This window comes from Pleurodeles waltl, chromosome 8, assembly GCF_031143425.1.
Source record: "Pleurodeles waltl isolate 20211129_DDA chromosome 8, aPleWal1.hap1.20221129, whole genome shotgun sequence".
NCBI lineage: Eukaryota > Metazoa > Chordata > Amphibia > Caudata > Salamandridae > Pleurodeles > Pleurodeles waltl.
In genome coordinates, this window is record NC_090447.1 from 121,204,693 (window position 1) to 121,781,408 (window position 576,716).

The window sequence follows — 576,716 nt, forward strand, 5'->3', positions numbered from 1 at the left end:
CACACAAGTGAGGTATCATTTTTATCAGGAGATGTGGGGGAACGCTGGGTGGAAGGAAATTTGTGGCTCCTCTCAGATTCCAGAACTTTCTGCCACAGAAATGTGAGGAACATGTGTTTTTTTAGCCAAATTCTGAGGTTTGGAAAGGATTCTGGGTAACAGAACCTGGTCCGAGCCACACAAGTCCCCCCATCTTGGATTCCCCTAGGTCTCTAGTTTTCAGAAATGCACAGGTTTGGTAGGTTTCCCTAGGTGGCGGCTGAGCTACAGGCCAAAATCTACAGGTAGGCACTTTGCAAAAAACACCTCTGTTTTCCTTCAAAAATTTGGCTGTGTCCACGTTGCGCTTTGGGGCGTTTCCTGTCGCGGGCGCTAGGCCTACCCACACAAGTGAGGTATCATTTTTATCGGGAGACGTGGGGGAACGCTGGGTGGAAGGAAATTTGTGGCTCCTCTCAGATTCCAGAACTTTCTGCCACAGAAATGTGAGGAACATGTGTTTTTTTTAGCCAAATTCTGAGGTTTGCAAAGGATTCTGGGTAACAGAACCTGGTCCGAGCCACACAAGTCACCCCATCTTGGATTCCCCTAGGTCTCTAGTTTTCAGAAATGCACAGGTTTGGTAGGTTTCCCTAGGTGGCGGCTGAGCTACAGGCCAAAATCTACAGGTAGGCACTTTGCAAAAAACACCTCTGTTTTCCTTCAAAAATTTGGCTGTGTCCACGTTGCGCTTTGGGGCGTTTCCTGTCGCGGGCGCTAGGCCTATCCACACAAGTGAGGTATCATTTTTATCGGGAGACGTGGGGAATGCTGGGTGGTAGGAAATTTGTGGTTCCTCTCAGATTCCAGAACTTTCTGCCACAGAAATGTGAGGAACATGTGTTTTTTTAAGCAATATTTTGAGGTTTGCAAAGGATTCTGGGTAACAGAACCTGGTTCGAGCCACACAAGTCACCCCATCTTGGATTCCCCTAGGTCTCTAGTTTTCAGAAACGCACAGGTTTGGTAGGTTTCCCTAGGTGGCGGCTGAGCTACAAGCCAAAATCTACAGGTAGGCACTTTGCAAAAAACACCTCTGTTTTCCTTCACAAATTTGGATGTGTCCACGTTGCGCCTTGGGGCGTTTTCTGTCAGGGCGCTAGGCCTACCCACACAAGTGAGGTATCATTTTTATCGGGAGACGTGGGGGAACGCTGGGTGGATGGAAATTTGTGGCTCCTCTCAGATTCCAGAACTTTCTGCCACAGAAATGTTAGGAACATGTGTTTTTTTAGCCAAATTTTGAGGTTTGCAAAGGATTCTGGGTAACAGAACCTGGTCCGAGCCACACAAGTCACCCCATCTTGGATTCCCCTAGGTCTCTAGTTTTCAGAAATGCACAGGTTTGGTAGGTTTCCCTAGGTGGCGGCTGAGCTACAGGCCAAAATCTACAGGTAGGCACTTTGCAAAAAACACCTCTGTTTTCCTTCAAAAATTTGGCTATGTCCACGTTGCGCTTTGGGGCGTTTCCTGTCGCGGGCGCTAGGCCTACCCACACAAGTGAGGTATCATTTTTATCGGGAGACGTGGGGGAACGCTCGGTGGAAGGAAATTTGTGGCTCCACTCAGATTCCAGAACTTTCTGCCACAGAAATGTGAGGAACATGTGTTTTTTTAGCCAAATTCTGAGGTTTGGAAAGGATTCTGGGTAACAGAACCTGGTCCGAGCCACACAAGTCCCCCCATCTTGGATTCCCCTAGGTCTCTAGTTTTCAGAAATGCACAGGTTTGGTAGGTTTCCCTAGGTGGCGGCTGAGCTACAGGCCAAAATCTACAGGTAGGCACTTTGCAAAAAACACCTCTGTTTTCCTTCAAAAATTTGGCTGTGTCCACGTTGCGCTTTGGGGCGTTTCCTGTCGCGGGCGCTAGGCCTACCCACACAAGTGAGGTATCATTTTTATCGGGAGACGTGGGGGAACGCTGGGTGGAAGGAAATTTGTGGCTCCTCTCAGATTCCAGAACTTTCTGCCACAGAAATGTGAGGAACATGTGTTTTTTTTAGCCAAATTCTGAGGTTTGCAAAGGATTCTGGGTAACAGAACCTGGTCCGAGCCACACAAGTCACCCCATCTTGGATTCCCCTAGGTCTCTAGTTTTCAGAAATGCACAGGTTTGGTAGGTTTCCCTAGGTGGCGGCTGAGCTACAGGCCAAAATCTACAGGTAGGCACTTTGCAAAAAACACCTCTGTTTTCCTTCAAAAATTTGGCTGTGTCCACGTTGCGCTTTGGGGCGTTTCCTGTCGCGGGCGCTAGGCCCATCCACACAAGTGAGGTATCATTTTTATCGGGAGACGTGGGGAACGCTGGGTGGTAGGAAATTTGTGGTTCCTCTCAGATTCCAGAACTTTCTGCCACAGAAATGTGAGGAACATGTGTTTTTTTAAGCCATATTTTGAGGTTTGCAAAGGATTCTGGGTAACAGAACCTGGTCCGAGCCACACAAGTCACCCCATCTTGGATTCCCCTAGGTCTCTAGTTTTCAGAAACGCACACGTTTGGTAGGTTTCCCTAGGTGGCGGCTGAGCTACCGCCCAAAATCTACAGGTAGGCAATTTGCAAAAAACACCTCTGTTTTCCTTCAAAAATTTGGCTGTGTCCACGTTGCGCTTTGGGGCGTTTCCTGTCGCGGGCGCTAGGCCTACCCACACAAGTGAGGTATAATTTTTATCGGGAGACGTGGGGGAACGCTGGGTGGAAGGAAATTTGTGGCTCCTCTCAGATTCCAGAACTTTCTGCCACAGAAATGTGAGGAACATGTGTTTTTTTAGCCAAATTTTGAGGTTTGCCAAGGATTCTGGGTAACAGAACCTGGTCCGAGCCACACAAGTCACCCCATCTTGGATTCCCCTAGGTCTCTAGTTTTCAGAAATGCACAGGTTTGGTAGGTTTCCCTAGGTGGCGGCTGAGCTACAGGCCAAAATCAACAGGTAGGCACTTTGCAAAAAACACCTCTGTTTTCCTTCAAAAATTTGGCTGTGTCCACGTTGCGCTTTGGGGCGTTTACTGTCGCGGGCGCTAGGCCTACCCACACAAGTGAGGTATCATTTTTATCGGGAGACGTGGGGGAACGCTGGGTGGAAGGAAATTTGTGGCTCCTCTCAGATTCCAGAACTTTCTGCCACAGAAATGTGAGGAACATGTGTTTTTTTAGCCAAATTTTGAGGTTTGGAAAGGATTCTGGGTAACAGAACCTGGTCCGAGCCACACAAGTCACCCCATCTTGGATTCCCCTAGGTCTCTAGTTTTCAGAAATGCACAGGTTTGGTAGGTTTCCCTAGGTGGCGGCTGAGCTACAGGCCAAAATCTACAGGTAGGCACTTTGCAAAAAACACCTCTGTTTTCCTTCAAAAATTTGGCTGTGTCCACATTGCACTTTGGGGCGTTTCCTGTCGCGGGCGCTAGGCCTACCCATACAAGTGAGGTATCATTTTTATCGGGAGACGTGTGGGAACGCTGGGTGGAAGGAAATTTGTGGCTCCTCTCAGATTCCAGAACTTTCTGCCACAGAAATGTGAGGAACATGTGTTTTTTTAGCCACATTTTGAGGTTTGCAAAGGATTCTGGGTAACAGAACCTGGTCCGAGCCACACAAGTCACCCCATCTTGGATTCCCCTAGGTCTCTAGTTTTCAGAAATGCACAGGTTTGGTAGGTTTCCCTAGGTGGCGGCTGAGCTAGAGGCCAAAATCTACAGGTAGTCACTTTGCTAAAAACAGCTCTGTTTTCTGTGATGTGTCCACATTGTGTTTTGGGGCATATCCTGTCGTGGGCGCTTAGCCTACCCACACAAGTGAAGTATCATTTTTATCGGGAGACTTGGGGGAACATAGAATAGCAAAACAAGTGTTATTGCCCCTTGTCTTTCTCTACATTTTTCCCTTCCAAATGTAAGACAGTGTGTAAAAAAGACGTCTATTTGAGAAATGCCCTGTAATTCACATGCTAGTATGGGCACCCCGGAATTCAGAGATGTGCAAATAACCACTGCTTCTCAACACCTTATCTTGTGCCCATTTTGGAAATACAAAGGTTTTCTTGATAGCTATTTTTTACTCTTTATATTTCAGCAAATGAATTGCTGTATACCCGGCATAGAATGAAAACCCACTGCAGGGTGCAGGTCATTTATTGGCTCTGGGTACCTAGAGTTCTTGATGAACCTACAAGCCCTATATATCCCCGCAACCAGAAGTGTCCAGCAGACATAACGGTATATTGCTTTCGAAAATCTGACATTGCAGGAAAAAGTTACAGAGTAAAACTTAGAGAAACATTGATGTTTTTTTCACCTCAATTTCAATATTTTTCTTTTTCAGTTGTTATTTTCTGTAGGAAACCCTTGTAGGATCTACACAAATTACCCCTTGCTGAATTCAGAATTTTGTCTACTTTTAAAAAATGTTGCGGTTTCTGGGATCCAGCGTTGGTTTCATGCCCATTTCTGTCACTGACTGGAAGGAGGCTGAAAGCACAAAAAATCGTAAAAATGGGGTATGTCCCAGCAAAATGCCAAAATTGTGTTGAAAAATTGGGTTTTCTGATTCAAGTCTGCCTGTTTCTGAAAGCTGGGAAACTGGTGATTTTATCACCGCAATCCCTTTTTTGATGCCCTTTTCAGGGAAAAAACCACAAGCCTTCTTCTGCAGCCCATTTTTCCAATTTTTTTGAAAAAAACGAAATTTTCACTGTTTTTTGGCTAATTTCTTGGCCTCCTTCTGGGGAACCCACAAAGTCTGGGTACCTCTAGAATCCCTAGGATGTTGGAAAAAAAGGACGCAAATTTGGCGTGGGTAGCTTATGTGAACAAAACGTTATGAGGGCCTAAGCGTGAACTGCTCTAAATAGCCAAAAAAAGGCTCGGCACAGGAGGGGGAAAAGGCCTGGCAGCGAAGGGGTTAAGCAGTGAAAATGGCAAGTGGCCTTTCCTTCTTCTGATCTGTTTTTCCTAAAAGGAACAATGATCAGAAGAAAGGAGATACTTATGGCGGCGTATGCATTTTTTGCACACTGTGCATTATTACAGCAAAGACGAATCTCTCTGCATGATTCAACACCTCCTGAGCCACAGTATGTTTTCATCTGACTTACATGAAACTGATACTAATATCATTTTTGCAACAAATTGCTTTTGATGCATTTAATTTTGCAGATTCTGTGTTTATTCTTCATGTTTGCAACCATGCAATTTCCCTCAAATGAAAGAGCAAGACACCGAGGGGTACATTTAGCAGCATTTCACGCAGTGCAGCATGCCACATTGCTGTACTGCCTAAAAAGGGAAAGGACAGGAATGCGCCATATCTAACATGATTCGGTGCATTCCTGTACTTTCCCTGTGACCTTTTGGCTGACAAGCGCCAACGCAGGCACCCTTGCCCGTTGGGGACCTTCCTGCTTAAAAAGAATCCTCTGAGGCATTTTTCTCTTTCTGTGTGTGTTCCCGAATACATCACACCTAGAAAGAGGGAAATACTAGGAGAAATAAACATACTTCCCCCATTGCACCTTACCTGGGGAGGTGTATTGACGCATTTCCAGGTCTTCCAGTAATGGCAAATCTGGGAATGGACCAAAATCCATGGATGGATGCATAGGAACACCCACGCTCCATGCAGGGAACACCTACCCAGACAGAGTAACACAACGCAGCAATTTGTGCTGCGGTGCGTTACTCTAAATTTATCAAGCCATGCAAGGCCACGCAAGGACCATTTGTGGCTTGATAAATCTAATTCAAGAGTTGTGTCGCTCTTGCACCCTGTTGCCTGGAGCAAGGGCGATGCAACTATTTAATAAATATACCCCCAGGGATTTAAGCGGTTGCTAGAAGAGTGATGGTGTGATCATGTATTATAAGTAATGAAATATGCTCCACTGTACATTAAAAGGATATTGGAAGTCACCTTGCAATTCCATGACCCTATAAAGGAACTCAGACTGTGGCCTCATCCCTTTAAATGGCTGTGGAACTTCTTAGTGTCTTGTAATATCCTTATGTATGGCAGGAGGTACTTTACCTCATTTTTATGATGAATCCGTTGAAGTTTACATTTTATGTTCACATTCGTGGTGACATACTAGTAGAACATCTGATTATTTTGTGTTTTTTAAACCATAATCTATACTGTCCCTGGGTTTAGGAAGTGTTAACTCTAAAATATATCTGGTATGCTGAGGCGTGAATGTGGCATGGCTCAGGTTTTGAGCTGAAAAGAGGTAAGCTTGAGGTGGGGTCTCTTTTCTTCAAAGTGGCTCACATAAATCCCTTGTTTATCCCCTTTTTTAATTAAGGGTCAGTATTTGTACATTGCCGTCTGCTGTGCAAAATGAATACAGGTGCTTCCTGTACTGGGCAATGTTGGATACCCAGTGCTGTATGCGCTGAGGCTATTCTAGTTATAGAGCTTCATTAACTTAGGAAATGTGAGAATGGAACCTGTAATGGTTCCTGACATATGGGTACACCGTCCATACCTGCCTGACAACAGCGCCTTACATATAGGGACAGCATGTAAACTGATCCGTTTAAGGTGCTTCAGACACTGGTGAATGTGCATACTGACCTTGCAACTGTATGTTACACACTGGGGTTGGCTACAGTACTTTATATATATTTATTATATATATATAGACAATGTGGGCAATGGCTTCATGGATAACTTTATAAATAATGCAATTGTCTGACACCTGAATGGGGGAGATCAGTAATCTAAGGGTAATGAATAAACGTATGAATGAAAAAAATTACTTGTAAAGCACGTACAGCTGTTCTAGGAGTTCATGGAGGTAAAACTGCCAGAAAGGAACAGTGATCTCAGCAATCCCCAACAGAAAATGTGAGCCTTCAAAGATTATCCGAATAATTTAAAATCTTTTTGCAGCATAAGAGAGCTTGGCAGAGCATTCCACAGAGAGCGAGCAACCGCGGAGTAGGCTCAACCACCCGCTGTTGCCTTGGCGAAGCGAGGCACCATCAACAACAGTAACTTGCTAGACTGGAGAGGATAATGAGATGATTATGACAGGGATTCTGTGAAAAAAAACAGGGACTCATCTGCATAAAATGCTTTATATAGGGCTTTGATTTTTCTTTTAATTGGAAGCTTGTGAACTGTTCACTGGGCCTCAGAGATCCTGTCAAACTTTCATAGATTGAAAACTAGCCTGACTGCCAACTAACCTGCAACATCATGGTCAATTGTGTGGAGGCTCTGACCAGCAACTTGGATTAGTTAACAGCTCTAATTGTACCAACATCCTGGTCGCTAAGACTTGTACTCTGAAAACCAACAGGACTCAGTGGTCCTACTGGTCCCAAGATAAGCTGAGACCTCTCTGATTGTCAGTCATCTCTCCAGCTGAAGGGTTGATGAAGAAACATGAATTATCCCCCATTTGAGGGAGAAGATACTGCCAAGATGAAAGGAAGATGGTCCTCCCATTCACTCAGTGAAGATCGCCCGCCTTCCATGTATCCAGCTCTTGATATAAACTTTACCAAAGTTTGGGAAAATAGAGCTCCGATACTCCAAGATTATGAAAGCAAGAATGTGTAGTATTCCGTGTGTCCCCATTCCCTGCATGTCTGAGCTCGTTTGTGGAAAGCTCAGAATGTTGGTGTGTAGTCTGCAGTAGAAGTTAGGAGATGGGGACAGCTGGAGGGAGGGTGCAGCCCTGATAGAACTTACCTGCTGTTGATGTAGGGTCTATCCAGAAATAAAGAACTCTAAATCCCATTATCCTCAATGGGGTTTAGATTTCGGCAGACAGGATATCCGTCACCATTGTGATGGAGTTCTGCCGGCCGAGTTCTAAATCAGGCCTTTACTTCCTACTAAAGGGGTTCCATGCACTTGTCTGAAGACCCTGACCTCCAGCTTCAATGTCTCAGATCTGGAGGACCACAAAGAAAGCAACCTCAAAGAAATGCTCCTCAGAGGAGGCTGGCAGGGACTAGTCCCATCAAATACTCTAATTAGAGAAACCAAACCCAAATACCTCCACCTGACTGTCAGTTGACGAGCAGTCAGTTTCACCACTCTCACTGCCACAGCACATAAACAAAAGAGGCTTATAGGTGATTGGTATGCACACATTCTACAACCGAACATCAGTTGGCATCAGACACTCTCCAAACCAATAACCATTGAAGGAACAGGAAGGGTCATTCACAGCTCTAGCCAATAAAAATGCCTTCTTCTTCAGGTCACCAGATAAAGCACAATCTCTCTTACATGCATCACCCTGACAGCCAGTGTGCATAAATGCACAGGAACCATGTTAACTGATTCATGCCCTTTAGCATTCTGTTCGAACTGTCTACACGGCAACATTCGACCCTACAGTGCATAACAAACATGAATACACCCAAACACTGTCTACAAAGTTCTCTGTACCCGTCCACTCATGTGTAGTAGTTGTGAGAATGACTTGGCTGTATGTGCTTGTTCAGCGTCCTTTGCCCCAGTTATGATTTTACTGCATTGTTTATTTGGTTATGGGGTGTAGATAAGAGGGCCAGTGTTATGCTGTGTCTGCATTTTGTCTTAAAGGCGCCCAGTTAACATCCCAACACACACTGCTCATTCCACTCTGACAGCCCTTGCACACTAACACAAACTGTTGCACTCTAGCACGGTGACTCCTATTACAGAAACCTCCCCTGCAGGAGCCTTCCAATTACCGTACAACTCTCTACTACATGTGTCACATAGCCATCTTTGGATCACTTCGCCATACAAATCGCTGCTAAGGAGGGTGTTTCTGTTCGTCACCAAGGCATAACAAAGATACAAAACTCAGGGCCTCATTTACAAGCCCTTTGCACCACAGCTGCATCTTTTTTTTGACACAGCAGTGGCACTAGCTGTGTACTACACTGCTCCATATTTACAAACTGACGCATTGGGCCCAATGCGTCAGTTTGTAAAGCCCTGCGTCACATTATACCTGATCCAGGTATAATATGTGCAGGGTAGGTGTTCCCACGGGAAAAGCCATGCAGAACTGATGCAGTGAAATTTACAATGTTTCACTGCATCATTCTGGGACTTCACTGCATTAAAATGTTACCACCTGTTCAGAGCAGGCGTAAAATTGACTAAAGGCTTTTTCCTATGTTAAACTCCTCGTATTGCTGGAGTTGCGTCAGTTTAACTTCGCTACTCGAGCAACGTTTGAGTTTAGCGCTAACAGATGCATCAGAATTTCTGAAGCATCTGTGAAAACGTGTGCCGTTGCCTTCTGTATGGCAATTACAGCGCATCCATGGGTCCTTAGGGGATGTGTGGGAAGCGCAAGAAATCTGATGCATGATGGCGTGTCCTCTCCTGCACGGTCCCTTCAAAAAACCTGATCTCAACTCAATCCAAAAGTACACCTCATCGATTGTTTGTTTGGGAAATACCTGATAACCTGTAACATTAAATGTTAAGATTTCCTAAAGTCTTTAGGGGGCGCTGTCTACACAATTAACAGGCTGTAAGGTGCCAAACCATGAACTATAGTTAAAGTGACTGATATAAAGAAATGCGGCGGTTACCGAGAATCTGTCTAGTGGCCCCTGAGAATAATGATTCTTTCACCCTTTAAAGCTCGCCGCAAAAAAAAATATTTTGTATATCAAAAAACACGTCCTCAGCAAAGACACCTGTACTGCGAGAAACCGCATCTCTTGCACCCTCAAGAGCTCCAGACTCACCCTGCTCCTCAAACAAGTGGCATGTCCCCGAAAAAGCCGACGATCAGATTTACTAAAAATTGTAGCACCGGTCACTCACAGATTTAAAAATTCTGTAGTTCATTATTAGTAGGAGTCGACTGCCGGTGATGTCACCATCCATGTTTTCTGTAAAAAAGCCGTTTTGGAGTGATGCCTTCGCAGCCTTGTGTGAGATTTGTGATCGAGCTACCCACTGCAGTACAAGTTTCAACACGGTGCCAGCCATCCAAGAGTAAACTGCACAAAATGTGTCATTTCCCACAAATGACACCTCTTACAAGTAGGAAAATCTTGCGAACTCTAACTGTGCCTTGTTTGCGCCGGGCTCCAGCTGGCGTTAGATTTTCACGCGAAGCACATCAGGTTATTTTAGCAGCTCCGGCTTTGTGTGAAAACCACTGTGTGTTTGTGGTGTCCCTGGTCTGTTACTTACACCCCCTTTACAAAAGGGAGGGTTAGCGCTCACGATGCTAAGCTGTTTTGGCGCTATCCAGGTGTCAATTTTCAGCACAAAATTATTTTAAAGTGCAAAAGTTGATCGGCACAACCGTTTACGCCATGTGCTCCTTGCTTTGCACCCGCGCTAATATAGACTAAACCTTAGTAATATGGCGCCTCGTCTCACCTTTAAACAGGTGCACCAGACGCAAACAGGGACAGTGCCCCATTAGAATGAATGCTCTACTCTCAGGGCAGCTGCAAACTTGCACTGCCCTGGGGGGCAGCGTATCCATTGACATACAGAGGGTGGCTTCAAAGCCGCTCCGTGTTTCTCTATGCAGGTGGCACCATCCGTCACTTTAAAGAGGGGTTATAGCTCCCTCTGCTGTCAGGTGCAGTGAGTGACTGCACCCGCCTGCAGGGCGATGTCCAGGGGGCTCATATGAACTGCTTTCAAAGCTCCAGAAGGCTGCCCTTAGTGCACTGTTAGTGCGCCTCCTAGGGGCATGTTTGCCTAAGCGCCTTTATCCATGATGCTCCACAGTTGCAGAGTGACAGTGATTCACTCTACTGATTGGTCCACGCGCCTCTCCAAATGAGGGATCGTTCCCTGAAGATAGTGCTGCCACCACATGTCCGCCAGCGGCATCAGTATTACAGAAGGGGCTGCACAAGCATCTGCGGGCTTGCTGTAATTACATAGTGCTCTAGGAGTGCAATATGCAGGCGAACATGCATGTTGCGCCCCACGTCACTATCTGTAAAACGGCCTCCTGACTCCCCTATAGTACCTAATCTCTCAGCACACCCTGGCTCTGCATATACTGTGTATCAACACTGTGAACTGTTTTACTCTTTGCACAGATCATGCCAGTGAAGCTGGTCCCTGTGAAGAGGGGTTAAGCTTCCTTGCAGCTCACACTGGAAGTCTCTCTTGCTGCTGAATGGTCATCCTGGTCCTTTACGTCGCAGTTTGTTGCATGCATGTTTTACATGAATACGCTTGTAAATGGAAATGCTGAACTACAAGTACCAGAATGCTGAGCACTATAATGTTAAAATGCCAGGTCTAGCTGCAGGTGTCACAAACAACATGGGCCATTTGGCAGCATCGTATTTTGCCATTGCCACTGATATGTTTGATGATTAATAGAGACATTAGGATGTAAAGGTTGGTTAACATTGTCATAGGTACTTTAAAACCATTAAGAATAAACAACAGCATCTATATGACAGTTGTAAGGCAGGAATTTACGTATGTGCCCCATTAGCGTCGATCACTCCACAGTGCACACCGGGGTGAGCAGGGCGGACTGATGCTGGTTTATCCAAATCAGTGTTTAACAAGAAATAAAAAAGCTGTGCTCTGGCAGTCTTCTAGCTCAAATAATCTTTCAGAAGAAAGATTGACAGCATTCGCCGTTCATTCAAACTATAAAGTGTGCATACGCCCTGGCTACTTAACCAGTAATCAAGAACGCATTATAGGTCTTGCAAATGGTTTGAGAAACATAACAAAATTAGCAACACAATATAAATGTGTACAAACAAATTTCATTTGTGAACGCACAATTACTAGAGGCAAAAACTAAAGGAGAACAGCTTATCAGTTCTGCCCATGTTCACAACGTTGTGTTTGTTCACAAGAGGGAGCTTGGTCTGTTGCACACGGTGCAGTTCCTTTCCTTGGTGTACCAAGGGGCTTTGCGTTTCTTTGAGTGCGATGATTGAGGGAGAGGATGCTCTCTCTAAAAGGGGCGTGGCCACAGAGGTGTAACAGGGAATGTTTTCCCAGGGGCGTGGCCACAGAGGAGTAACAGGGAATGTTTTCCAAGGGGCGCGGCCACAGAGGAGTAACAGGGAATGTTTTTCAAGGGGTGTGGCCAATGTGATTAGGGGCATGGCATAAAACAGGTATACTGCCATCATGTGATGCACACAATGTATTACCAGAGCAATATTTTAGTGCCCCTGTCTGATTTACCTTATTTTGTCCTGGTGTGTAACACAATACAGGATCAATGCCAAAAACAGCCAGACCTATTGACCCTGCCAATGCTTGTTCGCAGTATCAAATAAATTAGTAGCAACAACGATTTTGATGGCAATAATTAGGGTTAAAATGTTTTAATTCTGAAAATATGAGACTGAGAACTAAAGACGACTATGGACTGTGGAAGGGGTGCTGGCCTTCGAAGTGTCCTAATCACACATATCCCCCCTCCCCCTCACTCTCCTCTGCAGTTCTTCACTCTCTTAGACATGTCTGCCCTTTTTATCCACACATCACTCTGAAATCTTCCTTCTGCATATCTTGCACTTCAGCTCTTCCTTCTTGAGCACCGATTTACCCTCCTCCTGCACGTATCTCCTTTTATGTCCTCCATTTCACCACCTCACCTCCCACATAATCCGCCCACTGACCTGTAAGCAATGCCTTTTATTTTCCTTTGGCGCAGTCAATATATCTGTAGCTGTGTCCCTGCCAGACCGGGAGCTCTGTAACAAGGCCATGGATTGGAAGTGATGTAGCACCGAGAAATCCTAGCTATGACCCCAGATTAAATAGTGGATCTCACGTTTTAGGCAGATTAATCAACACAATATTGATTAGAGAGAATGTCAATAGTGCATGTCATAATAAGCATCAATAAATCAATAATCTAATTACACTACAATGACCACACCAGTTTATTAAGAAGGTTTATACATTTATTTCCCTATATTAACAATGCTAAAGTCACAAAAATAATTCTCAGACACAAATGATACATATAAAGAATCATTAATGGCTGATTAGAACGCCTTATATATCCGAGTTTATTCAAAACAAGTAAACAAATTAATTCAAGAGTTATAACACTACCTAATAGCACCAAAATCTGCGACAGCGAGATAATATACATTTAAGCAATATCTCAAAGAATGTTAGTATGAATCATGAGCATCACTGACCACTAATTAGCATTAACATATTGGGCTTCATGGAAAAGTTTTAGAAACAAAAAATTTGAAAAACGTACTAACTTGAGTTATAAAAAATTATTATTATTATTATTATTATGCAGCAATTAATTCATGAGTTGCAGCTGGTACCTGTAAAACAAAAGACACTTATAATAATCGCAATTTATACATTACCCATAAGATATCAACAAGAAGATTGCTTCAGTAAGGGGACACCATCAGTAGGAACGATCTATAAATCCCCTAAGTCTATATGACTGGAAAACTCCCCATTAATTCTAACTCTGTCTATAACACTGGAAAGTCTCTGGGAAATCTCGTAAAGTCTGCCAATATCTCTCTCTCTCGGTCTCTCTCAAAGAATAAGTGACATTAATCTTTACAAAGCTCACGATTGGTCAGGACATGGGGTGTTGCACATTCAGCCAAAAAAACTACGGTTAGATAACTAAAATTAATTGATGACATCATTATCTAAACACAATTATAACAATTTCTTCTTCTCTTCCGTCTCGTCTGTGGCTCCATTGTTCCAACTCGTCAGAATCACAGGTTCAGGAAGAAACATCTAACAATGTTGCATCTACTTCCATCCTCGAGGAAGAAACCACATGTTAGTGACATTTTCTAAACAATAGGACAGGCAAACTTTAGCAATGACCTAATACATCTGACCTTGTAAGACATAACACAAAACTCCACTAGGAGAAGCTATTCACATGCCTATAAACTATTAAACGCACTCTCTTTTGAGTAAGCATTGAGCAATGAAAAGCAACTGCAAAGTTAGCTAAAGTTAGTCTTAAGTAGAAAACAAAATGGTTTATGGTGGCCATTTACAAAAGTCACCCGTTTTGTTATCAATCATTAGATAAATCACACATTAGTTCATCAAGATCAATACGTTATTAATCATAAATGTTAGCAGTAAAATCTCTGCTCCAGCAGAAGTGATGTAGTCAGAACACCTATGGTCCACTGAATTCACTGAGTAACTCACACTGTGGGAACCTCTCACTGCCTTCAGCCTCGGCTTCACAGCTCTCAGTTCTCCCCGTTATGAATACCCACAACCTGAACGCCTAGAGGCTGCCCATTTCACAGTATGTGCTATACAAAGAGTCCTACCGTGCCAGTCTCCGACACAGACCATCCCGCAGACCTGCCGAGCATGCTCAAATGACTGGAAGGGTTACTGTGTTCTTAATTCAGATTGACACACAGTCCCTCTTAATTGTAACTACACACTGCACTAACACTTTCTAGGCCTTTATATTATTTACTTACGCCACTGTCACCTTGCTTTAGTTTGATATTAAAACTTCCCGAATGGCACGAGCGAGAGCAGGAATCCTGGAGTAATGAAGTGTGTTTGTGTGAAGTAATGTTGCACTGTTTCTATACATAGTGTACCATAAGTAACCATCACTCTGGGTGCTCTGAAGCAAAGCCAACGCCTGAAAGTACATATAGTCAGAAGACGTTTATGACCCACTCAATGCACAGCAACTCGCACTGTGGGAACATCGCCCTGCTTTGAGCCTCAGCTCACAAGCGTCCCACATTATATATTTACCCAGACACAACCTGGACGCCTATAAGTGGCTCATTTGTCATATACTGCACGAAACGCAACATTTGGAAAAAAACTATACAAAATGTAAAAAAAAACATAGACTGCACTGCTGACATGTATTACCTGAAAGCTTTTTACAGTTATTGCTGAGAAATTGGTGGGTGTTTTCCATCGGAAAGTGAAGGACACTAACATAGGGGGCCAATATGGAGTTTTTTCAAAGTCAGTCTGAAACCCAGAAAGACCCAGCCCACTTGAAGACCTGGAGCTTGGCCTGCTGCTATCAGTCCTTCGCCTGTTCTGTGGGGATGGCATGACTGATGCATGCCCCTGTTGGGTATGTGACAGAAGCTTACACAGCTGCTGTCCTGTGTTAGAATGCTTGAGATGCTGCTGGAGTAGCTCCTACGTGTACCATTGATATCTGTACTGTACCTGTTCTGTGGGGGTGGCTGCAGTGACTGATGCATGCCTCTGTTGGGTATGTGACAGACGCTTGCACAGCTGCTGTGCACGCTCCACCTGTCCTGTGTTAGAATGCTTGAGACGCTGCTGGGGTAGCTCCTACGTGTACCATTGATATCTGTACTGTACCTGTTCTGTGGGGATGGCTGCAGTGACTGATGCATGCCCCTGTTGGTTATGTGACAGAAGCTTGCACAGCTGCTGTCCTGTGTTAGAATGCTTGAGATGCTGCTGGAGTAGCTCCTACGTGTACTATTGATATCTGTACAGTACCTGTTCTGTGGGGGTGGCTGCAGTGACTGATGCATGCCTCTGTTGGGTATGTGACAGACGCTTGCACAGCTGCTGTGCACGCTCCACCTGTCTGTGTTAGAATGCTTGAGATGCTGCTGGAGTAGCTCCTACGTGTACCATTGATATCTGTACTGTACCTGTTCTGTGGGGATGGCTGCAGTGACTGATGCATGCATCTGTTGGGTATGTGACAGAAGCTTGCACAGCTGCTGTCCTGTGTTAGAATGCTTGAGATGCTGCTGGAGTAGCTCCTACGTGTACCATGGATATCTGTACTGTACCCGTTCTGTGGGGGTGGCTGCAGTGACTGATGCATGCCTCTGTTGGGTATGTGACAGACGCTTGCACAGCTGCTGTGCACGCTCCACCTGTCCTGTGTTAGAATGCTTGAGACGCTGCTGGGGTAGCTCCTACGTGTACCATTGATATCTGTACTGTACCTGTTCTGTGGGGATGGCTGCAGTGACTGATGCATGCCCCTGTTGGTTATGTGACAGAAGCTTGCACAGCTGCTGTGCACGCTCCACCTGTTCTGTGTTAGAATGCTTGAGATGCTGCTGGGGTAGCTCCTACGTGTACCATTGATATCTGTACTGTACCTGTTCTGTGGGGATGGCTGCAGTGACTGATGCATGCCCCTGTTGGGTACGTGACAGAAGTTTGCACAGTTGCTGTGCACGCTCCACCTGTCCTGTGTTAGAATGTTTTAGATGCTGTTGGAGTACCTCCTACTTGTACCATGGATATCTGTACTGTATGTGTTCTGTGGGGATGGCTGCAGTGACTGATGCATGCATCTGTTGGTATGTGACAGAAGCTTGCACAGCTGCTGTGCATTTCCCACCTGTCCTGTGTTAGGATGCTTGAGATGCGGCTGGAGTAGCTCCTACGTGTAACCTTGATATCTGTACAGTACCTGTTCTGAGGGGATGGCTGCAGTGACTGATGCATGCCTCTGTTGGGTATGTGACAGAAGCTTGCACAGTTGCTGTGCACGCTCCACCGGTCCTCTGTTAGAATGCTTTAGATGCTGTTGGAGTACCTCCTACGTGTACCATGGATATCTATACTGTACATGTTCTGTGGGGATGGCTGCAGTGACTGATGCATGCATCTGTTGGGTATGTGACAGAAGCTTGCACAGCTGCTGTGCATTTCCCACCTGTCCTGTGTTAGAATGCTTGAGATGCGGCTGGAGTAGCTCCTACGTGTACCATGGATATCTGTACTGTACGTGTTCTGTGGGGATGGCTGCAGTGACTGATGCATGCATCTGTTGGGTATGTGACAGAAGCTTGCACAGCTGCTGTGCATTTCCCACCTGTCCTGTGTTAGAATGCTTGAGATGCGGCTGGAGTAGCTCCTACGTGTACCATGGATATCTGTACTGTACGTGTTCTGTGGGGATGGCTGCAGTGATTGAAGCATGCCTCTTTTGGCTATGTGACAGAAGCTTGCACAGCTGCTGTGCACGCTCCACATGTCCTGTGTTACAATGCTCGAGATGCTTCTGGAGTAGCTCCTCGTGTACCATTGATATCTGTACTGTACCTGTTCTAGCTTCCTTGATGCTGTCTATGTGTTACCTTTTCCCTGTGTGTGTGGGACAAATACCCTGCAGCTACTGGCTTTGTGCTTCTTTTGGGGGGGGGGGCTTTTCTCTGTGTGTGATAGAATCTTTAACTGCTCCTGTTTGTTCTGCACCTTTTCTGCAAGAGGGTTGCTTGCACTGTTGGTGCAGTTGATGTGTCTATTGTGTTTATGGAATTGTGCAAAATTGCTGCTTTTTCTGTATCTTGTCCTTGTAAATGTTTGCTCTGTGTTTGCACATACTATTCCAGTGCTTTCAAGTTTCCCTTGTGTGATTAGCTTGTCCAGTCCAGGTTTTTGTCTTTGTATCCTGGCACTTGTAGTCCTGTTTTGAGTTAACTCTGCATAGACAAGGGAAACGTGGGAGTTGTGTAAGTGCCTGTTATTTCTCTGTGTGATGTGTGCAGTGCTGATGTATTTACCTGTTATGTGCTTGAGAGGTGTAACTATCACAAGTGCAGCAGGTGCAGTGGCACCAAAGCCTAGCGATGTAAACGTAGCTGCCCAGTTTCCCAGGTCTATGTGTGTGCTGTTAAGCTAGTACCATTTTTTCTTAGAATCGTAGGACTTGTAGTCTTATTTACCCAGTAAAAACAGGGGTGCAAATCCAAGAATTCTAAGAAAAAACTGGAATTAGACTAACTACCCATGCATAGACCTGAACAACTTGGCAGCTATGTTTAAGAGGCACTGGGCTATAGGTCACTACCTAAACATGGAATTAGAGCACTTTCCTTGCTTGCATTCTGCCCACGGCTTCTGAGGAGGGGGCAGGGGTTAGTGTGAGTGTGTATGTAGACTCCATTACTGTACTTGTGCAGTACCTGTTCTATGTGTACAAGAAGCTTGCATGCACCGGGCAATATTCGGCCAATGGACATTAGTGACGCTTGAAAGAAACTTCCTAGTTCAAAGGTCAACTTCCTTGCTTTAGTCACCTTTCATCAGCTCTTAACTAAGGTGAAAAAATGGTGTGTGTTTGAAACGGGCGTTTCCTTAGAAGTGTATCTATGAACCTTTTTTAAGAGGTGTGGCCTATATAATTCAGGCTGTGGCTTAAGTAACTAAACTAAAATTCTTTGCTCCCCATATCATGCCTCCTAGCAGATATTTTGTTGCCTCTCTGAGCTTTCTGTTATTTCATCTAGACATATCACACAAAGCTGGCACACGCCTAAAACAAGCCAGGATTATTGACTTTGCCAATGGTTGTTATCTGTTTATGATAAATAACAGCAATAATGTTTTTGTAAATAGGTTTGAAAATGTTTTAATTCTGAAAATATGAGGCTGAGAATTAAACATTACTGAGGTGTCTCAATCTTGGAAGAGAGGGGTGCAGCACATATCACAGACCACATTGTTGTGTGAAAAAGGTTGCTTTATTGAAACAGGTGCATATTAAAAACTTTACCTGGCAAACCACCTTACAAAACTAAACCTCGATAAACATCAAAATGTAACTAACCCTTGTCCCCCACCTCCTCCCCTATGCCCCTCCACAAGCCCACCCCGCAGCCATCTCATTTAACTGCAATTCTTTTCAACATTTTAAACTTTATTTTCCCCTACAGCCTATGACTCCATATATGAACCAATATGCAACCAAATGTCCTAAAATGAACCTTAAACTACCTGCCTACCCTCCTTTTGGACCTGGTTCACCAACTACCAATGGCAACAAAACTTCTGACAAGTCCTGCAACATTTCCGAGACACCCACACACACCTGTTCCAAGCAACAATGATACAATCACAGCAACCCTGCGCACCTCTACCAACAACAGGGTTAAAAAACGATACCGCTAACCACCAGGGAAACACCAGAAAAAAAATCCCAGCTTTGGGGCTGGGCGACAGCGGAAAAAACACCCAAATGCTCCCTGTCACCGGCCACCAGGTCACCTGAACAGAAAATGGTGACAGGGATCCCAACTAGACACTATGATTTGTGCTATCTTGGGCTACAAAAAAAGCCCAACACAAAATAGCAGGTCATGGGCTGCACCACTCTCCCAATCTGCCCAGGGGGCAGAACTCCCGGTGGTCGACTGACCACAAATCTCCCTTGGGAGAGAGGGGTGCAGCACAAATCACAAACCACCTTGTTGTGTGAAAAAGGCCGCTTTATTGAAACAGGTATACATTACAAACTTTACCTGGCAAACCACCATACAATACTAAACCTCGCTAAACATCACAATGTTACTAACCAATGTCCCCCACCCCTTCGGTTCCCCTCTACAAGCCCAACCCGTAGCTGTCTCATTTAACTGTAATGCATTTCAACATTTTAAACTTTATATTCTCATACAGCCAATGACTGGATGTATGAACCCCTAAGCAACCAAACGTCCTAAAGTGAATCTTGAACTACCTGCCTACCCTTCCTTTGGACCTGGTTCACTAACTGACAACGCCAACCAAACTTCTGGCAAGTCCTGAAAAACTTCTGAGACCCACGCCACCCAGAAAAAGAGAGCTTGCTAACTTTTTCTGCCACCTCCTTGTAGACTCTTATTTCCAAACGCTGCATCTCCTGATATTTAGAGTTCTAGACAAGACCTCTCTCAACTCCAATAAGCAGAGGTCCTTGCTGAGGCACAACAGATGTTCCCCGTCACCTTGGAAAAACTCTCTTTCCTTAAATTGTATGTCAGAATGACAAATCCTACAGAAACCAGCCTCCCTGCAAAAACTGTCCATTTCTCAGTTGACCTTCCTGTGCGCCCAGCCAATGGTCGCCGGCTTGATTGCCCCCCTCCAAGACCTTCTTGGTATAAACTCCATAAAGAGGACAAAGCAGCTGAACCAACTTCCCTTGATTTCTAACAAATTCTTTCTCATGGCTCTCATTAAAACGACATCCTTCCATCTCACTAGGTCATTTTCCCCTAAATGTATAATCAGAATATCTGGACACCTGCCACCCTCAGTCATACTGTTTAGGCACTGTACCAACACCCTCAAAAGCACTACCCCTTTGTCTTTTCACGTGATCAGAAACAACTTTTTACTCAAACCCATATTAGCCCCAAAGTCTCTCTGATTAGCTTGCACCTCCGCCCACTTGATAGACAAGTGGCCACCAACCAAATGGCCATGTCTTCCGCCGCCAGACCTGCCACGGAACCTGGAAAGAAACAAAACAGCAGTAAGGGCTTCAAACAGACTGTCTCCCCCGCCCCTCGCTCCTTCCCCAACACCTGGACATATCGCTTATAGCAATCAGAAGACCAGTGCCCCAGATGCATAATGTTCTTGTGCGTCCATCCCAGTTCCCCTGCTTCCCTCCCCACGCCAATGCGGAAATAATCGGTTCCAAACTCAGCAGGGGGCAACCCCAACCGTGCAAGGGCTTGGTGCAATACCAATAGCAGCTGAAAAGCTGTGAACTGCTTCCCAGATCTGTGTCTGAAAATTGACCCAGTGCTAGATCCTCTGCATGCTGCCCAACGCACCCCTCCACGCCACTGGCCATTGCCCAGGGACACCTCCTGCATGTAAAACTACTCTATTCCCCTGCTCTGTTTGGTCTGTTTTTGAGCTTCAAAGCCAGACCTCCCATATATCCGTCTGCCAAGATACATCCTCCCACAACAACATCCCCCCCCCCACCCTGGTCACTGCCTCCCAACAACTTTGTCACCTGGAAAGCACCAAAGAACATCCACGCAATGAGGACTGAGAACAAGCAGCGTTCTGACTCCTTGCTGCACACTCACTGCAACTGCACCAAATGCCCCAGTTCTTTCACCCACCCTTTAGGCATCCTATGTCCCATCTCACCCGCAGAATCCCCGCACCAATTTTCCCATGAACGCCACACCTGCCAATTTGCCCATGATGGTGACCCGAGACAGGCCTTTATCAATCAAGTGCAGAATAAACTGGATCATGTCTTTCACCCATAACCATCCTTCCACCCTCCTCAGCACCTTTGAGGCCAAAAACTCCAACCATGCCTGACTTTAAGCTCTCCGTGTGGACTCCCAGAGGAACCCTACCACCAGCTGTACCATCCTGTGTATTGCCTACCAGCCATAAGTTCTATGGTATGAGCGTCAGGTCTCTGTCACCATCCTTGGCCAACCCACGGAATCTCCCCCACTATAAACGAGACAAAGTGTCCCCAATGTTGTTGCCCACACCTGCCATGTGACCTCTAAAAAAAATATCATGATGCAAGCAACTCAACACAAATACTAGCAGCAATTTTAAAACCTGCATTCCCATGGCTAATTGCCTGTTCACCATCTCAACTACTGACATGCTATCAACTGTGAATAGTACCTTCCTGTATGCCAACCCCTCGCCCTACAAAGTCACTGCCACAACTAAAGGGAACAACTCCAAGAAGGCAATGCTCCTGCCCCAGTTTGCCCACTGCTCCGGCCACAGCCCTGCCCTTCACCTGCTTTGCCAAAAAAGACCTACCCCAAGCCCCCTGTCGGCATCGGAAAATATCTGTACATCCCAGTTCAATTTGTCCTGCTGCAATATTGGAATCCCGTTAAAGGAATGCAGGAAAAAATACCACATCCGAAGATCCTCCTTGCTAAGAGCCATCACAGTGATGCAGTAATGATGGACCCAATAGGGGCAGCCCCAGCCTTCTGCAAAAAAGTCCTACCTGTCCTCACCACCCTACATGCAAAGTTCAGGTGAGCTAACAATACCTGAACCTCCCTCCCTTTCACCTTTTCTCACCCGAGCATGCACTACAACAAACTTGACATTTTCTCTTTTTTCTCCTGTGGTAAACGCACTTCCATTTGACCAGAGTCAATTTCAGTGCCCAAAAAGGATAGCGTCATTTGTATACCCACTGCTTTCTCCAGCATTAGTGGCACCCGCAGATCACCCATGAACTCCTGGAACCTTGCCAGGACTAACTGGCAGTCCGCCAAGCCAGATGCCCCCATGAAAACGAATCATCCAAGTAGTGGGTTAACAACTGATGGCCTGTCTGCCATGAAAACAGCCACTGTAAAAATGAGCTTAAGTATACTCTCCTTCTTCGGCACCATCCTAATTGGAGAAACAATGAATCCCTCCATCAGACAATCTTCAAAGAGGCCCGCCGGATCCTGCCCTCCGCAATTTCTTTCCCCAACTTCTCTTGGATGGCCCGCTTGTGCTCCATTGCAGACCTCAAGTTATCTGCCCACTGCTTCACATGCAGGCCCTCGTAACCAAAACAAAAACCCCATCTAAACCTGTTGCTTAGAATCTTAGCTTCATTCCGGCGCCCATAGAAACCCAGCCAGTACTCCAACCTGTCAAGCTTAACTGGAGTACGGGCCTTTTGCACCAGATCTATGGGCTGCCCTACCAGCTACCCCTCCCCCCGGTAGCCATAATAGTACTGCTGCTGGTATGACCCCTGTCCACCCCCATACTGCTGCCATTGACTTGTGCCCTGTTCCTGATGGCCCCCGCCAGGCCCGAAACAGTTCATGAGGGAATACTTACCTGCACATTTGGAACACTCATGGCGGACTTTGCAGTATTTCTGAGTGCACAAACCTTTATTAAAGTCCCAGAAGGAGCCCCCTCTCCCCGTCTGGCTTTTTACTGCAACACCCACCCCACCCCGTTCGAGTGGGTCGGCCTTGAAAGGGGGAATACACAATTGGCAAACTGCTTGCAGTAAAGATGGTCTTACCCATCTTTGCAATGCCAAAGTGTGCTCCCACAGGTCAGAATCCAACTCCGCCCACTTGGCCTCTGGGTCTGATGCCAATCACACCCGAAATTCCTCATCGTACTGTGCCCATGCATAACCTCCCCCTGTCAGTTGGGCCTTCCAAATAATATCCATGTACTTAAATATGGCTAAATTGAAAATGCAGCGGTACAATTCTCTATGGTCAGGGGTACTTTTGCCTGCTTTACCAGCTCATATTCCTCCTCCTTTGAACCCTCCTTTGCACGTACTTCCCTGTGCAAGAGCTTGAGCATTTCAATGTATTGCCCTTTCCAGATATTCTTCTTTGTGGCTAGCATTATCTGCACCCCCAGCGGCTTTGTTACCCCCCATGTATGGTAACCTCTTTATCCTGAGCTCCTTGCTCTCCAGCCCTTCCTTCTTTTCTCCCTTCTCCTGGGAACCCTCCCCCCGCCACTACTTGTTCCTTCACCACTAGCTTTCTGTCTGTACCCACGCCCACATCGGTGACATACCTCCATTTCCGTAGGTGCCCTGGATCCCCCCGGCATCCACACCTGTGGACACCATTATCAGACCCACTGCGACTGCCTGGGCTTTACCTGGCTCCAAGGACGGTGTCCATATTACTGCTTGCTGTCTCGCCAGTAGACTCTGAGCCTCTGTCTTCCTCCATGGCTGTTCCTCACTTGCCTGCAAATCACTTTACATCACATTAGTTGACCCCCCCCCTTTCACTTCCTGGCTTTGCATCCCTTACCTAGCCTTCTTCAAGGCTTTCAACATCATAGTCCAACACAGTGACCCCTAGCGGGTCCACTACTCCTACCCAACTGGGGCCTGCACCTGCATCCTGCTGGGAAACCGCCTCAAGACTGGGAGTTGTAGACCAATGTGCAGCATCCAGGGGGTTCAAGATAACCCCACCATGCTGCTACTCCGCCATTACCCGCCATTCAGCCATGCTGTGATCCTCAAGGCTGTCTGAGACCTATGAGTCGGGCGGACGAGGTTGTACTGGACCTTTGTCTGTCTGTCGCAGAAAGATCCCACAACGAAGTCAGGTGAACCGCATGGGGCTCCACCTTCTCTTCTTCTCTGTGCCCACAAGCCACTCCGAGCTCTACTGAGTCCAGAAACCTGTGCCACTCCGGTACCTATAAGAAAGAGGAAAGGACTGGTGTGCTGGGTCCCTGCACCTGCCACAGAAACATGTCTGCTCCCTTCAGGATGCCTACTCTGTGATCATTCACTCCCCACTGTCCTACGTGGCCCCGTCTCTGCAGATCTCCTTCCCCTTGCCCTCCGATTCCCCCCCTCTTCTTCCGCCCGCTCCATTCTAATATGGCCACCTCCAACGCGGTTGAGGGACCTTATCTGTCCCTGCCCCATCCCACAGTGCGCTACACTCTCCTATCTGCACCACATCCATTCCAAACCCAGATCACCCCCACACTTTTCTCCTTCTGCAAAAAACTCACCACCTGATGGCCCTCTTCTTCAACCGCCCCCTTCCCAGATAATCATCCAACTGTGACCCCGTGTCTCTGTCCCCTGTCTCCAACTCATCCCACAATCTCCCTGCCATGTCAGATGCCTCTGGATATGACGTCTTCTGAAGTGCCTCCACCCGGTCCCTACCAGTCCCAGAAGACTCCCCTGATAGGTTTTTAACCCCCCTTGCTTTCACCAGAAGGGGGTAATCATGTATGGCCAATTCCTGCTCTTCTTCCTGCATTGTATCACTAAAAATTCCACTCTCCTAAGCCTTCCACCTCCGTCATGCAATAACCCCTCCTCCTACCCCGCCTTTGCTGTGCTTCCATATCCTGGCCCAAAGTCGCTGGGAGCGGGGTAGGAGAAGCTGCCCACTTATCAGCCCTGTCTTCCTCCCCAGTGTGTTGCACCTCGTGGGCGGCTCCAATGATGCCACCTGCCTCCTCATGTGCTGCCTCCTCGCCCTGCCCCAATCGCTTGTAGCTGGTGCAGTGGGTATGCAGCCAGTGCCGCCCGACCTGCCTCCACATCAGCCCGCGAGCCTGAGCTTGCGCAACCACTCCAGCCTCCCTGCTGTGCCATGCCCCTCCCAGGCCCTTCCCCCACCACTGTTGCAGCATGCTCTGGCAGATCTGCCCAGCCTGCTCCTTACGAGGTCGCTCTTCTTCTGCCTAGTCCCCGAGAGACACACTTCTCAAACAGTAATGTTCTAAATGCCTCAGGCCTCACACACAAAAAATACCCAAATGCTCCTTGTCACCGGCCACCTGAACACAAAATGGTGGCAGGGAACCCAACTAGACACTATTTATAGTTTGCGCTGTCATGGGCTACAAAAAAAGCCCGACACAAAATGGCAGCTCATGGGCTCCCAAATCCCCCATTTTGGTTCTCCCCTTCACACCTCTTTCCCATGCAGTCTAAATTATACACATAAGCACTTTGTCTTCCCATTTCTTTCTCAAATCCACTATCTGCATATTCCACAGCTTATCTCTAGGCACCATTTTCATTTTTTAGGTATCTCTTGCATGTACTTCCTCACATCTTCTTTATTGCACCACCCCAATCCGAACAACACACACACACCTATGAGCACGGATTTTCTTTAACTTTCGCCCAGTCAACATCTTGACAACTGCCTGCCTCTTTCACACACTTACATATAATTACAACTGTAACTGGCACATATGATAATTGCCCTGTGTGCTCCCCAGAGAGGTTAAGGATTGGATGTTCATGTATTCTGCAAACCTTTTTACACACTGATAGGCACCGAAAAAACTTGTGCTGCCTTCAGCCTGAACTGAAGAGCTGTCAATTGTGGCTGTTATAAACAGCTACATGTGATAAAGTTCTAAGTATACACTATACAATAATAATATACTGTCTGGAAACAAATACAGAAAAGCAGCATCTGGAAAAAGCATACATTCTTAGGAAATGCAAGATTAAGTAAATTGTGAAATGTAAGCAGGAACTACATCACTGACATGGATTAGTTTAACACTTTTTACATTTGTTTTCCAGAAACCAATCAGTGTTTTTGGCTGTAAATTAAGGACGTGAATTAAGCATCTGTATGGGGCACGTTTCATTTTTAATGTTTCATTTTCAAATATTGCTGTGTCTGAGACCCAGAGGAACTGCCTCACTTAAAGCTCTGCCTTTCATGATGTCCACGTCCAGTTCCTGAGAGCTGGTCGCTTCTTGGTCTAATGTTATTTCATGTGTGGTTTTCATCTGTTCGGAGATCATGAGGTGTAACATCCAGTCATGTAATATTTAAGGTAAATGCATCTTTCAAACATGTGAAATACTGCTGCTGGTCCCAGCATAAAGACATTTACATGAATTGCACAAACGGCAATGAATGAGTGTGAGCTTTAATGGTACAGTACATATCGGAGGAATGTGACACCGATTTCAAATGACATTTGAATATTCTGGGTGCTATGTTGCTTGCTATCCATGTGTAAACACACATGCCAACCCTCCTAATTCAGGCGGGAGACTACCGACATCAAGGTTGATCTCCCGCCTCCTCCATGCAGAAACCCGATTCTGAGTTTAGTGAAACTATCAAAAATAAAGGGCTTGATTATGACCTGTTGTACTACAAGTTCCAAAGATATAATGGAACTTGCAATACGCCGGGTGGTATACCCATCATGTTTGTGATGGAGCAATCCCCTCCGCCAAGGTGGTAATCAGGCCCAAAGTGTTTGTCACACACGCTCCAATTTCCCCCTCCAAGAATTAGCTCTGACATCAAAGTCGAAGGCAGCAAAGACAAAAACATCAAAGGTTAATGCTTTGTAATTTATTCTTGGAGGAGGAGATTAGAGCATGTGACAGGCTTCAACATTTTATTTTTGGTAGTTTTACATAGCGCTAACAAAAACATAGTTTAGAACTCTGCTTTTGTTTGCACTATGTTATAAAAGTTCCAAAAAACGAAATGCTGCTTGTCTATCACCAGATATACCAATAGTCCTAATTCAGGCAGATCACCTCTATGTCAGTGGGGAAAATACACTCTCCCAGCTATTTTTTTTTAAATCTCCCACTTGCCTGCTCTAAAATGTTGGCATGTATTTTGTTGTTACCAGTACTTTGAGTGAGATGAAAAACAGGTGGGTGGGGGGGCGAGTCCCTAAACATATGGGGTCCTTGAAAGGAGCAGGGCCTATATAGCTCTAAACATACACACTAAAATTTGCGCAAAGTGCCACCGTACCCACACATTTTCACAGAATCACAACAGCAGCTGACGTGCACTGTGACTATTGTTTTGTGAGCTTTGCAGAGAGGCCAAGGAGTGGATAGCCACGTATTCTGTACACCTTTTGCCCCTGAGAGAAACTTGTGCTGCCTTCAGCCACAACTCAGCAGTGGCAGCTGCAATATATATAAAGTGGTGGGCGGCAATAAAAACATACTAATAAGTAAAAAGGGCACTTACCTTATTTACTCACCACGATGTCCTCCTCGAAGCTCTGTACCCAGAAAACTGCACTAACCAATCTTGATGCTGCTCTCATGCTGTTAAACAGCATAAGAGAAGCATTAGGGTTGGGGGGAGCAGGTGTCTCGGCACTCTTAAGAGCGCTGGAGCACTGTGCTTTCTCTAACCCAGCTGTCTTAAGGCAGCTGGGGTAGAGAAGTTTAAAGTGTGCCTGTTAGGCTGGCAGTCGCAAGATTGTTGGCCAAAGGGACATGCGCACTTTAACCATAGTGCGCAGCTCCCTGATGCCACTCAGCAGCAATTGGCCCGGCCCATCCGGACACTTGGTTCAGGATGGGTTGCTGAAAAATAAAACGGTGATAAATAAACTTTATTACCATTTTATTTGTCAGCTGCTCTGGGGCATGTTAACAGCAGGGCAACGCTCCTTTGCTGTCAAGGAGGAGCCGCCCCTGCACTTGTGCCCCAATATAAACACCCGGCTGCCACTCAATTCAAATTAAGCACTAGACAAGACTAATATGGTGGCTGGAAAAAAAAAAACATAACAACATCCTGTAAAAAGCAATCACTCTTATGGAATGCAACATTAGGTAACGCATATGAAATATATGCGGGAACGATATGGATCGCCTCAGCGTTGTTTTACACTCATTATTCAGAAATCGATCAGTGTACATGAAATGTTAAGGACATGAATACAGGGCCCGAGGGGGACCCGTTTCAATGTCCGTTTTTGGACCAGGTCCACTTAAAGCCGTGGTTGCCCCATGGGAATAGCCAGTGCTTTAAATGGAAAAATAGAAGTGCAGGTACTCTGTACCAGAGTACCTGCTTGTTTCTGAGAAGTGCCGGTACTCTCCAATTAAAAGTATTACGTTTTTCTTGAGATATGCCGGTACTCTCCCTCGCAAAATAAAAAAGTGCCGGTACTCAGTACCGGAGAGTACCGGCCCATTTAAAGCACTGGGAATAGCAATAAGAGTTACGGTATAAAAAGGTACGAATAGAGACTACAATTCCCAAGCTGCTTAGCAGTTTACGCATGCGCGCTGCGAGCCGGAGCCACGCCCCCTGTCCTCAGCCCCAGGGCAGCCCCCCTCCCGCGCGGGTGCCTGGAGCTCGCAGCTGTGGCCGTGAGGAGGCGGCGCTGCACGGCGGAGCGCAGGCAGCAGAGGGAGCCCGGACCCGGAGGAGGAAACCCGCACCTGGACAGCGGAGCTGAGGCAGCGGCGCCCGGGGACCTGCACGGCGGGTAGGCTGCGGGGCGGGGGGATGCACGGCACCCCAGCATCTTTAGGGGGTTACCACCAGCTGGCAGATACATGCAGGCACATCTGTTGGCATTGTGCACCCCGAGAACCTCCTTCACACAGTCCCTTGAAAGGGGCACTCCCTAGTCTGGGGACAGAAAACTGGTTTGTTTCATGCTCCTTCCTGGTTCATCTCATTGAAACCCTGCAGTCTTGCCAATGCACTTCCACTGCTTGAGGTTAATGGGCTGCATAATGCATGCTGCCTACATTCACACTCTATGCCCACGTTTGAACTTTGTGACCACTCCTCCCCTTTCATTTTACTCAGTATTTCATTTTGCACCATAGATCTGATTATGATGAACAAGCAGGCTGGCATACTGTGGTACTCCCTGTCTTGCAGAACGAAGTGTGAGGGCACCGCAGGGACACTTGTATTGCATGCCTATAATGTTTAGTATTCTGCACGTCATTTTTGTAGTTATTTTTTTGTAATTGTATGCCTCATCAAGAAACACGTGCTGTGTTGCATTCACATTTGATCACAATTACAAAATATTACATCTGCTGCAAGAGCTCTCACCTGGCACCTGTTCATAATTTCGAAGGCAGGCATAATTATTACACATTCGTCTCCAAAATACAGTCTACTACAGTATTACATCGGCATGCACGTCATCTCTGCCTACTTGTACCTCGAAGCTAAAAGAATTACGTATTACAACACCAACCCGGTGTCTTATAGTGCCGGAGTTACCTTGACCTAGAATGCTTGTCCGCTTCTTTGTCCGGGGATTTCGAAAACTGTCCGCGAAAAGCTATTTCGCTAGGTAGATGTTAGCTGCAGGTAGGCGCTACAGTAATCGAAATGCGTGCTGGAAGCGTTTTTGTAATCACAATTGTGACCAAGAACACGCGAACTTCCTGGTCCTGTTGAGGGATTTCAGACGGCAGCGTTATGACGTAATGCCAACCTGTAACAATTCTGCGTGTACTTTTTGTAGTGGTCCAAATGTTCTAAAATAAGCTTGCATGTCGGCGCTATATAACATGCAATACGAATAATCAACACCATATTAATCCATCTTTTATTTGAGCCTTTTACGTGTAGAGGTAAAAATAAAAGCCAGCAAGCATGTTGTATTTGAACTATGTGTTGTTTAAAATTATATGTTTTGTTAGACAGGCAGTGATAAGTGCACGGGTGATAACATGCATTAGCTGGCAAGACCCCACCAGTCACTAAAAGTGCCTCGGCATCATTTTGAAAGTGACGACGCCGCCTCATTTCTTCAACATTTGCTATTGTAGTGGATTCGTGGAACATGGGTGGGAGGGGTTCTTTGGTTTGAATGTAGGTTCCACAGCAGCTGGTCTGTAGTGCTTTGTTTTTTTCCTTTGTGTTGTTTTTGCTGCTGTGCGCTTGTTGTCTGTGTTTATTACTATGCTTAGTGCTGTGCCTGGCACAGGGCCGCGAGAGGACAAAAAAAAAAATCAGATGGGAGGAATCTCCCCGCTCGTGGGGTCGGAAATGACCGGATTGGGGAAGTCCGTGTATTTTCAGTGCTCCCTGCGACACACAACCTCTGCCTGCGTTCCCCTCTTGACACGGACAATAGGGGCAGAGCTGACGGGCGTATAGACAGCGAGACCACCGGGCGACCACAACAGGTTCACGGTGTGTCCCCCTCTGCCAGGATGTGTCATCGTCCTTGTCAACTGATAGTCCCGCCCACTGAAGTATGTCATAGAAACGACGGCAGGAGTCGCCACATTAACCCAGGGATGCAGAGTTCCCTTCGTGGACCATCAGCCAAGCTTTTCCTTGGGTTAATTTCACATTTTTGTGTTTAATCTATTTTACTTTTTCACTGAATTTTCTACTGGAATATGACACCAAGTTTAATTAAACGAATACGTATGCGTGCTAGGCGAAGAAACTCAGAGAACAAAGATCTTCTGACCTTTCAAAGAGTTTATTTGAAATCTTTTGTTCCTATCATTGTTATTGAATTTCAAAACGGAGAATGAAAGTAACCACAGTATTCAAATCATACTTGTAGAAGGTAAATAAAAACAGGGCAAGTGCGTCTACCAGCATTTCGATGTCAAATATTATGTTTTTGTGTAACATTTTTATTAAACTTCTAAGTAGACCATGGCAGTAAGCACAATAATTTTAATGCATACTGTAGTAGAACCGCTGGGCAGCAGTAGGAATTTTGCTAAACTGGATTTTGTTCCTCTTTTGGTTTATATGGCGATGCTGCCTACCCTCCTAAGATGGCCACCATGATGACCAGGGTGGAGAGGGGCAGGTGGGGTGGCGGAGGGACGTTGAGCAAGAGAGTTGTGAACAGGGGCACAGGATGGCAGTGTGGACAGACAATAGTGACTGAGCCTTTGATAGCACCCACAGTAGTTCTTTAAACAGTTTGCGGGTTATTTCTGAAGCCAGGAAGCTGTTCATGCATTGAAGAACTCAATGAAGGTTGTTACAAAGTTTTGCAAATTGGTAACTGATATACTTTTATCGCCATCCCTCGTGTGGCTGAAGTGGCACCTCCGGAGAGGTTGCTGGAGCCGGGTGGTAGTTTTCGATTTTAAACTGAGGGTGGATTGAAAATTGAGTTTCCCCCCCCCCTCTCGATGTCATCATGGGCACCATCTCCAGTCCTTGGCGTTTAGCCTGCAAGTCATTGTTCTCAAGCATGTTTGTGTATTTAGTTTGCTGCAAGCAAACCCAGTCTACTATACCCAGAAAGCGTTATGTTGATGCTTGAAAGCCCAGGACTAGTAACGTTGTCCGGGAGCCACCCTAGATGGACCAGACTTCCAGAAAGCTAAATGCTTACAACTGAATCCTTTGAAATCCATTCTCTGGGAAAGGCATAACCAATGGCTCTCTTTAATCACAGGGGTGATGTGTTGACTTTCTCTTGCTGAAGATGATGTTGTTTGCTCTGGTCAGTCCTAACTTTGATTTGTTAGTCAGTCTTTTGAGCTTTTCTGAGTAAAGTGAATTTTAATTCTCCATTTGAGTTGGGTTCATTGCCTGATTCAACCTTTCTGAAATCCCATGGCTTATTATTTTGAACGAATTGTCATTAGATCATCTAAGTCCCCTCTGCAACAGTTCCAGCACACTGCCGTGCATGCCACAAAAGGGTTTCCTTTGTACCCTGGTTGGATTGCAGTTCTCATTGGTTTGCAAGATTAAAAGTCCTGCAATGCAGCCGCTGCTCTTTCATTGCCTGCAAAGGACATCCTTCCTTTTTGACTGAAATGCGATAGGGCCACCCCTATCCCTTTTCATGGGCTCCTAGGCCCAAATATTAGAGGGTCCCGGTCAAGCTTAAATGGCCAGTAGCTAGGCTGCACAACTCCTCCTACTCCTGTGCACTGTGGCGTGGCGGGCGAGAACTTTTTAGAGGGGGGTCAAAGAACCCTTAACATCCACCCTCTCTTATGTACCGTGGAAGACGCAGTCTCTAACTATAACACAACGGATGTGACCTGGAAGTGTCCTTGGGAATCACCCACAATTCTCACATGGGGCTTCTAAATATAAAATGTCTCCTAGACAGACTATGGTTTCTAAATCCCTCTGTTTGTGGCGCTGCGTACTACAGATTTTATAGTTGGAAGGGGGTATTGGACTGGAAAGAGTTTCCACGATTTCTGTGGACACCCCCTTTGGAAAATGGTGAATTACTCACTTGGACAGTGTCTAACTGTGTCACAGTGCCAACACACATGGTTTTACAGAAACAGTCCTTCCAGACACACCTGTAAATATAGAGCGCTAGAGCCACTGTCCGTGTGATGTGGAGGCGTTCCGCAGAGTACATCCACCATGAATCCACTGTGTGGTGTTCATGGATATCATTTCAGGGGAGACCTACTTCTCTCACCTCCTCAGCACTCTTCTTGACGACTTCTGAAACCCTAGTCTTTACATATTTTAGACATTGTTATTGGGGTTCAGTTGAACACTTCACAGCTGGAGTCCGTTCTTCAGTACAGTTATATTTTTCTCTGGTTAACTTCTGCAAAGCTGTACTAACCATTTCAGTGTTAACGTAGATCCCGCCCGCCCGCTTGTATTTATTGTTCATCACATTTAACGTCCTTGAATAGACTGGTTTGGGATACAGATGAAATCAAACGATAATAGATGCCGAACACCTTCGTCTGCCCCCATACTGTTTGTTCCAGGATCTAAAAGGAAGTGTTGAATTGATACAACAATTTATAGCAATAACTTTGTATCTAATTTGGTTAGGTCCGTCTAGCTGAGTGCCAGTGGGGCCGTAAGTGCAAACGGCGCTTTTAAAAACAGTACTGAATTTGGTCTAAATATTTATATTGGTCGTCGAGCATCAGGGTTTGTTTAGCAACCTCTAGGAAGATGTTCCTTCTAAATTCAGGAACAACAAATCAGTTACAGATGTTAGTGTTAAAATTGCATTTTCTTTCAGGAATGCAAGCTTTGCGGGCCGCGAGGGCTCAGCTTCCCTAAATGAATCATCAGTCACAGAATCCTATGTTGGCTGTCTCAATTAGAGATGGGGTGAAAGGTGAAGGGGTGAAAGGTGAAAAGTTGTATGCCAAAATGGATCCAGATTGTCACAAGCTCTAAGAACCTCTTCCCTTAGAAACATTGTTGCGTTTGACAGAATCTGTCCAAATGTGCACATTTGACAGTGTGGTAAATTGTTGTGATATCCATTGGGCCCTTTTACAAGGACCCTGTGTAGCAGCCCCCTCAAAGGGCTGTAGTCCTAAATGGTGTGTTGGGCAACCTCGTGGTCGTTGATTCACCAGGACATCCGGGGTAGGAGGAGTGACCTCATCTACACTTTAAGCCCGGATGATGTCACATTGTTGCTCCTGTGTCCCACCCGTTGCCCCTCCCCAGCCTTCTGTTGGCTGCTGATGAGCTGGAGAAGGGCACTGATTCTGATGAAAGTAAACGGGACTCTTAACCCCCTGGCTTTCTTTCTTTTCTTGCCACTGCCTTCATGACTCCTGGGACCAGCAGGGCCAGAGGTTGCAAAAACAAGGCCAGAGGTAGTAGCTGTACCCCTAATTGTGGTCCAGAGGCAAACTCTGTCCACAATTAAATAAATACGATGGTGCCTCCTGGATTGGACAAAAAAAAAACCCTGAAGATGCAGGAGGGGCGTCTTTTCCACTGTGTGCTCGATGGGGCAGTGTACGTCACGAAGATCTCTAAGGACCATAGCACCTTTCCTACAGCAGACCGGCACAATCCGAAGCTGCGCAGGGGCTACACATGGAGAGCATCAGAGGAACCAAAGAACAATGTACAGGTCACACCTTAATGCTGACACTCTCTTTTCTAATATGCCCACTTCCACATCCCTGTGCACTTGATGCACAGCTGGGTGGACGTAAAAGCTTTGGCGTGTGAGGATTACAGCAGAGCGGTGTTGAGGAAGATACCACCATGACCCAATCATTAAGTGAACACACAAGGAGTGGAATCGCTGCAAAGATGTAGGAGATGTTTAAGATGGTGCCACTATACCACCCCTGTTGCTTGATTTGTGTGTTATTTCTAGCTGTGCAGTTAGGTTTCCTATGTATGGAATGTAAGTTATTTGCCTGCATTACTACTTCAGACATATGTACCTCATTTGTAGTCTGAGATAGCACTTGTGGCCCTTGCATGCTTGGAGGCCTAGTTACAGTTTCCAGGGATGCATGCCTGCTGAACTCCTACACCGTGGATGGATGAAGGCTTGGTTTCTTGTCACAAAATTAGCTTTACTGATTGAACTCTACTGTGGCTCTTACTCATGCCTAAGACTTTGCCTAATGAATCCTCATTTGATTGCCTAGCAGTTTTTATGCTCCATCTTTTCCAGCAGTGGTCCCTACTTTGTAAGCCTCCTATGTTGGACACGTTAAACAATAGGGACACATTGCCCTGCTCTTCACTCCCCATATTCTATGTCCCATGGTGCACTTAGTAATTTCATAATGTTTGCCTAGAAGGCTTCCCATGGCAGTTCTTTTTCTTGTTAAAGTCAGCAGCAGGGAACCCCAGCCACACCGGAGGGTTTGGGCCTCCACTGTGGTTTGGTAGAGATCTGACCACTGTTTCATGCTGTGCTCCAGCCAGTGTTCCAAGTGGTGGTTGGAAAACAGAACTACTCACTCAACCTTTGCCACTAATGTCTTCCTGCTCTGCAAACTTTGGGGATTTTTGAAAGAGAAATGTAGTGTTATTTAAATATATATAAAAAAATAGTGGGATAAGGAGGAGTTAGAGGTCCAGTGCATACCCTCCAATAATAGTTCCTAATAATGAAATGCACTGTTCCTAAAAAGGAAGGAAAATAAACAGGGAGAGTGTTAGGTAAGCCTATTCAATAGAGTCCTATTCAATAGGAGCAAGAGTCCTCACACACCCAAATGGGTGTCATGCTTCATCATCGGACAAGCTCCTCGTCAGACTGGTGCTGCAATGTCTGACGGGCACCACCCTTTCGGGGGGCTCTTTGCCGGAGTTCTTTTACGATGATGCCTCACTATCCCATAGATAAGTAAGGAAAGGAAGGAGAGCAAGAAAAAATAAACCAAGCTAAAATTGGCTCAAAACCTATCTGCAAGATTTACTTTTATTGGTGCAGAAAGCAGGCCAAGATTAAAACAAATATCTGGAGAAAAGAGTCGATATAATGTCCGACCTTTCTCACACAAATGGGTAGTCAAAAACTATAAGACCCCTCTTAGAAATTGGGTCGACATGTTTCGCGTCTGATCGGTCCACATAGGATCCACTGACGCTTCCTCAGGACCTAAATATAATGATGCTTCTCCACATACAAACTAAAAATGATCTTGTCTGTAACAACTAATAAGTGAAAGCAAAAAATCAGTCAGTCACTTACATAAGTCCATTATGACCCACAGTGTCAATCCTATACGTCGCCCTGAAAATGTTTAAACATCATGTCAATGAATAATGCTCAAATTCAAGTGACAAGAAACCCGTATAGTCAGGTGTAAAGTTAATGTGGCACACAGTGATCGTGAAAAAAATGTAACACATCATGCCAGTTACAGATAACAGATAATGCTTACCCTCCCAATTAGAGACAAGGCTTCATGGGATCACGCAGACCTTAGGCCTGGTCCAAGTAACAAGCTGCATGTCATATAAAGAAACATGATAACAAAGCAGAATAACGGTAAGAATTAAGAGAATATACATTAAAGCCTCCTAAAAAATGTCACTCTAAGTTAAGTATCCAATTGCTCTCTATGCAACAACATGAGGGGACATAGTCCCACTTTACTGCCCACTCATTCATTCATTATGGTAGTGTCACTATCCGCAAAACAGTAAGGTGGATGTACCTTGTCCTACTACCATCCAAGGTACTTCTTTGTAAGGGATAGCCATTCAGAAGAACTCTAGAATCACAATTTTGCCAAGTCTCAAGGCTGCACCTCTCAGGTCGATAAAATCGCTCAGTGCTGGTCCCATGCTTTAATTTAGTTGTGAGAGAGCCTGGGTGCCCTCCAGGTTGGAAAAATACGTTCCCCTCAGGGTTACCTATCTACAATTTACACTCAAGCTCAATGTTGGATGTCACCCAGCGTACTCACAAATTGGCGGCCGGCCGTCAGCGGTTGCTCCTGCCCCTGGTCGCGCTCCCGAATTGACGAGGGAGACGCGATACCGGTGGGCTGAAAAGGAGTCGAAACCGGAAGGAAGCAGACTTGCACGTTGCTAGGCAGCGTGCGCGAGTCAACGGGCCCGCGGCTAAGTGTCAGTGACAGCGATGAAGGACTCCAGTCGAGTTCTTCGTGGCTCATGCGGTGGCCATGATTGTATGTTTCTTTTTGTATATATCGAATAACAAATCATCAAGAAGAGCATATATGCATATCGCGGGTGTACATGTTGGGCATAGAATTGTAATAGTCAGTGCTACGCAAATAATCTGACACTGTGAGGAACCCCGTGGTTTATCGTCATGAATTATGAATGCTCCTTCATTGTAGTTACTGTGTGGTCCATACCAAAAAAAGAAGGAGAAAGGGGTATAAAGTCTTACTGTTGTAGTCAAATAAGAACGCATTATATATATCTCACTAAAGTGATCAGAAATATCCAGCCTCTAGAAAGAGAGAGGTGGAGAGGGCAAATAATTGTATCGTACCTCAAAAAATGCGAAAAATCTTTTGTTGAGATTTCCCAATATTGTTGTCAGTTCAAGTGAAAAAATTGATCCAGGGGGATATCATCATTTAGGCCCTTACGGTGGGTCCTGAGTTTAAAGACCCAACGTTGTTCTAACTCAAAAAGAGACTGGGAGCTCTTCTGTGGGCATGTTTGTAATACAACCCACCACATGTCATCTGGACTATGCTTTATTTCGATGTAGTGAATGCTTAATTTAGTCGAAGTGCGTCCGCACCGGATATTGCTGCGGTGTTCATTGATTCTAAGTTTCACCGCTCTAGTGGTCATCCCCACGTATTGTAAGCCACAAGGGCACGTAATCAAATATACACAATTCCGGGTGTTACAATTAGTGTGTTTGAGTAGTCGCCAATGCCCAATCGGGTCCAACTCCAAGGAGTCCGTGCGTTTAGTCAAGGAGCATACATTACAATTCCCACATGGGAAATGGCCCACGACTGGTGGCAACTCCCACAGGGTACTTTGTTTATTGGGTGTCACTCTAGGTTTAGGTCTAGTGTGGATCAATATGTCTCTCAGATTAGTAGTTCTCCGAAAGGCGAGGAGAGGTTTCTGAATTTTTCCACCTCCACTCTGAAGGATCTCCCATCTTCTATTGATAATTTTCTTGACTGTATTCGACAAGGGTGTAAAAGTCGTAACACATGTCAATTTATTATCTGTACATCTAGGTGTCCTCTGTAGGAGTTGATCCCTATCACTATATTTGGCTCTCTTATAAGCAGTGTTGACCACTTTAGATGGATAGTGGCGGTCATATAGTTTGTATTTCAATTCTGTTGCTTGAATGTCAAAGGAGCGGATATTACTACAATTGCGGCGCAGTCGTAAAAATTGACCAAAAGGTAAGTTATCTCTAAGTGCTTTAGGATGATAACTATCGTAGAGCAACAGACTGTTACGGTCTGTTGTTTTTTGATGTGTGCAGGTCATGAGTACGCCCCTATCAATGCTAATCTCCAGATCCAAAAATGTGATTGTAGTGGTGGAGACTGAGGCGGTAAAATTCAGGAAGGGATCAAGATTGTTGACCCACGTAGTGAAAGATGTTACCTCCTCAATGGGACCTTTCCAAATGACCAAAATGTCGTCAATATATCTGCGCCACAACTTGATGTACTCAAAATACGGGTTAGAGGTAGGCAGTATGAATCGTTTCTCAAAATCATACATATAGCGACATGCTAAGCTGGGCGCAAAAGTGCTTCCCATTGATGTGCCTCGAATCTGATGAAACAACAGGTCTTCGAACTGAAAGAAATTTTCTGTCATTGCTAAGTGCGCACAGTGCATGATGAAATGTATTGGGGTAGTTAGATCCAGTGTGGTTGACAGAAGGGCTGACTCTACTACTGTCAAAGTTGCTTGCTGAGGAATATTGGTATACAGCGCTTCCACATCCATGGTAATCAGTGCGTGGACCTCCCCTTCAGAATTGAGGGAATCTATGAGGTTGAGCACATCTTTTGTGTCTCGCAAATATGTGGAAGATTGTTGCACAAGTGGTTGTAAGAAATGGTCGCAAAATGTAGACAGTGGTTCTAGGATAGATCCTATCCCTGATACGATTGGACGGCCAGGAGGTGGAATCTTCCCTTTATGAATTTTGGGCAAACAATAGAAGTAAGGTATTCTGGGATTAGTGGTGTCTAAAAAGTCAGCTTCTTTTTGCGAAATCCACGAGTTACTGGTAGCCTCATGAATCATTCCTCTAATCTCTGTTTGTATTCTAGCGGTAGGGTCTTGGTCAATTCGTGTATAATAAGTTGAGTCACTCAAGAGCCGGAGACACTCTTGTCTATAATCTGATGAGTTCAAAATGACTATGGCACCGCCTTTGTCTGCTGGCTTGATGGTGATGCTATTGTCAGCTGTCAGACCCTTAAGGGCCATACTTTCTACTCTGGGTATGTTCACAAAGCTGTTTTTCGGTCATAATTTGTTAAGGTCCAAACTGACCGCTTTTTCAAATGCCAAAATCTCGCAGGGCATAGCCGTAGTGGGTGGCATGAATTTGGACGGTTTTCTAAGACCTGAGTCCAAGGGTACTGTATCCAATGGTCTATCATTGAAAAAAGATTGTAGTAGAATTTTCCTGAAGAACTGAGTTAGTTCACTTTTCAGGCGGAAAAAGTCTTCTCTAGGAGTCGGTACAAACCCTAGACCCTTATTAAGGACAGATAATTCTTCAGGGGAGAGGGGTCTAGAAGACAGATTGATAACTAAGTCCTTGGTAGTTGATTCTTGCCCTGGCTCCGTGTGACCATCTGGGGCTCCTCCTGTGCCCAATGGACCCTTCTGCCTCTTCCTCGTCTTCTGCCTCTTCCCCTGCCCCTGCCGCTGCCTAAATAAGGCCCATATGGGAACATGGGGCGGGGTTGGAAAAACGGGAAGGGTTGTTGCCATCCCATCGATTGGTTGGGGTGAAATTGTGGAAAATTATAATATGGTTGAGGTCTCTCATCATCTGTACTCCACCCATCGGATGAAGAACTATGGCTATATTTGCGAGGTTTCTTGACTGATGTAGAAGAATCATCAGATGAAACAGACTGTACATCAGTTGAATAGTCTTCTTTAATGTAAGGGTAGATTTTTTCTCGACTAAATCTACTGATGTCTTTCTGTAGTTTCGTTTTTTTTTGTTGAGTTAAAAATTCTTTTGACTCATTTAAGTCGGAATTAATCTCAGCTAATCGGTTCTTAAATGCAGTGATAGAGACTGTAGTTTTTAATGTATTTTCCATAAAGGAAATCTGTATAGCCATGGATTCTGCTATCCGTTTGGAGGTACTGATGATCAGTACCAACCAATCCCGGGTGCATTTCCAGGCAATTTGGGCCCAGTCTTTCCTAAAGGCCAAGTCTTGTAGGAAAATCCTAGGCATGTTTGACACGAGTAATCCGTTAGGTGCTATGTTGGCTCTTAGATATTCCGTCATAATTGTCCCATGAAGGACTGTTTTTATCGGGTCTCGTTTAAGTGAGGATAGTTTGTCCCATTCTGCTTTAGTGGGGCCCGAGGGCCCTGCACCATCATTTGTCAGAATGGATGGAGTCTGAAGGATCGCGGAGACAATGTCATCGTCGAAGCTTAACCCCTGGAAATTATCCATATTGGGGAAGTTTCTAAGGAAACTAGTGAAATAATCCCGCAGCAAAACTGCTGTACTCAATATATAAAAAAATAGTGGGATAAGGAGGAGTTAGAGGTCCAGTGCATACCCTCCAATAATAGTTCCTAATAATGAAATGCACTGTTCCTAAAAAGGAAGGAAAATAAACAGGGAGAGTGTTAGGTAAGCCTATTCAATAGAGAGTCCTATTCAATAGGAGCAAGAGTCCTCACACACCCAAATGGGTGTCATGCTTCATCATCGGACAAGCTCCTCGTCAGACTGGCGCTGCAATGTCTGACGGGCCTAATAGTGTGCCACCCTCAGTTGTGGTGCTGCGCAGGCCCTGTCTTCCAGAGAAGAGGGAACACCACAAGTAGGTGTCACGTATGTACCGTACCCTTCATGTCCACACAAGCCAATTGATCTGTTAAGAGTGCGGTGACTGTAACCAAACAAGGAGAATGTTTGTGCAAGCCCTTGTGCAATGTACCCGAGAACCCTCTCCTCCTCACGAAAGGGAAATGTGTCCAGTCTATACACAATCAGACTGGACAACCCAGTGCAGTTACCAGCTAAGCAGACTATAATCATAAGAAATGCCATAAAGGGACCCGCAGAGCTACTCAAACCTGCGAGCACACTGAAAACCATAAACCTGCATATGTCTTGCACACCTCATCATCCACCACACCGCTATGCGCTATGTTCTAAAACACGATCACCGCACCTCAGTGGTCCTTACTCAAGACGTGGAAACACTTCCTTCATAGGAAGTGTTTAATTTGTAAAAATAAAAAAATGCCCAGGTATTTCACACGGGTCCACTGCAGCTGGCACCATCCACATGTCACTTTAAACTGCAGGTTTAAGTCATTGTTTTATCATATTTTAATGTATGATAAATAGTTAAATGCTCTACTAAAGAACTTTACTGAAAAATATACCCATAGCGGCAGCATGTTGTGGATTCTCATAAATACATGCTGGTGTGTACAAATGGGTGCCGGTGCTGAGCACGGGCAAACACCAGCACAAATTAAGTGCTGCACATCGGATCACAAAACAAACACCCTTCCAGCCTTGTAGGTCCGAGCTTCAGTGCCCCACATGGAAGTAGCGAGCAATGTATGAGTGCCGGAATACAATACAATGCAGTAAGGTTCACTCTCCGTTTGGATTCCTTCGGTGATCTACATTAGTTTCAGGTAGGGAAATCTCTCTGGCTGAATGCAGAAACTGGAGTTTCTTTGGGCTTTCTGATTACATACTGGTTATGGTGTAGGAGATTTTATTCAGTGTACTCAAATAAGATTGACTAGCTCTAGGGTGCAAGGTCTGTAGAACCAGCAAAAATAGTGAATCCAGATGGCCCACAACTTTATCCAAGCTTTCATCTACTTTGGAAGTTTTGGTGAATCTCTCCCCTGCCTGTGGATTTTCAGAATTCTGACAAACCGAGGATCCGGCATGGAAGAAGCCTGTCCTTATCTTAAAACATGTCTATCGGGAACACTTCCGGTCCATAGTCGATGCTTTGGCTTGTGCAGCGTGTCCTGCAGAGGTCCTTGGCTAGAGATAAGAAGCACGTCCAGCTCCAAATGATAACCATTTATCTTACTAAATGCATTTCCATGAAGATATTTGGGAAACCAACACAACTCACAGTAGCCCATTAGTTAGTAAAGGATGCGACAACGGGGATGTGTCTACCTGTCGAGCCCAGTCTGGTAGACTAGTCCCGCTCTGAAATGGATTGGATGGGCTACATGTACATGACGTGTGACATTGGAGGCTATATTCAAACCCAACCAGCCTAGTGAGACTGCAAGAGGGACTACCATCATTGAGTATGCAGCTTCCAGTCAGCGAAGAATTAAGTACTTTGCTGTGTTTTGGGCTCCAAGTTTTTCAGTCCATCCTAGCAGCATGCCTAGTTACTTTGGTTTCCTCAGTCATAAATTTCAGTTTCCTAAAGCTTCATGCTATTTAAGGCAAAATCATATCAAAATAATGTTTTGAATGCTTTCAAATACATTTATTTTCATGAATACCTGACTTATCACAGAGGTACAAAACTTGCATTTCACCGCTGTTGTGTCTTTTTGCGAAGCGGCCACTTCCTGTTGTTCTCCAGCACACACACACGCACACACATCGATTGGTCTCAAATAAAACAAAGTAGTGCGGGTGATTTGGTACCTTTGGTACGTGTCTCTAGAGATCCGAATGAGACTGAGGAATAATGGTTTGCTATGTCCCCCCACGTCACCGTAGACTAGAGGGACATGGGTAATGTAGTCCTCCTCCAGTATTGACAGCCATTGTTTACCCTCACAGAGCCAGTATTGAGAAGGGACAGCATGTGTTGGCGGCGGAGCAGAGAAAGGAAAGTGCCAGACCCCTCTAATTTGAATATGACTTAACATAACATCATAGGAAGTGACAGCACTTAGCTAGCTGCCTCTCCACCCAAATCTTCTTTCTCGATAATTAACCTTCTCGTTTATAATCTGATATCTCCTTTTTCTCCACCACATGTGTTTCTCTTAGCCACTGCTTTCTCTCTCAGGTTTTTGCTTTTCTGTCCCTTCTTGCAGTTTTGCAACTCCTTCTTGTTTCATCTGCTTTCCTTTCTCTTGCTGCCTCTTTCCTTCTCCCTCCTCTTCTGACTATGTTGTCCTTTTACCCTCTTTCCTCCTTGCCTTTCTCTCAATCTCTCCTACCTTTCTATCCACATCACTTGTTTCTTTCCCTGGCATCACACTGTTTCTTGTTTTCTTCACCTCCCTTCATGTCATCAGCATAGGCGCTGCAAGTAGGGGTGCTGGGAGTGCTGCTGCACCCCAGAAATAGGCTGAAGTTCAGAATGTGTGTGAGTGATGTCTCGAAATTGTCCTTTTCTCTTGTCCTGTGGACAATGCGGTCAAATGCCGGGGTCAAATGTCAGGCTGGCTTGGGACGAATTGCTGCCTAATTTGTTAAAAGGGATATTAGTGTTTACTTTTCTTTGCCCGCAAAGTGAGAGGATTTGGTAAAGTGAATTGTGTGACAATCTTGCTAGGGCACAGGTAGTGTGAAAGGAAAGTTGGTAGACAACAGTATTTAAATACCTGTAAATGAACTGTACAAGTATTTCAAAATATATCCGCAGCAAATGAGGCCCACATGAGAAACCTTTTGAACTCTGAAGTGTGATGGAAACAAATATCAAAGGATCAAAACAAATAAAGATGACGCACAAATGATAAATATTTGTGGAAATCCATTTTCCACGCATCATCATTCGGGCTGTTTATCATTTTATCAGAAGAACTGAACAAATGCACATTTAGTGGGGATTTCAATGGAAAATGTGCTCCTTAAATGAAAATGCGTTACCACACCACACCATGCTTTAGTAATATACTTGGAACAGTGTATTCCAAAATGCACCACCAGAGACATACTACATGCACTTTTACCAATCCACTGCTGAATCATCATGGCTTGTTTGCTGCACTTACGTGAGGCTTTGACTTTTTAAAATCCCTTTGACTTCAATGATGTATCGTTTGTTGGTAGCACCCACGCTGGCAAAGTGGTCCACCACCACTGGCCCACAGATTTCTCCGTCTTCATCTGTCCACTACCTTGCATCTCAGTACACGGAACACTGCTGTCCACTCATGCTCTTTCTAGCTCCCCTTCTTAGTGTTACTCGCCTTCTTATGGCCTTCTCCTCTCACCCAGTCTTCACTCTGTCTCCTATCCTAGGTGAGCAGCCAATAGACGAGGCCACTGGAGTTATACGATTCTGCGACTGTTGCACTTTCCGCATATTATGGATTTGCCACACAAACCATCATGCTGCATAATTAGCAAATTTCAAAAATGTTTTAGCTCAAACAGATCAAAAGGTACTTAAAACGTGTCGACAAGTGTTGTGCAGTGAAAGGCCGTTGGCAAAAGTTGATTGGTCAACTTTCAGTTGCATTTTGCTGTATTTGTGTGGCAAACTGGTTTTCATGAGGTGAAACGTTTGCCCAGACAGTGTTAATATGTGCAAAAGTAATAGTATTGCAAAACGAGTTGCGTTATGCCACACAATTTGCCTTGCTGCATAATTTAGTCAACACTTCCACATAATTTGGTCCTCCCTAATTGTATAATTCTAGCGGCTCTATCCACGGACCGTCATGGGGAGAGGAGCATTGGGCCTGCTAATGAGACCAAGGAGGATGGGAAAGAACCTTGCGCAAAGCGAATGACACTCGCCAGCACAGCAGAACGTTTAGTGATAGGTCGAGCGGGAGCATCTGTACTAGACGGATGATGTTGAGAGAAACCTTACCAGCAGTCTCTCAGGGTAGAGCCTTGTGCCACAACATATGTCTGAATGACCCTGACAGGACCCCAGTTTTTTTTTTTTTTTTTTTTCGGGGCGGTGGAGAGTGGGGAGGTAAGGGGTCCTACTTACGAGGATTAGGGAGCTGGTTTTAGGATGCCCGGTGTATATAACATGTTCCTTGACACCTGCTCCCCTATCCTCTTAACTACTGTGTGTGTGTGTGTGTGTATGATCTCTCGGCACGGAGAGTATACAGTTCGAAATAAAACAATAAAAACGATCAAGGAGATGTCCAGTATAAAAAAAACTGAAGGGGCAGGGTAAAAAAATCTAACTGGAATGTATTATTATTAGTGATATATTTAATGCAGACCATAAATAATTGTCAGAGTGAGACCAATTTGTCTTTAAACCTCATTTGCTATCGGAAGAAGGTCCATTCCCAGTGAGCAGTCACCATAAATGGCCTCTCTCACACTGAGTTTCTGTTTTGCAACTACATGCAAGTCGACTGTATTGATTTTTTTTATTTTTTAAGTGTTGTTTTCACTCTCGGCAATGTCTGCCTAACTCCACCCAACCCCCCCCCCCCCCCTCCCCCCGAAAAAAAAAAAACACTATCTCGCTCTCTGTTTCGCTCAGTTACGCTGGTAAACACAATTATGGTTTTGACTACTTTTTTTGCTGGCGAGCCTGCGCGACAAGCACAACAGTGTAAGAAAAGCTGACCCTGTGGTTGCAAAACACGCTGTCGACTCGACATTTGTGGTGTCTGGTGACGAGGAGTTATAACATGCGGGCTCAAAGCGCATAACTGCAACTCACTACAGCCGGCCGCCTGCCAGGAAGATTTTAGAAACATGAGCAGAAACATAGTTCCACAACATCGGTTTTAAAAAAAAAAAAACCTGCAGGGTTCTGTGTTTGCACGCTTCCCGTGCAGCCCCAGTCCGCCCTTTGCTTGACACCGTGTTCGGCCGCGCGCCAGGAGCTGCCGACCCAGTGTTCTGTCGTCGCTGTGGCACGTGACGGGCGGAAGCCTCCGCCCAATCAGCGTGCACACGTGCCGCCCGCTGTGTCACGCGTCGCACAGCGCCTGGAAAATACCCTGTTTTGTTCTGGTTGCGTGGACTCCTTTAGGGAGCTGGAGGAACTGGGGTCATAACTCGACAAACAGTTGTCCCTTTGTTCTGCTCGTTTCTTACCGACCCAAAACTTATTTTCTGAAACGGTTTAAAGTCTTAAATGTCACGGATACATTCTTGCAACACTGTTTATCTCATTTTACATGTTTAGTAATACAATCCTTGTGTTCATGGCAACTCTTATGCCAAATATCTCAAATATCATAATTTATAGAAGCGTAACGGAGTTTTTTTTTAAATATATCTGTAGATCTGTTTTCAAAACTGTGGTGTCTATTAAGTTGTTGACGAAACATGAATGGAATTCAGTTGTTTTCTCCACTTTACACTCTGCGTTTTCACACGGATATTGTCGGATTCCATTCGTAGTAACGAAGTGCTAAAGGCAAATTCACCCATATGCCGGTGGTAGCGGAAGTGACATCATGCATCATCCCTTGACTTCTGATGATATCACAGATTGATCTCTTCTGCCTCCTTTGTCGCTCAGCAGCCTTGTAATTGATACTGACGGTCCAGGGGATGGGCGGAAAGTGGAAGCCTTAGTAAATATATCTCTTGGAGCCCCGTGTGCTTTCTGCTGTGGCCACTAACTTCCTGCCCCTTCAAGACCAGGGGCAACAGTGGAACCAAGAGGCTCGCCAGTGTCTCAGAGGCTACCCCTGTCCATATTGCCGCTCCCACTCGCTGTCCCTCCATTATGCATGTTGCCCCTTCCGCTCGCCCTCCCTCCGCTGTCCATGTTGCCATTTCCACTGGCCAGCTCTGTTGTTCATGTTGCTCCTCCCACCTGCCTACCCTTTTTAGCCCATGTTGCCGCTCCCACCCGCCCTTTTTCCGTTGTCCATGTTGCCATTCCCAATGACCCTCCCTCTGTTGTCCATGTTGCCATTCCCAATGGCCCTCCCTCTGTTGCTGCCTCCACCCAACTTCCCTGTGTTGTCCATGTTCCCGTTCCCACCGGCCTTGCTTCCGTTGTCCATGTTGCATTTCCAGTCCACCCTTTGTCTCCCTCTGTTGTCTGTGTTTCCCTTGTCAACTATACATCCTCTCTCCCTCCATTGTCTGTGTTGCACCTTGCAACCGCCCTTCCTCTGTCGTCCTGTGTTGGCTGAACATTGTCCCTTGTCCCTTCCACCCTCCCTTTTCCTTGTTGCCCGTCCGACCTACCCTATTTTTTCTGTGTTACCCATCATATCCACCCTCCCTGTGTCATCCCCCTCCCCCACCATTTCTCTGTTGCCCCTCCAACCAGCCATCGGTACATTGTCCATTTTGCCTCACACACCGCATCACCCATGCAGAAACAGGGCTGCTGTACAGCTGCCTAAAAACATTGGCAAACCCAGTAACACTTGTAGGTGAGACCCATTGACTATTGGTTAGTGCTTTTTTCCTCTGATGCTTTATTGTCTTGTAAGTAAATGTGAATAGCTGTCAGAAGTCCATCTGTTACTTGTCATTGCGGCCCAGGGTGTGTACCAGGATGTCAGTAAATTCCAGTCGTACTTCAGAATGACTTGACTATCTTGCCAATAGCTGGTAGATTTGAAACAGTACAGTCCTCTTCCACTGTTACAGTGCAGATGGAGGACCTATGGTTGGATATATTAGGTAGGTCCTTGATCGGAAGGAAGCTGGGGTGATGCCCTAGTTGACGGAGACCCTGCTCATTGTGAAATGTGAAGGGCCCCTTGATGAAGTAGTGTTCGAACGCAAGTGATCGAGTGTTTATGTTGGAGTTAGTCCTTGATTTTATGCTCGTGGAGGATGCAATCAGTGGTTTCAATGCTCACTGGTGGGAAGATAATATTTTATTTACTTAATAGATTTTAGTTATGCGCAGTCCGGGCCAATAAAGAGAAGTTTATGGACCAGTTGTGTCTATGGCTGACTGGTTAAGGGAGGAGGCTGAAGCGGTGGATTCCTGCATAATAACCTCTAACTTCAGTCAGCAAAGAAAGACGTTTGAGTTTTCACTGCAGAATTCCTCAGCTGGAACAAGTGCTTATTATCGACTATCAACTCTGGTCAGTTTCAGGATGATCTGCAACAATGTTATTAGTTGATTGAATGTTTGTGGATACAGAGTATTTTTTCTTACATGAAACTTTGAAATTCATTGTTGCATCTTCACTGCATTGTATTCTGTTGTAATAGGAGACCGCAGTTTATGCACAGACTGAGAAATGTGCCCCCCCATGCAGATGAGATGTGCACATACTTCGGAAATGGGAATTTAAAAATGTTCACACACAAATGATGTGATATACATGTCTTGATCTCTTAAGTTACTGGTCATTGCCAGTGACAGATTAACCTGGCATTGAACTGCAACTTTCCCATATCAAATGCCTGTTATCGAGAGGGACTAACAGAATGACTCTGTTCGGCTGGGTCGTAATGCATCTGATAGCAGTAAGCTCTTTGTTACATGCTTTGCATCTGTACATTTCCCGCAGCGAGCATGCCGTTTACTTGGCCATTCTAATTTTTTTCTGAGATGGGTGCTGCGTTTTTTGAGGTTGATGGGGACAGGCCGTTTATGGAAATGGGTTTCCCCTCCTTTTTATTTTAATTCGTTTTTCATGGGGTATCGACTTTTTTTTGGGGGGGGGGAGGGTGGGAAGGCACTCAAACCCTCCCCCCTTTTCTGTTCATTTATATTTCCCTGCTGCTTCAATCACAGAACTACATCTTGCACTGGAGGTGGGGCTGCGCATGTTACATGCAACAAAGGCTGCCTACTATTCTGCTGCATTTTCTGCATAGTTGTGGTTTCCGACAGGGGAGGGGAGTGGGGGTGTTGGGTTTGTGCATGAATGTGTGTGTAGTGTTTGCTTGCTTGTGTGTGTGTGCATGTGTGAGAATGCATGTATGAATGGAAATGTGAATGCGTGTTAGTGTGAATGTGGTACGGATGTGTGAGATAATGGATGCATGTGTGTATGAATGCGTGTATGCCTGTGTGAGTGAGTGTGTGTGGTGCCTGTCTGCGAGTGTGGATGGAGGTGGGCCTGGGGGGGCGTCTGAGGAGTGTTGAGGGGGTCTCCTACCAGTGACAGGGAAGGAATTCCCTGCCACTGGTAGGGCCTACCGCCATGGTTTTCATGACATTACGAACGCCACAAAAACTATGGCGATAGGCAGGGTAAAAATGCCACCGGCGGCGGTACATTAGTGGCTGTCGGGCTGGAGATTATTATCTCTGGCCCGGCGGCGGCTCCTGCCATGGCGGTCGGTGTGCTATGAAGCCAACCCGCCAATGTCCTAATGTGGCGGTATGTACCTCAAGCCTGTTCGCGGTACTACCGCCACATTATCACTGACCGCCGGGGTCATAATGACCCCCTTAGTTTTCTTTCTTCAACTGTTTATTTTCTGCAGTGTTGAAATTGCTTTTGTACCACTTATTAAAATTGCTAGATAATGCTGTTGAACGTGCAGCCTAATTTGCCTTTTAATTGCCAAAGAAGTTACATAATACATTTTTGGCAGGTAATTTACTCGGCCAAGGCGCTTAAATTGTTTCTCCATCAATCCATAATTCATTTGAACGTCTCTGTAATATAAAATATATATTTTAGGGGCTTAGTAGTGTTTACTGAATCGAATGAAGCATCAGTTGTGAATATCCCAGCTAAATTTGGATACAAGATGTGACTCCCTGTTTGCATAGCTGTAAAGTTGCAGTTTAATGACTCTGCTCTTTGTCTTAATCGTGCCTTGACTCATAACCCTGTTTTGAGTGAACATACATTTTGAGTAATTATCAAACATTTGTTTGCACGTATTAGGCTGCTGCATTAATTTCTATATAGTTGCCTCTGGTGGTCACATCTGTTCAGCTTGCAGGCAGTGAGCTGCGTACACATTCCAGTTGCATCTCTCTGGGGCTTCAGGCATGATTATCCATGGAGCACATGTCTGTGGAACTCACCATCATGAAATGTATGAAACTAGAGTTATGAGCTGCTGCTGTAGACCTGCATGTGGACCAGCTTCAATGTGCTTTGTGCTCTTTTGCTTTGGAGAATAGGAGCGCTACATTGATGACTGTGTAACACCAAGACTTAATTGGATTCCTTTCTAGTAACTAACAATGATAATGCTTGTTAAATGGTATAGGAGAATATTGCAGTGGTTACTCCCATGCCTGTGATATCCCACGGTATTGGTAGAAATCTCGTCCAACCCCGATGGATGCTGTTTTGGGAGTTCACACCATTCTACTCGGTTGCCATGTTGTTGAGTCTTGATTCTGCCCTAAGGTTGTCATCTAACAAGTCAGTACCCAAGTACAAGGCTGCTAGTTCTGGAAATGTGCACCCTGCCCTAAGGCAGAAACATTGTTGACTCTGTACTCTACTTTGAGACTGTCATTTTGGGGCGGTAACACCCTTCCATGAGGCTGCCATTTTGGTTATTGTGCACCCTGCCCAAGGGAGCCATTTTATGACAGTTGAACCCCAACCCAATGAAACAGTTTGGTGGTGGATGGGAGTCCCGCCAGTCCATTTGTGGGCGTCTACACCTTTTCTCAAACAATATTTCAGTCAGTCTAAGACCTGCCTAATATTACTTCACAGTGGGGTGTAGGTTCAAGCCCTGCATGACAGTCTGTCGTGCATCATTAACTAAGTTGTGTACATTAGTGTTGCTGAGTGCAACATGCATCAAACTCTGAATGCTCCAGTAGAACTAGAGAAAAGCACCCTGGGGCCTGTCATTCATCTTCCCCCCCCCATGGACCAGCGTTTCCCCAGCAAGCCAGGATGGTTAGTGGGGCAGGAGCCCAGTAAGTGCTCATCTTTGCCCACAATTAAGGGTTCCAAGATGAAAGCTCTTTTTTTCTTAATAAAACACACTTTATTGGGGTTCATATGATTAGGTAGCTTCATGCACAACATGACGGTCATCATTTACAATTTAGCTCGGGCGTAAATGAACCTCTCCTGCCTAGCCTAGCCAGTGACATACTTTATCTATTAGAAATTTGAAGATGATTCTATGTTGATTGGGGCAATCTCAGAGCAGGTTCTTTGGTTCCTTGCTCTTGGGGAGTGATCCGTAGGTCCAGTACTTGGCAGTGTATATTTTCGGTACTAGAGTGGTGATGCTCAGCAGCATTCCTTCACAGTGGTCGCTCTCCTCCCCCCACCCCCAGGATCGTCTAGAATTCCCAATAGTGTAATCCGAGGAGAGTAATCTCTGTGCCACCCCTAACACCTTGAACAATCTTCATAGCCCAGGGTGTTGATTTATTACTCTCCTTCTCACATACAACCCAGGACTATATACTATTATATCCCTGGAATCTTGTGGGGTGAGACTGGATGGCCTCTCATCCTTCCCAGTATACGGCTACAGGGACTGCACTCTTTTACAAAGCAAAAACCAAAAGCAATTAGACCTGTTGAAAGGAGGGCCCGTAGGTACCTCCAGTCCATGGTCCGGTTCAGTAGGTGTTCTTTATAAAGGTTAGACTGAGTGTCTAAAACACATAATTGAGAGATCTGTTAATGTCCCCCTTTGAGATGGTATATGTGCCATGTCCTCCGTTCTATAGGGGATTATGTCATCCATTCAACGACTTGTACAGTTCTAGGCACACCTTCACAACAAAACATCTGGAAGTAAAGTCCATTCCTGGACGCTATTCAGAACATGTTTTATTGACACATTGTGAACCAGTGGATATCTGTGACTTGTTCTCTTCCTAACAGAGTTGCTGGACACCTTTCTTAAAGCTCCTGAGTCCACTTCTCAACAGCCATGTTCTTTTGCCAAGTAACTGTGCAAACAGGCCAGAGACCATCTTCGGAAACATGTTTTGAACAATACCTACTACATGTTGTAGATCGAAGATCAGGGATGAGTACACGTGTTCACTCAACATCTGATGTAAGAAAAGTATAGATGCTTAAAAAAGCATACTTGGACAAGACACTTATACTCTTGAGAAGCCAAATGTAAATTTAAATCCCATGGCCTACAATGATCCTATCTAATTACGAAATGTACTTTGAAGAGATGCTATAGTACAATAATTTAAATGCACACAAAATATAACTAAACTGTTTTTTTTTTGTGTGCAAACCTTGAAAGTGTAAAACTACAAAATACCACTGCCCACAAGTGGCTTACGCATGTTTGAGGAAAAAACAAATAAACGAGCAGTGGCTACTCCAGTAGGTCTCGCTTTTGGGATCTGTTGGCTTGCCAACGCCTATTGGCAATGCCTTTTGGTGATGGTGTACAGCCATAAGAAAATGTAAAACGAAAAAATCTGCATGGAAGCTGCCACGGTGGCTGCGATATTTTGTACTTTTAATGTGTGCACATGCGCATTACACCTGCACGCCTACAAAATCACACTGGCGCAATTTGTTTTATTTAACAATCTGAGATCGATCTGTAAATTAAAGAAAAATTAAGTATGTGTTTTTTTTTTTTTTTAAAGCAGAGAGGAATCAATGCTTTGCTGCCTGTCTCCTCCCTCCCACACCCATCTTAAAAAAACAGATGACTGGTGTGTGGACAAGAAAAGGGCAGCTGGACGAAGAGAAAAGCAACCTAAAATAGAGAGCGACACAGAGGGCAAAGAAGCACACTGAGGAAACTTCACAGAGCTCAGGAGAGAAGGAAGTTTGACAGGGAAAAAGCCCATAAGAAAACGCTTTCATCACGAGGGAGAGAGCAACACAGAGCGTGTGGAGCGGGTAATTAGTGGTGGAGGGAGGGGCTCATTAGGAATAGAGATGGAAAACACATGCACACTTGCAAAGTGCTTAAGCAAAAAGAAAATAAGTAGTTTCCTAAAAGTGTGCAATGGAAGGAAAGAAGTCAGCCGTTCAGAGAGGTGGTAATGAGTCTCCACTGCCGCAGAGGGACAAATCCACTATGGACAAGCTGGGGCAATGAAAACCATTGAATAAGAAGGAAGCAATGAGAGTGACGTCAGAGACAACCAATGGAAAGCCATGGGTGGGCTATAAGTTAATGTCAATTCAACAAATAGGTCGTTTACAACCAGAAAGCGTATGCTTTTTGGGGGATTCAATCTAATGACCCATTGCAAAAACAATTAAAATAATAATAATTAAAGCACAAATAAAAGTAGATATTGGCCTACTAGCCCTCACACTGAAGTGCATTTCTTTTTAGGCGTATGTTCCACGTGTGCAAGAACAAAATGCCAGCATTCGCAGTGAAAATGGCCAATGGCTGTAGTGAGCGGTCTCAGGCTGGGACAGGCAGAAGCAAATTTTGAATAATAACACTTGAACAGACCAGTGGATGAAAAGTACATAGGTTTGCGTTGGCCCTCAGGGTTGTGGCTTTGTGTTTTTGCAGTATTTGGTAGGAAAGCTGCAGGCCCATCGTCTATCTGAGTTTTTCTGCTTCCCCTTTGGTGCCTTGATTCGTGGCACAAGAGTTTCTTGCATGCATAGGAGACACGAGCAGCTGCAGTGGCCTGGCAGACCATTTTATCTAATTTCTCTAATCTAATTTATTTTTCTGACTCAGACTAATCTCTATTCTAACTGTCTGTCCATCATTCCCTGATGTGCCTCATCTAACTCAAGCTAATCTGTTTCACTTTATAAATCTTTTAAATTCTCTGTGTGGTTGTTGCTGACAACTTCATTCCTTTCTTAAAGCTGGCTTCCATACACCACTCGGGAGTGAGTCCTTTTAAGGTCTTGCCTACGCAGTGCATGTGATGTGCTGCGAGATGCTTTGTTTACAATTCAGTGGGCTTCCAACCCACCTACAGCATACCATTAGTTGTTTTTGTTGTCACTCTCATTTGCAGTCTTCCGATTGGTTAGCTCTTGTAGGCTTCCCTTAGTTTCTTGTGCTAGCTCTTCCCAGGAGCGTGGACCAAGTTCTTCCCTGTCTTTGTTGTTACTCCTCCTTTTGCACCACACTTCTTAATTTTATTTTATAAGCGTTTCGGTATTATTCCTAGACGTGCAATATGTCTTCCTACTTTTAACACAGGCATACAGCTTCTTATTCATGTTGCTTTGATCCTATCCGCTATCTCTATTGATGTTTTAGTTACTTACACCCACAACAGTACTACTGTATGCCACTCCACTCTTCGCCACTCCACTTTATGATACCCTAAACCACTCTGGGCCACTCCACTGTGGGCCACTTCACTCTACTCTATGCCACCCTACTCTAATTTACTCTACGCCACTCCACACAATGCTGCTCTATGGCACTCTACTCTAAGCCACTCTGTGCTAATGAACCCTGTTGCACTCCAGACTACGCCACTCCACTCTAAGCCACTGAAATCTTTGCCTCTTAGTTCCACTCTTCATCACTCTATGCCACTGTTCTGTGCCAGTCTGCGCCACTCCATTCTACGCCACTTTAAGCTACACCCCCAATCTATGCTATTTCACACCACTCCAAGCCACATCACACCATTCCACTCTACTCTTCTCTATGCCATGCCACACCAATAAACTTTAGCGATGCTGATCAGCAGCCACTTGGCTACACAACCTAACTAAAAGACACTGGTAAAGCCAATAGCTGTCACACAGGCGAGTCCTATTGGCTTTGCCAAGGCATGGTTTGTACACAGGAAAGTTTACATTTGATTTTCCACTCCTGAGCACCATAATGCCTGTCGCTTTCCACTGATGAATGTGTTCAAATAGTTATCATGTAATGGTGCCCAGTTTACAAGGTGCAAAATAGTAACTTGTATTAATCTGTAATGCCAGTGGCTACAAATTTTGCTATTAAATAGAGCTGCAAAAAGGCTGATTATTTTCAGCCTTTTTTTTATAAGGCAAATCTGGTCAGTGGTCATTACAGTGCTTTACAACGGCACCAGACTACATGACACGCTTAGGTCAAGGTAGATAAAGTGATGTGCCCAGAATCAATGGATGCTGATCTGAGGCCAGGATTCCCAACCCATCTGTGCTGTTCATTTGATCAACCCGATGAGGACGAAAGGCTGCATTGGTCCCACCAGGATTCTTATCTGTGAACTTCAGGGCTGCATTAATATTAAAGTGCACTAGCCCCAGGAGCCCCCACGCCTGCTTGTTTCCAGGAGGCACATTCACATAATAATGCTTTTGATTTAAGAGCTTTCCTGCTCCGCTGTGAGCTCAATTACCCAAGAGCATTAGCGGGGGAGATGAATAGCTCTGCCCCTCTGCTTCCCTCTGTACTTGATTGGTTGAAGCACTAATTGCATTGGAGGCTAGGCTGTGTTCAGGGTGTTCTGATCGAGCTGAGCATGAAAGTCAGTTCGCAGCACAGGTTGTAGTGACAAACCAGTGATATTTTCAAAGAAATAGAGCCCGTCAGTTGCTTGAGGTGCTTTTTTTTCAGTTGATAGGGTTGTGATGGAAACTGGATCTGGCTTCACTGGAAAGTAATTGATTTAAAAAAAAAAAAAAAAAAGTATTGACAAATGTTTTTACAGTTTTTTTTTTTTTTTTTTTGGTAAGCTGTATTAAAACTCAGAGAAAGGGATGGTATGGCCAACATTAGGGTAAAGGTATACATAACCAGGTAAGCGCACCATGCTTACACCTGTGTGCTCTACTGCATGAGGCGCGGCATTGGAAGAACTCTTTTTCAGTGTTGCCGCATGGGAAAGCGTGTAGTAACTCCCACCAATGTAGCAGTTTATCCCCAGTCGTGTTGTGCCATAATTGGTCACATAGCCGGCAGGTCACATACAGTTGACTGTTTCTGCTGTCATCCATCGTTGAACTTTGTCCCTCTAGCCTCCTCGAGACAAAAAATCAGGCAGTCTTGCTTGCCAGTACTTTGTATGGTTCCTCTCCTTTGGAGTTGTGCCCATTTGCTGAAGCCATCATAAAGGCCATATCACCTTTACGAAAAAACCCACCAGTCACTCTCACTATCTCCAGGCCTTCACCCTGCCTTCTGTTCATTTTATTCATTCCTGAGGAGGAAGCATTTGTTAAGTATGGCGACAATCTCCCACGGTCCACTGCCATTCACTTCTGCTCCCCCACTTTCTGCATTGGGTGGCCATGATGTGCAGTTAAGTGCAACAGATCCCCCTTGCAACAAAAGCTCCGGGTCCTTTGTCTTCCTAGTATGTGTCCAAGTAGAATAATCAGCATGCCCGATTATAAAGACTGCACAATAGTCCTCTGTCTATTGTAGTAATATTATTCTAACCCTAAAATGAAGACTTCTCCAGATATTTTTGACCCACTCCCCTTTTCGTGTCCATATATAGCTGGGGCAAACCCTGACTCTTTTATCAGTCAGTGTTGCTGTTTTCCCATTTGTGCTTTTTTTATTTTTTTTTATTTGTTTTTTTTATATTTTCAGTCAATAAACATTTGATTATAACTTTCTTCTATCCCAAAATCATATGTGGCCAAGGTGTGTTAAAGGAAGCAAGCATTCATATGTCTTATATTTGTGTTACCTGCGGTTGCGATTTGTGCACGCCTTTCAAATGTCAAGTCTTTTGTACAAGAGTACACAGAGAAACACCAGAAAAATGGATGCCACAGGAAAACAAGTTTTTATTTTCTGTGGCATTTAATTCTCAGATGGTTTTTTTCAGCGCTGCTCTCCAGTGCCGCGGGGCAAGTCTCTAATTGATTTCAGATAAAATAATTCCCATGCATTCCAGAGGAGGCGGAGGGATGCACTCAAACAGCCACTAGAAAAACGGTGAGACTAAAATATTCCTTTGAGCAGATACAAGATGCCATTGTCAATGCCTCAAAGCCAATGACTGAAGGTTCAGAAGGAAAGGACATTAGTGCCTGAAGAAGGCTTAATCAAAGCCTCTTAAAGTAAATGTAGAACACACCAGGGTGAAAACGTTTAGCTGATGTGTGCTATCCAGGTATTGGGCTGAAGAGCTCAGTGGGATGCACCTGCTCCTGAGGAGGGGTACAGGAACCTGAGAAGACTGAGAACACATACCAGTAGATACACAGCACCGGCTGCTCCAACGATGGTGAACACTAAAGACTTGTAACTGAAGCGAGTGTTACCTTGCACTGCATTTACCACAATGCATTTGGACGGATAGTGTGCCGGCATGCCAGGCAGTGTTCTCCATGAATTGTGTAAGCGTGATCCATGTGTAAATTAAAAATGAGGTTTAAGTGGTTGTATTTTCAGAGACCTGCTTCACCCCAGATTTTGGCTGAGGTTTAGGCTTGGTGAGCTGTGGACTCTAGAACTAAGGGCCTGATTAGGAGTTTGGCGGATGGGTTACTCAGTCACAAACATGTCGGATATTCAGTGCGCCGTATTTTGATTTCCATAGGCTATAATGATATTGTAATAAGACAGATGGGATATTGTCACGGTTGTGATGGAGAAACCCCCCCTCTGCCAAATTCTAAATCAGGCCCTTACTGTTCCTGTAAACAGCCACAGTCCTCACCTGGTCAGACTATTCCTTTGCAACTAGTATTGATTACCAACCAACCCTCCTCATTGATATTATCTGTGCTGTCGCCTCCTATGGATTGTACTGTCTGCCTAAATTAATGGTTTTTCTTTAAGACTGAGTGTGCTTCCAAAGCTGAAAAATCCATACAGCTTAATCATTGGCTGACAGGCAAGTGAGATAGCTGATGTTGTACAAACCTAGTTTACAAATAAGACAATCTTTATTTGTGGACATTTGAAGCAGATTCATCAAAATATAAGCGGTCTTCCCATTCCATTCTCTTTTCTCTTACTTTCTCCCTCGAATTTCTTCCCACAAGCTAGGAAAAATGGATTCATATTTGTAATTCAAGCTTGCATCTTTGTGAACTTGAGGTATTTAAACTGATACAATATAAACTGCTCGTGTTAAAGAAAATGAAATAGGCCATAAAGACAAGAATTAATGGTGTTAGTAGTTGGAGGTGTTTCGTCATTGTGAGTGGAGCTGGGGCAATTGAATAAAAACTAAAGAGGCTTTCTAGACAGTGTCCCTGTTACACAAACTGACCCCTCAATGCTGTTCCTATGCTGTGCTCTAAATGCACTAATTGAATTAACTGTACAGCTGCCTCCTAGCTAAGCTGAAGACCTTAGAAACTAATATCCTGGGCTCTAATTCAGACTCTGGTACTTTGTAAAAGTAAAACTATGTGACTGTGGACCCTCGCTTCATGTGCTTGTGTTGAGAGGCAAAGCGAGGTAACATTAATGATCATATTTTGTTTGTTTACAGATTAGAATTAAAAATGTTATATATCTGCATATCCCACCTCATAACTTTCAAATGAAAAACAAGTGTAGAAATGTTTACTAACGTAAAAAAATGAAATAACCCATCAGGAGAAGTGCTTGCAACAGTTTTAAATTAGAGCTGCTATGATAAAGCATCCTCAAAATCACATAGCAGTTTAATTGGTTTCCCGTCTAATTCAGCAGGTCTTGTTGGTTCTATCTGGTAGGGCATTCCAAAACAAAGACTTATCAATCACTCAAGAAGAAAATAGGGAGGGAAATTAGAAGAAGTTCATCCTCCAAATAATCACAAAAAACCTAAATGCGAGTCAACAGTAGGTTGGTGGAGACACCATAGAGTTACTGTCATAATGCAAATGCACTGCAGACAAAGGAAGTAAAGCCCTGACCCACTCAGGTGGCATGCTCCTAGCACCAATATGGAAAGAACTGGCCGAGATTCCACCCCCTATGAAGGGGAACTCATGGAGCGCTTTTGAGACACACAGGCCAGGTGCTTCTGAAGAACAGGTGTGTGTTTTCTATGGAGTAGATTCAGAAAACCACAAAGCAGAAGCAAAGATTCAACCAGTGTGACAATAGGTCTCTGTATGTAAATGCTTCCTGTTAAGGAACTGATTAGAAACTGGCTTGAACTGTTCTTTGTGTTGCAAGATGTCTCTGTGTCAAGGGGAGGTTTCAAGTCTCCATCCTCACCCTGGTGAACTAAGACCTCAGTGCTGACTCTCTGTTGTAATAGATTAACAAAGAAGCAGTGCCACATAAGAAGACCTTCTGTTTCAGTTCTACGGCCTAATGTACATATGGATTTTTTTCAATTTGTCAAGTTTGCTGGTCTACAGAGATGAGCCCCACACTCGTGTGCCTCAAGGAATTGCCAAAGTGATGCTGTAAAACGCAGAGAAATTCTCACCCAAAATGAGAGGGGGGGCTGTCCGAACCCAGACATCCTTGAGACTGCAAGAGAAAAGGATACAAGCTACCACCAAATTATTAGAATTGATTCATATATGTGTACATAGTTAAGAAACCTGTACTGTGTTTTAGTGGGCAGATACGGAAGCTGGAGAAAATTGTCTTCCTAAGGAATTGAACACAGTGTTCCCTATTCCGATTGATAGTTTACATACAACCTAACAGTTGAGGACATCCTAGATGATGAACCAAGGGCAGATGATGATGATGAGGAGGAAGGATGAATCAGCAGGCAATTTTCTAAATCATGAGGAGCACTTTCAGCTGTTATTGTGCGATACAAATGGGAAAAAGATACAGTGCTGGCAAGTTTGAGATCAGTCAGATGGAAACAGACAAGTCTTGGCCATGATAATTTAGCACCAGCATGGAGGTCAGACAGTGGTGGGGTAGGCCTGCTTTGGTTGTTGCGAAGATTCAGCTGTGTTTGAGTTGTGAATTGCATTGGTGCTTAGCTATGTTTTAATAGGTCATTCCCAAACCCTATTGTGGGTAGGGGGAGATCAAGCATGGACCACAGGTTGGTGGTCTGCAGAAGTGTGTGTATGTCTTTAGTCACTCTTTGTAATTTCTAATGGTTCTGATGGCTGTGATAACTTGTTTAGCCTGACATGGTGCAATTAAGTTTGAGACAAAGGATCTTATTTGCACCTTTTTGTAGAAAAGCTGGCACCTTTGATGTGGGCAACAGCAAGGAATTTCTCCTTGTTGGTAAAGGAAAATTAGACTAGGAGTTAATGTGCACCAGGAAGTCAGGTTCTCTTTCATGAAGATCTGTTTGGTCGTAGACTCTGAATGGCCTACTAGTGTGGTAAGTGGAGGTGGTTCACTTGATGGTGTGTGCTACATAAATGTTCACACTCACTTTGTAGACACCATCAGCTGATTGCAAGAACCAACAACTGTAAGTGCAGAGTGTATCACGGAGTGACTGGAATCATGCTGTACAGGACTGGAAGCAAAGGTGAGCCCCTGTGAATACCACCAGGGTGGTAGGTTCCTTGTGTGCTGTTGAGTTGTCCACCTTTGATATTCCTCTATAAGGGCAGATACAGCATATGTTGGGTGAAAGGCACCAGCAGGTAACACTGTAATACATGTTTTTTACCAATATTGCAGATGCTCAATGCCGAATATTTTGCTTTCCCGTACCAATCTTGACAGGTTTTATCTATTGTAAATCATGAGGGCAAAACCCCACGAGTTTGGTATTACCCCCAACCAACTAGAACCCCAAATCTAGCATCAACTCCCTTTCGCCATGAACTGGGATTAGTACAGTGGTTTTAATGAAAGACAGTCATTTCCTACCCAATGCAAGCCCTAATTCTCTTCATCCAGATTTGTTATACATTTAATTTCATCCTAGAGTAGATTGTTTTCAGGGTGGGAATGGGACAGAAATAGGCCGGTGGACCAAAATAAAAGTGGCACCCATTAGCGAATTAGATAGCTAAAAAGGTGGCCCACATTTGTATATTGAGCAGGTCTGATCTTGCAAAGGCATGCTGTGTGAATGTTATGCCAGGTGTACATTTGTTCTTGTTGCAGGTGATGATTGTGGCAATATCAGTGAAATCAATAGTAAAAACAAGTGCACAAGAACATAAAATCAATCAATCATTGGATTTATAAAGCGCTCTACGTACCTGTGAGGGTTTCAAGGTGCTTAGGGGGGGGGGGGGGGAGGAACTGTTACTGATCGAAGAGCCAGGTCTTGAGGAGTCTTCTGAAGGTGAGTAGGTCTTGGGTCTGTCGTAGGTTGGTGGGGAGGGTGTTCCAGGTCTTGGCAGCGAGGTATGAGAAGGATCTGCCGCCGGAGGTTTTTCGTTGGATGCGGGGAACGACGGCGAGGGCGAGGTTAGTGGAGCGGAGCTGATGGGTGGGGTGTAGAAGCCGAGTCTGTTGTTCAGGTAGGCTGGTCCGGTATCGTGGAGCGCTTTGTGAGCGTGGGTAAGAAGCTTGAAAGTGATCCTCTTGTCCACGGAGAGCAAGTGGAGGTTTCTCAGGCGGTGGGAGATGTGGCTGTGGCGGGGTATGTTGAGGATCAGCCGGGCGGAGGCATTTTGGGATGCGTTGGAGGCGTAGTAGGTCTTTTGCTGGGATGCCTGTGTAGAGTGCGTTGCCGTAGTCTAGCCTGCTGCTGACGAGGGCCTGTGTCACCATTCTTCTGGTTTCTGTCGGGATCCACTTGTAGATTCTACAGAGCATGCGCAGTGTGTTGGAGGAGGAAACTGCGTTGACCTGTTTAGACAAGGTGAGGTAGGAGTCGAGGATGAAGCCCAGGTTGCGGGCGTGGTCAGTCGGTGTCAGTGGTGTTCCTAGTGCGGTGAGCCACCAGGAGTCGTCCCAGGTGGCGGGGGTGGGTCCGAGGATGAGGACCTCTGTCTTGTCTGAGTTCAGTTTCAGACGGCTGCTTCTCATCCATTCGGCGATGGATTTCATTCCCTCGTGGAGGTTGGTTTTGGCGGTGCGTGGGTCTTTGGTGAGTGAAAGGATGAGCTGGGTGTCGTCGGCGTAGGTGAGAATGTTGAGGTTGTGTTGTCGGGCCACTTGTGCGAGGGGGGCCATGTAGATGTTGAACAGCGTCTGGCTGAGGGATGAGCCTTGGGGGACGCCGCAGATGATGTCGGTGGCTTTGGAGCAGAAGAGGGGGGAGGTGGACTCTCTGGGTTCTGCCGGAGAGGAATGAGATGATCCAGTCGAGGGCTTTTCCTTGAATTCCGATTTCTTGGAGGCGTAATTTCAGGGTGTGGTGGCAGACTGTGTCAAAGGCGGCAGATAGGTCCAGGAGGATGAGGGCTGATGTTTCGCCGTTGTCCATTTGGCGTCTGTCGTCTGTGGCGGCGAGAAGGGCGGTCTCCGTGCTTTGGTTTCGTCTGAAGCTGGACTGGGAGGGGTCCAGAATGTCGTTGTCTTCGAGGTGGCTGGTTAGTTGCGTGTTGACGATTTTTTTTCAATCACCTTCGCTGGGAAAGGGAGTAGGGAGATGGGTCGGAAGTTCTTGTAGTCGTTGGGGTCTGCTTTGGGCTTAAGGAGGGTGCGGATTTCGGCGTGTTTCCATCTTTCCGGGAATGTTGCTGTTTCGAAGGAGATGTTGATGATCTTCCGTAGTTGGGGGGCGATGGTGGAGCCGGCTTTGTTGTATACATGGTGGGGGCAGGGGTCTGACGGAGATCCTGAGTGGATGGAGTTCATGATCTTGCGTGTCTGTGTCGTTGATGTTGGTCCAGGACGTCAGGTGGTTTGTGCAGGTGGGGTGTTCGGGGGTGGGGTCTGGCGTGGGAGTGGCGTTGAAGCTGTCGTGGATGTCGGTGATCTTCCGGTGGAAAAAGGTGGACAGTGCGTTGCAGAGTTCGAGGGATGTCGTTGATGTTGGCGCTGGGGTTGGAGAGTTCTTTCACGATGCTGAAGAGCTCTTTGCTGTCGTGTGCGTTGTTGTCCAGGCGGTCTTTTAAATGGGATCGTTTGGCTTGTCTGAGTTGGTGGTGCTTGCGGGTGGCGTCCTTGTGGGCTGTGAGGCTGTCGGGAGTGCGAATAGCTCCAAAAGCAGACAAAAACAAGCATTTACAATGCAATGGGCCTCTCATTTGCTTGAGTTAGAGCTATTGGCGTTGTAAATTCCTAGGTGGACTTTTCTTGCCACATAAATTGAAAATGAAAAGTAAAACAGTTGACATAAGCGAGCCGAATCAAAGCGCCATGAGCATGAGTGCGAAGGAGACACACAAAAGGAAAAAGAAGTTCGCGCACAGTCAAACATATAGGCAATTGATCAATTATCCGTGTAACAGGAGCAGTCTGCAAGGCAGTATCAAAAACCTCCCCAAGGTGGGACAAACAAAGGATTTACTGAGGAATACAAAGGATTTTTGAAAGGCAAACCCATGAACGAGTGAAAGTGATGGCCGTGGGTAAAAGCCTACAATACTTACAACAGGTCAAAGCTGCGTGCTCGACCTAAAAACGTTCCACTCACTGACCTGTCAGCTCAACCCTTCTGGCACTGCCTGATTGCCCTATAGAGCATTCTGACCCTGGGTGTTCCAAAGTGTGCTGAAGCTCCCTTAAGGGCGGATTTTTTTTAAACAAATACCCAATTACGTGTGTTTGTATTTTTTTTTTTTTTTTTTTTTTTTTTTTTTTTTTTTTTGCTAGTTTAAATTTACTTCTCTACCTCGAAGTGGAACTTCACCTAAGATTTAATCTAGAAGCAAGACTGTTAACTAATAGGGCCTATTCAGTGGGCCAATCAGCGTTTAGCATGTAAACCTTACATTGCATTGAGCATTAAAATATTTAAAGGGCGCAGAATCCAAGTTATATGAAGACATTCACCTAGAAGGACATTAATTAAAACCACAAATAAAGTGCGTTTCTAATTAATACTGCACGCCCCCTTCACTTCTTGACCCGGCATTGCCTTTGAAGTTTTCTGAGCTCAAAATAGAAATGGTTGTCTCAGCTCCGTCCTGGCTTATAACGAAGCACTCACTCCCTGTTCTTGAGGGAAAGGCCCATTGATCTGTGGCCTGTACTCTTCACTGTTAACGTCTCCATTCATACAAAGGGGGTGCCTTATTTTCCGATCACAGCGAAATGCCTGCGAATTGATAACGTCTTGGTATTTTTCACTTCTAAAGAGCCGAATGTCATTATTTTAGCGCAAGCTGAGAGTAAGAGCATCAGGGCGTTTTGTTACAATATTTCAGTACATCGTTTTTTAAAGTTATTTTTTTCTAAAGTGTGTGACAAGCGCCATGAACAAATCTACCTTCGATAAGTTTACAAAACAGCCTGATTCTCGAGGGTAAACTTAAACTTTGTAGTAAGCTTGCTAGTTTCTTGGAACCGCACGTAGTTTGTGAATTGCATTTTGTACTACGCTTGCGGTGCTACAAAAACGTACTACAAAGTGCAGTTCCAGAATCATTTAATAGAGTAAAGGAGCCAGAACTTCTGAGGGAGCAAGTCTCAAGTGAGTCCTAATACCCCCACCATTCCCCACAAATTAAATATACTTACAACAAATTTCACGCCGGACGTCTAGGGTTTTTGTCATTACATTTTTATGTGCCTTTGTATTTTTTTTTTTTTTTTAACTACTTACACTATGATGCAGCAGGGGTTTGGCTTCAGGCCTAGCCTGCCACCCGGCACTGTGCCCAACTCACCACTGGCAGCCACGTGCGACGTGGGGCTGTTTTCAATGCACAGCTGTGCTCTACTGATATATATATATATATATATATATATTTTCTTTCTCTCATTGCAGGATCTGCAAATCCTGTACTGCATTAGCAAAGCCAGAGGCACCAGATGCTGTGGGGTCCATCATTTTTGAGTTTGGCATAGTGTTTGTGAAACTCTTGATTAAAAAAAATATATTTTTAAAATATGTATATTATTTGCAGATGTATGGATTAACCTACCTCTAATGTCTTTTTTTTTTTATTTACATTTTCCCAACATGTTGAACCATGTTGGGTAGTGGCAACTACTACATACATTTTTCTACAATAGCCAGTCATTCACAGCTTGGTAGCATTTGCAGCAGGTACAGATTTAGATTTGTACAGTAAACACATTTCTTTCAGGAGTTTTAGGCCCAACTTATTGGAAACCCTAGTTGTTAAACACCGTACCCTACATCCTTCACTAACCTTTTTGATCCTGTCTGGGATACATATTAATAAAGGAATTATCCCTAAATTTACCCCTACTCTGAGCCCCAGGTATTATCCAGTTATGATTTGTCAAAAACCTCCCTCCTAGTGAGGTTGTGTCCGCCCCGATAGTACCATCTTACCAGTGTGGGATGAACTTGCCAAGGATGAAGCATATCACAAGCATACCACAAATTGTGGGTGAGACTTCCTCATCCAATAAGAGCTGCTTCTTCAGCACATCTTATGGTCATCTTATAACTTATCTGACCAATCCAGACTTTCTACTGTATCTTTAGTGATTACCTGACTGTATGTGGTGGTATAAAATCTACATACCCCTTTTTGTTCCCACATAGTATTTTGATAGACAAATGTCCTTTGCTCACATGAGGGAAATAAAAATGTAATAATTAGAGGGTTTTGATTGCTCAGATAATTTGTGATTTCATTCATATCAAACATTAACGTGCCAGGATCAAATGGTACAAGAATAAAATCAAAAGTACTGAGTATGCCTCTGCAAATTATGGACAGATATTATGGGAAAGCATACAGTTATGTCATTATCGTGTTGTTAAGGGCTCTACCCTAATCATTGTGCTTGTAGTGAGGAAAGTAATTTCCCCTGCTTTGGATTCTCCCTCATACTGGCTTAGCTGATAAGTTACATAGTTGTATATTAAAATCATCCGCCCATATTCTACCTGATGAGTATTGTCTTCTGGAAAAATGTTCTTTCAACACATGCCCTAGAGTTTTCACTATGGTGGCACTATTAGAAGAAAACTAATTACTAAAATATTCTAACAGTAACCACTCTGGACCTTCACGAGGAGCTAATATACAAGCTAAAATTATGCGGCATTCAAATCTGTACGAACAATTGTGGCAGGAAAGTAAGTGGAAAATAAGGTAGCAAGACCATCCTTACTTCTGCCTGACTTAGAAGGGAATGAGCTTGAATACAAAGATGTGTATCAATTCAAAAAAGTATAGTTCAGTTACCCAACTCTCTTGCAATCATATAATATTGTAACTGTTCATGAAGGAGATTCAGTCCTTATGTAGTTTATAGCGAACCCCAGTCACGTTCCATGACGTCAAGTTAAAATGATTAGGAAAATGATCAGCCCTCAAAGGCAAAGCTGGATTTACTCCAGCCCCCACCTACCTTCTCAGGCAGATGCATGCATGACCTGTTTCCCTGTGATCTGTGCCCAGCATTTGAATATGATTCCAGATTACCTGTCTTCTTGAGCAGAGTAATAGTAATTCATTCTAATGTAGATAAATTGGGCTTTGGCTCCACTCTGAGTTTTTCTTCTCGGCCCTTTCTCTTAGGTATTTGGTATTCATTATGCCTTCCAGGAAACATGCCGTTTGAAATGAATGAAGGGCTATTTTATAAAAGGTCACTGAATTACTGAGTGTACTTTTGTAAAATTGTCCCTGATTCTTTCAAATAGGTTTGCTATTTGTCACATTCAGTTCTTTGTCTCCTTGGTGCATTCAGTACGGAAACCAATCAGTTTTTGCTAATATTCTCAGTAAAGGTAATGTAAAATATATTTGTGAATACTTGCATTTACATCCATTGGCATATTAAAGCTAGACCTGTTGGCCTTGCCAGTGCATGTATAATTCTTTAGTGCAAGGTAGATGTTCAGAGAAATGTCATAAATTGTTCTGGGGACAGTACTACAACTACATTGGCTCTACCATAAACACTTGGATGTTCAACAGTAATAGACACACTTTCCTTGTTTTGGGGATCTGGATCTTATGTGGAGAAGTGTGGCACAATGGTTAGAGCGGCAGACCCTGATGCAGAGATCTGGCCCGGGTCCAGGGTTCAATTCCCACCTCTGCAGGTCTTGGGCTCAATTCCCTTGGACCAGATAATTCTCGCCTCTGTGCCTAATCTAATTAATGGGTCCCACTCTGTAACTCTGGGCAATAGCTTGCTTAATCTCCACAACTGCCCTCACAGCGTTTGGATGCCTGGCGTCCCCCTGGGGCTGTCCAGGAGTGGGCACCTCACAGGGAAAAGCCAGGAGGGGTTCCACAGCGGTATGCGTACAGCGCCTTGAGACCCTAACGGGAGAGTAGTGCGCTATACAAGTGCGAAGTTCTGTTCCTTAAAGGAGCAATGCATCACACAGATGTCTGGAAAGTGATAGGAGTGGACAGTCCTTGTTCATCAAATAAGAGAAAACTAGAATGTCCTCTCCCACACAGTACTACATCTAGATATTTTATTTCCTGCATGGGGTGTGGCTGGACGAGTACTTGACGCTTGGTCTTATGAAGCTCCTCATGTCGAGTTGAACACCTTAACACCTCCATAGATCATTTTTACATTTTCATAGGTTGCAGGCGTAGATGCTTGCCCTTTTATGTGAGAACTGAGCCTCTTTGTCGGGCTAGCATGCTCTTTATTTAGGCTTCTTTCTGGGGGCATCATGCTAAATGTGCTTGAAGCTATCATTGCAAAGGGTTTCTTGTTGGGCGGGCAGGTCCTTATTACTGACCGCCCCTTTGGTTCCATCCATGCAGGGGAAACCATGAACATGTAGTCAGACTATAGTGGCAAGATGTTCAGTTAAAATGTCAAGGTCAAGATACACCTGCCTTGAAACGTGAACAAATGTACGTGTTCTTCCCAAGCCAGCTGAGATTAATTTTTCGTGCACTGAGGTCTTCATCACAAGTGATCTGGAGTTCTACCTTTCAATTCTCTCCTCTGGAATTCCTGTTGCCGGAGGGGTGGGGATGGGGAGAGGAGGTCCTGGTAATTTCAGGCGGGGAGGCAAAGCAACTGGGTTACAAGTTCTTTGGGGGTCTCTTTCTAACCTGATTCCCGCATGTTTTTCCCCACTATTTCCCCCAGAGATTTCTGTTTGCTACAGGTGAAATCTCCAGGTGAAATACTCCAGAGCATTGAGTTACTTGCTGAAGTTATGGTGTTGATGGGATGGTAACTCCCTTAACTTGCCTCATTGAAATTTAGTTGCCACCCGTAATGAGAATTTAAGGGGACTGGTGATGAACACAATCCCAACATTTTGTGAACTACTGTGTAAATACCATTTTGCTTTTAGAATCCTATACCTGGTGTTTGGGGTGGCATGTATTTTTCCGGGTTCCTTGTCAGTACGAGTAAGTTGGAGGCAAAGGTGAAGCCATGTCAGGTACTCAGTATCAGAATGTGGCGGGATGTAGAATGGCAAGAAATTAACACGTTTCCAAGGATTGATTCTGATATGGAGAGACAGCAGTGGCTTCAATCCTGAGTGAGACAGAAGATCTGAGACATAATTGGAATGCTCTCCTTTTCTGGAGATCTTGTCGGATGAAGGTTGGTGACTGATGGCTTCTCATGCTAAGAGTCTCTTTGATGGATGCTCTTGCCCCAGTCACACTAGGGCAGACCGCCTCCTCATTCTGGGTTGCTGGGAGTGAATGCAGATAATTTGTGGCCTTCAGATAGCCCTGCTGGGACAAGGAATTCGCGAACATACATGTAGCATGAAATGGAAATGAAAATGCAGACGTTTGGGCGACCTGATTGTGAAGGCTTTGACATGGAAATAAGTGCAGCAAAGGCTCCTCTTTTCTGGGTCATGTTAATTAGCAGATAATGAGGCAGTCTGCCTACTGTGGAATGAAGAAATGTCTCAGAAGTAACTGTGCTGTTTCACCCAACACCTGATGCACCGAGGTGATGTGCAGTGGTGGTGACAGTTACGGTCCTGCCCGCCCAGTTTGACTTCTAGTGCCGCGTTCGATCAAATAGTCTAATGTAAGTATGAGGTTGGCCTGTGGTAGAGAGTATAGTGTTCAAGTTGGTCTTTTTTCACCACGTGCTCCAGAAGTCTTCTTCGAAGGTGGAGCTACGAGTTGAAGTACTTTCGAAAGTTACACAATTTAGGTGATGCTCTCCTATTCTGTTGTTGTGGTACCTTATTGTCTACCGCCTCTGGCACTGTGATACATGCATGACATGGTGTACATTACTGTAGCTTTGTGATGCGAGCACAGTAGAGTTGACCATACTGTTAGATTCTCCAACTTGCATGGCTCTGTATACCCAGTTGAGGCACTGAGGCTTGCAGGACAGTGCCTAACTATGTCGATATGATTTATGCGTGCGCCTCTGTACCTTACTGTATACCTAAGGCTTTGCGTGCGAAATGCCTGATTAGTGCCTCGTGTGGGAACATCCTAATTTCTACATTACAGAGATTGATACCATTTCAACTTTCTGGCTCTGTTCTGCGTGTCGGGGGAAGAGTGCACTGCAGCTGCCCATGCTGGGTCTCTGTTGTGCATTAGTGATTCTTGGTATAATCTTTTCATCACCAAGGGATGACGAAATAAATTGGCATTGCCAAGTTCCTACCTGGCCCTCTTCTTCCTCATCCGCTCCTGCCCAAAAATTAATCTGATGTATAATGCATACTAAACTCTTGTGTCCCACAACCATTTGGCCTACTCTCGATAGTTGATTGGGCCAGACCATGTTGTGCCTTCTATGAATGAGCTGACTCTGTTTTCTGTGATTCATTCTCAAATGAATGTCAATTTGAATTGCTGCGTAAAAAAGTTGTGCAGACTTGAGCCGACATTCCCTTGCTTTTCCCGCTCCTCCCCATCCCCCCACGCCTGCCATTGATGTCTTTGTTGAAAGCGTGCAGGTAAATGCATTGATGATTTCTTCTAAAAGCTTGAACCAATTATTTCTATGCTTTATGCTCTGCCTTTGATGGTGAGCGGAGGATGCAGCCTTGAAAGAAATGCAATTGTGTTATCATAGTTGAGTAGAAGGATTGCCCAGGCTCATGGTACCTAATCATGGGTGACTTCACCGGGGATGTGCAAGAATATATTTAGAAGGTCTCTAGATGGATTGTCAGAAAGGGGAGCTAGGACTGAATTGAGTTCTTTGTACCTCTTCTTTTTATGATTCTGGATCCTATCCCACAGTCACACCTGTTTTTTTCTAAAAAATTATATATTTTTTTATTTTGTTTTTTAGTAATGGACGCTTAATATAACTAATTAAGGGTTTGACCTACCCATGCTGGTGTTTTGCGATTTTGATTAGAACAAAGACTTCTAGACAAGATGTCCAGTTGTATGCTGATCTACAGGGTTGGCACGAACACGAGGTTCTGTTTACACAGTGCCTTCTAAAAGGATTTAATGGATAAGGTAGTAAATATAAGCTGGTGATTGTGAGTAATTCTTCAAATAACAAAATGCAAGCTAATCAAGGTTGATGAGTTTAATTGTTAAAATGGTTGGCAGGAGGTCCTGTCCCTGTTGGGAAAACACAACGCGTTAAAATCAAGACGGCGATGCTTTGCGCATACAAAAGAAGGCAGCACATAATATGCATATGTGGATAACCACTTTGTGCCAAAAGAGCTATTAAAATTGGAAGCAGTCTCAGCAATTTTAAAACCAATATTCTGGTGTTTGAAGATACAGTACATAATTTCATAAAGATTAATGCTCCACAGTAGATAAGGATGTTCAGTGTCCGAGAGTAAGCATTAGTTACGCAACAATTTGTGAAGCAGTATGATTGGCAGCACCATTTCAAATAGATTTTGTATCACGCATTTTAAAATGCGTCCCCATGTTCAAAAGGGTGACTAAATCCTGGAAACTGTGGACATACAAGTCCTCTGAATAACTATAACATGTAATAACTCATTCTAAACATGTTACACACCAAGAAATCTCCTCCTTTTAAGATCTAAAGCATGTGCTTTATTTCTCAATTTTTATTAGATGCTTTACTACTAGCTAGTAAGGCATGTACAAAAGACATTTCTATGGACCAAGAAGTTGTCCTTCCTCCACCCCTGTCCTGTTCTCTCCCCTGCCTGATCACTCACCCAATTGTTCCTCTGCTTGCTGTATCCTGACCGAGACTTTCTCCCATTTTTCTCTCAACTTACCTGTGCATAAATATATTACTGATTTTGGGACACCCTGCAGTCCCTGTCTCCTTCAGATACAGAACAGTAATCAGAATGAAAAATTTCCTTGACATCACCAACCTTTTCTGGAGCTTCTGTTGTACATGTCCAAAAACTCCATCAAACTGCTCTAAAATGGATTAAGCCTCTTGATTTGGGTCAGGGGACCATCGAGGGAAAGCAAACGTTTAGATTACACCTTCCCTAAGGGATTTATTTTATTTATTATGCTTACGTATGCCAAACAAGACTAGCTTCTAGGCGCATTGAGTTGGGGAGGAGAGGGATAGAGTACAGATCAAAATGGGCAGACTTCTGATATGCGTTTCGGGCCTACGAACGTACAGTCGGCAAGCAGCCTGACAAGCGCTCTGCAGAGGATCAAACAACCAAAGCTTCAGGCTATAGACCTCTTCAAACCAGGCATGAGAACATGGCCGAACCACTTGATACCCAGCCCACTGATGAAAAAATAACCATTGTTAGATAGGCCCTAAAACTGTGACAAGCACACACTGCTCTGGGAAAACCCAGCCATACCGTGCCTAACTCTTTCTGCCCTCAACCACAAGTGTTCATACCAAAAGGTAGGCTACAGATTTTGGGTACAAACTGCTACAGAATTTTTGCGAGCTGCCTTTCAGGTTACGATTCCGAAGGAACCTATGTACTAACACTCATGACTTGGCTTATCTTGCCTTCTTGAGATTTCCAGTTGAACATTAATGGTCTGATCTGATTTCTTCTGATTGATCTTAAATACATTTTGGTTGGGAATATGAGAATGAGTTAATTTTTGTAGGTAGTTTGGTTTGAAACCATGGCACATTTTGAAGACTGAACAGATGATTTCGAGCTTAATTAATTTAGCTCTGTTAATGAGGTAAGTTTTTTTTAAGTACCGGGATGATAAGTATTGTTTTTATTCGAGTCACATTGCATGAGTTTGTAGATATAGACATTTTGATCCTTTTCTTTTTTTTTTTTTTTAGATACTCCAGCACAGTTTTGACTTTGGTTGTTGAATGTGTAGTTTATCTGGCCATTAGAATAGCAAACTTCTAAGTCTTTAATGAATATTGTCTCTCATTAGGGGCGTGTCCTCAACTGTGCTACTTTCATTCACTTAAATAGGATAATGCTTCGACTCTGAACTGCTCTTGAACAAGCATTGGCAGTGCTAATTGTTCTTTTGGTGTGGTGAAAAGGGTCTGTCTCGATTTAGTGAAACATATGCTCAGGAGAAGTACAAGCGTCTCTTGTGCAGGCACGGAATAGCAGCAGTGCAACACACTCCGCCCAGTAGTCTCCCGTCTCTTGCAAAACAGGTACAGGATGCATAACTGCAGTATAAGATTATGCATTATGTTGCACAGATTTAGCTACAAAGCACCAGAGCACTGAAGATGAAGATGAAGAGGCAGAACAGATGAGCATCAGGAGCACAGAGGCCAAGAGAGGGATAGAAAGGAGTGAGGAGCCATTGCCAAATGGACATAAGTTGAGGCAAGGATGGCCTATTTGATGTTTCACATTGAGTTATATTTTGAGATCCTCAGATCTTCCTCCGCAGCAGGCAGTGCAGCGATCCCAAGGACACGGGTGGCTGGCCTGTGGGAGACTGAAGCCTCATTACCGATAACATCGCTCACTTGGTTAAAACCCAGCAACCGATATTTAGTAACCAGGGATGCCATTCCTTCATCAGCATGAAATGTATTGTGCACCTACACCGCACCGACTGCACAGTCCCTGTCCATGCATTGCAATTGATGCACTTCTTTTATTCTAGAAAGTAAAGGCATGTGTTGGAATCCAAAGAATCATTTCTTGAAAGCAACACCCTAGTGGTGGTGTAGCACTGACATTTTAGCCCCACCAGCACTCTGTTTCTTGTAGTGCATGGAAGAAACAGTTGAGCAACTGATTTAACCAGCGACATCTGAACTAGGATCTCTTTTGGAAAAGTATGTTGAGGAGTGCAGGCTATTTCCAACCAGGAAGCATATTACTGCTTTTAAGCAAAGTCCCAGATAGATATTGTATAGTATTTTAACATTTGTATACCGCCTACAGTATAGCTTATTTGTATACTGTTCTCCAGTGTGGGGCACTGGAGAGCTCACCCACACAGCATGCTACAGCATTTGGTTGGAAGCGTGTTGTCTTTGCTCTGTGCAGATCTGGGAAGTGTTTCTGTGTCAGGCATGATGACCACCGAAGGGCGGTTATCGTGTTATCGGATGCAGCGTTTTTCGGCGTGATGGATGAATAAGTGTGAGAGATAGACGTGCATTTTTATAGTTTGTTGTACACTGGCAGCTCTGATTAGTTCTGCAGATCTGTTGGTCGTGTTTTTAAGGTCGAGCGCACAAGCGCTCTGGCCCCCGATGTAATCTCTGTGGGCTTTTAACCATGCCCATCAGTTTGGTTGGTTTGTGGGCTTGCCTTTTAGAATTCGCTTGATTTAATTAGTGAAAGGCATAGATACGTAATGCCTTTTCCGGTGTTTAGCCCTCCTCGAGAGCACTGGTAAACTACTGAAAACATACGAGGCTCTGTGTTTTCCAAATGGCTTCTGGACTACTTTTTCTTTTTATTTCGTACGTAGCGTGATCTCGCTGGGCAGTAGTCGAGCGCTTTGCATGACATCGACCCTGTTGCATGGCTAGTGGCACTTTTGCCGGTTACATGGATAATTGCACTTTTGCCGATACCTTTCACTGCAAGCTAACTTCTGTTTCCTTTTGTGTGTCTCCTTCACACTCATGGCAGCCGTCGACTCGCATATGTGAAACTTTTCATTATCCGTTTATGTGGCAAGAAAAGTCAGGTTAGGAGTTTACAACACTAATAGTTCTAACTCTAGGACTGCGAGACCCATTGCATTGCAAATGCTTGTTTTCTTTTATGTTCTGAATCCGATTTCCTGGCAGGGAGGATTTCTACTTAATGATTTATGAATCTGGGAGAGGTAACTTGTGTCAATAAAGAGTGAGAGGGGATCAGAGAAGTGCATGGGTTAACTGAGTTACAGCCCTCTTTAGATGCTGGCCATTAAGAGACACCTTCTTGGCTAAGAGTCACCTTAAAGCCATACTTTAATTTGGTTATGGTTACCCTAATCAGTTTATTGGCTTTTAAAAAACTGAAAGACCCTTATAGATCCTTACTGTATTAAAGATCAATTGTACTTAGCCTTCAGAAGGCCCAGTTAGTTGAATGATTGTCACTGAAACATCCTGTAGTCAGATTGAATCCCAATAAGGTGTACTCTGCTCCCGCCCTCTATCCACGGTTTGCCAATTGCATGCCATAAATTGGGTGATAATATATGTTATACCCACTGATTTAAATGAGCAGCTCTGTGATGAGAAGCACTATCATGCATTGTCATGTCTTCAGCTTAAATATATTCGTCATTTTGACGTTTGATGTCAGCTAGGTTTTACTGACTAAGTGACCGTCAGAAGCTGGTATTTAAAGACAAAAAGTGTGTCCTGGCTGTCAAGTACTCCACAATCAAGGATGCTTATGCTCAGCTGTCCTATGACACGTCTGATCTTTTAGGGGTTGTTTTTCAATTACGAAAGTGACAGCAATAAGGGTGTTGGTGATGTAATTGTGGAAGCCAGAACAGCTAGTGCTGTTGATGACTTGCTGCCCAGAAAAGGAAGCGGAATGTTCTTCTATGTCACATCTCTCTTTCCGAGGCTCAAACTTTTGTTTATTTCTAAAGTGATGTCTGAAGCCACTGCTAAGAAATGAAAACATTAAAGAAAGAAGAGGCAACTAAAAGATGCTAGGATGGTGAGAAATGGAAGCTGAAATGTTAACCAGTGATCAGACCTGTCACAGACGTTGCTTGTGAACAAGCAGTCTACGGGAATTCTTTAGGCCTTCCATTAGCCAAGACCTTTTAATTTTACTAAATGTATATGTATTATATACTTATAGGGGCTGTCAGTCAGTCCTCTTGATCTATTGGTCTGTTGTATCAGTCACATTTTCCTTCCTTCCTCCCACTACAGCTTACAGCAGAGGCAGTGGGTCAGCCCTCTCCCACCATTGGCTGACCTCATTGTACGTGACACCATTCAGCACTTTTGCGAAGAGCACATCCCGTCACAAAATTGTTCAGTGCAAGGGACTACTCTGGCAGTGCGTTCTTTCTGAGACCAAAATATTTTTGCTTTTAGCACCTGTGTTTATTAATATATTGGTTACAGTGTAGCATCTCCCTCAACGTTGTTTTTTTTTTTTTTTTTTTACACAACTAAACAAGCACTAGCAAAGTCAAACGAGTGCCAGCCATGCTCAGACCTATTGGCTATTGCCACTACATGTTGTTTATTTGTGATTTGTCTGTTTGCTACATATTTCTTTATTATTTTGTTTTGGGATTAAGCATGCCTAATGAACGTGCAAGCGCTATATACATGTTCATACGATACAAAGGTTACAGAAGAGTGAAGGGCAATGTATCAAAAATGAGAAGACAGTTGACATCACCAGCTCTGACTAGGCATGGGCGGGATTAACAATATACAGATGCAATGAACCAGAGTAACCTATTATACAGCTTCGTGTTACGCGTGTCCACTTGTGCTACAATGTTTGTAGAAGAGACCCAATCGATAAGCGCATCTGTTGCAGATGAGTGATGCAAAGGTACCCCTAAAGTTTAGTGTCCGAGCTGCTCAGTGGAAATAACAGATAGACCGACCTCAAGGGACTGTTTGGAAATGAGGGTAGACCTGGATAAATACAGAGAAGACGAACCTTTTGTGGTAACAAAGGATTATGTACCCTATATGATGCTAGAAGCAGTGACGTAACAAAAGTAGAAGGGACCCCCTGCACAGTACACGGAGGGGGCCACCCTCGAGACTCACTCTGGCCAGGTGCTGTGTTGAGGGGGCCTCGGGAGCTCGGGGAGGGAGAGCCCGCACCGCAGGGGCTGCGGGGTCCTTTGTTACTTCGCTGGCTAGAAGTAAGCTACCTTTTAAGACGAAGGCATGTCAGAGTTTCGAGTAGAGAGGCTACTAAGCCTCTATCAGCAATAGTCTGAGATGCCCGTAGAGACGGATCAATGCAATCGCCATTACTTGCATGCAAGAATTTTCTGAAATAGAAATGTCCTAATTGTATATTTTATTCATTCTGAATAACACGTTCTTAGCGCAAGTGTACTAAAAACTAGCATTCACACATTTATGACTAGACTACAGTGGAACTGACCTCACAAAAACTCTGCGTACTGCCTCACAGATGGCGCGTTACCATGACTACACAGGAAAATAACTTTCCTCATAGTCACCAGGACTCTGCTGTAGGATTTTACCTTTCTGAGGAAACCTAACCTCGTGGATCTTGGTTTTGATTAAATACTTTTTTTTTTGTTTTTTTTTTTTTTAAATCTGCACACATGAGAAATGCCACGTTCTAAGCTGTAAGATGCAATGACTGATATACTATTTGTTACTGTCCTCGAGGTGTGCATCTTGTGATTCAGTCACTCCCCACAATTAACAGATTTAATAAACATGCTGCACTCTGCCTCACCAGTGACAATAAATGAAACACAATACAACCTATTATGTGGAAGAAAGTACTGATAGTCACCCATTGATGATAAAAGTGCAAAGGCCAAACTGCTGTCATTCCCTTAGTATAACTTGTGCCAGAAACCTCCTTGCAGTGTGTAACAGGTTGCACAATACTATGAACTTCCAGAGGAGAGTAGTCTTTACTATTGCTCACACTGTCTATTCAGAGTCATTTTGAATTCTACATCTTATAGCCTGATTCGTTTTAAAAACCTTGCTATCTGGTATGCATATAGAAGCGGGGGTAAACCATGTAGGCAGATCTGCAGACAATAATATGCAGTTTATTGTTATTTTCGAGGGAGCAGAAAAACGCCATAAACCCCTTGATGCTTCATCTCATTAGTGCCAGCTCCTTCGAACACTGAGTAGCATGTTACATTCTGAACATGTGTGTATACGCCACATATCTTTTTTTCATTTCTAATTCATGCCTCCTATTTAGGTGGCAGACTGCCATTTTCATTGTTGGTGGGTGTCTTGGTGCCCTCTCGGGGCATCCACAGTGTCACTTAGGGACTATGAGGAGAGCCCCAAGGCCCTCAGGACCTCTCCCAGTTTCCCCGCCAGCACCACACTGGGTGCTGGTCAGAGCCGGCTCCGTTACTTTGCTCCCCTCCCCGGAAGGGAGCAAAGTTATGTTAACCGCACGGCGACCGTGCCAGAAGGGAGCCCCAGTGACTTTGGGGATGGGGGTCCCTGGGAACAGTGTCTTGTGGAATAGGGGTCCCCTGAATCCTGTGATCAAGCTCCCAGGAATGGGATCCCTGGAGCTGAGTTTAATGGAGGGGGGCCCAGTATGTGCCCTCTTCAAGAAAAATACACTGGCTCTGGGGGCCAAGAAATTCATTTTTTCTTTTTTGTTTATGGAAAAAGTGACTGCTTGGCAGCATACCGGATAATGAAAGTGCTTTTTGTGGAGATGCGCCAAATGGTGCCAGAGGTTTTAGCAACTCAAAAAAGCAGTTTTCTATGGAAACACAATCCTAACAATAACTACCTAATGGCAAGCCTGCCACAGGGTGAAATAAAAAATAAAAAGGAATTTATATATATATATATTCTTCAAACAAGGATGGTCTAAAGGTTGCTGGGTGGTGCACTCCACTGCCGGTGCTCGTGATGGAGAGGACCAATCTCGAGAATTATAATTCACCAAAAGTATTCACTGCACTCCATGAAGTTCAATTAGTGCCTATTTATTGATGCCAAATTAACAACCACCAACGTGTTTCAACTCCCCAAGGAGTCGAAACGCGTTGGTGGTTGTTAATTTGGCATCAATAAATAGGCACTAATTGAACTTCATGGAGTGCAGTGAATACTTTTGGTGAATTATTTATATATATATATATATATATATATATATATATATATATATATACTGGTTATAATATATAGTTGTAATATATATTACATATCAGCTTTCAAATAAAGCCCCCCCCCCCCCCACTTTCTCAGCTTCATCTGAGTCATTTGCTGCTGCTGAGATTTACCATTGTCAGAGTCACTAAGATTATGAAGCCAAAGAAGCCAGATAATGTGGCAGTGTTACCTGAATTATGAGATTAGGAAAGGCAAATTGTGTGACATTAAACTACACATTCTCGGGCACTATTTTATTCATTTTTGCTAGCAGCAAATGCATTGTTAAAATCTGTATATTAGGAAGCGAATTCTGTGGCAACTGTCATAAATCAATAATTATGCAGTGAAACCCTTAGCCACAAAATTGTACAAGTGATGCTGACCATTGGTTTATGAAAGGTATCCTCATTAAATATAAATAAAACCTAAATATTTTAATTCCAATCCGTACCTATTGTTAGCTGCACGTTGAGACAATGGCCCTCGTTAAGACTTCGGCGGACAGAAAAGCTCATCCGCCGAAGTTCAGACGGGGATGTTGCCGCCAATGCGGCTACCTTCCCCCCCCCCCCCCCCACCTGGACCATTACGAGATTCCCGCTGGGTCAGTGGGTGGAAACTAAGTTTCTGGCCCAGCGGGAAACGGCCTACAGCATTGTCTCCAGCTGGTAATAGAGCCGGCGGCAATGCTGTAGTGCGTAGGGTGCACCAGCACCCGTCGCAATGTTTACTGTCTGCAAAGCCAAGGGGGCCCTCTGCACCCTGTCCCCGCCAGCTGGTTCATGGCGGTGCCGCTTGCAGCGCTGCCCTGGAGGATTAGAACTCCCAGCACCACCACACAATTCTGTGGAGGAAAAATGGCGGTACTGGCGGTCTGACTGCAGTGCTACTGCCACGGTCGTACCGTAACTGCACCCTGGCGGTAATGGGGGGGCCAATGTGTTTTTTAACATTGCAAAAAGGTGTGTGTTTTAAAAAAAAAAAAAAAAAATTATTGTACATAAACTACATAAATTGGCATTGTTCTCTTTTTATTTCAAACAATATAATTGTAAATAGAGATTGTAAGATATAGGTAAGAAATAGGTGATGGGTAATGTGTCATATGGTCCTGAATTGCAAACAGTATAATTGTAATAAAGATGCAGAAATAGTTAATGGGTAATGTGTTATGTGGTCCTGAATTAATGTCTCTGGTTTTCCAGGGACAATAAAATACCACTTTGCCATTGGACTCGTGGTGTATTATGTTATCAGCATCCCTGGAAACCATATTGGAGCATATTGCATGAATACCTGTTATGTGTCCTATATGTGTGTAATTTCATTCAAAAGCACACAGTTAAATATAGCCATGGTTACGAATTAAAACCGAAAACCACAGACCTTGACAAGTTGTAGTTGGCTCCACAATCCCTTACTCTTTCAACAGTCATGCAATTAAAACTTGCAAACTAAATGCCATGCTTATGACCCATGAGTTTTAGGTCTGTAGATCTGAAATGGATGATGGGATTAAAAGCTCTCTTGTCCATTAAAAATTGAATGTTTTCCAAATTTAGTCCACAGATTGTGGGTGACCATGGGTTCCTGAAACATACATGGACAAACACTCAAGATATGTGTGAATTTTCAACTTCTTCAGGCCCACTCTGGAATGTTTTCAGAATGTTAATTTCTTGAAACTTATTGAACGGATCTACGATAAACCAAGCCCAGGCACTTCCTTGAGTAAAGTTATACTCTTATTCCAGGTTTTGTATAGTTCCGTTCAGCATTTTTTGTAATCTAGTCCTGCTATAAGAATAAAACAACGTAACAGTGGGCGAACCTCTAAGTAACATATGCCATTGGAGAGGTAGACATTCTCCCATGCATCACTGCTTTTGCATGAATCGGTTGTACAGGAAATCAGATTCACTGGTTGGAGTGCTTAATTTGTGCCTGTGGTTTATGGTGTTTGGCACCGGCACTTAATTGCCAACACCAGCACTTATGATAGTCGGCCATGAGGTGGCACTGTTTATTCTGTTTAGAGATGAGCACAACAACAATTGTTTATTCATCCAGTGTACATTAAAAACGACCAATACCTGCCACCTAAGCCATTCTTCTAGCTTTGGGGGCCTGGAATAGTCTAAAGTGCCACATTTATAGGAGTGTGAGGTTAGTAGGTGGTTGTACTGTCATCGGCAGCACTGGCCGGGGCAATGGGTGATGAAAGCTGCAATAGCCTCCTGACAAAGGATCTGGCACTTATTTTCTTACAAGTTAAGCACTGACTGGTTGTGGTAGTCTGCTTTATATCTGAATGTACAAAGATATACATATCTTGTTTTGCATTAATGTACACCATCAAACACCGGTACCTATGCTCGTAGCACCATGCTGTTCTTTTAAAAGTGACATAGATCACAACAGTATATTAAACAAGATAACTCTTTTAGTCTGATCCTAGTACACAGCGAATGCTCTGTCTGTCGCAAGACACATTGTGGCTTGTCAAGAACACAGAGGGTCTTGGAGCTCTCCCGCTGCTTACCATTGGTTTGCTTTCCTATCACTCATTTGCCTGCTTCTTATTGGTGACCAAGCTTGTCATGTTATACAGTTGTTACCAAAAATAAAAGGACTACATATTAAGACGAAAGAACTTCAGCATGTGGGACTGAGTCTTTCCACACCATCATAGATTGTCGGCCCAAATCCTAGCTTGCCCACCGTGCCTCACTCAAACCCCTGGCCTTGCTGGGGTGGAAGGTGACTATGGCAACCTAAACATGATGCTCTGGTTCTCAAGGAAGTCGTGGAAACATATTTTACCCTTTCGTTCTATTACTCATGTGTGCCTAGACAAAAACATAAGAGATACAAGATAAGTTTTGAATACATTTATTCAAACAACCGTAGTCTTGCATTGAGAGAATGAGCTGCAATAAAGAGGCAGGTGAAATAAAGAAAAGTTACCAGTATTATAAACATGGTGAAAAGAATAAACAGTCCAACCATGGCAAGTTATTTCTAGAGATTCCTATGTAACCCTGAGCTTATACCGAGAGCATAGTGGATGTAGGGTCTGCCTTTGCCCGATCTAAGAGGTTATTCTTAGGCCTCATACCTGGAGAACTGAGTCAGAATCTGCCTGTAGTATGAATGGCAATCCTTTCCGGAAACTTGAAGTGCCATCAGAACTGCATGTCGAACACAGCATTCTTCCCAGGATGGTCGCGGCAGGAGTGATCCTCTGCCCCCTCCGGATCAGTGCATTGTTTATATAACCAAAGCAACAGTGTGTTAGAGGCACAGCTCTGATGCATTGATATGTCTAGGTGTCAGAAACTGTCTCCAATGGGACCACGCAAGCACTAAAATAACTTGAGCTGTGTTCCTAGTCTTGGACAGAATGTACTGATTATATGTCAGAGAGGCTAACTAAAACGAGACACATACAGTGTATTCCTATAATAAGTCATGCAAGCATAAATGTGTGAAATGTCACTGCTAAAACTGACGTCAGTTAAAATGTGTAAACTAAAGCTAAAATGGAGAACCAACGTGGGTCTAACAGGGCCTCACTACAGTCAATCTTGTGTTTGTCCCTCCCATTCAGCAATGCTGGGTTACCATCCTGTTGATTGGGTGGTATCTGTTTCCACCACTTGCTTTTCAAGCACTAAGTTTTTTTTTTCTGTCAGGCACAGTATGAGAGTATGTGGTTATGAGCGGTCTCCCTCATGTACTTATCCTTCCTTCACTTGTGTTGCTCTCTGTTGCCCGTGTGTTTCTCCCTCCTGCCCTCCATTTAGTTGTTGCTCCCACCCGCACCCTCCTTCTCTTTCATTCTCACTGTTTCTGCCCCGCCCCATCTGCTTTTCCCAACCCCTGCGTTTCTTCCTTGTCACTCCGGCCCTCCTTGCACTGCTTTCACCTACCTCCAACCCTCCCTGTGTTACTTGCATCTCCTCCTATCCTCTCCTGTGTTGCGGGGGCCTCCCACCTGTCCTTACTGTTTTGCTTCCACCCCCTTTGCCTCCCTTTACTTCCGTTCCCCCAGCTTCCTTTAAACAAAAAAAAAAAAAAAATTGGTGCAGCATTTTAATTTGTTTCCATTCCAGGGATCCAAATTGGATCCTTAACTTTAAAAAAATAAAATTGCTTTCTCATTTTGTTAGTGCACGGATGCGTGATGCACACCCGTCTACAAAATGACACGTGCGGCTGCATCTTGGACTTTATATTTTTCTTTCTTTTGTTTTTGTTTAATTTGTTTATTACTTTAGCCGTGTTGCACAACATCGCTGCTTGGCATGTTGTAGCGGTGCATTTAAGCATAGCAAAAATTGCACTGCTTAATGCCACTGCATTTCTCGAATTTAGAAGAATAAAAACTGAGTTGGTCTTACCAGCATCATATAGACCTATAATAATTCACTACGATATTATGCTGCTTGTAAAGGTTTGCCCACCAGTTGCATAGCAGGTTAACACGTTTTCTTTTCAACTTTCTTTGATGTTAGTTTTCTGGTGAATGATGTTGTGTCCTTGCAGTTTTCCTCGCAGGTATATTTATTTAGTTGAAAATTAAAAAAAGTTAGCCCATCGAGCTCCACCTTTAGAATATTTGCAAAGTTTAAAGGGCCTATATGTTAGAAGTCTCCCAAACACTCAAATGAAACTGTAAACCAAATACACTTTATGAGCAGTGAGAGGTTAAGTAAATATACTTGGGTAATCCGGCAAGGGGGAAACTGGCTTTTGTTAGCATTACAGTCTGAATACATTTTACTGTTTACCACTTGGAAATGGACCAATCGAAATGACAAATGAGGAAAAAAAAAATCTAAAAAGCAAACATTTCGATTTTGGCCATCCTTAAGATACTTGGAAGTTTGCAGCTGATTCACACTTCTGGATGAATGTATACATATCCTGTCAATTAAGAGTGTCTGGATCTGATATTTCTAGCACGCATTGAGTTAAGGAACTGAGGACCATAGGCACACAGACGGTCCACACTCCCTGAGCAGAGATAATAAACCGTGCAGACTTCTGAGAAACGTAGATACACATCTTGGCTTCCTGAAACTATTGCTATCTAAATGCCAGTGCTTATGCTGCCTGACAAATTACAGGGGCGTGATAACATGCTATTCCTTACATACATTGAAGCTTAGTTCTTCAATATGCCTTCTCTAGCTTCCACCTTGTTTATTTTCTGTTTGTGGTGGCAGCGGCTGTATCACCTCCGAGGGACAGCCTGTCCCCTCTACTCCTCCGTGATTGCTCCTGAAACTCGTCATGTCTCCATCTTTCCTGCTAGACTTGTACTTAAATAACATCTTTCAATCAAATGTCACGCACTAAACATCAATATCCGGGTACCTTTTTGCCTCGGGCTTTGCTCATAAAAGTGGCTGCTCCTGGGGGTTATGCAACATCTTTTATTCTGTCCTTGTGCATTCTGATGCCACCTGGTCAAGCAATTCAACCCTAGGGTGAGGCCGAACACTCCGGTGGCGGGCTGTTTCTGAGTCAAATACTCCTCCTAGATTGTGTGTGTTCTTTTTTTCCCAAGAACGGACTTTTAGCATCCCAAGAGGTTTCCTCCAAGGGTGCTTATCCAGTTATTGGGAGGAAGAGTGCAGATGCAGCTGCCCTGCTACTGGAAACCCCTCCCTTCTGCAGGTGCATTGGAAAGCAGACCATGGCAAGGGAGATTGATGGAGGCTTGTGTCCCTTTGAGTTGCACTTGCAGTGCAGCACCTATATGCTGCATGCCTGTGCTTCTGTACCCAGCCCTGGGAGGAGAACCTGCAGCTAGATGGCAGTGATAGCATTCTGAGGTTCCAAGTTCTAGCCCTTCCCCACCACCCCATATGCAGCGGAGGCTATAAAAAATGGCAAACACACCGGGTACTCAGAGGATGTATCATGTCTGGTTTTAAAGATTCGGTTAGGAGTCAGAAAACCTTGATGTTTGCTCTAGCAAGTCTCACTCTGCTTATCTAAGCTCCTTTGCTGGATGCAGGAAAACTTGGCTGTGCCTTAGGGGTGAAAACCCAGATTCCTGCTACTGGGACCGGCCTCTAGCTCTTCCTCCCTTCCCTTCCTTTGCTAGAGTGTCTGAGTTGAGCCTGACGTCAGAAGATTCAGGAAGCTGAAGCACACATCTATTCTGTCAATCATATGGTTAACCCCTTTTGCTCCTGCCCCGCTGCTCCTAATCCGGACGGATTAGATGCCTAAATCCACAGTTTCACCTTCCCTGATTAAACACTGACTTTTTACTTAAGACCTTTACCGTCCACTTACTATTGTTATGTGCATCGCCATTCAGGACTATGGTCACCTGTTAGGGTGACCACCCGTCCGTAAATTTCACAAACTGCCCGTAATTTCGCCCTGCCGTCCGTTGTCCGCGATGAAAGGCTTGACCATAATTTTAGCCTTTCACCAAAAGGACGTTAGAGCGAGATTACGGGTATATCCGTTTCCCCAGCTGGAGTGTAAGAGAGGGAGTGTCCTGCTCCCTGAGGGAGGGAGGGAGGGGCAGACAGATAAGAAACAGACCTTCTTGCCAGGGTGTCTCCTTCCCTAAAGAAATGCAAATGTGCACAACTGGTTGATCTGCAAAGGGGCTTGAAAACCTGCATTGACTTTAAACAAATGAGTCACTTAAAGCTTTCTGATGGCAAAGATATTTTCTTTTAGAGAGGTACTGTAATGGTGTTCCAAGGTGAGCTGCGGAGTGTGTGGTTTTAATGGAGTGTTAGAAAATGTTTTAGTACTCGGTATAAACTGTATATTATTCAAATCTGTATTTGAGAAGTACTTTTTTTAATTTAACCGAAATGTAGTTGCACATTTTGTAGCAGCCTATATTATGCTGTAATTGTGTGTGTATATATGTATATGTATATGTGTGTGTGTGTATATATATATATGTATATATATATATATATATTTCGCTTACTACCCCTGACGAGGCGTCAAAGCGATGTTTAAAATAAGGACTTACACATTCACAGTTCTTTCAGGGACCTCGGTACCGCATAGTACTAACAAACATTGGCAAAGCCAATAGGTCTCGTCTATGCAAGAGTTATTGGCTTTGTCAATGTGTTTTAGCCGTGTTATACACCAGAGTGGCTGCTGTTCATGGTTAAATGTTAGTGGCATAGTGATGTAGAGTAGAGTGGCATTGGAACAGTTGCGTAGTGGTACAGAGTATAGTGCAGTGGGGTACAGTGCAGTTGTTTAGAGTGCATTGGTGTAGAATGCAGTGGTTTAGAGTGCAGTGGCGTGGGGCAGTGTAGAGTGCCCTAGAGTGCAGTGGCATGGAGTGGCATACAATAGAGTGCAGTAGTGTAGAGTGGTGCAGTGGCATAGAGTGCAGTGTAGACTCGCGTGGCAGAGTGTGTAGAGTTGTGTAGAGTATAGTGCTGTTGCTTAGAGTGGAGTGATGCAGAGTAGAGTGACATAGAGTGCAGTGGCATAGAATGCAGTAGTACAGAGTAGATTGGTGTACAGTACAGTGGCGGAGAGTGCAATTCTGAAGAGTAGAGTGTCGGTGCGGTGATGTAGAGTGGCACAGAGCAGTGGCGTAGAGTACAGTGGTGCAGAGTAGAGGGCAGTGGCATACAGTGCAGTTGTTTAGAGTGCAGTGGCTTGGGGTAGAGTAGCATAGAGTGCAGTGGATTAGAGTGGCATACAATAGAGAGGTGCAGTGTCATAGAGTGCAGAGTAGACTCGCGTGGCACAGAGTGCATTGGTGCAGAGTGGAGTAATGTAGAGTGGTGCAGTGGCAGAGAGTGCAGTGGCATGGAGTGCAGTAGTACAGATTAGAGTGGTTTAGAGTAGAGTGTCAGTGCAGTGGTATAGTGGTACAGAGAACAGTAGTGCAGAGTAAAGGGCAGTGGCATACAGTGCAGTTGTTTAGAGTGCAGTGGCATGGGGCAGAGTAGAGTGGCATAGAGTGCAGTGGAATAGAGTGTATTGGTGCAGAATGTAGTAGCACAGAGTGGAGTGGTGTAGAGTATAGTGGCGGCCAGTGCAGTGTTGCAGAGTAGAGTGTCAGCATGCAGTGGCGTAGAGTGCATTGAACTACATTGCAGTGGTCAGAGTGGCATAGAGTGCAGTGGCGTAGAATAGTTTGTTTCAGAGTAGAGTGCAGTTGCATAGAGTGGAGATGTGCAGGGTAGAGTGCAGTGGCACAGAATGCAGTGGCGTAAAGTAAATTGTTTCACAGTAGAGTGAAGTGACTTAGGGTGGAGAGGTGTAGAGTGGAGTTGCATAGAGTGTGATGGCATAGAGTAAAGTGGTATAGAATGCCATGGCATAGAGTGCAGAGTAGATTGGAGTGATGTACAGTGTATTAATGTAGAGTGCAGGGGCATAGAGTTGAGTGTTACAAAGTAAAGTGCATTGGCATAGAGTGTATTAGCTTAGAGTGCAGTGGCGTATAGTGCAGTGTTGCAGAGTGACGTGGAGTTGTGCGGACTAGATTGTTGTTGCCTAGACTGGAGTGGTATAGTGTGCAGAGGCGCAGAGTGCAGTGGTGTAGAGAGGCCTAAAGTGCATTGGCATAGAGCAGCGAGGTATAGAGTAGAGTAGAGGGGCATAGCGTGAAGTAGCATAGAGTGCAGTGGCATAATGTGGAGTAGTTCAGAATGGAGAAGAGTGCAGTGCAGTGGCATGGAGTAGCATAAAGTGGAGTGATACAGAGTAGGGTGCAGTGGTGCAGAGTGAAGTGGAGAATGCATGGTGTGGTAACACACTGCCATTACAGACAACACATTTTTGATTGAAATGATCATTACATTTGCACAGACATACAGTTTTTCAAATCAAACTATACTGTGCACAGACGATGATGTGTGGAAATTGCATTACCTAATGCAATTATTTGTTTTAATCATATAAATGTATTTGGTTCCAGCACAGTTCAGAATTGACAAAAATGTGCTTCATGTGTACTCCTAATTCTGATATATTCTGAAGTTTATTTAGATGTTGTCATGTGATAGAAAAAACTCTTTCCTAACCCCAGTATCCAGCAAGATTGTTGCATAAACCCTCTCACTTTGAAGTCAGAGAAAGAACAGTAAACACTAAGTTCCCACTGAAGACAGAGCCTGACATTTGACTTTGTTCTTTGAATGCACATCAAATGTGATGAGATAAGAACAAGATTTACAGGCCTGTTTACAGAAAGGGAGCACTCGGAAGGATACTGTAAATAAGGTATGGGAAAGGGATGGGACGAACTGAAGCTGCATAGCCTAAAACAAATAAAGCCAGCAAATTGAAAGCAACAAAATGGGAGTTAAAAACCACAAGGCCAATGGCAAGCAACGGGCGGAACGCATTCCCAAGGAAGCTCTATTAATGTACTTAAAGTGACAGCGGTGGTATACTTTGTGGGTAAAGTCCAGAATTTGTGTCCAGTCCATATCTAGCAGAGGTTTGGCCACATCAATCACCCAGGTAGTATGACGAGAAGACCTGGAATGGTTTCCATGTTGCAGGAAAGGTCTGTACACCAATTCTATCAGTTTGCTACCAGTTCCTATGGAGTTGAGCTTCTGGCACACCTCTTGTACAGTGAGTGCTTGATGGCAGACATGAAATAGGGTATTTGATGATGATTTAAGGTTGTTGTAAGTAAGGAGTTGACCGGGGTGAAGATGGTTGTCTGCCACAAGGGTTTCGAAATTTAGTAGCTTGCTGTCCAGAAACAAATCCCCCAATTTTAAGACACCTTCAGCATGCCACTGATGGAGTTGCTCTGAGCACAGCCGTCCTGTGTGAGTGGGAAGGCTTAGCAAAGGTAGTGCAGGAGCACAGGGTTTCTTCGTGTCAGTGAGTTTACAGGTTCTAGCAAGGCAAGAGAAAGCTGTGCATGATATCCCCAGATGGTGATCCGTAGAATGGTCAGTAGGAAACAATGAGCAGTGCATTAAGACGCCTTAAAAGTCTTTACTGATAAACCCCATCTCATGCAGGGAGGTGAGCAGAAAGCCAGCAAGCCACCCATTGGACCCGTGCAGCTGAATAATAATATTCTAAGTCCAGAAGACCTAATCCACCCACAGTCACAGGTAGCTTTACAGTGGAAAGAGCTCCCGACGGCGCTGCAGCGACCAAATCAGATGTGTGGCATGTCTGAAGAAGAAATGAAGGATGAGCAGGAGAAGGTTTGCAAAATACTATTATTGGGGTTGCATACCATCTTCACTAGTTCCACGTGGCCCACTACAGAAAGCAGAAGAGAAGACCTAAAAGAAAACTGGGTTTGGAGGGACGATGACGCTCTGCCGAGATTTCCATCCTGCAAATCAGTGGGAGAATGGTAGATATTCATCACTAGGTATCAAAAGGTAACTGGTTCCCAGTTCAATCTAAGATCTAATTGTATATAAAGGGGGAAACCGTGCCATTTGTTAAAGAAACACTAATTACATTTTAACATTTTTACTTTTTGTTTGCGCAATTTACATCCCAAATTTTTAGAAGATTCTATATGTACATGATTTTTAGGGATAACCCAGATCACTAGTTTGACTTTTGCTAAATTTAAAAACTATTTAAAGACATGGACAAAGCGGGCAATTGCCTTGCACAACATTGCAAGGGGTCCGGCCCCTGCTCACCCTTCACAAGCACGAACAGTGGACCATTGCACCAGATGAGTTTTCTAAGGTGGATGGGTGTTGCTTTTTTAACCACTTTGCAGTGCCTCTTGTGTTTCTCCCCTGTGTGCAGAGACAACACCCCAGGTACCCAATGCCTTCCAGTAGTCGTGGTGGACCTATCTTGTCTGATTTTAGGAATTGTCCCACCTTGTTCTTCTCTTCCTTGTTTACCCAGTTCTTAGCAACAACCCTTTGAATCACTTGCTGTGGATCTCCCATTTGATCTCGATTTCATGTAGAGTCCAAGACATACACTCTAGTGCTGTGAGACTACAGACAAGTTGTGGGTACCTCACATCCTGACATTAGGTGTGAGACTGTCGCCCACACCATCTGCCCTGCCTCATTAAATTTATTTTAGGTTGAAAGCCCATGGGCGGTTGGGGTGAGCCAGAGATTTTTGTTCAATTCTTTTAAACTAGCATAAGGTTAATTACTTTAATGTTTCCCAAACTGTTTGCCAGGGGTTTTAAAATGTTCAGAAACATAATCAAAATGTTGCTGTTTCTTTCTCTTCAAGAAAGATTGGGTAGATTTGGGTAGGGGTGATGGCCTTGACACAGTGCTGGAGGACATTCATTTACTACTGAACCAGGACGTAATGCGACACCTGAATGTAGCATACCAGGAGGAAATCACAAAAAGACCACAGTGAATAAATCGTGCTATGTTAAAAAGGAGTAAATAAATGCATTGACAACATAGTGAAGGATGGCCTCTCTTGGGTCTGTCTGTAAAACTGACATTTGTTCTTGAATTTTTGTCCTGAATTTTGACCCTTTGTCCTGAATTTATATCCTGAATTTTGACCCTTTGTCCTGACTTTTTTCCAGTCCTGGCCAGCATTTGCCTGAGTGCCAGGTAGTAACCCTACCACCTGTACCTGAAACAATTGTGCTCTGAGGCTCCCATTGTGGCGTGCAGTGCTTTATAAAACCCATAGAGTAAATAAAAGAGTATTTATAGATGCATAGATACAGCCATCTCCATTGGCAGCCATAGCTTTTGAAGGGCTGTGCCAGCATCCTGATTCTTTGCATGTAAATACATGACCCTGTGTTTTTGGGAGAGGTCGTGCATTTAGGACGGCATAGTTCATGCCCTTCCTCATCCCAGGGACAGAAGTTCTGTTCTTGATAGAGTCGCCCCCTGAGCTGGCTCATTCAAGAAGCTCTGCTTGTTTTTAGGGTCGAGCCCGCGTTGCATGCGCTCTCAAATGCGTATCGCAGTGAGACGCTTTAGTATTTAGAAAAGGGCTCGGAGCCCTGTCAACTTCACCTCAGTGTTTTTTATTGGTTTGTGGGCTTGCCTAATAAAATCTTCTTGCTTTCATTAGTCAAAGGCACGCACGGTGGCTAGCCCTCCTCCAGCGCAGCGACCAAGTACAGAAAACATGCGCGGCTCGCTGTTTTCCATCGGCTCGTGGACTTCTTTTTCTATTATTTACGAGCGCGATCTCGCTTGGCAGAAGTCGAGCGCTTTACATAGTTCATTTCACTTTTTCGGGTTATGTACATAAATGTACTTTTGCCCGATAGGTGAAAAGTCGGGTTAGGAGTTTAGAACGCGATCAGCTCTAACATGAGCAAACGCGAGACCCGTTGCATTGTAAATGCTTGTTAATGAGGGGTCACCAGCCTGCACCTGGGACTCCCCTCAGCACGAGGGAGCGAGTGTTTTCAGACCAGAGAAGTTTGCGCCGTTTTGTTTACACTGAATCCGGAAAGGCGCTCACAAAATAATTACCACGGGCATCTCTCCAGCTCAGCCCTGCAGAGACACGAACGGAGGCCCATCCACTCCTGTCTGGTTTTCCATTTTCTTTCGGATGCACATGATCTTGTTATACTATTCACACCGGGATATTACTCCCATAATGCAAAGAAAACCAGACTGAATGTGGTATTCTTTTAACTTATTTGAACAAAATGAGGTGTGTTTTTTCTTTTTAATATGTCGTTTTTTAAAATAGAGGTGTAGGTTATGCCTGTGTAGTCCTATGTCTTGAGTGTTGTCAGTTTGAAGCATCAATGTCCATAATATGTGCCAAAGTTTTTAGTCCTGTTTCTATATCTGACTGGCCCAGTTTTTGGTTATAAAAGAAGGAACAGAACACACTCAACCAGAGACAGACATATTTTCCATACATTAGTGATGGAAAGAAGAGCAACGTTCAATAATCATAATAAAAACCATTGATGTGTGTTTACCTTTGAAAAAATTGAATAATGAATAAAAGTGAACGGTTAAGTGAGACAGAATTTGCATCAGATTAACTTCCAAAAGGCATCTGTTCGCTTATCTGATTTATTTTAAACCATAGAATATGAGAAAAACACTATTTGAACTAAAATTAAATGCACTGTAAATGTTGACATTTTCACATTGAAACATATATTTACTAATAAAATGAACTGCATGTTCAATAACAAAAATGCCTCCAGATAGAAACGAATAATAGGAGCTTATTTTCCCATTAAAAAAACGTTTACTTTCACAGGGGGGGTAAATCCTGTGTGCCTTCATCCCCATGAAAGAAACAACTGACTGACCCCTTGACACCTGTGAGCAGAAAACACAAACGTTAACATAGAAATCCTTCTATGCTTAAAACACATAATATCCACACATAACGGAGGGATCCCCATCTTACCCAATAACACCTGCGTCCTACTAGAAAATGGTTGCTCTCTAAAACAAAATAGACATTTCTGCCACACTTGGTGGCATGTGCCTAATGAGAAGTTATTTTTTGGACAATAGAAGGGTTGCATTGGACCATTAGTAGTAGTGGTGCCAGTGAAAGAAGGTCACTTATGAGTAAGAGGAAGTGTTAAATATAAAGGCAAGGGGGGCAATGTGGCCATGTCAGATATGTCTCAAAAGAGGGGGATCCTGTTAAGTGTAATAAAAATTGCCCCGGTGTTTCAAGTACTCTTTACTTGGTGAGTACCTTGGAGATGGTTAAATATATATATATTTTTTTGGTGCATAGTAGAACAATAATTTCTGCATCCTTCTGGTTAACCTGTTACTGCATGGAGGCCCATATGGGATTGTGGCATTCTTCAGGGTAGGATTCTGTGTTTATGTGGAACTTCTCCACTTCATTCGTAACATAAGTACAACCTCACAAATTTGTGGCAAACAAATTTTAACACTGATGCTCTCAATGAGCGGTTCATCTTTTTGGATCCTGTAAAGAGATACAATGAAGAAAATTAACTGGACAAACTGAAATTCCAAATAAAAAGTTAACGACAGGAGAAAAACAGCATGCAGTGTAGTGCACAAAATAACAACATTCTCATAAGTGCCAATGTCATTGCAAATTCATTCATGATACACTCACTGCACTATTGGTCAACACAGGTGTCAGGAAAAAAGGCCAGGATTCACACAAAACCATTCAATTGCAGTCTTACCTTAATGGTCAATGATATCGGGCCCCAAGTATGGGCACGGTTGAGGAAAAATTGTAGTCCCACTCTTTGTGGGGGTTTTGGAGGAGAGACCAGTCAGGCTTGGTTTACTAACGGTGTCCATATTAAAAAAAAAAGCAATGCAGCCCATCACACTTTGTCAAAAGGATGACCCCGTAATCGCCTACTCCAGTGTGTCCGCCACATCTTAAGTGGATCGGGGATCACATTGGTTTTACAATTTCCAAAGCCTATAGGCCTAACTTTGCTGATCATGAACAGACTTGTTTTGCAACAAATTGGTCTACTTAAGGGCATTGTTGGTTGTTAGGGTGAGAGCCTGGTGTGACCTGAATTGCCACCTAGTACTGCACTGGTAACTATAACATACTAGATGCCCTAGGCTAGTTACTCTCCTGTGATATTTCTTTGTGATACTTGATTTGCACCCTGGGATACTGCAATGTTTTTTGGGAGGAGTTTTAATTTGCAATTCCACTTGAAATCTTTCAAATATTTGTAATTTTGAGGTTAGTATTTGTGTGTTCCTTATCACACTTTTCTTCTTTTAAGAAGCATTGGCTGAACATTGACTTGTTACTATTTTTGTGCTTTGCTGAGTTATCTTTTTCTTACCACATCACATCTCTGATTTATCCTTTGAGTGCATTTTCCGAAGCGCTGACATTTAAGTGCTCAAAGTGGTACTTGGTCTCCAGTTGTAGGGATGGAGGGAGATAGGCTTCTAGACACCTAAAGAGAATGGCCCTGACTGACAAAACTAGACCTAACCAACTGTCATGGGACATCCCAATCTAGATTTCTCAGACCCAATAGGAAGTGGATTTGCATTGTGAATTCCTTGTCAAACCCAAGAGGAAGACATTTTATATTGTACACTCTGTGACAAACACGGTAGGAAGGAGTTTATATTGTTTACACTGACAAATGCAATAAGGAGCGGTTGTCCACTTTTACAAATATATAGGTAATACTTTTATGATGTGAACTTTCTGACAACTTCAGCAACAATTTAAAGGTACACAATATACCTTTCAGATTAATTCAAACGTTCTTGAATTTGGGAGCTTCACGGAGTCCCAATATAAAGTCCCTCGTATCAATTAATGAAATAAAATTCCAGTGTTAACATACACATGTATTATGGACAACAATGATAAAACATGCAGTTCAAATGATTGGTGCTCTTGGTGCAGGCAGGCACAGTGCATGTGAAATAGTGAAGAATTATAAAAGGTGAGCAGGGAACTCACATCTTTAAGTTCAGGTTGTAAAGTCCAGGATTCAATGAGTGACCAAGGCAATATACGGTTGATGTTTCAGGTGTAGACACTGTTTGTCAAAATTCTAAAGATCGATCTGGCCAAAGATCACTTGAAGGCTTGTAACTGTGCCAGGCAGTTGTGTACGAGCAAATCAACTTTATCTGTCAACATGTGGAGGCACAACCAAATACTCCATGGGTCAGAAACAGTGACCACTTGAGCAGATGTCAAAACTAAGAACAAATTGCAACTGACAGAGTGCTCAAAATACACATTGTTGTTTAAAAAAATGTGGAAGAAAATTAGAATAATTAATCATAACCCTTGGACTAAATGATACTTCTAGGACAAAATAACTCTACTGGAAAATAACAACATAAGGTCCACTCCCAAAAAAAAAAAGAAAAATGTCTAACATATCAAAGTATACAAATATACATCGCAAACCTCCCGCTAAATGGTAGAAACTGTCAAACACAGCATTGTGTGATTGTTTTGTAAAAGTAAAGGCCACATGATGTGCATTGAAAAAGTGGGTATAAATACCCAGTTTTAAGCTGAGTAGAAAATATCATGAAGCTCTGTAAAAATGAAAAAAGTGTATATATATATCATAAATGTCAATCTTGCCAGTAAAAGAAAAAAAAGGCGGACAGATCCTGCCAGTGAGTGGTGAGAAATTGACTGTGCAGTCAGATGAAAGAAGTCTGCAAAAGGGTGCAAAAAATGAGATGGACGAGGTGAGCCCTTGCTGCCGACAAGAAGAACAATAATGCCTTGTGTCGATATAATGAACATTTGTAAATTCCTCTATGTGATAGAATGATACACAGGGCGTTTAGTGAAAAAAAAAAATATGTGAACAGTTACTGAATTGGAAAAAAGACTAGCCAAAGAAGACGAACAATCTACCCGAAAGCTGAAAGACTGTATGTACGTACATGACTTGGCCTTCAGGCTGGCTGTATTGAAGTAATGATTAGACAGAGTGCAACAAAGTGAATTCCATCAAATTATGTGAAGCCAACTGAGCAGTCTGTGCTGGGAATGATTTTGTACAATCATTTTGTAGCACTGTGACACATGTATTAATTCTGCAGAGTACAAAACATTTAGAAGTTAGCTGACTTCCACTAATTGAGTTGACACGATCAATCCATTTTCATTCCTGCAATGCCAATGTCACTGCAAAATTGCCTGTTCGAGTGTGTGGTTTTGGTGCTTTGATGATTTGTCAGCATGTCATTATTTGTGTGTCCCTGTTCCTTTAAGTGTTCAACCAAAGATTCCCCAGTTGTTCCACACTAGAACCTACTTCGATAATGAAGAATTTTGTTGATTTTCTGGGTAGTCTATCCAATGTGTAGCTTTCGACAAAGTCACCAAATGGCATAAATAACACCACTGAAATTACAGCCCATTAAGGTTTTCACTGTGTATTTTACATCCTCTTGTTCAGACGTTTTAGTTTCTAGACCATATTTGCAGGCAGTGCATCCACCACATTTGGTAACGACCGGTAAATTGGTGAAAAAGGCCATTGAGGATATATGGTTGGTGCAGTCAGGCTAGGGAATGCCGCCCTCGCCACCATGTCCTGGATGCTTTGTCGCCTTTGAAATGATCATAAGGGTAAGTCTTGTGTACATAAGGTGTGTTTTTTTTTTATTTTTTTATATGTGCCAATAATTTCAAATGAGTTGTTGGATGGCATTGCTTGCAGTGTTGAATCTGCTGGAGAAAATAAGCCCATTATTTCTACTGGTATGTCCTAGAGGGAAGAGGTGCTCCCTATGGATATACCAGCTCTGTTTCCTAGATTGTTTGAAGAGTCTTATACAGTAGCCTCTCTGACAGTTGTTGGATCAGCATATCAGATTTCACCTCTAAAGTCATGGTAAATTGAATATTTGCAGATCACCAATGTATCTAACCAAAGAACAGTCACCTTTCCAAATCATAAAAACATTAAAGTAACACAGCCACAATGTGATTTAGCTGATGACTGGATTGGTGTTATTGAAAACATGTGTTTGCTTATAACTGTTTAGGAGGTGGTCAGCTCTTTCTGATGTTGTCATAATTTAGAGTGGTGATGAAAGCACTTTGATTCCTTTCTTTGAGATTACTTAAAGATCTACAGATATCCAATTTACCATGACTTTTAATATCACCGCATTCATCATATACTTATTCAAGGCATGATGTTACAAAAACCAGATTCGCTACATTAAAACTGCTTAGAAAAGTTACAAAAATGGCCTAATTCACAAATCTCTTTCCATCTTTCCAGTCTTTGGATTGATAGAGAGGCAACTGTGCACAGGTTTACCAGTTAGTTGCAAAATCAAGATGGATGTAACTTTGAGTGGAGAAAATATTGAAAAATATTAAACTTTCTGTAGTTTCTCCACCCCATGCACATGATTAGGAAATAACTCAAATGTAAAGAGAAAATATCTTGAGGTAGGGTTAGGAAATAGTTTACATTTTAAAGCTACCATTTCTACCATGTATGTGCTTTTTTTTTTTTTTTTTTTGGAAGGTGATGTCAGCATGCCTGCATAAGAATAGAGAAGTTTTAATACTTCAAGAGTTGCCTGAAAGTCTACATCATTATCTCCACAGTCCAGGGGTTTGCGGAAAGAAAGCTTTCACATGGAAATATGTTTTTTTTGTGTGACTGTGAAGAAATAAAAATTGAGATATTATTGACATTTCAGCAATGTCTTACTTTTCGGTTGAATGTTTGAGGTGTTTGTCTTCTCTTTAGCCCGCTCTCTAAGTAATGCGGCCCCTATTGTTCCTGAACCTGCTTGTCCAAAAAATGAGTTAAATCTCCCAGTCGCCCCATTTCCCATTTTTTTGCCCAAAGTGAATCCTGACTAAGCGTCGGTGGGGCATAAGGGGATTTTGATCTTAAAAACTACTAAAGAGAAGAAAATGGTTAAAAAAGGGGACAAACAGAGAATTTCTCAAAAACAAAATCCAAGAAAGGTTACGTTTGAGAACAAGGGCCCTAGTGGAACCTCTCCTCAGAACATGATTTGGTGCTGAGGAAGGAGAGGCCCAAGGGGGTGAGTTCGGTTGGATCCCCTACCTTTCTGGGAGAACAAGATTTGATATCCCTACTGGGATGCTGTAATGAAAATAGATGTGTTTGACCACTGACTTTGTGTTGCACCACTTTGCATATTAGTTGTTCAATGTTCACCAGTTGCAGATTACATTTTGTATTCAGTTTAGCTGCATATTGGCTTTATCATGGGGTTAGACATTGCAGTTGAGCTGTTTTTTTTCCACATGGTAAACTAAGCTTGTTCTTTTTGTATTTCTTCCTCACCGAACACGAACAGTTCATGATAAAGTACATATTTTTTGTTTTCTTCTGTGCAGGGAACAGGTCGGCCTTGGGAGGAGAGCCTTGAAAGGCTGGCCAGTTTTCAGCGCTTTTCTTCCAACTCTGACCTATAATAGCCAGCATGTTTGAATATTTCCATCTGAGAAGGGGTGGCTTCTAGAAGGCTCTTTCCATGGTTGTTTAAGCTATAAAAGAGGTGGCCCAGCTCAGTAGCAAGGGAATTTCCAAGACCTCTGTCAGGAGTGGACATCAAATGCCTGCACTTGTCCCGTGAGGGTGGATATCTCTTTCTTGCAGTTGTATGGGGTCATCTTCTTGCTGGCATGAGAAAGATGAAGCGATTGGCAGGCCCTACGGTGATGAATTTTTACTTTTATCCTTTGCAGTATGCTATAGTATTATCACATATATCTGCTGTGTACATTGGCGTTGAGAATCATTTTGATATATTTTCCTTTCATTGCTGTGACTATTTTTAAACGTTCGACCTACTAATCTCTCTTTAGGAACCTCGTGGTGAAGTAATAAATGTCTTCTTTGAACTAAGAAGTGCATTCCAGAGATTTTTGTCAGCTCGGTCACTAGTGAAAGCAAAACATTTTGGCATAGATCGTCCATTTAAAAAAAAAAAAGGGGTTGGAGGTCGGAAGTGCACAATTTAAAAGTGTAAATATGTTTTTATTTAGAGAATTAAAGGAAGCACCGCAAACCATGTTTGAGAAAACATGTCAAATTAAACTGCCTTATGGTGTTGTGACAAACATGTTTTCTTGTTTATCAGGACTTTCTAGGTTTTGGGATGGGTGCTTGGATAAAATTAAAGTGTTTTCATATTTAGAAATGTGCTTTTGGAAGGGAATGATGTCCCTTTTGTTCTTGACAGGAGGGTTTGGATACTTTTGTTTGCTTCCAGAAAAATGCATGAGATGTAAACAGAATATGAAAATAAGAATTTGTGAGCAAATTAGCCAGAACAAATTATTGCAAGATAAAGCTGAAATCTACTGAGCTGTTACAGGTCAAAAAAGGTGGGGGCCAGTGTGAGCCTCATGAGCAGAGGGTAGTTCTTTGTGCTCAGAGCAACCCACAGTTTTTGGCAGGAGTTGAAATGCATTCTTTAAAAGATTACACTGAGCAAGAAGTTGACAATGTTCCTTGGTATGTTCAGACCACTTTTACAGAGTAGGACGTGTATAATTAATTCAGGCAAGACACAGGTATTGTCACAAAATGTGTAGTTTCTTGGAATTCCGAACATAGATGTTGTTATAGGTAAAACAAAAGATTTTGGAATTTCTTACTCTTTGCACTAAGCAAGAGACACAGAGTTTTGTGAAATTGTTTGATTTTTGGAAAGAGAATAACCCTCATCTAAGTAAAATCTTAACCCTTTGGTACAAAGTAAGTAGGAAAAACATGGGTTTGAATGGAGTGAAGAGCAGCTGTGTGCTTTTGATTTGACAAATGAAATAATTCAACAGACTTTAGACTTGTGTACAGTGCAAGAGGGAAACATTAAGTTACATGTAACCGATCAGGGACAATATGCAAACTTGAGTATGTGGCAGAAACCAGAGAGGGGCTTTGGACTAGAAAAATATCTGACACTGGGGAGCGCTATACTCCTTTTGAAAAACAGCTTTTGACTTGTTTTTGGGCTCTAGTGAATACTGAGCAAATGACACTAAGTCATACTGTAATTCTGAGACCTGACAAATCAATCATGCAGTGGGTGATGAGTTCACCTAAATCTCACTGTATAGGACATGCAGAAGAGGCTAGTATCATACATTGGATCTGGTACATACAAGACAGGGCTCGAGTAGTACCGACAGGCACTGCAGCCCTACATGAACAAGTGTCACAAGCCCCTGTACAGGATGAGGAGAGGGTGCAGGGAGTACCACAGGTAAGTCACCAGTGAAATTGAGTGCACCATTTAAATTCTTGTCCCCTGAGGATAGAAAACCTGTTTGTTTTACTAATGGTTCATTGAAATACTTGGGTTCTAAAAGACATTGGAGTGCAGTGTCATACAATCCAGTTACTAAAAAGTAGTTGTCTACCACAGGAGAAGTAAAAAGTAGCCATCATGCAGAATTGTACATAGTGGGTGATACTCTAAAGCAGGAGCTGCCTGAGACTTGTCATTTTTACAGTGATTCTTGGTTTGTTACCAATGGATTAGACGTTTGGCTTTCCACATGGCATGCACATAACTGGTTCATTCATTCATTCATTCATTAATTCATTCAAGGTGTGTGGCAAGGAGTTGTGGCAGGAAAGTTGGGAAATGTTAAAACAGAGTAAAGTTCTAGATGCTCATTGTCCCATTGACTTACTAGAACGCTGGTTCAATTCCCTTGCAGACATCAAAGACAAAAGTTCAGAGGCAGAAGTGTCAACCCAGAATTCTGACTTGGTGGGGATGGATAAGTGGGTGCACCAGAAACGTGGAAACCTGGGAGAAAAAGCCACTTACAGGTGGGCAGAGATTAGAGGGATGCACATTCCCCTAGATTTGATTAAAAACTGTACTTTTGCAATGTCCTATTTGTCAGCACACACAACAGAGATCTGTCCCGCAAACAGTCTAAGGTCAGTTGGGGAGAGGAAAGTTACCAGGACAGATATGGCAAATTGATTACATTGGACCACTACCGATTAGTTGCAGGTGTCAATATGCCTGTACCGTATTGGACATTTATTCTAGATACTTGATGGCTGTCCCTTGCAAACGTGCTACTCAGCACAATACTGTCAACTCTGGACTTGTTCATGTTATACTATTGAGTACCACTCCAGATCCAGAGTGACAATGGGTCACACTTTAAAGGCAAATTGGTATAGGACTACTGTTCTCAGCACAATATTGAGTGGATATATCATTTCTTATTATCCACAGGCCTCAGGACTGATTGAGAGAATGAATGGTTTACTGAAAGCTCAATTGCGAAAATTATATGATGGAACTTTGAAAAACTGGAGAGAGCATTTAAATGAAACCCTCCAGATTCTGAACAATAGACCAGTAACAAATGCTGAAACACATTTGATGCGAATGTTAAGTCCAGCTTTGCAAATATAACCCCCTGTGGCCACCAATACCATCACATACTGGGGAAATAAAACCTGGAGCGTTAGCTCCTTACAGAGCCACACCCGAATCTGCAGGTCTTGACTTACATGCTTCACAAGCTTACAGACTAAAACCCCTAGACACAGCATTGTGTGAAACAGGTGTTGGAATACAGATTCCCCCAGAGCATTTTGGATTGATTGAGCCCAGATCTGGGTTGGCCCTTAAAGGTATTCAGGTTTTAGGGGGAGTGACTGAAGCAGATTACCAAGGAGAAATCAAAGTTATTCTGTTAAATAGCGGAGAAATTGACTTATTCATACAGATTGGAGACCGAATTGCCCAACTTGTCATAAGTGCAGTGTATGGGGGTTTGATAAGGAAGGGGACTGCCCCAGCCCTTCTGACAGTGCTAGGAAAGAGAAGCTGTGGTGCAGCAGATACAAACCTCAGTGCTAAGGTGTGGGTTGAATCCCCAAACGGCCCTCCAGAATCTGCAGAAATTATAGCAAATGGCCCCAACAACGTTCTGCTGATTATCAAACAAGGAAAGGAAAAAGGAGAGCACATTTCAGATGAAAAAATGTTATTTGCAAGAAAAGACATGCTTGTTTCTTTTGCAGATCTTACTACGACTTGCCACTGACCATGAGTGTGCTGTGTGGTCTCCCTTCTGGCGTTTGCGTGTGGGGTCGGGGGAGGGACTGCACCCCCAACCTGATTGATAACCTTTGTGCAGCGCTCCTGCTGCTTTTTAAGTACAAAACCTATGGATCCATAGTGTGCAAATTGTGCTTCATTGATTCAAGTTCTGCATGGGAGCAATATAGAGTACCATGGATGTTCTGTCAAATTGTTTGATTACATTCTTCCACTGGAACTAACCCATGGCTTGTTATCATCTGGTGACTGCTGCCAGTCTCATTAAGCAAAATTGCCAGTTGGCTGGCTGTTTTCGTATAGAAACCTGACTTTCACTTATATTCCAGCAAGCCTTTCAGGTGGACCGTGTACCTTTTCATGATTAGAACTTATGATGTTTTCATCCTATTCTACACCAACTTGCTATCCTAGAGACACTATTCAGTCAGTTATTATCCCAATCGATATATGTGTGTGTGTGTGTATATATATATATATATATATATATATATATATATAAGCATCAGTCTTTTCATTGTAGGTGTGTCTGATTTACAAGTTTATAAGATCACTACGTTAATCCACTTCCATCACTTTACAGTGATTGCTTTTATCATTGCATTATGTTGCTGTATACAATGCAAATCTAATTTGCTTATGATGTTTTCTATTTTTTTTTTAATAAGAGAAAAGTACACAGTCATTGATCAAAAGGGGGAGATGTAATGAAAATAGATGTGTTTGACCACTGACTTTGTGTTGCACCACTTTGCATATTCGTTGTTCAGTGTTCACCAGTTGCAGATTACATTTTGTATTCAGTTTAGCTGCCTATTGGCTTTATAATGGTGTTAGACATTGCAGTTGAGCTGTGTTTTTCCACATGGTAAGCTAAGCTTGTTTTTTCATATTTCTTCCTCACCGAACATGAACAGTTCATGATAAGAAAGTACATATTTTTTGTTTTCTTCAGTGCAGGGAACAGGTCAGCCTTGGGGGGAGAGCCTTGAAAGGCTGGCCAGTTTTCAACGTTTTCTTCCAACTCTGACCTACAGTACCCAGCATGTTTGAATATTTCCATCTGAGAGGGGGCTTCTAGAAGGCTCTTTCCATGGTTGTTTAAGCTATAAAAGAGTCGGCCCAGCTCAGTAGCAAGGGAATTTCCAAGACCTCAGTCAGGATTGGATGTCAAATGCCGGGCACTTGTCCCATGAGGGTGGATAGCTCTTTCTAGCAGTTGAATGGGGTCATCTTCCTGGCATGAGAAAGATGAAGAGCTTGGCAGGCCCTACGGTGATGAATTTTTACTCTATCCTTTGCTTTGCAATTATGCTATAAAATAATCACATATATCTGCTGTGTACTTTGCATTTGAGGATCATTTTTAAATATTTTCCTTTCATTGCTGTGACTATTTTTAAACGTGTGCTTTCTACCTACTAACCTCTTTTTAGGACCTCGTGGTGAAGTAATAATAAATGTCTTCTTTGAATTAAGAAGTGCATTCCAGAGATTTTTCTCAGCTCGGTCATTAGTGAAAGCAAAACAGATGCGCAACAGTCTACTCTACTAGTCTCTATGAGCATGTTATCTGAGCCAAATTCTCATGCTATTTCCACTTGTAATCTGAACGCTAATGCAGTGGCATTGAACCCTACCTTAGCTCCTTATAATTGTGGGGTAGTGCACAGTGAGGAGCAAATTACTCAAGGTCATATAAAGACCCCTGAATGCCTAGAGTTTTCTGCTTTATTTGATATGAATGTAATTTTAAATCGATCTTTATTAATCTCTTGCTTCACCGGTATTAGGTTAAAATTAATCTACAGTAGTGATATTGTTCGGATTTTTCTCGATCAGAGTATAGGAGTATTAAAGACAAAAGTCTGGTTTTTCTCTAAAACTATTATAAACCTGATTCTCCTTAACTTTGAAAAATTACAATGTAGACGGATAGATGTGGTCCCCGTATGGGGTAAGGAAGTCCCTCCTAATAAGCAGCTGTCCCGGTCGTCCCCGCCAAACCCCCCCCACCCCCACCCCCGTCTCCCGGTTTATATTTAAATGGTACCAACTCGTACCAAATCCAAATGCCAGTTTAGATTGTGCCCACCTTGGAAAATGTAAAAGTTTCACTTCTTCATGGGGAAAGAGTGGTGAAGCTTATGGAGGAAGTCCCCTCACATCTCTCGGGTCCCAATGAGAGAAATTTGAGCTGGTTAGCGCGGGCTCTAAATAGCACCTGGGGTAAGGGAATGTTTTCACAACTCAGTTACTAACCAGAGTCTCTCCTTGGTCACTTGGAATGCTGCAGGAATAGGGAACCACTCTGAAAAATTAGATCTCATTTGCTCTCTACAGGTGCACTTAATTTGCATCCAACAGACCTGGAGCGTATCTGATATCACTTGTCCCGGGTACTCGATCGTAAGTATAAAGGCACAACCCTCCAAGAAAGGGCATGCAAAAGGGGGCATCGCGATGCTGGTAAGTAATAAACATAAATGGGAGTATGTTAGTTTGCCTGTCTCCTCAGTTTGATTTTTCAGATGAGTGTATCCAATATTGGAGAATGGCAAGAAAACCCCCATGTTAATAGTAAATGTGTATAATCCCATCGGATAAGGTCCATGATAGAGCTCTTTTGTATATGTTTAGTCATATTTCCTGAAATATGTTCTAATTTACATGAAAGCACAGATGAGTTATTAATAATGGGGGATATTAATTGTAAAATCTCTAATCTATCTCTTTCCACTTTCTGTGACCTTGAAAGGGAAACTGCTTTAAATATACCTTCCATCCTATTTCCCCCTAGAATCAGGTCAGACAAAAACGGGCATCACCCTTTTGAAAGGTCTGAGGGACCTTTGTATATTATTTTAAATGGATGTTTACGTTCTGATTCTCCGGCAGCTTTTACACACAAATCCCCACAGAGAAGTTCCATTATTGATAATATTTTGGGTTCCTATGTTATTGCTCAATCAGTAGAGGATATGATAGTTAAGGATACACCTTTAAGTGACCACAAGATTCGGATCCTCATTGAAAATGCAGATTCCCTCCATAGAAACCTGGAATTTTAGGGGCAAGGCTATTAGTTTTTGTGGGAAAATGGGTACCATGTTTTGGACACCTGCCAAAACGTTAGCTGTCAAAGTACTCGATTGCTCAGTGAGAGATATTGATGAATGGAATGTGGATCTGCTAAATTACTTTTCCAAACTCATTGAATCTATAACTCAAAGAGATCCATATCAGCGCTGCAAGCCCCCACAAAAAAAGGTAAAGCAATCCGTTCTACTGTTGAATAGAGAAATTGGTAAGGAGACAGTGTACTTGGGAGTCCAAGGACAGGAGTAGGAGAATATCTTTACTAAAAAGAAGAGCGCGAGTGAAGCTAGGCATGAGGAAGGAAGAGGCAGAGCAGATGTGGGTGGCACTGAGGGAAGCTTCAGTATCAAAAAAACTCCTGTAAATTCTGGGCTATTATCTCTAAAGGTTGTGGAAAGTGCAAATTGTCTAGCGCTCCTCCAATAGCGGAGGTTGAATGGAGAAAGTACATACTCTCCCTTTACGCAGAAAACCTGGAGAAAGAGCCTTGGGAAAAGGATTTGAACCTAAGGGTTAGAACTGAAGTGGTCTTCTGGGGACCCCCGTCTGAGACAGAGATCGAGGGTATTATTAGGTTGATGCGGGCATCTGGAGCAATGGGCCCTGAAGAGGTTCCGATGTCATTAATTAAACAGGAACTGCTGCTCTGGGCAAAAATTATCCACCCGGTCTTCAATGCCTGCTATTCTCATAGTAGAGTCCCTGCCTGAATTTTGGATTGGGAGTGTCATAGCCCCACTATACAAAAAGGGAGATAAATCTTTGCCCATTAATTACTGCCAAATTGCATTGCTGGATGCAACTGGCAAGATAGTCATGAAAATAATATTAATGCATTTAACCTCTTGGGTCAAGGAAAATGAGATACTCCCTCTGAAACAAGCAGGTTTCAGAAAGGATCATAGTACATTGGATAATATTTTATTGATGCAAATTATAAATGAAACATATGTTCAGATAAGGGGTGGAATAGTATATGCTGCTTTTATAGACTTCTCCACAGCTTTTGATAGGGTAGATAGAAGAATTTTGTGAAAAAAGTCAAATGAATTAGGTGTACCCCCAAATTTGTTACTTTTGGTTATAGCTTTGCAAATTGTTGTTTGGAGGGGAACAGGGTCTGTCGTCTAAATTCCCCACAAGAAATGGTTTGAAGCAAGGTTGCTAATTGGTACCACTATTATTCTCTTTATACATCTTTGATTTGCCCTGTTCCTTGCAGAACGCAGATGGTTTTGCTCCCAAAATTGGAGGTCATTCACTCGCCTACTTTTTATACGCGGTTGATTTACCTCACTCCGAAAGGTTTAAATTGGCGTCTTGCTGCGTTAAATCATTATTCCATACAACACCTTTTGCAGATTAATATATCGAAGGCGCAAGTAGTATGTTTCCTAGGGAAAACACTGGGTAAGAAAATAATTTTTTTCTGGTCCCTGGGACAACAAAAGTTAGAGCGGGTAAAATCTTATTGCTTTTGGGGAAAATGTTATCCTCTTCACTCAGTCACTAAGACAACACGTGTAATAACGCTACTAAGGCTCTATCTTAAGCACAAGTTTTAGTGGCCTTTTTTAATGCAGTTGGCTGGCGTCATCTTCTCCACTTACTGTTTATCAAACAAAATCACGGCCACCCTCTTGTACGGTTTGGAATGTCCAGAGATTTCTAAATGGAATTTTATCAACAGGATAGAAGGGCCGATTCTAAGACGCCTAGCCTGCCTTAACAACTCAGCCTCTGTGGTGGCTTTCAGGCTTGCATTTGGGATTAAGAACACTTTTTACTAGGTCTAGCGGCGGTGGTCCGGAGGGCTTATAGCCTTGCTCACAGTAGGGAATTCACTTTAAGAAATTTAGCTTTTATAGAATCCTTTGGCAGATTAAAAGAAAAATCTAAGTTTTTCAGAAACTACAATCTGGCTATGCAATTTTTGGAGCTTGATCCAGGCCTGATTCCATTGTTGCTGCTTCATTTTGAAAGAAGTGGCTTGGTCCATAAGCTTCTCTTTGGGCTTAGGTGCCTGTTGTCCAAAGAGGAGACGGGGCACGCTTACTAAAACAGCAACCTTTGAACAATCTCAGCCATACCCGTCCTGGAACCTTCCGCATTGGTTGAAGCGTCTGCTCATCTTGTTGTGATTGGATAAATTGCCTCTCAGAGAGCTAACCTCTAAATGGGATGGATCCAATAATAACTGATCTTTGTCAATTGGTTATACAGAACTTAAACAATATATTATTTTTCTGATTGGCTCTAGCCACACTTAGGAAAAATGGTTTAAACCCTCTCTATCTGTATTTTATGTTTGTGGACTGGCGTTTGGCTGGCAATGTATATGTAGTGACCAGCACCAAGTCACTACAGAGACACCATCAGCCAAAAGCCAGCTTACACACACCACTAGCCAGATGCAAGTTCAGACAAATCTGGCGGGATATGTGGAGAGTGGTGTTTCGGTAGCAACATGTGTGTAGTGACTTGCTGCTGGTCTCTTCACACACACACCTCCACACACACACCTCCACACACACACACCTCCACATACACCTCCACACCATTCATTTCTAAAACACTCCCTCCGCCACCTGCCCTTCCCAGGGATGGCAGCAGAAGGACTTACAGTGCCACCACAACCCATCCTCCGGTGATCTGATGACAGTGCGCACACAGCTCATCCACAGGGGCTTTTTGGACACTTCAAACCCAACTGGTATCCTCCACTCACTGCTTCTGCCCACAATCAGAGGCTCCGCTTGGAGCAATCATGTTCTTATGCTTCCTGCTGGTGAGCATTCAGGCCTTCAATCACCCCCTGCCCCACTGTGATGGAGGGGCTTAGTTCTGAACATGATCCATCTGTAGACTTTGTGTAAGTACAAAGCAGTCTGCAAATCCATATGTGAATTGATCATATCTGAGACTGTATTACAATAGAATAATCTTCTGGCTGGCACAATTTAGAACAGACTTACTACACACGGTAAGCAGCGCAACATTACTGCTTAAAGGGACTGTCCGGGGATGGTCATCGAAGAGCTACCTAACCAAGGAAGGGAGATGAATCCCATGCCCAGATCCAGGGTCTTATAGGGCCAAGAAGGGGCTTCAGGTGAATCTCCTTCCCTTAATCATCCACCTTCTGCTCTACCTAGCTTTGTGTTTCCAGCATGAAATTGCTGACCAGTCATGAAGTATTGAAGGCTTCTTTGATCTGAAGCATCTCACCAGCATAGTGAGCAAGGTAATTAAAAAAGGATGTGTATGTGTCTGTTTAACAATGCTGGAACTAGCAAATTGGTGGGAATTCTTGTTGGATAGTGGGTGTCAATTACATGATGGCACACACCCCTAACAAAAGTGCTGAACATGCCATTTGGTGGTAAGCCTTGGGCTTTTGGAAGGATTGTCCAAATTATTGTGCTGGGCTGTGATATCACTCACTTTGATGTAATGGTGCTACTTCTGGGTATGTTTGGTGTCATTCTGTGGTATGATGGTGCCTAGCCATGGAATTGCTGATTCTATCATAATGTTGGAAGACCTTTGGGAAAGGTGGGCATCCATTCCTCACTCTTGGTTTTATGTACACTAGAACACAATGGTTAAAACTCCTGGTCAGTTGTGGAAATCAGTAACCGAATGAACCCCACACATGGAATGAACTGGCCCTACGTCAATATTGCCTTTATCTGTATTTTATTCATTTGTTTTGTAAAGTACTGCGTCCACTGTGCTCTGGCCATATGAGCTTGATGCATTGGGAATTTTTGGCATATTGTGGACATTGGTGGCTTGAGCTGGTGATCCATGGGCATGCCACGAAGAGCCTATCCGAGTGTTGCAATATTGTATACGTGTACCTAATGAACACGATAAATCAATGTTTGGTCACCAAACATGTATTTGCTAAAGAATTAATATACATTTTGGTTTGGGGGTAATTGATGTTATGTTTCTAAAATGAAAAGTTTGTATATGAAAGCAAAATGTGCATATCTTCTATAAACTGGAAGGCTGCAGTTAGGAGTCAGAGTGCAAGTATTTGCAAATATATATTTTAAGCAGACATTTGAGTAAGAATTATTAGCGCTGGCGAAAATCCTATTCTGTAAAATAAGTTTTGTTTAAACTTGTGAGATCTCGGTCACTCTGGTGACAGCACTGCTCTATGAGCTGTAAAATCTGGCTAGCTCTACTGTATTTCCTGGAATTGAGCGGTCTGTGTACTTTTAATTATTTTCTACCCTGCCTCTCTCATGGATATTCTCAGTCATATCCTATGATTGAAATTCTTCTTGGCTAGAATAGGATGGAAAAATGAAAGGAAGTGGCATGCAGAATTGTAGCTAGGTTTCAAGTTACATGAGAGGTCATGTGAAGTTCCATTTTCTGACTGCCCCTACCACCTATTGCTTTTTAGACCTATATGGAAAGTGTGCTGAAAAATTCACTATTTTCTCAAAATTGTCGTAGAGTGGGAAAACTTCCAAACACTTCATTGGAGGCTCCTGATTTTTTGGCTCGCCAAAAAAAAAAAAACTAGTGCATTCCGTAAGTCCTGTGGTGTTTTAGCGAATTTGTTGAAGTGTGCTGTAAAATGTACTGTTATGCCTCATCATTTCACAAAAAGTTTCTCTCTGGGTGACCTCTCAAAAGCCCTTTTTAGGTCAAGGGTGCAAGTGCTTTTTGACCTGTTGTAAGAATTCTTTTGGCTTTTAACCACTCCCATCTCATGCCAATCACTTTCACTTGTTCGTCGGCTTGCCCTTCTAAAATCCCTTGATGTCATTGGTAAATGCTAAAGGTTTCTCCCGCAGTTTTGTTACCGCCTTGCAGACTGACCCTGTTACATGGATTATTGCATGACTGCCAATATACTTCAGTGTGGGCGAACTATTTTTTTTCTTTTGGCTCTCCCTTTCATGCTCCATGGTGGTCATGGCGCTAAGCGCAGAACAGTGTGAACTCCGTCTGTGGTATTGAAGCGCTGGTCACATTGTTCACACCATTAACTAATCAGAGTAATTTCTTCTGGCTCTCCCCTTCAAGCTCTGTAGCTTTCACCAAAACACTTGTAATTGATAAATGCTTTACGTTAAAAAAATAAAATAAAATAACACCTAAATCCTCAAATCTGCTTTCCCGACACCGTGGGAGAGCCGAGACTAAAATATTCACTGCACTTGGGAAACTCATCTTAGTCTGTGGTGGTCCTAGGACAATGGAACCACCTTCAAAACATTGACCACGACATGCTCTTTCTGTCTACATCATCTCGGGGTCCCCACACTATGTTAGTGGGGACTTCAAAATAATAACCCCTCCCACCATTCAGTGTCTTTTTAAGCACTCTTGTTGTTGGAACTTTTGTTTTACAAGTGCCAGTAGTTTTGTGTTTTAAAGGCCTTGTTTGTAATTTCATTGCACTAGGCCTACTAGCCCTAAAAATGTGTATTGCTCTATGTCCTACAGGGGCTAACTATATGGGTATAGTGCATTACTGTCTGACATTTTCTTTTTGTGTGGTTATGCCCTCTAGGGGCTAACTATATGGTTACATGACCCTGTTTCTTACAGATGATATTTCTATTTTCATTGTGGTGTCCTCTAGGGGCTATTCTAAGCAATACAGTCTGATTACAAAAGTTTATTACTGATAAAGATTTTTATTGGGTTTACATGATAATTGTATATGTTATATATTAATCTCTCCTTATTGCATTTATGACCATGATTCAGGACTACTTAACATCTTATTACACTATGACTGTGTGTACACTCTTGATATGTGTGGGTGACCCTTCTAGTTTATTTCTCTCGTTACTCCTCCGTGGCTGTCTTGTGTCTTTTTGGGGGGAATTGTGTTAGCAGCCAGCAACTCTGATGGTGGGGTGGTGAAAGTGGTATTCTATTGGAATCAGCATGCCACATTTAAATTAGGATGCTAAACTGCAACATTTTCATTTTTAGCTGCAGAGAGATGAAGAAGGTAAATGAAAGTGCATCAGTTATATGCAGGGCCCCTGGAATTGTGTGGCAGGAGAAGAAAATTATGAGGCAGGGTTGACCAATTTTTGTGGCAAGAAAAGTCCAGTTATGAATTTACAATCCCATTAGCTCTAACTCAAGCAAATGCAAGACCTATTGCATTGCAAACGTAGGCACTTCAATGAAAAGTAAGAGTAGTATTGAACCAATTCACTCAGATGGTTATTAATGTATAGCTCAAGACTTGTGTTCCATTACCTTGGGGAAAGACCTATTTTGTTTACTCGTAGCTTCTGCTGCCCTCCAATGGCTGACTGATCAGCTTGTCCATAGCCTCCATTTGTGCATTTCTTCTCATAAAGCATGTCTTTTGTTGTTCTGGTAAATTGTTCAAAGTGATGGGGCACTTCCACACTCAAGCTGCCTGTTATGGACTCTGATGCCCATACAATTCCCCATCCTGGCACTACCAACGCTGCTGTGGGTTTTAGTGGCACTGTTGGTGTGTAATAATGGGTTCATGTCCTGAGGAGGTTGTGTTTAGGGTAAGGGGAGGAGGAGATGAAGGGAGGCGTGTACAGCTCTGCTGTTGTGTATGCTACCAAGAATAAACTAATTCTAAGCCAGCATCGACTCCATTCATTGCTCACAACAGCCGTCTGCTGGGGTCTCACTGTTTCTAAAGCTCTGAGTGGCCAGCTTGTGCTTGCCTTCCACAGCTTTATGTTGTGGCTGTGTGTGTTTTGAAACTGACACGTCAGTGGTCTTTTTTTTTGCTGTGCAGGGAAGTCTATAGATGTGGGGCTCTAGCCTGCTACAAAAGTGCTTCTTGAATCTGACCTGTAAACAGATTAACTACAAAATATTGTTTATATGATGTTCCAAATCACTCTTCAGCTGTTTCTACGTGCTGTAAATAACGTGTATAGCTACTTGTCACTATAATGCTAGTACATTTGCCGGTCTTAGAAGGATGAAGGCTAAAATGAACCTGCGGCGTTTCAAAGGGGGTGAACTACTGATCGCAGCAAATGTCTGGCAAATCTTTAACTGACTGAGTCATATTGACAGCAATACAGGAGCTACATTTTCAGAAAAATGACATATGGTGTGGAGCCTAGTGCCTAGAAACCAGCAGAAGGCTCGCGGCCTGGTTTGCAGGGAGGATGGAGTGCTCCGGAGTACCCCGCTCTCCATCATGCCTCTGAGCCCAGGAAATAGAACAGCTCGCGCGCCCTGCCTTATCTTTAAATAGGAAGTGCCTATCTTGCACCGGATGTCCTTCTGTTACACGCGCTAAGTGATTTATGTGAAGTGAGCCCCCATCATTCGTAGCTTTGCTGAAAATGTTGACAGATCCAAGGAGGTTAAAGAAAATTGGTAGCGATGGGAGGAGTAGGTGGCTTTAAATCACAGACTGAAGCTGTATGGAAGTTGTGCCCTGTACCCGCCCCCCCTCCCCCCCCCCCGCTTCCCTCCCTGGACATGCGTTCACATTGCCCATTTCTACGTTATAGTCGTATCTAGAGCCACATGTTCAAATAACCCATAGCACATGTATTTATAAAGCGCGCCTTCACCCCCTTGGGGCCTCTTGGCGCTGAATAACAGGTACAACTTGTTATCCAACACATTGGCAGTCATTTTACGTGCTTTTACAGGTACACAAGCGAGCTTGCGTTATTCATAAGACGTGACCCGCTAAATAAGCAGCGGGCTCTTAAGGCCCTCATGCCCAGAATAGCTCGAAGCAATCCAAAGTTCATCCATAGTTTGGGTTTTACAAAGCTGCAGAGCCCGTATGCCCTGGTGCTGATGGTACTGTTTGCAGAACGGAATTCGGGGTAAAGTTTTTTTTTTTTTTTTTTTTTTTTTTTTTTTGTGCTCCCCGCCTCGCGTTGTACCCCTTGTCACAGGTCTGAAGGAAAGCCAGGCTCCTTGCTGGGCAATTGATTTGTTGGAAAATGCCAGTTGCCATGTATGAAGTGGACCTAGTTCAGTGGCTACATTGCAGCCTTTCTAAAGCTGGGATCAGGGTTCGAATCCCGCTTTGGCATTTTAATGAACATTCCTGTCGCTGGGTGCGTGACCGCCAGGGTTTTTGTGGTGGGGTGACCGCCACAGAAAGCCTGGCGGTTTGCAGCCTTGTAATTCGGATGGCAGGCTGAGGGTTGCAGGCTGAAGGTGCTCCCCGCTGGCCGCAGAAGTGCAACTGCACTGGCGGGGTTGTGGAGGCTTGGCGTCTGCCAAGCCTCACAACTCTTAATGTGGAGCTCCTTACCGCTGGCTCCGCCGTGGTAGCACCGCCACGGTGAGGCTGAGGGCCTAAGTGGCATTAAGTATATTGTATATACTTATCTGGTTGATGGATTGATTGGTCAGTTTGTTGGTTGTTGATATTTTTGTAGGACATTTGAAATCTGATATTCCAGTGCCACCCCCATGTATTATTGACCGCATGCCCATACTTAGGTAGGTTATTGATCCAGTAACTCTATCTCCTTCCCGGGGTGTCCCTGTCCTCCAATTGAATTGGCCTCAGCACCTTTTTAGTGGGCACCATTATAGCTGTGGATGAAGGTTACATATGGTATTTTTACACTGAATTGTCAAGTGGTGGAATAAATTCTTTGCTAACATGGAGGCCAGTTCACAAGTATTGAGGAGCAGGGCTCCAGTAATATGTCCAATCGTTCTCTTACAGTATTACTACCTGACATACTCATGCCTGCCATAGTGAACTGGCCCCTCTATCTCCACAGCCCCACAATATGGCGTTTACAGCTAGCGTGTATGACGTTTGTTGACCACGTTTCACTCTTAATATATGGGTACTGGCTAATCCAAGGTATTATTGTCAACTTGTGTGTGTGTTTTTTTTTTTTGTTGTCAACTTGTCTGTCTATAATTTTGGTTTTCGTCTTTCTGTGCAACAAGGCAGTCTAAAGTTCGAGTGTAATTTTTCCATCGATCCCCTACATGATATTTGCTAAGGTGGCACAGGACGAGGATGAGCTCTGCAAAAATTATTTTAATGTTTTCCTTCTCTGTAAAAATGTCTTTCAACCTTTGAGTAAAGCGCAAGCTCTGGTGCACAGCGGCAGTAGATGTGCAAATGCCAGATACAGGACTTTGACAAGTACAGCACGTTCATTACGTGACAAAATCTAATTTAAAAGATAAATTAGAAGCACTGTGTTGGACAGATGGTGGAACGTGCCAAGAAGAAGAACACATTCTCTAGAAAAAGAAATGTGAAAATGTCTTTTTTTTTTTTCATAAAGGCGAGCAGTTGTGCCTGTGTGCTTGACGCTTCTGTGCCTTGGCACATGTTAGGATCTAACAGCTTGCCTGTGCGTGCATACACATGCGAGTGTGTGCATGTGCTTCCGCCATCTTATAAATAATGTTCAAGCATGGTATGAACTCAAGTTTAAAAACACAACTACATAGAATCACAAAAAACAGTTGTAGCATTAAACACAAAGTTTTCCAAAGTATCAAATGTTGAAAAAAAAATCCTCAATGCATAACTAGCCAATTTAGGCGATTTATTGATGAAATATTGTTTACCTTACCTGAGTGTAGTCTCCCAGTTTACAAATTTTGAACAGTGAAGCTCACTGGTAGTACCTGCCCAACTGCATCAAAGGAATCCTGAAGTCCTGCTCCAAAATACATCTACTGGTTCCACAACTCATTCTTAGGATCGAGCGCGTACAAGCGTTCTGGACCATGTTGTAATCTCTGTGGGTTTCCAACCACGCCCATGTCACACCGGTCACTGTCATTAGTTTGTGTGCGTGCCTTTTAAAAATCGATTGATTCCATTTGTGAAAGGCATGCATATATCATGAGTTTTACGGTGTTTAGCCCTCCTCAAGTGCACCGGTAAACTACTGAAAACATACAAGGGTCAGTGTTTTCAGCTGGTTTCTGGACTACTTTTTATTTTATTTTCCTGCGCAGCGCGATCTCACTGACCAGAAGTCAAGCGTTTTGCATGACATGGACCCTGTTACATGGATATTTGCACTTTTGCCATTAAGTTTCACTGCAAGCGAACTTCTGTTTCCTTTTCTGTGTCTCCTTCACACTCATGACGACCATCGGCTCGCATATGTGAAACTGTTTTACTTTTCATTATTGGTTTATGTGGCAAGAAAAGTCCTTTTAGGAGTTTACAATGTTAATAGCTCTAACGCAAGCAATCGCGAGACCCGTTGCATTGCAGATGCCTGTACTTTACTTGTTATCATATTTGGACTCCGTATTTTGACATTGTCTTGTGTATACTTCTCCCACTCTTTCATGGTATGAATCGATCAACTACACATTCATCATTCCTAGTGGCTTCCTTGTGCTTGCAATGTGCTGGGCTTTATATTTCCAACTAATTTTTAAAGCAGTCGCGATAGAACTATGAACTTGAATTACAATGTACAAATGTGGGCTATGGTTCGCTTTTGAAGGTGACTGTTGGTTGTTAGTCTACGATCTAAAGTTTCTTTCCTTTAGGGTGTCGTTGGAGCAGTGCTTATTTACTTTCCTTCAGAATTCTTTATTCTGCTTCGCAAAGTTTGCTGTTTCTGACGAATAGAGCAGATCTAGGATTGTATTCGAGTGAGGTGGAGGGGCTTGTTTAGGAGTGTTGGTCCACTGAGCTTCTTACCACCTGACTGCCAGCTGGACTCCTTCATCCACTGCACCCCCCCTTCATGCACACAGTCTGGATGAAAGCTGGGCATATTCCAATGCCATAGTGTTGTGCGCCTGCAGCACCTCCGCTGTGTACACTATATGTACCAAGGCATACAAAGATATATGCTGTGTACTGGTTTTTCATTGTAGTTTTTTTTTCATTGTGGTTTTTCTGCCAGATTAAATATACAGCTGTATTGCCTAATGCATTATTTAGAGGGCTTTTCGTCTGTTCCCTCAACACACATTCAGCCTGAGAATGACAGTGTCTGAAAAATGATCCTCATGAATGTGAACTTGCAATATTACTGATTATGACTGTTGTGGGTACAGATGATCTCTGGATTTGTCACATGATCTGCCAAGAAACAATTTTCAGCATGTAGAGAAATAGGAACCATGTAGCTTGTGGCTTCTTGTTGCCATTGTAGTGTCAGCTCATTGCCTTAAAGGCGCCTCAAGGGCTGGAAGAGAAGAATGTGTCTGGAACTGGTTTTTCCTGCTTGTCAGTTTGCTTAAGGAAAGATCGGATACTAGGTTAACAAACCAGCCAAACAGGGCTGGATGGTTTCCCCTTGATTTGTATCACTCCTGTAGCACACCCGCCTGTGCTCCCCTCTAGTGCAGTTGTTGCTGCTATGCTCTCAGCCTTGTCTAGCAGGATTGAGTTTGCAGTGTTGTGCTTCAGGTCACCCACCTCTTTTGCTGTTCTTGACACCAAATACACTAACTATCAGGAAGTGATGCCCATCCTGTGTTAACCATGCCCTAAAATCCTAAATACAGAATTCCAGGCTCATGAAAGAACATTAAAGAGCACAAATCTGAAGGGTTCTAGCTACAACAAACCATATTTCTGGGAGGGGCAGGGCCCCGCGTGGGGCTGACTGGCTGCGTGATGCGGTGTTCTGTCAGGAGCAATTAACAACTTTTTGGGAACTGGCCCCGGAGAGCTCTCGCCCGAGGGATGTCTGGGCTCCGCCAAGACCCTTCTTGGAGTCTCATAAATGAAATGTGATGCGCTTTTTCTCCTGAGTGGTCGTGCACGTGGAGGATTGGCTTGGATCGTTGCCCGTTAACGCCATGTATGCTGTTAGATTGGATGATTCTGCTGCCTGTGTCCGTTCTGCCGCCTCTCATCACTATCTTGTTGGTTGTTATTGTTGTTTTTTCCGCCCTGGGAGAGTGACAGCATTCAGATTTTATCCTTGCGGTGCTTTAATGCTATTTCTTATGTTCAGTGTACAAGGTGCCGACTGGAATCTGATGCCTTAGCATGTCGGGAATCTCTTCTTGCTGTATCTTATTACTGGCTGACTCCAACAGCTAATGTCTGAACACTGCTGGATTATCTATGTATGTATTTGCTCCGCTCCTGGGGCTGTTGTATGTTTATAAAATGCATAAATAAAAAAACATATTTCTTTCATAAAATTGATTTGAAAAAGTGTTCTTGTGTATTTTGATGTACATAGCAACACTTCCAAAATATGTCTTCCTTTGGTGAGAAACACTGGGGCTGTAACAAAGCACCATCTTTTCATAGGAAGTGACCAGATGGGTATTATAAATGCAACACCGCTCTCCTTGTTTAATTGCCTGTCAGGTTGCAAGACCTTTAGTAATGCCTTTTAAAAAAAAAAAAAAAAAAAAAGACATGTGCTGGATGCAAGCAGAGTTTTTAGGATAGCCACTTATTGGGCAAACACGTTCCATTAAGATCAATTGTATGAAATGTGTCTTGTTTGCTCAACTTGAAAATTTGTCTTTAATCCCGCCCTCCCGGCTTTACATTAACGAGTCGGTTGGAGGGAAAGCTAAGTATCACCTTCCAGTGAAAACTGAAAGGTACAGCCCAGATGAACCCATCTTGCATAGCTGAAACTGACCAATAGAAAGAGTTCCAGAGTCCCTCCCTGGTGGTCTGCTAAGGTTTGAAATATACGGACGTCAAGCGCAATAATTGAAGCTGTAGAACCTGAAAGCTCAAACACACTCTCCAAAATTCTATCGAATTTTAAATCCTCCACTGTTCATGTGCTAGTGTCTCAGTTATATTTTGGGATAACACTTCTAATTATACCAAAGTTCCTCTAGTTCTTGATGGAAATATCTTCCTACATTGGTGAGAGGCCATGAAATCAAGCCAGGGTGTCCCTAGAGGATGGGGACCTAGTTGTGGGTGTAAGAGAAACCTTGTCTGAATGGTACTCTCCAAGGGTGTTTAAAAGAGAGGGGGCATGGTAAGCGCAATGGCAAAAGAGAATTTCCAAAGTAAGATGTCCAGAGATGTAGTGCATGGGATGGGATGGGAGTACTGAGATCCTCGCCCTTGTGACGTTCCAAGCATAGCACACTTTGGGAATTGGACGTGGTAGAATTTAAAGCTAGGTGTGTTTCAGCCAGGTGACACTGGGAACTCCAACCACCGTAATTGTAGCCTGAGGTGCATGTTTTACCTGGCCATCTCCATACTGATAGCTTCTCTCAGTGAAGATGGTAAAAGGTTAACTTTGAACAGGAGCTTTCTGCCATAATTACCATTTTCTGCTGAACAAATGGAACAAAGATTGGCAAAAGGGAGGATGCTGTGTAGAGCCCTGTCCGACAGACACTGTAAGATAAATTAGAAAATTAGGTCCTATATTAGGAACGAAAAGGGATGTAATTCACTTCTAACTCCAGAGAGGTAAGCAATTGTATTTAATGTGACATTTTCTGGGCAGTCGTGGAGCGGTATTGTACACCGGTTTACTCGAGGAGCAATGGAAGCCCCATCACCTCTTGAGCAGAATACTCATTAGTGCTCAAAATGCCTGTGAGTACTGGGTTACATTCAGTGCTAAAGCTGAGCTAACCATGGTTCCCAATATTGTAGGCACTCTTTCCACTCGAGTCCACATGTAGTAAACCATCATCTAATTGATTTACTAAACTTGACTCTTTGTACTAGTGAATCCGATCTTGTCTGGACCTACAGCAATTTATGCAAATGGAAAGACCTTTTTAGGCTGAGCGTGCAAGCAATAAGACGTGTTGTCATCTATCTAGGCTTTTAACCACGCCCATCACTATCACTCGTTTGTGAGCTTGCCTTTCAAAAATTCTTTGTTGTTATAGGTATGTGCTTTACGTTTGTCCCTCCTTAGGGCAGTTTTGTTACCGCATTGGCCATCGACCCTGTTACATGGATAATTGCAGTTTTGCCGATACGTTTGACTGCGAGCGAACTTTTTTCCTTTTGTGTCTCTCCTTCACCCTCACGTTGGCCTTAGCGCTTTGAATCGGCTTGCTTATGTCAGTTGTTTTACTTTTCATTTGCAATGTATGTGCCAAGAAAAGTCCAGTTAGGAATTTACAACGTTAATAGGTCTAACTCGAGCAAACGCGAGACCCATTGCATTGCAAAAGCTTGTTTTGATACTGGGTCTTATACATGCTACATGTTTTATGTTCAAGCCTCGTTTTCAGAGTTTTGCTTTAGGAAGACAATCTTGTGAGTTTCTTTCTCTTGCTTAATGTATTTTGGAGTCCTTATTCTAAAGTTCAGCTCCACATGATTCTTCACACACTCACTTTTTGTTTATATAGACTAATAGAATGTTTACTCAGTAGGTCCTTAGTCCTCATAGACTTGGACGCTGGACCACCATGAAATGTTATCTCGCCTACCTGAATCTCAACCAATCCCCTTACTGCCCATCCCTCTTTGGAAGCCTCAGCCCGGCCCCATTTCCAACCTCTGATGCTATGTCCAATGTACCCCCACCCCCCCCCAACCCTCAGTGTCCTCCCACTTGGTCCACAGTAACAACTATGAACCACTTCTGTGTGGCGCTCTGCTGCTTTTTAGCTAGGCTTGAGCAAGTTCAGACCCCTTGATTCAAAACGTATTTAGGACATGAAAAAAGAGCTTCATAACTCAGATGTATTCGGAATTTTAAGTGCTACGAGAGAAAAAGTAAGCTCTCCGTAATAGTTCATAATGTTCAGTGGTCCAGCATCAGCATGTGTCATTGCTTTTAGCCCAAACACTTTTAGGTTCTCTTTTTCAGTATAGTTTGTAGGACATGCTTTACTGTGTCTGTTGTGCATTGTACTGATGGCTATATTTTGTGTAGGTCTTCTTGGCACTAACGTTGCCTTTTTGCGCATTATCTTTAATTTATATCGTCATAACTTTGAATGTAGTGGTGGAAGCTGCCATTCCTTGGACAATCCTCTCAGCGCAGCCCCGCAATATGTTTTTGCCAAAGCTGTCCATCTGTTGAGCAGAAGCCTGATGTATGATATCAAGCAGTGCCCACGCAATGAGTGGCAGAATTAAGTGCCACATTAAGGTAACCCACCATGTTGAAAAAGTTCATATGCGGCAGAGGGCAGACTTGCAAAGCCCACGGTCGTGTATTACAACATATTCTGTTCTGCCTAAGATGACTCGGTGGTTCTGATGGTGTACTTCTATGTCAGCGCCTTTGAACAGGTCTTCTCAACTCTTTGCATGAACACGAGAAGGCTTCGGTCTCATTTAGAGACTTCCATGGATGACCCGCAATGTAGACATTCTCTGCAGGGGTGAAGCTTGGCCAGGGAAAAGGAGGTACTTAAACAGTATTTTGTCAAATAACCACGTTTTGAGACTGTAAGGAAATGCCTCCTTGGCATGGTTGCCCCCTGACTTTTTGCCTTTGCTGATGCTATGTTTACAATTGAAAGTGTGCTGAGGCCTGCTAACCAGGCCCCAGCACCAGTGTTCTTTCCCTAACCTGTACTTTTGTATCCACAATTGGCAGACCCTGGCATCCAGATAAGTCCCTTGTAACTGGTGCTTCTAGTACCAAGGGCCCTGATGCCAAGGAAGGTCTCTAAGGGCTGCAGCATGTCTTATGCCACCCTGGAGACCTCTCACTCAGCACAGACACACTGCTTGCCAGCTTGTGTGTGCTAGTGAGGACAAAACGAGTAAGTCGACATGGCACTCCCCTCAGGGTGCCATGCCAGCCTCTCACTGCCTATGCAGTATAGGTAAGACACCCCTCTAGCAGGCCTTACAGCCCTAAGGCAGGGTGCACTATACCATAGGTGAGGGTACCAGTGCATGAGCATGGTACCCCTACAGTGTCTAAACAAAACCTTAGACATTGTAAGTGCAGGGTAGCCATAAGAGTATATGGTCTGGGAGTTTGTCAAACACGAACTCCACAGCACCATAATGGCTACACTGAAAACTGGGAAGTTTGGTATCAAACTTCTCAGCACAATAAATGCACACTGATGCCAGTGTACATTTTATTGTAAAATACACCCCAGAGGGCACCTTAGAGGTGCCCCCTGAAACTTAACCGACTATCTGTGTAGGCTGACTAGTTTTAGCAGCCTGCCACAAACCGAGACATGTTGCTGGCCCCATGGGGAGAGTGCCTTTGTCACTCTGAGGCCAGTAACAAAGCCTGCACTGGGTGGAGATGCTAACACCTCCCCCAGGCAGGAATTGTCACACCTGGCGGTGAGCCTCAAAGGCTCACCTCCTTTGTGCCAACCCAGCAGGACACTCCAGCTAGTGGAGTTGCCCGCCCCCTCCGGCCAGGCCCCACTTTTGGCGGCAAGGCCGGAGAAAATAATGAGAAAAACAAGGAGGAGTCACTGGCCAGTCAGGACAGCCCCTAAGGTGTCCTGAGCTGAAGTGACTCTAACTTTTAGAAATCCTCCATCTTGCAGATGGAGGATTCCCCCAATAGGGTTAGGATTGTGACCCCCTCCCCTTGGGAGGAGGCACAAAGAGGGTGTACCCACCCTCAGGGCTAGTAGCCATTGGCTACTAACCCCCCAGACCTAAACACGCCCTTAAATTTAGTATTTAAGGGCTACCCTGAACCCTAGAAAATTAGATTCCTGCAACTACAAGAAGAAGGACTGCCCAGCTGAAAACCCCTGCAGCGGAAGACCAGAAGACGACAACTGCCTTGGCTCCAGAAACTCACCGGCCTGTCTCCTGCCTTCCAAAGATCCTGCTCCAGCGACGCCTTCCAAAGGGACCAGCGACCTCGACATCCTCTGAGGACTGCCCCTGCTTCGAAAAGACAAGAAACTCCCGAGGACAGCGGACCTGCTCCAAGAAAAGCCGCGACTCTGTTTCCAGCAGCTTTAAAGAACCCTGCAAGCTCCCCGCAAGAAGCGTGAGACTTGCAACACTGCACCCGGCGACCCCGACTCGGCTGGTGGAGATCCGACACCTCAGGCGGGACCCCAGGACTACTCTGATACTGTGAGTACCAAAACCTGTCCCCCCTGAGCCCCCACAGCGCCGCCTGCAGAGGGAATCCCGAGGCTTCCCCTGACCGCGACTCTTTGAACCTAAAGTCCCGACGCCTGGGAGAGACCCTGCACCCGCAGCCCCCAGGACCTGAAGGACCGGACTTTCACTGGAGAAGTGACCCCCAGGAGTCCCTCTCCCTTGTCCAAGTGGAGGTTTCCCCGAGGAATCCCCCCCTTGCCTGCCTGCAGCGCTGAAGAGATCCCGAGATCTCTCATAGACTAACATTGCGAACCCGACGCTTGTTTCTACACTGCACCCGGCCGCCCCGGCGCTGCTGAGGGTGAAATTTCTGTGTGGGCTTGTGTCCCCCCCGGTGCCCTACAAAACCCCTCTGGTCTGCCCTCCGAAGACGCGGGTACTTACCTGCAAGCAGACCGGAACCGGGGCACCCCCTTCTCTCCATTCTAGCCTATGCGTTTTGGGCACCCCTTTGAACTCTGCACCTGACCGGCCCTGAGCTGCTGGTGTGGTGACTTTGGGGTTGCTCTGAGCCCCCAACGGTGGGCTACCTTGGACCAAGAACTAAGCCCTGTAAGTGTCTTACTTACCTGGTTAACCTAACAAATACTTACCTCCCCTAGGAACTGTGAAAATTGCACTGTGTCCACTTTTAAAACAGCTATTTGTGAATAACCTGAAAAGTATACATGCAATTTTTATGATTTAAAGTTCCTAAAGTACTTACCTGCAATACCTTTCGAATGAGATATTACATGTAGAATTTGAACCTGTGGTTCTTAAAATAAACTAAGAAAAGATATTTTTCTATACAAAAACCTATTGGCTGGATTTGTCTCTGAGTGTGTGTACCTCATTTATTGTCTATGTGTATGTGCAACAAATGCTTAACACTACTCCTTGGATAAGCCTACTGCTCGACCACACTACCACAAAATAGAGCATTAGTATTATCTATTTTTACCACTATTTTACCTCTAAGGGGAACCCTTGGACTCTGTGCATGCTATTCCTTACTTTGAAATAGCACATACAGAGCCAACTTCCTACATTGGTGGATCAGCGGTGGGGTACAAGACTTTGCATTTGCTGGACTACTCAGCCAATACCTGATCACACGACAAATTCCAAAATTGTCATTAGAAATTCATTTTTGCAATTTGAAATTTTTCTAAATTCTTAAAAGTCCTGCTAGGGCCTTGTGTGTTAAGTCCCTGTTTAGCATTGTCTTTTAGAGTTTAAAAGTTTGTTAAAAGTTTGAAATTAGATTCTAGAAACAGTTTTTGATTCTTTAAAAAGTCTTCCAACTTTTAGCAAAATAATGTCTGATACAGAGATGAATGTGGTGGAACTCGACACCACACCTTACCTCCATCTTAAGATGAGGGAGCTAAGGTCTCTCTGTAATATCAAAGAAATAACCATTGGCTCCAGACCTACCAAAATTCAGCTCCAGGAGCTGTTGGCAGAGTTTGAAAAAGCCAACCCCTCTGATGATGACCTCACAGAGGAAGAAATTAGTGACTTGGAGGCCAATGTCCCTCCTCCAGTCCTAAATAGGGAGAACAGGACCCCTCAAGTCCTGTCTCCAACTGTGTTAGTCAGAAATAGTGAGTCCCTCACAGGAGGGTCCCACATTTCTGAAATCACTGAGGATGCTCTCAGTGAAGATGACCTCCTGTTAGCCAGGATGGCCAAAAGATTGGCTTTAGAGAGACAGCTCCTAGCCATAGAAAGGGAAAGACAAGAGATGGGCCTAGGACCCATCAATGGTGGCAGCAATATAAATAGGGTCAGAGATTCTCCTGACATGTTAAAAATCCCCAAAGGGATTGTGACAAAATTCGAAGATGGTGATGACATCACCAAGTGGTTCACAGCTTTTGAGAGGGCTTGTGTAACCAGAAAAGTGAACAGATCTCACTGGGGTGCTCTCCTTTGGGAAATGTTCACTGGAAAGTGTAGGGATAGACTCCTCACACTCTCTGGAAAAGATGCAGAATCTTATGACCTCATGAAGGGTACCCTGATTGAGGGCTTTGGATTCTCCACTGAGGAGTACAGGATTAGGTTCAGGGGGGCTCAAAAATCCTCGAGCCAGACCTGGGTTGACTTTGTTGACTACTCAGTGAAAACACTAGATGGTTGGATTCAAGGCAGTGGTGTAAGTAATTATGATGGGCTGTACAATTTATTTGTGAAAGAACACCTATTGAGTAATTGTTTCAATGATAAACTGCATCAGCATCTGGTAGACCTAGGACCAATTTCTCCCCAAGAATTGGGAAAGAAGGCGGACCATTGGGTCAAGACAAGGGTGTCCAAGACTTCAACAGGGGGTGACCAAAAGAAAGGGGTCACAAAGACTCCCCAGGGGAAGGGTGATGAGACAACCAAAACTAAAAATAGTAAAGAGTCTTCTACAGGCCCCCAAAAACCTGCACAGGAGGGTGGGCCCAGAGCCTCTTCACAAAACAATGGGTACAAGGGTAAAAACTTTGATCCCAAAAAGGCCTGGTGTCATAGCTGTAAACAGCATGGACACCAAACTGGAGACAAGGCCTGTCCCAAGAAAGGTTCCACTCCAAACTCCCATCCAGGTAACACTGGTATGGCTAGTCTCCAAGTGGGATCAACAGTGTGCCCAGAGCAAATCAGGGTCCACACTGAAGCTACTCTAGTTTCTGAGGGTGGGGTGGATTTAGCCACACTAGCTGTCTGGCCGCCTAACATGCAAAAATACAGACAGCAACTCTTAATTAATGGGACTAGAATAGAGGGCCTGAGGGATACAGGTGCCAGTGTCACCATGGTGACAGAGAAACTGGTTTCCCCTGGCCAATACCTGACTGGAAAAACTTACACAGTCACCAACGCTGACAATCAGAAAAAAGTACATCCCATGGCAATGGTTACTTTAGAATGGGGAGGGGTCAATGGCCTGAAACAGGTGGTGGTCTCCTCAAATATCCCAGTGGACTGTCTGCTTGGAAATGACCTGGAGTCCTCAGCATGGGCTGAGGTAGAACTAAAAACCCATGCAGCAATGCTGGGTATCCCTGAACTGGTGTGTGTGAAAACAAGAGCACAATGCAAGGCACAGGGTGAACAAGTAGAGCTGGAGTATGGAAGAATGGCCCAGCCTACCAAGAGAACAGGAAAGTCAGTTGGGAAACCAACTACAACACAGCAAAAGAAAGGGAACCTCTCTTCTCAGGAAGAAGTTCTGCCCTCTGAGGGAACTGAGCCTTTGGAGCTTGAACCTTATCAGGTTGAGCTCTTAGGCCCAGGGGGACCCTCAAGGGAGGAGCTGTGTAAGGGACAAGAAACCTGTCCCTCTCTTGAAGGCCTTAGGCAGCAAGCTGCTGAAGAGTCCAAAGGCAAGAAAAATGGAACGCATAGGGTCTATTGGGAAGATGGACTCCTGTACACTGAGGCCAGAGACCCCAAACCTGGTGCCACTAGGAGAGTGGTAGTGCCTCAGCTGTTCAGGAAGTTCATCCTAACATTGGCCCATGACATTCCCCTTGCTGGACATTTGGGACAAACCAAGACGTGGGAGAGGTTAGTCAACCACTTCTACTGGCCCAATATGTCCAACATGGTTAAGGAGTTATGCCTCTCCTGCCCCACCTGTCAAGCCAGTGGTAAGACAGGTGGGCATCCAAAGGCCCCCCTCATTCCACTTCCAGTGGTGGGGGTTCCCTTTGAAAGAGTGGGTGTGGACATAGTTGGTCCACTAGAACCTCCCACAGCCTCAGGAAATATGTATATCCTGGTAGTAGTGGATCATGCTACCAGGTATCCTGAAGCTATTCCCCTTAGGTCGACTACTGCCCCTGCAGTAGCCAAGGCCCTCATTGGTATCTTTACCAGAGTGGGTTTCCCTAAGGAGGTGGTGTCTGACAGAGGTACCAACTTCATGTCAGCATACCTAAAGCACATGTGGAATGAGTGTGGAGTGACTTATAAATTCACTACACCATACCATCCACAAACTAATGGCTTGGTTGAGAGATTCAACAAGACATTAAAAGGCATGATCATGGGGCTCCCAGAAAAACTCAAAAGGAGATGGGATGTCCTCTTGCCATGTCTGCTTTTCGCTTACAGAGAGGTGCCACAGAAGGGAGTAGGATTCTCACCCTTTGAACTTCAGTTTGGTCATCCTGTAAGGGGACCACTTGCCCTTGTTAAAGAAGGCTGGGAGAGACCTCTCCATGAGCCTAAACAGGACATAGTGGACTATGTACTTGGCCTTCGCTCCAGAATGGCAGAGTACATGGAAAAGGCAACCAAAAACCTTGAGGCCAGCCAACAGCTCCAGAAGTTTTGGTATGACCAAAAGGCTGCACTGGTTGAGTTCCAACCAGGGCAGAAAGTCTAGGTTCTGGAGCCTGTGGCTCCCAGGGCACTCCAGGACAAATGGAGTGGCCCTTACCCAGTACTAGAAAGGAAGAGTCAGGTCACCTACCTGGTGGACCTGGGCACAAGCAGGAGCCCCAAGAGGGTGATCCATGTGAACCGCCTTAAGCTCTTCCATGACAGGGCTGATGTCAATCTGTTGATGGTAACAGATGAGGATCAGGAGGCAGAGAGTGAACCTCTCCCTGATCTTCTGTCATCAGACCCAAAAGATGGCACAGTAGATGGAGTGATCTACTCAGACACCCTCTCTGGCCAACAGCAAGCTGATTGTAGGAGAGTCCTACAACAGTTTCCTGAACTCTTCTCCTTAACCCCTGGTCAGACACACCTGTGTACCCATGATGTGGACACAGGAGACAGCATGCCTGTCAAGAACAAAATCTTTAGACAGTCTGACCATGTAAAGGAAAGCATCAAGGTGGAAGTCCACAAGATGCTGGCATTGGGAGTAATTGAGCGCTCTGACAGCCCCTGGGCTAGCCCAGTGGTCTTAGTCCCCAAACCTCACACCAAAGATGGAAAGAAAGAGATGAGGTTTTGTGTGGACTACAGAGGGCTCAATTCTGTCACCAAGACAGATGCTCATCCAATTCCCAGAGCTGATGAGCTCATAGACAAATTAGGTGCTGCCAAATTCTTAAGTACCTTTGACTTGACAGCAGGGTACTGGCAAATAAAAATGGCACCTGGAGCAAAAGAGAAAACAGCATTCTCCACACCTGATGGGCATTATCAGTTTACTGTTATGCCCTTTGGTTTAAAGAATGCCCCTGCCACCTTCCAAAGGTTGGTGAATCAAGTCCTTGCTGGCTTGGAGTCCTTTAGCACAGCTTATCTTGATGATATTGCTGTCTTTAGCTCCACCCGGCAGGATCACCTGGTCCACCTGAAGAAGGTTTTGAAGGCTCTGCAATCTGCAGGCCTCTCTATCAAGGCATCCAAATGCCAGATAGGGCAGGGAACTGTGGTTTACTTGGGACACCTTGTAGGTGGAGGCCAAGTTCAGCCACTCCAACCCAAGATCCAGACTATTCTGGACTGGGTAGCTCCAAAAACCCAGACTCAAGTCAGGGCATTCCTTGGCTTGACTGGGTATTACAGGAGGTTTGTGAAGGGATATGGATCCATTGTGACAGCCCTCACTGACCAACTTCCTACAGAGACCTTCAAACGGAGACCTATGTGTGTGTGCAGAGACCTTCAAACGGAGACCTATGTGTGTGTGTGTGTGTGTGTGTGTGTGTGTGTATGTGTGTGGTTTTTGTCTGAGTATTTAAAAATTCCAGGTAATATCGAACAGACATCTCTTACCATACCTGACTGAAAGCTCCTGTACCCAACTATCTATTAAATTATACATTTATGAGGGATGTAACACCCCAAACACCTCCCTCCCCCTCTCAAAGCTACTCCCCTGATTCTCTGGGGACGGTTCTAGATGTGAGTAGAAGGGATCACACTCCCCTATCAAAGATCTACTTTGTCGCTCTAAAGACCTGAGACTGAAAGTGCTAATACACTGAATAGGCGTTGTGGCATTCTTACCAATGTTGTTGGATTGTACTTCAAAAGTGTTGCAGGTCCTTGTGGAGCATTTCATAATCTGTGACATCCCGTTTTCAATGTCGAGAGCTATGCTGGAGCTGGGCATGTCACCGGCGTTGAGCTCCACTGAAAATGCTGCTCTAACTTGCAGCGGCCTATGACGCGCGAAGGCCTCGTAGAAAGTTCCTGTTGAACACTGCAGATTTGCAGCATTGTGGCAAGCGCTAATGCATCTGATGACCGCATTAGAGGAGCAACTATACAAGGTGTACTGTACTGGAAAGCTGCAGTAGCCGCAGGTATCCGTGAGCATTCTTGGAAGACATTTGGGAACTCCATTTCACCTTCTCCCAAAGCCATTTCCACATTCGTTCAGGTTTGCCTGGTGGTGGTCTGGTAAGTATTTCTCTGTTGCAGACCAACGTTTTTGTTCAGGGTCATGTTGGTACCATCTCACTGCAGCTACCGCAGATTTAATAGACACAAAGGAAATACTGGATGAGCGTGCGTGAGCTATCGCTCATCAACCAACCTTGCAGCGAGCTGGCACGATGAGGCAATTGAAGGCAATCTGCAATTCCTCGTGGATTGGTGTGCATGATCCTAAGCATTAGCAGCATTTGGAGTTAGACCCTAGTGCCTCTTAGCAGCTTGATGGATGTCTAGTTTCATCATTCTCAATGACCTGGAAGTCCTTCCTCCAGTGGGCATGACTGCTTGATCACAGCAGCATATTGATTTTTTTCATTGATTAAACAGGGTGTGATATTTAGTTAAGGAGTGGAGCAGTTTGCTTTAAGATTTGATGTCCTGCCCTGCCTTGGGAGCTGCTAGTCTCCCAGAACAGGGACAGAGGCTGCTGACTCACTGTGTGGCTGGGCCTCAGTGTGCACGGCATCTGTGAACACTCAGTTTTTACAGTGCATGTGAAGGGCACATTATTTGACACTTAACTGCCTTCTGCACTCTGCCAACAGCAGCATTACCCAGCTCTTCAGGACTATACGGCTGTACAATGCGAGTCTCAAAGGCATTAATGATGTTGCAGTGAAAACAAACTTAAAACATACATTCCAGTTGCACGATAATGCTCTAGTATATAAATCTGTTTGCTATTGCCTTTACAAATAAAACCATCCTTTACGCTAGTTTGTTAACTCAAGTGCAAACAGGCTTCATGTATAATCTCTCTGCAGAACTGATCTGCTAGTCACTTTATCTTGAATTTCTGATGCTCTTGATTTTTGCCTGGCACCAATAACCATGTGCCTTCTCAGTGCCTAACCTTTTGTAACACATTGGGGCATATTTACAAGAAAGGGGAGCAGGCCAGAGCAGCAAGTGACCTTGCCGCACTGCCCTGTGCCACAGAGAGAGAGGGCAGAAATGAACCTTATTTACAAAATACGGTGCATTTCTCTCCTCTGCGCCTTACAGTGTGAAATAGGAAGCGAGTTTACAGTGTGGACCCTCCAACAAATACAAACAAAAGGGGTTTATATTGTGAACTCTCTGACCAGTACAGTAGGGTTGGGTATTACATTGTGGACTGTGACCAATGCAACAGAAAGTACTTTAACATGGGAGGCTCTCTGGCAAATACAGTATGAGTCGTTTTATATTGTGAACTTTGTGGCAATCGCTAGAGGAAGAGGCTCTACACTTGTAATGATCTGACTTACCGAGTAGGAAAGTACTTAACAGCTATGACCTTTTTTATTGGTCTTCAACCCGAAAATGCTTGTTATTATCTCAAGAGGAAGATTGATGGTTTATGTTGATGCATCCTTTGAGTCTAAAATGTTTGCTGGGTCTCTAGACAGAGACCACTTGGTAACGTTTATTTATATTCCTGTTAAAGCCATACATGCTTGCTTTATTGATTATTAAATGTGGTGACATATATAGTGGGTCTTTCTTTTTACATTGTGAACAACTTGACAAAGCTTGAGGACTGAACCTTTTTGATGGTGAAAGTCCAATTTTTCCAGTCGGCATGTATAGGACTACTGCTGTGTTTAATGCTTTTAGCCTCATGGCGCTACCTGACAGATAATGGGAGCATACTACATTTACAGGGTTATTTGCCTCCTTTGATATTACTTTAGGGTACATGATATGCACCCTCTTTAGTTTGCCAGGCCCCTAAAGGACGGGTTTCAATTTGCAGTTCAACTTGAAATCAAGAAAATATTTGTCATTTTGACTACAGTGTTTAGTTGTTTTTAACGACACTTTGCGTGGCGTAACAGGCACATTCTGAAACGTGTCATTGTCCTGTGCCCTTCAGCCCTTGTGTTCAACCCTACATACCGATTCACATGCGTAATTCACCTGCTCATGCATCCATCGTTGTGCCCATGTTCCATTGTCCAGAGCAGGCAGACCCTCTTTCTTAGTTTTGCCTCCTGCGATGTGGGATGTGGGATGTGTGTGTGAGACTGCTAGGTGCAGCACATTAAAGCAAGACTTATTGGCATTACTCGTGCTTGCTTCTTGGGGCGCAATTTATCAAAAAATAACTTTTCCCAGCCTCTAAGGTGATATTTTCAAGACTTGAAATGGCAAAGGTGGTCAGAGAAGTATTTATTTTGTGTGAATACATATTCCTGTCAATTACCAATGTCTGTTCTAATAGTTCCTGGGTACTTCAGGTATCCTTTGGTGAGGGAGAGTAACGGGTCCATGGCCTCAAGGTGTCGGAACGAATGGTATTCTTCACTGATGCGCGTAACTATTCCCTCCCCTAGCACACTTTCTGTGTGGGTTAAAGATAGTCAGATCTCAAACACCTGGAAAAAGTGCAGTCTTATAGAAACCAAATATTGCAATAGTTTTATCTCTCCCTAGCATTCAGTGATTCTCCCAACCAATGCGTCCATGTTACCTGTGTGGTGCTCTTTTTGCTCGAAGAAGATGGAGTTGTTGTGTAGGTGTCTTGGGTGAACCTGCCTTTTCATTTGTGATTCTTATGTGACAGCTCGTGTCCGGCGTCTTTTGCCTAATTGGAGGATGCAAGATTGCTTGGCGGGTGAGAATGGTGTTTGATGTATTTGCTTAATTGAGGTAGAGCCTTTTTTGTGGGTGGCTGGTGGTCATTGCAGGCCTGGTGTGTGCTTTGATCCTGCCTGCTACTGGAGGTGACCAAACGCTGACGCCTCTCACTATAAATGTGAGTGTGTCCCAGGTCAAACAGGATTACTTTAGAAGCCATTCCAGAGTCATTGGATGATCATCCAACTACTGTAGAAGTCATTTTCACATCATCAGACATCATCAAGCTCTTGAAGTCATCAGCAGAGTTTAGAAACATGAGCCTGATGATTTGTGGATGACTTGAAAATGAGTATCTGATGACTTCACAAAGTGTGAAATTGCTTGATGACTTCAGGATGATTTAAGAATGAGTATCTGATGACTCCACAAGATGTGATTGTTCCTGATGATCAGAGGATTAGCACTTGATTACTTCTCAAGATTAGTTGTTTCTGATGATTTGAGGATGATTTAAAAATGACTGTCTGATTACTTCATGGGCACCAAGAGGATTAAACTGGCCCTGGTGATTTGAGTAGGACTTACTCATTACTTCAAGAGCATTTCTCTGTTTTGGTTTTATTTTTGTTAGAAACATTAAGCTTTATTCTTAATTTCACAACTATTTGTTGATTAGTGAACAATGAACACCATTTAGCAATTTCACAAATTTCCTTTTACATGCAGATAAGCATACAATGTTCTTGGAGAACTTTAGAAAGGTGAGTCACAAGTTAACATTTTTATTGACTTCTTTTTTACTTTTAAATTGATTTTATAATGGATAAAAGCAAGCACCCTGTGTTAAATTAGCAAGATGTATTATCAATAAAGATGTACATTGAGCATCTGCAGGGTCATTAGATTTAGGTGGCATGAAAAGGCATATAATGCTTTTTGTTCTGTGCTATGTAGTAACCTTCACCTATTAACTGTCAACTTCACTTCTTATTTTAAAGTTTAAAATGGGTAACTTCAATGTCCTTTTGAGGAATCAAAAAATATTTCTACTATGAGCTTCACTGGTGAACTGATGTCACTTGCCAGCTGCCCCCAGTTAGTGAGCCTACCACTGGCATGTCCTCTTATCAGAGCCTGACCCATCTACCCCCCCCCCCCCCCCCCCAGCAAAGCCACTATAGCTAAGCCCATCCACCTTCCCCAAAGTTAAAATCACATACCCCAGGTCCTGCATTACCACCATCCCTGTCCAGTCGTATACCTCAAAATGACACATAGTGGGATAACCTGCAGCTGGAAAACAGTCTAGTGTTCACGACGCAAGTGATTTAAACTTTGTCTATGTGAACTCAGGCATAGTTGGGAATCTTTGCCCTCCTTCACAGAAGGTAAAGTTTCTCCATTTTGGTGCACAGAGCTATGAATACAAAGTATATGCCGAAACTATGCACGTTCAACAGATGTGCGTTTCAGTTAGGTTGCTTTTCATTAACGCAATTTTTAAACATGCTATTTATAATCTTCTATTCTACTTTCAAAATAGTTTCAGAACGTTTGAAATACTATCTGAGATGGAAGCTTGCCAGATGAACCCTTCACTGCTGGTGACAATATTAGGTCATGAGAATGGTGCCACTGAAAGCGTTAACAGGTTTATGGCTATAGCTGCCTCCTGGCTAAAAGGAGGGTAGCCATTTGATGGGACAGGGATCCTGTGCCTGCCATGAAGGAATAGATGCAAGGTTTCCAAGTCTATGCATGATGTGCTAATCGAATCTAGGTTTTCTTTTAATTCTGGGACATACAGTCCCATTTTAAAATGGAATAAACAGGACTACAACTAAAAGAATTCAAAGAAAAAACCTGTACTGAAACAGCACATCACACATACCTGGGAAACTTGGCTATGTGTACTGTAATAACTTGGTCCAGGTCTACTCCTTTTGTTTTGACTTACACTTCTTGATCCAGAGATATTTGGACACACCAAAGAGGATATATATTAGAAATGTCCGTTACCTGTAAGGACACTATAGAGCATAGTAGATTGGGATAACGGAATCTGCAGTGTGGGGAGGGCCTTTATAGATTCCCTTTTCACAGTAAGGAATAGACAAGGTCAATATGACTACCTATGCTGGCTCAGCCTGGTTATAGAAGTACTTTATACATGACAGTAGGCTATAGGTGTGTTGCATTTAAAAAAAAGTAAATGTGCTTAAATGTACCTGTCTCTGTGTACATGTCTTAAAATTTTAAGAGCAGTAACATTCAGGTAGGTCACAGCTAGTGGCGGCCGTTAATTTTGAGAGGGAGGGGGGTGCGTGGGAAGCGCACTCACACTTATTCATTCACACACTAATGCACGCTCTTCCATTCACAACACTCATCAACATTCAAACATACATGCACGCACCAAACATTCATTAAAAAAACACACACGCACAGCTTGGAGGTCCCAGGAGGGTTGGGACTGCTGCCTTCCCCCCTGGCTGACCTCAGGTCAGCCAGGGGGAAAGGCAGCAGTCCCAACTTCGTCACAGAGTGGGTTGGGGTCAGTGAGACTGCTGACCCCTCTCCACTCTGTGACGAGGTGATGACACTCGCCCTGGGCGCTTCAGGGCTTAAACCTGAAGCACCCACGTCCGAGTCAATCGGTGATTGTTCCCCTCATCAACGAGGGTAAGGGCCTCAAGGCACCTTTGCTGAGCTGAGGAGGTCACTCCCATAGGAGCTGCGACCTCTTCAGCACAGCACAGCAAAGTTCAGCTCAGGCAGCCAGGAGCGAGACTCCTGAGCTGAACATGAAGAGTGTCTGTCAGGCTGACCTTTGCTCAGCCTGACAGGCATTCTTCATGAGGGGCAAAAGGTGGGGGGCGTGGCCCCTCCGCCCTAAGGGATGGGCCGCGGCTGGTCAAAGCACTCCTGTGGCTTACTTCCTTCTTGATTCATCCCTGGCATGCTGACAATCTGAAAGGTGATCATTTGCTTTTGTACTTCTGAAAGCATTCCTTTGCAGAATAGTTTTGTGAGATGTTTCCATCTACGTTCACTGGGGAAGAAACGTACTCCTGGCACCTCCTGTTAAGGCCTTTGCCCATTTCGCATGTTTCACGAAAGTTCACCTGGCGTGTGTGATGTTGGTGCCCCAGTTGGCATTGCATTCTCCCAAAGCATGGCCAGCTGGTACGCCGAAGACCCTTCCTTCCTTCCACCATTCGTTCCTTCCTCCAGATGCCCCTCCTTTTACCCCACTTCTTTCCTTAAACCCTTTATTTCAACCTTTCTCTCCATCACCCTTCATTTGTTCCGCCTCCCCCATTCTTTCTTGCCTACCTCTTCCTCAATACTTTCTTTCATACCATACCCTTTTCCGCCCTCTCTATTTGACTTTCTTTCTGACATTTTTTCTCCTTTTGAGGGTGTGTCGGTCTCTGGGTCTATGCCCCTACTTAGCAGGCGTCTGCCCTCAGCTCTGCCTAGTGGGGGATTCACACCCCTCTCAACAAGGGGAAGCCATTGGGGAGCGTGAGAAGGTAGGCCGCAGATACATCATGTCTGTTGTGTGGAATGGGACTTGAAGAAGGTTCGCAAGGCCATGTGTTGAATGACCGTCACCGGCACGGCTGATCTTTGAGATCAGCTAAAAAGAGGGGGCATGCAGGGTGCCACTCACAAAATAAAACTGTTGGTGGGTACCTCTCTTTAAAATTTGAATTTTCTACTTCTGGGTTTCAAATGAGATCATAGAACACTCTGCCTTCGCTCTCTTCACTTAGAAACATCTCATGTGTCAATCGGCACTGATTGTGATGGCTACTCATTCATAATTCTTTGTAGCCTCTGACGATTTCGCCTACAGTGGACTCCCTTGCAATGCAAAGAGATTCCAAGTGATTTATTGATGTGGTCTGCAGAACCTATAATAATACACCCTGTATCTTAGGTCTTTATTCTACATTTGCACTTACCCAGTAGCTTGCAAATTATATTTGTTTTAGTGTTTAAAATGAAGAAGTTATGGTTTATATAGCCTTTTATTAAGATACAATTTCAGTACTGTCCTTATTCGTGTATCTTAAATTGTCATTATGATTGTTATTCTTTCACCTTTCACCCCCCCATCATGTGAAAAGTTGTTCCTTAGTTTGTAGATACTTAATGAACAGCAGTGTAACAGTCTCTTTGTTGACTACATGATACATTCTCATCGAACTCAGATTATCAAAGTGAGTATAAATCACTTAGATTCTGATTGTAATTTGTCACTTTCTGAATTACAGGAGACAGGACCATTGTTTTAGAAATGCTACTGTGACTTGGTACCGTGTGATTTTGTCTATGCTTTTAAGCTGACATTTATTTTATTGTGGTCAGCTTTGGGAACCATAAGATGTAATGTCTTGGAATTCGTGTTAAGTGAGTTTTCACCCTGCTGACAGAGTCCATATTGTAGTTTTAGTAAATAAAAGAGGTTTGCCTCAAGGAATGACTGCCGGAACATGTTTGGTGTATCCCTAATCATCTCTCTTCACAGGTAATACTTATTCTGCCTTAGCCTTGGGCAGCTCACATTATTTGGTTTTCCTGATGTGCAAAGCTCAAGGTGTGACTACATTATTTAGACTTGACTGGTTGCTTTCAAGGAATCTGGTAATTCACATTCTGCCAACTCTCATTGTGCTCCATATTCACGTTTTCACTTGTCCCGCTCTCTCATCACCTGCCCACACCACCGCCTGTACATTATTTTCTGACATTGAAGGAATTGTAAAAGTACACTACAGAAAGACTTTTCATTTGAAGGGCCACAAAGAATAAAATAGGTTAGTTTTCTAACTCAAAATACAACACTAAAAGATTTTAGGTGCTGAACATATAGACCATTATTTTTCTTGCTTTATACTATTTTGTTGGTTGCAGGTGGGCAGATCTTGCAGATTTGAGGGTGTGTGTGAGGGTATGTGTCTCTGAAGTGAGTTTGTTGGATGGATTATTTTATTAAGGCAGCTAATGTCAAGGTGAGGATTATGGCTCTGTTACGAACTATTCAATAGCCAGCAAAGGCACTTGTCAAGTTGGATGACAGGGTCTTCATATCTGATGCTGGCAGGCAGAGGTTCAGGCACATTTCCTACTTTATGAAGTCAGTTTTGTTGATATTGCATTGGCTCAAGATGAAGTGAATCAACCCCAGATACCTCCGTATTCACTTCACCTGTATCAGTAACACATGCCAATGGGCATTAATATGTGAATAAGGGATGGGGTGTGAATGGAGGATGTGGTGTGGGTGTCCTTCAAATGATATGGGAGCTGAAGGAAGATTTCCATCATTGACTTGTCAGGTTAAAGCAATCTCCTTGTCAGGAGGAAGAGCTTATCTACTAGTTTCCCCTTCATGCCCATCCTCCTTTTGACCCCGTTGGATATATATTTTTTTATTTGTGTTGGAGTTGGATGTGTTGAGACCCCATGTAAGTCCTGTGAGTGGAAACGTACATTATCAATGGTGGGTACACATGTTCCCTTGATGAATGGTCCCCCTGAGGCCTTTTCCCTGTGAATCCGGCACCAATGGGTTCTTTCCAAATCACTACTGTCATAGATAAATGATTCTGAAAGGTGACCAACAGCATCATATTGAGCTCAGGGTGTTTGGGGGATAATGTGTGGTAAAGCGTTTAATGTGCTGTTGACATGACCCATTTAGTTGTGGTCATCACCATCATGTTGGGAATCATGCTGTATTGAATGGTGTTGAATATGCTGGTGATTCTAGTAGGGTTTTCGGAACAAAGAACCTATGGTCTGATTTGGCGAGTAAATCCTTCCAGATGATGAATGGCCAGCAACAGTACCGTGTTTTGCTGCAAAATCTACATTGGCGGGTGCTATATCTGATTCCACACAACCTTGCCTCTGAAAAGCTGGTACTTTTTCTTGGAGTTGTAGAGCTAGTGATGCCAATAGTGGATGAGATGGTTTCTGAAGTCTGTCACATCAAATTATCTTTTGAAGAGAAACAAGTTCTGGCTGTTATGAATATTGGGATTGTGGGCAGTTTGCACTAGTTTAATGAGTAACCCGGAACAGTCTTTACCCAAAGTGACTCGAACGGTATCTTAAATGACTTGTGGTCATTGTTAGGAGAAATTGGTTGGTGTGCACCTTTGACTAGGGATCACTTCAGCTGTCTCGGGAGGGGATGTTAGCATCCTTTGCTCAGGAGAAGGCCTTAACTGCTGAAGATTTTGTGGATATTAGTAATGCTGGTCACTGCCTTGATACATGATACTCGAGTGAAGCACAGTAAGTTTGAAGGCTTGACTGCACATCTCAGGTAGGATTCAGGAAGGTTCTGGAGAGGTCACTTTGTTCGGGATAAATCTTTTTTAATGGGGCTTGAAAGCAGCATCTTTTTTTATGGGAGAACTGAGGCATGATGTGAGGTTTGTGTAATCAGTCATCACTTCTTATGACCCATCCTTGCTTGTTTGTGCATCGAACTATCAGTTTGAAACGGTATATCAATGAATGAATGAATTAATTAATGGACATTTGTAAAGTGCATAACTTATATCCAGAGGCTTCATGGTTCTAGAACTGAGACATCTATTCAGGGTCACGCAGCAGAAGACCTGTTTTCGAGTGCTTTTTGAATATTTTCAGGACCTTCAACTCACAGCAGACGTAGCAGAAGAGAGGACATAACCACAGAAAAAGCAACCTGCCTCATCGAGAGTTTTCTAAAGCTCGGAACAATGAACAAGGGCAATAAGCCAGACCTGGGGAAAGTGTTTAGATAACAGTTTAAGACCAACAGGGCCAAGCCCAGTGCACCAAGAAGAAAAGAACAACATTGGATTCAGCTAGGCATTGATAACCAATGAGGGCTACGACGGGCCTGAGAGACCTGTCAGATTTTCTAAAGTTGAAAATAATCCAGTCTGCCATATTCAGCAACCTCTGATGCCAGAAAACCAAAATAGCAGATATAATTGCATCTGGAAGCAATTAAGGGAATGTCCGAGATGCACTGGGATGAATGGGAGAATCTTCCTTAAGATTCTTATCTTATGGTCACAGGGTGATACTTTGGGATTAACCTTTGCCCAACAAATTTGGATTTCTTTCCTACCAAAATTACAGACTCTATACCTCCTGAACTGGGTGCAGCACGTCCCTCAGACAGGAAGGCCATAGTTCTGAGTACCAAAGGGTTTACTCTTCAAGCACCAGAATTTCAGTTTAGGTTTGAGGAAATCAAGCTTCAGCCTATGAAGTAAGTTGCGTAGACAACTATGCTATTCTTGCATATGTCCAGTTCATCAAATTTCAGAATGACCGGTGTATCAATCGTATTATAGAAAATTACATATAATTCAAAAGCTCTCATTATTTAGCAAGTGGACGTAGGCATATATTAAAAAGTATTGGGGCAAACAGAAAAACCTTCAGTGACCCCACACTTGACGCAAAGGTTTTTTGAACGATAATGCCAAAGAATAAGAAATTTACTATGCTCAAAAAAGATAGACAGACCATTACTAACAAAGCTTATCAAAGGTACCCCGGTGAGTTCTAATGCAGTGCACCATGCGATATTTGCTATTTTCTAAGCTTTGTGAAGTACTGTTTGTCTTATTTAAAGATGACTAGAAACTGCCTCTCGGCATCTATTGTTTTAGGAAAATAAAGCATATGATCCTTTAGATGAGCAGCCTATAGCATATCAAACCTTTCATTTAGCCATTATAATAATCCTGGTAGATCATGGTTTTCGTCTGTCTTTTCATCACCAAAATACTTGACTTCCACTGTCCTACTCTGCGTCTTGTGTTTGTGACTTGATACAGAGAATCCTTGTGTACTACATTTGTCATCTCCGTTTATTTAATATCTGTTCTTATTATTCTTGACTCCAGATGCCCTGGCAGGCGCTTTGTACTTTAATCTGACCTTCAACTGCAGTCTGTCTTAAAACCGCTAATAAATTCTTCTGTGTTGAATGTGTAATTTCTTCTTTCAAGAACTCTATTTGTTTTTGTATTGGGTCTAATATTTTACCTTCTTTCTTTTTTTCGAGATTTAAGGCACTTAATGGGCTTGATTTACAAAAATATTGTTGAGAGTTGGCCACCATTTTCTAGGTCTGGATTTCCCTGTTAGTCAGTCTTCCTTGTTCTCAGAGCCCAAGCTGCAAGCGAAGCCCATGCGCTCCCTCTTCTCACTTGGTGTTTGGCTGTTGAAGCTTCCTGTGGTCAGTGACCCACAGTCTCAGTAGAGGATGCAGTTGCAAACCATGCACTCTCACAGACAGGCCTGTGTTTCGATGCCCCTGCTTGCCACGGGTATGGATAGGCTACCAAACATGCAAAGACAGGAGTCAGAATTCGCCATGGACCGGGCAGTGGCAGACATCAGTGTGCTGTAGAGTTAGGGAGATGGAAGCCCAGGGGTTCCTTAGGTCTTGGGGATGTGGGCAATCTCCAGGACTACTCTTCCCATGACGTGAGCATCCGTTAAACCCTCCTCTTGTCTTATTACAAGACTTAAGGGGACGTGCTGATAAAAGCAAGAAGGAACTAATTTCAACTCCTGTTAAGGCCTCTGTGTAGCATTCCATTCTATTATTTTGTTTCATTTTGCTCTTATAAACGTGGAGCAACCATATGCCACAGCGAGGTACGTTTACGGGTGGGGCTCTAACAAAAAGACAGGAAAGTATGGCTTGAGTGACTGAATTAATCTAAACCTCTGCCAATGCTTCTAGGCTGCATTCCATTCCATTGTCTTTTTGCAAACCGTGCCATTACAGACTCCATTGTGAGCTGTAGCTTGCGTGTCTTTGGCACGATGAGGTATGCATTAAACTTGGAAAGGATTTACACCGTTCTTGTGGTACAGTGCTTGGGGGGGGGAGGGTCCCTTGGTCGATGTTTCGTCAGTGTAAATCAAGAAAATTGTACCATACCTAAATATGTGCATCTCGCTCTACCTTAGGCAAAGCACTCTGGGGTGCAGATCCTACATAATAAAATGACTTGCCGGAACGCATGTTACATGTGCCACCTGCTGTAAGAGACATAACATGTTCCTGCTGGCAGGCCTTGTCCTGTTGATGTTAATCTGTACCTCAGGACTGTGCGTGTGGACATTTAGGAGGTGGGCGGCAGATGACGGGAACAACCGGATAAACAAAGTGCAGTTATCGTGTGCTTTCGAGTTTGCAGGAAGGATAATGCGAGGGGTGAAGGTGGGGGAGGTACAATAATCTCTTTCGCTTTTGGATCTCCCGGCACCCGTAGGTAAACAGGCAAGCGGCGACACGAGCACATACACTCATTTATTTTGTTGCAAAGGGCCACGAGTTAGGCAGCGTTTTCTATCAAACTGCTCCCGGCGACTGTGGGTGTTTTAAGAGTGTTTTCAACATTCTTCGATCCAGCAAAAGCCGGCGCTCGCGCGGGGGCGTAAAATGGAGCGCTCGCTGACGCCCACATTCCCAGGTGTGCTTAGAAATCTCCGCGAGTCCCGGATGCCTTCGGACGCTAGGAGGGAGCAACATGCCATTTATTTCACGTACACAGCATAGCGCTCGCTACAAAAAACAGAAAACGGCATAAAAGCCTGCGCTGATACAGGCTCCCTGACTTGTGTTTTTAACAGAGGATGAGAAACATTAAGGGGCGTGGCTTCGGGGCGCGTGTGTGTGGGGGGGAGGGGGGGTGCTACACCCCCTGGTAAGTGCATTTTCTCATAAATAGTTGGGTACAGATGCTTTGGGAATGGTGGGTTGTCTGAAGGGTTTCGCCAGGAATGTTTACATGCATTCAGACAAAAAGCACCCCCCCCCCCTCATTTTTATTCATTTTTTTTTTTTACAGTCGTCAAAATATTGGTAATTCTACAAAACAATTTTTTTCCTTCTCTTAGTACCCCTGGCAAATCACATTACTCCCGTTTTCCACTGCCTCTTCGCCCCTCCCCCAGTGCATCAGTCTGATTGTCGTCAGTGCTTTAAATGGGCAGGTACTCTCCGGGAATGAGTACCTGTAGTTTAATTCGAAACGGAAAGCACGTGCACTTCTTACACTATTGCAGTACACTTAATGGGAGAGTACCGGCACTTCTCCGGCGCCAACAGCTACTCTTAATAGTGAGTATCTGCACTTCTATATTCCCAAAGCACTGATTGTCGTAAAATCTGAAGCTCACACAGTTACTGACCAAGCTACGCCTGAACTTTAGAGAAAAGCGGAATCCAGATAGAACGCAAAGGGAATGAGTGCCAGTCCAGCTGGCCGTGGACGCGGGGTGACCTCCTAGAGATGTGAGCAGGTAGGATGAGTGGGAACGGGACCCGCGTGCCCCAGACATCATTTGGAGGCAGGAAGTCACAGAAAAATAGGGAAGAAGAGCAATCTAAGGATATAGGCGAGTTAAGAATGAGCGCCTATAGGGGATGAGAGCTGTACAATGGAGTCCACACGGTATAGGAACCGGATATTTGGTAATGTCGGTTAAGGGGGAGCAGAGAACTGCAAATTTGACAGAGAAAAGCGAAACAAATTCACATTTTTATGTTGCGCTGTAGTTCGCAGGCTGTATAGATCGGTTTCGAAAGCGAGAGGAATCATACAATGTTTTAAACTTGCGAGCCCTCGTCGTTGCTAGTATAATTAAATGAAGAGGAGAGATTGGGGGCGGGGGATCGGAGAGACATTGGGAAATAAAATGAATGCGGTCTAAGGTGGATTAGGCTAAAGCCTGCAGATAATGTTTCCCCGCCCTGGATTGTGTTGCAATAAGGCGAGCCCAAAGAAGGGAATCAGAGAAAGAGAAACATGTTTACGTGTCCTACGACTGCGGATGTGCTGGGAAGCCCCCAGCTGAATTAAAGAAACCAGCAGCACGTGCTCCCATTCAGACGAACTCCGGAATCTGGTGCCGCTGCACCACACGCTTTGCTGCACAGGTTTTGCCGATCAACCACCCGCTCCAACTTGTTTAGTGCAGAACGCAACAGATGCTCTTTAATTCTGAATGTCGTGGATTTGGGACAAAGTAGCCACTTGTCAGTTAGTGATAACACGAGTAGCTGAAAAGAGGCTGTTAAGATAACAAACCGTAGACGGTAAGCACTTAAATATCTTTATTTCAGGATCAGCATAAACGAGGGGTGTCGTCCACGGTCTTCGCTGGTTCCCTTCCTGCCACCCCTCCCCCCCCCCCCCCCCCCCCCGTCACATTCACCCCACGCCTCACTTGAACATTCTACAACGACGATGCCACACATCTTTTTCCCAACAATTTTGAGTACAATGTCCAATATACAATTGACAACTTAACATCTAAATATAAGAATAATTCTATGTTAGTTACATAGTTTTTCCAACCAAGTAGAACTAGATACAATGACTTCTTAACATAAAAATGCTACAATTAGTTTGTCACATAGTCTTCCAAATAAGCAGGAGTCTCTCTCTCTCTCTCTCTCTCTCTCTCTCTCTCTCTCTCTCTCTCTCTCTCACACACACACTACGTCGTAACTCACTATTCTCACTTACACCACACTCATCACGAGTACTTCCAACCATTACATCAGGAACATCCTTCATCACTCTTCCCTCCAGACCTACAGGTAGACAGCCGTCTTACATTCCAAATTCTTCCATCATCCAATTGAACTGCGTTCCTCAAACTTTGAACGACTTTCCTTGGCTCTGACCATCGTGGTTTCTCCTTATCAACAACTCCAGGTAACTTAACACAAACGCTTTGTCCTGCCCACAATTCACACATACTAGATTTGACATCATGATATGATTTAGTACGCAATTGCTAATCCTGCAACTTGTTCCTCATTTCCTTATCACATTCCACTCCATATTTCACCTGATGCCTCTCCATCAACCACCATGGAACCAAACTAGTAGACGGTTTCCTTCCTCTTAACAATTCAAAAGGAATCTTCCCAGTCACCAAATGGGGAGTCACTCTATATGATGCAAGCATATTCCATAAGGACCGTTTCCATGGAATACCACATTTTAGAGCCAATTGCATCGTTTATTTAACAACTCTGTTGAACCTTTCAACTTGACCATTCGAAGACGGATTGTATAAAGCAACTTTTGCATGTCTTATACCAATTTCTAAAAATAATTCTGACCTTTTCGTAGAGGTAAATTGTAAACAATTGTCCGATACACGAATTTCTGGTACACCCTCCCTGGAAAATATACTTTCCAAAAATTCTTTTACTGTCTCTGTAGATATTTTGCTCACAAATTCCACTTCAGGCCATTTAGAAAAATAATCAACCAATACTATGACATACGCATACTTAGTTGGCAAAGTAGATAACGGCCCCATAAAGTCAATTCCTAGCATCCTCCAAGGCCTATCAGGTAACTCAACTGGTATAAATTGCTCCGTGCATGCCCTCGCACTCATCACTCTGAGCACAAATCAAACAATTCCGTACAAATCTGTCAATCATCACATCAATACTGCTTAGTCCTTGACATACCACTGTGATCAATATGACTCTTCCTCACAATAACCTTGCGTATTCCTTTCGGAGGAATTATTCTGTCACCCCTTAAAACTACCTCACCACACAAACTGAGTTCATCCTTCATTTTCCATAAAATAGCACTCTCACCTCTCAACAAGCGTTCACTAGGCCAGTCATTAAGTATGTATCCCTTCAACACTTGCATTTCATCATCTTTCATCATTTCTTGATCCCATTCCTGTTCCGTTAAAATTTCCTGTCCTGACTTCTCATGCGACTTCAATCCAGACAACGCATCCTCATATGTAAATGCAACATCACACTCTGCATCAACACTTTCATCTTCAATTGGTAATCGGGACAGACCATCTGCAACAACATTGCATTTCCCAGGAATATACTCCACCGCGAAAAAATACATTTGCAATTTAGAAGCAAGTCTTACAAGTCTTGGTGATACATTTTTCCCACCACCAGAATGCAAAATATTAACCAACAGTTTATGGTCTGAACACACTTTGAACTTCCTCCCCCATATATACATTCAAAACTTTTGCACAGCCCAAGATGCCGCCAGCAATTCCTTTTCGAAAACAGAATAGTTAGTTTCAGATTGCGAAAGTGTCCGTGAAGCATAAGCTACAATCCATTTCTCATGACCTTTCTTTTGAGATAAAACAGCCCCAATTCCATAGTTGCCTGCATCAACAGCAATTATACAGTCTGGATTAGTGTCAAAGGGTTTAAAACATGGAACTTGTACTATCTCACACTTAATACATTCAAAACACTTAGACTGATCGTTGCCCCATACAAACGGAACATTTTTCCTTAAAAGTTCAAGTTCTCCATTTTGGTTGCATAATTCTCCATAAAACTTGAATAAAATTCGGTAAGACCTAGAAATGACATCAATTGCTCCATACAACTCTGCACAGGGGCATCAACAATGGCCTTTGTATGGCTTATCTTAGGACGAATTCCTTCACGAAAAATTATGTGACCCAAGTACTCAACTTGTGTTTGGCCAAACTTGCATTTCTCCTTCCTTACAGTCAACCCATTCTCACAAAGTATGACTAATACATCCTCTAACACCTTGTCATGTTCTGATCTGTCCTTCCCATTTATTAGGATATCATCCTGAAACGCCCTTGCACACGTCATCCCACTGAAAATTCTATTTGTTTCTCTTTGGAAACCAGCAGAAGCACTAGCGAGACCAAAGGACATTTTTCTGTATTGAAATGCACTTTCAGTTATGAATGCAGTGTAATGTTTGGAATTATCATCCAATTCAATTTGATGATAAGCGCTGGATAAATCGATGGTGGAAAATATTGAGGCTTAGCTTACTGATGATACTAATTCCTGTAAATTCGGCAATGGGAATGTATCAATCCAAATGAACCTCAAATCAACACACAATCTGAGATCCGCATTCCATTTAAGATATTACCACCGGAGAAATCCAATCCGAACCCTCAATTGGTTCAACAATGTTTTTCTCACACAAATCCTTTAACATTTCTTTAAGTTTAGGTCTATAATTAACAGGTAGATTCCACATTGCATGTCTTACAGAACATGCATTTTCTTGCAATATGATTCTGTGTTTGAATTATTTAAGTTTACCTAATGATTCAGAAAACACCCCAGGAAAACTCTTATCTAACTCATCATACTTCAATTCATGGTGCAGATCATGCTCGAATACCACACACACTGGAGATATTTTTGTAGAGCCAATCTTCATGCCCAATTTCTTAATATGCGGCCATCCTAGAATTAAATTACCCTTCTCGGCTACATACAACTTGCCCTCGCATTGCTTACCATGAAACTCAATGTGCACATTAGTATACCGCACTATGGGAATTCTGTGGCCAGTATAACTCCCCGAATTCACATCTGTTGGGATCAATTCTTTACTGGGCCATAATTTCTTAAACATCTCCACACACATAATAGTGAACCAGGCACACGAGTCAACCATAGCTGTAACCTCAACTCCATCCATAAGTAGCTTGAAAGTAGGTGATCCCGAAGACCTACCCACAATACCATCATCATCCTGTAACACACTCAAACCTATATCTTGAACTATATTCTCCTCCATTTCGTCATGCTCAGACACAACTTATACTTCTCGTACCACTTTTCCATCCCTTGCTGAAATGACCCATTTTTTACACACAATACACACTTTACTTAGTGCCGGGCATTTCTTGAAATTGGCTAAATGATCCCCAGCACCACACCTATGACAGTGTTTTTTTTTTTTTTTTTTTCTTTTTTTGTACTTTTTTTCCAATCTGTTTTCCTTCTGCACTCTTTAGATTCCTTTGTCACAGAACTAACCCCAACAGCCCCTGATTCAGAATCATTAATATGTTTCCTCACAGTTTGAATACACTTCTCAGACACCTCAATGGTTCTTGCCACCTCAACTGCACCCTTCAACGTCAGATCACTACTGCATGACTACAATTTCTCCTGTATTTTCAGTGATTTTGTTTTCATTAATATTTGATCTCTTAAAACCTGGTCATAGGATATTTGCTCAAATGTGCAAGTAACCGCCAACCCTCTAAGGGCCGCTACAAATTGGTCTATAGATTCGTCGTCATGCTGCGTCCTCAAATAAAATTTGTATCGCTCCAACACCACATTAATCTTCCTGCCAGAACGTTCTTGAAGTTGCTTCTTGGCAAGTTGGTATATATCTACATCACCAGTATTATCAATCTGAGGTAAGTTCTTGAACTCTTGTAGTCCAATTGCACCTAACCTGTGCTTCAATAGTGCTAAATACCTTTCAGGAGAACATTCTTGATCTTCCATAACCTCCACATAAGCCTCAAATAAATCAATCCACAATTCCCATTGTATTGGTGGCTCAACAGGCTCAGATTAAAAAAAAAAAATGGTGGAGGTTGAATATTGGACATAGCGAAATTGTAATGTTGGACGATAAGAAATTAGCCAACACAATAACATACACTTTTAAAAGTATACAGTGTGAAATTCCCCGTTCCAGAAACGTGCAATCAGTTTTGTACAAATCCTCGCAAATCACACCTAAACATAAGGTGTGCAAATCACCAAAATTCGCCAAAATGCATAAGTATAAATCAAATTTTGACTGCTTCAAGATGGCCGCCGAAATTATATTGTTTCCAAAATCACTTAAAGGAAGTTTAAAATGGCCGGCAGACTGTTACCAAGGCAACGTAACACGAAGAAAAGAATGTCGATCCTTCTTAAAATGGCCGCCACCATGCGTTCAATGACACTGGGCCTCGTTGCCACAGCAACAAAGACACACAGAAAGAATGTTACCAAAATGTATCTTTCGGGCGTGTACACGAAACCATCGCGACATTACCAGCGTGATGCTACATAGGGAACGAGGCTCCTATCCTCAGCTATCACAGCGTCCAGTTTTAACAGACGTCACCGGCCTTGGAGATCCTGTCATCTGCCTCGATGATCCTGGTACACGAACCACTGCGCATGGAAAATGGTGACCCTGTGCTTCAGAGCAGCTCCCGCTCGTCGCCAATGTTAAGATAAGAAACCATAGATGGTAAGCACTTCAATATCTTTATTTCAGGATCAGCATAAACGAGAGGTGCCATCCACTCTATTCGCCTGTTCCCTTCCTGCCAACCGCCCACCTGTCACATTCGCCCCACGCCTCACTTGAACATTCTACAACGACAATGCCACAGCGGGATGTGTTATAAAAGACGCCATTAGGAGAAACTAGCATTTGCAATGCAATAGGTCTCGCATTTGCTTGAGTTAGCCATTGGCGTTGTAAATTCATAACTGGACTTTTCTTGCCACATAAATTGGTCAACCCTGGCTCATAATTTTGTCTTTTCCTGCCACAATTCCAGTGGCCCTGCATATAGCTCAAGCACTTCCATTTACCTTCTTCCTCTATCTGCGAAAATGGAAATGTTGCCATTTAGCATCCTAATTTAAATCTGCCATGCTAATTCCAATAGAATACCACTTTCATCACCCCACCATCAGAGTTGCTGGCTGACTAACGCACATTCCAAAAAAGACACAAGACAGCCACGGAGGAGTAACGAGAGAAATAAACTAGAGGGTTCACCAAAACATATTAAAAATGTTCACACAGTCATAGTGTAATAAGGATGTTAAGTTGGCCTAAATCATGATTATAATTGCAATAAGGAGAGATTAATAAAACATACAATTATAATGTAAACCCAATAACAACCTTTATCAGAAATGCACTTTTGGCATTAGTCTGTACTGTTTGTGTTTAAACTTTTATGTTAAGTTGTACTGTCATTTGCATATATTTAGGCGGATATACAATAGCAACAGAAAGCTTTGGTTTGTATATACAATAGTACAAGCAATCTAAGTGTTGATTGACTACTGGATTGTGTAAGTAATACATTGACTGTTGATCGGCCCAGATATTTTGGCAGAGGTTGGCCCACGTGTCAGAAGCAGACCCACGGCGGACTCTGTTGAGGTAGCAAGTGCAATCCAAATGACCCCTCTTTAAGTTAAGAGCAAGAATGTGTTGATGAGGAAAGGAAGAGTCATACCAAAGTAATGAAAAAGAGGAGTGCATGCTGGCTACTATATACGGTAGTGTGACTTCGTGTATTATTTTACTGACCTGAAACCCAGGAAGAACTATTGAAGAGAAAATAGAATTGCTTTGGCTGTAAAACACTTTTTTTTTAATTTGCAAGTGATGCATTGGAAAACATGCCTTTGCCGCAATAATCCAGATAATCACACGGACACAGCCTTACTCTGCAGCCTACTTTGGTTTTAAAATTTTACTGCTCTGTAGAATGTTTCAGTATTCGACCCCACATATGTCACAGACAAGGGGACAAAGAAATAGCTTTGTTCCCCAGAGATTACACTGAGCCCCTGAGAACAGCAAATACCACGCAGTAAATGGATTATGTGACAGGGCGAATAAATGAAAATGGTCAGTTCCCGGCTCTTAGCCTCAAGCAGTAGCTAACAATCTGGCTATCATGCACACTGATGCTGTAAAAGGAGTCCTAGTGCAATTGACTTGTTAATTATCGATTTAAAGTTGGAGGCACTGTGCATTCTCTGAAGACTTGAGTCTGTGATTTAAACTATCAGTTATTGGAAGTCAGGAAAAAACATGAAGCATAATAATTGGCAAACAACTGAAAAATATGACTGACCCACATGGGAGATGTCAGTCACAAGGGCTGGTGCGCTCCCCGTATACAGCCAAGGACTTGCTTTCTCGAGTTACTGTAGCGTTACCAATGGAACCACACCATGGTAAACTCTGAAGGCAATGAGTGGAAGTATTAGACACAGTAAATTGAGGAGGTAGAAAAACAAGTGCCACAATGCATTAAAAAAAGCGACCCGGATAAACTTACCCATTAAAATGAGCTACCCGGACGATCTTTCGGCGTTCCCTGCTATGTATGACAATGAAAACTAGGATGCAGAAAAAAAGCACGCTGCATGCATACATTTAACTTTTGTTTTAGCTTTTGTTTGCAGTAAATTACACTTGCAGAACCACAAATCCGACTACTTCAAAATCAAGACTGTGAAGCCCCTTCTTAGTAATTCTCCCATTTTTCAGCACTATGTTCGTGAGCTTGCTTCCCTCAACAATCACCTTTCCAAAACGGCCGCCATTCCCAACTGCACTGATCTCCATCTCCGGTGTAGTCCTATCTCTAGGTCTTGCAAGAGTACGAGTTTCATTTTCAATAAGAAACAGAGTGTCCTGTTGTGACATCATCAACAATATTTGCATATCTACAATGCTCCGTGTTTCCAATTGAGTGAAAGGCAAAATGTTGTTCCTAAGACGTTTTGTTAAGGTGTAAACAATTCACTAGTGACCGAACATTACAAACGACACAGTAGTTACGTGAACTCACACTTGAAATAAGCACCCTCATTTTAAAATGTTAAGAAATGAAGACTTGATATATCAACTTGTTCACAGCTGTAGTGGGGCTCACTTCGGCAGCACATATACTAAAATTGGAACGATGCACGCAAATTAAAATTAATGAAATGTATGCTGGAATTCCAGGGGAGGAGGAGCTGTGTAAATGAGCAAATGACATGAGCCAAGGCAGAAGCACTTAAAAAAATGAGTTCCTGAAAACTACTGATAAACAATTAAAAGCGTGAGGAAAGAGGTATTGGCTTTGCGAACCTATTAGGAAAAAGCAAAGAAGAGTGACACTTCTGTCACCCTATGGTAAGCAGCAGACTGGAGCAAAGTCCTTTATTCAGTACAACAGGTCTTCCAGACAGCACATGCGCCCGACCTAAAAAAGACAGTGGCATAAAAAAAAACTCCAATCCACATACAAACAGAATCAGGCTTTTAAGAATACTGACAAGAAATAGCCTGTCACACTAAAGGTTTGCACAAAAAATAGCACTACTGAAAGTCAGAGGCAAAATAACTTCTGGACTCCAAACTACCTAAAGATAAGACAAAAATCTCATAAAAAAATAAAAGTACAAGGGGAAACAATCATGCCAGCAAACAAATCACTGGAAGCTAAATGACTCAAGCTGAATAAAAAGTTTTATATAAACAGAAAAGATATAGAAAAGTTCCCTAGAGGAAGAAATCCGCTATAGAGCTGGAAAGGGAGAATCATTTCAACAGTGAATCTGTCATCTTGCCTTGGGATCTCCGTGTTTATTTTTGTCTGACGTGGCCCTCTTTTTAGGGTCACCCCAACCGTTTTGCCATCACCCTTCTATTTTTGCTGAATTAGTTTTTGTTGGCCTTCACCCCTTCTATTTTTGCTGAATTAGTTTTTGTTGGCCTCTGTGGACTTTACCACTGCTAACCAGTGATAAAGTGCTTGTGTCCACTCTCAAAAAACTTGATAAAATTGGATTACATCTGATTGGCATATTTAATTTACATATAAGTCCCTTGTAGAGGGGTATACCATATCGTCAGGTTCTATAAATTAAATGCTACCAGTGGGCCTGCAGTACTTATTGTGTGATTCAGTTTAGTGGGTCTGGGGGTGGGGGTACTGTTTTAGGGAGGGTGTCGGGGGTTAGGTTGTAGGGTGGGGATACATTTTCGAGATTAGGGCGGGGGATTGGGTCTGGGGTGGCGGTACTGTTTTAGGGAGGGGCGGAGGTTAGGTTTTGGGGTTAGAGTAAGAGTATGGTAAGGGAGATTGGGTCTGGGGGTACTGTTTTAGGGCAGGGGTAGGAGTATGGTGAGGGGGTCTGGGGATGAAGGTACCGTTTTAGGGAGGGGATGGGTGTTAGGTTGTAGGGTGGGGTGGTAGGTTTTAAAAATTAGGGCGGAGGTATTGGGTGGGGGGGTACTGTTATAGGGAGGGGGAGGGGGCAGGAGGATAGGTTTTAGGGTGGGGTAGAAGTAAGATGAGGAGGATTGGGTCTGGGGCAATGTTTTAGGGCGGGTTAAGTTTTCAAGATTAGGGCGGGGGATTGGGTCTGGGGTACGGGTACTGTTTTTGGGAGGGGTGGGGGTTAGGTTTTAGGGCGGGTGGTTTTTGGGCTTGGGGGGTTATTGGATCTCTGGGTTACTGTTTTATGGAGGGGCGGGGGTTATGTTTCAGGGCTGGGGCGGTTTTTAGGTTAAGTGCAGAGGGGGTTGGACTTAGGGGTGGGGGGACAGTTTTAGTGAGGGGGAGGGGTTGGGGGGTTAGGTTTTAGGGTGGGTAGGATTTTGGGATAAGGGCGGAGGATGGTCTGGGGGGTATTGTTTTAGGGAGGGGCGGGGTTATGTTTTAGGGCGGGGTGGTGGTTTTTCGGTTTGGGGGGTATTGGGCTGGGGGGACACCTTTACCATGCATATGCCTTTAAACATGTGCTTTTACAACATAATTAGTTGTAATGGCATGCGTGTTAAGGCATATGCGTAGCAATGCAATTCTCATTGTAACGCACTCGTGGTAACGACGTGCGTTGCAATGGAATGTGTGGTTTCGACATACACCAGCCCCAGGCTTGCCATTGCAGCCCGAATGCAGTTTTAAACTGCCAATTCAACTTGCCAATATAACCCCGTTGCCTACACTCAAACTCCTCTTTTATTTCATATGTCACCCCTAAGGTAGACCTAGGTAGCCCGTAGGGCATGGTGCATTGTATTTAAAAGACTGGACATGTACTTTTTAAATGTCACATGTCCTGGTAGTAAAAAACTCCTAAATTTGTTTTTCACTACTTTGAGGCCTACCTCTCCCATAGGATAACATTGGGTTGGCTTATTACATTTAATAAGTGCTAACCTTTGATTGGGAACAGGTAAACATTTGATGTTTAGTGCTTGAGAAATAGAAATTTAAAAACCTCTGTAGTGAAAGTTGGATTTTAAGTTGCAATTTTGAAAATGCCACTTTCAGAAAGTCTGGAGTTACCTGTCCTAACTATTTGGTGCCTGTTTGTGGGTCACAGGACTGGTTATAGTTGGCAGTTGAACTTTGTTTATTCCTCCCATACAGCTACACAATAGAGGGATTAGGTGTGCCTTGGTGGGCCATCACTGTCAGATTGGGGATGGGGGGGGGCAGAGCTGGGCACAGCTCCACTTGTGAGTGAATAGGCTGTGTTGGGCCTTCACACAAGACCTCTCACTGCTTTGATCTTTTACGTGTTAATTTTTACCTTACATTTTAAAAATTCATACCTCAGGTTCTACTGATAGGATTTTTGTCATTTTGGTCTTAAACAATTTATCACAATTGACTCTATTTTTCTAAAGAATTTTGTGGTGTTTTCTCTTTATTACTGTTTGTGCTACATACATCCCACAGTGCCTCTATGTTAAGTCTGATGCCTTTGTGCCAAGCTGCTAGAAGGTTAAGCACATATTAAGTTAGTGACTTTGTGGTTTACCCTGACCGGGATTGTGGCTGTTGCTTGAGCAGGGTTAACACCACACTCAACCAACAACCCAGTTTCTCACGTTTGTCCTGCCCCCATTTTGGCTTCCTCGCTACTGCCAGATCGTCCTATCATCGTTGCTGTATCTCCCATCCTTGAAAGCCCTAGTTACCGGGCCACAAATACCCAAACTCCTTCCTCACACTTTGGCACTCGTGCCAGCAATACTGACAAACACCAGGAAACAGCATTGCTACATGGTCTGCAGTCATGAGGACCAGCAGTGCAGAAACCATGGGCATAGGAGACTGCAGCAGTGACTGAGCCCTCAGAAATGTGGTATCAATGGTCTGTCCTTTTTTTTGAAGTGTAGAACTCTGAATGAAGACGTTAACAGCACACTCAGCTTAAATGGGCATTTACTGAGTGTAGTACCGAAATACCAAAAAATTCAGAATGAAGTCCATAATATACACCGAGAAAAGACTCAACTAATCCAAGTGAAAAAGTGCAGTATGACTGCTCTGAGCTTCCGCCGCAGTGTTTGTGCTAGAAAATATCCACCTTCTGCAGATTTTTCACCTGCCAAGATGGGTGTAATGATTTGTTCCAATAGCAGTAACTGACGGCAGCATTTAATGCTGATGATAATCCCACAGTTACAGCAGTGACATAAATACCACAGTGGTACCCACTTGGAGAAGCAGGACTCTCAGCCAGTGTGGCATGTACAGCTGGCTTTAGTATATCTTCCAATCTGGAGCACTTGATTTTCTGCTTTCCTGCAGGCGGGAGACCCAATATTGCTAGAATGAAATTGTGTAAATTTTTAGGTGAAGTATCTAGGATCGCGTGCTAAAAAATATCCTCTGTCATGAGGGGAGTGTAGAGCAATCTTATATTGACCACACTGCAGATGACTGGAGATAGCTCCAACTTTAAGACCCGTTCACAGCTGTCCTTCATCTTTTGTGGAAATAACACTTTAACATGGAATTTCCTTCTTTTAATAAGGATTGCCTCTAGTAATTTATCAGTCTCAGTGGTATTTAATTTACTTCTGCTGGTATTTTTTTTTTTTTTAACGGTTTTTATTGGTTTTGTAATATAAACCTTTAACATAAATACAATGCACGGCAGCAACTTCCCATACAATATTTTGACTTCGGCCTGGATTGTACTGATGTCAAGCCATAAAAGGATTAGTATCAATTACCAGCATTTTGTACCTTAATTATCCTGAGCGTAGAATTCAAAACATTTTCAACTCACGAGCCCCGCCGAACTCGTCAACTTGCGCATTTGTGTGGGCACTCCCGGAGTTTGTAGATCCCAACCAGATGATTCAATTTCTGGCGTTGGTGCGCATCTCACCTCTCCATTATCCCTCCCCTGATGTAGTGTCCTCCTCAGGGAACCTTCCCAGTAAATGAGACCACAGCCGAGCGGCTGCAGTTGACCCTGTGTCTGCCTGTGACATTTTCATATGGATCTCCTCGGCTACCGCCCCATTCCAGCATGTCTGAGCCAGTCTGTGGACATTGGTGGTCGTGTGCTCATCCAGCTGATGGCCACTCTCCTTTTGGCCAGCAACAGAGCAAGTTGGATTATTCTGCAGTAAATCTTGCGTCCCCAGGGACACTCAAGCACCCCCGAAAGGCAAACAAGTGGCGTCTGCGGGACTTGCATTTCTGTGGCAATTTCTATAACCTGCCCCCAATAAGCCCACACCATGGCACAGCTCCATGCCATATGCATGAAGTCCGCGTTGGCCGCAGCGTGAGCAGGTGGCATGCTTGGTGGGATTCATTTTGTTTAGTCGTTGTGGGGTGACATATGTGCGATGCAAGTCGCAAAAATGCAGAAGTTTGAACCTATTATTACAGGATACTTTGCAAACCAACCCCAGTGTTTTCTCCCACTCTGCAACCGAAATAGGTAGACCCATATCCTGCTCCCACATGCCACGTGCACGCTATTGACACGGTATCCCACCAGTTTGAATGAATGGCTTTGTAAAAGAGTTACTAGGTGTTTCCCCTCCCCATTTAATGAACCCCTCCAATACAGCGGAGGTTTCAGGAGCAGCTGGAAATCCCATCCAGATCCCCCTTGCGGCCCTCTCCAATTTAGCGTGTTGCAAAAAATGATGTGGACCTATCCGGAAGGTATCCCGTGCCTCTTGTAAGGTAATAAATGTATCCCCTGAGTATAGGGAACCAGCCTCCATGCATCCACCCTCACGCCACTGTGCCATGGACACGATAGTCTATGGCTCGAAAAAAATTCAAATCCCATATATTCAGCTTTCTGCTAAAGGGAGCTGCCCGTATGACCCTATGCACCACTTTCCTCCATATACTAGCCATGTGCATAACCAGGTATGGTACCAGGGTGTCCGACCTGCATCAGTAGCACTTCTGATGGTAATTTAAGTACAAAAGCAGTGTCTTTTTTTCCAGTTACATATTCGAAGTGCAAACTGATCAGAGACTTTCATTAATTATTATTATTCTATAGTTATTGATTATAAAAGTATTAATAAATGTTTCTATTTGGTTGGATGAAGTTACTGAATATGTTAATGACAGAGGTGCATTTGCGCAAAATGCCCCATATCCTTGTTGGGCTTTTGACATGCGATTCTGGGAAAGAGTTGATATTCCCTTAATGAGCCGTATTTTGGTAGTCTTGGGGCTGCCCGGAGGAGGAAGCACTAAGCGAATCATTGTCCACCCATTGTGTTTTATGGAAAGTAGAATCTGGTATTTCTGATTTTGTGTTACATTCTGAGTTCAGTTTCCTGTATAAAAAAAGGCATCAGTGTTCATTTGAAATTGTATGCCATCGCCCTCGCCATCGTTCCCCGCATCCAGCGCAAGACCTCCGGGGGCAGATCCTTCTCCTACCTTGCCGCCAAGACCTGGAACACCCTCCCGACCTCCCTACGGCAGACCCAGGACCTGCTCACCTTCAGGAGACTTCTTAAGACCTGGCTCTTCGACCAATAGCAGCGCCCCCCCCCCCCTCCCTTCAGCGCCTTGAAACCCTAACGGGTACGTAGTGCGCTTTACAAATATTGTGATTGATTGATTGATGCAGGTGTTACTGAGCTGAGATACATGTGTCTCTGTTAGATGCTGAAGAGAAAAAGAGGGAGTGAATACTCTGAGGGAATGTCTTTGTCCTTCTTCTGTTTATATTGTTCATTGTCCGCAGCCAGGAGGATGGTTTGGCTTTACAGGAACAGCAGAACCTTCTTGTCTCTTAAGGTGAGCTTTAAGCTGTTGGCAGCTGTAGTCGGGTCCAGCATTATCACGATGGGGCAGAGCCACCTTCACAGATGAACATCTTGGACACTACTGTAGATTTGGGGTTGTGTCAAACTATTTCTAGATTTTTTTAAGCAGTCTGTTAATGACTTGGTGATTTTGGAGCTGAGAGGTGCCCATTCTTGTAAGGAACCTTAAACTTATGGGTCACTGGGGATTGTTTGAATGTTTTCTGTGCAATTAGTGTAAACAAGCGAATTTTAAAATGCTTGTTGTACATCTGCTCGGTATAAGTCTGCAATGCACTCTGCTTTGTTTGAAGCAGTTGTCATTGGTGTCCCTTGTGAAACTGAATGGGCCACAGTCTTAGAACTGCTTGAAAATGTCATCGACACACTGCAGAGGTGCAGTTTTTCAAGAATAAAGTCTTTGTAGTTCGTCATGTAGTGTTAGGTGCTGGGTGAAATGGGTTTTGTTAGTTTTGTGTCCTTAAAGGTGTGGTAGTAGGCAGAATAATTTGATCTGATTCTGATCTACAGCTGTGAGGGATTTTAAAAGGTAATGCACCAAACCGGCTGACAGAAAGCATCCTGTGAGCATGTTATTAACAGCAAGTCCAAGCATGCCTCAGTCCAGGAGGATCTGTGGTTCACTGTTGCCCAGGAATGGCCACATCTACAAGAATAAAAACACAGTTCACTGCATTGGCTGTGTGATAAACTGCACTCCTTGTAATATCACGAACCCCGGAGCAGGTACTCTCTAACCCAAGGGTGCTCACAAAGATTTTCCCAGGGGCCAACATTTTGGTCTGTGGTGTGACAGAGGGCCGCAGTGATGCCAACAGGGTGGTGGGTGTGGTTGGGGGGGTTTGTATGGGGGGGTGTTGGATTGTATGGGGGGGGTGTTGGAGGTAAGGTGGGTTTAGGGGAAGCAAAGCATATCAGCTATTGGCTGAAATAGACAATGCGAAACGAGAAAACCTGGGATTAATCCCGGCTTCCCCACTGTGCCAAATTGTGTGATCCTAGGCAATTATTTTATTCCACTTTTCCTCCATTATCACATAGGAGAGGACTCAAAATACAGGACTTCAGGGGGTTACGCTGTGCTAAACTTTCTCCTGTGCTTGACTTGATAAACTTTAATGTTGTTAATGTATAATAGTGACCCAGGCCACCCGAAGGGTCACATAACTGACTTGCCTCTTAGTTTACTATTGGCATTGTTCCTAGAGTGGGGAAAGAATGAATGTTTCTCAATACATGTTCAAAAAGAATCATTATTTTCTGTTAAAAAAAAATAATAAAAAAATCTCAATGCACCGATTATTATGATTTACTAAGGAGAAACGATTCTGCATGGTAATGAAGTACACTTTTTGAATCCTGAAGAGACGTTATCATATTTTTACAATTTTGCTGCAAGATGTCTTTACAAATGAATGTGTTCCTAAAGTTAAATGGCGCAAGACAACCTAGTTGCATCCTTTTTTTTAACTTCGATTAACCTGAAAGCTGATTAGTTAACATTTTTTTTGGTTTAGTGTTGAGTCTAGTAAAAAGCAGCCCATTGCTGCTCTTGGCCAGGGGGGGCGCATGTGAAGGTCAGGAGGGCCGTATTGAGTATCACTGCTCTAACCCATCAAGTTTTTACCCAAGGTGGTCCTGTGTTTCATACCTCTAGCAAAGCCATTTTGGAAGGTGAAGGGACGGAGTACAATACATATTAGAAGAAAAGTCCATTCCATCCACACTTAGACGTAGTGTTGTTTATTTTTTCAAGTTTCATTTTTCAGTTTTCATTTTTCATGTTTTTTGTTTTTCTCAAAATTTTGTCGAGTGTGGATCAGGTATCTTCAATCATCAGAGGAGCTTGTGCTGTTGTACATCATTTTAGAATGGATACGTTTTTAGAAACTTTCTGGAAACTTGGTAGCCATGTGCTATAATACATGGGATTTTATAATCCCTGTATAAACACCAGCCTCTAATCTCTTTATAATTGGTGACTTGTAACACACCCAGTTGACGATTATAAAGAGCTACTGCAGATATTTATTTTGTTATCTGATTTATACTGAACTGTCCTTAATATTGGTTTCCAGCAAATATCTAACAGGTTTTTGATGTGTTTAGTTTTGCACAAGAGGTTTTTATTTTTATTTTTATTTTTTTAGTTCATCTTTGCAAACATGCTTGCTCTTTTATATGATAGAGCTGTGCACCAAGGTTTTAAGTGGTTTGTGGGAAAGGTGATGGGGTGACCATATATTATATGCAATAAAGTATCCCCTATTGCATATGCTAGGGATATTGCAAGTCACCCTGGAATTCCATAGCTTGCCAAGGAACTCGGCCTCCGTGCTCTCTGTGGCATGGAACTATTGGTGACTTGCAATAGTCTTTGAATGTACGGCACGGGGTACCTTATAAACTGTTAGCTCACAATTTCTGTTAACAGATGCTCTGTATAATCTGGGACCAATGGAATTATCAAGAGATGGAGCCCAGGGGGCATTCATGCAAGAACCTCTTCTCTATCCAACTCCATTCTGTAATGACTGATCAAACTATTGGATCACAGCGGGAGAAGGTATTCCAGATTGCCGCACGTTTTACCACATAAATATTTTAGTCCAACTGCAACAAACGAAGTTTTACCACATAAATATTGGTGTCCAGCTGCAACAAACGAATGCAGCGCTAATGTTCTCAATATGAACTGGACCGCCGGCGACAGGGGATATAGATGTCTGAAAACGAAGCCCTGATTGCTGGTGGCAGTCGCCGGCGCCTTTGCGGGCACGTTGCTGACCGTGCTTTAGGGACGGGGAGACTGGGCCTCGGGTTTGCAGGTGCATTGTTAGCCGGCCAGAATCGGGGCCACCATGCAGGAAGCGGGACCGAGGAACAGATCTTGCGCGCTGCGCGCCCAGGAAGGTGCCGCTAGTCCTCTCGCTTTATTTTTAATAATTCTAATTTTACCCAGATCAGCAGGTTTGCAGCTCCGGCTGCCTCCAGAGCCTCGCGCAGCCAGAGTGTAATTAAACTAGAACGTGCCTCGTGGCGCTCCTCCAAGGAGCCTATTTGGTAATTAATGAGCCCGCCATCTGTCACCCTCTCCTTTCCACCGCTAACTTATTCTTTTTAATCCTGACCTGTTCAGGTTTTCTTGACATCTGAGCTCATCTGGGAAATCTTTCTTTCCCGCTCGCGCTCTGGAGCTGTCCTGCCGTCTCCTCCTTGCTTTGCTGCTGGATCGGCGTCCGCTGCCGCCTGTGATTGATTGGATCCGCAGCCCCCACAGACCTGTTGGCTAACGCGCATAAAAATGTTCTCACTTTTGATGGAATTGGCCCCCCTGGGTCGTGGTTTCCGCTGATTCTCTCCCCAAGTGCAGCGGTTCCCCTTCGGCCTCGAGGCCGCCCATAAGAAGTGTGTGTGCGTGTTCCTTCCACCAGGCACCTAAATCAACACAACACAGAGGTGACCACCGAGGCCACGGGCATGAGCGCCAATTCACCAGAAAGCCAGGGATGGCGGAAGTGACATCACACGGTCTTTGAACTTCAGTTTCACTCACATGCTTCACACACACACCCTCTCTCTCGTAAACACACACTAAACCGCAAATATGTACTCGGCATGCATTTAAAAGCATTTTTGTATTCTTCTCAGCTGCCTGGGAAGGCCATGTTCCAGCTAATTGTTCATGATGTTTTATTACCCTAACATTGAATAATAAAACATTATTCAACAATAGCATGATAAATAAAAATAAATAAACCAGGGTGGAACTCCACCCGATGGGCTGCCTGTGTTGCTGCAACAGATTTTGCCACCTCTGAGGCCAGGGGTCGCAACAATCGTGCCAGGAGTCCCAAGGAGCAAGTCAGGGGTCGCAGATACGACCCCTGGTGGCCTTCTAAATGCCGTCCATGGCAACGGGTAGAATTTAAACAGGACCTAAGAAATCGAGGTGGGTAATTTGTTTCATTTTTTCTGAAAACACTGGGACTTTGTGTTCAAGAAAGACGCAGTCGGTCTTTGGTGAGACTACTAAGTGGGCGTTTTCTAAAGATGATGAAAGCATGACGTCATGGGGGTCCATTGCCCATGTGAATGCAACTGAAGAAATACTGAAAGCATGGCCACAGCCATCAAGTGTAGGGCATGAGGGGACTACTGCACCTCGGTTACGAACGTATTCTACGCAGTCTAGGTGAATGTGGGCAGGGTGGACATTTTGCATACTTGGTCTGTTGTCCATGAGACCCTTGCTTGAAAGGAACGTTAGCAATAAATTGTGCTGCCATTATTAAATCACAGTTTTAGGCAAGAGGGTGCTGTCTAACCCTATACTTCAAATAGAGTATTGGGTACAACTGAAAATTAAAAGGTACACTTTTAGGTAGGAAAAAAAACCCTCACATTATTTAGCACCTGCTTGCGCGACAGAGTGCTGTGATTTTAAGAGAAATAAATTATATTTCACTATTGATTAGCCCAAGCATACCACTCATTAAGTACAGTCACTGAATATGTATATGTGCTGTATCGTGGCCTTGGCTGGGTTCACGCTGGAGAGGTACAACATGCATGCATACTGTATGCTTCCATATGAGCAACACGTATGTTTGTACAAAGGGTGCCTTCCGTCAGTCATGATGAGCTTTGGTCTTCCTGCACCTCTCAGCTGACCTCTGCTGTCACATAGAGAGGGGATGCATTCCCTCTGAATTAGAGCCCTAGAACAGTGAAAATGAGTTAAAAATGTGGTGCAACAATTTTAAAGTAAAAAGTAGTGGCACTCACTTCCGGTTATTTCCGCATTTCTTCGACCACTGTGTTAAGGTGTCGTAAGCGGTCGTCCCTGTCCGGTACCTTCATTTCTACAAGCGCAGAAGTCCTGCGATGGATACATTTGTGACATGAGGAGTCTCCTCTGCACTGGGGCGATCAGATGTCATCAAAGGTAAGGAGGAGACAGATTGTCCCAAATAGCTACCTCTGCAATGTTTCCACTATTAATGAATTGACCATTACAAATCTGCTTCTGCCAGTGGGCTTCATAATGCAGTTTGTTGCTTTCACCGGGGCAGCCATGAGCTGGTCCCTCAGTCCCATCAAAAAGCATCTTTGGGATGTTGAGGTGGGGGTCAGTAGTTCGCCTGTCTCCCAGACTCTGTAAAACACAAAAGGGGGAAATGAGGAGGAAGAAAAACGTAAGAACAGTGACAAAAAAGGAAACTGAAAGCCTGAGTTAAAGGGGCGGAGAGTGTGGTGGTGAATAAAATATGCAATGTTAGAGTGAGCCGGGCTCTTCTAAGCAAAACCTGTGGCTGCAGTTCTTATTCTTTCACAAATTAAGCACTGCCCAGGCTTCTGGAACTGTTATCGTGCTTCACGCCGAATACTGTGCCTGTGGAATACCTGGAAGTCCCTGTGATACCCGAAAAAAAACATGTTGGGATGGAAAAGTCCTCTACATGGTTATTGACTTGCACCCCTGTCCTGAGTGCCCAATTGCACTGATGTCTTGGACCCTAATGCTGATTTTTTTTTTTGTTGCCATAGACAAACTCGAATCATGCATGCGTGCCGAGACATAAGCCTGTCACACAGATTGCAGTCTTGTTGGACCAAAGGGGCACTCAAAGCGCTACCTTCATAGTGGTGGAAGGCTCCTGCCTTCACCAGGAGTTAAGCATCATGCGTGCGGTGGTGGCAGCATACCGTGTAGTGATCTGTAGAAGGGAGCAGGTCCTTTTTAACCTGTCACTGGAGTGAAGCCGACAGGCTTACACAATTTTAAGGTTCTGTTGCTGTGTGCTTAACTCCTGCTTGGCCTGCATCAGATTGGTGTGAAGTGCTGTGTAGCCCAGAGGTGGTGTTAGTGTACCTGGGAAAGGTACAATATGGGGATAATGCAGTACTGAGCAGTGCATGCATGATGAAGGCATGTGCTGGATATGTATGTGCCTATGAGTGATACAGTACCTCTAAGATGTAGCTTTGTGCAGTGTATGCAGGATACATGTATGTGCTGGCTGTATGTGCACCTGTGAGTTGTACAGTAGATGAAGGGTGCAGTGCGTTCATGATAAGTGCATGTGCTTTTGTGTATGTGTATCTGTGAGCAGTACAATACATGAAGGTTGCAGTTCATGCATGTTGAATGCATATGCTAGCTGTATGTGTGCCTCTAAGTGGTACCGTCCGTGAAGAATTGAGTGCTGGGCAGTACATGCCTGTTAAATGCAAGTGCTGGGGGTATCTGTCCCAGTGAGTGGTACAATACGTGGGGGGCTCTGCATTCCATTTTGGAGATGCAGACCTGCATAGTGTAACATGTAGAGAAGGTAAAGCGATTCCCCCAGACAGATTTGTGTATTGCTGCATTCCTGTACGCTTGGTGGGACACATACTGGGGAAGGGAGAACCAAGCCTCCCCTGTGCATTCCAAAGGGTGCTCTTTGATTCAGTAACCTGTCATATCTCATGAAGGCTGGGAGCCCTGGGATAACCTTTTGACACGTATATCACTGTGACTGACATCCAGGTGTGAACTCGAGTCACTCCCATGACCTGTGTTGTGGGACTATCAGCTCTGGAGAGTCCTGCTGTGACAAACTGCTATTCAAGCAGGATCAGAGGCATGGGCGCTTCAAAAGAAGCAGCACCTTAAAATAAAACTTCGACACCTCGGAACCCTAAATCACATTTGGTGTCTGGAAAGGAACTATAAGAGGGGAAGTTTGAGACCCCAGTAACTGTCAACTACTGAGCAGCCAGATGGGTGAGAGGACATTACCTACAAATCCAAGACCACCTGCCCTGGAGCACCAGCTCCTGCCTGCTTGCCAAAGCCAGTGTGCACTGTCAGGAAGAGGCGAAAGTTGGAGAAATCGAGCCCAGTCAACTGGACTCCCTGTGCAAGATGTGAGGAAATGGCTGCTGCACCAATCGGGTCGTCGCTCATGTGAAGGACAACGTCAGCAAGCCCCATATGCCAGGAGAGGGCCACAGTGAAATTAGCTGTGGTGTGTTCTCTGCTGATCTGGTCGTAGTCCTGCCTACTAGCCTTGTGGCAACCCCATATGCAAGGTGGAGCCGCTGTGGCAAAGTCTGCCTTGCGGTGAGGGCTGAAGAATTGTGAAGCAGTATAGCAGTGACCCTGTGTTCCAGGAGGGGCCACTGTAGACAACCTCATTATGTTGATCGGGCCAGAGCCCATGGACAGTAGTTTGCAGTGACCTTGTATGTTGGAGTGGGTCCCTCAGAGCACCAAGGACTGCTACTTGTTCTTTTCCCCCTCACCTGAGAAGTGAGGATGCTGTGGGAGCACCTGTGTGCCTTGATCCAGACGAGGGCACAAGACATGATCGTTGTAGCCACCCACATGTGGGAGCTGATCTAACAGTGACCCCACAGGAATTGCTGCGGAAAGCCTCTTGCCAAATCAGTAACACGACTGCAAGTGAGAGACAGTGCATCCACTGAATGCAGCTGCCTGGGCCATGTGCGGAAGACTTAACTGAACTTGGCAGCAGCCACTGTGAGTGCTCGCAGACAGGGCGCACTCATGTACTCCGAACTCTTCACATCTGCCAGTGTAGGTAAGACTGGTTTCAGACCTGTTGGCCCCGGGGGAACTGGCTTCTAATATACTGTGATAGCGCTGGAACACTAGTGACTTAAAGTTATAGTGGGCTTCTGAGACTCAAACTACTAGTTGGGCATACCCTGGATGTCACCAATATTGAATGGGGAATAACCACAATCGCTAACGCGAGGAGTGAGTGAGACCGAGATTTTTCCAAAGAAACACTAGAACCCCAACCTCAGAAGAGGACTGTAAGTTGTTTGTAGATATTGTATTCTTCCTATGAGAGGATAATGTTAGAAAATAAAATACTAACTTTTATGAATGAAGAGAAGTATTTGGCTGGCCAATGATTTATTGCTGCTGCTGTGCACCTATTGATTTGTGAGCCTGTGCTCATTATCCTGTATGCACTCCTTCCCCCCACCTCTGACCGAGCAATGGACTGCTTGGACCACGCAACCCTGCAAGTCAAGAACAGAAAGGTTCTTGTCCCAGTTGCTCAGAATCCATAGTAGAGCAGGCCCCGGGACATCAGGAGTAAAAGGCCTCGTTCCCCCCCGGTTAGGCCTACTAGCCCCTTCGTACCCCTTGGCCTTCTGACAGTGGTTCTGACAGAAGATGGGTTTCAAAATGTTGAATAAATTTGTGGGTCCTGGCGGCACGCTTCCTGCGGCATCTGTGATGTCCCTTCTAAGCAGATGGGACACACTCTACACAAACACCTTAGATATACCTTTCCATATATCGTTCGCCTCCCTCCAGCAAATTGTCATCACAGAGGACCATTACGGATGTTTGCGGCTGGCACGGCACCTCTGGGAAAGCTTGCAGAAGAGGTGACCTGGTAGGATAAGATGGTTACTGTCAGTGCTGTGAATTAGTCCAAACGAACCTGCGTCTCTAGAGTCTTCACCACAAGTATTTTCAGCAGGAAGGGTCACTAAAACGCAGCCAGTCTGGCCTCAGTGAGTGGCCATATTGGCACAGTATGGCACTAACTTGCAAGGAACCATTTGCATTAGCCAGAAGCTGAGTCCCTCCACATTTTTTTTTTTTTTTGCAGGAAGAAGTCAATGCTTGGTGGCTACTGAACTCTTAACTTTAGACTCACTGTAAAGGTTCACTCTGATGGCCAGCTTATATAGTCCTAAAGTGCTACAGGTTTCAGCTGTTGTCTGGTGCTCCAGTTTAAAAACCTATTCTTAATGCTCAAGGATTCGAAAACGGCCTTGCTGGGTGGTCAGTGGCCAGGAAACCTTAATCGCAAGAGGGTAAACACGTGCTGTGAGATTAAATGTCTTTATGCAAACATGCTTTTGGGTATGCTAAAACAGACCCTTGCAGGAGGACATGGCTGGCTTTTGTAATGTTTCTAAAGACATGGGCCCTTCCGTTCGCGGACTGGCTTGTTCTTTTGGTGTCCTGGTTCTGTAATGGTAGGAGAAAAGGGGGAAGTTTGTGTGTGTGTGTGTGTGTGTGTGTGTGTGTTTGTGTATGTGTTAGGGGTCATTAAACCCAAGCTGAGGTTTAAGGGTACAGTCTATAATTCCACCAGTTATTCACAATATTGAATCTGAGTCTATTCCTAAGCTTTTTTTTATTTGTGTTTTCTACCAATTCTACTCCCTGCTGCTCCTAGGAGCACGGCACTTCTCCCTCACTGCAACACTTATGGCAGTTTGCCAAAGTTATGGTCATGCACTATGTGGAAGCCTTGCTGTGGTTTGATGTATGACCCAACTAGAGTGGCTGTCTTCCGCTCATGGCAGCCTTTAGCTTGTGGAAAGTTATAGGCGCAGACCCCAGTTTGAAACTGGCTTCCATCAGCCAGGAGGAGTAGATTACCTTTGTACCTTTAAAAGGTCCCCTTTTATGTGCTTGCTGTTATAGTTACTGCCAGACTCAATTGTGCAGTAGTAGATGCAAACCGAGTATCCCAGAACATGTTACCATGGGGATTACGAGGCTTGGCATAATGTCATGCTCTTTTATTGTAGATAAGTGCAACATTTTGTTGCCCTTCTGGCTTAATTTGCGATAGTCCGAAACCCAGCAGGATAAATCCCACCACTTGGCAACATCAGGTGCACACATGGACAAATGCACGCGTTAGACAGAAGATGCCACTCACAGCAACAATATGCCAGATTGTAGGTGATCACATCATGTCCAACAGCATTTACCTCCAAAATAATCCAGACACAAGCATGCAACAGAACCCACCAGACAAAGCATTTCAGAAAGCCCAACACCGCTCAAGGATGTCACAGAGCCAGAAGCACCAGAAATAGACTTTCTCTGGTTGATGGTCAGAGCACAGGTCCTTCTCCTGAGAGATGCATGATCTGTTCATAAAAGCTCTCCGGCAGACATCTGACACCGACATGACACCCCACGACTCACTGACCCGATCAGGGCATCAAACCAGAGGCCGCTCACAACACAATACCTAAAGCATATCATCGTGGGGTACTTCAGTTGAGAGCTCCAGCGGACCCCCAAATCACACGAGGATTCAGCCGATAGCCCGGTGGGTCTGGTGGCTCAGTAGACTAATGCATGGTATTCGTGCTTTTTTCCTTGAGCGGAATCAGAGCGGTCAATATAAAATTACCCCTTTTTAACCCCTCCTTAAAATACTTTGGGAATTTTTTTTATCAGTTTCCAAAATATTCCATGATTTGGAGCTAGAGTAGTAAATATGTCTCCTAGACTATTTTGGGAAAGTTGCACTTTCCCCAGATATTCTGGGACTAGATTTAGAATAGCAAATCTGACCCCAGGGTTTCCCACCTCTACTGCTGTCTGAGGGCGCAGCTTCTTTGACCTCATGGTGAGAGGTTGAAATCCCTGCGGGTCCACTCAGCCTTCCATCCTTCTGAGGTCAATAAAATGAGTACCATTGAGTTGTGTAAAGTTAAACATCCATAATACAGCGCCAAAAGGCCCCAAAGACTAAACATGTGCTTTACAAATATACGTTACGTAATAAGTTATTTTTTAATGGCAAACTGTTACTACCACACATACCAGCAATCCAGCATAACATACCACAGAGGTTGTAGGAGTGCTTAGGTTCATTTATAGGGCCGAGCCTGTGTCACATGCGTTTCACTTGCGAGGCGCTTTAGGAGTTAGAAAAGGTCTCGGATCCCCGTCCACGTCACGTCAGTGTCTTTCATTGGTTCGTGGGCTTGCCTGTTAAAATCTGCTTGCTTTCATTAGTGGAAGGCACGCATACGTCATGCCTTTTCCGGTGGTTAGCCATCCTCGAGCGCAGCGACCAAGTACTGAAAACATGCGAGGCTCGCTGTTTCCCGTCAGGTTTGTGGACTACTTTTTATCTTTTTTCGCAGCGCGATCTCGCTTGGCAGAAGTCGAGCGCTTTGCATAACATCGACCCTGTTACATAGTTATTTGCACTTTTGCCGGTTACGTAGATAATTGCACTTTTGCCGATAGGTTTCACTACAAGTGAACTGTAGCAGCGCGGTCGCGCTGTTTTTTCTGTTCAATGTGGGAAGAAAAATCCGGTTGGGAGTTTACAACTGCTAATAGCTGTAACGCGGAGAAATGCGAGACCCTATTGCATTGCAAATGCTTGTTGTTTATAGTAAAACATGCAAAAATGTAGTATACAACCAAGTGATTTATGGAATGGTTGAATTAATCTCAGTCACTGGTATTGGGAGTTCGGGATGAACCGTTCCCATTGGAGCCTAAGGTGGCCCCAGTCTTATGGGGCACGGTGTGCAAAATAACGATGGACTGAGATGCGACCCCGAGTGATTACCAGTGGCTGAGATTACTTCTGGCATTCCATCCATCACTTGTTGTGTATACTTCAGCATTTGTGTTATAGAGCATGTGTACCGCCTGGTTGTTAAAATTATTTGTGCAGCCTGCTAATTGTTGATTAGATATCTGATGAGGAATTAATTTATCAGGAAAATAGAAACCGAATTTCTCCATTTATGGAATTGACTTTGAATGCAATGTTATGCAGGCTGGAGGCTGCTGTTGCGCTGTAATATAAATAGGTACAACCTAAACATTAGGAATACTCGTTTTTGGAAGAGAGATTGGACGTGCATCAAACGCACTGGTCACTGTCCATTTCTTTCAAGAGTTTTTCGCTAAACATTTTGCACAGAGCCGAGTCCGCCGTACGCCGTGCACGCCCTCTGGCAGGGTTTTGATATTCCGCGCGCCCTCTCTGGGTGATTGCAAGTGCAAACGCTTCAGTGATTTGTCAATATTTAAAGGGCAGGTGCTAATGAAGGCGCGGGCTCCGCGGAACAGTAACATATGTCCAGGCGATGAAGGTTGCTACAGCGCAACCAAACAAGTCTTTGTGTACAATTGGGCGCACGATTAAGAGTTAGCCCCCCCCTCTTGCAGGTTTGGATTGCTGAATAAAAGCTGTTTATTGAATACACCGAAGCCTTCTACCACCCTGCACTCCCTGTATTTTTATCTTAATTTTTTTCCCCTTTGTACTGGTCTCTCTCTTCTCTCTCTCTTCTCTCTCATTTCTCTCTCTCTCATTTCTCTTGCTCTGGGACAGAGTCTAATAATTAACCAGCATTGACATAGCCATTAAGTCTTATCTTGGCAATGCGCGCTGGCTGCCACTATTGGCTTTGCTAATGCCAAATGCATTTATAATTGCCAGTATACCTGCTCGTCCATGCTAATAGCTGCCCAGTGGTGTGAGGAAACTTGAGCCTCCCCCCCGGCAAAGTACATGGAGGTACCCCCTCCCCGAATTCAGTCAGGAGCTCTCAGGCCAGGGTACTGTGCTGAGGGGGCCCCCTGGAGCCCAGCCTGCACCGCGGGGGGCTTATGTCACGTCACTGTAGCTGCCATATTGCATCATGCAAGGGGCCTACATCCATCAAGTAGAGGTGGGCCTGCTAGCGAATTAGCAGGGTGAGCTAGAGCCGCGCCAAGTGATTGGCTTAGCTCGCAGAAGCCGGTTCACGAGCCGAGCCCTGAAAATGTTTGCCATGTAAATCATACAACAAACATCATGTAAAATGTTAGTGTCTTCAAAATTCCTGCCACCTCCCGCACCCTCTACACCGCGCCATCAGTGAACTTATAAGCAGGACGGTTGTCATGTGAGCCTTGGTTAGGGCCAAGACTCTTAAAGGCATAGCGGCCTTATAGTTTATTGAATTGAACACAGTAGGTTTTTGTACAGCTGGTATCAAGAACTCACGGCTTTGAAAGTGCTTTTTATATGATGCTAAAGAAATACAAAGATCGATGAAATAAAATAGTTGCACACAGCTTGGTTAAGTGAGGAAGCAGTGATTGATCCAGGTTTTCTGGTTTCACTTTGTACAGATCAGCCGCTAAATGGATATCTACTTGTTCCTCATTTTTCCTCAAATGTTAGTGCTTTGTTTCTACCTTTTTTGCATGTGGGGTAGAGCGAGGGTGTGCGGCAGAAGCCACGTGAAAGCTCGGCTCGTTACGGGCTCGAGGTTCCAAGAGGACCAAGCTGAGCCAGAGCTTTTAGTGTCTGGTCCACGCTATAATCACATTGGATCGGACAATGGGGTGGCTGTCCTGAAAATATGGAAAACAGTGTTTTTTTTTTTTTTTTTTTTTTTACACATGCAGTTACATATGGGTCATCTTGGCCCAACTTCATTAGAGCGGTTTACATGAAAACTAGGTGACACTTTTTAGGCATGGGTAGATTAAGTGATTTCCCCAGAATCACTTGTTAAGGCAAGGCTGGGATTGGAACCTGTATCCCCAGTTCCAAATGTGGCCGCTCTAGCTCTCTGGGTACATCTGCTCCCATATCTTCCAGGCTTTGCAATGCTGCATCATGCATATGGCGTCATCTGGTTGAAAGAATAGAAAACAATGTTTTCTATTTTTTTTTTTTTTTTTTTTTTACAATTGTTTGTATACTTTTACGTCACGGTATTTAGGTCAACCATAGTTTCGGTTCAGAGTTCTTCATCAGGGCCCCAGGTGAAAGCAGCTGCTTCCTTTGAAACTGAATGACCCAGAAAGCCATTTAATTGAATAATAATTGTGTATCATGTTTGCACCGCACAGTTCCGCACTGATGGCTTGCTCCTTGTTTTTGCTGCAGGGGTTGACGTGAAAGATGTTCTCCTCCGTGAAGCCTTACGAGAACCAGCAGTACTCTGCCCTGAAGAAGGAATGCCAGCAGAAGAAAGTGCTCTTCGAGGACCCGCTATTCCCAGCTAACGAGGACTCCCTCTTCTACAAGTCGCAGCGTCTTCAAGGTGTCCAGTGGAAGCGGCCAAAGGTAAGCTGTGCTGGAGTTTCCATCCCAGCTCTCCTTTCAGAACTACACCACACGTGTAAAAAGATATTTACTGTAACTAGTGCCTGGACGTTTACAGGGGGCGGAAGGATATACAAGGGAATATGTATCTTCCATCATTATTTCCTCTGCCTCCCTTCCTTTTTGCTGCCTTAGTTTTCTGTGCTCTTTCAGCCCTCTTGTATAACTGTGGTAAAGACATTAACATGTGTGAAAAGCAGGATCTTTACCTGTAAGCTTATTTCACCTTTAATTGCAGTTCAATTATGAACTGGTGGTTGGTGTTAGATGGTTTTCCTTAACATTATTTGTGGTAAACAGTAGAAAATACTTAAAATATAAGGAAGAAAAGCCAAAGTGAGAAGCAGTATGTTCTACATGTAAAAAAAAAAAAAAAAAAAAAAAAATTTGTTTTTTTACTCCAAAAAGTTTACAGAACATCAGGAGAAAAGCTGAACATGCTTTGCCTCCCATCTCTCCGCCAATGAATGCACATACCAATAAACATGCTAGGTGTGCAAAACTCTAAACGGGGGAGACAGGACTTGGTAGGGAAGCAGTTTAAAAAGCTCTGAAGAGACACTGGGTGAATGGCAAACTGTGGGATGCAGGGCCCACTATAAAATGCTGCTAAATAAAGATACCCCAAACCAAATTCTAACTTAAAAGGTTGGACTATATCACCTAGAATTCAAGCAAGTTGGATCCAAGTAATTTATTTCACGTAGATTAACCTGAGGCACAGAACAGTTCTCATGCTTTTGTGTTGAATAAAATTCAGAAAGCTCTTATTTTTTAAAATCCTACAATAAGTGATTGGGTGCCAACTAGCGTTTAGGTCGCACTTTACACATTGTATTGCAATACTTCCCAGTGTCTGATCTTACCGAAAGAGTTCGTCCCCTGCTCGGACCATTTTGCCATTCAGTTGGTTGGTCCAAAGAAGAACCATCTTTGCACAACCTACAGATTTCCCAAAAGGCTGCAATAAGCTTCTCAATGTGTGATTCAATGTCTTGTCAGATTCAGCCCAGTCTTTGCCATTGCCTGATGATTCTCAGCTTTTATTAGAGAATTATCATTGTCATTTGAAGTCTGTTCTCAAAAGAGTTCAAAACCAACCAATAGTATAATGCTGATTTATTTAAAAAGCGTCAAGCACTTCACCAATTTGAACCTCTTCAGCGTTGTAATTATTCACCTACAGCTAAACTTAAGTGTCAAATGTTTACTTATAAGTACTCTAGTAAAAAAATCTGGATAATGTTCTCAGAAAATCTTCTCTCTTCCAAATATCACTGCTGTTATTTTTGTCACTATTGAGAAAATAAAATATTCCTCTACTCCAGTGGTTCCCAACCTGTGGTCCGGGGACCCCTGGGGGTCCGCAAAGCCTTCTCAGGGGGTCCGCGACTGCTTAGAAAATTAAAAAATATTAATAAATATTGACAAATTAGGCCCCTAGCTTCCAGTAATGACTCAGGCGGGGGTCCCTGGATTCCAATGATTATTCCGTGGGGGTCCTTGGGTTCCATTAATGTTAAAATGGGGGTCCACATGAATCAATAGGTTGGGAACCACTGCTCTACTCAGTCCTTAGGCGCAGCTGCTAGGTGCAATCGATTCACTGAGTACTTTGATTTTAAGATTAGTACTATGAAGACTAGACTTAGGGGTGGATAGGAAATCTTGCTTTAGTATGTTCTGATTCCCTACAAAACCTTCTGTCTCTCACTTTTTAGGTAGAGCATAGCAGCGCGCAAGCCCTGTTTTGCACCATTGCTGATAACTTTGACTATGAGTGAAATTCTTTTTTCCTTTTGTCTCTATCCTTCGCGCTCACGGCGGCACTTTGAATCGTCTCGCTTATGTCAACTTTTTTCCTTTTTATTTTTTGGTTTGTGTGGCAAGAAAGTTCCGGTTAGAAATGTACAATGTTAATAGCTCTAACTCGAGCAAACGTGAGACCTATTGCATTGCAAATGCTTGTTTTTCTAATATTGTGAATGAGGACTTCAGTGAAGAACACCACACCACGGGGATCAATAGCTTATATTCTATTATCCCTGATCGGAAGCATACAAATCTTTTAATGCTGGAACATTCACTTGTGAGATCGCTGATGAATACCGCTTTGTTTTCAGTATTGTTCTTCTAGAAATTAAGATGGTGCACCTCTAGAGCTTAAGGTGGTGTGCTTAAAAACACTGGTCTCAGATTACTTGTTTAAATATATACTAACCTCTCAACTTCTGTATCTAGCTAAATTCAGACACGGCTCACAGGGGTTACAAGGGGCGGGGCAGCGTGGGGGTGGGTGAATTATAACAATAATATTTAAAACATAAAAAAATGTACCTGCACACCGCGCTGCTGCTCCTCTGTGTCCTCAGCAGGCAGCACAGGCTCCCAGCCTTCCCTGCGGCCAATCCTGGTGCTGCTCTGAGCAGTGTTAGGATTGGCTGGGATCATCCAGCCAGGGAACTCCCAGGCAAACTGGGAGCCTGTGCCTGCTGTCTCCAGCTTGCAACACAGTGCCGGGCTGGAGAGAGCACAGTGCGCATGTGTGTTTGGCTGGCCCGAGAAGGACAGCCAAACACACATGTGCACTGAGGGGAATGCACAGTACACTCCCCTCATCCTCTTCATTCCCAATGCCCTGCACCTTAAACAACAAAAGGATAATAAACTTAGTTTATTATCCTTTTGTTGTTATAGGATTTGCAGCGGTTGCTGCTGGTGGGGGGGGGTGGGGGTGCGACGCTCCTCCATACCGGAGGAGTCGCCACTGGATACATTACTGGTGTGGGCTGTGTTTAATCAGCCTTCTAAAGTTGTACAAATAATTTAATTCCATTCTGTGCGGGCTGACGTTCGAGCTAGATGCACACCGATACAGTGGTGGGAGTTCCTCTGAATGAGTTACTTGTTTGCGACAATCAAGATGTAACAGTCATTTTTGAATTTATGAGTTTACTGTATTTTTCTGCCGCCTTTGACATTGTAGATCACCAAGTGTTATTAGATTGTTTGAGTCTCTAAGAGAAGGGCACAGCTCTTACCTGGTTCCAAGAAATGTTGACCAAAAGAACTCAGCAGCTATTTCTTTGCACATTCCTTTCTGAATCCAGGCATTGGTCCCCAGGGCCTGTCTCGTCTTGTTTAGTTTTCAATCATTACATGATCCTAGGGTAGCACCTTATACAATCTTTTCATTTATCCATGTATGCTGATGACACTCAAATTATCCTTCGTATCCTAAAGATTGCTGGTGATTTAAGGCAGTGTATCACCGATCTACACGATTGTTTGGAAAAGTTGAAGTCTTAGATGTAATCAGCTAAAGTTAAATGGGACAATCTTGGGAGACTCTTACCACACTGACATTCTATGTTTTGGGAGCTTCCTTTTTTTGCAATCTTGTTTAGGGGATAAACTTGTGCCAATGATGTGTTAAGTCACCATTAGACTTGACTCCTCATTAACCTTGATTAATCAGTTAATTTCTGTTGTAGGTTCTGGTATGTTTCAGCTCTGCACCTTGAAACAACTCATTCAGTTATTTTCTTTCCCTCACAAGTTTCACATTTTGAATGCATTCCTTGCAGCCCGTGTTGATGACTGCAATACCTTTTACCCTGAATTACCAGCGGATTCTTCGCACAAGTTGCAGTTTGTCAGAGCTCTGAGGCCAAGTTGCTTCTCAAGCTGCAGAAAACTGGTCATGTTTCTCCTGTCCTAGTTTCTCTGCATTGGTTGCTTGTTGGTGTTATTCAACTCTTTGGTTCTCTTTGTTTAATCCTCTCTTTGTTACCAGCCCTTTTGCTGGTACAAAAACAGCCTTGTCATGCGGTCCAACTACTCTACTGTTAGTGGAAGAGCATTTTTGGTTGCAGCTGTTCTCACTGGAATTCTCTCCTTTTATCTTTTTGTTGCCAAAGCCATCTCTTCTAAACTTTAGGAAAACCCTGAAGGCCCTGGGCGAGATGTAGAAAGCCTTTGGGTATCTACAAACCACAAATTGCAGTTCAGTAGCACGTTTGGGATTGTGAGCATAGGACATGATGTAGATTCCGGCGGACGGATTACTCTGCCACAGCAGTGACGGATATCCCGTCAGCCAAAATATAAATGCTGTAAACAATAATGGGATTTATATGTCGGCAGATGGGACATCCATCACCATTGTGACAGAGTAACCCGTCTGCAGAAGTCTAAATTGGGCCCAAAGTCTGATTTGGTATTTGGAAGGGATGTGTTAGGGCATCTCTTTCAAATAGTGATACACAGTGTGATGTATTGTTTGGGACTGAATTCTGGTCACAAAACATACTGAGATCCAGTAGCAAGGCATTTGCAAATGGGAAGGGGTCCCCAAAGAGCCCCCTCCCATTTGAGAATTTCTGAAAAAAAAAAACATTTTTAAGAGTAGACTGGCTTATGGACCACTGCCTACTTTTACAATTTTTTTTAGCTACACTTTTTATTTAAGGTATTTATTTATTGTAAACAAGGAAAACAGGTTCTTTATTTGAAAGCAGTCACAGACTTCGTGGTCTTTTGACCGCAGCAGGCCACCATCCCTGCGATGGCTAATATTCCTAGTGGGTCCCAATTTTCTACCTACCTCATTAATGTTTATGAGGTTGTAGAATTGCAGCCCACTACAAATCAGATTTTTGCAAACTGGCCTATTAATACATAGGTTGGCTCTCCAAAACAGAATGGATTCAGTAAAAGTTGGTGTGCAATTTGGGATGACATTTACTGACTCTTTGTGCATTTGGCCCCTAATTATGTCCTTGTTACTCTGTTGAATAAGTGATGTTTTCATTGCCATTGGTTTGTTACAGCACCATGATACCTCTTTTGTGAACAGCTGTGCTTTATAAAACCCATAAAAGCAATTAAAAATTAAATTGTTTAGATCACTCTCTGGACAACTGAGTATATTCACTGACTCACCTCTTTCTTATACATCTCTTGTGTGCTTGTCACACTTGTATTACTTATTGGCTTTCTCACTGACATACAATGATTTCAAATCCATTTCTGCTGCTTCCATCTTCCTTATCACAGTCCTTACTAACTGATGTAAGACATCATCTTGGAAATAGTATTCTAAAGAACATTAGTCCTCAGCAGAATAGACCTCTATGCTGTTAGAAGGGGCCAGGCCGTTTGGAAACTTCTCCCAGCCCTTTAGCATACAAGCTCCACCCATTAAGAAATCAATTTGTGTCTGTCTATTTTTGGAGGCAAGTGTGTTTTGACCTTATCCATGAAGACTTAGGTTGATGGGTCAAGAATGTTTCATGCGTGTTGTTCACTGCTTAATTCTTTTTCACACTTGTAAATGGAATGGCTACCGCCCAGCGGTGAAGGGCCTGGTAGTTCTAGCCATCATAAGGGGTTCCTTCACCTTCCAGGTGGTTTTGGGGCATGGGTCCTGCACCCCACTACCCGCCTTCTCTTTCTCTGATTTGCCCTGTTTTTCTTTACCACCGGCCACCCTGGTTACCTGGCGCTTTGACTTGATACAGCCTGAGACATAGTTGGTATTTTTAGATAGATAAAGGGTGCAGTCTCCTAGGAGAAGCACAACTGGGGAAGCCTCACTGAGTATTGGGATGAGATAAGACTTGTATATTACTCTACTGATCCTGTCTGCTCACATGATCTTCCTTCCCCTTTTGCTGTTATATTTCCCTCCTTTTATTTTGATAGTTGTTGTTTCAGAGCTCTGTTTAGTTGGAAGGTAAAGAAATGTTGCATACCAGCAACTTTTTATCTCAGATGGCGGTACCCAATGGACTTTAGATGTAGGTCCTGCACGCAAACACCTATTTCTATCTCTTCACCTATCCGTAATCCCCAGCCACATCTCTGAAAACCTACCTAAGTTGCTCCAGCGATGTGCTTCTACAGGGTGTGGGCAGTGCTAGGTTGCATGTATGGAAGTAAGAGTAAAAAGGTTAGCTACTTTTTCAAGCCTCTGGCAGTAAGACATTTCCCATCCAATTCTCCCTGGGCAAATGTATGTAATGTTATGTTTTGCAGAAGTTCTGGTAGCCCTTCTTTATGTTCCCGCTGGAATTACATTCCACTGTTCATTCTACAATTTGCTATGTTACCTGGATCCTGGCTGTGAAGTTACTTTGTGTTATTTTGATAGCTACCTGTTATCGATTTACTGAACAATTAACTCCCATCACTTCTCCTTTGTGAATAGGATGTTTTATTCATATGTCGTTTTAGGATATCTGAGAGATCCGGTCTCTGAGCACAAAGTCTTCACTAGGGGTGTATCTTTTTCAGTTGGAATAGTGCCTAAGGCAAGTCATGACTCACCATGTACACATACTCTGGCCTTTGTGACGGTTTGTTTGGAATAAATAAAGCAACAAAGAGACGTATTAGAACTATCCTGTAAGGCAGTATGGTTGGCACATTTATGAACTTGGCTTGACTGGCATTGAGTGTCTCCTTCAGACTTCTTTGGTTCAACTTACACTGGCCGGTTGATGATCCCAGGCTTGTTAATCATTTAATGGGCTGGGATTTGGGCTAGTGTAGCTTCAGTTTAGTTCTTCCTAAGAATAACCATACTATCAACATCTTAAAACAAAATCTCTGCTACTTTAAAATGTTTTGGCTGCTTATATCCTGTCCATCACCTGCGCCTTAAAGTGCTCTCCTCCCACATGGGTTCTTCCCTTCGTAGTCGATTATATTTGTAGACAAATGTATGATGGGACCAAGGCCAGGCCAGTCTTGTATGTTTGGTCAGCAGATGACCAAACGTAGTTGTATAATGAAGACCTGCTTAATGTGGAAGATTAATATACCTACCTACAGCGTATCATTTTGTAAACATTTAAGATACCATTTTTTAGTATCATCAAATTTAGTATCACCAGAAATGTCTGCGACACTCTCACTGCTGTTTGTCTCGGTTGCCTTTAATTAAACCATCTAATGCTAACGTTCCTTCCCAGAAATGGTAAGGAGAGCGTATTAGGAAGTGAACGGTAATTGTAATTGGCGTTTGTTCGCATCTCTGTCTTACGTTACAACAAATTTGTCAGCGTCTGTTAATGTATGAATATGAGAGAGCACAACCTTGGGATGGAAACATCTTGATTTACTGAGAATCTCTATTCATATCAGAAAATGAGAGCGATAGATGTTAAGGAGGGGCCGGCACACATCCCCGCTTCTAACTGTTCATAGGAATCCTGTGTACGTGCTTAGCTCGCTGCGAATCAATATCCAGTCCAAGTGTCATGGAGCAGCTCCAAGACCAGTTCTAACTTCTAACACTAGTTGCTTACCCAAAAAGAACCACCGTTGTCAAGTGTGACCCAAAGGTGTGTAAGGCAAAAGAATAGCCGTCTCCTTCCGCTCGTTGTAAACTTCTGCAAACATGGTTCAGCTGCTCCATACCACAAATGCAGGATAGAAACCAGCCTGGCTCTGATGGAGTGAGTTATCCTTTTCTACCTATGCCTTGCTTGCGCTAGAGTCTATCTTCTCAAAGATTGTCCAGCGGAGGCAAGTCACACAATCAGCGTATGAGTCTATGGATCCATTCTATTCCCTAGTTTATAAATTGAACTAATTACGGCTACTCACCAGGCCTCCGAGATTAAACCATCTGGAGCAGAATATCTAAACAATTCGAGAGATGTAGGCCCTGCGCTCCCTCAACCAATTGAGGACAGATCCCCTACTTGGTTTCAAGAAACTAGGTGCATTATCAACCCTGGTTGTAGAACAGGAGTTTTTACAAGCCCCTAGGTTGGCCATAGCCCAGTTTGGCTGCCCATAGCCACAGTTTTCGCCACACACCTCTTGGTATTGAAAGTTTGAAAGCCTCAAATGACATAATTCAGTTATTCTGTCTGGTTCTACCCAATGCATAGTGCCTTTCCTTTTATATTTTGGCTGATTTATTTTTGCATTTTGTGTAATAAATTCCCTAGTCACAAAACAGCGATGTGTAGGAAAATGTCTGAGCCAACTCTTGTTAACTACTGTAAATTCCTCTGAGTAGCATTCCATTCCACTGTATTTAGCTCATCTTCTGGCATTACAGTTGTGAACAAACCACATTCATTCTTAGCTTTGTGCCCAAAGGAGCAGCCTAGCAAACATTGAGTTTAATGGGCCTCGTCGACGACCCTAAAAATGTTACTCTGTGACAGAACAAGATTAAATACTGCCTGATCAAATCCTGCCAAAAGAGTTATCAATATTTAGACGCGGAGGTCCTAGTTGGACTGATAAAATTACAGGAATACAGATTTTTCCCAAGAATGAATCACAGAAAATAATGGCCATAATATTTTTAAGCTTTTTGAACGCAGAAATGAATCTAAAAACCAAAAATTAGGCGCTTGTGATCTCGCTACCAACTTTTGTGTCAAGTAAGGAAATGACCATGCGCGAGTCTAGGAGTAACAGTTGGTATCACAAATCCCTCCCTGCATCAAAAATTCAAGTAGAAAATCAAATTGAAATGGGGAAAAGCCAACGCTTTGGCGAACAGAGCAGTCTCGATAGAGACATTGAACATCCATCAAGAACCAATTAGGGAAGCAAGCACACTTTCCATTACTGCCTGCCTGAGGGGAGCCTGAGCATAAAACACAAGAACTCTTTAATGTAATTGGAGAACTACAGCTGGCGAGGTAGAGTCTGCCAAGCTTTGCAAGTCAAGTCAGAAAGATTTGTAGGGCGCTAAAGCCGATAGGCACAGACTGCGCTATACCGACAGAGGACTAGGGGCCAGATGTAGCAAAGGGTTTTATCCATTCTGTGTCTATGGGAAAATGTGTTCCTACATATGGCCCCAGAACACGTATGTCTTTAGTGTGCTCTTCCAAAGTGTAACTAACAAGAACTCCTAGGCCGATGAAAGAAAGGTGATTCCACCACTTACCTACAAAGCCCTACCTGCCAACATTGCCGGAGTTCGGTGGTTCATTGCACTAACGTATAACAGAAATCTGTCTATGACCACATGCAAAGGAGTAGCCAGAAAAGTAAAAAAAAAAAAAAAAACACCCCCATTGAACCATATCTGAAATAGTTCTGAGCGAGCAAGATTTTTTCTTTACTTACATTGCTCGTTTATTTCTGTATTATTTCCATCTATCCATACATCCATTTATCCTTCCTTCCATCTTTGTCTCTTTTTCCATCTGCCCATCTCTCAATCCATCTTTTTTCGGCCTTTCCTTTTCCTTGTTCTCATTACCCACTCATCCATTCCACCATCATCCACACTTCTTCCTTTTCTACATCATCGCTCCATCCTTCTTTTTTTTTATCCAACTCAGTATTAATCTTTCACTTCATCACCCATCCATCATTCTCATCATTTAATCCATCTTCTTCTTCCAGCAGTCAACTTTCTCCATCCATCCACCCACCCTCCCGTACATACTTTTCTCCATCCATCTCTTCATCCAGCCTGAACTCCATCCATCCCTCCACTGCCATCTTCTTGTGCTGTGCCCCCTTACTCCATTTTCCCCCACCCCGCAGCTCCTTCATACTATTCTCTTGCAGTGGCATTTGTGTGCCTCTATTAGTGGACCAAAGTCTCAATCAAAATACAGAAAAAATCTAGTTTAATGCTTTACAATACACAAAATTGCCTAGTAACACCCACCACTGAACTGCTAAAGTTCATGACACCCCTGACCACATACCCACAGGCTCTGCTCAGTCTTTTATCCATCCAAGGTCGAAAAGCTGAGCATAATTTAGCTAAGCAACAAACACCTTTTTAAGCATTTTTTTGTATTTTTGGGATCTCGAGTGGGTGCATGTTCTGGGCCCTCGGTGTCCTGGGAGGAGATAGTTCGAAGTCTGGTTTTCCAGTGCACAAGGCCACCAGGCTGCATGGCTTTAAAGCGCCTCCCACTGAAAGAAACTTAAACCCACTTTGCAGTCTAAATCCAACGAATGCTGCGCTATACCAGACATGCATGCTCAAGGCACTGTAACCACACTACCACCCTTGCAGGGTCTTTGGGGAGCCTACAAGAATAGAAAAAGTAGTCAAGCCGAGATCCAGTTATGGCTCCATGTGATTCGGGCATTTCTAATGCATAACAACAACATCACAACTTGATTTAGACCTTGATTTAGAGTTTGACGAACAAGTTACTCGTCACAAATGCAACATATTCCGTCTGCCGTATTACAATTTCCATAGGATATAATGGACTCATAATACAATGGACGGGATATCCGTCCACATTTGTGATGGGGTTACCCCAGCTGCCAAACTCTAAAAAAGGCCCTTAGTTACTTTTCACTGCCCTTCCAAGGTCAGCCTCCTGTCAAACACCACACCCAAGGCTTTAACTTCCCCGGAGATGCTAACGAACGAGTCATTCGGGGACTGTTAATGAAACACTAAATCAGTTTATCAAAGAGATTGAGAAAATCCGTTTTTCTGGAAGGCTGTGCACATAACCATGTGCACATAGTGTACAAAGTTGTGTTACTTTTTTGATGGCAAGTACGGCAAATATGTTGGTTACCTTTTAAAACGCCTCCAATTCAACTTTAGTAGGACGACCAACATTGGTGCAGGAGGCCCAGTTCTATGCCACATTTTCGGTGTAGTCCTTGAGTTTGTGAATGGTATTTATTTATGTTCATAGTATGGAAATCATTTTCTTTGGGATATTCTGAAAATGTGGCATGGACCTAGCATTTTTGGAACATTGATGGACTCCAGTTTGCTGCCGCCTTCATTTATCAAGCATCTTTATGGAAGCAACGTGTTCCAAGTAAGATGAAAGAGACATTGCTAGGAAAAGTAGATGGTGATGGCACGATCTGTACATTTTGTGTTCCAGGGACTGCACGTAACTAGAATAAAAGTGCAGCTAGGCCCCCCTTTCCATTACCCGGTATGAAGGCACGGTAATAATCACACGCGGATTCCCAGTACTAGCAGTTATTTGCACCCCATTACTAGTACATTATGAGTTTTAACATCTGAAATAGAGTACAGCATACCCAAATCGATAGTATTTTAGAATCTTCCACTCCTATATCAGCTGTGTTCCTGGCATCTGTGCCCTGGTAATTCCGGGTCACACGTAATCTGATTTTGGCCAAGAATAGGATTTTTGACCAAGATCTAATGGGGTTTTTAGTTATGTTGAATAGTAATGTCTGCAATCATTATCTATAATTAGGGTCCAAAGCTCTATGTAACATTTTTAGAACCAGTTTTCTTTGGTAATGTGAGCAGATTTCACTTTACTGAGACTGAGGCAGAGCCACAACATCTTTTCAGCATGTAATTCTGTCTAATGTCCCCAAGAAGGGACGCCTGCACCCTTACAAACTGGATCCTGATTAAAAAGTAGGGATCTGCTTTTTTCTTTACTTGCGTGGGTTTTGCTTGTGGTCACAGAAAATCCACAAGATTTGCTCCATTTGTCAGTGATAGTGGGGTGTGGAAATTCCCCGGGAAAGTGGTCAGTGCAAACATGGAAAACACCAACAAAATCATAAATTTGTGGGTATTCACAAACATTTACCATGTTGTTCCTGTGCTTTGGAACTTGCTCCTTGAAATCACAGGCCAAGTAGTGATGAAAGTGTAGGAGAGAGCCCGTAAAGCTGTCATTTTTAGGAGAATTTGGGGTCATAGATAATCTGATATATAGAAAATGATTTCCATATTTTAGAAAAATACCTAATTGTGAAATTTTACATTCACTCTCATCTTATGGATTTTTTTGCATTCAGGAGGATCCTCCGAGTTTGATCTAGGATGCATGTGTGCATCAAGAAATGCACATATATTGGAAACCTTCAGGATATACATTTTGGGCTTTTCTGAATCAGAAAGAATGCATAAATCTCCGAAATGCAAACCATTGTGCATTGATGCCATTGCTGTAAATCCATCCCTAATGTTTTTCATACTCACGGACAGAGGCAATATTTTGTCTCTTCTCACACCTGATCCCTTTTCTCATGGTTTCACATGCAAATATCTTTGGCTCTCATATATCGCTTGAATCAATGTTGAAAGCATGGTGACCGTATACAATTTTTTTTAAACAACATTTTTATTATGTTTTTCAACAATATAAACAACACCTGCCAGGTCTGAGCGGTACAGTATTCAGGAATCACACATGCGTTGCATTTCAAGTGTCAAGTACAGCCAATAAGCATAAATATATTAGTACAAGGCATGCCATGTATAAATTATTGCAGACCTATCCATTCAAAACAGGAACTAGCCCTAACCTTGTGCCCCTCCAATGCATGCCCCCACCCATACGTGTGCCCTCCCCCACCCAGCTTAACATGGCTCCTGTACCATGCAGTAGTGTGGAATCCCTACTCTGCGCCTTTTTCAGTGTATAAGGGGAAGAAGGATTAGTTTTGTTCCACTGATGGTTCATCTACGGGTGGAGCGGGGGTGTCTAAGTCAGGTTATTTCAGGCAGCCTACAAGGTGAGCCCATGCTTTAGCAATATCCATTGACCTTCTCCCCCTTCTTGCCTCTTGAAATAGCCCTGTGCTTTTGTAGCCTGCCCATCTGAGGAGGCATTCCTCCAATTAAGCTTTGGGCCTCTTGGGGCTTTCCAGTTCATGGTAATTTCACACTTTGCCAGGACCATGTTGAGCTCTACAAATCTAGTAGTGATCTTACAGTTGTGCAGATGTGGGAATCCCCCTAACAGATATGCCATGTTCCTTGACACCGTGTATATGTTGGTTAGTATTGTGGTCCATTCTGTGTCGGTGATTGTCAGTGCAATATTCTCTTCCCATTTTTCTGTACCTCCCTCAAGGCTTTTACAATGTCGGACCATAGGGCTTGATACAAACAAATCACTGCTCTGAAGTGGGCCGTAGAAGTGCACAGGACTTGACAACCCCATGTGTGTGTGGGAGGGGTGGAGGGAGTTGTCCAACTAAGGCAAGTTTTGTCACCACTGCCTGATGTAAAAGAAATTGGCCCCCGGCATCTCATATCCAGTTGAGAAATTGTGAAACGTCAAAAGTTCCCCGTCCTTGTAGAGATTGCCCACCTGTGTGACCCCATATTGGGACCAATCCCCAAGTCCCCTCAATTCTGCGCCTTGGGCTATCTGCGGGAGATCTGGCGAGTAGGGTTTACTGACATAGGCAGACTGGAGGGAGCGCCACAAACCGTGGCGGACGACCTGCAATGCCATAGTACTCTCACAAAGTGTGCGTCCGGCGTTCAAGAGGATCTGGAACAGTGTAGAGGAGCTCTGGACCACTCCGCCAATGTCCCCATGTGGGCTCCATTGGGAACAAATCTACTAGTTAAACCACTAGAGCTATGCTACTAATACACCTCAAAGTTTGGCGCAGCCAGACCTCCTCCTGCCGTTGGACATTGCAGTTTGGTCACTGCCACCCTATGTCTGCCTAATCCCCATATAAGTTTGATCAGTAATGAATTTAGGTCTTTAAAAATCTGCCGGTGGATGACAATGGGCAGAGTGGTGAAGAAGTACAACAGCTTGGGGAGCGCCACTATCTTTGACACCGCTATTTGTCCTGCGGCAGACAGTGGCAGGGTCTTCCAGAAATCCATACTGGTGAAGAACCCACAAAGGGCTGCACCAGTATATCCCTCCGGAAGGTCAAGGAGTCCATGGTAGATCTTGATCCCAAATACTTCAGGCAGGACGACTCCCGGGCAAGGTTGTGGAGGTTCAGATGCTGGAGCTCTACATAACAGAAAGAGGTGAGATTTGTGCCAGTAAATAGAGAGGCTGGAGACCCTTTCAAATTGCTCCAGGAGTGTTATTGCGCCAGGAAAATCCTTGCCTAAATATTCACAGGAACAGGAGTATGTCGTCTGCATAGAGGGTGGTATGGTGCATCCTGCCCCCAACGTCCAGTCCCCTGAATAAGGCACTAGATTGTGCCCGGCCAGTGAATGGTTCTATATCTATGGCAAACAAGAACGGGTAAGGTATCCCTGTCTTTTGCCCTGTCCTGTAATATAAGAATCAGCGATACATTTACCAGTTCTAATGTGGGTGCCGAGTACAACAGCTTGGTCTATGGTACAAACCCCTGCCCAGTGCCCATCTTCAGCATCGTCTGGTATAGGAAGTCCCACCTGGAGCTAACAAGAGCTTTTTCAATGTCGATTGCTATGATTACTGCCTTGCTCTTGTCCAGGAATTCCTCCTCAAGGACTGAAAGGAGTCTGCAAACGTCAGTAGCTGTGTTGGGCCCTGGGATAAATCCAACTTGGTCTGCATGTATTCGTCTAGGCATGAGAGGGAGTAGGCAGGTCCCCAGTATCTGGCTAAGAATTTCATAGTCCATGTTAAACATGCATAATGGGCGGTAAGCCCCAACATCATGAGGGGGGCGATCTGGGGTGCCTCATTAGTGAAGGTGGAGAAACGTCCCATCTCTTGGGCTGACACATAGAGGGTGACCAGCTGGGGTGCCAGATCCTCAGCATAGGCTGCATAAAATTCCACTGGTAATCCATCAGATCCAAGAACCTTTCTTCATGCCATTGCTTTGATGGCTACTCGCACTTCTTGGAGTATTAAGGCTTCCCCCCCAAAGCCTCGACTTCCTCTTTGATGAACATCGGGAGATCCATGTCGTCTATGAAATTGCCCAGCTGTTTCGTGGGGTGGGGGCATACAGTGTAGTATAGTATCTGGCGAATCTGCTGTTTATACCTTCTTCAGTATAGTCGTTCCCTTGTTTTCGATTCGGTTTAGAGGATTAGGGAGTTTCTGGACATCGGGTTTGCTAGCCAGGCCAGCTGGGTTTCTGCTTTGTCACGCTCAGTGTGAATGTGTATCATGTACTTGCGATAATCAAAACAGTGGGGTTTTTCTGTGTGGGTTACAAGCAGCTGTTTGGCGTCTAGAAGTCAATCAGTCAATCAATTTGTAAAGCGTGCTACATACCCGTGAGGGTTTCAAGGCGCTGGGGGGGGGGGGGGGGGGGAGTGAGGGAAGAGCCATGTCTTGAGGAGTTTTCTGAAGGAAAGAAGGTCCTGGGTCTGTCGTAGATCCGACGGGAGGGTGTTCCAGGTCTTGGCGGCGAGGTACGAGAATGATCTGCCGCCGGAAGATTTGCGCCGGATGCGGGGGATGGAGGTGAGGGTGAGGTTTGCGGAGCGGAGATGCCGGGTGGGGGTGTAGAAGCTGAGTCTGTTGTTCAGGTATGTTGGTCCGGTGTTGTGGAGTGCCTGGTGTGCGTGGGTGAGGAGCTTTAAGGTGATCCTCTTGTTGACGGGGAGCCAGTGAAGGTCTCTTAGGTGGGGGGTGATGAGGCAGTGACGAGGGATGTTGAGGATGAGTCGGGCAGAGGCGTTTTGGATGCGTTCTAGGAGTTTGGATGGGATACCGGTGTAGAGGGCGTTGCCGTAGTCAAGTCTGCTGCTGACGAGGGCCTGGGTTACTGTTTTTCTTGTTTCTGTTGGGATCCATTTGTAAACTCTGCGGAGCATGCGGAGGGTGTTGTAGCAGCAGCAGGAGGAGGAGATGGCGCTGACCTGCTTTGACATGGAGAGTGAGGAGTCGAGGGTGAAGCCGAGGTTTCGTGCGCTGTCGGTGGGTGTTTTTGTTTTAAGCCGGGTTCCCGGGTCGTGCTAGCTCCAGACCCCTATAGGAGGCTGGCCTGTCTTATAGTGGGTACCTTGTGGTACTTACACCCTGTGCCAGGTCCAGTGATCCCTTATTAGTAGAATAGAGGTGTTTCTAGCAGCTTAGGCTGATAGAAGGTAGCTATGGCAAAGCAGCTTAGGCTGAACTAGGAGACATGCAAAGCTCCTACTATACCACTTATGTCATATAGCACAATATCATAAGAAAACAAAATACTCAGAGTTACTAAAAAATAAAGGTACTTTATTTTAGTGACAATATGCCAAAAGTATCTCAGAGGATACCCTCACTTAGGAGGTAAGTAATATACACAAATTATATGTACACAAACCCAAAACAGGTAAGTAACAGTAAGAAAAGTAGTGCAAACAATGTAGAATCCCAATAGTATGCAACAGGTAGACATAGGTCTAGGGGCAACAAAAACCATATACTCGAAAAGGATGTCGCCACTTGGAGGAGGAGGAGACTGGGGTGACACTCAGCAACTCAGACAGCCCCCGCAGAAGCAGGCAGCACCCGCAGAAGTACTGGAACAGGCACTTAGAAGATCTGTGAACTCAGAGTCACAAAAGGAGGGTCCCACGACGTCGGAGTCCAACTCAGTGAGTTGGGCAATGCAGGACAGAGTGCTGGGGACCCATGCTAGGCTGTACACAAAGGAATCCTTGGAGAAGTGCACAAAAGCCGGAGCAGCTGCAAATCACGCAGTACACAAGTTTGCTGTCTGGCGTGGGGAGGCAAGGACTTACCTCCACTAAATTTGGACAGAAGGGCCACAGGAGCTGGGTCCAAGTGTCTACCACAGCCCGGTGTTCCAGGGACCACGCTCGTCAGGATGAGGGGACCCAGAGGACCGGTGATGCAGAAGTCTGGTGCGTGCGTTGGCAGAGGGAAGATTCCGTTGACCCACCGGAGGTTTCTTCTTGGCTTCCAGTGCAGGATGAAGGCAGACAGCCCTCAGAGCATGCACCACCAGGAAACAGTCAAGAAAGCCGGCAGGATGAGGCGCTACATTGTTGCTGGTAGTCGTCTTGCTACTTTGTTGCGGTTTTGCAGGCGTCCTGGAGCAGTCAGCGGTCGATCCTTGGCAGAAGTCGAAGAGGGAAGTGCAGAGGAACTCTGGTGAGCTCTTGCATTCGTTATCTGAGGAATATCCCAGAGGAGAAACCCTAAATAGCCAGAAAAGGAGGTTTGGCTACTAAGAAAGGAGGCTTGGCTACTGAAAGAGGTAAGCACCTATCAGGAGGGGTCTCTGACGTCACCTGCTGGCACTGGCCACTCAGAGCAGTCCATTGTGCCCCAACACCTCTGAATCCAAGATGGCAGAGGTCTGGGACACACTGGAGGAGCTCTGGGCACCTCCCCTGGGAGGTACTGGTCAGGGGAGTGGTCTCTCCCCTTTCCTTTGTCCAATTTCGCACCAGAGCAGGGCTGGGGGATCCCTGAACCGGTGTAGACTGGTTTATGCAGAGATGGGCACCATCTGTGCCCATCAAAGCATTTCCAGAGGCTGGGGGAGGCTACTCCTCCCCAGCCCGTCACACCTATTTCCAAAGGGAGAGGGTGTAACACCCTCTCTCAGAGGAAATCCTTTGTTCTGCCTTCCTGGGCCTGGGCTGCCCAGACCCCAGGGGGGCAGAAACCTGTCTGAGGGGTTGGCAGGATCAGCAGCTGCAGTGGAAACCCCGGAAAGGCAGTTTGGCAGTACCCGGGTTCTGTGCTAGAGACCCGGGGATGCATGGAATTGTCCCCCCCCCAATACCAGAATGGTATTGGGGTGACTATTCCATGATCCAAGACATGTTACATGGCCATGTTCGGAGTTACCATTGTGACGCTACACATAGGTAGCTCTCCTATGTATAGTGCACATGTGTAATGGTGTCCCTGCACTCACAAAGTCCGGGGAATTTGCCCTGAACAATGTGTCTCATTTGATACCACCTTGACCCCAGGACAATCTCTCTCTATGCCTGGCCATCCTCACATTGCTTTTTGGTGGATGTCTGACACATCTCCTAGGATCTTCTCTCCATTAGAACATGTCATTCTGGTTTCACATGTACACTTCCCTTGTACGTTCCCTCTCCCTGCTTCTCTTTGCAAGGGTATGTCTTTTTTTTCTTGATTGGTACTCTCCCTATGTCCATTGACCAACAGCCATTGTACCCCCTGTACTTCAGACACCTAACACTTTAGGTTGTTGACCCCTCTTTCTGGACATATACCCCCTCTATCTTAGACAGGTGCTCTGTCTCCCAGAACCACAATCCCCTCCAAATGTGGCCCCTGAAGTCACCTGCCTCCTTTGGTAAGCTGCTTCTTTCCCTAGACAGATGCTGTTGTGTGTGTGCTGCTCTTTAGGTTAGACTTGCACTTTCTGGTGGATGAGCAATGGAATCCTGCTGTCTTGAAGTAGATTGCATGAGGTGTTTCACTGTTTTTTCTCTGTCTCTCATAAAGCTTGTAAGACTTCCTAATGAATAGCTGTAACATTCGTGAGATGAAGCAACCAGCAAATGTAAAGATGGGACTGTGCATGGAGTCTGGGCCTGTAAAGGAAGGCCTCTGGTGACTGGAAGCATTGTACTCACCAATGAATCCTTTACTGATCAGCGGGTCCTGTATAGAAGGAGGCTTAGACTGTGCAGTGCGGGCCCTGTGCTGAGCAATGAGCCCTGTTAATTGCCAAGTTGAGAGCTCTATACTGAGCATCTAATGGTGTGAGCTTCATGCTAACTACAGCACTGCACACAACAGGGAGTCCTCTAATAAGCAAAGTTGGAGATTTTCTGTTCAGTAGGGTCTCCTTCGAGTATGATGTTCTGTTGCTCAATAGTGTTACGTAGGATGGCTGCTGGTGATTTAAAGAGCTCTGTAATGAGCCAAGAGTGGACTGGCATTTTGCAAACCAATCTATTCAGTATTATGCCAGTGGTATCTGCTATCCTCCATAGAGATATTGGAGTATTATTGCTCACTCGCTATTTCATCGCCATACAGGACCACCAAAACTGTCCAAGCAAGGAAAGACTACGCTACTAAAAAAATGAGAGGTGTGCTTTTAGATCCCTAAGGTTCAACCTGAACAGCAAAGACATAATTGTACTTTTGCTGTAACCTGTTTTTATTTTACCTTTTTGACACTGTAACATATTTAGTGTTATTCACCCTGTTCTAGTAATTGGTATGCCAACCCTTGTTTCTTCTCTGAGGTCCCCTGGTCTACATAATATAAGGTAACTTTAAAATTGCAGCAGCAAGTGCAGCCCTTTCTTTTTAAGATTCACCTGCACATGTGCTTGGGTGCATGCTTGTGAAATCTTTTGTTATTAAAAAAAACTTAAATGGGGCTTAGAACAAGCCCCTTGCTTACCTGAACTTACCATTGGCTTACTCCAAAGTCGCTCTGATTTATTCGCTTTGGATTGACCAGCACGTCGTCTTCACGTTGCTTCCCGTCGTCGTCTTTATCTTCTCTTCATCTTTTTTGAGGATCTTGCCGTCGAGTTCCCTGTGGACCAAGTACTCCTTCCGGTCACTTCCAATTGGACACTGGCCAGTGGCCTTCCTCTGGCTACGACGCTGAAAGTACTTCTTTTTTTCTTCCTGTATGCTTTCTTCACTGATGTCTTCTTTCTTCGCTGTTGTCTTCGGTCTTCTTTTTTTCTTCCTGCATGCCGTCTTCTTATTTCACGGACTTCTTCTATCTTCGTTGCCATCCATCTTCTTTTTTCTTTCTGCATGCCGCCTTCTGTCTTCACTTCCATCTTCTGTTGTTGGTCCTGTCTTCTTTCTTCATTGTCTTCCTGCTTCAGTCCCTCATGCCGTCTTCTGTCTTCTTTCTTTTTTACCGCATGCCGTCTTCTGTCTTCTTACTTCGCTGTCTTCTTGCTTCATTCCCGTATGCTGTCTTCTTCCTTCTTCACTGAATTAAATACAAAAAATAAACATGCCGCACCTCTCCATCCGCTTCTCAGCAGGCACAAGCTCCCAGCCTGCCCTGCGGCTAATCCTGACGCTGCTCAGAGCAGCATTAGGATTGGTTGGGAGCGTCCAGCCAGGGCATTCTAAGGCAGACTGGAAGCCTGTCCATGCTCTCTCCAGCCCGGCAACAGAGTGCCGGGCTGGAGAGAGCCTACTGCGCATGTGTGTGTTTGGCCGGCCTGAGACAGCTGGCCAAACATACATGCGCAGTGAGGAGGAGATGTGCACTCCCCTCAGTCCAGGTCACAGCCTGTGGCCCCACCTCTTTTACCAAAAAACGATAATCACCATAGATGTTTGCAGCTGCCACTGGTGGCGGGGGAGGGCGACACTCCTTCGCCCTAATGGAGGAGCCGCCCCTGCCTAAACACATAGTTCTGGCACCTGTCAGACACCGCCTTCTCTTTTTTCTGTCTCATACCAATCTGGCCATTGCTTCCTCATCCGCAGGTATGTCACTGCCCTGATAGAATGGTACTGGGTGGCTTCAGGCTGTCTTCTCTGCCCACTCTGAAGAGACAAATGAAAAGCCATCATCCACTTGGTACTTCCTCGTGCCGTGGCAAAATCCTTGGGAGATTAACGCCACTCACAGTTGGTCAGAAGCACTTCAAACTGATAAAGAAAAAACATCAGCAGCTAGAGCACTTACATTTGCTGTTTTTGACCATAGTGTGGCACAGGTAAACAGCATCTTGATTAAATCAAAGCTATAACACATAAAGCATTTCCTTTAGAAAGGAAACAAGCATAGGCAATAGGTTTCACCTATGCAAGATCTAGGGGCTTGGTCAGTGTTTTTAATCCTGGCCTGCAACTAAACATGGCTGAAAATAAAAGCGGTATGAGGCAGCCAGTGATGGCTGCATCACAACTCAGTTCTTTACTTGAAGCCATGTTGCACAGCAAACGGCACTGCTGCACAACATGGCTTAAAGGAAAAATTAAAGCAAAAAATTAAAGCCCCGGGTCTTCAAATGTTAGCCTCAAAAGTCTCCAGCCCTCCCCGGTAAACAAATGCCTGAGAAATTACTGGTCCAGCTCTGTTGGCTGTATCAATTGTATGCACAACAGAGCCATGTCTGGTGGAGAGGGCTGTTCATACAGCTTCCTTAAATTGATGCCTGTTCTGTAATGAGTCACAGATTGTGTCAGGTACCAAATTTGCCTCCTGGAATGTCAAAAGTAATGTTTTTGAAAGCTCTGACTTAGGAAGTAGAGGTGTGCATTTTAATGTGTTGCCCCCACTTAGGGTAGATCCCTTTGTCTCATGGTGTATGGCTTCTGTTATGGGGTACAAACAGGATGAACTTGTCTGAAGGTCAGCGTTTAGACTACTGCGCTAGTAACGGTGCCCTCCATGGGGCACCTGTAGAGACCACTCTGCACACGCTAACCAGGGTGAGCTCCAGAAGAGGCGGTCACCCTTCCTTGGCTCAGTTACCATGGCCAGAAAGTGCACGTCACTTTGGTGTGCTGCGGGGGAGGCATTGCACCGGCTGTATAAAGACCTTCTGGGAGGACTGCCCGATTACCTGGAGAGCTAGAGATGCACCCTCCAGCTGGAGCTGGAAAGTGGCTGCTCAAGCTAAGATAGACATCAGAGGAAACGACGAAGGAGGAAAGGATTAGAGATCAGCAGGGGCTGATGGTGGAGTGCATGTTTGTTATTAACAAGGACCTGGAAGAGTTTCTGGGGTTCATGCTACTGGAAAAAATAGATTCACGATTTGCTGAATTAAAATAATGGAGGTTATAAAAAAAAGTTACGCATTGTAGGAGGCACAAACTTTATTTGTTGCTCGTCCAGCTGAGAGATGAAACTGCCAAAGCGAAGACCTTCTGTAAAAATAAAATAATATAAGAACAGCGTGAAGGAGTTGGGAAACTAATACATGGGAGTGTGGTAGTCAACTATGGGAAGGGGGAGGTGATAGGGAGCAGTAAAAAGATGGAACACATGCACTGGTATGGAGTGCAAGGCTCACATTAAAGTGCTTCGGAAACGCGCGGCCAGTGGAAGAACACTGTCTGCCAGCTACTGACCGCCGTCTTGAAAGGGTATGTGGTTCAAGCTCCAGTGAGCAGACAAAGCAGAGGAAAGAAGAGAGGAAGTGCAGCATGATGACGTCAGAAGCTGCTGCTGACTAGTCAGAAGCAAGAAAAGGAGAGTGACCAGCGAAGCTACCAGTGGTAAGTAATGGATGGGCTGTGGGTGGGCTATAAACCCTGTTTAAAATTATTTTCATTTACGAAAGATTTCGTTAGCACAGCGCAAGCGCTGTGCAGGCCAAATTTTTAAAAATGAGAGGTTTTATTTTGTCATAGAGTTATGATTAGTGTACTAGTAAGCTAAAATGAGGACACATTTTCTGTGATTTCTCAAATATCTTCCTCATACTTGTCAGTAGTACATTCTGACATGCAGACTGAAACATGTACTTTCAACACATGCAGCAGTCTGTCAGTTAACTCCCTAATGAGCACGAGCAACTGCAGCCAAAGAGTTATAAAGATCTACTAGAATGCTAACTTCCAGTATTTATGTAAAATGTGTGGCACACCTAAACACCATCTTGAAATGGAATAAACACTGTACAACTGAAAGGAACTTCTTACAGAGGGATGCTGCTGTAAATGAACAACATGATGGGTTTCTTTGAGTCATAGAAATTGTGGTTAGTGCCCCAGTGAGCTAAAATGAGGACACCTTTTTATGAGTTCTCAAATATCTTCCTCCTCCATCGCAGTAAAAAAAAAAATTGACATGCAAAGGGAAGCATGAACTCCCAACCCCAGAAGCACTGTCAGTTTACTCCCTTGAAATAAATTCCAGCATCACCACTGAGTTCTAAAAAAAAAAGACAACTAGAGCTGAACAGTTTGTATTCAAGTGAAAGGTGAAGCACACCTGAATGCCATTTTGTTGCAAGTGGAGCTGCTGAATTTAAAGCCTTTACTGAGCAACAAGCTAAAGTAAATAAGCATCTTACTGCAGGCATGAAACCAGTGAGTTGTAAATGTGAGTGGAGTATAGCTTTTAAGAATTTGAGGCATAATGCAATTTTAAATGGGCAAAAAATATTTAGAGACATCTGCATAAATACAGCATCCCCCTTCCAAATCTGTTTACTCAGTCTGCCCATCTTTTCAGTACCTTAACAGCTCCCTAATTCTAAAATAGTAACATTTTGTAGACATATAACATGTATATATTTATATAAATGATATACATTTATATCAAAACAAAGCCCTTTCAGGGATAGACAGACAATAGGGTTGCATAAATTATGCAAAAAAGAAGAGAGAACTCTGGGTAGTTCCCAAGTTTAGGTGGAGAGCAGCTCCAGTAAGGAGCACCCTGCAACACCAGCGACACGAGATTTGCTCACCTCAAATGTCTGTTTATCTAGCAAAGTTTTTTAAGCATATGTTCAGCACAGTGCTATCCACGCCGAACTACATAGGGACAAAGTATTTTGCCATTTGTACAGTAAAATCTTTAAGCATAGGATTGACACAATGCCATCCTTGCCAACCTGGAATGAGTAAAAGCAACCCCTGCATGTGTTCCGCTGTCATTATAGCTCTTCAGAGGGATTTAGCTTTGCCAAACACAAGGGAGCACCCAGTATAGGTCAAAACAAAGCCCTTTCGGCGATAAGGCTAATATAACATTCTGCCACTAGAAGGCAGAATGTTCCAATAAATAAATCCCCCTGGGCTCTGTGAGGCCTTTGTTCATAACTCCTTCCTGTGAACATAAAACATTGGAATGTTTATGCTCCGGCCTTTTACCACCTAGTAAAAGCCCAAAACACTCCATTGTCTCCAATGGAGTTCCCAACATTCCTGTGTTCTAAAGTAGCCTTCGAACCCGCCGTTGCGGGCTCTACCGGCTATTAAAGGCCCGCTCCTGCGTTAAAGGTCCAAGCCGAAGGCGAGGGCCTTTAACAAGGGAGAGGGCCTTTAATAGCCGGTAGAGCCCGCAACGGCGGGTTCTAAGGCTATTAGAACATCCTGCCACTCAGGGCAGAATGTTCTATTAAATTAAACAAATTCCTCATGGAGCCCGAGGGGATTAAAGCGAACATTGGAATGTTGGCGCTGCAGGCTTTTACTGGCCAGTAAAAGCCCGCAGCACTCCATTGTTTTCAATGGAGCTGCCAACGTTCCAATGTTTTAATATGTATTAGGCGACGGCACACAGATCTCTACCAGCATTTAACTCACCACTAGTAAAAATAAAACATTAACAAATATTTGTTTATTGCAGTCTTACTACCCAGTATCCACTTTGGCTCGCCTCTAAACACTATGAAGCACTCACAGGCCCTTAAAGTGAGCCCAGATACTGAAGGCACTACAGGACCAAACAAATTGTGGGAATATTTTATACAAAAGCACATTATATAACATAATGCAGTCACTGAATGTTGGTTTCATGACACTGATTTCAGGGGTGTAGCTTGACCAGTAAGATTGAAGGGGTAAGGGGCGAGCTTCAGATTTCCCAACAATCACACGGGCAGATCACTGTAGATTACATTATGTGAGAAGCAGGACATCGGGGAAGGGAGGTCTTGAGGTGCAGTGGAAAGGGAGAGCAGTGCAGATTGTTAGCTGTACTTAAAACACAATATTTTATAAAAAAACCAAAAAAATGTAAGAACTTTAAAACAGAGAAGTGTGTATTTTAGTCTGTGCATGTAAAAAACTCCAGAGTGAAATCCAACAGACACTTCACCATACCTGACTGAAAGCACCTTTTACCCATTATTTACTACAAAATACATTTATTAAGGGTGTTTAACACCTCGAACACCCCTCCGAAGCTACGCCCCTGACTGTATTTCAAACCTCCACTCGCACACATTAACTATGCACATGTAGCACACATACCATGTTTAAATATATTGCAAACCATCCTCTCCTGTTTCAGAGGGAAAGTATGTTGCTTCAGAAGCTCAAAGCTGGCCTTTTTCCAATGAACGTTTTAAATCTTTAATGAAATTGAACTGAGAGATTTATCTCCCATTAGTCACACAGCTTTGCATGCCAGAGCACTCAATGGCCATTAATTGAAAGCCTCCTCTTCCTCTGCTATTGACTGAGCTGTGCCTTGTCACCAAGGGAGGACCTTTGTGGAGTTTTGCTTGGGAAGATGCTCACAGTGAGGGGAATCACTATGGCACTGCTCCCGCTCAGTTATCTGCTTTGCAGGCCTAGAAAAATCATAAAAATGTTACTAGGCCCGCAGGTGGAGTAACTTGAATAACCTACCTAGCCTAACTTTAATGTACTTGACCTGTAAACAGGTATCGAATTGTGTGATCCTAGGCAAATATTTGATTTTACAGTCACTTTTTTCTTCCTTCTCACATCTGAGTGTACCTTCAATCATGTGAGTTCAGCATTTTTGCTGTACCACAAAAATACCTTTTGTTTGATTAAATAGGCTGAACGTTTTCTTCATGTATAATAAGAATCTAGTCCAGATAAAGTGTACACATGATCCATGACTTGCCTTCTAGTTTTTTAATAGCATTACCATCAGGACAGGAGTGTTTCTTAGTTTGTTTAAATACTCACTTTTAATAAACATGTAACAAAAGCAGGATGTGGTAGTGCACTGTCATTTACAGACAGTAAGCTTCCAAGAAATGTCCAAAAACCTTCCCACTAGCTTGCAGCTTTGCTGATATAACTATATAGTGCTTTAACAATAATCTGTAAAAACTGGGTTTCAGAAAACATATTTATCATTAGCACATCACCAAGTAAAGTGTTCTGATTTGTTCTCATCCTATTAAAATGTTGTTTTTATCACACAGAAGTTCATAAAATGGGCTTTCGCAACTACTGAACTATATTTCGAAATGTGTGTACAGTTGACTTAGTTATTTAAATGTTTTGTGTTAGGAAAAACCTGACACCCTACACCCTTTCACTTTTCAGTCTTTGTTCAGCAGGTCAGACAGTTCACGTTCCAAATCCTGGAACTCTGCAGTCAGAAGGAAAAGTAACTGTAAGAAGACAAACTGACTTTTGACATCTGTCTCTGAACACAGAGCAAAATCTCGACCTGAAAAAATATGACTTGCCATAGCGAGTGGGCGAGTAGATTTTTCGAGGCCTGATTTGGTACTCTTGCACATACTTTTTGGGGCAATTTTAGAAGAAGGAGGCTATACATGCTGTGATATTGAATGAACTTCTGAGTGTACCACATAAATTGATGTTATGGAGGTGGGCAGTGGCTAAAACATATACCTTCTTCACAACTGCTTAGAGAGAATTTTACTGCACCACACGAGAGAGCGTGTGTCATATAAAACACTGTATAGTTTGCTCCTCTGCACTTCTTCTGAGGTGGTACTTCCTTGACGACTAAGCAGAGATCTGTTTTGCTGACTCTTGCATTGCAATAAGTCCAACCTCAGTAAAATCCCAGCACAAAGGCAACAATCCAAGATCCTTCATAAGACCAAGGGCTCTTCCAACTTTCAGTGAAGTCTACAATGGATTGAGAATTCTAGTCATAAAACATACATTTTAGCGAGAGTTTCCTAGAAGCACAGTTGATCCACTAAACAACTAATGTATTTCTGACAAGAATGCTTATGTCGTGGCTCTTGTGCATGCCTGACTAAAGGAAATTGATCTTATGTAAATGATTGATTACATGTTCTATGACTCATCAAAGTAACTCGCCACCATCAAGTCTAAATTTCTAATCAAAGAGCAGCAGGAGGGCTGACCTAAGTTGTTTGTGTAACACTGAAACCTGAGCGGGCATGCAATAGCTCGTTAGTCTGAAAACACTTACGTGAGGCAAGTTTTAACTAATCTAACTGCCGAGTGGTCCTTTAATGTCTGAACTTCTTCAGCAGGAGTCTCCTTTAGGCAGATGAGAGTATAAGCAAATCCTCTTGCAGTAATGGATAGTTCACTAAATTGGCTGGATTGAAAAGTACATCATGTTAGAATAAAGCCTCTTTATTCCTTTTTGCGGTGATGGCCTTGCAGTTAATAGCTATGTGAATTGAATCCTTCAATTTTGGACAAGCACTGAAGCCTGTGATGGTTCAGGGGCCTCCAGGGTATTCAGAACTGCAGTTCAAATCATCAGCAAATTTACAGTGAATTCAGTGTGCAGACTTTTGGTATTGTCAGGAGACTCATTGGAGGGAACATATCTATTGCTGCAGCTTATTTAGCATTTGGGCTGAAAGGACCACTTACTACACCAAATGTACCCACTTGAGCTCAAGCAGTCGCTGGAGGTTTCTCTAGTGCGTACATATTCCAAAATTCGGACCACCAAATCAATTTTGTCAGTTGATCTGGGTGTTCCGCTGCTGGGCTATCGTTAAGCAGGCAGCTACAAACTCTGTTGATCAGGTTATGCCTAGCTAATGTCCTGCAGTATGTGTTGTTTCCAGCTGTGGCACAGAGTAACACCAATAATGGATCACTGTGGAGTTTAATACTTGTGATGTCCCTTATTCAAGATAGTATTTCTTTCCAACAAGTTTCTATCACCCACCGGCCCACTGCATAAGATACCACTGTGCTAGTTGGCAAATTTCTCAGAGTCTCTAAACACGGCCTTTAACTGTATCATGGTTAGGGACCTTTTTCGGTTATTTTGTAGGTGTTTTCCATGAATGAGGGATGGAAGGGATTGATGCCCTCTTCCAAATATTAGGCAGTGATTCTGTGTCATACCCCCTCTCTTTTCCCATTCCCCGGCTGCCATGTAATGGTGATTGGAAGTAACTGACAGTTGAGTATTGTATGGTTTGGATATTTCTTTGTAAGAAGTCTGTTATAGAAGGATCCCCCGACCATTCTTGTGTATCTTGTCTTCTGTAGCTTAAAGAAGTTGGGTGAGCCAGAATTTGCCTTTCTGCACCAACTGAAAGTGTCATGCAAATATCCAAGCTCTTTAAAGTCCCTCCTTTATAAATCCCTTAGGAGTGGTGAATTATTTTGTGCTGAGCAATGTAATATCTTATCAGTGAACCCTATAGAAAACAAGAGTTTCCTACTATGTATTTAGACTGAAAGAAATTAAAGGTATGCCCTTTCTATGAACACTCTTCATCCAGTAACATAATGTTGTGTGAGAGTCGAGCAAGTTCCCAGGTTTTAGGAAATCTTGAGGGTAGCCAAAGAATTCTCCATCTGAACCTTTGAATGTTCTTTTTTTGGATCAGAGTTTGCTTTTATACTCGCTGGCCAACTACAGGGCCAGATTAACCTGAACCGCTAAAGCGTGCCTTTGTATAATAGGATATTTCAAACTACCATCACACATTGTATTATCTAGCTACACTTGGGAATTTGTAAGATCAGATAAAGGTGAATACCTTTCGTTGAATGGAACTTTGAGTTGGTGTAGGGGACTTGACTAGCAAGGTTTGGACACAGTAAAGTACTATCAGTAAAATGTTCATCCTCACTCAGTTAAGTTTACCAAACCAGAATACCTCCAGCTTTCCCCACATGTATAAATCCTTGTATAATGATCCACCAAGACCAGAATAGGATGTTTGCAAAGCTCTTTCTGGTTTACTGTGAGACAGATGAAATTCTTGGACCAAATAGATCTGTCTAGGGCCATTAAATAATTACCATTGCTCTCCTACCAGTTATACCGATTTCCTTTAATCTTTTTAAAGCCGAACACTGCATTAATGTGATGCACTTCGGTACCTATGCCAGAAGAGAATTCTCAGAATCGTTCAGAAAGCCTGGACTATCATCTGCAAACAAGGGCGTCGTGCAGGGGCTAATCAGTGTTATTACTGCTCAGGTGTACACATTAGCATCCAGTGCCTATTGATGGTGCTGTATTGACTGAACAAAAGGCAATGGTGAGCTAGGACTGCCCTACCCAATGACCTTTTGAAAGCAGAATTTTTTTTTTTTTTGTAGCAGCGTTTAAAATTAGCACATATTTACATGTTGGTATTTGGGTCTAATCCCCTTTCCTGCAAAGTTTTCAGGAGGTATCAGGGACTTAAGTGGGATGAAAAAATGGGGGTGGTCTCTGTAAGCGTCATGACCTTCGTAATAAAGAGGATGGCTTTTAAAAACGCGTAAGCAAAAAATCTTTGCTTAGCATAGTATGCCACCCTAATGTTTTTTTTTTATCCTTCTTTCAGTTATTGCATATCCATATATATAATACCACTGATATTACACCAAAAACAGGCCAGGATTATAGGCTTTGTCGAATATTGTTAGTTGCACGTGATAACAAGCATTTGCAATGTAATGGGTCTTACATTTGCTCGAGTTAGACCGATTAGCGTTGTAAACTCCTAACCGGACTTTTCTTGTCACATAAACTAATAATGAAAAGTAAAAAGTTTCACATATGCAAGCCGACGGTTCCATGAGTGTGAAGGATACACAGAAAAGGAAACAGAAGTTTGCTCTCAGTGGAACGTATCGGCAAAAGTGCAATTATCCTCATAGCCAGCAAAAGTAGAATTATCCATGTAACAAGGTCGATGTCTTGCAAAGCACTCAGCTACTGCCCAGCAAGATCGCGCTGCGTAGGAAATAAAAAGAAATAGTGTAGAAGCCATTCGGAAAACAGGGAGCCTCGTATGTTTTCAGTAGTTTACCAATCTAGTAGAGGAGGGCTTAACTCTTGAAAAGGCATGACATATGCATGTCTATCACTAATGAAATCAAGCGAATTTTAAAAGGCAAGCCCACAAACCAACCAAACTGATAGGTGTGGTTAAAAACCCACAGAGAGATTACAACAGGGGCCAGAGCGCTTCTGCATGCACTCGGCCCTAAAAAGTAACAATGGCTTTATTGGATATAATATTGAAAATGCTCCCGTTCTGAAATGGTGAGGCTGTGAAATAACTACAGTGAATCTCTTAAAATTACATCTAAGGCAATAGAGAGTGGTACTGCTGTTGAGTTAAGATTATTTTCCACTCTGAAGGTATGAGCAAATATGAGGAGCCCGATCCCGTCTCAGCACCTGTGTTTTAGAACTGCTGGTGCTCAGCACCGGCAGGACCCGGCCCACTTAAAGCCCTGGGAGGTATTCCCAGTTGCCTTTGCCACATCTAACCAGAGGCGGATTATTCAGGTCTTGATCCGAAGGGCTCAGTCAGACACAATCGATAGATGGACTTGTCACCGGCTTTTCTATCATTTATGAAACACGATTGACATGAGGATGTAAGTATATTGCAGATATTTTCTAAAGGAGCGATAAACACTTTGTAATAGGAATGTACTGAACCAAGAAGGGTTTTTATTCTTCCATTGTAATACACCGGTGTAGATCCTTAGAGGGCAAACATAGCTCATCAGTGTGTGGAGTGGGGGAAAGGGGCAGAACCTCCAGAGGAGTGAGTTCTTTTTTGACATTTTCTTTTTGTATCTCCCATTCCCTTTTTCAGTGTGTGTGTTTTTTTTTTTTTGTGAAAGTACATGAATGCACACTGGCTTCCAAACTTTTCTTTTAGTGACATGTAAAGAAATAATATTATCACATATATTTTATTTTCTATAAACAAATGTCTACATTCAGAGTCTATTCCTTGTAACAGTAAATGGCTTCCTTGGTCAAACAGAGCCATTTAATCATGCAGCATAACATTTTTCCTGCATGGTTGGGTGATAAAAAATGGTCATAACATTGTAAAGCTAGAAACTAGCACCAGTGCCACTCAAAAAGAATTCTAGTTCGTAAGCAAAACCGATCCCCAACCATTGTCTTGCTGTTTCAGTGCGATGCTGTATGTATGAGGTGCTCTTTGTAATACCTTATATTCTGTTATAGCGCAAGGTGTGATTTACTTCACTGGATAGTACTGAGTAGAATACAGCTGCACACATAACAATAAATAGTTTACTTTGGTTGTATATAAAGTGAAACTGTTTGGTTTATGTATATGTAGCTTTATGCTTAGGCAGTCGCGGCTTGTTGTGATTCCTGGGGAAAGGGCAGCGCGCAAGGGTGTTCGGATTAATTACATTAAAAAAAAAAACTTACCTCACCGTCCGTGCTGCTCCTCTCTCCCTCATTGTGTTGACAGCAGGCAGGCATAGGCTGCCAGCCTGCGGCCAATCCTGATGCTGCTCAAAGCAGCGTCAGGGCTGGGCGCTCCCAGGCAAACTGGGAGCCCGTCCAGGCTCTCTCCAGCCGAGCCCTGTGCGCATGTGTTTGGCCGCCCCGAGACAGCCGGCCAAACCCACATGCACTCTGAGGGGAGTGCACAAAGCACTCACCTCTGCTCGTCACCCCCAATGCCCCGCCCCTTTCACAAGGAAGGGATAATAAATACCTCCATCTGTCCCCACATGTATAAATCCTTATTTAATGATCCACCAAGACCAGAATAGGATGTTTGCAAAGCTCTTTCTGGTTTACTATGAGACGGATGAAATTCTTGGACCAAATAGATCTGTCTAGGGCCATTAAATAATTACCATTGCATTGCAACAGAGTTTATTATCCCTTCCTTGTGAAAGGGTTTGCAACAGTTGCTGCTGGCGGGGAGCGATACTACTCCGCCCTTATGTAGGAGCCGCCCCTGTGCTTACATCTTGTGCAGCCGAATGGCACCCTTTGCTAGCAAATTTGGATTAGCATTCTAGAGCTAGATGTTCATACAACTGAACGCAAAATACTGGTCTGAATCTGCAGCATTGGTACTAATTTGGGAATTGACGAGTGTACTAATAGATCATTTTGCGAATCACTGATTTGTATTGAGTCGTAATTTGACCTCCCTCATGAATATTAATGAAGTAGGTCACAATTTGTGACCCACTAGAATTTGCTGCCATTACAGGGATGTGGACTGCTGGGGTCAGCAGACCAGCATGTCTATGATTGCTTTTAATAAAGCATTTTTTTTTTTTTTTTTTTTTAAGCAACCAGTTTTCCTTAAAAGAAAATGGGATGTGGTTAAATAAAAAAAATTAAAATGGTTTTATTTTTAGGTCTAGTGCGCAAGCGCTTTGACCTGTTTTTAGTATTGTGGGCTTTTAATCACACCCACCTTACGCCCATCACTTTCACTCGTTCATAGGCTTGCCTTTCAAAAATCCTTTAGCGTTGGTAGATTCTTTAAGTTTGTCCTTCCTTGGGCGGTTTTGTTACTGCCGTGCAGACTGCCCCTGTTACATAGATAATTGCATGATTGCCGATATGTTTGACTGCGAGTGGACTTCTTTTTCTTTTTGTGTCTCTCCTTCGCGCTTATGCTCATGGCAGCCCTGGCCCTTTGAATCGGCTCACTTATGTCAACTGTTTTACTTTTCATTTTGAACTTAAGTGGTAAGAAAAGTCTCGTTAGGAATTTACAATGCTAATAGCTCTACCTCGAGCAAGACCCATTGCATTGCAAATGCTTGTTATTTTTTAAACATTCTCAAAAGGGGAGGGACCCCTTTCCATTTGCAAATAGGTGACCACCGACATTGAATTGGTGGTAAAGTATGAATGTTTTGCGACTGCAATTTGGTCGCAAAACATTAGTACATACCTCTACACCTTGGTTTATGAAAGAGACGCCCTACACATGCCCATTCCAATTATGGAATCGTTATTAGGTTGAAAATCCAAATTGTGATTTGGTAATGTGTTACCAAATCGCAAGTTTGGTTTGAAACATTAGAAAAAGCCTTTTTTTCCGTTAACAAATGGCCAGGTTCTGCAAATTGGGCCGCTTGCGACGGCAAAAAGGACTCTATACATCTAGCTCTTAGTTCTTTATTTGAACACTGTGATCTTTACATCTTTTATGAAAACAATGGTTATTAATAAGCAAGTTTTGATTGTAATGAGGCGTACCACTTATTGTTTTTTCTTCATCTCAAATACAGACTTTTAATTTTGATATAAATATATCAATTTAACCAAGCAAAATCTTTAAATTTAGTAAGCAGTTCTGGAGACAGGACATTAAGAAGAGCTGCTCATAGGTACCTGGAGAGCTACCAGTAGCTCATGAGCTACTCGTTAAAGAAGTCTGCTCTATCAGTATTTCCCACAAAAGCCAGCAGAATGGAACTATTTCTGAATTCCTGCAGTTACATGGTGCTCAGTCCCTGAAGACAACACGCCTTACTCCGGGTGTATGTCACATTCTCGTTTTTATCATCTGTTAACTCTTTACTAAGACTAAGAAACTGCGAAACAGACTGAAATGTGCATCATGCTCGGTATGGTGAATTATTAATGTGTTACAATTCTTCTTCATCATACCCCACAACATACTACAGAATGAGGCTTGTCACTTAGTCTGGCTGTGACTGTCCCACATCCCTGATACATGTCGACCTGCTAAAAGCAAATCTGAATACAACATTTTGGTATGGTACTGCTGTCTGATTTACAATGGCTTTGATTGCTGACCAGGTATTATGTAGCTGGGTAAGGGCGCATAATTAGAGGGAAGGTGATTAACAGTTGTAATGGCCAAGAGCCTTGCCCACTCAGTAGACACACATTCAACACTGTCCCAGTCAACTCCGTGTTCCCACTGCACTCGTTCACTGGACTCAGAATGGAAGCAAACAGCATTCATTGCTTTTTAGGGGCAAGCGCAAAACGCTCCATCCTGTGTTGTAATCGCTCTTTGGGCTTCAAACCACACCCATGCCAAGTCAGTTTCTCTAGTTAATCTTGCTTTTTAAAATCTGCTTGCTTTCATTAGTGAAAGGCATGGATCAGGCATGCCTTTTCCAGTGTTTAGCCCTCCTTGAGTGCAGTGACCAAGTACTGAAAACATACGAGGCCCCACGTTTTCCGTCCGGTTTCTGGACTACTTTTTCTCTTTTTTCGCAGTGCGATCTTCCTGGGCAGAAGTCGAGCGCTTTGCATGACATGGACCATTACATAGTTAATTGCACTTTTGCCGGCTTACGTAGATAATTGAGATTTTCCTAGCCTTGGTGTCTGAAAGGCTAGATTTTATTAAAGACACGGAGGCGAGTATTATGCAGTCTTTTCTTGCTTTAATTACGAACAGCAGCCAAGCAAGAACTACAGTATCCAGAAACAAAAGAACTACAAAATGACCTCATAGTGTAGTAACCAATGGGATATCACAATGCACTACTAATATCTTAACTGCGAGCAACAAGTCCTCTTTTCTTGATGCGAACTAAAGAGGAGAAGTAACCAAAACAATCACATAGAACATAAAAACCAAAGTCATAAAGTCCATGCAACCATCTCGAAGATGACGGAGACCGAAGGACGACTGGAAGGTATAGTCGATGTCGCACAAATCCAAGCTTGGTAAGAGACGTTGGTGTGTATCACCCTGAGCCAACACCGGAAGAGGGAGTTGGTACTGAAAGAGAGAAACAGGGCGGGTTAAATCGTGGTGGGATAATACTCGCCTCCGTGTCTTTAATAAAATCTAGCCTTTCAGACACCAAGGCTAGGAAAATCTCAATTTTATTACAAGACCGGAGGCTCCTATTATGCATGTTCAAAGCATAGCAATCACAGAATCTGAGACATGAGAAATCGGTTTACAATAAAAAGTTCTAAACGTATTTTCATTCGACCAGTCTGCAGATCTGAGAATATCCTGTAAAGAGGAACCTGCCCAAAAAGCACGAGAGGCCATAGCCCCCCTGGCCGAATGGGCACCAAAGGCACTAATATCAATGCCAGCAAGGGACATAACCCATTTAACCCAACGAGCCAGGGTAGGGGAAGACACAGGAAGGTGAGGTTTCTGAAAGGAAATAAGTAGTTGGGATGAAGAGGATGATCTCAAATCTGCAGTACGGGTTACATAAGTTTTTAAGCAATTTGCAACACATATATTGGGTTGAGAGGGAAAATATGGATAATTAATACTAGACAAGTTAGTTTTCGTACGTTTTTTGATCTGAAACGAAACACCAAGGGGAGAAAAGAAAAAGGAAGTAACATCCAGTGCTCTAACATCTGAGATCCGCTTGATAGAAACTAAACATAAAAGGATGGTTAACTTAGCCGAAAGCTGTTTGAGAGATAATAATTCATTATCAGGCCACGAGGTAAGAAAACGCAACACCAGAGTAACATCCCACATAACATTATATTTAGGAGACGGTGTATTAACGTATCTTACTCCCTTTAACAATTGACAGACCAGGGGATGCTCTCCAACTGGCCTACCATCAACTCTTTGATGTTCCGCAGAAATGGCAGATCTATACAAATTAATAGTGCGATAAGCCTTACCTTGAGAAGCCAAAGAAGCCAAAAAATTTATAATTAATACTACATTCGCTGAAAAGGGATCTGAATTCCTGTCCAGGCACCAGCTGCACCAAAGGGACCAAGCTGACTTATAGGCCCTGGAAGTTCCCGGGGCTCTGGCCTGCTGGATAAATTTAACAGCGTCCTCCGAAATTCCTGGGACTCCCCAGGACGACCCGAAACTTTCCAAGCTATGAGGAACAGGGATCCGTCGAGAATCAACTGATGTTGATGGCCCTGAGGATTCAAGAGGAGATCGGGAAATTGGGGCAGCCAAAGAGGCGGAGCGATCGCCAGCTCTAATAGAGTCGGATACCACGGTTGGGTCTGCCAGAAAGGAGTTACAATCACCAGAATAGACCGTTGCCTGCGCACCTGAGCGAGGACTCTGGGGATGAGAAGGAAAGGGGGAAAAGCATATAGAAGGGAAGTCGGCCAAATCTGAAGAAAGGCATCTGTGGCCAGGGCTTGTGGATCTGGCCTCCAACTGAAATATGAAGGAAGGTGAGAATTGAGGCGAGAAGCAAACAGATCTATAGACATTTCTCCAAAGACAAAAGAAAGGTGACTGAACACTGAAGGGTGCAGTTGCCAATCGCTGGAATCGTGAAGGTGTCTGGAATACCAATCCGCTACTGTATTGAATCTGCCTGGCAGGAAAACCGCCTTGACTGAAATCCGACGAGGCAGACAATATTCCCAAAGATGTTTTGCCAGAGAGGAGAGTATCTTTGACCTGGTACCTCCTAGGTGATTGATGTATCTGACCGCGGACAAATTGTCCATCCTGAGAAGGATGGTGCAACTTACCCTGTTCTTTGCAAAAGTGCGGATGGCAAAGGAACCTGCAAGCATCTCTAAACTGTTGATGTGCAAGAAGGACTCCTTCAGAGACCATGCGCCCCCAGTCGAGAACTGACCACATCTCGCGCCCCAACCCGTCCGACTTGCATCGGATTCTAATACAAGATCTGGGGCGGCAGAGAAGATAGTTCTGCCGTTCCAGGCATCTAGATGGGTTAGCCACCACTGAAGCTCTTCTTTGGATTCGGCATCTAAGACCAAGGGATCCGAATAAGCGAGACCCTTGTGAAGATGACGTATTTTGAGCCGTTGCAGGGCTCGATAATGTAAAGGACCTGGGAAGATTGCCTGAATGGAAGAAGCTAACAGACCTACTAGGCGTGCCAGATTTCTGAGAGAGATCTGCGGAAGGGAAAGGGAGTGGCGAATCTCCTTCTTGATCAATGAAACCTTGTGTTGCGGGAGCTGCAACACCGATAGAGTGGTATTTATTCGAAAACCGAGAAACTCCAAAGATTGAGTCGGAACTAAAACCGACTTTTGCACATTGATGAGAAAACCTAAATCGCGAAGGAGGTTTAGACACAGTTGAAGATGATCTAGAAGTAGATTTTTGTCCTGTGCCATCAAAAGGAAGTCGTCCAAATAGAGAATTAAACGCACCCCGTGAGACCGGAGAAAGGCTGCGACGGGTTTGAGAATCTTGGTGAAACACCAAGGAGCGGAAGAAAGGCCGAAGGGAAGAACTCGAAAGCGGTAAAAAGAGTCCTGCCATTGGAATTGAAGAAACTTCCTGTGTGAATGATGAATTGGGACTGTGAGATAGGCGTCTTGCAGATCCAGTCTGATTAGCCAATCTCGGTGAAGCAGAATGTCCCTGAGATGGAGAATAGTCTCCATCTTGAAGTGACGATAGATTATAAAATTGTTGAAAGCCTTGAGATTCAACACCAGACGAAATTTGTGATTCTTCTTCTGAACTAGAAAGATGGTACTGAGGAAGCCCGAAGAGTCGAATTGAACAGGCTCTATTGCGCACTTGGCCAGGAGAGATTGGATTTCGACGCGCAAAAGCTCGTTTTGCTCTTGGGAAAAAACTAGGGGTATAGGGACGCGACTCTGAACTGGCATCTGATAGAATTCTAACTGGTACCCTTGAACAGATTGAATCACCCAGGGATCTGAGGTGAGAGAACGCCATGAATCGAGACACAGAGCTAATCTGCCCCCTACAGGAGGAAGGCCAGAAGCGGAAATACTTACCGGAGGTTTGGTCTCCCCTGCTGGAGTAACCTCTGGACCGGTAGCCTCTTGAACGACGGGGATAGAACTTCGGTTTGTATCCTGAATAGGATTCAGGTTGAGATTGCTGGTTGAAGGAGTCTCTGTTGGAATATTGATTCCTGATGGAGCGGCCGGCAAAGCGACTCCTGCCTTTGCCGGCCCTGGCAAAAACCCGAGACGAAAAAAATTTCTTCATCGAAAGCTGGGCCTTATCCAGAGAGGCAAAGGTGGACACATATTTGCCCAAATCTTTAATAAAAGAATCTCCAAATAACAGGCCTTTGGCCAAAGGACCCTCATCTTTTGAGGCCAGAGAAGTTAATTTGGGATCGATCTTTAAAAGCAGACTCTTCCTCCTTTCAATCGAAAGTTGAGTGTTGGCGTTCCCCAGCATACAAATAGCACGTTGCGCCCAGTTTGAAAGGACCTCCGGATCAATAGGGTTACTATCCATTTTTGCTTCTTCCGCCAAATCAAAAATTCTGGTGAGAGGGCCCACCAAATCAAGAAGCTTGTCCTGGCAACCCGACCAGGCTCTATCCACGCCCTTTTTGGGATCCTTGCCGAATTTTGAGAAGAACATCAGCATGTTAGGATCAATTACCGGAGTTCCTGTTATATTATCCGGAAGAGAGGGACGAGGACACTCTGACTTGAGTTTATTACGAGCGGCTTTATCCAGAGGGTGACGTAAAAAGAAAGAAACATAATCCGCCACATGCTCTGATGGGTACCACTCCTTTGAATTTGGATGGACCATGAAGGAGGGATCAAATAAGGGTTCACCAGCATGGTCGACTAAATCGTGAGACACTAGGTGTACGTCACCACCGTCAGGAGGAGAAATTCTACGCCTTTTCTCCAGAGGCCCATAAGAAACTGGATCTTCTGATCCGTCCACATCGCCCTCATGGCTGGAAACATTATCATCGTCATCCGTGTCTCTTAACTGCGAAATATATAAAGGAGAAGGAGGGGGACCCGATTTATAGACCTCTCGGGTGGAAGGACCAGAGGAAACGCCTTTGGACGTCATTGGGAGAGTGGTCGCACGTTTCCTGCTCTTATTAAAAGGCAATTTGGAAGAAGACATCATCTTTGAAACCGAGGCTTCAAAATTTTTGGTAACCTCAGACATGGAAACTGAGACTGCCTGCTGTACAGAGTCCCTTATGAAGGACTTCAAACTCTCCTGAAACACCTGGGAATCCTCTTCCCCAGCCATAATGTAAAAACACACTGGTCACCGAAGGGTTAATTTTTTGAGGAAAAAGGAGTGTCTGAAGGGGCGGGACCGAGCCAAGGGAGGCGGTTCAATGCAGTCGAAGTCGACTGACAGACGAGGGCAGGAGTTGAGAATGCCAAACGAGGCAAAGTGAGCCAATTATGCTCAAATAGCAAGCAAAACCCGGTCGGAAATAAAGACGCGACGCGAGTATCAGCTGACAAGGTATGCCGGCCCAAAGAATGTGAGGAATGCTACGCGTGCGCTGAAAGGAATGCGCCGCGCTCGAGCGCGCGTCCTCAACGGCCGAAGACGGCCGTTGAGAGACGCTGTGTCGGAAGGACAGAAAAAAGGACGCGCGTTCCCTTATAATAACCGCGCGCTAAACACACAAGTTTCACAATGCAATAGTAATAACAGTAAGCACAATAAACAACCGAGCAAGTAATGTAGGTACTTATCTTGACTGCGAGCAGCAAGAAAAGAGGACTTGTTGCTCGCAGTTAAGATATTAGTAGTGCATTGTGATATCCCATTGGTTACTACACTATGAGGTCATTTTGTAGTTCTTTTGTTTCTGGATACTGTAGTTCTTGCTTGGCTGCTGTTCGTAATTAAAGCAAGAAAAGACTGCATAATAGGAGCCTCCGGTCTTGTAATAAAATTGTACTTTTGCCGCTTACATGGATAATTGCAGTTTTTCCCATAGGTTTCACTAGGAGCGAACTTTTATTTCCCTTTGTTTCTGCTTTGCACTGATGGCGGCCGTCAGCTCGCTTATGTGAAACTTTTACTTTTCAGTTTATATGGCAAGAAAAGTCCAGTTAGTTATGTGAAACTGTTTTGTTTTCATTTTCAATTTATGTGGCAAGAAAAGTCCAGTTAGGAGTTTACAGTGCTAATTGCTCTAACTCAAGCAAACGCGAGACCCGTTGCATAGCAAATGCTTGTTTTTCTGGATTTTAGGAACAGGCAAGTCAGCCCCATCATTCCATCGAGGTTGCTAATTGCTGTTAAGGGCCCTCTTGTGTGTCCGTATGCGGTTTAGTCTCATCCATCTTTGTTTTCCCCTTGCCTGTTCGTTAAAAGCCTGCAGTAGTTCGTGTTGCCAGGGTCTGTACACTTGCTGTGAAGTATCCAGTAATTGAGCATTAAACAGTCAAGCTGGAAGAGCCTCTGCCCTGGCAATGATATTAAAGTTCCTTAATCGGGTTGTCTGAGGGTGCTTCTGGGAACTCGTTATCTCTTCCCTCCTCATCCGGTGTCCTCGTGCATGCGGGTCTGGAGCGGCGGATGCCAGCACTTTGCAGCAGGCGCCCGTGTCAAAGGTCAGTAAACCAGGCCTGGCTTCGCTCTTCGTCTCGTGCGTTCTTTTGCATTGAGAAACAGCACGCGGCCGCAGGAAGAGGCCGAAACGCTGCTTTTTCCTGGCAAAGATAATTGGAGATTTTAATGACTCGCACGCGCGTGGCCCGCTGGGGCGTCCACCGTCTCTAGCAGTATGCGAGGGGAATCTAATTACCCACTGCCTGGGTGGATGCTCGATACTTCTCGTTGCTGGGGCCTTGACTTTCTTCTCTGAGGTAATTATTTTTCAGTTCGTCCATTTGTTGAGTTAGTATTTCCTGCATAAAATATATACAAGCCAGTGCGCGTGCGTGTGATGGAGCCTGAATGGGAACTCGCAGGAGCTGTTCCTTGCTGTGGGCTACTCTGATTTGACACAGGCCAGCTTTGGGGTACTCCTTGCATCTTTCCAGTGTTCAATTGATGCGCATCAGTCGCGGCTGTAATAGTGATGTGTAAGGCGTCGAGGTCCACACAAGGGGTAGTGGATAAACTTTTATAGGGCCACCTGCAACAGACAATCAAGAAGACTGTGCACACACGTGACACACACAACACACACTCTCGCTCTCTCCTCACCACTCTCTTCTGCAGTCTCTAAGACTTTTGCGCTTTTTTTTGCTCCTATTTTTCTAAAACACTTCATCTGCCCATCTCATTCCTTATGACCAGCACACTTCTCCTGCTCTCCTGTTTTTACTACCTTGTTTTTCATTCACTTAACCCTCCCACACGCACAGCACACTCACTCACCTGTTGGCACTGGATTTCCTTAAACTTTTGCCCTATCGATTTTTTGAGAGACGTGTAGCTCAGTGCTTAATTTGTAAATAAAAAGGTGCAGGTGCTCAAAGCCCTCCTCTTAAACACGCGGCTGCTGCAATTAAATGTGTGAACAGAGAATACTGAGGCAGCGTAATCCTGAAGCCATCTCGGGCCACTTCAATCTATATAAAGCCACTTCCTGCCCCTTCTGCTCACTTTTGCAGCTTTCTTCTTTCTTCCTTTGTGACGCTTTTTTGTTTTTCCCTTCCTCTGTCTTCCCCATATGTGTCTTTTGCTCGCAGCAAATGCTTGAGGCAGAAGAGTAAGCCCCGGCCCTCAAAAATAAGTGCTGGTGCTCAGCACCGGACACGACAAGCACAAATTAAACACTGGTGTAGCTCCTTCATTCAGGTTCACGTAGAATCCAAATTACAATTGATACACCTGACCATTGCTCTGTGTGATCTGCAGAGACGCCAAAGATTGGAGGGGCATGTATTCTGATCCTCTTTATGACCCCGATGGGCACGGTTATGTAGTTGCACTGCCTTCTACCTGAATCCCAGAGCTCTCAGTTGTGGCCCTTTATAAACACCCAAGCACCACCTGAACTCACATGGATGCAGCGAGGCGACTCGTCACAGTGCCCAATCTATATGAGCAATATGTTGCATGAAAACACCACTGAAACACACCATCCTGGAAAAAAGCAAATACTGCTGTGCAATGCAAGAGTAAGTAAAACGTGAAATGTAAACAGGAACAACATCCCTGTTTCCAAGCTGAGAGGGCAGTGTCTGTTTTTAACGCCTGTGGCTGTCACCAGTGGTGGGGGCACGGGAGAGGGGGTGACAGGACTCTTAAAATGGGGTATCTGTCCCAACTGGCCCTCACTAGCTATAAACACGTAATGGGCCACCCTGAAGCCAGCTTACTACATATGAGATGAATATAATAATATGATTTAAGTACAATTACAGATCTCTCAAGCCCTTTGTACAAATGTCCAATGTTTACTTTACTGTAGTCTCCACATCTATGGATTCGATCATTATATTATAATTTCACATAGTTATATAAATATAATAGAAAAAATGGATACACCAAAAACAAAAAGGAGGACCAAAGAATATCCTCAAAATCAGATACAATAAATACCCCCCAAGCTTCCAGTACTTCAAACAACCCACACATACCCATACACTACCACTCACCCTCAAATAAAAACATCAATACAATACAGAATATACCAATAATCCAACGATACAAAATTCCAATGCTGTAAATTGATGATGATCTCCAGTCCATAGATAGTCAACCATAGTCAATTTCATAATCTGTTAGTTTGAATATAAATTGGATAGGTTATAATTTCAATCTACACCCAGTATGACAGTGTAAAGTCTATGTGGATAAAATGCGCCAATATAATATGATGTGAAATCTATATGGATTGGATACGCCAATGCACGTTTCGGTGTCTGTTCTTTCAACGGATCCACCTTCTTCAGGGCTGTCCAATTCCAAAGATTTCTTTTGGGGATAATTATTTAGGGTAATTTGGGACTATATGCTTCTCCACTCGAGTATGATAGAGTGTAATATCTTTCTTGTACGCTTATTCGCCTACTGTGTGACTCTCAAGCCCTCGTTTGTCCCAGAGAGTTAGTTACACGCTTTACACAGCATAGTAGCTGGCTGCTGGATAACACACTTCAGTTGTCCTATTTCGGTATATTCTCAATGGCCATATGTGTTCCTCTATGAATGATCACGCATGTAGTGACCCAAAGGGGGGAATCTGCATAATGTGCCGATGGAACCCATATATCCCTTGTTGAACGGGCAGATAGCAAAACAAAAACCTCACTAGCTATGTCACTAATGCACGGCGTAGGTTAGTGTAAAGCACTGCAAGGATCGAAAGGCATCCGCAGAAAACTGATTAATTTAAGGACATCATCTACTTTAGTACATCCTTGGCTATAGGTTTATTGCTGGACCATCAAGGCATCTCTGAGTTTATTTACAAGAGAGCGATGCTCGTCAGATGAGGTGTCCTTTATGCTCCCTCATTTGCTTTGATTTTTGAGTTGCCAGATGCTACTGCACATATTAATGTTGCTTTCTTCCCCATCTCTTTGTAGCTCTGTACCTCTATCTCTTATCTTTACACTTGAGTCCATGTCATTCGCCTTACCATGGGTGTCAGTTGTTCTTATTTTTAAGTACTTCCCCAAGGAGTAGTGTTCTTTGGGTCTGTAACAAGGATTTGTACTTTGAGACAAGAATATTGGGACTTGGTTCTCTTTTTCCATCAATAGCCGTAAGGCACAGACTTATATTTATTTACTGGCAATGGGTACCGGCAGCCTGAATGTCATTGGCAGGTAATGGATATTTGAGGTACATAATGTATCATAAAAGGGTGAATTATGGACATCTCTGGCAGAAGGTTGACAAGCTACTGGCTTTGCTCCTAAGTACCTCCAGGATGCTGTAGGTATCCTCATACATAGGAGGAGTGAAAAACAAGTTGGCAATATCTGACCTGAATGTTAGGCAAGATTATTGGTACATCACCTGACAATTATAGGAAGAGGATCTTTTTTTCTAGGAGACATTTAAAAAAACATATTAGGGTGATGGAATGGAAAATCTTCTAAGAACACAACAGTGCAAATAGAAGAGTATTTCTTTGTTAAAGTACTTAAGCTACATGTGCAGATTCTCTACATGATTTCCATATTAAAATTGTTAGACCTGAGCAGAGTTTAAGATGAAATACAAACACCTAAAAGTGAAAGCTGAAATACATTCACCAGATGCCTAAATGAAATGCCTCTCTGACCAGCAGAACTGCAACAGAAACGAGCATTTGCAATGCAGTGGGTCTCGTATTTCCTCGAGTTAGAGCTATTAGCGTTGTAAACTCCTAACCTGACTTTTTTGCCACATAAACTGAAAATTCAAATATAACAGTTTCACATGCCACGGCTGCCATTAGCATCAGCGTGAAGAGACACACAAAAGTAAAAAAGTTCGCTCGCAGTCCAACTTATCGGCAATAGTGCAATTAGCCGTGTAACAGAGGCGATGGCCAAGGCGGTAACTAAACCTCCTCAAGGAGGGACAAACGTAAACCCTTTACCAATGTCATCAAAGGATTTTTGAAGGGCAAGCCCACAAGCGAGTGGTAGTGATGGGCGTGGTTAAAAGCCCAGATACATACCAACACGTCAGAAAAGCAGCGCTTGCACGCTGCTATGCTCGACCTAAAACAATGCAAAGTAAACATAATGATCAGGTTGGTTACCTTTTAATCATTGTTTAGAATATCCTTTTCTCGTACCACTACTTACTATATGAGGTCCCTCTCCCCGCCCCATCTACGCCAGGCACCAGGTGACAAACATATGCCATCAAAACAAACCATACTCTCGATGTCACTGTATTACCCCTGTTATTACCGTGGCAATATAATGCACTGATCACCCTAAAGTCCAGGGTACCCGAAGCAGCGGGCTTCTTTACACACCTACAAGCCTGCAAGAGGACAAAACATGGCCGTTCATCCCGGGTTTCCAAAGTGAAGGATGCAGATTTCCCTGAAGCACAATACGAGATCTACATTACAGAATGTTTTTGAAACCTGAATTATTTATACTTTCCCGAGACTGCACAGTGTCAGGGATCAGGAAGGAAGCACAAGAGATGTGGCTACCACCCATCCGATCAGGCTCAAACTCTTCCCACTTTCACTTTTTATGTTACTGTATAAATAGATCCTCTTGCTCATGAAGTAACTAATTGGATACTTTAGAGGCCAGATGACCAAAGCTATCTAACAGTCACAAACTGTCTGATTTGCAGAATCGGGCTTGTTGCGACCACTAGCAAGCTGTCTGGCATGTTCTAAATGCGATTCAATAACCTGTTACCGAATCGCAATACGGCGTTGCGATTCGGTATTAGGAAGGGGCGTGTTTAGGGTGTCCCTTCCTAAAACTGAATCACAGTGGTATGATTTGAATGTTATGCAACCAAAATGCGGTCCCAAAACATTTGCAGGTCGCCTTCGTGAATGTCTGTAAAAGCATTTCGTAAGAGCGGGTAGTGGCCCCACGGACCACTGCCTGCTCTTAAAAAATGGAAGGAAAACTTTATTTAAAAAAAGATATATATTTTTTGAGGAAAACTGGTTGCATCCAAAAAAAAAAAAAAAAAGTTTTATTTAAAAGCAATCACAGACATGGTGGTCTGCTGACTGCAGCATGCCACCATTCCTGTGATGTTTTGCGATTCCCAGTGGGTTGCAAAGTGAGACCTACATCATGAATACTAATAATGTAGGTCTATTTGCGACCCACTGGGAATCACAAATGTAACTCAGTGGAGTTTTGAACATTTGGAACTGCGATTACCTATTTGCAATTCGCATTGAATCGCAATTAGGAAGTCTCAATTCCAAACGTACGATCATCTGGCCCTAGGTTCTTTACAAAACTTCTAAATTAATAATTAAATGGCTGCAGCTACTAGGGAAGGTGTTGAATATTGTAGAGTATAGCAGTTGCGGAACAATTTTGGAGTAGGTGGCATTTAGACCCACATGTTGGGTTTACCGTCAAGAACATTGTAGGCGGAAGTGTAGAAGATGCATAATGAGAGGCAATGACAGGTAACACAGCGGTGAGAGGGGGGTCAAATGGACACAGTAAAGGGGTCTTTAGGTTTGGGCACCAAACTTTTTTGTAAAACTATCCTATGCATATTATAAGTGTTTTGGATGTCCTAGGCAATTATACCTTTTTTTTTTATACTGCTGTATAAAGTATATAGAATCAGAAGTAGGTTACAGTGAATAATGGGCATATATTTCACCAAAGGGTTCTCAGTGACACTCAAAACCCGAGGTGGAAAACATTACTCACTGTATGGAAAGAAGAAGAATAGGGAAGCCGTCCATAGTCTCTTTCTTGTCAACAAAATTAAAAAACCCCAGCCCTGCCAGACCATCTTGGAATTACTTAGACGTAGAAACTGAGGGTAACCGCTTTTATGAACCTCTGTTGCTGCATCATAGCAGTGAATTACCAGATTTAGAATGTGTCATTCACACTAGTCTGGCCCAGTGAGAGTCATGCATAACATGCAGAATTAAAGACAGGCTGGATTTTGAGTGACATCAAATAGACAGCGACAGCAAAGCTCAAGTTGTCTGGTGTCCATTAGAGCCTAAGGTGAAAAACATCCAAGTTATTCTGTTGTTACTTACATACAATCTTATGTTATATACATCCCCACAACCATCTGCCCTTCATACACAGGGGGAGATGAGTAATTAAAATCCACACATAACACCACTTCTCCTCCCTGCCCCAATTTTTTTTTAATAATAAAAAAAGTGTCCTCAAGCCACCCAACCACCACCTTCTGTGCCATCGGGGCCCCGCCCCCCCTGAAGCTGTCCCCTCTGCCCTCCATCGGAGCAGAAAGCCAGGGCTGCACCGACAGGCTGTCGGAGATGCTTGCCGGAGCCCGCTGGAATTCCTTTATGACGTAGCACGGTAGGTGACAATTTCTGCTACTGGCTGTTGCGCACCATAGCAGTGGATTACTCTTTTTTTAATCCAGTTATTCACACTTGCCCTGTACAAGAGCCACACATAACAATAGGAATAACGTGTGGAAACGCTATTTACGTCCAATTTTTTTGTAGCTTATTTCTGCTTTTCTTCTTAATGTGGGCCAACAGCTGATAAGTGTAAGTGCAAACCCTGGGTGAGCACAATCTGCTATCAATTCTTAATCATTGATCCTTCCAAATTCCGCACAAATCCAGTTTGTGTCCACTGTTGAAGCCCTGCTAGGATCTAAATAACCCTAAAAAATGGTCAAAGAGCAGTAGTTTGATAGCAGTAGAGAGATGGTTGGCAAGGTGGTAGTAATGAACCTGAAGGATATTGGAGTTAACATAAGCTGTGAGTTAGGAGGCGAAAACTTGCAGCATCGTCTTGTTCGGGGTAAGACGCATGCATAAGTGTTGATGGAAAACTAGGAGGCGTGGCAGTACGGCTTAAAGGGGTGATAGATGACTGCAAGGTGCTGGTATGTGGGGTACGACAGCTGAGGAGGCGTGGTAAGGAAGCTTGGTGGGAGGGCTGGAGCATGGGAGGTCTGACTGAAGGGAGCTGGTTTGAGGGATGGACATCCTGGTGGGGCATGGCAAAACGAAGCATGATGGGATACAGCTGTACAAGTGAGTCTGGTTAACAGTGGTAGAAAGTATTCATGATACAAGTGTTTCATGAGAGACAGAGTGAGCAAGACAAACATGTTGGAAGGGAGGAGAATACAAGGAATTGTGTTGAAATGAAATTTCAGCAGAGTAGCATAGATGAGCTTAGAGATGAAGGGAGGGGCATGGTTATGGGCAGAGACCAAGTATTGTTGTTAAGATTGGAAGATGATAATTCAATTTCATAATTAAAGTAGCACTGACATTACTAAGTCCCTTTTCCTGAATGATCCCCCCTAAACACACTTTAAATGAAATATTTCCTGTTACTTTCGCTGTGCACACATGGCTTGGCAGCAGAGGCAGCAGGGTGCCTTGTGGGTTCATAATGTTCTCCATTGCGGCGAGGAAAAGCTTTCAAAGTTCTCTCAGAGGACAACAAACCTGTTTCCCTGAATGATCAGGTTTGGAATGACTCCCGGATGAGGGCGTTTTGCGATGCTGGATTTCCTGAAAAACGTATTGTGGTAGAGTTCCCATCTACAAGGACTAGGAGTTTCGCTCATTTCTAGAAGTGAAGAAGTTTAGCTCCCACGAGCGCAGAGGTGGTGATTTCCTCATGGAGCCTTAAGTGACGTCATGTAAAGACCAAGTATGAGTTTCCTGTCATGTCACGCGAAGCATGCACTGAGACATAGCTCCCTTTTTAACAGCTTACCCACCTACAGTGTTATGTTCTGTATCCATCCCATACACGGTTATCATCAACAACACGTTCTTTTCAGCTAAAGGTAAAAAACAATGTGCAACATGTGTAAAGGAAGACGTATTTTAATTGTTATGAACTACAGTGATCCAGTTAATTTTTAATTCAATTGGGGTGCCTTTTTAATCAGTAAAGGAGAATTTTGGAGATGACAGAAAACAGATTTTTGCAGAAAATCCAGACTCAGAATGAGTAATTAGATATTTGCAGGAAACATTGCAAAACCTCAACTAAAATAATTTTCTCTGTAAACATTTATCAAAACGGAAAATCTGAAGTGCAGACATTTTCAAAATAAACGTTCCTAATGAACAAAAAAACAATCTAGACTTTATTCAGCTGCTTACAGCGACCCCATGTCAATCCGGTGATTCTCAGCAACTGACTTCTTACAGCTTCATAGAAGCCACATAGCGGGATTCCAGAAATGGAAGCTTCAGTTGCTAAGGAAAGGCATCACTGTACCAGGAGCACACAATACAAATAACACAATGTAAAATGTCCCCCTTCCTCCCTAAGATCTTCCCCTTCAAATAGCATACAGTGATATATGTGTATGTATATATATGTATATGTGTGTATATATATATATATGTGTGTGTGTGTGTGTGTGTGTGTATATATGTGTATATATATATATATATATATATATATATATATATATATATATATATATATATATACACACACAGTACAATAACAAATTTAGTCTTCCAGTCTGCTAGGTTTTACTTACACATTTACTAAGTTTCCTTTCAGCTTTTCCAAATCTTTCCTTATGTTTGTCATAATTATCTAAAGCATCATGTTTACCTCCATTTACTGTTTTCAACCATTGCTCACATTCCACATCACTACACAATGTCACCCTTCTTATATTCCACTACCTGCCCTCTGACAACCTTACGTTGTTGCCCTTTACTTCTATTACTCTCTTTGGCTCAGATGACTTAGAGCTACCTTTCGTAACTGCAACATTTACTATGTGCACCCTCACCAGCATTCCTTCCTCAAATTTCTTCCTTTTCTTTATTACTCTTGCATTGTCTCTTTGTTCGAAGATTCATATTGTTCCATTTTTTTTCTCTCAATTTCTTGTAGTCCACTTTCTGTTGACTCGACCCGCCCATCCATGCTGGCACTGCCACAGCGCGTGGTCTCGTTCCTTTAATCGAACAGAATGGTGTATTCACTGTTACCGAGTGCAGAGTGGTTCGGTAATTCCACAACATGTCTCTGATTTGAACCCTTCAACACTTATTGCTTGTTAAAGCTAATTGTATGTTATTACCCAACACACGGTTAAATCGTTCAATTAAATCACTTCCCCCTGGATAGTAAACAGGAGTTCTGCAATGCTTCTTCAGAAAAAATACCGAAGTCCTCTGATACAAACTGTGGCCCATTATTAATTAATATCTCCGCAGGATATTCGTCTCTGCAGAAAATGTCATCCCATAAAGTAATCAAATTTTTTGCTTTCACCTCTCCAAAGAATGCCACCTCTGCCCATTTTGAGAAACACTCCATCATTACAAGGCATACCTCTCACTCCTAAGCACTCCAAAGGGACCACAAATGTCCATGGCAACTTTTTCCCAAGCACTATTTAGGTAACGCTACTGGACATATTGTTGATTCCTGTAACACATGTGACTTGTCACTACACATGCAAGAAATGCACATTCGGACAAATCTCTCAATTTGTTTATCCATTCCCCGCCACAAAAGTCTTCTCCTGCTTTCCTTTTTATTGCTGACATCCCACCATGTCCTTCATGTACCAATTGTAGAAGTCTTTCTCACAAACCGTCCGACACTTTTAACCTATCATATCTCCATATGACACCACCTGCCACAGATAATTCTTCCCACACATTTTTTATTTTTTTCCAGTCTTTCTTCCGAATTTCCTCTCTGGACGCGTGGTAATACTTCCATTAGTTTTATCAATGTAGCATTTGCCTTTACTGCTTCTTTCCACTCTTCTTCTCCAGAGGCACCACACACATCCGATACTTCAGCCACCATCCATTCATCTTCCTCATCCACCGTCACATCCGCTAATGGCAATATATGATAAACAAACCGCATTCCTGTTTTATTTACACCTGGCACATATTTTACAGTGAAGGTATATTCCTGGAGGCAATATAGCCACTTGGTTATACATGGAGTGGCTTTTCCAACCCCTGCTGGTGAAAAATATTTTCACCAAACGCTTCTGATCCCTGCGAGGTTCTCAAATGGTAAATCCCCACCAGCATGCTAGTGCCTCCTTTTCTGCCGTTGAGTAGGTGCTATCAGCCCCTTCAAGGTGCTTGATGCAAAAGCTACCAGCCTTTCTCTTCCTTCATGTACTTGCACTAATAATGTTCCAGGACCATAGCTGCTAGCATCGGTTAGAATTATCGCTTTGTCACCTGGGTCAAAAGGTTTGAGCGCTACCACTTCTGCAGTGGATTTCTTGACTACATCAGATGCTCCCTGATACTCTTCCAACCATTGAAATCTCACTCCCTTTTTCATCAATTCACGTAATGCATGTATTGTATCAGCAAAATGGTACACAAACTTGGCATAATAATCTGCAGGACCTAGAAATGACCTCAGCTGATCTTTATCACGTGGAGAGGGTGCTTTCTCTATCACCACCACCAGATTTTTTGGGTTTAACTCCCTGATGGCTCGAAGTGTGCCCTAAGTATTCCACCTCCTCTACGCAAAAGTTTCACTTGTCCAGTCCAATGGTAAGACCTGCCTCCTCTAATATTCTTAAAACCTCTTTTAAAACTTTATTGTGTTACTGTTTGTTCTCCCCTTAGATAAACATGTCATCTTTGACCTATTTTGCAATAATCCTTGCATCGCTCTTTGTAATACAGCAGATGGAGAGGCCAGGCCAAAAGGCATGCAAACAAAGTTGTATGCGTCTGTAGGAGTAATGAACATTGTCAAATGCCTGGATTCCTTCTGTCACCGTACCTGATGATATGCATTTGATAAATCCAGGGTAGTAAAAATGTTTCCATCTTTGACATTCACCAACATCTCATTAAATCGGGGAAGAGAGTGACAATCTATCCAAATATACTAATTCAGGTCTCTGAGGTCCACAGACATTCACATTTTCCCATTGAGTTTCTTTGCAATTATAATGGGGCTTAACCATTCCGAGGCCTCAATAGGTTCTATTACACCTTCCTTACATACTCTTTGCAATTCATCCTTCAGCATTCCTCTTAAAGCAATTGAAACGTTTCATACTTTGTGCACCTTCTTTAAGCCCCATCCGATGTTCAGATTTCTTTAAACATCCCAACTCTTTTCTAAATAAGTTTGGATACAAATGTGGCCCACACGTTAGTGCCCTGAAACTGTCAATAACACCTGCTTGGATTTAAAATTTTCCTTAATCTTCCCTTCTCAACCACAAATCTTTACCTTGGCCTTCCTACCTTGACACTCCAGTTCAGCATTGAAATATCCCATGATGGGTAACTTACTCCCACAATATCCCTCTTGTTCCACATCCGTGGGATACAACTCCCCTTTCTTCAAATTATCCCAAATGGACTTCTCAATAAAAGTAAATGGTGAACATGAGTCCGCCCACACCTGTACATCTGTTCCATTCATCATAGTTCACACATTTAGGAGTGCAGTATGCATTGTTCCCCACATCTGACTCTTCCTTTGCGTATGGTTCCGTTTTGCACATGACCAGGAGTTCAATATCATCATCCCCACTCACATGGGATTCCTCCTCATCACTAAGTGTCACATGTTTGTTTACCAAGTACATTGCTTTCTTAGTTTTAGCCATGTCTGCCATCTTACATACTCTTGAAACCAACATTTTACATCAGAAGCATTTGCTTTTGATAGCAGGGCAGTTGTTCGCTTCAGCTGCATGTCTTATACTCCCACATCTGAAACATGTCCTTTTCTTATCTGTTTCACAAATTTTTTACACTATTCACTTCACATACTTTGTTCATTTCATCATTACATTTGGATCCTGCTCCTTCTAATTATTTGATGTAATGGGAGGTATTTTCCATATGTCTGGCTACCTCAATAGTTTTGTGAAATGTAGGGTCTTTCAAACTAAGCAATTTCTCCTGAAGCTTCAGAGTGTTTAATCTGTTAATCATTTGTTCTCTTATAATTTAATCTCTAAGATCCCTGAATTTGCATGTACCTGTGAACCTTCTTAACACAGTAACATATTGTTCTGTGGCTTTTCCTTGTTTTTGGGCAGGGGGAAAAAATATGTCTTTCAAATACAACTCTAATTTTCTTACCATAGTTCTCCTCTAAAGCTTTCAACGCGTGTTCATATATATCCTCCTCGTCAGTGTCTGACCTTGCATCAACTATTCTACCTTCCACGTCAGTTTTAGGCAGCATGTTTAGAACCTTCCTCCCCCCTACTCTCAAACTGTGTTTCTAAATCACCAACTTTCTTTTCACGTTATATACATCTCCCCTGATAGCCTCCAAGTATATTTCAAACGTATCCTTCCAGTCTTCCCAAGCTGTGCATGGTCACCTGGGTCCTGTAAAAATGTGGGAGGAGTTGGTATTGACTGTGATGACATGCCCGACCATGTCCTCCACCCACTTGAACCAACTGCACGCATAAGTGATTTTAGGGTAGTTAAAATATTTACCATAGCCACCAAAACAACCCACAAATTGCTCTTGTTTCCTCAAGTTATACTAGTCAGTATAAGTTATGCAAGTTAGTATATATTACATTTGTTTTCTCTTATAATGTATTGTCTCCAGCTATACACTAGTAACTTTCATTGACAATGGCATAAACAACCTCCCATAAGAGTTAGGCCAATATCACCTTACCAATAACACTTTTACTGGTGATAAAGTTGTGTGCCTCGTTCTGCACTCTCTTCCTGACACTAGTGCGTGTCCGTGTATTCTCCTTATACTTAACTCACCTTCCAGAGAGCTGTGCAGATCAGCAGTGCTTTCGTTAACGGAGCGCACACCTAATAAAAGCTGTGCACAACAGTGGTCCTCTTTTCTTCCGTCTCAGTGTGTTTATATTTCAGTAGTACTGCAGCACCAATGTACGGCGTTGTGCACTATGTCCACAGCATCTCTTGGTTGCTATGGCAGCGGACTCCATTAGCATGGCAGGATATGGCCCTGGCACGTACACTTATATACGTCATGTCGTCACAACAAGTGTTCCCTGCCAACATCAATACGCGTCATCCTCATCGTCCTCACAGAGTGCTACGCCTCACAGAGCCTTCTCTTCTGCACCACGCAGAGACTTCAAATGTACACCATTAATAACAGTGGTGAGCTCAGTCTTTTCCCGGTACCCAGTCGCCGAGGCGTCATCCTTGAGCTCCTTTCCTGTCCACATTTGATCTTTGCTCATGAACGTAGACTGAACTGGTGCTTGGTTTCCATCTTTATCAGCCTCAGCCACACAGATGACTTGGTCAAGCATTTCTGCTCCAGTTTAAATTTTAGACCACACGCTGCACCGTACATGTCCCATTTACTTTGACCCTCACACCAGTAGTACATGTCGAATTTCTCTTTCAGGATCACTTTTAAGGGCCGAAAAACCAGTGGTCGCAATAACTGTCCCAAATCTTCTCTCATGTCTTCTCTAAACACCAGGGGCAGTCGTCTTCTTACAGTGTCCTCATCTTATATCCCATCCTAGTTGCCACTTTTGAGGATGACAGGACACAGATGTTTGCAGAAAATCCAGACTTTATTCAGCTACTTACAACTATCTCTGGTCAATCCAGGGGTCCTCAGCAACTGACTTTCATACAGCTTCATAGTACCCACATAGCAGCTGAAGCTTCCACTTCTGGAGTCCTGCTAAGGAAAGGCATCACTGTACCAGGAGTATACAATACAAATAATAACTCAATGTAACAGAGGACATGCATAGTGTTAGTTTCTGTGCCTTGCTGTAATATTACAGTTTTCATTTACATTGTTTTTATGTTGGTTTCTGCATCTGATGGGGCCCTCTTTGCTCTGGTTGTCGAGCATTATGTGGATGAAATGCCTCTTCTTGAGGTAGCATAGCCAGGGTGTCTCGAAACTACACCCCTATTTTCTTGGGTATGCCATTTTGTTTTTGGTTTCGTCTAGGCTTCCTTTACTTTTGGGAAGCAGAACCGGTGTTTCTGAAACAATTTTCAGAGTTGGATGCTGCCATCAGTGTTGCATCATTGAAGTCGCGGGGATTGTGAAAAATCCAAGAGTCACACCGAGAAGTTATGTAGGAAAGAAGCCACACAAATCCATCTCTAGATCAGTAAGTGTGTGGCATGCAGTAGATATTGCATTTATATTACCACAGCATGGTGGGATCATGGACTGTAATTTACAGACAGAGCTTTTTCCATGGAAATGACCACAAAATTCGTACTGACATGCAGTTTTACTGATAAAAAATATATTGCATAAGCAATAATGTGTGAAAATCTATTTTCACTAAATATTTAATATTTGCTCATTACCAAGCAGTCTTGATTTGTTTTGATACCATTCAGATCTTTGTTTCCTTCAAAGTTATGAAAAAGTCCTTTGTGTGTACTTTTGTAACTGCTGGTATATGTGTAAATATGTGTGCTGTTCATATACAGGTGTTTATATGTTGGTATGTGATAAACACACTGACATCCCACCGCCTTTCCCTTAACACTCCCAGTACCTCACCAAGATTAAGTTGTTCACCTTACTAAATCCTTTAACTTTGCAGTCAGAGAAAGAAAAATAAACACCAATCTGCATGTTAAAATAATAAGCAGCAACTTGTCAGAAGGGACATAGCCTGACATCTGACCTCTGCCTTTGAACACACAGCAAATGTGACAATTTAAAAGCAAATTTTAAAGGCATCTTTATGACTCATTCACATTATGAAACTCATCATCTCTATTTTGGGGAAGCTGCAGAAACTCACTCACTTTTACATCCAGTGCCTATGGGCAGAACCGAGCTAAAAAGTTTTTTGTTTTTTTTAGACTATGGAAATGAAACAACATTTTCCTTTCACTGAAGTGAAGTAAAATCGATGACCAACACCCCTAGAGAAAGGATGGAATTATCGATGGGTTGCTGACAGAAACACACTTGTTTTCCACTGAGAGGTGCCAAGTGCTGTCAGGCTAAGAGAGCAAGTTGCAAGGTGGAAAACTTCCACTTTTGACAGCTACGCCATCGGTTAAGATTTTACTCCACAGCCCCCTTATCTCTGAGCAAATCCCATGGTCACCTTTGCTGGGCCATAGAGTAACTATGCACATCATGGTTATCTTCGTCCTCTCTCACTTCAGGCAGTTCACCAGTAATCCTGTGCTTTACATAACTATAAATATACATGTTGTCTTGACACCCTTCCCCACCACCCCTTGACTGGCTTCTCCTCTTCCCTTAATTGGTATAGAATTTGTTCCTGGCGTCCTGCCAAACTCTCATACTGCTCTTGCAGACCTGCACTGTCCTAACAGCAGGTCTGGCAGAGCCACAATGTCTGTGATGAAGGCATTTGTGGTAAAGGTATTGCATGGCAAAGACAGCGTTGCAAAGGTGCTGCGTGCTAAGGACTGCGTTGTAAAGGCTGTTTCCCCCATGAGAAGCTTTGCTGAATTCAGCATGAAGAGATAGCCCCTGCTGACCTTGGGTGTTCACTGACCCGCGGTAGACCGGAGAGATTGCAGCTGGTGGCGGCAACACATCACTCACCTTCCCCCACCTCTCACCATTCTTTCAACACCCCAAGGAGTTGGGGAATTGCGGGCGATAATACACAACCATCCCTCCTTTCACTGCCTTTTTCTGGTGTATGAAGGCAAAATGAGAGGGTGGATTAGCATCTGTCTAAGCACTGGCTTCAAAGACTGATTATATAGCGGCCTTACATTAGAATAGTGAACAGCTAGATTTAGCATTTGGTGTTTGCTAGCACAGATAGAATTATTGATGGGTAGATATCAATAACAGGACTACTTTGCACCAAGGAATCTCAAATGAAATCACTGAAAGTGTGAACAAAGCACTAGATATCTGTGTTGGTACTTGTAAACCCAAGATGGAAGAGTCAGTCCGGTCTTGCAAAGGGAAGGCATGTGATGATGGTGCAACGTCGCCCACTATTTCACAGTCCTTGGACACCGGTGGAGGTAGTGGGAGGTGAGAAAGATCATAGATCACCATTCTCCTGCCCACGTCTTCTTTGGGTCTTTGGAGACCCGGGAAGTTGACAGGCTGGCAACTGTCATTCCAATGTTTTTGGGTTTGCAGGAGAACTGGGTGAGGTGGGAAATTGGCTGCTGTCCACTACTGACGTTTCCGCAGTGAAAACATATTTTTTCTGCAGAGACTTCAATGTGGTGAATATCATTGAGTTAAAAGCATGAACAACAATATGTAAGCCAAACTGAACAACAGTGCGTCTAAGCGTATGGTAAGTTACTTACTGGGCAGAACAAACATCTCTCAAGACCTGATTGTATGTTACAGGGTGTTAATATCATTACACCAAATGGAGAGTAGGGGAGAGTTGGCTCAGGGAAAGAACCAGGACCCCATACTGTCTCCCCAAAGTTAGAACCATATACCCAAGAAGTATGGAGTGTGATTTGGGAACCAATGACAAAAAAATTGCCCTGGACCCTTTAATCTCAGACTGGCACACTTCTAAGTGTGCCAAATGTAGCTGTGCAGGGGGAAAAGGAATTTTCCCTTACGGACTAGGTGGTCTCACACACTATATAGTGTCTTGCTTCATCATATGACCACCTAGCCTTCGAGTTCTTTTAACAGTGAGGTTGAGTCCTTCCAGGTGGCATGGGCAAAGCCCATACTTCTTGTGTACAGGGTGTTAATATAGACATAGTTATCTGGTCAGGATCAGGAGAGCACGACGTTTCTAGATCTTAAAATAACTGACCTTCCTTTATGTGGCCAAAGTCTTAGTTTGGTGAAAAAATACACCAAATTTGTAAAAGTGGGCAAAAAAATGTCAGCGCCCTCCCTTAAGAGCTGAAAGTTGTGCTCTGATTAACAGGGCTGAGCAGTTAATGGTGTTTGTAGGTAAAAAATAATGTTGTGAGTCTTGTAGTTAAAAATAACCTAACCCTATAGATTTGTGAGCATTGATTTGTGGTAAATGCTAGCTGTCCATGTGTGTGGCATGTCAGTTTCACATCTTTTGGCTCGCAAGCCCTTCATCTCTACTCATTTAAGTAGGACAGGCTTCGTGCTGCTTTAATTTAGGTTATTTTAAAATGTAATTTAAAAAATGCATGATAATCTTCAAACTGAATACCTTACTCTGATACAAAAATTCGCTTTGTTAATATTTAAATCACGCAGGATGCAATATTAGCAGTGTACAGTGAAATTTATGCAACAAATACACCTCCGGGCTCACATCATTTTCCAAAGTGCTTTAGCGCTCCATAATGAACCCTTCTCAGTGCAATTTATTCAGGTCTTGTTCAGAATAATACATGTGCAAATTAGGACGGAAGGATAAAAGCTTCTCAAAAAAATCATTACTCACTTTATCCAGTGTCTGTAATTACCATATAAGCCATAAACACTGGGGAGAGACAGGGAGATGCTTTTGGCACATCGGATGCATTACAGAATCAAATCCACGTCCATTAAAATGCAAAAATAATCTACTCAGCTGATCTCAAATGTGTTGGGGTAAAAAAAATGACAGTTTAATGTTTTTTTTTTCTTTGTCTTTCTAATTGTTTGTTATATACTTATTATGACTTTCCTTTAAGTTTACACTTTATTTCATCCATTTATATCGTATTTATCAGTGGTTCCCAACCTGTGGTCCGGGGACCCCTGGGGGTCCGCGAAGCCTTCTCAGTGGGTCCGCGAAAGCTTAGAAAATTAAAAAATATGAACAAATATTGACAAATTAGGTCCCCAGCTTCCAGTAATGACTCAGACGGGGGTCCACGGATTCCAGTGATGATTCAGTGGGGGTCCCTGGGTTCCATTAATGTTAAAATGGGGGTCCACGTGAATCAAAAGGTTGGGAACCACTGATATTTATTATTCTGAGTGCTTGGTTGATTGCTATAAAGCAGTGGTTCCCAACCCGTGGTCCGGGGACCCCTGGGGGTCCGCGAAGCCTCCTTAGGGGGTCCGCGACTGCTTAGAAAATTAAATAATATTAATAGATTAGGTCCCCAGCTTTCAGTAATAAATTAATGGGGGGGTCCCCGGATTCCAATAATGATTCAGTGGGGGTCCCCGGGTTCCAGTAATGATAAAGTGGGGGTCCACAGAAGTCAAAAGGTTGGGAACCACTGCTCTAAAGCTTATCCATTGGTACAAGTTTGAGTTGGTGGGTTTCCAAGAGAATGTTAAAAGAAGCGTTTCGACCAGGCACATGTAGCATTGTTCAGAGTATAGCGGCGGATTAACCTGCAGAAGGACAGTAAACCAATGCAGAGGGTGGAGTTGGCTCTGTTTTTGCACCTATTAACAAATATTTGTTTCCTAATGACCGCTTAATAATTCCTCTCCCTCTGTAGAATGGCCAGTATGGCATGAGTGGTTCCTACTCACGCTGCCCCAGTGCTAGTGACCCCCAAGCACCTTGAAGACCAAGGGACAGTGGTGTAACTCAAGAGACCTCGGTTCATAAAGGCATTTGGATAACTTAAATGAGTTCTCCTGCAGCAGGATTTTACGTACTCTTAAATGATTTTCTGCAGAAAAGGCGTATAAAATGGAAATATTCACTGAATATACTTACACAATTAGTACATATAGAATGCATTGTGCCCGCCTTGTACTTCTACTAATAATATGATAGACTTAATAAAAAAAATAAAAACATACTCCCATCGAACTACTTCTGTACTCATAATTGTTTTTATTGAGTCGGCCCCTGTACCTATAATTTTCCTAAATTAAGGTAGCCCTCGGTACATTTGCCGGTTACAGTGGTGCTGGCTGGTTATTTTTCTGCGCGCCCGCCATGGTGACCAGACCTGGGCGGAGCCAGAGGAGCAGCGTTTTGGCCAATCAGACTTCACTGTAGATGTTTTGCTTTTGCCAATAAACTATCCACATGGCATTATTGTTAATACTGCATTGATTGCTTCAGATGTCCACTTTTCAGAGTCCTCCGCAGATGTGAAGTTGGTTTTTAAATGTATAGCTATAATTTTGTGTGTCACATCTCCATTTGTCTCTTACCCTCTCCCTTAACTTTAAGGGAAGTATGCAAAAGCCAAGGAGTTGATGCACCATCTGCATTTAAGTTGGTAGTCAGACCCAAACAACAAAAAGCTTTTTTTAATCCAACATTTATCAGCCTCTGTAGCACTGTGGATAGGAGAGACATACACAGCTCCGTTTGTCGGGCACCTGTAGCTTCAGGTGCTCCTAATGGGCTGGTTTGAAACCACGTAATGATGTTTGATCATGTTTCATGCTATGTTCAGACTCATGGGAACTCTTGCCATCTCTGCTGAGACTTCCAGAAAGAAGGCAATCTGTGTAGAATTTTTATGAGCTGTCCCCCTTGTGGAATGAACAATTTCCATCTGTGCTCCATTCCAAAAGCATGTTTTCACCTCTGTTGGTCTTGGTGGAATATTACGAGACAACGGTGATACTTATCGAAGTCATGGGGACCTTTGTGCTTTGTACAGTCGAAGTTTCAGATGAGTTACTCTCATTCACGAAAACATAGCATTGCGTTACTCCTATCTGCCACGAGAACAAAACAACATTAATATTCATAAACCTGAGAAGAGCGATCCTTCTGCCCGGCATCAGCAGTTACTGATCTGGCAATCATATCGTCTGCCGGGAGGACTCGGCTGGGCTGTCAGACCGCATTAACTACCGCACAAACGCTATGGATCCTGATGGGAGCCAAAATTGAAGCAGCCTGCATTGGTTTTCCTCGTGCATTTCATCAGCCTTATTGCGCTCCCTTTCTGCTCCCCAATGAACACCGCATAGAGCAAAGATGGCCCACTCTGTGGGACGTGATTGCGGACTAAAGGTGAAATGACATAAGGAATTGGGAAAATCTCTGGTGCGTTGAAGGAGGGAACGTCAAAGCTGAGCGTCAAAAAAATAGTCAAACTGCATGCACAAATGAAAGGTCATTAACGAGGCACGGGAAGACTTGCCATTCATAAAGAGGGTCACAGGAATTATGTGGCAGTAAAGGACCAACATTTGTTGATCGACTGATTAAGTTATGTGGCATGAAAATTCAATTATGCTGCATTAAGTGCCACAAACCTTTCTCTTGACTTTTTGTAGGTCTGACTTTAGCCACGACCATTTGCTTTTATTGAAACGTAATTTATATATATTTAAAAGAGCACATCCTCGCACAAAGTAGCCTCCTTCAGTGCCAGGGACTCCTGTTGCAATGAGTGTTTTTGAGACCAAAAAAAGTATATCGTTTTTTTTTTTTTTTTTTACATTGGCGAGAGCTCAGCAGCTCCCACACAAAAAAAAAGTTTTGCAGAAACCAGGACAAATCAAACAAGTACTGAGAAAGCCAAAAGGCTGGAAGACGACACCAAACCTATTGCCTTTGCCAATATTTGTGTATTTTGTGAATTCTAATATTGTTTTCGAAATGGTCTTAAGTTTGGGTTTTACTCAGTGTTTCTGCGTGGGCCACTAGAACACGACCTTTCCGTTAAAAACTTTGCAGAACAGAATTTTGTGTTACATATGCATAATGTATTTTTTGCAGCAAGGAAATCTCATTCCCTGACAACTGTCCTAAATATGAGCCCCCAATAGGTTTGGTTTAAAGCCCTTTGATAGTTTTCTGATGTACCCTTTCTCTTTTTGTTATTTCCTAAACAATTTCTTGAGGGCCAAAAACACCAACTCTGTAACTTTTTAGGTATTGAAGGCACTCAAGCTGATCTACCTATAGCTGAACTCACTGTGGTCAGTGTGAGGCGTGATTTACCTTTTGGTCTCCACAATCACCCGTTTTTGTAGTTGCTTCATGCACCTTTGCGTGATATATTAGTGAACGGACGTGCCCCGTCTGCTGCTGTTGCACACTAATAGTTGGTGGCCATCTTGTACCACAATGAGCATTATCCATATGTGAACATATAGTACTTAAAAGAAACATCCCCTCTCCCCTGTATCATTCCTCCAATTAAACCTGTGCAGCAAAGCCGTACTCCTGCGTCATAAGACAAGCGTACCAGATCATCAATATGTACATTGTACCAAAGCGGTTTAAAATTATCCTCCAAGTTCCCATATGCCATCAGCTGTTAAAAATCAAAATGGTGAATGTCTTCATTTGAAGCTGCAAGATGGCCCATGATTCTAGCTTCAAATGCAGTGGACATGGTGAGGTTTGTGTGGAGCGGGTTTAAAGTGTCGGCCAGCTTTCTCTCCTGCTGCGATTTTCTTCTTTATTTCCAACTCCTTTTAGATCAATCACTTGGGGACATGGTCCCAAGGGGCACAAAGGGGAGATTTGACAGAAGAGACCCCTGTTGACAGAAGACTTAATTTGTCTAGGAAATGTTGCATCCGTACCGTAATCAATGTGATCTCATTGTAAAGGCTTACGCAAACCACTAGAACCTAGTGTAAGTATCGTAAGCATCAGATTTGGTATAGTTAAGTTTATTCTAAATAGGAATGTATCTAAAAAGCATCTGTGAGGCACAGCATTCTTAACCTTATCAATGGTCCAGGCAAGATACAGATCCCAAACTATGTTCAAAACTGTTCATAGTTTGGTCTCACCCTATGCTGCTCCCACAATATGTATTCCCTTGGAGACCCTCCCATGGCTTGAAACCCTTTTTTACTGACAAAGTAAATACAATAAGGAAGAGAATTGCTGCATCCTCAATTTTGAAAGTAATCTTAAGGTGAAAATTGACTGAACCTTCCTATCATTCTCCGCAGTAGTTTTTTAAGGTCTGTTCCTATTCATCTGTGTGTCACTGATAGCAACATGAAAAATCAGAACTTTTGTACTAGACGAGTCCGTGATTCCAATAATCTCGTAAGAAGGCTAGCTACTCTCTTGGTAGAGTCCTCAATGGATACCTTCAAGCTTGTAAATGATGGTTGAATGATCAGGGCCATTTCCAAGGCAAGGGTGTATGAGGTAACTAATTTAGGTTCCACTAGCAAAGGGTGTTAGCGTGTTTGTAAGTGAATCACATTTGGACGTATGTTCCCTATTAGAGTTCATTCCACTTCAGCCACAACAGCCTGTAAATCACTCATCAGTGGACAATCGGGTTGTATTATGAACTTCTGAAATTGGGCTGAGTTTAGACCTACATGAAAACAGATTTTTTCCAAGCGTTAAGCTGTAAAAAAGTCCCAGACTTTCTGTCCACAAGGGGCGAAACATGTTGGCTGTCACATCAAAGGGATAAAGAGACCAGCCTTTACAATGCCAGTAGATCTTGTTTACAAATATAATTGCCTTTTGTGTCATTGATGGGTTTTGTCGCTCAATAGGTCATTGCATTATACATGCACTGTCACTCTTACATCCAGCCATCCATCCACTGACTCATTCTTGCATTTATCCTCTGTCACAATGGCCATCAAACACGTGCACACTCAACATTTACAAGATAGATTTTAAAAAGTACACAAGTAGAAAAAATAAAACAGCCTGTTTAAATACAGCGGCTATATGCTTGCAATAAAGAAACTCAACATAGCAGTGGGAGTCTGTCTTGCAGAAGTACTGTAAATAGCCTATTGCTGCCACATTTATAATCAGTATGTTGCCATGTTGGAATGGTAAGACAGTAATAGCATTAGCATTCCAATGGTCTCCTGGTTTAGAGGATGCCGAACTTCAAATTAAATGAGCATCAGGAAAGCAACCCATGAGCACTGCATGAAGCAAACTCTTAAGAAACATGAATGTGAAAAGGGGAGGAGCAAAGAAATGCAAGGGGAACTATAAAAAGAGAAAATTAAAAACTGAAGGACTGGCCAACCAGCCCTGGTGCTGAAGCACACAAATTTTCAGGTAGATGTTCACATGTGGTCAGAAAATGCCTTTATTCACAGGGCAGGTGAGCCAGTGAACATGCAGTACGCTGTCATGGATGGAAGCAGATTGGGAATAACACTCATGGAAGAACAGAGCTGACCCAAATGTCCTCTATGTATGGATATATACTTATATATATGGGTGTATGTATTAGATATTGCTTTATTTTAATTATAAGGTCCTGGCAGACAGCTAAGAAGAAATTCTAATAAGAATTATTACAGTGCAAATCTTATACTCCGAGGGTCATTGTCAGAAGTGGTGACCAGCACCAAAATCCTTACCTGCCAAGATGATCTGTAACGTGTCACGTAACAAAATACGTATCTGGAGGCCTTAATACAAAGAAATAGCAATCCACCCATAAATGCCTATTGACTTTAACAAATGCTTTTCACAATCAATATATCAGTCCTACTGTGTTTATCATATCTTTTCATAATAAACAGATCAGATTTATAGCAACAGAAATATTTTTCCTAGTGAGCCAGTCGGGCCTCTGGCTTGTTATAACAGAGTCCTCTTTACTGAGTTTAAGATTTCCCACAATATAACCTTCAGTCACACAGCCATAAAATTAAATGTTATACAAAATTCAGTTGGCAAAGCAAAATGCTGTCTCTTCTAAGAGAACCTAACAAGGATTCTGACAACCAGCACCAAATCCCTTGCCCACTTTGGTAATTTTTGAGAGTAAATCTAACAAGATACCTCTCTGTAGAGTAATAACAAGCTGCCCTTGATAGCCTATTGACTTAAACATATCCGTTCAACAATCAATGTCAAGCCTACTGTCTTTATCATACCCTTTTATTATAAACATCAGGTGTGTAACCTTTATCATTGGCTTGTCACCATAACCATCTCAGATCTACTGGTTATGACCCTCCACACAAGGCAGCCATCAAGTATACCATATTTAAGGTACAGATATGTACAAAATGCAATTGTCAAAACAATATATAAAATCCCTACTGATAGAACCTAATAAGGATTTCCATAATGAAAATTGTCTATCCCCATGGTTTGTTTGAGTGGGTCAACAGCACCAAAACCTTTCCCTGTGACTCTAATCTAGGAGATTACAAAATAGCTGTTTACAGGTTTTAGCGCAGTGTGATAAATAAGTCTGTTTTTAAAAACCTATTGTCATTATACATGCTTTTCATAATAACTAGGTCAGGACTACTTGCTTTGTCATAATGTTTCATTATATTCAGATCCAGCCTATGAAAAGTGGCATGACGTTTCTCAGTGAATTGATGAAGCTTGTCCCCATACCATCAGCTTTATACGTTACCCAACACCAGCCTATTGAAGTGCACGTAAACTGGCAACCATCATGCATGCAGTTATCAAATGACAAATATGTATAAAAATACAGCTTGCAAACTAATATAAAACCACCCTCAACAGGGTCACACAAGAATTATCCCAGTGAAAACCCCCAGGGGTTTTAAGAATTGGTGCCCAGCTCCAAAACCCATGCCTACTATGGTAATCTGTGAGATTACATGTAACAAAGGTCTACAGGTTGTAACACAATGTAATAAACAGATGTTGAAGGTTTACCCGCTTTGAGAAATGTTTTTTTACAATAAATAAGCTAGACCAACTGTCTTTGTCATAATGGTTCATAACAGCCAGACCTGACTTATGGCATCAGACATACCTTTTCCCAGTGCACCAGTCAGGCCTATAGCTTGTCACCATAACCACCTCATGCCTACAGCCTTGAGCATAAGCTTTTCCATGAGGCAACTATCAGGCACGCAGTCAGAAGGTCAGATAGGTATACAAAATTACTGTTAAGTAAGAAACACACCATCTATCCGAGAGGGCCTAACAAGGATTCTCACACAGCAAACCTTCTCTAACCACGGTTTGCCACATGGGCTTAATCAACGCCAAAACCCTTGCTAGTAAGGTAATCTGTGAGATTCTGTGTAACAAAATACCTATCTGTAGGCTTTAATATAGAGTAATAATAGTGCACACTTACATGCCTATTTACTCTCACATATGTTATTCACAATAAATATGTCAGGTCTGGTGCCTTTGTCATAACATTTAACAAGAAACAGATCAAGCTTAGCCATAATCATTGGTTTGACACCATAACCAACTCAATCCTGCTGCCTTGAATGTAAGCTTTGCCAGTAGACTAAAAGTGCAACAGACGCAGTCTTTTTAGTGGAAACCTATACATTCAACCCAATCAAATCATGTACCTGGGGGAGCCAACATGTGGGTGGAGTCTACGTCCCTCTCTCGGTAGTGCTCTGAAATCTGTTTTTGATTATAACACGACAGCTGTACTTTCACGGATCCAAAAAAATCACTGTAGATTAGTGTAGCCTGGGCGTCCGATAGTGCTCTCACAAATAAAACTACACTCTGACGTCAAAAGTTAAAGAGGGAAGGGGTGGGTAGGGCTCTGGGCTGCATTACATTCCTGATGACTGTCCTCCTCCCCCATCGATGCAGCTTCCAGAGGCAAAAACTGTAAATTGTTTAGTTACCTAAGGCACTTTCCCAACACTATAAAGCCATGTGTGTGCCCTTGAAAGTTCAAGCTCAGGCAGCTGGATAAATATTCAAAATAGAGCTGTGTGTAGGGGAAGCACTTTTTTTCCTGTAGAAACATGCAACTTCTGACGAATTAAAACATGTACTCTTGTCTACCTGTAGTCCTCCTGAAAGCCCTTTTTTTAGTTGGTCTCTTTACATCTGGTGACAGCTGTGCCATCAAGCCTGATTTAAAAAAGCAAAGAAATAAAGCATCCAAGTTGATGTTAACTATAAATATTGTGTTAAATGACTTCGAAGTTGAAATAAAATATCCAGGTAGCCATAACAGGAAATGTTCTGAACAGTCTTATGGAATTGAACTTTACATGTCTCTATAATTGTTGTTGAATTCATTGTTGATGTCATATCATTATTAACATTCTGCCAAGTGTCAATGATCTGTTCATGGTTTCTGATGCTGTCAAGGCAGAAGGAAGGTAAAATAGATTGCCAGAGGCTGCTAATTTCCTTGCAGCATCCCTGCAAATATTAATATTCTATTCAGTACCCACATTTACAAGAAAGATGGTGCTGTACCAGTTCCACTCACATTTGTTTTTATAAAATCTTTGACCCCTTTCAGTCTGGTTATGCCGCTAGATGTGTGATTATCTATTACGCTTATTTGCTTGGATCCATCAGAGCCCTGTTAACGGTGTTAAATCAGCCTTGTGGCACTTTCAGATATTACAATGGCTCTTTCAGATATTACAATGGCGCTGGAGCCCTTCCATGATCTGATTGCCCTTTTCCCCTGGTTCTGTGTTTCCATCCATCGGTTGTGTGTGGTTGATTGCTTGTGGAAGGTAATAATTGTCTTGGTTAATGTGGAAGAAAAATTAGCCTGATCCTGCTGGATCTTTTCTAGTGTTTGATGTGTACACCACCAAGCTGCGGTGTACTTGGATGGCCTTTATTCTTTTCTGCACGGTAATATTGCGAGGAGAGCCGCACAAACAAATGCACACAGCAAAACACACTGAAAAAAAAAAGTATAAATCAACTGAGACAGGAAGATCATGATAGCTTAAAAGGATTGGTCATGTGAAAATGCGGAAGCCTGATCTCCCTGCGCAGGAGCCGTCTGCTCATGACTCGCTGCTGCAGGTGGAGACGTATCTGGGACAGAGGAGAGGTTTGCAGTAGATCTCTTCCTGTTCACTATTGCACATTACATGTACTCTAACCCGGATGAGGGCCATCATTAAGGAACATTTAGCTTTCTTTGTATTGCTGTGGTCCAGCCAGAAGATAGGCGTCCGTGCCCTCCCCCTTAGTGGTCGAATCCAGGAATGGATTACAACCCCTTGTACTCATTCCAATACGATCAGTCATTTAAGAATGTTCATTTCTGCATTCATGGGCGTGGTGTTTTCCAATAATGCCAGTGCTTCGGCTCTGAAGAATTCTATTCAGATTTATCCTAGTCACAGATACTCTCCCGAGAGCCGAGATACCGTTCTCGAGATGAGTGTGGCTGTTATTTGCAGTTCGCTTCTCATCACCCCGCCACACACTTCCCTGTTTCACATTTGTAGGATATCCTGTTTACACCGTCGTTTCGTAAATATCATACAGCAACATAGAGAAGATCCCATCTGCTTCACTTTGTAATTCCTACATTCAAACCCTACAGAAGATCCAATGGATGCATCAATTATTCCTGAATTTATCTTCCTACCAATATCTTCCCCTGTAAATTTGAAACTGTCTGTATGAATTATTCTGCTTGCATTGCCAGCCTTTGTCTTTGGGTGGAAAGTTGAATAACAGCGATTAATGGCTGTGTGCGATGCGTTGATTATACTACCTGATGGAGTCAAGTCCGCTTGGTAGTGTGGCCAGAGAGAGGATGAGATGACAAACAAATGTCCCTTGCAGGGTTCCATGATAAACATGTTTAAGGCAGTCTCTGCCGGGTGATTGTATGCTGCTCCCTGAAAGACTTGTGCAGTTCTATCACTTTGAGATCCAACCCTGATGGTCAGGTGGGACTCGTGGTATGGTTTAAGATTATGGCATCTAGCTTCCTAGGCATCTTCTTGTTACCAGAGGGAGGTGACGTACTCACTGGAGAGGACCGTGAAGGCAGGTGACTCGGCGGAGGCAGGGGAGATGGCAAATTCAGTTGAAGAAAGAATAGGTAGGATGTGCTGACGATGAAGGGAAAAGTGATTTTATGTAGTATTTTACCAAAGAAGTCATCCTGATCTTGTCAGTAGGGGGCAGGGGTGTTCAAATGTGCTTGTGGTGACAGCTGAAATGAAATGAAAGCAATATGTAACAAAACAATAGTGTGAAAAATACTTGTGGTCACAACGTGAAGCTGCAACCGACCAGGGTGCTTCATGTACTATACCTGGGCTAGCAGACGTATCGTATGTTAACAAGAACATCCGCTTCTGTCCTGATTGAGCTCCAATCTGCACACATGGTGGGGATGTGTGTAATGCATTTATATGTTGACTGTGGAATGACTGTTTTCCACGCAGATGATGCTGGCCTCTCTGTAGAAATCCATGATCCTGTCCAGACAGTCACCACCAACCCAAATGCCAAACTAGCCATGCTAAGCTGATGTGGCCTCCAAATTATGCAAATACCGATGAATTCTACTAATTCTTTGATCTTGACCTAAATACAGCCGGACAAAGATCATACGGTCACCGCGGCGTAGTTGTTTGGAACTCTTTGAACAGAAGCTTTCGTGAGTGAGCCAGAGCATCTCACCTTCAGCAGAACGCTCATGACCCGCCTCCTCAAGAATGCATTTGACTCCTTCTCCCATTTGCCATCCTCTTCCTGGTTCCTTCTTGTGTTCTCAAAGCATAAAAGCTGCCTCATGAATGCATTGACTGCTTGTCAAAAATATTGTAAGTTTGCGAAGAAATTGGTATTTTCTGAAAAGTCGTCCGTTTGGAGCACATTGGTTATAAGCGGAGGCTTCACTTCCTGTTATGCAACCACTCATTCACATTGGCACTATATGTATAGCGCATAAGCAGAGGTCCTCAGGAAGTATCCAGGCAAAGGAATCCGTAGGATTCCACACAGCACCAACTGTCTGTTATCTCTTTTGGGCTTAGCAAATGCCCCATCCAGTTGTTGGAGTGGGAGTGACCCTTTTTTCTGTCTGCGTATCCTTATTCAGTGCGCTGAACAAGTCATCCTGCCTTTTGTCTATAATCTCCTGCTTCTAGTAATGGCGCCAGGTTTGGAAGTATTGTACTGTTCCAAGGAGCAGATGCTTTGTGGATCAGTTGGTGCCTGGGTTGGTCATATCTATCAGCGGGTTCCAGCTATCACAGAAGTCTCCTTTGTGTTTTTCATGCTTCAGCAAGAGAATGGTTAGACTAGAACTGCAGGTTCAGCAACTTTTGACAAAAGACCATTAGCTGGAGAAAAATAATCCTTGTGAGCTACATGTATCATCTGTGTCCACATTAGAGGGAGGCGTATACTTCATCACTGTGGTATCCGCCACATTCCACCTGTCCCCCGACATGTTTTAGTTTAAGACTTCCATACAAGCTGTCACCACATTCTTAACCCAGTTAGAAGTGGCTATGGGCGGGCACAATATTCAGGGGAAAATCAGAATTATGGGGCATCCAGGGGATTTCCGCTTTTTCCTATCCATCTGCAGAAGAATGCATGAAAATATCTAAATTCCACATCTCTCCTGCCAGACGAGGGGTAGGTGCAGATCATTTTGACAGAGATTGGCGCTTGTGCGGCCAGCTGGATTGTGTGAAATAACATTTCATCAGTGGGAGAGGTTAGAAAGCTCCACCTGGATATCCACTACTGGGCAGATCACGGAAAGTGGCCTCACTGTCCACCTCTAATAATGCCACTACTCACCTGATGTAAAACACAGCAACTTCTGTACTAAAAACACAAAATATACATCTAGTCTTCAAATGTTCCGCTAATTGACGCAATGGAGATGTTTATACCTCATGCAGGTGAGGGAGGTGCAGTACACACATGTACATTTTACATGTAGTGTGTGTTGATTAATTACACTTGATTGAAATTGAGGCTGTCTGCTATTAAACCCTCCTCCCTTCTGTGAAACAGATACTTGATGCATCCAGATGTCAAAAGGCTCTCACCAGTGGGTGGGAGGCTGAAGCTTTTTGAGCTGGCACAGTAACAGCTATCTCATACATTCTAGTGCATCCCATGTGGGTAGGACCTGCCAAGCATTGCATTCTGGAGAGGTGTTGGTTGGTTTCATCTATCAGAATTGTAGTGTTTTTTAAAAAAAATTTTTTACATGAGCATGACCTTGGTTCCAAAGAAATAAACCCTCCCAGAAGTAGTAATAACTTCAGTACTTATTTTATGTTGTGTGCAGCCTTTTCTGCGCGCCCTGGGGAAGGTAGAGCTTCCTGGACAGTGCTGATGGTGTCCTGTAGCAAAGTGTTCCAGGGTTGGAGCAACTATCACATTTCAGTTCATTCACTAAGTCCCATGTATTGACTCTTTGCTCTCCAATATCAAATCAACAGTATAACTAGAGGGCCAGGGCTTCTTGGCTCTTTATTCTCTAATGGAAGGTTACCGATCACAGTTTGAGGGGATTAATTGGGACTCAGACTGGTCTTAGTCAAGTTGTCAGGGGTTTGTCTTTGTCAGTGACCTGTGACAAAGGGAACAAAACGAAAGGTGATAAGAGCTGCCCAAGATCACACATGGAGTCAAAGGAAAAATGGGATATAGTGAGCAAGCGCTGCAGACAAGGTGAAATCCCAACAAGTCAAGAGGCAATTCCGCATTAAGAATGGCCAACTCTGTACGTTTCTCACTTGTGATTACTGTTAGACAGGCGGTTTCCAAAATACCCATATGTAAGACATACTTGGAAGTGCGGGGTCTGTGGAGCTGATAACTTCAGTGATATCATAAAGGTAACATAAAGACAATACTCCGAGTGGATGAGAAGCACCGCCCAGGTCGGCATTTGTGTCTAGGAATCCCGGCGATCACTCCAGAACATGCAAGGCAGTGGCAGCAGAGCTGGAGAACTTTATGCTAGAGTAGGACCTGAAGAGAGAGACTTTTTAATGGAAAAAGGAAAACTGGTAAGGAAATAAACAGTTCACTATGAAATTGAGAGTTAAGCAACGAGTGAGAGAAAGGCAGCACTCTGGGAACTAAGGAAGCATAAAGGACAGAAGAGAGGTAACTACTGAAAGTAGTGAAGGTACAAGACAAAATGTAGCACTGAAAATAGTACTAGCCAATCAAACGCTGCAGAACATTGCTTCCTCTGGGAACGAGGACTCTGTCAAACAGTGCAGGGTATTGAAACAGCACTGCAAGGCTGTGCTGATACAGACACAAGGATACAGTTGCTAAACAGAGCAGGTGCTGTAAATCAAAATTGTTATAGCAAACTACTTGTGACTCTCTAGGAAAAGAGATTCAGGCAGACAGGAACACTGTATCAGTGACCAACTAGGAGTGAAGCAAAGAGGGGCTTTAAAAAAGCTTACTAATGATCACATGCTTCAGGAATGATCAGGCCATAGCCTGCCAGGCAGATGTGCGGGGATTCTTCCCCCCTGGCCTTGCCCTGCAAGAGTGGAGAGAAAGTGAGTGAGCAGGGTATTGTAGTAAATATATTATTGGTCAGAAAAGCACATGGAATGCCACAAAACCTGACAATCTGGCCCAGCCGCCATTGCAACGGCCAAGGGCCATCCTGCGGCAGCATGTGGCACAAGGTGACCAAGGAGGTCGCTGTGATGCTGTTAGTTGAAGTCCCCTCCACGCTCTAGCATCATTGGGTCTGCAGTGGTTGCAGGACAAGTTATGTAGGCAGCCCTTGAGACCAGCATACCCACATAATTAAAATAATTGAGTAACTCACTGGGTGATATACATCCTCTGACTGTTGCCAAGGGTGCAGAAGGACTTGGTGAGCTACTGCTCACGCAGTGCGGACCTCACCAAGAAGCAAAGCTGTCTCTCGTCTGAGGATTGCTGCCTTGTCCTGACAACTGATTTGCCCTAGTGCACAGTGCTGTGTTGTGTATTTCATTGAAGCGCTGTGGGAGAGCGTAATTTAGGGCCTGATGCCAGCCAGGTGTTGGTAGATGCAGGGAGGCTCAGTGACTGGATTGAAGAATTCCCGCTTGTATCTTCACACCTTACTTTGCTTACTCCAAGTTAAACCCTATGTAATGGGTAATAACCCTGCTGACCCAGATTTACCGGTATGGAATTTTGCATAGAACTCCCAATTTTCTGGTATTTAACATACCTGCTTTGAGCAAATAAGAGTTGCCAGAGTAAGGTGGGAATGGTAGCCTAACAGTGGGTACATTGCATACCTATCGCCGTGCATTAGGAGGAGGCCGGTTAGGTAGGGCAGTTTTCTAGCCAGTAAAATTAGGAACGTTGTTTCTGTGCCCTGGAAATCCTGGTTTATGAACACCAGTCCACTCATCGATGGGCAGAGCAGTATCTCGCCCGGGGATGTTCCTTCCACACTTATCCGAGTGTAATAATTGTGCTCTGTAAATGAGTGGTTCTTAATTCATGGGTTACTTTAAAGTGTAGACTCTCTTGTCTTGCAGATAGCCATAGCTGTGGTTAGTGTGTAGGTGTACACACTATATATATAATTAAATGCATATATTACATAACACTGTTAGAACAAAAAAAAACACTATAGTGTTGGAACACAAGAAGAAGGCAAGCAATTGCATAAGAAGCAATCAAATAGGAGGGACAATAAAGCCAACCAGTGGTAAGCAGTGGGTGGGCCGTAAGCCCACTGTAAGTTCACAATAGGTCTTTCACAGCACAGACCGCTTCCACTGTCTGGTAGGCAAGACTGAGCAACACAATTTTCGGTGTGCTTCAAAACCTCAGTGACCACACTTAAACAGGCCATCAACACAAAAGCAGACTTGCAGATCCCACTGAGCTCTTCAGTTACAGGCAGTGCTGAACCTGCACCGGTGGTTCCCGGTGGCGGTCACCAGCACTTTTTTTTGGAGTCCGGGACTTATTTTTCCACTTCAGCCAATTTACCGTGAGCAAGACAGGGAAATACACACAAAGCAGAAAGAAAGAGGAAGAGAAAGAGGGAAACATTCACACAAAGGGAAAAAGCAGTAACCTGCTAGAATGAGAGAAGGGGACAGGGAGTGTCTGGTACTGGATTACGGTGGCATGGGGGTGGATTAAAGTGCAGACCTTTAGTTGGGCCGGCTGTGGGCTTCTGAGCAGATCTTTGGGCATTGGCACTCATTCTTTTACAAATTAAGCACCGGTTACACATTTGTATGAAATGCATCCTAAATGAAGCCGGATATGAAGAGACCTTCATTTATATTTTATGCTTTTAGGTTAAGCAGAAAGTCAGATTTCATTTAGCCGCTGCTCTCTCTAGTTCAACATTTACTGTGGTACAAAAATGACATTAGGAGGAGACTGGGCAGTGTCTAGGCTGCGTGGGCTGGCCTTATTTTAACGCCAGTTTCTACGGTACACGGGCTGAGGCAGACTCAGGCTGTTACTGTGCATGAAAGGCGGTAGTTCTGAAATTAACCTCTTGGTATGGGCACCACTGTTCTGATCCACACAACAAAATGTTAAACTAGTTTACTACACATAAGCAGGGCAGGACTGGAAGCCAGAAGCAGTCCTGCCAAAATGTTCCAACCAGACTCTCTCTCCCTTCCTCCTCACCTCTCTCTCTCCATTTGTCTTTTCTCTCTCTTTCTTCTCTCTCTGTCCTAAAGGAAACACTGTTAGGGTGACCAGATGTTCAAATGAAAACCCAGGACAGCCATAGAAATCGAAATAGGACTATGTTTTGGCCATGGTTGGTCACAGAAAGATTATGCTAAAAATATTTTCTATATATATAGATATCTGTATCTTTATATCTATATTACCTACTGGCGGTCGCAAGTAGGTAGTTATAGTTAGGACCCTGTTTCCGAAGAAAACGTGTTTTTTGACTTTTCTCTAAGTTTGGTGCTGTTTGAGGAATCTTCACAAAATTTTCCCATAAAAGTGTGCCAGTGATTCGTATTGCGCACAGAAAGTTTTGGGGTGATCCATCAAGTGGGGGTCCAGGAAAAAAAAGGGGGGTCAAAAACGTGCTTTTCCCATGTTAATTTCCATAGGAGCTTTGAACAGGACTACAGCCCAAACCACTGGGTGCAATTACACAAAACGTGGCAAAAAGCTAGCTTTCGGTATGCAGATTATTCTTTTGGTTATTTGGTGAAAATCTGTTCAGTAGTTAAAGGAAATCCAAATTTGTATATCTCTGGCCATGACGACTTCGTGAATAATGATGAGCTGGGGGGGAGGGAGGGGAGGTCCAAATGATTTTCTGCTGTGGGGGAGGCCTGATGGCTGTGGGGATGCCCCTCCACCCCCTACCCCCCACCGGGCTAGCTCCTGCTATGTCCCGGGGTGCGCACCCAAAGACATAGCTGTTTGCTTTAGCTTTGTGGAAGCTGACAGCTCCCACCACGCAAAAGCAAACATAACTCTGCTTTCTGTCAGCTGGATTTGTCAAACCGGTCCCACTGTCAGAAAGCTGAATTTTCATCGGTCTTCCCTGCATGCAGATATGTGCGCCGGGGAGACAGATGAAAACATTGCTCCGGCAAGCAGGGAGCTGCTATTAAAAGCAGCTCCTTGCTTGCTGGAGCAATGCTGGCTCCTGCAGGAGGCGGGAGCCAGCTGGGACCACGGGGGAGGCCTTGAAGCTCCCCCTGCAGTTCCAGATAGCCTGTAAAAGGCAAAAAAAAATGGTAAAACAAAAAAAAAAAAATAGCCTAATGGTGAAGGCCACAGACTTCCACACTGAGAGTTGAGGGTTCGACTCCAGGTGTATTCATAGTCATTTTCGTCCTTTGATTTATTCTCAACTGCAAATGTTAAAGGCTCATACTGAAAGGTGATGTTATTCTTTTTAATTGTGAAATACATTTTTCTTTTCAATTTGTGCAGAAATATCTCATTCTGAGTATATCATCTGTCAAAGCCTAAAAAACTCTCTCCATCTCACTCTGTCTTTCATACTGTTTCCTAGTTACGCACCCACTCAGACCCTCACACCCACAGACCCTTATGCAGCCACTCACAGACACTGACGCACCCACTAAGACACTAATGCATGCACTCTCACACCCAGAGACTCTCACAGCCACTCTAACCCCTAGATACACCCTCTTATACCTATTCTCACACCCAGAGAGGATGCGGCCAAATCCCTCGCGCATGGCCACAGGGCTGTATGCAAAGTAGGGTTGGATGTTTAGGAGGGGTTAGCTGCATGCCCGAAGGCCAAGCGCAGCGGTGGTTGGATTAACGTATAGTAATGAAAATTACTATACATTAAAAAAAAAACATAAAAATATACTGAAAAAAACAACGTTTACAGGTACGTTATAGTTAGGCTCACATTTTAAACGTACAAAACAATAGAAATTCACCTGTTATAGTTAGTTGTCTCAAGTAACTAGAACTCGTGCCCTAAGGTAAGTATAACTCTCGCCCTCGCCATGCACTGCTAATTACCCCACAAAAACGGCACTGGACATCTTTCATAACATAATTGATAATATCAATGTAACATTTGCAGTAACATTTTTGACAAAAAGCTGTACATGGCAGGCTGCGCAGTGTTTTTTTAGCCTCCTTTTTCTCAGCCCACGCTTGGCAGGTCACCCTGAAACTTCCAGTGCGCAACAAGAATTAACGGGCCACTTTTCTTTTTTAAATTTCGTGAAGGTTCATCAGATGGTGCCAAAGATATAGGCATGTCAGAAAACACTTTTTTCTGTGGAAACATGGTCCTAACTATACCTACTGGCGACTGCCAGTAGGTTATGGATATCTATCTATCTATCTATCTATCTATCTATCTATCTATCTATCTATCTATCTATCTATCTATCTATCCATCCCATGTAGAGGGCAGGCCTCAGGAGCAGGCTGCTAATGATCCTGACTGGGAGTGATGGGACTCCGAGTCACCCCTCATTAAATGCTGCTGAGCTGCAAGAGTGAGGCCAGCCATCACAGCAGGCATCTCTTGACACAATGTATTTCAGTGGGGTGAGGAAGAGAGGCCTCTTTCAACAACTCAGCCTGTGCGGCTGGTGCTACCGGAGGGATAGGAAACGCCAGCCTGCACCACACTGAGATTAATGTGCGCGCTCGTCCGACCCTCGCTGAAACAAAAAACCGAAACACATGTCTATTGCAGCAAAAGAGAGTCGGGACAGCCCTTAAAACACTGGGTCTGACCGGGAAACCCGGGGCGCCTGGCCACCTTCCCACTGAGGGGAGCCGTGCAAGTGAGGGGCACCGGGAGCGCGACCATGGGCCTTTAAAACAGACCTCCAAGGGCTTCAGCCCCGTGCAGAATTGTCTATTGGACAAACGGGCAGTCCAGCCGTGCACATAAGGTACTGAACTATCACACATCAGGACACTGCAAACCCGGAAATGTCACAGATAAGCAAACTGAAAATCCGTTGAATGCAAGCCTCATCTATATATATTTTCTACGTGAAAGTCGGATTTCTGAGCTCGCGTGCAGGCCGGGATTTCTTTTGTGCGGCGCTGTTGTCCCTCTGCTCGAGGGGGCCATTTCTCGGAAATGCCATCATTCCCCTTCAGCAAGAACTGTTGTAATATCCATTGTGTTAACACCTGAGAAGGTTTCCCGCCTGAGCACTGTATGACTAGGACATTCTTCCCCGGGTGGGACGAAGGGAGCCCACGACGTGAGCGGGGGGAAGTGGCACACACAGGGAGTTGTGTATGGACGAGCTTGTTTCACCGGCTCCTGCGTCCGCGGTTCTCTGGCTCCAAGCCAACAAGGATAGTTAATGAAATCGGACGTCTGTGCCTTCAGTATACGAGCCGGTCTGGTCCTCCAGCCCGGGGCAGGGGCGTGTCCGGGAGTTGTTTTCAACATCCCCGCTGCTGAGACCTGTGGGACGCTGTTTGTAAGTCTCAGTAGCCCACCACCCCACGGCTGCACCCGTTCTCTGCAGCAACATGAACTACTGAGCTATTTTACCATCTGTAAACCGGAATTATGCGGCAAGAAAATGCAAATCATGCGGCACATTTTGTAGTAATAATACTTTATTATTTCGCCGTTTTTAAACTTGGTAACACTGTCTGGGCATTGGTTGCACTTCATTAGTACCAGATTAATACCCAAATATAGCAGTAAACTACAAAAAGGTGACCAGTCCATTTTTTAAAAGGGCCTTCCAGCACACAGCAACCATGTGCTGCTGCGTTTTAAGTACTTTTTGAACTGTTAGCGAGAAACAATTTTTTTGCTAAAATCTGCAGATTATGGATTATATGGCAAATGCAGTAAATCTATGATCACGTGAAATTCGTTGAGGCCGCACAGTTGCATAATTCCAGTGGCCCTGTCTGTACTGCCCTTTCCCCACATAATCTGTGTGAGACACGCTCAGAATGTCACCCCCCCTACACACACATCATACTCCCACAACTAAGTGATGTGCGACCGCAGTCACCCATATGCTTTCATTGGGGTTTATATGTCCATTTTGCTGTGGTGGGTGCTTTGATGAAAGAATGCTATGAACATCCCCGCAAATAAGACCTTTTGCCTTATCTATGTCCTGGATTGCTAAAGCACTTGAACAAATTAAGGGGAGGAGATTGACGTGTTCCTGTGTGGCTTGAGTTGCCAATATATAAAATTATAGATGGGTAACATTGAATTACAGGGATGTTTTTGACTGATGGGTTCTGAGTGACATCAAATAGACAACCAGAACGAAGCTCGAGTTGTCTGTGATGTCACTCAAACCTTGAGGTGAAAAACATCCCAGTAATTCACTTTTGATCCATCTATAATTTTATGTTGTGTATGGTCCCCAAAATCATCTGCCTCGGCTTTCAAATGCTATGCAGTGACAGAGGAGTAAGGGGGAGCCATACATAACATGGCTTCATTATGTATCCCTGTCACAAAAGGTCAAATATATATATCTGCCGTACGTGACCAACTCTCTTGTGCCCACACCACCTTCCCTGCCGTCCTGCTAGCTGTGCTTTCTGATTTTATTCAGATCAGGCAGGCAGAGCTGCTCTGACAGGCTCCCAGAGAGCCCTGTCACATGGCCTGGAAGATCTTTGACATCACAGCAGTGGGTAACCAGTTTTGTAATCAACTGTTGCTGTGTCATAGCAGTAGGTTATGAAATTCAGAAACTGATATAAATGATGGAGGCTCGCTAAGAGAGCCATAGATAATAACCAAGTTGAGCTACTTCTACAAGTGAGTTTTCAGTGTTTCTATGCATCAGATGATAATTTTAAGCGGAAATTAATATTTGTTGTTTCGCAGTATCTGAAGAGGAAAACTACAATTCCAGTGTGGAGGCCAGAAGTCAAAACTGAACATGATTTCAGGAGGGAGTTACACTGTTTAGTTTATCACAAAAAATATGGGCTTTAATGATCCAATGTACTACTCGATAATGCTCTTTGGAAAATGCGTAATAACTTATAATATGTGTTGACCTGGGGGGGGGGATGAATTACTTCCTGCTCCGAGTCAAACCTGCAGTCTTAAGCTACAAGCCTAGCTGTAAAGTGGGCACATCAGCCCACTGAGTACTTTGACAGTAGAAGTCAATATTTATTGTTTAATCAAGAGCTGCAGGCTGGGTTGTCCGTTTTCAGTAAGCGTATTGCACCTCCGCCCCACACTCCTTTCAACTGTTCTCTTTAGGTCTTGCCTTCCAGACTGTGCAAGCTGTCTGTTAAAAGACCTATTGTCAGTTTATTTTGGGCTTAGTGCCCACCCATTGTTTACCATTGGTTGCTTGTATTGTCACTAATTTGCTTGCTTTTTATTTATTAGCTTGTGTGAGGTTTTCTTCTTCTTCTTGTTTGTCCCTCCCCTGCAGCATAACCTTATTATTTGTAGCCTGTACAGCATGTGTAAAAAAACACTGGCAAGGACAGTAGGTCCCAAAGGCCAGACATATTGCTTTGGTAATGCTGCTTTGTGATTTTCTTCTTGTTAGGGTAATAGTTTGGTGCTATGTCAGAGGACACTTGTGCATTCTGAAAGAATGCTTCACTAATTGTTCTTTTTCCTAACTTTGAACTCCTCATTCCTATTTTATTTGCCGTGGTTCTGTTTAATTTGTTTCTTTTTTCTTTTGTTAAATGCACAATTTCAGGTGGGAGACAGCCAAACTAAGGCCATTTTTGGCTTACAAAATTGTGAGTCTACCGCCTGAATCGGGTCAATTGGCACACATGCTTAGTTAAGTTCTGCAGGTGTATTGGGCCGGCTTTAGGGCGGTGCGGCCGCACCAGGTGCTGACCTGGACTGGGGGTGCTGACCTTAGGGAGGGTGCTGTATTTAGCAAGAATTTACTAAATGTGTGATTTGAAAGCACCTGCTGAAAAGTTCCCTGTGTGTTCACTCTTCAGGAATCAATTAAAATGACCTCTTGAGATTAATGTTCCTGCTAGGGAGAGAGATGGGAGTTTTGTCTAGTGGCAGCTTTGACTCGCCATAAAGTAGCGTAGAGGGCTAATATGCCTGTTGCAAAGAACAGGTCTGTATTCTATGTGGACAGCTGAGTTGATTAGCAAAGCCAGCCTTTACAAACGCTTTAAAACAAATGAATGTATGTGAGAGGGGCTATGGAGATGATGGGCACATTTGCCGGGAGTAGCAAGTGAATTCGAGGAGGTGGTCATGGGGTGAAGGGTGCCAAAAAAACAAAATGTGGCACAGGACACCACCAGTGCAAAATCTTATACCTTAAGTGTGGGAACCTGTCCTGTTATTGCATTCCAGGCATAATCTGCATTCCTTTTTCAAAAAAGTACACGTATATTTTCATAGGCGAAAACAAAAACAGAGGAAGCACAAACACACATCTTATTTTTGTTTAAGTAAGTATTTTTGAGGCAGTCTGATCCCCTTCACATGACAGAAAGGGAATGCATTGTGTAAAGGCCAGAGCTGACGACTTTGGAGCTGAGGAACCAGGTTCGAGTCTCGGTGTCGGCTCAACATCCTGTGATTCTGAGCAAATAACTTAACCTCCCCATGTTTACTAAAATGAATGTGTCCTTGTGTACTGATACTGGTGGTCATGTAAAGCGCTCCACTACCTTGGGATCGAGTTCGCACTATATGAAACTGCAAAAAAAAAAGAATTAAAAAAAAAAGTCGTGCCCATGTGAGGAGTAAATCAGTGATCACTTCCATGGTTGAACCTGTTTGTAAAATGGTCTGAATACCAACCAGCGTGTGCATTTACGGGTGTTCACAATGCTTCGGGACATTCATGCTCCTGGAATGTCCTCTCCACACCCACAGCTGGAGATTTACTTTCTCTGAATCCCAACTTCTGTGAATGTTAAAGCTTGCTTTGCTCTGATGAATAAGGCTTCTTGCACGTGTCAGATTTACATGGGAGAATGGCTTTGTTATCAGAGCCATTCTCTTCAAGAGCATCCAGGTTTCTAATTCACAACTTCATGGGAAATGCTGCCACCTATTGGCAATTACTAGGTATTAATTGTACAGCTCAAACCTTAATAACTTCATGCAATTTTCAGTAGCCCCACTATGTATTTATGTATATTATGCATTTCGTATCGTAGCTTTTTTGGAAACTACAGAAATACAAAAGTGGATTTAATTCCAATTGAAAGATAGGCACTCTTATCACATTAAGCTTACACAGCCTGAGGCTGCAATGGTTTTCTTCTGGGTCACACACGCCCCTGGATAAATGTGCGTACGTGTGTTTGCAGCCCTGCATAAAGAAATGAAGAGCATCCTTCCTTCACTGGACCTTTCCAGATTCATCATCAGTGTTTGTATAGTATCCAAGTTCTACACGTCCCATATTAAGATGTCAGGGCGCCTTAGATGTACGAGTGTTTAAAATACCTTTCCAGCGGACTAGACGGCGCAATCAGGGTTTGATTTATATGTTTTAATCCTGTTGATGCTCTCCCATATAAGCGTTCACATCCTCAGTTTGGTAATGACACCTACCTGGGGGGAAAAAAACAAGAAGTTGCACTTGTATCGAGATTCCATCTAGTTCTCACATTTTGCATAATTTTGTTCCCGTAGCAATTTCGCCATGAAATAAAGGGTGGGATTTGGGCAAGTAAAAATGCCCTGAAGGCAAATTATATGAATGCATTATCCCTCCCCCCACCCTCCGCCCCCCCATATAAGTTACGCAGCTCGTACTGAGGTGATAATACTGCAGCCAGTAAACACTGTACCCTGAAAGCCCACAAATTTCAGTCAGTTTGAGAGTTTAGGACCCCATCCATGGCTGACATGCAGCCTGGCATCTTTGACACAGAGCTCCTTTGGTTATATCAGTACATGAGCTATAGTGCTTCAAACATAGCGCTGTGAACTGGCTTTAAGAAGCTACATGCAATCAGCAAGGCATGGGTTTAGATCCTTATTGTTTTTCTCCTCAATTTGTTATTCCGTGTTCACAAAGAAGGGTTAAGGTTAATACAGACCACCCTAACCCCTGCATTACGTTTCAATTCCTCATGACCAGGCCCTCCGAACATATAGTGTGCAAGTTTGACCACAATAGGACTCCTCCACCTTCTAACCTTCATTGTCTTATGTAACATGTCCTATACATTGGTTTGCACACGTGTAGGATTTATTGTCTCTCTAATGCGATGTAAACTACTCCGACCCCCTACACTATGATGAGTAGCACTATCAAAAAATACAAAAATAAATTAGTAAGTTCCTGTTAAATTGTTATGTGTGTAATTACTGCTTCGCACAAACCGGTCGAGCATTTTACGTTGTATGCACAGCTCTTGCATAGGAGTGAACTCTAAGGCAAAAACTTGCCTCCAAATCAGTTTCCCTAAAGTACTTTTTAAGTGATAAGCTCAGTGTCTTTGTTCCTTTCCATTACATTGGCATCCTTAGGTGTTAGAGTCCCTGTGGCTCCCAGCCAAGATGATACTTGAACACAAGGGGGGCTGGTTGCCTTTTAAATCAGGCCTTTGTTTTCTGCCCAGCTGGAAGTGAAAACAAAAAAAAAAAAACTCAACGTGTACATGTTGCTGCTTCGAACTGAAAGCAGACACCGTTGCCTCCTGGTTTTGGAAAATGACACTAGGGCAAATTCGGTATATTTCACTTGATCTGGCTCAGAAATAGCTGCTGAAACTTGGATCCACCTCATTTCCTGCACTTCCAACGACCATCTACCCTCACCCCCCGCCCAATTCCAGTCGGGCCCCAGCTGTGGAAAATGGGTCTGGTGAAGATGAGACTGCCCTCCCTTCTAGACGTTCAGCCCCTGCCAGCCGGTGATAAAAATCCCTTGGCTGTGTTTTCATTAATGAGCTGGGGTTCATGTTCAGTGAATACCCCTGAGTGCATTAAACAACCCCATAACCAGCGAGTTTGCGCTTGAAGGGGGCTGAATGTGTATGGGGACCTTTAATAAACTATTCACCTTTTTTGCGCGTCACTCCCCGAGTATTGCAGTACAGCCGCCACTCTTTACTTTTAATGTGTTTATACTTCTCTTTTAATACTTTGTTTTGGTTTGAAATAGCTGTTTTCAGTTATCCGTAAACATTTTGGGAACCTCTTTCCTAGTGGTAAATAGACGGACAGATTGTCTATGTTGCTCCTCGGTGAACTGTGGGTGACTTCTTGAAATTGTTATTTCTGGGGTTAATACATCATCTTAAAATAAACAAAATCCCCGTCTCTCTTGGCAGCCTCCCTGGGTTTCAAAGACAAATGCTTTTTTAAAGCACGCAGTTCGCTCAGTTGATGGAGACAGGGTTGGGCTTCCTTCCAAGCTCCTCCGTGCGGCCAGTAGAGGGCAGCACTGCTCCACCGGTGGCAGGGCCGCTGCAGGAGGTCTGGGTCAAGCAAGCTTTGCTGCACTGACTACAAGACATCCAGCTGTCTGGCCTTTGCAGCCTGCCAAGTCTAAACCGACAAGGAGCCTGGTGTGAAAGGCCACCAGAGATTTGTCTGTTTATCTTTCACCTGGAGCACTTCTGGGTCATCCTGTAACGATTCTGTTGACTAAACCTAACAGCCCTGATAACAACAACCCCATTTGAGCAAACTACTGACCTGCTGCTCGCTGCATGGCGGTCGCGCGCTTGGTGGGGGCATGTAGTTCAACCATTCCCTTCCGGGTCCGGTGTTCTGTGCCGAGGGTCTGCTGAGCCCCTCCAAGATTCCCATATCAATGAATGATGTTCTCCTGGAGCAGCAGATCACGCATGGACCTGGGAAACTTGGAAGCGAGGAGTTTGCTCCCTTGCTCCAAGAGGTTTCTGGGTATTTTACCATTTGAATTCTTGTGCAGTGTTCAAAGTCAGCTCCACCTAAGAAGGTTAAGTGGCTCTGAAGAGCTTTAATGGGTAGGGAAACATAATCCTGTCAAGAGAGTACATTAGTGAAAAGTGAACTGTCCTAATGAAAAAAAGATTACCTCGTTGAAAATTGATCAGTATTTTACTGTTAAATGAAAATACCAGAAACAATACCAAAATATGCAGGGACTACATCTACCTCAGTGTTGTGGGACTTCTGTGAATGCTTACACCTGTGAAAAGTTCTGTGCCTCTTTGAGCTCTATTAGAATTTGTTTCATGTTTCTAAAGTTTTCCCTCTTGTTCACTTTCTCATTGCTGTATATTTTATACACAATAGATTACATGCCGGAAACAACGGAAGCTGGATTGTTCCTCACTGTAGCTTTGGTGGCTTATATAAAACTCAAATCAGTACCAGCGCCAAGAGACCTCCAGGTATACGAGCCGTGTAAAAGACATAATTGGAATAGCATAACATAGGGTTGCAAAATATTGTTTACACTGCTTGGTTAGCAGCATAAACCTTGTTCTCGGAGTGTGACCCTAGAAAACCTAGACCTGGCCCACACAGGCTCAGATAATGTGCACAAGTTCCACACATACATCAAGTACACACCTGCCCCTATGGCCTTGCAGACTAATCTGAAATATTGCCTGTATGTACATCATCCTGTTCCCACCTCCCCCCCCTACACTCTTCTGCCTGGCCCGTTTAAGCCAAGCAGACCTTTCTTTGACTTTGTTTTTTTTGTATAGTGCTTGATATTAGTTTTAACTGTTTATAAGCACTATATATCACTGGGTTCCCTGTCCTGTCACCCAATTAAGTAATACTTACCTTACTGAGCTAGGAAGAATAAAAGGCTGAGTTAGCTTACCCGGGGTTTCAATCTGGTGACCTGCAGGTCACACCTTTGAAGTCATAGCGCCATCTTGAGAACCTTTTATAAACGCATGTGCGGGTAGAGAGCACTGTGCTTGCAAGGTGAATTAGGGCCAAAATTCACTCTTTATTCTTCTAATTATTAAAAGTTTTTACATTTATAAATTTAACATTTTGAGGAAAAAGTAAGAAAAACAGCCATGAGGCATTATTCAAAATCCTAAACCATATTAACTTCACAAGGTACCACATATCGGGGGCGGTTTCTCCATAGGAGCCAAAAGAGGCGGCGACCCCCGACAATCATGTCTCACTCGCATGTTACTGTTTGGAATATTACAGCTCTTACATGTAACAAAACAATCTCACCGACAATTTGTTTACATGTAAAAGTTGCAATGTCACGGCCCACCAGATGAGGGCTCCTCTGGGCTGTATTGCGCATGTGTCCGGGATAGGCTGTTACAGCCTGTCCTTTCACAAACACAATACATATCTGACCTGTTGCACTAACGTCAAGCAGTGCAGCATGTCAGATAATGGTGATGTGAGGCCTGTCAGTCATGCGCCCTTATGCCCCATCAGAAGCCATGATAAAGGAAAAAGGACAGCCTTCTGTCCTATCTGAGCTTCTGATTGGGCCTAAGGCGGTGAGCCTCGCTCTGGTGACTTGTTTGTTAGACCTTAAACTTGGGAATCAACATGCAGAGGAAACCGTGCACTGATGACTACCCCAGGTAAGTTTCAACGTGGTGTTTGAGTAAGGGGTTGCCTGTCTGCACTTCACCTATGTGTATGTGAGTGTTTGTATGTGTTCTAACTACAGTTTTATTCCAGCAAAACAACCTTTTGTTTGATAGCCCCACCACTTTTTAAGTTCACCAGCCACCACACACACACCCCCCGTTCTGGTTTTGTTCACTGCCAAATACTCCTACTTCGTTTCTAATTTTATATAAACAAAATCCAGGCTGCGTTCTATTTTATTAGAATAACCTTCCCAGTGCATTTTGTGTTGTAGTTTCTGCACTTAACAAGATTAGAATGTTCTTTCTTAGCACGTGATTACTTTAAATTCTGAATGCAACATATGTCCATTTGATTATGGTTACCACTGTGCTCTAACTGTAGAGTACTACTACTATGTAACATTATCTCAGTTGTAATTAAACAATTAAACTGTGACAATTTAGGCAATCTCCATATTCCTGTCCATACTGAGGTTCTTGCCACAATAACTATATTTCAAACTTTCCACTCATAACGATAAACTGTACCCACAAAAGAATTGCATCCTGGTGGGCTTCATTTAATTAATTTACAAAATTAATCACTAGCAACCATATAGGAATAAGTGATCAGCACACTGATAAAGTTCATATGTAAAATGCTATGTAATAGTTGGCTGCATCAATAATTCTGTTAATGCGTGAGAAAGGTCCCTTCCAGTGTTTTCTGGTCTGTGTCATACTGCATACTTTTTATGACTTGTTTAACTATGGAAAACTCATGACTTCTGGTGGGTTGACTAGACAAACAGGTTGGAATGTTATGATTTTGTAAAGACTGGTTAATAAAAATACAATTTAAAAAAAACTTGTGAACCAATTAATTATAATATGCACATTTATTTGTAACCTTTGAACCAGCTATTTCCTAGCTTTTTCATTGCACACATGGGGTTTAGCAATATAAAGATTTTAATTTAAAAGAGATGAGGCCAATGTTATATACCACAGGTCTAAGTCATTAGCTCTAGACTCCATTTTAATAAATGCTCATATAGTTCCTCGTTTGCATTCGGACCGTTGGGGAGCACCAAGCACAATCTGATTCAAGAAAAAAAAATCCAAATGTGCGGTTAGAGAGAACTTGACGAGGGAGTCACAATGAAAGATGTGTGTGTTTTTTTTTTTTTTTTTTTTATCTAGGGAAAGGGAATTCTCCTCCATTAAGCTATGGCACTGAAAGACCTGCTTCCAGTATAAAAACAAGCATTGATAGACCAAATTGGTCCGGGTTTAATGTGTGCATGCGTGCAGCCTTAGGGCATTAGAGAGATACACAAGAAGGAGCTAGTAGGAGGGAATGGAGCAGTATATGTTTGAACATAGTCCATCATGCTGTAAATGCAAACATTGAATTTAAGGGGGAGGGATAGATCCTAATAGCAAGTAGCATTAGGTGAGGGATGAATATTCTACTGGGCTGAACCAAGACATGATTGACAATGTATGCAGCCAATGGCTTTAGGAGGCTGATTGAAAAAAGTTAATGATTGATAGGGGTGGACTCAAAGCACACTTTGTATATTTTAAGCAGTAGGTCAGTTTGACATCTACACTGTAAAAAGAGAGACCAAATAACTTAAGGCAGTTTCAGGTCATGTGTACCCAAGTTTCAATTTCCGACTTGCATCAGGTATAAATGGAGAAGACTGCTTAATGCTGATTTTTCTAGTAACTTATGAAGGAAAGTCGTAATTTTATTAAAGGCATGGAGGCGGTATTATGCTTTTCAATTCTTGCTCAAAATGTAATAGCAGCAGTCAAGATAGCACTTACAAACTACGAATCAGGCAAGGGAAAGCAGCCAATATGATTGGAAACAAAGTACTAAACAAAACCACCAACTTTTTTTGTGTGAGATGTCAATAAGTATCAAATAATGGAAAAATTGAAAAAATATTAGCCACTGCCATAACAAGTGAAAACAGTTCTTTACAAAAGTTCCTAAATCCGGAAAGGAAATGCAGGACACAAAGGAATCCCACGGTGCTCCGAAGACAAAGATGCTGAGAAAACATGTTGTATGCCATAGAGAGCTACGAGGAAGGTGCCGCAGATGTTGAAGTTGCTGTTAGGGAGAGAGAGAACATGAAGTTAGTGAATATTGCGGTGGGGTAATACTCGCCTCCCTGTCTTTAATAAAATTAAGACTTTCCTTCATAAGTTTCTAGGAAAATCTACATTTTAGTTCAAGACTGGAGGCTCCTATTAGGCCTCTAGTCTTAAAGCAAATTAACAAAAGATGAAGAAGCATTATGCACAGGTTTGCAATAAAACACTTTAAACTCATTGTCATTCGACCAATCAGCTGATCTGAGAATATATTTGAGACGAGAACCAGCACAAAAAACTTTAGAAGCCATGGCTCCTCTGGAGGAGTGAGCACTAAAGATAGAAGTATCAATACCTGCTAGTGACATGATCCATTTGACCCAGCAGGCAAGAGTTGGGGAAGGGACTAGCCCGTAAGGTTTCCTGAAGGAAATAAGGAGTTTGGTATTTGAGGAGTTTCTTAGATCAGCAGTTTTTTGTTCATAAACTTTTAAGCATTGACAAACACAAAGTTTGGGGTGGTCGGCAAAGTAAGGGTAAACCACGGATGTCAGATTGGTTTTAGAACGTCTTATGTACTGTAAACAAAACACCTGTTGGAGTAAACTGCATAGATGAAATGTCTAAAGCTCTAACATCTGAAATTCGTTTAATAGAAATCAAACATAACAACATAGCAAGTTTAGCTGATAACATTTTAAGATAAAGAAAGGCTTTATCAGACTATGACAGAAACCGCTCTAGAACAACATTCACATTCCATAAGGAACTGTATTTTGGGACCGGAGAGTTACAAAACTTTACTTCCTTTAATAGTCGACGAGTGGATGTTCTCCCACTGGTTTTCCTTTGATGTAAGGATGGTTAATTAATATAGCAGATCTGCACAAGTTGATTGTGCAATAGGTTTTACCACTGCTGGCTTCTGCTTGTAGGAAATTGACAATAGATGCTACATTCGCTGAAAAGGGATCAATATGTTTTCCTACACACCAGCTTGGCCATAAAGACCAAGCTGATTTGTAAGCTTTTGTTGTTCCTGGAGTCCAGGACTGATTGGTGGATCTACTTGGAGGCCTCTGCCGAAATAAGCAAGGAAGACTTGGAATTCATGTTATCTTCCAAGCTGAGAAGGTAAGGACATTGTCCATGACCAGACTGTGTAGACGACCAAGAGGGTCCAGAAGAAGATCGCAAAACGAAAGAAGGAAAACAAGAACATCCATGGATAGTTCTAGAAAAGGAGGGCACCATACTTGAGATTGTCAAAATGGTGCTACTGGGACAATAACTGCTTTTTGGCATCTGACCTGAGCTAAAACTCTGTTTATATTGAGAAAAGGAGGCAAGACATAATTAATTTAATAAGACTGAGCCTGCAACAAAAAAATCAGAGGCTAGTGCTAAAGAATCTGGGCACAAGCTGAGAAATTGGGTAAGTTGTGAGTAGAGACTGGAGGTGAAGTGATCTATCTGAAAAGGACCCCATTTGTGTTAAAGTGTATCGAATACTGAGAGGTGAAGCTTCCAGTCGCTGGAATCTCGAAGATGACAAGAATGCCAGCTACTGAGTTCAGATTGCATGGTAGATATTCAGCCGAAACAGAAATTTTGTTTGGAAGACAAAAGTCCCAGAGCCCTCTTGCTAGTTCTGCTAAGGGTTTGGATTTGGTGCAGCCTAGGTGGTTGATATAGCAAACTGCTGTAATGGCCATGCGTAGTAGAATGGAACAGCGGGCTCTGTTCTGTGCATGGCTTCTGATCACAAAGGAGCCTGCAAGCATCTCTAAACAATTAATATGCAATTTGGAGTCCTCTATGGACCATGAAACCCCAGTCGAGATTGATCCACAGCGGGCTCCCAATCCCAAACAGCTTTCATCAATTCTAATACAAGATCTGGGGCTGATGCGAAGATGGTCCTGCTGTTCCAGGCATTTAAATGGTCTATCCACCATTGCAGCTCTGTGTGAGAGTCTTGAGCCAGAGAAATGCTGGCTGGGGAAGCAAGCCTTTTGGCAGGTGGTGGATTTTTAGTTTCTGGAGAGCACTATAATGTAGTGGACCTGGAAAAATGGTTAGAATAATGTGGTTCTGTAGAGAGACTTTGAATCATGATGAGAATGTCATCCAGAGAGATGATCAGTCTTACACCCTGTGAGCTGAGGTAAGCTGCAACAGGTCTCATGGGTTTGGTGAAATACCATGGAGCTGATTAGAGAACAAAAGGAAGGGAAGAAAATGAAAGGTGTGTCCTAACCATTGAAGCTGTAGATACTTCCTGTAGTCTGGATGGATAGGGATGGTGAGATAAGGGTCCTGTAGATCCAGGCGAGCCATCCAGTCATTTTGGAGTAGAGAATCTCCGAGATTAATAATAGTTTCCATTTTGAAGTGACGAAAAACTACAAAAATTATTGAAATGTTTTAGATTGATGACTAACCTAATCTTTTTTTTTTTTTGTGAACTAGAAAGATAGAACTGAGGAAACCAGAATGGTCGGGATGGCATAGGTGTATAGCTTAATTTTGTAGAAGGGAAATAAGAGAGGACACATCTGTGGAGAAATGAGGAGGGTGACGAAAAACAAATTGAAAAGGTTCTGAACAAACGCTCTATAGCATAGCCTTGGACAGTGATTAGAACCCAAGGGTCTGTGATTATGGAACACCACTTTGGTAGAAACCGACGAATACAGCCCCCTACAGGAGGATGGCCAGAAGATAGACTTACCTGTGAGAGAGGAGTATCTGGAACTCTTGTTTACATGTTTCAGAAACCTCAGCCTCTTTGGGGATAAAACTGGGGTCTGTGTTCCTAATAGGAGGAATTGAAAGATCCTTTGGAACCTTGATTGCTGTAATTGCGGCCAGCAAAGCGGTTCCTCCCTCTACCGTCCGTGGGGAAAAAAACGGCTGAGAAAACATTTTCTTTGAAGATTGTTGGGCTTTGACCAAGGAAGCGGAGGTGGAGACGTACTTGCTGACTTATTTTATGAACGAATCCCCAAAGAGAAGACCCTCCGCTTTTATGCCTGGATCTACCACCAACAGGTTGACCAGTTTAGGGCCTAGCTTTAAGAGAAGGCCTTTCTGCATTCATGGTAAGAGCGGAAGTCGCATTTCCGAGAAGACAGAATGCGCATTGGACCCATAAAGAAAGGTCTTCTGGATTAATCGGGGCATTGTCCAGTCGTGCTGCTTCGGTCAGATCAAAAATACCAGTCAGGGGACCAAGAACATCCAAAAATAATAATCCAATAAAGAAAAGTATTGGCAAAGTAAATTATTAGCGTCCAGCCCCGTCACTTAAGTGCACTTGTTTTTTAGGCAAATGTGTTCATGCGATCAGGCAGTGTCTTTGTTCACACTACAAAAAAGGCAGTAGCCGAAGCGGGCTGACCCATTGCCCCATGTTACCGTGGGCAAAGCAAAACCTGAAGGACTGTTGAGCAGCCTCGTGATAGAGAGTTGACCTAAACCTCCGCTATGCATGTATATATTTGGATACATTTTTATTTATCAATATTTTTTAATTACGGAAATGGCCTTAACATTTATAAATGTTTGCTTTTCACTGACACTTCAAAGGTCTCTGAACAGATTTCGTTTGCATTTACATGAAACTTACACTTCTGATTCAGAGACTGAAATATATGTTACTGATTTTCTCACCCCACTTTGACCATTTTCTGAATGTTGCAGGGTTGAGTGATGATTTAAGACTAAGCATTGTGTCTGTGTGCTTACAGGCTCCTTGCGACTCTTGAACAATGGCAATGCTTGCTCGGAAAGGGTGTGCTGGTCAATTAAACGGAGTATACTCAAGGCAAGGCTCTGTAGGACTCCTAGGTGGTAAACAGTGATTCACATTTTCTGTTCTGCTTGCTGAAGCTGCCAGTGTTTGAGAACATGGGAAGGTCTGGAGCCATTTATGTATACCTGTTCTGTAAAAGTGCCCCTGACAGTATGAAGCAGGCAGGTTATCCGACTCGCAGGAGGTGGTCCAAGGGCAGAACATGCTGCCCCTCACCTGCGGTAAGTCCTTAGGGCCATAGAAGGTGGTGTCACATACTTGTACAGCGGGCCCTTGTTAAGTGGTGAGGTTTGGATATAGGGTTAGGTGTGCACCCTGGATTCTGCATCTACGTGGACCATGAAGATGCACAGAAGTCTTGGGCCCAGATCTACGCAGTTTGTCAGATGATCTCATGATTTAGGCACAGAGCAAATCTGTCCACTGTGGAACATGTGTATGCAAAATGTATGCACTGTTGAATCTGGCACATACTTTGTTTTCACCTTAGTCTTGGTGGAGTCTCTGGTCTTTGTTTATACTGTTACTGTGCCATGGAAGGGTATTTGGTGAAGGGCATGGCTTTACGCCTTGCCTGTGCCCAGTGATTAGTGGATACTGGATGCAGGGATCCTAGGCACAGGACATCAGCGCAGGCCATGCCCAGTAACCATTGGGCACAGCCATGCCCAGTGATTACCTCCAGTAACCCTACTTCTGCAGTAGATAGACACCACTGAATGAGATGGTGCTGTTGTTGCATAGATAATCCTGATGAATACATCATTTTTTTTATTTTTTTTAGGTTTTGGATCATATGCATTGCATTGATTCTGTGGTGGGACTCCAAAACCCGTATTTCACAGGAATTATGTGATAAACATAAGTCATAAACATAAATTATTCATATTCCTTAATTCACCAGAAATATAAATTACACATGAATCTACATATTTCAACCAACAAGAAGCCTTGACAACAGTGTACACTGCAGCATAAAACAGTATTCTGTAGTAAGCCTTTAAATATATATTTTTCTAATTCAGCTGTACAGCACAGTACATAACAGGTCACTCGTTATGGAGTTCTTCTGAAATTTATAAACCGCTCAGACTCATGGTTGGTGATCAGCTCACCAGCATCTCTCAGTGGTCGCCAGCATCTCTCAGTGGCGTGACAACTTAGTGGAGTGAACTGGACTAGAGATCGGATGGTGTTTTAGGTGAGAGATTAAGATTTCAGGGATGAAACATTGTGGTGGGTATGCCAACCAAAAAGGAGTTAGAAACTCAGGGCCTCGTGTGGTAGATCTTGGACTGGGAGATGTTAGGGTCCTTAAAGACCGGCTGTGAGTAAGGATCGCAACAAAAGGTGCAACTTTTGTGTTGTCCAGTCTTGGAGAATGTAGAGAAGGGCAGAAAGATTGGTCTATCAAAGGTGTGGTGAAAGGGTGAGTTGGCAGCCAAGAAGGAGAACAAAGTAAACTGTGGTGATGGGAGGGAGGGATTTAACCTGGGTAAGAGATATGGCGAAGGGCGACAAAGGATGGAAGAAGAGGAGGTGAGCGTGATGATGAAGGTTTATTTCATTTATCAAGAATAACCTGGAATTCAGATTCCAACATTTTTGGATCTTCCTCAGAAGCTTCTGTCGTGCTGTCTTATTGTTATATATGGAGACAGTTAGGTCAGCATTAAAAGATTAAGGGCCTGATTACAACTTTGGAGGACGGTGTTAATCTGTCCCAAATGTGACGGATATACCACCTACCGTATTACGAGTCCATTATATCATATGGAACTCGTAATACGGTGGGCAGGATATCCATCGCATTTGGGACGGATTAACACCGTCCTCCAAAGTTGTAATCAGGCCCTTAACTTGATGTTGTAAGTTTACGTCCTTAGTGAGTTTTCAAATTATGTGATGTATGTATGGAAGGGATCTGATAAAGCACCAAACTAGAGTGCAGTATTCTTGGAAAAGAACTTTTTTGTTTTCAGGCATCCTGTGCAAGTGGTATTGATCAGCAACGCGTGTGTCTGCTTTAGGGCTCAATGTTTGAAAGCCTTGGTAGTGGTTTTTGGGATGCCTTTCAAGCACAGAATATTTTTAAGGAGTAAGGGTCAGATTTAGGGTGAGATTTGGGAAACTAGTGAGGATTATGTGGTAGGATGTAGGGGACAAGGGTTGCTTGCGTAGGGGTGAGTTGGAAGCATACATAAACAGATTGCCAATTTGAAAAAATTGTTTTATCGCATGAGGGGGCGGGGCAGTGAGCCTGTTACATTGTGTGACCAGTTGTGGAGGGCCCATGGAGGTGGGGCATAGCTCTGTGCCAGCAGTGGTAAACAGCCCACCCCTGCACGGATAAAACACACGAGTGCTGTACAAAACCCCTTCCCTTTTTCAGGATAATTGCCAAATACTCCATGCCTCAAGATGCAGCAAGGAGAATGAAGATATTTTCAGTATTTTGACTTTTCTTTTATAGATGTTGTTATGAACACTTATTGTGAGCTTAACTTTCATTGAAACATTATAGCAGCTACTCAGTGTAGAGTGTGATTGGAAGGGTGTTGTCTTTGTTTTGTGATCCTATATGGGAAGTGTTTCCATGTCATGAATGAGGACCACGGTGTGCGGGTATCATGCAGAGGGGCGCAATGTGTCGCAGTTGGGTGGATGATGTGTGAAATATGTGACAGGCATACATTCAGTTTTAGGGTTTTCACTGTGCTGACAGCTTTGAACAGCTGTACGGGTTATTTTATGGTGTTTCTTATTATTATAGTCTGCTTAGCTGATTACTGCACTGGGTTGTCTTATCTGAGATGTTGTGTATAGTTGTGGCACTGAGCTGGCATGGTTGGGGGGAGAGATTGAATTGGAGGGATCTGTAGGGAAGGGTATTTTTACTGTCATCCCATATCTGAGTGTCATTGTGAGATTTAAAGAAGTGGTCATAGCATATAGATATTTGTGACCTTTGATGGTCGTCTGGATTCAAGTTTTCCAAACTGTTCAGCAGTGTGTGGCTCTTTCTCCAGTTTTCCATGCGTGTTCATTTGGTGGCATGATTATTTGTCTGAACAGGACTGGTGATTGACAACCCTTGTCGTAGATACGTTTTATGTAAATGTAAGTAGAATAAGTTGCAGTCCGCTTAACACGTGTAATATTTTGGGGCATCCTTTCAAAGGCATTTTGGATTATGTATTGGGGACAGCAAAAACTAGGACAGACCACTGGTGTCAGGGCTGATAACATAGATCAATCAGAGGCAGAGCAATGGTGGACGAGTGGAAGGGCAGAGCATGGCTGGAAGGAGTGCGTATGGGTGATAACTGGGACAAACCTCAGGGCAAAGCATAGAGAGATGGTACTGCATACAAGGCACAGCAAAAACGGCCAACAAATGCGACGAGTGGGAAGAGACCAGCAGAACTATTGCAGGGAGGCAACACTTAGAGAGGGTGGATGGAGCATGGGGCCATTGGGGAAGTGGGGGTTTACAACACAGCGGGTAGGACCTAAGGTTGCTAAACAGAAGGGGGCCTGTACAGAGATGCAGTGTGTCGAGGGAGTCAATAGTGCACAGAAGGGAGAGATCACTGATGACATATGGTGGGGCCAACCACCCTACAGTAACAGACATGGGAGGTGGGGGGGGGGGACAGCTCAAGGGACCAAACAGAGTAGGGAAAATGTAAGAAAGCAAAGAGACAAGAGAAGAAAATGAAGGAGGAGAGCAGGGCAAGTGGGAGAGATCACTGTGGAGGAACCTGAAGCACAGTTGAAGCAATAGTGCATTGAGGTGATTGGAGCACTAGGAATAGGTAATGCGAGAGCATTTTGGGTCCAAACATCTGTATTCTGTAAAGCTAGTGACTCGTTTTGCCTTATGTCGTATGCTGATACGAACAATTGCTGAAAAATACTTCCTTAAACGCACCTCTTGCCTAAGCAGCTAACTTGTTTCATTTTGTCTACACTGGTGTATAAAGAAGCAATTTTAAAGATTTTAAATAAAATATTTATATCATTAATAATATTGTTTGGCATATTTCTAAAATGCACGCTAATTCATGAACTTCTGAGCCATTAGAAAAATGCAAAGTTCGAAAAAAGAATACAAAAAAAACTGAAAACATTATAAGGCATCATAAACTAATAATTCAGGAGTCCGAAATTCCCTACAGAGACCATAATTTCTTGAGCCTGAGAGGCCAGCCTTTGAACATGGATTGCCCATCGGCAAGGTTGAGCAGCGTCAACAGTAACCTGGTGCTGAAACGTGTCGGCAAGACGTGAAGGATATGCAGTGATCCTCTTGGTTTTATGTTTGTTCAAGGAGGCGTTAATATAGTGTCACAGTTCCCACTCACACACAGGTTTGCAATCCCAGTGAGTCAGAGCTACTATCTGATGCCTTTGCAAGAGGTCAGAGTGGCTAAACGTATGTGGGTGACAACACTTGTGTAGATATTGCTCCTTAGAAGGCAGCAGAGACACTGAAAAGGCATGCCACATCCTGTTCTTCCAGCTTCCATACAACATCAATATATTAAAGCTAGCTTCTATTGAATAAGATCCAGTAGCGACGATCTGTGGTTCTTGGGAGCATTTAAATGGTGGCCTTTTAAATAGTGGCCCCAGCCTTCATCACTCAGTGGGTTCATCACTCAGAGGGTTTGTTTTAAGAAACTACAAGCCTTGACTCAGGCCTATTGATGAAAGATCCTTGGAAACCATACTATTGAAATAAATAGCATCTGTGTAAAACATTTTAATACTTGAGGATTTTAACTCCCTTGATCCTTATACTTTTAGCAAGGAATGTGGGCCACATTACTAAGACCAGCAAGGAGGCTGGAATACTGCTTTGAACACCCCTCTCACACCACCTTGGTTACTTTTGGAGATCCGGGTCTTTCCATTGCGGTGGCCAGAACTTGTAATTTATACAAGTTTATTTTAGTTTTGTAACAATAAGCAATAAAGAAAGCAAACCGGTTAAGTAACAACGTACACTCCTTTGAAGAAACCAGTCTTCAACATCACAGTTATAGCAATCTCACATTGGTAGCGTTAGCTATGAAGCTTCAAGGCCAGCCATGGTCGAGTTGCCTGTGTCTGAGCTCATCTCATTAAGCCCATCCTTACTCACCAGTTCAGGATTCTTAACAGGGCTAGACCCCGCCCCATCCCGTTTCCTAAATGTTCGAAAGGGAAGTCAAACTACATCATGCGTGCATCCTTTATACGACTACTTTGGTCATCTTTTAAAGAGCGTACATGTTGCAGACTTTCCCTCTCCAGACATGAACTGGAGGTGCTGCAGGCTGTTTATACCAGCTTGGCTGGCTCTAGGAGGTGAGTGATAAGCTGGCCTCTGTGTGTAGTTAAGAGATATATTTACTGTGGCCCCACAAGTATCACAAGTTCCTGGAGAGACAGCTACACCCCCAACATTGTTCTTATATGGGGAAAATTTCCTCCCAATATGATTGAATAAGGGGCATACCTACCACACGTATGTACCTCTCTCACTGCAATTTTTAACACATGTCTGAACTACCAAGCAGTGCATGGAGCTGTGCTGGGGGACAGGTACCAGCGGGTGAGCAATTTATGTTTACTTTGTGAAGTGCATATGGAGCCCTTTGCAGCCCTCCACCATATTCTCCCCCAGACTTCATCCACTATCTCTTACGCAGACCACTCTCCCATTGTAACATGTAGGTGTGTTTTAACCTGGAGGTTTAGATCTGAGATTGCCCCTTGTAGCCAGGATATCTCCTTTCAGCAAAGCCTGCAGTGAAAGATGTTCTCCACAGGGATCCTTTCTTGAACCCAAGCAGGATGTGTTAGTCTGTATCCACTCTGTTCAGCTGGTACTGAACCTGAATCTCTTCTCAAAGCCTTAATTCAGAGTCCAAATACAACTCACCTAATATAGGGGGATTATAGTCATTCTAGCCTTTGAAGTTGGCGTTGTGAATGCATGGACGGAAATCAGGATTGCCAACAATGGGAGACATCAGGGAAGGAAATATGGTGGGCCCAGCTTTGTGTGTAATTTGTTGCCAAGTGTCCAAAAGGAACCGTGTGGCTGTTCACATGAAAGGTCTTCCCAGTTGGGCTCGTCGCGGGAGTGTAAGGGGATCTGTGAGAAATGTTGTTCCTCTTGGACCCAGCTTTTAATGTCTGGGTTATAATTCCAGTCAAGGGCCGGTTGGAGTTGAGCTGCCTGAAGTTATGAGCATGTATTCAGGAACAACAAACCGCTCGCCACTGAGTTTTTGGATAGGGTGGCCCAGGCAGCTCTATGAGTATGTTTCTTCCAGACAGATAGGAGTCGCTGTGTTTGTAACCGGTCAGTGGTGAAGCTTAGGAACTGGAGAAGGAAAATCTGCACAATATACAGCAATCGCCACAGGAAGTTCATCTTTACCGATGTTGACCTTCCACACATGTGATTTCTAGCCAGCCCAGTGGTACATGTCCTTATAAAGGGCCCGCAGCATAGTGGGGACATTGCAACAATATATAATCACCATGGATTTAGGCAGACACCGAGGTATTTTATAGGTCCTTGCGACCAAGCAAACCTATTGCTTTCGAGGACTGTGCTTGAGTCTTCAAAGTTGGATGAAACCCCCATGCCTCAAGACTTAGAATAATTTATGCGGAAGCGAGCAGCCGCTGCAGAGAACTGTCTCCTGCTTCAGTGCCAGGAGAAGGAGTCCAGATCAGTCAAGAAGCACAGAGCATCGTCAGCATAGAATGCTAGTTTAAGTTCGTGTGTGGCCTTTTTTATTCTTTTTAATTCGGGTTGTGCTGCACCATTTATCCAAAGGGTTCCATTGTGAGTGAGAAGACTACAGGGGAGAGGCGACATTTGTGTCTGGTACCCAGCGTGATGGGCAGTGGATGAGAATATTAACCGTTGACCTTGATCCTCATCATGGTTTTTGGTAATTTACTAAGACGCACATTCATCGACCTCCCTTGTTCATCTGCTTTGCGACCAGGTTAAAAGATACCCCTCTCCTTAGGAGTATGGCAGTGCCTTTCATTTTTTACATGTTAGTGGTGTGGAATTGAGGGGGAAACCAATATCGGCACAGCCTGGGTACATCCCTCGAGAGGAGATGAGTCTCCTGAAGGAGCGCTATGTCCACATGTTTGAGCCATTGTAATAATGCCCTTCATTTAATCGGGGAGTTAAGGCCTTGGACTTTTAGTTTTACAGTCGTAACATCCGTCATGGCTGGGTATCCAAGAGCAGGTGGAGGAGGCAGGCTTCCACGATGAACGACCCACCCTCTTCCCCGGTCTGTACTGTGTAATCAAAATTTGCAAATCTTGTGCAAAGAATAGTGACGCGTGGCAGTTAAACCAGGGTCTGATTGGCAAGTGTATACTACGTGACCAGAAGATGTTGGAAACTGTGAAAGGAATCGAATAAACCATCTTACAATACAAAACTTTGGACTTCGCTATCAGTCCGGTTAGGTTCATGTGGAGCCCTTGCTAGTGCTTTGCAGATGCCTTAATGAGCCTGTGTCAGTGTCAGTCATGTATTGCTGGTCTGCCTGGTGGCAATCAAGGCCCTTGTGGTGGGGGAGGGTAGCCTACATCTAGGTAGGGTAGTTGTAGGCTGAAGACCATCAATGCATTTCTGGGGTGTGGGACTCACATCGCCTTGGTCCGTCGACGTAACAAGGAGCATAGCAGTGCCAACTAGTCATCCTCTAAAATGGCCACTTGATCCATCCTGTCTCTCGGCTTTTGTAGATATTTCAGATCCCTGCAGGCTGTGTTTGTGTTGTGTGTGCATTAAGACCTCCAGGCATTATCTCTGGAGGGTGATATGGGTGCTGTGTCTTCCGTTGCCATCATCAAACCCAGGAGAGTGCACACTTCACCCAACTCCCGGATCCTATGCATGCCTTTGTAGGTGAACCCGAGGCAGAAGGGGAATCCTAACCTGTAAGGGTTTTTTCGCATTGGATATATGTGGTAATTTGAGCGAATTCCCTATGGCGCAGCAAAGTGGTTGGTGAGATGTCGTGGAAGAATGTTAATGTAGAGTTCCAAAAAGTGATCAATTCCTGGTGACAGGCCTTAAAGTGCACTCTAATCAGGACATCAGGGGTTGCTCTAGTGCTGAGATCACCCTTTGATTGTGGAATAAAACCCGGACATAATATTCTGAGGCTTAGGATAAAAATTCCTTCGGAATATCCCCGATCCGTATGTTTCTCTATGAGCAATTTTCCAGGTCCTCCATCTTATCTGCAGGCTCCGGATGGTGTGTTGCTAGGATGGCCAGTAGCCAGGTGAGGTCATCCTGATCATGAGCTGTAGTTGCCATATTGTTCTCCACTTGATTAATGCAAGTTTCTTTATAGAGAGATCCAGTTCTGAGATCGCTTCATTGGTGTCTTGACACCAGGCTGTCATTGCAGAATTCGAGTAGCAGCTTTTGGATGTCTCCTTTAGTCACTGGTGCATGCCCTTGACAGGCGTGGGAGGAGTACCATTTTGGTGGGATGTGCCTGGGATTTCATGTCCCTTGACATTCTCTGCTCTCTGCACTTGGAGCATTTCTTTAATGGCGGACGCCTTGTTCACCTTGGTTTTTTAAGCAGCCATGCACGCCATAGCAACCTGAAAATTGGGCCCTGCTGATCAACTGTGGAGCTGGCTGTGGAGCTTGGGCGATAGACATTGCCACGGGTCAACCTCTTGGGACTAGAATACGCTGCCTGTGAGCCGTTGTGGGGGGAAAGATGTTGAATAAGTCCCCAGGTTTGAGGAACTGTGTTGAACGAGTAGGCGTTATGATCGTCTTGAAAGAGGGGTTGGCAAAAAGCATGGATGTCCTCACTCCAACCAACAGAATGGAAGATCAGGATCGCCAATGCAGTGGCAAGCCGGTTGGTAAGTTTTTTTCACAGGAAGGTCACCCAGAGAAGCAGTGAAGGCCACAGGATTCGCCCGGGGGAGAAAGTGTGAGGTGGGTTATGTGGGGGTGAGGGGGTGGTAACAGGGGGGTAATCAGGTGGGGAGGGTGTGTGTGTGTGTGCCGCCGACACCAGAAAGACCGTAACCCACGCCCTCGTCACAAGCCGCCTGGACTACGGCAACACCCTATACGCCGGAACCACCGCTAAACTCCAGAAACGTCTGCAACGAATTCAAAATGCCTCCGCCCGCCTCATCCTCAACATACCCCGCAACAGCCACATCTCCGCCCACTTGAGACACCTGCACTGGCCTCCCGTCAGCAAAAGGATCACCTTCAGACTCCTCACCCACGCACACAAAGCCCTCCACAACAAGGGACCCGAATAATTCAACCGCCGCCTCAGCTTCTACACACCCACCTGTCTTCTTCGCTCCACCAGCCTCGCTCTCGCCGCCGTCCCTCGCATCTGCCGCTCCACGGCGGGTGGGAGGTCCTTCTCCTACCTGGCTGCCAAGACATGAAACTCCCTCCCCACCATCCTCAGGACCACCCAGGACCACTCAGGACCACTCCGCATTCCGGAGACTACTCAAGACCTGGCTTTTCGAGCAGCAGTAACCCCTTCCCCCTAGCGCCTTGAGACCCGCACGGGTGAGTAGCGCGCTTTATAAATGTTTATGATTTTATTTTATTTGTGTGTGTCTGAAGTGACCACTGATTACTCCTCTCGGGCAGTCACTGTACTATCAAGTCACCTGCTCCTTGCATTTCCCCCTTCTCCCAGGATCAATCGCCGTCCTACTATTGTTGCATCTGTTGGGGGGGCCTCTGCAGCAAAAACCGCACCTTAGTGCTACCAGTCTCTTTACTTTCCTCACTCTGATCCCCCTTGTGGCTCGCACTGAGTCGTGGCTGCCATTTAGGCTGCCGCACCTCATCCTCTGCAGCTGCACATGCTCTGTGCCGGCAGGTCAGCGAGCCGGTGAGAGCTCACGGGGCTCCTAGCTGGTTTTAGGCAGGTTCTCCCTACTGAGCGCTGCCTCTACACCAGGGACTTGATTATAACGTGATATGGCGGGAGCACACCTGTGGAGCTTAGGCAGGACATGCCATACTGGGTCTGCACCCTGGCCACGCCCTACCCTCTCACTCTATACAACTTGCGCCTCATCTTCACGCTTCCTTTTTCAGTTTTAGAAACATCTTAAGACTTCTTTGTTTGTGCAGTAACCCTGTCCATGCTCTAATCTTTGCTCCCTTTTTAGGTCGAGTGCGCAAGAGCTTTGACCTGTTGTAAGAACCGTGGGCTTTTAACCACGCCCACCTCATGCCCATCACTTTCATTTGTTCGTGGGCTTCCCTTTCAAAAATCACTTGATGTCATTGGTAAATGCATTACGTTTGTCCCACCTTGGGGCGGTTTTGTTACCACCTTGCACACTGCCCCTGTTACATGGATAATTGCACGATTGCCGATATTCTTTGCTGTGGGCGAACTACTTTGTTTTTTTGTCTCTCCCCTTCGTGCCTGGCGGCCACTGCGCTCACAGCCCGAACTCAGTCGCCGCATATCTGTGAACAGTTGTTCTATCGGGATTGTCCTAAATCTGTAGATCGCACGCTTCGGGTTTCGATGCTGAGAACAACAAAATGTGCGACCTACAGATTTAGGACAAGAGGGGATTCCTGCACAGGAGCTATCCCAATAGAGCAACTGTTCAGATATGCGGCGATCGAGTTCGCGCTGTGAGCGCCATGGCCACCATGTGCAAAGGGGAGAGACAAAATAATTTGCTGCTGCAATTGTAGTCCAGCAGCCTCGGCAACGGAGGGAGGATTTGCAGGCAGAGCTTCTCCATTTGCAATCCATATTCAGTTATGAAAAATGAAGGTTTGCATTGTTATTTCAAATAGAGCACGTTGGCTGGTGAGTACTTTAAAGGTGTTCAACGGGGAGCAATAACAATTTACAAATCAAAGAGCAAAATCCTATGCTTATCTTAAATTCTATGCATTTTCGATTTGTATTTGCGAGTGACTGAGAATTCGGAATCATGCCTTTCCATTGGATGCATAGCTGAGCCACGCACCATGAGAGCCCATGCACCCAGAGCGTTTGTATAAAACAAATTCAGCCTTAATTATTTGTAGCGTTTAGTATGAGGCTTCCTTGTTTAGAATACTATCAGAGTGGCAGCTGTTTTCTACGAATCTTGTCATGGTGGATGTTCTGTAAAACATGGCTTTACACATACATTTACATGTTCGATATTCTGGGGACTTGTATTCATGGTAACCAGTCTTGCGTTGATTGTCGTGGGGGTGAATGTGGTTAGTATTTTTGCAGGATGGTGTAAGTGGTTCTTTGGTAGTGGTATCATTCCAAGGATGCCATCCCGTTTCCCAAGTTCACGTGTGAGTAATTTGTCCAGGATTTATTTTTTGCTTTGCATTTTGCTTGTTGTAGTCTTGTTTGTTCTATTATAAAATCAGGACTACAAGTCCCATAATCCAAAGGAAACTCCTATGAAACATTAGGTTCCCGGAGTGCTGTTGTTTAAGTGGACTTTCTGGATGCGTTTTCGTGGTCAGACTGTAATAGAACGCCCAGGAGAGTTCAGCCCAAAGTACATAGGCCTGTAAACAGATTAGATTTGTGTTTGACTGAGCCAGGGCACCTGCTTGCCCAGTTTAGTTTATGGTATTCTGCAAAATTGATCCCTAATCATGTTAGTGCAATAGTTTGTCTCTCCAGAAAGGACATTAACACTCCGCGCTACCTTATAATCAGCCCAAACTTCCAATAGACAAAAGTATGTTCTCTCTAAAAAAAAAAAAACATTAATCGCCAGTTGTTTTGCCATTTTTACATTATACGCACTCTGATCGGCTTAGTACATGTTTTTGCAGCACACGTTTATTTTGGGACTCATAGTTTTATTTTTATAACGTGATACAAGCTAGAAACCAGCCCTTGGAGTAGTATTCGTAGAGTTGTCCAGCTCCCTAGTTCAATGTGTGATTCTCTCATTTAGTTTGTTTCAGCTTTGCATTCTTTGACTTGTAGTTTTATTTTTATAACATGATACAAACTGTGAATACAAAGCAGAAACCTGACTTGATGAACTACACACGTTAAAGTCTGTGAAACTTGAGCTGTATGTGCGTGTATTTATAAAACTAACCTTGAGTAGAGCTTACAGTTGATTTTGCTGTACAATGGTTAATATATTATAACTAATATTTCAGTTCAAGACTGACTGAGGATCATTAATATCATGTGAGGTGGCTCTCCTCAAGCGTGTGAAAAATCATGAGCGTTTTGTTTGACTCCCCAGACTGCAGTAAAGGGACAGTGATCCAGTAAACATGCATTCTTGGAATACAATTATTTATTCATTTCCCCACTGGCTATGTCACCTGTACCAACTGCCAAGTAAATATGTTTTGCACCTGGGAGTAGTTTGTGTTTTAAGGTCCTTGTTTGAAAAAATATTCTAGTAGGGCCTACTAGCTATTTTGTTATATGCAGGGCCATTGGAATTATGTGGCAGAAAGGACCAAAATATGCAGCAAGGTTGACCAATTAATCCGGCAAAAAAGTCCAGTTATGCATTTACAATGCCAATAACTCCAACTCATGTAAATGCAAGACCTATTGCATTGCAAATGCTTGTTATATTTTACTTTTTTAAACGTTTACTTGGTGGTTGTGTTTCTCAAGTACTCCAAAAAGCTATCCCTATGAGCACTTTATCAGTATAACGTACTTGAAGTCAACTGGTAACTAGCATCACACGGAGTGGTCAGAACAATCTGGTATAAGCAATACCCAACTTAGAATGTTTAAAATGGAGTTAGTGGTTTCACAACACAGGAGAGTGTGGGTTACTATGAGGCTGCCTCAGTTAAGCTTTGGCTTATGCAGTTCACTGTTAGGATTAAACAACAAAATCAAGGGATGGTGATGTGGTAATTTTAAGGGTCAATTATTAAAATGTTGCCTTTCTTGAGAAAGTGACTACTTATTAAATGGAGTATGTAAATTGTATTATGAATTGTATTTTAACACTCTTCAATTTGTGTTTTTCGGTTACTCAACCCCAACGTATATGCATGCCTACGACACCACACTCTTTAGTCCTGTTTACTGCTGTGTGATTAAAAAAAAAATACATTAATTAATTCTGTTTTGTTGTAGGAAATCTGTGAAGATCCCCGACTCTTTGTGGATGGCATCAGCTCCCATGATTTGCATCAGGGCCAGGTGGGCAACTGCTGGTTTGTGGCCGCCTCCTCGTCTCTTGCCTCGAGAGAATCCCTGTGGCAGAAGGTACGAAGCCTTTTTTTGCTGTCTTGAGGTGGTGATGAGGGGAAATAACCATCCCAGCTATCAAGTTTTGCCTTTTTGAATATTATACTCATGTTTGTATTTAAAGGTAATCATTACACCTTCAGTTGAATGCTTTTTGACTGTATGAACACAAGGCATTAATGGTATTGGATTTGTTGTTTACGCCCTGGCAGTCGGAGGCCACAAGCTACACTGTGGGCTGTTGTGCTCTGTCGTGCTCTGTCGAGATAACATAGCAGTACACATAGTGAACCTACACTGTTACACTACACTGTGCTCCCCACCTCTGCACACTTCAGCCACCGTGCAGCTGATCTATAGGTTCAGCTCAGGATGGATTAGGAAAGGCAAAGGGAGGCATGCACAACATTGCATAGTACCTGTACAGTGTCAACAGGAGATGTTCCTACCTTGGATTTCTGATACACCTGGACCCCTTTGACGAGAACATTCCAGCTGTTGACACCCAGCAGTAAACTCTTATATATGTTTGGCCAGGGGTTAGTGTTTGGAATGGGCTACTTTGTCTCACAGTGCAGTCTTATTTAATTCAGAGTTGTTGTGTCTAAGGTTGTTCATAAAGCTGGGAAGTAGGAATATTTTACCCACTCCTTTCAGAAGTAGAAAGTAAAAATGATTCTATTAGTTCATAAACTATGTATTAGTTTTCACGTTTGCTTCTTTCATTGTTATTTACCATTTGGTTATAGCTGGTTATTATTGTGAATTAGGAGACATACTTTAGACCCTCTTTGGGTGGGGGCGCAGTGGTAGTAGACTCTCTCCTTCTGGCATGTGCTGCTCTGGCTGCCTGAGACATACCAGTTGAGCGATGCAGTTGGAACCAGACTCCTGGTTATCATTTACTCCATTTGTCAGACCTGTTTCCGGGGGCACAGGTTAGACCGGGGCTACTGGACTCCAGCAGTGGGGTTGAGGTCGTTTGCCGCTGGTACCCTGGGCTCAAGCTGTGGTGGCTCCGTAAAGTGGCCCAGGTTCAATCCTTTGCTTGACTCTCAGGGTAGTGAGGGCAAATAGTCACTGCTCCTTAGGGAGGGAGTGTGGGCTCAGAACCTAACAAGCATCAGAACCAATAGCATAAAACATAATGTCCAGCTTAAGATTGCTTTTATGTAAGTACACAACATTACTAAATACTACACAGTTCCATTATCATTGCAACTATAGAGTTAGAATCCTTGTATCGATCTCCACAAAGTGTTTTGCCCCCTTACAATACTCTCTTCCCACAGTGGAGAATCTAGTGCTTATGGAGCCTGGTACAGTGAGGGGAGATGCATGAAGTAAACAGACGTTCAGATTACTTTACTTTTAACCTCGCTGGCCAATCAGTTCAGTAGTGCTCAGCTCAAATGTCCACGTCCTTGCACCAGATTCTTCTGCACATTTTTTGTCCCAGTTTCCTTTCTCAGGCTAAGCCCTGGTTTCACCTGTTCAGTGGTATGGTGCAGCAGTCCCAGCCCACATACCCGTCCTTTGCAGTGACACCTCCACGCTGTGGGAACCTCAGCAGTGACTTCCCCTTGGAGCAGGAATCGTTGGACAAGATCAGCAAGGCTTGCATAGTGGCATGGCACCTTTGCCAGATGTGGTCTCGGTGGTTGAGTGCAGATGGGTATCCAGGCAAGGCAGATGTGACCTCTGGGCCGAATCGTCAGTTGTGATGTGTCATCAGTAATCCTGGCCCCTTAGGTAGAGTGCCACTTCTGTGGCAACAGGACTCCTTTTCTACGGCGCTGGAAGTGGCAGCAACAGCTTGCGGAACTACCACATTTGCTAGCTGACACAATGGTATGTGTGCTTGCAAAGTCTAAGTGGAGTTCACAACAGGGACTGCATAGAAGTAGGAGTCCCACTTACCAGAGAGATCACTGCTTCACGACCCTGAGCAGTCCGCTGTCTCTGGGTGTTTCTTTTGCTGGTCTTCTCCTCATGGACAGTATCCTTTTGCAGAACCAGGAACTCTCCCTCCCACTTTCAGCAGGCAGGCTTCTAGGCCCTAGGTAGACGTTCAGCTCTTCCATCCAAAAGTGAAGACTTCATGTAATGTCCCCTCACCTGTGGGAGACTGGCTGTCAGACAGCAGCACTGGTTAGACAGGAGCCCTTCGACTGGTCTGCGGAACCCTCCCTTGGTCATGAGAAACTGGGACAAAGTGGGGTGGCTTAGATTACACTTTCAAACACATTTTCCAGGCTGGGGATGTGGATCCACGATTTACGTTTTTAGAACCTGTTTGAGTTGGGTCTTTTTCAAATGTCATTTTCTTTCAGCTGTCCAGACACAGCCTTTGTGCAAAGTGATGGCTCTTACAGCAGGTAGCAGTGGGACTGGCTTCAAGCAGGAGTATTCAGAGCAGGGGCACAATGAAATGAATTTTAGGCAGTCTTCCTGCATCAACAATCGGAGATAGACAAATGGGCATGCATGCCCTTCCTAGAAGCTTCCTAACCTGAACAACAGAATATGCAGTCCCACCCTCCACCCATGCCATGCACCAAATATCAGTGGTCAGGAAGAACTTATAAGTTGTCCTTTGCTAACAAGGCCCTTATCGAATTTCCAAAGGGGCCCTGGTTCCTTTCTCCTCCCTTCAGTGGCTAGGTCTCCACCCTCTAGCCAATGGAATGCAGGTGATACACTTCTGCTGTCTGGGAAAGCTGTCCTCATCCTCCATCTTGTGCTATGCCTAATCAGTGGCATCCAGGCCTATTTTGACATGCAGGGCCCATTCCATTTCAAAACGATTTCCTTACCCTTTTGTGGAGAATCGATTGGTATTGTGGAGAAAGCCAAGCTATACACCTCAGCTGGATCACTAGAGGGCTCTTACACTTTTCTGATGTTTACATATTCATAACCTGGAAAACATAATTCAGGTTGTTCAATGCTGCTGACACGTGGCAATGCTGCTGCTAAGCATGCGGTGATTTGATACAATATGATCAGACCAAGTGACTTTTGAGTAGCTTCTCACCTTTGGGTGGCTTTCCTCCAACAATGGCCTCACTGTCAGCTTTCTTTAATCTACTGTTCCAAAACGTTGCCAGACAGTTGTGTTCAGTCGTCAGTGTTGTTGTTGGCCAGGTGCTGCATTTTAGCCACAGTGTGGATTATAAATGTAACTTTTTCAACAAATCCGGACGCTTTGGAGCACTTCACCCCTTGCCTTTCACTATAAATCCCTGCCTGTGTTGTACCAGTATTGTGTGTGCGGGAAGATATGCCATCAACAGTGGGTACAACTTTTCCATTTATGAGGAAGCCTTGCCTTCCTGCTCCCCAAGCTGTTACTGGTGTGCCTGGTAGTGGTTTGAAATGACCTCATTTTTTTGTTATTTCTATTATAACTATTTTATTGGCGAAATGTTGGCACTCCATCGTCATTGTGAACCACAATGACTTGCTCAAAGCTTACACATATGAATGTGTTATACCCATATATCCTACACTAGTGGTTCCCAACCTGTGGGCCGGGGACCCCTGGGGGTCCGTGAAGCCTCCTCGGGGGGTCCGCGGCTGCTTAAAACATTTAATAATATTAGATCCCAGCTATCAGTAATGACTCCTCGGGGGTCCCCGTGTTCCAATAATGATTCATTTGGGGTCCCCGGGCTCCAGTATTGATAAAATGAGGGTCCACAGAAGTCAAAAGGTTGGGAACCACTGCCCTACACTAGTCATAAAGCATTTATCAGAAACCTTCTGTCTAAGCATGCATAATGCAACCTGTTCAGTTGTGTGGAACAGTGGCTAAATAATTGATTTGTGAAATTGAGGAGCTGGGTTCAAACCCCAGCTTTGGCACTGCACTGGGAATCGTGATTTTGGGCAAAAGACTTTATCTCCCTGTACTTGAATATCTGCGAAATGCAATTGTGTAAATCCTCAGTCGATGTACAGCATCCAGTTGCTACCCAGCTAGGTTTGCAGAATCGAAATACCCATGCACATGCACACACACATACATACACACACACATACATACGTACATCATCTAACCTGGTTGCTTTCTCTTGATGGGTTTATACATTGCTGATTATTTTCTATGAGCACATTTGTATATACTTCTTAGATCTAGTGCAGATTATTCAATTTGTTACTATTTCTTATTCCACTGAAAGGTGTCCTGTTATTGGATGTCGTGTTCTTACCCGTAAACTGCTCTTCTATGTGATAAAATGGAACTATATGGTAGACAGACTCCTCCAGTAAGTCTGTCCCTCTGACTTTGCGCGCTTGGGTTGGCGCGTCTGCCCGTGTGGCGCGAGTACCCGAAGGAGCGCATGGAGCTGAGCACGTTCTGCGCTGCTGGCAGTGCCCACTGGGAGCTGTGCCATTGTGTGCATCGCTGTGTGACAACAGACTGCCCCTGTCACTTGAAACCCTTGAGGTTTCTGATGCAGAGCTGTGAGGCGCCTTGCCTACTGCTGTTTTGTTCTCTGCTATTGTAGCGCTGTGAGATGTTGGATACTAAAAACAGCTCTTGCGTTCTTCTGTCGGGCACACGAGTGAGCATGGCAGGAAAGGATTAGAGTGACCGAGGAAACCGAGTGTGTCTTCTTCATGGAAAGGAGCATTGCTTAGGACTGTGGTTCGCGGTTCTTTCATAGGAGGCTTTCGTGAAGCTGCAGTGTAACACAGACAGCACGTGCACAGCTGCAACGCAAGCTTCCCAGTTTGTAGGGACTTGAGACTATATATGTTCTGCGTTTGATACAGTAGAATGATGAATGGAATATCGGATAATGTGAGGGTGCTTAGGACATGATGAATGGAATATCGGATAATGTGAGGGTGCTTAGGACATGATGAATGGAATATCGGATAATGTGAGGGTGCTTAGGACATGATGAATGCAATATCGGATAATGTGAGGGTGCTTAGGACATGATGAATGGAATATATGATAATGTGAGGGTGCTTAGGACATTGGGTTTGTGCGCAGTTAGAGATGTTGGAGGAGGAGCCCTGATGACCTATGCTACTGATGCTGTATCTCTGGGCTGTCAGCCAATAAAATGTTTATCACCCGGTGCTTTTCCTGTGGAGATCTCCTCGGTAACTTGGGCATTTTGGCCTTAAGTTAATTGAGTAACCCATGAAATGCTGCCGCTCTCTACAGGGATGGAGAGGTTGTCCGAAGTATGAATAAATGGTTTAATAAAAGTCGTAAAAATACGGCAGATGACAAGATGTCATGGACGTCATTTAGTGGTCGCCAGGGTTCGCAGTTGCGACCCCTGGCTTGCCCCTTGCGACCTCTGGCACTGCTTTTGCGCGACCCCTGGCCTCGGAGGTGGCACATCAGTGCCCGAAACACAGGGACAGCTCTTTCTAATGGATGCAGGTTGGAGCTCCACTCCCCTGCCTTTCTGTCCCTGAATTTATTACACAAATAGTGAATAATATGAATAATATTATTCACTATTTGTATGATGAAAAATTGAGTAAAATTTGTTAGGATATTACATCCTTTGGCAGGAAAGAATGCTTTTAAATGTATGTTGTTTGCATGCTTGCAGTGAGAGTGTTTTTATGTGAGGGTGTGTGTGTGTGTGTCTCAAAGTAAAGGACAAGTGGCGTGTGATGTGATTTCTGCTACCGCTGGCATTTTGGTGAATTGACGCCCATACAAGATGTATCTAACACATTGGACGCCCACTCTGAAATGTGATTTCATGAAGCATCAGAAACATCTGTTTGGCAGAGGAACCCAAGGAGGATGGTGGGCAGACTTTCACCACTGTGAGCAGGCCTAGGTAAGTGCCACTTGACATCTTTTTTTATTTTGGTAATTAACATTTTCCCAAAGGAAAAAAGAAGAGAATGGAAGTCTACAAATGAAGATCCTAGCAAGGGATGTATGATGGAACAACGCATGCGTATATCATGCATGCCTTTACAACACGGTCTCTGCAACGACCGTGTCTTTACCACGCATGCCTTTACCACGCAGTCTCTGCAACGACCGTGTCTTTACCACGCATGCCTTTACCACGCAGTCTCTACAACGACCGTGTCTTTACCACGCATGCATTTACCACGCAGTCTCTACAACGACCGTGTCTTTACCACGCATGCCTTTACCACGCAGTCTCTACAACGACCGTGTCTTTACCACGCATGCATTTACATCGAAATTCATTGTAAAAGCGTGTTTGGCATAGGAACATGCGTGGTAAATTATCCCCCACCCCCTACACCTGACACCATGCTCCACCCACCCAAGCCCTTAAAACTGCCCCTTCCACTCCTTGCCCTGAGCCCTAACCCCCTCCCCACCCTGTCCTAAAACCTACCCTGGCCCGTCCTAAAAACGACCCAACCCCCTCCCCGCCCTAAAACCTACATCATCCTGTCCTAAAAACTACCCTGACCCCCCCACCCTACACCCCAAAAGCTACCCTGTCCTGTCCTAAAACTTAATCTGCCCTGTCATAAAAACTACCCTGACCCCGTCCTAAACCGTAATACCTACCTGTACTAAAAACTACCCTTCCCTGTCCCAAAAACTACCCCGACCCGCTGCCCTGAAACCTAAAAACTATCCCGCCCTGTCCTAAAAACTACCTCAACCCTCCGCCCTAAAAGCTACCCTGCACTAAAAACTACCTTGCCTTAAACCCTAAAACCTACCCTGTCCTAAAAACTACCCTGTGCCCCCACCCTTAACCCTACCCTGAAACATATCCTGCCCTGTCCTAAAAACTTCCCCGATCCCCCGCCCTGAATCCTAAAACTTAGTGTCTTAAAAATTACCACACCCTGTCCTAAAAACGATCCCAACCCCCCCCACCCTAAATCCTAAAACCTACCCCACCCTGTCCTAAAAACTACCTGACCCCCCCCACCTTCGCCTTAAACCTTAAAAGCTACCCTTCCATGTCCTAAAACCTACCCCGCCCTGTTCTTAAAAAAAAAATAAATAAAAAAAAAAAAACTACCCTGACCCCTCTTTAAAACCTGCCCTGTCCTAAAAACATCCCCGATTTCTCCCGTCCTAAACCCTAAAAGCTAACCTGCCCTGTCCTAAAACCTCCCCCACCCGTCCTAAAAACTATCCTGACCCCACCCCTCCCTGAACTCTAAAATCTACCCGGTCCTAAGAACTACCCCACCCTGGCCTTAAAAACTACACGACCACTGCCCTAAACCCTACCTGCCCTGTCCTAAAACCTCCCCTACCCGTCCTAAAAACTATCCTTACCCCACCATGTCCTTAAAAACTACACGACCACTGCCCTAAACCCTAAACCCTACCTGCTCTGTCCTAAAACTACCCCTCCCCTCCCCTGCCCTAAACCTAAAAACCTGCCCTGCCCTGACCTAAAACCTACCCGGCCCCTTGCCCTAAAACTTACGCTGTCCTAAAAACAAACCCACCATGTCCTAAAAACTACCCCCATCCTTTACCCTAAAACCTACAACTCCCTGTCCTAAAAACTACCCTGACCTCTGCCTTCACCCTAAACCCCAAAAGCTAACCTGCCCTAAAACCTACACTGCCCTGTCCTAAACTACCCGACCCCCACCCAAAACCGTAAAACCTACCTGTCCTAAAAACTACCCTGTTCTGTCCTAAAACTATTCCGACCCCCGCCCTGAAACCTAAAACCTACCCCATCCTATCCTAAAAACTACCCCGACCACCCACCCTAAAAGCTACCCTGCCCTATCCTAAAGACTACCCCATCCTGTCCTAAAAACTACCTCAAGCCCCACCCCACCCTAAACCCTACCGTCCTAAAACCTACCATGTCCTAAAACCTACCCTGCCCTGTCCTAAAAACCACCCTGACCTCTCTGCCCCCCCCGAAGCCTAAAGCGTACCCTGCCCTAAAAACGACCTGACCCGCTACCTTCATCCTAAACCCTAAAAGCTACCTTGTCCTAAAACTTACTCGACCCTGTCCTAAAAGCTACCCCAAGCCCCCGCCCTAAATCCTAAAACCTACCCTGTCCTAAAACCTACTACACCGTGTCCTAAAAACGACCCCGCCCTAAACCCTAAAACCTACTCTGTCCTAAAAACTACTCCAAACTGCCCTAAAAACTACCCCGATCCCGTCCCATAAACCTACCCTGCCCTAAAAACTACCCTGACCCCCTAACCCCACCCTAAACCCTAAAAGTTGTCCTGTCCTAAAACCTGCCCTGTCCTGAAAACTACTCCGACCCCCTGCCCTGAAACCTAAAAACTACACCGACCCCCCCCACACACTAAACCCTAAAATCTACCATGTCCTAAAACTTACCCCACCCTGTCCTAATAACTACCACAATCCCCGGCCTAAATCCTACCCTGCCCTGAAAACCACCCTGCCCCCTCCCCACCCTAAAAGCTACCCTGCCCTGCCCGAAAACCTACCCTACCCTAAACCTGTCCTAAAAACGACACCGCCCTAAACCCTAAAAGCTGCCCTGTCCTAAAATCCTACCCGACCCCCCGACCCCCGCACACACGTACCTCTCTCTCCTCTGGTAGCTCCTCGTTCCTGTTCCGCCCGGACTGCTCTCTTTGCCGTTACCACGCATGCGTGGTAAACATGGTCAATGCATAGCATAGTGATGTTCCCCCTGGCGAGCAGCAGACATTCCAGGTGTGTGTGAGTGGAGGTATGCTGTTACCTGTTGAGGAGTGCACAGCAGTCTTTGACTTTTCTTGAGATGGCCCAAAGTATTTCGGATCAAAACACAATCTGCAGCTGATTGTATATTGAGGGGCTACATAGTTTTTGAAGGCTCAATGGCCGTGCTCATATGGTTCAAGGTGGTGCTGGAGGCTCCGCATTGGGTGAACATTGGTGAACTTGCATGAGGTTGGGCAGGGCTACAAAACCTATCACGGCAAAGTCCTCTGTGGTGATGACCTCCTTCAAGTGTGTCGGTTGCATGGGCTGTTAATTAGCGGGTTTGTCTGTGGTAGGTCATTCTAGAGCTTTTGTCCCTCTGAAGGTTTGACACTCGAGATGTGTTTCATTCCAAGTCTTGCACAAGCAAAGACTTTGTGTGATAATCAGGTATTCTATGCATATCTTCTCTGATGGCACAGGTGGTGATAACTCCCAGCAAGGAACACAGGGGAGAAAATGCGAAAGTCCAGCTTAAGAGAGGCAGACTTTGAATTTGTATAGGGAGTCTACTTCTGCTGCTGGTGGGAACATGAGGGACTGCATAAAGAAAGGGGGTGGGGATTTCCCTAGCTATGGTTTTCCATTTTAATTTTCTGAACGGAATAACATCAAACTTGTCATAAAGTTAGAACTTTACTCAAGGATTGTATCTTTGACGGGTTGGTGTAAATCATTTTTGAGAGATGTAAAGAGGTGCTCAGGCACGAAGAAATTCAATTTTAGAGATATTTTGACATTTGAAAAGTAGTAGGTTTGATTTGCCTATAACTTTAGCACTATTAGAAGAATTGGCATGAAATTTGGCAGAAGGTTATCATGTTTAGCTTACTGTATATATTTGTAAATTTGTGCAGATTCGTCAAGTGGTAGCACTTTTAAAAGGGGCAGGGGTGAGAAACAAGGTCATTTGCTAATAACTAGGACACAGTGTGATGAGTCCATGCACATTGTGGCAGATATTTAGTAGGTATCTTCTTCTGGTTGGCAAATTTCCTGCAGATCCATTAGGGAGGACAACATTAAACAGGGGGAAGAAATTATTTAATCTGGTAATAACTTCGGTGACCTGTAATGAATCTGCATAAAATGTGGCAGACACTTAGCATGTTAATTAAGCCCCATGCAGAAATTTCAGATTTGAGAATGGGAGCAAGTGTAAATTAGAGGGGCGTTGGGTGAGTCAAATGTATTTATTTGCTAATAACCTTGACACAGTTTTACAGGCATCATGTTTAGCCTAGCTGTGATATTTGCGTTTACTGCCAAACCTGTCAGAGGGGTGGGAATGGGGGAGAGGTGTCAAAAAGTAGCATTTCCCATTTAACCTCCAATAGGAATATTCTCTGTCTGCTACAGGATGAAACCCTGAGGGAAGTTATAGCACACTTGACATAAACTTAAAACTTTACTCAGGAGCACTATTCCTTGTTGTGGACCACATTCTTTCAGTAGTTTTCTGGAAATTAACATTACAGTAATGTCAGTGGGTTTGAAAGGGTTAAAAGTTACAGATATCTGGAGCGTTAGGTTGAAGACTGCCCTTGAACCCAGGATTTGCAGACTTTCCATGTACGTGCATTAAATAATATAATCTACATTGGCCGTGAAATAGACAATGGGAGCTAAAGACTTCCAAGTCAGCAGCACCAAAGCTTGGTCTGTAAACCGGCTAAACTATGGGGGTATGAATCAAACACCAGCCCGGCATTCAACCATATTTCATGTGGTCCATGATATGACACCAAAGACATTAGCAAATAAAATCAGTTTTGATAACCACTTAAACTTTGCTCTCTTTATTGGATATGCCTGAAACTTGAGATAACTGTACTGGGCGCAACTGTGCTCATCAAATATCATGCCTTTCATTTAGCAGCACCACAGTTCCTTGCAAATGATCACTACCCCCCCTTCACCTGTTTCCCTCCCCCCTACTTAACACAGCACCACCTCAATGGATTTGCATGTAATTCAATATATCAAACCTAAGCGAAACATAATGGCGTGCTAAGTTTTGTGCAGATCTGTTATAAGTCACTAAAGTTGTTTGCATGTGAAAGATTCTGTGACTCCCTTTTTAACCGTGGTCCCCTTTGATTGGTCTGATTAACCTTAACCTATCAAAACAAAAGCAAACATGGAAATAGCTTACCACAAATTGTGCAGATTAGTGAAACTGTATCGCAGTTACTAGTAAATGAACATTTTTTTGAAACTCATCCTTTGTTGCTGATTCATCAAGGGTGGGGGCACATTACAATGTGAAATCAATAATAAGGAGCTGAGCATGCTAAATGTCTGTTAAATTATGCACAGATTTGTGTGGTGGTGATTGGCTGGTGGTTTATGGGTGAGTGGGTGGCCTAGCTGAGTCAGATTGACAGAAGCTTAGTGATGTGACTGGTTGAGAGACCGTACGGGTGAATTTATGGTGTGACAATTGGGTGAGTTGTTGCCATCATGAGAGGTTGACGCAGGCGAGTGTGAGTGGCTGAAGGTGAGTGAAGCGTAAGACAAATGTGAATGAGATATGGATTAGATGATACATTTATGTATGCGGGTGACAGTGGTATTACACGTGTCGTTGGCACATAAATACTGAGACAGTGGCGGATGCAAGCATTACCATGAATAGTTTCAGTGGTGGTTTGCGAGAGGGGACTCAAAGGGTTATGTTTTTGATGGATAATAGACATGGGTGCTTCTTAGCACAATAAGATTGGGCACATTGTTGTAATGTGGTGCAAAAAAGGAGTTTACGGAACAATCACCTTTTGTGTCTAAACGTTCTGTAACTGTGTGTATAACTTGGTCACCTGTGCGGACCAGTATAGCAAGCATCACCTTACCCAGATGATAGCCCCATACCGCTCAATCTTCTATAATTTGGCACCACCACTGAATATGAACGCTGTTTGCCCGTTCACCCTCGGGTGGCGCGTTTTCACTGTGCACTATAGTGGCAATGCTGGGGTGGAGTTTGGCGGTAAGCAGGCTGTACGTAGAATGAATACAAGCAAGCCTTTGAGAGAGGCTAATGAGGCAATGTTTGTGTCCACAGGTTTTTTTTATTACACATTCATGCATAATCCAAACAGAAGGGTTCATCCCGCCTCTGACACTTGCACTTCTGCACAGATGCTCCCTAATCTAACTGCACCAGGCACAAGCCTAACCCTCAGCAACGTTGTTTGGGGATTGAGTAGACTCTGAACAGACATTTTCATAAACAATCCAAAAACTATGGTTCACTGGAGAAAGCATCTACTTAAAGGGTGATACTAAAGAGGAAAGATAAAGCAATACATGAAGTACATGTAAGCCTACCACAAGACAACCTACTAAGGAAAGTGATAGTGGTCCCCTATGAGATGATTAAACACGCTTAAAAAAATATTCAGTGGATTAAAAAAAAACATTAAGCATGAAAACAGGACAATAAAATACACTGAATAATCAAACAGAAAGGTGCAACTCAAAATAAATAATATACAGGATGATAGGCTGCAGGGATTTAACTGAAGCTTCCAAAGAAATATTTCACATTGAAAAACATCACGTTTATATAAACCAAAAAAAAATGTGATCAATCACAGCAGTCCTTAGTATATGAACAAAAGTTTCAGCCCAGAGGTAAATTTGATCAGGGCCATCATCAGGACACAGTGCCCCAAGAACACTAAGTGAAAAGCAACCTAAATAGAGGAAGAAGAGAACGTATTAGCAACTCTATACTGCACCAAATGTGATGAGTGTGAGAGAAAAGAAGTGTCGAGTCACCAACACCCAGTTTGTAGGCTTATCTCAAACAATCCAAAAAGAACAAAAATTGAGGCAATGGAGTCACCGGAACATAGATGATCCTACAGCAAAATAGACTGAATGTGAATCAAAAATCCAGCCAGTATGAAATTCCCGAGATGCAGACAACCAAAAAAGTTGTGGAAACTTACTGGATACATGCATAAACAAAGACCAAACACGAGACAAAAGTAGGACTCTGCTTAGACATACCCTTGACTTGATTTATTGCCCATGTCTTTTTTCTAGAGTGTTCCTTATTTTTTATTATTATTGAACCTTGGATTTTTATGTACATGCCCAGAGTTTCTGGGCCAGTTATACTTCAGTGTTTTGTTTTTTATAAAATGTATTGAATATTTAGCAATATTTTCTTGAGTGTGTGTAAATATTTTATATGGGTGGGATCACTATCACGTTTCTTAGTAGGTTGTCTTGTGGTAGGCTTAGCTGTACTTCATGTGATGTTTTCTCTTTCCTCTTCAGCATCACCCTTTAAGTAGATGCTTTCCCGAGTGAACCATAGGTTTTGTATTACATGTACACCCTGGTTCTTAGGGTTATTGGGTTGACCCCGTCAATTGATGCTTACTTTTATAAGGAAGTCTAAACGGTGTTTTTCAACAGTACCTCCCCAGTAGCATTATTCCACCACAAATGCACAACCATCAGGCCCTGCCCTTGCTTATGTGCCCCAGTCCATCCATGGCAACTTACAGAGCCAATACCAAGTGTCGATGCGTGGTCTGACCTGGCCCTCTCGCGACGTTTATTTGTATGTGGCATTCAGGGGGCAGTGTCCTTCGCTTGGATTGAACGAAGCGTCCACTGAATCTAAAGAGATGAAGAAAGCCAACAAGGACATTATTTGAACAGAAATGTCAATAACATCTTCCTGAATTGCAGGTCATACTGACCTGCTCAATACATGGCATGGACATGTGATTGCATGTAGGAACCTGAACTGAGCATTAATACCTGTGATAGCTACTCTTTAGACATTAATTCACATAAAGCATACATTTCAAATTCCTGACCCATGCTGTATTCCCTCCTTCTATTGTAATGTGATTGGGATACGCCTCCTTGAAAATTTACTCTTGCAGCTGAATATTTTCTAGATTAATGGTAGATTTTTTTTCATGTTGTACATATCAATGCCATCATCTCTCCTCGAAAACCAACCAGAGCTCAGGTAACATGCATTGCACTGGTGACTGACAGATTTTACACTGATGACTGCATTGTGCATCAGGATTTCCTCTGACCTGCAGTTGGTGAAATGCCATTTCGCGCTGGTCACTCACTTAGAATTGTTACGCAGATTTACACCCTCACCAGTGTATTGCATTGATGTAATCCAGTTCTGGACGTGCGCAAAAATTTTTGCATTCCTTGTTCTGATCCCGGCTCATCAGTGTCTGATCTGCACCATCCAAGATCACCTTTGTGACCCCTCCCACGTAGGCGCAATACTTGATTGTAGTGATGTATGGATGAATTCTTAGATGGAGAGACTACTCTGCTTTATCTGAATCACTTCCTATGGAGTCTTTGCGTATGTTGTCATACGGTGTAGCGTGATCTCCAGATGTTGCACGTGGTGTATATGGGTAAATGGGGACCAGGAGGATCTCAAAACCACCCTCTCACTGTTTTGTTCTGTTCATCCTTCATTACCTCCTGTGCCCTAGCAGTTGGGGTTTGTAGGCCTGGGTCTTACCAAATCTCAGTGTTGAAGCGACCTCAGGAATTCTGATAATTCACAGAAAGCAATTTTACTGAGTGTGAAACAATTGTGTATGTTGACGATTCTTGGAGCCATTGAAGTGTTAGCGGGGCCACTCCATTGTGCTGGTGGATTATCTCTCTGTCCTATGCATCAGTCGCTCACTCCCTATTATTAAAACTTTCTCATCACTGGTCACTGCTCCAGGGATTACTAGTCGTCCCCTTGGACCTTGTTAAATGTGTGTATTGTTGTAGATGAAATGTCATTGTTGTGATGTATATGGGCAAGCAGCTGATTTCAGAATTTCAAAACCTAAAATCCCCATTCCTCTGAAGGCCAGTCTGGTTTGGCTGGAGAATGGAGCAAGCAGTTGATGTACACATTGTCTAACACTGTAGCTGTAATGAGGGGAGATGTTTATAAACTGTTTAGCAAGTGATAGTCCTTATTATGCACTTACAGAGTGTTATCCCTCCCCTGAGGGCCCATGCATGCTGTACAACAGAGTAAAAGATGCTCAACAGATGTGCACCTTGATGAAGGGCATAACGCCAGGTGCAGTTTGCCTCAGGAAAGCAAAGACAAATTACTTCCTGTTTACATCTAAGCTTCCCACTAGACCATGTCAGATTGTGACCTACAGAGAGAGAGTCTATAAGCAAGTTCCATGCATCCGGTGTGGATGCTGTGGTGGGCTGATATTGCTGGTGTAGCAATCTCTTTAGACGCACCTCATCTGTCCGATTTCCTGCCCTTTCGTACCACTAACCCAGCCATTCACATTTTCTCTTCGCGCTCAGCTGGCATCCCGGGGGATTCATCAGGGAGCTCATTACTTACGCTCTCCCAGCTAATGTAGGTTGCCAATGGCTCTTTGGCCTTTGGGGAGTTCTCCTGTGATTATGGTGAGCGGTCATTTTCCAGGGTCTTTGGTCCCAGAGGTAGCCACTTGCCCTGCAGTGCAACTTCCTCCTTGTGTTTGTTTTCCATGGTTCAGAATAGCTCGGACGGCTCCTGGAAACCATTTTCTCAGTATACTGGAGGAAGAAGCATAGTGGAAAACAGTCTTGCGCACACAGGAAAAAAATACGTGTCGGCGTCTCTCCAAGAAAGAACTGATTCAAACAGATGATGAACTGAACAAAAAGACAATTGCCCTATATATGATATGCAAATATTTTTATGCACACACACACACACACATTTTTTGTACCCACAGGTTTTATAATCTGTGATAGGAGGTGCCTAGTTAAGGTTAGCTCAGAGATTCCTTTGAAAAGCCATTTTTGTTTTGCTAGTCACTTCGGCACTGATGACAAGCCTGCGCTGTACTCGGGACATACATACGTGACACTCTTGTTGGTGTAAAAGGTCATTTATTAGAACAGGGTTTGAACATCATTACTTAAACATTTAACTGTATCTCCTTTCAAACAGACTTTAACTTAACAATTCCCTTTCCTTTATTTTCCCCTCAAAATATCTCCCTTCAATTTTCCTACCGTATATGCTACCCTATTCCTCCCATGCCTTCCCTGCCTGTAGCCTACCCCTCCCCGCTCTGATCCTTCAATTCCTTGTTTTTCCCCCTGGAAGGGTGGACAAGCCCACACCTGGCTCTCCACCATCTCCTGCCATCACTCTCAAAATCACCTGTCCTAAATGACTATTAACCCCCCCACCTGACCCCCCTTTCCTGCCTAACTATCCTCTCCTCCCTCTGCCTTCCTAAGCTGGGTGGGTGGTCCTAAATAACGCGACCCTCCCACGCTAAGTCGGCGCGGTGAACAGGCCGACCCCACCCTCCACCCCCCTTATATTTCCTACCCTAAACCCGCCCCCACTTACCTTTTACCCAATGGGGCGCCTTGCGCGCCACTTCCTTTATCCCGAAACCGCCCGCGGAGAGATTAGACTGCGTCTCTCTCTCCGCGGGCCCCTTCATCGGGACATATATTCGTGACACTCTTGTTGGTGTAAAAGGTCATTTATTAGAACAGGGTTTGAACATCATTACTTAAACATTTAACTGTATCTCCTTTCAAACAGACTTTAACTTAACTATTCCCTTTCCTTTATTTTCTCCTTAAAATATCTCCCTTCAATTTTCCTACCGTATATGCTCCCCTATTCCTCCCATGCCTTCCCTGCCTGTAGCCTACCCCTCCCCGCTCTGATCCTTCAATTCCTTGTTTTTCCCCCTGGAAGGGTGAACAAGCCCGCACCTGGCTCTCCACCCTCCCCCATCTCCTGCCAACCAGTGAAACCCGTGAGGCGTTTCGCTGCCCCACCCTCTTTTATTTCCGGGTACACAAATTTGTGCCCCAAACGCTTTCTAACATCAGTCTCAACTCTGTGATATAGTACACGTTACCCAACTGTGATAAATGGACCCAGTCGTCGCGAAACAAAACTTGTTCTTGTTCTTTTATGTCCCCATGTCTCAAAACTTTGATCCCCTGGGCCCAGCAGAAAACTCTCATAGCTCTGTTCATATATATACCCACCTCGTATTCATCCCTACAACAGACTGGTAACACCTGTACCATCTCTACCAACATTTCAAACGTAATGGGTTCCCTTGCTGGTTTGTCTCTGCTCGCTCTAACCTTGCTCCATCCCTTCAGCATTTTACCCAATAAATCATTGCGCGCTGGATCATAACCGAATTTTTTTTTTCCATAAAAAGACACGCCAGCCAGTTTCCCCCCAATTGTAGCTGGAGATAAACCCTCCCCGATCAGAAACAGCACGAAACGTCTAGTCCTGGCTTCAAGCATTGGCAGGCTTTGTGCCCAAAAATTGCCCCAAAACTGTTCAAAAGATTGAAACTCCAACCATGCCATTCTGTAATTATGCCGCGCTGCTAATGACATCTCCACCAGCCCCGTGATCATCATGCCCCCCATTCCCAGATGTCTGCCGGGACCACAGTCTTGTTCTGATCCGCTCCAGGTGCCAATTCGCGGAAACGCCGCCACTGTGAACGAGATAGTGAGTCTGCAATCTCGCTGTGAACCCCCGGTATATGTGCAGCTTTAAATATAACATTCAAAGATAAACATAACAGCATGAACTGCCGCAACAAGCGCAAAACTCTGAGGTCCCTTGCTCTCTGTCTGTTTACCAGCTCCACCACCGCCATGTTGTCTATCTGAAAAATCACTGTCCTGTTAGCTAGTTCTTGTCCCCACACTGCCAGTGCCACTAAAAGGGGAAAAAACTCCAGGAACGCAATGCTTCTCCCTTGCTGCATCCAAGATGCCGGCCATGTCTCCGCACACCACCTCCCGTCCCAATATAAGCCAAAACCTCATGCTCCTGCTGCGTCTGAGAAAATTTGGACCTACCATACCGTGTCCGACTCTCCAAAAGACATCGGCACTCCATTGAAGTGTCTCAGAAAAATCTCCCATACTCTAATGTCTTCTCGTAATGTCAATGATACTCGTATCCTGTGGTGCGGAAGTACGGCACCTAACATGGAAAGTCCCAACCGCCTACAAAAAGTTCTACCTCCCCTAACTACTCTGCACGCAAAATTAAGGTAGCCTAAAAGCCTCTGAGCCATTCTCAGGTCCATCTTGCGCAAAGTGCGCACCTCCGCCAAGCAATCTAGCATCTCTCCCACCTTTGCCGCTGGCAACCTGGCGACCAATTCTTTCGTATCCAATTCAATGCCCAAAAAGGTTAGAATCGGCACGGGGAATTCTGTTTTCTCCAGAGCCAAAGGCACACCTGCCTGTTGCGCCAGCTTCTGAAAAGCGCCCAGAGCCCGCCATACGAATAAGAAATCGTCTAGGTAATGCGTACCCACCTATGTCCACTCGCTCTTACAAAAACCCATTGTAAAAAGGTGCTGAAGGTCTCGAAAAGAGCACATGATATCGAGCAACCCATGGGCAGCACCCTGTCCACATAATTGTTGCCGTCCAGCTGCATGCCCAAGAGGTCAAAGTCTGCTGGATGAATGGGGAGCAGTCTAAAAGCTGATTAAATGTTGCATTTTGCTAATTCCGCCATCCTGCCACACTTTAAAACTAACTTCATCGCATCATCGACTGACGCGTAAATTACTTTAGAGTCCTCTTGGGCAATAAAATCATTGACAGACGTCCCTTCCGGCCAAGACAAATGATGAAACAACCGAAATTCCCCTTGTGCTTTCTTGGGTACCACTCTCAAAGGGGATATCATCAAGGTGTCACTTGGCCACCCGGAAAATGGGCCTGCTATTCTGCCTAAACCTACCTCTTTTGCCAGTTTGTCACGCACTATCTGCGGGCGTTCTTTGGCTGACCGCAAATTGTCAGCCCATCTCCGTTGCCGAGGGCCTTGGTAACCTATTCTAAAACCTTCTCTAAAACCCCATTCGAGTAAACGTGCTTTATCCATGTCTGGGTATATATGCAACCATGGCAACAGAAATTCCAGTCTAACTGGTGTAGGACCCTTTTGGCGCAGGAGTGGCATGCGCCCCTCTCCCTCTAGCCACCCTCCACTGTTCAGCTGGGCTGGACAGGGACATTGGGTGACTGGATGATGGCCCCCGCACTTGGAGCAGTCATGCTTGAACCTGCATTGTGCCCTGGAACAAAAACCCTTGTTAAAGTTCCAACAAGCCCCCGCCGTTGTCCCTGTTGTCTTAGTGGTATTGCCCGCCCCTCCATGGGCGGGACGAGCTTGAAAGGGCTTGTAAGTCACTGGCAGGCCACTCGCAGTGTGAGTGGACGCCGCTGTCTGCGCCGATGCCATCCATTGCATCCACAATTCGGGGTCCACGTCACCCCATGTTTTTCCCGGATTGACACTCACCCGGGCCCTGAATTCTTCATCGTAACTGAGCCATGCGAACCCTCCAAAATACATTTGGGCCTTTCTAATTATATCCATGTATTTAAAAAGTGCAATGGCCCTGTCCGGGTATTTTTCGCAGTATATACTGGCGAATATCAAAAAGGCTGATGTCCAGTTATCCATTGTTATCGGTACCCGAGGCCTACGTGCTAGTTCCCATTCTTCCTCTTTTGGACCGTCCTTTTGCCTCTATGTCCCTATGCAATAGTTTAAACACATCTACATATTCGTGTTTCCATATTTTGTTTTTTGTTTTTTCGGCCACATGCGAACCTAGTGGCATGGCTAAGCCCATGTACGGCAGTCTCTTCCTGTGACCTCCCCCTTCCTTGTCCTCTACCGTCTTTTCTCCCGTATCCACCTTCCCCGTTGTGGCCGTACCACTCGTGGCGGTGCCTTCTTTATCTTTGTTCTCAACCGTCTTCTGAATGTCGCTATCACCTGCCTTCTCTAAAACTGACCCGTCTCCTACCCCAATGGACCTTCTTGTGTTAGCCTCCTTTATTATCCCGCCCCCTTTGCCCCACACTGACCACCAATTCTTACCTCCAGCGTTGTCTCCCAGACTACTTGGTATTCTTTTTAGGCTTCTGCCGCGCGGCGTAACTTGCCGACCACCAGTGGGGCCTTCCAGCGGAGCTGCCACCTGTAAAACAGAGCACGAAGAGGTTGCGCCGCTCTTGCGCCCTCGCCCGCCACCCTTTGTCACAGTGCTCACCTCCCAATCTCGTATTTCGCTCTCCTCCCATTCATCCCCTTCCCCTTCATAGTCCAGTTCCAGTTCATCATCTCCTTCCCACTGGCTTTTGCGCTGGCTGAAATCTCTTGTATTAGTTGATGTACTCGCACTTGCTTCCAACCCTGTATGACGCGTGTCATCGGGACGGTGTCCGTGATCCCTCGGTGTGGAGAAGGCCGCCGCAGACCCCTCCAGTGCTTCGTGCCAACACGTTTGGGCCGTATTGCGCCCAGTCGGTGTATTCCGTCTCTTATAATCAAAGTGAGTACACTGTTCCAGGATAAGTTGTCACAGGGGACGAAAAATAGACTGCAATCAAGAATTTGTAGGAGTGCTCTCAAGCATCACATTAGGATACTTAGGCATCATCATCGGGCTGACTCCTCGCCAGACTGGCACTGCAATATCTGACGGGCCAACAGCCATAAGATGGAGGCTCTTCAACCAGGAAGATGTTTAATAAATCAAGAAAAGTCTGCAGCACATGCTGGCAGAGGTGAAAAAGGAGAGTGAGAGGTATAAAATTGGCTCTGAACACCTCATAATTAGTTTTAATACTTTCAATAAGGGTCAGGTCAAGATTGAAAACACAAATGGGAGTATTCAAGAAAATAATGCTACCAATACTCCTTCAAAACTAGAGAGGAGAAAAAATTGTTTGCTCCTAACACTTGGTCGACATGTTTCGCGCCCACACGGTCAAAGAAAGATCCAATGGCGCTTCATCAGGACCGATAGTAGTTACTTCTCCATAAAAAACAAGACAATAAATGCTGGAAGGTCACTTAGTCTGCAGATTTATCATATCAGTCAGTCAAATAGTTCGTCGCCCATCCCATGTAGGAACCGGGCATCATAGGGACGCGTAAAACCTCATACCCAAGAAGAGTACATTCAACTCCTCCTGAAGGTCCGTTCTGAACCTACCCGAGGTCGCGTACCTGTATTCCGTCTCTTGCCAACCTCTGCCGTTGGCATTGCTGCCTTTCTGCCCCCGTGACCGTCTGCGTCACCGGGTTTCACCGCGCCTACTGACCCTTCGGCCGCTCGAGCCTCTTGTCTCTGTTCCCCCCTTGCCTGTGGCACCCATACCCAGGTTCCACTTCCCTGCCCTGGTTGCTGTGTCCCTGCTTGCCCCTTTGCTTCTCTGGGTTTTGGGGTTGTCTCACTGCGGGCCTGTGCCTCGTCCCTGTCCTTGCACAGCTGCGCCCACCTGGCCTCTGTTTCTAACACGGCCTTACGCTGTTCCCGTATTCTGGCCTCCAAATCCCATGTCTCTGCCTGGTCCCAGGCCCCCTGAGTGTGCGGGCTCAGGTCCACCACGGTCCCTGCTTCCTGTGCTGCCTTGACTTTCCCTCTCCTGGCCTGGCGTGGCGCTGCCTTGGCCCTCCCTGACCCACCCCTGTGTCTTCCGGCATACTTGCCTCTTTTCTTTACGGGCGCCCCGAAAAAACCAGAGCTTGGGCCCTCCCCCCTGTGATATGACAAATCTAAGGAGGCGAAATCCCCACTGGGCCCAGGTATGGGTTGCTCGACCTCCTTGCTGTGCCTGTCGTCCCCGCCCCCCCCGCTGTATGGCCCTCGCTGCTTGCGGGGTCCGCGCCTACTTGCGCCCTAGCTGTCCCTGCGTGTCCTGTGTCTCCCCGCCAAACATCAGCGGGCTCTGTGTCCCGTGCAGAACTTGCTGCGCAATCGCGCCCTGCCCGGGTGCTACAGATCCTTCATCCCTCTCCCCATCAGAGTCCTGTGACTCGCATGCCGCTATTGCGGCCGCCACCCGCCCCGGTGCCGCCCTACTGGGGCGTGTCATCCCCACCCAGGCCTGGTCTAGGACCCCTGGTCTAAGTAAATCCGCCCTGCCTGCTTCGCCTAAAACACGTAGTGCGGCCCTTACTGCCTCCGCGTCATGGGCGGTGGCCATGTTGCCGACCGAGACGTCGGTTGTTGTAACTACCACGGACTTATTGGCTGCTTATTTGTCTCTGTATAATTAACCGTGTTTTTATCTTTTATTTTATTATTATTTATTTATATATATATCTTTTTTTTTTTTGCACCTTGTTGTGCTAAAAACTGGCCTGCACCCGTTCTGGGTGTTCCCTATGCTGTCCCCTGCATTGGGGAGGTGTACAGCTGTCTGTTAAATTGCTGCCCAGAATTTGCGAAAAATTTATTATTTTATTTATTTATTTTTTTCCCAAGGGGCCCTCCCTGTCCTTAGCGTGCCTTTTGTTGCCCTGGGGGCCCCGCACGGAGAGGTGGTGGCGCCTCCACGTCAGCAAAGGCCTGTGCCTGCTGATTTCTGGCCGCGCGTCTCCCGGTGGTGTTGCAGAAAACCCCACGGGGAGCCGCCTCTTGCAAACGCGCGTCCCCGCGCGCTACACAAAAATTGTGCTACCGGGGCTGGCCTTCCCCGATTCCCGTGCCGGTTCTTAATACATTTTTTTTTTTTTTTTTTTTTTTTTTTTTTTTTACACTGCCCAAAGGGGGCCGCCTCCCCCGTCCCCACGCGTCGTGCTCCAAATGCCCAAGGGGCCGGCCTCCCCCCTCCGCCGGTGCCCAAAACCCCTGCGGGACGGTGTGCCTGCCTTTGGGAAATCCCCCAGCCCTAACCAATGGCCTAACTGCCCTAACTCCTTACCTCTATCCTCCTAAATAACGCGACCCTCCCATGCTAAGTCGGCGCAGTGAAGAGGCCGACCCCACCCTCCACCCCCCTTATATTTCCTACCCTAAACCTGCCCCCACTTATCTTTTACCCAATGGGGCGCCTTGCGCGCCACTTCCTTTATCCCGAAACCGCCCGCGGAGAGACTAGACTGCGTCTCTCTCTCTCCGCGGGCCCCTTCATTCCGGAAGAACGGTTTCTGTCTTGGGTTCAGCATGTCACATTTCGTGCAGACTTATTGTGGGGAGCTGAAGTTAAAATTTGGGGGGGGAGAAGGGGGCGGGGTTCAAAAAATGGTTTCCCATTTAATTCTCAGGGAATTCCACTCAAGGAAGTTAGTGCCTTTGCTGTGTTTTGGGGGGAAATTCCATTCGGTAATGGGGGTTTGATGTTACAAAGACATGCCTGGTTGGAAGGTAGATATATCTTGACAGTTGAAAATATGTTTTTTGAGTTCCCCGCAACTATAGGTCCTTTTGACACAATTTGGCGCATGCTTTTTTGTGTAGCTGATTACTGGTATTTTTAAATGTGCGCAACTCTATCAGTGGAGCACAGTTAAATGGGGCTTTCATTTGCTAATAACCGTAGCACCATTTAATGAACCTGCATGTAACGTGGCATTTAGCATGTTTAATCTCCCCTGGGAAGGGCAACCTCTATTAAGGATGGGGGGCAGGTTTAAAAACTTGTTCTGTAAAAAGGACTAGGACTAACAATGATAGGGACTAAATGGAAAGTTGAAGTGAAATCCAAGAATGCAACGTAGAGGGGCATCGTTTATGCTGTACTTTATTTGTGGAAACCACCTTGGATTTGGTGCAATATACTTTTTTTTGCAGCATTTTTGTGTATATTTTACGATCATTGTCCATGAAACTGATTGATCTTTATGATTTTGAGTCATCTTTAGAATTCTTCTTAAACAGTTGATGCTGTTTTGATGGGAGCAGGGACATAGCTGCCAAGTTTCCCAGGTCCATACATGAGCTACTGCTCTAGTCCAGCTTATAGTTCAATTTTTTAATGGAGGAAACAAGACTGCAAGTCCCAGAATTCTAAGAAAAAACCTGGACAGGGACATGACATCATGCATGGACCTGGGAAACTAAGCAGGGCTGCAGGGACAAGTGTCCATGGTCGAGATCTCTTGCAAAATTACAGTGAGTATTTTTGCTCACCGGTTTGGATGTGGTTTGAAGACTTCTAGTGGTATCATAATTAGTCTTGGGCTTTGCCCTCAGGCATCTTCTTAAATGTATATACACTTCATGAAAGATGGATTCAGAGCGACCTGCCAACCAGGTGCAAAATTAAAATAAAAAATTGTGCTGCGGGTACCGCAGTACTCCTGCAGGACCCAGTGAGGACCACCTGTGAGGTACTGCAGTATTCCAGCAGTGGCAGCTACTCATACTTCACCCCACATTAAGGTTCTTCAGGGAAGCTTGCACAGTACGGTGATGCCTTGGTGACAAACTTGAGTGGCGTGAGCCTTTGTGCAACATGGGTTTGCCTGCCTACGGTAGGGTATGCCGGAGTGCCTGGCCAGAGGCCATGTGAGTGGGGAAGGAGGGGCTGTGGGAGTGGGGGTGGTTTACTTAGGTATGATAATAAGGCCATCCCCTTGCGTTGGGAAAAAAAAAGACATTTTCGGTAAAAACAAAAGCTTAAAGAGACATTCTAATTAGGTATGATAATAAGATCCTAGCTTATGCAAAGAAAGCCTAAAAAGCCAAAGATTACAGTGACACTATAGTTGGGTGAAAAAATAAGCTATTAAAATTGAAATTCACCAGTTATAGTTTACTCAGTTACCTATAACATGTGCCCTTACCATGCACTGCTTATGGCTTCACATATTACATCACTCATAAAACGTTAAATGATATAAGTTATAATATCAGTGATGACATCTCCAATGGCAGTGTCGATGGCATAATTCAAACGTTAAACCGTTCTATACAGTTTAGGGCCTTGTAGCAAGCCAACACGCTGCACCTGTGGACAATTTTCTATTCACCGTCTTAAAGACATCATATGACCAGCAATTTTAAGTCAAGAGTTTGACGACAATGAATTTGTGTCCCAAAAGTTGGATTTGCCATTTTAACTCCCATAGGAGGGTTTGCTGTTTCATACTGAAACAAGTGTCTGAATGTAAATTTTGAATGAAGTTAAAATGTTTTCTTTCAAGGAAATGCCTTTTCAGGTTTGGTGTAAATCCATTCTGTAGTTTCTGAGAAATGAGCCTTTATAAAAGGTGATTGGTTTGGGCATGACAAGTTACATTTTAGAAATCTCTGTACTCTTAATTCGCAGAATTTTGCAGATATGTTTGATTCCAAATGTTAACCCCTGCTGTCCATGGCCAAAGGCATTATTTTGTGCAATGGCCAAAGGTTGTGCTCAATGGGGTTAGCCGCTCACAGAGAGTTGCATGCATTGACTGACCATGAGCCAGGCCCACTGGCTGATCTTCACTTTGCTGGCTTTGTACAGAGTGGTTGCCCACCAGTAAATAGTTAGATACTCACATAGGGCTATGTGCAGGGCCTGGCCGAAGGTCAGGCCCGTCAGCCAGGTTTTGCTGCAAAAGGCCTTGATGTGCAACAGGAAATTGCCACCTGCTGTGGGGGGGTTGGGCATTTTAGCCTTGCCAAAGGGCAGGCTCTCTTGCCCTCCACTGCTGCACCCTGCTGAATGCTGTGTGCAGGGGGTTTGGCAACCAGTGGATGATTGGCCACCTGCTTAGTGTTGGGTGCAGGCCTGGCTGAAGGTCATTGAGTTTGGCCATTCACATTAAGCACCAGAACCTCTTGGATGTCGTATATGACCATGGCCTCTGGAGTTTCGCTGTGCACAGCAGGAGTTGGCCACCCTTACAATGTTTGTGCGTAGGTTATGGTCCTTTTTAATTTTCTCCTCGAGGGCCAGGGCCTGGGGGTCAGGGCATTTTGAGTTTGGGGAGGGACATGTGGTGGGACCCCTCCCTGAATTGCATGTTCTCCCGGAATCCTCCTTCTAGTCAGGCACCAACATTACCTCATCCCAGGAAGCCCAAAATTAAGACAAGGTGGGGTGCAGCTGTGCACCCCCCACATTGCAATGGGCTGCTCTCACTCCCTGTGCCTGTCAATAGAGTGGTGAGCACACCACAGCTGGACACTGGCCGCATAGAGCTAGCACGGAAAAGGAAGCTGTTAACTCCCATGCCAATAAGGAACTGTGCTGACAGAGGAGGAGCCATCTCGTCAGCATGGGAGTGTGATGCCGTGCAGCAATTAAAAACCCGAAAAAAAGAAACTGTGGGTGCCTTTCCACAGTATTAAATAAAAGGAAAAAAGAAAGAGTTGTGGCCTCACCGCTTCACTCTGCTGGTATGCCTCATAATTGTCACAGTGCCCTTTCCTCAGGATCTGCACGCTGCTGAACAAAAGGCCCATCTCCTGGCGTCACCATCTCAGAAGGCTATTATAGCACAGAGTTATGATGAAGCAAGGCGGAGGGAAGGGAAATTGGGGTAGGGAACTGCAGGGAGAGAGATCTGAAAAGAAACGGTTAGAACAAATACGCATACATTCATTCATAACAGTATAACTCACCAATAGACTCTTGAATAAAGGCGTCTCCGTGATGTCAGATTGAGATTCTTTGTGAATTGGGCGTAGCCCCTTCTTTGAATCATGGAACAAGAACAAACTGCAACTTCTAAACCTAGAGATCGCAAGAGCTTTGGACTATGGTCATACTCTAAATATCAATCATGTAACAATTATGCATTCATAAGATAAACGTTTGATCTAAGCCTAGAAATTCTCAACGACTTAAATATCTATCTCACATATGTCTCCCAAAAAGCAATGAAACTATAATTTGCTTATCTCTGAAACGTTTTCACATTTACTACCTAGGCCTGAAAGCTTACTCATTGAACTTGAAGCGTTTTGTTCATTGGGCATAAGCGCCTTGCTTGTTGTTCATGAAGCGCTTTGATCATCATACATGAAGCGCCTTTTTCATTATGCCAGAGAGCGCTTTTACTTGCTTTGTCTGAAGCGCTATGCTCGTTATGCCAAGGGGCGCTTTACTCATGGGGCCTGAAGCGTTGTGATACTCGTGCCCAGATCGCTTTACTCATGTAGCCTGAAACGTTTTGATTGTCGTACCAAGGGCACTTTACTCTTGTACCTTGAAGCGCTTTGCTCGTTGTGCTAAGGGGGTGCTTTTACTCATGTGGACCAAAGCGTTTTGATCCTCGTGCCAAGACCGCTTTACTCATGTGGCCTGAAACGCTTTCATTGTCGTGCGCAGGGCGCTTTACTCATGTGGACTGAAACAATATGATTATCATGCCAAGGGCTCTTTACACATGTGGCCTGAAGCGCTTTGCTCGTTGTGTTAAGGGACGCTTTACTCCTGTGATCCAAAGCACTTTGATCGTCGCGCCAAGGCCGCTTTACTCTTAGAACTGGAAACGCTTTGCTCGTTGTGCTAAGGTGCACTGTACTTTTGGAAGTAACCACTTCCTTCAAGATTGGGCTCATCAAGACCTTACCGCTACGAGTACGACCTACTCGTATCTGAATTCGCCATAGAAAAAAGGATACTCCGACTTGCTGTCAATCTGCAATGCAGGGAATTTGCTCTACTTCAGAGGAGTCCCCACGAGGTCTGACTGCATCGAAGTCTTCAAAATAGTGAGCAAGGTGCTTGGGTGTGGCTGGGCTTTATAGGCCTGCCACACCCCAAGATGGCCGCTGCCTCTAAAAAACCTGGGAATTGTAGTCCCTTCATAGAATAGCACTGATAAGTGCATCTTGTCCACCAATGTCCTGACCCTGCAGCTACATGAGCTTTACCACAGGGCAGACGATGCTGATGACCACTTTCAGAACAGGAAGGGATGACAAGTGGTGCTCATGAAGCGCAGCAATTACACACAGCGGAGTTTCGGGCGGGACCTGGACCGCGCACAGCCTTATTCCTGACAATAATGCCCTCCATGGGCTTTCTGTTAAGTATTTTAGTTTTGTTGGTGCCCAAGGAGGGGTAGGGACATAACTTACTATTCGTCCAAGACTAGTGGGCGGAGCTGCAGGGAGTGCCACAGCCCTGCATGCATACTTACATTTAAAAAAAATACACTAAATCACCAAGGTCATTGAATCACCCAGGAGAGATTTTGCATTATGATAAAGCACCTCCAAAGTGAGAACTTTTGTTCTTTGTCTCTGGAGTGTGAGGACCTCTAGCAGATGGTTCTATGGCTAAACATTTACATGTTTATTTTTATAATGAATGCATTTAATAGGATTATTCATTACATGTGGGTACTGTTGGTAACAGTGTACTGAATCTTTGGCAAATACAATACTGGGATGTGGTGACCTCTTGACTAAGCCAGAAGTATAAAATAATACCCATTGTATTGTGATGAGTGCTGATGAGAGAGGTTGGGGGTCTGGTACACAATGCCCATCCAACCCCCTGCATACAGTCATCCCCACACCACTCACAGCCTTTGATTTCCACAGGGCCTGGCCGCAGGTGAGTGTAAAATCTAAACCTAATTATAATCTCCCTGTGACCTTTGTTTTATTTATTGAATTTTTAAGGTTTCAATCCCGAGGACCCATCCCGTGGCCGGACCACATCTGCAAAGGGGAGAGTGAGTCATTAATGACCCTGGGGACCCCATCCACAGGGCTGGTCTGCGAGTACTTACACCCGGGACATAGAGGTTTCCCTGCCCTCAGTGTTGCTGGCTGGGAAAGGTGTGTTTGCTCTCACTTTGCAGAGGCAATTTCAGATCTCCTGCCAAGTGAGAGCAAACACGAAGTCCGCTCTCAGTGGGTGTGAGCTTTAAAAATGCTTCCGTCTGTTGAGAGTGGACTTTAGATCTGTTCCCCTACCCGCAGTGATGTGGGCAAAGAAACTGATCTAAAGATTGGTCCTGCCTGCTCCAGGGGGCTGGGTAGCAGGGCACCCTCCCTTTGTTGGAAGGTCCCGGGGGATGGCCTGATGCTGAAATTAGCCCAGGGAAGGAGGCTGCGTGTCCCACTCCCCTGTAAATATAGTGTTGGGCCCCAAGGGGCTGGCCTACCTGGGGTCAAAAGTGGCCTGGGGAGGGGGTGGGTACATGTCCACTACCCCAAGAAAAAGCACCAGGTCCCTGGGGATAGAATCCCCAGAGCCAAAGGCAGCCTGTCGAAGGGGGGGAGGGGCACTTGCCCTCCCACAAAAAAATGCACTGGGACATGGGGATGGAGTCCTGGAGGTGGAAATCGGCCTGGGGAGGGAGGCTGCATGCCCCCTCCACTTAGTTTTAATTAGTGGAACCCTGGGGAAGTTGTCCTCAGGGCCTATAAAGGCTTGGGGACTGGGGGCAGTGTGCCCCCCCCTTCTCTTTATTTTTTAAAACTGCCCTGAAGGATGGGGTCCCCAGTGCCTTAAAAGACTTGGAGAGGGGTTGCAGCCTCCCTCCCTTTAAAATATATATGACCCTGGGTGATGGGGTCCCCAGGGCCATAATAGGTGTGGGGAGGGGGACCACACGTCTCTTTAAAAAAAAAAAAAAAAAAAAAAAAGGTGCTGGGGTTGCCAGGGCTAGGCTTTGTGGCCAACTCTCCACCACACACGGCCAAAGGCTGCGTACAGTGTGGAGGTGGCTGCATGGCTGGAGTTGGCCACAGGCCAGGCCCTGAGGCCACCGCCCCACCACTCATGACCAAATGACCTGCTGAACATGGGGTTGACTGCATGCTGGGGATTGGTCCTATAGCCAACCCCACACCATGCACGACCAGAGGCCATGCGCGGCAGGGGGGTTGGATTAAAATATGTTAATTAAATATTACTTTACAGTTAAAAATAAACCTAGAAATCCACTGGAAAAAATATAAAGGGTAAATTAATGTCATATTTAGGTGAAATGTTCGGTTTTAAACTTTAAAAAGTAACTATAGCTGGTGCCCTAGGGTAGTTATAAATCACGACCTTGCCATGCACTGCTAATCACTCTACATATTACATCACTCATGACATTTTCTGTGAAATCATTGATAATATCACTGTGCATGGCGGGGGCGAGAGTTATAGTTACCTTCGGCCATGAATTATAGTTAGTTGAGATAACCCTAACTATAACTGGTGAATTTCAGTGGTTTTTAGAGTTTAAAAGTGAACATTTCACCTAACTGTAACTTTACTGTTATTTTCAGTGACTATTATGTATATATTCTATATAATATACATTATAGAATATATATATATATATATATATATAATGTGTGTGTGTATGTGTGTATATATAATCATTCACTGAAGAAAACAAAAGTTACAGGAATGTTATAGATAGGCCCTGCAGCCGACCTCCTATAATTACTCAACCCCATGCTAAGCACCACCTCCCCAGGGCTACCTAAAAAAAATATATATATATATATAGGGAGCCACGCAGAACACTTTAACCCCCCCCCGGGGGCTACGCAGACCCAAGGGCCCAGGGGACCAACACATCCCTTGGGCTACCTAGTATGGCCCCTCTGATTCTAGCCCCAGGGGCCCCAGCCTGGATGCCCCACCCAGTAGTGATAGATAGGGACCAAGGGAGGAGCCTCAAGGCCCCCGTGGCCCCAGTCAGCTCCCCACCTGCTGAAGGAGCAGCGCTTTGCTCCCACATGCAGGGAGCTGCTCAAAATGCAGTTCTCTGCATGCAGGCGCAATGTTTGCATCTCTTTTCGTGCCAGCATGACAGTGGGCAGGGAAAGAGATGAAAACTCCACTCCCAACAAACAGGAGCAATGTTAACGCTCACGCTTGCTGAGAGCGGAGTTATGTTTGCTTTTGCTTGGCAGTAGCTGTCAGCTTCTCCCTAGGGTGGGAACCTAGGGAGATAGCTGACCCTTGGTGGGGGGGGGTTGCTCCCCAGGGCCATATATGGCTCCAGGAGAGGGACCACGCAGTCCCCCTCCTTTGATCTACATGGGCCAGCCGCGGAGAGGTTGTGATACATGGGCTGTATTAGATCCCATCCTATATCTGAAATATATTTATTGGCCATGGGGAGGGGGTGGTCTCCAGGGCCCGGGGGTCTGCACAGCCCCCCTCCTTATAATTTTTTTCTAAATAACCCCAGGGTTAGGGGGGCTTGTGGGAGGGCCCATCCAATTTAATTTAAATTATTTAGCCCGAGGGAGGTGGTGGTCCCCAGAGCCCGGCGGAGGTCTGTGTGGCCGACCCTCCGTATATTCCCAGGGGGGTGATGGTCCCTGGGGCCCAGGGGGTCTGTATTACCCACCTGTTCTTTTTATTTTGCTACCTAGGGATGTGGTATTCCCCAGGGCCTGGGAGGGTGGGGTCCGCAAAGCCCCCGTTTATTAACTAACTTTTGCCTCGGGATGTGGTGGACCTAGGAGGGGGGCCCTGTGCTCTTTCCTCCCTTATGGAGTGGCAGTGCAATGCACCTGATACCTGGCCCACGTGGGGGATACAATTACTGAGAAATGTGGGAAACCGCTTTTTTTTTATAATCTTGGCAAAATCTGCAGATCCAGCCACTTTTAATACTTTTGATCCTTGTTGGGGCTCCTGGGAGACTTCTGGACCCCAAGGTTAGGGGGTTAGAGTATACATACCCTGCTCCCTTCATTTATGTTTTGTTTGGGACTTGGCTGAAGCAGAGTCCCAAAGTGGCTGCCAGCACTTCTTGTTTGAAGTGTTGGCGGCCAATCAGGTCTCAACACATCTTCTCCCTGGATCCGTGGCCCTAGATATACAAATTTGTTTTCTCTTTAATATATCAAAAACTGCTGAATGGATTTCCACCAAATTTTTAAAAAGATTATCTGTGGACCAACAGCTATCTTTTTGCCAAATTTGGTGTAATTCAGACCAGCATTTTGGGCTGCAGGTGTGTCTATAATCTATCAAGACCCATCTTGACAGTTTTTTGGGAAAATGTTGTGAAGATTCATCAAACGGTGCCAAAGATATAAGGAAATCAAAAAATGTTTTTTCTATGGAAAGTAGGTTCTAACTAGAACTAGTGTACTGTCAATATCCAGTGTGTAGCTGTCTTCTTATTTTTTTTTATTTTTTTTAAAACAGTAGTTTTGCTTTCCTTATAACTTTTGTATTGATTAGTAAAGGAGCACCAAACACTCCAGTCAAGTGACATTGGTGGGTAGGTTTTGGTATGTCGCGTTTTTATACAAATCCGAACAGAGGAGGGAACTTACAGGAAACTTGGCATTCTGGTTTTGCAAAAACCCTAAAGAGATTTCCTCCAAATCGAGCATGGAACCAGAGATGTACCCTTGCTTGGTTTTCTGTAAATTCTCTCAGTAGTTTTTGCTATATTTGTGTCACAAAAGGGTGTAGATGGGCTTGAAAAGATTAATTTTATAAATCTATGGGCATTTAATTCATGGATCCTCTTATCTTCAAAGGATAATACATCTAAAAAATAAATACACTTGGGAGACGCGGTATTTTCCCCTTTGTCCAATGTAGGCTTCAAGGGTCCTCTGAGGATCCCAGCAAACTGATGCCTGTGTTCTGAATTAGTGATAAAAAGGCTACAAGAGGGCTGAGGGAGCATCCTCTAACTCAGGCAGGTTGTGGAGTGAGTGAGCGTCAGATACTGCCCCCAACAGTTAAAGAAAGAAAAAAACATGCTCCCAATTTGTTTTTCAGGATTCGCCAGTCCATATATAGGTTTACGGATCTACAGATTCGCAAGTAGATCTATTATGTTTTTTTTTTAAATTCCAGACCTTGCACAGCGTGGACTTAAAGGATTAAAAGTGCTAGCTTTAGGTGGGTATGGCTGCCGGTAGAGAGTAAATTTGAGTGCCTGGGTAAAGACCAGGCTCTATGACCCACCACACTGCACACTACCTAAGAGTGGGTGCAGAGGGAGTTGTCTCCACTCACAAAGTGGATTCAGGTCATGACTGGGAGTAAGGCTCTGCGGCAAACTTCTGCTATGCATTTTTGAAGGCTGTGTACTCCCTGAGGTTGATCACCCATGGACTGTTGGGCACATGGTCTGGCCAAAATCTGTATGCAGTTGGGATTGTTTTCATAAATTAATGAAGTTTTATATCATACCCAACCCAGAAATTCACTGAAAAAATGAAAAGGAAGTTATGGTTTCTTCTGTTCATAACCTAATGCATAACCTCAATTTAGATGTAACAGAATCTGTGCAATATCAGCCATAGTGTTGATTTGGGTTTGAAAGTTAATTCTGATATTGAGAATGACACGTAGAGTTTTGGCACTGTCAGTGATGGCCAGATTGCAGTTAAGGACCCCCCAGGAGTTTATCCAGGATTGGACAGTCAATGTAGATGATGAGGATGAGAGAAAAAGAAATTTGATTTGTCAAGTATTGATTCACAGATAAGAGGTCATCTAGTCCTGAACCACTTGCAGTGTTTTGGCAAGAGGTCAAACTTCATTTGGAGAGGAGATCTTGAGATACATCTTTGGATCATTCTAATATTAAGGATAGTGGATCAAAAAGTACTGAAATTATAACGTATCCATACTGATACCATTCATAATATAATGCTCTATGATGAAATGTCGCCAATAGTGCCATCAATGTCCTTTATAGTGTTATCTGTTTTACATAAAGTGTGAGGTCATGAGCAGTGCATTTGGTGGTCAAGTTATGGTTTTCATGGCGGGAAGAGCATCTGGTAAGGACACAGTCAGAGGAGCCTCCACAGATGCATAATATGAGGTCTGACTTTCTGAGTCTTCCTATTTAGATTTGAAATCTGGATTCTGCAATATACTTCGGATGATAGTGGTGTCTTAGGACAAGACAAGTGAATAGGTAGGGAAACCTTCAAAATAACCTGTTATCACATGAAAAATGATGGGACTATATGTGCTACGTATGTTGGAACACCCCAGGTTGTTTAATTTAATGTTCCGCTTGAAATCCTGACTAGAGGTCATTTCCATAACCACACCAGGTTGAAATTACATCCATATCATCAGAATGTGGTATTCACCAAATGGATGGAGAGGGATAATCCTGTCTCCTATCAAAAAATATTTTATGCCAGCTTTCCCAGAAGCTCTCCTTATATCGACCTTCAACTCCTCTGATTTGTTAATGGTAAATTTAAGAACACAGGGCCTGATTTAGAGTTTGACTGACGGGTTACTCCATTGCAAACGTGACGTATTACAATCTCCAAAGGCTATTATGGGATCGTAATACGGCGGATGGGAGATCAGTCACGTTTGTGACAGAGTAACTCCCTCCACCAAACTCTAAAACAGGCCCATAGTCTTGCATCCGGAAATGGAGAGAAAGGCTATGTGGGTCACATTCTAACTTAATTTTTTCCTTCTTAATAGAATTGTATCGTGCAAACCTCATTTGATCTGATCAGTGATAGTTTCCCTCAGCCTTTTTTGTTGTTTATTGATAATTATTTTTAAAAAAAATAATGTCCAAGACACAGGGCCACATTTGTTCTGTTCAAGAAGCAAGGTTGATGTGGACATCCATGTTCACAATTACAGACCTTGAAACCCCGGTTTTGGAGCATCTAGAAGGCTTCTTTGACTTCCTGGAGAGAAAACTGGCCTTCATTCATGAGGTGAGTCAGTGTATGTGCTTCATTTCTTCTGAAAACATTACATGAGTAAATGGCTGTACGTTTGGCAATGGCCCTTCTACACCGAAGTTAATCCCTTTCCTTGGGTTATCTTCTGGGCTTGCATTCCCATATACTTGTAAAGGCTACTTGTGATCTATTGGGTTTATATGTTTATTCCAATGTATGTCTCAATTATTACAGAATAAAGATTTGAAAATGCATTTTCATGATTTACTGCACATTTTCATCTTGACAATCTTGGTCTTACACATGTTTTTTAGCGCCTTGTTATACAAAAGCTTTAAACCACAGATTTTTTGTGTGTGACATTGAAGGTATCCATTTTTGGCGAGCTCCATAATTAAAACACAATGTTCGATGGCATCTGTCGCTGTAGATACGCATGTTTTGCAATAGCTCGCCATCTGGTGTTGGGCCGGAGTGTTACAAGTTGTTTTTCTTCGAAGAAGTCTTTCGAGTCACGGGACCGAGTGACTCCTCCTTTTGTGTCCATTGCGCATGGGCGTCGACTCTATCCTCGATTGTTTTTTTTCCGCCATCGGGTTCGGACGTGTTCCTGTCGCTCCGAGTTTCGGAACGGAAAGATAGCTAATTTCGGAAGATTTTAGTCGGTATTGTTGCGTTCGGGATCGGAGTACTTAGATTCAACACCACATCGAAGATCGAAGAGCTCCGGTGCCCTTCGGGGTAGTTTTTCGATCCCCCGTCGGGGCCTGGTCGGCCCGACCGCGTGCAGAAGAACGCCGATGGAACGGACCCCGTTCCGTTTCTGTCCCAAATGCCACAACAAGTACCCCTATACAGACCAACACTTGGTCTGTAACCTGTGCCTGTCACCTGAGCACAGTGAAGACACCTGCGAAGCCTGTCGTGCGTTCCGGTCCCGAAAAACACTCCGAGACCGTCGAGCCAGAAGACTTCAAATGGCGTCTGCGCCGACAGCCCACCGAGAGTTCGAGGAACAAGAAGAGGAAGGTACCTTCTCGATCCACGAATCGGACTCCGAGGAATTCGATGACCCACGAACCGTGAGTAAGACGTCGAAAACAACACATAAGAAGATTGACAAGGCCCAGGGGATGCCACTGCCACCAGGCCATGGCTCAACCCATAAATTCGGTGACCGACCGTCGGCACCGAAAAAGGTCCAAACAGTGCCGAGACCATCCGACTCCGGTCGAGACACCGGCACGCAGCCTTCTCGGGACCGAGAAAGTGCTGGAGACAAGCATCGACACCGAGATAGCGGTGTAGACACGGCTCGACGCCGAGACAGCGGCACCGACGAAGATCGACGCCGAGAGGTTTCGGCCCCGAAAAAGAGAAAAGTCAGCTCGGAGCCGAAAAAAGATGCAGACAGGGTTTCGGTGCCAAAACAACCTGCAACCGACCCAGTTTCAGGCTCTTATACAGAGGAGCATTCACTAACCTCCCAAATGCGAAAGCATAGGTTCGAGGAAGAGCTGCAATCTACCGATGTAGACCATACGCAAAAGCGTATCTTCATACAGGAGGGAACAGGGAAAATAAGCACCCTTCCCCCTATTAGAAGAAAGAGAAGACTGGAGTTCCAAACTGAACAAACACCACAAACAAAGGTGGTGAAAAAGGTTACTCCACCACCCTCTCCTCCACCTGTAATTCACGTCTCACCAGCACAAACTCCATCACATTCCCCAGCTCACACCACCATGAGCCAGGGTGACCAGGATCAGGACGCATGGGACTTATACGACGCCCCAGTGTCAGATAACAGCCCGGAGGCATACCCTACGAAGCCATCTCCACAAGAGGACAGCACTGCGTATTCTCAAGTGGTGGCTAGAGCAGCACAATTTCACAATGTAAGCCTCCACTCAGAACAGGTCGAGGATGACTTTTTATTCAACACCCTCTCCTCCACCCATAGCTCCTATCAAAGCCTGCCTATGCTCCCTGGTATGCTCCGGCACGCAAAATAAATTTTTAAGGAGCCGGTCAAAAGTAGGGCAATCACACCAAGAGTGGAAAAAAAGTATAAGGCGCCCCCTACAGACCCTGTTTTCATCACTGCACAGCTGCCACCAGATTCCGTCGTTGTAGGAGCAGCTAGGAAAAGGGCCAACTCCCACACATCTGGGGATGCACCACCCCCAGATAAGGAAAGCCGCAAGTTCGATGCAGCTGGAAAGAGAGTCGCAGCACAGGCTGCAAACCAGTGGCGCATTGCCAACTCTCAAGCACTACTTGCGCGCTATGACAGAGCCCATTGGGATGAGATGCAACACCTCATTGAACATCTACCCAAAGACCTACAAAAGAGGGCAAAGCAAGTGGTTGAGGAAGGTCAAAACATTTCAAACAACCAGATACGCTCCTCCATGGACGCCACAGACATAGCTGCAAGGACAATTAATACATCTGTAACCATCAGAAGGCATGCATGGCTACGAACGTCTGGGTTTAAACCAGAGATACAGCAGGCAGTTCTCAATATGCCTTTCAATGAAAAAGAACTGTTCGGTCCAGAAGTGGACACGGCGATAGAAAAACTTAAAAAGGACACTGACACTGCTAAAGCAATGGGCGCACTCTACTCCCCGCAGAGCAGAGGAAACTACGGCACCTTCCGCAAAACACCCTTTAGAGGGGGGTTTCGGGGTCAGGCCACACAAGCCAGCACCTCACAGGCAACACCGTCCAGTTACCAGGGACAGTACAGGGGAGGCTTTCGGGGCCAATACAGAGGAGGGCAATTCCCTAGGAATAGGGGAAAATTTCAAAGCCCCAAAACCCCTACAACTAAGCAGTGACTCACATGTCAATCATCCCCTCCACACAACACCAGTGGGGGGAAGAATAGGTCATTATTACAAGGCATGGCAGGAAATCACTACAGACACTTGGGTTCTAGCAATTATCCAACATGGTTATTGCATAGAATTTCTACAATTCCCTCCAAACATACCACCAAGAGCACAGAATTTATCACAACATCATTCCCAGCTCCTGGAAACAGAAGTTCAAGCACTATTGCAAAAGAATGCAATCGAATTAGTACCAAACACGCAAATAAACACAGGAGTTTATTCACTGTACTTCTTAATACGAAAAAAGGACAAGACGCTAAGACCAATCCTAGACCTCAGAATAGTAAACACATACATCAAATCAGACCACTTTCACATGGTCACACTACAAGAAGTGTTACCATTGCTGAAACTACACGACTACATGACAACCTTAGACCTCAAAGACGCATATTTCCATATACCGATACATCCATCGCACAGGAAATACCTAAGGTTTGTATTCAAAGGAATACATTACCAATTCAAAGTATTGCCTTTCGGTTTAACAACAGCACCAAGAGTCTTTACAAAATGTCTAGCAGTAGTCGCTGCACACATCAGAAGGCAGCAAATACATGTATTCCCGTATCTAGACGACTGGCTAATCAAGACCCATTCGTTAGCAAAGTGCTCACACCACACAAATCAAATCATACAAACCCTCTACAAACTAGGGTTCACCGTCAACTTCGCAAAATCAAACATCCTGCCGTGCAAGGTACAACAGTACCTAGGAGCCATAATAAACACGACAAAAGGAGTAGCCACTCCAAGTCCACAAAGAATTCAAAACTTCAACAACATCATACAACGCATGTATCCAACACAGAAGATACAAGCAAAGATGATATTACAACTCCTAGGCATGATGTCTTCATGCATAGCCATTGTCCCGAACGCAAGACTGCACATGAGGCCCTTACAACAGTGCCTAGCATCACAATGGTCACAAGCACAGGGTCACCTTCTAGATCTGGTGTTAATAGACCGCCAAACTTACCTCTCGCTTCTATGGTGGGACAATATAAATTTAAACAAAGGGCGGCCTTTCCAAGACCCAGTGCCACAATACGTAATAACAACAGATGCTTCCATGACAGGGTGGGGAGCACACCTCGGTCAACACAGCATACAAGGACAATGGAACGTACATCAAACAAAACTGCATATAAATCATCTAGAACTGCTAGCAGTTTTTCAAGCACTAAAGGCTTTCCAACCAATAATAGTTCACAAATACATTCTCGTCAAAACAGACAACATGACAACAATGTATTATCTAAACAAGCAAGGGGGGACACACTCAACGCAGTTGAGCCGGTTGGCACAAAAAATATGGCATTGGGCAATTCACAACCAAATTCGCCTAATAGCACAGTTTATCCCAGGGATTCAGAATCAACTCGCAGACAATCTCTCTCGAGATCATCAACAGGTCCACGAATGGGAAATTCACCCCCAAACTCTGAACACTTACTTCAAGCTCTGGGGAACACCTCAAATAGACTTGTTTGCGACAAAAGAGAACGCAAAATGCCAAAACTTCGCATCCAGATACCCACACAGGCAGTCCCAGGGCAATGCCCTATGGATGAACTGGTCAGGGATATTTGCCTACGCTTTTCCTCCTCTCCCTCTCCTTCCTTATCTGGTAAACAAACTCAGTCAAAACAAACTCAAACTCATATTAATAGCACCAACTTGGGCAAGGCAACCCTGGTACACAACGCTGCTAGACCTATCAGTAGTACCACACATCAAACTGCCCAACAGGCCGGATCTGCTAACACAACACAACCAACAGATCAGGCACCCAGATCCAGCATCGCTGAATCTAGCAATCTGGCTCCTGAAATCCTAGAATTCGGACACTTACAACTTACACAAGAGTGTATGGAAGTCATAAAGCAAGCCAGAAGGCCATCCACCAGGCACTGCTATGCAAGTAAATGGAAGAGGTTTGTTTGCTACTGCCATATTAATCAAATCCAACCATTACACGCAACTCCAAAAGATGTAGTGGGTTACTTGCTTCACTTACAAAAATCTAACCTAGCTTTCTCTTCCATTAAAATACACCTTGCAGCAATATCTGCATACCTGCAGACTACCTATTCAACTTCCCTATATAGGATACCAGTCATTAAAGCATTCATGGAGGGCCTTAAAAGAATTATTCCACCAAGAACACCACCTGTTCCTTCATGGAACCTAAATGTTGTCCTAACTAGACTTATGGGTCCACCTTTTGAACCCATGCACTCCTGCGAAATACAGTTCCTAACCTGGAAGGTTGCATTCCTCATCGCCATTACTTCCCTAAGAAGAGTAAGCGAGATTCAGGCGTTTACAATACAAGAACCTTTTATACAACTACACAAGAATAAGGTCGTCCTAAGGACTAACCCTAAATTTTTACCAAAGGTTATTTCACCGTTCCATCTAAATCAAACAGTGGAACTTCCAGTGTTCTTCCCACAGCCAGATTCCGTAGCTGAGAGGGCACTACATACATTAGATGTCAAAAGAGCATTAATGTATTACATTGACAGAACTAAAAACATCAGAAAGACTAAACAACTATTTATTGCATTCCAAAGACCTCATGCAGGAAACCCAATATCAAAACAAGGTATAGCAAGATGGATAGTTAAATGCATCCAAATCTGCTACCTTAAAGCTAAACGACAGCTGCCCATTACACCAAGGGCACACTCAACTAGAAAGAAAGGTGCTACCATGGCCTTTCTAGGAAACATCCCAATGCAAGAAATATGTAAGGCAGCCACATGGTCTACGCCTCACACATTCACCAAGCACTACTGTGTAGACGTGTTATCCGCACAACAAGCCACAGTAGGGCAAGCCGTATTAAGAACATTATTTCAGACTACTTCCACTCCTACAGGCTGAGCCACCGCTTTTGGGGAGATAACTGCTTACTAGTCTATGCAAAACATGCGTATCTACAGCGACAGATGCCATTGAACTGAAAATGTCACTTACCCAGTGTACATCTGTTCGTGGCATCAGTCGCTGTAGATTCGCATGTGCCCACCTGCCTCCCCGGGAGCCTGTAGCAGTTCGGAAGTTACCTTCAACTATTTGTATATATATCATTTCAACCTTAAATAGGTACATACTTAGTCACTCCATTGCATGGGCACTATTACTACAATACAACTCCTACCTCACCCTCTGCGGGGAAAAACAATCGAGGATAGAGTCGACGCCCATGTGCAATGGACACAAAAGGAGGAGTCACTCGGTCCCGTGACTCGAAAGACTTCTTCGAAGAAAAACAACTTGTAACACTCCGGCCCAACACCAGATGGCGAGCTATTGCAAAACATGCGAATCTACAGCGACTGATGCCACGAACAGATGTACACTGGGTAAGTGACATTTTCATTACTCTGCCTCATGATATCGCACCCTGCCTAGGCTATTGCATGGCAACCTGGAACTGTGCCATCCAGTGTTCATTCTGGCAAGCCCATTGGCGCCTAAGCGGATCTTCAAATATGTGTCTGTAAAAGGAGATCACGCCAGCATGAATTCGGGACTTACGTTGCACATACATTTTTGCTAACTTTTATGGCCATCTTCTTAGAACAGTTTCCACAAATTATTTTTTTAGCTTATTTGGCTCCTGCATTACCAGTGCGTGTTTTCTTCAGTACATTCCTTCCCAATTAGGGTGTCATGCTTCTGGGGTCACTTTGTTAGCCTGCAAGGGATAGGCCCCTCTCAACTTCATCACCCACTTTCTTTAAACATTATACAGCAGACACCGCTTGAAGGGCTGATGCCCAGTTTGGTTACACCACGTCGAACAATGTTTCGACTTGTCCTTCTGGACCTCATGATGCTGTCTAACACTATTTGTATGTTTTTAATGCAGAGTGTGTGGTGCTCGAAATGGCGGCCGCTTCTTCCCTGCCTTAGCTCCTAAGTGGTGGTATAGACTTCCATTTGCCATTCAAAGCTGTGAGTCAGAACAGAGTTTTTAATCTCATCTGAAGACCTGGCTTTTCTGGGTCAACTAACCTCTCTAATGTGTATTTGCTAGGGGGAGCCCAGGCGCCTTCTGTGCAGCTCAGCACTCTGTGAATGTTCTCACTCATTCATTCATCCAAGAATCTTCAATCACATTGCACATAATGGGGCATACCAGTGACCGCTGAAGTAACTCCTATACCAGTGCTTCGTATCCTGTGGTCCGGGGACCCCTGGGGGTCCAGAAAGCGTCCTCAGGGGGACCACGACTGCTCGAAAACTAAATAATATTAATAGATTAGGTCCCCAGCTTTCAGTAATGACTCAGTGGGGAGTCCCTGGATTCCAATAATGAGTCAGTGGGGGTCCCTGGGTTCCAGTAATGATAAAGCGGGGGTCCACAGAAGTCAAGAGGTTGGGAACCACTGTGCTGTTATATTAATCTTTTAGCCCTTTTCCGCCAAATGATTGTTTCCTTCCCCTTTACACTTGGCTTCGGTATTTACCTCCTCTGTAAGCCACAAAAGGAGTAAAGAGGCAAAACAGCCAAGTGGAGATCCAAGGAGCAGGCCAGTGGTGTGGGTCAGGTAGGTCGTGGGTTTAAGGTGCATATGCTATGGGTTGCTGCCAGTCAGACCCCTAAGCTCTTGGCCTTGGTTGCTGGGAAGAGGTTATAGCACCTATGGTGAGTAATGTGTAAGGTTTGTCAATGCTCTGCTCCTATGGTAGCTTGTGTCTAGGTGCCATCCAAGACATTGGCTCCAAACCATTTGTGACTTACAACACAGTATTGTGTTTGTTTTTGCTCTACTTTGTTCACAAATTAATGTGAAGATTTTGAGTAAATGTTGTCAGTATACTAATCCCATTAATGTGACAGATAATACCGCATCGAATGTTATTTTGTGCCAGAGCCAAAGGGCATGAGATTGAATGAAGGTGTGCTTCTTTTTCTTTCCCCTGGTGTATTGCACAAAGGTCCCTCAGTGTTGTACCTCTGGGTATGTGGTGAGCAGCTGCACGCCGCTTCCAGGAGACGGGATGTGTGACGTAGGTGTGTTGATCCCACCAAAGCGCAGGATTCACCAGAGAGGCACGGAGTTTTTTATAGAAGCGGAAACTCAACCAGCCAGGGGACAGGGCTCTGCCATCCTGTGTGGCAACTTCTGCTCGAGTGAGCCTGGCTGCAGCTGGGTATCACTTTTGGTTGAGGTAATTCTGTAAACGTCTCTCTGAGTAGTTGTACTATAAGCTTTTTCTTTTAATGTAAATATTGCCTTCTGGAACCATGTCTTTTATGTGGTGGGCTGATCTGTGCGGATACTTAAAAAAAAAAAAAAAAAAAAAAAAAAAACACACACATTTTAAACAGATGGAGACTGGAGAGACCTGACAACATGTGAGGCACAGTTAGGAAAAACCATGGGAACTGCATAGATTGAAAAAATGTCTTTAGTTTGGTCATAAAGGTAGTTGTTATTGAGTAATATACAAACTAATATTGCTTATTTCAACATTGCATGGTGGTCATTGGATTTATTTGAAGTTTTAATATCTGGAAAGATTCTAATCGTGCATTAGAGCCCAGAACTATTAATAATTCTGTCATTACATGCATTTCCTTTAGCATTATGCCGATGTCAAGGAGAGCACAGGTAACTTCAGTGTAGATTTCACCACTCCACTCTGCCATCTAGCTTTAATCCTCCCTTCTAAATTAGACCACTCTAAATACCCCTGGCAGGTTTCCAGTGGGACTAGAGACCATGGAGAGTGGTGGAGGCGATGGTCAGCTTTGAGCGTGAGTACAGTGGTAGATTCCGTCTGCATCGCAGGTAACTACTGGCCGTGTAGCTTGCTCCTATGCCACACTTATGTGAGTCCCCTTCTTTGAATGCCTATGAACGTTACATTGTTGCTACTGCTAGAGCGCGGCTTCGTATCCATACTGGTGGCTAGCACTAGAGGTTTGATAGTCTCTGAGGTTGATCATGCCTAAATCTAGTAGCTACAGTATCCAAGTTGGCCAACAGAAGAAGAGGCATTACCCTCGCTTGGGGAGCCAAGCTGACCACTCATCCATTGTGCGGAGATGCATGTCACCCAGTAGCTACTATGCCAGTAGAGACTGTACACAGATTGCGTATTTTATTTGTGCTTTTGAACAACTTATGATTTATCGCTGCTGCTCAGTAGGGTTAGTTCCTGTTACAGTAGGCATGAGATGGGAAAATGATGTAAGTCAGGAATGATTTATATATGAAGGGAGCAACTGCTGTACCTTAAAATTAAAAGCACATCCTGTCTGTGTGTACATTTTGTGAGGTTATGGCATTTTTTATTGGTTAGTAAGATCAGCTTATTGGCCGGGTCGGATAGTGTGCATGGGATTTTGTTGAATCAGACATATTTCAATTTGACTGCAGATTTCTTTGTGCATTTATGTTCAGTGTTTTATAGTGCTGACAAGACCAAAGGATGACAGCGCTTCATTTAGGGGTAGTTCCACAAGATTATCTCCAGGAGATACTCCATTTATGTATGGGGAATATTTAAGTGGAATTTCCACATATATTAAAGATCTGTTCCTGCTGGATGGTAAGATCGAGGGTCTGCCTTCAGGGACAGCAACATCTACATGCGGAATTCACCCAAGAACAAAAACATATAATTAGTTAGATTCTATACATTAAAATGACTTTCAATAGACTTTTGGAACTGAAGAATGCAATGATCAAATGTCAGAACTTTGACTTGCAGTAAGGGAACTATGTGAGATCTGGAGGGTTGGTAAAGTAACTTACTTTCAGAAGCGTGTGACAGTTATTGGAAGCTGTGGGGCTGGAATAGCAGGGTTTAAGTTCAATTTTAAATGTTTTGTATGATATTAGGACAGGTGGAATTCCAGACTGTGGGAATATTGCCCATGAAACATTGCTTCTGTATTTTTGCCCTGATAGTGGATATTTTGAGAAGAAAGGTTCCAGAGCTCCTTAGCTGTTGCGAGCTGCCTGCTGTGTGTAGTTTCTGATTCATGTATTTTGGGGTGCCTTCATGTAGACCCTTGTGAGTGATACATGCTAATTTGAAGATCTTCCACTCTTCAGTAGGAAGCCACTTGTAAGATAGGGTAAATGTTTTGGATCCTTTGACTAGTTTGACTGAAGCTTATCTGCCTGGTTTGAGGTGGGCAAAGGGAATCCTCCTAAGTAGGTAGTTACCATAACCCGTTCTCTGTTTCTGATTGATAGCTCAAAGCAGTCTAAGTAGCAGTTGTACTCCCTTGGGGTGATTCGGGAGATTGTTCATATGTTGCTGTTAGTTCAGGTCCTTCTCTAGTCAATGTTTAGTTGGTTTGGAATGGCTGCAAGTGGTTCTTCGCACATGTTGAGTAGAGTAGGGTAAAGTATTGATCCTTGTTATACTTCTTGAGTGAACATCGCTTTGTTGGAAACAGACTTGGCTATTTTGATGTGTTGACCACATTTTCTTTTTAAAGAATGTTGAGAACAATTTAAGGACTGCAGCATTCAGCCCACCCTTTCCTCACGTATTCTTCAGGAGCGAGAAGTGCTTCACTGTGCCAAAAGCCACTGATGTCTCCAAGAGGATGAGGAGGCACACGGTACTTTCGTTCAAGGTGTGAAGGCAGTCGTGATTGTTTTTATATTTGCTGTTTTGTGGCTGCATCCTCTTATGAAGCCAGCATGCTGTTCATCTAAGATCATTTTCTTCGAAGGTTTTGAACTGGGTTTCCTCAACGCTTGAATACTTTTGCCAGAGCTGTAGATTTAGGAGTGGGCAGATGCTGTTGATGTCTTCTGGAGCTGTCCACTGTTTAGTCTGGGTACACCTACGTGTCTAAACAATTTATAAATAGTTACATTGTTTCACTTCTGTTCCTTTTTGGTTTTGAGGATAGGACATCAAGTGGTCCTTTTGGCAGACTGCAGATGTGATATAACAGTTGAGAGCCAGTGTGTGTTCTTTGATGTATTTATTTAAAAATTAAATTTTAATTTCTGATTTATGGCCATTTTGCTTAGGAAGTTGATGCTTTTGGGTGCCTTAGCCTGTCAAAAAAGTGTAATTGACTAATCGTTCACTAATGATACTTGTATGTTAATTTGTTTGACTAAATTGTCGTGTTAACTTTGTTGGAGTTACTTTTTTTGTTGACAAACTAAAGTTATGTGTAAGATTTATTAGAAATGGGACAAAGGTACATGCCTTTATCTATGTACCACTGCTTTTCCCACATTATTAAGCAGCCCAAATAATGTTATTTCTAACAAAAAGTACTAAATAGCAATTACTATGGTGGTGAACATTTCTGTAACTGAACAAATTACTGTGGTGAACACTTTGGTTTGCACCCACATCATGCACTTTCCACTATTACTAACCTTTTATTAGACGTACTAAACAATGTTCTACTTTTTTTTTTGCATTAACACTATTATACAAAATATGACCTCTCTGTTACGGTCCTGCACTACTACTTCATGCATACTAAATACATGCACCATTTTCAAGTTATAAAAAAATAATTGTTTGGTAATATACACATACATTATTCCCTTATTCTATAACGATACTATGTCCTATTTCATTCAATGTTTTGACTACCAATTTGTCACCATGCAGTGTTTGAGCAGCCATACTTTTCTCCATTGCTGGTACACATTAACTCAGGTGGGCGTCACGTTGGTATGATAATTTGAACAAAAATCTCTCATCTTATATATTTTTGTGTATGCACTTTAGGTTCACCACTTATAGGGCAAGCTTCACATTCTTGCTTCTTTTGCATATAAGTTATAGTACAGTTTTGTACTACTAAAGCAGTCTGGCCAGTCAAGCTGCCATTCTCTAATTTTCCATATTCAGCCCCTCCAAGTACCACACATCAGGGGTTAGACGAACGCATTTTAGTGTGGTGCACGCATCACCGCACTAAAATTCAAAGTCACGCATTATTAGTGCCTTGACACCACCTCCAACACACTGCAAGGCACAAGCTGGCTGGGAGAGAGTGACATGACTGGCGAGAGGACTCAAGAGTTGCAATAAAAGAGCAGTGCAGCCTGTGCCACTGTGCAACAGCGATGAGACCCACAATCTGCTCATTGGCCTCTGTAAATTGAATTTGGCAGACTATCAATACATGATTAAGCAGCCTGAAACTTCAGTCTACTCCGCAACTGACTGCATTCATTCAGACCGACCGTGGCCTTGGAAGCCATATCATGTCACGTGGCTTGCCTGTCACAACATGATAATCCTATAATGAGCCTTACAGTGTTATTACTCCAGCAGTGGTGGGCCTTACGTGGACCAGGGGCAGCACCTAGTTGCCGCTGGTTTTTCCAGCACCTCACACCGCCACCACCGATGTGCCACTGACCTATTGTGGCAGGCATTGGTGATCCTGGGCAACATTTTGTTTCAAAGTGCCCACCTCCAGAGAATGGGGCTGGCACTTCTCTATGGTCCACATGGTGCATCACATCTCTCAAGGTAGCCAGTGCACCATCTGAGCAGGGCACCCAGCTGATTGGCGGGCTAAAATGAAAAGGTCCAGTCGAGCCAGGCAGCATTATATTTTAATTTCATTCCTGTTAGGATGGCATCGTTGCTGCTGTCTGGGTGTCGTGGTCTGCCAGAAAAGGACAACTATCAAACTTTTGTTTCTGTCTCTGAACTTAAGTCGTGTCCTCTCATGTGTGCTGCCTGCTCGTGTGTGAGTGTGGGGGTGAGCTTTGTTTGTTCTCGGTCAAGAGAGCAGGCACTGAGACACAATTTGACGTGATCTCTCACCGTGACTTCTAAGTGTATTCTGGCAAACGGCTGAGAGGAGAATCATTTGTGCCAGGCTGTGAGCTGAGCTGCCCTTGGACCAGAACAGCTCAAAGAGAAGGGAGTTAGTGCCATTTGTGATCTCCAGATCGGCAACTTACTCCAGCACTTGAGTGTCTGTGCAACTGTGAGTAGTTTGTGAGTGTGAGTCCACAGACATTCTGCAGCTACATCAACAGCCCCAGGCAGCGGGTGTTATTTTTCCCACCACTGAGTGTTAGTAAGTCAAGTGTCCAGTTATAAACCACAGGTGGGGCGCTACTGGGTTTTGGGAAGCACCTGCTACAGAGGTCCTTGTGTGTTCTGGAGTTTTGATGCAACAATAACAACCTTGAGATAACCGTAGGGATTAATGTTCCTGTGGAAAAAGAGGTCAGTTTTGTCTAGTGGCAGTTTTGACTCATAAGGTTGCACAGTGGGATCAACACCCTCCCGCTACTGATCCCTCCTCGAATGTTCCATGAAATAGATTCCCTGCTGATTGAATTGTTCTGGGAGATGGGTAGACGTAGACTGGCACTAACGAAACTGCAACAACCCGTCGCCGAGGGAGGACTGGCAGCACCCGACATGCAGGCGTATTACCTTACTACACAATTGCAGTGGCTCAATAGATGGATTTCTATGCCCAGTAACAAGTGCCTCCACTGACCTCCTGGCCACCCAAGAGCTTATGTCCATCCTCTTGCTACCCCACCGCAAGCTCCCAGCTGCGTCGCCAGAAGGATTGATGATGCAGAAATGTTGGCGCCGGTGTCTGTCTCCAAAAGACCCACACAAATGCTCCCTATTTACCTGACATACCACTAAGATGGCTAGAGCGTTTGACCCCCAGGGGTCTTTAGGATGAACTGGCTGATTGGTTGACAAGGAGAGTCGCCCTTGTCAATCATCTCTACAGGGATGGTAGGCTACTACCCTTCGAAGTAGTTTCAGAGGAATTTGAACTGCACCGCTCGCTGATTGCAGTAGTGCGCAATCATTGGGGCATGGGAAACATGCATCCTATAGTACACCAGGGTTGCAAGCAGCTCTTCAATGCAACTGGGCATTTCAAAGCAGTAACCTGTTTCTATTGAGCCATACGGTGTATGTTGTGGGGCCCCAAGACAGACCCAAAAATAAATGGGAAACTGATTTGTCACACCGGTTCACAGATACTGACTGGGATAGAATACTGGTGCATACCCCATCTGTGTCACAAAACTCTAGGTTTAAGTTGATTAATTTCTATTTCTTACACAGGGCTTACCTCACACCAGGTAAAATTAATAGACTTTATCCCCTAGCAGCTGCGTCCTGCCCAAGGTGTGGCGAAATAGGTGCTGAGTTCTACCACTTGATCTGGACCTGCCCTTCCTTAGCTGGGTTTGGGACGGGCTTATGCGTCACATCAATGAGGTAACCCTGCAGGCGATTCCCTGTACTACCATTAATTGCATACTAGGGGGGGGTCCTTAGACCTTCGCAATGGAAAATAACCACCCGCTTTACAGATCTGGCATTGATACTCGCTAAAAGGGGAATGGCGATGCAATGGAAAGCAGACAAAGCGCCTAGACTGCAAACATGGGAAGAAGAATTGATCGAATGGGCGGGTTTGGAAGGAGCAGTACTGCACAGGGATTTGAAAAGAGGAATTGATAAAATTGATAATGTGCATGCATGGGATGACCTTGTTGACGCCCTCATGGCTCCTAATACGGACTTTGAATCAGAAGTAGACTAGTCACCCAGCTTCGGCAGATCGGATGAGGGATCCGGGAATGAAAGTAATTGAACCTTCAGGGGGGTCAGGAATGTCAAATAATATCTATAGACAAGATAATCCTGAAGCTTGAAGTCCTGCACCTAAATCTGTGCTGCAGGATAATATGGGAGACGAGAAGCAATGGCTTGAGGGAGGCAGGGTATCTGGGTGTCATGGTTTGACGTTAATCACTATGAAGTTTGTGCAACTTCTGAGGCTCAGTAGGTAGTAATATGGGAATTGCAAGGACTCAAGTGATCGGTAGGAACCTGCCTATGTCTTTATGCACTGAAATACAAATTGACTGCCATTGGCGATAAACTACTAATGTACTGTGTGATGTTGTTGTGAAATTTCAATAACATTTGTTTAAAAAAAGGTAGCACAGTGGGTTAATATGCCTGCTGCAAAGAACATGTAACATGCAGATCACAGACCTCTATTTTATGTGGATAGCTCAGTGGGTTACTGCTTTTGTCACAGATATCCTTCTGTTGCTGTGCAGTTCACAAGTTACCATCCTAATATAGCACAGTGGCCCCTGAGCTGTCATTAAAGAGCTCAGCTGCATGTACACCTGCATTGTATGGGTTAGAACAGGCTTCTTCAGTGAGAAGCTAGTGAGCTACTGGTAGCTCTCCAGCTGCCTAGAAGTAGCTCTCCTGTGTCCAGTCCAGCCTACTACATTGAAAGTTTTTGCTTGACTGAATTAATATATGTATACCAAAATTGAAAAATGTATGTTTCAATCAGGAATATGTGTATTTTGCGAACTGATAAGCTGAAGGTTGCATTTTCTAAAAATATATTTAAACCTGATATTTAAGTGATAAACCATGTGGCATTAGGGGGTTTAGTGCTATTATAATTACCTAGGTGACAAGGGCATTTAAGCTGTGGCTGTTATGTATTACCCACATAAAGGCGTTCCAATTTGACAAAGCCTTTTTATGGTCTGGCTTGACACTGCAGTTGCCGCCACGCAATTATGTGAGAACCATCAGTACAGAGGCTTGGCTCCGCCACATGTTGTGAGCCAGCAGTACATGTTTTCATTGGGCAGCAGTTACGTGCTTCAACAAAAAAGTGCTTTCCGTACAGCTGTGATCATTTTCTTTATTTATCCAGCTGCCTGAGCTTGTACTTTTAGGGGTACATGCATGCCATTGTAATCCTATTAAAGTGTCTTAGATGACTAGATAATATATTTTTCTCTGGCAACAGCACAGATGGGAGGAGGACAGTAATCACCCTAAATGGATTTTTAGGTCTGGCTTGACAGTGCGACTGTCACTTGACTTTTTAACCTCCACCAATATGATTCTATAGTTCTTTGCTTCCACACAAATACATATCCATTCTCATGCTATCTATTGTAATGCTTCACTCTACCATGCAACATTCTTTGAAAGCCAGGCCTACTGGCATTGCCAATGCATGTTTTACTTTAATGCTGGCTACCCTGCCTCATGCAAAGGTGATCACTGCACTTAATTTTTACTTAGGCTGGCCACTAAAAAATTGTGTGAGATGTCATCACTATTATAACACTAATGATATTAGTAGCTCAGTTTTTCTCTTACTGATCATAAGTAGCTTTCATAGCAGAACAGGCTGGAGACCCCTGGTGTCTGAACCTTGTTTTTCTCTGTTTTTTATTTTCCTAATGTTGCTCTTAAGGGTTCATTTGGGTGGATGGACATTCTTGTCCGTAAAACCAGCCCCTCTCACTGTAGTATGTTTTAAATCCGGGGTCTGTTCTTCTCCAGACCAAGCACTTTTAAAATGGACTGCCGACTAGTATGGATGGCATGCGACTCCTGCCCCTTGTAACACTCATTGTCTCATGTAACACTTCCTGTGGACTAATGTACACATATGATTCATTGTATCTGAATAATTTGGCTGATGCAAAGTGCCCTGTCTCCCCACACTGATGCGAGTAGCTTTATAAACAAATGAAATGTATATTAAAGATGGGCTGTGGGAGAAGAAGGGCCCTGCTGGGGAGTGGCACTGATGGAATCCGTGGAAAAGGAGGTTCTTGGGGCGAGGCGCCAATAAACTATTGTTTCCCTGGGCGCCATAGCGGTAATGCCAGCCCCAACAGAGTGAGTTAGTGATGCCTGTGACTGCGTGGTTTGAGATTGAGATCATACTAATGTTTAGTATTGTATAGATAGAGTGAAGGAGTTGGATTTCTAACTTAAGCGTGATGAAGTGTTTATGTAGCCGGGTTACAATGGCCTGGCAATTTTACACTGACTGTTCAGAGACACCAATGAAAGTTGACTGAAGAATGTCCTTTTTAATTAAGTGATTAAATTAAGGATAAGTGTGTAGTCCGACTAATCTGCCGCCATTTTAGAGTTAGCATTCAGAATTTCCTCCTCTGTAGTAAGCAGGTCCAGCTAGAAGCCTTGTCCATGGGCGCCCTGCAGAGTTGGCTTGGGTTATTGCGCAGGTATGCGGATAGGTGACGTACAGCTGAGTCCTTGTGGTCACCTCAGTGCAGGTTAAAATCTCTGAGGAATATTTTGTTGACATATATTGTTTTTAATGTTCAACACACTTTTATTGAAGATTTCAATAAGGTTTCCTGTGGAAATAGTGTTGTTCCATGGAGACTGTAGTTGTTGTAGATGTGAATTTTCACAGCATTTGGTCAGTAGTTTTTCTCCACTGATAGAAAGTCAATCATCACAAATTGCTGGTATTTTTACACCTGCCCGCCACTCTTGTCTATTCTGTTCACTCATATGAAAACAGAAATGGGAAAAGAAACTAAATGCATTGTCCAATATCAATCTGTTCAAGGGAACAATTGCATTTCTTGTTTAAAACACACACACACACACACACATTATGTCCTGACAAATAATGTGCAATCATTAATTGCCCCAGCTTGATTTTCTGATATACAGTCATCACACCTTTGACGGCTGTATGTCAGAACGCCATACACAAAGATATAATGTGACAAAAATTTTGAGTCCTACATATCTTCTTCTTCTGTAGATCTTCTGCGATGGACTCCATTGAGACACTATTTTATGAACGAATTATATGTAGGATACAATATGTATGTCAGACGATATTTTTGTGTATGATATTCAAGTACCACGCCCCTTCTAGACTGACCCCCCCACCTCCTCTCCAGGCAAAGCACAGATTTAGGTATTTTATTTTAGACTGAAAACTATCTCTTCCCTGCATTACCATAAAAGTATGTCTAGGATGAGGGTGTGTGAGGCGGCGGGGCAGGCTACATTGATTCAACTGCTTTTGTCATTTGAGCGTGCTATTTCTTGCATTTCGGGCTCTGATAACAATGAATCTTGGGCTGTTTTTCTCACCTTCTTAGTACTTCTGTGTCTACTTTGTTTCCTGGTGTTAATAACAACTGTACAATAGTGATGTCATTCACTGATGTTAATTTTGTTTGTATCACTGAAGCCAACCCTGTGTAGCCCGGTGTATTTCCCAACAAGACCCTTACAGTACTCTGCCCTCAAACATGTTTGTATTTCTTATCTGTTCCACTCACTGAAGCCCTGTATGTCACAGAGAGCAAATGCACCTGGTCTCATTTTTCAGCTACTGGGATGATGGTCAGACACAGATCCAGCGCCACCATAATAGTCTGACTGACTGCCCTCCAACCTCTCTACCACAGGCTAACTGATGAGACACTCACTATTAACAGAACAATCTCCTCTCTGCCAGGATCTTAGGCTAACTAAACTATTATGTTTTAATCACTCCACAACATACTTAGCACTTTGTTATAATTGTAGTTCATCTGTGATTTAGTGGCAACAAAATGTGGGGGGCCCCCAATGCAGGATATGCTGAACACCCCCCCCCCCCCAACACTCACATCAGTAGGGGCTGAGGGGTTCCCCTCCAGTATGGGTAAGCCTGGGATGTCTCAGCAAAGACCCAAGATTGGATTGGTTGCTGAGTCTACAGTCTTGTCCCACTTAGCATGCTGGTGGATACTATGTGAAGTTTGACATATTCATGGTTCGCCGCCACTGGAGTAGACTCCTGGGCCCCCTTCCTGATGGTACTCCCATTGCCAACTGGTTGGTGTTCACCTGGTGGTCAGATGGTGCGGTGCACAGTTGGGTGACATACGGGTCCTCATGACGTGAGGAATTTACCTGCAAGTTGGACTTGGCAATGAAACATGTCATCCGGTCTAAACATGTTAGTGTTTTTAATCATGAGCCTGGGCATATATTAAAGTATGTGAGACGTCTTCTGGGTTCATTTTAATGATTTCTCTGATGAGAGGAAGTAATTATTTCTCTTTTTTGAGGACCCTCAGATTGGTGGTGCAGGGTGTGATATAATTTTTTGTAATTGAGCAGTCTCTACATATACCCTGCATAGGTAGAGATATTTCCTTTGTTTGGCTCCTCCTGCAACTATAGGTAAGTGTCAATGATGATAAAGCGAGTCAGTTGGTCAACACTAGCCAACAGGGTCATTGTGGTCACTTACGCGAGGCGCTTCCTATAATTTTTATTTTTCACTTTTTTAATATCCTGTGATATAGTGTCCATTGGCACCATATCTTGTCACTTGAGAGTTGCACCCCTATATGATATGACTCTACGTTGTACCAGATCAGCACTGAGTCCTAAGTTTGTAATGCGTCTTAGGGATTTTGTTAAGAGTGATCATTAGACTATTGGGGTGAGTGACATTGGTGCTTTGTTGTTGTTGGTTCGGGCACTGTGAGGATCCATACTCTAAGGTGGGGACTAAAAGGGTCCCGGTGTGGCACCATTATTTTGCGAAGTTTAGCACATAGAACATAGGCTGTCGGAATGGACTAGATCTCCCTTACCATTCGCCAAATTGGAACTGCAAGATTACACGCTAACACCGCTTTCTGGGGTCGGTGACTATTGTTGGATGATATTACCTGAAAGCTCCTTTGATTATTTGCTAAGTTCATTTTGATGTTTTTTGATGGCCTAGTTAGATGTTTTTGCTCCCATCATGGCAGGAAAAAAAAAATCTGACGACCATCTTACCTGGTTTACTCTTCTGTAATTGTCTGTGGAAACGTACTGTGGGAGTTTAGAAAATAAATATTGCAGAAATCCATAGCAAAGAAGTGTCTACATATCTATCTAACAGAAAATAAGGGTTTATTGAGAGTATAGTCTGTAGTTGTGAAGAAGCCAGTGTAAAGATTTTCCCTTGATTTTCTTTTTCTGTCTCCTAGCATTTCAACCTGAAGATTTCTATGTCATCAGAAGCAGCCGTAGTCTGTGACATAGCAAGTGGCTCTGTTTTACCGCTGTATTTTTTGTTGGTTTTTAATCTGCTGTTTTATGGCAATCATTTGAAGGCTTTAATTTATTTGTTAAATATGGAACCCGCCCGGTTGTACGGAACTTAAGCTCCGCCCTGCCTACAGCTCGCCCCATAGTCATTAGCACGCTGGCACTGCACAGATTTGCAAAGCTTGGATAGTCAGCATCAGGGGCTCTCCAGATTGACATCTGAACAAACACATTGGAATTAAATGCTCAGGTGAGCAGCGTGCATTTAATCTGCTCAACAGCTCTTTTCTTTGGTGATTAATACTCCTGAGTTATTTATTGCTTCAACTTCTGGCACATTGCTTTCTGTTTGTCAAGCACTCAGCTATTGAGTATACAAGCTACATTTAGCATCTCCAGCAGAGACTGTACATTGTCAGCCACAATTGTGTACATTTCTGTTCACATCACACACTACAGACAGTCATGACACAGAGATCAAAGTACCTTTTGAAAGTAAAGCTGTCTTCCTGAGTTTTAACAGCTCTTCATCCTAGACAACCAACACTAAAGAGTGGGAGGTGAATCAACCACTAAACTGAAGTTGTTTATCCATGGCCAGGCTGGCTGTCCAGGAAGCAGCCCTTTGTTTATGCAGTGGTGTCCTGTCATTATGGGCAGCGAGGCTCTGCCCCACTTCATTTTCCAAAGCATGAGTGTGTCGGTCAGGCTGTACAAAGGGCAGCCTGACAGACATTCACCATGTCGGGGTCAGGCAGCAAGATGCTTTACATGTGCTAGTGCACAAGTGCATGGCAGCCTGAGCCAAAGTTTGGCAGACTGAAAATCGCTCAACCCTGATGGCAGTGACCTCATCATCCCAACAAAACCCTGTGAGGTCCTGCTCATCTTGACAAGAGGGAGCATCACCGATAGTCATCCCATGATGCTTCAGGTTTAAGGCCTGGAGTGCACAAGGCTGTCTATCCAAAACAAATTTCCCAAAAGCCAAGAATGATTTCCACATCAAGAGGTTACCTACGTATCAGCCCCACATAGCCATGTTAAGTTGTCTTTTTTTTTATGTCTTGCCTGGTCAGGGCATGTGTTATCACTCAAGACATTGTTAAAAAAAAAAAAAAAAAAAAAAGACACAAATAGGGCTTAAATCCCGTTTATTACTTATGTTCACTTACCATTGGTTGGTGTCCACATCACTCATTTCCTGCTTCTCAGTGGTCAGTACCTCCAGCTTTCCAGCCTCTTCCTCTGTATGTTGGGTTCCATGGAGCATGAACCCAGTGCAGTTTCCTGTCTGCAGCCAGTGTCCTTCCACAGGCCGTGTGCTTGCAGAGGTACTTTTTTGTTATCTAGTGATGCATTCCACAAGAGCGCATCGTTTTGCAGGCCGTTTCTACCCGGCTCTCCTGCCCTACCCACATTACATGGTTGCTTGCCCCTTCCATAATAGCAACTCCCTCCTGTTGCAGCTTGCTTCCCCCCCATTGCTTGTCCATCCACCGACCTCACAATGCTGCTTTTCCTCCAGTCGTTGCTTACCCCCACCTTTTACCGTAGATTTTACCATAGTCCGCCCCCTCCCCTGTCATTGTTTGCCTGTCTCCTCTACTCCATTATTGTTTCCCCCTTCCCCGCTGCCACCCCGCCACAAGAAATGTGCTATGGTCACATCAGAGCGACTTTTTTTTAATTTTATTTTTTACATTCAGCATGACTGAAAGTAAAGAAAATAAAAGTGCCATGACGCAGTCAATGTTGGATGCGTTATGGCACTTTTTTATATTTACTCTCTGCCATGTTGTACAACGCCGTGCTGCTCTGTGACATGGCTATAAGTAAAGAAAATAAAAGTACTATGTTGCGGTCAATACTGGCCACATCTTAGAAGTGCTTTTTTTTTTTTTTTTTTTTTTTTTTACTTTCAGCCACTATACTATGCTACATGGTTAAAAACGTTGTCAAGGCCAGTAGCTCTCGTATGGATAGTTCCTGTTGCCTTTACCAATGCTTGTTTAAGAACTCTCTCTCACATCATCCTGTGTCTTGCTACATCATTGTGTCCATGCTCACAAGTCTAATACCTCCAGGTGGGCTCAACCGCGCTTTGAAATTGATTTTGAGGTATCCTTATACATACTGGTTGGTCAAGCACTGCATGTTTTTCTTTAGTTATCTACCAGTATTAATTAAGGATATTGATAAGACTGGGGTATTTACTGATGGCACAACTCCCTAAATTGATTGGAGAAGCACAATGAGCTAGTGACACACATTGGCACTAATAGCAATGTGTGTTGTGCATCACAAAGGGCACAGCTAGTTTTGCAAAGGCTGAATAATGCAAACAAGTAACACCTTTTTGTTTTATTTTGCTAAACCAACAGATACATATAGTCAGGAAATACACAATTGGATGCATGAATGAATATGTGATCAAGTTTACACAAGAGTATGTCAGGAACAATGAATACAATTACTAGGAATCTTTTTGATCACGAAGAAAGCCTGGTGACCCACCGGGAAGGTAAATGTTGACAAACATGTAGACCTAGACAACAGATGTTGGAGTACTAATACAATCCTGCAACATCAGGCCCTGTTTTTAATTCGCCTAAGGTCCCCTTTGAATATACTGAGTACAGTAGAGAGTTATCTTTAGGCAATTTCACAATATTTATAACATGCCGAAATTAACTCAAAAAAAGACTTTGATCACCAAGGATCATAAAAGCGCACATTAAAAAAAAATCACATATTTCGCCATCCAATATAAGTCCATAAATACCATACACATTAAAAACCTCAAAAGTACACATTTTATACTTAATGGAAGTTCACAAATTCTCCCTATCACAGGCTGTAGGACCAATATAGTTTTATAGGAGTCAGCAGGGCTCAGAAAATCCACTGGCCACTCTGCTTGTCTTAATTGATGAGGTCAAGCTATTTTTAATACTTAAGTTGACACTGAACAGGTGTTCTGTTCAGTTGAAAAAGTGGAGGGGCAATAAAAGATGCCTTTAAATCTTGTTCTTATGTCACATTTGCTCTGTGTTCATAGACAGAGGTCAAAAGTCATTTTTCTTTTTTCAATTAATTTTCCTTCTGACTGCAGAGTTCCAGGCCTTTGTAAGGTGAACTGTGTAACTTGCTGCTTAAAATGTAAAATAAAAGGATGTAGGGGTCAGGATTATCCTAGCACACAACATTTAAATGACTAAGGCCCTCATGACAGTGGCTGCAAAAAACGCCTACTGCAACGGCCGACAAAAGACCGTCGCTGCGGCTACGAGTCGTCTGCCATATTATGACCATAGCCAGAATTCCACCAGAAGTATGGCGGAATTCCGGCTCCGGTCATGGCGGCAGCGCCACGCCAGTAGACCGCATCATGATACATGATATGGCCTGGCGGTGTGCTGCTAGCAAACACAGCTGCTGGCAGCAGCGCCCCGTCCGGTCTCCTGCCGGAGGACCCCTATATCAGGTAAGGTGGATGCTCCAACAAGGGCGGGGGTGCTGTGTGTGTGTGGGGGGGGGGTGTATGTTTGTGTGTGCACGAATGCGGGTGTGAGTTGCGTTTGGGATGTGTGAATGCGTGTGTGCTCGTATGTATGTGTGTTTGGATGTGTGTGTGAATGGATGAATGCATGCATTGGTGCATGTGGGTATAAGTGTGTGTTTGAGTGTGTGTGATGGTGCATGAAGGTACGTGTATGCTGGGGGTGGGTCTGGAGGGGGAGGTGGGGTGGAAACCGGGGGAGGGGGGCGAGAGACCCCTATCAGTGACAGGGAAGGCATTCCCTGTCACTGATGGTGCCTACAGCCATGGTTTTCGTGGCGGTAAACATGCCACAAAAACCATGGCGGTAGGCGGGGTCATAATCCCGCAGGCAGACTGAAGTCTCTAGCTCAGCGGCTGTTACCACCGTGGCGGACGGATTGGTACTTTGGCGGTTTGGCTTCAGCCAAACCACCAATATCACATTATGGGGAGAAGTACCGCCAGCCTGTTGGCAGTGCTTTTCTCCATAATACCGCCATCCGCCAGAGTTGTAATGTGGGCCTAAGTCAACTGTGCAAACATTTCAAAATATATTTCAGTAGTAGTGAAAGCTCTTTTTTATATTTGTGTGATGAAAAAATATTTTAATGGGATGAAAACAAATCCGAATACTTTACATGTTGCTGTGCAAAGGATATGTTTTCTGAAACCCGGTTTTCACAGATTGTTAATACACTGTATAGTTTTATTAGTAAAGCTGCAAGTTAGTGGAGAGGTTTTTGGACATTTCTTGGAAAGTTACTGTGAGTAGATGACATGTTACCGCATCATGGTTTAGTAATATATTTATTAAATTTGAGTACTTAAACAGAGAAACACGCCTGCCCCAATGGCAATGTTGTTGGTAAACTAAAATAAGTCCTAGGTTATGTGGGCTAGACCTCATGGGTATGTGGGCTAGGTTCTTGTAATGCATGCAGCAAACTTTAGTCTACTTAATCAAACAAAAGAGTTATTTTTGCACTGCAGAAATGCTAAGCTCACATATTTGAAGGTGCTGTCATATGTGAGAATTAAGAAAAAGGTGATTCTGTAAACTATTTGCCTAGGATCACACAATTTGAGGCCTGTTTACGGGTCAGGTACATTACAGTTAGGTCGAGTAGATTATTTAAGTTACTCGACCTGCAGGTCTAGTAACATTTTTATGATTTTTCGAGCCCTGGAGTGGTACCTACAGTGCCCATGGCCTGGGTAATGTGATGGGAGCACAAAATCTACATAAAGTGAACTCATTATCAATATCAAAGTGCTCCCTCTAAAAGTGCGGTTGAGCCTACCCAGACGTGTTTAACTTGGTGGGCAAGGACTCCATGAGAAAGCATGTCACAGGATTTCCACTTAAGGAAGATGTGATGTGTTTATGAAAGACATCACATCTGCTTTAGGTGGGTATGTGGGACTTGCAAGTTTGGGTGATTTATAGGTAACCTCTTGATTTTTGGTGTGTCTATCAATGATGCCTGGTCACAGAGTGGGTTGGAGTCCGCAAGTCTCACTCACCCCAACCCACTATGTGACTAGTTAGGGAAGGTCCTCTTTTTATTGGCTAACAAGTTTAACCAATAAGAGGAGATGGCAGGATCTTCTGTTTAGGTCTTGCATGTGGACAGCACATGAGCTGGGCTGTCTGCTGGGTGGGGTATTGTTTATTATAGATGGCTTGGAGCCCTCCCACAGCATGCCATTAGTTGGCATCCTTGTTGCTTTTCTTTACTGCCTCCTAATAGGCCCGAGTTGGCTGGCATCACTTCCTCTTATTTCGTGTGGAGCATGCACCAACTACTGATTGATTTTGTTTGATTGGTGTCCATCTACTGTCCATCTACTCCTCGCGCTGTGATTCAGGTACTATCTTTTAAAACCTCGGCTAGACAGGGCATGTGCTGTTTATCTGAGACTATTGTAATCTTACAGTGAGCGTATCGCATGTCCGTTGCTTGCCATTTGTTGGCTTGTGTGGCACTTGTCATTTTAGCTTTGTAATTGGTCACTGCAGTCCTAGCATAATTTTCGGTTTCTTTGTGGAGCAGAGACCAAGCACTGATTGATTCAACCTAATCAGTTCACATCCGCTGCTCCCGATGTTATTGAGGTACCTCAGTTTAACTTTTAGGGCCCTGCAAACAACATGTGTGGGACTGGCAGAAATGTGCCCAGCAGGGCAAACAAAATCGCAATTAGTTAATTTGTTTCTTTTATTTTGCCAAGTCTTCTTTTCTTATTTTGCACTCAAGTTTTTTTTGTTTGTTTTTGCTCCTGGGCACTGTTCTCAAAAGATGACGATTATCTTGTTCTAAATGTTGCAAAGTGACATTGTTTCTTTTCTTATGTGTAATTTCCGAATTTATGCTTTAACACATAATCGTGCTGTACACTCAATCCACCCCACTCTAATCCAATCCGTCCCCCACTCCTCTGCACATCAGTCCACCCCTCCCCACTGATTTCAATCCAACCCACTCGATCCAGTCCAACTCACTCAACCTAATCCCCCAGACCAATCAAATCCACTGCACTCCGATCCAAACCGCTCAAGCCAATCCACTCCAGTTCACCACACTCCATTCCCCCCTACTCAAATCGGCCCCGTCTGCCCCACTCCAATCCAAAACAATCTGCCCCACTCTAATTTACCCCACACCAATTCCGAACAATCTGCCCAACTCCAATTTAAAACAATCTGCCCCACTCCAACCTGCCCCATTCCAATATAACACAATTTGTCCCACTGCAATCAAAAACAATCTGCCCCAGTCCAATGCAAAACAATCTTCCCCACTCTGATCTACCCACACCAACCCAAAACAGTTTGCCTAACTCCAATCTAAAACAATCTGCCAGACTCCAATCTGCCCCACTCTAATCCAAAACAATCTGCCTCACTCTAATCCAAAACAATCTGCCTCACTCTAATCCAAAACAATCTGCCCCACTCCCAATCCAGAACAATCTGCCCCACTCCCAATCCAGAACAATCTGCCCCACTCCCAATCCAGAACAATCTGCCCCACTCCCAATCCAGAACAATCTGCCCCACTCCCAATCCAGAACAATCTGCCCCACTCTAATCCAAAACAATCTGCCCCATTCAAATCCACAACAATCTGCCCCACTCTAATCCAATACAATCTGCCCCACTGCAGTAAAGATAATCTGCACCACTCCCTATCCAAAACTATCTGCCCCACTCGAATCCAAAACAATCTGTCCCATTTCAATCGAAAACAGTCTGCCACATGTCAATCCAAAACAATCTGCCTCATTCCAATCTGCCTCTCTCCAAACCAAAACAATCTGCCCAACTCCAACCCAAACCTCTGCTCCACTCCAATCCAAAACAATCTGCCCCACTCCAATGCAAAACAATTTGCCTCACTCCAATCTGCCCCACTGCAATCTACCTCACTTCAATCTAAAACAATCAGTTCCACTCCAATCTGCCCCCCTCCAATCTTATCTGTCCCACTCCAATCCAAAACAATCTGGTCCACATCAATCTGCCCTACAGCAATCCAAAGCAATCTGCCCCAATCCATTCAAACCCACTGCAGTCTGCCCTGCTCCAATCCAAAACAAAAGGCATCACTCCAGTTTGCCCCAGTCCATCTCACTCCATTCGGTCCCATTCCAATCTTCCCCACTCAAATCTGCTCCACTCAATCCAAAACAATCTGCCCCACTCCAATCTATCCTGCTAAAATGCAAAACAATCTGCCCCACTCTAATCCACTCCACCTCACCCTAATTTCCCCCACTCCACTCCATTCCAATTCACCAGAATCTACTACAGTCCAGTCCAAAGCAATCTGACCCAATCCAGTCCACCCCAATCCACTCTGTTCCAATCCACCACAGTCTACCCTACTCCAATCCAAAACAATCTGCCCCAATCCAATCCGCCCACTCCAATCCCAAACAATCTGCCGCTTTCCAATCCAAAAAAAAAATCTTCCCCACTCCAGTCCAAAACAATCTTCCCCACTCCAGTCTAAAACAGTCTGGTCCACTCCAATCTGCCCCACTCCAATCCACTCCTCCTTGCCCCAATGCACCCCACTCTGTCCCACTCCAATCCACTCCATTCCAATCCACCACAATCTACCCCACTCCAATCCAAAACACAAAACAATTTGCCCTAGTCTAATCCACCCTACTCCAATGCACTCCAATCCAATCCACCTTAATCTGCCCCACTCAATCCAAACAAATCTGGCTCACTCCAATCTGCTCCACTCTAATCCAAAGCAGTCTACTCCACTCCAAGCCAAAACAATCTGCCTCACTCCAATTGAAAACAGTCTGCCCCACTCCAATCTAAAACAATCTGCCCCAGTCCAAGCCCCCCCACTCCTCTCTAATCCACTCCTATCTAATCCACCTTAATCTGCCCCACTCCAATCCCTAAAAATCTACCCCACTCCAGTCCAAAACAATCTGCCCCACTCCAATCTGCTCCATTCCAGTCCAAAGCAATCTACCTCAGTCCAAGCCAAAACAAACTACCCCACTGCAATTTAAAACAGTCTGCCCCGCTCCAATCTAAAACAATCTACTGCACTGCAATCTGCTCCGCTGTAAACCAAAACGTTCTGCCCCACTCCGATCCAAAATAATCTGCCACACTCTAATCTGCCTACTCCAATCCAAAACAATTTGTCCTGCTCTAATCTGCATCACTTCAATCCAGTCGACCCCAATCCAATCCACCCCACTCCAGTCCACTCACTTCAGTCCAATCCACACCAATCCAATTTACCTTACTCCAATCAAACCCACCTCACACCAATGCAATACACTCACCCCACTGCACCCCAATCTACCCGACTCCAATCTAGCCCAACGCAATTCACCTCCATCCACCTCACCTCCCTCAAATCTAGTCCAATCCGTCCCACTCTGGTCCAGTCCACCCCAGACCAGACCAGACCAGTCCAACCCACCCCACACCAATCTACTCAAATCCACCACGCTCCGGGCCAGTCCACCCCATTCCAATCGATCCCAACCTATTACAGTCCAAACCCACCCACTCAAATCCATTCCACCCCACTCCAGTCCAATCCACCGCAACGGAGTCTACCCATTTCAATCCACTATGCCCACTCCAATCCAGTTCACCTTAATCCACCCCACTCAAGTCCAATTCAGTCCACCTTAAACTACCAGACTCCAGTCCAATCCACCCGATGCCAAACTACCTGCATCCAACCCACACAATCCAATCCACTGCACTCCTCTAATCCACCCCATGCCAAACTACCTTAATCCAACCCACTCCAGTCCAACCCACCCCAGTTCAATTCACCCCACCCTAAAAAGTCTACTTCACACCAATCCAAATCCACCTCACATCAATCCAATTCAACCCACATCAATCCATTCCACCCCACTCCATTCTAATTCACCCCACTCCAATCCACTCTTCCACATCCACTCTTCCCAATCCAGTCTACCCCAATCCAATCCACCCCTCTCTAGTCCAATCCAATCCACCCCATTCCAATCAAACCCACCCTACTCCAGACCAGTCCAACCCACCCACTCAAATCTTCCATCCCCACTCCAATCCACCTTAATCCACCCCACTCCAGTCCAATTCAGTCCACCTTAATCCACCCCACTCCAGTCCAATCCACCTCATGCCAAACTACCTTCATCCAACCCACACAATCCAATCCACTGCACTCCCCTCTAATCCACCCCACTACAGTCCAATACACCCACGCCAAACTACCTTAATCCAACCCACTCCAGTCCAATCCACCCCACACCTATCCAATCCACCCCACCCTAAAAGGTCCACCCCACTCCAATCCACCCCACACCAATCCAAATCCACCTCACATCAATCCAATTCAACCCACATCAATCCATTCCACCCCTCTCCAATTCTCCCCAATCCACTCTTCCCCAATCCAATCCACCCGACTCCACACCATTCCACCCCTCTCTAGTCCAATCCACCCTACTCAAGTCCACCCACCCATTCCAATCAAACCCACCCTACTCCAGACCAATCCAACCCACCCACTCACATCCTCCATCCCCACTCCAATCCAATTCACCTTAATCCACCCCACTCAAATCCAATTCAGTCCATCTTAATCCACCCTACACCAGTCCAATCCACCCCATGCCAAACTACCTTAATCCAACACACTCCAGTCCACCCCAACCACCCCATGTCAAACTACCTTAATCCAACCCACTCCAGTCCAATCCACACCACACCTATCCAATCAACCTGACACCACTCCATTCCGTCCCGCTCCATTCCACCCCACTCCAATCTACCGCAATCCAGTCCACTCCAGTCCAATCCACCCCACCCCAGTCCAGTCCACCCCAGTTCACTCCACACACTCCATTTCAGTCCACTCCACCCATCCTACTCCAATCCAAAAACTCTTACATAGACGAGACCTATTGGCTGTGACAGTGCTTTTTTTTTTTTTTTTTTTTTTTTTTGTATTCTTTCCCTCTGGCAGGCTGGCTGCATCAGTGCACCTTTTTCTTAACGCTTTCTTCCTCGAATCGGGCCAGGCTCGGTCACCTTTATACTTTGTGTGTTGGCTCAGGTGTGTGTTAGTCCTCAGTTATGTTTACAGTGAAATGTCCATGCTTTACGTTTACTTACTTGCTCTGCTCGCGTTTCACAGGAGGTACACATGCTTCTTTTAGAGGCAGGCATCTTTGCAATCCGAGGACGGGGTAGAACAAGGGCGCGTGTAAGCGAGTGGTACTCCTGACTCGCTGAATTGTGGGATACAATCACGACTCATTTCGATCCGTTCGTAATGCCCCTCTTCATTCATCTGTCATTCATCTAGCGCTTATTAAGTTTTTTCTTATGCCATTTCGTATGTAGCACTTTTCATTTAGCTTGCATTGCACTTTGAGAAGAGCTCTGTAAATTAATTACATTAAATGAAATAAAAAACGGAGCTCAGTCGAATGCTTTCAGGTTTTTCAAGTTTCATCCTTGCATCAAATACATGTGTATCCATCTGAAATATACGTGTTCAGTAAAAACACTGAATGCAAAACCGAAAATGCATAGCAGACAAATAATTAATGCATGGGATGAACGGTACATGATATAGCATGCTTCCCTGGAATTAATCCCTACACAAACGAGTCCCAGAAGAAATAAAATAAGTCTTATGCATGACTTCTTGTGACTCTAGGGGTCTGTTGTGGGATTGGCACTGTAGAAAGGGAGGGATAGGCGAGGTGCGGTCTGGGAAGGTCCCACCTCATTCCATACATTCATGGAGCGCATAGATTGATTCATGTGGTCTTTGGATGTGCAATGATTTTAGATGCCCAGGTTTGTGAAACAAATTTGAAGCAAAAACACAATCTAATTTTGGATCTGAAAGTGGATTCAAAAATTAAAGTGGGCAAAGTTCCTTAACGCAGTTCAGAAAAGAGCAACAAACATTAATAGTAACTCAACTGAAATCTCAATCACCGCTGATCTATAATTATCACAATCCACCAAGTATGACATTGAGTGAGTAAAACACCAAAAACTCATGCTGTCAATCAAGCCCCATTCGACGGATAGTTCCAGTTCTCACTGCCAGATGGTGATAGGGGGCAGAAGGCTGCTTTGACCAGTTGGTGGCTTTGAGCACATCCAGTTTGGTTTAATCCATGCGCCTGCAGGAAGTGACGTCAGGGACTAGGCAACAGGCTCTGAGGCACAATCCAGCAAGATCGATGAGTTTTAGGAGTGTAAAGGGTTATTTTGAAGATGGGTTTGCAGATTCTGTCCTTGATGCTGTGATGTGCAGTGTGGTTTTGCTGATCTGGACATTAACTAAAAGGTATACAATCTCCCACGTACAGGCCGCTTGGCTGGTGTTTTAGTTTTGAGATGATGGATATGTAGTATTTTTAAGACAAATGATTTCTTTGCCAGGACTGCAAAATAAGCGATGTAATTGTTAACTTTGCAGTGACGTCTGTGAAGGCTGCTGCAGACAAGTGAATACGGTATTCTAATCGAGATGCTCATGTCAGGGATGCAGCAACAGAATAGAAGCAAGAAAGCACAACGCAAACATTGCAAACCTGAAACTTTCAAAAACCCTAATGACCATCAACCTCATCCATCCCACAACACTATCCAGTGCTTTTGCAACAGCAGGCAAAACTACTTTTTATTTCATGTTTTTTTCCCCCCACAATATCTAGACTTTGAAGGAATCTCAACACACAAACCCTTTTGACAACCTGCAAGCCCCTTCCAAATGTGAGCACACACCTCCCACAACCTTCCAAATTCAGAGACATCAAAAGCCAAAATATCCGCCACCGCCAAATATGACCACACCCATCCTCAACCTCCCAAGCTCAGACTTACAAGTCATATCTGCTTCCCTAATGGAATAATTTGACATCACTGCTGAGACCAATGAATGGGTAAAAGTTAAAGTAAGTGGAATATCGCTTTACATCATCCTGATTTTGTTTTCCTACTTACAACATGGTTTAGAATCCAGGACAACTTTAGAGTCTTTGCCCTACTTACTGAAAGGCAGACAATACATCATGCTTTTCAGATAGCTTACCCTGAATACATCAGTTTGATGGAGCATCTCCAACACAGACGCATTCAGGTTTGAAGGAATTCTCAATCCCCTTCAGCTAATTTAGATTCCCTGGGGCAGTCAACACAATATGGTGAGTAGGAAAAGAATGACTCATGCAAACTTTCATAAGTAAGAACACCTTTTTTGGCTGACTTGATGAGAATAGCCCGGCATGACTAAAAGTTTTTACATTCTTATTGTCCACTTCCTCTCTATTCATCATGCATCATGCATTGATACTAGCCATATCTAAAGCATTTCTAGTTCTACAAACATTTGGTTCCAAGTGAATCATTCCCTGTATTGTTGCTAATTCAGCAAGTGTGTCTTGGCGCGATCAGTTGTGACGGAGAACGATTGTCATAACAGATTCAGATATATACAAATGATGAGTCTTGTAACTTTAATGAACAATGGGATGGGCATGGACAGTTACACACGTGCACACTTAGGGCCAGATGTATCAAAGGGTTTTACCCATTCTGTGTCTATGGAAAAATGTTTTAGTACATCTGGCCCTTACTTCCACCTATCTACACAGAAGCACACTCACTCACACCCATCCATTCACAAGCACCTACACATACTCACACTCACCATTGACAAGCACATACACAAACCCACCCAATCACTCCAAAATCAGTTACTGGGCTGCGGTGGTGACTGCAGGATGGGAGGGTGACAGGAGAGATAGAAGCACTAAGGCAGCAGAAAAAGGAGGAAGCTTCATGGAGGGAAGGGAAAACATACATTGGCAAAGCCAATAAGCCTCTCCTATGCAAGAGGTGTTGGCTTTGTCAATGTGTTTTAGTCATGTTGTATAGCAGGGTGGCTGCAATGCAGCATAGCTGAATGTAAACAAAAAAAATCATAATGTGTGGGCCCTGGACAATTGTCCACTTTGTCTGTGCCTTAAAGCGTCTCTGTCATTAGTGTAACCAGACCTTTTTACTCTGCGTCACTGGGAGTGTGGTACTTGCATTTCTTCAGTATATGTATGTCAAGTGCATGTATGTGCAGTGAGTGTGTGACACACAAATGATAGTAGGACTCTGTATGTAGTGAACGTCTGAGCACTGGGACCACTTGTGTCTGTTTTGGAAAGCCTCCTAGCCTCTGGTTTAGCCTGGCACAAGATGGAGGGTGGGTCACCTTTTAGAGCCTGTGGAAGTGTAGTGACTGCATTTGTGTGGCTGGAGGGCAAAGAACGAGTCACTGAAGTGAAGGAGGATGGAGATAGGGCTACCCTTAGAAAATCTGTGAGGTCCCTGTTAGCAAAGGGCTGCTGATTAGTTCCTCCACACTACTGCCATTAACGGATGATAGGGATGAAGGTTGGTGTTTCTGTGTCCAAGGTGAGCAACTGTGTAGGCTCGGCCTGCGCTTTTGTCTGCCACCGAGTTCTGCTTCAGGAACTCTGACAGACAAGTACAGAGCTCACACCTCACTGTATCTTGGTTTTGAACACTTCTGCTTGGAGCCATTACCATTGCTACCTGCTTGCACAAAGGCTGTGTCTGATGAGCAGCCAGATAATTACATTTGAAAGAGAATCAACTTACACCTGCTAGGAAATCTTTAACAGCAATCCACGTGCCCTGCCCCCTGTTTAAAAGTGGGATCCAAACCACTCCACTTTCATTCAGTTCCAAGTTCTTCATGACCAAGAAACGGAGTGCTCTGCAGAGTGCCTGGAGGATTGCTGTGTGACAAGGACTAGTGCTTGCTTGACAGAGTCCCTCAGAGGTGAGGGATCATCTGAAGTCTGTACTTTCCGCTGGAGGAGCGGAGGGTGAGCCTAGAAGACTGACTGACTGGCTGCTGAGTGAGGGGAGTAGTGTGCCAAGCCCTGCAGGAGGAGAGTGTTGTGGAGGAGAAGCACAGCATATTCCGCATGGGAAACAACCAGAGAAAGCAAAGGACTAAGCAGGAGCAAAGCCAAGAGTTACCCATTATGGATGTACCCCCTGTCTCCCTGAGCAGTTCTTGCCATGAACTGCACCAAGACTTGAATTTGCTGAATAATGTATGTAATCAGCAGCCTGCTATGTAACTGATAGACTGGGGCCACCATTTTCAATGTCTGAATTCACTGTCACCACTTAGATCAAAGCCCTGATGAGCCAGGAGGCTACAACTGCTGAAGAAGTCCACATCTGCACCCAGCCTAGAGAGGTTTATACTGCTACAGAAGAGTGCTACCTTGTGTGCTGCTGCACTAATCTCTCAGAGTTAAAGTGAGGCCACACTTGCGACTCCTGTAGTCCAAAAGATGCCATTTCAGGAGTTTGTTCGTGGAATGAAAAACTGAGGAATCAGATTGAGCTCTGTTCTAAGACCTTGAGACCTCTACTGTGTGAACTTGAAGTGGTGAAAGCAAACTGAACTGTTTTGTGCATCTGTGCTTTGAGAAGTATTGCAATAGAACTTTGCCTGTGCTTAAACAGTCACTTGTCTTGTTGTGCTGTGATTGAAGTACTTTCTCTACACCCAAAACAGACGGACTGGGTTGAACAATGTCGTTGTGTTTGTTGTTTCAGTGTTGAGTTCTGAGCTCTCATCCACACCACACTTCTGTTAGACTTGGCATCCTTGACGTGGTTTCCACTGTGTTTTAGTCTCTGCTTCCTGTATTTTTGACTGTGTGCTAGATTTCGTGTTTGTTGGTGTTGGTACTCTGGGCACTTTACCACTGCTGACCAGTGCTAAAGTGCAAGTGCTCCATGTGTAATTTGTGATTATGATTGGTTATCCATGATTGGCATATTTGGTTTACTAGTAAAACCCTAGTAAATTGCACCATGTGTGCCCAGGTCCTGTAAATAAAATGCTACCAGTGGGCCTACACCATGGATTGTACCACCCACATGAGTATCCCTATAAACTTGTCTCAGACCTTCCACTGCAGTGTCTGTGCAGTTTTAAACTGCCAGTTCGACCTAGTGAGTGTACCCACTTGCCAGCCTCAAATCTTCCCTTTTACTACATGTAAGTCATCACTAAAGTTGGTGCAAGGCAGCCCCATGGGCAAGGTGCAGTGTATTTAATAAGTTGGACATTTACCAGTGTGGTTTACATGTCCTTATAGCGAAATTCTGCTAAATTAGATTTTTCACTATTGCAATGCCTATCTCTCCCATACGATAACATGGGGATTGCCGTGAAATATTTTTTAAGTGCAGTTTCCCATTGGGAGCAGATGGAGGTGCGGAGTTTGGGGTCTCTGATCTCACAATTTAAAAATACACCTTATGGTAAAGTTGGTTTTTAGATTGTAAGTTTGAAAATAGCATTTTCTTGCTGAACCATTCTTTGCCTCTGCCAGGCTACTGAATGCACATCTGGGTCAGATTGACAGTTTAGCTGTTTGTGAATTCACTCTAGACAGTCACACTAAAGAAGCTGATGTGTGCTCTGCATATCCGATCGATCTTCCTGGACTGAAGTGATGGAAGGAACTGACACCTGCACTTGAATAGGGCTGTGCCTGTCCTCACACAATGCAGTCCCCACCCCCCTAGATTGTGTCTGGGACCAGGGCAGGAAGGGGTCTTGTGCACTACAAAGACTTTCCTTTGAAGTTTGCCTTTTTCAAAGGCAGAAATAAGGATAAGTATTGGACCCAAAAGCCCAGACTTTCAGAACACTTCTGGATCAAGATGAGACTCTGCCAAGGAGAAGAGCTGAATAGCTGTGAGTAGGAGTACTCCCCCTTTGCTGTGTGTTCTTCGCTGGGTTGTCCTGCTGCTTCTGCTTTAAAGAAACCAAAGACTGTATATCCTGCTTGTGAAGTTTCTCAAGGGGCCTCAACTGAGCTTGCCTCCTGGTGTGAAGTCTCAGGGACATCAAAACCTTCACCTGCCAGTGCCTAGGTTCTTCTGCCGAGAGTCCTGCCTTGCCAAGTGGTGCCAAATCCAGTCCCTGGGCCCGTGGAAGTGGAAGCTGGTACCCTGAGTGAAAATCCACCTACTAGAGCCATTACGGCAGAAAAATCAATGCAGTGCCTTGACAGAGGCCGAAACATCAATGCAGCACCTGTCTTGTGCTTGCAAGATCAACGCATCGGTTGCTTCAGCACAGATCCATCATTGCCGTACATCTGTATTTTCCACGCATCATCCCTGGGCATCAAATCTTCAGCATCGCAGCAAGGACCTAAGGCTGTGTGCGTGAAATCGACGCATCGCTCTCCTGCGGGGAAAGAATTGATGCATCGCCAACCTGGTGGGGAAAGAATCGACACACTTCCTCACTTGTGAGTAAGGAATTGTTCCATTGCTTGCTTTTCTGATCTATCACCTCTCCTGCGGCTTTATTTTCACCCACCCCAGGTACTTTGTGCTAAAACAACACATCCATTGATTTCTATGGATTAAAATTATTTTTACTTTACAAATTAATATATTTTCTTGTGTGTGTTGAATTTTTGTCGTTTTGGCCTTGTTTTATTTAGATAAATATTGGCTATTTTTCTAAACTTGTGTGGAGTAATTTTGTGTTTTCACTGTTACTGTGTATGTACAAATACTTTACACATGAGATAAGCCTGACTGCTCGTGTCAGGCCACCAAGGGGATGAGCAGGGGTTATTTTAGGTGTGTGACTAACTTACTCTGACTAGAGTGAGGATCCCTATTTGGATAGGGTGTAAACTGACTGCCAACTAGAGGCCCCATTTCTAACACTTTCAAACTACCTTACTGAGAAGACTGTGACTGCCTGTCCTCCCTACCCTTAGAGCCAGTGCAGAAGGGATATACTAGGCCCAATTTGCAGAGTTATAGTAGGTTGGACACCAGTGACAAACTACGTCAACCATCACCATTAGAGCCCAGTAGCGTCTGTCAACCCAGTGAGCCACCAGATGGCCTCTGGACCATTAAAGTTGGACTCACACGTGCTAAGCCATTACAGAAAACATTCAGTGTGTCCGAAATCTGATGGGCTGACCGACCACAACGATTGTATTTGAACTGGCAGGCTGATTCACAGCCCTGTAAGTAATCCATGAGGCTGTAAAACACTGTTCCTTCTCAGCTGTTTTCCGACCAATTACTAAATGACTTTGCATTATAGCCAAAGCCCGCAAGTCATCGGGGTGAACTGTGTGTTGGCTGTACATGCTACATGCTTTGTACATGTCGGTGTGATGACTTACCAAAGTGAAAGCCAACTATGACAAAAGAGAACCATAAGTTCACAAAAGAAGTATGATTGGGTAGCATAACATTTTCTGATGCTTTCTTATGGCACTGGACTTTGATCTAGATGTTTTAAACTTGTAGTTGTGTAAATATCGCATGGTCCGTATTATTGAATACTTTTTGAATCATTAAAATGATGGCATACCGTCGTCACGTTGCAGTTTCTAGAACACAGCCTGGACGTACTGATTTGCCATGTGTTGTACAAAGTCAGGTAAGAAGTGCCCTTGTAACCATCAGAGGGTTCTGTGCATACACAGAGCTCTGGACTTCGGTCATTCTGCCCATTGCCTAGAGCCCACTGCCTTGCAGCGCGAGAGAGTTAAAGAGAGCACAAGCGAAAATGAGAGCGAGAATATATCAGAGAGTGGGGAGTAAGAGAATGGTAACTAGAGAGACTGAGAGGAAGAAATAGACCCAACATAAAGGGCAAGACTGAAAGGGAAAAGAGAGAAAGGACAAGAGAGTGGAACAAAGGTAGAGAAAGCTAAACCACGAGAAAGCGAGAATGAGTTTTTAAACATGAATTGAGAAACTTTCCTGCCCCCGCCCCGAATGACAATGCCATTAGTAAAGTAGAAGGAAGGAAAGGGAGAGAATAAGAGAAAGAAAATGAGATAGAAGAAAGGGCGAAAGAATGGTCCATCTGTGATATGTTGGGTTCAAGTGCTTTATCCCATACTCCTAAGTTTCTAGTTGGACCTATGTTGCCTTGTCATATATTAACTGCACATTGCTAAGTGATGAATGTACTCCTAGCATGTTATGGTAGAAATTTGAGTAACATAGAGGAGGCCACTAACCAATTTTATCTTCTTTAGTATTTTTTGTTATTTTGATAATTTTACACACATTCTAGTTTTTTTTGTTGGTGGTGTCCCTTCTTGTGATCTCCTCAAGGATAAAGTTCATGTAGTATTATTTTCTTGTTTTGTTGTCAGGGTCAAAGACATCCTGTGATTTTTTTTTTTTTTTTTTCTGGCACCAAATGGCCTGGGATGGAACTTCTGCTTTCCCCTGTTTTGCTGAATTGATGTCCATGTTCTTCAGTGCCCTCCATGCCAAATGCTTGTGATTTCATTTGATTCTGACTTAATCTGAACACACAATCTCTTCTCTTGTAACCCTGATGCCCAGTCCCTTTCGCCACATGATATCACGCAGGCCCAGTGAAGCCTGAAGCTAGCGTGGACCCAAGACCCCTTGAGGCTGCATGGCTACACGGGGTTCCTCCGTGCGGAAGTAATCGGGTATAGATGATCCCCCTTGTTCCAGTCCGCCTCCTTTGGTTGGTGCAGGCACATTGAGAGAGGGCTGCCTGTTGCTGCAGAGAGTCAGGTAGCTTGGAATCTCTTGTGCCGTTCACAGGAGATTAACTGGCATGACTCACATCTAGGTGATTTCCCAGGGCTCAGTCAGAGAAATGCCTTAGTTGACTCATTCACAACTCCTTTAAAACCCGATTTTCCTGCCAGGGAGCTGTGTACAGTTCTGCTAAAATTAGAATGCATAAGCAGGCGTGTTTGCCAGCTAATGTCTTAAGCCGCAGTTGCTAATTTTAGGCTCAGCAATACAACATACAACTTTTATTGGCCATCATTGGCAGTATGTTGTCCTCCAGTGGTCTTGCACTGTCAATAAAGATTTGATTTGTATTCCTCTTTCAAATTCCTAACTTGTGTGCTCCAAATAGGAATTTGGGTAGCAGGGGGTGTGGGTGTAACCCATAGGGTTAGGATTTTACTAGCAAAGATTAAATATCTTTAGATATTGGAAGTTGGTCTTGATGCTCCCACTGGAGGAGTGGCTAAGAGGGAAATCTGGATGAACACCTGTCCGAGAGCCAATCCATGGGGATGTCTGAAAATAAATTAAATAAAATATGGTGCCTTTGGTGGGAACACTTCCAAGCCTCACTGCCATAGATCTGGTATTCCTCACAAGGTGAGGTGAAAAACGTGCATTTTTGTGTTCATTTTCTGGAAAGCTCGTTAGGTATTTTCCCCAGAGTCGTTTTGCGCATGGTTTGACAGCCAATCCCCTATTTACTAAAAGTGTATAATCCGTTGAGGGTTAAGCACAATAAGTGCAGGATAGTGTGAAAGTAAAATTGGTATTATTAGTTTAAAAAAAAAGGATTTGCAATGCAATAGGTCATACATTTGCTTGAGTTAGAGCAATTGGCACTGTGAACGCATAATTGGGCTTTTCTTGCCACATAAATTGGTCAACCATGCTGCATAATTTGTTCCTTTCTGTCACATAATTCTAGCTGCCCTGCATATAACTAAAGCACTTCCATTTACCCTCTTCCTCTATCTGGAGCAAATAAAATGAAAACATTCCTATTATTTATATATATTTGTATATAATATATTTATATAATTATTTCTGGGTCCCCCAACCTAGTGTGAGGACCCAGAGATGACCTGGACAGAAAGAGCATGTCGTGCTGAACGTTTTGATGGTAGTCCCTTTGTCCCAGGACCACCACATGGTGAGTTATGGGCAAAAATGTTTTGTAAAAGGAATGCCCCTCAGAGCATAATGGTGCAAGTTTGTGAGCGCCAGCAAATATTGTTGTATCTTGACACCACAATAGAATTAGCATTTGTAAGAAACATGGTCATGTAATCATATAGCCAGCCCCTAGAAAGCATAATCACATGATAACAGAATGGCAGAACATAATGTAGTGTAACCGTAAATTTAGCCCCTGGAGGTCTAGTGCATTGCACATTTTCATGCCCCGCAAGCCTACTAGAATAATTTTATAAACAAAGCCCTTAAATCACATACTACACTCAGCCGTAAAACAAAAGTTTCAGCTATGATAGAACTTAAAAAGACAATGGTGGGATGGGTTATTATTTTGATATCCCCCAACCTAATGTGGAGACCTAGAGATGACCTAGACAGAAAGAGCTCATCCTGCTGAACGGTTTAGTGGTGGTCCCATTGTTGTAGGACCACCACATGCTGAGTTCTACGCCAAACTTTTTTTTGTAAAAAGAATGCCCCATAAAGCATTATGGGGTGAGTTTCCGAGTACAGTTAATATTGTAATATTAGCTCTCCCGCTGTGCAGGGAGAGCTGCCCTGAGAATTTTCAGTTTTTTTCTGTTTAAAATGTGCCAGTTTGTATACTTTTCAACTGCTAAACTTGTTCATAAGTGGCCCTCATGTAGAGCACTCCTCTGAGCGAGTTTGAGAGATATGAAAGTTCACGTAGGTAAGTGGTCCTCATGTAAAGCGCGGAGTGCGACGCGGAGAGACAAGAGAAAAAATAAAATAAAAAATAGTGCGCCACAATTGTGTGAGAATGGCAGTGGTTCAGCAGCATCTGGCTCACTGTGTACTGTATATCCATTGTTTTGAATTGGAGGCTCCATAGAGGCGTTCGCTTGGTCTCGACTCCTGGCTCCTAGTAGCACGTTTTGAGTGCAGAGGAGATAATTACTGGACAGAATGAAGACAAAATGTACTTGCAAATGTTTAGAAACATCTTCGTTAAACATAAAGGTTTTTGGCATTGGTTGGACTCTGGTTTGGCAGAAGGGCGCAAGACTTGTTTGAATGCTCAAGATCAGGCCAGGGGCCTTTTCTGAGAGATTGGTCCCATTTTTCTAGATCTGAAGATCGATGAGAAAGTACGAGCGATGGAGAGGTGGGGTGGTGGGTACCTGTGAACATTAGTGTGTGTGTGCTTTGTATGTGTTTACAAACGTCAGTAACGTTAAGATGTGCATCTTTGTTTGTAGAACCTCCTTCCTACTGTGGACAGATATTTACCCCGTTAACAATTAGCTGGTCCTTTGTCTCTTTGTCTGAAGCTTCTGTTAGAGCATCAGTGTTTTAACAGATGACTTATCAGCCCTGTCTAACGTATTGCTCACATTTATACATTTACGTACACGTTCTCATCTTGCGCTTTAGACACTTTTTTTGTTACATCTGTAACCATCATCAAGAACCACATAGCTCCTTGACATTGTAGTGCTCCTTATGCTCATCCTAATTTGTGGTCTCTCCCCTCAAAACCTGGTCCAGGTCCATTAATCTAGTTAAACCAGATTGTTTTGCTGTGATGAATATATCTATATCCCCCATGCATGGTTATAGATATGACCACATTCCCATAAGAAACAGTTTTTTTTGTCTGTTTTTTTTTTTTTTAACATTTTGTGAACATTTGTCAAAAGGCAGCAAACTTATAAGCAAAGTCTCATTCTACTCGTCTCCTTCCTGGAAAGTTTTGGGATGATCTGTCAAACTGGGGCCAAGAAAAAGGAGGGAGTTCCGAAGCACGTTTTCTCATGCAATTTTTCACAGGAAAATTGAACAGCAATATGGCAAAATCCGCTGAACGAAATTACACCAAATTTGACAAAGCTTAAGCTTAGTCCAGAAAGTGTACTTTTTGTGATTTGGTGTAAATCCATGAAGTCATTTTTGAGAAATTAAGGCTCAAATTGTATCTATATATCAAGCCCCAGAGGATTTGATCTGATTGTCAACACAGATGTGGCAGCAGCCATGTTAGGACTGTCATGTGAAAAGAAAACCATAGAGGCGGGCAGGGTAAGGATACTCTGAACCCCAGGCCTGGTGGCCAAAAATGCAATTGTCACTTAAAAGAAAAATGTGGGCTCCTGCCCTTTCTAAATCTCAGCTCAGTGGGGTGGGCCAAGGCCTGGAGGATTGGCACTTTTCTTTTTCTTTGGGAGGTGGGGGCAGTGTCCCCCGAGCCTTTTTAAGGCCCTGGGAACCACATTCCTGGGCTTCTTTTTATAAAATTGGGAAGGGGATGTACACACACCCTCCTCTAGCTTGTTTGTAGCTCTCAAGACCCCATCCTCCGGGCCCAGGTTTTACATTTGGTGAGGGGGCATGCAGTACCCTTCCCCGTGCCATATGTTAGCATCAGGGACCATATCCCGTGGGGGTAGATGACTGCTGCAGTGTTCCAGGGACTCCATCCTGGTGTTTTATATTTTGTGTTTTGACACTTTGACAAAGTCATTGTGTCTGCCTTATTTAAATTGTCACCCTTTGTATTATTAAATCACATATTCAGCAGTGTGCACCTGTGGGGGATTGGGAGCAAGGCCTGGCTGCAGGACGTGCTTAAGGGAGTGCGCAACAGAGGATAGGTCACCCAGTGGGGCTAGACCCTGCGCCCAAACCCTCGTCTTTGACCGGGTGCAGTGGGGGGTTAGGAGCCAGTGGGTTGGGGTTAGATGCAGAGACTGCACCCATCCCCGCTCCACACACAGCGATAGACATATTACTTCATGCTTTAAAAAAATAAATAAATAACAATTCACTGAAAAAAATTACATCGATGTTATTGTTAGGAACTGTAATTAAAACAAAGGATAGAGGGACATTACAGTTAGGTCAAAATGTCAGTTAAATCATATCGGTTTAAGCTAACATCTAGTGAAATTCACTAGTCCGTTATCTAAAGTAACTTTAACTCATGCCCTAAAGTACCTTTAACTTGGATATATATATCATCCCGGATATAGCCAGTTATAGTTAATTTATTAAATATACCTTTAGGGTTTGGAGTCTCAGTTCTCTGTCCTGAAAAGGGAATAAAAAACATATAGAGGGCAGAGTAGGGCTACCCTGACTCCCTTGGCTTGGTGGGGGACCAGAACCCAAAACAGTTTTTTAAGCAGGATAGCAGATCTAAAGCAAATTTTACAAAAAAGAAAAAGTGCAACTCCTGCCCATTTCAATATCAATCCTCCAGGTGGGACAAGGCCAAAAGCTTTGGGCATTCGCCTCATTTTTCATTAAAGAGAAGGGAGGCTGCGGCCCCACTCTCTGAGCCATTTAATGGCACTGGGTACCCAATGCCCCGGGGCCTCACTTCTAAATCATTATTTTTTTGGGAAGGGCAAGAGTGTGCTCACCCCCCTCCATGAGGTATGGTATGGCCCCAGGGACACGAATCCCCAGTTCGAGTATATTTGTTGGTGTCCCTCGGGACCCCATCCTCCAGGACCCACTTCCTGGCCTTCAAGAGAGTGGGCAGGGAGGATTTCAGTGCTCAAACCTGGCAAGAGAAGAAAGACTCCCTTTGGGCATTGTTTCTCCTTGCACTGGCAGGAAAAAGAGGATTGCTCCCTCCAGGCGGAAGCACACAAAAAGCAGCTCGCAGCCAGGCAGGAGCAAAGCCGGCTCCCTCCTGCTTCCCAGATGGGTACTGACAAGGAAGACGGTGGACTGTCAGAGCCATTGCTCTCCCTCTGTGGACCCCAACTTTTAATAAGTTGTTGGGTGCCCTGTGTTGGACCAGGTACCCAGTTTTGTTTAAAAAAAAAAAAAAAAAAAAAAAAAAGGCAAGGTGTGGTTGGCTCCTGCACAGACACACAGAATGGGGCTGCTTGCAAGGGATCCTATGGCGAGTTACATATTATCAGGGCTAGCTATTTTTAGGGCCTACTGTCCCTTCTGGAGCCTGCAAAGAACAGGTGTTCTCTTAACTACGAAAGTGTATAAGCAATAAAGATGCCCTTAAATCTTGTTTTAATCTTGTCACATTTGCTGTGCTTCAGAGACCGAGATCAAATGTCAATTTACATCTCCTTACAATTTGCTGCTTACTTTATTGTGGAGGTTGGTGTTTATTTTGCTTTCCTGACAGCAGTGTTAGAGGATTTTATAATGTGAACTGTCTGACAATTGTGCTGTACAAAGAGTATAAAATTAAAGCCTGTAAGACGCCAGTTTTTTCTAACACAACTCTTGCATAGCTTCTAAATGAACAGTACAAAAATTCAAAGTATATTTCAGTAGTTATATTGTGATTCTTTTTTTTTTTTAATTAAAATCAATAAGCTGGCCTTTATATATTATAGTCCTGACTCTTCAGCAAAGCCAATAAGCTTGCCTTTGTATAGTGATGTAGTCACCCCTTGACAGAGCCAATAGACTTGTTTTTTTTGCATATTGACATTAATTTGCATTTAAAAGACTTAGAAATTTACTGAAAAAACAAAGGTTACATTGATGGTTCTAGTTGTTATAGTTAGGTGAAAATGTCAACTACAACATAACTTTTTAAACTAAGCAACCACTGAAGTTCACCATTTACAATTAAGTAAAGTAGCTAAAATTCAGGCCCTGGAGTAACTATAACTCTTGCACACTTAGTTATTAATGTGATGTATATGTCAGTCTGAGTATGTTGAAATGTAAACACATTCTAGACAAGTGGTGAATATTTCCGTAAGCCTTGGTGAGCACTGTCAATCCTCTTACTTTGTATTAACTGTGCAATAATCATTGCAAAGAGTATGCGAGATATGATTGAGAAATTTGAACTAAGCTGCTCGTTTCGAACTGGTTTAGTTGATTGTGAGGAGTGCTCTGTGAATGTGATGCAGGTTGATAACTGGTTCATTAGATGTACAATTTTGAATGCTGATTGTTCTCTATACTGTTGCACTTGTACTGTGTAGGATAAGGTGAGGTACTAGTTTGCAAGCAACGTTGAGCTACATAGAGTGCACTTTCGACCTATTTAAAATCATGCAAGAACTAATCTGCAGTCCTAGCTTATTTAGGAAAGATTTCACATCCGCCTCAAATCTTCTTTTGGCATAAGGGGGTGATAATTCTAGCTGTTTTAGTGACAGTCTTAATATTTATTTATTTATTTTGAGGCTTTATGCATGGCTTACCAGACCTGGTATGGATGGCAGAGTGATTTACATAGCTTGCCTGGGCGAAAGAAGAGCGGAAAGTAAATACAGTAATTGCCTATTGATATCTGTCAACTCACTGCACATAAAAGACCAGTTCTGTCTGAAACTTCTTCGTAGATGAATGAATATGTGATGACCTGCAATCAGTTAGCTAGGCCTGTTAAGGAAGTTTGAATAGATTTCTATTAGTTGTGAAAGGAAATTATTTTGTAAAAAAAAAAGATTTCAGACATTTGGGGTGTTTAGATTCACTGGACACAGGCAAAGCTGTCACATCCATGTATGCACAACTGTGTGTTTAAAACAGTATTCTGGAGGGCTCAATGCGACGTGTAGCTCTCTAGTAAACACCTAAAAATAAGCAGTAAATTGTTATATATATATATATATATATATGTATATGTGTATATATATATATATATATTTATTTTATGTATATATATCTCTTTGAATCAATGAGATCTATTCCCTTCCTAACGGCTCTAGCTTAAAAAAGGATTGGCAGAAGTTTTTAATGTTCCCATATCTAGAATTATGCATCTTCCAGCGTTCTGTCACAGGTTAACTTTTTTGTCTGGTATTCTTTGGCTCCTAAATACTACATGGCTAGGCATTTAAAAAGGGGTAGAACTTTTTGTTGTTTGTATTTCTCCTTTTAGCTACAGCATTTCCCAATGGTTTGCGGTACATGTTGGATTGAAAGCTAACAGTCACCTCCTGCCATTACTCCTTGCTGAAATATATAAATCGTATATTTATTTACAAATGTTTTCACACATTTTGCAAATTTGTCTTTTTAGTTACAGACTTAGGTGATGCTTAATTTGGTCGCTCTGTTGTCAATAACTGAATTTTTGGTGAATGCAATTGATGCTCTCTGATCTTTGCTAGCGAACAGTGCATGGATAGCCCCAATAGATATTGGCATGGGTCCTTTGGAAACCCAGAGCTCCTGGGCTGTTGCTTCGCCACCCAACATTAACTCTGCCACCAAGCACCTCTTTGAGAAATACTAATCAGAGCTGTGGCACCATTGTTGATGCCACCATAGCTACTTCTTGGGTACCACAAGGTTCATGATTGTTTCCACTGCTTTTCAATGTTTACAGATTGCTATTGATGCTTGTACTTAAAGCTCTTGGGTCTTCATTCCCCTAGTATGCTAAGAAACCTAAATTTGTTGTCAGCTAAGGGGCTGCTAGGGGAATGGGTTTTGAGGGATGCATCATAGCTGAATGACCCCTGAGCTCCAAACGACCCCTTTCTTTCCTATCACTGTCTCTGGTCACCCCATACCATTCGGCATGGTCATTGTTTTTATCCATGAATATCAGTTTTGCACACTGGAATTTCCTGGAGGATACTTCCAGCTTCATCAACCTAAAAATGTGAACCCCTTCATCTCCGTTAGACTCCATAAGTGGTCCATTTGTTCTGACCTCTATACTTTGGCTTCTGTGATCTGATACCAGTTCCTACTCACCATCCGGTCTCATGCTTCCACACGCTCATCACAAAAGCACTTTAAAAGTTTTCTCCTCACCTTATGTCCTGCCTCCTCAGAGTTGTGTGTTAATCGTCCACTCAAATGGCTTTTGGATCCAGAGATGCTAAAGTTTGTATTACTTACTTTATAAATCATGAAAATAAAGGAACAATGAAATACAGTTGAAAGTGGCAATAAATTAGCCTGGAGGATGTGAAATAAATAGAAGTGAGGTGTGGCTGGCGAGAATACGCAGAATACACAGGAAGCATGTGACCTCCCCTACTGTCTGTCCCCACAAACGTAGTTGATTGGATGGTCTAGGAAATTGTCATTGTCACACAATAGTATCCTGCAGCGGCAGAGCTAAGGCACTGGCTATCAAACAGCCTATCTCCATCAATAAGATTGCTGCATTAGTCACTTATGCCCTTGACAAAACCCAAAGGTTTCACAAATCCCATTCAGCGTCGTCCCTGGATGAATGATTCTTTTTCCAGGACCAATGGAAAACTTCTGTGTCTTTGTGGAAGAGGTTGGTCAAAAATAAGGCATTGCCCTTGAGACATTAGGTGTAAATTTTACGATTTTTTTTTTTTTTTTTTTTATAGAGTATTGCCTTTCTAGCTGAACTTTTTTCCACTGTGACAGCCCTGGTGATGAAGCTGCCATTACATGATTATATGTAAAGCTATAAATTTACTGACCTACCGTCTGGAGTGTATGCTGTGTAGTACATATTCATCACTTAGGCAAAATCACGTGTATTAACAATAGCTCCTTTAGTAAATAATTTAACCTGAGTTGCCTGTCCCAACATGGGCGCCGCTCGTATATTAAAAAAATAAATAAATAAAAGCTTAGCAGTTAGCATAATAAGTGCTTAAGACAGACCACGTTTCCTTACCGCCTGTTTAATATTCCACAGTAATAGCAATATTCAGAGGGTTTGTTCAGCATTCTTATTTTGTAGAGATTGAGGCTGGGCTCACATACAGGCGGGCCCACCCTGTTTCTGCTTCATCTGCGATGGTGAACTGGCGATAGGATAATCCCATGAGTTTGCTGTATGTTTCCCTTATGGATGCTTTACAGAACGTTGCTCAATATTCAGAGACCTATACGTTGTTGATACTAAGAATGAACTTTTCATGAAAAACTAGGAAATGGGGCAGTGTATTGACCTTAAATAGCCAGGTTGACTGATATTTTTGAAACTTGTGTTGGCTTATCCCTCCACTCCTAGCACAATTATCTACAAATGTTCCTTGGAGTAACATTCTAGGTGCGTATTGTATCATCCCTGTAGTCATTCTGTTGTTTGCTGACCTGGGGATGGCAGATTGGTGATTGACAAGCCAATGAGCGGGCATTACAAACCGTCTTTGTATACAACCAAGTGTGCGAGGATGGCAGATTTATGACGCTGAATAGCAATATCGTGGTTTCAAAGAACTGTCTTTTATTGGTTCTTGAAACAGTTTATACGATGAGTAATATGTACAAAGTTTATGGAATAGCAGTAGGTTGTAGAGTAGTCCTCGGGTTCACCTCTTGGCTCGTCCTCCTTCTTCCTTCCCAGGCCTCGCGGGGAGCATGGAAACAAGAAAATAAATAGATACGGTAAGTGGGGGGGGGCTTGTTAAGGCTTAACTGTTCTTGTCTTTCCCTTGTCTCTCTCACTCTCTTTGTCCCTGTCTCCGCTGTCTTCTGACTGTCTTACTTCTTTTCGCCTGTGTTGTCTCTCTTCTGGTTCTCCTGCCAGACTTCCTTCCTGCCTGTTTCTTTGCGTCCTGCGCTTCTTGCTTATGTACTGTTTTCCGTCTTTCTTCTTCTTTTTCTCTCTCTCTCTTTCTCTCGTTTATTTGTTTAGTGTACTTAATCGTGAATCTCTTCCTGCGTACGCTCTATCTTCTTGGTATCGTATTTCCTATATTTCTCTTCCCTTTCTTTTCTGTATCTGAATGACTGCTATTGTTTTCTTGCCCCCGTCCCCTTTTCCCCACAGTGCTCACCATCAAAAGTGCCCGTTCACCCTCTCCCCTTCTCCCCTCTTTCCCCTCCTCTTCCCCGCTCCTCTCACCTCCCGCCTCCCTTCCCCGCTTTCGTCTCCGTACCTGGAGAGGCCACGCTTCTCCAGAAGCGTGGCGGCGTAGGAGCAGGCTCCCCGGGCCAGCTGTCTCCAAGTTTCCTCCGTGGTACTCCAGCTCCCGTCAGCTCCGTCTTCCGGCCGTCCTCCTCCTCGATGGTGGGTTCCTCGTCCTCTTGCTCCTCCTTTGTCACTCGTATATCTTCACTCCCGCTCGCCTCTCTCCTCGATATCTCTGACGCTCCGCTTTTAACCCGCAGTTGGTCCCGCGGTTGCCATAAGCGACCAATCAAATCGCCGGGGTCTACAGTATGCACCAGGTCGTGTGTGGCAGAGTCAGCACAAGTAAGGGAACTGTGTGGGTCGGAATGGAGCGACCCATCACAAACACTCCCCCTAGAGAGCGTCTGTAGACGACGCTCATCCGAAGGACATCTGGAGAGAAAGTCAACATTGGCCATGAGACGTCCCGGAGAATGAAACACCTGAAACGAAAAGGGTTGTAAGGAAAGAAACCACCTCAGGACTCTAGGATTGGTATCCTTATGACGAGACAGCCAAGTAAGTGGGGCATGATCAGTCAGGAGGGTGAAAGGACGGCCACTGAGATAATACCGAAGAGACTCAATGGCCCACTTAATAGCAAGACATTCCTTCTCAATAGTGGGATATGGACGCTCACGGGGAAGAAGCTTCCTACTGATAAACAGAACAGGGTGAACCGACCCATCAGGTTGGGTTTGTGATAACACGGCCCCTAGACCAACATCAGAAGCGTCGGTTTGTAAGATAAAAGGACGACCAAAATCCGGGCAGCACAACACAGGGTCGGTAGCCAAGGCCTCCTTAAGCCTCAAAAAACTGTGCATACCTGCTTCTGGTAAGGAGGAGAATGTTTTAGGAGACCCATTCTTTAGCAGATTCGTAAGAGGCTCAGCTATGGTCGAAAACCCAGGAATAAACCGCCTGTAGTAACCGACGAGCCCAAGGAACGAGCGTATTTCTTTTTTTGACTTAGGTACTGGAATCTGTTTTATGGCTGCAACTTTTTCAATTTGAGGGCGGACTTTTCCTTGTCCTAAGACATACCCCAGGTATTTGATTGATGTACAGCTTAACATACATTTTTCAGGATTGGCAGTTAAGTGAGCTTCCCTCAATGTCTGTAGCACTGTTGATAAATGTTGGAGGTGGTCAGTCCATGAGTCGCTAAATATTACAATGTCATCTAAGTAGGCTGAGGCATAGGAGCGATGGGGCCTTAAAATCATATCCATTAGCCGTTGAAAGGTAGCAGGGGCTCTGTGTAGCCCAAAAGGGAGAACTGTAAACTGATACAACCCAGAGGGTGCTGAAAATGCGGTCTTTTCCCTGTCTGTTTCTTTTAAGGGGATCTGCCAATATCCTTTTGTGAGATCTAAAGTAGACATGAACTTGGCATGCCCTATTCTCTCCAACAGTTCGTCGATGCGAGGCATAGGGTAAGCGTCAAAGTAGGTGAGCTTATTCACCTTCCGATAATCTACACAGAAGCGCGTGGTTCCATCTGGCTTGGGTACTAACACTATAGGGGAACACCAGGGACTACTGGATGGTTCAATAATCCCGGATTGTAACATTTTAGTAACTTCCTGTTCGATTACAGCTTTCTTGGCTTCCGGAATCCTATAGGGTCTTTGTCTTACAACTGCCTCGCTCTTGGTTCTGATACTATGTTCGGTTAAATTAGTGTGGCCAGGTTGTCGGGAGAATATATCTGCATAGGTGGTAAGTATTCGAGAGAGAGAGGTTTGATAACTGTCAGCAAGAGAGGTATTGATCCGGGGTTTATCGTCTCCTTCATTGGGGAAAAAGGAAAGAGCGGGATAAGGAATGTCTTCTATCTGCTCTGTCACGATATGTTGGATTTTATGGCTATGCGCAGTCTCTTGCCATTTTTTTAACAAGTTTATATGATAGATTTGTTCTTTTTGGGGTCGATGGGGAAGAGCCAACCGGTATGTTGTTGGGTTGATTTGTTCTAACACTTCATATGGTCCTTGCCATCGGGCTAACAATTTATTCTCACAACTGGGGAGAAGGATTAGAGCCTTATCTCCAACATTAAGGGTACGAAACACACTTTTAGCATCATAATTCTTCTTTTGCCTGTCTTGGGCTTCTCTTAAATTCTCATGGGCTCTATCCCAAACAGCCTGTAGATTCTCTTTTAAGTCTTTAGTATAGGTCAGTAGATCCTTTATGTCCTCATCTCTTTCCTCCCATTGTTCTACCAACATCTCAAGGAGGGTTCGAGGAGGTCTACCAAATCACATCTCAAAAGGACTATGTCCAAGGGAAGTCTGGATATGTGTACGTATGGCATATAATACGAGTGGTAGTTTTTTTCCCCAATCTCTTCCGTCCTCTGCTACGCTCTTCCTAAGTAACGACTTAATGGTCCGATTATATCGTTCCACAAGTCCATCAGTTTGGGGATGGTAAACTGAGGTCCGGATTTGTTTTATCCCCAACGTGTCACTGACCTCCCTCATTAATCTAGACATGAAAGGAGTACCCTGATCAGTCAGAATTTCTTTAGGGAACCCGACCCTTGAAAAGAACTCGATCATAGCTTGGGCCACTACCTTTGTATGCATACTGGGAAGCGGGATTGCCTCGGGATACCTCGTGGCGTAGTCCACCAGGACTAATATATACTGTCTTCCTCTAGTAGATGGGGTGAGGGGACCAATAAGATCCATTCCTACACGAGAAAAAGGGGTTTCTATAATCGGGAGGGGTTGTAAAGGGGCAGGGGGTTGCATTCCTGGATTATAGAATTGACATTTCTGACAGGTTTGACAATACCGCCGTATATCCCCATATAGCCCAGGCCAATAGAATCGCTGGAGGACCGCTGCCTCAGTCTTATCTCTTCCGAGATGCCCTTCCCTGTCTCCCCATGGGCTAGTTGTAAGACATGCTCTCGGTACCTCCCAGGGACTAATAATTGTCTCCGGTCCATATTTCCTGACTGGGGCAATCTATATAACAGTTCATTATGTATGTGAAATGTGGGTCCTACCCCTCCTTCCTCCCGATTAAGGGCCTTTTCCCAGGCATTCTTTAAGGATGGATCCTCTCTCTGTGTTTGTCTAAAGTCCCCGGCAATGGTATATACCTTTCCGGTGCTTTTTGGTGAGTTCTTGTTCCCTGGGTTCTCCTCCCAATATTGCTGTCTCTGGACTCTTTTCTGTCTTTTGCTTACGTGGGGTTTGAGCGGGCGAGTCTCAGCTATTTCAATATCATAGGGTATTTCCTCCCACCATTTTCTCATCAGATGTTCTTCTCCGGCTTTGTGCAATAATTGTGGAAAGGCTACATAGTCGGTCCCAATAATAATATCTTCTTCAAGATGTGGCAACACCCCAACCCTGAGGGTTTCTTCTTCACCCCTCCACTGAAATCGAATGCTAGCTACCGGATAATATGACTGATCACCATGGACACATGCTATCAATACCTGGGTATGGGGTATGGTGTGCCTTGCTTCCACTAGGTTTTGTCTAATGACGCTCTGACTGCAGCCAGAGTCAATTAAAGCTACTTTCTCTTGTCCATTTAGACAAATGGGGAGCGTATAGGTAGGCCTAGCTTCCCCAGCCCAGAAAACCCTGCCTTTGGTGACGCCAATTTCCATGGGTTCTTCTATGTCTTTTTTTTGTGGACAAAAGCGGGCGATATGACCCCATTCAGAACAATTATAACATTGAGGTCCGCTAGACGTATAAGAGGCTGGAGGTGGATGGGGACTATGGATTCTCTCTGGCTCATGGGAACTTAGGGGTCGTGAAGGCGTTATTTTCCCTATATTGGGCCGTGCAGGAGATGGTCCAGGGTTCCGATAAGGGGTGGTTTTGAAATCTGGGCTCCTGTGGAAAGCACAGGCTAAGTCAATTGCCCTTTCGTTAGTTAATCCTGGGTGTGGCCGAACCCAATTTCTTGTGGTTGAGGGCAGTGCATCCAGGAATTGCTCTAATACAATCACATCGAACATTTCTTCCCGAGTCTTTTCGGTGGGCCTTAACCAACGTCCCGCCGCGTGTTGGACCCGGTAATATAAGGCATGCGGATTTTCTTGTAATCCCCATTTCATATGTCGGAATTTGCTCCGATAACTTTCGTGGTCTAGTCCTATCCTTTCTAGGACAGTCTTTTTGCTCTCCTTGTAGGGGAGTGTGCCCATGGGATTGATGGCTTGATAAGTGGCCTGTAATTGTCCAGTCAATAATGGGGCTATATATTGGCCCCATTTGTCTTCGGGCCAGTTGGCTGTACTGGCCACCCTTTCAAAATTAAGAAAAAATGAATCCGGATCTTCCTGATCCTGGTATTTTTGTAGAACACTGCTCGGCACGTTCGGATGTACTTTGGTATGTGCAATGGTCTCTGTTAATTTACTCATGGCAGTTTCATGGACCAGTTGATTGTTGGCCATAATTGTGGCCTGACTTTTAAGGGCCGTCTGTAACGCTTCTCTCTCCTCTTTGGCGTCTTTCATTTGCTGCTCCCACATCAACTGTAGATGTCGTTGTCCTTCTGCGAGCTGAGCAATTACATCCGCCATGGTGGGTTTTTCTTCCATCTTCTTCTCCGTGTGTGTGGGGTTCAAAATCCCACTTCTGACACCACTTGTGCGAGGATGGCAGATTTATGACGCTGAATAGCAATATTGTGGTTTCAAAGAACTGTCTTTTATTGGTTCTTGAAACAGTTTATACGATGAGTAATATGTACAAAGTTTATGGAATAGCAGTAGGTTGTAGAGTAGTCCTCGGGTTGACCTCTTGGCTCGTCCTCCTTCTTCCTTCCCAGGCCTCGCGGGGAGCATGGAAACAAGAAAATAAATAGATACGGTAAGTGGGGGGGGGCTTGTTAAGGCTTAACTGTTCTTGTCTTTCCCTTTTCTCTCTCACTCTCTTTGTCCCTGTCTCCGCTGTCTTCTGACTGTCTTACTTCTTTTCGCCTGTGTTGTCTCTCTTCTGGTTCTCCTGCCAGACTTCCTTCCTGCCTGTTTCTTTGCGTCCTGCGCTTCTTGCTTATGTACTGTTTTCCGTCTTTCTTCTTCTTTTTCTCTCTCTCTCTTTCTCTCGTTTATTTGTTTAGTGTACTTAATCGTGAATCTCTTCCTGCGTACGCTCTATCTTCTTGGTATCGTATTTCTTATATTTCTCTTCCCTTTCTTTTCTGTATCTGAATGACTGCTATTGTTTTCTTGCCCCCGTCCCCTTTTCCCCACAGTGCTCACCATCAAAAGTGCCCGTTCACCCTCTCCCCTTCTCCCCTCTTTCCCCTCCTCTTCCCCGCTCCTCTCACCTCCCGCCTCCCTTCCCCGCTTTCGTCTCCGTACCTGGAGAGGCCACGCTTCTCCGGAAGCGTGGCGGCGTAGGAGCAGGCTCCCCGGGCCAGCTGTCTCCAAGTTTCCTCCGTGGTACTCCAGCTCCCGTCGGCTCCGTCTTCCGGCCGTCGTCCTCCTCGATGGTGGGTTCCTCGTCCTCTTGCTCCTCCTTTGTCACTCGTATATCTTCACTCCCGCTCGCCTCTCTCCTCGATATCTCTGACGCTCTGCTTTTAACCCGCAGTTGGTCCCGCGGTTGCCATAAGCGACCAATCAAATCGCCGGGGTCTACAGTATGCACCAGGTCGTGTGTGGCAGAGTCAGCACAAGTAAGGGAACTGTGTGGGTCGGAATGGAGCGACCCATCACACCAAGGTATAGTGGGCCAGGTAGGCAGGGGCTGAAAACGCTTAGACAATTAAGGAATATGTGAGGAGAGCGATAAAGGTCCGGCCGTCCAATTGCATGGAGGCAGGCCCGTTCTTCCTGTGGTTTCCTGTCTTTACATTGGAAGAGGAGCCCATTGTTGAATGACACAAGCCGTAGTCTTTACTAACAAGCTTGCAAGGGGCCAGCTTCTAATGCGCAGCAGCGAGAAGTGTGGCGTGGCCAGGGAACTACATAATAATTGTGTGTGGATACTGGCGGAGTAACACCTGCAGAGTGATCCGAGAGTCTGCTTTTTATCTTCGCCCACATAACTAGAGGAACTGGCCCACTCTGCTGATGTGAGTTGTCTATGGAGGTGGTTCTTAACCAGTGGTCCGGGGATCCCTGGGGGCCGGGAAGCCTACTCTGGGTTACTGTTGACTAGGCAACATTGGCTGCAAGAGGATGGTGTTGGCACATGCTACGCTCTCCACTAGCTATGCTGTAGGGGTATACAACTGAAATTACATTACACAAATGTTTTGATTGCACCATGTCTCTTCTAAATGGTAGAGTCAGATGACACTCAGTAAAATTATGACATTGGTGAGTAGTGCTAACATAGCTATAAATAAGGTGTAACTATTTAAAATCAGAGAAGCAACAAATTCACTGCAACAGGCTATTTCTTGCACTGCTTTGAAGTGTGTGACTTGTGTTTGGGAATAAAATCCATAAGGCACAACGTTGTTTCTTAGGATGTGGGCTGCATCGAGGATCTGGACGATGGAAGCATCGCCCACAATCATCTGTACTTCTTTGTATCCTGTCTTTCTGCATCACTGCAATGAGACCTGTGCAGTTTACCTGGGGTGGTTATTGCCACAAAAGTGGGTGATTTGGTCGGTAGGGGTGACAATAAATAAAAAAGATCAGGGGCCAAATGTTTTTTTAGGAGCCTGCTGCCAAATGCCAGAATTGAGAAATTCCAAATTCTAAGGTGGCCTAGTCTTATCCCACCACCCTGCGCTACCTGTCTTTTTTTTCTCACCATTATAGGTTGCTTTTCATCCCTCTTCCCCCTCTTTGTCATAGATATCCCATTTTTCTCTTGCTCCTTCCATGTTCTGCTTTTCTCATTCTTGCCCTGGGCCAAAGCCTGGTGTTGACAAGTGAGTAATCTTTCCCAAAAATGTGTAGAAATTATGAACTGGTAAGGTAAAACCTCGATTCAGTCGTGCTTACTTTCGTCTGCAGGGGTTTGTGATCGCTACAGTTAGGCCAGCTTGGTTCTTGAGGGACTATTGTGCGTACTTCCTTTTGTTGGGTCCATTATCGCACTCTTATCCAGACCGTAACTGTAAGAGATTCTGCATATGTCCGCCCTGTAAGAGATTCTGCATATGTCCGCCCTGTAAGAGATTCTGCATATGTCCGCCCTGTAAGAGATTCTGCATATGTCCGCCCTGACTAGCGAGAAGAGTTCACTGATGCCTGAGCAACACGAGCAGGCTATTCCAGTATTTTGTTGCAATTTCTGTAAAAACAAAAAAAAAAAAAATTGAAATTGGTCTTTTGTCGAAACAGCTTTGCTTTTATAATGATATGCTTCTGAATTTAATAACTATCATGATACAGTTGTTACAAGAGTTCAGAAGTGCTGACAGTTTTCACATTGTTGGGAAGTTGGCATTGAATTCTACCAGTAATGATATCCACACCCTAAACTTTTTTGTGAAGAGTTTAACATTTTTAATTATGGGATGAACAGGGTTACTGAGCTGACAAATGGGGAAAATATGCATGGCACTGGAGTTTTCTGCAACTTTAAAAACAGCAGTGGCTTTGCAAAAGCTGTTAAATACACAGATTCCATATGCACTGTGCTCTTGATCTCACTGTATGTGGTTGTCAGGGATGTTGCCAAGGCTGTTGACATCACAGACCTCCCTGAAGATTCACTGTGTGGTTGGTATGTGATCTACATCTGCAAATTAGTCAAGCAGGCTCCAAGGGGAACTCCCTCAAGGGACACTTTGCGTCAGTGACCTGTGTTGCTTGGCACCGTTGGGAGTGTGGCAGGGAGGAAGGGCTACAGTTGTGTTTTTGAGAGGAACCTGCACTGTTGCAGCTAATAGAGGTCAAGACGTTTGCCAGGAAGGGTGCGTACACACAGAGGCAATGGCAACAGAGGCATCTGTGCTGGAACTTTCCCTTTGCGAGGATGCACAGCTCACCAAGTGCATGCGCCTCCGGGCACAGAGCCTTCAGCAAAGGCAAGAAAAACCACAGGAAGGAGAGAAGCTACTGAAACCCAATGAGTACGTCTTTCGCATTGACTTCTCCAAGCAGAAGCTGAACTTTCTATGGTGGAAAATTCAGCTGAAGAAGCCTGGGAAACTGATAGTCACCGGCACCTCTCAGCACTGGACGCCAGACCTGACCAACCTCATGAACCGCCAACTACTGGAGCCCAGCGGGACCTTCTGGAAGAAACCTGGAGAGAATGAAGTGTCCTGCAGCGAAGCAGATACCCAGGAGTTCGGAGAAAGGATAGCGGAGCTGGCGAAGATCCGGAAAGTGATGTACTTCCTCTTGACCTTCATGGACGGCCTTGAACCAAGCAATGTCAAATGTTCGATTGGGTTCAAAGTTTAAGTTCTCAGCTCTATCACCCACTCTTGTTAAAAGTATCCAACTGGAAGCCGTCATCTGAGCCTTAATGTCACTTTTGATTTCGACAAAGTATGGATTTCGTTTACAAAGCAAAATTCAGGAAAAAGAATTTGGTTAAAACTGTTATTATCTGGAGACAACATTCTGTTAAATTTATTGTTTGCAGTGTCAGCCGAGATATTCTCAACTTCGCTAAATTTCTCAACTCCGCTAAATTTGGAGACACACAAATGGTGATCAGATGATTCCAGTCTATTTTGTAAATGAGATGCTCAGGAGAGAGCAGGTTGGTAATCTTAGAAGCAGAGGTTGTTCAGTTGTGTCACCAATCCTTTAAAAGACAATGTGAGTGGGTAGACCGGTTGCCAGTTGAGGTTGGGCTGTCTTCATTGGATGGGGAGGTGGGTGGTGAATCAAGATTTCTTGTCCAAAATTGTGCCCTTTTGCTGATCTTTTTATTTAATCCACACGTGACTTGCAAAGGAGTCAGACTGTAACTTTGGGTATCCATGCTGTGAAATGAGAATTGATCTGTGTATATGAGATATTATAAGGTAATATATTTGTTTCTCAATGTACGGTCCAACATAGTTTATTACAAATAAATATGTATTTATATGTGGCCTGAATGGGAGTTTGTGCATCTTAAGTATTCAACTAGCGCTTGAAAAGTCAAATGCAGGAAGTGAACCCAGCCAGAAACTGGCTGATTTGGCAGGTCAATCGCTTCCATGTCTGATGTAACCCAAGAAATGCAACCGAATATAAGTATGTATTAAAATAGCAATTCTTAAATTTTGTAATTGTTAAACATAAGGTTAAGCTTTCCTGTCAATCTGCTGTAAAAAGTAGCTTTAACCTCAGATATGTATGTTTCGGCCCGTTTGTCACAGGGCTTTAACACGCATATACGAGATCCTGCTTTGAAACGCACTCACACGCTCAAATGCCCACACTCGCAGATATGAGCACACAATGATAGACACACGCACAACACTATTTACCTCTCCAACAGGTGACAGGAGGTGCAGATTAACATTAGACATTCCAAATACCTGTATCGAACATGATGCCTCGAAAACAGCATATGTGACCTAGGAAAACATTCGGGGATTCTTTATGAAACTCAGAAACTCGTGAAATGTGTTACAAACAGAGATAAGATTATTTCAGACTTTGACTCCTCCACTGTGAATCGGGCCCCTGGTTTCAGTGCGCGCGGGAATGGGGCCTGTTATGGGGGTGACAAGGATCTGTGAACACCTGTGTGAACGCCCTCTTCCACCAAGTCTCACTCACCCCGGTGATTGACAGGTCCCTGGCGGCCACATTGCTGCTGGAGCGTCACCACTGCTGGTCGCGAGCGGAGGCTCGAGCTTGGGAAAACACCACAGATGCCAGTCAAGAGGCGGGAAGGACGCCGACCTTTCCGCAGGGATGTTTACGTCTCCGGGGGTCCGTGACATCCGAAACTGAACTGCTAGTCTGCGGACTCTCGTTCCCTCAACTTGTTAATGGCCACTTTGCCGCTCGTGCTGACTTCCTCTCGGATGACAATCACACCGTGAGGTCTGCAGGCTGAAAGGCAATCACGGACCAATCCCAAAAAGTCTCTTGATCCATTATACTGCTATTTTAATGTACACTAACATAAACCGCCTGATTGGCTAACACTGCGATGACGAGTTTATTCCCGAGCCGTAGTTCCCGAGCTATAGTCTCCACTTGCCTTGAGTTTGTTTTGTGATCTGTCTCGCTTGTATGTACAGCACCTTATATTGATTTGCATATGCACCTGGCACTCCATGCATCATCCTTACTGGCCACTGCTATTCACCAACTATGTATTTTCGCAAAAATAAAAAGTGAACAAAACGCCGGAATGCTTGTTCTTTGCGCTGCGTGTTTGTTGCCTCTGAGTTAAAATGAACTACGGTTTTTGCGTGAGACGGCGCAGGAACTGAAACCTGTCTATGCGGAGAATGGCGCAAAGCGCGTGATAGAAGAGAAACACTGCTCTGCCCACCCCTCCCTACAGCTGGCCATAGGAAGACTAGACTTTACATTCCCAAGACCCTAGTGACCCTGCAGAAGGGACCTTAATGTGTGCTGTCCGTCTCTTTTTCTGTATGCTGCACTCCCCGCTCTCCCCTTGGCACGCACTCTCCCCATGTGCTGCACTCCCTGCTCTGTCCGCATGTGCTGCACTCCCTGCTCTGTCTGCATGTGCTGCACTCCCTGCTCTGTCTGCATGTGCTGCACTCCCTGCTCTGTCCGCATGTGCTGCACTCACTGCTCTCCCCTTGGCACGCACTCTCCCCATGTGCTGCACTCCCTGCTCTGTCCGCATGTGCTGCACTCCCTTCTCTGTCCGCATGTGCTGCACTCCCTGCTCTGTCCGCATGTACTGCACTCACTGCTCTCCCCTTGGCACGCACTCTCCCCATGTGCTGCACTCCCTGCTCTGTCCGCATGTACTGCACTCCCTGCTCTGTCCGCATGTACTGCACTCCCTGCTCTGTCCGCATGTACTGCACTCCCTGCTCTGACGGCATGTGCTGCACTCCCTGCTCTGTCCGCATGTGCTGCATTTTCTGCTCTACTCCTGTGTACTGCACTCTTCGTTCTATGCAGTGGCATGCGTTTCCTTGCACTGTCCGTGTGCTCTTCGTGCTGTACTCTCTTCTGTACCGTGTGCAGCGCACTCTGCTCCATACCCGAGTACTACACTCCATGCTCTTTCTCTCTGTCCTGCATGCCCTGCTCTGTCCCTCTGTTCTGCTCTTCCTGTTCTATCCGTGTACTTCTATTCCCATGTACTGCCCTCTGCACTGTTCCCATGTGCTACACTCTCTGCAGTGTCTGTGCTGTGCTCCCTGCTCAATTCCCATGTACTGCACACCTTTCTCTCTCCCCTATAAACTGCACACCCTTCTCTTCCCCTATAAACTGCACACCCTTCTCTTCCCCTATAAACTGCACACCCTTCTCTTCCCCTATAAACTGCACACCCTTCTCTTCCCCTATAAACTGCACACCTTTCTCTTTCCCTATAAACTGCACACCTTTCTCTTTCCCTATAAACTGCACACCCTTCTCTTTCCCTATAAACTGCACACCTTTCTCTTCCCCTAGGTGCTGCCCTCCTGCTCTGTTCCTGTGCTTGGCTTTTCCTATGTGCTGCTCTTCCTTCTCTGCTCTGTGTCACGTGCTCCCTGCTCTAGTCCTGTATTCTGCCCTGTCTGCACCACCCGAGTGCTGCACCCCAGGTCTGCCCTGTGCACTGCACTCCTTGTGCGCTGCATTTCAAGTGGTCACCTCTGTGCTCTGCATTCTGCACCTCCCTGTCTGCTGCGCCTCCTCCGTTGTTCTTGTGTGCTGCACTCACCGCACTGTCCCTCTGTGCATCACTCTACTCCCTGCTCCTGTGTGCTGCACTCACCGCCCTGTCCCTCTGTGCAGCACTCTACTCCCTGCTCCTGTGTGCTGCACTCTCCTCCCTGTCCCTCTGTGCAGCACTCTCCTCCCTGTCCCTCTGTGCAGCACTCTCCTCCCGATTCTTTTTAGAAAGCCTTATGTACATGCCGTGCACCAGCTGCCATCTTGGAATGGTTAGAAAACAATTTAGATGGTCGCGCAGCGAGCAGATGAACAGGTTCGTGGCGAGTGGGAGTTTGCGGATAACCAAATTGGCACAAGAAAAAGGAGTGGATGGGAAAAGAGGGAGGAGCAAGGAGGAGGGAGCGGGAGAGAAACGAGTCCCTCATGCATTGCAATGCAAGGTCTTGACATCAGCAGTGGAAGAAAAGACATCATCAACTAATCATAAAACGTTGGGACTAGCACACTGCTTGGGCAAGAGGGACACAAGAATAGGGCAAGAAAGCCATCAAATCATGAGCACAGATCAGACCTAAGGCCTAAAGACCTGCAAGTCTTTATTGGATAGAGGATGCCTGTTGCCATACATCACACTGTCTACAGTAAGACTTGAAATATGTTTATTATTGGCTTAAGCAAACAATCATCACAGAAGCAATGAGTTCACAAACAAAACATTGTGGCTTTTGACTATCGAAGACATTTGCAAGCGCGTTAAACAGAAGACGCAGCCCATGGGGAGCAGGAACAGATACATTTTTTCTCCCACAAATAGTGACGTTTGCGCTGCTGCTGTCCATGTTGTACTTGCATTGTATATTAGTGAAGCTTGGGGAAAGCCTTTAACTATAAAAAAAAAAAAAAAAACACAACAAAAAAAGACTTTCCGACAAAGGCGTTGTGGATGTGGGGAGAGGGTAAGGGGGCTGGATTGAGATGCATTTTAAGATCCAAAGAAGTAGGGTGCAGTGCAGCAATGTGGGGTCTTATAAGGGCGGAGCGGTGTAAGGACCGCTGTAGGGTGACGGTACCAAAATGAGGAAATGAGAAGTGCAGTGGGGCTTTGAGCAGTGAAGGGTCTACGATGCATGGAGCAGCACAGCCTGTAAACAAGCATTGTCAAAGTACCACTGGTCTCACATTTGAAAGGCGTCAGTCGAACATATGGCTTTGCTAGTGCTTGTTGCTGTTCACCGCTGGCAAAATAAAAAAAGTTGTTCGTGATGGTGAATATCAATGGCATAAACAAAAACACAAAAAGAGGGCAGCTAATGGAGTGGGACCAAAGGAGAAGGGCAGCCCAGGGTCAGAGGGGTAGGAGAGCAGTGCAGCGAGCCTACAGGGCCCAAGCAGGGGAGCAGCAAAGGGCCCAAGAGGCCTGGAGGAGGAGGGGGCTGAGGGGGCAGAGAGCAGCACAGGCTCAAGCAGTGTGACGAGGGCTGCATCAGGTCAGGGTGCTAGAAACTAACTGCAGCGTGCAGTGGAAAGGCAGACTGGGTCAGGGGGGCAGTAAAGGATCCAGGATGTAGAGAACAGTGGACAGCACAGCAAGTAGCCAGGATCCAAGGGGGTGGGGGCTGCACGTGGTCCAAAGAGAGGTGGTGGCAGGGTTGGGTAAGGAGCGCAGACTTCAGGAGTGCTTTTCCCCACCCAGCGAATCCTAAACTCTCTACCCTGAGCCCAGTACACAAAATGTGGGGAGCAGCACAGGGTCCATCAGGCAGGGAGCACAACAGCACCGGGGAGATGCACAGATCTGCTGGGGCGAAGGCCTGTGTCATTGTTCCCTCCATCTATAGTCCCTATCAATGGGTTCATCTGTAAACAGCACTTGGTACTCCACCACAGTGTATGGTATCGTAAGGCCTGGCACTGCGTTACTGGTCAGTAAACGTTTGGGTTTTTTCAATGAGCACCATGGTGCCACTTCTGCGGTTTATTCAATGGTGCAGTTTTTTAATTGACTCCTTAGAAGGATGTTTATGAATGATACACTCCATCACCTGTCTACCCCACAATTGGCGCCCAGTGTGCAGCCCCAGTGGGAGCACGGAAGGCAGCAGCTTGGGAAGGCGTGGGAGGCGCATGAAGTATCTACATTTATGCACCCAAAAGGTCGGCTTTAGGGCGGTAAAATCGGTGCAGACACACCTGGCGCTTCCCCTGGAGGGGAAGTGGCTGGGGTGGGTTGGCTGTTGCAGGAAAAACTGTGTTTAAAAGTATCTTATGGGTTTAAAGGCACTTGCTGTAGAGTTCCTTGTGTGTCTAGCAGTTTTCAGACAACATTAAAAATGTCAAGCTAACTCTGGTGATTAATGTTCCTGCTCAAGAGATAAGTTTTGTTTAGTGGCAGTTTTTACTCATAAAGTAGTGCAGAGGGTAAACGTGCCTGCTGCAAAGAAAATGTACCATGCAGATAACAGAACGGACTGTGAGTGAACTATGAGTAGTGCTATAAAAAACTGAAATGTATGTCACTGAGCAGCACTGCTGGAGGGTGGTAGTAAAGGAATCTATAAATCAAGTTGTTGTTGGTGTGGCACCATTAAAGATTGTCGCAGTGGATACCACCAGCAATAAAGCTGGCACTGTACATGCTTTTGTGTGTGTGTGTGTGTGTGAACGATGGCCACATGTATGAAAGTACTTAGCATTTGCAAATGGCAAATTGGACTGTTTACGAATGCTAAATGGCCTTTTGCCATGTACCAACCCTATTTTGCGATTTGGTAACTAGTCAAAATAGGGTTTGCAAGTCCATATTAGGAAGGGGCATCCCTTCCCAATACAGAGTCGCAGGGCCATGTATGAGTGTTTTGCGACCGGAAAGTGGTCATAAAACATTCGCAGGTTAGCACCAGTTTCAAATTGATGGTAGCACATTCTCAAATGGGAAGGGGTCCCTAAGGGTCCCCATCCCCTTTGTGAATGTGGGCGACATAATTTTTTAAGAGCAGGCAGTCTTCCCACTGGCCACTACCTGCTCTTAGAGATGAAAACAAAACTTTTTTTGTTTTTGTAATGCAGCCCTTTTCCCTTTTGCATTACAAAAACAAAATGTGCTTTATTTAAAAAGCAATCACAGACATGGTCTGCTGACCCCAGCGCACCACCGCCCCTAAGAGTACAGGCCATTCCCAATGGGTCCCAAATTGCGACCTGCCTCATGGATATTGATGAGGCAGGTCCCTTGTGCCCATTTGGGAATCGCAAACAGTGTTAAACACACTGTTGTACATCACAGTTTGATTTCCTAAAAGCGAATCGCAAAAATTTGCTGTTAGGAAATCACAAACACGAAGCTTTGTGCATGTGGCCTGATATTCTGTACCATCTGTTTGTGCTACAATTGGCGTTCAGTCACAGTGAGAGGTGGTAGGCGGCCACTTGTGGAGACTCTGGAAGAGTGTGAAGAATCCGTGTTTGTACATGCAGCGAGTTCAGATTATTATTCTCTTCTTCCCTTTTGGTTATTTAAATAGTTCAGTCACCAGCCAGATATTAGGTACCGGAAGTAGTTCCTAAATCATTCCAGTATTTCCTGGTGATGATCTAAAGGCCTAAATTCTGTGTTGTATGCCATTGCCAACTTGCAATGCTTAGGCCGGGCACTAGGTATGGTGCTGACGGATGGTTCAAAGTTACCATCTTAAGCATGTATGTATATAGTACTTCTGTAGCACAAACTTAACCAAAAGCACGTACCAACCAAACGTGGATTCTTCATGCTTCTCCCAAGCCTTCCCGTGTTGCTGCATCCCACACTACGACTTGGACCAGACCCTGCTAGAGGTATAGACAGGTGGCACAGAATATCGATCACAAGCACCAATCTAAATAGGGGTTTGGAATCCCTGATCCTGGGATACAAGTACAGAGGGTTTATCTCAAGGGTCTGTCCTTTGCCAAAACTCTGGAAACTTGTACATTTAATTGAATTAATCTTTCTCTGAGAACACACTCTTGGGTGATTATCAATGTGATTTCAGGCCTGGGCATAGTAACAAAACCACAACTCTCAGTGACCACACTGTCCCTTAATCCTACTTGACCTCTCTGTGGCATTCAACACTGTATATTGGGGTGGCCACCACCTCACTCTTAAAGAACCCATGAGCTTTCAGATTAATATTGTCAACTGGTTTACATCATACCTTTCTCACCGATCCCAAGGGATCAAAATTGACAAATCTGTTTTTTGGTTTCATGAGGCTGTCTCAAGGTGCTCCACAGGGATCTGTTCTAGCTCCAGCGCTATTATCCTCTATCTGGAACCTCTGGGGGACATTATCAGAGAGTCTGGGGTCTCCTAACAACAAACGGATGCCACCATACTTCCTTGCCTTAATTCTTTGCTGTATTTTCATTCTAGTTATTTCTTTTTTCACTTTGGTAGTCTGTGACACAAATATTCAGCTTTAATCTATGCATGCCACATCACTGACTATTTGCAGCAACTGACTGGCACAGCTTTTCCTACTCTTGTTTGGTACAGAGTCATCTATACTTTCTGTTGCGTGTGATACCATTGATTGATGGCCTCTCCAAAACAATATGGCATACATCCAGAGTAAGGCCACTCCATCCTACAGGACATGTTGCATTTAATCTTTGGACAGGAATCAGATGGTGAATCACAGGGTTCAGAAACTGAATGTGGTACCAGGCACTTTGAGACAACAAGGCACTGCATCCAGGGTCCCCGCATCTCTCACGTGGAAGTCACCTTCACTTGCCGATGCAAGCGGTGCGAGTCACCCCTTGGGAGGTGAAAGTACCCAGATGCACATCCATTTTTCTATCTGTACTGACAGCCTGTTGCAGTTGGCGATGGACATTAAGACCATGGAATGGCCATCAAACCACCAGAAGGACTTTGAGTAATAAGCACTCTCCGGCTCTAGTTAAGCCCTTTTGTTGAGCCTGTTCCCAGTGTGGGTGCAGGAGTCCTGAGCTGCTGTGGCGTCCTGGGCTTTAACCATTCTCTGCATGTGAATGCTGTGCTGCTGATCCATTGCACTAAGAGATTGAACGCACCTCCTTGCCTGGGCACGTACCACGGGACCCTGTCACAGCCTGACCCATTGACTCCAGAGAGCAGGACCGGCCTTTGCTCGGGTAGCACTCTGAGTGGATCCAATCTGCCATCCTTGCTCCTGATGGTGTGTCAAATGAGGCAACGAGGGGCCACTTTCGTGTTCACAGGTCAGATCCAGGCTGGTGATATCATACAGCGACTAATCTCTGAGCATAAGCATCTCCGACCCTTCTCAGCTGACCTCAGTCAACCAAAGCTGAGCTGCATCATGCTTGTGGCAAGTCGTTGTGGAGTGGTAGAGTGTGAGGTGTGTAGAGCAGTGGTAGAGAAACAAATGGGGGGTGGGGTGGAAGGGAATGAGCTGAGGCAGTGTTACACAAGAAGCCTCCATGCATCAACCTAAGGGAGGTAGCTCAGTCTGCCCTCTGAAGGTTGACACCATGTGTGGGCCCAGCTTGCCCATGCAAATGGCTGCTCTCCTAAAAACGACCAGGCCTTAATTCCTCCAGTTAAAATATTGAAATTCCAGCATCACAATTCATTCAGCTTGTAGTTTGCATTCTGCCAGGGATTAATTGTGTACATTGTCCAGCACCCCTTCAGCCTTTGGCAAGGTTTTCACTGTATAAATATGAAAAATTAAATACTCAGTGTTGCCCACTTAAATCAATCAGGATTTGTAGAGCGCGCTAATCACCCGTGAGGGTGTCCAGGCACTGTATGTTTACCATGACGTCATAGAAGAACATGATACTGCATTAGATCTTTAAATGACTATAATATTCTCATACTGCAAAAACAGTGCAATACTTTGTATTGCTCAAGAACTTGTTATGCTGTCAAGTAGAGGGCAATGAAGCAGCTTCCTGGTAAGACGTTAAGGGTCAAATCAGCAGTAGTGAAAATTGACTGATCAGTATGAGACCTGCAAATATTGACAAGTTGAAGAACAATGCCCGTGTGGCACAAAACCCATCTTCCCCGGCTCCACTCACTTGAATACCCAGGGAGGCTTCTGGTTTTGCAGGAGTGTGCTGCTGGAAACTTTAAAGGACGATTCTGTGAGGCTACTACCCACATTTTCACAAACCTGAGCAACGTTTAGAGACCTCCCTATCCTTTGCTGGGGGGCGGTGCCCAGGAAGGAGTGGAATTTCTACTTGATGGAGAAGCAATATCATTAAGCTAAAAGTGACAGATCCACCAGTGATTATTTTGACCCAGCATCCCAAGTTATCTCTAACTCCTCAAGCTGAATTACCTTACTAGTTGGATGCTTGCTGACTGTGCCCCACCCAGTACATCCTCCGAGCCACTTCTCTTCGTCCTTTGTCTGGTCCCTCAAGGAGTATTTGTCGTCATTTGCGCAAAGTGCTTCTGCAATAGGCTCATCAGCAAACGGTTCCAGTATGTTTGAGTGCTTAGTGTTTCAGATTCTCATTTAATGGAGTGGAGTCGTGTTGGTTGCCCTGAGGGAGTGAGGTTTGCAGACTCGGACATAGAGTGCGGTAGGCTAATGACAAGCGAAGTGTTTCCAAGGGGAAATATGACATTATCCACAGCGATGCAGACAGTAATTGCTGCACATTTGGACTTGCTGTCTGAAATGGCGGCCCTAATGGAAACCAGCAAGAGAGCTGTAAGAGGGTTAGGCTTTTGGTCGGCCATCTTTTCCTGTCGCGTTCAGGTGCCTAAGAATCAGTGGAGTTGGCCGTAGTAGTTCAAATTGGGCTTGTCTCCGTCTTTAAGTCACACAAGGGTCAAGTGAGTATAGCAACTGTTTGATATAAGACAGAGGTAATGAAAGTGGAGGAGAGTGATCAGTTCAAGACAGTTTTTTTTCTTGGGACCTTGATTTTATTTTTTTCGTATTGCGAGTTTTAGTTGAAAATGGTACTTTTCATGAGATCTTTAGACAGTGACATATGTAGCGTTGTGAATAGGGCCTAAGGTATACACAAGTAGACACTTTGGGAAGAAAAGCGCAGAGGACAATGTTCGTGGAAGGGAGCACAGATAGACAGACGCTGGGGGTTCATCTGCGTAAGAATGCTTTCTAAAGTGAAGATAAAGCCCTACGCATGCGCACAGGGATGCAGAAGAATCATTTGCGTGGAGAGGGAGTGTGGGGGGGAGAGAGAGAGAGACCTTCAGGTTACATATTCTTAAATATGCTGAAAGAACAGTAATGTGTGGGGCTATATCATTGGCTGATGCTGGAAGCAGAACATAGTCTATGGATGAAAAAATTTCTAGCTATCCCGTCAAGAATTTTAGATTCTATTAAGGACACGGAGGCGAGGATTATGCTTACTCTTACTTTACTGACCAAAACACAGCAGCCAATAATAAACTTTAAAACTTAAAACTACCATTCCCATGAGGCTAAGCCCACCAATCACAGCCCCACCATGACCATAAATAGTCTGTGTGTCAAAGTCCGTCCTCTTTCTTTGCGAATCCAACTTGACGCTGAAATAGTTCGCCACCTTGACACGAAACTCCTCGAAACTTGAGGGACCAACACTTCACTCCAACCTAGAACAGAACTGGAATCCGATTCTTGCTCCGAGAAGATGACCTCTACACATTTGTGTTATTTGCTCCTGTGAATGCAAAAGAATAAACTAATATCTATGTACTTTGAAGGGAGGGTCAATAGTTTAATATAATTGAAAATGTACAAAATCAACTGTAAATATTGACAATATTCATTATAATGAATTAATGGGTGGGATAATCCTCGCCTCTGTGTCCTTAATAGAATCTAAAATTCTTGACACGATAGCTAGAAATATTTTAATTCTATGTCAGGACCGGAGGCTTCGGATTATGCTAGTTTAAAGTCTATCCACCACTTCTGAAACTACGTCAACAATAGGTTTATGGTAGAATACCTTGAAGGTGGAATCATTTGACCAATCTGCTGCCGCCATAATATCTTCTAGTCTAGCTCCAGTATCAAAGGCTTTTGAAGCCATGGCTCCTCTGACAGAGTGAGCTCCAAAAACAGTTATGTCAATACCTGCTTCGGCTAATAACCATTTAACCCATCGAGCTACGGTTGCTGCAGTGACTGGACGAAACGTTTTTTGCACAGAAATCAATAATTGACCAAAAACATTCTGCCTGAACTCACGTGTACAGTCCTCATACACTTTCAAACATTGAACAACACAGAGTTTCTTATTATGAGGAAAAGATGGATAAGAAATACATTTTGATAGGGTTTTAGTACGTCTGGTAATAGAAAAGGATACTCCCTCCGGAGTAAATACTCTACCTGACAAATCCAGAGCTTTAACATCCGACACCCTCCTGCATGACAGTAGACATAGTAACATTGTCAATTTAGCCGATAATTGCTTGCGAGATAATCCCTCATTATCTGGCCAATTTCTGAGGAAACGTAAGGCAATATTGACATCCCATAAGGAAGTATATTTTGGTTGAGGAGGTTTAACTATACGTATACCCCTAAGTAGCTTACAAATCAAAGGGTGTTCACCTACAGGTTTGCCCTGAATATGCGGGTGTCCAGCAGAAAGAGCGGAACGACAGTTATTAATTGTTCTGTATGCCAAACCTTGGGAAGCCAATTCTGAAAGAAAATTGACTATGACATGAATTTCTGACCCCAGGGGATCCACACTCCTTGTTTTGCACCAACATACCCACTTTCTCCAGGCCTGCTCGTATCTTTACTGAGTGGAAGGGGCCCAAGATTGGGATAAGAAGAACAATGCCGAGTCCGAAACTCCAGGCACCTGCCATCGTCGCCTGAAAGTTTCCACGCCATGAGGGACAACAACCCCTGCAGAATTAATGGGTGAAAATTGTTCAACGGATCCGTGAGAAGGTCCACAGTCAGTGGAACTTTCAACGGAAAGTCGCAAGACAGAACCATTGCAGAAGGGAACCAAGGCTGAGCACGACCGAACGGAGTTATCAAAATGACCTCTGAGCGTTGGCGACTAACTTGTGCCAGGACGCGAGGAATCATTACAAAAGGTGGGAAGGCATAAAGGAGCCCCCTCTGCCATATTTGTAAAAATGCATCTGTCCCCTTCGACTGAGGATCCGGTTTCCAACTGAAAAAACAAGGAACCTGACTGTTCAATCGGGAGGCAAATAAATCCATCTGACACTTCCCCCAGCGTAGCTGAAGTGCTTGGAAGATTTGTGGATTGAGCCTCCAGTCGCTGCCGTCCCGAAGGAAACGAGAATTCCAGTCTGCTGTCGTGTTGACCCGACCTGGAATGTATTGTGCTATTACTGAAATCTGCTGACTGAGGCAATAATGCCAAAATTCCTTCGCTATCTCCGCTAGGCGTGATCTGGTCCCCCCCAGGCGATTGATGTATCTGACCGCGGAGACATTGTCCATCCGCAGGAGAATACAGCAATGAGCCCGACGAGGCAATTGATATGGTATGTCAGCTCTCCCGGGGACCATCGTCCCCCCGTCTCCACCGGACCGCAACGAGCTCCCAAGCCCCATAGGCTGGCATCCGACTCTGACAACATCTGGACTGGAGGGAAAAATCGCTCTGCCGTTCCAGGCGTCCATGTGAGAGAGCCACCATGCCATCTCTGTCTTGGCTTCCTCTGACAGGGGAACCATCTCTGAGTATTGAAGTCCTTTCTGAAGATGGAGAATCTTCAATCTCTGAAGAGCTCTGTAATGCAAAGGACATGGGAAAATCGCCTGAATGGATGATGCCAAAAGCCCGACTAGGCGAGCTAGCGTCCTCAATGATATAGTCAGAGAGGCAAGCGCTCTCCTCAACTCTTTCTTGATCAAACTGCGTTTGCTGGCTGGAAGAATTAACCAGGTCTTTATTGAATCTATTTGGAATCCTAAGAATTCTATATTCGGAGTTGGAATTAAACAAGATTTCTCGGAATTGATTACAAATCCTAGATCCTGTAACAATTGTATTGTCCAATTTAGGTGAAGGAGAACTATCTGTTTGTCCTGAGCCATGATAAGTATGTCATCTAGGTAAATAATCAGGCGTACTCATTGCTTTCTCAAGAATTGGACCACTGGACGCAAAAGTTTGGTGAAACACCAGGGAGCTGAGGAGAGACCAAAGGGAAGGACTTTGAACTCGAACCAATGGGAGCCCCATTGGAATTGTAGGGATCGCCTGTGAGGAGCAAAAATCGGGACTGAGAGGTAAGCGTCTTTGAGGTCTAGACATACAATCCAGTCTCTGTCTCTTAGAAGATCTCTGAGAAGGTAAATACCTTCCATCTTGAAATGACAATGTCATCCAAGAATTGAAAATCTTGAGGTTTAGGACTAACCTGGAACCCCCGCCTTTCTTTTGTACTAAGAATATTGTGCTGGCGAACCCCCGAGGATGCGGAGAGGTTTGCACGATTGCCCCCTTTTTTAATAGGGAGATAATCTCTTTTCTTATGAATTCGCGATCTGCGAGGGAAAAAAGGAGAGGCATAGGAGGAGTCTTCTGAATGGGGGGGGGGGAGTGTAAAACTCCAGCTGAAAACCCTGAACGGTTTGAAGAACCCAGGGATCCTGAGAGATTTGTTGCCAGGCTGGAAGAAAAAATTGTATCCTGCCCCCCAAAATGACCTCCGAGGAGGAAATAATTCTCACCTGAGTTTGAGGTATCTTGGTTGGAACCACCTCCTCGATACCCTCTGGAGGAACGACCACGCCCTCTGTAGCGGTTGGGGTAGAAGTTCTGTTGGTCTGCCGAACCACCTCGGTGACCTTGAGAGGCGTATCTGGAAGCCTGATACCTGCGGCCTGACGCTTGGCCCCTGAAACGCCCGGCCGGGGCAAAAAGAGCATTGTTGAATACTTTCTTGATATTGGATTGGGCCTTGTCTAGAGCTGTAAATGTGGCCACGTATTTGCTTAAATTGGAAATAAATTTGTCTCCAAAGAGCATACCATTGGCTGAAGAGCCCACTTCATTAGTAGCCAATTCTGCCAATTTTGGATCCAAGCGAATAAGGAAGGAGCGTCTATACTCCGTTGACATGGCGCAATTGGCGTTGCCAAGAAGACAGATAGCCCTTTGAGCCCAGTGGAATACCGCCTCCGTCTCTATGGGCACATCCGATTCCTTAGATTGAATAGCTAAGTCCAAGATCTTAGTCAAAGGGCCAGAGACGTCCAGCAACTTGTCCTGGCAACCTCTCCAGGCCCGATCTAGACCCTTCTTGGGGTCCTTGGCAAACTTGTGAAGGAGGGTCGCCATGCTGGGATCTAATTCAGGCGTATCCGCGACTTTACCCAGCAAAGAGGGACGAGGGCATTCGGATCTGAGAGTGTTGCGCACCTCTTTCTCAAAACATTTACGCAGTCTGTCTTGGAAATAATTGGCCACTTCCGGAATAGGAACCCATTCAGTGGAGTGTGGATGAATAATATCTTCAGGTGTGAATAAGAGGTTCTTACCCGCTGGAGGAGTGACTTCGGACATAGAATGACAAGACTTGCTTTTCTTTTTACGTGGAAGGGAATCTGATTGAGATTCATCTGAATCTGATTTGGAAGAAGAGGGATCTTGATAACTGGATTGGGAAAAGGAGGATTGTTGGAAATTAGAGGATGCATCTTGAGGGGGAGGGAAACCCCCATAAGCGTTGTCACGCAACACCGAGGATGCCACGTGTGCCAATATTTCCTCAGAGGAATAACCTCCTGATCGTTGCAGAGGGAGTCCCAAACTCTCCTTGGGATCTCCTGATTGTAGATGAGATTGTTGACTGTTCTCGCCCAAAAACTCTCTTTTGGCAAAATTTGTCAAAGGTTGGGTAAAAGGCTTGAGGGCTTGAATCAGAGCCCAATTCACGGAGTCCTGCACATGATGACCAAGTGCTTCCACCAGTCTTTCCTCCATTTGATGCTCCAAAGGCATCTCTTGCAGTTCTTGGTATTGCTCATCTTCATTGGCATAGTACGCCATGCTAGATCTAAGGTTGTTGCAGGAGTTAACGGGGGGCAAAAAACCCTGAGCAGGTGAATAGAGAGTTCAACAAAACAGCTAAAACTGTATAACCAGCAAAATTTTGGAGTGGAGGGAGCCACCTGCTAATCAAAATTTCCAAAAATTCTATATCTGGTAATATACCAAAATTGCCACCTGAGCAGAGCTCTAATTAGTATTATTTCAGCGCCTGAGGGTGGATCTAGGCCATTTAGTAGAGGTTTGACGCCAATCCGTGCACACGCGCTGAAAACCCGGTCGGAAAACCTTCGATCAGCTTAATGCGCGTGCGCACGCATCGGCATGGAAAGAGGACTGCGTCCTCTCAATACCGAGCAAACGCTCGTTTACTGGCCTGCTCCCGCTCCACACCGGTACTTAGGAACAACAAAATACAATAAAATTAGCGGAGCCGAAGCTCCGAAACGCATTGAAATATGCAAACAAACTGAAGCGCTAAGGCTATGCGTGCTCATTTACATAAAAAACAATAGCATAAACATTTGATCACTCCGCGCGCAACACTTAACTGGCTGCTGGAGCAGCAAAGAAAGAGGACGGACTTTGGCACACAGACTATTTATGGTCATGGTGGGGCTGTGATTGGTGGACTTAGCATCATGGGAATGGTAGTTTTAAGTTTTAAAGTTTTATTATTGGCTGCTGTGTTTTGGTCAGTAAAGTAAGAGTAAGCATAATCCGAAGCCTCCGGTCCTGACATAGAATTCAAGAGCAGGGTTCTTCCTGTTCAGTCAATATGTACGTGGTCGGTGGAGTAACCGATTCTGTGGTATTTTACGCATGATTATAGTTTTCCTATACTTACAACATGATCCATGAGGTTCTTCATAAATTGCGAATTTCAGCAAAAAAAATAAAAAGGTGTTGGCGCAAATGGATCAAAAGTTACTAAACAAACATGGAACGTGGTGCAGTGGTGTAGCCAACACTTTGCAAACGTTAGCTGGTCACGATTCATCTGCTAGTTGTCGTTTTGAGTAATCAAACAGATAATAAAGAGGCTAAGCTTTTTCCCAGATTGTATTAGTACCCCTAGCTGATCGAATGCATAGGGAGCTTTGTCTATACTCTATAGTAAAAAAAAAAAAAAAATCATACTTCAGTATAATTGAAGCAGGCTGAAAATTATTCCTCCTTGGTCTTGAAAGTTTTTTTTTTTTTTTTTTTTTTTATACTATACGTCCAAATTAATGCTACACACAGGCATTGCCACTTGCCACTCAGCAATTTTAAGAGGGCATTTGCAGTGTAAAATACATTAAAACATTGTAATTATCTTACATTATTAGTGTGCGTTGTGTTGTGCTGTCCTGCAGGGATTTTTCTTTGTAGAAAGAGGTGTTTCCAGGGTCCATGTCTGGGTTCCAAAATAAGCTGATGAGTTTTAAATAGTATTTGGTATGCACAGAATAAAGGAGGCAAACTTTTTATTACAAGAACTTTGAAAATGCAGGTTTGTTTTTTGCTGATATGTCACTGTGTGTGTGTGTGTGTTTGTGTGTGTGTGTTTTTAGACTATATTACGAGTAGACATTACAAATAAACTGCTGCGCTTGTCAAACGCATTTTGGTGAATAACGTTTCGAAGGGGATCTGTTGAATGTGTTTTTTTCTTTCTTGTGAAACCTTTGTATTTGATGTGTTTTTGGTACCTCTTATCAGTGTCTTAATGTTAAAACAATGAGATAATATTGTCACGCTGTGCTGCATAATCCGCCTTTCCTTACCACATAATTTACTGTTCTATTTCCGCACAATTTTAGTGTCCCTCAGTATATGTCAGAGAAGATACTGATTATAGGCTCAGTGTGCAGAACCAGGTCAAGTGATTGGTTTAAGATGTAGATGAGTTGACCTTTTTCCCAGTTTCTTTGCAAAGTTTGTCGCAGGAGATGTGAGCTTGTGTGTAATCCGACAGTGACAGACATGTTCCTTCTGCCCAACATCTCTCCGAATCAATTTGAAAAATTCCAACTACGAGGCACTGTTTCATGAAGTCTGTACTCAGAGTTCTGAGCAAGGTAGAGTAACAAAGTTTTCGACTCCATGCACACTGTTTCTGGACTACCTTCTTACAAGCCATGAGGAGTGAAAGTCATCTAAGATTCTGCAGAAAACTGAAAACATGTCTCTTTTCCTCAAATATACAAATTGACGGTCTGTTTAGATACATTTCCTGTTTATATTCTATAGTGCCAAGACACAATTTACATGTTAAAGAATTACGCAGGCTACTTTAAGAGAACAGATCTAAAATATGGGCTCCCAGTGAGCTCGGGTTGAGTGTCCTGAGGGCAATCAGTACTCTGTTGTAGGGCGAGCTTCATATGGCCCAAGGAAGCCAACAGCCTTGAATGAGGATTGTAGAAACTGGCTAGGTTAGATCAGGACTGCATGAAAGGTGAATATCACTAATGACTGATATAAGAAGATCATCTCTGTCTATGGATTGATGGAATAAAGTGCAGCAGCTGAAGAAATGCTCAGTCGACTCCAACCACTGATCGATGGTCCTAATGGCAGATGGAGGTGGGATGAGGGCTGAGGAATGGACGGACTTCGGGCAAATATATTTGCAATCTCTGAAATGTTGGTGGGATGCAAATGTAGCGGAGCTCAGTTCACACTGCTCACAAGCTGATGCTGGCTCAGGTCTCAGTAAATTATTGCTAGGAGTTTGGACTGGCCAGTACATACAGTTATGTGCTCTTTGGTAAAAGTTGAACAAATATGTCTTATGGGGAGATAGTCCTTACCCGTCTCACCTTGGACAGCTGCTTAGTCTCTTGGTGAATACTCCAACCTCAGGTGTCCTCCAAAATCTAGTAGGCCTGGCAGCAAAGGGAACATATTCTTACTGTTCCCAGGTGAGTAGCAACTGGTAGCTTGCTATCTGAATCTGAAGCAGATGGAGCTAAATGGAGTTGAGCTGATTTCTTACTGCACTTTGCAACTCTCCCACCTCTGTTTCTCCTATTCTAAAAGACTTTCACTGGTTGCCTATTAGAAAGCGGAACATTTTTAAGCTATGCTGCTTGACTCAGAAGGCACTAAATAAGGTCCTTCCTACCTATCTGCATTCTAACCTCTATTACTGTCAGCCCTCCAGACTGCTTAGATCCACTCAAAGGGCCTTTTTTAAAGATCCCACGTATTCGCACTGCTCGATATGGTGGATGATCATTTTCCTGTCTAGTTCCATTGTATTGGAACAAATTGCCATTCTCCATCCGCTCCTTTGCTGAGCGTGCAGAGTTAAAGAAAAAAAAAAAAAAAAGTTGTTAAAAATATGGCTGTTTAATTGTGTTCTCTAACATAATTTTTAATCCTAGCTCTTTTCTTCTTGACCTAGGCGCCAAGATACTCCTTCAGGAGTGAGCCTTGCGCTGTATTAAGTGCTTAACAGTAACATTTCCACCAATCTAAAGTAGACACATTGGCAAGTAACTACTGCACACTATGAAGACTCTGGATCTGGATAAATATCCTTGTGCCATATGGCAGTGGACTGAGAGCAACCAATACCCGTGTGTGAAAATGGTCATGCTCTCCCTTTTAAATGTAACCTCAGAATGAGTCCAAAACCCATGACCCAGGTTTTACTTGTCCCCCTCAGCAGGATGGCTGCCTCATCTACAAATCCAGTTACTGAGGGGGTTTGGAGAAGCTTATACTAATGAATGCAAGGCTTATCCCAGGGAGGTGCTTCCACTTTCTAGAATATTGGCTTGATCTCAGATGTACCTTCTGACATGGGTGACCTAGCTGCTCTTATCTTGCATTTCTCTGTTCTTTTATTTCACTGCAACAGCTTAAGGTAGTTCTCAATCTGAGTCTTTGGGTGTGCTAAAGTCAGGGGGCTACTGGGCCTCCTTTCTCTTCAGCTTGGTATGTTTCACAGCAGGCTAATTAAATGCGTGGTGTCAATCCTCATAGAACCTGTCTTTACCTGGCGTAGTGTATTGAGTAGCCAGGCAGTCCAGGGTGGGCACCATACCACCCCAAAATCTAAAGCCCTTACCTCCAAACTTTATGAAATATCTGTGAGACCTGGTTGCTGCTATGGTACAGAGTGGAGTCTTCAGCTGCACTTGGCCTTGCCCAAATGGCTGGAGGTGCAAGAAGTCTTGTTGGGGTGAAATGCAGCATTGCGTGGGCAAGCTCACTCATCTAAGAGTGTCCATTTTAAGTTCTTCTGAAGACAGTATGATAGCCTAGGGTACCAGATGGCAGGAGAGGCTGAAGAGAGAGTGAAGAACGGTGGGCAAGCGTGGGTTGCACCCACCATAGCCGACACCCAGGACATATTGTTTGGGGCCAAGGACAACACGTTTTCATGTCTGTTTTGTCCTTGGGACAAATAGGCCCAACCCCCTGCAGCACAAACCCTTTTGCCTCCAATTTACATTATGTTATTATGGGTCCGGAAGGACATTGTCTGCAGTTAAGGTAATATTTGTGTCCATATATTAATGCTGTTAGAAGTTGCATGTACGGTTCATTAATGCAAAACCTTTATTGTTAGTTTGAGCTCTCTAATGAAATGTTGCATTCCTCGGACTGCACTACCGACAGTGGTTCCAATATAAAAATATATACACACGTTTGCATGGTTTAACAATATAAGGCTACATATAATCAGTGCTTAATTTGTAAATAAAGTGCCGGTGCTCAAAGCCCTCCTCTTAAACATGCTGCTGCTGCAATTAAATGTGCCAACACTGAATACTGAGGCAAAATTTTGGAAGAAAGATACATGATTCTTTGCTTTCAATTTAAATTGTTTACAAAAAATGCTACTAGAAAAAAATGTTTAGCTAAACTATTGTGACATTTTAGGTACCATTTCTTTGAAGTATCATTTAGTAAAATGTGTTGATGCATGCTAGTATTTCCAAAAATATTCAGAATGTAAAACCCAGGTAACAAGTTTCATCAGGATTATGGAAAAAATAGAAATAAACAATCATTGGCAAAGCCAAAATGCCTGGCATTGGTGGTCAGGTTTTGGGGTTTTGTCAATGTTTATCTTGTTTTGGCATGGGTTTTGTACAACTTAATAGCCATGGGAGCATTATAACAAACACTGGCAAAAATACAAATATTTCTTTGTTCTCAAAAAGCACACATTGCTACAATGTTCCTGGCACTGAATAAAACTACTTTGTGTGCCAATATGCTCCTTATGAAAGAGCAGAATGCCATCACTCACTGAAGCCAGTCTCTAGATAGATAAAGAGACGGAGATTTAATAAAAACAAAACATCTTGGTTTATGCCAGACCTAATTAGAGGCCCAATTTTTAAAGCTAGTCACAAAAGTGCACCCATGGTTTATGTCCTTGCATTAGTGCAGATGTACGTCTTTCATGAATTCACAAGAATTTATAGAAGTAGGCCAGGAAATCATACTCCTATAAAATATTTGTGAACTGCATTTTAGCACAAGCAAATATGCTTTTGTAGATTTGCTCGCACACAAATCTGTTGAGCTTTTACAGGTTAATTTTCTTTCTCATCTTCGATCTAACTAATTTAATCGTTTGGACTCTGTCTCAGATATCACTACCCAGACTTTAACTATGGGCTGGGTGTCAGCACCTGTGTTATTCCTATTGTTGTTTGACATTTGTAAACACGTAGCACTGACCCATGCTTAGTATGGTGCAGGCCTAATTATGCATGCAAGACTGGAAGTGTATATGGGTTCAGTGTTGTGTGAAAGATATTAAGCGAGTTGTTTTATTTGGATGCCAAATCTGAACTTTCATTGGTATAAACTTTTTCTACTCCTACGTGCAGCATCCTTAATACAGAATGGTGTAGCCTAATGTTTTCTGTGGTAAAGCTGCAGTATTTCCAAAGGGCATGATTGTGTCAAATAGGCTGCCCATGAATCAGAAGTTACTTTTGAATCCATTAACTTTTCATTTGTACATAATTTTTTACTCTTTCAATTAACTTTGTTTGATCCTTTTCTGTTCTTTTTTTTTTAATTTTTTTTTTTTTGTAGGGGTGGTTGGAGTGTTTCATTCCGCTCTCGGAATTGGTGGAATTTGGTGACTCCAGGTTGCTCTTGTAATGCAGAGTTCCGCCCAATTACTGGCAGTTGCCATATGGCCAAAATATTTCAGGAGCGGCTCCAGAAATGCGAGCAAGATTAGCGTCCGTTTCTAATGTGGGCAGTCACGGTCAGAGGGCTTCCTCTCGCGTAGATTTGCTGCGGCTCGAGTAGATTTTCTACTCTAGCATCAGCAAAATTAGCTCAAATGGCCTCGCACGTGGTGCAGTTTGTGCTGATATTTCAGTGCTGCTCACGCTACTGTGCTAAATTGCAGCACAGCGTGCATATTTCCACCCGTTTGCACAAGTCTGCGGAATCTTGCAGAGTTTTTATGTAATTCTGAGTGAAGCTCTGAGTTGCGCCCACCTCTAATTTTTTAACTGAATTGTTCTCTTACATATGTACATGTTTCTCAGGAAGGCCTTGGTGCTTGATTGAAGCTTCCAAAGGTAAGCCTGAAATTCGACACAGAAACCAGTTTATCTTTTCAGAGTCAAATTGTTTAGGCCTTATAGGAACTCAGTCACATCTTGCATAAAGTTGTCTTTCTCTACCGATAGAGTAAAAAAAGGTTTCCTTCGTTTGCTGCTCCAGGCATGCCGCTAATTATTAAATTAGCAGTGTCATAGTTGGTCTGCCCTGGGTTGTAATGCAGACGAGGAAAATGGGTGCCACATTATTACCTGGTAACAAAAAAATAAATGTGTGATAGCTACCCTTCTGTACACCAGTAAGATTCTTGTCTAATTGTGGATACTCCAATAACCAACTCCGTGACCGTGTTCCCCTGGGACGTCCAATTCCACCAGTTTGCACAAGTGTTTTTAGAGTTACTCAAAGAACCAGTGGTGGTTCTCTTAGTGTTGTATTAACATTTATATTGCACTTTCATACCCCTTGCAAAGTACTTAGCAGTAAAGTTCCATGTTCCATTTGCAAGAATATTCCTCTTAGTAAATGTTTTAAACAATAAAAGAAAATGGGGAAAAGGTGCAAAATACGCATAATGACTAATCGCCTTATTTTCTTTAGTTGTAAATCCTTCTGAAAAATGTTTTTGCAGAATGTTCTCATATTTACAACGGAAATATGGACAGAGAAGGAAAGTGCCAGTGTTTAAAATTCAATTAAGTTCATATTTACTGCAGAGCGCCTCGTGGCTCTACGCAGCAGGTGTTTATGTCCCCCAACTCCGTGAAACACATTTATGTCAGAAGGATGAGAGGCGGATGTATTCGAGGGATGTGAACCTGTGATTGAGTTAACTACAGATCTCTTCAGTGGATGCACCCGGCGCTCTGAGCCACCAAACTTGGCTAGGTTGACATGTTGATTCTGTAGACCATGCTCACGATTTCTTGACATTCCCACCCCTGTAAATTTTCCTGAGTATTCACTTTTGTAACCTATTATTTGTATTATGTGAATAAAAACAAACCAAATACTCCTTAACCATTGCCTCTGTTGCCCCACTCTGCAGGTCATCCCAGACTGGAAGGGGCAGGAGTGGAACCCTGAGAAACCAGAAAACTATGCCGGCATATTCCACTTTAATTTTTGGCGGTTCGGAGAATGGGTCGACGTAGTGATTGACGATCGACTGCCAACCATTCACAACTCGCTCATCTACTGCCACTCGAACGCGCCGAATGAGATGTGGTGCGCGCTGCTGGAAAAGGCCTATGCCAAGTAAGAAAGCTATGACTAACTCACTGACTGAATTCAATCTAACTAGTTGTTTTGTTGCGTATCACAGTGTATTTGTTGCAAGTTTGCACCCAGTAGCAAGAGAACACAGAAAGTCTACCATTTGCCTTTTGGTTTTGTCTTTCCCTGTTGCTTCCAGAATGTTCCTTTGAGTTGTCTATCAGTGGGTAAATACAGTGCTTTTCGACAGCCCGGATCTTTGCAAGAACTGTGAATCCATCAAAATGTTTTAAAGGTTTTGTGATAAGGAAACCTAAGCAGTGAACAGAAAAAAATGGTAAAAATCAGTGTGTTTCATAAAGTAAATAGTATTTGCATTTATTCAAGAGCAGGCCTTGACACAGTAATGTGAGCTGCATATGATCTCATTGACCTTATGAATTGCTGCAATTCGATATGTAGTTAAGGAGGTGGTGTTTAATGGTTTTAAACAACCAAACATTATAGCTACTGGATTTTAAGCATGTGGGGGTGTTATATGTCATGAGAAGGAGTAATCCGTTTTGGGATATGTTACCCCTCTCAGGGTGCACTTTTCCCAGCTTGAATTGTGTGTGTGTGACTGGAAATTCACAAGTTCATATCCTGACAGGTCCACCCAGCCTTTCATTATTCCGATGTTGATAAAAAGAATACCATTAGTATGGGTAATAATCATTACTTTATTAGTGATGTCATAAATTATCTCATAGAACATGTCATGAGTGATGTAATATGTGAGGTCATAAGCAGTGCATGAAGGGAGGTGCAAATTATAGTTATCACTACTATCTGTAGCTGGTGAATTTCTGCGTGTTTTTATTTTGTAGTTCAAAACTTTAATAATCAGTGATATAGTCACTTAACTATAGTGTTATTTTAATCTTTGTGTTTTTCAGTGAATTTCTAGGATTTTTTTACCCCAAGGTAATATTTTATTACCACATGTAAAGCCAAACTCGTGCTGCGCAGGTCCTTTGGCCATGCACAGTGGGGGGTTGGCCACAGGGCTCGGCCTGTGGCCAACCCCCCACAGACAGCAAACCCCAAGCTGCAAACAGCCTTTGTCCGTGCACAGCAGAGGAGAGAGTTGCCAGCAAGGCCTGGTCTGCGGCCACCCCACCTGGGTCCAGCTCACCCCCCCACCCCCCAGCAGGCAGAAAACGTAATGCTTTTCACAGCCTTTCATTGCACGCAGCGTGGGGTTGGCCGCAGAGCCTGCGTCAAGCTCCCCACAAGGAGCCACATGAGGGCAGCCAACCCCACAGTGCACACTGCCTTTGCTTGTGCATGACGTGGGTTAGCTGCATGTTCTATGTTGTAGCCAGCCACTCCTTCCAACTCCCCACAGGCAGCCAACCCCACCCTGTGCACATCCTTTGGCTATGTGCAGCAGGGGTTGATCATAGGGATTGGCGTGCCGCCAGGCCCTGTGGCGAAACCACCAGCAGGCTGCCAACCATGCACAGCCTTTGCCGTGCGCAGCATAGGGTTGTCTTTTTGGTTCCAGGGAGCCCATCACCTTTGACAAAATATAAGAAAAAGGGGGAGGGAAGCCACATCGTCCCCCTCCTAGAGTCTCATTAGGCCTCGGGGACCCCAGGGCCTTAAGAATTTTAAAGGGGAGGGGGCCGCATGACCTCCCACCCTCCCTGAGCCTCATTAGGCTCTGGATGACCCCACTCCCCTGTGGCATTCTTTATTTTAAAGGGAAGTGGGGTCCGTGGCACCCGTACTTGAGCCTCATGAGGCCCTGGGGACCCCATCCATCAGGGTCTCTTTTTTTTTTTTTTTTTGAAAGAGGAAGGGGGCCACATGGCCACGCCACCCTCTCTGAGCCTCATTAGGTCACAGGAACCTCATCTCCCAAGGCTTTATGATCCTTAAAGGGGAGAGGGACCAAGTGGCCCCCTCCCCGAACCTTATTAGGCCCTGCGGACACCATCCCCCAGGGACTTTTATTTAAGGGGAGGGGTGTTGCATGGCCCCCTCCCTGACCCTATTCTGGCCCCAGGGACCCCATCCCCGAAGACCTACGTTTAATATAGGTGGATGCCCTGGTGCCCACCCAGGGCACCTACCATGCACCATGTTGGAGGCCGGGGGGGAGCCCCAGAGTTTCCACTGCTCCAGCCAGCTCCCCACATGCTGTGGAAGCCGACATTGCTCCCACCCAGAGGGAGCAGCCATTTATGCTGTTCCCTCCAAGTGGGAGCAATCTTTTGATATTTTTCCCTGCCCACATCACTGCAGACAGGGAAGCAGAGCACAAATCTGCCTCTAGCCCATGGGAGGAATTTTAAAGCTTTGGCCTGCTGGGAGCAGACATTGTGTTTGCTCCCGTTTGGTGAGAGTTTTAAAAATTGCCCCACCAAGTGGGAGCAAACACAAGTGTCCCTCCCCACGCCAGTGCAGGCAGGGAAACTGCTGCGTCTCAGGGGTGGGCTCCATGGGACACAGAAGGTGAGCGAGCGCTGGGAAATGGGTTCCCCGGAGCCATTAATGGCTCAGGGCGGTAGGTTGAGTGGCACCCTTCCCTTTTTGTTGACAGTAGCGACCCGGAGAAATGGGGTCCCCATGGCCTTTTAAAAGCTTGGGGAGGGACTGTGCGGCCCCATCGGCTTTTTTGTAAATTTTGGCCCTGGGATAGGTCCTACAGTTCCCTCTCTTTTAATTACATAATTCTGCCCTGGGGGGTGGGCTTCCTGGGGACTTTGAAGGCTTGGGCAGGGGAGCAGTCTGTGTGCCTCTCCACTTTCTGGCACATTTTGACCCCAAGGGTGGGTTCCCAAAGTAATTTCAGGGCTCAGGGAGAGGAGCTGCGCAGCCACTCCTGGCTCCCACCATTGTACACATTTTATTCCCTGGGGCCTTAATTTACCAATTTGTTTTACCAGGTTTGCTATTTTGAGAGTTTTTTTTTTTTTTTTTTTTTTTTTTTTTTAAACGATCTTGCGGGGGCCCCACAGGAGTGCAGCAAAAAATATATATTTATTTTCCTGAGTCCTGCAGTAGTTTCCAGCAACATTTTTCTGATGCAGCCAATTAGAGTCTTTGCTCCCATTAGAGCAAATTGATCGAAGGGAAATAAAGCTTCCTGGGCCAATCAGAATGCTCTATTTTTGAAGTGGCACGCCTGATAGTCTCTTGAGCCTCTCGTGGACACAAATATTTTTGAACCTTAATTAAACTACTGAACTGATTTACACCATAACACAAAAAACACAATCTGTGGAACAAGATCTTGCTTGATGCCAAACTTGGCATTATTCCGTTCAGGAGTTCAGGCTGTAGTCATGCTCAAAATCCCTATGGGAAATTTCATGGGGAAAACCCTTTTGGGGCCCCTCTTTTTCTCAGCCCCCACTTGACAAGTCACCCTGAAACTTTCTGCATAGCAGCTAAAGTGACTGGCATAATAATTTTGAAAATTTCATGAAGATTCATCAAACGGCGCCAAAGTTATTAGCAAAACAAAAAAATTATTTTCCTATGGAAACTAAACTAGGTCCTAACTAGAACTGGCTTATAGGTAGGACATATAGACACACACACACACACACACACGCCAAAATGCAGGTCTGTTTTGGTACACAAAAGAGTGTCGTATGGGGAAGCAATGTCATCTTAAGGCAATAGTTTAAAATAACTGATGCAAGGAAAAGTTAGAAAACCTTAATGATCAATGTCAAAAGGGGTTGGGAATCTGAACAATGGGGGTGAGTTCACAGAAGCTCTACAAAAGGGAAATAAAAAATTTTCTGGAAGTTGAAATCTGTGTACTCCAGTGTAATTGACAATCCTATAGAAGCAGTAATCCCACCAGATTGCTGGGTACAACACTTTGAGAATATTTATAGATAGCATGACAGCACCAACAGGAGAGATTCAGGGGTCTGTGAGGGACCTCCTTCTGGGCAAAAAATGACCACATTTCTTTGGGCCAATCACGGATCCCCCACCATGCACAGTTTTCTCAGCAATAATTTTGCTGCAAATGTTAGTGATATTATCAATGATGTCAAAGAAGATGTCATGAGTGATATAATGCCTCAGGTAATTAGCCGTGCATGGCGAGGGTGTCAGTTATAGTTGCCTTAGGGCACGAGTTATAGCTACTTGAAATAATTGTAACTATAACGGCTGAATTATTTTGGTATTGTGCGTGTAAAATCTGAACCGAACTGTAATGTCCCTGTAACCTTTGGTTTTTTAGTGAATTTCTAAGATTGTTTTTTTATTCTGCTTCCTACCTATAACGTCCCTGTAACGTTTTGTTTTTTTCAGTGAATTTGTAGTTTTTTTTTTTAACATTAAGTAAGATGTCCATCACAATGCACGGTATGGGTTGGATGCAGGGTCTAGCGCCCTAATTTCCTTATTTACTGCAGCATCCTCAGTAAAAAATGCTTTCAGTTTTCCACTTCGATTCCATCAAGATGGCATTCAGATGTGCCACACTTTAGGCATATATTCAGAATGTTAGCACTCTAGCTGCTCATTAGAATACTGTAGGCTGCTGATCACCAGTGAGTTAACTGGCAGGCTGCTGCTGCTGTTGAAAGTGCATATTTCAGTCCACATTTGAGAATGTTTTAATGAAACAGAGGAGAAAGATATTTGAGAACTCTCTTAAAATATGTGCTAAATTGTTTTCTACAGCACTAACCATAATTTATATGACAAAACGAACCCCCTCATTTTGTTCTGTTCTAAATTAAATGTTTTAAGTTTTGAAGATGGCGGCGGAGACGGACTCTCTTTGAGCGAGCTCCGTGCTGGCCTGCAAAGTAATTCTGCCGCCTATCCCTTCTGCCTCACGGTTCGTGCTATCGGCACACCACCACTGGCTGCTGCTGCTCTTAAAGGGGTGGCTGCCACAACTTTGGTAAGGAGCGCTGCCTGGTGACAAACACCACCAGCACCACCACTGTGAGCCGTGGGTCGAGCAGGCAATGCCTTCCCTGCGGCTGTGCCCATCTGCTCATAGCAGCTGACTGCAGAGAGGCCCCTTCTGACCTGCAGGCCTCCCCTGGCTGCTAGGGGCTGGCACAGTCCCTCACCTGGACTACACACGGGCACTTGGGAGGAGCCATGCAGAGGCCTTTCCCCTCCCTGCCATCTGTGCGGCCTTGCGGCCTGTGTCGGGAGCAGGTGGGGAACTGGGAGAGGAGGAGCCTGAGACGGTTACGAAGTTTCGGCCTTAGGATCCCAGTAGTGGCCTGCGCAGAAGGTGAGGGTAGGACGTAATTGCTGCCCTCGGGCCCAAGCGTGCCACCACGTGGCCCTTAGTTCGTTTGCGATATCACTCCAGAGGCAGTGAAATGCCTTTGGGTTGGCATGCGCTCCCCCCCTACTCCAGTATCCTTTTAAAGAGCCCCTCTCCCCCACTGGTTTGGGGGATGTGGCGGGCTCCTGGGAGACCCGGCAGGAGGAGGGACCACTTGCTGCATATACTGGGAGGAGATGTGAGGGGGACCCTGCCTCCTAGTGGCCCTGTAGTGTGGATGGTTTGAGGCCCCTCGGTGCAACTGCACAGGACTGGGTGGACGGGGGGGTCCTAAATCACTGGTGTGGCCACGCAAAAGGAGTCTCTGGACATGAAGTAGATCTGTCTGCGTGGTGTTTGGATGGTTGAGACCCCACCCCCATCCCCTTCCCTGATTCCGTGTGGGGCTTGAGACACTGTATGACTTGCCTGGAGACTCTGTCTACTTGGGGACTGGTCGACACTTGCTGTGCCATTGGTTTTGGAGGGCGTCACTGCCCAAAAATATCTCTAATTGTCTTTCCACTTTGCTTTGTTGCCCCTCCCCCCCCCCCCCCCGAAACTCCCCACCCTCGACGCTACTGGAGGACATTCTGCCAGACTGTTGGTTGCATCATGTTTGTTTGTGGAGGCCTGGTGGGGAACAGTTGTTATAACGCAGTGGCGAGAGACAAGGAGCCTAAGCCTCCCCGCCAGGGAAAGATGGACTGATACACAAATATTGTGATCCCACCAGTACCGGACCCCCCCAACAGTACCAGATAACCCCACCCTCCTCCTCGAGATGCAGTCTTCCAGGGAGGCCCTGGAGGGATGGGTGGGAGAGGTGCGATCAGAGGTTTCCCTCTTGTGCCGGGTCCTCTGAAATTTGGTGGAACAGGTCACTTCAGCTGAAACCCTAATATCGGATCTTGAAGACACGGTTCGGGACCTAAGCCGAGAGATGACAGAGACTAAGACCCTTAACAAAGATGTCATATGGCACCTGGAGGATGCGGAAAACCGGGTTTGTGAGGTTTCCATAAGGGGTGGTGGGTGCTAATATGCTTACTTTCTTGGATGCCTGGATACGACAGGTTATGCCACCTGACAAGCTGTCTGCCTGTTTTGTGATTGAACATGCCCATTGGGTGCTGGGGGGGATTGCGGGGGGCAGACCTCCGCCAGGGGCCCCCGAGGCCTGTGAGTGCTTGCTTCTTAAATTTCCAGCACCAGGATGTGATCCTGGCAGAGGTGCGCAAATTGGGAGAAGTCCGGCATGAGAACTCTAAGATTCTTATCTTCCCCGATTACACCAGGGAGGTCCAGAAGCAGTGCTGCACCTTCGACTCGGTGAAGGCCAAGCTGCGGAGTCTTCAGCTACAGTATATGCTCCTCTTCCCAGCCAAGTTGAAGGTGCTGTTCCAAGGGAAACTGTTCTTTTTTCAGACTTGGGAAGATGCTTCGGCATGGCTAAAGGAATGCCTCAAACTGTCTGGACGGGGAGGCCAGGAGATGGACTTAAGGAATGCTGGGCAGGAGGGCGCTCGCTCGAAGGATTGGTCATGCCCCAGACGGAAAAGCCAGAGAAGGCGAAGGGGAGGAGGGGGGTACGCCGAGGCAGCCGCCAAGGTCATCGGAGAGAGATCTCGACTCATCTGACTAGGAAGGTGGCCAAAGTGCGAACATCCAAAAGAAGAGCAGCGATTGTGGCTGCATAGGTGACACAACACATGGTGGCTCAGATGAGGACATAGAGAGGACATAGAGACAGGCTGAGAGATTGCCCACTTGGAACAAGAACACAACCCAGCCCCTCATGCTGCGGGGGCTTCTGAGACTGGTGGCGGCAGAACTGTGGTCCAAAGCTGGAAGACCATGGACTGGCCTCTACTGGCCCTCCCGCGGAGGACTTCTTTAGTCTAAGCAGGACTTTTCTCATTTTCTCTCTGTGTTCTTGGACAGGGGGTCTCAATTAACAGGGATGGTGTGGACCCCAGTTGGGTTTTAGGGGTTAGATACTGAGGGTTTAGGGTGGGGGATGGTGAGCTACAGACCACTCGACTCCTGTCAAGACAGTTCATGGGGTTCAGTCTCACAGGGGTCTTCGCAGGGTGGGGAGGAGGGAGGATTGTTATACGTTGTGTTTTTCTGTTTTTAATATGTTAGCAGTTAGTGGGGTCGGGAGAAAGACATGCGAATCAAGTAGGAGTCCTCCAGTGGGATCCATGATCTTTACTCTCCCATCAACATCCCTGCTTGCCTCTGTCTGGGTGTGCACTACTGCTTGTGATTCTTTCCCTCAGGTTTAGGATGACCCCTACTGGAAGTGAATGAGGGATCCTCTCGGCAAACACTAAGTCAGTTACAGTCCTATCCTGTAATGTAAACGGACTGGGAGACAAGGTCAAATGGGGTTTGGTGACCCAATACATAAAGAGGCTACACCCAGACATAGTGCTTTTACAGGAGACGCATCTTAAAGGCAAACATTGTAAATTCTTGCCTGGGGGCCCTATGTCACGTTAGCACACACAGGCTTTACTGCTGGATACAGAGGGGTGGTGATCTTGAATCAATGGATCCCACCCCCCCTTTTGAATCCAGCGACAAAAGACAGACCCACATGGTAGATACGTGGGGTTGAAAGTGTTCTGGGGGAGGCAAGAGGTTATGCTTATTAGTGCATATGCCCCTCCCAAACTTTAGAATTCCCTGTTGGAGAAATTGGCAGAGATTTTACTAGAGGTAAAACACTCAGTGTTTTAGGGGATGATTTTAATGATGTGATGGTGATGAATCTTGACAGATTAGTGATGCCTCGGGTGCCCAGACCCCCTACTTTTCTCACCCGCTTCGCTATGACCCTCGGCCTGTCCAGTCTCTGGAGAAGAACACACCCCCTGACAGCAAATACTCCTATCTTTCTGGGGCTCATAAGGTATTTTATAGGCTGGACTACATTTTTGCCCCAGCAGTAGTGGTAGGGTCTATACATTGAGTGGATTACCTAGAGAGGATTTCCTGTCTGACCTCTCTCCCCTAGTGATGCGTCTGGGAGGACAGAGGTGTTGGGGTGGAGGGATGGAGGTTAAATGCTTGGGACCTACAGCATTGGGAAGTGGCTCGTGGGATCCGGATGGATACTAAATTGTACTTTAAAGAAAATATGGACTCTGGCTCATCCAAGGTAGTGCTTTGGGAAGCATATAAAACACTGCTTAGAGATAGTGCCCTGAATCTGATAGCCCGGAAGAAGAGAAAGGTGACGGAAACCCTGAGAGGGCTGAAAAACCACCTATTTGCGATTGATGACACCTTGAGTTGAAAGCCAGTACCACCCACCCTTTGCAACTGGGAACTAAGGAGGGCTGAGTATCAGGAAACTGTAGAGGTGGGGTAAAGAACTAAATGCGAGCCACCCAGCACAGGATATATGAATCAGAAGATAAGGCAGGGAAGATCCTGGTGTGGCTGGGAAGGAGAGGTGGAGGTGAGGTCAGTACCTGAGATAGTGAGCCCTGAAAGAGCTCATGTGTCTTGGGACGTGGCGATTGCAGAGGCTTTTGCCCGCTATTACAAAGATCTGTACAGGGCCATCCCACTGAAGGGACCCCTCTCGGATTGGGAGATATTTGCAGGACATACTTGTTCCAGTCTTAGATGCAGAGGCACATAAGGACTTAGAATGTGAGATTACCTTTGAGGAGGTCCAGGCCACCATGGTGAAGTTACACTCTGGTAAAATCGTGGGCCCTAATGAGTTCCCAGCTGAGTTGTTTAAGCGCTATGGCGGGCTACTGCTACCCCCAATTTCCTAAATATGTTCCTGGATGCAAAGCAACAGGGGACTGTCCCTGCTGATTTGATGAGGGCCGTAATAGTTGTTATCCCTCTTGAACATAGAGGTGAAAGGTTTAGCCATGGTGCTAGCCACACGCCTCCAACGTATCATTACTCCCCTGATCCATGGGGACCGATCTGGCTGTATGCTGGGGTACTCCACATGATACAGTATGAGACGTATGCATCATTGGCTGAGTGCAACATTGACACACCCAAACCCGTACGTATTCCTGGCTCTCGATGCTGAGAAGGCATTTGATGCAGTGCCTTGGCCCTTCTTGGAATGCACACTAGTAAGATTTGGGTTTGGCCCTCAATAGATGGAAGGGGTGCGACTGTTGTATTGCAACCCGGTAGCGGCATTTAGGGTTAATGAGGCCCTTTCCTTTGAGCTCACCATTAGGAGGGGCACTAGACAGGGTTGTCCCTTGTTCCCTTTGCTGTTTGCCCTTACTATAGAATCCCTGGCGTGCGTGGCCCGTACCCACCCTAATATAGGTTGGTTCAAGTTGAGGGAGGCAACAACATACTCCTTTATGTAACAGAGCCCCTAATATCCTTTCCACGACTCTTCCACTTAATCGAGGACTATCAGAGCTACTCCAGTTACTGGATAAATTGGGACAAATCCATCCGATATACCCCACAGGGGGAGAGGGAAATGCACTCCCTGCCTAGGCGTCTTCAATGTTGGCGAGAGAGATTTAAGTACCTCTGTGTACATGATGCATAAGGCAGACCTATGCCATGCCCGCAACTTAGGGAGGATGATGGGAGCCCGCTGGGTTGACATGGAAAGCTGGATGGGTCCTCCTCCTGCACTGATGGAGCATGCAGCCTTGTTTAAGATGATCTTCCTCCCGAAGTTGTTATATGTTCTACGGAACACATACTACTGAATACCCCTTGAGATTTTTGCTTTTATTGCATGGGTCATGCATCTCTTTCTGTGGGAGGGGAAACACCGTAGAATTGCCATGAAAAACGCTACAGCATAATCAGTACAATTGGGGGGGGTCCATCCCTTCCAGATCCAGAAGCATACTACTGGACAGCTCATCTTATTATTGTCAATGATTGGATGTTTGCCCCATTGAACCACCCCACGTTCCGATTGGAGAGATTGCAGTGGGAAGGAAATCCTGTGTCCAATATCTTTATGGGAGATGGAGGCGTCAGCGCCTTTTGCCAGCCACTCAGGTGTCCCATATTGCATGAACCAAGATAACCACTCTCCTAGGATGGCACCACCGACCCATGAGGGAGACTGTCCTGTGGGTGGGGCACTGTTTGCTGGAAATCAGACGCCTGATGGGGTTTGAGGTCTGGGACCCCATTAGAATTTCTAAAGTGGGAGACCTCATGGAGGGCAGGAATATTATGCCTTTTGCGTCTCTTCAAACTGAGTACACACTTACTAAGACACAGTTCCTACACTATGCACAGTTACAACATGCATGGAGAGCAGAGGGCCTCCCTGGGGTGGGGATGCCTGACTATGCCGTGATAGAGGCAGATTGTTAATGGAAGGGTTAGACAAAAGTGCAGTGACCCTGACATATAAGACCATTAGTAGCAACATCCCTGACACCCTACTTAAGTTCTGTAGCTGCTGGGAAGTTGATCTTGGGGAATTGGAAGATGTGGACTGTGAGGCAGCATTGATGCTCCCACGAGAAGTAGCTATCAAGTCGAGACTACGGTTGATCCAATTTAAAGATATATATATATATATATATATATTTTTTTTTATGATAGACAATGATTGCATACTATGGGAAAGGCACAACACCCAAACTGCTTGAGATGCCCGGGAGCAATCGGTTCCTACCTACATACGATCTGAGAGTGCCCAGTGATCCAGGAATATTGGGTGAGGATTGTGCAAACTATGGGAGGTGTTGATGGAACAGATCCTACTGGACCCCAAGCTAAGCTCCTGTTATACGGTCTTGGACTGGTGGTGGCCAAGTAGGACATTGCCCGTTTACGGGGTTCTGAGATGTGTCCAACATTGGAAACTTGGAGGAGAGGAATGGATCTATTTATGATGGCAGAGAAGGCCACATATACCAGTAGAGGCTGTCTACAGAAATTTCAGAAGGTGTGGAGGGTCTGGATGGAGTTTCATTAGTGACTAATAAGAAATACAGACTACTGCGACACACTGAGGGCAGAAGGAGAGGCACTAGTGGACATATGGCTTGGGTTGGCTGATGGCGGACTAAAATAATGCTTGTAACTGTATCTGCTCTCGTGATTGAGTGTCTGTGGGTTGTTAAGGGGATGGAGGTACTGTTTTTTTTAGGTCAAGCTTAGGCACCGTGCATACACTGTCTCTCAACATGTTGTCATATACATCTGTGGGCTTGCACCACACCCATCTCATGTCCTTCACATTCATTCGTTCCTTGGCCTGCCTTTCCAAGTTCCCTTGATTTCATATGTAAATGCTTTACATTTGTCCCACCTTGAGGCTGCTTTATCTCCTTGGAGACTGACCTTGTTGTATGGACTAGTGCACGATCTGTCATATAGCTTAGTGTGGTGCACTACTTTTTTCTTTTGCTTCTCTGCTTCACGCTCCATGTCCGTATGTTGTTTCTTCCTCTTCCTTGTTTTGGGCATGCCATTGTTTCTTTGTGGTATCTGCGCAGAAAGGCTGGAAGCTGAAAGGGGTTCTTTTTTATTTAATATTTTTAAGAGGTTCATATAGCGGAAACTTAATCGGAGGAGCGCTTTACATGAGTACGTGAAGTTTCGTAAAGTGCAGACTCGATCTGAGAAGCTCTTTAATTGACTCCGTTACATACAGGTTTAGCAGTTGAAAAACATACAAACATTAAAAAAAACACAAATTCTCAACGTGGCTTTCCCCGCACAGTAGGAGAGCCGATAATACAATATTCACTGCACTCTGGAAACTCGCCCCATAATGCTTTGCAGAGCATTTCTTTTTCAATTTTTTTTGCCCTTAACTCAGTCTGTGGTGGTCCTATGCCAATGGGACCACCACCAAACCGTTCAGTATGACACACTCATCCTGTCTATGCCATCTCTGTGTCCCCACACTAGGTTGGGGGGCAAAATAGTAACCTCTCTCACCATTCAATGTCTCTTTAAGCTCTCACATGGCTGGAACTTTTGTTTTACAGCTGGGAATAGTTTGTTTTAAGGGTATTGTTTGTAATAGTATTTAATACGCCTGAAAATGTGTAAGGCTCTACATCCTGTAGGGGCTATGTGTATGGTTACAACGCATTACTTTCTGCCATTCTGTTTTCATGTCATTATGCCCTCTAGGGGCTGACTATATGGTTGCATGGCCATGTTTCTTACAAATGCCATTTTTATTATGGTGTCCTCTAAGGCTGTACTGAGCATTACAGTCCAAATACTACAATATTTGCTGCACTTGGATGCTTGCCCGATAATGCTTTGTGGGGCATTCCTTTTACTAAAAGTTTTGCCCATAGCTCACCGCATGATGTGCTCTTTCTGTCTAGGTCATCTCTGGGTCCCCACACTAGATTGGGGTGGACCCCAAAATAATAATATAAAAAAATATAAAACATAATGGCAATATTTTCATTGTTTGCTGCAGATAGAGGAAGAAGGTAAATGGAAGTGCTTTAGTTATATGCAGGGCCACTGGAATTATGTGGCAGAGAGGACCAAATTATGTGGCAAGAAAAGTCCACTTATGCATTTACAACGCTAATAGCTCTAACTCAAGCAAATGCCAGACCTATTGCATTGCAAATGCTTGTTCTTTTTTGTTTCTTCTACCTCTGGCTCTGAACACATACTGATTAGTTTAGTTGCTTATATAACGCGAACAGCTAACCACTCAGGGTTTCCTGGCGTTTTATGTAACCGGTAGAGAGGCCTAACTCCAACATATTAAAATAGCCATGTCTTTAATTGTTTGCGGAAGTTAAACGGTGAGATGCAAGATCTAAGTTGTTAAGGCAGAGCATTCCAAAGCCTAGGGCCTATGGAAGAAAAGGAACTGCCTTCCACATGAGAAAGTTTAAACTTAGGAATATAGCTAAGAGAAAGGTTGCTAGAACACAAATTCCAGGCAGGTTGATACAGTTTAATCAAATCATTGATGTAAGGTGGAGCACTACCTACCCTGGCTTTAAAACCGTAGGACAAAGCATTGAATTTAATTTGTTTTTCCACCTCAAGCCAGAGTAATTCACGGGGCAGTGAGATAACTGAGGCAAATTTTGGTAGCTGATGGATCAACTTTACCATCATGTTCTGTACCACCTGTAGCCGTCACAGGTACTGGAGGTACTGGTGCACTATTGTATGACTTATCTATATGGTAATTTCATGCACTACTTAAAAAACAAATAAAAATATTTATATTAAAAAATGTTTTCAGTTTTACCACTTTGATTCAATCAAGCTGGCTTCATGTGTGCCACAAGATTGTCACATATAAGACTGTTAGCGCTGAAGTTGTTCTTTAGAACACTTTGAGGGGCGGCAGTGGAACTCAAGGACAGGTTGTTCTTGTTGGAAGCAGAATAGGAAGATATTTTTGAACGCTCTAAAAAGTGTCCTAATTTTTCTTTCTACAGCACTAACCATAATTTCTATGACAAAATGAACCCCTCATTTTGTTCCTTTCTAACTCCTTTGCCTGTTCTTTCCCGAGCTATTGTGGCGTTGTCTAGGGGGGTAGAGAATTTACATCAAAAGCAGATTTTCAGACCTTCAGCTTTTTTAAAGGAACTAAGTTGGGGTTTCTTCACTGTAGATATATTTGTCCCTTTTCATAGGAGACTCCTCTAAGTATTCTAGTTTTACCCTTTAGTTTTGTGGGTCCTTAAAGGGATACAGTTTAAAAATAAGGGATATACTGGCTAAATTAAATTCATAGAAAAATGAAAAATTAACTAATTAGGATAAACATGTCAAGTAAAAAAGTGAAGGGAAATTGGTTGACATTTATTTATTTAATCATTCCAATGAAAGTCTATTGGGGAAACACTAATGTGGGATCTTACTGCACTTAGTGCAAGTAAATACAAATAAGTGGTCTCTTCAAGTGGCACTTTAGCCAAGTCAACGGTGTGGTAGTGCACACAGTTCAGATAGTCATGGTGGGTTACGTCTGATAAATAGATTTCTCTTTGGACATCATCTCTTTTTTGGAGCAGTAATAAAACCAATGAGATGGTTCTCAAGCCTTCATCTGACAGTGGCTGAATGTACTGAATGAGTCATTGCGGTGAAGCAGAAGGTGCCATGAGATGCTCAGTCTAAATATGTTGGATGAGTTAGATGGCTTCTCTATGTTGGTTCTACTTTTATGGTGGTTATGGACTTTGTCTCTTTTCAGAAGACCAGGGCAGTAGGCGGATGTGTAGCAAGGGTGCAGTACTTGAGTTACGTCTGGAGGTAGCACTGCTTGAGAAATTTGCAGATATTCAAATAGTTTGATCAGTCTCTGGACCTGGTTAAGGTCATGGAAGTCAAGTCATGTTATGATTGATGCATGTATTTTTGTATGGTATATAACACAGGACTAATCCTTATGCCCAGCAGCAGGGACAGTGACAGCGGTAAATGAATAACAACAAAGCCTAGTGGTTCTATGGAATCCCTCTTCATAGGTATAATGCAGTCATACAACCTCTAGGAATTAATCATTCAATTTAAATGTATGGAAAAGATTCACCCAAGAGCACCTCTGTGTTAATGAAAGGATATTGTGTTTTACCACCATTAAGCAATGATTATTAGACATAAGTGCTGACTGCTTAGTTCACAAAGTGGTGCATGTGTGCCTTATATAAATAGATAAACGCATACACCGAGGGAGGTCAAAATAATAACCAATATGCAAAGTGCATTGTAGGTTATTTGATCTTCATTGTATGTATTTAACCCCTGAAATAAATCCACGTTTCAAGCTAATGGAATCAATTTGTGATTCTCATCAGGATAAAATCCACCTGTCTAGTAACATCCTTAATAAATCAGATATCTAATTCAGCAAACAGGTAATGGTGTCTTTCTCCAAATTTGACCATTCATCGCCAGTAAAGAATAACCTTACTTGTTTGAGAACTGACTTGGTTACATATATCCAAATCCGATGATTGGTGAATTAATTGTCAGATTCTCTACAAAATCCTTTCGTTTACAAAGAGAAGCTCTTGAGTACATGTTTTGCATATATTTAATATGATTGCATTTGTGTGTTATACCTGTGAAAAGGAATCCCACTGAACTTGTGTGGATTGTTCTTGCCATTTTGCCCTTGATGTCTCAGATGTTTTTTACATGTTTCAAAATGATTTAGTGGCTTCGGGAAATTTGCACTTGGTGGTTATGCACACTTCGGTTCCAGCAAATCAGGCAGGGTCAGTTATCAGTGTTCCTTTCCTCGTGTCCGCAGAAAAGCACAGGTATGAGAGTAAACAGCTGCTTGTGACTCCAGTGTTGACTTTGGTGTCTGGCTTCCACTAGCTTCGTGAGCTACAGGGCCTCAAAGGCTTCTGAGCGCTTTGGAGACCACAGAAGGTTCATAGGTAAGGAAGCAGCCAGTTTACACATTAGGCACAGGGTTATGCTCAGAAGTTGGATTTTTCAGCCCTTGGGATCAAATTCTTTCACGTCTGGCAGTCTACTCTTGTTCTCGAGTTAGGAACAGAGGCGTCCATCATGACCTAAAACGTAGTCATTGTGTCCCAGCTTAGACACCATATTTGCTAACTCTGTGTTTCTACTGGTGCAGTCTTTTAGCCTAAAATGTAGCAGCAGCAGTAGTGAGCTGTCCCTAAATAAAGTGACCTAATCTGTTTGTGTGATATTTTATTTCAGGTACATAAATTGTAAATTTCATAGACATGCACATATCTCCCCTGTCTTAATTAAGATTCTTTCTGTCAAACAGAGAGCTCTATTTAAAATGGTTTGTAATATAACAAACCCATTCATGGCTGGCCCCAGCCTTTGTAGCTAGCAGAATTTAGAGGCATGCTGCTTCTTGACCTCTCAGATTCTCCCTCACCAGCCAATTGAGGCTCTCTCCGTTCAAGCGACAGAAAGCTGGTGGCAGGAGCTTCTCCGTCCTGTCCTTCACAGTATGGAACTCTCTTTTTCAATCATGCTGGAAGCTAAATTGCTGAGGTTCAGGATGCTTTTTAATGCCTGGCTGTTTAAGAAAGCTTTTGAATAGCCTAATCTCTCTCTCCTCTCCCTTCCTTGTTGTCACAGTGCTAAGAAACTCTTGGGTGTACATAAGCTTTATATGTTTTCCTAACACAACATAAATTCATAGACTCTTGTAACTGAATTCCAAGATGCCAAATGGATTTGCTTCTTTTCCCCATAGTTTCATGGAAAATTAATTCTGTTTGTACAGAAGTCACATTTACCTGAAGAAAAGACAGTAAAAGTGTTGACCCTTTGAAGCACTATCTTTTTGATTTCCTCTGAGTATTTGGGCTTAGGTACCCAACACAGGCCTCACGTGCTAAGTAAATGCACTGTGGACAGTATTCAACTGTTGTCTAGAATACTTGTGACCTGTGAGCATAGTCTTGTTACTGAAAGCTCTGCTTACATTATTTAAAGTCCTTCCTTGTTGCAGCACTGATTACTACAAAAATATAAATGGACTATTAAATGTTGATGCAACCAAAAAAATCTTTAATTATTTTAACAAAATCATTTTTTCAGATATTCTACCAGATTTGTAAATGTAAATTAAGTTTCTTTGTTGGCCTACAAATGTGCATGTCTGGCCCGAGGGTGAGGAAAGGTCGATTTTTTTTTTTTTTTTTAAATTCTTCTCTTTTTATTCTGTTGTGGTAGCCTGTGACGAAGTTCTAAAAACAGTCCTAGGAGGGAAAGCTTTAAATAATTTTCAAGAGAAGATAATGGTATGGCTGAACCTAAAGCTGCAAACAATGAACCATTAAGATCTTCTTGATGTAAATTCTTAATACAGGCATGGGGGCATTTGCTTTCCTCTACCTCCTCCAAATTAAAACACATATTCAATGACCTCTTGTTCTCGCTATTTGTGACTCAAATTTTTGTTCGCAATCTTACATAGTGAACAAGCTTGTGATCTACTTCTCATTTAGTGATTACCTATCTCAAAAGTTAATTTTGAAATATGAACAAGAGGATCATGTTTGTGATCCTGAAGGACAAAAAAAACCTGTTGGCGAAATTTACAGCAAAAATGGCCTGTTTCAGTGGCCATAATTACAAGCTGCCTGGAGGGGTGTCCTCATTGGGACACCGCTCCTGGCAACTACAAGTTTTCTGGTGCATATGGGGCCGAAATTACCAGGTCCTCTAAGTCCATACCAGATGATACCAGCCCCGAGCACTGTGAGGAGCTGTGGCGGGTGCGGGCTGCTGATACTCCCCAACCCTCCCTGCCCTTGTACTTCAGGCGAAGCTCCCCCAGATGAAGGGAATGCATCTCCGCCCCTGTCAGCCAAAGTTAAAGGATTTCTGCCCTCCCCCACGGCCACCCCATGCACGACAGATAAAAAAACAATGGTTGAGTCAATAGGTTTTGCCTATGCTCACGTAGAAGCTAACGTAGTGTTAGGGCCACTGAAATTATGCGGCGAGAGAGGGCCAAATTATGTGACAGTGTTGAGTACAATCTGTGGTGAAAAAAGGCAAATTATGCAGCATAATGCAGCACATTTTGTAACACTATTACTCCATTATTTGGTCATTTTAAAATTTGGTAATACTGTTTGGGCATTTATTGCACTTCATTAGTACAAGTTTAATACCTATGTATAGTAATTAGCGACAGAAAGGTGATCAGTCCAGCTTTGCAAAGGGTCTTCCACTGTGCAGCAACATGCGTCGCTGCATATTTAGTAACTTCTGAACTGTTTCGCCTTGAAACTTTTTTTTGTTTTGTTGCTAAAATATGCAGATCACCTATGCCACATCTATTTGTCTTTGTTAATGTTTTTGTACATGTGGACAGTAACTTATTAACTGAATTAGTTACTCGGGTGTTTCATTTAGTGCCTACTTAAAGATACTTTCCCTAGTTTTGGAGCAAGGGGTTTCAGATGTGTATGGACAAGGGACGAAGCAGTTTGAGCCTCCAGCCATTAAACATTCAATCAACACAGATTAAACCTCTCAAAGAGCTCTCCAATCCCAACGCCAGCTCCAACTCCATCACGCCCTCACAAGAACTCTGAAACTCCATCACTACCTTTTTCCATCGAAAGATCACTGACCTACACGACCGCTTCGGTCCACAGACCCAGCCAACCACCACAGAACTCACAGCCCCAGCCATCACCCTCAACGCCTGGACACACTTCAGCGCCGAAGAGACCAAAACTACCATGAACACCATCCACTCCGGTGCCCCCTCGGGCCCCTGCCCTCATTTCATCTTCAACAAAGCCGACGACATCATCGCCCCCCATCTCCATACCATCATCAACAGCTCGTTTGCATCTGCCACCTTCCACGAGAGCTGGAAACACGCGTAAGTCAACGCTCTCCTGAAGAAACCCACGGCAGAACCCAGCAACCTGAAGAACTTCCGCCCCATCTCGCTCCTCCCCTTTCCGGACAAAGTCATCGAGAAGACCGTCAACAAGCAACTGACCAAATTCCTCAAAGACAACAACCTGCTCGACCCCTCCCAGTCCGGATTCCGGGCCAACCACAGCACGGAAACCGCCCTCATCGCAGTCACCGATGACATCAGAACTCTGTTGGACAACGGAGAAACAGCCGCCCTCATCCTCCTCGACCTCTCGGCTGCCTTCGGCACTGTCTGCCACCGCCCCCTAATATCCCGCCTCCGCTCCACCGGTATCCAAGGACAGGCCCTGGACTGGATCTCCTCTTTTTTCTCTCTAACCGCTCCCAAAGAGTCTACCTCCTGCCGTTCCGCTTGGATCCCACCGAGATCATCCGCGGCGTCCCACAGGGCTCCTCGCTCAGCCCGACTCTCTTCAATGTCTACATGAGCCCCCTCGCCGACATCGCACGCAAACACAATATCAACATCATCTACTACGCCGACGACACCCAGCTGATACTTTCCCTCACCAAGGACCCTACCACCGCCAAGACCAACCTGCAGGATGGAATGAAAGACGTCGCAGAATGGATGAAACTCAGCCACCTGAAGCTGAACTCGGACAAAACGGAAGTCCTCATCCTCGGAAACACCCCTTCCGCCTGGGCAATTCTTGGTGGCCCACGGCCCTGGGCACTGCACCGACCCCCTCAGACCACGCACGCAACCTCGGATTCATCCTGGACCCGCTTCTCACAATGACCAAACAAGTCAACGCCGTCTGGTCTTCCTGCTTCCTCACTCTCCGCATGCTTCGAAAGATCTTCCGCTGGATCCCCGCCGACACCAGAAAAACTGTGACCCACGCCCTCGTCCCAAGCCGCCTGGACTACGGAAACACCCTATACGCAGGAACCACCGCAAAACTCCAGAAACGTCTTCAGCGAATACAAAACACCTCCGCACGTCTCATCCTCGACATACCCCGCCACAGCCACATCTCCGCCCACCTGAGACACCTACACTGGCTACCCGTCAACAAAAGGATCACCTTCAGGCTCCTCACCCACGCACACAAAGCCCTCCACAACAAGGGACCCGAATACCTCAACCGTCGCCTCAGTTTCTACACGCCCACCCGTCAACTTCGCTCCACCAGCCTCGCACTCGCCGCCGTCCCTCGCATAAATATTATTGATTGATTGATTGATTGATTCGTACATTCATCATCTGCTAATAGACAGGACCACTGGAAATATGTGGCAGGAGAGGGCCAGACTATGCATAGGGGTTGAGTAAATTATGCAGCAAGGAAAGGCACATTATGCAGCATAATGGGGCACATTTTGTATGGTATTACATCATTATTTGATCATTTTTAGGGTCGCGCATGCGTATCACAGCGAGACTCTTTAGTTATTAGAAAAGGGCTCGGAGCCCTGTCGACGTCACATCAGTGTGTTTCATTGGTTCGTGGGCTTGCCTAGTAAAATCTGCTTGCTTTCATTAGTGGAAGGCATGCACACGTCATGCCTTTTCCAGTGGTTAGCCCTCCTCAAGCGCAGCGACCAAGTACAGAAAACATGCGAGGCTCGCTGTTTTCTGTCGGATCGTGGACTACTTTTTGTATAGTTTCCTAGCGCGATTTTGCTTGGCAGAAGTCGAGCGCTTTACACAGTTAATTTCACTTTTTCGGGTTACGTACATAAAACCACTTTTGCCGATTAGATGAAAAGTCAGGTTACGAGTTTACAACGCGATCAGCTCTAACATGAGCAAACGCGAGACCCGTTGCATTGCAAATGCTTGTTACACTTGGTAACACTGTGTGGGCATTGGTTGCACCTCATTGGTACCAGTCTAACACCCAAATGTAGCAGTAAGCAACAGAAAAGTGACCAGTGCAGTTTCGCAAAGGGGCTTCAACCGCGAGGGAAACATGTTGCTGCATTTCTAGTAACTTTTTAACTGTTTGAGCGAGAAACATTTTTTTCCATTAAAATCTGCAGATTATGTGGCTGATGATTGAGTATGGTGTAAATGTGGCAAATCTTTTACTATGCGAACATCTCTGTTGCTGCAGAATCACGTAATTCCAGTGGCCTTTCTCATAACAACCTATACACAGGGGAACGTTTTTAAATTCCACTTTGTTCCTCTCCCCTGATATGCCAGAAGCCTCCGGCTGCAATTATTGCAGGATAGCTGCTGCACCCGTGAGCTGTGCAAGCACTTATAGGCACTTCACGCGCAGTCTGCTGCTCTGAAGGCGAAGGGTGGGAAGTAGGGGATAAAGGAGGGGCGGCCAGGGGTCCAGACAGGTGAGTGTATATAAAAGGCCGGTTGGGCTGGGAAAGTCAGTAACAAACATGGGGTCAGGAATACCCCATTCCCTTATAGCTCATCACTGCAGAACCACAGCACTCCACCTGATCAGTACACGGGCTGTCTTTCAAGACGAGTACTTCTGTCGCCAATGTGCTTGGTACTGCACGAACTGTACATTACCTATAAGTAGCACTGTGCACGCAGTGCCTTCATATATATGAATGGGCAGCGAGGTTCCATGGTGGTGGGCTCAGCACTGCACTGGCAGCACACTGTAGACACCGAATGAGAAGCTTCTTGAAGTGCTGACAGCCAATCAGATCTTCCCAGAAATACCAGAGGCATAGCTGCAAGGGCAGCAATGTGCTCGGTGCTGCTTGGGAAGTACCGGTGCTGTGCCCCAGCAAGTACCGGCCCAGAGCCTGCATCTGTAGATCAGTGCTTGCTGTGTGCTCTCTGCCCTACTGTGATAGTGGGAGGAGGGCATTGGGAGGGAGGCAGACAAGACACATGCACTCTTCTAGAGTGTATCTAAAGTTAAGGAGAGTGACTGCAGGACAGTTTTAAAAAACCTGGTGTATTCCCATGTCAGTAAGCGCTAGTGTTATTGTTATAACATGGAATTTTCCCTCCGAAGTAGCACTATGACCAGACTTATTCCATGAGCTCTCTGGAGCTGAGCCACTGTTTATGGCTCTGATGAAACAAGGACAGCAGAGCCCTAATTAGCCGTCCCCTTGGGGGGTTATGGGCACACACAGCAGGGCTCCCAGTAGGAGTGCTTGGGTTGAAGATCGCCCTTCTTCCATACTGTGAGCACCGTAGCCCAGGAAAATGTGAGTTCCACGAGCGACTGCTCTAGCAAGGAACTAGACCTTGCAACCAACCAAAATCCTCACGGAGCACCTTTTAGTTATATCAGGAAAGAAAGGCCAGAGTCTGCTCACAGTTTGTTCCGACTAAACCGAACTGTGGGCAGAGATGGTGTGCGCATGTTCAAAGACATGTATGGGTGCACTGCATGCAATGTCCTGTGTGTGAATGGGCATGTGCGTGTCTGTCTGAGCTTGTGTGTGCAGTGTGCAACCATGTTGGTGTGCCTGTGGATGTCTCTGGCTTTGTGTGTGCACGTGTCTGTGTATGTATGCACTGGCGCACCTTTTGAGTGTGCAATCTGTGCGACTGTTGCTTGTGTTGGTGTGTCTGCAAGTATATATGTGTGTGCCTATGTGTACACCTTTGTAAGTGTGTATATGTGTACATGGCTCTGTGTCTTAGCGTATGTGCATGTGCCATATGGGTGTGTGGATGTGTAAAACGTGTGAGTGTGCATTATTGAGTGTATGCATTTTGAATTTGAGCCCACTCAGTTATAACTGTGAAACATTTGATCTCTGGCATCAAGCACTGGAAGTTGCTGGGTCGGGAAGGGTGTCGGGTGAGAGTTAAGGACGCATACAGCAGGATTCCCCCAGCAGGAGGGCTTGAGACAAGGATCGCCCTTCTTCCTGCTGTGATGACCATGACCCACGAAAATGTGAGTTGAGCATGAATGTGGCAGAGCCCTCATTAGGCGCCCCCTCTGGACAGAGGGCTGTCATTAGTGCCTCACTCTGGGAGCCCTGGCCTCTCCTCGCTGGTTCTGGTGCATCTGTAATGCAACTGGTGTTAATGTAAAGCGCACTGATAGCTCGGGTTGAGTTTGCGCTGTATAAGAGTGCAAATAAAAGAAAAAACAGAACAAACAGCGGGGGCTGGGGTGGTAAACAGATACAAAGGAGTGTGGGTGAAAAAGGGGGATAAGAGTATACGAGGTGCATATCTCTTAAGTAAAAATACAGCCGAGAGTGGGAGGAGGGCGGAAGTGCAGATGGCGTGCTTGTTCAGTAAATTAAAACAAGCATCTGCAATGCAATAGATCTTGCATTTTCTTGAGTTAGAGCTATTGGCATTGTAAATTCAGAACTGGACTTTTCTTGCCACATAAATTGGTCAACCCTGGCTCATAATTTTGTCTTTTCCTGCCATGTTTTGGTGCCCACTGGCGGCTACTGACATCAGAAATCACAAGCCCTTGAGGAGGGACGAGAAGATGACTGCACTGCCTCAAGTTCTGTAAATTGAAGAAAAAAACGCTGGAAAAATAGGTTCTTTTTATTTTAACAGAATGAAAAGTCTTGCAAGCTAGCAGAGCAGCCTGAGGAGATTTATGGCACCAATAAAGGAGATGAGCAATGCCCTGTGTGCAATTTCATGATTGCTGGCAAGGAGGGGCAGTGGAGAGTGAGACTAAGGATGCAAGGCTAAGCAAGTTTCACATCATTGCTTCTAGGTTTAGCTACATTCTACCAGAATGGGCATATTGTAGCTTTTGTGAGCAGACAGCTAAACGACCTGGTGTTTCTTTTGTAAAATAAGCTTATTTTAGGAGCCAGAGGTAAATGAGGACCGCACTGGAATAAAGCCAAAACAAATGTCAGTGACATGGGAGGAGGTGGAAGGAACAGAGTGCTGCAATAAAGTGCAGGCAGCTAGTAGCCTAAAACACCCACAGTAAAAAGGGCGCACCAAAGAAATAACAAAAATAGTCAAAGCAACAGATAAAGAAACCAAAGTGGAATAATACAGTAGTTGGTCACTGCTCTGAAACAGAAAAAGGAGGGAGAAAAAGGCAGCTTGACCACTAGCGAGCAAGAACTTTTAAAGAACACTGCAACCAACAAATGAAATTCCTTTAAGCCATAGGAAGTATAATAAAAGTATACACGAGGTCGAACACTTATGCTCGACCTAAAAAAAAAAAAAGTACCTGTAAAGTGAAAGTAGCTAGTGGAAGGATAATGGCCCGAAGCAAGTGAGGAGCAACCCAAAGGTGTACTTGGCCCCAGCTCTTTCGACTGTGTTGATGGCAAAAGCAGCAGGAAGTGAAAGCAGATGACCTGCTGACAATGTGCTAGTCAATGAGAAGCAAGTAAATCAGAGATACCTTGTAAGCAACCAATGGTAAGTTCAGTTAAGTAAGGGAGCACTTTCTAAGCTCCTTTTAAGATTTTTCTTTTTTTTTTAATTCAAGCACTGTACAGGCAACACCTAAAAGGCCCCACAACATTTACCACCTGACATACGCAGGTGATAAATGATGGCAGATTTGGGCCTTGTATTTCCCTTAAAGGGGAGAGAGGTGGATTTGAAACTGGTATTACCAGGTCTGCATGTTAGATCTCATTCTGGGGGAAGAATTTTCATCCCGGTTATCTCATAGGGAGATATTGGCCAGTATCATTAAATTCATCCTCAGTATCTCCCACTGAGGCAACGGTGAACAGTTAATAGAGTCTCCTTGTTTTTGCATGCAAAGTATGTTGTGAAAGTGTATTCATTAGTTAAAAAACTGCTTCCTTAAAATGCAAACTACTTTTCTTATGAAAACAAAATAGCAAATTAAATTTGCAGTGAACACAATCATTGGAAGGTCGACCTGCAATATCAATGCCCTCTTGTTTTTAGGCCATATAGCATGGTGATTTATTTCCTAGGTGTTCATGGTTCCATTCAACTTCCCACAGTTTTAAAAAGTTTTTTTCCCCAAACCTTTGACTTTCTGACTAAGGCAAACTCATCCTGCTTATTCACTCTCTTCTTGAACATCGGTACACTAAATTTCCAAGCATATTAAAAGTAATACCATGCATCTTTTGACCCTTCCTCTATGACATCATAGGCCCTGATTATGAGTTGTACATGGTACTTGAAAAATCCCACCTGATTCCTCACAGTACAATGCGAATGCATTGTTAACAAGTACTCAACCACAGCTTATCAAAACATACCTGTCCCACAGGCAAACATGTCTTGGTTCACCCCCTCACGTCCACAGGCTGTGCAACACCTGCCTCCTTAATACTGAATTTAAGTGATATAACAAAATGATGGTTCTCTTCTAGTTAGATTATCAAAACTCCGTTGCTATAAAGTTATAGTAGTAAAATAGTAATCATAGAATCCCTTGAAGTACTGCTCATGGAATAATCCTGAAGTTACAAACTTGTCCTACACTCAGTAGGGTGCCATTTTCTTCCTCTATTTACCATGCACAGAAAAAGTGTGACTAGCCAATGACTTCCTGCAGGGATGCAAGATTGACTGCTCTTCCATACAGTCATAGATCGTTTCAGTCAAGATGGTCAGTAGAGATAGCTCGATTGTGGATGGGTTGCTAGATACCAATCAGAAGGGTATAACCATTGAACAGTCTCCGGTGTCAGCATGTGTGATTGGCTGCTATCTACCAATCAAAAAAGCTTACTTTTAGACCATTCATGCTTTTAGGCACCGGGGAACCTTTTCAGAATAATAATGGGAAGCCCATGCCTTCTGGGACAGTTTAAGATCTAGGTTAGCACAGACAGCCAGAGGGCTTTCCCTCTATTCAGGCTGATTAGTTTGCCCGTGAAGCTGGTGAAGGCTTTTTTTTGTTTATTTTGTTAAATAATCACGACCACCCTGCAAGCAAACTTTAAAAAAGGTGGAATTTGTACTTTTTGCATTTAGCAGGAGATACCTGTGAGTAATACACCATCACTGTCAAGTCGTTTAGGTAATTCTGGTGTAACACTTCCCCATCCTAAAGTCCTCATGGACTCATCCTAGAATAAAAACCCCATACTGAAGTTATCATGATATCATCCTGAAGTAATTAAGTCTAGTTCTGAAGTCCACATGGAATCATCTAGGAGTTATACTATCCCATCCTGAAGTTGTCATGTTATCATCTTGAAGTAATACAGTATGATCCCAAAGTCATCATGGGATCAGCCTGTAGTAGTAAAAGGTCATCACATGTTTTCCAGTTAACTAATCACAAGTCCATTCTACAGTAATAAATGATCATCACTCTGAAGTCATCACAACACCATCCTGAAGTAGTTTTTTTGTGATGACCCCAAAGTCATCTCATTGAAATATTTTGCCCTATACACATACTTCAGGATGGCTTGTGATGACTTCCACATATAATTACAGGAATAGCCCAGCTGAAGTCATCGGATGCCTTCAGAATGACTCGAGGATGAGCTTTCTTTTTGACTTGGGTTAATGCACCTGCAATTACATGTGCCTTGTGGTAACACCTTGCCTTTTCTGTGTAATTATGAGTTAAATATTAGGGAACTGGAAAAACTGTGCAGACCCTGATTTACTGTGCTTTATTCGTAAGGCACTTATTTTTATGTGGAAGTCGGGAGTAGATTGAGGGGCTTGAGGGAGGAAGGAAAGAACGTTAGCTGGCAGTGGGAGCGTGCTCCCTTTGCCTTTTCTGAGAGCTGGGAGGCGGCCAGAGCATGGTTCCGGGCTGGAATTCAACCGTTTGCCCAGGCGATTTAACTGACTAATAAAATCAGGTTCACTGATCTCTCTCCCGTTCGTGTGCTTCTCCCTCTCCCTCTCCCTCTACCGTTGCTGGTGTCTGTTGTCTGTTGACTGCTTCTCCCTGTCACCTCATATATACCATGTCCAGGGGCATAACAAAGGTCCCTGCAGCCCCTGCGATTTGGGGGTGGGGATTGGGGAGCAAAGCTCCAGGTGGACCCCTCAGCACAGCACCTGGCCTGAGTGAGTCCAGAGGGGGCCTCTATGTTCTGCACAGGGGGGGGTCCCTTCCAGTGTAGTTACGCCACTGACCATGTTGCTCTCTTGTGCCTCGCAGTCTTGTCCCCTTATTCTCCTATAGGTCTCTCACGCTCCAAATTGTCCTCTCCCTCTGGTCTGCTTTGCCCCTCCTCCCTGCGATTTTGGGGGGCTACCTCCTCCTTTGTGTCTGATGTCTGGCGAGCCATAAAACAATTATGACCTCATTCCTTCAGCCCCTTGACGTCCTCATGCCTGCCCAAGGGCTTCAGAGGCTTCTGCAGTAGAGCATCTCCAGGTGCAGAATAAATACAGACATGATTCAGGTACAGACACACTTATATGGAGCAATAGAAAGTGATTGTACCAGTATACATCATGTGGGGAGTGTAAGAGGTAGAAACACAACTATACCAACGTGTTCTTGTAATGCAACCAGTGGTTGAAGTGGGCGGTATTGGAGGGGCACGACGAGCCCCTGCTTTTTTAATTTATGAAAAAACATTCCCCTACTTTTTATGAAAAGACACCCGTCCCGTAATGGTCAACTCCGATCGTGCTAATACTTCAGTGTAAGTTTTTTTTTTTTTTTTTTTTTTTTTTTTTTTTTTTTTTCAGGGAGACTCCTGTGCTGTAAGACCAAGGGAGTGGCAGGCAGTTTAGCAAAGAACATGTCTTCTTGCTAGGGTGCCTCCTCGCCTGAAAGAAATGCAAATGCGCACAACTGGTTAATCTGCAACTCTAAAGGGGGCTTGGGGAGCCGGTGCTGGTTTAATTGATCTGGTTTAATTGATCGAAACACCTGAAGCTTTGTGATGACAAAGATGTATTCTTTTCGACTAGTAGTGCAAGGGAGTTACCAGCAGAGTTGTGAAGTATGTGCTTTTCAGGGCTGTTAGCTAAAAATAAATCATTACATACAGTCTGGGTTTTACTAAACCTATATTTTGGAAGAGCCATTTTAACTGAAACTTTTGCACATGTGGTAGCAGTCTGTCTTATACTGCATGCAAGTTTAACAAAATGACTTGCATGTTCTCAGTGCTTTCTGTCACAGGCTGGGCCCTCGTAGCACCAGCCACAGTTCTCCATTGCACCAACCAAGCTTTTATTCTGTGGCTTTCTGGTTACACACAGAACTCTCAGTCCATTAACTAATAAAGGTTTCATAATGTACAATTGTGCGCTTGCCACTGATTAACTTTGTAACTTTTTTACAATTAATCCGTGAGTTATTAAATATGTAGCTACCAGAAGGAGAGTATTGTTTTTTTAGCCACATCTTTCACCCCACCCCCAAACTCAATGACACCGCCCCAATTGCATGCATCATCACAGTTCCCATACTTTATTTTAATGCACTTTGACCGCTGTGATGCCACACAGTGTTTCTGGCCTTTTTTTTTTTTTTGTGCCGGGGGGGGGGGGGGGGGTTGGGGGGGGGTAGGTGCTGTAAACATCTGGCTCATTTATACTCTCAAATCAATGAGTCTTTAAATTACTGAGCAGCCATGACAACCAACTTCCAGAGGGTAGAAACTGGTTTGTTTGAGCTGAACAGACCTGTTAATATACACAAATACATTTATCTTTAAAAATGTTAAAATAGAGATAGCACAGACTAACCATGTGGTTCCATTTCAAATGTCTACAGAGGATGCAAATAAAGTATAGGGAAAAGTGTAAAAGTTTACTAAACTTAAATGTAAAATTTTAATGTTCAGTATTTTTTAATTTTATTTTCCTTGCAGCACAATATAAACAATTTGCAGCATTTTTAATATGTTAAAAAAGTAAGAATGATGTATAGATTTAAAAGTAATGCAATGATATTTTAATAAAAAATGTTACACAATCGTTTACATCTAAGAAAAGTTTTATTTTTAGATTTTTATATTAACTAAGATAGGAGAATAGGTTTGTGAATAGCATTTTGTAGTACATTAGTACTACTATTGTAATACTCTCCATAATGTGCTGCTTTTTCGCTCCTCCCCACCCACTGTCCTTTGCTTGCCCCGCCCACTCTCCTCCATTGCAGGCCAACCCCTTGTGGTCCTTTTAATTTGTGTTCTTTTAATTTTTTTAATTTCTTGGAGGGACCATCAACTCCCTTTTGCTGCCGGGCTGCTCCGCTGGCTGAAATGAGCATTAAGCACAGTTGAAAATGAATTATTTTAGAGTCCAGAAGCGTCATCTTGAATTAATAAATGAAAAAAATAAACAATATGGCGACGGTGCCATTCAGTAGGCGCACACATGTGTAATAAGCCATGCAAGCGTTTACAGAATGGCACAGCTGCCAGTAACGTCATGATTCATTAGCGCAATTCATGAGTTGTCATGAAACATTTTTTCTTTTTCACTGTTGCAGTGCAGCATTGGCAAAAAGCATTTTGCTGTTTACCGATATTGTACAGCATCTCCCAAAATCATTGGTAAAGCCAGTAGGTCACAAAAGCGAGACCTATTGACTTTAATCTTGCAATGTTTTCACTTTATTGCAGCTACTAATGGACATTGACAATTTGTGGCTTTGCTCAGTGCCTGTACCAAGGCGATAACTTGACCCCTCACTAATTTTGTGCTACACTTAGCATCATGTATAGACCATCTAATAAAATTGCACTATGAGGAATGAAGAACTCTCCTTGGTGTACTTGGTCATAGCTGTCAACTGGTCCCATGTCTTGCCACTAACCAATGAGATTAAATTTCATCCTGTTCAGGATAGTGTTTTTTCATCCAGAAGCAGTAAGTGTGTTCTGATTTTGTTTTTACTTTCCCTCTGTTAGTTTGGTTCTACCTCTTCCCCTCCAGATTTCGTTTTAGTGTGTAATTGTCCTCATTTGGTGCGCACACATTTGCTCATCTACATAATTTGCTTGTTTAAGGTTAGCAGGCTGCTATGAAGCCCTGGATGGAGGAAACACTGCTGATGCACTTGTGGACTTCACTGGAGGTGTTTCTGAAGACTATGAGCTGAGTGAAGGGGACCTTGTAGCCGATGAGACCAAAAGGAATGCTTTCTTCGAGAGGGTGCTGAAAGTACATAACAGAGGGGGCCTCATCAGCTGCTCCATTAAGGTGAGGAGTCCAACTGGAGCCTTTCTATAGGGATGAACAAAAGCTGTGATTCAGGGTTTGAAGCAAGATCATGATGCAAGGTTTCCTTGCACTTAGAGTTTGTGATCAGTGTATGGACCATCTTTTTAATCTCTATATTTTCAGCCATCTTGATATAAAACCAAACTCTGTCATATTCCCTCACTGCAACACCAAGTGATGCTGCTAAATGTATCTGTTTATTGATTATGTGACTATGTCTAAGTTTATATGATGCCTAACATTGTTCAGCTGTACCCTTGGAAATCAGAATTTCGGTGTATTGCATACTGAGGATCGTCTGGGGCATAGGGGACAATGTTGTCAAAGAAAAGACCCTCTGAGTATGTCCATGAAGTGTGTGCACAAGCATATTCCATCTGATTTTGTTTTGGATCACTGGGCTTTGAGTCTCTGTACTTGTTGTGCGGAGCCTCCTAGTCTGGACAGTAGGTGTGTGGTGGTCTTTCAGGTCTCCTACTTTAAGCACGGACTACTGTGGCTAGGACCTCGAAAATGACCTGACATTAAATTTTTGTGTAGGACTTTAATGTTATGATGCATGCACTCGTTTGTGCACACTACAATTACTGGTTTTCAACCCCCTTCAATATTTAATCAAGGCACACTCAGAAGTATTTTAATTTTCTTCAGATCAGTTAATTGACCCTCCATGATTTATATGAAACAAACCAACGTGATCTAAGTCGAAGAATTCCTCTATTCCTAGTCTATATTTTTGGGCTGTCTCGCTTTTAGCGTGTTGGGGGCAGAGCCATTGTTAGGAGATGAGCCACTAATAAAGTGGAGCACGAGAACATTATGGATGTCCTTTTAGGATTGTTGCTTATACTGATGTGCCTCTAAGAGAACAACAGAGTGTGCCCGCCCAGTGAAGAGTCTACAAATTATCCACACAGAAGCATATTCGGATCTTGAAATAGGTCCTTGGCAAAGACGCTTGCTTCATTCCGTCTTGTGAGTCAAGATCACCACTGTGCTGGAACCGCAGCACCCCGTCTTACGTTCATTTAGGTGAGCAATCTTGGGGCTAAACTCTCACATAGCTCTGTAGTGAGATGATGCCAATTATTAAACGGCACACTACAAGCTGTAGAAAACCATGTTCTCTAAATAAAGAGTGTCTATACATTTTCCTTAGTCAGTCAAATTTGAGTGTAGGAAGGGCGTGCTTACATGTTAGAGCTCTTTTCCTGATCTGCAAATTAATTTTTCTGGATCTCTCAGAGTATGAATGAAAATCTTTCAGGTTGCAAGGCAAATATAATGAGGTGCATATTAAGGTCATGCACAATATAGTTTTTAAACACCTTAAATGTCATTGTTGATACAATGTGCCTCGCCCCTCACAGATGGATATATAGCTTTACCTAAGAAGTGGTGTATTTTACCTGGACAATGACCAGGTTCTTCAAACTTTGAACTTAATTTGTTTGATCTGAAGTGCTACAAGTATGGTTATTGTGATCTTTCGGGCATAAAAGCAGACTACAAACCAGTTGAAATGTATTTGACCTTTAACAAATAAATTGAAACATTACAGTTTGTCCAGTTTGCAATATCTTATATCATGTGCAGTCTTGTAAGTAATTTCAAAGTATGATGAATTTTGCGATGGTTTACAAATAAACTTTCGATACACAGAATAGGCCAATCTCGTTCTTTATTTTAGTGTGCTATTTTAGCAGCTAGACTTCTGACCACAATGTTACGTTCAAACTAATCGAATTTGAGTCCAAGGAAGTTTAATGATATGAAATAGTTTTTTTGGTTTATAATTTCTGCCTTCGAGATAATATAGCCAAATGCTTCAGATTTGAAGTAAATTTGATCTCACAAGAGAATCAATATAACTTTATGAGAATATTTATTCTTTTAACATAATTGCCCACAAAACTAACTAGATTTCACTAGCTTACCATCTACTTTTCTGCATACTGCGTATCCCCACTCTCATGTACTGGTTTGACCCGCAGTTCAATAATTTATCTACAGATTGTACCAATGAAGTTACATTCCTTGTTCCCTTAGAATTGTCCCCATAATTGTTGAACCTTTCTACTTGGACTAAATATACTCACATATTGAATACTTGTTTGAGACATTAAGTCCACATAAACATAGAATACACATGTAGTCCTATTCAACACATTTTAAAACACATTTTCACACTTCTATTCTGTGCACAATGGTATGAGTTTGTAGCATAATTAAAAGTTGGCATGGTACTTTCACTGTACAAATGTTAGTCACACTGAAGTAAACAAATGAAATCATTTGCCTGAAGGCAATCCTACAGATAATGTGCATGTGCATTAATTTGTACCCATTTTCAGCAATACCCTTCTCAAATTTAAGGAAGCGGCAAAAGTTATACAGTTTGGCTTGTCCAAACGCTAATGTTCGACAGCGGTGAAGGATTTTCGATATATATGTCATAACTCAAGAGATTGGCGGATTCTCATGCATTTATTCAGCTCAGTATTATTTACCTTAACCTGCTGTTCTTTTAATAACTAAGGTGAGTTTATTCCATAAACGTAAGACGGCTTTTAAGAACTGCCCCACACCCGACCTAACCCATGATGGTTTGCAAACTCTTAAATCATGGAAACGTAATCCAGTAGTAATTAATTTAAGATTTGTTGTTAATGAGCAGAATAATTAAAATCCTTGAATTTCTCCAAACATTTACTTGCCTTCAGGCCATGTTTGAGGTGCACAATCTGTTTCATGAAGGTTATAGGATTGTTAAGTGAATTCTTTAAATAGTTATCCTCTACTCTTGAATAGTCAATATTGCCTTCCAGCATTGCAAAATAGTCACTCACAATAGATAACCATTTTAATGTCAGGGTCGTGTAATATCTTTCTTCCTGTGTAGGCAACATCTGCGGCTGACATGGAAGCACGCCTAGCCTGTGGCCTTGTGAAAGGTCATGCATATGCTGTCACTGATGTGCGCAAAGTCCGCCTGGGACAGGGACTTCTGGCCTTCTTCAAATCAGAGAAGCTTGACATGATCAGGATGCGAAATCCCTGGGGAGAGAAGGAATGGAACGGAGCCTGGAGTGATAGGTAATATTGCTAATGTGTACACATAGCATACTATTTCAAGTGTTGATCCTTATCAAACAGCAGTACCATCAACATTGTTTCTGTGGTTCCTGGATCAAAAGCGAGTTATCTCCAACGATATAAAAAAATATATATAATTGTTGAACTCCTAAGTATTAAAACGTTATGTTATGTTCAAGTCAAACTAGAGTGATGCTCTGGTACTAGCATGTGTATATGTGGCAATGCAACACAAGCTTTGGAGCAGGGCTGGCTTTAGGCTGGGCGAGCGGTGTGGCCGCACCGGGTACTGACCTGTATTGGGGGGCGAACCTTGCTATTTAAAAGCACCTGCTGAAAAGTTCCTTGTGCATCCAGCCTCCAGGAAAAAATTAAAATGGCAAGATACCCCTTTGTAATGAATGTTCTAGCTAGAGAGAGTTTTGTCCAGCGGCAGCTTTGACTCGCAATAAAGTCGCATGGGGGTTAATATGCCTTCTGCAAAGAACAGAAATATATTTTATGGGGATAGCTGAGTGGATTAGTAAAGCCAGCCTTTACAAGCTCTATAAAACAAATGAATGTATGTCAGAGGGGGGCTATGGAGAGATGAGGGGTACATTTGCTGAGTGGTAATGTGGGAGTCCGAGGAGGTGGTCATGGGGTGGGGGGTTGCCAAAAGAAGACTTCTGCACAGGGTACTTCCAGCACTAAAGCCGGCTGTGTTTAAAGGATATCAACTCAACTTCTAATACATAAATCTAAATGAACATTAAATAATAAGTTATATTTTGAGGTATGTTTGGATCTGTGATGCCTGGCCTGACCTGTAATACTCTGGCAGTTTGTAACTATACAAAGTTCGCCTTTGTTTGTGATTTGGTCATCAAGTTCTTGATGTAGACTTTTAGATTGCATAGTAAGTGACCTGACTAAGCCAAAACAATTAGTATCTCACATATTTTGGTCCCTTTAATAAAATATACTTATTTTGGTCCATTACGTTTCAGCATTTTTACCTTTTTAATTCTCTGAAGGAATGACAATGCTTTGAAATGTAGTTAGTAACCAGAAACAAGGTCGATCAAACCCAATATTAATGAATTGGTTATAAAAAAAGTAATATTTCACCTCCACATTTTTCCTTGGTACTGTCTCAATGGCTTAATTCAGGGATGTCCAACTCATATATGTCATTCAGATATTCTTAAGGCCTGACACCGGTTATTGCCCGAAGCACTCTGTGTACTTTGTTTGTAAATTTAAACTTTGCAAATAACTTTCTCCTTATATCATTCTGGGTAAGTACATTGTTTTCAGTTACTGTAATGAAATTGTGTGAGCAATGTAACAGTGTTCCTATACAACAATGACTTATTTTTAATTATCAAAACAAATCCTGTACTGGTGTTCATTCACACATTTTTGCAGCAAAAGCTAATATTGGGTAAAGTGATGCATATTCTCATGTCATATCCCAAGAAGCCTTACACTGGGATTCAAATGTTGTTATACTTGCATATTTGTCAAGATATTTTTCTGTTTAGTGAGGTACCTTTCACTTTGCCTATAAACTTTGTTAGCCAATGTAATCCACCCTTCAAGTGAAGCAGGTGCTCCCAACATTGGTCTCCAAAGGGCAAATCCTTCCTGATTTTCAGTCCATCCTTGATACAAACTTTCTAAACGAGCACTGTGTGGGTAGTCCATGGTCATCCTCAAAGTAAGGCGTAGTGATACAGACTGATGGGACCAGTACTGTACATCATTTAGATAGGGAGCTGTTTAGAGGAATGCTGGACACCAGAGGTAAGATGCCAATATCCCTGGTATGCATACCTGGTGTATGATCTGACTTTTGTGTTCCACCGAAGATGCCTGTCTATTGTAGTCTCTCACATTGTCCATGGTGGTCAGCTGTTGTGGTGTCCACATCTTGTTGGTAGAACAGGGATAGAGGCTTAAGCCTTTGTGTTTATTGAAGCATTTGTAAAGTGTTACATGCCACTGGGGTTCATGTCTGAACATTGTATGGCAGGTTCTGCCTCTGGGACTGCCTTCATTTCAAGTTCATGAATTCAGAAGACAGCCAGGAATCATTTCTTGCAAAAGCCTCTGACATGCCAACATTATTTGCACACAGATAATTAGGCATGTTTCCAAACGCTTCTTTCTGTTTATAAAAACAACCCAATATTCTGTTGCTGATCTAAATGTGGCATATTTGGTGTTTGAGAATAGTAAGAATTTGAGTAATGCATGATGTAATTACAGAGCACAAAACATCTACATGGCAACTCCACCTGTTGAATGTAAAATGCCATGGTTGTCAGTGTTCCTGTACTAGGCCTGTGCCACCTATCTCCAGGACAGGTTTGATGAACTTGCCATCTTTACCCCAGCCTCAGCCCTTGCAGTTTGATCAGTACAGCTGCAAATGCATGTGCCAAACACAAACAATTGGGGTGTGTGTGTGTGGTAGTTTACATGAGATATGTCTTAATAGCTTCTACCCGTTTAAGAGACGTATACAAGCTGTCCGGTGCTCCTTTGGTACTGTGGGTTTGTTTCCCTTTGGCATTGTACAACTGGGGCAGGTCAACCTCATGTGTCTAGAAATGATATAACACTATTTGACCTGTAGAGGATTTAACAGAAGGTAAAGATTGATAATGATTTTTTGGCACTCGTGCTACCTGTAAAGTGAGGTTGACATTAGAGACCCTAGTCATGACCCACAGGGATAGTGAGCATTCACACAGCCTTCACCTGCTACGACATATAAAGTGATGCAATATTCAGACCACTGCAAACAAACCTTATATATGGGGCCATAAATCATCATCATCATAAAAATAGATGTAGTCAAGATTTCCTCAACTAATATTTTTTTTAAAATGCCCTTTCGTTTTCTTTTTTAGTTCTAAAAGAGTGTTCTCCAGCACTTCAAAATTGTTTTTTTGAAGACAAATGTTTTTGAAAACATTTTTCCACTACAGAATGTGTGTTACGGTTCAATTACCAATATAAGCTTTGGAGACACACACGACTGACAGCTATCTTTTACCTGGTTAAATTAAAAATGTAGCTACCCACTGGACTGAAGCGGTAATTGCAATCATGTTCAGATGCACTACAGATTTAAGTTTATAGTGTTACGTTATGTCTATTTGCATAATGCACTGATCACCTGTGAGGGTATCCAGGCATTTGAGAAAGTATGTAGGCGAGTATCCCCTTATAGTAATTCGAAGAGCCAAGTCTTCAGCTTCCTGCAGAGCTCAAGAAGTGAGGAGGAGGCTGTGATGAGTTGTGGGAGGCTGTTCTATATTTTTTGTGCGATGCACGAGAACAAGCGACCTCCTGTTCTGCTCTTGTGAATGCGGGATGTTTGTGAATGAGAGTGAGGCTGAGTGCAGGTATCTTTTAGGCTGGTGAAAGTGCATGTGGTTGTTGATTTATGCTGGATCAGGGCTTTGTATGTATGTGTGTGTGTGTGTGTGTTTTGTGTGTGTGTGTGTGTGTGTGTGTGTGTGTGTTTTGTGTGTGTTTTGTGAATTGAGAGCCAGTGTAGCTCTCCGAGGTTGGGTGAGATGTGGGTTTGATATGAGAGATTGAGTACAAGTCTTGTGGCAGTGTTCAGGGTGACCAGTAGTCTGTCTACGAGCTGCTTGGAAATTCCGGCATAGTGTGTGTTACCGTAGTTGAGCCTGCTTGTAAGTACATTACCATAGTCGAGCCTGCTAGTGATGAGTGCTTGTGTGACCGTACGTCTGCTGCTTTGTAGCATATGTTGGATGTGGAAGCAGGCGGCGCTTACTGCGTTGCCTAGTGCTATCATGTTGAACTTGTCCTCCAGGATGATCCCCAGATTCCTGGCATGGTCGGTGGGTGTTGGGCATAGTTTTGTCCAAGGTCATTCCGAGGTCATTCTCTTTAGTGGAGTGGTGTGTAGATCAGGGGAGCTTTAATCAATAGGACGCCTGTTTCAGTTTGTAAGGTGATTAAGGATTGGGCATTAAATACTGAATAAAGAGTTTGTATTTGTTGACCAGTGTCAGGTTGCCACTGGGTACTAGACGGGAAAGGTCATGTGGGTATAAAGCCATGAAAATAGTATCACACAAAGCACGAAAAACAATTCAAATTTAGGGGAAAAGTGGAAACAGTCCATACCTCTGGGAAAAACTCACTTTGAGTTTCACACCCAGTTCTCTGAGTGAGTAGGTTAGATGCCTTAATTTAAGATTGAAGGGAGGCGAAAGCTAGGATGAAGATTAGAAGATAATTTGACCGCGTTGTTGCTCTGCATAAAACGTTTGGCAGCAATTAAGTAAGAAATGGAGGTTTTAGTATGGAGATGAAGAAATCCTGAAAGTGGACTAGATCAGTAGAGAACAACTACCATTACCGCCTGGTGATTGGTTAACCATTTAAAATCAGTTTGGTGGACATGGTCCAGTTTTTGTAGTGTAAGTTATATTGTGCATATTGCTTCCTTTTATTTTTTTTAATGCCAAGAATGCAGTTATTATGCCATCTCAATTAATCTTTGTGTTGTGTGGTTGCTTCAGATCAGGAGATACAAGAACATGTTTTAATGTTTACATTTGCCTGTCCTTGTTTTTTGTGTACATGCAAACTTTAATAATGGATAGGAGGTTTACATTTTCACACACCTTTCTTGGCACAATGACTGTCATGCACTAACATTGATCCAGAAACCTATTGAAATATATGCAAAATTTACAGAGCAAATGTATATTATATTGCCTGTAAATGTTTTATAAGAAGCCAATGAATGGGATTGTATTGCCTTCAAACTTTTCATGAGCGGTTAGTGTGTGCCTCTCAGTTGCAGTGCACAAAAAACCTACTAAGCGTAACAGAACTAATTAAAACCGGCAAAAAATTGTGGACAAAGATGCAGTGCTAGAAGGTCAATTACTTGTGCTAGGCTTATACATGGAAAACTGCTAAACCCTTGTAGTGTTATTGTCAAGATGAAGAAATGTGTCTTTCAGGATGATATCCAGGATTGAATCCCGGTCTACCTCTTCATACAGAAGCTCGCTAACCACAAAGCTTTATATCTGGTCATTGCTGGTCAAAGCTGCGAGAAGGTCGTCTTGATCGTCCACTGCAGCCAGGAATTCATTACTGCCTAATCTCAGAATGTTTTTTTAAACATGCCCTTCTTTCGCAAACAATTCAAGATTCATCATTTCCAGCAATTCCCTGTCTGTGTTCCTTAAAGCTACTTTAAAACTCTAAAGCAAGCACGCTCTGGAGTTGTTACTTGTCCAAACCCTTTCCCTATCTCGGTGTTAGTTTGCGCTCTCAAGCGATCCAGGAGCACTCTACAAATGGATTTGTAAAATAAAAATACAATAAAAATAAATATCATGGTTACATTCATCCAATTATTGTCGAGTACCAGATTTACAAGATTTCAACCTTTCTGATGTTTAATTATGTTGTGGTTGATGGTGGTCAATTGCAGTAGTAGTTTTTTTTTTTTCAAGACCTAGTTTACTGTAACTTTGACCCAAATGCTGCTCATCCCACTCACTCTGTTATATCTCTGTAGAGCATTATCTGTATTACCATGCTAACGTTATAAACTTTTTTTTGTCTGCACACAGTAGATAGTTAAGAATTTCCATCTATTGATCTTGTCGTGCTCTTTAGAAGGTTGTTCAAAAAATTTGGTTAATTAACATTTACAAGTAAAACCACATTTTTGTCTTACCTTTAAAGCTAAGTTTTCTCCCGCAGTTCGGAGGAGTGGCAAAAAGTGAGTAAATCTGAGAGAGAAAAGCTGGGAGTGACTGTCGAAGACGATGGAGAGTTTTGGTAAGTTGTAAAATCTTGGATGCTGGTGAGGAGCTGTTTCATACATTAATATGTGGGATGCATTTAGCAGGATTTAATCTACCACCATGATACACTAGTTAAATATAGAATGAGTAGTGCATCCCTTAAAAGTTTTAACCACTTAAACATAGATGTGAACTTTCCAGAATAGAATAAATAAGTTATTTGTTGTTATTCATTAAATAGATTGTGCTCATTGGAAGCAATAGCTGTAATACCAGTTTGTAAATATCTCTTGCAAGGAGGCTGCCCTAGAATCTGTTTCTGTGGTTCTTAAATATTTTTGTACACCTAGTTACACCAAGGTGCGCACAAAAATAACATTGTGGCCTTTTAAACCTTGTAAATGGGACTTGTCAATATAGACGTTCTCTTAGTTTGGAGAAACTTCTACAACCACAAATTCAGAACATCCTTGGGCTTGAACCTTGGGGTGTAGGGAAATATTTTTTTCAATGTGGAACCAGAATAAACTTCAACTTGCAAATAAACATTTTTGTTTTAAATACAGATGCAAAATTGTATTATCTGATGCAATTCACTTAACAGTAAATATCAAGTTAAAAGGCAACAATTTGCTGAAAGGAAACATTTGCCCGAATTGAAGATCGGCTCTGACATTAAACCCCGCTCTAATGTTTTTATAAGTATATTTTTTCTTCCTTTCACAATGAAACAAAAAAATTTACAAATATGAACATCTGAATTAGACGTGTAACAAGTATGTAAAATGCTATTTTTAGGATGACATTTGAAGATTTCTGCAAGTATTACACAGATATCATTATGTGCCGTCTCATCAACACTTCATACCTGAGCGTGCACAAGACCTGGGAGGAAGCGGTGTTGCGAGGTTCCTGGACTAAGAACGAGGACCCTATGCGGAACCGCAGTGGGGGCTGCGTCAACAACAAAAACACCTTCCTACAAAACCCACAGGTAACATCCAAAAGCTTGAAAGCCTTTGTAGGGGCTTTCAACACCTTCAAATTACATATGGTCTCTTTGGTTGTGGTTTAGCAGGAGTTATCCGGTCAAGCAGAGTTATGTTCAATAAGGAAAAACCCTTTTACTTCCTAACCCAGCAAAACTATCCATGGCACCAAGATGTATAAGTATATAGCAAATTACTAGCTCCACCTACATGACCTGCAATCTCCTTGTGCCACTTACAACCAGTTTTTATCGAATAAAATATTTACAGTACTTATGTCTCCAACTTGCCAAGACTCCATAACTGAACTCCTTACACCGAGGAAGATTGAGCTGTGATTCTGGACATGCACAGTTGTGTAGAGCTTATAATTAGATTTAGACTTTTAAGAAAGATTGGTTGTCCAGATAAAGGAACTGAAATTTAAATGATCCCTAAACTACAGGAGTCTTCAACAATGGACAGGGTTGTGTAGAAGCCAGATTGAAATATGATATAAATAGCTGTCTTACTACAATGTCTCAAGGTGGATATAATGCCGTTTGTTTAGGCCCAGTATTCTCCATCACTCTTAATTGGCTGAAATTGGAGGCAGTTTGATCTATCTATGAGGCACTGCAGCCTTTAATACATTCAAAATTAGTTCCTAGGATCAGTAGTATGTTGTGACCGGTAGAAGGTGGGTAGAATAGTTTGTTTATAGATGAGTGACTCTTTTGTACGGATATTGTTTGTTTTCTAAGGATTTGTGTTATTTTCTGAAGTAAGATGAGTGATCAGTTGTTCAGTGAGGTGGTCAGTGAATGAAGTGAGGCGACCGTGTGGGGAGGTCTAGTGAGATGCAGGCCGACGTAGAAGTGTCCTTTTAAGAGAGTGATTGGTGTCTTTATGAAGCTTATGCATATAGCGATCTTCGTGGATTTGGAGAATATTCTGTTTACTAAATATATGGTTTCTAAAATTTGGAAGAGGATCACAGCCTGATGCTTCCAGAATTGTTCGTGGAGTTAGATGAAGAGAGTAAAATCTGGTATGATGATATCATTGAATGGATGGCCTCTTCAAAAATGGATGGCCTCTTCAACAATGGATGGCCTCTTCAGCAATGGATGGCCTCTTCAGCAATGGATGGCCTCTTCAAGAAGCAAGCCGGAACTTTAATCAATTCAGTAGCTGTCTTAGAAGCCCCAAATAGAGACTGTTGACGAAGCCCAGCCTCAAATAATCTATCCAGGTGGTGATTGTGATTTCTTAGGGAGGACTCGCCTCAAATGCTCTGCAGTGGAAGTGGAAGCTTGTAAGCAGTTTTATCTGGTGATAGAGAAGATAACATTTATCAACGTTGGTCCTTAGCTAGAGAGTACAGCTAGATGACAGCCCAGCTATTCCAACCATATATGTGGTAGCCAACAACACATTTGTACTTTTATTTTGAGAATCTCAGTTTTCTGTCATTTAGTTTGAAGAATTTAGTTTGTCTATTGGTGGACAACTGAAAGTAATTACACAAACCTGTAAGAAGGGCAAATATAACTACTGGGAGGCATGAAAATCAGCTCAGAGACCAACATTGTAGAATGACACAGGACAATGGCTTGTAAATCGCCTCTGGTCGTCTGCAGAGGTCAGTTTGCTCTTGGCTAGATTTGCTTGGTGCAAACAGACACATACATACTGAATGAAATTTGTGAAGCGCATCCCGTAATTTTAGAAAATTTGCACAAGCAAAATACTGCAGTGCTACACTCAACTGGTTAGATCATGAGTTATGGCCAAGAAAGTAGCTATGTGTGATAGGATATTGCAAATCACGTTGGAATTCTGTGAACTTATCAAATCTAAAAACTCCATAATTGTGTAAAATATCCCTGTAGCATGCATGGGGATTCATTCTGTAAGCTCTTGGTGATTGCCCAGTATGGATTTGAACCACAGAGGCCCAATATGTATTTGAACTTTTTGTTGTACTTTATGCTCAATGTTATTGCCCATTTTGCAGACTTTACTCTCAGTAATGCCCTCATCTCTTATTACTCCTTTCCATGCTCATCCTTTGTAGCTTCCTTATTCTTGTCGTTTTTGCTGGTCTGGTGTTAGCCAAGACCATTTGATTTTACTAAAATTATATGTATACTTATTTTAAGGGACTTTAATCCAGCCCCCTTCATCAATTGGTATTTTGATGTGCCATTGACATTTTATTTCTGCCACTGCAGCATACAGCATGGGACAGTGATTCAGCCCACTTCAGTCATTGGCTAACATCACTGTGAGTGACAGCCGTCTGCCTTTTCACAAGGACCACACCAAGCAGCTTCCACAATGATAAAGTTTTACAAAGACCATGTCAAAACAAGCGTTGGCAAAGCCAAAATGCTGGTGCCTAATCTCAGACTTATTGGCTGTGCCAAAGCCAGTTTCTAACTGATGGTAGCCTAATTGTCTCTTCATTATCTGATTTGCACATCATTGCCCTCTGTTGTTTGTGATTAAACTTTGCAATAATAAATCCATTTTGTCTTATTTTAACCTTGATAGTTTCATTCCCCCATTGTGCCACGTACCAGCATGGACTCCGACCTTCCTTCCAGGATCACAGGTCCAATCATATACAAGTGTCTATCTGAGCTCTGACACTTCCCCAAGGGATAAGCATCTTTGTTTCTCAGCATCTTTCACTCAACTCTACAACCATTTGTGCTACCCACATTGACAGCAGGGTCTGCCTCCTCAGCTGTCTTATCAGATACCACTGTTCGCCCCTTCGTGGCTGTCTTCTACACTCCCGCAGGCCTATTCATCAGTCATAAAAACATGCCTGCTCTCTTGCTGTCCCCATTAATTGTTGACTTATAGAAAAACTTTCGAATTCAACAAAACCAGACTATTTCACCTACAAACTCATTATCTGCGGTGCCTTAGAACAACCAGCAGCTATACCACTTTACCCAATTGGGACTCGTAGAAGTTTTTTTTTTTTTAAATCTGCAATTTTGAGTGACAAATTTTGTGTACTACTGATGTGTATGATGAATTCTAGCCCGAACTGAGGAGTTACTAATATAGAGCTTGAAAAGACCTAAATACTTAGAACTGTTTATTAACATTATTTTGTTGTGCCACATTTTCGCGAGGCACCGTTTTATTAAGATGGATGTAATTTCTGATGTTCTGTTCATCTCTTCCTACTGTTTCTGCAGACTCCGCAGAGCACAGAATACTGTGACCTAGCTGGTTATCTTCCTTTGATAACAATGTAATGCGAATTGAGCTTTTCTTCATGTCCCTTATTGTCATTTTTAAAGGCCTTTCTCTGTAGCTTCCTGTTGATGGGCCTGGTAAAAACATTGGTGTGTGAGCTATTGTGTGACTAATGCATCATAATTCTGTGCATCTCCGGACAGCAAAAGCGTAGAAGCTGCTGGAGAATTCTGTAAAAGGTAGGATGGTGCTAGTAGTGATGTGTAACTGTGTGATTTGTTAGATGTTATCAATAGTCAGACCTCTGAGTTTGCAGCTTTTGCTCGTTACTTATATGAGAAACGTGTATTAAAAACTGGTTTTGGGGGTGAGATATGATTTTTGATTTTCTCCTAGGGATGTTGTCTGTTTTTCTATTGATTTTGCTGTATTCTTGTGACTTGGAATAATTTCCATGTCTGATTATCTACTCTGCATTTATGTCTTCATGGCATTTAATCATTATTATGTGGTGCTTGATTAATGAGATTGTGTAATAAATCATTTATCGGTTCGCCATTCTCGAACTCAGTGATTGACTGGATGCAGTTAACTATTTTACTCCGCCAAATGTTGGTCCTGATGTTGGGAAGGGTGGTGACCCTTACCACAAGATCAACTGTGTGCAGGAGCAGAGCTGCCTTAGATACATTCTGGGGTGATATAAATATTGGGGTGCAGTAGAACATTGGGTTCAGCTCCCACAGAATTGAGAGAGCTTCGGTGAAAAAGCGACCTGAATGGGATCAGATTCTTAATTGCCATACAGCTGCCACCAAGGCTGACCATATCCTGCCTTCAGCTTAGCAAAGAACAGAAAATATTCATCTTGACTCCCCAGCTTAACATTACATCTTTGCTCAACACTTGTTTTTTATTAATTATTTCCATTTTGTGTACACTTTGTGCAGTATTCTGCTGGAATTCCAGTCCAGTTTCAAATTGTATACGTATTATAAATATAAAATGCATTATTTTTGTATCAAATTTTGAAGATTTTTGTAAAATATCTGTATTTAAGTTTGTAATATTGGCACATTCACTCAACTGAATTGTGAGATGCTGTTATAAGGATGCATTTCTAAATCTCTTGCATGTGAAAGGGTGATTGTTATTTTGATATCAGAACTCTCATGGCTCACTTTCTGAGCAATAAGCATCTTTTTAATCATCCTTTAGATTTGGATGACTTTGCAGACTAAATGCTTTCCCCTGCTCTTGTGCTTTCCTTAGTATGTGTTTGATGTGAAGAAAGTAGAAGATGAGGTGATGATCTGCCTTCAACAAAAATCCAAAAAGACCAGCCGCAGGGAAGGAAAAGGAGAAAACTTGGCCATTGGATTTGATATCCACCAGGTAAGACCCCAAGGACTATACCTGCTTTCCTTTATCTGCCACCCTTTAATGGGAAAAGCATCTTCTGGCATGCTCAAGGCCTGAGGAGAATCCTAGGAAAGATTTCTGGAATGTTATACTTCATGAATTTGTTATTTCCATTTAATCAAGGCCATGTCTGACCTCCTGAATGTTATATTTTGTGTATTTGCATTTTCCAACCAGCCTGAACTTAGACCCTAAACGGGGCCCAGAGTTGTGTTTTTTTTACCCTTGACATTTTTGACACATCATGCCTTTGACTCATATAAGTTTAAAAAGCTGTCCCCTGCCCATTTAAAGAGACCGTGCATGTCGGTCAGCTAGGCAGAGTGTGTGGGTAAGAGTCGGTCTGGCCTGGTTTTTATAATGTAAACTGCAGCGCTGCATGCAAAGGGTTTGTCTCGAAGCCTTTAATGGTGCAGTTAGGAGTTTATCTTCCCCGGCACACCACGGATTTGTAATCGGGTTTGTGTCATTCTTCTGCACCAGGCGGCCTGACTCTCCCGACCACCTAAGAAAGTAGACACTTGCTTACCGGCGAAAGAATCTGGACTTTGTATAGATTTGTGGAATTTTGTTGGCTTTTAGGGAAGTGCAACAAAATACGGAACAGTTTTGGTTTAAAGAAAAAAAGGAAAAAAGAGGACGCCATCTGCACACATCTTTGGCACGCCAACAGATATTGACTGGCCGATGCCACTAATATTTATCCCAGAATGACCGAGAAAATATAGCTTAAGAGCTTCTGTGGGTACCTACAAGATGAACTATAAAGGTGGCTGAATAACATATTAGCAAACATGGAATAGAGACCAGGTGCTGCTGCAGAGACATCTTTATACAGAAATGGCTAGAGCGAGTTTAACGTTGTTCTGTAGATGCATGAAAAACTTAGAACTGCTCTGAGAAAGCTCAAGTACAACTGAAGCTGTTATGGTCCTGATTCAAAACCCCAGAACCCCTGAAAATCCGATGTTAATGGACCTTCCAGTCAATGGTGTCACAGAAGGTCTCAGAATCCAAGCAGGTGTCATCAAACAAAACAACATTCTGGAATACCTATTGGTGACGATTGTTAGTGATGCAGGAGTTGGTAAACAGGACCTTTACACTGGGAGGCCCCTTTAAAGTACCTGTACAGTCCGCTGACCTGCTCTTCACGGTGCATGTCTGGACCCCCTTCCTTTGGATTTTCCGGTTGTTGTATATTGGTTTGGTAGAACTTCATGAACATCAATTCACTAACATGCCAGGGGTACCGAAAGTGACATCACATGCACTTTGACCTCACTCAAACCCACCTACTTACACATACACACCTTCACACTCTTACGTAATCTCGCCAGAAAGCATGCACACAACATACATTTAAAAGAATGAATTACTTTAATGTTCAGTTAATTAAAAATGACAATTGAAAATGGAAGACACAGTCATCTCTTTCTTAAAACCACGCTAAAACCAGCTTTTCCTCTGCCTTAATCCCATCAGTGCCCGAAGTTTGGACTGGGAGTAAGCACCTATAGGAAAAATATTGCATTCATAGTATCAGACGCTGTCTAAATCAAATATTTGTATCCTGTGCAGTCATTACCTTAACAGTAAAGTGCTGATTATTTTATAAGATTAAAGAGCCAAGGTAGGCAAAGGGCAATCAGAGCTTTAGCAGTAAGAGTTATGTCCTGTCCCTGTGGGTCATATGCTATTGAGGGAATGTACTTGGCAGCCATGACTTGTACTAGTGGTTGCAGAGACAGGCCCTTTAAGGTGTTCCACAAGGAGCAGAAAGCCGATATTAGGGAGCTACGTTTCCTCTGGATCGAGTTGGTGGCTAGCAAATGTGCCACTTGAGTCAAAGATTTCTCCCAAATACTTGTACTCTGACACTGACCCAAGGGATAAGCTTTCTAGAAAGAACGTTGGCGATGGGCATCGTCTTGTGGTAACTTACAAGGATTTCGTTTTGTTGCGGTTGACTTGGAGCGCATGATTTGCCGCGTATACTGCTTGCGGGTTAATTAGCCTTTGCAGGCCAGCCTTAGTGTAGCTGATCAGGAATACATCGTTGGCATACTGCATGTGTGAGGCATTGAACCCGGACAGTGTCGGGGATGCAAGTTAATTTTGTTAAGCGTTGTAATCCGCTCAGCCAAATAAAGATTGAACAGGAATGCAGTGGCGGTTAGCGGGAGGGAAAAGGGGCGCGTGGCAGGGGTGAGAAAAAATAAAATATTTTTTTTTTTAAACAAAAACTCACCTTTATTGCTGCACTGCGCCAATCCGGTCCTCTGTCAACGACTGCAGGAACAGGTTCCCAGCCTGCCCTGCATCCAATCCTAACGCTGCTTTCATGCAACTGGCAGCATGAGGATTGGACAGAGCGCCCAGCCAGGACACTCTGAGGCAGAGTGAAAGTCTCTGCCTGCTGTCTCCAACGCAGTGCCTGCATTGCTGGGTTGGAGAGAGCCCAGTGTGAATGTGTGTTTGGCTGGCCAAACTTACATGCGCACTGAGCGGGAGTGATGTGCACTCCCCTTCGTGCTTGTCACAGCCCCATGGCCCGCCCCTTTTACAAGAAACCAATAATAAACATAGCGGTGGAGCGCCCCTGCACGAATGGGCAAGGACACATCCTTTCTTCAGGCCATTGCTCATGTATATGTTTCTGGAGACGGTTGCCCGGTTCCCAGTCTCACATGTGACCGCGTGTTGGTTTATAACATTTGGCGGCTCTGAGGACAGTCGGTTAAATTCCTGAGCCCGAGAGCTTCTGCCAGAGAATATTGCATTGTACCACGTCGAAGGCAGAGCGGAAATCCACAAAAGAGAGGAAGATTTTGAGAGCGAGCCCTGGCTTTGTCATTTAGTGAGGAAATCATTAAGCTCTTTGTTATTGATCCTGTGTTTTTGACGAAGCCAGTTTGATTCACCAGAACCAGAGTTTTGAGCTGCACATTCAACTAGTTCAGCTAGTAAGATTTTAGCTAAATATTTTGCCTCTGTATCTAATAAGGCTATTAGCTGGTAGTTTGACGGTAATTACTACTTTCCTGATTTGTAGATCTGGGGGAATAATGAACCCCACCAGCTGTCAAGTACAGCCTGGTGCAACATGACGTAGTCATAAAGGAGGCACAGGTGATTGGCCCAGTATGGAGGGATTTCTTTGAAAATGGCCAGTGGTAGGCCATTGGGGCCAGGTGCTCCATCGCACCCCCTGAAGTAATTACACGTGAAGGTTTTTTTTTTTTTGTTGTTGTTGTTTTTTTTAACCTCAACTGGCAAGGAAAGTCACAGTCCAGTTAGTTGTTCTATAGTTTTTACTACACTAATAATGAATAACTAAATATTATTCACTATTAGTGCAATGAAAAGATTGAGGAAAAAAAACAAAGAATGGTGCCCCAACCAGTGTTCATAAGGTCGCTGCCACTGTGTTCTGGGCACTGATGTTGCCACCCTTGAGGCCAAAGGGTCGCAAAGCAGTGCCATGGGTCACAAGGGGCTATCCAGGGGTCGCAGCTGCAACCCCATAAATGAAGTCCAGGTGCGACCTTGAAAATAGTAAATCGAACCCAGTTTCTACTCCCAGAGAAACTCCTAAAGTCCGGCTAGTACTGACAATTGCTCTTAGTTTGATCTCGCCTTATAAAGGAACCTCTGTGATTTAAAAAGTGAAATGGGTGTATCTGAAAGTTCTGGTTTATCAGCACTGCATTCTTTTATCGGTCACATTATTGCTTCACAGTACTGTCTCCCCGGGTTCGTCTTTTCCGTGCCCACATAAACCCCACATGCTCGGATGCTGCCATCTAGTGGCTGCGTGCATTAAACAAATTAGCAGGAAATATACGAAGCGCGCGAAGCGGAGGAGCGCGAGGACTCGGGTCACAGCCCCCATTAAGTGTGTGCGCCCTCGCCTGGCGTGTGTCCGTATGTTTTATAGGTAGGGCCACTGGGAAAAATAGCGATTCTGCATCCGCACCATGTGCCACATAAATATGATTTTGCCGCACTCGCCACGTAATCTGCCATCCGCTACACAGTGGCATGGAGACACAGGGATCTAGGGATCATAGTGCAGCAGATGAAGTGGCACCAGTTTCCAGGCGTGTGAAACCCTCTTTTTGCCCTAATAAATGTATATGTGTCTGACTGTCAAACTAGTAGATGGGGAAGCGGGCAATTTCCTTGATTGCGTTAGGGCCCTTGGCGCCCTTAATACGCCACTGAATGAACCCCCTCACTCGAGCAGGGTATGTCACTTGGCCCCCAATGCAGTGACCGAGGCAAGGGGTGGGGTCCGAGAGCTGGTAATGGGCAAACTGGTGGAGACCGTGAAAGAGAAATGATGACAAACTAAGGAGAAAGGAGAGGAGGGTGAAACAAAGTGTTGTGGTGAGAGAAAGGAAAAAAACAGGGTAGAAAGGAAAAAATGAATTGCGGGGTGGGGTGGAAGCGAGCCTTAGGAGCAGAACACAGCTTGGGGACCAACACTCCCCTCCTAAAACCCTGTAGGGGTGGTTGGACTCCCCTTGCTTTGCTCAACCCACGCCTCATTGGAATGGCCAAGTATTTCAGTTTTTTGGGTACTCCCTTGCTGATGTGTAACTTGTGGATTTTAGCAAAAAAGTATTTCGAACAGATGAAAAGTTGATAGAACTACAGCTCACGGAGGTGCGATGCTGTGCTTGCTACTGTATAAAAGTTAACTGGGCACGTTGACTAATATCTTGCATCTCTTTTTAAGGCTCCACTTCTAGAACCATAAAACACCGTATCTGAAATCCAACAGTGCTATTTGTGTGATACATGTGTATTACATGGCATACTCTACTGTTTTTCAGAGAGATTTTCCAAAGATGTTGCATAATTTGCCTTTCCGTGCTGCATAATTTAATCAACACTTCTATATAATTTGATCCTTCACCGCCACATAATTTGACCCTCCATTGCCACATAATTCGATCCTCCGCTGCCACGTAATTCCACTGACCCTGTAGGTGACTGAAGCAACACTATTTAAACAGACGCCCCTTTGGATGCTCTCAAAAGGCAGTTGTTTGATTTCCTGTGTTCAAGAGATTTGAAATTGGTTAAGAGTGAAAATGTGGGCTAAGTAGACGTGGATGTACCTCGAACTGCAAACATCCCATGTCTCCTTTCACGTCCCTGTGGACGGACTCTGTATAGGCACCGATGATCTTGAGTAATAAGGACTTATGGTTTCACGCCTTTAAAAAGAAGGAGGGTTTGCTATCTATGGCCCTCAGTCCTCGGTCTGCGGCATTCCTGATCTGGGCTCAAACAGGAGATTTCACAACCAGACCAGGATTACAACAAGTCCGCAGATGCTTCACATTTTCTGTGCACAAACTATGCCAAATAACGCACAGCATACTTTGTGCATGGAAATACCTCCTCATTGCTTATTTCAGAGCTTGAATGGTGAAACTCATTGGCACGATTTAGGTATTGCCATGGGGCGCAGCAGCGCCCCCTGGCTGGCCTCTTGCGAACCGTGGTTTAGGGCGCCTGGACTCAGAGAAATGCCAAGAACAGAAGGACAACGGTGCTGTGATGTGCACTGTTTGTTTAGCTCTGGCTGTGAACTGAAGCAACCAACTTAAAACAAATTACTATAGAGCAGTGCAGTGTATTCTCTGCTGAACAAACATTTTAAAAGAAGAAAAAACAAGTGAACATTTTTAACAGGATGTTGCAGATTTTTTGTATTGTGAACATATAAAAAATGATGTGTTTAAATAAAAACTTCACTTAAGCTTATGTGCTGAGGTGAATGATAATGCCTTACAGGTGATGCTAACCAAAATGTATCAACAATTCTGTGAAACAATTTATGTCAATAACATTGTTGACATTGGTCAGCATAAAGAAATACAGGTGGACAAAACAAATAATGTTATTAAAATCGTTTTGTTCTATGCTGGGCAGGATTTTTTTTGTGCAGAAACGAACACCTTCCTACACAAAACAATGCTTATAGGGAAAGATTAAGTAACAAGGAGAAATACAGATGTTTCGCCTCGTTATACCTCTTTTGGGCTGGCGCACCATTTAGGTGCAAACCCAGGTTTACAACTCTTTGTAAATCTGGGTTTGCATTAATGGGCGGGTGCACAGGAACGCTCATGCTCCACTCATGTAACACCTAGCCGATACAAAAGAATGAAATGCAGCGCCATGTGCTGCATTGCATTACTTTGCATTTAGCAACCCATGCAAAGCTATGCAAAGTGGCTTTGCATGGCCTAGTGCATGCCAAAAATCATTTTGTGTTGGATCTGCGCCGCAAAAGTGATGCAACCCTGATGCAAAAATAATAATACATCTGGGCTTAATTTTGTGTGCCATAAAAAATCAACCTGTAATGTCTGTACCCTATTTAAAATGTTAGTGGTATGTAAAATATACATTTATTTATGCTAGTAACCTGAAGTATTATAGAGTTGTGCACTTTAGAGGCGGTTAACTTCAGCAATATCACATGTCAAGATTTCACCGCCATTAAGGTCATGTGACATTTGTTTCCTTGGAGGGTTCTTGGTCAGATCACATGATGTCACTTCCTGTGACGCATTGGGTCAAATTGAACTCATGTGATGCCACTTCCGCTATCTGTGGCATTTTGGTGAATGCACACCGATGTGAAACATGGTAGCACTGTTGTAACGCCCCTTCCACGATGCTGAACTTTGATTGGTAAGGTAATACCACACCTAGTAAATACCATACCATACTTAGTAGTATTTACTGTGTATGGCATTACTTCCCCAAATAACGGGCAACTTGTATTGCGGCCCCCAGTAAAGGGTTAGGCTCTAGCAGAAGGTAGGAACATTGGAAGATTAGATGGGTCTGGTGGAATTTTCTGCTGTCACTTTTGTGGTTCTCACTTGAGATGACCTGGCACGTCGCTGCTGATGCTCGACGATTTTGCAACCCCAAACTGAATTACTGTAGTTTTGTTTCTTAATTCACTGGTCTTGGAGCATTTTCATATAAGATCACAGCTTGTTTTTTGGGTTCCTGTTTCTTTCCCATACATTTTTGTATATTTTTCCACAAGGGCTCTGAGTATAAATGTATAGAAATGTGTCTTGTAGGAAAAGATTGGTGGTGACCATTGTGGTGCTTGAGCTCACACTCTTTGTAATGCCCTGTACCCTGACTGTGTGAGTGTATTGGACACAGGTGGAACTGAATCGGCGGTATAGGATGCACACCATCCAGGTGAAAGTGGCCAGCTCCATATACATCAATTCGCGGAGTGTCTTTCTGAAGACCGACCTGAAGGAGGGCCGGTACGTCATCATTCCAACCACCTTCGAACCAGGAAACACGGGCGAGTTTCTTCTTCGCGTATTCACCGACGTGCCTTCAGACTGCCGGTAAGACACCAATAATGCTTTGTTTGCCTGGCCTAAGACAGGTTACCTTTCTTATGGTCTGAAGGAAAAAGCTGAATTACAGTTTGGTCGGTGACTGGGCTCTTTAATTACCGTGCCAAGAAGACTCATTAAGGGACTATGGGCCATATGTACGAACACTTTTTCCCATAGACACAGAATGGGTAGAAACCTTTGCTACATCTGGCCCTATGTGCTATAGAAGTCCAGTCAGTCAAGAATAATGTGTTATTTATAAAGCGCTTTACTTCAAATATTTTTTGCGCAATTACTACCCAATTGAAACTGATTCTATATAAACATTTAATCTAACTTGAAAGAATGAAAAGCTGAGTTGGCTTATCCGGGATTCGAAGCTGCCACCTAAAGATCACATACAGACCTCCATATCGAGTACTCAAGTCAACGAGCTATCTTACCTCTTTCCCTGTGTGCATTTGTTTTTGTCTAGGGGAGCACGCTGCAGAACCCCCTCCACATATGGCAACCTAATATTCCCATAACACAGCGGAATACAGAAATCTGATCTGGGTTTGCGTTGTAGTAGTTAATGGATCTTCAGTCTTATGATTCAGTTTACACTTTGCATGGGGTAGAAAACTGTTTGGGAAGCGAGACATTAAACTGTTCGGCTCAATAAAACTTCACAATTCATGCGTGCTGCTGCAGTACACAGTATGCAGCTGTGAAATCTTCCATTAAAAGTTTTGCACACAACATTCTCTACAAAGCCTGCAATTAATTGCTACCTTGAGAACAGCCCTTTACCACCTAAAATTTAAATGAGGATCTGATGGTAGCTGGATTGTACCCAGAGCCATTGATCTGACCTGGTCAATTCACATTACGAGTATCCCTGGGTGTCTTTTGATATCAACATTTCCCTAAAGAGTACCTTTTCCTAGGAGTGGGCTGGTGCCTTCAACAAATTAGTCTTTGTAACTGGACCATTTTCAAAATTATGATCTATTTCTAATCAACAAAAATCCAATTTACTCTATTTAAAAGTAGAAATTTATCTCTAAAAATCCTATTTTGATCGCTTTTTTAGGCCAGTATTCTTTCCCCATATTCTAAAAAAACATTTGTTTCACTGTCATGTTTTTGAGGTTACACCCTAGAAATTGCATTGGGATTATGTTTTGATTTGCATTTCTTCCGTGTCCAAACCATCTATAAAGACCTCCTGTTCCCCTTGGGATGCTTTTAAGGCCTCACTCTCTGAAATTATTGTCATAAGCTTCTTGACGCATCGCCACAGACGAGTCCGCTTTGGGCAGCCTTTGAAAGTTTCCAAGGACATAACCCCTTTCCTGAAGTCTGGCACAAACCCTCTGCTGGTTCTTATTGGATTGCCATCTGTATTGGCTTCATTTGAAAGGCAGCAGAAGGTGCCCAACATTTCTAAAGAATACAGCTCCTAAGATCAAGGATCATTTTCAGTCTGCCTGTCGCCATCTTACATGGTTCATTTGGTCCATATTTCTTAGCAGTGCTGATAGAGCCACCTAGATGCTATGACCTGTTAACCCATATGTGGCATAACCAACAAGGGAACACTTGATTTACAGATGCTCTCTGATTGTCAAGAAGTTAAAAAAAAAAAAAGTTTCAGTTGTTGACCATTGCTTCTGCAGGGATCCTAACGCCAGAATCCAGTATTTCTCATCACTCCTCAATGTAAAAGCATGGTACACACAAACGGTGATGCTTCCAATTAGTGTAACCACTGGCAATCATTTAGGGTAGCATTCAAACCCATCTTTCTTTTGCCCTCCATGCCACCTCAGTTTGGACCCAGCCATATGCAAATTAGTTTCCACCCTGCTCCAATAGAAGCTGTCCAGCCTGAACTGCCATGCCAGAGTTTTAGGAAAGCCATCCCCAAGTGGTTGGAATGTTTTACCTGCAGGCGACCCCTATGACCAGATCATCAGATCTGGTGCTACATTGGACAAAACGAGGAATCAACCTCTTTTTGAGTAAGTATGAATTGTCATCCCTGTTCTTTCTTCAGCTGAGACCATTCCCTTTCAGGTACCACCTGGTTTGCTCTAAGCTAACTCTAGTGTGACTCTTGAGATCCTTTTGGGATCCAGGAGTCCTTCAACACTTGATTAAAACTTACACCCGAAGACCGTCTTTGGCTGCACCTTCACCCCACTTAACCTTCCATGCCAGTTTCATTGTGATGACCCTCAACCCAATGGTGTTCCGTGTCAAGGCACTTACGATGTTCTGTCTGAATGCACTCATCGACTTCAAGCAGTCAGTCGATAGTGACCAAACACTCCTATCAACCTCACTATCCCACAAGCTACATATATCCAATCAGAGCAAAAATACTATGCTCGATCCTGCAACAGAATCTGTGACAGTGTGCTGCACCAAGACACCTGGCTCTTATATCTTTCCTGCAAGAAACAAGAGTGACCCATCCCCTCTGTCCTCCAAAGACAATATCGAAGTAGATCTGTATCATCACAAAAGATAGATCCAGAGGAGATGTTCTGGCTATAACACCTCTTCCTGGCCTGGATACAACTTCTGAATCCACTGGAGGGATCTGTCCCACCTAACTCCTCCAGATACCTGTGACGAACAAACCAAGTGGCTTCTTCCCCACCTCACAGAGATGTTACATATGTTGTGAAGAGTTCCACAAAGGCTGAATAAATACTGATAATTGCTTTTCTACCACCCAAGTCTCCCCATAAATTATACCAGAGACCTTTGTACCTAGTAGATCATTTAATAACAATATAACTCCAGTGCCATGATTTGTAGAAACAGTAATGCAAACATGCCTCACCCCTGCATCTACCAGAGCTTGGACACAGAGACAGTAACACAAGTACAAGGTTTCCTTTAAAGGCTCCTTTTTCCAGGAGGGTGAAAGTGCAGATTTAGTGGGGGTGTAGAGAATTAAAAGATCAATTTATTAGGCATCATTTTATTTTCACTTCGGGTACATTAGAAAGAGAAAGCAAACAAACGGAATACCCTGGGGAAAAGGTTGTGCCACCAGCACCGTGGCTTAATGGGCTGCAAGCTGCATTTGAAGGGAATATACATTTGATATTTCACAAGTACAATCATATCTTCTATTTTAACAACTCTAGGATGAATATATGTTGAGACATTCTTGATTTCTTTTTTTGGAAAACATTTTATTAAATTTGATCCCTAGTCACAGGCACATCTTTCCAGTGTTCTCAGATTCCACAATCTACAATACATTGTATTTGTATTACAGTCCCCACTCCTGCCTCCTTTGGCCCATATTCTTTCCCGTCACCCAGGGCTGTTCCATGCATTATTACACTGACTATAGCAAATAGGCCTGAGAAACGAAGCGATAAGAGGGGAAGAAGAAGGGGATGTGTCTTCAAATTAAGCCAAAAAAACACTACTACAGTCACCCTTTAGAATTTTCCAATAAATAGAGTAGATGCCTCACCCACTAATAATGGCATGCTTCATCATTGGTGGCCATCCACACCCAGGTAAGATGATACTACCAGGGCGTACTCAGCCAAAAGTCTTGGGAGTTCTTAGATAAAGTACCAACTGGATATAAGCAGAGATCTAGATAATACAGTTAAATATGCCTATTGGTATACCCACAGGAGTTTCCTTTATTGGAGGGCAACAAAGGTATGAATAAAACAATAGGCACTGGGTTGCTTAGGAAAAATATTTTCCTAGAAACCACCAGATAAGCCAACATGTTCCGGCCCTCCCATAGAGCCCAGTCGTGTCTGGGCCTTTGTAAATGCCATCAGTACTGTTCCTGCCAGTCAGTGCTTCTGATTAACTCATACGTGTGAGGCCTACTGCTGGGAAACAACTTCACATTTTTAAGTACCCTATTCTTGAGTGGTTCATATATCATGCTTATCTGGCGGGGGTGTCACCCTGTAGTCACACTTTCGTCAAGGACCGTACACCACTTCTCCACCGATGAATGCCTGCTGCAGATCGTCGTGGCAATCCTCTGGGTATACAAATAGGTATTTTAATTGTATTTTCTGGGTCCCTCCTTATATCCAGTTGGTACCTTATGTAAGGACTAATCTAAGAGTGTAGTAGAGGTTTTGGCTTAATTTTACGACAAACCCCCTCCTCCTTCCACTTCTTTTCTCTTGGTTTCTCAGGCCTAGTTGCTATAGTGTGTGTAATAATATAGTTTGGGAGAACGCAGCTAGGTGTTTATCTCTCACTCTGTGTGTGGACAAGCTGTTCCATGGATTGACAACAAAGAAGCTACTAATTTCGTCATCTAAGGACTTCTAATGATTCCTACTGAGTTCCCCAAGGATCTCTCTCTACTGGGTGCAGTCCCCCCCAAATCTTCCGATGTTTGTGTGGGCAGCCTCTGGCTGCACACACCAGGTCTTCTAAGCTCATACAGTTGTCCAACCCTTTTTCTATCCGTCCAAGGCGGGGCAGGAAGCGATTGCTTCATCCTTCCAGTGGCTCACATTGTTTCTTTTGGGCCACTATCAGGGCAATCCGTAGCAGGGCCGCCCACGTTCTTGGTTTCTTGATGCATTTCAGAGATTTGGTAGTTATTGCTATGACCCAAACACATTTCATTTTATTTTTCTTATGGTTACAAGGAAGTTGTTTTATGCAGTCTAATTTTTTAAGTGTTCTATAATGTGTAATTCTTTTGTTGGATTTTTGTGAGCTCTCTTACTATCTATAGTATATATTTTGCCTTTTTTATCTAACTAAATTTTCAATATAGAACAGGTCTCTCTGAGATAAGAGGTATGCTTACTGAAACATCTTTGATGTTTCTGTATATGCTTTGACATTGAGCAGGAAGTGCTGAAGAACAGGTGGCTTCCAATCTTATCACCTTGATCTTCAACTGGTTGGATGGATCTTGTGGGCAGTCGTATATAGAATGGTATTTCCCTTTCAGATCTTCTTTCCTACATTCAATTTGTATCAAACTTGAAGTGCAGCAGCCCATTGCTCTGCCATTCTGTTATCAGTTCTAGGTCTTGCTGTTTGGTCTGAAGATGACCTAGAGGTGTTCTCAAAGTGCAGTGGTTGTAGCGCATTCTAGGAGACAGGGCATCTTTGTGCGGCCATACTTGGCCAAAATACTGGTCAGTTCAGCTCCTTGCGATCACAGTATCCCGATTACCTCAGATGAGGTTGTCTGTGAAATGAGAAAAGTTATCGCCAACTCTAAGAAAGAGAGCATCATTTGTGGGCTGTTCTGTACACACATGAAGAAAAGGCATAACCTTTCCTCTTTTTGTCGCGAGACCTTTTCTCACTGACGAAGTAGGCTCTCACTGCTGATGACCTTGAGCATCTCACTAGGCCCACACACCAGGGAGATTCTGTTCCATATCGGGCCCCCAAAGAATGTCTGATTGACATTGAGAAATCGACCCACTCGAAACAGCTCTCCATCTGTGAGCAAATCAGCTTCTCTTTATTTGAAACCGGGAGTTCGAAATTCAACATGTGCTGCTAGAGTTAGAGATTCAATGTGAACACAAGTTGATAACATTGGACGATTCAATCTACAATGTATACATCCATTTCCTTAAAGCATGGTCACTCAGACCCATCTTTACAGGTCAGCCTCTTCGGAAAAGGGTCTATGGAAGGTCACCATCAGCATTAGAGACCGTCTTCTAAGTACTTGCCTAAGGATCTTCATGAAACGAGGGATAGGCCGGCTGTTTGTTACCTTTAACAACAGAAGATGTACTCCTGTTTTGCTTGGCAAAGATATGACCACCAGGTGTCTCATATAAATTAGTTTAGACCACTATTCGAAGACATCAGTTTACAAAACATCTCTGGGGTAGTTTAAGTGGCCCTTTATGGATTCCAGTGACATCACATGGTTGACCTGTTTTACGCCAGACTCCTGTTTGCTATCAGTGGAAGGACATGGCCCTTCGTTCCCTGTCCACTCTGTTTCTGCTGCTACCTTAATGGCGCTCACACCAGGGTAGAAAGTGGAGTGTCAATGGGCATGTCGGGGAGGCAGCTGCTGCGCCGTGCTGCCCTAAAGTGGCGTCCTTAGTGATACAGTACTCACACCAGCCCATCCGTTTCATTCCTTTTGGAAAGGATTAAGAATTTACAGAGTTTCTGTGCCGGGTGTGTGAGTGTGTGGAGAGTGTCCATTTTCAGCCATGGGCACTAAGAGGGGATGGCAGCCATAGTGCTGTTATGAAGGTGACCGCCTCTTAACTGACTTTGATGTTTTGATTTAATTACCGGAGAGCCCATTTCCTAAATGGAACATATAAGTAAAGGGTATTGCATTCACTGGTATTGTAAAATACATTCTCATTACATGTAGCCTTCAGAAGAATCTCTGTCTGAATTGTGATTTTGTTTGCTGAGGTCACTTGGATGTCTTGCAGAAATAAACTCAAATTGATTTACCATGCACTGGCACCCACTTCCACCCAGGCTTTTGAATCATCTTCTGAATTAATTTTTTCAACATTGCTGGGAGATATTTTAGGCTTCAGGTAGACCTTTATGTGGGTGAAGAAACTTTTCAACGTTGCTTTTAGTTAGGGAGCCTGTGAAATCCACAAGTGTAATTGGACTTTAAAGGCAATCTCTGCACTTAACATGAAAATTATGTTTTTTTACCCATCTCTTCTAATGACCTACTTAACACATTGTTTGTTTTTTACTCAAGTTAGGCATGCAACACTATGCCTAACCTTCTTTGTGCTTATGTGCCATGTTTTCCAGAACTGCTTTCATTGACCCGGTGGGAGGGAGGATGGGGGAGGGGAGCAATAGTATGAGGTCCTCCTAAAAGGCTCGTGAACAAATTGACGTGCATCAGCTTTGTTGAAGCAAACACTTTTGCACCCATGGTGCCTTACACAGGCTACATCTTTATGGCGAGAGGGCATAGGCTGCAGGCACCGGTGTGCAATAACATGGAACTATCACTAAAGGTGAGGAGGAACCCAGCATGGAGGGCCATTCCTTGGCAGGTATTGGGCAGGACAGACACCACTGCATTCTCTTTCAATGCAGCAAGAATGGGTGCCATTGCAAGACTACCAGTGCAGAAGAGATCAGGAAATAATAAGACATGGAATGCATCACACGGGTTATGGCTATCATTTTAGGGTGCAGTGTAAATGCCTTGTGGTATCAGATTTCGAAGATAAATAGCAGACATTTGGAATGGTTGAAAATGCCGAAAAAGCTTGGACTGATTTGTCACTGGGGAAAACTCACCCATGAGTCAAACACGCTGCTGCAAGAATTACATTTGTTGAAGCCATGTGGCGACATGATGGGCACACCAAAATGCCATTAGTGCTGTGGGGATCTCCAGGTGAAGGAAAATTGACCCTTCTCCCCCCCCCGTCAGCCTCCATAAAAATGCTTAATTTGACTAAGGGACTCTCAAATTCAGTTTCTGAATTGAGGCCGGAAATGTGTGAATTTTAATTGCATTTCATCCCATGTGGCACCTACAATAATGATCCTCTTCTGTACCATTCACCCTAACCTCAACTCTAACACCACCTCAGACCCTAAAATCCATATTGCACCCCCAGTGTACTGGGAATTATTTCGTACATGACCTCACACATTACATCATCAGTACCATCATAGCTGATTCTCACCAATAGCACCATTGATCCCAGAATAAATGCAGAACTGATATCCCGAGAGTGACTGTTTGAGAGGAAGTGTTGTTCGTAGTTCCAGTGATCGATATTAGATGCATCACATTTTCTATATGGACGATCAAGGCTGCAGTACTAGTGAGAGTTAATAGATGTCCTCACAGTTATTGCATGAGGTGAACATGTTGCACTCCCCCCAACAACCAGTGGATGACCTCATTGAAACTGCATGCATTTGAAGAGTGTTGTAATTATATAACAGCTGATATCACTGATGCTGGTAAGAAAGCATGAAACATCATTGTGCATCTTACGTGCCATGATACATCTGCAACACATGCTGAGTTATGTTTGTGTGTAAGTGGTGGTATCTGAATACTGAAACATAGCTTGAGTACAGTTGAGTGCTGGACATTGGTCGTGAGTCTGGGATACGCGGTCCATGATCTTTTACAAGGACGGAGAATAATTCATTTTTCTGTGGTCTGAGAAGGTTGTGATTGTTGAAGAGATGGGTTTAAATGCCCACAATGTGTTATTTACAAATAGTTGTTTTTTGTAGCAATATCAAAATATAAACCTGCTCTTCAGCAAGGCTTTGCTCAGACACGCATCGGATCCTGTTGCACAATGCGTATCCTTCAGTAATCTTGCAAGAGAATACATATAACTGCCAGTCTGCAAATAGAAAAAATAAAAACAAACTATGGGGCCAACTGCTGGTAGACCTAGAAATGCAAATAAAAAGGACTGTACATTTTTGTCCTTACTGGTGGCCTCGCTCCAGGCTTGTCTTTCCAAATTGTTCCCGTCCCATAAGCGCACACATAATCCAGTACAGATATGTGGATATGTTTTAGGAATTTTCTATTTAGGTTTTGGACTTCAAGAAGAAAAACACTGAATACTCATGGCTTAAAACACAGGGTGCCTTAGTAATTTTATGCATTTTGAGGGCAACACTCTCACATTCCTTGTGCTGTGAATATTCAGAGCAATGTTTCTTATTTTGTTGTTGGCATGTAAATGTTTTCACACTCTTGTAGAAAAAACGTATTCTCATGATGTACCTTTACCTTCTTATTTGGTTAGATTTTGCTGAATGTTCCCTGGTGGTTTTCTTCTGTCTTGCAGAGAGCTGACATTGGATGAACCCCCTCACACCTGCTGGACTGGAATGTGTGGCTACCCACAACTAGTATCTCAGGTCCATGTTATCTCTGCATCTGGCCTAAAAGAACAGGACTCCCAAGGAGGTATGGAGGTTTCAATAGGCTGTATATTCAGTAAAAAATGGTGATTATAGGTAGAACTGCTTAGTGAATTGAGTGATAAAATGTGGAATTGAAGTCCACCAGAGCTTTGCATAACTGAAAGTTGCCTTGGATAGACCAATGCCTCCATGGAAAGAGTTGCCACACTGCTTTTATCCCTTTTGCTTCATTCTCTGCCTTGCATTGAAAGGTAATTGACACTTGTCCCTGCTAGCAAACCTCACTCAACAATTTTCAAATGAAACATTTGGAATCAAACAGGCTTTAAACAATTCTGTTTGGTTTCTGCCTGACAACAGTTGTTAATCATCTGTGTAACTGGTCAAAAATGATCTTGTCTTAACCATAGGGAGTAGAGGACTGGGGTTGTCTAGTGAACTGTATAGATTTCCTGAAAGGTGACCCTCAATATTTTTTGGATAGTACAGCTCTCATCCACGTTATGAATAGTGCAGGCAGAGAATTTCAAATCAGCTTTTCCTGCACTTCTGTTGCCCATTTCCATCCAGCAACAGGTCGTAGCCCAGATGTTGCATTTACTCTTGTGCATCAGTGTTACAATTTTGAGTCAGTGCTGGTGATCATGCCACACCCACGGTCTCTACTCTCCCTTTAAAGGTTTTGGGGCAAGATGTATCAATATTAGGAATACTGATGACCTCATTGTGATTATCTTTGAATTGCAGTTAGGAAATCGCTATTCCTAATGTATGAAACTCTTTTGAGTTTTATTAGCAATTCGGAGTGGGTCGTGAGTAGACCTACCTCATTTATATTCACGCTCTACACTCTAACCAGAAGTTGCAAGAGTGTCAAGATGACAGCCACATCCAGTCAAGGTCTTCGCTCATGCAACAGATTTGTCAGCTGGTGTGAATGCTCTCCAAATTTGCCTGGCTGTTGTCTACCTCACAGAAAATCGAGGCTATGCTACAGATTTGTGGTGCGCTTTCGGCTCCCCTCGTGTGTCTTCATGCCACTGAGTGGCAGGAGCTCACAGTATGTCTAAATCCAGCAGGTCCACCCCTGACACCCTTTGTCCCTCTAGTATGTGTTACTGGGCTCATACCAACTTAAGTAAGGGCTTCTACTCCTGTGTGAGAGTTCATGCTTTTCCTTGCTACACTGACACTGATGCCACCGGATCCACAGATGAATTGTGCCTACACCAGTGTCGGACCCTGAACTGACTTCTGCTCAAACCAGACTAATATTGCACTATAAGATTACTAAAGCATAACTTGCGTCCTGACACTGCCACATTGCACCAACAAGCAAAGACTCTTGTCTTTTTGGTTCTGACTCTGATCCTATGCCACAGCAGCGGACACCACAGTATGTTAATGATGGTGATGGGGATGGCTTGTTCCTCGCTCACGCTGCTGATGGTGCTTTATACAATAATTTACAGAAAGCCAGTAGGCTTGACACTTCATCTAAGACAGAGCTATGCTCACCACTTTTTTTTTCAAAATGCCCATGCTGGCCAAGATCTTGTCTGCTCTGGACGTGGGTGAATGGATTGTGTCCTTGGATCTGCATGACGTGTGTATTTTCATATACCCATCATGTCGCCCTCCAGAGGTTACCCACGATTCAGAGTAGGCTAGGAGTACTTTCAGTTTACCATGCTTCCCTTTTGGCCTCACCATCGCCCCTTCGGAGATTACAAAGGGGGATGCTGTTCTTCACCAGAGGTCAGGGATACCTATATGTCCGTACCTCGAGTACCGTCAGTTGAAGGAGGCTCAGGATAGTTCATCATGGACTCCCTCAGGATGACTGCCAATGTCTTCACATCATTGAGGTCACTATTAAATAAGTTCCAGATTACTCCTTTGCTGAGGCTTCTGTTCATTGGAGCAGCCCAGGACACAGTGGCATTCAGGGCTTTCCCTTTGTCCTAAGAATCTAGGACATTTGATCAATCTTAAGTTTCAGGCTTGATCATGATGACAGCAGCTCTGAGGCTTTGTGGCTTCTTAACCTCCTGTATCCTCCTTGTCAACCATGCCAGGTGGCAAATGAGGGCTCTGCTGCAAATCTTGTAATCCCAATGGGCCTCTTTTTAACATCTAAAAAGTTTAAAAGTTAGTATTCAACACAATAGCACCAACAATTGTTCATGCATTGCTGTTTCTGGCACCTTCCTCTTTCCCAGCCACTTCCTCCCTCCCTCCCCATATCCACGCCCAAAAGCAGTTGGTGAAACCACATACACAGAAAGGTTGAGAAATTATCCATTTCCATCTTTTGTTGTGTTTTGGTGAGCTTATCCCAATGGGAGGGATGTGGCCAGACATTAGTCCCTAGCTCACTATGCCTTGGCCATTAAGCTGCATCACACTAAAGAGGCCCAATTAGGATGAAAAGCGTTTGTGGTTTCCTTAATTGCTAATGGACTGGATGATGCAAGACGCATACAGGCCAGGATGGTGCCAGGCCTGACTGCCACTTGTTCATATCCTCATAACATTGGATTTTCATAAGCACTATTATAAGTACTTTGGTTTTAAAAACGCAGAATGGATTAAATTTAGTTTCATTTCTTCCTCTTCACTTACAGTTGCCAGTGAGGACAGCAGCAGGTGTCTCTTGTTTAGAATTGTTTCCCCTCGGTCTTCTGTGTTCTTCTTTGTGGAAAAAAGAGTTGTCCACTTCTAAGCTTGATTCCATTCCAGTTGGTTATATGTCGGAACCCCGCATTCTGTTGTAACGCATGTCGTTACCAGGAGTGCGTTACGAGAATGCCATGACTACGCATGTCCCTTACCACGCATGCCTTTACAATGAATTATGTTGTAAAAGCATGTGTTTTAAAGGCGTATGCATGGTAAAGGTCCTAGCGCGACTTCCCTCCCCCCAGTCATTCTAAAAAATTTCCACCCCTCACCCTGATCTCTAAATTTGTCCAACCTTATCTCCCACCCTGAGTCCTAAAATCGTCTTAATGCCCTAGTCTTGAAAAACAACCCTCGCCCTAAATCCTAACCCCGCCCCTCCCTAAAACAATACCCCCCCGCTCCCAGACCCAATCCCCCCTGCCCTAAGCCCGAAAACCGCCTGCCTAAAACCTAACCTCCCCACCCCCTCCCTAAAATATTACCCCCACCGCCAAGCACAGCCTCCCGCCCTAAGCCTGAAAACAGTCTCCCGCACCCTAAAATCTAACCCCTGCCCCCTCCCTAAAACAGTGCCCCCCAGGCCCAATACTCCCCCCTAGCCCAAAAACCGTCTTCCTGCCCTAAAACCTAATCCCACACCCCTCCCTAAAACAGCACCCCTCACCCCAGACCCAATACTCCCCCGCCCTAAGCCTGCAAACCGCCCCATCCTAAAACCTAACCCCTCCCCCTTGCCCGTCCCTAAAACAGCATCTCTCCACCGCAAGCCCAATCTCCCCAGCACTAAGTCTGAAATCCTTCTCCACCCACCCTAAAACCTAACCCACCTGTCTCTTCCCTAAAACAGTAACCCCCGCCCCCAGGCCAATTTCCCCTCCCACCCCCCACCCCAAGCCCAAAAACAATCTCCCCTGCCCTAAAATTTAACCCCCAACTGCTGCCCCCTCCCTAAAACAGTACCTCCCACTCTCAGGCCCAATTCCCCCCCCCCGCCCTTTACCTGAAAACCATCCCCCGCCCTAAAACATAACCCCTCGCCCACCTGCCTCCTCCTTAAAACAGCACCTCTCAACCCCAGACCCAATCCCCCTTACCTCACTCCTAGGGCACGTCGCAGCGCGTTCTGAGGAAACGGAATGATCTTTTCGTACCCTCTAATAATGCCAATAACCTTTACCATCATTACAACGCATAGCCCATACCATGCATGCCATTACAATCATTGTAATGGCATGCGTGGTAAAGGCTATTCGTTGTAATGACGCATGCGTTGTAACGCATGCATGGTAAAGGTTAGTCGGGGAAACAGCCGTGTTGTAATGGCTGTTTTCCTTCCAGTTTAGGCGTCTTGATATTATTTTGGAGAAAAATATATTAGTTGCTGACATTTTTAGGTTGGCCTTGAAAACAGCTCTGGACTTACGCTTTCTCTCAAAAGAAGTACTGAATAGTTGAAAATGTATTCAAAAATTAGATTTGTACAATCTGAAAAACACAAGAATGTCTCAATTCACTAGCGCCCTCAGCATTGTCCCTTCTCACCTCCGCCCTCCAATTACGCTTGAGGATCATCTGATGGAGGTTCAGTGGAGGAACCAAAACTGTCAAGAGGAGCAGCAGCCTCTCTAGAGCAAAGAAGGAACCCTATACAGAGGCACTAGGCTGGAAGATACCTGGGAGCAAATGTAATGCTCCACATCTGTCAGTTACTTGCGAGTTGATCACTCAGCACTGACACATGCAGTTCAAATCCCTGCAAGTCAAGCTCAGCCTTCCAAGGGGAGCAAACTGCACCATGAAACTAGGTAGTGCCATTAAGCAATACAGGCTGTAATATGCAAGCGCTATGTGTGAGCTTTTATGGTTCACCGCCTTCTTCTCCTCCTTCTCCTGCCCCTTCCTCTTATTACTTTTGTTTTATTATTGTTTTTTATGTTGTTGTTGTTTTGTTAATAGTCACCCTTATTGTTCTATTATTCTTATTTTGTTATTAATTCTAATTATGATAGTGTTAATACTATTATTATTTTTATCATTTGTATTTATACTACTATTAATAATAAAAATGATCATCAAAAGAGAATCCTGAAACAATATTTTTGATGCCTTGCTGTAAGATTAATCCTCTGATGGCCGTAGACTGCAGTTGACATTTATCCAGATAGCAATACAGTTTTTTTGATCTTAGTTGTTATTGACAAATCACAGAGAAATGGTTTGTCCAATTGTATTCTAAAATGACAAAGGTTAAAGATTGATGTCTACCCGAGTCTGGCCTTCCAATTGTGGAAGTGCTTTAGTTGCTTAAAAATGAAGGAAAGTTGTCCTGCCTAGTTGTTCCTGTAGTGGATATTTCATGTAATTTAATGTATCCTGTTTCTTCTTCCCAGGAGCTGACCCTTATGTTATCATAAGCTGTGAAGGAAGCACAGTTCGTTCCCCTGTGCTGAAAAATAGCCTTGCTCCAACTTTTGATGTGAAAGGAATATTCTATCGAAAAAAGCCAGGGGAGCCCATCTGTGTTCAGGTATCCGGGAACAGACATCTTCCACTTTTCGAATTAGACTTTACTTATGTAGTTACCGGACTAGTAAGAACTAGTCATTGTTACATTATTAGTAATTGTGAATGCAGGTGGGTGACTATTAGTGAAAATAAGTTAGGCAGGCCCTTGTTTTGTCCACCTCGCAAACCTTAGTGATTACCTGCTTTTTTAATGGTGCTTTTTTAATGATATGTCGGTCATCTGAAGTGTTCTTTACTTTGAGAGCATCCTGGAGAAAATGTGGGAGTGGGGAAGCCTGCGGAAAAAGCATTGAAATAAAAAAAACATGGAATACGAAACTCTTTGCACACAAAATCACAGCGTCAGAAATCAAATTAGCAGTGTTTGGAACCATACACAAAGTGAAGTTTAAACTGTGAAAGTGCACACATGTTCTACCAGAATTCCCATACTAAAGTCAATAACATTTACAAGTAACTGGGCTTAGAGCGTCTATAAAATGATCTGTACTATTCACCTAGTAATCGTTGTATACCAAAGACAACTTCCAAGCACCCATAACCCTTCCACCATTCACCCTGCCCAAGGGGACTTTATCTCCTGAAATGTGCTTTCCTTCTCTCAAAAAGTATCTTCTATTACGTGAGACTCCACAGGTTTACATATATGCACACAATTTTAGAATTTTGAGCTTGTCACATTATTCTAAAGGTAAACACACATCACAAGGCAAGTGTTCTTTTCTCCTTTTAAAAAACACAAATTCCCCCAATGCCAAATTAAAACACCCTACATCCAGACAACTTTCATAACCTAATGGTAGTATCTGAGTTCTCATTTCTAGGTGAACGGTGTAAAACAGGCTGCCACGCATGGACCAGTTCACAACATCAAACATGTCTTTAATTGCTATCATCAGCATAACTTCAGTGTATGCAGAGACTTCAACACAAGCAGTGTTGGATGGTGCTCCACCTGTCCTGAATGAGACTAATTCTGCTTGACCCCTAAGGGACATTTGTTATTGTTGATCATATGACACTGCATGCTGTAGTTTCCACTCACATGGAGGTTACATGATTAGTGGGGCATCTCTAAACTGGTTTGCATCAAAAGCAGGATACAGCAGTGCATTTTGTATAGATCATACGTCTCAATTGTACTCCAGTTTGTGCTTTGGATGGTAACTGGTATAGAAGACAAAATCTGACCAAAATGAAGAGTTGGATAGCTTTCTTGTTGTCTTATCTAAATACGTTCTAACTAGTGTTTTTGCCTAAAGTGTTACCTGCCTGTCCAACAATTATTCACCCTAATATTGTAGGGTTCAAGCCTAGCAGTGACACTGGGGAGTAATGTCCTGTAATCACACATTCGTCAAGGCTCAGGTCCCACCCGTTGACCTAAGAATGCCACAAGGGTGCTAATTTTCCTAGGACAATGTATTCTTACCTGCATGCACAAATTAGTACCTAACGACAGATATTGGGGTACATTAGACTGCTCTGACGAAGGCCCTGGACCCTCTTTGAGGGCTCTTGTTGAGGCCGAAACATGTTGTCAAAGGACAAATAGAGAGGATGTTCATGAAATAGATTCACGATGACATCCTCCTTTGGTTTTAATCAAGCTTTGTGTACCCCCAAAAAACGGGAATTCTGGAGTTTACACAGAGGTTGTTTTGTATCAAAATGCAGACCCAGTGTATAACTGCAAAACACTTATTCTGATCTCCCTTTCAATGAGGTTGAGGCCACCATGTTGGTATCATCTTTACATGGTGGGACGGACTGGCTGATGATGGAGCATGCCACAAATAGTGTGGGATGCCTTTCCGTCCAAATCTTTCTTGCTTCTTGTTTTTCCCTAAACACAGTTTCATTATTTCTAGAAAAATGCAGGAATGGATAATTTCTGTACTTGTTATGTTTGAAGGGCAACAACACACCCTCAAACCATTCTCTTAAAGGGCACAACTTGACCGACCACAGAGTTTACTATTGTATTATACTTTATCATTCGAGAGGGTACACATGAAGAATGTGAAGTTCTCAGTGCCGCCACGACACAGGACATCGCTAGATCTTAATTTAAGCTCAGGGGCACCAAGTTGAGTATTTCATTTCAGTCCCAATCAACCAGCACTATTGAAAGCCACACCAAACCAAGATGGTCATAACATGGCATCTGTCACCAACAACAAAAATAGCCGAAACATGGGGCACGTAGAGCACCTCCCCACCCCTCAAGTCATTGGGCACACGCTAATGTTGATGCACAAACACATCTAAATGTATGGGCATCAAGTTGTGGGAAAGGGAGACATCTTGATATCACATATTCAGACATTAACATTAAGGAAAGTACTTGAGACACTAATCTCAATTCAGTTAATTTAGTCAAATATCCAAATAATCATTACAGAAAGCAAAAAGTTTAGTTATTCATCAAGGGGATTAGCAGAATCAAATCAAAAGCATAAGCCAGCCCTCTCGTGGAGTCAAGCGGTGTGACATAAGGTCTGTCTCGCCCAATGTCTAAGCAAAGCTCTGGCCAGCCCTCACTGCTCTGAAGCTAAAAGCAAAATGCCTAAAAGTCTTTCAGTAGATACAACAATATTAAATAGGCCCTCAGGACAGAAATGTAGCCCTCTCTAAACAACAGGAAGTCGAATGTCTCCAAGGATGGGCTGTTTTCCCACCTGCATGTCTTTTATAATGTTTTTGGCAACGAAAGCGCACAAGCTTTCAGAGCCTGACGTTGCGTAAATGTGCAGTGCTGAACGTCAATTGCACAGCACAAGTCACATGCTTGTTGGCTAACCGGGCACATAATTTGTTATTGATGCAAAACACAAGAGAAAATACAAGTAACCACTTTTACGCACAAATCACATCGACATGCCAACGAAGGCTCAGCTGAGTGGCCTTGTAATGTTGGAACATTAGAACATGTCTCCCAGAGAAGCCAGTGAAACAGTATATTACGTGCGGGTCATACAATTTTTGCAGCTTAATTAAGATTTTTTTCTGAATGAATGCAGATCTCATGCACACAAATAAAAAAGTATTTTTTTTAATTCTGCAGTATGATGCAGCCTAGTCTTTGAAGTAAAGCCAACCTAAACGAGGCGTTATATTTTTCATTTGAAAACCTTTTTTCACACTGGCATACAAGTATCTTACATAGATTAAACATAGACTGTAAGTGACACCTTCCTAGGCACCCCATCGTAGTGATCTCCTAATGCTATTCCAAGTCTTTCCCTGGACATTGACAGCCTACAGGTTGAGAACTTCGCACACACGTGCAGAAGTGGCGTTGTAATGCTGGTCATAGACGCAAGCACAACTACATTCAGTGCCCTCCTCTTCCAGCGAACTGCAGACTCCACAGGCAGTCGCCAGTTCGTTGTTAAGGGATGAACTTGTGGTTACCAAACACACAATGTACCCCTAAAACGAGACATTAACCGTGCACACGATGAGTATTCTTCTAATGGTCAGACTTAAGCAATGGAGAGAAGTAAAAGTCAGCAGTCTGTTTTACAAGAATAGGTAACGGATGATTACTCGCGTAATCTCCTTGTCATTACTTCCAAATGAGCAAATTAACAAAAATAAACAGTTGATGGAATAAGCAATAGGCATTAAATCACGTTACCCCATGTATCTGCAAAGACCCACCCACCTTGATGAATAAGCAACATATGGGAAACTCACGTCAGCAAATGAAACTTTAAAATAAAAATATGTAGGAGCTTCTAAAAACAGTTTATGATCCCTGTATGTTAGTGTATATAGAGCTCCAAAAAAAACTGTGGATAACCAGAAATGCCATATTATGATTTTTTTAACCCAAAGTACAGTCTCCGATGCCCCTAGGTTCAGATGTCCTGATGATGGCAAGCAAAAAACAGCATTTGTTAGAAACAAATTGGCCCGCGTACAGATGCAGAAAGAGAACTGACAATGACAATTATTAACTGTGATTTAAAGTGCACAATTGCTGCTAAACAATAACATTCCTTAAAAAAATTGAGTACTGGGTATTTCCTCTTTACTCTGGCTTCAAAGAGATTACCATTTTTCTGTGTCTGGGACCAAAACTTCATACATAGACCGCTTTTCACAAATTAGCCACCATCACAATAACCTTGATCACAAATAGCAGTTGTCACAATAAGCATCAGTTTTCAGAAGAGGTTAATGAGGAAGATTCTGCCTATGTCTCACAAATGTATTGGACTTACCAGAGCTCTAGATCTATCCCGGTTGTATTACAGCATGATAATGTATGACCATGCAGCATAGAAGAAAATAAAAAAATTCTGATTCAAAATCAAACCAGCAGGTATGTCTATATTTGAGAATCACATCATACTACTCTAGCCCTGAAACAGCTCCATTGACACACAGAGAACCAAAGAATTAAAATCAAACTTTCTCTGCTCTGTGGAGGGAGACTAATGGGGACAAATTATCAGAATATCTGCAAACATGTGTCCCACACGGTATATCCTGATGGCCCTCAAATCAGGCAGCTGTTACGGGTAATGCACAGATGAAACTCGGTCAAGAGAGTCATAAGGAAAAAAAACATCTAAGTTCTGGAACCCACACTATATAAGGTTCTGAACGCCACTGCAAAACCAGGTCAGCCTTAGAGAAAGATTTAAAAATGCACATGGCATACCCCCTCCTGATGTTAGGGAACATGTCTTATGTGACTTCAGAATGGATGGCTTCCACAGCTTTAAAATACGGACCCACTCTGAGCACAGCAAATCATTATCCGAAGACATACTCGGGAATGTGTTTAGGAAAATGGGGGAAAGTAATATGTGGGTTCCTGCTTTATTTTTTTTTAACTAAGAGTGATGTCTCAAGTAATAGGAGTCTATGTCTCTGTCTTGTGTAAAGTAGACCTCTTGCTGTGCACACATGTTTTATGTGTACATTTCAGAACAGGTCTTTTAATTAACAAAAGCGTGTTGTCCTGAAGTTGGATTTTTGGCCTGTAAATCGTAACTGAATGCTTTCCGGTTCTTTTGTCTCTAGATTTGGAATCAAAATGTCATGAAAGATGAGTTCATGGGCCAAGTGTTGCTTCCTGGTGACCCCAATGACCTTCAGCAACAACATTCTCTCCAACTTCAAGACAAGAGCAGCAAAAAGACCAACACCTTCCCAGGGCATGTCATCTTAAAGCTGACCACCAGTAACATCCTCACCAATATCTAATTTCAATAGTGCAAGAAGATTCATCTGGTGCCATACATGATATCAGTATATAAACTATGCATGTGTCCCATGAAATACAAGCTTATTGCTGGCTTTCAATGCTAAGAGGTGCCTTCAGAAAACCAAAATCAATATTTTATTCAAGCACGGCATCCTTTTATCCAATAACTTATACAGTTGCGCTCAGTGTGCAGATTCACAGAACAACTTGTCTCTTTGGCAGCCAGAAAAGGATCTAATGTTTGTCATTTGTTTACAAGATCATGTCATTTTAGCTACTTCAAGAAGTTTTTACCTTAAATGGCAGAGATTTTTTAAAAAGAATCTGCCTCTCTATACAAAGGTGTATGTAATGAAGAATTATGATAAGTCAATGGATGAATGTCTTAAATAGCTGTATTGTTTAATGTGACATGTATTTTAGTAACTTATAGTACTTATATGTTTAAAGCAGAATATGAATAGTGAATGAACACGAACATGGCAGCCATTATAGATGTTGAGCTGGAATGTGTAAGTTGTGTTAGTTTTTAAATTGTGCCAACACTTTTTGTTTATTTTCCTTTGTATACATGATAAGATGAGGGTGAGGCTACCTTTATTTGTGAATCAGTAACATTCTTAAAAGGAAAAAGACATGTGGTTTCTACAACATTATCAAGGCTACCATGTTGTTTTTGCATGGAACTCCAAATGACAAGCAAATCAGTACGGAATAGTAGGATTAGAACTTTGCAAAAAGAAATGCATATCTCCAAATACTAGAATCATCCAGGCTGTTACAACAAAACGTAGTAAGAACTCAACGTCTGACTCACCTCGGACCCACCCCATATAAACATATGTCTGCAACACTAAACTAACGGAAACCTTTTATGTTTTCTAGGTGGATCTGGTGTGTTTTGTTTCTAGGGTAATCCTTCTTCATTGCCTATAGTAGTAAGGCTTTGTTGTAATACAATGTTTTATTTGTTTACCTTTTTCTACCAGTCTTTTTGTTTTCTACATTACACATGCCGTACAAAGCAGTCACTGATATTGAATGTAAAACAAAGGCACATATAACGCTTCTCAAAACTTTGTTGTTCAATCTTTGAGCATCATTTAATTCTAAAAGCAATGCTGTTACCTTGGGCCACACTTGTTTGGTTATCCACAGGATGTGCCCCAGCCTCAGTGAGGTATGGATTGTCACAAGCTGGGATCATATGGAAACCTAGATACTTGGACCATAACCTGACATGGTTATATGGAATTTGGTTGTATCCTTGACAGGTTAATTTAGAGCTATTGCGGTTTTCTTTTTGCCACCTCCTTAACCGAGAAGAGGCAGTTATCTGGTTGTTATTTTCAGTATAAATACAAGTCTCATTCCCATTCTCCAAATTGTATCATTAAAATTTAAAACCAAATATAACACAAATTTTAAAGCTGTAAGAAAAGGTAATACTCAAGTATATTTTGAGGAAATATTTCTCTGGAATCAGTGGGTGATCTAGAATTCCAAATGACCATTGCTTTTAAGCTTTACGTGCCAACGTCGATTGAGTAGTAAAATGTGCAAATACATATACAAATCTAATCAAACATATTCACCCTATGTGTTAGCTGCTCCTCATACTTCAAAAGTGAGAGTATGAGTGATAATCTATTTTTAAGAGATATTTATTTCATCAAAAGTAACCTCAATATGTACTATGCCTCAACATAGAGTAGAAACACCAGAACATGAAAAGGTGTAGTAAGTTTGCTCTAACATAGCATTGGAAGCTCTTACTTTTTAGCAGCTTTAAAAGGAAATATGCTTTCAAAGAATTATATATTGTTTTTCATCACTCCCAGTGTGCAAACTGGCTTCAACCTTTGAAAGAGAAATTGACATCAACAGAGGGTAGAGAGTGAAGTGTTTTGATCTATTACAACAAGAAAGGTTTGAGAAAATATACCATTGTCTATTACTTTGCAACTCAGTTGCTCTAATGGATCAACAGACCACTTTTCTGATGACCTCCTCTAATGTCACTTCCTATTTCATGGGTTAAAAAGTAGTCAAGAACTGGAAGATGGGAAGATGCAGGCTTTCACACAAAAGTAAAAAGAAAGTAGATGTAAAAAGTTTTTGATTTGGAACCAAGCAAAAAAATTAATTATTAACAGTAGAGAACAGCAAATGAATGTTTATTAAATCTTCATGTTTTATAGATGTCTTGCATTGATAGCTCTTGTTATAACCAACAGTGACATAAGCTTTTTATGTGCTGCTTTTTCAGTACCTTATGCCACTGTGAGCCTGATGTTCTCTTCTTACAATCTAGCACCACAGAAACCTTTAACACATCTTTAAATTCCACAATACGCTCAACGCTTCCGTTTGAAAATATGTGCCATGTAAATGTTTACACAATATTTTAATTGCTTACGTTATCTAGGCATGCAAATATTGTTTGCAAAACTACTACTTGATCCTGCCATACATAAAATTGAGATTATACATTGTAACTATTTTTTTTATCTCGTTTGAAAAGCTTTCATAGCCACTTGATTTTGGATATATTTTAAGAGGATGGCTTACACTTGGTTTAGTTACACACATACGTTTCTATATGTACATACACTGAAGTAAACCATGCATTGAATCATCTATTGTGGGTAAGAAACATTTTTGATAGAGAAATAAGTCTTAGCTGTCCTGCATAAAAATGTTGATCTTGACAATAACATTATATTAAATATAATCTTGAAGAAAGACACAGATCATAATTGCCTTTCCCAAAAGCATGTACGAGAGTGGAGGAAGAGGGATCATGAAAACTTAGCACATATTGTGCTGAACTGTTTCATCCTCCATGTTCAGTGTTGCATTCCATATTGAGATTATCACCTACTTTTCTCAGGTTCAGACATCTTCATTATGATCTAGTATTGGGGAAGTGGATATGTGCAGTAAATACAATTTGGCCCTCAGAAGGGGTGGACAAAGTTTTAGATTACAGCCTTGAACTCAGGACAAGTTGGCAGACTTTACATTTTACGCATTTAGTGAATTATCAGAGTGTCCTCACACTATTGAACTTGGACAGCTGTAGCAGTGTCCTATGGGAAAAAATGTTTTCAAAAAGAATTTTCTAAAAAAAGAAACTAATAAAAGTAGTGGGTTTTGAGGTGTTTTTCACCACAAACCAACTTTTTTTGTGGACGATTTCTCTGGCTATTTGTTTTTTAAAAATTATACTTAACAATCTAACAATCTTTATGAAGTTTATGAAGATTGCAAAGTTGTAAAAAAAAATGTTGCCACTATTTTGTAGTGAACAAACCTTAACAAGTAGTTTGAATTTTAACATGAAAAATGTGCAGCGGTTGTAAGAGAGTACAGCTTCGCTTTCACAGTATCGCTTCTCACTTGCAGAAGTGGCGAAAATGAAAAGTTGGATGCTATGTAGTCTGAAAAGTGTTACGTATACACTGAAAGGTGCCATATGTGTTTGTTAATATAGCTGGGAAGTAATTTTTAAACTGTTGAAAACACACACCTTCCACTTGCAAACACCCAGGTTATAAGCTGTGACCACTACAATGAAGCAAGGTTTATTGCAAAAGCCTGTCTTTAGATATTTATTAAACTAAAGCAAGCCATAATACGTTAGCGTGTTAGTGCAGGAAACGGTGCCTCCCACATGTTACCCACGGACCAAAATGCCAAATATGTGACATTAATTATTTGTTAATTTAGAGGGCATAAATCCTTTACTTATGAATTTCAAACATTAATTTGCATGATATATTTTTTATTCTTCATAACATTCAATATAAATATATTTTTATGTATTTTGTTTAGTTGGGTTTGAATTGTTTAAAGCTTTGTTAAATAAGTAATGTACTTTTAAAATTAGTTAAGCATTTCATTGTTTTTCCTGAGGGAACTAATCTGACAATACAGCATCGTTTTATGTCAAACCAGAACTTTGCAGTCACTATGATTTATGGTATGACCTTTTTTAAATGCTTTGTCAATGCCTGTTTTATGCAATAAAAGTATTGAAAAAGTTTTTTTGTATGCGGGTGACATTGGTACATTATGTGTAGCCGGTGCCATAATGTGAAGAGAGCATAAGGTGCACTTGTGTATTATGTTTAATTGGAATAATATAAACTGTTATAAAGGACTCCAATTCCAGATATTTGTAAGAAAATAGATTGACCAGATGGTAGCATAGTGTTCTCAGCTGATACATCCTAGGGGAATTTGAGTGGTAAGTGAAATCTTCAAAGGCACACAGGAGGAAGAGTCCATATCCCATTATGTGTTAGCTAAGTAGCTGTTATATTGTTACTAATATTTGTAGAGTGCTCTATCACAGATGAGGGTATCCTGGCGCTATGCAGGTGCTGGAGCCTACTGTGCCTAGACCAAGGGTTTACGCAAAGAGCCAAATCTTCAGCCTCTTACGGAACTCAGTAACCAAGAAGAAGACTCTGATGTGAGGAGATAAGTTGTTCCATGCTTTGGAAGCCATGAACAAGAAGGCCAGCCGGCCTCCAGCTTTGTTCTTGTGCATGCATGTGATTTGTTCAAGTAGGAATCCGCCAGAGCAGAGGTGTCTACATGGTTGGTAAAAGGTGATGCAATGGTTCAGGTAAGTGGGACCAATATTGGATAGTGCCTTCAATGTACGTGTAAGGAGTTTGAAGTGAGTGCATTTGTGTACATGGAGGCAATGCAGCTTCCTGACATATGGTATGACGTGGGCTCTGTGTGGAAGGTTGAGTATCCGGTTTGCAGCGTTCTGGTTAGTTGTTTTGAGATTCTGCTATAGAGGGTGTGCCCGTAGTCTAGTTTGCGGGTGACAAGGACATGGGTGACAGTCCATTTGTAGATGAGGAGCTATGTGAAAATGTTCCTTGACATCTTAAGTATGTGGAAACAAGATACTGTGACTGCTTTGACTTGCACCTTCTTGTCCAGTTTCTTATCTGTGATTATCCTGATATTCCTGGCATGGGTGAGGGTGTGGGTCTCATTTCACCTAACCACCAGTTGGAGGTCTTAAGGTGAAGTGCTGTTGCCGAAGATTACCACTTCTGTCTTGTCATGTTGAGCTTCAGACTTTTTGACTTCATCCAATTCAATGACTTTTACCCTGCAGGTGGTGAGTTTATTTCTCGTATTGGGGGTCCTGTGAGAGTATTGTGTGCCTCCAGCCTAGCATAGGATGTTCATGATGTATGCGTAAATGACATTGACTAATGGGATCATGTATTCGTTGAAAAGAGTGGGACTGTGGAAAGAGCCTTACATGACTATACAGATCAGTTTGCAGGCTTCTGAGTGTCAAGCTGACATCTTGTGTTCTCTCAGTTAGGAAGAAGCAATTCCTGCAGGGGGCGGGTCCTTGAGTGCCAATCTCGTGTAAGCGTCTGATGAGGACGTGGTGTCAGATGATGTCGAAAGCTGCTGAGAGATCCAGGAAGACGAGGGCTGCTAATTTTCCTCGGTCTAGGATCATGCAGATGCTGTCTCTGGCAGTGATTTGTGCAGTTTCCATGCTGTGGCTGGACCTGTAACCAGATTGAGTGGTGTCAAGGAGCTGATGATTGGGGAGGTAGTTGGTGAGGCATCAATTGATAACCTTCTTCGAGACCTTGGCTGGTATGGTAGGAAGGAGTTGGCAAGCATGGCTGGGCTTGAGGATGGCTTGTTGAGAAAAGGTGTGACTGTTGCAAGTTTCTGGGTTTCTAGGAAATTGTCCAAGTAAATAGAGGTGATGGAGTTGAGGTGTTAGTGTTTCACTGAAAGGAAAGAGTCCTTTAGGGAAGACATGGTAGGGGCAGAGGTCTGCATGGGGCTCTGAGTTGAGTCAGTGGTTTTGTCTGTGGCAATGGGATTCCACGAAAGGAGCGGGAAATGGGCACAATCAGCGGCAGAGCAAAATGACGGCAGAAAGATACAAAAGTGGCAATGCTGTGAGACAACGGAGGTAGAGATCAGAAATGGAGATGAAAAGGTGCAGCGGCCAAACAGAAAGACAGTGGCATTAAGGAGACTAATTGGGTCAGAACAGAAGTAAAAGGCACAAAAAAATGTGTGGGTAAGAGAGTGAAAAAGGCAGACAAGCAGAAAGAGAGAAAAAAAAAATTAAATAAGGCAAAGCTAAACCAGACAATTTAGTAGCAGAACAGACAAGTGATGAGACAAATAGATGGCAAAACAAACACACTGATCAAAGAATAATGAAGTGAAAACTGATCATTCACGGAAAACAGGGAGCTATCCAAAGGCAGTGGCGTTCAAGACATGGAGAAGGGCAAATAAAATTAAATAGGGAGCTGTCCTTAGAGATACCCACAGGGCGGGTCCGGATATCCTGCATTTGCAGGAAACCCCTCTTATTGGAAACAAGTGCCCCTTCCTGGCTTGAATGGGGTTCACAAGAGTGTTTCACTTTAGGTTCCATAGGAGGCTCTATACTGCTGAAAGGGCATGTCCCATTCAAACTGGGAAGCTATGTGGCTCTATCTGGCCTTCTTTATGGGAATCAATTTTCACTAATTTATATGCACCTCGTCCTCTGTCTGAGGCGTTTCTACGCACCGTACGCAGTGTTGTTTTGGAGTTCCCAGTGGAGTCTAGGATCCTAGGTGGAGATCTGAACAGTGTCAGCAGCACACATTGTAGAAGTGTGGCACAATGGTTAGAGAGGCAGACCCTGATGCAGAGATCTGGTCTGGGACCAGGGTTCAATTCCCACCTCAGCAGGTCTTGGGCTCAATTCCCTTGGACCAGATAATTCTCGCCTCGGTGCCTAATCTAATTAATGGGTCCCACTTTGTAACTCTGGGCAATAGATTGCTTAATCTCCACAACGGCCCTCACTGCGCTTGGATGCTTGGCTTTACCCTGGGGCTGTCCAGGAGTGGGTGCCTCACAGGGAAAAGCCAGGAGGGGTTCCACAGCGGTATGCGTACAGCGCCTTGAGACCCTAATGGGTGAGTAGTGCGCTATACCAGTGCAAAGTTTACAGTTTTCACACAAATGAATCATTCCTCTACAGTCTAGGGTTCTTCCCCGTCCCCAACAGGGTTAGCCCACTTCATAGATAAGATGGGTTTATTGGATGCTTGGTGGTTTTTGTTACCCCACGGAATGGGACTACACATTTTGTTCCAGGTTACACAAGACCTTTTCAAGAATACATTATTTCCTTCTCCCTAGGTCTCATGGTTACATGATACGCGAAATGCGAACACTGGGGTGTGGATTGTCCATTATTGTGCCTGTTCAGTTGCTGGTGGAGCTTGGGGGGTCGAGGAGGCCTACCCAAGTGGCGCTTGAGTCATTGGATGGCCCTACATGATGTCACTTGTGACCATTTGCAATGCAACGTAGGTTCGGTTGCATCTCCTGGGGCTCTATGGGAGGCAATGAAGACCACTACTCATGGCTTCATCAACAGCTACCGCGTGGCACAGCATACAAGGCAGATGCTGAGGTAGAAGACCTAGAGACTCCTTGAATCAGAGTTCAGGTATTTGGCAGTGCTAGACCTGGTGGTTCTTTGGAACTGCTGCACACCAGCTCCTTTCTTTGTCAAACCATGATGGAAGAGGTTAGAACGGCCTGGATGGCGACCCAGAGTCACATTAATCAATGCGGCGACAAGTCCATCGATACCCTACACTGGCTATGTGCTGTTACGTCCCCACATGAGCCCATTTCACGTCATGAATGCCCAGAGGGAGCAAGTAGCAGGAGAGCGGCTCATTGGAGACGATTTCGCTACCTGCTAAGGACCACTGTAAGTCTGCAACAACACAAAGTATCCCTCTTAAGTGGAGGAATTTGTGCAAGACCTTTCCGACCTGTACTCTCTCGGATGAAGACAAGGAACCCTTGGAACTAGACATCATGGTGGATGAATTGGGGGGGCATCGGCGCAGCTTCAGCCGGGGAAAGTACCAGGGTCTTACTGCCTCCTGGCCAAATTTCACAAAACCACTTGGGCTCTATAGAGGGCCCCACATATTCAGTCTTTCACGAGGCCCCAGAGGCAAATTGCTCCCTTTGGATTTCAGAACCGCAGATATTGTCGTCACCCCAAAGCCAAATCAGCCATTGGAGCTTTGTGACTCTTATCAGCTGATCTCACTTCTCAACATTGAGGTGAAAGTGTGGGCCCAGGCCCTTGCAAATTGATTGATCAAATCAGTCTGGCTTTATGCCATGTGTCAAAATATCCAATGGGTAAGCAATGCAATAGCCCTGTCAAAGCAGTATCATTTTGATAGTTGCTGCCGCAGGTGGATTTGCACAAGGCCTTCCACTTGGTTGGGTGTTCATTCCTGTTTTCTCTCCTGGCCCAAATTAATTTTGGACCCAGATTCAATAGTTATGTGAAGCTCCTCTATATGGAACTGTTTGCCCTAGTGCGGGTGGCATGGGCTACTTCAGCACTATTTGAATGAGGCATACATCAGGGTGCCCCCTTTGCCCACTCCTTTGCTTTGGCTATTCAGCCATTGGCAGAGTAGGCCAGCGTGTATGTCCAATTGAGGGAGTGTGAGTTGGGGCTGGGGGGCGGAAAAATACTCGCTCTGTATGTTGACGACGTGCTCCTGTTCTGCCAGACCGCCAACATTCAGGGTCATGCACACTGCAGATGCTACAGATACCTGGGGACTTCTTAGGACTCTGGGAGAACCACAGCAAGTCCTTGGTTTATGTAGTTGGTGATGGTACATCAGAGGCGTTGTGGGTGACAGATCTCAATGTTCTACGGCAGGGGTTTTGTTCTATGGGGGTTCACATCACTGCAGATGTGACTCCGGCCTACGCCCTGAACATTTCAGCCACAGCTTGACAGACTAGCAGCAAACTTGATGTTCTGCACCTCTCTTCCTCTTTCCCTTCCCCTTCTAGGGAGATCTGCTATTTTCAAAATTGTGGCTCTCCCTCACCTGCTTTACCAGCTTCAGGATTTCCCCTTTCCTTTTCCTCCATCCTTCTTCAAATGCACTAACCTACTGAGGGGTTACCTGTGGAACCACAACCTACCTAGAATTGCTTTAAGTGTTGCAAGTCGATGTATGATGGTGGCATTGCTGCACCAGATGTGCTGCCCTACTACCAGGCTGCCCAGTTGACCGCCTTGAATGACAGGCAGTTTGGTGGCATTCATTTATTCGCTCTGTGCGTCAGAGGGGCGGGTAGTGGGTGAGACACCGCTTTTACATTTGCTATACTGAGGGGGGCAATCCTCCACGGCTACCCCTGGCAACCTGCGTGGTCCTTAAGGTCTGGAAGGAAGCAATGGCATCCATGGGCTGGGCAGGGCGACTTACACTGGAGACTCCTCTTTGGATGGGTAGTGACCTGTGTTAGAAACCTGGGCTGCAGGGGTTCCAACCGTGGGACGTTATCAGCATCTCACACCTAGGAGACATACTTAATAATAATTCACTTAGGATTTTCACTTATCTCCAGGAAGGATTTGGTCTCCACCAGAGCCAATTTAATAAATATGAATAACTCCGCCATGGCCTTGCTCCCTATATCATGCATCTGGATGTTATCCCAGAGTTCAACGCACTGGAAGGTAAAATACTTCTGAGAGAGATTCCACAACAGAAGAGTTCTAGCATCTATCGTTCCTTGGGTGTTAATTCCTCAGCTGCCTTTGGGCCCCTTCAGGAGGGTTGGATTAGGGATTTAGGCCCTCTTACAGGTGAGGATTGGAGGGAGGCGCCGGCCTCTTCTTGAGAGGCGACCATCGCCTCCACATACCACCTCATGCAGTTGTGCTGTCTACTCTGGATGTATTTCACAAGTGAGAGACTGTGGAGAAGGGGGATGATTGAGGCTGCCAGACTGCGACAGGACACGTCAAGCGTACGGTCTAGAGCTGTGATGCCTTGGATCCATTTTGGGAGAGTATGTTTGATTGCTTGGTGGGAGTGTTGGGACCGACCTTGCCGAGGACCCTGAAGTGTGCCATGCTGCATAGCACACAGAGGGGTAGTTGGAAGCCGGTATACTTGGACTTTGGTTTGACTGGGCCTGACATTAGCTAAGTGAGATATTGCAAGAGCATGGAAGGATGCCCAGGCCCCCACCTTGGAGTGTTGGAAGGTGGGCTTAGATTGTAGTCTGGGGTTGGCGTGACCTAACTATATTGCTGTTTAAGCCCTAAGAAATACTTCAACATATGGGAAGGATGGGCAGCCTTCCATGGGATACAATGGGAACCGTGCCCCCAACAAGAATGGCCCCTTGATGCTGAAGGTAGATCATTCACAGCATGATTGTATCGTGAGTCGGGGGAAGAGGGAGAGACGCGAGGGGTGGTGTTATCAGTATTCTGACTACTGTGGGATACGGTGCTACTGGTGGGTGTATCTTTAGTTTGTTTTAGCTGTTTAATGTTGCTAGTGATCCAACGGCAGGGCCCAGGGCCCCATTTGTCCGAATGCTAGTAGGCTTGGAGGGCAACGGTGTCTGCATTCTGGACGCCTATCCTGCTGTGTATTGTCAAAAATGCAATAAAAAAAGTTTTAGAAAAAAAAGACATGGAGACGTGCGATTAAAAAGCTAGGTTGGCATGGATTACTGTGCAGTAATGGAAACATTGGTGTACAAAGCTCACAGGGGGCCCACAAGTACGACCATATGTAGATGCCTTGGAGGGGTAGTGTTCTTGGTACCGAATGAATGTTTCCCTGAGGGTGCTGGGAGGCGCACTCGCCCCTTGGGTTGGTGGGGATCAGTGGCTGTGTTTCTGCAGGACTCGGAGTGTACCTATGTAGATATGTATTGTTGCTGCCCACTGGAAACACTGCGGCTGTGCCACTGGGCATGCAAATGTGATGCTGGTGGTCTTCGTTTTGTTCTTATCCTACATAATAAAAATCAATAAAATATGTTATAAAAAAGCTGGGGTGGCAAAGACAAAGTAACATTAGAGACACCGTTTTAGGATGTGGCGGCCCTATGAGGGGTTGAGCGGTACAAGAAATTCGATTTATTGGGTTTCTCCAAGCTGGGGAATGTATAGAACAAAAGGTGGATGCTGCCCTTCACCGACTTACAGAAACAATATGAGCTGACAGGGACCCAATATACCTACAAATTAGGTATATTCTAGTGGGCTGTTTCGACCTGTCCCCCGATATAGCGATGAGAACCCGGTGGAATATAGAGTTTGGGTGGCCACTTTAAACTGACATGCCATATCCCTGATTTACTCTACACTACTTATTAATTGTCTGCTCCTACTGACTACCGTGAGAGACAGCTGAGAGGGGGTCTTGGTTAGACTAGAAGATGATGACTGAGGCACAGCCTGTAGTTATCTCAGAGACGTTGCAATCCAGGCCAGATTTCGGCTGGTTCAACTGAAACTAATTCACAGAGTTTATTAAACCAGGACCAGATTATTTGCTATGGGCCAGATTTGTACTGGTAAGTGCCCAAGAGGCTGCAATCAGCGTAGTATGCTCTTGTCTAACTTTTGGGAATGCCCAAGGGTTCTGAAGTTCTGGGCAGGGCTGCACCGCAGAATATCGCTGGCTCGTGGCATATCACCTGGGACTTACGCTCTGGTAATTACATCCGGAATAATGAGGGACCAGAATTTGGACAGATACTCTCTCTTTTGTAATGTGGCATTAATGGTGGCTAGGTGAGACCTAATACAGCAGTGGGGAGAAGAGAGTCCCCGACGGTGAGGATGTGGGAAACTAATATGGGCTGGTGCATGTGGGCAGAAGAACAAACATATAATGCAATGGGTTGCTATAAAAAATGTACTAGAATATGGGGCCCATGGAAGTTGCGTGGATAAAGAATTGTCAGAGGGCATCATTCCAGGGACGCCCACTATCGCATCATGGCATGTGGATAAGGTGTTCACAGGATAACTTGTTGTGTGGGGAGGCTAACGAGGATGGTGGAGATGGGCTGCAATCCTGGTAGGTCTGATCCATCATGTGGTTGAATGTAATCCTACAGATGATTGCCTCACATATGAGCTGGTAGGGATGGGGTTCAAAGCTGCCAAGGTTTCAGATTGCTATGTGTGACATTTTCATAATTTCAGTGTAATTATGAGTGACATTTCAACAGCTATGAGTGACACTTTATCGCGAGCAAAACCAAGCAATGAAGACAAGGGAAAAGTATAAATATCATAAATTACACCTTTTTGGACCTCGGCTGAGTCGAACAGTGCGTGAGAGGCTCCAACAAGAATCTCAGCCTTCATAATTATGGAGTAGTAATCCAGCGGAGTCCGCCTGCCGTAGATAGTGGCAGCACGGCATGGTTGGGCAAGTCCCGGGCTGCCAAGTATTCAGCTTGCTTATGTGCGACATTCCTAGGTTTGGCATATACTTAGATGTGACACTTGCATGTCCTATATGTGACACTTTAGCATGAGCTAAGTGAAGCAATTAGATCCATGTTTCACTGTTAATTGCATAAATAATCCGCCATTTTCACAATACTAAGAGCTTTTACAATGCTAATGTTTAAGTGCAAATCCAATTCTTGTGAGACCCAGGGATACTTTGTAGTCTTTCTTCCATCACCTTTATATATCTCCTCCATCTCACACAGGTACTTGCTCTCTGCGTAGCCCCTGTGCTCTCTTTTCAATGCCATGGCAGGTACTCTCTGCTCTATTGCTGCTCAAGTAGTCTCTTGTCTGTCATGTCTGCAAATTGTGTCTCTTCCATTCTCTAGGTATTTCTGCATCCACCTCCCCTCAGGTTCTCTCTCACCTCCATCTCTACACAAGTTGCCCTTGTCATTGCACCCTGGCACCAGTCACTCATCTCAGGTTTTCTCTTTACTGTCTCAATATTACATTCAACTACTTTCTGTGCCTCTAAGGTGGTATTTCCTCAACTCCTCCATATGGAACTCATTGTTCTGGTCTTCTATCCTCAACTGTCACCACACAGAAACTTACTTTCTTTCAGGCTCCATTGTACACCACCCGTTTAGCTCACTTGCACACTTCCTATGCACCCATTACCCCCTTTCAGCACCTTCAGGTACCCAATGCTGCACCTCAAAGAATGTTTTTATCCCTTTTACCCAGATACTCTCTGCTGCTTCTCAATTGGAAATTGCGTACTCACCTGTTAGAGCCGAACCGCTCTCTGTACTGTGAATGTACGTGTTCCTGTCCACCATGCACCACAAAGCACCAGCTCACGGTGTCCTCAGCCCCATCCTCCTGTGTGGATGCTTTGTGTTCTGAAACTCTGATGGTAGTGCACCTTGTGAAAACGTGCAGCACGCATGTTTCTTGCAGAAGCACATCATGCTTTTTCAATGAACAGTACAGAATCATCCGTGGAGATGGATTTGTAAAAGTCTACAGATGAGGCCGCTGCTAGAGCAGTGCCGAGGCTGTTACTGAAGCAGCAGGACTTGATGCTGTTGTCATCTCATGCAAGATGGGACTCGTGGTCTCCTTCAGCCCATGTCATGTGAGAGAACCACAGCTAATTCTGTTTTTTTTTTTTTTTTTTTTTTTTTTTTTTTGCTATAACACTTTTTATGCTGAGATTTTAAGCACATACCTGCACTGCTTAAAGTAAAAACACAGGTCCCAGAATACAATATGTTGTGAGCTAAAAGAGCAAAACCTGCTGAAGGAGTCTCACATTGCATGGAGCTACTTGACAGATATGTGCACAGCAGAAATTAGTTCCTGAAGGACCATTGGTCTTAATTTCGGTAGTGCATTACTAGAGATTTGTTAATGCAGTACATGTCAATGTGTACGTTGGATTCCTGAGCAAGTTTGCATCATTCCCAATCAAAGCACTTCACTCACCGTTGTGGAAGGAAACAACAGGCTGCTACACAAAAGACTTTCTTGAACCAGAAATAAGCAGGACTAAAGTTTTAAAATTGTATTCTATTTGCATATTCATACTCTTTCCGGCAGTGCTTAATTTGTAGATAAAAGGTGCCGGTGCCCAAAGCCCTCCTCTTAAACACACGGCTGCTGCAATTAAATGTGCAAACACGGAATACCGAGACAGCGTAATCCTGAATCATCTCAGGCCTCTTTAATCTATTTACAGCCGCTCCCCGCCCCTTCAGCTCAGTCTTGCAGCTTTATGCTTTCTCCCATTGTGACGCCTTTTCGTTTTTCTCCTCCGTCTATCCCATATGTGTCTTTTGCTCGCAGTAAATGCTTGAGGCAGAAAAATAAGCGCCGGACCTCAAAAATAAGTGCCGGTGCCTCGCACCGGAAACATCAAGCATAAATTAAGCACTGCTTTCCGGACAACAGTACGCCATCTTGTAGATACCCAGGCAAAGTGGTTGCAATAACCTGGAGCATGTTGTGGGTGGTTGAAACAAAGTGAAACAAGCTGTGTAGGCAGGGTGTCTGCAATAGGAATTATAACTGCCCTAAACTAAAAGGGTGTGGATACGAAAGACAACAAAAATGCTCTAAGACAAAGTTTTGTGCAGGAGCGCCCTTTCACTTTGATGATGAATGAAATGTGTTGATTGTGATAGGCATTTTTAGGGTTCATCTGCCACAGGGAGGCTGGCTGGCCTGCAGTTTAAGAAAGCTCCCGCTTACAGGAGGAAAGTGGAACACGTACGCATTGTGAAACGGCCTTTGTGCACATCCTGTCCGGATCACAGACACCAAGTAGTGTCCTATAAGTCCGCACGCAGCGTCACGCTACACTGAGACGGCGCTGGACGTTTGTGCATGTGCTGTGCCAGTGAGAGGCTCGCGCATGAGGAGAGAAGCAGAGGAGCCTGTACGATCCCCAGTATGGCCATAATCGTGACGTCAGGTCTGATCTACCGCACACTGTTAGCAACCATCAGCCGCTTAAACAGCTCTGATCTCAGATCAATATTCTAGCAGCATTGAGTGTTGCGTGTTTTTGAGCATTCCGAGCAAAATTAGGACCGGTTAATTGCGTGACATCACATTTTATTGCGGCATTCCTGCCAAGTGCCACGCATCTCGCATTAAAATAACGCATTTTCGGTCATTTCCCCGCATTACCACGATGCCTGAGATTGTTACACAAAAAGACTGTGTCCCGAAGTGCGATAAACCCGAATAGTTCCAGTTTCTCACTTGGCTGGGATGCATTAAAGTTGAGCTCCGAGTACAGTTTACCAAAGGCCACAAGGTAGCGGTGTACGGCGGGAGGTGTAGGTTTCTCGATACATTCCACTTTGGAACTATCCAACTATCACTGAAACTCATATTCAGGCCAAGCGAACTACAGAGATTTGAACACCTAAACGCAACACCACACATCCCCCTAATTAATGTGCAAAAGCACCTCTGCTCAAACCATGGTATCAAAGAGATGTGGATATCCATCCCAAAAACCAAGCTTCCAAATATATGCCAAAAACTGGGTCAGTCTACAATGCAGTAAAAGAGGGGCCTACTTGGAGAACTGAACAGGGATAAGGAGGAGGAGGCGGGACAAAGTATGACCTAGGGGCCAGAACTGTTTACTGTAGAACCATAAAAGAGGCCTCGAATTCCGGCCTCGGCTCAACATTCTGTGATTCTGAGCAAACCATCTCACTTATGTTAAATAAAGAGGTATCTGATTCTCATGTAAAGCGCCTATGGGTCAATTCACTCATTAAGGACCATCACCTATGAGAAAGCGCTGCCATTTCGAAAAAAGGATCTCTTGACACAGATGCAATTGTCTTATTTCACTCACAATAAAGTGTCATTCATAAGGCTTGAAATGTCACACATAAAGGCACCACACATATGGGGATGTCACTCGTAAGCAAACTGAACACTGGGTAGCTATGCCGAAATGTGTTAGTTTAACGCTTGATGCGTGCCACTTGGCGGGGCTGGGGGTTGTAATTTTGTTTAGTCGTATCCATGTTGCAAAAACTCAACAAAATAGATTACAAAAAAAATATTTTCATAATGTACTGAAAAGGGCGCAGAAGGTGGGAGAGTGGGAACAGGAGAACAGGAAGTGAGCTCTGGTGAGAAGTTTGCAGGGAGATGGAAGTAGCGGGAAACAGACAGAGGGCACAAACAGGAGCAGAAAGATAAAACAGTGGCAATGCTGAGAGGGGAGAGGTGGAGATCAGAAATGGAGACAAAAAGGTGCAGAGGCAAAGCAGGAAGACTGGCAAACGGGAAACAAATCAGGTCAGAAAGGCACCGAAAACAAATAGGAAAGACAGTGAAACTGGCAGACACAAGCAGAAGGGAAGGCACAAAACAAAATGACAATGAGAAAGGCAAAGTATGCCAGACAAATAAACGGCAGAACAGACGAACAGACAAGTGATGAGACAGAGTGCAAAACAAAAAAATACTGAGCAATGAATAAGTAAGTGAAAACTACCAAACGTGGCTGGAGAAAGAGAGAGAGCGCGCAACAGGCACGAGCGAGGGGAGGGCTGTGTGACTGAGTTGGTACATTTTTATTTATATTTAAAGCGCACATATAGAATTTCATGGGAAACAGCCTTTAGCACGACGTCTGAACCACGTTCTGCAGTTAGAACGCGGCATTTGTGATGTTACCACGCATTCATTTACCACGTCTTTACAACGACGTGCTTTAGGGAAAACGGCGTTGGACTTCAAAGTCCAACGCTTTCCCTACTGTAGCGCAGACTGGAGTTGGAATAGTAAATTATACTGCCCCAAAGTCCAGTGCTTTCCCCAAGGCATGTCTTTGGAATAATATGCGTGGTAAAGAAATGCGTGGTTAAGCCACAATCATTGTAGAAAATGCAGAGTAATGGCATGCGTGGTAACAGCATGCGTTATTCCGACATACAACCATTTCATCACTAGATTAGCCAAAGGTTGTGACTTGAATTGTTGCTATGTATTCTCTCCTTAGTTGCCAGTTCCCTGCTGGCAGGTGTGGGGGGCGGCTATGTGTTTGTGTGTGTGTTTGTTTTGTCACAGAATGTTGATGAGGGCCTAGTTGATGTGAATGGTCAGTTGGTGTCAGTGGCTGTAACTAAGCTAAATAAACCTACATCATACGACCCACAAAGGATCCATCTTTAATTACAACACTGGCGATGACTGGAGAAAGAGTCTACACATGGGAGGGAATTGAAGAGCAACTGAACCGACGGAAGAAACTAAAAGGAAGATGACGAGAAAAGCCTGAAGTACAGAAAAACGTCCTGAAGGCTTCACGAGTGTCTTTCTCATCAGACAACCTGCAGTTAACGTAAGTCTTGGGTGTTTGACTGGCTTAATTTTAAAAGTGTATGCTGATTAATTGTGACTTTAATGTCAACATGTTTGGAGTTTTCATGTACCACATTTCATCGCTTTGGCAAGACATGCCAGTGGGGCATGAACCGGCAGCCCAGATTAACAAAGAGTGCAACATTTCTGATGTGCAGTTAACGTGCATCAGCCACTTGAGGAACTAAAGTGCAGCTTTATTGGCATACGCTGGGAGTATGAACCAGTACTGAACCAGCAAGGAGCCAGCATTTGATAAAACATCACATGGATGGTGTGATTTGGGGGGATTTAATCCCATTACGGTGAGAGCTCATGCTGTTGTGCGAGTGTTATTTTTCAAGAAATGCACTTAACCAGCATGTATAATTAAGCTGCGCGCTAGTGAATTAAGGAGGACTTGCCTAATGGTCATTGAGGCTCGAGCTGCATGTAACGACTGCTGCGCGTGAGGTCCCGCTTCTCCTTAAGGCATACTCTCACTACAGAGCGCACAGTAGAGTTCATGCAGCATCTGGCAGCAATCACCTACCTAAACCAGCGTTAGGCAATGCACACCACGCTGGCAAGACAAGCTCAATTTACCTAGGAAAAAGACGCAACACATCTGTGGCCATCTTCCTCAATTGTGATGTTTTTAATGTGCTACTATGGTCTATAAGGAGTACTTTTAATACTACAGCGAAGCACTTGTCAGTTCATTAGGGTTTGTGGCACTGGCTACTGTCTAGTCACTGTTCCGTGAAAAAGAGGTTCACAGTGATGGCCACACCTTGGAACTTTGTGTCTACGAGCATCGATTAGCAACAAACTGAACAGTAAGGAATTTCTTACTTTAAAAAATTGACATTTGTTTGCAACATACTCGCAAGTATACAGCTGACTGTCCAGTGTAAGCTACCCAATCGTAGAGTACAAACTTGTGTGCAAATTTTCCACAGGAAAGATGATGCATACACTGGAAAGTTCTAAGTGTGCCTGAGAAACTCTAAGCGTCCAAGTGTTAAAGAGAGCGAAGAGAGGTTTTGGGTGAGTGGTTGCTCACCAGGGACATTAAGTGTTACCTCTGGACATAATTTTGTGCCATCTATAATGTGTTTATAATGTCAGTCCAGTTTATCTCTCTGTGCTGTTCTTAATTTGCTGCCATGTTTTAATTTTCTCCCTTAGTGCATCTTGTTTAATGCAAGTCTGGATCAGCTGCACATGTATATTTTTAGAATCCTCAATATGTTAGTGTAAGTGTGGCCATGATGATTTTACTGTCAGAGTATGGCCATCTATGCCATGCTGAATTTGCTGCCTAAGTGGATTTGATGCATGTGTACATTGTTAGAATGCTCAATACTTGTCTGAATGCTTTAATTTGAATTAACCTTAAGTTGCATAGTTGAGTACCCTAGTGGAGCATTCCAGGGTCGTGTACCCTAGTGTTGCAGAGTTGTGTAACCTAGTGTTGCGTTGCAGGGTTGTGTACCCTCATGGTGCGTTGCAGTGTTATGTACCCTAATATTATGTTGCACGGCTGTGTACAATAATGTTGCACTGCAGGGCTGTGTACTCTAGTGTTGCAGGGTTGTGTAACCTAGTGTTGTGTTTTAGGGTTGTGTACCCCAGTGTTATGTTGCAGGGTTGTGTATCCTAATGTTGCCTTGCAGGGTTGAGTACCCTAGTGTGTGTTGTAGGGTTAAATACCCTAGTGTGCGTTGCAGGGTCATTTACCCTAGTGTTGCATTGTAAAGTTGAGTACCCAAATGTTGCATTGCAGGGTTGAGTATCCTAGTGTTGCAGGGTTATGTACCCTAGTGTTGCATTGCTGGGTCGTGTACCCTAGTGCTGCATTGCATGGTTGTGTACCTTAGTGTTGTGTTACAGGGTTGTGTAACCTAGTGTTACGTTGATGTGTGGTGATGTGTTGATGAGTATTTTGCACCTCCTTGTTATAGTGTGTGCAGAAGAGGTGGTTGTAATTCAATTGCATTATGTGATTATTACTGTATCTGACATTTTAGGATTGTTTATCATTTATTTCCATCTTCAGTCCTTTTTATTTACTGATTTGTTCACTCTGAATTTGTTCTACCTTCTATGCGTCCTCATGTTAAAGGACAATGTTATTTCCATCATTTGTTTTCTCTAGTGACAGGAGATGTTGTGACTTGAATTTTTGCTATGCATTCTCTCCTTAGTTACCAGTTCATGCTGCTCAGCCAGTGTTTGTGTTTGAGGTCACGTAATGTTGATGAGTGCCTGGTTGGTGTGAATGGTCAGTTGGTGAGAGTGGGCTGAGCAGCAAAGATGCTGCTCCTGTTGGGGCGTTACCTGTAACTACGCTAAATAAACCTACATCATATAACCTACAAAGGATCCATCTTTAATTACAACACCAAACTTTTCACTTTTGTTAAAAAAAACCATAAATCTGTCATTCTAAAACACACTAGAAAGTACAAGTGGCAGCCTGCCTTATCTCCATCCACTCCCCTTGTTTTTTTGATGCTTGAAAGAATTGCCTGGTCCAGTTTAAAATACAGATGATAATTAGTTTAAACAATACATAGAACCATGGGCACTTCTATGTGCACCGCAAAGCCTGGACAGAAGCCTTTCTTTTCACATCTTTGAAGGAAAAGTGTCTAAGGTGGCCTGTTTTTAGCAATGCCAAGTTTCCCAGTTACATCTGTGATGTGCTGCTCCAGTCAAGGTATTTTCTTTGAATTCTGGCATTTGTAGTTTTGTTTATTCCATTATAAAACAGGATCAAAAGTCCCAGAATTCAAAGGAAAAACAACCTGGACTGGAGCTGCACATTACACATGGATCTGGTCTAGAGGTATCTTCCCCCTTCTGTGGCTATTCATTGATTTTGTGGGTCCATTTTAGTTTTTCCTGGGTACAGGAGTTTAGCTTAGCTTCTGCTTGCAGGCCTGTTCCTTTTTTACCAGGATAACATGCTCTGCTTTTATTATTATTAATTTTTATTAATTTTAGGATTGCTTGCATTTTAGAAGAAATGTTTTTATTTCATAATCAATTGCTATTCCGTGAAAGCGTCATTAACAGTAACATACATAGTAGATTGTCATCATGTCTTTTGCTTTATGTTGGACAAGAACAGAATTTGAACATGTCAGGCATGTGTTATGATATTGCTGATATACGTTAGTGCACATAATCTAACTTTTAGGTACATATCCATGTCAGGATTCTTGCACAAACAATAACGTGTCTTATAAAAACACCTTTTGAGAAGAAGGCCTTTAGAGGGGGTTCCATCCAGGATATTCCATCTGTACTGCACATCACTTTGTAGCAGACCTCCGCTGTTGTGTCTCTAAGGAGCCTGACTGGAGGCCGACCTTGTCCTAAGGTAACGGGGTTTTGGGCACTTCTCATAGACATGGCATGGCCAGATTAGGTTTATCACGCCTTGCTCTCTTTGGGGTAGAAAATATGCTTTAGGGAGGAGTTTGTATATTCATGTTTATTGCAATATTGGTGTCGTTGCAATGTTGGGGTCATTCATATTTACATCACTTATTTTCACAATCCTGATTTTGTTATTGTCATTATTCCAATCATTGCAGCTCATGCATTTAATTGCAGATTGCAGTCTTTTAAAAAAAAAAAAAAAATATTGAAAATTATCCTGCATCTTCTTTCTCTGAGAGGTTTTCAGAGTCTATACGTTAGGCTGCCAGAAATCACCTCTACTACCTGGGTTTTGGTGAGGTCGTGTTAGAGAGCAAGAAGGATTGGGCTGACAGTTGCCCAATGGTATAGGAGTGACTCAGTCACCTACCAGCAAAGGAGCTGCCGCCCCGAATCCAGCAATCTCCTAGAGATAAGAGAGTCCTTACAACAATGAGAACTTCAGATGGCAAAGGTTCTTTAGATAACCCAAAACATATGAGATGCAAAATCGTTCAATTTCATTTCAGGTGACAAAGGTTGGATATATTACAATCGGCACAATAAATGAGCAATCTAAACACAATAATTAAAGATAGAAATGCTTTTATACTTACTTGCATTCTTGTTCATGTTGACTATTTGTCTTGCAAGCATGGTAAAACTCAGTGTCTTAAGCAAATTGTCATGTCCCAATAATGCATCCTAAATTCAGACTCACAAATCCTCTATAGTTCTGAGATGCCTGAAGTAGCCCGACAGACCACAGACAACCATACTTTGAAGGCAACATAGAAATGTATCTAAAGTAGGGGGGGGGGTCAAAGTGAAAAAGTGACTGTCTAAAGGGGGGATTGTAGTAGGAGTGGATCAGAGAACAGAAAGGAGAGTTTTGAAAAGGCAACAAAAATATAAGGATATGTCCAAAGGAGACTGGTTTGAGGAGGGGAAGGAGAGTGCTGGGATAAGTTGGGAGAAGGTAATCCAAGGTGGCACAGAAAGTATAGTCAAGGCATATTGATTTCGTTTTATTTCACGTAGCACATCCACAATGTTAGCAGTTTGTGTTGAAGGAACTTTCACCTTCTGAACGGCTACAGCTGCCCACTCATTGATGCCACTGACAAGTCCATGGCACATATGTTTGTGAACAGGGGCAGGATAACTATGATTATCAGAATATGATTTTCAGATAATTATATTTACTTTCTTTTATTGAACCAGTTGTGTTCCTCCATGTAGCAAATTGTATTATTATTTGAGGGGCGTTGGAAGCCCCACTCAAATAATAAACACAACCCTTGTCTAGGTGAACCACAAATAGTCACAAAATTAACCTATGCTTTACTCTCTGGTACCTTGGCACAAACGCAGTTAGGCTTAACTTGAAGGCACTGTGTAAAGTATTCATGCAGCACAGAAACAGTGATAAAGTGCAAACAAACACAAAGAAAATCCCAAACTAACTTAGGAAAATAGAGTAAATTGTAATGAATGAAATGACTCTAAAACAAATTAAATCTAATTAGTAGCATCTGAGTTATTAATTTTTAAAGATTTAGTGAAAAATAGTGCCAAAAAGAACAAAGCACCGATCGCGGGTATCTGGTTGCTCAAGACCAGGACAAAGTCACAAGTTAAGGCTGACTGCAGTGGAGTGTGGGTCGGTTACCAGTACCAGGTTCATCCTGGTCTAAGAGTTACCTTTGGACTTAGAAAACATCTTAAACTTCCTGAGAAGGTAGAGTCTTCAGCAGGACTGCTGCCGAGATAAGGTTGTCATCGTCAGGGAGCCACTGGATGAAATCATGGTGAAGATTTCTACTTTCGGAATTAGATGATTTTTCGGAGGTCAGATTCTTTCAGCAGGATGAGGCTGCAGGCCATAGTCATAGAAGGCTGTTGACAAGACTGGATACCTGAATATCTTCATCAAGAGGTCCCACTGAAAAGGATTTGCTGCTGCACAGAACAACATAGCAGGTGCTGCCACAAAGTCAATCCCATCGGTGACACACCCTTGTCAGGTCGGCTTGAACACAGGTCCTGGTTTCCCATTAGTTCTCAGAGCAGAATTTCTTGAAAAAGGTTCTATGTCCCAGGTTTTAGAATTAGGCAGGAGCAGTACCACCAACACCACATCCAAGGGTCCAGGACTTGGGGGGACACTCCGGCAGTGACCAACAGTAGGGTTCAAGGCCCCTAGAAGCTTGTTGTGTCCTTGTAGTTCACACAGGAGGCTAGCCAACTAGCCCTTGGAGTCACTCACGTGGTCCTGGGTTCAAGGGAGCAGGGCCAGTCTTCTTTCTTCAGGAAGCAGGGCTGTCCTTCCTATAGAAAGGCAGTCCTTCTTCTGGGTCTTGTACAGTCCAGAAGAGATCTGATTTAGGGTCTGAAAGTGCCACCTTTTTATCCCCACTACCAGCCTTTGTGTGGAGGATGCCCCCTTTGTCTCCCCTTCCTCCAAACTGTCTAGGGGGGACAATAATTCCTTTGTATTTGCAGGAGGCAAAGCCCTTTGAAACATAAGTGGGGCAGCTCACAGTTCCGTCCAAAGTCATCTTGGCAGGTTAGTCCATTCTTAGCCCCACCCTTGTCTCGCTGTCTGGCAGCAACCTACAACAGCAGAGTCACATGACCCAGGCTACTGGCAAAACAGCATAGTGGATTTGGGCAGAAAAATGTAAACTTTCTAAAAGGGGCATTTTTACAATTGTAACAAAGTGCAACTTTACCATTTAAAGAGTATTTTGAACTACAATTAAAAAGAGACTAAGAAGTATTTGTCTACCCGCTCCCAATCTAAAGTTAGCACTTATTGTATGTAATAAGGAGACCCAATCTAAGTCTACGGAAGAGGTAGTTTTTTCAATAGTGAAAAACAACTTTAGGAGTTTTTCACTACCAGGACATGTAAAACTTAATCCCACATGCCCTTTTTTTAAAAAATATCACGCACCCTGCCAGTGGAGTTTTAGGGCTTACCCAAGGGGTGACTTATAAGTTCTAAAAAAGAAAGTTTAGGCCTGGCATATGTTTTTATTAAGTTTAAAATTGCTCTACATGCTGCTGTGGCAGGCCTGGTACCTGTTTCGAAGGGCTACTTCAGTAGGTGGCACAATGAGCGCTGCAGGTCCATTGTAGCAGTAGCAGGCCCTCCTTGCAGGTAGTTCCATCTACTAAGGACCTAGAAGTAAAATAAATGTGCCAATTAGGTGTAAGCCAATTTTAGCATGTTTTAGGGAGAGAGCACAAACACCTTGGCACTGGTTAGCAGTGGTAAAGAGTCATAAAGCCACCAAAACAAATTGAGCAAAACGGGAGGGGTGACTACCACCCAAGGATGTCACTTCTAGCACTGAGGCCCGAAAGTAAGCCTGAATTTTAGAGGGGTGTTTGAATAGCTGTAGATTAATGTGTTCTCTGAAACTGCCCTTTTACATTAGTAATGTATATATGGAGTACTGCAGCTATGTGCTACATGATTGCAAAGAAAGCCAATGAAGCTGTTGTTGTCTTTGTTAGTTGCTCAGTTGTTTTTTTTTATTCATGAACATAGCCCATTGGTCTGCCAACAGAGTTAATGGGTATGATTTAGCTACACTCAGCTTCAATTCTTAATTTCACTTTTCAGTCATTCAAAAGCCCTTCTGTTTCATGTGACGGGATAGTAAATTGTGAGTTCTAAAGACATCAAGGAAGAATGGCCCTCTAAACACCGTAACCCTCATAGCTACCATTTTGGAAGAAGACAGAGACATTTCTGAATCACAACAGCCCTATTACTTGCCCTGGAAAAGGACCATCAACATAGAATGCCTCCATCACCTCTAGGAATGTGTTTCTGTATGTGCACACCTGACTGCAATGCCTCAAATTTCTTTACATTCAACAAAAGGGAAACAAATAACAGTATGTCTAAAGTGTATAGTGTGTGTGTATATATATATATATATATATATATGTGTGTATACAAAATATATCAAAAAAGAGTACACAGTTCCTACATGTTAAATGTGAAGACACAGGTTCAGCACCAACAGTTTAAATACTGGAAGGAGCAAGCCCTCACACATCCGTAGGATGTCATGCTTCATCATAGGGCCTGCTCCACATCAGACTGGCGCTGCAATGTCTGATGGGCCCCCTCAGGGTGCACTCTGCCGGAGATCTTTAACAACATTATGTGTCAAAAGTGAGGGTTAGGACTATATCTAGACCTAACCTGAAGGGAAAAAGCAGAAGACAAAAAACTGAATAAAATTGGCTCAAGGACCTCCTAGTGTTACTTTTAATTGAGGTGGAGGACCTTGGTCAAGATTAAAAACATACACATAAGGAGTGGGTGCGGAGTAAGGTTTCCCCACTCGCAAAGTGGAAGCGTTGTTGAGAAAAAGTCTTCCCAATAGCTAGTAACTCAGGTAGTAATTTGGGAGGCTGTACACTGGACCTTTATTAATCTCCCTGTTCCTCCCCTTTTTGTTTTTCTACTGTGTGTGTATACACACATATATGTATACACACATATATAGTCACGCACACACACATGTATGTGTGTATATATATCTCCTAGAGATATAGAGGTGAGTGCATCTAAAGGTCCTTCTGAAGGATGTAGAAGAGATGCCAGTCTTAACCTTTCAGGTTTCATCTTCCATACTCTGGGCACACAGCAGGAGAGGCTTTGCTTTTGTTTTTTTGCTTTTTGTAATGGTTGCGTCAAATGAGATGGTTAATTTGTTGTGGAGTTATGAGTGTTTAAGACGGCACAACTATTTTTGTAGAAGCGATGCCAGTCTTGCAACTGAATTTCACTTCCAATGGAGCCTATGAAGATCAATCAGATGGGTGTTGTGCTATTGTGTCTCTTGTAATTAATAGGGTGGTTGCGTGGAAGACTGCCTCTGAGTAGGGCAGTGGAGCGTTTTTGCTAGCCAGTAAGAAATAAGTAAGTTCTCCACCATCCAGGTGGGCTTAATAACAGGGCCTGGATGGCTTGTTTGAAGTCTATGCATGGAATCATGTATTATTTTCTCATCGGTAGGTCAGATGTAAGCAGTGTTTTGTTTCAAAATGCAGACTTGGAAATTCAGGTGAGTGACAAGAGGGAATTCTAGGAATTTTGTTACTTTTTCTATTGTTTCTTTGTGATATTTTTTAATCTCAGGTGAGTTTCCAGAGGGTTTAGCTTTAGAAGGGACAAGGCCATCTATGTATCTGGTTTCTCAAGGATGAAGTTAATTTTTGGCAGGTTGTTTGAGGACCTCCTCGTGTATAATTTGAGTTTCTTCTTGAAATCGGATTGCTGAGTGTCCTTGTCCTCTTGCGGGTATTATGGCCCCAAGGTTCCATGTAAAAGCTAGACATATTGCATGGTAGTACTGGCACTGGTGCACTCAATAAGATAGCTAGCAAGGGATCTCAAAGATTATGGTTCTACAAATCTATGTCTCTATCTTCAATAAACCTATTCAGAGCATTACCCTTAATCCCTAGTCACAGGGAAAGACTCATAAGCACTGATGGGTTTAGCAATTCCAAAAGGTAGACCTCACACTTGTCTGTGAAAAAGGAAGCCTCATCCAGTGCGGAGATGGGAACTCTTCCTATGCTGTACTTGGGACTGAAATCCAACTGGTAGGGCTCAGAAAGTTGAACATGGAGATACCTTTTTGAAACCGGTGAGCAACTATTTTCTTTGTTACTTTTCCTAAAAAAGTAAGTAGGATAGTGGTCTAAAGAGAATCATGTTATCAGAGTTCTTTCATGTGTTAACCTTTAAGTCTTACTTACTGTGAGATTTGTTTGTCCCCCAATGTCTTCACGTTGATTTTGTCATTGTTGAGTTGGTTTGAAAGACAAGTACAATCTTCCTCCTCCTAGAAGTTCATAGATATGTAACTGCACCATGTCCAGTTTGCATGCTCAATTGACTGGCCAGATGCATCCCTCCCTGACTCCCATCGAATACAGAGTATCATCGGAGAGGCTATTGAGGGGAGCGATAATGGACATATATATGTTATTAATTAACCTCTATATATAGATATTTTACTCCGAGGCACTTGTCACTGGTTAGTTATAGTTAGGACCATGTTTCCATAAGAAGAGGATTTATTTGTTTGCTTATTCCTTTGGTGCCGTTTCACAAATCTTCATTAAACAATACAAAAAAGAGCCTCATCTACCTCCGCTCCTTCCTGGAAAGTTTTGAGATGATCCGTCAAGCGGGGGCAAGAAAAAACGGGGGGGGGGGGACTAAAAAAAAAAGTTATTCCTCAATCATTTTTCCATAGGAAAGTTAAACAGCGAAAATGCAAAAACTTCTGAACAGATTTGCACCAAATTCAGTAGAAAGCTACATCTAGGTCTTGGAAGTGTGCTTCTTGTGATATGGTGTAAATCCGCTCAGTAGTTTTTGAAAAATGTTGGTTCAAAACTTTATATATTCCACACCGTGGGGCATCTGCAGAGCCAATAGATCTTGAGATAAGATCGGATGGCTGCCACCACATCAACAAAGATGTGGTGGCTGCAATTTTAGGACCTGGGCCTAAGTCCCTTGTTCTACACAAAAGTAAAATAATTATAAATATTAAGGGAAGGGGGCATGCTCCCTCCTCTGCCCCCGTGCTCATGATTGCATGTTGCAGTGTCCTAGGGACTCCATCGCCCCGGACACTGTAGTTCACTGCCCAGGAGAGTGCGGGCATACCTTGCCTGCACTCTCCTGGGCAGGTAACAGAACTTTGCTCCTGCCCAGGTGGGAGCAAAGTAATGTGCCAGCTCCCACTAGCACTAGCTTCTACTGTTAGAAGTTCCTTCAGGATCAGTGGTCTTTCTTTGTGGAACAGTGTACCTTATTGATTTGTACTATATTTAGGGAGGCTGTACACTGGACAATTATAATCTCCCTGTCGCTCTTATGGTTTGATAGACTCGTACAGGGGCCCAGCTGTGGGCAAACTTATCTATTTGATCGTATTACCGATTATATATCTCACGCCCCATGATGGAAGACTTTCAGGGCCTAAGCTTTGATGATGACATTGTGACTGCCATATTTCAAACTGAATCTATTTGAGGCAATGACAGGACGAGACACTCAGGGAGTCTCAAGGAGGATTGGGATAAACTTTCCTCGGTGAAACGCGACCTGATTAAAACTATCTTACATGGGACTATCATGACTGAATACCTTCGGGCTAATATAGCCCCTAATGGACTGATTGTGACCAATGTACCCAGAATTTTCTTGCAGGACTTGATCTTCAAGAAAGACTGGGCACAAATTGCATGGAAGTGCACTAGGGACTGGCTAGTCTGTATTATTAACACATCAAAGAGATTAGCCGACTCTATCACAGTTGAGATCAACCTGGCAGAAAACACTTTAAAAACAACTTTATCTCTATCAGCATTTAAGACTCATCTGGCAGAGATTAACACTGAATTGAATGAAAACAAAGAATACCTGACCCAACAGAAAATTACAAAATTACAAAAAGATATCACTGAATTCAGTAGAGAGAAGGTGTAACCCTACATCAAAGTCGACTATGATGTTGATACTCAATCACATTCTTCTGATGCGTCGGGTCCCCCCTACAGGAAATCACAAGTTTATAGCAGTAGCTCGTCATCGGACGGTTAGAGCACAGATGCAGGTGTACCACAACCTTTTTATAATCCACTGAGTAATCCTGTACACCAACCACTGCCATGACAGCCCCCTTCCCCTTTTACCACCCATGCCCATTTGTGCCTTTCATGTCTTTTTTTAGGCCGAGGCCGGGGCAGAGGAAGAGGGCGACACGTGCATTGGGCCAAGGAAGAACCACAAATGGTGACCAGTAGTCAAGGCAGAAACCAGGCAACAAGAATTTAGTAGTCAATTTGTCCTCAAGACAGCCTTCCATAGACGAGGTATGTGCCTTGAATAAGGAATTGGGCTTTGTACCCACCCCGAAGGAAGACTTTTTCTGCCTCAACTGTGAACTTTCTCAATTTTTGGGAAAGATCCGGTTACACTTTTTCTTCAAGGACAAACCTGCTGAACCACGCAGGGAGGACTCCAGCCTCAGGAATCCATCTGCTTTAATTCCTCCCACTACTGCCATGCCATGCGAACTACTCACATTTGAGAAGGCGGTCCTAGCGGATGTGAATAAACTGCGCCCTAAGCACACCTTCATGAACATTTCATCAAAGGAGAGAGAAGCTCTCAAGACATTGGCCCTCGACCAGAGCATAGTTATCAAGCCGGCAGATAAAGGCAGAGCTATAGTTGCTCTTGAAACACAGGGGTATAGACAGGAATGCTTAATTCTCCTGAGTGATTCCACCTACTATGCCCCTATTACACAGCATCCGACTAAGAGATTACAACTCAGGATACGAACCATGATCAACAAAGCAGTAGCCAATGCTTGGATTTCTCATAAGGAGGATGAGTTTTTAGATACCCTCCATCCACGGACACTGTATTTCAACTGCCTCCCCAAGATCCATAAGGACACACCCCACCTCCGGGACGGCCAATAGTATCAGATATAGGATCTATTCTTGAACCACTATCTTCTGTGGTCATTTCCTCCAACCCATTGTGAAGGAGACCTCCACTTTTTTGAAGGACACTAAAGATGTCCTCAACCTTATCAACCTTATCAATACCACTGAACAGGTGCATGCCCTGATAAGTCTGGATGTGGAGTCCCTGTATACCAACATACCTTGGGAAGCTGCGCTCCGGTTTGTTGAAGATGCACTGGCTTATAGCACATGGACCTCTCCAACTCTGATCCATTTTTATCATGCAATGTGCATCCCTACCCTTGACTGAAATTTCTTCCAGTTTGAAGAGCAACTGTATCATTAGATACGTGGGACATCTATGGGGAGTACTGTTGCTCCCAGCCTGGCCTGCCTCTACATCTATCATTTTGAACAACGATTCATACTCAATAGTTCTAACCCATTTGCGGGCAATATCAAACTATGGCATTTGGTATATTGATATATTGACGATATCCTGATCATATGGCATGGTCATACACAAAAGGTTGGTTCGTTTATCGCCTGGATTAACGGACTGGACCCCTTTCTAAAGTTTACATCAAACGTTTCAACCACTCAGATTTCCTTTCTGGACCTGATGATTACTATCAACCAGGGCAAATTAGAGACCTGCACCTCCCACAAGAAAACAGATTGCAATAACTTGCTCGTATGTGAAAGTCACATCCCAAAGCTCTACGGGACAATTTACCTTACGGTCAATTCTTATGGCTCCTCTGTAACTGCAGCAGCAGTTCTACTTTTGAAGCACAAGCTGATGACCTTACACTCAAGTTAAATGATAGACATTACCCACGTCAGATAATTAACTCAGCTCGTAAACGGGCACATAACCATAGAGAGGCATTACTGACAACTGAATCTAACAATTCAGACACTCTATTGACATGTGTTTCAACTTATACCCCTTTGTCTAATATCATTAAAAAGCTTAGCAACAAACGATGGTCCATACTTTGTAGTGGTGGGGAGTCAATTTCCAAACCTTTGTTTGCTTTCAAACGGACAAGGAATATAAAGGACCTAGTAGTACACACTCGCCCCAGGACCGTCATTTCAGAATCTAAACAGACAACATTATGGCAGCTCCCACCAGTACAAGGTCACTACCCAAGTGGGATTTGTAATGTATTTTTCTTTGACCAAGCGAGTTGAAGCCCTAGACTTTGAAGCTTTGGGTAGATGGCACCTCTTGAAACACACTAATTTCAATTGTAACACCCGCAATTGTATTTACATGATTACATTCCCCTGCCATTTACGCTACGTAGGAATGACTACGAGGCCAGTTAAGATTAAGGGTGATACCCTGAAACTGGTCCCAAGATACTGGTTTGTGGTCCAGGAAGGACCTGGTCTGGCAGTTTGGGCTGGACTGTTCCCCCAGGGAACAGAGTCAAGACTAATTTGCATATGCTTGGGTCCAAACTGGGGTGGCATTGTGAGCAAAAGAATGATGGATTCAACTCAGATCTGTGACTGGGGGTGAATGTTTGCATTGTTCAGCATTCCGTCCATCATCCTTTTGTGTTGCTGGGGGCAGCACATTAAACTGCAATACAGAGAAGCTTGGAAGCAGCCGCTCCGTGTTTCACTCTGCAGGCAGCATCCTGCCTGCAATTTTAAGAGGAGAGAGAGAGATCCCCTTGCAGGCAGGTGCAGTTAGTGGCTGCACCCGCCTGCAAGGGGTGGTCTGGCGGCTCCATAGGACCACTTTAATGCCCTCCAGAGGGCTGCTATCAGGGGGCTCACTGACAGTGTGCCACCTTTTTGTGGCGCACTGTCAGTGTGCTTCCTGAGAGCTCCTTGGCCTTTGCGCCTGAGTCTGTAATGCGGTACGGGCACAGGGGCAAAGAGATTCCCTCATTTGCATGGGTCACGCCCCCGTGCAAATGAGGGGAATGCCCTTTAATGATAGCGCTGACACTATAAGTGTGCCAGCGCTATCTGTATTACAGAAGGGGCCGCACGGTCATCTCCGGGGGCATGCAAAGCGGACGCAAATGCCCTTCGAGCCCCCTGGGGACTTTGTATAATACAGCCCCAGATGGCTTCTTTGCCTTTTCTATAATACGGCACAGCCGCAGAGGCAAGGAGATTCCCTCATTTGCATGGGGGCATGCCCCCATGTAAATGAGAGAAGGCCCTCAGATGATAGCGCTGGTGCTATATGTGTGCCAGTACCATCTGTATTACAGAATAGGCAGCACAAGTGTCTGCGGCCCCTTCTGTAATACCAATGTGCCCTAGGGGTGTGCAAAGTGAGCGCAACGCATGTTACGCGCCCGGGGCACTTTGTGTAATACGGCCGCAGATATCTCAATGGGGATGTTTTTCTGATCCCAGATTATGCTGTAGTTTACCTTGACAGATTAAAGAGTCTGTAGTAGAATTCAAGCAATCACAATAATGCCAAAATGGAAATATTTTAGCAGGGTATTTTTGGTGTTTCCACACCAGCAAGACTGTACGTATAGCTTTGCGGTAGAGCCTAAATATACCCAACACTGACAGTACTTTGGTAAGAAATGGAGCCTGGGCCTTTTTGGTATGGGGAATTAAAATATTAGGCGTTATTTAAAATGTCCACTTGACAGCAGGAGGCATTTTCCAACCAGTGGGCCATATGTATTTTATGGAAATTGATGCACTTTATAATAGATGGTTGAATAATTGACGTTTTTCTACGTATATTTTTAATTAGACTTGCAAACTGTACTAATATTCAGTTGTACGGAGCCAGCCGATTTTGGCCTCCAGAAGGCCTTTGGGTCCCTATTCTGAAGGGCATTAGTGATATCAGACCACTGGTCAGATACCATCTCCTTTTAGCTTTTATCAGGCAGATTTTGTATCTCTTCCGAGCAATGACAATTTTAGTGGGATTACCCTCCCTTACAGCTACCAGTAAACGATTTTTTTATGGTGGCATTCTTTAGAGTACCACTTAAGTAGGGACTTCTGGCACATCAGTTGTTTCTAACCTGAAAAATGTATCCACAAAAAGCTCATATATTTGGGTCTGTACTGAGACATCAGTCACCACTATTGACCTATCATTAGCTGCCTCGATTGGGATGTTAATTGTACAGAGGGCCTGGTTGGAGCTCATTAAGGGGCTGGCTTGGAATTTGGTATTAGGGTGTTATGATCACTATTAGCTCTGAGGATTATTTCCATGTCATTTAGATAGGGACCCAGTGTATAGTCCAGGAAGATATCATCTATATTGCTAGAGGTTGCCCCTCTTTTAAAAGTTGGACAAGGGGGAAAGTCTGACCTAGTATTGCTATTAACGATCCTTAGACCATATGTTAATGCCAGCTCCTCTAGTTGTAGTGCTACACAGAATGGCTGTTTAACATCGTCCTGGACGGTCCTTCATTTTCATAGACCGTCAACGAAGTGTGATGCTTGGCCTAGGTTGATTTGATCATGGACAAGTTGCGTGTTAGTCACCTGCTTGAGTTTTTGGGCACTCTTGTTAAGATGGCCTCACATGTTCAAGGGGTCGACAGTGGCTGACTGCGCATTTGGGGGGGGGCAGATCTAATATATATGTTAATAATTGCAATATTTCTAGTCCCTGATGGGGTAATTGTTTTAATTTCTAAGCCTAGCCATTCCCTACTGTTTGAGGGGACCACCTTGGTAACAGGTAATAAATCCATCCTTAGCAGGATTAGGGTCCGGCCTGGGGCTCTTCCCGCTGGGGATGCAACAGCATTAATGTTAAATATAACAGAACCAGATCTAAACACGGCAGTAGTCGCCCATGTCTCTTGCAATACAATTATGTGATGTTAGTCTATAAGCCCCCCCCCCCCACTTTGGTTCTGCTAACTTAGATCTAATTCCAGCTACGTTCCATGATAGAATCTTAACTAAATCAGCCCTTAGCTCCTCCCTCCACACTGTAAGTCCTGGTTTCCAGCAGTTCTGGCCTACTGAGGTTGATGGAACTTTTTCAGTACTCTGAGTCACAAGTGGTTTTCTCACTTTTTTCAATGCCACCTGTTATTCCTGATGTGCCCAGGCCAGGAGAGTTAGAAGGATCTTTCCCAATAACTAATGTGGAGGCCACATTGGGACGTGATCACCCCTGCAGTCAAGCATTAGCAGATAAAGCTGAATGCTCGATTGAGTTGAGTGCGGATTGACGAGGGGTCAGGGCTCTGTGGGCTATGGATCCTAACTGTTCTAACCAGGAGGGCGGACCATTTAGTTTAAGTCTAATCTGTGACCTAGTAATTGGCCTGAACCTCAATTCCAGTGAAATTAACCCATCAACCAATTCACGATTTCTTAATTTCAATCATATTGTGAGTCAGTATTGGTAAAGCGTGTTGCATGCAAAATATCTTCCATTATGATAGATCTACAGCGTCTAGCATGTCTTAACCAATGTATAGTTTTGTTCACAAGTAAGCCATATGGTTCCGTAGGGACATTGATCATAAAAATGTTGTGGGGCGTTCTCAGAGGGGCTTGGGGGAATTAGTATATGATGATGCTTCTTTTTGTCTAGGTGGAGTACCTAAATCTGTCCCTCCTAGGGAGTTACCAATATGCCTGTGTTCCTTTGTTACTCCTCTGCCACTTGTGTTCGCAGGTATCGGTCTGGCATGTATGTACATATCACTGCCTGGGTGGGCTACCTTAATCTCATAAGAATTTAAGCCCAGATGTAAGGGTTGTTGAGCAGGTAAAATAGGTGCCTTTTTTGCATTAACCGTTAGTGTGGCATTAATAGTCACTGCCAGAAACTGTCCAATGTTTCATTTAGTGCCTTTTCCAGTCTGCCCAAATACTCACAAAAACTTCCTTTCTCACCCATTAAGGATTTTTAGCTGGATGGAAGTGTCGGCTTTTTCCTCCCTTGTGTTGGCCTTAGATTGTTCCATACCAATGCTTGCACTATGTTGGGTATTTTGTGGGATCTCTAACACTTCAAACCGATTAGAGCCCTCACTAGTAGCTGAATGGGTTTTGAATGTTAATACTTGCTAAGGCACGGGGTTCTGCAGAGGAGCCTCCAAAGTCCTCCATAGGGGAGGAGTGGCTCTAGAATGAGTTCCCTCTGGCCTGTCTTTCAACTACCTTAGTGAGAAATGGCTTAATGCCCTTCTGCGTATTCCCCTTCACTATTTGGCCTTCCTTTTCTTTTTGTGGCAAGTAAACCCTCCACTTCTTCTAGTAATTTATCAATTTAATTTAAAGTGCAGTTCTCTGCTAAGTGCCTGGGGCATTTTCTAGCTCCCCCAGCTCCTGGTATTTTATCTGTAGCTTTATGTTTCATCATGGTTTAAAGCACTAGTTCAAAATGGTCTTAAATCAAAGAGAAATACAGACAGTAAGAGTTCGGGGTACTGTTAGAAATTGAGTCTCTGGTTGGCAGTTGGTTTGCACCCTGTCCATGTAGGGATCCTTATTCTAGTCAGGATAAGGGAGATACCTGCTCAGATAACCCCTGCTCAACCCCTTGGTAGCTTGGCACGAGCAGTCAGGTTTATTTCAGAAGCAATGTGTAAAGCACTTGCACCTAACACACAGTAATACAGTGAAAACACTACGAAAGGACACTACACCAGTTTTAGAAAAATAGCCAATATTTATGTGTGTAAAACAAGACCAAAACAATAGAAATCCAACATATAGTGCTAAAGATATGAATTTTGTAAGATTTATTTTTAAAATACAGTTCCTTGAAGTCGGTAGCTCCACCTGGTGCTATCACGACGTCGTGATCAACAAAACCAACAGATCAGGCCAGCTGCGGCATTGCAGGCCAGCTACAGTGTCGGGAAGACCCGCAAAACAGTACCTTTGGAATTGTAGGGCGTTGTGGTCCTCGCTGTGAGCTCCAGAGAGCGGTGTCACTGGCGTCATGGTGTTGGTTCTGGAGTCGGTGCGGGGGTCGTCGGGCCCTTGAAGTCCCACACGTGCGGGTCGAACTCCGGGCTGATGAAGTCAGGAGCGCTGGCATGGATGGCGTCTGGGCTGCGGTGCAAAGGGGGACGATGCGACGTGCGGTGCCCACAGGTCACGGTGCAGGCAGCGCTCAGTGACTGTATCCAGCGGCGTCGGTGAGACCAAGGCTGCGGTGTGAAGCAGGGTGGTGCGACGTGCGGTGTCCACAGGTCACGATGCAGGCAGCGGTGTCGTCGTTGCTGAAGCGCTGTCGTCGGTAGGCCCAAGCCAGCGGTGAGGGATGGGATGGTGCTTCGTGACCCAGGCCGCAGTGTGAGCAAGCGATGCCGGAGTGGGGGGCCCATACGTCGTGGTGCGAGCAGCGGCTTGGTGAAGTCGTCTGATGACGGGGTTGGTGAAACCAGGGTCACGGTGCAGCATCGGCAGCTCACAGTGCGGCCTGCGGCTTTGTAGGAGGCATCGCAGTGGCTTCTCCTGTTGAGCAGCACAAAACACACAGTTTCCAGTGCTGCAGGTCGAGGAAACTCAAGTCTTTGGTGACCCTGAGACTTCCAACAGGAGGCAAGCTCTACTCCATGCTAAAAGAATGTCTAAAGCAAGCCGGTTTTGAAGAGTCCTAGCTCTTTCTGCAGCAAGTTCAGTATCCATCAGGATCATTGCTCCTGAGAAATTTGTCAGCATGTTATCCACAATAGTAGACAACTTTCGTATTTTGATTGAATTCAATATAACTCCTATTGAAGGAATTATTGCTCCAAATATGTCTCCTACCACACCAGAAGCTGTCTCCCTTTTCTGAATATGATGTAATTCAGACAGCTTTGGAAATTTCTTTAAGTCATCTAGTTGATAAATCTTTGGAAATACTATTCCCAAATAACATCTCCCATACCATCCTTTTGGAAGACGATAATAGGCATTAAGTCCACAAGTATAGTATACCCCTGGAGTAGCTGGATCTAGTCCATTTAAAATGAACCTCCATTTACTCTGGAATAAAAACACGTGTTTACATTCACTCGTTCCTACAAAGATTGTGTCATAATATGATTTAGGTCTATATATACAAAGTTTCCCTATGTGTAATGCATCTAAAGCTAGTTTCCCTTGTGTCTTTATTGCGGCAAAAGCATAGTTATCTACAGATGTCCTTTTATGTAATTCTTCTACTTTTTCCTTTATCATTTTCCTTCTATCTTCAGTGTGATCTAAAAAGCTTTTCTCTACGGGTGAAAGTAGGCATGTAAGGTTTTCTTTATGAGCGTGAACTGTGGAAAAAGGTGAAAATGGTTCAAAGAAACCTCTAACTAATTTTATATAATAATCTCTTGCTACTTTACTCAAGTACTCAATTATGGGGACATATAAAAATACAACATCATGATTTGAATAGAAGTATTGAATATACTCCTGGCCATAAAATCTGGTTGGTAACAAACTACATGTTATTCCATACGTAAGGGGCATGCTTTGATATGTCACCCCTTCTATTACTGAGGTAGGGATTTGTGTACATATGTAACAATCTTTTGCATCCATTGTCTCAACATACTCACTCAGCAAGCGATAGAAGACATTAGATGAGAGTTCTTTCTTGTCATGTAAATATTTTTCGTCTTGTTCGAGTTTCTTCAAAGGAGTTAATTCAGTAGTAGTTTTAAAAGTAGAAGCATCATTCGTGTCTTTCATTCCCTCCATGCATTCCAAAAATCATTGCCATAATTATTAGTACACATGCAATTATTAGACCTATACACATATATTTACAATATTTCATCTTATGTCCTTGTGTAGTATTGTCCGTCATGATCTACAGAGAATCAGAAAGTTGAAGATTCTTTATCAAATCAAATTTGCAGATATATATAGAGGATCGACGAGGTCAAAGTTCACACGGTTTTCATTAGCAGCTTAGTCTCTTATCGGTTTAGCAGCTTTGTCTAAAAATCGGTTTCAAAAGTCAATCAGGTAATGTTCATGAATTTCACTTTTCAGATACCAAAGTGTTGTTCTGCTTCTTCATTTTCAAGACTAAGAAATAGAAATTCGTCTGACCATTCATTAGTGGCTGTGTATGCCCATTCTGGACCAGAATATCGTCTGCTCGCTATTCTTTTCCTTTTCAATTTTACATCTCCTTTCGATTCCCTTTCGCTTATGTCTTGTTCTTTAGCTGTGTCTTTTTTTTCATTCGATGTGGTTATGATAGACACTTCCTTTCTTTTCTCTTTCAATTTTGGCCATTTGTTTTCATTTAATGTTTCTTTAGTCTTTGATTTCACAGTGATATGCTTTGTCTCCGTTTCGCATTGTTTTCACCTGATGGACCTGCAACCGGTTCTGTAAGAATTGGAACAATTTCACTTTGCTCTGTCTTGTCTCCTTCACCTGGGAGGTCAGTCAGGTTTTCTCCTTCTTTTCCTGTATCGTCTGCTTCTGAGAAAGCCCTCCTCTTATTAGGCTCTCCTGCTTCTTCACCTGAGATACGATCTTTGTCACCTCCTGAGGCTTCTTCTCTGTTGTCCTCAAAAGGATCGACTGCGTCTTCCTCAGAGAATATTTCTTCTGTCCCAATTTCTTCTTGTTCGCTTTCAGGCTCTCTTCGTTCTGTCTCAGTGCCTGGTACTTTCCTGTTAGCTATTGGTATTTTCAGTGCTTCAATTTCCTCTTCTGTGGGACACGTCACCCTTTTCGTGTGATTGGCGTGGATCCAGTTGGGAACTCCCGTACACTTCTCAGCGTTGTTAGTTGTCAATCACTTGAAAAGGTCCTTTCCAACGGGGTTCCAAACACGACTTTCTCACGTGCTTCTTTACCACAACCCAGTCACCTGCTTTCAGGGCGTGTCCTGGACCTTGGATCTGTGGCAAGGTGGTTGCCTCTACCTGGTGAGAAAAAGAGCGGACCACATCAGTCAGACCTTTGCAGTAGTCCAATACCATATCATCTGTTATATTTACAAAGGCATTTACAGGAACTGCTGGAAGTCTCATGGCTCTGCCCATGAGAATTTCATGTGGTGATAGTCCAGTTTTTCTATCAGGTGTGTTTCTCATTGACATTAACACCAAAGGCAGCGCGTCAGGCCATTTCAAGTTTGTGGATGCGCATATTTTTGCCATTCTTGATTTCAGCGTGCCATTCATTTGCTCCACTAGTCCTGATGCTTCAGGGCGATAGCTACAATGCAATTTTTGTTCAATGTTCAATGCTGCACATAGTAATTTGATTACTTCGTTATTGAAGTGACTTCCCCTATCTGGTTCTAAAGAGATCGGAAATCCGAAACGTGGTATTAGTTCTCTCAAGAGTAGTTTTGCAACTGTGAGACTGTCATTTCTGCGTGTAGGGTATGCTTCAATCCAGTGACTAAAAATACACACAATCACCAACACAATCACCAACACATATTTCAAGCCTGCATGCATAGGCATCTCAATGAAATCCATTTGCAACCTGCTGAACGGCCCACCTGCTCTTCCAATGTGGCTCAAATTTACTACGGTTCCCTTCCCTGCGTTCATTTGTTGGCAAATGATGCAACAATGGGAAACTGCTTCAGCAACTTGGTGAAATTTGGGATTAAACCAATCAATTTTGAATAATCTAATCATGGCATCTCTTCCAATGTGTGCTTGTCCATGATATAGCCTAGCTATTTGCATCAAAAGGCTGTCTGGCAAAACCAATCTCCCTTCACTTGAAACCCACAAATCATCTGTTTTTTGTACGCATTGTAATTTACTCCATGAGAGGAATTTAAATTCTTCTATTGTGTCTACAACTTTTAGAGCAAAGGCTTCACTTGGTTCAAGTTCTGGCTCACTTATCAAATTCCATTTGTCTCTGAGCAATATACAGTTCAATGCGCAAAACCTTGCGACTTGATCTGCATAACCATTTCCCAAAGAAACAAAGTCTTGTGATTTTGAGTGTGCACTGCATTTTACCACTGCTACTTCTCCTGGTAACTGGATAGCATGTAACAATTCTCTTATTCTTTCACCATTTTTCACTGGTGATTCTGAAGAGGTCATAAAGCCTCTTTGTGACCACTGTTGTCCAAAGTCATGCACTATTCCAAACCCGTACTGACTGTCAGTGTAAATGGTGACCTTCATTAATGCGGAAAGTTGGCAAGCTCTAGTAAGGGCTACTAGTTCTGCTACTTGCGCAGAGTAAATTCCTTGAATCCAAGATGCTTCTAGAACACCAGGTATTGTACACACAGCATATCCTGCTTTCAATATTCCTAGTGCATCTCTTAAACATGAACCATCAACAAAAATAATCTGATCATTTTCTTCCAATCGAGTATCTTTGATATCAGGTCTTGGTTTAGTACAAAATTCAGTCACTTGAAGACAGTCATGCTCGATGTCTCCTGCGTTTTTAATTTCAACATTTTCACTGGGAAACAAAGTTGCTGGATTTAATATAGTGCATCTTTTTAACTGCACATTAGGTGATCCCAAAATTATTGTCTCGTACCTTGTAAGCCTAGCACCAGTCATGTGCTGTGTTCGGGAACGTGTCAAAAGTATTTCGACTGAGTGAGGGACCATAACTGTTAAAGGATGTCCCATCACTATTCCTTCACTTTGATTCAGGCTCATACCAACTGCTGCTACAGCACGCAAGCATCCTAGTAAGGCTGCTGCGACTGGATCCAAAGTAGCTGAAAAATATGCTACTGGTCTGTTTACGCCACCATGGGCTGAGTCAAGACAGACAAGGAACATGCATCACGTTCATGACAAAACAATGTGAAAGGCTTTGTGTAATCAGGCATACCTAAAGCTGGAGCTCTGCCCAGGCATTCCTTTAATTCAATAAAGGCATCCGTTTCATCTCTATTCAACATTATTTCATCCTGCACATCTGTGGTATGTTGAGTAGTGAGCATGCAGCAGAGTATGGAATTCTAAGTGGTAGTCCTGATGTCATCTTTGATGTCAGGTTGGAATGTAGAGTGGTGGAGATTCTGTGGGGAAAAGAGCTGTTGGTGAGAAGCTGCTTTGCTGTGTTGTGGATAAGGTATTTCTGAATAAAGAACCATCTATCAAGACTTAAGACTACTGCTTCTTCACATTTGGCGACGAGGGTGGGATGGACTGAAGTACCTTAACACCAGGATGTAAGAACTTTTAAATTTGAGACTTCTACTTCAAATGGATCATCATTTTTCATTTTAATAATATAATATTGGAAGTTAATTCGGTGGTGATCACCATCTAAGATTTTTTTTTTTGTGTATTAAACTCTGGCACCGTGGTGGGAATCGATGTCCTGTTTATTTTGCTCATTCTGGGAGATTTTATGGGTGTGCAGCGTTTTTTTTGTAACAGCGTGACAGTTGTTAACGCTTATGCTGTGCAAACGCGTTTACTACGGTGTAGTTAGAAAGAAAATATTGCTGGAACTGCTTACACATTTCTACGGAGAAGTTGGAAAGAAAACATACCTTCTTTTTCCTCACGTTCTGTAGATTCGTGTTCAAGGATTAAAATGCTTTGAAGCTGTGAGTGCACAATTTTATAACTTTGCTATGAAAATGAACCAAAAGCTGTGATTTTACACAAAGACTACAAGCGCTTACAAAATAAAGATTTAGCATAGTATATTTACGATGCAGAACATCTCACCACCACCTTTTTTTTTTAACGGTGCCTGGGGAACCGCTTATCAAGTGGTCGAAATGGAAGAAAACGTTTCTTCATTATTCAAGAGTGTGTGGACCAAATTTATCTAACGAGAGGAAAACAGCCCTCCTTATGCATTGTTTGGGATGTGAGGGTCAAGAAATGTTTGGAACTCTGCCTGATACTGGTGATGAAGACAATGAGTTAAATGAATTTGAGTTATGTTTAAAGAAATTAGACTTACATTTTCTTCCAAAAGTAAGCACAATTTTAGAAAGATATCATTTCGGTATGAGGGAGCAAAAACCTGGAGAAACGATTGAGGAATATATCACTGCTCTCAGGAAACTAGCTTCGACGTGTAAGTTTGGGGTAACCATAGAAGAGTGGATTAGGGATCAATTCATGTTAAGATGCTCAAGTGATAAAGTGAGAGAGGAACTGTGGAGCAAAGATGATCCACCTCTTCATGAAGTTGTTGCCTTAGCCAAAAGAGTGGAGCATACTTTGGCTTGTGTTGAAGAATTGGAAAAGGGAAAGAGTTTAGCGGTGAACAAAATCTCAATGAAGAAAGAGATGAGCAAAAAAGAAGGAGATTGTGATAAACAGGAAGATAAAATTCTGCAGGAACAATGTGCTAGGTACAAGGACATGAAATGTTACCGTTGTGGGAATATAGGTCATTGTGCGTCTTACAAAAAATGTCCAGCCATTAATGTGATTTGTAGATTGTGTAACAGGAAAGGACATTTTGCAAAATGTTGTAGGTCTTTTAAAAGCCAAACATCGATCAAAATGGTGGAAGACTGCATCCTGTCAGTGTCTTCTCCGTCTCAAAAGAAGAATTACCCGAAGGATACAATTTCTATTCTAGGAGTTTCTTGTGAAGTATTATTCGATTCAGGAGCTTGGTTGACTCTGTTATCAAGCGATATTTTTGATAAACAATTCAGTCAGGTGATACAGCTAAATGAACCTGATGTTGTTCCAGGTGCATATGGTGGAAAGACTATTGATTTGAGAGGGTATTTTGAGTCGGAAATAACATTTAAAACTAACACCATTTTTAGAAAGATCTATGTTCCTGTAAAAGGAGATAGTGTTTTGAGCTGGCCACATCAAAGAGATTTGAAAGTCATTTTGGATCCTAATTCGTGTACTCCTGTCATGTTGAAGGATGATTTGGTTAAAAGTCTTCAATGCATCTGCACAGTTACTTCAAATGGTTCCAAGTTTCCGGAATTTATAAAGGAATACAATGAAGTGTTCGGTGATAAGCTTGGTTGCTTAAAACACTACGTTCATCGGATCAAAGGGAGGGAAGGATCAGTACCAAATGTGGCTAAAGTGAGACAAATTCCTATATCAATGAAAAGTGATGTTGAGCTAGAAATAAAGAGATTGTGCGAGGAAGATATTATTGAGCCTGTAGAAGCTTCGGAGTGGGTTTCACCGATTGTAGTAGCCCGTAAACAGTCTGGAGACATCCGTTTGTGTGTGGATTTGAGAAATTTGAACAAATGTGTGATCACTGACCAATTTCCGTTGCCAAACATAACGGAAATGGTCACGTTGTTACATGGTTCAAAGTTTTTTAGCAAATTAGACTTGACGTCAGCATATCATCAAATTAAACTACATGAAGACTCTAAAGACTTTACAACTTTTATCACCCCTTTTGGGACTTACAGATTTAAAAGAATGCCTTTTGGTCTTGTATCTGCAGCGGCAGTTTTTCAACGTATTATGCACAGTTTGTTCGGGTCAGAACCAGGGGTTAAGTTCTTCCAAGATGACATTCTGATACATGGTCAATCAGAGGAAGAGCATGAAAAGAGAGTCCGGAGAGTTTTATCCATTTTGAGAGAACATGGTCTAACTTTAAAACTTAACAAATGTTCTTTTGGTAGAACTGAAATCGATTATTTGGGCCATAATATATCTTCGTGTGGTGTTCATCCTAAGAAAGATCTGGTGGAGAACATTTTGAAACTGAGAGATCCAGGGAAAAAAGAAGAACTTTTGTCTTTTCTTGGGATGGTTGAATTTCATGCGAAATTTCTCCCAAATTTGGCATCTAAAACTGTACACATGCGCAATTTGCTTAAGAAAGGATGTGAATATGTGTGGAATGATGCTTGTAAGGCAGAATTTGAGAATGTCAAGAGAGAGTTATCCAATGCGAAGAGTTTGAAATCTTTTGATCCCAGTAAAGACAGTATTGTTATGACTGATGCTAGCATGTTAGGTCTTGGAGCAGTTTTGTTACAAGAAACTAAAGCAGGTGTGCATGAACCCATTGTTTATTGTTCAAGAACGTTACGAGGTGCAGAAAACAACTATTCTACCATAGAAAAAGAAGCTTTGTGTATTTACTGGGCGATCAACTAACTTAGAAATTTTTTATGGGGCAGGTCATTTTGTATTTTCACTGACCATAAACCGCTGCTAGAAGTGTTTTCGAAAAAGGGTCTTGATACCATTTCGAGCAGGATTAGTAGATGGGTAGTTGGTTTGCAGGAGTTTGCTTTTGATGTCCTTTATGTACCGGGTTCTACAAACAGGATAGCAGATTGTTTATCGAGACTCTGTACTGAAACAGATGGTTGTGAGGATAAAGTCAGGGATGATGTAGTAAGTGTTTGTAGAGTAACTGAAGGTATAATTGGACATGATGAATGGATTGAGGCGGTAGGAGAAGATTCTATGCTTCAGAGTGTGTGTAGTAGTCTTAATGAGGGTTGGAACAAGAACACTAAAGGAAAGGATTTGGATGGTTTTTGCAAGATAAAAGATGAATTTTCAGTAGAATATGGCGTTCTTCTGCGTGGGTCAAGATTAGTGGTTCCTGCAAGTTTGAGGGAAAAGATTATGGAGTTGGGACATGAGGGGCATCAGGGAATGAGTAAAACGAAAGCAAGAATTTGTCTCAATTATTGGTGGCCAGGCATGGACATAATGATTGAGAGGAAAATCAGAGAATGTATTGATTGTTGTAACAGTGACAAGATATATAAAATCAGAGTGCCACCTATGGAAATTCGAGAAACTTCGCTGAAACCCTGGGATGTTGTTGCAATAGACATTGTGGGACCTATACATATGAAGGGTGGATGTAATTATATTCTGGTTGTCATAGATCAATTCTCCAGATGGGCTGAATTGTGTATCAGCTGTAGTGTAGAAACTCTGAGAATTTTGGATTTTTTGGGTGAGATCTTTAGTCGTGAAGGTTTTCCTAATGCTATTGTGACAGACAATGGTCCCCAATTTGTGTCACGGGAAATAGAAAAGTATCTTGAAGACAGGGGTATTAAACATAAGAAGTGTTCCTTATATCATCCTCAAGGGAATGGAACAGTTGAGAGGTTTAACAAAAGTGTGAAAGAGTGTATACAGTTGGAAATAGCAGCAAATAGAAATTGGAAAGTTGGTCTGAAGAGTTTTTTGCAAGCGTATAGGGTTACCCCTCATGCCACTACAGGTAAAGTTCCTTTCGAATTGTTTAGAGGAAGGAAAGCTAATACTTTATTAGCTCCTGGATGGGTGTTTTGGGGCAAGAATGAGGGGGTTATGTGGAGTGACAGGAAGGGGGAAGAAGAACAAGAAAACAAGTGTATAAAAAAAAGGAAGGAATATTTTGATAATAGAAAGAACACAAGTGTGATTGATGTGAATGTTGGTGATGAAATTTTAGTAAGACAACCTCTTCTGTGTAAAAATGAAAGCAAATTCTTTGGTCCTTTTAAAGTAAGAAAGCTATTTAGGAATGCTGTAAAGGTCGATGATGGGAGGGTATGGAATCTTAATCGTGTAGTTATTTCAAAGAAAAAGTAATGTTGTAATTTTTATTCTAACCTTTGCCTGTAATTCTTATGGTTATATATTGTAATTCTTTATTGTATTGTTATGTTATTTTCTGTTTTATAGTGTTGTTAGGGAAGGTGTGTGGTATGTTGAGTAGTGAGCATGCAGCAGAGTATGGAATTCTAAGTGGTAGTCCTGATGTAATCTTTGATGTCAGGTTGGAATGTAGAGTGGTGGAGATTCTGTGGGGAAAAGAGCTGTTGGTGAGAAGCTGCTTTGCTGTGTTGTGGATAAGGTATTTCTGAATAAAGAACCATCTATCAAGACTTAAGACTACTGCTTCTTCACAACATCTTTCTGGGTCAGTTTCAGTAAAGGTTTGGTTAGAGTTGAGAAATTGGGAATCCATTGGCGACAGTAGCCCACCATTCCCAAAAATGTTCTCACCTCTTTTCTTGTTTTGGGTGGACTCATTTGAAGTACACTCGTTATTCTTTCTTTCATGATTTTTCTCGACCCTTTTTCTATTTGGTGACCCAAATATTTCACTTTCTTTTGGCAGTATTGCAATTTCAAAGGAGACACTTTGTGTCCATTCCTTCCCAAATGGTTCAGTAAGGCAATAGTGTCAACTGTACAGTCATTTTCTGTTTTAGATGCAATCAGTAAATCATCAATATACTGTACTAAGGTTGATTCAAAAGGTAATTCCAATGATTCCAGATTTTTCTTTAGAATCGGATTGAAAATTGATGGTGACTCCGAAAACCCTTGAGGAATTCGACACCAACTGTAGACTCTGTCCAGGAATTTGAAACAAAAGAGAAATTGTCTGTCCTCATGAAGAGGCACAGAAAAGAATGCTTGTGACAAATCGATGACTGTGAACCACTCTGCATCACAGGGAATTTGAAACATTATTACAGCTGGATTTGTTACTACGGGACACCATTTGACTATTATGTCATTTATTTTTCTCAAATCTTGAACAATTTGGACTTTACCACTTGGTTTTATTAGTCCCATGACTGGTGAATTACATGGACTACTTAGTACTTCTTTCAGTACTCCTTGTTTCACAAATTTGTCAATGAGTTGGGCGACTTTCATAAGAGTATCTTGTGGCATATGGTATTGTGGAGTCTGAGGAAAATTTACATTTGGTTTTACAGTCACTTTCACTGGTTCTGCTCCTTTGATCAATCCTACTTCTTTCCCTGTCATATCCCACACTTCCTTTTCAACAGTTTCTTGTAAATCAGCTGGAATATCTGCTTCAGTGAGCATAGGATAAAGAGTAATCAGGGGATACTCTTCATCAACAGTTTCCATTTCTTCTTCTTCTTCTTCTAAACTGTCCTCTTCTTCCTCATCACTGTTTGTCTGAATTTTAATTCCATTTTGTGAGCACATAATCGAGCATCCTAATTTGCATAACAAATCTCTTCCTAGTAGGGATATTGGACTTGAGTCACACACCACAAATTTATGTAACCCTTGAAAGTTACCAATTTTGACTTGCACTGGATCTGTAATTGTGTTTGTCAGATACTGATTTACTACTCCCACTACTTGAACTGTTCTCCCTGAAAGTGGCAAATTTGGTACTTCGATACTTCTAACTGTAGAGCGTGTAGCTCCTGTGTCTACCGAAAATGAAACGCTGTGACCCATAACTCTTCCTTCCACATATGGTCTCTTTTGATCAACTTCCAAAGATGCTGCAAGCATACAATTTCCCTCCTCATCTGAACTTTCACTCTCCCATTCATTGTTTATTCCATTCTCACTCTGTAACGGGAATTGGTGTACTGTGTTACTTTGATTCATTCCTTGACCTGTAACCTGTTGAGGAAGCATTACTTGTTGCTGATTCATTGGTGCTAAGGGTACTTGCATTTGCTGATTAGGTACCATAGGAAACTGCTGTTGCATTGGCTGTGACTGTACCATTTGTACACGGGGCATTTGCACCTGCTGTTGTTGTATAGGTTGTAGACCTTGCATCTAATTTACATTATTTTGGAAATTTGGGTTTGGACCTCTCAATTGTGGTCCTCTCATATTCTGAAATGTATTGACATCATTGTTTTGCTGACCTACACTTTCCTGCACCAACATCGGGCACTCCCGTTTCCAATGTCCGATTCCGCACTTGTGACACGGCATCACTTTCTTCATTGCCTGTATACCATTAGGTATCACAACAGTATTTAAATCAGGACCATTGTTCACAAAACCTCCTCGGCCTCTGCCTCTCATCTGTGGCTGAAACATAGTATTTCCCTGCTGTTGCTGCTGCGGCAACTGTTGTTGGAAACCTTGCAAACCTGTCTGAGCTGCTCTAATCTGCATCACCATCACTTTTTCTTTCAACCTTTTCTGCTTTGTCTCAATCTCATCACTGCAGTATTTTGCATAGTTTAACACTTCATCGATTTTGACTGCCAACAAATCAAATGCATTTTAATCATCTGGCTAATTTCGGGTCTCAATCCTTCCACAAATCTGAATACAAAATGGAGCATTTCCTTTGCCTCAATCGTTTCCGTGCCACTATAATGTTTAAATGCTTTCAACAATCTCTCATAGTATGCATGTATCGACTCTTTAACTTCCTGTGCTGTTCTGCCAATCTACATTTTTCAACGCAACTTTTGTATTCAAATACTCAATCACTTTATGGTATATGCTCATCACCCTAGGCGATGGTGCACCTGTGTCCTTATCTCTTTCTGGTTCACTTGTTGGCCAATCTACAGCCCTTTTACAATCTTCCCACAAATCTGCTGTAACCACAATTTCGAACAAAGTATTCAGGTCTTCCCAAAGACATTTTGTGAGTTTCACAAATCTGTTTGTTGATACCATTCGATCAGTTTCTCTCTTAACTTAGGGTAATCATCCGTAAAAGATTGAATGTCACACCTGTGCCATGGTACATGGATAAGTTTTCCCCCTGCTGTTTCTCTCATTGGTAACATGGTTATAAGATCACCATTCTGTTGTATTTTATCATTCTGATCTGGGGTACTTTCTTTCTTCTTATCCTTTTCCTTAACCCACCTACTCTCCCACTTGTCTAAACATCTCCAAACCTGCGCGCTTTGCAATATTTCTTTAAGGTGTGTTTTCATTCCTGCAGACCTCATGTGTTCAAAATCTTTTGCCTCAAAGTCTAACCTGTAACTTCTGCTCAAGTGCTTGGTTTTCTTTGTCTATTTTGTGTCTGTCTGCAATTTCTTGTAACCTCTTATGTATGCTGCTTACTTCTCTTGTAACTCTAGGGCAAATGTATCTCAGCTCTTCTTCTGTGTATTATTCTAATCTGTTCAGACCCATCGTTCCATCTACGAGTTCACCTGCTTCCATGCCCAATCTTATTTGATTCAAATATTCTTTCCTTTCCCTTTGGGTGTACTCTGTGGGGTATTCAGACTGTTCAACCATTGTGTTAACTGTTGTGCGTTTAGTCCCATTAATGTAGCATCTACGTCTACTGCTACTGATGGTTTCTGTAATATTTCTGGTTTTGAAGTTTGCGGTATTATTAGTGGTGGATTTGACCTTACCACAGTTGACGGAACACAAATTGGAATTGGACTAAATTCCAACAAAGACCCAGATCTGTTTGAGAGTGTTCCTACGGGAGTCACTTCTTGGATATTTTCTATATATCTTCTTCCTGTCTCGTTTTGTGTCATTACACCTTGATCACATACACTTGGTTTTGCTTGTATATATAATGGTACTGGCGGACATACAGTGATAGGCAAAGATATTGGGTCCGTATTCTGTCTGTTACCCAAATTCTGTGGCATGTTAATTCCCACATTATGGTTCATCATTGCTGACATGCCTAACTGTGTTTCTGCTGTTTGAATTTACTTTGGCATTTCTTGCATCTGCTTTTGAGGCATCAAAGTTTGTGTTGGTTCGGTTTTAATTAATGTCGGTCTTTGGTAATTCTGTCCTCTCTGCACCATTAAATTAGGAGTAATTTCCAAATTATGCTCATCATAATAGCGTCTTTGGACCTGTGGCTGATAATCATTAACAGGTTCCAGTTTAGTCATGTCAGGATATATTCTCTGAACTTGTGGTATTTCTTGTGTAAAAGGCATATCAGGACTACTTTGCCCCTGCAATTTTCTCAAATTCGGGATTACAGTATCCTGTATTGGTTCTGGGGGGGCAGTACTAGTGCTTGGGCCATTTTTGCTTTCCACATATGGTGGCGGGCGGTCATTTAGCAATTGCAGAATGAACTCCTCATCGTCTGATCTTTTCGAGGTTCTCTTATTTTCTCTATCTTTGGACTGACTCCTGTTTGTTTTATAGGTAGCTTTCATTCCTTCCATCTCTGCTTCGTCAGTAATTGCTGGGAACAATTTGACTCCCTGCAATATATTTGATCTCCAAACCTTTTGAGCACTATCCGCTTGTGTCTTTTCTACTTTTCTCACTCTTGTCTCAAATTTATTTTGTAGTTGCGTTCTAGCCATTTGTTCCCAAATTGCTAATGCTTCAAACTGTGCTGGTCTTGGAGGTATTTTCATGTCATATAGCGCAAATCTTAAATTCTCCAAAACTCTTAGATTAAACGTCCCATGGATAGGAAACGCTACACTTCCATGCTTTTCTGTTAATTTACACCATTGCTTTAACCAATGACATGGTACGACACCCTTTTCTTCAATTACGATGTGTAAAGAAATGGCTCCCTGTTGCAGTTACCCCCCACTTTTTGCCTGATACTGATGCTGACTTGACTGAGAAGTGTGCTGGGACCCTGCTAACCAGGCCCCAGCACCAGTGTTCTTTCACCTAAAATGTGCTTTTGATTCCACAATTGGCACACCCTGGCATCCAGGTAAGTTCCTTGTAACTGGTACCCCTGGTACCAAGGGCCCTGATGCCAGGGAAGGTCTCTAAGGGCTGCAGCATATCTTATGCCACCCTGGGGACCCCTCACTCAGCACAGACACACTGCTTGCCAGCTTGTGTGTGCTGATGAGAACAAAACGAGTAATTCGACATGGCACTCCCCTCAGGGTGCCATGCCAGCCTCTCACTGCCTATGCAGTATAGGTAAGACACCCCTCTAGCAGGCCTTACAGCCCTAAGGCAGGGTGCACTATACCATAGGTGAGGGCACCAGTGCATGAGCACTATGCCCCTACAGTGTCTAAGCAAAACCTTAGACATTGTAAGTGCAGGGTAGCCATAAGAGTATATGGTCTGGGAGTCTGTCAAAAACGAACTCCACAGCTCCATAATGGCTACACTGAATACTGGGAAGTTTGGTATCAAACTTCTCAGAATAATAAACCTACACTGATGCCAGTGTTGGATTTATTAAAAAATGCACACAGAGGGCATCTTAGAGATACCCCCTGTATTTTACCCAATTGTTCAGTGCAGGACTGACTGGTCTGTGACAGCCTGCTGCTGAGAGACGAGTGTCTGACCTCATGCGGTGAGAGCCTTTGTGCTCTCTGAGGACAGAAACAAAGCCTGCTCTGGGTGGAGGTGCTTCACACCTCCCCCCTGCAGGAACTGTAACATCTAGCAGTGAGCTTCAAAGGCTCAAGCTTCGTGTTACAATGCCCCAGGGCACTCCAGCTAGTGGAGATGCCCGCCCCCTGGACACAGCCCCCACTTTTGGCGGCAAGTCCAGGAGAGATAATGAGAAAAACAAGGAGGAGTCACTGGCCAGTCAGGACAGCCCCTAAGGTGTCCTGAGCTGAGGTGACCCTGACTTTTAGAAATCCTCCATCTTGCAGATGGAGGATTCCCCCAATAGGATTAGGGATGTGACCCCCTCCCCTTGGGAGGAGGCACAAAGAGGGTGTACTCACCCTCAGGGCTAGTAGCCATTGGCTACTAACCCCCCAGACCTAAACACGCCCTTAAATTTAGTATTTAAGGGCTCCCCTGAACCTAAGAATTTAGATTCCTGCAACTACAAGAAGAAGGACTGCCGAGCTGACAAACCCCTGCAGAGGAAGACCAGAAGACACCAACTGCCTTGGCCCCAGACTTACCGGCCTGTCTCCTGCCTTCCAAAGAACCCTGCTCCAGCGACGCTTTCCAAGGGACCAGCGACCTCTGAATCCTCCGAGGACTGCCCTGCTTCGAAAAAGACAAGAAACTCCCGAGGACAGCGGCACTGCTCCAAAAGAACTGCAACTTTTGTTACAAGGAGCAGATTTAAAGACCCCTGCAACTCCCCGCAAGAAGCGTGAGACTTGCAACACTGCACCCGGCGACCCCGACTCGACTGGTGGAGAACAACCAACTCAGGGAGGACCCTCCGGCGACTCTACGACTGTGAGTAACCAAAGTTGTCCCCCCTGAGCCTCCACAGCGACGCCTGCAGAGGGAATCCCCAGGCTCCCCCTTACCGCGACTGTCTGAACTCCATTTCCCGACGGCTGGAAAAGACCCTGCACCCGCAGCCCCCAGCCCCTAAAGAAACGGAACTTCTGTGCAGGAGTGACCCCCAGGAGGCCCTCTCCCTTGCCCAGGTGGTGGCTACCCCGAGGAGCCCCCCCCTTGCCTGCCTGCATCGCTGAAGAGACCCCTTGGTCTCCCATTGAAAACTGAAGGAAACCCGACGCGTGTTTGCACACTGCACCCGGCCGCCCCGCGCTGCTGAGGGTGTAACTTCTGTGCTACTTTGTGTCCCCCCCGGTGCCCTACAAAACCCTCCTGGTCTGCCCTCCGAAGACGCGGGTACTTACCTGCTGGCAGACTGGAACCGGGGCACCCCCTTCTCTCCATTATAGCCTATGTGTTTTGGGCACCTCTTTGACCTTTGCACCTGACCGGCCCTGAGCTGCTGGTGTGATAACTTTGGGGTTGCTCTGAACCCCCAACGGTGGGCTACCTTGGACCAAAAACTGAAACCTGTAAGTGCCTTACTTACCTGTTGAAACTAACAATAACTTACCTCCCCCAGGAACTGTGAAAATTGCACTGTGTCCACTTTTAAAACAGCTTATTGTGTTTTATGTGAAAAGTATACATGCTAAAGTAATGATTCAAAGTTCCTAGAGTACTTACCTGCAATACCTTTCAAAAGAGCTATTATATGTAAAATTTGAACCTGTGGTTCTTAAAATAAACTAAGAAAAGATATTTTTCTATAACAAAACCTATTGGCTGGATTTGTCTCTGAGTGTGTGTACCTCATTTATTGTCTATGTGTATGTACAACAAATGCTTAACACTACTCCTTGGATAAGCCTACTGCTCGACCACACTACCACAAGATAGAGCATTAGTATTTTCTCTTTTTACCACTATTTTACCTCTAAGGGGAACCCTTGGACTCTGTGCATGCTATTCCTTACTTTGAAATAGCACATACAGAGCCAACTTCCTACACGATGTAAGCTGGTGTACCCTCAGGCAGTGTTTCTTCTCCTACATTTGCTTTAATATATACATCTCCCCTCAGGGCACTCTTTAATGCTTTGAAAAATGTCATCTTTCCGTCCTTTATTTTCTCAAAATGTAATCAATAAGTGACTTTAATTCCCAGAATACTCTTCGCTTGCCTTTCCCCACCAATTGCGCTTCACGGACTGCATCCAATCCGTGCGCGACCCTTCTCACCAACCAACCTATCCCAGCGCGGCTCCTAGTGATGTCACACTCGCACACTGCGGCTGACAAAGTCTCGCGGCTTGTCCTCCTTCATTCAACTTCACTCAAAACTAATTTCTGCAATATATTGCGAGCACTAACCAAAAAGAAGAAAAACAAATCTGTCGGTTTACTACAGGAAAGGTAATACAATCGCCTCAGAAACCTTAGGGATTTTTCACTAGCCTCTGCAGTTATTCCATCTTTCTCGGTTTCCCACTTTCGCAAGCAAAATTTGACCTGCAAACTTTACTCTCAACTGATCAATGAACTATTCTAGTGCACCTTAGAATTCGTCAAATCTCAAAGTCGAAAATTTTCTTTTATTCCTCAACATTCGTACTGACTTGTTGACCATGCCCGATCAACCTATTAAACCAAACAGATTACAACATCAATCAAGTGTCTCATACACTTTTCAACATGCTCCGGAGTCTCTTGACCTCGCAGGGCCCGTCTCAACATCAACAACCACGTGGACAATTTTTTCTGCACAAAGCGCTACACACATATGAAGTTCGACGACTTCCCTACTTTTACACTTTGGAGTACCACTCCTCTAAAATTTTAATTGGAGTTCGTAACCCCCTAAAAATCCTCACAAACTTCACAATTCATCTGTGGCATAAGCTATGCAAGCGCAAAAACCCTAACTTCACTCATACCTTCACTAGAAACGCCGAAAATATTCTCACACCTCCATTTACTCCATTCGCAAGCTCCGAGATTCCAGGAAAGTCATTGGGGATTTAGGGCATCATTATCTCTCCAACTTGTTTTATTAAAGAAAATTCTAACTTGAATCCGTCTATTGTTCGGATGGGGTCCCAAAGGGCCAAACCATCAAGCTCTGCTACCTACTTCTGATAGCACGTCCAGTCCTTATAAATTACTTATGCTTGGACACGCCGGAGGTCGGTGAACCTTTTGACCGGGATGAGTTCTCCTCATCCAAAGAATTGTCGGATCCCTCAAATCAATAATCATTTATAATCAATAACCAATACTCGATTAGTAATCAATCAACAAATTAGTTAAACAGATAATCAGTAACTGAACACACCATGACCTTTCAGTCATGAATAACCACACCTGTTTATTAAAAGTTAATGAGTTTATTTCCCTATATTAACAAAGCTAACACAATACAAGCAAGTCTCAAAATCAAATGATACACATATACGAGCATTACTGGCTGTCCATAACGACAGAAGAAACTCAATCTGCGCAAAACTTGGATTATAATACACTTGGCTATAGCAATGCAAATCACTAATAAGAGTAACTGAATTTGACTAATTGCATACATCGGTCAGCATAACAAGATTTCAATTCAGCACGGTGCATCAAGTGAATACCTCAACTAACCTCTGATTAGCATTGGCATGTGGGGCTTCATGCAAAATTAATTTAATCAACATAAATTTAGAAAACTTCTAGCTTAGACTCTGTCAAAATAAGCAGTTGGTACCTAAGAAGGAAAATACAATGAATAATACATTTATCCTTTCATAATTACCAATTACAATCAGCATTCAAGGAAAGTCTTCGTCCTTCAGGTACCGGTTTGATCAGCATGGGGCAAACTTCAAGAGGGCAAAGTTTAAGGCAAGATTTCCTTGCAGCAGCAAGGAAAATGGGTGGGCAAAAGTTATTGTATGGGCAAGGCAAGGTAAAGCTAAAGTTAAAGTCTCTAGGGTGAGAATTCTTTAAAGTCTCTCTCTCTGGGATAGAGAAAAAGCATCAGAGTGTCATCAAAATGGCTTCTTGAATCTGGCTTCAAAATGGCATCAAAGAAAATGGCTGGCTTCTCTTCGTCCGGTGGGATAAGGTAAAAAAAGTTCCAAATTCTTCAGGTTCTTCCATGGGGTGATTTCTCTTTGACCAATGAATAGTGTCTTTTCTCTTACTACTCATCTACGCATAAGGTGTCCTTCGAGTTTTGGAACACAAGTAGCAACAAAGTTGCCAATTAATTCTGCATCAGTGTCTTTATTGTCTGCACCTGCAGAAACTGACCTTGCTTCAAAGGGGATGAAAGTTGCCTAACACACAACCTTGAGATAAGTGTATTAGTCATTCTACTGGCAAAAATACAGCTTTTAAAGGTTTAAAACACGTCTTTGTTAATACAAGTGAAAACTACGCAGTTAAAATTGAGACCAGGCAACTAGGCCAAAGCCTCTGCTAAATTTAAGCTAAGCATATAACAGTTTAACGAGAAAATCATAGAATATAGCTTCAATTATGACATTTTAATATATTTGTCGGGTTTCATGATTAATTAAGCTTGTTTATACTAATGGCGACCAACTTCGTGGGCACATTTTTCTACACACATTATTTTTCTTTGCTAAAATCACATTGTCTTATACGATTTTGTTACATGATATATGAATGTTTTAGTCTTTCTTTTTCTGCTTCATCAGGCGCTTTGTAGCGTTGCGGCAGGCCCTGCCCCCTTACAGCGTCTCTGCAATCATGCCTCCTTCCACTGGGACCGATGGTTTTTGGAGTCCCATGAGGTTGCTGGGGTCAGTTAGGGACAGAAACCCACTAACTGGCTGCAAACGTGTACTGTTATTTATAGTACATATTGTGTTTTTATGAAAGTTTGATCGAGCAAGTAATCCAAAATAAACGTATTCTATCTATGTATTAACTACTTTTAACTCTACATATACATACTTTGAAGACGTGTACCTTGATGTTATTGTTCACAATAAATAGATATGTGGTTGATACTAGTAAATCTATACTTGCCTATATATAACTATCTTAATATTCTGGCTAGGAAATCTTTGTAGAACATTATTTAAAACATTGATAGATACTCTGGCAGAACTCTGCTCAGATATCCCGGAATGCATTCGGGTGGGTTAAGAATGTAAATATTGTAACCGAAAAGTGCATGAAATGTTGTACTGTTGAAATAGCTCAATATTTTTATTTTTCTAATAATTCAGCAACCCAGTAGTTTTTAGAATGGTGCTGAAGTGGACGCATATTGGTGCAGGTTATTGCTTATGCTCTATTAAGTAAATATAATACAGAAGTTGAACCTTCTAAATCACCACGTAAAAGTTGCTTTCTTTTGAACCATAAACTATCCATTTTGAAAAATTATCTTCTGTTTGTTAGGTAAGACTGGGTTGACAATCATATAGGACATGGGAACCTGCAAACCCTGTATATAAGCTCATCTCTAATTTCCGTAATGCAGGCGATTTGTGATGTCTCTAGTCCCCTGTAATAAAGACATGATGTACCTGCTCACGTGTAATACGTTATTAAAGTCACAATGCCTGTGTCAGTCAGCAGCCAAGGTGTAAAGCAATGCTGAAAGTTTCCGGGTGTCTTGAACTGGGACGAATTCCGCATATTTTAGTCAAGCCCAAACTTCCTGGGAGGGTGGATGGGGTCCACCCTGTGAAAATAGTGGGTGGACAGCGTCTACCTGCATGTACCCCCGACTTGTGCCTCTGGTGGAGGGCAGGGATTTTCGCATCAGAGCATGCACTGGGGTCTGAGGCAAGATGCGTAAGGGCGACAGGCACCATGACGTCAGAGCAGCCAAAAGGGGGCGAAGTAGAGATGTGTGTGAGAGGGACAGAGACCTTGAAAGAAAACCACAGGGAGGGGGAGGGAGGAGAGAGGTATGTGTTAATAGGACTGAGTCCGTGACATCAGAGAAAACAAAGGGGCTTAAACATCAGAACTGGCAAATAAGGACTGAATAGTGATGTATGTTAGAGGGACAGAGACCCGGACATCCGAACAGGCGCGGAGGGAGGGAGGCTGACGAGACATTTCTGTGACAGAGACGGAGGCATACGTATTTCAGTTTACATCCAGGAATGTAGAAAAAAAGACCTCAATTTCACTTTCAGGCATTATATATTTTTCGCATTAAATTAAAAAACGATAAGATATGCCTTTTCGCAGGAAAAATCTACAGATTTCTAAGTTTATCTCCGGCAGTTTTACTTTCCTCCCCTGGACATTTGAACGCATTCCTGCAAATTTGGCTCATTCCCGAGATTTGCAATGTCATTACCTATCGGCGAGACACTTCAAATCTTGCTTTGAGGTTTTTCGTCAGCAGAAAGTCCAAAAATTGTTAGTTACGCTGCAATTATCGCGTATTTACTTTTTTCTCAATATATAAGCTTTTCCTCCTTCGTGAGAATTTGCTCTATGGAAAATAGTCACTAGATGGCGCTGGAGACTACCAGTTTCAGTTACGCCACACGTGACCTGTAGGACAAATATAAAAAGTTGAATTATTTATACAACGCATCATACTCTTCAGGAGAACATTAGTGGAGTGATAGCTTCTTATTTCGTGGGACTACTTGGGTGGAAGTGTGCGCGGCTGCCATGTGGCCCCGGGGCTACTAAGCTTCCGGTCAGTTTACCTGTGACATTTCAGGTTTGAACCAATGTGCGACATATACAGGTCTCGTGTTAAACTTCGAGGGCACGTTATCAAAAACCTGCCAAAGAAATTCTTCATTAGACCTTTGCAGTTAGAACTCACATTGGTTCTTTTGAGTACAGATGACAATATTTGTTACATTATAATACTTGAAGTCTTGCATATATAACAGGAAGCTAAAGTATGAATTTGGGGAAGAAGGACGCCACATCGCCTTATTGTGTGTAAAAGGCCACTTTATTGGAAACAGGTGCACTTACAACCATAAAATGCCCTTGGCCTAAACACCTCACAAGACTACCACCTCACTGTACATCGAGTTATCCTATCATACCTCCCCCTGCCCTCCCCCCTCCCCTTCCTTACCACATGGCCTCTTATTACCCTTTACATTGTACTGATGCGTTGCTAAAGTCCATTGTCATGTCCATAGTCTCCTGCTGCTTCCTACCCCCTGAGCGTGCAAATCCGCAAAACCCCTGAATGCCCACCTCTCGTTGTCTGAGTTGTCCTGCTGCCGTCCAGTCCTTTCCCACCTGTCAATGCCTTGTCGGTCCTGCCGTCCCCTCCCCTGTTCTCATAGCCCTGTGCACTGTCTCAGTTCCCGCCACCAGAAAAAGGAGCTCCCTCCTTTTTCTGCCCCCCGGTAGAAGGGCACATCCGCAAATTGACCTCGATCTTACCTTTCACCTAACAAGGCTTTCAATACCTCCTTCACCTGGAGCAGGTACACTCCATGCCCATGAAGGACAGGGGTACTCCGTCGCCCCTAAAGAATTCCCGATCCTCAAAATGAAGATCCTCGTGCTCCAATACTGAAATACCATAAGACCTACAAAAACCTTAATCTCTTTATTGATCTTTCGCCGAGCCCTCTCAATAACCCCCGGCTCCCGTGCCCCTCTTCAAATCCTACGTGGCACAAACGCTGTCCATATCAAATGACATCCATACCATTGTCTCCAAATCTCTAACAAGTCCGCCTTCATGGCCTTGATCACATCCAGCCCGTCTTCATCACAAAGTCATTCTCACCTAAGTGTAGTAATAAAACATCAGGACAAGAACTCCGCCCTTTCTCCACCTGCAATGTCATCAGCAACTGTTCCCATTGCATTCCCCCTTTCCCAACCCATAGAACTCTATATCTTTCTGTATCTAAACCCAAATTAACCCCAATGGCTGTGCCTCCTGCTTGTCTGTGGGCCCACTTTACAAAAGAATGTCCGACGAGCCATATGGAGAGGAATTGCGTCTCTGGACCCGACACCGAACCTGCAGCAGGAGAAAAAGATGTTACTGTTCATTCCGCCACTCCGGAACCCCCACATCTCACATACCGCTTAAACACACCCGATCTCCACCTTCCCAACCGCATAATTCGTCCTGAACGCCATCCCCGCAAGCCGGCCTCCGTCGCCATGCCTATGCGAAAAGAGTGCGTGCCAAAACGGGATGCATCCTGCCCCACTTGCTCGCAGCACTGCTAAAAGCTGCCGCGCCATTACCTTTCCCCTGCTATTGTGGTGAAACACCTCTTCTCCCAGGCACCCATCCCATTGCAGCACCTTACCCAACCTTACATGGCACAAAGCAGACACAGGATACTTCGCCAACGCCACATGCATACCGAAACCTTGCTGATCCGTCTTAGAACTCTGAATTCTCAGCAGCACTGAAGACCCCCAAAACACCACGTCATCCCATCGCAAACCCGGCTTATTCCCAAGCCCTAGAAGCTCCGACACCCTGAACGCCCCGAAAAACATCCAAGACATTAGCGTCTTGAAGAGTATAGCCTCCCTCGCATCATAGCATACATTCCCCAGACTGTTCAGGTCCTCTTTTAACAATCCCAATGATATGGACTGTCTTCCCCTTGCCTCTCCTCCCTGCCTCTTTTTCCCAATCATCCAGAATCCGCTGACCCAATTCACCAGCTGATGGGGCGTACCCCCAGAAGAATTTTCCCCAAAAACCAATGCCCGCTAACTTCCCTGCAATAGTAATCCACGACTGGCATCTCTCCACCAACGCCATAATAAAACGCAGAACATCCTCCACTCTCCCTTTCTCATCTGAATGCCACCTTGCCCCAACTGCCTGAACTTCTGCCAAGCTTGCACGTAAGCCTGTCACGTAGAGGGAGGCAGAGAATTGAACACCAACCTGAACATCCTCTCTCTCCCAACGACCATAAGGCTACGGGCATCCGCGTCCTGGGCAAGGGCTCGTCCGCAACGAGCCCATGGAATCGCTCCCACTGCAAACGAGACAAAGCATCAGCAATGTCATTGTTCACTCCTAGCACGTGTCTTGCCCTAAATTGGATATCGTGTCGCAGACAATGTAACACAAAAACGCGCAGCAGCGGCAGCACTTGCAGATCACGAGCCGACTGCCTGTTCACTACTTGGACCACCGCTAAGTTGTCCACTCTGAAAAGTACTTTCTGGTGCTCCAGTAACAGCCCCCAGATAACTGCCGCGACTACCAATGGGAACAATTCCAAGAATGCTATGCTCCTCCCCCCTCTGGTCCACGATGCCAACCAAGATTCCGCGCAAAACCTCCCTTGCCAATACAGGCCAAAATCTGAAGCCCCCGCCGCATCTGAAAAAATCTGCACATCCCAATCAACTATCTGCCAGGACCGCAAGCGGATCCCATTGAACTGCTCTAAAAATACACACCACATCCGTAAATCCTCCTTCACTCCCACCTGTAGCTGAATGTGATGGTTCGGTAATTGCCTCCTCCCTGCCAGCGAAAGTGCCAAACGCCTGCAAAAAGTTTGTCCCGCTCTCACGACCCGACAAACGAAAATCAGATGCCCGAGCAATACCTGAACCTCTCTCACAGTGACTGTTTTTCCGCACCATGTGTGTAATCGCCACAATCATGTTCCTCTGTTTTTCTAGGGGCAACCTGGCAACCATCAAACTTGTATCCAACTCAATCCCTAAAAAGGTCAGTGCTGTGGATGGTCCCACAGTTTTTTCGGGGGCCAGTGGCACACCTAGGTCCCCCATAATGTCTTGAAATTGCCGGAGAATGACCGCGCAATGGTCCGATTCTGCCGGAGCCACAAAAAAGAAATCATCCAGGTAATGCGTCACCGCTTTGTGTCCCGTGACGCAGGAAAACATCCACTGCAAACAAGTACTGAAACGCTCAAATAACGAGCAAGAAATAGAACAACCCATGGGCAATGCTTTATCAATGTACCATCGCCCACGGAATTGAATGCCCAGCAACTCAAAATCATCTGGATGCACCGGTAGCAGACGAAAAGCAGACTTTGTCTGTCTTAGCCATCTATGCCTTCTCACCAAAAATTTCCACCATGTCAATCGCGACGTCCACCGGCGCATATGATACCCTGGTCAGGTGGTCTGGAATGAAGTCATTAACCGAGCCCCCTTCCGGCCAAGAGAGGTGATGAATGAGCCGAAACTGGCCGGCTTCTCTTTTGGGGACCACCCCAATCGGAGAAACAATGAGGTTATCCTAAGGTCAATCCTCAAAAGGACCTTCCATCCTTCCATCTGCTATTTCCTTATCCAGCTTTTGTTGCACAATTACTTCCCGACCCGCTACCGACTTGAGATTGTCTGCCCGCCGACGCACCCGCGGACCCTCATACTGCAGGCGAAAACCTTCTAAAAAAAAACGACAAAACAACAATGACGCCGCTTCCTTGTCATCACATTGGTCAAGCCAAAAACGCTACCTGTCCAGCCTAACCTGTGTACAAGTTCTTTCCCAGCGCACCCTGGCCACCCCTGTACCTATTGGTTCCTTGGTTCCCCGTGCCGGCACCACTTGAGGCTGTGCCCTGACCCTGTCCCAACATCCCAGAATTTCCAGAAGCGTAACAGTGAATGACTGCATGCTTTCCGGCACACCGTGAGCATTCGTGTCGTAATTTGCAGTACTCTCGGGTGCACAAACCCTTGGTGTAATCCCAACAAGCCCCTGACTTGACATTCCCTGACGCACTCGCTCCCGACGTGCCCTTTGCTGTTGTCCCTGCCCCACCCTGGGTGGGGCGGTCCCAAAAGGGCCGATACGTAATGGGCAAGCCGCTAGATGTAAAGAGCGTCTTCCCAAATTTTGCAGGACCCATGGTATGCTGCATCAATTTCGCACCATAAAACGGAGTCATCCGCCGCCAAATGCGCCCAAAACTCCTCGTCGTACTGCATCCAAGCATAATCGCCATAATTCAGGAGCGCCTTCCTGATCACATCCATGTATTTTAAGAGCGCTACCACCCTCTCTGGGAAGCGTTTGCAATACACACTAGCATAAATTAGGAATGCCGCCATCCAATTTTCAATAGTAACGGGTACCTTTGGCCGCTTAGCCGTACTCCACCTCTTTGGACCCTTCCTTAGACCGCACTTCTATATGTAGTAATTTCAACATCTCCACATACTCCCTGCGCCAAATCTTTTCTTTCGTGGCTAACCTCAAATGGGAACCCAGCGGCTTCGCTGTTCCCATGTAGGGAAGCTTTTTTCCTTTTTCCCCTCCTGTCCCCATAGTTGGTTCCACTTTTTTGTCTTCCTTTTCCTGTGCAGGCGCACCCAGTACCCCCGTCTCTTCAGGCCCAACACCTACATCAGCCACATAAACACCTTTATGCAGGCGCTCCGTCTCAACATCCACTTTTGCCTCCACTGCCACGGAAACCGACGTGGCATGCCTCTTACCTGTCAACAAGGACCGGGGCCGCTCCTGAGCCACTTGCCTTGTTCGGTGACGTCCGTCATCAGTCGCTGTTGTCGCCTGCAATGACTGAACAACATTAGACACCCCCCGCTCGCACCACCATTCATCCTCCATGCCTTCCCTCAACTCCCCTTCCTCCATGCTATCCTCCTCATAATCAAGGTCATCCATCAGTGCTAGCGTCTCCGCAGGCAGGGTGCCCCCCAGATCCCTTGCCTGTGCTTCACCCGTCTTACCTCTGGGGTGCACCACCACATTACCCCGTGAGGGTCCTCTCCGCTCCAGTGGCACCTGGTTAGGTCGCCTCTCCACAGGTGACGCTGCAGCAGGGGGGCGCAACACCCACTCTGCTACGCCCTCCCCTCGGAGCAAAGATAACCTCACCAACCTCCTCCTCCGCTCTCTTCTTCGCCACCATCCAGCTAGCCGCTTGGGGCCCCGCCTTCTCTTCCTCCTGGGGTCTCCGAGCCGCCCCTGCCCATCCCAGGTCCCGCTGTCCTGTCTTGCTGCCCTGCCATGAAATTCCCGTTGATCCGGTTAATCCTGCGTCGTCCATTGCCCAGCGCCCCATACCTGCCTGATCCCTACACTCCCTTTTGTCCCCTGCCCTTTCCGGGAACACCTCCCTGCCCACCTGACGCCTAGGGGCCTACCCCTTCCAGTAAGTGAGGCGAGGAGGACGTACTTTTAAAGTAATACTGTCCTCCTCCACCTCTCCCTGGTCGCCTTCGTCACTCCACTCCCAAAGAAATTGTGTATTAACATCATCCCCTCTGCTATCTCCCCTCCCTCTAATGAGCTAGACCAAGACCCCACCTCCTGCTCCTCCTCATCAGTGTCCTGCCATTGTGAATCATCCTTGCCCCGGCACCCTAAAACTGCCTCGGGGCTGGTGTCTGGCGAAAAATGCCCTTTCATAAACTTTTCAGCCCTACTCGGCCCCGCCCTCCCTCCCGCCCTCCGCACTCTTGCCTTCCATGGAGCTCTCCTCCCCTTGCGAAGCCTGCTCCTCGTAGTGCTCCATAAATTCAAAACGCTTGCCAGCGCGAAAGGCCCCCTAACCCCCTGGCCACACCTCCGCTTGTTTAGACAACACCCACTGCAGCTGCCGGGGACGCGCAGCTAGACCTCTCCCCGCCTCCTCCCTTTGTACCACCCGCTGAGTGCCCACGCCTTCACCTTTCTTCCCTTACTCACCGCCTTCTTCTGAGCTGCCGCGCGGCATGGAGGAGAACATGCCAGAACAGCTGCCACCGCTCCGCTCGTCGCTCTCCTCGCAGGCCGGGGGGCTCCCGCCGCCTCCGCATGCACCAGATCCAAGCGGCCTGCTTCCCTTAATAAGCGAAGTGCTTCTTGGACTTTCGCTTCCGCTGCCATTACTCTGCACTAACTTCCTCTGCGAAATCACCAGTCGAGCCAGCAAACTCCGACCCACCTTTGCCCACCAAAAACCACTCCCGCCGACCAAATACCCCTTGAGGTACGTAGCCGAATCCTTCCTTTTTTTTCTTTTTTTTAGAGCGATAACCACAACCTCCTAAGCAACTCCTCATAAGGAATTCACCCACAAATGCCACTAGCACTCCACTAACACTACAGCCACCACTAGAAAACCCAATAGCGCTAACTAACACCGCCAGAAAAGCTGTGCTCCGAACCTATCCGGGGCTCCGCAAAAAGCTGCGCTCCGAACCTACCTGGGGCTTCGCAAAATGGCGACTGGGGCTCAAAATGGCCCCCTCTAAATACCTCCCGCCATAGCGCCTAAACGGCGCCCTGGGCTAATCCACTTCCCCAAACACCCTGGAGGGGGAAAAGCCTTGTAACTCGGCAGTTCCCCCCGGGTCTTCCATGAGAATGCACAGAAACATGACATTGCATTCTGGAACTTGTAGTTTCATTTTCTTAGAGTTTTTAGTTTAAATGTTCCCATACGCAAAAATTGACAATGGCTAAAACGTCATGCCCAGGAATGGCTGAAGCTGTCAAACATATACAAGCCGTGATAAGGTAAACCATTCAGATGGCATGTCAGAGAGGTCCTTGCTGTGCCACGGCCACCCCTGGCCTCAGATGTTGGCTGTGTGCCAGCTCAGCTTTGATGGCATCCAGCTAGAGGTTATGACGAAGATGCCAGTTGTCTTGACTGACAGCGGTCGCAGTGCATAAAAAAAAATATGGTAACTGTGATGCTGCCTGCAATGGGGGCGGGGTCAATGAGTGTAGGGGAGGGGTCAAAGGTGTGTCCAAAAAAAATATATATATTCTCCTTCAAGTAGCTACATATAAAATAACTCACGGAATAAATTAAAAATAATTTTTAAAAATTAAGTTAATCAGTGGTAAGCGTACTGTAGTGTATATGAAACCTTTCTTAGTTAATGCACTGAGAAGTCTGTCTGTAACCAGTAGCCACAGAATAAAAATCTTGGTTGGTGCAATGGAGAATTGTGGCTTGTGTATTGTTAGTGCTAGGAGACACAGCCTGTGAAAGAGAGCACTGGGAACCTGCAAGTCATTTTGTTAAACTTGCATGACACACAGTATAAGACAGACTGCTACCAAATGGGCAACAGGTTTCAGATACAATGGTGCTTTCAAAATATAGGTTTTAGTAATACCCAGACTGTACGTATTTTTTTTTATTTATTTAACTGCCCTGAAAAGCGCACACTTCACAGCTCAGTTGGTAACTCCTTTGCACTAGCATTGGAAAAGAATAAATCATTGTCATCACAAAGCTCCATGTGATTCGATCAATTAAAGCAGCACCGGTTTCCCCTTTACATTTGCAGATTAACCAGTTGTGTGCATTTGCATCTCTTTGAGGCAAGCAGGCACCCTGCCAAGAAGGCCTGTTTATTGTTAAGCTGTCTGACACTCCAGCGGTTTTGCACAGCACCCTCCCTGAATGAAACTTCAGATGAAGCATTTACACTATTGAAATTTACCATGCCGGGGCGGTTGCCTTTTAATTAGGGGTGGACGGTGAACTCCACTCCGCTCGCAAAGTTTGCAGAGTTTTTCCCACTTTGCGCTCCGGTTAGAGCACAGAGTTCTGAAAAACTTTGCGTAGTGGAATTTTTTCCTCATTCGCACTCGCCAACATTAAGTTGGAGAGCGCTAGTGAGGAAAATCTTACTCAGACCACCTCCCAGCAAGATTTCTCAATGCGGATGGTTGCTACCGCTCGCCTTGAGAAACCTTAACGTTTGCATTGAGGAAGCTGTGCATGGTGCCGTTTGCACTGATTTTTCAGCGTGGGACTAACACTTGGTGCTAAACATCAGTGCGAACGGCGTCACCTAACGCTCTCTGCCGCTTGCGGAACTTCGTGTACTGTGGCAGAGCTTTTTGGTCTCTTCAGGAACTCTGCCCAGACTACTTTTAGTAAAAAAAGAAGGGGAACGTTTTTTCAATAATTAAAAAAGTAGGGGCACATCGTGCCCCTCCGATCCAACCCACTTTGACCACTGTTGGCCGGTGATATTTAGGTGATCAGACTGTTGTTGAGCAAGCGGGGAAGAAACCGTCAGCAGTCCTCTGCCCCTAGTCGCTTCACAGAGGAGCCCGGGAGCAGCAATGGGCCACCGTGCTCGGGAGTTCTAAAACAGTGAAGATTATTTTTCTCAAATGTTTTCAGTGAAAAAAAACAGTATCATGTCCTCTGCACATTTTGCTTTTTCAGGGCTGACCTGCCTGGGTCAGACAGCCACAGGACATTGATTACTGAGAGCAGGGATTGGACACAATGTTTCCCAACACCATGAAAATCACCTCTCCTGGACCTTGTAGGCAGCAGCTAAATGCTGGCAGAGTCCTAGCTGGAAAGTTGTTAATAGAGCTGGAAGGTTAATAACACATGTATGCAGCCGCAGCCTGTCCTTTGGGGCTGAGGGCCCCCCCCTCCCTATCCACCCCCACCTTTTGCCCCTTAAGAAGAGTGTCTGTCAGGCTCAGCAAAGGTCAGCCTGACAGACACTCTTCATTTTCAGGTCAGGCAGCCAAGAGCTAGACATGCACTATTTGCACAGGCTCCTGGCTGCCTGAGCTGAACTTTGCTGGCCTGAAGAAGTCACAGCCCTGTAGGCATGAACTCTTCAACCTAGCAAAGGTGCCTCGAGGCCCTCCCCTCATGACGCAGTGGAATATCACTGATTGCTTTGGACCTGGGAGCTTCAGTTTTAAGCCGTGAAGTTGGGACTGCTGCCTTCCCTCATTGGCTGACCTTAGGTTAGCGAGTGAGGGAAGGCAGCAGTCCCAGCCCTCCTGGGACCTCCGAGGCAGAGCTGAAGGTAAGTGTGTGTGTTTTATTTAAAATGAATGTTTGATGCGTGCATGTATGTTTGAATATTTGATACTGAGTGTTGTGAATGGATGTGTGTGTGCGTGGGTGTGTGAATGAATGAGTGTGAGTGTGGCTGTGTCCCCCACCCGCCTTCCTCCCTCCTAAAATTACAGTCCGCCACTGCATGTATGGGCGTACGTTTTCCCAATTGAGGCACTGCAGTGACCAGTATGAGCCTCTGAAGAGCAGCTTAATTTGTGTTACAATTTCCGTGACGGTTAGGTGTGATGATGAAAGGCATTTCTGTTACAGTAACCTCTGATGAGTGACACTTGTCAGAGCTGCGACCTATCTTTGCAATGTTTTAATGTGTTTGTGGATCAGAGTTATGCTCTTATGTTTTATCCACTGCACCTAAGCTTGTCGTGAAGTGAAATAAGTAAGAGATAGGATGTTTAAGTTTATCATTTTCTAGTAAATGGACTGGGAATCATGTGTCGATGGAGTGTGGCCAGTATTTTTTGTTGTCATGTATGTCCAACTGGATCCTCATGTGGTGTAATTGGGCTGAACTTGAGGAAGGGGAGAGGGAGAGTGAGAGAGAGTTGCCCAGAGGGTTGTTCCTATCATCTGTAATGTGATTTGTTCTAGTTTCAGGTGGGTCTCATCTTGAGACCTATATTGCCATTTCCTCACAGTGATTGCCTTTTTTGGCTGTCCACTAGCTGTGGGATTATTTGTCAAGGGCCCCATCTTTACTGCATTCCTGAATTTCAGGTGGTCTTGGATCATTTCAGCAGACAAAGAATTCCATGTTTTTCCTGCCTGCATACAGTAGGATGTTCCACTTATGCGGTTCTTGCTGAAACAAAGTAGATTCAGTAGGGTTACTGGTGTGTAGTGGTGGGTTTACCTCTGCAGCTTGCTGAAGAGTTGAGCTCTTGCCATGGATGTTCCTGTGATTCAAAGAATCTTGAAAGATGAGTGTCTGAGAATGGATAGCCACTGACGTGCCTGGAGGGCTTGTGAGATATGATGACTTGCTGCACCATTCTGGATTCTTACAATCCTTGAAGCAGAAAGAGTAGTGGTGCTCAAGCACAAGCTATTTGCATAATACAGGTGCTTGTACAAGGGAGCTAATAGCCTGAAGATTTTATGGGAACATTTGCCTTAGAGTATGGACGGTGTGTAAAGTGATTTTTGTAATTTTGTTCACATGTAGTACCAGGGATGGGCTGCGGTCCATCATCACTTCCTGGTTTCTCACTTTAATCAACATTTCAATGGTACACCAAAGTTCAAAGTGCCAGGTTTTTATAAGCTGGTAGTTCTTCCAGTGTCTGCATGTCAAGATCTCTGTTTTGGAAGACATATGTTTAAGCCAATTTCCTAATATCCATTGGTTGGTATCTCAAAGGCAGTTGCCTAGTCCTTTGGTATCAAGCTCCCTTAGTTTTTCCAACTTTAACATGGCCTGAGTGCCATCAGTGTAATTGTAGAATGCCAATTTAAAGGATTTGAAGAGAACCAGTCAAGAGTGTAGTATGTGTTTAGAAGGAATGGTGAGATGATGGATCCTTGAGGTATGCCAGCATTCATTCTGAATGGGGTGGTGAGAGAAGGGGTAGCAGCATGTTGATGGGCCTGTCGGAGAGGTGGTAGGAGATCCATTTGAGGATGCGCCAATTTCCACTAGTCTTTGTACAAAGGAGTGATGGACTGTACGAAAAGCTGCCGACAGATCGAGAAGTAGACGTTTCCTCAACCCAATATCACAAAATAAAATGATGGACGGAGTGTTTAAACTTTTCAAACACTCACCCCTGGTTACAGATCTGGGTTTAATCCATCGTTATTTTGCTTGCCACGTCACCCCAGTTCAGACCCAGCCATATGCAAATAAGTCTTGACCCTACAGCCCGAACTGCCAAGCCAGGTCCTCCCTGGACAGGATTCCAGCATTCTGGGACCAGTTTCATGGTATCCCCCTTCATCAGCCAGGCTAGCTTGAATCCAGTGGTGCGGCAAGGGACCCACGTCTGGGCATGCCCTAGCCACTTAGGGCGCACAAGGCAATATCACAAAATAAAATGATGGCCGGAGTGTTGAAACTTTTCAAACACTCACCCCCAGTCACAGATCTGGTTTTAATCCATTGTTATTCTGCTTGCCACGTCACCCCCGTTCAGACCCAGCCATATGCAAATCAGTTTTGACCCTGCTCCAAATGGGAGCAGTCCAGTCTGAACTGCCAAGACAGGTCCTCCCTGGAGAGGATTCAAGCATCCTGGGACCGGTTTCAGGGTATCAACCTTCATCAGCCACGCTAGCTTGAATCCAGTAGCGCAGCAAGCAAGTGACCCACGTCTGGCCATCCTTTTCTGTTGCTAATGTTGCCGTAAGTGGGAAGGGTATGCCCAAACGTGGGTGCCGTGCTCACTGTGCCACTGGATTCAAGCTAGCCCGGCTGAAACCGGTCCCAGGATGCTTGTTTCCGGTCCAGGGAGGACTTGGTCTGGCAGTTTGGGCTGGGCTGTTCCCATGAGGAACAGAGTCAAGACTGATTTGCATATGGCTGGGTTCAAACTTGGGTGGCATGGTGAGCTAAAGAACAATGGATTAAACCCAGATCTGTGACTGGGGGTGAGTGTTTGCATTGTTCAGCACTCTGTCCAACATCCTTTTGTGTTGCCAATGTTCCCTCAACTGCATCTCTGTTCAAAGCTGTTTTAAAAAAGCACCAGATAAAACTCAAAGGGATTTGCTTCCTCTTCAAGGGCAAGTCCTGTTAGTTAATCTCAGAATAAGTTTTGTTTTCATCCAGAAAGTCACAGGTCTGTGTGAACGCCTATCATTTGGTCAGATTATCTAGCAATGAGACATTTAAGATTGGACTAGTGCTGGACAGATCCGCAAATCCTAGATTCATCTTTTTATTGGGTTTGAAATACTGACGTCTGAAGGGAAGGTACCTGGCGATGGGGAGTTGTTGACAAAAGGTTAAAATTACTCTTTTTTTTTAAATCAGATCCAGAAAAGAAATATACGAATAATGCCACCTGGTCTTATTTACTTTATACGTTAATACTGGTAATTAGCTATTTAAATACACACAGCAGCAAGATGGCTGACTGAGTTAACTATGATATCTACAGTGATCTGAAAGTCAAAAATTCGAATTCTGGCACAGTAGATTCAGACTTCCCTCCTCTTGAGGTTAGTAAAATGAGAGCTGTTAGAACGGGATAGAAAAACATAACTCACCTCTACAGGAGGGTTTTTTGGGGCAGCCAACCATTGGGAGGCCTCCCCAGCCTCACCTCCCCATGTGGTATTGGGCAAGTATATAACCGCCCATTTTAAAGTTGATTGGGAAAGTATATAACTGCCCATTTTATGCCACCTGCCACCATTTTGTCTGGGTGACACAGTGGCTGGTGCTAGCTCTGGAACGTTTTTCCCTCAGTGATAGCTTTTGAGCCCTTTGCCATATTAGCCTGGTGCTTGTTGTCCCAGTTAGAGCGCTGTTGGCATTTGTGGTTGTGGTCAGCGAGCAATCATTGTTAGCGCACCTGGTATGGCAGCCCACTTCGTAGAGTCAACCTGTCTGCGGCCGACAAACTGGAGCAAGCGCTGAGGCTGCTGCAGGAAGCAGACTGCCTGGACTTGCTGCAGGAAGGGGCTCTGTCATGTACACGGCATGCCAGGCTTCTGATGGGGTAGCAGTGGCAGTTTTCGCCTGCTCGCCCGCACGCTGGAGTGGGATATCAGGCACTGAGGTGAGTATGTGGGACCACTCCTGGTCATCAAGAGTGGCCCTGGGTGGGTGGGGCAGAGCACAGGGAGCGCAGTCATTACCGCAGCTCCCCTCTGAGGATCTTCTCGCGCCCAAGTGTGCCACATACACAGTGGTGGGCAGGGCACAAGACAGTTAGTGGTTGCACCGCCAGTTGGGCTGCAGCAGTCGAAGTTCGCTTCATGGAGACAGAGAGGGGGCGCTGGCAACGTCAAAGAAGGGACGCATGAGGTGTGGGGCCTGCGGAGCAGTGGCATTCCCCACAGGTTTATATGGCGAATACCAAAAAAGGGGGGAGGGTGATTACATGCTGAAGTGCACAGCTGGGAGGGGGAGGAGGAAGAGAACACCTCAGCGGGGGGAAGTGTGGGAGAGTTCAGTCAGGAGACAGTGCACTATGACCTTTTAGGGAAAGTCACAGGATGGCTGGATAAGGTATGGGGTATATTGCATGCAGTGACTGGCTTACAAAGGCAGGTGACCTATAGGGCACAATGGATAGAAAAGGTGCGGGCCATGTACTGAAGACAGAGCAAGATTCAGAAGAGCTAGCTCCAGCGCTGGTGGCCAATCTACTGTAATGGAGCAATGATTAGAAAGAAGGGAAAGGTGACCTGGGGGAAGGGGAGGAGCCCCTCCTGGATGGGGCAGAGAGACAAGTTCTTTCAGGTAAGCTGCCTGGGATAGTGTATAGCAGGCAGGCCAGAGGTGTACGGGCACATGTGGGGGGGATGTTGAGGGGGCTGGGTCAAGCACAATATGGCCCGAGGAGGTGGGTAGGTCAGTAGATGGGGAGGTCTGGCGGGTCATCAACCTCGATGATGACGATCCCGTGCAGGAGGTGGTAGAGACATTAGGGATTTGGGGGGGTTTGCACAGATCACCAGTGTGAAATGAGCCCGACTCAGGCGAGCCTGCTGCAGCTTGGCGGCCCTGAGGTGAAGAGAAGGTTGGGCCTTAGGCGGCTAGCCAGATTGCATCAAGATGGAAAGCACACACCCTGGCATGGCTCAGCAAGGAAGCCTCCTCAGTGTTGTGCGATGGACAGGGCAGTGCAACCGCCAATGTCACTGCACTGGAGAGGCATCGTCCTGATGCAGAGGAGTGGCAGAGAGAGCTCAGTACAGCCGTTAGGCAACAGCCAGAGGTGGACAGCAGGACATATGAAGAGGTATCGACTCACCTTGGGGCACGGGCAGGGACCTCAATTATGTATAGAGGAGGGTTAGAGGCACAGCGGACAATGTTAGATAATGGGGAGGCGAGTATGGAGGAAGGGAAGATTATAGAAGAGGACGAGGAATGGGGTGGAGAGTAGGTGGTGGCAGGGAGGGGAAGGGAGCACATGGGGGGGTGCAACTCATCCAAATGTCCCTAAGTCATTGCAGGTGCTGCAGTGAGCCCTGGCAGACACTGGAACGCATCGCAGCAGGCACAGCTGGCGAGGCAGAGTTAAACTATGGTGGGTATGCTTGGGTCAAACAAGACAAAGAATTTTGGGCACATTTGGCGCTGGACCCAGAGGTCCAATGGGGAGAAATCAATTTTTATTTATGGCAGCATATGACGGGGCATGCCGATTTTGGAAAAACAATATTCATAGCCAGTGGGCTCCCCCTCGTTTATCAGCCCTTTCATGGCCGTCCCATCCGGGGTGGGTTGGGGTCCACAGATAGAGGACAGTCAGGAACACAAGGTCCATCCAGCTTGGGACTTGTTAGGATTTCAACAAGGGTCTCTGCACAGAGGAGTATTGTAAGTTCAGGCACGAATGCTTCAAGTGTTCATGCAGACATGTGTTGGTCAATTGTTATGGGACAGGTAACACAGCAGGGGGTGCAAGGGCAGCAAGGTAGTAGAGGGGAGTCAGCAAACCAATTGGCACATTTCTGGGGGGAAGGGCAAGGCACTGGGGGAAAAGCTCCTACTCCAGTTAAACTGGAGAGTTTGCCATTCTGGATGGCCCAATATGACTGTAGGGAGGAGGGGGAGCTCTTACTGGACAGTTTTACATGGGTGTTTCACTTGGGCTACATGGGGCCGAGGGAGTGATGCCGGGATGAAAACCGCAAATCTGCGAGTGCTCATAAACAAGTATTATGGAGCAAATTGAAGAAAGAGGCGCAGGAATGTTGCATGGCGGGCCCTTTCACGGATTTGCTGATACAGAACCGGATAGTTTCCCCCATTGGGGTGGTGCCGAAGAAGAAGAAAGGACAGTTTTGGCTTATTCAGCACCTCTCTTGGCCGGAGGGCAATTCTGTCAATGATTGTATCCCAGAAGAGCAGGTGTCAGTATCGTACGCCTTGGTAGACTTGGCACTTGCTCTGGTAGAGGAGGTCGGTCAGGGGTTGCTAATGGCAAAAAGTGACATAAAGTTGGCTTTCTGTTGGCTGCCGTTACACCCTGATGACTTCAAGCTCCTGGGAATGCAATTCGATGGATGTTGGTATGTGGACAAAGCGCTCCCGATGGGATGCTCCATATTGTGTGCTTTCTTTGAATTCTTTAGTACATGCCTTCAGTGGTTCTTCACTAGACAAACAGGACACACTCACATGCCACACTACCTTGATGATTTCTTTGTGTTGGGCAGAGTGGGCAATGCCAAAGATTGTTGGACAGATTAAAGGTCATTATGGATGACTTAAGTGTACCACTGGCCCCAGAGAAGACGGTGAGTCCTAGCACATTGTTGATGTTCTTGGGTATGGAGATTAACTCAGAAGCAATGATGGTTCGTCTACCAGAGGACAAGAAAACAGCCATGACTATGTTGTTGAATGACATACTGGGCTCGGTGAAAGATTAATAAAGAGATGCCCTTTTTCTGTTAGAGTAGAGATACAACAGTCTTGGAACACACTAACTTGCATTTCGAAGATGCAGAGCTTTTTTTAGAGGAGCCGGAGTACATGTGTCCTTTATGGTTGTGGAGCTATATCTCTTTCAGATAAGAGACAAGTTAAAGCAATTGCTGAATGTTCATTAGATCATTCCTAGTCAGGGGAGGCAGAAAAAGCCTACGGGCCTTTTTCTGGGTGATGGGAGCATGGCAAGTTTCCATGGTCTACAGAAAGTTATGGTTGTTGAAACTGGCCCGTCCAGGTTGATAAGGAACAAGCAGACAACAGCATGCCTAGACGAGCCAAGAAGTTAAACGTTTATTAGGAAATTATGTTAGTTACATGTTAAGTGTTATGCTAAATTGGAAGGCAGTTTAATGATAACAAGCAGTCTAAACAGCCTAAGGAAATACAGTATCGCAAGGGCAAAGATGAAAGGAGGGAGGGAGGCAGAATAGAGGAGGGGTGAGTTACATAGGTGAATTGTTTGTATAGTGAGGTCAGTAGTTTTGTAAGGCAAAGGCCAAGGTTTATAATTTTAAGTGCACCTGTTTCCAATAAAGCGGCCTTTTTCACACACAAGCCTGGTGTCTGTGGTTGGTAATGCTACTCTCTTCCCCAACTGGGTATTGGGGGGGCAGCTGACCACCGAGAGGTCTCCCCCCAGGAGGATTGGGGAACTGGAGCAGTCCCCAACTGCTGTGGGCTATGTGGGATATATTGGGCTACATTGTAGCCGCAGAATGTGTAACCGCCCATTTTATGCCACCTGCCACCATTTTGGATGGGTGACATGGTGGCTGGTGCTAGCTCTAGAGTTTTTTCCCCCCACCCCACACCCCAAAGCAGAGCGTGTTGCAGGTCATTGTGAGAGATAGTTTTCAGCTCTTGAGGTTTAGGTTATTGGCAAGAGGTGCACAGGGGCATAGTGAATGTTTAGGGTTGCCGCTTTGGAGCAGGTGCACAAGCGGGGACATGGGTAATTGCCATGATCTACAGCAAATTATGGTTGTTGAAACGGGCAGTCCAGGTTGATAAGGAACGGGTAGACAACAGCTTGCGTGGACGAGCCAGGAAGTTAAACGTTTGTTAGGAAATTATGTTAGTTCCAGGTTCAGTGTTGTGCTAAACTGGAAGGCAGTTTAATGAAAGCAAGCAGTCTAAACAGCCTAAGGAGATACAGTATTGCAAGGGCAATGATGAAAGGAGGGAGGGAAGGGAGGTGGGGTTACCTAGGTGAATTGTTTGTACAGTGAGACCAGTAGTTTTGTAAGGCAAAGGCCAAGGTTTATAATTGTAAGTGCACCTGTTTCTGATAAAGCTGCCTTTTTCACACACAAGCTAGTGTCTGGTCGGTAATGCACCATTCTTCCTCAGTTGCTTACTGTTTATTTTAGGTGTTTTGCAGCACACCCTAGCACCAAGGAACAATTGAGTGCTTTACAAGAGAACAGTTTTATTGCAACTGGAATATCTTGAACATAAAGGCGGTCATTACAACATTGGCGGTAAAAGCTGCTTACCGCCGTGCAGAAGACCGCCAACACGCGGCCGCGGAAATCCGCCACAGCTATTATGACCCACAGCACGGAATCTGCCATAATTCAGACACCCACACAAGTCCGCCACACCAAAGGTCAGTGATAAACTGGCGAAAACAAAACCTCCACCGTCACGCCAACAGAAATACGCCCACACTACCACGACCCACGAATCCACGCTGCAGTCTTTCAACCGCGGTATTCCATTGGTGGTACACACCGCCGCGCTCAAAATACACACACTCTTACAAAACACAGCCACATTGGACAATTCGAAATACACACACCTGATACACATACACACACCACTCTGAAACACCCAATACAATATAAAACACACACCCACATCACCCACAAACCCCTACGACAACAATTACTAAGAGAAGGCCAGAGAGAGACACCACCATTAACAATACTAGCATCCACAGGCACACAACACCATCACCCACATAACTTCTACGCACCTCACACTACACACCACTACATATCAGCACACTTAGCACCCCACACACCACCCCACACATCACCTACACCACCCCATGGCACGGCAAAGACACCCCAGGTTCTCAGAGGAGGATCTCAGGGTCATGGTGGAGGAAACTGTCCGGGCAGAGCCACAGCTATTCGGATCACAGGTGCAGCACACCTCAATTGCAAGGAAGATGGAGCTATGGCGAAGAATAGTGGACAGGGTCAACGCAGTGGGACAGCACCCAAGAAATCGGGATGACATCAGGAAGAGGTGGAACGACCTACGGGGAAAGGTGCGTTCCGTGGTCTCAAGACACCACCTGGCGGTTCAGCGGACTGGCGGCAGGCCCCCACCTCCTCCCCCACAACTAACATCATGGGAGGAGCAGGTCTTGGCGATTCTGCATCCTGAGGGCCTCGCAGGAGTAGCTGGAGGAATGGACTCTGGTAAGTCAAATCTTAACTATTACATCCCCCACCCTACCTGCATGCCAGCACATACCCCCGCCCTCACCCCCATCACTCCAACTCCTCATAAATGTCCCAACATCACAAACCACACATCCTAACACCAAGCCCTGCATGCAACAACAGAGCATGGACACCCATCACTAAAGCATGCCCACTGCACATACCCATACACCCCCCTAAACCACCATCACACAAGGACCCACACAGGAATGCAAGCACTGGGGTGCACGGTCACCCACCCATTGCACACCATGCCACACACAGATGTAATAAACATCCTTTTATACCCCTGCAGGACCCCTACCCAACGTCACTGGACAGGAGGTTCCAGACATGTCCACACCACCCACAGAAGAGGCCCACAGTGATGACAACACCTCTGTCCAACTGGATCTAGATGACCAGCCCGGCCCATCGGGGACCTCTGGACAGTCGGTGCCCCTCACACAGTCACAGGCCACCACAGACCTTCCCCCCCTCTGGAAACACCAGCACAGCACCCACCCAGTGGGCCCATACCTCCGTCCCGTGGACACGTCAATCAGCAGTGTGTCCACCACTACAGGGAACCCAGGATAACCCACCACCCCAACAACAACAGGGACCTGGGGGCAGTGGCAGTGGCCACACGGTCCATGCGACGGAGGCCCAGGTACACAGGGGAACTGGGAGGGCTGCTGTGCGAGAGGGGGGGGAAAGGCCAAGGGAACCCACTCTCCACGAGGCCCTCTCCTCCATCATGGGAGCCTACCACCACTCCCAGGAGACGATGGCAACGGTAATGGCCAACTTTTAGGAGACCCAGCGCCTCCAGGAGGAACAGTATTTGGGCTTCAGGGAGGAACTTAGAGCCATCAGTTCCACCCTGGGCACCATCGTAGGGGTGCTGAAGGAAGTACTCAACACCAGGAAGGGACACTGTGGCACTACAAGGGGCCCCTGACACTAGCAGGGACGATGAACTGCCCACCACCTCCGCCGGCGCTAGTGGACAGGAGGCACCGCCACAGGACCACCACACCAGCACCCCACCCCCTGCAGAGGGTGAACCACCCCACAAATGGTCCCTGAGATCCAGGACAAAGACAGAGAATGATGCCAAGACCCCCGCCAAGAAATGAGAGCACCCTGATTTGTCATCCTACTGTCCCACTTTGTCACCCTGTCTATCCTTAAACTGCCCCAGCTCCACTTCCTATGCCCATTAGGGCAGTGCACCTGTGTGAATAATAGACTGGACTCTGCCATGGACATTCCTCCCCCATCAACCCTCACCATTTTGCTACCCCCTCCAATATTGAGCACTTAAATAAACACCCTTAAAGCACAAAACAATCTGGAGTCAGTCAGTGATTTCGGAATACTGTATTAGCCGTCACTGTTGCAAAAAGCGCTTTCATTTGTAATGTCAACATACCTATGTCACACAGCTCTAGTCCATGAGGAATCAAAGCAGATGTCACACTGTGGGACCCACATCTGTGAAATCATAAGGGAAAGTGACAACTCAGTGACCATACACTGGTTGAAAACGACAGACAGTAGAGAGGTAGTAGTGTTTAAGTACATATAGTATGCAGGTTTGTATTCTTACCTGTGTTTCACTGGAAATATTGCTGGATCACTGAGTCCCTGTTGTCCATGTCTTCTTCTTCTGCTTCCTCGTCTTCACTGTCCACAGGCTCCACAGCTGCAACAACACGGCCATCTGGACCATCCTCCTGCAGAAAAGGCACCTGTCGTCGCAAAGCCAAGTTGTGAAGCATACAGCAGGCCACGATGATCTGGCACACCATCTTTGGTGAGTAGAATAGGGATCCACCTGTCGTATAGAGGCACCTGAACCTGGCCTTCAGGAGCCCGAAGGTCCGCTCAATCACCCTCATAGTTCACCCATGGGCCTCATTGTAGCGTTCCTTTGCCCTTGTCCTGGGATTCCTCACTGGGGTCAGTAGCCATGACAGGTTGGGGTAACCAGAGTCCCTGCAAATGGCGAGGGACAACTGTTAGACACACACTAACCTGTAGGGATATCCCCAGACCCACACAACCATTCCCACTGACTTGCTTCCAGGTGCTCACCTAATAGCCACACACGGTGCCTCTGGAGTTGACCCATCACATAAGAGATGCTGCTATTCCGCAGGATGTAGGTGTCATGCACTGAGCCAGGGAACTTGGCATTCACATGGGAGATGTACTGGTCTGCCAAGCATACCATCTGTACATTCATAGAATGATAACTCTTCCGGTTTCTGTACACCTGTTCACTCCTGTGGGGGGGACCAAAGCCACATGTGTCACATCAATGGCACCTATGATGTTGGGGATATGTCCCAGGGCATAGAAATCACCTTTCACTGTAGGCAAATCCTCCACCTGAGGGAAAACGATGTATCTCCGCATGTGTTTCAGCAGGGCAGACAACACTCTGGACAACACGTTGGAAAACATAGGCTGGGACATCCCTGATGCTATGGCCACTGTTGTTTGAAATGACCCACTGGCTGGGAAATGGAGCACTGACAGCACCTGCACTTGAGGGGGGAATTCCTGTGGGATGGCGGATAGCTGACATCAGGTCTGGCTCCAACTGGGTACACAGTTCCTGGATTGTGGCACGGTCAAGCCTGTATGTGATGATCACATGTCTTTCCTCCATTGTCGACAGGTCCACCAACGGTCGGTACACCGGAGGATGCCGCCATCTCCTCATATGTCCCAGCGGACGGTGCCTATGAACCACAACAGCGAGCACAGAGTCAAACAACTCAGAGGTACATACCCACAGCTTACACAGAACACGGATCCTAATCTAAAAAGTGGCCTGTATGTGTGTTGAGTCTAGGCCTAGGTATGTGTGATGCAGTTAAAAATTAAGCCATGTGGGCCACTGAAATGGCGGCTGCCTGACCTCTAAAGTGGGACAATGGGGTGTGAGGTAACTGCGCTGGCGTTGTATACCGTCTTGGTAGGCGGTCGAAGACCGCGGCGCAATGCTGCATTGATTAACATTGGACCCTATGGGTCCCAGGAGCCAATGACGATGTACTCCGGCAGTGACGGTACGCACCGCCGCGGACGTGACCGCCATTTTCTATCTGTTCAATCCCTCGATACCTGATCTTCGACAGGAGAGGACCTACACTGCAAGTGCTGCTGTGACCTCGGTCTGGAAGAGACAATGGCTCGAGTGTCTGGGGAAAGGGCCCCTGCCTTCACATCAGAGGAGTTGGAGAAACTCGTGGATGGGGTCTTCCCCCAGTACACGCTACTCTACGGTCCTCCAGACAAACAGGTAAGTACACTGGGAGCATGCTGATTGGGCTATGCCTGTGTGGAGAGGTGTGGATGTAAGAAGGAAGGGGGGGAGAGTGCGGCGTGCATGAACCGACGGTGAGTGCATGTTCCACATGACAAGGGTAGGGATGGGGGCCAATGACTGTGACGGTGCAGTTGGTAATATGTTTCCCTTCCCCCTGTACAAATCATGTAGGTCAGCGCCCACCAGAAAAAATATATTTGGCGTGCCATCGCCAAGGACGTCCGGACCCTGGGTGTCTACCACAGACGGAGCACCCACTGCCGGAAAAGATTGGAGGACATTCGCCGCTGGAGCAAGAAGACGGCGGAGGCTCAGCTGGGGATGGCCTCCCAATGTGGGAGGGGTACCCGTCGCACCATCACCCCCCTGATGTTCAGGATCCTGGCGGTGGCGTACCCGGAGTTGGATGGGCGCTTGAGGGCATCACAGCAGCCACAATGGGGTGAGTATACTCTCATTGTGCTGATTTTGCGTGCAGTGGAGGTGTCTGGGTGGGGGAGGTGGGCTGTGGGTTTCCCTAGGCCAGGGCGAGTTCCGTAGGCAAGGTTCCTCCGTAAGGCAGACCATGTGGCACAACACCGCACCTCTGTAGAGTGCCAAGTACACCTAGTCATGCCCCTGTGTCATTCATGTGTGCAGATGTCATCCATAGCCTAGTAGGCCATTTCCCAGGAATTGAACAGTGGAGCCCAAGAGCGCGGCGTAGTGCAGGGGGCTTGTGTGTCTGTTGTGTCCGCCAATGATAGCGGTAATGCATGCACTCAACATGTCTTTCTTCTGTCGTCCCCCCCTTTTTGTGGTCTCCCTGTTCTTGTGTGCATTAGCATCATCAGGCGGAGGAGCAGTGGCACCGGAGCACGAGGGGGCTGCATCCCACATGGCCATGGAGGGCCACACTACGGAATCGGACTTCACCAGTGGGACGGAGGGCCAGGGGAGCTTCACGGCGGGGACAGGAGCTGAGACCAGCAACATCGACTCGTCCTCTGATGGGGGCTCCCTTGTGGTGGCGGCAACATCTGTGCCCCCGCATCTACAGGTACAGCCGCCACCCCCCCCCTTCCAGCACCGCCCTCCTAGCAGCCCCTCAGCCTTTGCCCCGTGCACACTCACCTGGGAGGGTGGGCATCACCTTCGCCCCAGGCACCTCAGGCCCTGCCCCAGTCACCCCTGCTGCCCTCAGTGAGTAGGCCATTGACCTCCTCAGGTCCCTCACTGTTGGGCAGTCTACCATTTTGAATGCCATCCAGGGTGTAGAAAGGCAGTTGCAACAAACAAATGCATTCCTGGAGGGCATTCTTTCTGGTCAGGCGGCCCTTCAGCGAGCTTTTCAGACTCTGGCCTCAGCACTGATGGCAGCCATTGTCCCTGTGTCTAGCCTCCCCCCTCCAACTTCCTCCACCCAGACCCAATCCCCTGTACCCCAGCCTCTCCCAAGCACACCTCTAGACCAGCATGCGCACACGTCGACACACAAGGGAAGCTCAGGCAAACATAAGCACCACACATCCCACAGGCACTCACGCAAGCATCACACACATGCAGAGACACCAACATCCACTGCCTCCACTGTGTCCCCCTCCTCCTCGTCTCCCTCCTCCCTCCCAGTCTCTTCTACACTCACACCTGCATGCACTACCATTCACACGTCCCCTGTGTCCTCTCCCAGTGTGTCTGTGACGCCCCCTCCCAAGAACACAAACACAGGCACACACCCACCCAACAGCCATGCACCTTCACCCAAAGTCACCAAACGAACACCTCCTACAACCACAACCTCTTCCTCCACTCCCAAACCCCCTCCAGCTACCTGTCCCAGTGTCTCCAAAATACTTTTTCTGTCCAACCTTGACCTCTGTCCCACACCTCCCCCACCCAGTCCGTCTCCTAGGTCCTGAACTAGCACCTCAGCCACAACATCTCCTGGACCAGTGTTGCCTGTAGTCACCGGAATCTGGAGTGCACCTGCCACCAGAGCAGCCAGTGTGGCACGGAGCTACAGCACAGGCAGTCCCCCACCTGTGAAGCCTCAGAAGTTGGCCAGTGGCCGGCGGGAGAGGGGGAAGACTCCAGCCACCAAAGCTGCTCCCTGGGGTCCCGGTGGGAGTGTGGAGTCAGCTGCGACACCTTCCAAGGTGGGGAAGGGCCACAAGAAACCAGGAAAGTCTGGGAAGAGCAGCACGGCGGAGGAGACCGCCGTCATCCCCGCTGCCCAGGAGGCCACAGCCGTCATCCCCGCTGCCCAGGAGGCCACAGCCGTCATCCCCGCTGCCCAGGAGGCCACAGCCGTCATCCCCGCTGCCCAGGAGGCCACAGCCGTCATCCCCGCTGACCAGGAGGCCACAGCCGTCATCCCCGCTGACCAGGAGGCCACAGCCGTCATCCCCGCTGACACAGAGAGGACCGCCAGCACAAGCCCCGCTGGGCTAGAGAGGACCGCCAGCACAAGCCCCGCTGGGACAGAGAGGACTGCCAGCACAAGCCCCGCTGGGACAGAGAGGACCACCAGCACAAGCCCCGCTGGGCCATGAAGGACCGCCAGCAGCTGAGTCACTGCAAAGGAGGCCCCCGCTCCAAGCACAGCTGAACAGGGCACCGCCGTCTCAAGCACCGCTGAACAGGGCACCGCCGTCTCAAGCACCGCTGAACAGGGCACCGCCGTCTCAAGCACCGCTGAACAGGGCACCGCCGTCTTAAGCGCCGGTGAACAGGACACCGCCGTCTCAAGCACCGCTGGCCCATGAGCCCCAAGGGCACTGACGCTACTGTCCGTCACGGGCAGAATGAAGCACTCTGGGCACCATGCCCCCTCCAGAACCAGTGGAGAGATCCATCCACTACCTCTGTCCTTAGCAGGATGAAGCACTCTGGACACAATGCCCCCTCCAGAACCAGTGGAGACTGTTATCCACTTGAGAGACTGTGGCTTTGCACTCCCCAGGATGGAACAGTGGGCAAACCACCCACTTGAGAGGCTGTGGCTTTGCACTCCCCAGGATGGAACAGTGGGCAAACCACCCACTGTAGGGACTTGAGAGACTGTGGCTTTGCACTCCCCAGGATTGAACAGTGGGGAAACCACCCACTGGAGAGACTTGAGAGACTCTGGCTTTGCACTCCCCAGGATTGCACAGTGGGCAACCCAGCCACTGTAGAGACTTGAGAGACTGTGCCTTTGCACTCCCCAGGATTGAACAGTGGGCAAACCACCCACTGTATAGACTTGAGAGACTGTGGCTTTGCACTCCCCAGGATGGAACAGTGGGCAAACCACCCACTGGAGAGACTTGAGATACTGTGGCTTTGCACTCCCCAGGATGCAACAGTGGGCATGTGGCCCTCTCGTGGATTTGGCGTCGTGCACTCAACCGGCTGATGCCCCCCCCCCCTTCCCCCCCTTTCCCTTCCCCTGAGGTGCCTGTTTTCTTGCTCTCTGTTGCCCCTTCAGTGTTTTCTCCGTCATGGTCGGGGATCTTGTGTAGGCCTCGCCCATACCGTGTGGGCCCAGTGTTCCACGGACTTAATTGGAGCACTACCTGGACTACTATGCTTGGTGTATATTTTGTTAATGGTGTATATATATATTTTTGCCTACTTGCTTTTAATATATTACAATGGTTCCACTAATTTTCTTTTGTCTTTGCATTCTTCCGGGGGATGTAACTATAATGTATCATGCTGTATTAGTGTGTGTGTTGTCGTGGGTGAGGGTGGGGGTGTTGCGTGTTGCGTGTGTGTCCCTGTTTTTTCCCTCCCCCCTCCCATGTGTCGTAGGTGCAGTACTCACCGTGGTCTTCGCCGCCGGCGTTCGTGCTCCTGGTAGAGGAGCAGGAAGACTATCGCAGGGAGAATTTGGAGTTCCGGCTCCATGGTGTCCTAGTTCCTCGTGGCGTGTGTAGAGGTGAGCGTTTTCCCTTCGGAATCCTGTTTCCAACGTGTTTTTATCTGCAGTAAATCCACCCCGGAAAAGGTGGTGGATTGGTAGGTTGTGATACTGTGGGTGGTACTTTGTCCTCCGCCTGTCTGTTGGCGGTGACCGCCACGCTGTTTGTTTGTACCGCCTTGGCGGTCGGAGTGTTAAAGTGGCTGTCTTTGTTGGTGGTTTTCGCCACGGTCGTAATTGCAAAATTTTTACCGCCGGCCTGTTGGCGGTCTTACCGCCGTTTTAACACCGACCGCCAGGGTTGTAATGACCACCCAAGTGTTGTACAGAGAACAGTACTGAAGATCCTGTGCCCACTTTCCAAGGCTCTTCACGGGGGGACTTCGGGATACATCTCTAAGTCCTAACTCAATTCAGTCTAAGTCACTTCTCATTCAAAAAAACATTTAGGCTGTCAGAGTCATAAAAACAGAAGTGTTTATACTGATCTGCCCTCTGATTACTCCCTGAAGGCCTTCCTTAGGCGAAGAATTGTTTTCCACAGTTCTACAGAAAATATCAAATGTTCTCAGCAGTAGTTATGTACATTTTATTATACTATGGCTAATCAATAGAAGGAGTGTAATGCCAGTCCATCAGCACAAGTCAATTATCCTTTTGAATCTATCTTAGATATATAGAAATGTGCCTGCTTGTTTAAATGCTCTGTGTATGCATCTGAAACACTGCCTGAGTATTAGCCTGTACAGATCAATGCTGATGATTTTGCATTATAATGACAAACCCTGGTACTCTTGCAAAGTGTTCATAGGTGGTGTAATGGTGGCAGGCAGTCCATTAAAAAGGCCAAAATAAATTAATACGTGTGTGCACACAGGGTGATGTTTGTAAGTGTAATCTAAAGTGACTCTGCAGCAGGTTTATGCCATTCTGTGAAGTTTCTGTAATTGATTCTCAAAAATAGGCTGAGATTGTGATTTTGGTTTGCTTAAGACACTTTGACAATGTCAAGAGCTTACTTAAGGTGGGGAATTAGAAGATATGTATACATGTATGTATTGTGATTTATATAGTGTTGACCTACCTAAAAGCGTGAGTGTTGTACAAAGCCATGGATAGAGAGGATGAATAGAACAGAGAGGCATGATGTGATGCAGACATGATAAGGGTTATCATCAAATCAGGTGCCATGATGAGTCAAATGTCGATGCATCTGGTCTGAAAAGTAAAGTCTTCAGTTCCTTCATGATGAGTAGGAGCAAGGGATCTTGCTGGTTCAGGGTGGGCCCAAGAGACCCAGATCCTAGGAATATAGCAAGAGAAGACTCAATGTCTTGTCTGTTCCTTCCTTCACTTTTCTCTTTAGCACTATAATGTTGCTGATGCAAGTGTTATGGATCTGCACTGTACATCTTGTTCTTGCTTGTCAGGTACAGCAAGGGGTTAAAATCCTTGGGCATGCATAAACAATCCTATTGGGTAGAGAACCCCCAGATAGTTATTGACCAGGGATGGAGTCAGAGGGCCCAAGGCCAATATGAAGGCCCTACCATGCCCTGGTCAATGACTACTTGTGACTCCCCTCTACATTGGCTAACACTGCTGTTGTAAATCAGACCCTTAAAATTTTGGATGAAATTTGTGTTAGATAGTGTTTTTTCATTAGGACTATTTAGGTGGAAAGTTACAAGTAGCAAAGTTGTTGGATTTGTTTTGGTGATAAGACACTGCCACTTTTGTCCAATTGAAATGGACTATAGTGAGTTTCACAAAAAGTACCTGTAGAAAGGATCCTAATAGCTTCTAGTCACAAGATAAATCATTAGCTAGTGGTGCCATGCGAATTGTGGTGAGGTCTAATTCGACTTCACCTTTCATAAAATGCTGACCCTTTGCTGGGATTTGATGAACAATTTCTGAGAGAAAATTATTTTCTTACATAATTTTTGTAGTATCTCAGTCTGACCCTTTTATAAAAAAATTATTATTCGTTATTGTATATATTTACTGTCTTGTGCCTTGAGAAGGAGTTAAATTTATTATTACCATCCGAGTGCTATACGCACCAGCTAAATACTGTTGAACATTAAAGGCCTTATTATGAGGCTGGTGGTCTTGAGACCGCCAGCCTCGTGGTGGCAGTTGGACCGCTGCACTCCAGGTGGTCCAACTGCCACATTATGACCATTGGTTCAGACTACTAGGGGACCGCCGCTGGCCCCAGGAACATGGTTCCCAACGGGCTGGCGGTGGTTGGAGTCATGGTCTGCCACGGCAGCACTGATTTATGTGCTGATCAGGAGTCCAGTTTCCACCAGCCTTTTCTTGGCCCAGCACTGCCCACGACAGTCACCCTGCCCAACGCTCTCAAGGCCCCTCTGTGTGTTTCCATTGGCCTCAATGCCCCCACACTTTTTCCGCTGGGATGACTGGAGGAAACCTCCAAATATGGAAGTTTCCACCGGTCAACCCAGCAGAAATGTCATAATGGGGCTGGGGTTGACACCGCCAGCTCCGCAGCGGTATCCTCTCCACGGGGCTGGCAGGCCAGCGGTAGGCCAGCCAGCCTTGTAATGAGGCCCTGAGTCATTTGAGATTTGGGTTGCAAGTGTCAGGTGAGGACTGGATTTTGACTGGTGACAATGTACTGAATTGATTTACTTCATTAATACTAATGAAACTAACTTCTCTTCATGACGATATTGTAACCTGTCTTCAATAACCTACACATGTCCAGTAGTGAGGTCGCCAGCCTCGGATTGGCAAGGCGGGCAATCGGCCACCGGCCGATGGGCCTGAAGTTGAGGCCCGTTGGTGGGACGGTTTTTCACAAGGGCACAACATCAAAGGCCTTTGCATAAATATGAGCCTGGCCTGATGCATATTAAGATCAGGCTGCCACACTGTGAGAGGCAGAATGACAATGGTCTGCTTTAACCTCTCACAGCATGAGGTGTGTGCCTGCCCCCTGCCTCCTTCCAGGTGTGACAGCGGCTTGAAGGAGCTGCTGATGGGAAGCCATTAACACTTGCTTTGTAGGGGACTGGGGCAGGGGAGAGAACTAGAGTGTAGGCCATTTATTTTTGTCTCCCTCCCCTGCATGGAACAGGCATTTCCATGCAAATTAGTCTTTGCTGTTCTCCTTTGCCTGCCATAAAACCGGATTTGAGTCCCAGTGTTAGCTCAACATCCTGTGATTCTGGGCAAATCACTAATCTACATGAACCAAAAAATAATAATATGACCATCTGTAATGTTATCTGGTGCTCATGTAAAGCACTCCAATGACTCTGGGCCTATTTCGTGGTGTATAAAACTGCATTTATTTGAGGAAAGTGACACTTTTATTTTAATGTATTCTTGCATTTACACACTAGCATCAATCCCTTTATTGGAAATTACACGTGATGTTAGCAATAAAACAAAAAAAAAACAGATACACTTTTCACCAGTCTCCGAGCATCGGAGGGCCTCTCTTAGGTACTGTAAAAAATAAATATGTAAAAGCCTAGGGTGAGTGTAAAAGGCAGTGTAGGTCTGTGCCATTTCCTGGTTCGTAGCAGACATTAATCAAAATATTAACAGCAAACTTATTGATAGAAAGCAATTACACAGGAGTTTCTAGTATTTTTCGTAATTCTGAGCTTCGAACGTATATTTTTTCCCTTGGAATGTTATTTTTCAAATTTTAAGTATTGGCACTATCAGCCTTAGAATACTTTAATTACCGCAGGTTTGCTAACACTTAGTTCCATGATTGTAACCAAGCAGTTTATTGGCTGCCCGGGCCTAATTGTTGTCCCAATCCAACACTGGAGGTAGCTGCCCCGTGACGCAAGAAGGATGGAGGCCTTTTGAAGTACCCCACCAGCAAGAGCCTAAAGTGTTGTTGGCTGTCGCATGTGTAAGGAAGTGACCTTGGGGTAGTCTAGCAACACAGGTGGAAGGGGCATAGATCATTGTCCTACTCAGGCTAAAGAGCCAGAACTCTGAAGCGAGAGAGAAGCAGGTGACGTCAAGTAGAGACAATCCTTTCTTCCATCTTGATGAGCATGTGCCTGGCATAGCGTGTGAAGTGTGTGGTGACATAATCACGCATGTTGATAGAACGTGTCAGCCATCTTTTGTGCATTGGGTGCGGTTTTGAGAGTACCGGTGATAAATAGGAAAATCACACCTTTAACCCCTTTGCTGCCAGGCCTTTTCCCCTCAGGTGCCAGGACGTTTTTTTGGCTATTTGGGGTAGTTCACACTTAGCCCTCATAACTTTTTGTCCACATTTGCGTCCTTTCTTTCCAACATCCTATGGATTCTAGAGGTACCCAGAGTTTGTGGGTTCCCCTGGAGGAGACCAAGAAATTGGCAAAAATACAGCAATTTTTTAAAATTTTATAAATGGGAAAAAAGGGCTGCAGAAGAAGGCTTTTGCTTTTTCCCCCCTGAAAACGGCACCAACAAATGGATTGTGGTGCTAAAATCAACATCTTCCCAGCTTTGAGGAACAGGCAGACTTGAATCAGAAATACCCATTTTTCAACACAATTGTGGCATTTTACTGGGACATACCCAATTTTTACTATTTTTTGTGCTTTCAGCCTCCTTCCAGTTAGTGACAGAAATGGGTCTGAAACCAATGCGGATGCCGGACAACTAACCATTTCTGAAAAGTAGACAAAATTCTAAATTCAGCCAGGGGTTATTTGTGTAGATCCTACTAGATTTTCCTATGGACAATAACAGCAGAAATAAAACAAATATTGAAATTGAGGTAAAAACCAGCCATTTCTCTCCACGTTTTACTCTGTAACTTTTTTCTGCGATGTCAGATCTTTAAAAGCAATATACCGTTACATCTGCTGGACTTTTATGGTTGCGCGGATATATAGGGCTTGTAGGTTCATCAAGAACCCTAGGTACCCAGAGCCAATAAAGGAGCTGCACCTTGCAATGGGTTTTCATTGTATATCGGGTATGCAGCAATTCATTTGGTGAAATATAAAGAGTGAAAAATAGTTATTAAGGAAACCTTCATATTTCCAAAATGGGCACAGGATACGGTGTTGAGAAGCAGTGGTTATTTGCACATCTCTGAATTTCGTGGTCCCCATACTAGCATGTACATTACAGGGCATTTCTCAAATAGAGGTCTTTACACACTGTCTTACATTTGGAAGGAAAAAATGTAGAGAAAGACAAGGGGCAATATCATTTGTTCTTCTATTCTTTATTCCCCCAAGGCTTCCGATAAAAATGGTACCTCACTTGTGTGGGTAGGCTTAATGCCCACGACAGGAAACACAACATGGACACATCACATTTTTACATTGAAATCTGATGTGTTTTTTGGAAAGTTACTAGCTTTGGATTTTGGCCTCTGGCTCAGCCGGCACCTAGGGAAACCTACTAAACCTATGCATTTTTTTAAACTAAACTCCTAGGGGAATCCTGGATGGGTTGATTTGTGGGGCTCTCACCAGGTTATGTTACCCAGAATCCTTTGCAAACCTCAAAATGTGCCAAAAAACACTTTTTCCTCACATTACGGTGATAGAAAGTTCTGGAATATGAGAGGAGCCACAAATTTCCTTCCACCCAGCATACCCCAATTCTCCCGATACAAAATGGTACCTCACTTGTGTGGGTAGGCCTAGTGCCCGCGACAGGAAATGCCCCAAAACACAAAGTGGATACATCACATTTTCCCAAAGAAAACTGACCTGTTTTTTGCAAAGTGCCTAGCTCTGGATTTTGGCCTCTAGCTCAGCCGGCACCTAGGGAAACCTACTAAACCTATGCATTTTTTTAAACTAGACACCTAGGGGAATGGGGTGATTTGTGGGGCACTCACCAGGTTATGTTACCCAGAATCCTTTGCAAACCTCAAAATGTGGCAAAAAACACTTTCCTCACATTTCAGTGATAAAAAGTTCTGGAATCTGAGAGAGGCCACAAATTTCCTTCCATCCAGAATTCCCCCAAGTCTCCCGATACAAAATAGTACCTCACTTGTGTGGGTAGGCCTAGTGCCCGCAACAGGAAATGCCCCAAAACACAACGTGGATACATCACATTTTCCCTAAGAAAACTGACCTGTTTTTTACAAAGTGCCTAGCTGTGGATAGTGGCCTCTAGTCAGCCGGCATCTAGAAAAACCTACCAAACCTGTGCATTTTTGAGAACTAGACACCTAGGGAAACCCAGGATGGGGTAACTTGTGGAGCTCTCACTGGGTTCTGTTACCCAGAATTGTTTGCAAACCTCAAGAACTGGCAAAAAAAAACACCTTTTCCTCACATTTCAGTGATAGAAAGTTCTGGAATCCAAGAGGAGCCGCAAATTTCCTTCCACCCAGCATTTTCCCAAGTCTCCCAGTCAAAATGGCACCTCACTTGTGTGGGTAGTCCTGGTGCCCGCAACAGAAAATGCCCCAAAATGCAACTTGGACACATCACATTTTTACATTGACAACTAACGTGTTTTTTGGAAAGTGCCTAGCTGTGGATTTTGGTCTCTAGCTCAGCTGGCACCTAAGAACACCTACCAAACCTGTGCATTTTTTAAAACTAGACACCTAGAGAAACTCAGGATGGGGTAACTTGTGGCACTGTCACCAGTTCTGTTACCCAGAATCCTTTGGAAACCTCAAAATTTGGCAAAAAAACCCTTTTTCCTCACATTTTGGTAATAGAAAGTTGTGGAATCTAAGAGGAGCCACAAATTTCCTTTCACCCAGCATTTCCATAAGTCTCCCGATAAAAATGGTACCTCACTTGTGTGGGTAGGCTTAGTGCCCGCACAAGAAATGCCCCAAAACACAACATGGACACATCACATTTTCCCAAAGAAAACTGACCTGTTTTTTGCAAAGTGCCTAGCTGTGGATTTTGGAATCTGAGGGGAGCCACAAATTTCCTTCTACCCAGGTATCCCCCAGGTCTACCGATAAAAATGGTACCTCACTTGTGTGGCTAGGCCTAGTGCCCGTGACAGAAAATGCCCCAAAACACATCAAAATGAACAAATACAAAACTACCTATTTTTGTGGGGGGGCACCTGTTTTTTTTTGCTCCTGGGCTCAGCAGCCATTTAGGGAAACTTACCAAACCCAGACATTTCGACACCCAAGGGAGTCCAGGGAGGTGTGACTTGCGTGGATGCCTCAGTGTTTTCTTACCCAGAATCCTCAGCAAACCTCAAATTTAGGTAAAATAATCATATTTTTCCCACATTTCTGTGTGGGATCACCGCACCGGCACAAATTTCCTCCATCTCCCGATAAAAATGATACCTCACTTGTGTGGGTGGGCCAAGTGCCTATGGCAGGGAAGAGCCAAAAACATGTTGAAAATGAGGGGAACCGAAGCAGGTCCAAAAGGGCAGTTTGAAAATCAAAAACGTTTCTAGGCTGACAAGTGGGGCAGAATTTTTATTGGTATAGATGCGACAATGCTGGGTGGTAGGGATTTTGTGGATTGCTGCAGATTCCGGAAGGTTCCATCACAAAAATGTGGGGAAAATGTGTGATTTCAAGCAAGGTTGGAGGTTTGTAGGGCATTGTGGGTAAGAAAATGGTGCAGGATGCATGTGAAGCACACCACCCTGGACTTACCCAGATGTTTAGTTTTCAGATGTGTCTAGGTTTCATAGATTGTTCTACATGGTAGTGTCCCAAAGTAAAAAAAAAAAAGTGCAGCCCTCACCCATCCAAGTGGGATGATTTTGAGAGTTAGACAAGCTCTCATAGCCCAAATGTAAAACCAAAACCCAAAATAATCAAATGCCTTCTGGCTTGCCGTTCAGCTCTTTTAGTGTCCAGGAGGAGAGCTGAAATACTGTTACCCCCTTTAGTTGTGGTGGGGGCATACTGGTTGGTAGCCACCAGCCCACTATTTTATTTTAATTCCCTGGCATCTAGTAGGCTTTCTGCCCCCCCGGAGTGGATCGAGGGTAATTGCCCAATCTGCCCACTAGTGGGCAGAACAACTTCGTCCCCATTTATTTGGGGTGGGGGTATGGCCATACCCCCACCCTCTTTTTCTGAAAAAATAAATCTTCCCTGGTCTCTGCTGGGGTTTCTGCCCCCTTTGGGGGAAAATGGGCAATTCAAAAATAGGCCGATCTGCCCCCAAGTGGGGCACAAATGGCCAACAGTAATGTGCCCCCGTGGGGAGTGACCCTTGCTCAAGGGGCTGCCACCCCAAACAAAACACACACACACACCAATCCCTGGTGCCTAAGTGGTTTCTGCCCCTCCGGGGCAGATCCGGCTAATATAAATAGGCCAATCTGCCGCCAAGGGGGGCAGACATTGCCTAAAATAAATTTGTCCCCCAGGGGAGCGACCTTTGCCTAAAGGGTCGCTCACCATCTGTAAAGAATAAAACAAATAAAAAATCCCTGGTGCCTACTGGTTTCTGCCCCCGTTGGAGGCAGGTCGGCCTAATTAAAATAGGAAGATCTGCCCCCAAGGGGGGCAGAAATGGCATAAAAATAGATTTGACCACCAGGGGAGCTGCCCTTGCCTAAGGGGTTGCTCCCCTTGCGTGAAATGGGCACAAAAATAAACCCTGGTGCCTAGTGGTTTCTGCCTCCCTTGGGGGCAGATTGCCTAATTAAAATAGGCCGATCTGCCCCCAAGGCGGGCAGAAATGGCCTAAAATAAATTTGCCCCCAGGGGAGCGACCCTTGCCAAAGAGGTTGCTCCCCTTCATTGTTTATATGTCACCAAAACAAAATCCCTGGTGTCTAGTGGGCATCTCAGCAGCCTGATATCTTTACGATCAGGCTGCAGAAATGCTCAGAGAGACATCAAAGGAAAGGAAAGGGCTAGCGCTTCCCTCGAGGGCCAGAACAAGGATGTAATGGTTACATCCGTGGCACCTCAGCGCTACGCCACCGGACTTAACCATTACATCCTTGGCGTTTAAAGTAGGGTTAAATTATAGCAAATTGTAACAGCGTACACACAGGTATGCTTACATTTCAACTGTAGGAAATCGTAAGGAAATAAACAGTTTGAACAGAAGTGTATGAGACATTTTCAAAGAAGCATATATAGGGGAAACAACCACCTGATGAGTTTTTACAAAATCCTGGCAAGCCATACAGAAAAAAGCAATGGCATAGACTAGATCTTTGCATATATACCTTCCAGAAGAAGCAATCAAGGATCCGATGTACAAAGCCCTTTTGCATTTCTTAACGGTCTGATTCGGTATTTTGGGCCGTTAGGAAATGCAAAGCAGCCTTTTCTGATTCAGAAATTGCAATATGTGATCCCCAGAATAGGAAATCACAAAAAGGGATTACCTATTTGCGATCCCTCTTCTGATGTACAAAGCATTTCCTAAATGCGATTTGGGTATTTAGGAAATGCAATTACCACCGACTTGAAGCTGATGGCATCCATGCGCAATTTTTAAAAAGCCCCCCAAAATGCTTTTTTATATTGCAATAGCGCACACACACATGCCCCTTGGGCATATGTGTGCTCTGCATGTACACCACTATTTTTGGGGTGCACAAAGGTGGGCCTTTTGTCCATTGGCATTCTTAGTTTTGCATTCCCCAAATAGACATTTCCTATTTGGGAAATGGAAAACCGACCCACTGACACAAATGCAATGGGATTCCTTATTTGCGATTTCCTAATAGTGATTTCTACTTTGCAGGAATCACTATTAGGAAATCGGTATCTCTGTATATAGCATTTTGCAGTTCCTAAATAGCGATTTCTATGAAGTCACTATTTAGGAAATGCAAAATTTCATATTTAGTACATCTGGCCCTAAACGCTCAGACGTCGGCAGGTGGGGTGAATACAAGAGACTGCAACACGTCTGAAATTTCAGAGTTTTTTTTTCACAGAGAAAAGAACGTCTGTAAACTGTTAACGCATATGTGACGAAGCAAAGGAATGGATCCTGGCTTCCGCATTTTCATTTGAGAATGCTGACTAATATTTGAGAGATCAAACTGTGAACAATTGTTATTCCTTAAAATCACTTAAGATTGTCCTGTTGCAGAAACCCTACTGACAAGGTTCTATCATAGTAAGACCTTAGGTACAAGAAATTCACTAAGCTGTCTATTCTGGCGAGCTGCAGGAGCAGCGTTGAGTCTGTCCTGTTAATACGGCACCACACCCAACCACATAGGTTTTGTAGGCTATGTTGGCAAGACCTTGACCTCATGGGGGAGGAGTGGTTGTTGTAAAGATGGGATTTCAACTTGGATGTGAGGACCTCTGCTTAGTCTGGTCAGTTTCCAGGATTTAGCCCCTTGTGGGAATTTGAAGTATCCTCGTTTCTAAATTTCCAATTATTGCTTTTCAATTGGTTTTCATTCCATTCAACTACTTCAAAAACACGAATGAAAGAAATCAACTTTTACCATGTTTTTTCTTCTGTTCGGTATTTGTCATTAGGAACTTCCTCATTTCATGTTTTCGGTTTTGCTTAGAACATTCTTCCTTCTTTCAGAGCTAGTCAATCTTAAATGTATTCAAATTCTTTTTTAACTCAGAAGCGCGCCTGAGCAGAGTTTAACAATATACTACTGTTCTCAGTGCATGCATGTCCACGTTTCTAAGGGCCAGATGTAGCACAGGTTTTTACCCATTCTGTGTCTATGGGAAAAAGTGTTCGTACATTCGGCCCTAAGTATCTTGCATGCATTTTTACTTCTTGACCAGCTTCACCACCTAACCTTGTCTATTTTTTTCTTAGGTTCTTCAAAAGGTCAGGAATCTAACCCAGGTGCTGGGATCAAAGGGCCCAAGTCCAGAAGAACTCTCAGGCCCATGCTAGATCTTCAGGAAACAGGAGAAGCAGGTAAGCACTGACCTCACAATAAGCCTACTTGAGATCAAGCTATCAAATGAAGCTGTGGGCGTGGCTTAAATAGCTTTCCCCCTTCAAGTTGTAAGCCACCCCTGCAACATTGCAAGGCCTCCTTGTCAAGGGAAAGGTGGAGTTAAGACTTAGGAAGCTTGCTTTTCAGCTCTTTAGCATTGCTGATTTACTGATAACTCTTATATAAGAAAAATACGTAAAAGGAAACAACAGAAAGACTTCAGTAATTGGCAAGTTTGTAAATTAGGGTTTCCGAGCCTTCTACCTAACTGAAGGAAAACTTTAAAGGATGTCCTGCTTTGGAGTTGAGAACGTCCATTGTCCTTTCTAAGATGAAGAAGCATTAGATACAATGGGGAGGAGGTCCTGCTGGTGGATACATTCAAGATACAATGGCCTTTCCACCTTCAGCCCTAACCATTTTTTCATGTTTGCCTTCAGCCTTTCTCTTGTTCCTTGGTTTGTGGGTGCGTGACTCTACTCGTGATTGGCCATCATTATTTATCAATTTTAAAAAAATAATTGCACAGGCTTGTTCACTTGAGTTGCCCAACATTTGCTTGGTCTCTTATGTTTCAAACCACATCTCCCATATTACTCCTCTGGGAGTTAAGGCTTTATATTATTTAGTAAGTAGGAAAATATAATGCCCAAAATATGAAAAAACTGTTCCATACCCTTTTGCTCCCTACCCATACTCACCCAGGTAGTCACAGGCCTCCATAGCTGTGGTGCGCTAATTGCCGTCCATCGGTGGCGTCCATCAGTCTTTGGTTCAGGGATCGTCATCATTCTTTCCATGCTCTTCTACGCTGGTGTTGGTGCTTCCATCCTGTTCAGGGTCCGCGATGTTAGGTCATCCTCAAGGTTCAGGTACGTCTTACCTCCCTTGGTTCTCCCTCTCATCTTCTTCACCGGCATCTCCCTTCTCCTGTAATACGCAGTCCCTTTTCAATGCTATTGACTATGTTTTGTCATTCATTCTCCCCACTTCTTCCTGTCTTTGTCCTTTCTCCCTTTTAATTACCTTGTGACCTTGTTCTTTTTGTAGGGTCAAACCTGCAAGAGCATGGACTAGCGCATGCTTCCTGCTTGCGCGACACTCCTGCATCCAAAAGGGCTTGGAGCCCTCCTGTTGTTTACAATCTGTCTGCTTCTGCCTCACTCTTCTGTGCAGCCATCTTAATTTGCCAGGTGATCCGAAATGTCACTTCCGCCGCTTGATGTGGAGCAGGATCCAAGCACAGATTGATTCAATGTAATCAGTCCCAATCTGCTGCTCCTGACGTGATTCAGGTACTTTTTTTTGCCAGCTGAAACGTCAGTTTTGAGTCTTTTTTTTCTTTTAGGCACGGGGAGGTTACGTGATTTGTCCAGAGTCACAGGAAGTAGAGCCGACGCTGTGACTGGAACATGATTCCGCACTTCTAAAGTCAGCAGCAGTGGTGAATATGCCATATCTCCCCCTGTCATTCAGTGACTTTCCCACCTGTATGTGGTATTTTAACAACAATCATGGAAGGCGTAGTCAAGAGTCAGAAGGCATACATCAAGAGTCGTTCTGTGAGCTTCCCGCAGAGTCAGCGAGCAGTACATCACAAAGAGGGTGTACCAATCAGCATCAAGCATAAGATAATTCTATGGAGCCCTGTTCAATATTGCCACTTAATTTTACTTTCAGCTAGCCGATTGTAGGGCAAGGATTTTTGTGCCATTTGCAACCCCTTTTCTTTTCTCTGATTTTCCCAGCAACCCTTGTTTATAATGATGACAACTCCACCTCCAGTGCAACATATGCCATGTTCCCAGTGCTTAATTTGAACCAGTGGTTTCCAGTGCGGGGCACTGACACTTAGTTTTGAGGGCCGTCACTTAGGCCCATATTTATACTAAATGACACAAAACTACGCTAATGCAGTTTTGCGTCATTTAATTTACAGTGAGCTAGCGCCAACCGTGTACCATATTTAAGGTATGACGCACGGCGATGCTTAGGAATGGGCAGCATCTAAGAAAAAGATGCTAGCGGGGGGGATGACGGTAGGGAAAAGGCGCTAGTGGGTCAGAAATGGCGCTAGGCTGGTTAGCGGCAATAAATATGCTGCTAACCAGCCTGGCGTCATTTCCTGACGCACTACCAACCACAAATGACTCCTGTCTTAGTAACGACAGGGGTCATGCCCACCACCCCATAGGCCAGCACAGATGACTAGTGTATCCTGGGCAAGGCCATAAGACCCAGTGCCTGGCAGGGGGCACCATGTAAGGGGTCCCCAATGGCACATAAAAAGTAAAGTACATAAAAAAAAAAAAAATATACAGTCAATTTAAAAATAATAATGTACTTACCTATACTTACCGAGGATTGGGCCCCCCATTCTGTGGTGTCCCTCTGGTGTCAGTGGAGGAGTTCCTGGGGGTTTGGGTGGGCATCTGTGGGCGCATTCCATTGTGTTTGGCCATGGAAATGGGTCCACAGGTACCCTAAAGCCTGGCCTGACCCAGGCGTTAAATAATGGTGCTAAGCAGGCTTAGCGCCATTATTTGGGTCTGCCTACTCTGTGCGCATCATTTCTGCGCCGGAGTATTAATATGGCGGTAGGGGCTTAGCGTCCTATTTTGGACAGGAATGCCTATCTTGCATCTAATTAGCGCAAGGTAGTTTGCCGCATCCACAACATGACGCTAACTCCTATATTTTGACGCTAGACAGGACTAGCGTCAAAATATAAATATGGAGTTTAGTTTGTACCTTTTTAGCGTCAAAATAAATTACGCTAAAATGGCGCAAACCAAGTATAAATATGCCCTTAATTTTCTGCATCAGACATTTACTGTGAGTAAAAGAGAAATATGGGTGGGATGGAGGAAGAGAAAAACGAAAAAGAGTCACAAAGGGAGAAAGCAGAAAGCTGCAAAAGTTAACTGAAGGTTCAGGGAGTGGCTGTAAATGTATTAAAGAGGCACGAGATGGCTCACACATTTAAATGCAGCAGCCGCATTATTCAAAAGAGAACTTTGGATACCTGCACATTTTCATTTACAAATTAAGCACTGCACGTTCCCCACTCCAGTGCCTGCCCTTCTGAGTCCCTACTTACTGAATGTTTTTCGTGGCAGCGCGTGCTACATCATCCATGAGGCCATTATACTTTACTGACCACTAGATGTCACCAATGCCCCAAAATTAGTTGCAAGTTAAAGAACGCAACAAATATTGATGATTTTATATTCTGTTTCCTCTTCACAAAACAAAGTAAAAGTATCTCCATTTGAACGCACTTTTTAGGGGTCAATCACAAATATTCCCAGTAAAACACCTGGAAAAATACACCATTCTCAGGTTTCCAAGTGTTTCACTAGGAATGCCATGGGCATATTCCCCGCTCTCCCATTTCTCCATTTTGTACTCGTTTATAGGGTACAATGATGCATCAGGGAAATGCATCCTGATGTGCAAATACACCTTATTTTTTCTTCCAAGGGGAAAACACTGTTTACAATGGAGAAACCTCTTACCCATGTATCCCCTCCAAACTGTGGGCATGTTCCCAGGGCTTTTTAAGTGGGCAGGGTCCCTAGAGGTCATACCCAGCAGAAAGTAAAAATTGACAAAGAAAAGGTTCCCTAACAGGCCCCATATTCTTTTACTCGGTGTGCACTTGCAGAGGCATCTTTTTTTTAGGTCGAGCACGCAAGCGCTTTGATCTGTTGTAATCTATCTCTGGGCTTTAAACCACGCCCACCAGACGCCGATCACTATCACCTGTTCATTGGTTTGCCTTTAAAAAATCCTTTGTTATCATTGGTAAATGCTTTACGTTTGTCCCTCCTTGGGGCGGTTTTGTTACTGCCTTGGACACCGACCCTGTTACATGGATAACTGCACGTTTGCTGATGACTGCAAACTTATTTTTCCTTTTGTATCTCTCCTTCACACTTACGCTCATGGTGGCCATGTCACTTTGAATCGTCTCGCTTATGTCTACTATTTTACTTTTCATTTTCAATGTATGTGGCAAGAAAAGTCCAGTTAAGAATTTACAACTCTAATAGCTCTAACTCGAGCAAATGCGAGACCCATTGCATTGCAAATGTGTGTCATTACTAGGCTAGCACTCCATAAGAGTGCATGTGTCTTTAGCTTGCCCTGACCCTCCCACCCACTCCACCGTCATTGCTTGTCCTCTCCTTCCCACCCCTCTCCAGCGTAGATTTTGCTTGCTCCCAAAACTCCTGAATCTCTCTTGCTTCCCACCATCCCTCCCACCCCATCCATGTCCTCATTGGTTTCCTGTGTCCCTCCCACCTCTTCCTGCATTATTATTACTCCCCCTGTCAGAAAAAAACATCATGATGTGACCAGCATTGGCCAGGTCATAGTGCTGTACAGCAGCGGCTACACTGCTATGCAATATGGCTGAAAATAAGGAAAAAAAAGCAATATGATGTTGTCAACACTGGCTGCGTTATAGCACTTTTATTTTCTTTACTTTCAGTCATGTTGCAGAGCAGTGCAATAACGCTGCTGCGCAACATGACTAAGAAAACATTGACAAGATCAATAAGTCACATATAAGCAAGACCTATTGGCTTTGCCAATTTTTGTTCTTTCTACGTTCCTGTGGAGCAAGGCTGTTGGCATTTGAGGAGCAGTGATCCAGTGCTCGGGTAAGTCATTAACTTTATTGTCAACCCGTGAGCTCTCACGCTATTATTCCAGAAGGTTCTCCATTGAGTCTGTTTTTCATATCATTGCCTGGGCTCACTGACTAAGGGCCTCATTATGAGTTTGGCAGACGGGATAACCCGTCTGCTGAACTTCTGACGGGAAAGGTTGCCGCCATGCTGGCTACCTCCCCGCCGGATCCATTACGACTTTCCCGCTGGGCTGATGGGCAGAAACTAAGGTTCCGTCTGTCAGCCCAGTGGAAAAGTGACAGCAACATTCTCACCGGCTCATGCAACGCTGCCACCGCAGAGTGCACCAGCATATTTGCAATGCTTACTGTCTGCTTAGGCACCGCGAGTCTGGCGGTCAAGTGACTGCCAGACTCGTAATGAGGCCCTCTGTTTTTCCACTTGTAACCTTGTGCAGTCACGGGGGCTCAAGAAGATGATTGGCTCTGGTTCTGGGGCAAACACAAGAACCAAGTTTTCCATTGATTAACGAATTTTAGGTTTTCTCTCACCACTTTACATTGCCTTAAGTTTCAGTTGAATGACCAATGGTGTGTTGGAGTGTCTACACCATTGCATGCAAAGCATGTGGGTGATTCAGGAAATCTTGCTGGAGGCAATTATTAAATAGCCAATGACATTGCAAGATGTGTTTTATTGGCCAGGTCTTTCACTAGTGAAAGGGATAGTTCTGTGCATGTCAGTGTGACCATAGTAGGTATGGAGGGAAAACACGTGGAAAAGAAAGGACAGAGGTGACAACCAGTGTTTCAAAGTGCATCCTAGGCACATATTGGAAACAATCCAGCTTGCCCAGTGGTTGGTAAGAAGTTCACAAATGCAAGAAAATTTGGCATTTTTACAGGGTGTGTAGACCACCCATGAGAGTAAGCCATATTAGAAAGGAAATACATTATGTCAGTGCCGGGTTATCAAAGTTTATTTAGACAGTGTATATTAAGGCAATGCTGGCGAATTTGCACAGAAAAATAGATTATTTTGTGACGTACAAATAGGTAATGTGATGCTCACCATGATTACAGATTCAGGTAACCCTGTAATAATCATATACATTCAAACCTTTTAGTAAAAAAGGGCTCTGAAACCATTAGTCATTAAAGTTGTAGCTTTTGGGCAACATGCAATTAAAACTTTGGCTTACCTTGAAGGCTTTTAGAATTTTAGGACAGGTGTAATATAAAAATATAATATAATATAAAGGTATCATATAAAAATCCATGAGGCTGTTGAGGGCCAATAGATAAACCCATAAAGGGATGAGTTTATCAGGACAGCATGCATTGAGGCCTGGCACCAATACCCCAGTGATGGTAAGGAGCAAAACAAAGCCTCTTTGGATCAATCTTCAAACATTGCAGGGCTGTTTTCTCTGACAAATCAGTTGTGTTAAAAGGTTTGAGCATAGAAATATGTTGAAAAAAGTGCTAACGCCATCACGCATAAGGCAAGAAGCGTGGTGCTCAACATGTGAGGTGAATGGAGAGTGTTGTTGGCTGATTTATGTGCAGGGCTGGCTCTAGGGCGGTGAGAACGGTGCCACCGCAGGGGGTGCTGACTTCGGGTGGGGTTGCCGTGTTTGCAGGTATATTATGATTTTAAAAGCACCCGCTACAGCGTTCCTTACCTCCAGCAATTTCCAGGAAACAATAAAAATGTGAAGATAACTCTGGTGATTAATGTTCTGCCTGGAGAGAGATCAGAGTTTTGAGGGGCACTGTTAGAGGGTGGTAGTTAGTCAATCCCTGGGGAGGTGGTCATGGGGGGGTGCCAACAAACATTGTCGCACAGGACGCCACCAGCGCCAAGGCCTGTCCTGTTAATGTTGATGCCTCGTCATGGGTTTCTGTTGTTGTCATTGTATGAAAGAAGGGGACAAATGAAATTGTGTGCAGATTTGCGTTCACTGTCTGAGTCAATCAAAAATATTGTAGCTCAATGCCTTCCACTCCCCAGAATTCAGGGAATGTTAGCTATGCTGAGTGATGCAAAATTCTTTAAACCATAGATCTTAAGACAGCTTATCATCAAGTCAACTCTCAAATCTTGCCTACTTTTGTTACTCCATTTGGGGCTTATAAATATTTGTAGATGCCATTAGTATTTGTATCCATAGCAAGTTCATTTTTAAAATATATGTTATCACTGTTTAATACTGTTCAGGCCTATGGGCTTTTCAGTACGATATTTTAATTTATGCCAAAAGCATACAGGGAAACAGAAGGGTTTTTTAACAGGTGCTTGGAGTGTTGAAAGAAAAGGGGTAAGATAGTGGTGAAAGAGAGACACTATTTTATTTTTTTATTTTTACATCAGTTGAGTATCTGAAAAATTAAATTATGTACAAAGGGATAAAGTAGAAATGTGACTTGGTAGAAGCAATAATCAATGCACCTAGTCCTACTGATCAGGATGAATTGAGGTCAATCATAGGAATGGGTGTTAAAATTCAAGGTTTGTAAAAGGGCATATACTCTTAATGGAACCTTTGAAGAAAATATTAAAGAAAAGAGAGAATTTAATCTGGGAAGAAATAGCTCAACAAACTATAGAACAAGTGAAGGTTCTGACTGAGACTGCATCGGCGCTTTAAATTACATTTCGGGACATAAGTGCATGGTTATTCTTGATGCAAGTGCTGTGATGATTAGTGCTGTACTAAACCAGTTTGTTAATGACAGCACAAATACCCTTGCCTTTTCATCTAGGACCTGGAGCAAAATTGAGAAGAATTACAGCACAATTAATAGTGACGCTTTGGCCTTGGTTTAGGGCATTGACAAATTCAAAACAAATATGTAATTCATGCAAGTATGTGATACATACTGATCACACACTTTTAAGAGAGTGATGATTTGGGAAGGCATCAGCAAGAATACTACACTTACTTTCAAGATGCAAGAGTACAATTTTTACATAAAGCATATGCCTCCAGGAGGTACAGTGTAAGCACACTTGCTGACTGTTTTTCCAGATTGCCTATTGTGGACAGTGGCTTTGTTGGCTTTGAGACCAGTGAACAGTGCATAATAGGCACTTTATGATGGTTCAGTGACAGAAGGGAAGTTGCTAGAAAGTATGGCTATGGACATGGTACCCAAGAAAGTTTGGGAGTAACTTTTGAATGGTTGGCTGTATGTAAAAGAACTTGGTGGTCAGCTGCAGAGCTTTGGATATATGGCATCTGAGTGAAGTCTGGTCAGGGGAATCCTTTTGAGAAGTCACTAGTTTGTGTCACCTGAGAGTGTGTGTAAGAGGTTAATCACATTGACACATGGAGTGCAGTGCTACTAAGAAAATACTGCAGAAGCACTCAGGTGTTTAACAGGCAGGTGAAGTATTTTATAGACGTTTGTGAACAGTGCATTAAGTTTAATAAACACTGGAAGGTGGCAAACACACCACTGCAAGTACTGCCTTTTCCTAATGAACTTGAGAGAAGGTAGCAATGGATTTTGTTAGGCCACTTAGTTGTTTGCCAACTGAAAGTCGATTATTGACTGCTCTTGTAGGTTTGTTAATCCAAATGGATTTATTATGCTTTTGAGAGTGCAGCTACCACCGACACTGCAATCACATTTTTGAGTGGGGTGCTTACTATTGGGGCAACTCGTGAGTTGGTCTCCGACAATGGTGTTGTCTGAAAGAATGGAGACATTTCTTAAGTATAATTATGTACTCCACTGTATTGTTTCATTGTACATTCAACAATCTAAGGGCTGAGCGAAGCACACAAATAGGATTGTGACGAAAGATGGCCAGATAGATTTAGCCTCTGGTTGTGATGTTAGGACTTATGTGAGTAAGAAGGTGTGGTGTTACCACAATTTCCCACATTCTATCACTGGTGAGACACCATTCAAGATGTTGCGGAGAAGTTAAGGTAAGATGAAATTAACTCTTGGTTGGTTGTGTGAGGTGACATCAGTTACTCAGAATGCGTTAAGTGATAATCAATTGTACGTGGCCAAGATGGTGGCCAAGGCAGATGTTCCTGCCTGAGCTCCAGGACAGCTCGGCATCATCCAACTCAATCCTGAGTACTCCAGACACTCCAACATTGGCAAGTGCTACTTGAACTCCTCTCACCGTGTTTGGTGATATTTGCAGCCATCGGTGCCTCGTGCGGAGCAAGAAATGGTTTGTGGTGACCCTTACAAGCAGTCGCAAGGCCTACTCCCAGTTTGCGACCGTGACGGTGGACTAACAAGAGGCCTCCAGACACCCCAATGACAACAAGGGGTGCCCAAACTCCATTACTGGTGACCTCTAGGGCTGCCGGCACTTCGGGCAGAGTGGAAGCATGCCCGTGGTAACCCCTACGTGGGGCTGAAAGGCCTGCATCCAGCTTATGGCCGCAACAGCGCATTAACGAGTGGCATGGAGTCCAGAAGACACACAGTGGCTGGTTGCTCCCCATCACATTAGGGACCTGCAGAGAGCGGCCAAGCAGCAGATTCCTGCACCACATATGGGCACGTACTGGTGCCACCCGGACAGCTGAAAGAGAAAGACACTGGCCTGATCTGCCCAAGACCCTGCACACTGCAGTGGATGGACCCCAATAGTGCAATCACAATGGAGGCCCCAGCTTGGACTGGTCAGCAGCAGTGGAGAAGACCGGGGCGGGGTTGCTGTCTAGAGTTATAAGGGAGGTACTGTAAATGGTCCTTGACGCCTCAGCTGGACCCGGGGAAGAGACTGTACACCAACCACAGAGTGCCCGCCATGGGCCCTGTTACTGGAGTGAACATATCCCCCCTATGGGGGCCCCCGGTACATCTCCTATTGTTGAACTGGCCCCACAGTGAGACAGAGAATTGATCCTCCAGCTCTTCCGGGCAAAACCTCAATCCCTCATTAGTCTAAACCCCTTCCTACAATTACGACAGGAACATAGGGAACCACAGCAGAGACTGGTACGGCTCAACTACAATCACTATATTACCAGGCTACACAGGGAAGGGAACCGTGCGGGTAGGATACTGGCATGGCTCTTGCGTGACCAACGTTCACACCCACCATTGAGTGTGATTCAAGTAGCGGATGGCAGGGTTCTTAACACACAGCACAATATCAACCGACCTTTGTTGGTCATTATAGTTCCCTTTCTGTGACGGTTCTGGGACCATCCGGCCCCACCATATGCAACTATCTTTGAGAGCTGCCACTCAAAAATAGCTGAACTGGATGACCCTCTCCAACAAGATTCTCTGCGCCTATCTATCTCGCAGATCAATCATAGTAAAATAATGGGCATGGACGTCCTCCAGATAGAGTATTACTCCACTTATAGCACCCTCCTGATGCCCAAGCACTTAGAGGTTTATAATGAGGACCAAGACACCAGACAGCTCCCTGATGCTCTCCGTGAAGCTCTCATAGTAGACCTCCAAACACCGGGCTATGACCCCTTAGATGAGAAACCTTAGACCACTGTCCATGCTGAAGATAGAATCCAAAATCTTGATGAAAGCCCTGGCAAATTGACTACTACACCTACTCACCACCCTAGTGCACAAGAACCAAACAGGTTTTATAACAGGTTGAAGCACCTTCGTCAACATCTTCCACCTACTGTGACTACTGCGAGTGAACTCTCACCCACCAGTGTTCCAGTGGCCATTTCACTCAAAGTTGAGGAGGTATTTGACACCCTGGGGTGGGATTAACTTTTTGCAGCACTTGAGGCCATGCGGGTGGGACCAAGGTTGGCACTGCTAACTTTGAGCTCTACTTCGCAGTTGCCCAGTTACAGTGACCCTGCGATAGCTGGGGATGGCACTATGTACTGAAAGACTGGAGGTTATGCATACCCTTGCAGGGACCCCCATATATACTTGACTTTTATCCCCCGGCTGCCAGGAGACTCACCTCACATGAAAGTGGCCAGACGTTGCTGGCAGAAATATTTTCAGGGACGTGGTGATCCTCCCCCCCTCAACACATACTCACCATTGATACTTCTGTGGCAGTTGCAGGCTCTACAAGATTTACTTCAGGCCCATTACACGAATAGTTGGAAGGAAGCAGGAGTAATTTGGATATGAGATCTATATACAGACGAGGCGTTACGCCTCTTCCCAGAACTAAGGGAAACGTTCCACTGGATGGACAGTTCCTGACCTATGGTACTATCCGCCACATGCTGGCTTCCACATGGGGACACAAACTAATGGGACCTGAGACCGCACCTCCACCCCACACCATGTTGATCTGCAGTTCGTACTACGAAATGGAATGAAAGAAGTACCTGTTAAGGTTGATGGTTTTGTTTTGCGTAAGATGAGAGATGGTAGAAAGAGTGAAGTGTCATTTGGTTTTGAAGAATCAATTGCTTGAAGGTGGTCACCAGGGGTTTGGTGGCGTTAAGTGAGGATGTTGGTGGTACATGCATTGCTTGGTGATATTGAAGGAGGAACAGCTTAAAACTTTTGAAGTATGTGGTAGTTTCCAGCAAGAGGAGGACTTTGGGGTGCTTTGGAGAATGGCATGACAATGTGACCAGTCTGTGCATGTTGCTGGGCACTATCTTGTGACTCAAGGAGAAGAGGTTGAGTGTGACAGTTCTTGCTCATGAGAGACAGGAGTGCAGATGGGGAAAGCAAGACTAGGGAGCAAAAAAATGTGAGGAATGAATTTGGGGGCTAGATGAAGGGAACACTCATATTGTTACTGAACGAAGGAGCATATTCAGGTTACCCAAGTATTTCCATGATTATGAATTGTTTTTAGTTGTTTTCTATAGTTATTTAAAAAAAGGAGAAGAAGCGTAGTATCCAAGTGTGACCCTTATTTAAATATCTGTTGTTATTTTTTGATGTATATTTGTGTGTACTGTCTTCTGGTGTTAGCATGCTGACTTTATTGTTACCATGAGTGTGCTATATGCATGAGCTATATTTGGTTACCACTGTGTTGCTTGGGATTCGGGTTGTTCAGGAGATTCAGTTGCAGCTTGCATCTTGAGCGGTGCAGTGTACTGAAAGGATTACTTCATTAATTCCATTAAACATAGCTTCCCTTCTTGACAGTGTTGTAACCTGTCTTTTGTTACCTATAACTATGGGGCTTCACTATTTTTATCCCTTTGATATGCATTATAGTGATTGTGATAAAAATGTGAACATAGAAAGGGTTATAACATATTTTGAACACCTACAAATAAGAGATGGGCAAAAAAGTCTGCTCCGCCAGCGGAGTTTGCAAAGTTTTGCCTACTCCACCATCTTCTTGGAGTGCAGAGTTCTGGCAATACTCTGCCCAGCGCTAATGAGAATCTACGCCCCCTGCATGATTTTTGAGCCCTAGAACGCCTCCCGGTGTGATTTCTCAACGCGGGGGTTCCGGCAGGTTGCTATGGCTCACGTTGCTCGTGTTAAGAAAGCTGCCTCTCAAGTAGAAAATCTACTCGAGTGGCAGGAAGAAGCAGCGCCCTCTGGCGTGCTGTGATTTTACAGTGCATGACAAGCTCCCGGCAATAAAAATCAACACGAGCAACGATACATGCCAGTATTCTGTCTCTCACAGAACTCTGTGGAATCTCAAGGAGTTTTTAGGTAACTCTGCGGAATTCGGCAGAGTAAAACTCCACGAGTTCTGTCCCGGCCTAATATAAATCATTTGTTGGTGGCACCGTACCAATTTTAGGATTTGCCATAATATTTAAGGTGCTACTATTCTAACTCTACCAAGAACCTACCTCAGGGAAGGCGCTGAACAGTTGTTGGGGAGTAAAATTATTATTTTAACTCACTATGTACCTAACTCAGTGAAGGTGCTGGACAGTGGTGGGGGGCAAAATTACTTGTCTTACGCCACCAAGTATTTACCTCATGGAAGGCACTGGACAGTGAAAAGAGTGGACATTTAACTTTTTTTTTCTTAGAAAACAAAAATAAATTGCAAAGCATCTGATGAGAAAATAATGACTACAAACAAAAAAGAAAGGTTGCAAAATCATTGAGCACCACTAAAGAAAGATCACCGAGAGAAAAGTAAGTAATTGAAAAGTGAGTAGTAAGCACAAAGGATTCAGAAAGGCATGAAAAGCAGAACATATTTTATTTTTTTCTTTCTAACCTGCAATACACAATGAAGAAGCAAAAACTAACAGCAAGCTTGAACTTAGTGAACTTACGGTTTCTTTTACTAACAAACCTTTTCTACTCTGTGATAATGAGAACCGTCTAAAATGAATACTAATCTTTCATACAGTAGATACCACAGTAACCCTGGAGCATAGTGAAATTTGAGTGGATGGAACTTTTAAATCAACTTCTTATCTATTTACCCAAATGTATACTATTCATCCAAACATTAACAACACAACCATCCCATTAGCTTACGGGTTACTTCCTGACAAAGAATCCTGAAACTTACTCTGAATTCTTATCAGTTGTAAAATCTAGGATTCTTTTCACTTTTCCCAGGCATGTTGGCAAACAATTACAAAAAACAGCCTTAGCTGTCCGACTGCCATGGTTGGGGCGGTCCGACTGCCACATTAAGAGGTTGGTGGGCAGCCCTGCCAACCTACCACCGTCTCGGCTGGGATCTTTGATCCCAATGGGCTGACGGTGGCAGAGGCTGGAATCAGCCAGGGCAGCGCTGAAGTCAGCATCGCCCTGCTGATTACGACCTGGTTTTCTGCCATGAAAAGGCTGGTGGACAACAGGTGCCGGGGGTGTTAGGGAGACACCTGCACAGGAAGTGCAGGGGCTCACCTGTGGCCCCCTGCACTTGTTCTCCACCAGCCTTTTCTTGGGGGGGGGGGGGTCCCGCCATGAATAGTCTGGTGGAGAACAAGGTTGTAATCAGCCAGGCGGCGCTGATCTCAGTGCCGCCATGGCTGACTACAACCAAGACTGCTGTCACCCGTCGGGATCTGTGATCCTGGTGGGGATGGCAGTCTTTGGCGGGTCTGCCCGCCTAACTCATAATCTGGCAGTAGGACCGCCACAGCCATGGCAGTCCGACTGCCATCTCGAGGCTGGTGGTCATGTGACCACCAGCTTTGTAATAAAGCCTTTATTTTTATATTTTAAAATTCATTAAAAGTAATTATTTTAAAAATGATTTAATTATTATGAAAAGGATTATAAATGTATTACTCAGGTATCACATCTGATACCTAAGTATTAATACACTTCCCTAACCATTACCCCTGTATCCCTTGCATCTCACTCCTAGAAGTTTATTTTTTAATTATTGTGTGTATGATACAAATAAAAATATAACACATATAAATATAATATTTAACTATATACACATTAAATTAAAATTAAAAGCCCATGCTTACACTATACTTACCAAAAATGTGTGGTAAAGGCATGAGTGGTAAAGACATATGCGTGGGAATGCCATGCATTGTAAAGACATATGCGTGGTAAAAAATATGTGGTGATTGCACCGTGTAGTAAAGTTTGTTTCCCACTTTAAATATATCATAAGAACAAATCAAGAATATTGTTTATTGAAAATCATTTATTTGACCATCTTGCAGTAGCAGAGATAAGAACTAATGTCTTCCCCAGCATCATCCATCCCAGTGCAGCGACGCTGTGTGAGCTTGGTGAACTCTCTAGTTGTTTATTAGAACTTTGTAAACTCCACAGGAAGACGATGTAGTGATATGTGGGTTCATAGTTTATTGGGGAGGTCAGAGGCACTAGCTATGAATCTCATGTGTAGATATTGACTGGTTATAAGCCAATCAAAATGCAGCATTTCTGTAGTGTACAGCTGTGTGTTTTACAATATTAATTATGAATTTCTTATTCTGCCTCCTATTGAAAGTTCTGCTTGGGATCCCAAGGAACACCAGCGTTGCTGTTTCTCCTCCCTTAGTCTACCCACTGTGAACTGATGTTCAGTATTCTATTGTCTGAGACAGCAGCATGGCATCCAGTGCAAACTGAGTGGCAGTGGTGGTATCTGGAGAGCTAGGTCAACCCTCACATGAGAGGTACTGTTTTTGATTGAAAGCAGTCTGGAAATTTAAGAAGAGATGACATTTTCTGTTGACTTGAGATTAAAGTAGGTTTCTAGAGAATAGTGTAAGGCCATAGGGTGTTTCTATTTTGTTTTACTGAGGGCGTAATGGGCAGGGCCACTCGAATTATGCAATTGTGCGTCCATGGCGATTGTCGCATAATTATAGATTTGCTGCATTTGGCACATAATCCATCATCTGCCACATAGTCTGCAGAATTTAACAAAACAAACATTTTGTTTCTAGCTCAAACAGTTCAAAAGTTACTAAAAATGCAACAACACATGTTGTCCTGCAGTGGAAGGCCCTTTGCAATGCTGGAGTGCTCACCTTTCTGTTGCTACACTGACACTAATAAGGTGCAACCAATGCCTAGAGAGTGTTACCAAGTTACACAAGCATTTGCAATGCAATGAGTCTCTCATTTGCTCGAGTTAGAGCTATTAGCATTGTAAACTCCTAACCAGACGGCATCAGTGTGAAGAGACACACAAAAGGAAAAAGAAGTTCACTCGCAGTCAAACATATCAGCAAAAGTGCAATTAGCCATGTAACGGGCGATGTCCAAGGCGGTAACTAAACTGCCCCAAGGAGGGACAAACGTAAAGCATTTACCAACGAACATAAAGTATTTTTGAAGGGCGAGCCCATGAACGTGTGATAATGATGGGCGTGCAGTTGGCGTGGTTAAAAGCCCAGATACAAACCAACACGTCGGAAAACCAGCGCTTGCGAGCTGCTATGCTTGACCTAAAATTGATGAAATATTGAAGTAATACTATTACAAAATGTGCCTCACCATGCTGCATACTTTGCCTTTTCTTGCCACTTAATTTATTCAACCCTGCCACTTAATTGAGCCTTCTCCTGCCGCATAATTCCAGTTGTCCTGATAATGGGTAAGGAAACAATGAGTGATCTTTTGTGGTCACAGGGACATCAGCTACTCAAAAAGTTGAACAGATTCTACTGGTGCTGAGCAGACCTGAGAGGAAAAAAAACTCCCACTGTAGATAAATTACTTGTCAAAACTGAGTAAGCCATGTGTGCCCTAAATGCGATTTAATGAGGTATATTGTATTTTGTTTTAATCGAGAGGGGTGTGGATTTCAGCATTGGACATATGTAAATGTGAGCAATTAGTATGTTTTAGAGGTATGTGGCATTCTGGGTAAATAGGTATGCATCAGCAATACATTTCACAACTCACTGGACTTCTCTGCGTGTCTCTTCAAAAACACAGGATTTCTAAAATTCCCTGGTGCAAAACTCAGGCCCACCAATGATTACAATAATACATTTGGCCTGACTGCGCCCCTCGTGCCAGACGTTTGACATTTTTCTATCTTTTCAAGTATTCCAAACCACACTTGCAGGCCTACTGATATTTTGAGGAGTGAGGGAATGCGCAGCAATATAACATTTCTTGTTTACACTTGTTTTTGTATCATTCTTCAAGCAGAGTTATGTGTGGACCTTACAAAAGATGCTTTCCAAAAGCTGACTCATCAAGGCAAGTGTTATTGTTTTGCATGGCGGAAGCTGCTGACAGGCCCTGTCCCTGAACCCCCATGTGAAGGGATCAGTGTAACAAGAGGTGCACTGTTGCAACCAGGGAAGAAGCAGGGAAAGGGTAAGAGACAAGCACCGGACTGGATTCTCCCTCTAATGGATTGATGACAGGTAAGTATTGGAACTTCATTGACCATGTGCTCCACTCAGTCCCTGGTAGGACTCATGGACCACAGGATCAGCTTGAGAAGCAGTACCCATAAACTAAACACCATGTACCCTCAACCATGAGAGCAGCATTAGGAGAGGTTGAGTCAGGTTTATGAGTCTCTCCAGTGGAGGTCATTATCACATGCACCCCACCCATCTAGATATTGGTCGAAGACCTATGATGCCAAGAAGACCAACTAGTCCTGAGCTGAGAAGGCAGACGATGAGTAGTTACCCATAGGTTTATTGATATAACAAACTCAGAAACTGAGAGGGGAACAGTGAACAATCCCAAACACCAGAGAACCAAAAGCAGGGAGAACAACAGAGTGGGGAAGCGCAGTGTTGGGTGCAAGCTAGAGAGAACAAATCGTTGTGAGCCACCACAACCAAACAACACGTTGCAATGAATCTGCTAAATATTGTTTTGGTCTTTAATACTTGTTCCTACTAATCTTACCTGGGAGCCCATACGAAATCAGTAAGTAGATAATGCAAACTTCAACAGCGCAGAGTAGAATTAATATATTGTGAGCTTCCATAGGTTTGTTCTCCAGAGTTTCCAAGCACTTTTAGCCCTACGCATAATCAGGTGGTTACACTTTGGGGCAATCCTGAGACATGGCACTGTGCACTCAGATTTAGCAAAATGAGTCAGCAGCCAATCCCTGCATACAAAACCAATGTTGAATTATTTTTTAAAAATATATAGCATGCCAAACACTTAAAATCTTATTATATTTTTCAAGTGGCACATTTGTGCTCCCATGAGTGTTTGAGGCTCTGCCACACCAGGCATATTAGCTGTCTCACAAAGGGCATGGAGCTATGATGCACAGTTCCTGCGGAAATGAAGCACAGCTCCAAACCCTCAGAGTGACAACACAGACTAAGCACCTAATTACAATTTTGGCGGTCCAATATGACTGTGGGGAGGCAGCCGCCAAACCGGTGGCCTCCCCACCACTGTATTATAATTTCCCCGCCGGGCCGGCCAGCGGACAGAGTGCAGCGGCATTGGCTTCGGGTCTCAGGGAGTGCCGAGGCCAATGCTGCTGCACTGTGCGCACCGGCAACACACTCAGAATGAGCACTGTCATCCATGGCAGACAGTGCGCATTCTGAGTCTGTTGGCGGGGTGCCCTACACTGCCTATGCAATGGGAAGTGCAAGAGCCCCCCTGTGGCCCCGTCCCTGTCTTTCCATGGCGGGGTACCCCAAGGCCGATGGAAAGGCAAGTGGTAATCAGCACGGCGGTCCTGAACTCTGCACCCCTGTGGTTGACCACGACTTGCACCGCCACCAACTGGTCGGTATTTATGATCCTGGGTTTGGCGGCAGTGTGCCGGCTGTCTGACCACCAACATTGTAATGGGGCTAAGGTTGCGGCAGTCCAACTGCCAGCACGGGTACAGCAGTCCATGGACTGCCAAACTTGTAATGAGGGCCTAAGTAAAACCTGTACAGATAAATTGGGCTAAGCAACCCATCATGGAAAGCTGTTTCTGCTTTTGCTAGATGGGTGTGCTAAGGCTCTGTTGGAGAACATGTGACTGAAATGACCTTCCTGCAGATATACTCCAAAGGCCAGGTGGCCAATGGCAAATCAGTATTCCTGTTTGCCTGAAAACAGTCATTTCAGGATTGTGTTATAAATAAAAAATGTGAGGGCTGATGCTGGATTTGAGAATATGAGTTCCCCTACTCCCGGTCTTCCTCTGAAAATCATGTTTGATTTCTGTGAACTCTTGTTGACAAGATAAGTAGTGGTGGAGGGTGGGTGTCTTATTTCACCTTGGTTTCTATAATTGCTGTTAGGTTCTCTATTTTTTCATGCCGAGACATATGAGGGCCGATTTTCATATCGGTGAGTGGTTTACTATGTCACAAAAGTGACGGATGTCCCATCCGCCGAAATCTAAATACCATTATTTCCTATGAGATTTAGATTTCAGTGGATGGGATATCCCTCACTATTGTGACTTAGTGACCCGTCCTCCAATATCTAAATCAGGCCATTGGTTTCTTATAAATTTCTTTATGATAGGAGTTTACTCTTCGCATACTGGATTTTGCATTGGTGAAGGTTAACACAGCATCCATAGAGTTTGACTTTTAGAGAGTGGTTTAGGGATGTCTGCCAGACAAGGTCAACTACACTGACGTAAAGCACTTTCTTCACCTATACCTTGCTTCCCTATGAACATTCATTAATCTACCTAATCTTCTACTGGAGAGATTTAGGGCCTGATTACGACTTTGGCGGTCCCACCACGGGAACGCCAAAGCTGCGGGGAGGACGCCACCACCTTAGCGGTGATGACCCCTCCCCAATGTTCACACCGGGCTGACCAGCTGGAACATTTTAATATGCATTCCCACCAGGCTGACCGGTGGGAACAGTGCTACGATATTGGTCTCATCTCCTTTCTCTCGCTTGGACCACAATGAGCCTCTTTATTGATGTGTGCTGCATGGACACATCAACAAAGGTTGCATAGAGGTAGCAGGGGTCACAGCTGCAACCCCTGGCTTGCCCCGTGCGAACCCTGGTCTCGGAGGTGGCAAGATCAGTTCTAGAAACACAGGGGCAGCTCATCCTTATGGACGTCGGTTGTGACTGCAATCTCCTTGTGTTTTGTCAATTTTTATTAGACTAGTAGTGATAATAACTACTATTCACCATTAGTGTAATAAAAATGGAGTACAATTAGCTGGAATATAACCCTCCATAGCAGTTGAGGTAAATCAAAATGCTTTTAAATGTATGTTGTGTGCATGCGTGCAGGTGAGAGTGTCTTTATGTTTGAGAGTGTGGGTGTGAATTTACGTGTATGTGCAACCGTGTGTGTGTGTGTGTGTGTGTGTGTGTGTGAGCAATTGCAAAAGTCAAATGGCGTGTGATGTCACTGCTGCTACCCCAGGCCTTTTGGTAAGTTGAATCCATTTTGGTTCCATTGACTAAGCCCTACTTACGAGCAGCACGGTTCAAGGGGGCTGAAATTACTGGCTGGGGCATCACCAATTCCAGAAAGTAAGTGCCCTCCAGCCCCCTGCTATTATTGTCTGTATCCCCAGTGGGGAAAAAAATAACCATGCACACCCAGAATTACCATGTTCAAATGTACTTTTTCATGATTTTCGAGACCATTGCACATCCATTGACTGGTTTGGACAAATGGTATAAAGGATTTGGGTGGAGGGCTTTTGTTAGTTGAGCTTGGGGAGGCTGTTGAAGGGTGAGGCAGGCTGTGGGCTGTTTGGGAGGAGCGTCTCATGCCCCACCTCCGAGCTGTAGGAGGAAGTCTGTGCTAGGGCCCTCCTGGACCCACACATGACGTTACCAGATGATGTTTCAAGCTTGATTAAGTAGGGCCTGGCATTGCCATACCAAATAACCCAAGGTTTGAGAAAACCGGGCCAGATGTGATCCGCTAGAGCTGTACCCCTCTCCCCAGGGATAATGCATGGGCCAACAGTGATATGACCCTTTGTGGTTAGGCACAGTTAGCCAAAAAAAAACAAAAATCCTGCACTCAAGGCGGAAGAGCCGGGAAGAAAAAAATGGTGGAAATGCTTGAGGCCACCATGTTTTGGCTTGTCTGTGTCTTTAAAAAGAGAGGCCCACCCTTATGCAAAAGTCTTATGTCACTCCAAAAAAGAGCAGTCTAGTCTGATCTGCATGTTCTCATACACTCTGCACGAGAACAAACTTCCACAGACAAGCTTCGGCCTCTTTGAGTCAGTGTGGTGTATCTTGAGTCTGTAGGCAGAGTGCACAGGGGAACCAAAAACAGCCCTGGCAAAATGCCCAAACAAGCCTTGGTCCCTTTGTTTCCTTGTGCAAGCTCTTTCTTTTCATCTATCTATCCATTTTCTCTCTCTCTCTCTATTCGCTTGCTCTCTATCTTCTTCCTCTCTCCCCCTCTTTGTGTCAGATTTACAAGGACCTAGCACCACTGGAGCATCATTTTCGTGATGCTTCGGTGGCGCTGTGCACTTCACCGTATTTACAAGGCAGCGTTAAGCCACCATTTGTGGCTTAGTGCTGCATTGAAAATATGGCCCCTTCACAGGCAGCACTTTGTGAGGAAGTGGCGTTCAATGGATGTTGCTGTGGATGTTCCACAGCAACATCCATTGCATTTTGACGCTGCCCAAGACTTACGAGATTTCATAAATCTGAGGCAGCACCAAAATCTAACACCACGCCAGGGGTTGCGTTAGCATGGTGCAAGAAGGAGAAATACTTTAATTTCTCCTTGTTTTTTTTATCTTTCTATGTGTGCTGCATTCTGCAGCACACATAGAAAGAGCAAATCGCCATTGAATATTGTAATTGTGCAGGAAGATGTCCCTCCCTGCAGAAAAACAATCTCTCCTGTAACACAGCCATCATTGCACCTGGGTGCAAGGGTGTCTGCGTTGGCGCTCGGCAGAAAATTTAGCACCAGCGTGGGGGGGAAACACAGGGGTGCACCGTATTGTTGTTAATATGTCAGATCCCTGCGTTTCTAAAGTGACGCAGATGGCTCTACCAATTTTGGTGCAAAGCTGTGCCACTTTCTTGCAAATCTGGCCCATTGTCTCTCTCATGAAGACTCCCCCTGGTTGCTCCAATTAACCTTGGGGCCTAGGGAAAGAGAAAGAGGCAGCAGGAGTGGCTCTGGGCTTTGAAAAATGGAAGGCCTCCAGGCCACCAGGGAAATGCCTGGTGGAATAAAAGGCATGTGTGGCTCTGATCAAGGTTCTGCAGTATTCTCAAAATAGCTATGTTGAAGTTCAGAAAGTGAATGAGCAATAAAACAGCCTTTAAGTGTTGTTTTTATCTTGACACATTTGGTGTGTGTCCAAATGTCAGGCTATCTCTTCTGATATATTGCTGCTTATTCTTTTTACATGAAGATTAGGGTTTACTTTTCTTTCTCTGACTGCAAAGCTAGAGGATTTTGTAAAGTGAACTATCTGAAAATCTGGCAGTGTACAGGCAATGTAAAAGTAAAGGCTGTAGGATGTTAGTTTTGTAGCATGCAAAATGTAAATACCTGTAAATGAACTGTGCATTTTTTGTAATTCTGAAGTGCAGTAGAAAAAATGATTTTGACAGCATCAAAACAAATCAAGACACTTTTCTTGGTGATGTACAAATGATAAATAATTGCAGAATCCCCATTCCACGCATCCTCTTTTGAGAACTATATAGTATTATCAGCAAAACTGCATGCTAGTGCAAATTCTGTGGCCATTTCAATGGAACTGTATGTAACGACAGTGCGCTACCACACCACATTCTAGTAATATATTTACAACAGTGTACTGCAAAATGCACCACCAGCTATACACTACACTTTTACCTCTCTCCTGCTGAATGGGCGTGGCTCAGTGGCTATACCTGGTCTTTGTGAAATGCTTGGATTTTTTTTTTTTTACACAATCCCTATAACTTCAGTGATGTAACATTAATCGCAGCACCATAGTCTGAATGCTGATCCAGCACCACTGGCTGTGACAGTGCACACAGAGTTCAAATCAGGATAGTCACAATTCACCTAGGGAGACTAGTGTTGATTACAAGAGCTTCTGTTCCACACTGCCAGGCCACAGGTGTGCTCCATCTTTAGACTTGAAAGCTTCTTCTACCTTACCTACAAGCCTGTTTTTTCCGCTCCCAATTTTGCATGTCCACGCAAAGCGGAGGAGGTCCATTTTATCTTAACCTGAACAGGTTATACTGTTTGCACATTCAAATATTGTTCTCAACTGTGTTGCATCTCTCATGTTTTCTCTTTATCTCCATCATGCCTGACATTGTACTGCACCCCTGCTCTTCCTGTCCTTGCCTGCATCCTTCCTCTTTGAGGAGACATTGTAAAGTCATTGTAAAGACAATCTTATCTGTCCCAGCATCTCTCTATCCCTGGTAACTTCTTGCCACCACTGAATAATGACATTTCCTTGACTATATGTGGGGTGTTAAGGATAGTAAATACTAACATAAAGATGAATGAGAAAGGGAAATACATAAATGGCCATTTGACAGAATATGGTTTGAGAATACTGAGTTGAAGATCTTACAGTGATGGACCACTAAGAAACACATTCCATAGTATTGATAGATTACATCTGTGTAAACATGAAGATTCTGAAGTTATTCATAGAGTGGAAATTGACTGTGACTTCTTTGTGCCTATGCTCAGGAAGGTTCTGTTAAAGAATATGCATATAGGTATTGTCACTGAGATTCCACCGCTATCATAGCACACAAAAGGAAGAGGATTACCTGGAGAAATATGAATCAAGTGTATATAACCTCACAATTCCTTGACATTCGTTTGCCATTCCTAGAGGTTGTACCAGATGAGAAAACGGTTACCTATGAAATAAAAAAAATGAATGCAAATGATTGATAGATTTCTAAAGCTAGTTTTACCAAGATTCAGCTCTCAAAATAAAAGTTTAGGATGCAAGAGAGGAGACGGTGGTATGATACGGATTACTGTGAAATTAAGATACAAATTTCCACTTCATGAAAAATGATGCTAAGGAATGTAGATCTCAAAGGGAATTACTGATGCTTAACTTTAGTTTGAAACAAACTGAAGAAAGCTGTAAGTGTCTCAAGAGAGTGTCAGATACCATTCGGGGGCAACAGGACAAGCAAGAGCTACTTGACCTCAACTCAGGGGTTGTCGTTTGCTTCTGATGTCTGAGGGTCCGTCCTACAATGGCTCTGCATACTGGGCCACGCACAACCCCTTCAGCAGTAGCGATGACAAGCAGTCACTGGAGGTAATGTAGGGGTGCTTAGGCTCAGAAATCAGCAGTCACCCAGCAGTACAATGACTGACTGTCCAAGCAGGTGCTTTAATTCATAAAACATAAAAAAGTGTTTTACTACACACAAGCACTAATACTACACCAGTTATAGTGAACAGACTAAGGCCCTCATTACGAGTCTGGCGGTCTCCGGGCAAGAAAGCCATACGAAATGCTGCCACCATACCGGCAGGTAGCGGTAAAGCGACCGCCATATTACGGGTCACAAAACACAAACCGCCCCAATACAGACACAAAACCAACACCGCCAGGTCTACCCACGGAGAAAGTGTGACTGAACAACCACCGGCCCCGCCGAAGTCATTTCGACTGTCATATTATGAATCAACCTCCAGCACAGCGGAACATGCACGCCGGAAAACGTTGGTGGTATGCACTGCGGCGGAACAAAAAGGCACAGTGGAAAGTACCCAACACCATAGTGGCCAGTTCAAATAACCCACACCTGATACACACATCACGGACACCTGACCACACCCCCACCCACCCACTTACAATCCCTTGCATCAGATCTGAGCAGCCACAGCCAAACACGAGAAGAAGCATACCCCAAACACAGCTAACAAACATCACACAGCACACATTGCACAAATCAACACCGCAGCCCACCAGCACACACAGCCAAACACCCCCACATCACCAAACACCCCGTACTGCACCCAACAGGCACTACATATACCCACCCCACAAGATGTCACGCCAGAAGCACCCACGCTTCACTGACAATGAGTTGCAGGTCATGGTGGACGAGATCATCAGAGTAGAGCCACAGCTCATGGGAGTCCGGGTTCAACAGACATCAATAGCCTAAAAGACGGAGTTATGGCAGAGGATCGTCGACAGGGTCAACGCAGTCGGCACATACTGACGCACAATGGAAGACATCAGAAAGAGTTGGAACGTCTTCAGGGGGATGGTCCGTTCCATGGCTTCCAGGCAGAGGATAGCCAGTAATATGACTCGCGGTGGGCCCCCACCTCCTCCCCTCCAGCTGACAACCTTTGAGGAGAAGTTCCTGGACATTATGGCCCATATTTATACTTTTTGACACAAATCAGCGCTAGCGCAGATTTGCGTCAAAAAGTTTACAGCCGGCTAATGCCATTCCAACACGCCAGACAGGCGCCTTATTTATGGTATGACGTTAGCCGGCGCTGCGGCCGGGTTAGCGCCAAAATAAATTACAGTAACCGAGCAGCAGAGGAGAAGGGAATACTGGGGTTTGTGCACCAAAGAATGGTGCAAGTCAGGTAAGAGTCAAAAATATTGGCTCCCCCCTGACTAGCACCATTGTGTGATGCACAACCCCCATTGAAATGACTCCTGTCTTAGCAAAGACAGGAGTCATGCCCCCCCCCCTGCCCAATGGCCATGCCCAGGGGACTTCAGTCCCCTGGGCATGGCCAATGGGCACAGTGGCATGTAGGGGGGCCCACGTTAGGTCCCCCCTGTGCCACTTGAAAAAAAAAAATTATACTTACCTGCACTTACGTGCACTCACCATTGATGGGTCCCCCCATCCATGGGTGGGCGAGGGTGGCAGGGGGTGTCCCTGGGTGCGGGGAAGGGCACCTGTGGACTGCTTCCATGGTCTCCCACCATGGAAATGAGCCCACAGGTCCCTTAACGCCTGCCCTGACCCAGGCGCTAAAAAACGACGCAAATTCATCTGGGTGCCATGTTTTAAGGCCCGCCTCCTCCTGTGCGTCAATTTGACACTGGAGGATAAATAAGGCGCACATGCCTCAGTCATTTTTTGCACGGGAACGCCAACCTTGCATGTCATTAGCGCAAGGTAGGTTTTCACGTGCAAAAAATGGCGCAGACTCCATAACTTTGGCGCTAGACGTGTCTAGCGCCAAAGTATAAATGTGGAGTTAAGTTTGCGCCAAATTCGCACCAAAATAAATGACGCAAATCCGGCGCTAACAGAGTATAAATATGGGCCTACGTATCCCGAGGGCCTGAATGGCATCAGTGAGGGCTCGACACTGGTAAGTCAGCAGTACCCCCCAAGCACCAACCAACCATTCCCAGCATGCCTCCCCACCAACCATTGCAACCCACCCCACTGACCCCGTGCCAAACATCTTACGCCCCTCCTCTGCATGCCACATCACCCCATTCCCACCATCCTTACTCACCCCCCCCAAATGCATGGATGTTAAACACTATGTGGAAGAACCACAGCTCCCACAATCCAATCCAAACCAATGTCTGCAGTGCAGCAGCTATCATTGTGATCACTGGGTAACAAGTCGAGCCGCTGCATGCATCACAATAAGGACACACCAACAACAGTCACACAACTAACATCTACTGTATCCATCCACAGTTACCCCTGACACTGAAGCCCGGCAGAGGATGCCAGGCTCAAACTGCTCCTCCCCCCCCCCCAGGATGAAGGCCCCACTGGATGTCTGGATGAGGACGACTTGCCTGGGCCATCTGGGGCCACTGAGCAGTTCCACAGCACACCCACCCTGGACACTCCAGAAGACCCTGCCCATGTGGCAACAACACCAGAGCGAGACCCTGAACCCCAAACCTGTGCCACAGAGACCCAAGAATCAGAGGTGTGCCCCGTAGTACAGCAGCCAGGGTTAAGGGCACTCACCCCAGACATTGATGGCCCTGCTGACACTGGGAGCGGGCACAGGCACAGGGGGTCAGGGATAGTGGAAGGGGAACCGTGACCCAAGGGTCGGCACTGCCACAACGGACTGACCACCCAGGAGGACCTCAACCAAGTCCTGGGGGTATATCAGCACACCCAGGACACAGTTGCCCAGTTCTTCACCACCGTGCAGGAGACCCAGTGGCTGCAGGGGCAATACCATCAGGAGGCCATGCAACAGTGGCAGGCCCACAATACCACCATGGCCTCCATTGTAGGGGTGCTCAAGGACCTGACCACTGTCATACGTGAGTCCACCACCCACCAGCAGTCCCCAGCACTGGGCACATCCCATCACAGCCCTCCACGTCAGCGGCAGCCAGTGGTATGAAGGCCCCACCACAGGTCTCGCAGGACACCACCACCCCTACCCCTGTATCTGAGGAACCCCCATGCAAGGGAGGACATCCAAGTAGACATCCAGCTGGACATGATGCCCAGACCAAGACTAAGAGGAAGTGGTCCTCTCCTGAACATTCTCCCTTGTGTGTGACACCCTGTCAACTGTCCGCTCCCATATCACCGTCTAGCCATGGCCAGCAGAGAGGACCTGGACTACCTACAGCTGGCCTTACCATTCTGATGATCTCCGCTGCCATGACCCCACTCATCACCCCTTGCACCTGTACATCACAAATAAATGACAACTGAGCACAGTCCATGTCTACGTGTTTATTTCCCATGAATATGTATGGAACAGCCAATACGTGTACAAGTAGAAACCCACGACCAGCACATTCATGGGAGGGCGACAGCGTGGTTTGTAAAATTCTGGGAGGTCGATCATGGAGCAGGCAGTGGCGGGACATACGTGTCAATGGAGGCAACATCCAAGGTAGGGAGCACAGAACACCACTACATTGTCCTGAAAGGAGACCAAGACAGGGACAACAACCACTGTAGGAGTCACAGATGCCAACCCCACACAAATGCACTATAGGAACAGGAATCCAGGGCAGACATGCCAGGCAGGTCTAAAACCATATGGCAACATAACACATACCAACCCAATGGTCCCACCCTCACATCGCCCAGCATCAGTCCTGGCCGCACATCTACTGCCACCATCAACAATGTAGCACTGCCACCCAATGTCGACTCCCAGGATGAATGCTGCACACCTGCAACAACCCTGTGTGGCGAACGCATAGCACTTGACTACCTCAGTCATGGCCACATGTGACACCCCCCCCCAAACCCACCCTGAGTTAGAGCTGCAACCAATACCGTCAGTGGTCATACACAACAGGTGGCAACAGGGACATGGCAGACAGTTGTAAAGGACACATATCACACAGTTTGCACATACCTGCATCTCAGCCGAAGTTGAATCGGCTCCGCCCTAGAGTCAGCTGCATCCTCATCATCCTCCTCTTCATCATTCCCTATGTCCCCTCCATCAGCCAATGGCACAGCTAACCCCTCCTCTGCATCCAGCAATGGGATGTGATGTCTCAGGGCCAGATTGTGCAGCATGCAGCAGCTCACAATGATATGGCACACCTTCTGTGGCTTGTAGAGCAGAGCACCCCAGGAGACATGCAAACACCGGAACCTGGCCTGCAGCAGACCAAAGGATCTCTCAATGACCCAACTGGTACGAGCGTGGGCCTCATTGTAACTGTTCTCTGCAGCTGATGATGGACGACTCAGGGGTGTAAGGATCCAGGGCTGGTTGGGATAACCAGAGTCACCTGTGTGCATAGAGTGAAGAGGCATGTCAAGACCGGGAGGGCAATGGGGCAGGGACACAAGGGTGCAGTGAGCTGAAAGTTTTTCCGCTTTCTGTACACTTGTTCATTCCTCCTGGGTGGCACCAGGGCAATGTGTGTGATGTCAATGGCACCAATGACATGTTGGACATGTGCCACAGCGTAGAATGCAGCCTTGACAGTGGGCAGATCTGCACTTCGGGGGAACCGGATGTAGATGGCCATGTGTTTTATCAGGGCACACAGTACATCCCTCAGGACGTTGCTGAACATGGGCTGCCACTTCCCACTTGCGAGGCCCACTGTGACCTGGAAGGAGCCAGATGCAAGGTAATGGAGGACTGACAACACCTGCACTGTGGGAGGGATGGCATTGGGATTCTGTCTGGCAGGCAACAGATCTGGCTCCAACTGGGCCACTAGTTCCATTATGGTCACACGATTCAGACAATAGGTTTGGATAATTTGACACTCCTCCAGGGTAGCAAGGTCGATTAGGGACC

General features: G+C 44.2%; 2 protein-coding genes across 3 annotated transcripts; both read left to right on the forward strand.

Annotated features, from left to right (window-relative positions):
• Positions 1–28,273: 28,273 nt before the first annotated feature.
• On the forward strand, positions 28,274–459,696 carry CAPN5 (calpain 5). Of its 2 annotated transcripts, none has more exons than XM_069203908.1 (13): positions 28,274–28,483; positions 167,137–167,316; positions 270,461–270,592; positions 384,505–384,713; positions 414,205–414,397; positions 417,321–417,514; positions 423,272–423,349; positions 424,114–424,309; positions 428,778–428,900; positions 436,137–436,333; positions 445,135–445,256; positions 450,289–450,425; positions 455,465–459,696. In XM_069203908.1, the coding sequence occupies exons 2-13, from the start codon at positions 167,152–167,154 to the stop codon at positions 455,645–455,647; spliced, it is 1,929 nt and encodes a 642-aa protein (XP_069060009.1). In that variant the 5' UTR covers positions 28,274–28,483; positions 167,137–167,151; the 3' UTR covers positions 455,648–459,696. The 2 variants fall into 2 exon arrangements, with proteins under 2 accessions (XP_069060009.1, XP_069060010.1); XM_069203909.1 differs by lacking the exon at positions 28,274–28,483 and adding an exon at positions 139,722–139,842.
• OMP (olfactory marker protein) lies at positions 360,996–361,630 on the forward strand. The gene has a single exon (XM_069203906.1). The coding sequence runs from the start codon at positions 361,059–361,061 to the stop codon at positions 361,533–361,535; it is 477 nt and encodes a 158-aa protein (XP_069060007.1). The 5' UTR covers positions 360,996–361,058; the 3' UTR covers positions 361,536–361,630.
• Positions 459,697–576,716: the final 117,020 nt, after the last annotated feature.

Bases quoted from the DNA above. Each gene is read 5' to 3' on its own strand.
- OMP (XM_069203906.1), top strand. From the start codon at position 361,059: ATGGCAACAGAGGCATCTGTGCTGGAACTTTCCCTTTGCGAGGATGCA.
- CAPN5 (XM_069203908.1), top strand. From the start codon at position 167,152: ATGTTCTCCTCCGTGAAGCCTTACGAGAACCAGCAGTACTCTGCCCTG. The intron at 423,350-424,113 runs GTAAGTTGTAAA...TGCTATTTTTAG, and splicing joins GAAGACGATGGAGAGTTTTG to GATGACATTTGAAGATTTCT. The intron at 424,310-428,777 runs GTAACATCCAAA...TGCTTTCCTTAG, and splicing joins CCTTCCTACAAAACCCACAG to TATGTGTTTGATGTGAAGAA.